The following is a 502818-nucleotide window of genomic DNA, read 5'->3' on the forward strand; positions in this document are numbered from 1 at the left end:
TGAAGCCCATCTAACCTACACTATTCCATGTATGTCCATACGCTTGTCCAATGACGATTTAAATGTACTTAAAGTTGGCAAATCTACTGCCGTTGCAGGCAAAGCGTTCCATTCCCTTACTACTCTCTGAGTAAAGAAACTACCTCTGACATCTGTCCTATATCTTTTGCCCCTCAATTTAAAGCTATGCCCCCTCGTGCTCGCCATCACCATCCTAGGAAAAAGGCTCTTCCTATCCAACCTATCTCACCCTCTGATTATTTTATATGTCTCAAGTCACCTCTCAACCTTCTTCTCTCTAACGAAAACAGTCTCAAGTCACTCAGCCTTTCCTCCTTACCACGCAACATCCTAGTAAATCTCCTCAGCACCCTTTCCAAAGCTTCCACATCCTTCTTATAATGCGGTCACCAGAACTGTACACAATGTTCCAAGTGCGGACATACCAGAATTTTGTACAGCTTCACCATAACCTCATGGTTCCAGAACTTCATCCCTCTATAAATGAAAGCTGAAACACTGTATGCCTTCTTAACAACCCTGTCAACCTGGGTGGCAACTTTCAAGGATCTGGGTACATGGACACCAAGATCTCTCTGCTCATCTACACTACCAAGAATCTTACCATTAGCCCAGTACTTTGCATTCTGGTTACTCCTACCAAAGTGCATCACCTCACACTTGTCCGCATTAAACTCCATTTGCCACCTCTCAGCCCAGCTCTGCAGCTTATCTATGTCTCTCTGCAACCTATAACATCCTTCGTCACTATCCACAACTACACCGACCTTAGTGTCGTCTGCAAATTTACTGACCCATCCTTCTGCATCCTCATCCAGGTCGTTTATAAAAATGACGAACTGCAGTGGACCCAACACCGACCCTTGCAGCACACCACTAGTAACTGATCTCCAGGATGAAAATTTCCCATCAACCACCACCCTCTGTCTTCTTTCAGCAAGCCAATTTACAATACAAACTGCTATATCTCCCACAATCCCATTCCTCCGCATTTTGTACAATAGCCTACTGTGGGGAACCTTATCGAACGCCTTGCTGAAATCCATATATACCACATCAACTGGTTTACTCTCATCTACCTGTTTGGCCACCTTCTCAAAGAACTCAATAAAGTTGAGGCACGACCTACCCTTCACAAAACCATGCTGACTATCCCTAATCAAATTATTCTTTTCCAGATGATTATAAATCTTATCTCTTATAACCTTTTCCAACACTTTACCAACAACTGAAGTAAGGCTCACTGGTCTATAATTACCAGGGTTAATCTTTCCATGAATGGCTAAAGGTCACGATGGCATCTATATAGACAGCACAATCCTGCCACAACTCTGTCCCTAAGCCTTTGAAATGTGGCGGGTGCATTCTTCATACTTAAGGGCATTGCTTTAAATTAATACAGCCCATTTGGGATCACAAACATAGAAATGTTATTTCCTCATTCTAACAAAGGTGTTTGCAAATAACCACGGGGTGCGTCCAACTCGGTGATACAAGTGGCTCGTCCAATGTTTTCCACACAGCCTTCCAGTATTGAAATTGGGTATTGGTCCGGTTTACAGTGTTGACCTGCCAATAACACACGTAGAACTGAGATAACAAGGTGCAGAGCTGAATGAACACAGCAGGCCAAGCAGCATCAGAAGAGCAGGAAGGCTGACATTTCAGGTCTAGACCCTTCAGAAATGGGGCGAAAAGAAGGGGGTTCTGAAACAAATGGGGAGAGAGGGTAAGTCAGACAGAAGATGGATAGAGGAGAAGGTAGGTGGAGAGGAGATGGACAGGTCAAAGAGGTAGGGATGGAGCCAGTAAAGGTGAGTGTAGGTGGGGAGGTAGGGAGGAGATAGGTCAGTCCAGGGAGGATGGACAGGTCAAGGGGGCGAGATGAGTTTAGTAGGTAGGAGATGGTGGGGCTTGAGGTGGGAGGAGGTGTTAGGTGGGAGGAAGGACAGGTTAGGGAGGCAGGGACGAGCTGAGATGGTTTTGGGACACGGTGGGGGTGGGGAGACTTTGAAGCTTGTGAAGTCCACATTGATACCATTGGGCTGCAGAGTTCCCAGGTGGAATATGAGTTGCTGTTCCTGTAACCTTCCGGTAGCATCGTTGTGGCACTGCAGGAGGCCCAGGATGGATAAATTGTCTGAGGAATGGGAGGGGGAGTTGAAATGATTCCCTACTGGGAGGTGCAGTTGTTTAGTGCGAGCCGAGCGTAGGTGTTCTGCAAAGTGGTCCCCCATTCTCTGCTTGGTTTGCCCGATGTAGGGGGGCCACAACAGCAACAGCAGATGCAGTATACCACATTAGCAGATGTGCAGGTGAATATCTGCTTGATGTGGAAAGTCTTCTTGGGGTCTGGGATGGGGGTAAGGGGGAGGTGGAGGTGGAGGTGGAGGTGGAGGTGGAGGTGTAGGGGTAGCACTGCCTGCGGTTGCAGGGAAAAGTGCCAGGTGATGTGGGGCTGGAGGGGAATGTGGAGCAGACCAGGGAATCATGGAGAGAGTGGATCCTCCAGAAAGCAGATAAGGGTGGTGAGGGAAAAATGTCTTTGGTAGTGGGGTCAGGTTGTAGATGGCGGAAGTGTTGGAGGATGATGCGTTGGATCCAGAGGTTGGTGGGGTGGTACGTGAAGATGAGGGGGATTCTGTTTTGTTTGTAATTGCGGGGAGGGGATGTGAGAGATGAGTTGTGGGAAATGCGGGAGACACGGTCTACGGCATTCTTAACCATTGGGCGGCGTGGGGGTGTTGTTGCGGTCCTTGAAAAGTGAGGACATCTGAGATGTATGGGAATGGAATGCCTCATCATTATACCTACCCATGTAGAACTATTGGGTACCATCAGGCTTTGGAACCAATAAAATCAGCCATCTCCACTCACTTTGACTTGACTCGAGGATGTCTTCTTGCAGCATCACTTCCACTTCCTTGGGTACACAAGTGGTTTTCAGAGGTTTAAGCGTGTAAGGGTATATTTTATTGGAATGGCAATCCTTACTTCAACCTCATTCATTATAGTATTAATCGTCCCCAGTCTATTCCCACATATATCTTCATAATTATGCAACAAGGCTTTCAATTTAGCCCTTTGTTCCTGAGACAGATAGCTCACTATTCTATGCCATTCTTTGAGGACTTCCTAATTACTTAACTTACTTTGAGGCACATCAATGTCAAATAATTTGGATTTGGATTCTGATTCCTCACTCTGAGGGGCAGAAATTAGTACCTGTTTCTCGGGTTCCCTGTTAAAGTAGATTTCAACATATTCACATGACATACCCAATAAAGCTTCTTTATCTCTGGTATATTGGCCAGTTAATTCACCTGGTTTATCATCATCTTAATCTGATAGAAACTACCTCACTTTGAAGGATCTCCTACCACAGGTAACCGCTCCTATACTTTATCCCCATGGGCAAACATCTGAATTCAAGATTACTGATCTACTTCCTGCTTCATTAGATGCTGTGTCATGTTCAGATATTGTTTAGCTAATTCACCAGCTCTGTTTAATCTTTCTCTCACCACTGACACGTAATCAAACTCTGACTCTGACTCAAGATCTCTGACTTCGAACCAATCAAAATTTCCTTATTTAAGATCACAGATGGTATGTGAAAGTATTTAATTGCGGGAGGGGGAATTACAATGCTGTTAGGCGAGAATTCAGGAACATAAGTTGGGAACAGATGTCCTCAGGGTAATGCACAATAGAAATGTGGAGGCTGTTTAGGGAGCACTTGCTACAAGTACCGGATAGGTTTGACACACTGAGGCAAGGAAGAAATGGTAAGGTGACAGAACCTAGAATGACAAGACATGTGGAACGTCTAGTCCAGAAGGAAACTCACTTAAGATTGATGAAGGAAGGATCTGACAGGGTTCTGGAGGGCTCCAAGGTAGCCAGGAAGGAATTGACAAATGGACTTAGGAGAGCTAGAAGGGTTTATGAAAAAGCCTTGGCAGGTAGGATTAAGGAAAACCCCAAGGTGTTCTACATTTACGTGAGGATCGACAGGATGGCCAGAGTGAGGGTTCAGCTGATCATGGATAGTGCAGGCAACTTGTGTGCGGTGTAACAGGAGGTAGGGGAAGTCCTTAATGAATACCTTGCTTCAGTATTCACCAGTGAGAGGGACCTTGACATTTATGAGGATGTTGTGAAACAGATTAATATGCTTGAACAAGTTGATGTTAGGAAGGAGGATATGCGAGAAATTTTGAAAAGCATGAGGATAGATATGCCCCCTGGACCAGATGGGATATATCCAATACTTAGAGTAGAAGTGAGGGGAAGAGATTGCTGCGCCTTTAGTGATGATCTTTGCATCCTTACTATCCCCGGGAGTAGAACCAGATGATTTTCCTAGGATGGTGACGGCGAGCACGAGGGGGCATAGCTTTAAATTGAGGGGTGAAAGATATAGGACAGATGTCAGAGGCAGTTTCTTTACTCAGAGAGTAGTAAGGGAATGGAATGCTTTGCCTGCAATGGTAGTACATCCATAGACCCCTCAAAGTTGTTACCAAAGTTGATAGGGTTGTTAAGATGTCGTATAGTGTGTTAGCTTTCTTTGCCAGGAGAATTGAGTTTAAGAGCCACGAGGTTATGCTGCAGCTCTATAAAACTCTGGTTAGACCACACTTGGAATATTGTGTTCAGGTCTGGTCACTTCATTGTTGGAAGGATGTAGAAGTTTTAGAGAGGGTGCAGAGGAGTTTTACCAGGGTGCTGCCTAGACTGGAGGGCAGGTCTTATGAGGAAAGGTTGAGGGAGCTTGGGCATTTTTCAGTGGAAAAGCAGAGAAGGATGAGAGGTGACTAGATAGAGGTGTACAAGAAGATGAGAGGCATAGATAGAGTAGGTAGCCAGAGACTTTTTCAGCAGGAATGGCAATTATGAGGGGGCATAATTTTGAAGTGATTGGAGGAAGGTATAGAGGAGATGTCAGAGGTAGGTTATTTATGCAGGGAATTGTGGGTGCATGGAGTGCACTACTGGCAGTGGTAATGGAGTCAGACACATTAGGGACATTCAAGCGACTCTTGGATAGACATGTGGATGATAGTAAAATATCGGGTATGCAGAGTAGTTTAATTTTAGAGTAGGATAATAGGTCAGCACAACATCGCAGGCAGAAGGGCCTGTGTTGTCCAATTTTATAATTTTAAATGCTCTTTTATTTCATGTCCAAATATCAAATTGAATGGAGTAAACTAAGTCGATTCTTTTAGAGTATCTCTACTGGCAAACAATATAAATGAGTTACCTTTTCACAATGGCTTGGGTCATCATGGCAATAAGCTCTCAGCATGGTTTTTAGGGTCTAATGCCAGTTTTTCAAAGCTCCCTGGAATTCAGGATGGTGCACACTTGATTCATAGTATTTGATGCCTACACTATCCATGACCACCTTTAATAGTTTGGCAGTAAAATTGGGCCCTTCGTCTGACTGAATCTGCCTGGGTACGCCATAAGGTGTAAAGAAAGCAACCAACTCTTCCATAACTCTTTTTGTCTTGACACTCCAGAATGGAATTGCCTCCGGAAATCTGGTAGACACATCCATTGCAGTTAGAAAATATTGGTTTCTACTTTTGGTTTTACGGAGGGGACCTACACAATCAATCATAACCCACGTAAAAGGTTGTTCACATACTGGAATTGGTATCAAAGGTGCTGGTTTTATTATTGCCTGTGGCTTTCCTACCTTTTGACAAACATAGCAGGTACAGAAAAATTGAACTTCATCCTTGTGCAACCCAGGCCAATTTAAATGCTCTTGTATTTTAACCCGAGTCTTCCTCACTCCTAAATAACCTCCTACCGATAATTTGTGTGCTACCTGTAATACCTCCTGTCTGTATGGTACTGGCAACACAATTTGGTGCATTTCTGCACACCCACAGCCCCCCCCAATCATCCGCCTCCCCCACACCCCCATTTCTCCTCTGCCCTAACCTGTTGAGATCTTCATTATCATCATGGGATTCTATCCTAAAGGTAATAACACTCGAGAATACATTCTGATTCCTTTTCCGCGTAGGTTTTATCATGTAATATCTTTTGTCTCTTTTTTTTTGTAACTCCAGTAATCTTTCAGAGCTGAACACCTCTGCCTGATCCTTTACATGTTTGTGTTCTTCCTTTACAATTTTGCCAAACATGATGTCGTTTAACTGGATTTCAACTTTTTCATCTTTCTCTTTTGTTTTCTTCTCTTGCTTTAACCTTTGACTGTGAGATCTTGTCACTACACAGTTTGGAAAAATTCTAGGGTATTTTTCTTTTAATTCCAGTTCCCTGGTTTTCTTTCGGCTTCTCCACTACAAGGGATGTCACTCCCACTTATCTTCCTGCTAGGTTGTTTCCAAGAACAAGCTGTATTCCTCAAACTGACACTGTTTCAATCACTCTCACTTTCACTTTCCCAGTCTTGATTGGATTTTCCAACCTAATGTTGCACAGGGGAATGCTAAATCTCCATCTATCCATTCCACGGAATATTTCAGAAGCAATGCAAATACTTTCATTCTTACTATTAGAGACTGACCAGCTCCCATTTCTCTCAACATTGTAATTTCTTTACCTTCACTCCCTGTTCTTCCTGAGTAAACCTTACTCACAGAGATGAAGTCTTTATGGAGAACACACACTGTCTCAATATTCAGCCTGTGACAAGGTTGTGCAATCTCCTTCAGCTCCTCAACTCCTTTTGGGATTTCCTTACTATGTCAATTAATCCCACTGTTCTAGGATATTTTACCATATCCTTTTTCCCAGTGCCTTTCTTAAGCCACCAGCGTTGTGACATTGTATGTCCTGCCTTTTACTGTGAAAACACCTGAGGCCTCTTGGCTCCTTTGCCCCATCTTGGGCTTCTTTTTTTCACCTGTTGTAAACTATTTCAGTGTGGTCTACGTTTTTGTCTTTCATTGAAGGATCTCCATTTATCCAAATTTCTATCCCTCACGGAATGAAATTGCTATCAGAAGCTAAATTTTGATTTATCATCCAACATACTGCTGCTCTTCTTACTTTGGTAACTTTCTGTTCCTCAGTATGAGTTCTTATCATCTCTGGAAGTGCGTTTTTAAACTCCTCCAGCAGAGTGATCTCTCTAGGGGAGGTAACGACCTCACGGTATTATTGTTGGATTGTTAATCCAGAGACACAGGCAATGTTCTGGGGACCCGGATTCAAATCCCACCATGGCAGATTTGAATTTAATAAATATGTAGAGTTAGAGTCTAATAATGACCATAAGTCCATTGCCAATTGTCAGGGAAAACCCATCTGGTTCACTAATGTCCTTCAGGGAAGGAAACTGACATCCTTACCTGGTCTGGCCTACATGTGATGCCAGAACCACAACAATGTGGTTGACTTTTAACAGCCCTCTGGGCAAATAGAAATGGGCAATAAATGCTGTCTAGTCGGCAATGCCCTCATCCCATGAATGAATAAAGAAATAAGATCCTCCTATGTCTTTTCTATCTGTAACGCTGTCACCCATCTGTTGAAATTGCCACATTTAATTCTTTCAAACTCAACATAATTCTGACCTGGTTGTTCCTCCTATGTTTCAGAACCTTGGACGGAGCTTCCAAGTATCAATTCATAGGCACTCAAACTAGGCTGTTTAACATCTTCATAATCTCTTGACACCTCATCTGACAGTGCTGCAAACACTCCACTAGCCCTGCCTACCAACTTGGTCTGAAGTAACATTACCCACACAGTCTCTGGCCAATTCATCAGCCTAATCTAGCTTCTCAAAGGAAATGAAAAGTCTTCTACATCTTTTTCATCGAATTTTGATAATGTTTGGGCATATTTGTGTGCATTCCTTATAGACTGTTGGCTACAATAAGTTTGCTCATCCTCACTTCTATCTTGTACCTTTCCTTCTGCCATTTGAAGTCTTTTTGCTTCAAGTTCCAACTTCATCTTTTCCAACACAAACATTCTTTCCCTTTCTTCTCTCTCCTTTTCTCTTTCTCTCTCTATCTTTCTTTTTTCTCAGCTCATCTTCTCTCCATTTCTTTATCTTCTAACATAGCTCCCTCTTTCCCCTTCTTTCGCTTCTAACTGCAATTGTCTAATTTTCAATTTATTTGTCTCCAACTCCACTACACTTGCCTGTTTCTCTGAAAAAGTGCTTGATCAATTCCCTTACAATTCCAGCTTTCGTTTTAACCATAGTTAAACACAAATCTAGCATGTTTGCTAAGTGTAAAAGTGAATCCTTGCTTTGCCTTTTTAAATTTTCTTAGCAAATTTGGAAAGCATCTTCAAATCCCAGAAACTCTTTAGTAATGTTAAGAGCCATTTCCTTCCCTTTCAATTTAACCAACAACAAGTAACTGAAATGAAACAGATTTTACTCAACTCAGTTTTATTTAAAGATCTGGGACGTTAATCCTATGTCTGTTTTATTTGTCCAAATCTGCTCAGATTCCATACTTGAATTGTCCAGACCCTGAACTTAAGCCTCGGTTTTGTTACAGAGGAGAAGAGCCAAATTCCTCTGATAATTAAACTAAAACTTGTTGTGGTACAGTGGCTCAGTGGTTAGCACTGCTGTTTCACAGCACCAGGTACCTGGGTTTAATTCCACCCTCGAGCGACTGTCTGTGTGGAGTTTGCACATTCTCCCCATTTCTGCTTGGGTTTCCTCTGGGTGCTCTGGTTTCCTCCCGCATTCCAAAGATGTGTAGGCTAAGTGGAATGACCATGCTAAATTGCCCATAGTGTTCAGGGACATGTCGATTAGTTGGGTTATAGTGGGGTGGGTCTGGATGGAATGTTCTGAGGGTCGGTGTGGACTTGTTGGGCCAAAGGGCTTGTTTCCATTGTAGGGATTCTATGGATAAACTACATCCACAGCCCTTCCCTCATCAGTTATCCTCATTACCTCTTCAAAAAATTCGATCAGTTCAGTGAGACATGACCTTCCCTGGACAAAGCCATGCTGCTCGTCACTAACTGGTCCATTTTCATCCAAATGCATATATATCTTGTCCCTGATTGTCTTTTCTAAGAGCTTCCCCACCACAGATGTCAAGCTTACCAGCCTGCAGATTCCTGGGTTATCCTTACATCCTTTCTTAAACAAGGGAACAGCATTCGTTAATCTCCAGTCCTCTGGAACTTCATCTGCGGCCAATGAGGCTATGAAGATATCTGCCAGTGGCCTAGCTATTTCCTCTCTTACCTCTCTGAGTACCATCTGGTACTGGGGACTTGTCTATCTTAATGCAATTTACAATTTCCTGAACTTCCTCTTTCAATATGTTGACATTCCCTAGAGTATTCACACACTCATCCCCGACCTCAATATTAATCATGTCCTACTCCTTGGTGAAAACTGATACAAAGTACGCATTCAAGATCTCCTCCACTTCCTGTGGGTCGACGTATAACTTCTCTCCTTCATCCTTGAGTGGACCTATCCTTTCTATTGTTACCCTCTTTCTCCTAACATAGCATAAGAAACATTGGGACATTCCTTGGCCCTGTTTTCTGAAAACATTTCCATGCCCCTTTTTACCTTCCTAATTGCACATGTAATTTCCTTCCCAATTTCTCTGTACTCTTCCATGGTTTTGGCAGTTTATAGCTGCCTAGGCTTGTCATATGCTTCCCTTTTTTCTTTTGACTAAACTTACAATTTCCCTTGCCATCCTTGGTTCCTTAATCCTGCCATTCCTATCCATTAGTTTTGCAGGGACATGCATGTGCTGCACTATGGTCAATTGGTCTTCAAAAGCTTCCCAAGTGCCAGAGGTAGTTATTTGCCCTCAAATAACTGCTTCCAATACACATTCTCCAACTCCCGTCTAATTTGGGTGCAATTGGCTCTTGCCTAATTAAGCACCCTCACCCAAGTGCCATTTGTATCTTTTTCCATAACTGATCGAAATCCTATGGAGTTATGGTTGCTAAACCCAAAATGCTCCCCTACTGAAACACTAATCATCTGTCCTGGCTCATTCCCTCAGACAAAGTCTAATATGGCCTCATAATTGTCAACATAATGCCTCAAAAAGCACTCCTGGGCGCAACTAACAAATTGCTCTCCATCCGAACCCCTGGCTCAAAGGGATTCCCAGTCAACAAGAGGAAAGTTGAAGTCATTTGCTTGACACTCTCCACTACCAGGCCTCAAAAACGATATTCTATTTTATGCTTTTCTGCGCTATTCACCAGCCACCCAGATGTACCTTGGTGTGACATCTCATCCTTGGCAGCAAAGGCCCTTCAATGAAGGGGTCCTGGGGTGAAGATTGCTGCAGGTGGCAATCCTATGCAACTGGTGACTGAGCAAGTTTACTGGGTGCAAGCCCATGTGCACATTCGGTGGCCTGGAGGAGACTGTCTTCCACTTGGAGGTTGTGTGTATTCATTAGCAGCTCCTTTTTAGTTGATTGAAGGGGCTGCTGTTGAAATTTGGGTTACCCCCCAACCCCATGCTCCTGATCTATGGGCACCCTATTTGGGGACAGTGGACAAGTCTATAGGCCTTCTGAGATAACAAGGTGTAGAGCTCGAAGAACACAGCAGGCCAAGCAGCATCAGTGGAGCAAGAAGGCTGACGTTTTGGGCCTAGACCCTTCTTCAGAAATGGGGGAGGTGAAGGCGGTTCTGAAATAAATAGGGAGAGAGGGGGAGGTGGATAGAAGATGGATAGAGGAGAAGACAGGTGGAAAGGAGATAGATCGGCCCACAGCCTCTAATCTCATCAATCCCCATTCCCGCAACGCCTGCTTCTACGTCCTTCCCAAAATCCACAAACCTGAGGGATTCAGATCCATGGAAAATAGGCGACAGGTTCAGATAGAGGATCTGGATCAGCGTAGGCTTGGAGGGCCGAAGGACATGTTCCTGTGCTGTAATTTTCTTTGTTCTTTGTTCTTTAACTTGGCATCCCTTAAGTCTATGACTGCGCAGTCTGGTGGAAACCTCATCTCAGCATTTACTTTGTCAAACCCCCAAGAACCTGATATGTTTGAACGAAATTCTCTCTCATTCTTCTAAATTCCATTAAGTAGGGTCCTATCTGTTTAGCCTTTGCTACTTCTTTCCATACCAGGGATCATCCTGATGAACTTTCTGTAAATAGCCTCCAATGAAATGATATCTTCCTTCAAATAAGGGGATCAAAACTACTCTCAGTACTCCAAAGATGACAACCCTGAAGAAGGGTCTAGGCCCGAAACGTCAGCCTTCCTCCTCCTCTGACGCTGCTCGGCCTGCTGTGTTCATCCAGCTCTATACCTTGTTATCTCAGATTCTCCAGCATCTGCAGTTCCTGCTATCTCTTTTCAGCAATAAGTTCCATTTGCCATTGGTCAGACCACCTGACCAATCCATCCATATCATTCTGTGGTCTAAAGCTTAGCTCCACACTATTTATTACACCACCAAGTTTACACAACATAGAAAATTTACAGGGAGGCACAATGAAGTTCGCAATTACTGTGATTGGCTTTATCATAAAGGTATATGACTCAGAAGGTTTTGTTCCGGGAATATAAGGTTTTTAATGGCCATAGTTGGAGCACTGTGAGAGATGCTTTAAAGAGAATACAACAAAGATTCACTAAATTGATCAAAGGGCTGTCTTGTGAGGACATCTCAAATAGAGTCATCTCTATGCTCTGGAGTTTAGATGATTGAGAGGTGATCTCATTGAAACATAGATATGTTTCTTTACAAACTTGATAGGTGGAGATAGGTGTATAGGCTGAGTGAGGGTTTTTCCTAGCTAGACAGCCTAGACTTCAGTAACATACTGTCAGGATGAAGTGGGTAGCCAGTTCTCACTCAGGTTAGAAGACATGTTGAAAATCTCGACCCCCGGCGGGGTCTCTCAATTCTGCGATTGGTCAATGGGCACTCACAAGCGGTCTGGCTTTATAAGACTTTACTCTTTATTTCTTCTTACAGCCGGATACAGATCATCCAGAATCACACAAAGTTGAGCACTTCCGTATTCCTCAGAAGAGCTGCACACCACAGGTTAATACAAGGACATTTTTATACTTTTCTTAAAGCAGGGTACATGGCGTCACATAGTGTATTCAAACAATTACCAATCAATACATGATATTGCTTCATTGACAGTTACATAATCAAATAGTATTGACTGGCAAACAATTTATGTCACAATGCTTAGATTACTTTTTGTCTCGCCATATAGCACCATAACATTTGCTACCGAAGGTCAGCTAGAAAGGTTAGTACTGTATTATCTCATCATTCCTGCACTATTTATGCAGCTCTAGCAGAACTCAGAGTTCCCAGGCTAAAAGAGCAGCTCTATCAGAATTTACAGTTCCCAGGCTAGAAGCCATTTTGTTGCTAACTTGCACCAGCAGCCATCTTGTGCCTGTATCCAAATCTCAGATTTTCAATGTCTTCATTCAGAGTTTGTTAGAGCTTTGGAAATCACCACTTCAGAACTATGTGGACAGTCCATTATTGATAATAACAACAGGTGACTCTGAGGAAGAAAGAACTTGAGGGATAACATGGTCATTGGTGCATAAGTAACAATTTCAGTCATGGATTTATCAAATGGCAGTGAAGTTTTGAGAGCCCTACATAGTCTAACTCTTATTTCCCATGTTATGCATTTCTCTTTAGTTACTCTAGACAAGTTGCTTTTTATTTTGATTTTAAACATGACTATTAAATTTTCTCTTCATCTTCTCCATCTTAAAGAAATGCCTAAGCACCATGCCCAAGATCATTAAGTGCTCTCTCTCGGTCTTTCCTGTTGATAGCACATCATCCAGGCAAATAGCGATCCCACAAAGGGAAACCGACCATCAGGCTTCAAAATCCAAATGACTAGTTCTGCCCATTCTGCAAGCTGGACTGGTTTGATAATTCTTTCACATTCTAGCCTCATGAATTGTGCCTCTACTTTTGCCTGTAAGACAAATGACACTGGATGGGCCTTGCAGAATTGAGGAATTGTTTCCCGATCAAAGGAATGGTTCCCTTGTCTCTTTTGATAGTCCCTAGACATTCCTGAAAGCTTCTGAGTATTTAATTAGGACTTCACTCAGGCACTCGTTTTCTCATTGAAACATGTTTCAGCCAATTTCACCCTATTAAGCTTGAGCCTGAGTCTTTTATACAATTAGTGGTCCTGCAAGTCTGGAATCAAAGTTGATCTATAAACATTCCCTGTTATGGGCTTTCAGTCTAGCTAAGGGATTACACCAATTTAAGGATTGGAGTCCAGAGCGAATTTTGTTAATGACTGTTTCTGAAATCAGTAATATAGGTGCATTGAAATCAACCTCCACTAGAACCGCGTGAGCATTTAACCAAATGTTTATTCTGACTGGTTCTGATTTGGATGTTGCTTGGCAATTTAACTTTAACAAGGCAGATTTAGATTATATTCCCTACAGTGTGGAAACCGGCCCTTCGGCCCAACAAGCCCATACCGCCCCTTGGAGCATCCCACCCAGACCCATCCCCCATAACCCACACACCCCTGAACACTATGGGCAATTTAGCATGGCTGATCCACCTATCTTTTGGCTGTGGGAGGAAGCCAGAGCACATGGAGGAAACCCACGCAGACCCTGGGAGAATGTGCAAACTCCACACAGACAGTTGCCCAAGGCTGGAATCGAACCCGGGTCTCTGGCGCTGTGAGGCTGCAGTGCTAACCACTGAGCCATCGTGCCACCCCAGGGGTGGGCTTTCCAAGGTGCGCTCTCTTATAGTACCGACTTATAAGTTCTCTCACTCAACTTGGCTTTGTCTGGGCTTCTGCTGTGAACTGAGTTAGAGTCCTTCTGTTCAGGATACGTCCGAAGTGAGGTTATGCAATTGCTTTTATTCAAGTGGTGTCTCCCAAGTTCTGTCAACCTGGTGGGGGTGTCCATTTCCATTGGCATACCCTGCAACTCATATGTTTCATTGGCTGCATTTTCTAATGACAAAGCCCGTTGCAATGCCCATCTGAAGCCTAGATGGACCTCAGCTAGTAGGCACTTTTGCATAGTTAAGTCATTAATCCCATTCTCATCGCCACTGAAATGTCTCCACAGAAGCCTAGCAGGGAAGATGGTGCAGCAGCAATGACAGGAGTTTCGGGGGTGGGGGGGTAATTCAGGAAGCACAATGGAAATGTATTCCAAGGAAGAAGAAAAATACTAAGGGAAAGGCGAGGCAACCATGGCTGACAAGGCAAGTCAGGAACAGCATAAAAGCAAAAGGGGCTCGGGTTCAAACCCACCTGTTCCAAAGGTTAGTAACAACGTGGAGTTAATTGGAAAATATCTAAAGGCATACATGTAGTGAAGATTAGTGGGAACCCAGAGAACTTGGAAGCCATCAACAATAAACTGAGAACGACTTAAAAAGCAATAAAGGAGGAAAAGGTGAAATATGAGGGTAAGATGGCTAGTGATATAAACAAAGATTCCAAAACCTTTTTATAAATAAAAAATGTAAGAGAGAGGCAAGAATTGACACTGAACCATTGAAAACTGAGGCTGGGAAAGCAGCACCAGGAAACAAAGAAATGGTAGTAGAACTGAATAAGTACATTGCACCAGTCTTCATGGTGAAAGACACCAATAGCATACCATGAGTCAGGCAGCAGAGGTGAGTGTAATGGCCATCACTAAGGAGAGATTTTGGGGAAACTGAAAGGTATGAATGAGGATGAATCACCCAGACCAGATGGACTACACTCAAGGTTCTGAAGGAGATAATTAAGGAGATTGTGGATGCATTGGTGGTGATCTTTCACGATGTACATCAACAATCTAGATGGAAGAACTGAGAGCTTTATGGCTGAGTTCATAAATAGGTAGTGTGATGGAAGTGGGGAGGCTGCATAAATACTTTGACAGCCAAGAGAGTAGGTAAAGAGTGGCAGATAGAATAGAGGATGGGACACTGTGGTATTATGCATTATGGTGGGAAGAATAGAGGCATGGACTATTTTCTAAATGGAGAAAGGCTTCAGAAATTTGAAACACAGAGGGATTTGGAGTCCCAGTTCAGGATTCTGTTAAGGTTAACGTGCAGGTTCAGTTGACAGGCCAAATGCAATGTTAGCATTCATTCTGTGATGGCTAGAACACCATAGCAGGCTGAACTGCTGAGGCTGTACGATGCTGTGGTCGGATTGCATTTGACAATATCATGAGCAGTTTTGTGCACTGAATCTAAGGAAACATAGGTGACTTTAAGGGGTTCCAGATGAAGTTTACAAAAATGATCCAGAGGATTAAGGGTTTACCATTCGGGGAGTGGCTTAGGATACCGTCTGTACTTGATGGTGTTTAGAAGGGTGAGGGACAATCGAATTGAAACTTACAGAGACGCCTATTTAGAATGGATGTAGAAAAGATGCTGCCACTTTTAGGAGAGACTACGATCTGAGGGCACAGCCTCTGAGTGATGGGACGACACTTTAGAATTGGGTCAAAAGCCACGTGACACCAGGTTATGGTCCAACAGGTTTATTTGAAATCAGAAGCTTTCACAGCGCTGCCCCTTCATCAGATGAAGTATAGAAAGCACCCAAATGCAGACTTTATGTTCAGAGAGGTCATAAGATCATACAAATGGTGTGAGTGGAGTGTCAATGAACTGAATCGTAGGTCTCTGCAGGTGATCAAGAGTGCTCAGACGTGTGAGTAAAGTGTCAACAGCTGAATAGCAAGTGAAGGGATAACCTATAATCCGATCAATTGAGACAATTACAAAACAATTAAAAATAAGGTGGTGCTGGAGGCCTAACAAAGGACTGAAATAATACACTGGGTATAAGAGTCACAGGTCGAGAGTCTAACCGAAGTAACAAGTAATCCAAAACTGTACAAACTAATTAAGATAGAGAAACCATAAATTATCAAGGTGATGGTATCAAAACAGGACAATAAGGAAGATTTGACAGAACGATATGGTGGGGTAACATGTAGCACAATCTCTCTGCCCCATTGATCTCTCCACCTAAAAATTCCTTGCCTGTGTGCTGCTGTATCACTTCACCTGATGAAGGGGCAGCACTCTGAAAGCTTGTGATTTCAAATAAACCTGTTGGACTGTAACTTGTTGTGATGTGACTTCTGACGTTGTCCAACTGAGTCCAACACAGGTAACTCCACATGCAGTTAGTTCCATTACCTCTTCTGCTGACCTGAGGTGACTGGCAAGGTGACTTCCAGATGGCCTTTGACAATGGGCTTTAATACATCTGCAGTTCAATGAGTGGAGGACACAGTCTGAGGCAGATAGCTCAGCCATCCTCATCTGCCCCACCCTCCCCTTACCCCCCATATTCTTTGCCCCAGGAAAATAACACAGAGCAGGGTGTAGCTGGGGAATTGTCATGGACATATCACACTCCTATATATCTCTGTATCACTCCCTAACAGAGCTTAAACTTTGAGCCCTTTAACACTTGTGAGATCCCGTAAGATCTTAGTATGGTTCACAATTACTTTCAACTTGCATTATCTAGATTGCACCCAAATCATTTCTCTAAAGGCCATTCTGTGATGTTTTGCCAGCGATTCTTTGATTCCAGCCCCTCCACCCTGCACCCCAATTTGATTTAGCCCACCTCCAGTTCAGTATTGAGAGTGTTCCTTAGCCTTCTGCTTAACCAATCAAAATTATACGTTCATATAAAAGCAAATATGGCAGCTTCTATGGAGAGAGAAACAGTTAATATTTCAAATCCTAGACGACTTCCTCATGATGGGTTGTATTACATAAAAAGATGGAAGGAGCAAATGGAACTGAAAGGAAGGTCAAGGTAAGGTTAGGATATCAAATATATCATGGAGCAACAGACAATGGGGATGTAGAGAGTCAGATTGTAGATCCAGAATAGGTGCTAATGAAAGAATAATGATGCCTGAAATTAAAATATTGAAGACAAGATATCACGGCAGCAGGGAGGGAACATCAAAATGACAGATGGAGGTCATACTCTGAAATTGTGGAACTCAATGTTGAGTTCAGGACGATTAAAAAGTACCTGAATGAAAAATGAAGTGCTGGTTCTCCAACTCATGTTGGGCTTCACTGGAACAATGTAGCAAAAATGTGAGCATGAGAGTAAGATGGTGTGTTGAAATGGCAAGCAAACAGATGTCAGGGTCACTCGCATAAACAGAGCAAAGATGTTCTGCAAAGCAACTACGCAGTTTGCATTTGGTCTTGCAAATGTTGAAGAGCCTGTCATACGAGCAACAAATACAGCAGAAAATATCATAGGAAGTACAAGTAAAAAGCTGCTTCGACTAGACAAAGTATTTAGGGAACTTGGTAGTGAGGATGGCATGTGTAAAGGGCATGTTACACCATGTGTGGTTGCATTGGAATGAATTGTTGGATGTGATGGTTAAGTGGATCAGAGAGCCTGTGGAATGCAAATAGAGGAGGGTAAGATGTATTAGGTTGTAGCATCCTGATGGACAGGGTGAAAAATATCAGAAGATAATCCTTTGCATGTGGGGGCTGGTGAGGTGGAAAGTGAGATGAAAGGAAATCTTTTTGCTGTTCTGGGAAGGAGGGGAAGGGATGAGGGAGAAATGCTGGATATGGGTGAGGCTTTGAAGAAGAGATTAAACCAGTTCAGTAACTTAGAAAGGGAACGAAGGCAGAGCAAGTTCAGCCATGTTGTGTCTCAAAGGAGTAAGGTGAGGCTGGATGGACTCTACTTTAATGCCAGGAGGCATTGAAAAATGAGTTAAGGGTATGGACTGACACATGGCATTACAATGTTGTTGCCATCAGAGATGTAGCTGAGAGAGGTACAAGCCTGACAAATCAACATTCAGAGTTACAGGATCACCAGACAGGAGAGGGGTGAGAGTAAAAGCGGAGGAGTTTAGTTAGACAGTTAGCTACTGCAGTAAGGAGGCAGAGCCATCAGATAAGGCTTTATGGGTGGACTTTAGGAATAAAAGGATCGTGTAGCTGGTGTACAGGCAGATACAACATGCAGAGAGTCTGTGAGGAAGGATAGACAGTTGATAGGGCAAAGTTGCAGTCAGTGTAACAGGTTGAGATATGGCTGTTTAAGAAGTGTCAGGAATAAGGGTGTTGAACTTAGAGCATGGATTAGTACCGAGACCTACGATGTTGTGGCCATTTTGGAGACTTGGATAACACAGGGGCAAGGATAGCAGTTGGATGTTCTAGAGATTAGATGTTTCAAAACAAATATGGAGGGAGGTGAAAGAAGCGGGGAGTGGCATTGCCAATTAGGTATGGTAGCACATCTGCAGAAAGGGAGGTTGTCGAGGAGTGTTTGTCTATTGAGGCAGTAAGGGTGGAAATCAGAAAGAGGAAAGGAGCAGTCACTTTATTGGGAGATTTCTATAGACCTCCCAATAGCAACAGAGACACTGAGGAACAGATTGGGAGGCAGATTTTGGAAAACTGCAGAAGTAATGAAATTGTTGTTATGGGTGACTTCAACTTGCTTAATATCAACTGGATCCTCCATAGTGCAAGTCGTTTGGATGGAGCAGATTTTGTCAGGTGTGTCCAAGAAGGATTTCTGACTCAATATGAAGATAGGTTGACAAGAAGGGAGGCCATTTTGAATTTAGTGCTTGGCAACAAACCAGGCCAGGTGTCAGATTTCTTGGTGGGAGAGCATTTTGGTGATAGTGATCACAACTCCCTGACCTTTACGAAAGTCATGGAGAGGGATAGGAGCTGATGGTATGGGCAAGTATTTATTTGGGGAGGGGTAATTACAATGCGATTAGGCAAGAATTGCAGAGTATAAATTGAGGACAGATGTTCTCAGGGAAATGCACAACAGAAATGTGGAGGTTGTTTAGGGAGCACTTGCGACGAGTATTGGATAGGTTTGTCCCACTGAGGCAAAAAAAGGATGGTAAGGTGACGGAACCTTAGATGACAAGACATGTGGAACACCGAGTCAAGAGGAAAAGGAAAGCTTACTTAAGGCTGAGGAAGCAAGGATCGGACAGGGCTCTAGAGGGTTACAAGGTAGCCAGGAAGGAACTGAAGAATGGGCTTAGGAGAGCTAGAATGGGGTATGAAAAAGCCTTGGCGGGTAGGATGAAGGAAAACCTCAAGGCGTTCTATACTTATGTGAGGAACAAAAGGTTGGCCGTAGTGAGGGTCAGCTGATCAGGGATACTGCAGGAAATTTGTCTGTGGAGTCAGAGGAGGCCCTGAATGAATACTTTGTTTCAGTATTCACCAGTGAGAAGGACCTTGTAGTTTGCAAGGACAGTGAGAAAGAGGCTGATATTCTCAGAGATTGATGTGAGGAAGGAGGATGTGCAAGAAATCTTGAAAAATATGAGGCTAGATAAGTCCCCAGGCCAGATGGAATCTACCCAAGATTGTACGGGAATGAGCGAAGAGATTGCTGAGCCTTTGATGATGATCTTTGAGTCCTCACTGTCCAGTGGGGTAGCACCAAATGAGTGAAGGGTGGCAGATGTTCAAGAAAGGGAATAGGGATAATCCTGGAGAATTACACACCACTCAGTCTTATTTTTGTGTTGGACAAATTATTCAAGAGGATTCTGAGAGATAGTGTTTATGATTATTTGGATAAGCACTGTTTGATTAGAAGTAGTCAGCATGGATTTGTGAGGGGCAAATCATGCCTCACAAACGTTATTGAATTCTTAGAGGACAGGACAAAACGCATTGAAGGTCGAGCAATGGATGTGGTGTATATAGACTTTAGCGAGGCATTTGATAATGTTCCCCATGGTTGGCTCTTTCAGAAAGTAAGGAGGCATGGGAACCAGGGAAATTTGGCTGTCTGGATACAAAATTGGCTGTCCAATGGAAGACAGAGGGTGGTAATAGATGGAAAGTATTCAGCCTAGAGCTCGGTGACCGCAGGGATCTATTCTGAGACCTCTGCCCTTGGATGACTTGGATGAGGAAGTGGAAGGGTGGGTTAGTAAGTTTGCTGATGACACAAAGGTTGGTGAAGTTGTGGATAGTGTGGAGGACTGTTGTAGGTTTCAGTGGAATATTGACAGGATGCAGAGCTGGGCAAAGAAGCAAATGGAATTCAACCTGGAAAAGTGTGAAGTGATTCATTTTAGAAGGTCAAATTTGAATGCAGAATACAGGGTTAATGGCAGGATTCTTGGCAGTGTGGAGGAACAGAGGGAACTTGTTATATTGTGTTCAGATCTGGTCACCTCATTACAGGAAGGATGTGAAAGTTTTAGAGAGGGTGCAGAAGAGATTTACCAGGATGCTGCCTGGGCTGGAGGGCAAGTTTTATGAGGAAAGGTCGAGAGAGACAGGGCTTTTTTCATTGGAGCGAAGAAGGACGAGAGGTGACTTGATAGAGGTGTACAAGATAATGAGGTGGATAGCCAGAGACTTTTTCACAGGGCAGAAATGACTTATGAGGGGCCATAATTTTAAGGTGATTGAAGAAAGGTATGGGGAGATGTCAGAGGTAGGTTCTCTACATAGAGAGTGGCCCTATTGCTGCCAGCAGGCGTAGTGGAGTCAGATACATTTTGGACATTTAAGTGACACTTGCATAGGCACATGGATGATAGTAAAATGTAGGGTATGCAAGGTAGCTTGGTTTTAGAGGAGGATAATAGGTCGGCACAACATTGTGGGCTGAAAGGCCTCTACCGTGCTGCACTGTTCTATGTTCTATGGTCTATGTTCAGTTGCCATATTTGGTTTTGCAAATGTAGGGGAGCCCCAAACAGTCAATGTACAATTAATGAGCCGATACGTGATCAATTCACCAAAGTGCGTTAAAATAATAATAGGACAATCATATTCTGGGATTTTAACTATCACAATAATAATTGGGATAATCATAGTATAAAGTGCTTAGGGGGCAGATTTCTTGAGATGAATGCAGGAGAGATTTCCTATCCCAACATGTAGATAGTCCAACAGGGACAATGCTGTGTTGGACTCAGTTCTTGGGAAGAAGCTGTACAGATTTTTGAAGCAACAGTGGACAGCATTTTGGTGATAGCGACCACAACACCATACCAGGTAAGCTTATTATATAAAAGGAGAATGTTGGTCTGCAAAAAAGTTTTGGATTTAGATAAGGAGGATTATCTTAAAAACAAGATAGGATCAGGCCAAAATAGACTGGTAACAGCCACTTGAAGGTTAATTTACAGCAAAACAATGTGAGGTGTTCAAAAAGATAATGGGGGAGGGAGGGTGTACAGGCCCAGCAATTTCCCTTTAGGGTGAAATTTAACAGTAACAAGTTCAGAGAACCATGGATGTCTAGTAATATTCATGACTAAATAAAAATGAAAAGAGATGTGTAATCAGTACAAAGTGAGCAAAACGTTGGAGGCTCTTGAGATGTAGAGGGGAGCGCTCAAGAAAGTAATTAGGAAGCAAGGACAGGACCTTTAAAAATTCCGGCGGCAAGATTTGAGGGAATCCCAAGATGTTCTTTAAATATATCAATGAGAAGAGAATAGCCAAGGAAAGTGTAAGGCTCATTAGGGACCAAGGTGGAAAAGTGCAGTCTAGGTGGATTAGCCATGGGCAATGCAGGGTTGCAGGGTTGGGGTAGGGGTGATGGTTCTGGGTGGGAGGGTCAATGTGGACTTGATTGGCCGAATGGCCTACTGCCATCCTGTAGAAATTTTATGATTCAATGATTCGTCTAGGAAATCTGTGAGAAACCAGAGGACATTAGTAGAGAGTTAATGCATTTTGGAAGATCTAATTCAAGAGCAAACTATACAGTATATAGAAAAATCCTGGGGAAAATTGATGTACAGAGAGATCTGGGTGTTCAGGCCCTTTGTTCCCTGAAGGTGGCAACGCAGGTCAACAGAGTGGTCAAGAAGGCATACAGCATGCTTTCCTTCATCGGATGGAGTATTGAGTACAAGAGTTGGCAGTTCATGTTATAGTTGTATAAGATTTTGCTTCAGCCATATTTGGAGTACTGGTTCTGGCCGCCACATTACCTAAAGGATGTGGATGGTTTGGGGAGGGTGCAGAGGATGTTCACCAGGATGTTGCCTGGTATGGTGGACACTAGCTATGAGAAAAGGTTGAGTAGATTAGGATTATTTTCATTAGAAATACGGAGATTGGCGGGGGACCTGATTGAGGTGTACAAAATCATGAGGGGGTATAGACAGAGTGGATAGCAAGAAGCTTTTTCCCCAGAGTGGGGGATTCAATTACTAGGGATCATGAGTTCAAAGTGAGAGGAGGAAAGTTTATGGGAGATATGCGTGGAAAGTTCTTTACACAGAGAATGGTGGGTGCCTGGAATGTGTTACCAGTGGAGGTGGTAGATGCAGACACGATAGTGTCTTTTAAGATGTATCTGGACAGGTACATGGATGGACAGGGAGCAAAGTGATACAGACCCTTAGAAAATAGATGGCAGGTTTAGACAGAGGATCTCGATCAGTGCAGGCTTGGAGGGCCAAAGGGCCTGTTCCTGTGCTGTGATTTTCTTTGTTCTTTGTTCTTAATAGGTACTTCACATATGTCTTTACTAAGGAGAAATCCTAAGGCCCAGATTATTAGTATACCAGGCTGCTGTGAGAGAGAAGGGAGGAAATAAAAAGGCCCCTGACCCTATTTTTTAAGCTGTCTCTGGTCACAAGGCAGGTGCCAGTAGACGGGAGGACAGCGATATGGTTCCACTTTACAAGAAGGTGTAGAAGTGGACCAGAGAACTCGTGACAAGCAATTCTATATCAACGGTAGTGCAACTGTTGGAAAAAATACTGGGGGAGAAAATTAATTACCATTTAAAAAGGCATGGATTAATCAGGCATAGTCAGTGCAGCTTGGTCAGAGAGGGGTCATTCCTAATAAATCTGGTGGAATTTTTCAAGAAGGTGACTACGTATGCAGATGAGGGTAGGGCAATTAATGTATGGCAGCCTATATGGATTTCAGCAAGGCCCTTAACAAGGTCCTACATGGGTAACTGATAAAAGAAGTTGAAAACCCCATGGGATCCAGGGTAACTTGGATCCACAATTGTCTTTCTAGCATGAGTCAGGGAGTCATAGGATCCCTACTGTGTGGAATTGGCCATTTGGCCCATCAAGTCTTCACCAACCATCTAAACAACATTCCACCCAGACCCATCCCCCCTACCCTAACCTTGTAATCGTGCATTTTCCATTGCTTAATACCTAGTCTTCACATCTCTGGTCATTATAAACAATTTAGCATGGCCATTCCACGTCACTTGCACATTTTCGGACTGTGTAACATTTTTGTAGTGATTTGGAATGTTGTTGTACATGTTGCATGAATAAAGGATGACTTGGTGACAGGATGCTGGTCTCTGTACAGTTATTTCAGGAGGAAACCAGAGCACCAGAAGGAAACCCATGCAGACATGGGGAGAATTTGCAAACTCCATGTGAACAGTCACCCAAGTGTGCAATTGAACCTTGGTCCCTGGTGCTGTGAGGCAGCAGAGGTAACCACTGTGCCACCTCAAAGGGGAATGATCGAAGGCTGTTTGATTGCTTGGAGCCCAGTGTACAACGGCATAATGCAGGGATCAGTGCTGGATAGAACATAGAACATAGAACATTACAGCACAGTGCAGGTCCTTCGGCACTTGATGTTGTGCCGACCTGTCATACCGATCTCAAGCCCATCTAACCTACACTATTCCATGTACGTCCATATGCTTGTCCAATGACGACGTAAACGTACTTAATGTTGGCGAATCTACTACCGTTGCAGGAAAAGCGTTCCATTCCCTTACTACTCTCTGAGTAAAGAAACTACCTCTGACATCTGTCCTATATCTTTCACCCCTCAATTTAAAGCTATGCCCCCTCGTGCTCGCCATCACCATCCTAGGAAAAAGGCTCTCCCTGTCCACCCAATCTAACCCTCTGATTATTTTATATGTTTCAATTAAGTCACCTCTAAACCTTCTTCTCTCTAATGAAAACAGCCTCAAGTCCCTCAGCCTTTCCTCGTAAGATCTTCCCTCCATACCAGGCAACATCCTAGTAAATCTCCTCTGCACCCTTTCCAAAGCTTCCACATCCTTCTTATAGTGCGGTCACCAGAACTGTACACAATACTCTAAGTGTGGCCGCACCAGAGTTTTGTACAGCTTCACCATAACCTCTTGGTTCTGGAACTCGATCCCTCTATTAATAAAAGCTAAAACACTGTATGCCTTCTTAACAGCCCTGTCAACCTGGGTGGCAACTTTCAAGGATCTGTGTACATGGACACCGAGATCTCTCTGCTCATCTACACTACTAAGAATCTTACCATTAGCCCTGTACTTTGCCTTCTGGTTACTCCTACCAAAGTGCATCACCTCACACTTGTCCGCATTAAACTCCATTTGCCACCTCTCAGCTCAGCTCTGCAGCTTATCTATGTCTCTCTGCAACCTACAGCATCCTTCGTCACTATCCACAACTCCACTGTTGTCTGCAAATTTATTAACCCATCCTTCTACACCCTTATCCAGGTCATTTATAAAAATGACAAACAGCAGTGGGCCCAACACCGACCCTTATGGTACACCACTAGTAACTGGTCTCCAGGATGAACATTTCCCATCAACTACCACCCTCTGTCTTCTTTCAGCAAGCCAATTTACAATACAAACTGCTATATCTCCCACAATTCCATTCCTCCGCATTTTGTACGATAGCCTATTGTGGGGAACCTTATTGAACGCCTTGCTCAAATCCATATACACCGCATCAACCGGTTTGCTCTCATCTACCTGTTTGGTCACCTTCTCAAAGAACTCAATAAGATTTGTGAGGCATGACCTTCCCTTAACAAAACCATGCTAACTATCCCTAATCAGTTTATTCTTTTCTAGATGATTATAAATCCTATCCCTTATAACCTTTTCCAACACTTTACCAACAACTGAGGTAAGGCTCACTGGTCTATAATTACCAGGGTTGTCTCTACTGCCCTTCTTGAACAGGGGAACCACATTTGCTATCCTCCAGTCATCTGGCACAATTCCTGTAGGCAATGACGAGTTAAAGATCAATGCCAAAGGCTCGGCAATCTCTTCCCTGGCTTCCCAGAGGATCCGAGGATAAATCCCATCCAGCCCAGGGGACTTATCTATCTTCACCCTCTGAAGGATTTCTAATACCTCTTCCTTGTGAACCTCAATCCCACCTAGTCTAGTAGCCTGTATCTCAGTATTCTCCTCGACAACATTGTCATTTTCTAGAGTGAATACTGTTGAAAAATATTCATTTAGCGCTTCCCCTATATCATCTGACTCCACACACAACTTACCACTACTATCCTTGATTGGGCCTAATCTTACTTTCGTCATTCTTTTATTCCTTAAATACCTATAGAAAGCCTTGGGGATTACCCTGATCCTATCCACCAACAACTTCTCATGTCTCCTCCTGGCTCTTCTGAGCTCTCTCTTTAGGTCTTTCCTGGCTACCTCGTAGCCCTCAAGTGCCCTAACTGAGCCTTCACATCTCATCCTAACATAAGCCTTCTTCTTCCTCTTGACCAGAGATTCCACCTCCTTCGTAAACCACGGCTCCCGCGCTCTACAGCTTCCTCCCTGCCTGACAGGTACATAATTATCTAGGACACACAGGAGCTTTTCCTTGAATAGGCTCCACATTTCTAATGTGCCCATCCCCTACAGTTTCCTTCCCCATTCTATGCTCCCTAAATCTTGCCTAATCTCATCATAATTGCCTTTCCCCCAGGTATAACTCTTGCCTAGTGGTATACACCTATCCCTTTCCATCACTAAAGTAAACATAACAGAATTGTCATCACTATCACCAAAGTGCTCACCTACTTCCAAATCTAACACCTGGCCAGGCTCATTACCCGGTACCAAATCTAATGTGGCTTTGCCCCTTGTTGGCCTATCTACATACTGTGTCAGGAAGCCCTCCTGCACACACTGGACAAAAACTGACCCATCTATAGTACTTGAACTATAGTGTTCCCAGTCAATATTTGGAAAGTTGAAGTCCCCCATGACAACTCCTATCGAGAATCATCTTTGCTATTCTTTCCTCTGCATCTCTGGAACTATTCAGAAGCCTATAGAAAATTCCCAACAGGGTGAGCTCTCCTTTCCTGTTTCTAACTTCAGCCCATACTACCTCAGTTGACGAGTCCCCAAACATCCTTTCTGCAACTCTAATACTGTCCTTGACCAACAATGCCACACCTCCGCCCCTTTTACCATCTTCTCTGTTCTTACTGAAACATCTAAATCCTGGAACCTGCAACAACCATTCCTGTACCTGCTCTATCCATGTCTCCGAAATGGCACCAACATCGAAGTCCCAGGTACTAACCCATGCTGCAAGTTCACCCACCTTATTCCGGACGCTCCTGGCATTGAAGTAGACACACTTCAAACCAACTTCTTGCTTGCCGGTGCCATCTTGCTTCCCTGAAACTTGATTTCAGACCACCCTACTCTCAACCTTTTCTCTCGTCGAACTACAATTTTGGTACCCATCCCCCTGCTGAATTAGTTTAAGCCCACATGAATAGCCTTAGCAAATTCCCCCCCCCCCCAGGATATCGGTACCCCTCTGGTTCAGGTGAAGACCATCTTACTTGTCGAGGTCCCACCTACCCAGAAAGAGCCCCAATTATCTAAGAATCCAAAACCCTCCCTCCTGCACCATCCCTGTAGCCACGTGTTCAACTCCTCTCTCTCCCTATTCCTCGCCTCACTAGCACGTGGCACAGGCAACAAACCAGAGACAACAATTCTGTTCGTCCTAGCTCTCAGCTTCCACCCTAGCTCCCTAAATCCCCATCTCTCTTCCTACCTATGTTATTGGTGCCAATGTGGACCACGACTTGGGGCTGCTCCCCCTCCCCCTTAAGGATCCCAAAAACACGATCAGAGACATCACACACTCTGGCAGCTAGGAGGCAACACACCAACCGTGAGTCTCTCTTTTCCCCACAGATCGTCCTATCTGTCCCCCTAACTATGGAGTCCCCAATGACTAATGCTCTGCTCCTCTTCCCCCTTCCCTTGTTTATGATATTGCAATAAATGATTGGCTAGCTGGTTTACAGTGAGGAAGAAGATCTTAGGATACATGTAGAGATTTAGAGGAGATGCACCAGGATGGTGCCTGGAATGGAGCATCTTATCTATGAAGAAAGGTTGGATACGCTTTGGCTGTTTCTTTGCTGAATGTTGAAAGTAAACCTGATTGGGGTGGATAAGACTGACAGGTGTGGACAGGGTGGATAGAAAGTAACAAATCAGTAACAAGGAGTGCACTGTTAAAATGAAAGACAGGAGGTTTAGAGACAATTTGAAGAAATGTTTTTGCACACATAGTGTGGAGGGGGTTTAGAATGAAATACCCAAGGGTTGTTGAGGCAGGTAACCTTGCAACCTTTAAAAAGTACTTGATGTGCACTTGAAGTAGCATAACATTCAAGACGATGCGTCTACTGCATTCAAGTGGGACTGGTATAGGTAGTCATGAATGTTCGGTAGTATAAACTCAATGGACTGAAGGGCCTCTTCGGTACTCTGTGCTTTCATAATTCTTTGAGGGGTCCAACAACTACAGTAGACATTTAATCCTTGGTTGAGGAAGAAGAATTTCATGTTAGATGCACTCCTACAGAATGTGACATCTTCAGAACAAATGTGATGGAAGCAGAAACACTGAGAATGAAATGGAATCCTTGCAGGAAGCATGGTGTGTAGAAGTGTAGTACATATAACTGTAGGAGTCAGTGGGTTGTAATTGAAGTTGAAATTGAAATAACAAGTTCAAGAAAGGGTAGGGAAGAGTCTGAGTTGGAGCAGGTGAAGGAGAGAGAAGGATAGAAATTGGAAGGAAAATTGAGGAACTTTTCCAATTCCAGATAAGAATATGAAGTAACACCAATGATATAAATTGATGTATCGGAAAGTGTGGGGCCTGTAACAACAAGGAATGATCCGCATGATAAGACAGGTGTAACACATACTCACGGCAACAACTTTGACCTGCAAAAAATTGAGATTGAGCTTGGCCAGACAGAGGATGGTGGTAGTGGATGAGAACTTTTCTGACCATTTTTTTCCGGGAAGAAACAGAAAGCCTTCAGACCATCCTGATGGGGAATGGATGTGTAGAGAGTTTGCAAATTCATTTTGAAGAGGGGATAGTTTGGACCAGAAAGCTGGAAATTGTGGAACCAATGAAAAGTGTCAGAAGGATCAGAGATGTGACCTCCTGTTCAAAAAGGGAGTGAGGCAAAAAGTAAGTAACTATAGGCTGATGAGCCTGACATTTATTGTTGAAACATTTTGGAATTGATTATTAAAGAAGCTGTTGTAGAACATTTGGAAAATCACAATCTAATCAAGCAGAGTCCACATGGCTTCATGAAGGGAAAATCATGTCAGAATAAATTATTAGAGGTTTTTCAGGAAGTCTCAAAGAAAGTGGATAGAGGGGAACCACTGGATGTGTTGTATTTGGACTTCCAGAAGGCATTCGGCAAAGTAGCTCACAAATGGTTGGGTCATAGAAACCCACACTGTTGGAGTTAGTACATTGGCATGGAGCTCCATTTGGCTAAGGCGCAAGAAATAGGAAGTGGGGATGAGGGATTCTTTTCCAGGTTAGAAACCATGACCAGTATGGATCCACAGGGATCAGTGCTAGAACTATAACAGTTTACAATATATATTAATGACTTAGAGGAAGAAATAGGAAGAAGGGCAGATTGCAAGAGGGATACAAACAATTTACAGACAGATAAGTGGGCAAAAAGTTGTCAAATAGAGCACAATGTGCAAAAGGTTTAGAACAGAAGACAGAATTTTTTTTTAGAAGGGAAAAAACTGCAGAAACCTGCAACACAAAGGGACTTGGGGGTACATATATGAAACAGAAAGCTAGCACCCAGGTGCAGCAGGTAACTAAAAATGCTAATGGAATGTTGGTCTTTATTGGAGAGGGGAAGGGGATTAAATATAAGAAAAATCTTACTGCTTCTGTGCAAGATGCTGGTGAGACCACATCTGGAGTACTGAGATAGTAGGAACTGCAGATGCTGGAGAATCTGAGATAACAAGGTATAGAGCTGGATGAACACAGCAGGCCAAGCAGCATCAGAGGAGGAGGAATGCTGACGTTTCGGGCCTAGACCCTTCTTCAGGGTTGTCATCTCTGGAGTACTGAGAGTAGTTTTGATCCCCTTATTTGAAGGAAGATATCAGTTCATTGGAGCTATTTACAGAACGTTCATCAGGACGATCCCTGGTATGGAAAGAAGTAGCAAAGGCTAAACAGATTGGACCCTACTTAATGGAACTTAGAAGAATGAGAGAGAATTTCGTTCAAACATATCAGGTTCTTGGGGGTTTGACAAGGTAAATGCTGAGATGAGGTTTCCACCAGACTGCGCAGTCGTAGACTTAAGGGATGCCAAGTTAAAGAACAAAGAACAAAGAAAATTACAGCACAGGAACATACCGTTCAGCCCTCCAAGCCTGCGCCGATACAGATCCTCTATCTGAACCTGTCCCCTATTTTCCAAGGATCTGTATCCCTATGCTCCCTGTCCATTCATGTATCTGTCTAGATACATCTTAAATGACGCTATCATGCCCGCCCCTACCATGTCCGCTAGCAATGCGTTCCAGGCACCCACCACCTTCTGCGTAAAGAACTTTCCACGCATATCTCCCTTAAACCTTTCCCCTCTCACCTTGAAATTGTGACCCTTAGTAATTGAGTCCCCCACGCTGGGAAAAAACTTCTTGCTCTCCACTCTGTCTATACCTCTCATTATTTTTTAGACCTCAATCAGGTCCCCCCTCAACCTCTGTCTTTTTAATGTAAATAATCCTAACCTACTCAACCTCTCTTCATAATTAGTGCCCTCCATGCCAGGCAACATCTTGGTGAACATCCTCTGCACCCTCTCCAAACCATCCACATCCTTTTGTTAGTGTGGTGACCAGAATAATATGCAGTATTCCAAATGTGGTCAAACCAAAGTCGTAAACAGCTGTAGCATGCCTTCTTGACCATTCTATCGACCTGCGTTGCCACCTTCAGGGTACAATGGACCTGAACACCCAGATCTCTCTGTGCATTAATTTTTCCCAGGGCTTATCCATTTTCTGTATAGTTTGCTTTTGAAATGGATCTTCCAAAATGCATCATTTAAGATTCAGATGAGGAACAATTTCTCCTCTGAGGGGTTTGATAGTCTTTGGAGCTTCTTGCCACAAGAGGTCTGTGCGGCAGAGTGCTTCAGTATATTTAAGGCTGATAAAAGATTATTGAATAGTTGGGAATTGAGGGTTATGGGAAAATTCAGGAAAATGGATGTGGAATGTCAGATCAGTCATGATCCTATTGAATGGCAGAGCGGCTCAAGGGGCTGAATGGCTTGCTCCTGTTCCTATTTATTATTGGTTTACGGTCTTAAGTGTAAATAGGAAGAGACTAGGCAAAGGGAGAGAAAACAATCAAGATGGGAAGAAATACATTCGGTGATAGGAATAGGCTGAAATGACTGATTTGAAAGACTATGAGTTAGGAAGCACATAGCAAAAGGCCAGAGGAGGAGTCCAGTAGCGGACAGTATTGGAGATTGGCGAAAGGGTCTGTATGATGGGGAGATGTCTCCTGGTCAGAGAAGCAGGCATGGAGGCAAAGGCAATGGAAGAAGAGTTCAGCATCATGTCATGCTCAAAACCTATTGACATGGAAGCATAAAACAATAAAGCTTAGTCCTTTTTTGAGTACAGATCATTAATATCAGAGTGAATACAGAACAAGAGGTGAGATTACACAAGGGGATAGAGTCAGAGGAAAGGGAGTTCAAGGAAGGATCTAGAGAGGTATCAGTGCTTTGAATTGCTGGATTAATGTAATATAATGCAACCATGACTCCTGAGTTACCTGTTGACTGCAACATTCTCCATCTCATTCACTTCAGTCCGGGCTCTTTCTAAGTGACTGTTACTGTGTGTGAACCTCAGCAGTGGATGTCCACAAGCTATTGATCTAGAAATGATAAACAATATTTAATCTGTCTTTGTTGACTTGGCTCAATCATTGCCACTTTTTAACTGCAGTGCAGTGCTGAGGGAATGCAGCACAATTGGAGGTGCTGTCTTTTAGATGTGACATTAAATCAAAGTCCTTCTCCTCACTAAATGACTCATAGCAGAATTTTGAAGATGTGCAGGCAAGTCTTCTCCAGTGCCCTGAATGATATTGCTCCTTCAACAAGCATCAATTTAATAGGCAATCCAATCATTGTTGTTTGTGGGAGCTTTCTATGCATCTATTGGTTCCTGTAACACTCACATTACAACAGTGCATTCCATTTTAATAGGTGTAAAGTATCCTGTGATGACTTAGCATCAGAAGAGGTGTATTTAAATATGTGTTTGTTATTTCCTAGTGAGATGCGAATTAAGGGGCATTATTGTCGCTGACCACCTTCTTAATGCCTAACTCACCTCATTAATATTCAGCTTCCTATTTTACAAAACATGCCAGACACTGAAAATTCTCAACATGGAGTACTTCATGTCAAAAAGTTTCAGTGTCTGACTTGTTTGGCAGACAACAGTTGACGCTCACACTGATTTTCAAATTCTCTCTTTTTTTAACCCCTTGATGACCTACTAATTTCTTACAATTGGATTGGTCCTACTTAGTCAAAACCATTAGATTTAAATTTAATTGGGTTTTGATGTCTTGGGTCTGGTTCAAATTAATTGGCTAAATTTAAAAACCTGCCATATTGGTAAAAATGTTGCTTTGCCTGCTAACTGTATAGAACTTCTCAATACAATGTTTCAATTTCAAGAGCTCTCTGTGTATCTGCTGCTGCATGTGAGCCTACAAAAATCATCTTCTAAAGGGAGCGTACAAGCTCCCCCCTTATCATTTTACAAACATCAAATTCTAATATCCTACCTTGCAATCCACAAATACTCTACCCAACTTCGCAACATTACCACCAAAGCCTCTATGGGGAGGTATAATTCCAAGGTTTAAAGAGTAAGGAAGACAGTTGAAGGTTAAGTTCAATGTGATGGCTCTTCACATGAGGTATGTTTAGAGTGAGCTGTCAGGGTAGTGCTAGGTAAAAAAGAATATGAAGTTTCTGCGGAGTGGGATACTTGTTGACCAGGCAGAGATGATGCTGATGGTGAGTAGTGTTCAGCAACATCACTTGACATTTTTGTCTTTGCTGAATAAAGTAAGGAGAGATTTGCAAACTGCAGATACATTGCATTTGCAATAATTTCTTCATGCATATGTAATCCATACAGAGCGAATGTGCTGATGTGTCAAATATTGGTCAAAGGTTATTTGCCCCAGGCCATTGGTCCTGGCTAAACTAACATTATCATCTCAGTGGTGAGAAGATGGACGGTCAAGGAGGTGGGAATGAAGCTAATAAAGGTGAGTATAGGTAGGGAGTTGGGATGGGTGTTGGTAAATGAGGAGGGAAGAGCAGGTAGGTGGGAGGGAAGACTGACAGATCAAGGAGGGGTGGGGTGAAGCTAGTGGAGGTGAGTGTAGATAGGAAGTGGGCATTGGTCACTGAGGTGGGAGGAGTGGATAGGTGGGAGAGAAGACAGACAGGTCAAGGAGGTGGGGATAAGAGGGAGGGCTGGTCTTGGTTGGTATAACGTTGGTGGTGGGGAAGTTTTGAAGCTTGTAAAGTCCACATTGAGACCATTGGGTTGTAGGGTTCCAAGATGGAAGATGAGGCACTGTTCCTCCAGTTTTTGGGTGACATCATTGTTTAGGAAGAGGCTCAGGATGGACATGTCGTCCAGAGAGTGGGAGGAGGAGTTGAAGTCGTTTGCGACTGGAAAGTGTTGTCTTTGCCACAAACTGAGCATAGATGCTCCACAAAGTGGTCAAGTGGAGGCTTGGAGAATGCATTGTGACAAGCAGAGGCTTGTGGACCACTTTGTGAAGCATCTACGCTCAGTTCGTGACAAATGACAATACCTTTCAGTCGCAACCACTTCCACTCCTCCTCCCATTTCCTGGATGACATGCCCATCCTGGGCCTCCTCCAGTGTCACAACGATGCCACCCAAAAATTGGAGGAACAACACTTCATATTCCGCCTTGGAACCCTACAATCCAATGGTCTCAATGTGGACTTTATGAACTTCAAAAACTCCCCACCCCCAACCTTATCACAAGACCAGGCCTCCCTCCGTCCCTGCCTCCTTGACCTGTCCATCTGCTCTCCCACCTATCCGCTTCTCCCACAAAATTGACCAACCCCTACCCCAACTCCCTACCTACACTCATCTTTACTAGCTTCATCCCCACCTTCTTGACCTGTCCATCTTCTCTCCACCTATTTGCTACACTATTCACCTACTATCACTGCCTTCCCCTCTCTCTATTTATTTCAGAGCCCCCTTCCCCTCCCCCATTTCTGAAGAAGGGTCCTGAACTGGAACATCAGCTTTCCTGTTTCTCTGATGCTGTGTTCTTCCAGTTCCACACCTTGTTATCTCAGACTCCAGCATCGGCAGTTCCTACTAATTCTGATCATCATCTCAGTGATGTAGACAATAGCAGGAACGACTTCAAAATAGGCAATCCTGGGTAAAAGTACACCAAAACATGTGCAAGTTCCAAAGGTGCTATGGGAGATGGGGAGTATTGCTTCCTAAAATATCACGTAAGTGTGACGAAGTTTAATGTTTGACGTGAGTCTCGGGTGGGAAGGGGGTAAGAGCAAAGTGGGCACTGTGTAATGCGTTGGTCACTCAGCCAGTGCGCTGCAACCTGAATTGTGGTGGAGCAGACGGGGAAAGAATTTTGGCTGGCATCGTTGTGACACTGGAGGAGGCCCAGGATGGACATGTTATCCAGGACATGGGAGGAGGTGTGGAAGTGGTTACAACTGAAAGGTGTTGTCATTTGTCACGAACTGAGTGCAGGAGCATAGAGGTGGTGTAGGTAATTAATGAAGGGGCTATAGTAAGATATAGTGAGAAATCTCGTAGGGTCTCCTCAGAATATAGAATCCCTACAGTGTAGAAACAGGCCCTTTGGCCCAACAAGTCCACACTGACCTTCAGAGCATCCCACCCAGGCCCATCCCCCATAACCCACCTAATCTATGCATTCCTGGACACTATGGGCAATTTAGCATGGCCAATCCACCTAGCTTGCACATCTTTGGACTATGGGAGGAAACCAGAGCACCTGGAGGAAACCAATGCAGACGGGGAGAACATGCAAACACCACAGAGGCAGTCGCCCGCAGGTGGAATCAAGCCCGGGTTCCTGGTACTGTGAGGCAGCAGTGCTAACTGCTGAGCCACTGTGCTACCTCATATGATCACACACCCTCTAAAAAACTCAACACAACTTGCAATTAGCTAAAAATGTAAGAATCAATCTCTGGAATTCAACAAAACGACAGTGGTCAGACTACAGAGCATTCATATTGGCGGTGCTGTTGCAATGGTAAATGACTGATTGAAAGCAGAGGGTCTTGATAAGTAGATCTTTCTTTGGATGGTGAACTGTAACTATGTGGAGCCATAGCACTCAGTTCTTGAACCTCCTTTATTCATTCATTCATTACTGCCCATCCTTAATTGCCCAGAGGGCAGCTCAGAATTAACCACATCGCTGTGGGTCTGGAATCACATGTAGGCCATACCAGATAAGGATGGCACTGGATTCATGGTCATCATTATTCCAGGTATTTATTGAATTCAAATTCTACCGTCTCCCAGGCAGGATTCCAACTCAGGTCTTCAGGGCATATCTGGGTCTCTGGGTTAAAAGCCCAGTGACAATATCACTAGGCCATTGTCTCCCTGACTATTCACTCCAACTATTTACCTCAGCTTTTCACAAACAATATAAATGATCTGCAAGCAGGGACAGAGTGTAACAAAGTTCGTAGATTATACCAAAATAGTTGAGAAAGCAGGCATGATGAGGAGGTAAGAGCTTAAAGATAGATATTGATAGGCTTGGAAAATGTGCCAGAATCCGGCAGGTGGAGTTTAATGTTGGTAAGTGCATTGTTGTCCGTTTTGGCTGAAAAAACAAAGGGGCAAATTATTATTTTAAATGGGAAGCAGATTCAAAATATGACAGTGCAAGGGAATCTGGGCATCCTTGTGCATGAATCACAGAAAAATCGCAGCTGCAGCATACAATGAGAAAGCAAATGGAATCCTGGCATTTATTGCAAAAAATGTATTATAAAAATAAAGAAGTGTTATTACAATTATGCAAGGCGCTGGTGATACCACAGGGATTGTATGATTCTAATTCTGGTCTCCTTACTTAAGGAAGGATATGGTGGCTCTGACGACAGTTCCTTGTCACTATCATGGCGTCACTTATTCTTGTTTTAACACAAGCCTAGAAAAAGTCGGGAGCATCACTGTTGAGTTGAAAATCTATTTTTGTGAGTTATTCATAAAGCAGAAAGTACCCTGAACAATCTGATCCAGTTTTAGTATTGTAGGGAGCATTATTTACCACCATTTGCTTCTGTAAATCATTGAGACTTTACGCTCTCCTGGATCGTTGCATTCAGGTACTTTGATCCTGGCTGTAGTTTAATCCGATTCCCCTTTACATTGTGCCGTTTGGTAGATTCCAGAATGAGACGGTCAAATGACTGAGCATGTGTGACCTACTGTCAAGCTGTGCTGCTGTTATTCAAGGAATCAATGTGAAGTGGGCCTCGGAGCAGGACTCCATATAGGCAGCAGACAAGCACCAGATGCGGTTTTCTCAATACGCTTGGTGAGTAAGTTGCTTCGCTTCTCTGAACATTGCTGTCTTGAGTGATTAGGAAGTGAATATTATGGCCGTTCTCTTTTCCTACAGTGAATGCATTGCATTTATCATATCATTTGCCAGTTAAATTATTACGAGAAACTGCTGTTTAGGCAGGAGCCATTCTTTCTGAAGAAGAGTCAGCTCTGCTGTTCCTCTGATGCTGTCTAGCCTGCTGTGTTTCTCCAGCTCCATACCTTGTTGTCATCATTCTTGGTGTTCTGGTTATGTAAACAGTGCGGTGTAATGGATGCTAGCTATGTGTCCGTATAACTGCAGTACCTTACAGTAATACCGAGTCTGCTGCTGGGAAAGGTTGCTAAATTGTCGCGAATGACAAGTACTTCGGTACGATTAGAACTGTCTGCTGTAATTAGGTGGCTATATTTGAACAGAGCCTGTGGTTTGTAGTGATGTACAGCATCCTAACTAGCCCCTCGATCGAGTGAAATATCTTCAACTGTGTATTGACTGGATATACACAGATATCATCAACAATATGTCCTTGGGCACAGAAATCTTTGAGCACCATAAGGGCGTAAAATATAACTGTTTGATTCTCTAGAGCAAGCACACTAGAGAAGAGATAGCAAGAACTGCAAATGCTGGAGTCAGAAACAACAGTGTGGAGCTGGAGGAACACAGCAGGCCAATCAGCATTAGAGGAGCAGGAAAGTTGACATTTCGGATCGGGACGTCTTTCTGAAGAGAGGCTCCGGCCTGAGACGTCAACTGTCCTGCTGCGCTGATTCAATGGAGGAGATTCTGATTGATGTACCATTTGTTTCATAACTGTATATTTTTGAATTTTCAGAATATTTTAGCACTCTAAATTGTATGTAGTGCCACATTAAGATGTTGAAATTGTACATTGGATTACAGTAGAAACTCTCCGGATTTATTGAACACTGCAATATTACAGAAGCAATTAGGATGTGAATAGTTCTGTGTGAAATGCAAAACATTATCTCTAATAATTGCCCAGACTGTGCATGAAGAAAACTAATTAAATGGAAACCATTTTTGTGGATGTACATTTTCAGTGTTTCCGGCATTGTATGTTATTTGAAAGTTTGATTCAATGACTAAGGGGTGACCTTTATAGAGGTTTAAGTAATTGTGAGGGGCATGGATAGGGTGAATAGGTGAGGTCTTTTCTCAGGGTAGGGGAGTCCAAATCTAGAGGGTACAGGTTTAAGGTGAGAGAGTAAAGGTATAAAATAGACCTGAGAGGCAAATATTTCGTTCACAGGTGTTGTATGTATAGAATATGCTGCCAGAGGAGGTAGTGGAGGGCTGTACAACTGCAACATTTAAAAGGCATCTGAAGGAGTACATGAATAGAACAGGTTTAGAGGGACATGAGCCAAATACTGGCAAATGGGATTAGATCAGTTGAGGGCATCGGCGTAGATGAGTTGAACTAAAGGATTTCTTTCCATGCTGTGTTACTCAATGACTCTATGAACTACAAAACCAGCAATGTCTAATAGAATTTCAGCAAACCAGCTACTGATTGAATCTTCAAGAGGTAAAATCATGCCAGCACCTTCATGAAAAATGGAAAAGTGCTATTTGTGAATCAAATACTTGAAATTTTGAAAAATCCTTACTGTAAATGTTGACTTGTTTGTGACCTTGGGAATGGTTGAGGTAAGGAAAAAGGAGCAGTTTTTTTTTGCCTTTATAGTTTTCCTGTAATCCTTCCCCAAAGCAGTGAATGGGATTGGGTGATGCTGTCTGGCTGCTGTCAAACCTTGTCTGCTCTCCAGAAAAGAAATGCAAACCATGACAGTGAATGTTGGCGGATGATTACCTTGGGGAAAAAATACATTTCTGTTCTTGCCCAATGCCAACACAACTGTAGTGTTCTAAGGGATATGGGCTGAAACCAGGGCCACTGTTTAAAATTTCAAGTGATTAATATTGAATGGTACGGATTAGTATCATTCTTAAAATTGGAACCTATTTGAACTTTTCTAATTTACTTATTTGTCAATCAAAATATAAACAAATACATGAATGATCATGAATAGCAAGGAGAAGCTTGGGCGACTAGATTACTAAGTCACCTGATTTTGTTTAACACATACAACATGGAATATGGAACAGGAGCAGACTCTTTGGCCCACTACGTCTGTTCCAACCCTGGTGCCATTCTAATTTAAGTGTGTACAAAACATTCATTGTATTTGGCAAAATTTATTCATTGAACAATTGTGTTTTTAAATTTTGCTTGAACCAAGGATTTAGACTTCATTTATTTTTTGTGGTATACTTTTGATGATATGGTGAAGTGGTATAACAGAACAATGTAGAGTAATTTATTCCTTTCATGATTTGATTTACCATTGCTGTTGAAACACTTCAGAAAATGTACATTTGCTCAAAAGTTGCTGATCAAGTATGTGTAGAATAATAGTTGTCTAACTAAATTATTAATAAGTGGCATTGAATTTCTTTACTCAGTTACAAAGTGTGAATGCTATTGGCTGGACCAGAATTTATTGCCGGTCCCTAATTTCCCTTGAGAGTGTGATGGTGAGCTGTCTTGGGGTGCTCTTGGGAGGCAGTTCCAAGATTTTGACCCAGTGACACTGTAGGAACGGTAATGTCTTTTCAAGTCAGGGTGGTGCATGGCTTGAGGGGAAGTTATAGTTGGTGGTGTTCTTACGTATCTGTTGCTCTTGTTCTTTTTGAAGTGTAAGTGATCATGGGTTTGGAAGGTGCTGTTGAAGGACCCTTGGTGAGTTGCTGCTGATACTAGCAGATGGAGTGCTGATAAAGTGGGCTACTTTATCCTGGATGCTGAGTTCTTTGCATTATTCACCTTTAATATATTAGATATGGTGAAGATGTTTCCTGATACCTGGACAAGAATGTGTAATTTAAAATATTTCACTGTATTTATTTCTTCATTTATCTTACCTAAGCTGAGGGGACTGTTTTTAAACTTTGCTGTTACAAAATTGTTATATTTAAATGATTTTGCACCTCCTCAAACTCAGTTTTTCAGATGGATTGTGTTGTAGAGTAGTTCACTCAGTGAAATGTAATCTTAAGTTTCAGATGGACCTTATGGTATGAAATTATGGAAGACTCTTTCAGAGCTTCTTGACCTTGAAAGGTGAAATGCTTACTTGATTTCAGTCATGAAAAGTGTACCCTGGTACAGTGGGGAAGAGATGTCTGAGACTGGGTTTACAACATATGACAGAGAAGAGAAACGTTAATCTGTATCTAACTCATGTTGTGCCTGACCCAGGAGTCATAGAGACAGATGTACAGCATGGAAACAGACTCTTCGGTCCAACTTGTACATGCCAGCGTCCTATACACTAGTGTTATTTCTCACCTCCAGCAGAGTGTGTTATCTGATGCGTCAATGTTCATGTTTATCCACGTAACAAAAGAAACTGGGCTTGAATACTGTGGTATCAAAGAATACAACAGATGTATATTACAACGGTTATATACAAATATTACATTCACTGTGTTAAATTATTCAATTACAGTTGATCAGCAATGCAGCCTGTAGCATGTCATGCTTCAAGTGATCTAAGGTAAGGTAGCTTATGACACCCTCAGGTCACGTGTTTTGATGCAATGATGATGCCATTGAGGTGATACTTTAAGACTTAGCGACATACTTTGTTGCCTAAAGATATACTGACAAACCAGTCGTGAGACATAACATTGATGCCGGGTGTCAATAGTTAGAACATTTTTGATCTTGTGAAACTTTTACCTTGACTTCAGAACAGTAAAATTAAATCTTCACTTTTCAGAACTTTAAAGCTCATCAGCTTGATGAGCAAGATCATATGTAACTTGTTCTTGTCTGCTTTAAAACTGCATAAACCAAAAACAAGGATATCATTGCATCATTTATACCTTGTGATAAACCAAAAACGATACGTGATTATTGTGCTCTGCCTTCTTAACTAAATAACAATTTGCCAAACATGTAGTCATGAAGATACTGCCTCAGAAAACATACTGTCATTGATCCAAAATGATTACCCCACCTTCTTTACTGCAGAAACTGCCCCTTTGATTCCAGCATTTACACTTTCAATGTTAGGCCCTCAGAATAACTTTTATTGTGAAATTAGTTATTATGATTTTATTTCTATTTGGCTGCTCACAGGATGACTTGCAATATGTGAAAGATTTTTATCAAATGTATTGATGTCTATAGGTTTAAAGAGTAATATTTTTTGGCTCCAGTTACACAATACTGTCACACAGATCCTAGAACGTAGAAAGGTACAGCATAGTACAGGTCCTTACGGACCACGATGTTGTGCCAACCTATTATCCTGCATACCCTACATTTTCCTATCATCCATGTGTCTATCCAAGAGCACGTAATCTGAATCAAAAAACCTGATGTCGGAGAGAAGCAGAACATGACACCCGAAGAGAAATTTTCATTCCATTTAACCTGAATGTAGCTCGACCATTATGTTTCCACCACGTGCTTAATATTAGTGTGAAATGGAATCACACCTGGAGGGCGAGCAGATTCCGTTATGTCAGCCAATAATTTTGTGGCATTGCTTTTAAATAGAGGCATTTATCCTTGGTTTATCTTCCAAATGTCTTGACTATTTCCAACTGATCATGCTCACAACTGCACAGGGAAAATGTTTTGTGAAATGGTGTTTCTGATGTCTGTTGACTGGTAGGCAGTCACTAAAAGGCTACCGCAGGATTGGTACTAGAACCCTAGCTGTTCGCAATGTATGTTAATGATTAGATGAGGGAACTAAATGTAATATCTCAAAATTTGCAGATGACACAAAGCTGGGTTGAAGGGTTAGCTGTGAGGAGGATGCAGGGATGTTGCACTGTGATTTGCACAGGCTGAGTGACTTGGGCAACTACATGGCAAAGGGAGTATAATGTGGATAAATGTGAGGTTATCCACTTTGTTAATAAAAATAGGAAGGCATATTATTATTTGGCAGTAAATTGTGGGAGGGTGACTGCACATTCTCGCCATGTCTACGTGGGTTTCCTCCGGGTGCTCTGGTTTCCTCCCACAGTCTGAAGATGTGCAGGCTAGGTGGATTGGCCATGCTAAATTGGCCATTGTATTCAGGGATGAGTAGATTCTGTGAGTTATAGGGCATGGGTTTTTGTCAGATGCTCTGAGGGTTGGTGTGGAATTGTTGGGCTGAAGGGCCTGTTTCCACACTGTAGGAATTCTATGAAAGATGGATCCTGTATAGAAACAGGAACTGGCTCTTTATCCCTGTGTGCAAAGTAGCCTGGCATGAGCAAGTCAACAGAGTGCTTGACTCCAAAGTGAAGACTTGAGGGCTAAGCGATAGTGAGAACTGCAGGTGTCTTCTGGACTCAGAGTTAAAACAGTGTGGAGCTGGACAAACACAGCAGGTCAGGCAGCACCAGAGGAGCAGGAAAGTCGATATTTCAGGTTGACACCCTTCATCAGGACTGGGGAGGGGGAAGGGAGCTTGGAAATAAATGGAGAGGGGTTGTTGCTGGCGAAGGTAAGTGAGTTAGTGAAGGTGTATGCAGGTGGGAGGTAGGGGAGATTGGCTAGTGGGAAGGCTGGGGTGGATAATTGAAAAAGAAGATCGACAGGTCGTATCAGGTCAAGGAGGCAGGGATGAGGAGAAGGGTTGGATATGGGAAGATGCCAAGGGTTGGGGACAGTTTGAAAGTGATGAATTCTATGTTGACGCCATCGGGCCGTAAGTTCCCGAGTTGGAATACGAGGTTAAAATTGTATCAGAGATAATGGGAACTGCAGATGCTGGAGAATCCGAGATAACAAAGTGTGGAGCTGGATGAACACAGCAGGCCAAACAGCATCTTAGGAGCACAAGAGCTGATGTTTCGGGCCTCGACGCTTCATCAGAAATAGGGGAGGGGTTGAGGGTTCTGAAATAAATAGGGAGAGAGGGGAAGGTGGAGCGAAGATGGATAGAGGAGAAGAAAGGTGGAGAGGATACAGACCAGTCAAAGAGGCGGGGATGGAGACAGTATAGGTGAGTGTTGGTGTGGAGGTAGGGAGGGGATAGGTCAGTCTGGGGAGCTCGACAGGTCAAGGGGGAGGGATGAGGTTAGTAGGTAGGAAATGGGGGTGCGGCTTGAGGTGGGAGGAGGGGACAGGTGAGGGGATGACTGGGCTGGTTTTGGGATGCAGTGGGGGGAGGGGAGATTTTGAAGCTTGTGAAATCTACATTGATACCATTGGGCTGCAGGGTTCACAAGCGGAATATAAGTTCCTGTTCCTGCAATCTTCGAGTGGCATCATTGTGGCACTGTAGGAGGCCCAGGTTGGACATGTCGTCCAAGGAATGTATGGGGAAGTTGAAATGGTTCATGACTGGGAGGTGCAGTTGTTTATTGCGAACTGAGCATAGGTGTTCTGCAAAGCGGTCCCCAAGCCTCTGCTTGGTTTCCCCAATATAGAGGAAGCCACCACGGGTACAGTGAATGCAGTATACCACATTAGCAGATGTGCAGGTGAACATCTGCTTGATGTGCAAAGTCTTCTTGGGGCCTGTGATGGGGTTGAGGGAGGAGGTATGGGGGCAAGTATAGCATTTCCTGCGATTGCAGGGGAAAATGCCGGGTGTGTTGGGGTTGGAGGGGAGTGTGGAGTGGACAAGGGAGTCACGGAGAGAGTGGTCCCTCCGGAAAGCGCACAAGGGTGGTGCTGGAAAATTGTCTGCTGGCAGGGTCGTATTGCAGATGGTGGAAGTGTCGGAGGATGATGTATCGGATCAGGAGGTTGGTGGGATGGTATGTGAGGATGAGGGGGATTCTCTTTTGGCCGTTATTGTGGGGATGGGATGTGAGGGATGAGTTGCAGGAAACGTGGGAGTCAAGATCGAGGGCGTTCTCGACCACTGTGGTCTAGATGTTGCGGTCCTTTAAAATGAGGACATCTGAGATGTACGGAAGTGGAATGCTTCATCCTGGAAGCAGATGCGGCAGAGTCGAAGGAATTGGGAATACGGGATGGAATTTTTGCAGGAAGGTGGGTGAGAGGAGGTGTATTCTAGGTAGCTGTGGGAGTCAGTGGGCATGAAATGGATATCGGTTTCCAGGTGGTTGCCTGAGATGGAGACACAGAGGTCCAGGAAGGTGAGGGATGTGTTGGAGATGGTCCAGGTGAACTTGAGGTTGAGGTGAAAGGTGTTGGTCAAGTGGATGAACTGTTCGAGCTGCTCGTGGGAGCACGAGGTGGCACTGATACAGCCATCAATATAACAGAGGAAGAGTTGGGGCTTAGGACCAGTGTAGGTATGGAAGAGGGATTGTTCCACGTAATGTACAAAGAGGCAGGCATAGCTTGGGCCCTTGCGGGTACCCATAGCCACCAAATGTCAGAAGCACCGGATACAGTGGACCAGTTTGGAGGATGTACAGATGAATTCCTGTTTGCAAACATTGTTTGGGGCTTTGGGCAGAGGTGGAGGGGGGGTGTAGGGGCAGGTGTAGCACCTGCTGCTTTTGCATGGGAAGGTACCGGGTGTAGTGGATTTGGTGGGGAGTGTGGAGCGGACTTGCGGAGTGAGTAGTCCCTACAAAAGGCAGATATGGATGGGGAAGGAAATATCACTTTGGTGGTGGGGTCAGTTTGTAGATGTTAGAAGTGGCAGAGGATGATGCATTGGATGCGTATGTTGGCGGGATAGGCATGTGAGGACTGGCGATCTTTGTCCTTATTTTTGATGGGTGGGGGAGAGGATTTGAGGACAGAAGTGCTACTGCCCCACTGGACACGCTCAGTCAAGTGATGGCTGGTGTCAGAGGCACTCTAACCTTACCTCTAGTGCTTGGCTGATTTTTCTTCTACATTTGGACCACGTCTGTAATGAAATCAGGAGCTGAGTGTGGGAAACACAAGAGATATGGTTGAGGGCATTATGAATCAACGAAGTGGGAAGTTGGGGTCATTGAAGTAGGAAGGCACCTGGGATGTCCATGAATGAAATGCTCCATCTTGGGAACAGATGCGGCAGATGCAGAGGAATTGGGAGCAAGGGATCGCATTCTTGCAGTTCAGTGGGTGAGCGAAGATGTAGTTGAGGTAGCTATGGGAGTTGGTAAGTTTGAAAGGGATGTTGGTGCTAAGACGGTTACTGGAGGCTACCTGCAAAGTCCAGGAAGGGAAGGGAGGTGTTGGAGCTGGTCCAGGTGAAATTGAGGTTGGGGTGAAAGGATTGGTAAAGTTGATGAACTATTCAGGCTAGGATTATTCCACAGCACAACATCGTGGGCCGAAGGGCCTGTATTGTGCTGTACTTTTCTATATTCTATGTTCTCATGGGAGCACCGGGTAGTGCTGACACAATCATCAATGTAGTGGAGGAAGAGGTGATGGACAATGCCAATGTAACTGCAGAAGAGGGTCTCTTGCACATATCTTATGAAGAGGCAGGCATAGCTTGAACCCGTACAAATGCTCATAGCCACCTTCTAGTTTCTCAGAAGTAGGAGGAGTTAAAGGAAGAGTTGTTGAGGGTTTCTACCACCCATTTCTGTCTCCTTCCCTAATTCCACAAACCTGGCAATCCCAGTTGATCCACTGTCTCTGCCTGCTCCTACCCCACTGAACTTATCTCCACTTACCTCAACTCTGTTTTTCTTAAGATCCAGGAACTTTCCACCTACTTTTGGGACACTACTGACGCCCTTCACATCCTCCAAGGCTTTCAGTTTCCCGGCCCCCAACATCTCATATTCACCATGGACATTCAGTCCCTGTACACCTGTATCCTACATGCAGATAGCCTAAAAGCCTTCTGCTTTTTCCTCTCCTGCAGGCCCAACCAGTCCCCCTCCACTGATGCCCTTGTCCGCTTAACAGAACTTGTCCTTACCCTCAACAATTTTTCCTTTAACTCCTTCACTTCCTACAAACTAAAGATGTGGTTGTGGACACCCATATGGTTCTGAGCCGTGCCTGCCTCTTCGTAGAATACATGGAGCAGTCCCTCGTCCACTGTTACATTGATACGATGCGTCAGCTCTTCCTCCACTACATTAATAACTATGTTGGAGCTGCCTCATGATCCCATGAGAAGCCTGAATATTTCATCAAATTTTACCAACACCTTTCACCCCAACCTCAAATTCACCTGGACCATTTCCGACACCCATCCCCTTCTTGGACCTCTCCGTATCAGCACCAACACCTATTTCAAACCTGCCAACTACCATAACTATCTCAACTATACTTCCCCTCACACACCCTTATGCAAGAATGTGATCCCTTTCTCCCAATTTCCTCCACCTCTGCGACATCCGCACCCAAGATGGAGCATTCCACTCCCGGGCATGCCAGATATCCTCCTACATCAAGAACTGTAACATCCCCCCCACTCTGTTGATTCATAATGCCGTCAACTACATTTCTTGCATTTCCCACACTCCGTGATTCTCTTGTCCTCTCCACACTCCCCACCACACCCAGTACCTTTCCCTACAAACACAGGAGATGCAGTACCTGCCCCGACAGCTCCCCTCTCACCTCCGTCCAAAGTCCCAATCTTTCCAAATCTGACTGGGATTCATCTGAACATCCTCCAACCTGGTCTGCTGTATTCATTGCTCCTGATGTGGTCTCCTTGACATCAGTAAGACCAAGTGCAGAGTCAGTGACTGATTCTCAGAGCATCGGCACTCTGTACGCTATAATCAACATCACCTTCCGGTTGCCAACCATTTTTAACTCCCCCCAGCCCGACCCCCTCCCACTCCCTTGCTGACATGCCCATACAGAGCCTCCTCTAATGTCACAATGACACCACATGCAAATTGGAGAAACAACACCTCATATTCCACCTCGGGAGCTTACAACCTGATGGTCCTAATATAGAACTCACCACTTTCCAAATCTCCCCACTCCTGACGTCATCCCCTGTCCAACCCTCCCTCTCATCCCTGTCTCCTTGACCTAACACAGACTGTCCATCTTTTTTCTCTCCTATCCTCCCCACCCTTCCCACTGACCAATCGCCTGCATCTGCATCCACCTTCAGTACCCCACCTACCTTGGCCCAGCGTCAACCCCCCCCCCCCCCCCGGATTTATTTCTGAGCTCCCTTCCCCCTCCCCAGTCTTGATGAAGTGTGTAAACCCGAAAGGTCAACTTTCCTGCTCCTCTGATACTGCCTGACCTGCTTTGTTTGTCTAGCTCCACACTATATTGCTCTGAGGGCTGAATTGAATTCCAAGATCAGCCATGGTGTAGGTACACATTTCTCCGTTTGGGTGAGAGTTGAAAGTGGTGTTCCCCAGGGATCAGTTTTGGAATCGTGCTTTTTTCTGATTTGTAGAAATGATCTGGAATTGGGTGTTGAGGCCAAAATCTATAAATTTGCAAATGATACGAAGTGAAGGAAAATAGTGAATTGTGATGGTCATGCCGAGCGACTTCAGAGCGATGTAGACAAGTTGGCCAAATGGGCAGATACCTGACAAATGAATTTCAATGCAGAGAAATGTGAATTAAAGCATTTTAGTAGAAGAAACACTTTTGAGTCAATATTGGCTCAATTGTACAATTTTGAGGGGAGTACAGGAGCAGAAGGACCTGGAGTTTCATGTGCATAATTCTCTGAAAGTAGCTAGGCAAGTTGAAGCAGTTGTTAAGAAGGCTTAAGGGATCCTTGGGTTTATAAGCAGAGGCATAGAATGTAAAAGCAAGGAAATGAAGCTATACCTGTACAAATCATTGGTCAGACCACATTTGTAGTATTGTGTTCAGTTCTTTATTTAAGGAAGTATGTTAAAACCCTCGAAAGAGAAATCTGCCATCCTCACCTGGTCTGTCCTGCATGTGACTCCAGACCCACAGTTGTCTCTCAACTGCCCTCTAAAATGGCCTACCAAGCAGTGAAGTCTGATCAAGGAAATGAAACTATTTGGATCAATGACATCAACCTAGGCACAGGAAAAGACTGGCAGAACCAACCTTGTCAATACTGCAAAGTCCTTCTCAATGAGATCCACATGCGAATGCCAAAATTGGGAGACCTATCTCACAAACTAGTCATGTAACAGTTTAACGTACTCATACTCACAGAATCATATCTTACAATGTCCCAGAAATCACCATCACTGTCCCTGGATATGTCCTGTCCCTACAGCAGGACAGACCCAGCAGAGGTAGCAGCACAGTGGTATATTGTCTGGCAAGAGTTGCTGTCCAAGTCCTCAACATTGACTGTAGACCCATGAAGTCTCATGGCATCAGGTTAAATTTGGACAAGGAAATCGCCTGCTCATTAGTGGAGGGAGAATGGTACATGGTAATGAGTCTCTAAAGGAACAGTGCACTGTTCACTCTCATGGACAGATGCACTTGCAGCTGACTGATTGGTAAGGATGCAAGTATGTTTTTCTCTTTGTTGCTTCTCTCACCACCTGCTGCCGAACCAGCCTGGCAGCTAAGTCCTTCAGGAGCCTTCATGCTGAACAACACTTGGAGGAAGCACTGAGGGTAGCAAGGGTGTAAAATGTACTCTAGATGATGGATTTCAATGTCCACCACCAAAAGTGGCCCAGCAGCAACACGAACAATTGAGCTGGTTGGGTCCTAAGGGACATAACTCCTCGACTGGGTCAGTGGCATTTGGTGAGAGGACTAATGAATGGGAAAAACATACTTGACATCATCCTTATCAATCTACAAGCTGCAGATGCATCAGCCCATGACAGTATCGGCATGAGTGACCACTGCATACCCCTCATGGAGATGAAATCCCACCTTCATATTAATAATAAACTCTGTTGTGTTGCATTATCACCAAACTAAATGGAACAGACTTCGAACAGATCTAGCAATCACTAGTTTTGCAATATGGAGATTGGAACTCTCCACAGTACTTCAAACTAACTGATGTTCTATCCAAGTTTAACAAAACATTTCTCTGCTTTTCAATTTGAATGCTGTAGTAAAGGGCCCAGTACCTGGTTTGCATGGTAACCTCCAATTTTTCCAGTTTGTGGGTCTGTGCCGGTGGTTCCTCTTAGAATCATAGAATCCCTACAATGTGGAAGCAGGCCATTCAGCCCCATTGGGTTCACACCAACCTGCTGAAGAGCATCCCATTCAGGCCCACCCTGCCCACCACCCCTTATCTTTTCCTTGTAACTCTGCATATCCCATGGCTAATCCACCTAACCTATACATCTCTGGACACTGGGCAATTTATCACCTAACTTGCACATCTTTGGATTGTTGGAGGAAATGAGAAACCAAGGAAACTCATCCAGATATGGGTTGAATGTACAAACTCTACACAGTCGCCTGAGGCTAGAATCAAACCTGATTCCTTGGTGCTGTAAGGCAGCAGTGCTAACCGTGCTGCCCATCTTGGTCCTCCATTACATATACTCGTATTTGGAGATAATAGGTGACCACATTGTTCCTTCTGTTGAAATGCAATATACATAATCTGTATTGAAATAAATTTTCAATTCACAAGATTATTTTTATTGTGTTTTGTCACAATTGTCCACTGTATTAACAATATGCCCAATTCTTGGTTTCACCTGCAAATTTCAGGAGTACTTGACAAATCATACAAGAGCAGTTCTCCTAATGCCAACTCCGGTACCTTTCCCTGCAACTGCAGGAAGTGCTACACCTGATCCTACAACTCCCTCCCCCCACCTCACCTCCAATCAAGGCAAAAAAAAGCAAACCTTCCATATATAGGGGTTCACCTGCACATCTGTCAATTTGGTCTATTGTATCCACTGTTCCAGATGTCACTGCCTTTACATCGGTGAGACCAAGCATAGACTCTGAGACTGTTTTGTAGAGCATCTGCACTCTGACCTATCCAGTCACCAACCATTTTAACTCCCCTCTCCCGCTCCCTGGGTAACATGTTCATCCTGGGCCTCCTCCAGTGTCACAATGGCACCACCCGCAAACTGGAGGAGTAGCACCCTCATATTCTGCCTCGGGAGCCTATAGCCTGATGCCTAAACATAGAATTCACCAGTTTTAAAATCTCCCCACCTTCGGTTTCATCCATGTCCTAGCCTCTGTATCATCCCCGCCTCCTTGACCTGACACAACCTGTCCATCTTCTCTCCCACCTATCTGCCATTCCTATGCCACGGACCAATCCCAACCACTGTCTACCTGCACTCACCTATCACCATCCCACCTACCTTCACTAGCTACACCTCTTCTTTCAATTTATTTCTGAGCTCCTTTGCCCCTTGCCATTTCTGAAGAAGTGCCCTGACCCAAAACACCAACTTTCCTGCTCCTCTGCTGCCTGGCCTGCTGTGTTCTTCCAGCCCCATCCTGTGTTATCTGAAGCATTATTCATCCTTCTACATTTCAGGAAATGCAAGCCTAAGTTTCACAATCTCTGTTCACTGCTTCATTCTTGGAGTATTGTTCCATCCTGATAAATCAGCATTGATCAAAGATGTGCATGCTAGGTAGATCGGCCATGCTAAATTCCCCATAGTGTTCAGGGATGTGTGGGTTCTAGGGAGATGGGTCTGGGTGGGATGCTCCAAGGGGCGGTGTGGACTTGTTGGGCCGAAGGGCCTGTTTCCACACTGTAGGGAATCTAATCTAATCATCTATGTCTAATACCGAAGCTACAGCAACAAGAAACAGCACAGTCCTTGAGAAGTGTTCCGTCCAAGACTTTGGTTTTGGATAACTTCCACCTGTTTATACTTCTTCCGGGGTGTGTGTGTGTGTGTGTGTGTGTGTGAGAGAGAGTGAGCAAAACAGAGAGAGAGAAACCTGGCTAGTAGAACAAGTTCAAAAGGGTTAAATGGCCATGTCTTGTTCCTGTGTTCCAACACAACTGGTGACACACTTTGTGTGCGCTTGTCTGACCTTTTGAGCACCTGGAACTGGTGCTTAGCGCCTCAGGAGATGGACATTATAAAGTTCATTTCAAGCCCACTGATTGATAGAAATAAGAAAAACTAATCACAGTCAAAATGTTTGCAAAATTATTTCATATGAGACTACAACAGACAGCAATTCAGCACTGTGCTCCCAGAAATTAGAACTGTTCACAGAACAATATCATTTCAATCAAGTCATTCATAGTAAAATGACAGTAAGAATTGTAGCAGCATAACATGGGCTCAGAACACAGAAAATAGGAAAAAAGAGCTCTCAGTAATCCTTTCTTCATCCTCTGAGCTAAGAAAAAGTGTAGTATTACAAAGCTCATCAGCTTGAGGCATTCTGGCAAATTAACCAAGATATTTCAATCTACAACAAGCAGATTTCCAAAACCGAATATAATGAGATATTGCAAAATAAAAGCCACATCAAAAAAATGTCAAATAGGTGACTTCTTTTATAACAGTACCAAATAGTAATAACATAAGGGCAGTCAGAATGAAAACACATAACTAATACCAACATAGAAACATAATCGGTATACACTGGGGTAAGAAAGGATCAATCACATCAGAAGTAATCAGACCATGCCCCCTTCGGGAATTGGAATAAGAAATATGTACATCAATCTATAAAATGAGTAAAAGACAGATTAAATACCAAGGGGATTTCAGCTACCCTCAAGTAAACTGAAAAGGCAAAAAAAAATCTCAAAAGAGCTGGATGTTTTAACACTGTGTACACAATCCCTCAGGGTCCCTTCCACACCAGAAGCAATAAGAACACGAGCCAGACCAAGACAAATCAGTCCTAACTATATTAAGAACAAAATTACAATTATCTGTAATACTAAACGTACTATCCCTAACTGTATTTCGTCTGTTAACATCATACAAATTCCTGAGTCTCTTGTAAATTTACAAAGTTGCTGTCACAGTGACTCTGTCCGTGGGTCTGCAGAGCTGCATTCTTCCTCTGTCCCTCTGGATGGTCAGCTGGTCTCTGCTCTAGCCATCCCATTCTCCTCAGAAGGGCTCAGATGATTCCAAGAGTGATTCCAAGAGAGAGAGGTCTGCAGATGATCCCTGTTTTTATACCTTTTAGATGGTTTTCTTGAACTTTCTATAGTTGTGGCCAATCAGCGAGATACAGTTTATAGTTTGAAACAAGAGTCTGTCATTGAAATGTCATACTGCTGTTAGTTTCTTTCTGTAGCATTCTGGCCTTTTACATTATGCTAATGTCATTAGCAGCTGACTGCTACATTTGTGGTGTCTGGTGTGTTAGTTTATTGATTTCAGAGTTTTATTTGGCCAATGTACCCAACATTCCTTGCTGTTGAGCTAGTTAGCAACGTATCTGTGTTTTAGCAGCCAGGAGGCTCCAACACGTTTCTATGTATCTGTTGCCCTTAGCATTCACAATGGTAATGGTGGCTTTGCAGCCCAACAATTCAGGAATTTGTTTGTCATTAATGGAATCAATCCTGCATGTCTTCGACATAACAAAAGAAATGAACTAAAATACCTTTTAAGATTATTTTAAATTCTGAAAGAACTACACTTTCTTACAGAAGGGCATGTTGAAAATTTGAATGTTGCCAGGTATTTCTCTGGTGACAAGAGTCATTGCCTTCACGATTTTGCTAGTCTTTGTGAACTGTAGGACTGGAAGGATTTTGTCTGTTCCTCCTCAACCTTTATTTCCCAAAACAATGACAAAGAGATCTTCCAAATAGACGAAAAAGACCAGATAGGATGCCCAACCAGCCTCACTGACAACAGCTAGAGCAATGTGGAAAGGAACATATTCCTTTGCTCCTTCTATCCAAATACATGCAGACAAAGCAGGAGAGGCTCAAGAAAGAAATTACCTTGGACAGATTCTTCTCCAAACCCACTATGTGACTGACCAACCAATCCAGGAGATTACACGGATGAAGTTTAGCCTTTAGGGAAGATTATGTTTATGTGGTACAACCTCTGTCCCAGTGAGGGATCTGTCCAGCTCCAACAGCCACATGCCAACCTGCATAGTATTCCAGTGGTGCACTGACTTGCAGGAGAGGAAAAACTACAATGTTTCCAGTGTATTCTTAATTATTTTAAAACCATATTCACTGCCCCCCCAACCGTGTAAATTCAAATGGCCTATCAAAGGGGAGGGATGGTGTCCAGCCGCCAGGTGCCAACCTGCCTCGCAGTCTGTGCTGCTTGAAAGAATAGACCAGAGCCTTTAAGCCTGTCTGAGTGGCTTTTTATTCAGAACCATTCTCCTAACCCTCCTCTGGAACGTTCTCAAGACCACCATGTTATACACCATGTCAGAGGGGCAAAGCTGTACACAGTCTGATGTGGACAGTGTTAAAATTTGACTTAACACTCAATGGCACCATGCATAGTTTTAGCTGCATTTTCTCTATGTTCCTCATTACAGATAACACCAAGATCTTCGTCTTGAGCTTTCTCAGGTTTTGTTCCCCACAAATGCACTGCGCAATCTGTGTTGTCTTGACCAATGACAACTATAGGTGCTGTCAGAGATCTACAGTGCATAAAGAAAAGCCTTTGGCCCATCATGCTCATGCTAGTCAAAACAACCACCTAATGGTATTCTAATTCTGCGGTTGCAGACATGCTCACCGAACCAGTGGGTTTGGTTGCAAATGTTTTGTCACCCTGCTAGGTAATATGGTCAGTGCAATACTGGTGAAGCATCGGTGTTCAGTTTCATTTGTTATTTATATGCCTCAGTTTGTTGGGGTGTTTGGTACCATTTCCAGTTCTGTTTCTCAGTGGTTCGTAGACCGGGTCTAATTCAATGAAGTTTCGGTTGGAATACCAGGCCTCCAGGAATTCCTTGGCATGTCTCTGTTTGGCTTGTGCGATATTTGGCTGTGTTGTCAGAGTCAAATTTGTTGTTGTCCATGTGTAGTGAGACAAGTGAGAATTGATCGTGTCTCTTTGGTAGCTAGCTGGTGTTCGTGTATCTGTGTTGTCAATTTTCTTCTGATTTGTCCTATGAAGTGTTTCTCACAGTTTTTGCATGGTACTTTGTCTATTACACCGGCTATGCTGGTTTTGGGTATAGAATCCTTTACGCTCGTCAGTAGCTGTCATAGGATGGTTGTTGATTTGTGGGGTACCCTGATACCTAGGAGCCTGAGTAGTCCTGTGGTCATGTCTGAAATGTCCGTGATGTACGGTAGGCTGATTGGTGAGTCTGGTTGTGTTGTGTCTTTCTGTTGTGGTCTTATTTGGAGGTAATATCTCGGAGGTGCTCCTGTTCTGCTTTTGCGTAGTTTTGTGTTGCTGAACTATGTTGTGGCTCGTTTAAATTGTGCCCTGACACAGCTCCATTTGTGAGTATTGAGGTGGTTGCTAGCGTAATTGAGTATCTAGTTCATACATGTGGTCTTTCTCTATATGCTATTGTGGAGCTCCCCATTGTTTTTGCATTCTAGCATTATGTCCAGGAAGGGTAGTTGGTTGTTGTTCTCTTCTTCTTTTGTGAATTTTATCCTATTGAGGATGTTGTTTATGTGTCAGTGGGTTTCTTCTATTTTTATGTGTTTGATAATCACAAAGGTGTCATTTACACATCAGACCCAAAGTTTGGGTAGTGGAGAGCGCTGTCTTTCTAACCTTTGCATTACTGATATTGGTATCCTGTTTTGATTTGTTTGTATATGCCATTGTTGAAAGTGAAGTGGGTTGTGAGGCACAGATCTAGTAGTTTCATGGTGGTATCCTGAGTTGTCTGCTTATCTGATTTGTCCAGCGGTATGGCAGTTGTTTCTTTGACCAGATTGATGTTTATGAATGTAAATAGCGTTGTTCTGTTGAAGGATATCGTCATCTTGTCCTCTTCTGTCCTGGAATCCTTCATAATGTTGAGGAATTCATGGGATGAGTAGACGGGGCAGCACGGTGTCTCAGTGGTCAGCACTGCAGCCTCAAAGCGCCAGCGACCCGGGTTCGATTCCAGCCTCAGGCAACTGTCTGTGCGGAGTTTGCACATTCTCCCTGTGTCTGCGTGGGTTTCCTCCGGGTGCTCCGGTTTTCTCCCACAGTCCAAAGATGTGCATGCTAGGTGGATTGGCCATGCTAAATTGCCTGTAGTGTTCAGGGGTGTGTGGGTTATAGGGGGATGCTTCTGGGTGGGATGCTCCAAAAGGCAGTGTGGACTTGTTGGGCCGAAGGGCCTGTTTCCACACTGTAGGGAATCTAATCTGTAGGAAATCTAATCAAAAAGTCAAGGTTGATGTGCCTGGCAGTGAGACAAAGAACAAAGAAAATTACAGCACACAAACAGGCCCTTTAGCCCTCCAAGCCTGCGCCAAACCATATCCTCTATCTAAACCTGTCCCCTATTTTCCAAGGAGCTGTATCCCTCTGCTCTCTGTGCTTTCATGTATCTGTCCAGATACATTTTAAATGATGCTATCATGCCCCCCTCTACCACCTTAGCTGGCAACGGCGTTCCAGGCACCCACCACCCTCTGTGTAAAGAACTTTCCACGCATATCTCCCTTAAACTTTTCCCCTCTCACCTTGAAATCGTGACCCCTAGTAATTGAGTCCCCGTTCTGGGGGGGATCGGCTTTTTGCTATCCACCCTGTCTGTACCTCCCATGATTTTGAGGACCTCATTCAGGTCCCCCCTCAACCTCCATCTTTAGAATGTAAATAATCCTAATCTACTCAACCTCTCTTCATAACTAGTGCCCTCCATACCAGGCAACATCCTAGTGAACCTCCTCTGCACCCTCTCCAAAGCATCCACATCCTTTCGGTAATATGGTGACCAGAACTGTATGCAGTATTCCAAATGTGGTCGAACTAAAGTCCTGTACACATGTATCAAGACCTGCCAACTCTTGTACTCAGTACCCCATCCGATGAATGAAAGTATGCCATCTTGACCACTCTATCGTCCTGTGTTGCCACTTTCAGAGTACAGTGGACCTGAACACCCAGATCTCTCTATGCAACAGTTTTCCCCAGGGCTTTAGATCTTGCCTCACAAACCTTATTGAGTTATTTTAGATGTTGACCAAACAGGTGGATGAGGGTAAAGCGGTTGATGTGGTGCATATGGATTTCAGTAAAGCGTTTGATAAGGTTCCTCATGGTAGGCTATTGCAGAAAATAGGGAGGCATGGTATTGAGGGTGATTTAGCAGTTTATAGCAGAAATTTGGCTAGCTGTAAGAAGACAGAGGGTGGTGGTTGATGGGAAATGTTCATCCTGGAGTTCAGTTACTAGTGGTGTACCACAAGGATCTGTTTTGGGGCCACTGCTGTTTGTCATATTTATAAATGACCTGGATAAGGGCATAGAAAGATGGGTTAGTAAATTTGCAGATGACATTAAAGTCAGTGGAGTTGTAGATAGTGCGGAAGGATGTTGCAGGTTACAGAGGGACGTAGATAAGCTGCAGAGCTAGGCTGAGAGGTGACAAATGGAGTTTAATGCAGAAAATTGTGAGGTGATTCATTTTGGAAGGAGTAACAGGAATACAGAGTACTGGGCTAATGGTAAAATTCTTGGTAGTGTGGATGAACAGAGAGATCTCAGCGTCCATGTGCGTAGATCCCTGAAAGCTGCCATCCAGGTTGATAGGGTTGTTAAGAAGGCGTATGTTGTGTTAGGTTTTATTGGTAGAGAGATTGAGTTTTGGAGCCATGAGGTCATGTTGCAGCTGTACAAAACTCTGGTGCGGCCGCACTTGGAGTATTGCGTACAGTTCTGGTTGCCGCATTAGAGGAAGGATGTGGAAGCATTGGAAAGGGTGCAGAGGAGATTTACCAGGATGTTGCCTGGTATGGAGGGAAGGTGTTATGAGGAAAGACAGAGGGACTAGAGGCTGTTTTCATTAGAGAGAAGAAGGTTAAGAGGTGACTTAATAGAGATATACAAGATGATCAGAGGATTAAATAGGGTGGACAGTAAGAGCCTTTTTCCTCGGATGGTGATGGCTAGCACAAGGGGACATAGCTTTTAAATTGAGGGGTGATAGAAATAGGACAGATGTCAGAAAGTAGTAAGGGTGAGGAATGCCCTGCCTGCAGAAGTAGTAGACTTGCCAACTTTAAGGGCATTTAAATGATCACTGGATAAACATATGAATGATAATGGAATAGTGTTATATGTCATAATATGATCTTATATGTTTCTATAAGATCTCCCCTCATTCTTCTGAATTCCAATGAGTATAATCCCAGTCTACTCAGTCTCTCCTCCTAATCCAACCCTCTCAACTCTGGAATTAACCGAGTGAATCTCCTCTGCACCCCCTCCAGTGCTAGTATATCTCTCCTCAAGTGGGGAGACCAAAACTGCACACAGTAATCCAAGTGTGGCCTCACCAGGACCCTATACAGCTGCAGCATAGCCTCCCTGTTTTTAAACTCCATCCTTCAAGCAATGGCAAACAAAATTCCATTTGCCTTTTTAATCACCTGCTGCACCTGCAATCCCACCTTCAGCAATTCAAGCACAAGGACATCCAAGTCTGTCTGCACAGCAGCGTGCTGCAATTTTTTACCATTTAAAACATATTCCATTTTGCTGTTATTTCTTCCAAAATGGATGACCTCACACTTATCAACATTGTATTCCATCTGCCAGACCTTTGCTCACTCACTTAGACTATCTATATCCCTCAACAGACTTTGTGACTTCTGCACACTTTGCTGCACCACTCACCTTAGTGTCATCTGCAAATTTTTACACACCACACTTAGTCCCCAACTCAAAATTATCTATGTAAATTGTAAACAATTGACGTCCCAACACTTATCCTGAGGCATACCACTAGCCACTGACCACCAACCAGAAATACACCCATTTACCCCTACTCTTTGCTTTCTGCTGGTCAACCAATCCTCTATCCATAGAACATAGAACATTACAGCACAGTACAGGCCCTTCAGCCCTTGATGTTGTGCCGACCTGTCATACCGATCTCAAGCCCATCTAACCTACACTATTCCACGTACGTCCATATGCTTATCCAATGACGACTTAAATGTACCTAAAGTTGGCGAATCTACTTCCGTTGCAGGCAAAGCGTTCCATTCCCTTACTACTCTCTGAGTAAAGAAACTACCTCTGACATCTGTCCTATATCTTTCACCCCTCAATTTAAAGCTAGGCCGCCTCGTGCTTGCCATCACCATCCTAGGAAAAAGGCTCTCCCTATCCACCCTATCTAACCCTCTGATTATTTTATATGTTTCAATTAAGTCACCTCTCAACCTTCTTCTTTCTAATGAAAACAGCCTCAAGTCCCTCAGCCTTTCCTCGTAAGACCTTCCCTCCATACCAGGCAACATACTAGTTCCTAGTAAATCTCCTCTGCACCCTTTCCAAAGCTTCCACATCCTTCTTATAATGTGGTGACCAGAACTGTATGCAATACTCCAAGTGCGGCCGCACCAGAGTTTTGTACAGCTGCAGCATAACCTCTTGGTTCCGGAACTCGATCCCTCTATTAATAAAAGCTAAAACACTGTATGCCTTCTTAACAGCCCTGTCAACCTGGGTGGCAACTTTCAAGGATCTGTATACATGGACACCGAGATCTCTCTGCTCATCTACACTACTAAGAATCTTACCATTAGCGCAGTACTTTGCCTTCCAGTTACTCCTGCCAAAGTGCATCACCTCACACTTGTCTGCATTAAACTCCATTTGCCACCTCTCAGCCCAGCTCTGCAGCTTATCTATGTATCTCTGCAACCGAAAGCATCCTTCGTCACTATCCACAACTCTACCGACCTTAGTGTCGTCTGCAAATTTACTAACCCATCCTTCTACGCCCTCATCCAGATCAATGACGTTACCTGTAATACCATGCAACTTTATCTTATGTAGCAGAGTTTGGTATGGCACCTTGTCAAATGCCCTCAGGAAATCTAGATACACCACATCCACAGGTTCCCCATTGTCCACCATGTAAGTAACGTCCTCAAAGAATTCCACCAAATTAGGTAAACATGACCTACCCTTCATGAACCCATTTTGGGTGTTCCCAATGGGACAATTTATATCCAGATGTCATGCTATTTCTTTCTTAATGATAGATTCAAGCATTTTCCCCACTACTGACGTTAAGTTAACTGGCCTATAGTTACCTACTTTTTGTCTCTTCCTTTTTTAAACAGTGGTGTCACTTTGGCTGTTTTCCAATCTGCGGGAACCATCCCAGAGTCCACTGAATTTTGGTAAATAATTACTAGTGCATTTGCTATTTCCCCATCACCTATTTTAGCACCTTGGGATGCATTTCATCTGGGTCAGGAGACTTGTCTACCTTTAGCCCCATTAGCTTGCCTGGCACTGCCTCCTTAGTGATAATGATAGTTTCTGGGTCCTCACCTGCTGGAACCTTCCTGCCATTTGTTTTCGGCACGTTATTTGTGTCTTCCACTGTGAAGACCAACACGAAATAACTGTTTAATGTCTCAGCTGTTTCCTGTTTCCCAGTTATTCAATTGGCCTCATCCTCTTCAGAACTAATGTTTACCTTTGCCACTCTTTTACGATTTACATATTTATAGAAAATTTTGCTGCCTGTTTTTATATTCTGAGCTAGTTTACTCTCATAATCTATCTTACTTTTCTTTATAACTTTTTCTGTGACTTTTTGTTGGCCTTCAAAAATTTCCCAGTCTACTCGTTTCCCACTACTCTGTTTTTTTGTATGTGTTTTTTTTCAATCTGATACTTTCCTTCTTATTTCCTTAAACATCCATGGCTGGCTCTCTCTTTTCCTACAGTTCTTGCTCATCACTGGAATATACTTCTGCTGACCACTGTGAGACATTGTTTTGAAAGTCCTCCACTGTTCCTCAATTGACCCACCATAAAGTTTTTGCTCCGATTCTACCATAGCTAACTCCTTCCTCACTCCTTCATAGTCTCCTTTGTTTAAGCACATGACATAGGTACTGGATTTAGCCTTCTCATGCTCCATCTGTATTTTAAATTCGACCATACTGTGATTGCTCCATTTGAGAGGATCCCTAATTGTGAGATCATTAATTATTCCTGTCTCATTACACTGGACTAGATCGAGGATAGCTTGCTCCCTTGTAGGTTCCATTACATTTTGTTCAAGAAAGTTATCGCAGAATGCATTCTATGAACCCTTCCTGAAGGCTGCCATGACTGACCTGGTCTGACCAATCGATATGTAGATTAAAATCCCCCATGATAATTGCTGTACCATTTTTTACATGTATTAGCTATTTCTATGTTTATTGCCTGCGATGGCACCACGATGTTATTATTTGGTGGCCTACAGACCACACCTATCAGTGACTTCTTCTCCCTGCTATTCCTAATTTCCACCCAAATGGATGGCGATATCATCCTTAAAAATCAGAGCAACACCACCTCCCTTACCTTCCTGTCTGTCCTTCCAAACAGTTTGATACCCCTGGATGTTGAACTCTCAGTCATGACCATCCTGTAACCATGTCTCTGTAATGGCCACTAATTCATACCCATTTGCCATGATTTGCACCGTCAACTCATTCACATTGTTTCAAATGCTCCAAGCATTCAGGTAAAGTGCTCTTCTGCCAGTTTTTGCAGCTTCTTTTTGGGTCCTGTTGCCTCCATTACTAACAGGTCTTGAGTTCTTCCCTTCAACTTTTTGCCTCATTTTCAATGGAGTTGAACCTTCCTCATCACCTGTTAACCTGCTGCTTTGCCTTACATTAATTGTTATTCTCCCTCTACGCTCACTTCTCCCTTCCCCACTACTGACTAGTTTAAAGTCCCATTAACCACCCTATTTACCCTTTTCGCCAGAACACAAGACCCGGCCTGATTTGGGTGGAGTCCATCCCAGCAGTATAGATCCCTCCTGTCCCAGAACTGATGCCAGTGCCCCATGAAAAAGAAACCCTCTTTCCCACACCACTCTTTTAGCCACGTGTTTACTTCCCGGATCCTCACCTCCCTATGCCAATTTGCACATGGCTCAGGCAGCAATCCAGAGATTTTGACCCTTGAAGACCTGTTTTTAAATTTTGTTCCTTGCTTTTCATAATCCCAAAACAGGTCTTTTTTCCGAGTCCTGCCTATGTTGTTGGTGTTGGATCCCTCTAGCTTCATATTTTGGTAGTCTGTCTTTCTGATTTCTCCCGGGTTGTGTAATTTCTTCAGGGTCGTTGTAATCCGGTGAAGAAAGGCCCAGACCCGAAACATCAGCTCTCCTGCTGCTCTGATGCTGCTCGGCCCACTGTGTTTATCTAGCTCTGCACCTTGTTTTCCCTATCTATGGTGTTGGGTCTATTGCCATCTGTTGGTTGGTGTCAGTATCTGCAGGTAGTGCATGAGCTTTCTCGATGTATTGGGCTATGTTGAGGATTACTGTTATGCATCCTTTGTCCGCTCGTAAGATTACAATGTTGCTGTCTTTCTTGTGTCTTCCCGGGGCTTTCCTCATTTCTGTGTTGAATGTGTTCCACTTAACTTTTTTTTGCTCAATGTTGAGAGTATCGTCTGTTTGATGATCTATTTTGTTTTTTCTGAGTCTGTTGCTATTTTGTGTCGATTCAAGTGCAGCCAGGACGTCAGTCTTTTTGGCGTCTCTTTAGTTATAATTCACCCCTCAAGTGAGCATAGTCTTCTCAGTGTCTGTAAATGGTCCGAGATGTTTTTAATACCTGAATTTGTGTTGTCAGTTTTGGTGATGTGGGTGATTTAGGACAGTTTTTCTTGTAGGGCCATTTTTTTCTTTGTTCAGGTCCATTGTGGTGGTATGCTGATGGCTTGCTCCTGTATGGATGCCCACTCCTGGTTATTCACGTTGGAGTACAGTGTTTTTTGGCACGCAATTTCCCGTTCGTATTTGTGGAGGCGATTGCGGGCATCATTGATATAACTCTTCTAATTCTGCAACCATTCTGTTCAGCTGTCTTCTGTGCATATGGATTGCTGATATGTGGTTTATAGTTCAAACTTTGTGGTTGTATCTGCTTTCTGAGGCATTCGTGGAGGAAGTATCATTGTTCGCGGGTTGTGCCCAGCCGGATGGCATTTGTTTCCCATCTGAAGGCCAGTTTGAGAGTGTTGCACCCATAGGTGTTAAAAGTTTACAATAAGATTTGTAGCTTGGGTTGTAGATGAGATTATAGACCTGCTTGCCAAGCCACTGGGTTCAGTTGCCAACATTTCGTCACCCTGCTGCATAACATCATCAGTTCACTTCCGGTGAAGTGTTGGTGTTCTGTCCCGCTTGATATTTATATGCCTCAGTTTGTTGGGGTTTTTGGTACCATTTCTGGTTCTGACGAACGTAAAGGATCACGTACCTAAAATCAGCAAAACTGGTGTAATATACAAAATACTATGCAAGGGCTATGAGAAACACTACATAGGACAAACCACAAGAAAATTGACACAAATTTGGCTGGGACAACACATCCATAATCGCAGAAGTCAAACAGAGACATGCCAGGGAATTCCTGGAGGTCTGGTATTCTAACCAGAACTCCGTCAACAAATATATTGAATTAGACCCAGTGTAAAAACCACTGAGAATCAGAACCAGAAGTGATACCAAACTCCCCAACAAACTGAGGCATATTTAATAAAAAGTTGGTCAGAATACTGACGCTTCACCGGAGGCGCATGTTACCTAGCAGGGTGACGAAACGTTTGCAACCAACTCCAATCTAACAATCAGTATTCATCACTGAAAGCCTCCACCCCAGGCAACACACTAGTAAGTCTCTCCACCCTTTCCATTGCTATCACATCCCTCCTATAATATAAGATTCCAGGACTGCACACAATATTCTAGCTGTCACCTATCTAATGTTTTATACAATTCTAGCATAACCTCCCTGCTCTTAATCTCACCTAATGAAGCCAAGAATCCATATGGCTTCTTTTACCACTTTATCTACCTGTCCTGATATCTTGTGGGACTGGTGTACATGGACAGCATGGTCCCTAGGATCCTGTCGTTCAAAGTATATGGTGTGCTTGGTTAATCCTCCCAAAAATATATCTCCTCACACTTTTTCAGAATTAAATTCCATTTGCTACTGTTCTGCCCCTCTGACTAGCCTGTGTGTATCATCCAGTAATCTCTTCATTATTTGCCACACCAATCTTCATGTCATCTGCAAACTTACTAACCATACCTCCAATATTCATGTCTAGATCATTAATGTGTACAACAATAAGGGATCCAGCACTGAGTCCTGAGGTAAACCATAGCACACAGACTTCCAATCACAAAAACATCCTTCGACCATCACTCCCTGCTTCCTTCACTGAGCCAGTTTTAGGTTCAGTTTGCCAAATTGCCTTAAATCCCATAGACTCTTAGCTCCTTAATAATTTGTGATGTAATATTTTGTTAAAAGCTTTACTGAGGCCCATGGAGATTACATCAATTGCATTATGCTTATCTACACACCTAGCACCTTCTCAAAATGTTCAATCAAATTTGTTAGACATGATTTTTTCCTGTCAAAGCCATGCTAACTTCCCTTTGTTAATCCTTGCCCATCCAAATTGGGATTAATTCTATGCCTCAAAATTTTAAAAAAAAACTTTCCCTGCCATAGATGTTGGTCACACTGGCATCTTATTTCTCGACTTTTTTTCGCTACCACCCTTCTTGAATAATGTACCACATGAGGTGCCTTCCAGTCCCCTGGCACCTTTTTAGATCATGGAGGTATACAGCGAGGAAACAGGCCCTTTTCATGCTGACCAGTTTTCCTAAACTGCACAAGTCTGATCTGTTTTGCGTTTCACCCATATCCCTCTAAACATTCTCTATCTACTTGTCTAAATGTCTTTTGAATGTTGTAATTGGACATGCCTTTACCACTTCCTCCAGCAGCTCTTTCCATATACACATCGCCCTCTGAGTTTTTCCGGCCATTTTCAGACTGTTGAATGGACTCTAACCTCAAATAAGGTAACCTGTACGCCTCTAAGTCTCTTTTTGTCTGTATATACTTTGCTGTCATCTACCCGAACCGCTTGTAAACAAAGCTTTTCACTGTATTTTGGTACAGGTGACAGTAAATCAACTAATCAATCAATCAAGTATCCCTCGAGTCCCTTTTAAATATTTCCCCTCTATTTTTAGACTTCACTACCCAGCAGAAAACATCTTAGCTATTCACTTTACCTATGTGCCTCCCAATTCTACAAATAAGATCATAAGTTTATCCTCTGCCTCCTATGCTCCTGCGAAAAATATCCTAGCCAATCCAGCCTCTTCTTATAACTCAAATGTTCTAATGTTGGTATCGTTCTTGTAAATTTTTTTTGCACACTTTCCAGTTTAATAACATCCTTCCTATAACAGGGTGACCAGGATTGTACACAGTACGCCAAGTGTGACCTTTACCGATATCTTGTGCAGCTGTAATATGACGACCCAACTGTTGTATTCAGTGCTGTGACCAATGAAGCCAAGCATGCCAAACACCACCTTCACCAACCTGTCTGCCTGTGTTGCCACTTTCGAAGGACTATGTGCCTGCACCCCTAAGTCTCTCTGTTTGACAACGCTTGCCTGGGCCCTACCATTAACTATGTAATTCCTGCCATGGTTTGTCTTACCAAAATACAACACCTCTCATTCAGCTGAATTAAACTCCATCTGTCATTCATTGGCCCACTGATCCAGTTGATCAACATCAGCGGCATGGTAGCTCAGTGGTTAGCACTGCTGCCTCACAGCACCAGGGATCTGGGTTCAATTCCACCCCTCAGCGACTGTCTGTATGGAGTTTGCACATTCTCCCCGTGTCTGTGTAGTTTTCCCCTGGGTGCTCCAGTTTCCTCTCACAGTCTTAAGATGCACAGGTCAGGTGTCCATGCTAAATTGCCCATAGGTTTTAGGGGTGTGTAGGTTAGGTGGGTTATTGGGAGATGGGTCTGGGTGGGATGCTCAGAGAGTCGGTGTGGACTTGTTGGGCCAAAGGGCCTGTTTCCACACTGTAGGAATTCTATGATCTTCTATGATAACCTTCATTCTCCACTGATTTTGCTTCCTATAATCTCATCCAAATTGTTTATGCAAATGATGAACAACAGTGGACCCAGCATCAAACTTTGTGGCACACCGCTGTTCACAGGTCTCCAGTTTGAACAAGCACTCTCCATAACCACACTCGGGCTCCTAACACCAAGCCCATTTTGTATCTAACTGGCTAGCTGTCCCTGGCTCCCATGTGATCTAACCTAACTAACCAGTCTACCGTGAGATATCTACTTTAGCAAGGCTTTTGACAAGGTAACATCTACTGTTTTTCCCTCATCTATCTTCTTCGTTACCTCTTCAAAAAACTCAATCAAATTTATGAGACATGATTTCCCACGCACGTAGCCATGCTGACCATCTCTAATCAGTCCTTGCCTTTCCAAATGAATGCGCAAACCTTCTCTCAGAACCTCCTCCAACAACTTACCCACCACCAAAGTTAGACACACCAGTGTGTCATTCTTTGGCTTTTCCATGCAGCCCTTCTTAAATGTAGGCACAACATCAGCCACTCTCTAGTTTTCCAGTACCTTCCCTGTAGCTGCCAGTGACATAAATAGCTCTGCTCGGAATCCTGCAATTTCTTTCTTTGTTTCCCACAGTGCCTTGAAATACATTTGATCAGGTCCTGGTGATTTATTGACCTTTCTGCTTTTTAAGACCTCCAGCACCTCATTCTGTAATGTGGAGTCTTTTCAAGGCATTACGGTTTACTTCCCTGAGTCCCCTAGCTCCATGTCTTTCTCCAAGGTAAATAGTAAAGAGAAATGTTTATTTAGGATCTCACCCATATCCTGTGGCTCTACACCTCGTTGATCTTTAAGGGACCCTACTCTCTCCCTGGTTGCTCTCTTGCCCTGAAAATACTTGTAGAATCTCTTCTTAAATTCTCCTTCCCTTATCTGCCAAAGCTGTGTTATGTCCCCTTTTTGCCCTCCTGATTTCCCTCTTATGTGTAGTCCTGCACCCCTAATACTCCTCAGGGGATTTATTTGATCCCAGCTGCCAATAGCTGACATATACCTCCCTTTTCATGATTGGAGCCTCAATATCTCTAGTCATCCAGCCTTGCCCTCACACCAACAGGAACGTGCTCGTCCTGAACTACTGTTATCTTACTTTTGAAACCTCCCACTTGCCAGATGTCCTTTTTATCTGGGAACAGCCTTACCCAACCAGCTTTTGAAAGTTCCTGACTAATATTGGGAGGAGCCATTATCGGGCAAGTCCACATTTGACATACGGGAACTGTTTAAAGACTTTCTGGGGAGCATTCAAGACAGATATGTTCCAGTAAGGAGGAGGGACAAGGATGGCAAGGTAAGGGTGCCTTGGATAACGAGGGAGGTTGTGAATTTAGTCAAAAGGAAAAAGGAAACATATATGTAAAGTTTTGGAAGCTAAAATTGGACAGGGCTCCTCAGGAATATAAAAGAAGCAGGAAATTACACAAGCAGGGGATTAGGAGAGCAAGAAGGAGCCATTAAATGATCTTGGAAAGTAAGGTTAAAGAGAGCCCCAAGGCATTCTATAGATACATTAAAAACAAAAGAATAATAAAGGAGAAGGGAGGACTTCTCTAAGGTAAAGGAGGGAGCTTGTGCCTGGAGGCAGAGTATGTGGGTGAGGTCCTAAATGAGTACTTTGCACTGGTTTTCACCCAGGAACAGGAGATGGAGGATAGTGAGATTTGTGTGGTGCATGGTAATATGCTAGGACATATTACCATGAAAGAACAAAGTGGGCAGCATGGTGGCTCAGTGATTAGCATTGCTGCCTAACAGCACCAGGGACCCGGGTTCAATTCCACCCTTGGACGACTGTCTGTGTGGAGTTTCCACATTCTCCCCCCGTTTGCGAGGGTTTCCTCCGGGTGCTCCAGTTTCCCCCCCTCAGTCCAAAGATGCGCAGACTAGGTGAATTGGCCGTGCTAATTTGCCCAGGTGTTTAGGGATCTGTACATTAAGCGTGTTAGCTATGGGAAATGCAGGGTGACAGGGAAGCATCGGGGATGGTTCTGGTGGATGCTGTTTGGAGGATCAGTGTGAACTTGTTGGGCTGAATGGCCTTTTTCCACACTATAGGGATTCTATGAAGTTGGATCTCTTGGAGAGCACTGAGGTGGACAACTCCCCAGGGCCCACTGGTATCTGCTCCAGATTGATGAGAGAGGCAAGAGAGGAGATTGCTGGGGCATAGATCAAGGTCTTTGTATCCTCATTAGGCACTGGAAAGGTCCCAGAGCTTTGACAAATAGCTAATACTGTTCTATGTTCAAGAAGGGAAATAGGGATAATCCAAGAAAACATAAACCAGTGAGTCTCCATTTGTGGGTGGGAAGCTATTGGAGAGAATCCTTAGGGATAGGATTCATACACATTTGGAAGAGCATGGCAGAATTAGGGACAGTCAGCATGGCTTTGTGCAGGGCAGCTCGTGTCTTTCTAAATTGATTGATCACCTTTGTCACCTCCTCAAAATTCAATGAGGGTCGAGCAGTGGATGTTGTTTTCATGGATTTTAGTGAGATAAAATAGATAGGATGGTAAAGAAGGTAGATGGTATGCTATTGGTCAGGAAATTGAGTACAAGACAGGATGACGTGTGGCAGCTTTGCACAACTTTTGGTTAGACCACACTTAGAGTATTCACTTCTGGTTGCCATATTACAGAAAGGATGTGGAGAGAATGCAGAAGATGTTTACCAGGATGTTGCCCGGGTTGGAGGGTATGAGTTATATGGAGAGGCTAGATAAACTCGTGTTGCTTTCTCTTGAGTGGCAGAGTCTGAGAGGAGACTTGATGGAACATTATAAAATTATGAGATGCATGGATAGGGTTAACGGTCAGAGTCTTTTTTTCCCCAGAGTTGAAATGCCCAATACTCGGGGCATGCATTTAAGATGAGAGGGGGTAAGTTCGAAGGAGACGTGAGGGACAGGTTTTTTTACACAGAGAGGCATAGGAGTCTGGAATTCAGTGCAAGTGGTGGTGTAGGCAGGTACAAAAAGGCTATTTTAAGGAACTTTTAGATAAGCATATGAATATGCAAGGAATGGAGGGATATAGACCAAAGGCATGGAGAGGGGATAAGTTTCATTTGGCATCATGTTCGGGATAACATTGTGGGCCGAAGGGCCCATTTTTGTGCTGTACTGTTCTATTTACTACGTTCTAATACCATCAAATTCAGCCTTTCTCGGTTTAGAACTTTAACTTGTGGATCAGACCTATCCTCTTCCACAACTATTTTAAAACTAATAAAATTATGGTCACTGGTTCTAAAGTGCTCTCCCATTAACACCGCAGTCACTTTTTTGACCTTTATTTCCTAAGAGGAGATCGAGTTTTGCCCTTATCTCTAGTAGGGCCAGTACATGGTGATTGAGAATTTTTTCCTGAACACCCTTAATAAATTCCTCCCCGTCCAACCCCTTAACATTATGGCAGTGTCAGCCTCAGTCCCTGTTTGGAAAATTAAAGTCCCTTCCAATTAACCGTATTATTTTTACAGCTATCAGCTATCTCCCTACAGTTTTTCTCCTCAGTTTCTGGCAGGTTTTTCAGGGGCCTACGGTAAAATCCTATCAAAGTGATCACCCTGTTCTTTTTCCTCAGTTCCACCCATATAGCCTCTCTGGACGACCTCTTAGGAACATGCCAAGTACTGTTTTCAACGTGCTGGAAATGTCACTAACATTAACAAGGCATTGAGGGCTATTGATGCTACTTACAAAATCTGACCACTCAAGTAATAAATCCTCAACAATTGCACAGTGTTCTTGCCATCCTCTTCCTCCTCATCCACCTTTGGACAGCCTGCTGCTTCACATTGCTGTCATCAGCATTCCAGTCATCCTTCCAATAGTCTCAACCTTCATCGTTGCAGATTGTAATTGTGTTGTAACTCATTGACAGAATCCATTTCTGTGCTTCTATGTTCGTATCCGACCTGTGTTCCCCTTATTCCATGACTATCAGTCACCCAACCCATTTTGAAACTACCCTTCTACCACTGGAGTGCATGGTCCTTGCCATTCCATCCCAAGGGTCTCAACTTCATACTGCAGCACAGTGATTCTGAACTGGAGAGATTCAACGCTAAGATATCAACAGTAAGTGTTCACTGAAGACTGTCCCACTCTCAGCAAACTGCCATCCAGACATAGCCTGCATTGTCATATTTTGCGTTGATGTATGGATGTCCAGTTTCTGATTGTGTTCCAAGTCTTTTTTTGAATTTTTTAACCTGCTTTAAACAGTAGATAACAATTGTAAATATTTACTGCTTCAGCTTTCGCTGCAAGTATCTAAAGATCTACCAATCTCCATCCCCAATGGATCAAACTCCCAAGTAATTAAAGTGCTCTCCTTGGATGTTGAGTACAGTTTTATTAAATCAGCCTTTCTGAATTAAACTCAAATTGTAAATGCCAACTCAGCTTTCTGCTCAGACTAATTATCACCTCTCAGCTGATTGACAGTATCACGTTCACTGACTGTTACCCCGTGAACAGATGCTTGGACTTTCTTTTGCAGCTTTAGAACCATTAGTCCAATTCTAACTGTTCAACCACATGTCAGGTTGGGAAATACTCTGTAAAATATTGCATTTTTCGTGACGTTGGACACAATACACTGCAAAAGGAGTATTCTAAAACAGAACAGGGTATCAAGCCACAGAAGGAAACATAAGGAAAGTGGACCAAAATCTTGGCCAAAGTAGTAGGTTTTTAAGGATCATCCTGAAGATGAGCAAGTTAGCGAGGGAATTCCAGACCATAGAAGCTTCTTGGTTGAAGGCACAGATATCATCCTTCTGCACTGGCTGCATATAGAAGAACCTACAAATCAGGAGCAGGAGCCCTCAAACCTGCTCAACCACTCAATAAGATCAAGGCTGATGTGATTGTGGCCCCATCACCATATTCACAATAATCTTGTTGCTCAAAGATCTATCTGCTTCAGCATTAAATGAAGCCATTAGTAGGTAAAACCCATTTATTTGTACCACTAATTCTTGGTGCAGATATTTGGTATACTCTCACAAAGGTCTGTTAGTTTAAACTAAGTAAAATCTTTTCCTGGTTTGACCTTATTCACTACTGCAATACTACCATTACATTCCACTCTCTCTATCTTTGCTTGGCTTCATTCAAATCACTGAGGCCTTGGCAAATTCTCATTAGACTTAGAAAATTTTGCTGCTCTGAATCTTTCCTGCCTCTTTTATACAGGCTCAGGGTGTTCAGTTCAGCAGGGCAGTGGTCTCAAGCCAATTTAAATAGAATGTCCCAAGAGAGTGGCACGGTGGCACAGCGGTTAGCACTGCTGCCTCACAGCACCAGGGACCTGGGTTCGACTCCATCCTCGGGTGACTATTTGTGTGGAGTTGCACACTCTCCCCATGTCACTGTGAGTTTCCTCTGGGTGTCCCAGTTTCCTCCCACAGTCCAAAGATGCGCGACTTGGTGGATTGGCCATGCTAAATTGCCCCAAGTATTCAGGGGTGTGTAGATTAGGTGTGTTATGGGGGATGGGTCTTGATGGGATGATCTGAGTGTTGGTGTGGACTTGTTGTGCTGAATGGCCTGTTCCCACACTGTAAAAGTTCTATGAATACGAATTCTATGTAAAGAACAGCTCCATTTTTCACCAGTCGCACAGGCGATGCTGCAGGAAACCAAAGCTCCAGTCACTCTCAAGACCGAACAACACGTTCAGCTCTGTTTGACCCCGGAAATTTGCTCATTACTCAGATAGAAACCCAGAAGTCATTACCCTGGATTCTTCTGCTTATAATTTTGAATGGTAAATCCTCAATCGTCCTCACAGTGGAACCTCATTGCACCTTTCTTTGGATTGTGTCAACACAACTCGTCATTAACAGCCAGGGACCAGTTTGCTACAATCCTGAATCCTTCAAAGACCATTGAGAAAGTGAAGGAGCCTTGAGAAACTAATAACAGTTCATGAAAGAAAATGCTTACCAAATTTGAAAGAATATTTAGAATATGCATTACTTTAGAGCTGGACAGAAAGCCAATAGGGTGTGCTGATCTAGTCTTCGGAAATGTTTCAAAATGCTCACACAATGAATAACTTCAAGATGGACTGATGTGATATCAACAAAATTATGAAAATGCTGAATTCAGAAGTGGCTTCAGCTCCATAGCCAAACAGCTGTAGTTTTTGAAGATGCTTTAATTTAGAAACATGCTGCCGAGAGACATTCAGGGAGGTTGAGAAAAAGAGTCCTGCAAGATAACCTCAGCTGTTGCAGAAATTGAAGCCATGCTGTTGGTTACGCATTACAAGCAAGATGTGCAGAAAATTGAGCAAACAGATCCCCCTCCCCCCGAAGTGAGCATGTGAAACTGGAAATTTAATGCACCATAGAGTTTGATGTACAGAAGAAGTGATTTTTTTTTTGTTCATGGTTTCTGAGGTGCTTTTTTGAGGATTTGTAATTTGTAAGGCTGTATTCTTCAACTTCAACGGCAGAGAGAGGGGAGTCCTGGTTTCACAGCTGAAGTTTCAGGAGTTAGCTGATAAGGAATTAAAAGTGACATCACAGGAAAGTGATGTATGGATTGGCTTGTGATTTTGGAAAAAGTAAATACTTTTAGAAGAATGGACAAACTGAGAAACAACAGCAATGAGTGAAAGTCAGGGCTGATATCATAGAAGGAATATAAGTAAGCAAAGTAGGTAAGGAAAATACTGATAGTGTAAGGGAAGTAAGTTAACAGTCTTCTTACATAAGCGTAATTACTGTCTATTTTTTAGAAAAGAGGGTCACTGAGGGATGTAAAAGAACTCATGGCATCAGAGATCACAACATGATATGCTTCTTCTGCGCTATGTGGAAAATCATGGAAGCTACTGTTGTCCCTCATGAGCATGTGTGAAGGACGTGTGTGCAGATACAGCTACTGGTGAACCACATTTGGTACTGGAGCTGCAGGTTAATTCACTATGGAGCATCTGTGATGCTGAGCAAGTTGTGGCAGCAAGTTTGGTGAGCTGGTCACACGTGGGTACAGATTGAAATGGCATGGGTGACCACTAGGCAGATTTCAGGAAGGCAGTTAGTGTAAGAGTGCCCTGTGGCTACTCCTATAACCAACAGATATAATTTTGGTAACTGTTGGCGGAGATAGAAGTGCAGAGGAAAACAGTGGCAATCAACTTTATGGCACCATGGTCTGCTGCACAAAAGGGGAGGAAAAAGAATTATAGGGCTTAGTGATAGGGGATTCAGTGTAGAGAGAATCAAACAGGTGTTTCTGCAATTGTTGCTTCTGTGGAACAAGTGTCAGAGATGTCACTGAACAACTGCAGGACATTCTGAAAGGGGAGGGCAAGCAAAGAGAAATTGTGGTCTGTATTGGCATCAGCAAAATAGGTAGAAAAAGGATCAGCTCCTGAAAGCAGAATTTGGGGAACTAGAAGTAGGTGAAAGAGCAGGATTCATAATGTAGTAATCTCTGGATTACTTCCAGTGCTACGCACGAGTGGGGTTAGCACGGATGAATGCATGGCTGAAGAGATGCTGCAGGAGTGAGGGCTTTAGATTTCTGGAACATTGGGACCGCTTTCAAGGGTGGTGGCAGATAATTTGCACCTGAACTGTAATGGGACCAGCATTGTTGTGGGGTGGTTTGCTTGCACGATGGTGGGAGGTTGGAATTCAGAGGGAATATTCAGGAGGGGGCGATAATTGTCCAAAATTAAATGTGACAATAAGTGAATCAGGAAGGCATAGACATTAGAGGCCAGTAAAGGCACAAGAGAGTTTAGCAATGTTGGATGGCATTTATTTTCATGCCAGGAAACTGAGCACAACAGATACGTCAGGGGCACAAATTAACATATCGGTGTTTGATGTCATTGCCAAAAATTAAGCATGGTTGAGAGAGGGTATCACAAATGCTGAATTAACCACATGGACACAAAGTGAAGAACCACAGGTCTGTAACATGTGTTGTAAGTTTTGTGAGGTTATTACAATAACTCCTCCCGATGAACTGTTTCTCAGTTTATTGCCCCTGAGCTGTACTTACTCCAAAGACTGCTGACACTTAGTTTTAAACAAACTCCTGAGTAGCTATTTGTTATTGACAAAAATTATATAAGAAAATTCTAGGAATGGCAATAATAAAATCTCTTACAAACCAATAAGCAACTCCCTGGATTATTAGCCCAAATTCCACGTTTAACCCAAACGTGACAATTAGACCCGACAGATAAGACGAAAGGTTAGTAGTGGAGGTTAGATATTCGTGGAGTTCATGGACCATCGTCATAGAATCCCGACAGCATGGAAACAGGCCCTTCAGCCCAACAAGTCCACACCAACCTTCTGAGCATCTCACCCAGATCCATCACCCTAATCTACACATTCCTGAACACTGGGAAATTTCGCATGCCAATCTACCTAACCTGCACATCTTTGGGTGTGGGAGGAAACCATGAGGAGAATGTGCAAACTCCACACAGAAGGTTGCCCAAGGGTGGAATCGAAGCTGGATCCCTGGTGCTATGAGGCAACAGTGCTAACTACTGAGCCACTGTCTTAAAGATAGAAAGAGGGGAAAGTGGCAAACCATATGGCTGGACACAGAATATTTGATTCTCAGGCGAGCAGTACCAACGTCTCTTCAGGAAAAGTGTTCAGGAGAAGTGTTAAACCCCTCTCAGCACCTCGACAAACGTTTGGTGAAGTAAGAGCAAAAACCTTTGAAAGTGTTACTGAATTGGATAGGTTCTTTTTTCTGAACAGTTTCCTCATGATATCTTAGCAGCCTGTCACTCACAATATGACTCCACAACAAAAATGGTTTTCCAGTTGACCTTTACTGCCCCAGTCTCAGCTATCTGTTCTTTGCTTCAAGCAGTAACCTTGTGGTTCCCTATCAAGCGGTCATCCAAGGGGTGTCTCCTTGACACCCAAAAGCAATTCCTTCTTGGACCTCACTGCTCGAGCTCGAGCTGTCAACTCCCCATACTGTTGCAGGGTTTGGCTTTACACACCTGGTTTTTCCCTCCTGATTGTAATTTTTTTTACTAGTGTTTTTGTACCTGTTGTGAGGCCATGGGGCTAACACGTAAGGAGAGATGCCGCCTTTGCAGGCTCTTCAGATGAAGCTATATGGATAGAACTTAACCAAGAAGAAACAATCTTGAGAGTGTACAAGAGCCCCCTAACAATCTAAGAGAAATAGATGATCTATTTGCCTCTTAAATTTTGCTATTGTATCTGCTTCTGTGACCTTGCTGGCAGTGTATTCCAGGCACCTATTACTCTGAGATTTAAAATAAAATCCTTGCATTTCTTTAAACTTTCCCTGGCTCACCTCGAACCAGATTTTGCCAGACTTTAACAGGAATAGGGTGAATGTTCTTAATATGGTGGTTCAGTAGTTGGCACTGCTGCTTCACAGCGCCAGGGAGCCAGGTTCGATTTCACCCTTGGATGACTGTCAGTGTGGAGTTTGCACATTCTCCTTGTGTCTGTGTGGGTTACCTCCAAGTGTGGCAGTTTCCTCCCACAGTCCAAAGATGTGCAGGCTAGGTGGACTGGCCGTGCTAAATTGCCCACAGTATTCAGGGAGGTGTAGATTAGGTGAGTTTACAGGGAGATGGGTCCAGGTGGCATGCTTTGAGGTTCGGTGTGGACTTGTTGAGCCGAAGGGCCTGTTTCCACACTGTAGGGATTCTATGATTCAGTGGAAGTGGGTTTATTGAATTGCAGCATACCAGGCTGGAGGATCTGAATGAGCTATTTCCAGTTTTGATGGGAAAAAGGATTGGTACATAAAGCAGGGTAAGGTTTATAATTGGGAGAAGGGTAATTACAATTCTGTTAGGCAAGAACTGGGTAACATAAATTGGGAACAGATGCTGTCACGGAAGAGCGCTATTGAAATGTGGACATTGTTTAAGGAATGCATACTGCATGTGCTCGATATGTTTGTCCCTAGCAGGCAAGAAAGATGCAGTCGAGTGAGGGAAACTTGGTTCTCACAAGAGGTCGAACAACTCGTTAATAGGAAGAAGGATGCTTATGTAAGGTTTAGGAAGCAAGGAATGAAAAGGCTGTAGAGGGATACAAGTTATCCAGGAAGGAGCAGAAGAAAGAGCTTAGGAGAGCTATAAGGGGGCATGAGAAAACCTTGGCACATAGGATCAGGGAAATCTCCAAGGCTTTCTACACGTACATGAGGAGTAGGAGAATGACCAGAGAAAGGATAGGGCTGAACAGGGATTGCAAAGGGAATTTGTGCACGGAGCCTAAAGAGATAGGAGAGTTCCTTAATGAATATTTTTCTTCAGTATTCACAACTGAGAGGGACCTAGTTGTAGAGGAGGACAGTGTGAAACAGGCTGGTAGGCTAGAGGAGGTGGATGTTAGTAAGGAAGTTGTGCCAGGAATTTTGAGGAGGTTGAAGATAGATAAGTCCCCCAGGCCTGATGGGATTTATCCAATGATTCTATGGAAGTGAAGGAAGATATCGCAGGGCCTTTTGCGATGATCTTTTCGCCTTCACTGTCCACGGGTGTAACGTCAGAAGATTGAAGAGAGGCAAACATCATTCCTTGTTCAAAAAAGGGAATAGGGATAACCCTGGAAATTACAGGCCAATTACTCTTCCGTCAGTGGTGGGCAAATTATTGGAAAGGGCTCTAAGAGATAGGATTCACGATCACTTGGAAAAAGACAGTTTGATTTGTGATAATCAGCATGGATTTGTGAGGGATAGATCATGCCTCACAAATCTTACTGAATTCTTTGAAGAGGTGACGAAACACGTGGATGAAGGTAGAGCAGTGGATGTGGTATACATGGACTTAAGCAAGGTGTTTGATAAGGTTCCCCATTGTAGGCTCATGCAGAAAGTCAGGAGGCATGGGACAGGGGGAAATGTGGCAGATTGGATGCAGAATTGGCTGTCATCAGCAAATTTGGGAATAGTACAAATGGTGCCACATCCAAATCATTGATGTAGCTTATGAACAGCTGTGGCCCAGCACTTACCCTTGCAGTACCCCACTGATCACAACCTGCAATCATGAGAATGGCTCATTTAGTCCTACTCTCTGCTTCCTGTTTGTTAATCAATTCTCAAACGATACCAACATATTAACCCTAGTTCTACATGTTTCAGTTTTGTTTGCTCATCTCCTGTATGGGACCTTATTAAAGATCTCCTGAAAACCAAATGCACCACATCAACTGGTTCTTCTTTTTCTGTACAACAAGTAACGTTCTCCAAAAGATGATTTCCTTTCATAAACCTATGTAACCCTTGTCTTTTTATTACATCCTTTATAATAAAATCTAATGTATCTCCTACTACTGATGTTAAACTGGCAGGTCTGCAATTCTCCATTCTTTCGACTCCCTTCTTATGTAGTGCTACTTTCCAGTCAGCATAAACCTTTCCAGAATCTGTGGAATTTTACAAAATAACTATCCATATATCCATAATTTCTATAGACCTCCTTGTCAATCTACTGAGGTGTGGCTTATCTGGTCTAGGGGATTTATCAAAATTAAATCCAATTAATTTTTAAAGTACATCCCTTTGCTAATACTAATTTCTTTCAGCTCACCAGTTCCTGAAGCCCTTTGGTCACCTAGTGTTCTGGGAAATTCTCTGTATCATCTTTGAAGACAAAAAAAACATTTCTCTACCATTTCCCTGTTCTCCATTTATATTTTCCTATAATAAGGCCACATTTGTCCTAGCTAATCTGTTTCTTTTCACATATCAAAAAAAGCTTTCACAGCCCACCTTTGTTTCTTGTTTGCTTGCATTCATATTCTGTTTTCATTGATTCCAATCTTGGCCCTACTAGGCTGTGTTTAAAATCGTCCCCAGTCCTCACATTTTCTGGCCACCTTATGAGTCACTTCTTTTGATCTAATGCCTTAACTTCAACCATGGGTAGCTTTGAGTTTTTGCATCTTTTAAAGGTATGTATTTCATTGTAGGCCTTAGGATACTCTTTAAATGCTAGCCATCAGCCAATAATAGCTATTCCCTGTCATCAAATTTTTTTTGGTTTATTTACCCTGTCCCTGATAACAGACCTGCCCCTTATATCTTCACCATTTTGTTTCTTCAGATTTAAGACTAATTTCAGAAGGGACTACAGCAAGTTATCCAAGCGCTTGGAAGAGCACCTTAAGAATCAAAACATTCAAGGCTATGGGCTTAGTGTGGGAACATAGGACAAGTGTAGATTGAAGTATATTTTAGGTGATATAGACATGATGGATTGAAGGGCCTTTTCCATACTGCATGTTTCTATGATTCTGCCATTCTGTCTCTGTGACCCCATTGTAGTCCTGAACCACAGTCTGGGAGTCATTGCTCTATGGCATCTTCCTGACAGAATACAAGAGGTTTTTTTTTAAATCAGTTAATAATTGTGTCATATACACCAAGATCTAGGTCGTTTATAAATCAGGAACAGCAAGAGTCCTCACATTGATTCTGGGGTACTCCACTACAAATCTTGCTCAGTGAACAACATCTACTAATGAACACCCTCTGTTTCCTGTCATTCAGCCTATTTTTTAATGCTGAGTTGCTGCTGTCAGTTTAATTCTATGGGCATTAATACTGCTCACAAGTCTGTTGTGAGGCACTTTATCAAATGCCTGCCAGAAGTCCAGGCATGCCTTGGTACCAGTGGATACATGACATTCATCTAAGTGACTTTCACCACAGCTAGCCTGCCCAATACCCCTCCTGACTAAATTTAATCCCTTCTAGTCTCTGAATTTCATCATCTTTCACCATGACCATGAGCAGCATCTTCCTCCTTGATACCTCAGCAGTCGCTTCTACACCCATGTGTAAATCCCTACTTTGTCATGAAAGAAACATCGACGATATCAGAGAATTGATGAAACTGAAGACAATGCAGGAAGTGTGGCCGGTCAGGTGGGAAGAGCTAGAATTGGAAAATAAGAATGAATGGACAGAGAAAAGTCTGAGCTCAAACTACCGGGTCTGGAGGAAGGTTGAATTATGCAGATGGGAGTCATTACAGTGCCAAGGATTGGGAGTACAGTATTTTAAGAATGATGATATGGGCATCATAGGGGGTAATTGAGAGGAGTTATCGGGAGTTGGTCACTCCTAAGGCTCAGGACGAGGATAGATGGGTTACAGTTAGGGGGAGGAAAGGGGACAGACAGACAGTGCAGAGATCCCCTGTGGGCATTCCCCTCAGCAATAAGTATACCGTTTTGGATACTGCTGGGGGGGTTGACCTACCAGAGGAAAGCCATAGTAGTCAGTTCTCTGGCACTGAGCCTGACACTGTGGCAAAGAAGGGAAGGGGGCAGAATAGAAAAGTACTCGTGGTAGGGGACTCGATAGTTAGGGGAATCGACAGGAGATTTTGTGGGCAAGATCGGGATTCCCGGAAGGTATGTTGCCTCCCTGGTGCCAGGGTCCGGGACGTCTCCGATCGGGTGTATAAAGTTCTGAAAGGGGAGGGTGAACAGCCAGAAATCGTGTTACATATTGGCACAAATGATATAGCCAGAAATAGGTTTGAGGATATAAAAAGTGATTTCAGGGAGTTAGGATGGAAGCTGCAGAGCAGGACGAACAGAGTAGTGTTCTCTGGTTTACTACCGGTGCCACGAGATAGCGAGGTGAGGAACAGGGAGCGGGCGCAGCTGAACACGTGGCTACGCAGCTGGTGTAGGAGGGAGGGTTTCAGATATGTTGATAATTGGGATGCCTTCTGGGGAAGGTGGGACCTGTACAAGAAGGACGGGTTGCATCTGAACTGGAAGGGGACCAATGTCCTGGGTGGAAGGTTTGCTCGAGTAGTTCGAGAGGGTTTAAACTAGTATGGCAGGGGGGTGGGAACCTGAGCTGTATACCAGAGGTGAGCGTTGATGCAGGTGAGGCAGTAGCAAGAGGTAGACCAGCTAGTGGGAAGGATTTTCCTGGGAAGGAACCAAGGGATCGGTTAAAGTGTGTTTGCTTTAATGCAAGGAGTATCAGGAATAAAAGTGATGAACTTAGAGCATGGATCAGTACCTGGTGCTATGATGTTGTGGCCATAACAGAGACATGGGTTTCTCATGGGCTGGAATGGTTGCTGGATATTCCAGGGTTTAGAACATTTAAAAAGAATAGGGAGGGGGGAAAAAGAGGAGGGGGTGTAGCACTACTAATCAGAGAGGGTATCACAGCTACAGAAGCTTCCATTGTCGAGGAAGATCTGCCTACTGAGTCAGTATGGGTGGAAATTAGGAGCAGCAAGGGAGTAGTCACCTCGTTAGGGGTTTACTACAGGCCCCCCAATAGCAGCAGGGAGATTGTAGAAAGCATAGGTCGACAGATTTTGGAAAAGTGTGGACGCAGTAGGGTTGTTGTAATGGGTGACTTTAACTTTCCTAATATTGATTGGAACCTCCTTCGAGCAGAAGATTTGAATGGAGCTGTTTTTGTAAGGTGTGTTCAGGAGGGTTTCCTAACGCAGTACGTTGACAGGCCGACGAGGGGAGAGGCCATTCTAGACTTGGTGCTCGGAAACGAGCCGGGGCAGGTATCAGATCTTGTGGTGGGAGAGCATTTTGGTGATAGTGACCATAACACTCTCTCATTCTACATAGCTATGGAGAAGGAGAGGATTAGGCAGAATGGGAGGATATTTAATTGGGGAAGAGGAAACTATGATGCGATTAGACACGAGTTAGGAAGCATGGACTGGGAGCAGTTGTTCCATGGTAAGGGAACTATAGACATGTGGAGATTGTTTAAGGAACAGTTGTTGGGAGTGATGAGTAAATATGTCCCTCTGAGACAGGCAAGACGGGGTAAGATAAAGGAACCTTGGATGACGAGAGCGGTGGAGCTTCTAGTGAAAAGGAAGAAGGTAGCTTACATAAGGTGGAGGAAGCTAGGGTCAAGTTCAGCTAGAGAGGATTACATGCAGGCAAGGAAGGAGCTCAAAAATGGTCTGAGGAGAGCCAGGAGGGGGCACGAGAAAGGCTTGGCAGAAGGAATCCGGGAAAACACAAAGGCATTTTACACTTACGTGAGGAATAAGAGAATGGTCAAAGAAAGAGTAGGGCCGATCAGGGATAGCATAGGGAACTTGTGTGTGGAGCCTGAGGAGGTAGGGGAAGCCCTAAATGAGTTTTTTGCTTCTGTCTTTACGAAAGAAACGACCTGTGTAGTGAATGAAACCTTTGAAGAGCAGGTGTGCATGCTGGAATGGATAGAGATAGAGGAAGCTGATGTACTGAAAATTTTGTCAAACATTAAGATTGACAAGTCGCCAGGCCCGGATCAGATTTGTCCTCGGCTGCTTTGGGAAGCGAGAAATGCAATTGCTTCGCCACTTGCGAAGATCTTTGCATCCTCGCTCTCCACTGGAGTCGTACCTGAGGACTGGAGAGAGGCAAATGTAATTCCTCTCTTCAAGAAAGGAAATAGGGAAATCCCCGGCAATTATAGACCGGTAAGTCTCACGTCTGTCGTCTGCAAGGTGTTAGAAAGGATTCTGAGGGATAAGATTTATGACCATCTGGAAGAGCATGGCTTGATCAAATACAGTCAACACGGCTTTGTGAGGGGTAGGTCATGCCTTACAAACCTTATCGAGTTTTTTGAGGATGTGACTAGTAAGGTTGATGAGGGTCAAGCTGTGGATGTGGTGTATATGGACTTCAGTAAGGCATTTGATAAGGTTCCCCATGGAAGGCTCATTCAGAAGGTCAGGAGGAATGGGATACAGGGGAACTTAGCTGCTTGGATACAGAATTGGCTGGCCAACAGAAGACAGCGAGTGGTAGTAGAAGGAAAATATTCTGCCTGGAAGTCAGTGGTGAGTGGGGTTCCACAGGGCTCTGTCCTTGGGCCTCTACTGTTTGTAATTTTTATTAATGACTTGGACGAGGGAATTGAAGGATGGGTCAGCAAGTTTGCAGACGACACAAAGGTCGGAGGTGTCGTTGACAGTGTAGAGGGCTGTTGTAGGCTGCAGCGGGACATTGACAGGATGCAGAGATGGGCTGAGAGGTGGCAGATGGAGTTCAACCTGGATAAATGCGAGGTGATGCATTTTGGAAGGTCGAATTTGAAAGCTGAGTACAGGATTAAGGATAGGATTCTTGGCAGCGTGGAGGAACAGAGGGATCTTGGTGTGCAGATACATAGATCCCTTAAAATGGCCACCCAAGTGGACAGGGTTGTTAAGAAAGCATATGGTGTTTTGGCTTTCATTAACAGGGGGATTGAGTTTAAGAGTCGTGAGATCTTGTTGCAGCTCTATAAAACTTTGGTTAGACCGCACTTGGAATACTGCGTCCAGTTCTGGGCGCCCTATTATAGGAAAGATGTGGATGCTTTGGAGAGGGTTCAGAGGAGGTTTACCAGGATGCTGCCTGGACTGGAGGGCTTATCTTATGAAGAGAGGTTGACTGAGCTCGGTCTCTTTTCATTGGAGAAAAGGAGGAGGAGAGGGGACCTAATTGAGGTATACAAGATAATGAGAGGCATAGATAGAGTCGATAGCCAGAGACTATTTCCCAGGGCAGAAATGGCTAGCACGAGGGGTCATAGTTTTAAGCTGGTTGGTGGAAAGTATAGAGGGGATGTCAGAGGCAGGTTCTTTACGCAGAGAGTTGTGAGAGCATGGAATGCGTTGCCAGCAGCAGTTGTGGAAGCAAGGTCATTGGGGTCATTTAAGAGACTGCTGGACATGCATATGGTCACAGAAATTTGAGGGTGCATCCATGAGGATCAATGGTCGGCACAACATTGTGGGCTGAAGGGCCTGTTCTGTGCTGTACTGTTCTATGTTCTATATCTCTAATGCGTGGATAAAAATGGCCCCGAATATGAAGACATCAAAGGCGATAAATACTTTACTGTTGCGTGCTAATATTTACCCCACACGCACGACATTAACTCACGGGCAATCTCTCTGCAATAAAACTTGCCGGAGATTTGTCCTTAATTTTTCCCAACATTGACTACTTCAATGGCAGTACAAAAAAGATTATGTTTTACATTAAAAGCCAGTCGCCCAAGGCTGGAATTGAACCCGGGTCCTATGAACCGTGAGGCAGTAGTGCTAACCACTATGCCACCATGCTGGCTTCAGCTTCATTCTCCAATATGTTATTCACCTGACATCTGTTGTCGGAACCTTGATCTCATTTGTCCCCCAGGAGCTCTGGCTTTGTTTGGTGCACTGTTCCCCTTCCCAAAATGTATATCTTGATCGTGTCTAAGCTGTTCAGTTACTGTTTTTCATACCAGCCTTTAATGCTAAGTTATCCATTCTTACCCCTCTGAAGCTGGCTTTCCACCAGTTACTTATCCCTACTGTTGATTGGTACTTGTCCTTCTCTATAGCTAAACACAACCCTATGAGACAATGAACACCATCCCCTAAATGTACCCTGACCAACACATGATCTCTATGATCCATCTCATTGACAAGAACTAGGTCTACAAATGTCTCATTTCATATTGGACTGGAAACACACTGCCGCAGGAAATTATCCTGATCAAAGTGTAGGAGCCCTTGCCTCTCTCTGCTGTGACTATCCTAGTTTGTACCTGGATAATTAAGGTGCCCCATTCTCACCACATTATAATTTTTGCACCTATGTAAATTCCTTTCAGTTTTGCTCCTCTACCTCTAGATGGTGACATGGAGACTACGCCGAGCAATGTAGTCATACCTTTATTCGTCAGCTCTAGCCAAGTGATTCTGACCTTGACCCCTCTGAGACATTGTATTTCTCCAGGTCTGCAATAATCCCCTTAATCAAATTTAAATGGATTTCCAGCTCCATTTACTCGGTGTAGCGGTGCTATGCAAATTTCAAATGAAATCTGACTTTCCCATGTTGTATTCACCTTTCGCAAATCCATACGAAGCGGTACAGGACTGTCATACACCACATGCCAATAAGTAGGTTTGGTATTGTCTGAAACTACACCCTTACATAGCATAAGAATTTTTTCAGTATTGAAAAGTGAAATGTTACAAGCTGGAATTCTCTATACACAGCAGAATGTTGTTCGCTAGGCCTCTTCGTAGAAAAGGATGATTAAAATGTTGAGATAACAAAGTGTAGAGCTGGATGAGCACAGCAAGCCAAGCAGCATCAGAGAAGCAGGAAGGCTGATGTTTTGGTCCTAGACCCTTCTTCAGAAAGCGGTCTAGGCCCGAAACGTCAGCCTTCCTGCTCCTCTGTTGCTGCTTGGCCTGTGTTCATCCAGCTCTACACCTTGTTATCTCAGATTGTCCAGCATCTGCAGTTCCTACTATGTCTGATTAAAATGTTTACTTTTTTAACTTTTAAGTTATTAGTACACATCTGTTTCACCAACATTTGTTTCTCCTACTCTGGGTATTAGCAAAGGCATCAGATGCATTCCCAATCCTGCCCTGACCTCCTGCCCACTTCCTATGTAAGGAACTGAAATGTTCTGATGAATGCCTGCTTATATTGCTCGCACCAGATGCATCTTATGCAGTTCCATCTGCCTTTGATAGTATTGATAAGGGTGACTATTGCACAGACCTTGTGGAGACAAGGTCCTGCCTTCACATTGAGAACGACCACCATCATGTTGGTTGTGTGCCACTATCACCGTGCTAAATGGAACAGACCTCGCACAGATCTAGCAACTCAAGACTGAGCACCCATGAGGTGCTGTGAGCCATCAACAACTGCAAAATTGTACTGCAGCACAATCTGTCACCTCATGGCCAGGCATATCTCCCACTCAAACATTACCATCAAACCAGGGGATCAATGGAGAGTGCAGGAGGGCATGCCAGGAGCAGCACAAGGCATACCTGAAGGTGAGGTATCAACCTGGTGAAGCCACCAAACAGGACTACTTGCACGCCAAACAGCAAAAGCAGCAAGTGACAGACAGAGCCAAGTGATCCTGCAACCGATGGATCAAATCTAAGCTCTGCAGTCCTGCCACATGCAATTGTGAATGGTGATGGACAAATAAACAATTAATTGGAGGAGGAGACTCCACAAGTATCACCATCCTCAATGATGGAAGAGCCCAGTACATCAGTGCAAAAGGTAAGGCCAAAGCATTTGCAGCAATCTTCAGCCAAAAGTGCCGAGTGGATAATTAATCTCGGCTTCCTTCAGTGATCCCCAGCATTACAGGTACCAGTCTTCTGCCAATTCGATTCACTCCACGTGATATCAAGAAACAGTTGGAGACACTGGATACTGCAAAGGCTACGGGCCCTGACAACATTCTGGTGATAGTACTGAAGACTTGTGTTCCAGAACTTGCCGCTCCCATAGCTAAGCTGTTCCAGTAGTTACAAGATTGCTATCTACCCGACAATTTGGAAAATTGCCCAAGTATGTCCTGTACACACAAAGCTGGACAAATCCAACCCGGCCAATTACCGCCTTATCAGTCTACTCTCGATCATCAGTAAACTGATGGAAGGTATCACCAACAGTGCTATCGAGCAGTATCTGCTCAGAAATAACCTGCTCAGTGACAGTCAGTTTGAGTTACACAAGGGCCTCTGAGCTCTTGATCTCATTACAGCCTTAGTTCAAACATGGACAAAAGAGCTGAATTCCAGAGATGAGGTGAGAGTGATAGCCCCTTATATCAAGGCTGCATTCGATCAAGTGTGACATCAAGGAGCCCTACCAAAACTGGAATCAATAGGTATCAGGGGGCAAGCACCCCGATGGTTGGAGCCATACCTGACAAATAGGAAAATGTCTTCTCAGCCTCAACTCCACTCTCTTGTCTACTCTCCATAACCCTTGAACCTGTTACTTATTAAAAATCTGGATGACTCTTTCTTAAATTTATTCATCGTCCCAACATCCATCATTTAGGGGCAGAGTGTGGTTTCCTCCTTCCTGAGGTGCTGTGACCCAAGCGATTCACAGCACTCCAGTTACGATCTAATTGGGTCTTTGTATAGCTCAAGCATAACTGCTACCTCTTTTATTCTTGTCCTCAAGATATGAAGGCCAGCAATTCACTGGCCTTTTTGGATGATTTTTCACAGTGGTCCATCAGATTTTGGACATTCTTGTTGTGATAATATAAACTTTACAACACTAATACTTCCATAGATTGAACAAATCAGCAATAACTCTTTGTGGAATAAACTGTTTCTACAGTTGAACAAGACAAGGAGACACTGTTTTAGAGGTATTAAAACAAAGATGCGAATTAACCATCTCTGGGAAGAAGGAGCACAAACTAGCTGTTTTCTGAGAGGGAAGAGGTTGCAACTGCTTGATAATCTACTTCAACGTGACAAATGGGCAATTAAAACTGTGTGCCGATCATATATTCTGAAGTAAAGCGGTTAATTGCAGGAAAAGCTGTGTTTTAACAGACTGCTAACTTCAAATGTAATCAATATTGGGAATGAAAGAATTTACTGAATCATCAAAAACGCCAAACCACAAACATGAAAGAGTGAAACTTGTATGATAATCCAACACTAGCACAAATCAGTTGCAGAACTTCAAAGAACAATACTGTATAAGAATTGAATTCTAGATCCTTTCAGAGCCACTTCACTGTTGGTGAAATCCTGGCTACCTACCGTCATTTTAGTTCAGTTGAGTTGGTTTAGTTGAGGCTTAATTTGCTGACTTGAGAGGTCTTAGTTTGGTTGCTGGTTGCAATAAAGTTTAAATCATTGTTTCATTACTTGATTATCTGAGAGATTCCTGAATATGCAACTGAATTAAAGATGACCTGTGATTTACTCACAACTTTGTACTGAGACATCGTCTCTTTTTAGACCTCCATTATTTCACGTTCTTCACTTTCTACAGACCCCCTTTCTTTTCTTTAGATCTAAATTGGACAAGTTATTAGATTAGACTACCTACAGTGTGGAAACAGGCCCTTTGGCCTAGCAAGTCCACACAGCCCCTTGAAGCATCCCACCCAGACCCATCCCCCTGTAACCCACACACCCCTGAACACTACGGGCAATTTAGCATGGTCTAGTCTGCACATCTTTGGACTATGGGGGGAAACCGGAGCACTCAGGAAACCTACGCAGACATGGGGAGAATGAGCAGACTCCACACAGACAGTCACCCGAGGCTGGAATCGAACGCGGGCCCCTAGCGCTGTGAGGCTGCAGTGCAAACCACTGAGCCACTGTGCCATCCCGGGTTGCTACCTAGTTAATGTATCTGTATCTCTGTAATTTTATGCTTCTATGCTTTTATGTAGTTAGGGTACCAATAGAGATCTCTGTGGAATAGAGGTCCTCTCAGTTGTCCGTGTCCTTTGCATTAGGTTCATGAGACTGAGATGAGTTGTTTGAGTTGGAAAATTTCATGACTCACCTGACCTACTTTGCTTAGATCTGCCCTGAACTGCATGAGATTAGCCCTGGGAGCTGAGTGCTGGTTTAAGTTGGCCCTAAAAGCAGGCCATAGGGCACAGGAGCTGCCAAATACTGAGACAGGCTGGTTAGATAGCCTGAATGTTCTTTGGGAGTTGGTCCCAGTATGTCGTAAGCTGTTAGACCCTCTAGTCCTCACCTTTCACATCCCTTCATACCTTCACCTCCTCTTGGCTTTTCATACCAAATGTGCCAACTGCTGCTTCCACCCTGCTACTGTGGCTCATACCCACCATGGCACCACCATTACCATTCACCAAGTTTCCACCATGGACAAACCACAGAAGTCATGTGGAGATGAAAAAAAAACCTCTGCCAACCGCTGCAACTTGCACTTGTACACAGTTTGATCATGAACAAAAATCTTCATTCATAAAATCAATTCTAAGCTTTGAAAATCTCCAAGTGGTTAATCTCATAAAAGTGAACCTCTGATTAAGACCTCAAATCAAGGACAACTAATCCTTTAATTTGTAAATAAAGCTATGAACTCAGAATATAAAGACATAGTTGAAGCTTTTAAGTATAATCAGTTAATGGTCCTTGTGGAAATGTAAACAAAAGAACTGCACGAAGAGATGCAACCTTGTTTTCTCACTGCTGCTGCAGACAACCCGTTAATTAACGCAGAGATAATGTGAACTGCAGATGCTGGAGAATCCACGATAACAAAGTGTGAAGCTGGATGAACATAGCAGGCCAAGCAGCATCTCAGGAGCACAAAAGCTGATATTTTGGGCCTAGACCCTTCATCAGAGAGGGGATGAGGAGAGGGTTCTAAAATAAATAGGGAGAGAGGGGGAGGCGGACCGAAGATGGATAGAGGAGAAGATAGGTGGGGAGGTGGGGAGGGGATAGGTCAGTCCAGGGAGGATGGACAGGTCAAGGAGGCAGGAAGGTTGGTAGGTGGGAAATAGAGGTGCAGCTAGAGGTGGGAGGAGGGGATAGGTGAGAGGAAGAACAGGTTAGGGAGGCGGGGACGAGCTGGGCCGGTTTTTTTGATACAGTGGGGGGAGGGGACGAGCTGGGCTGGTTTTGGGATGCAGTGGGGGAAGGGGAGATTTTGAAGCTTGTGAAGTCCACATTGATACCATTGGGCTGCAGGGTTCCCAAGCGGAATACGAGTTGCTGTTCCTGCAACCTTCGGGTGGCATCATTGTGGCACTGCAGGAGGCCCATGGACATGTTATCTGAGGAATGGGAGGGGGAGTTAAAATGGTTCGCGTCTGGGAGGTGCAGTTGTTTATTGCGAACCGAGCGGAGGTGTTCTGCAGAGTGATCCCCAAGCCTCCGCTTGGTTTCCCCGATGTAGAGGAAGCCACACCGGGTACAGTGGATACAGTATAACTACATTGGCAGATGTGCAGGTGAACATCTGCTTAATATGGAAAGTCATCTTGGGGCCCGGGATGGGTGTGAGGGAGGAGGTGTGGGGGCAAGTATAGCACTTCCTGCGGTTGCAGGGGAAGGTGCCGGGTGTGGTGGGGTTGGAGGGGAGTGTGGAGTGGACAAGGGAGCCACGGAGAGAGTGGTCTCTCCACAAGGCAGACAAGAGTGGGGATGGAAAAATGTCTTGGGTGGTGGGGTCGGATTGTAGCCGGTAGAAGTGTCGGAGGATGATGCGTTGTATCTGGAGGTTGGTGGGGTGGTATGTGAGGACAAGGCGGATTCTCTTAGGGCGGGTATTGCAGGGGTGGGTGTGAAGGATGAGATGTGGGAGACACAGTCAAGGGCGTTCTCGACCACTGCAGGGGAATGTTGCGGTTCTTGAAGAACGCAGACATCTGGGATGTGTGGGGGTGGAATGCCTCATCCTGGGAGCAGATGTGGCGGAGGCAAAGGAATTGGGAATAGGGGATGGAATTTTTGCAGGGGCGTGGGTGGGAGGATGTGTATTCTAGGTAGCTGTGGGAGTCGGTGGGCTTGAAGTGGACATCAGTTTCTAGCTGGTTGCCTGAGATGGAGACAGAGGTCCAGGAAGGTGAGGGATGTGATGGAGATTGCCCAGGTGAACTTGAGGTTGGGGTGGAAGGTGTTGGTAAAGTGGATGAACTGTTCGAGCTCCTCTGGGGAGCAAGAGGTGGTGCCGATACAGTCATCAATGTAACGGAGGAAGAGGTGGGGTTTGGGGCCAGTGTAGGTACAGGAGAGACCCTGTTCCACGTAACCTACAAAGTGGCAGGCATAGCTTGGGCCCATGCGGGCACCCGTGGCCACCTCCTTCCACCATCTACAATCCGACCCCACCACCCAAGACATTTTTCCATCCCCACCATTGTCTGCCTTCCGGACCGACCAGTCTCTCCATGACTCCCTTGTCCGCTCCACACTCTACTCCATCCCCACCACACCCGGCACCTTCCCCTGCAACCGCAGGAAGTGCTACACTTGCCCCCACACCTCGTCCCTCACCCCTATCCCAGGCCCCAAGATGACTTTCCATATTAAGCAGATGTTCACCTGCACATCTGCCAATGTAGTATACTGTATCCACTGTACCCGGTGTGGCTTCCTCTACATTGGGGAAACCAAGCGGAGGCTTGGGGACTGTTTTGCAGAACACCTCTGCTCGGTTCGCAATAAATTACTGCACCTCCCAGTCGCGAACCATTTTAACTCCCCCTCCCATTTCTCAGACGACATGCCCATCATGGGCCACCTGCAGTGCCACAATGATGCCACCCGAAGGTTGCAGGAACAGCAACTCATATTCCGCTTGGGAACCCTGCAGCCCAATGGTATCAATGTGGACTTCACAAGCTTCAAAATCTCCCCCTCCCCCACTGCATCCCAAAACCAGCCCAGCTCGTCCCCACCTCCCTAACCTGTTCTTCCTCTCACCTATCCCCTCCTCCCACCTCTAGCCGCACGTCCATTTCCCACCTACCAATCTCATCCCGCCTCCTTGACCTATCCGTCCTCCCTGGACTGACCTATCCCCTCCCCACCTACACTCTCCTCTCGGCCTATCTTCTCCTCTATCCATCTTCGGTCCACCTCCCCCTCTCTCCCTGTTTATTTCAGAACCCTCTCCCCATCCCCCTCTCTGATGAAGGGTCTAGGCCCGAAACGTCACTTTTGTGCTCCTGAGATGCTGCTTGTCCTGCCGTGTTCATCCAGCTTCACACTTTGTTATCGTTAATTAACGCAGTCTGCTAGTGGGTTTTCTTTTAACTCTCACTGATAGCTGCAGTCTATTATTTTTAAATAACTTTAAAGAGCAGAGTATTTGAAAAGAACTTTAGAGTAAGACAGTTTTATGTACCTTTGTATTCTCTGCTCCTGGGGAATGTTGTATCTGTCAGCAATGTGGTTGCGGGGAGTGGATCTTCTGCATCCTGGTCCCTACAACCATTTTTTAAGGTCCACAGTTTTTATTTCAGAAACTGCAAAAATCCAATCTTTAGTTTCAAACAGTGCCAAACATTCTGGCAATTAATAAATAGCCACAAGATAATCACACAGAGTCACTTAAATGTCCTTGTTGCATCTGACTCTGCTACCCCTCCGGTAGCGCATTCCATGTACCCACCTCTCTCTGTATCAAGAATCTACCTCTGACATCCCCCCGAGCACTTCCTCCAATTACCTTAAAATTATGCCCCCTCGTAATAGTCATTTCTGTCCTGGGAAAAAATCTCTGGGTATCCACTCTATCTATGCCTCTCATCAACTTGTACACCTCTATAAAGTCACCTCTAATTTTTCTTTGCTCCAATGAAAAAATCCCTAGCTCCCTTAACTTTTCTTCATAGGACTTGCCCTCCAGTCGAGGCAGCATCCTGGCAAATCTCCTTTGCACCCTCTCTGAAGCATCTGCATCCTTCTGTAGCACCTCACAGCTCTTAAAACTCAATTCCCCTGCCAACAAAAGCCTACTCACCGTACGCCTTCTTTACAACTCTACCAACTTGGGTAGCAAGTTTGAGGCATCTATGGACATGGACCCCAAGATCCCTCTGTTCCTGCACACTGCCAAGAATCCTGCCATTAGCCCTGTATTCTGCGTTCAAATTCGACCTTCTTAAATGAATCACTTTACACGTTTATCGGTTGAATTGCATCTGCCACTTCTTTGCCCAGCTCTGCATCCTGTCAATGTCCTGCTGCAACCTACAACTGCCCTCCACACGATCCAAACTCCACAAACCTTCATGTAATAATTTCAGTTGTTAATTCAGCAGTTTTTGTAAAAAACAAATCAGAAGTTCTCTTGTTTAACTAAAATGTTGACAGAGCAGGTTCTTCCAACCTCTCATCCTCTGTGGTGGAAAACTAAACCCTTTGAAAGGAAACTGAAAATCAACTATCTTTTCATACATGGGCAATAATGATCAGAGCTAGAACACTAGGGAGTGAGCTTGTATCCTTGCTTCTGCATTAAACTGTAACTTTAAGAATAAAACCTTCCTTGGGATAGTGCAGGGGGATGGGCTTAGATTAGTTCACAGTTCAGCGCAACATCAAGGGCTGAAGGGCCTGTTCTGCACTGTATTGTTCTATGTTCTGTGTTTTATGTTCTATGTTCTAATTCCTCATGAAACTTAGGAGTCTAACCTACAATGCAGTCGCAGACTCCTATGATTCCCCATTTGAAGATTTACTTTATTTGGGATACTAAAAATTCAGAGGGCAAATGACAGATGACAAAACAAGTCAATGTATAATGTGAGATAACAAAGTGTAGAGGTGGATGAACGCAACAGGCCACGCAGCATCAGAGGAGTAGGAAAGCTGACGTTTCGGGCCTAGACCATTCTTCATAAATGGAGGAGGGGAAGGGGGTTCTGAAATAAATAGGGAGAGCGGGAGTGGCGGACAGAAGATGGATAGAGGAGAAGATAGGTGGAGAGGAGACAGACAAGTCAAAGAGGCAGGATGGAGCCAGTAAAGGTGAGTGTAGGTGGGGAGTAAGGGAGGAAAATAGGTCAGTCCAGGGAGGACGGACTGGTCAAGGGGCGGGATGAGGTTAGTAGGTAGGAGATGGGGGTGCGGCTTGAGGTGGGAGGAGGGGATAGGTGGGAGGAAGGACAGGTTAGGGAGGCAGGGACAAACTGAGCTGGTTTTGGGATGAGGTGGGGAGGGGGGATTTTGAAGCTTGTGAAGTCCACATTGATACCATTGGGCTATAGGGTGCCCAAGTGGAATATGAGTTGCTGTTCCTACAACCTTTGGCTGGCATTGTTGTGGCACTACCGGAGGCCCAGGATGGAAATGTCATCTGAGGAATGGGAGGGGGACTTGAAATGATTCCCTGCTGGGAGGTGCAGTTGTTTAGTGCACACTGAGTGTAGTTGCTCTGCAAAGCAGTCCCCAAACCTCCGCTTTGTTTCCCCAATGTAGAGGAGGCCACAACGGGAACAGCAGATGCAGTATACCACAATAGCAGATGTGCAGGTGAACATCTGCTTGATGTGGAAAGTCTTCTTGGGGCCTGAGATGGGGGTGAGGAGGGAGGTGTAGGTGGAGCTGGAGGGGAGTGTGGAGTGGACAAGGGAGCCCCAGAGAGATTGGTCCTTCCGGAAAGCAGATAAGGGTGGGGAGGGTAAAATGCCTTTTGTACTTGATTGCAGATGGCGGACGTGTCGGTGGATGATGTGTTGGATCCAGAGATTGATGGGGTGGTACGTGAGGATGAGGGGTATTCCGTTTTGGTTGTTATTGTGGGGACAGGGTGTAAGGGATGAGTTGTGGGAAATGTGGGAGACACAGTTGAGGGCGTTCACAACCGCTGAGTGGGCGGATGTTGCGGTCCTTGAAAAACGAGGACATCTGAGATGTACACGAATGGAATGCCTCATCCTGGGAGCAGATGTAGCACAGGAGAAGGAATTGGAAATAGAGGATGGCATTTTTGCGGGAAGGTGGGCGGGAGGAGATGTATTCTAGGTAGCTGTGCGAGTCAGTGGGCTTGAAATGGATATCGGTTTCTAGGTAGTTGCCTGAGATGGAAACAGAGAAGTCCAGGAAGGAATGAGAGGTATCAGAGATGGTCCAGGTGAACTTAAGGTTGGGGTAGAAGGTGGTGGTGAAGTGGATGAACTGTTCGAGCTTCTCGTGGGAGCTCGGGACGGCGCCGATACAGTCATCAATGTAACGGAGGAAGAGGTGGGTTTTAGGGCCAGTGTAGCTACGGAAGAGGGATTGTTCCATGTAACCTACAAAGAGGCGGGCATAACTTGGGCCCATGTGCATACCCACGGCCTCCTCCTTTGCCTGTAGGAAGTGGGAGGAATTGAAAGAGAAGTCGTTGAGTTTGAGGACGAGTTTGGCTAAGCGGATGAGGGTGTCAGTGGAGGTGTCTGGTCGGGCCGGCAGGACAGGAAGAAGCAGAATGCCTTTAGGCCATCCGTATGGGGATTGCAGGGAACTGGACATCTATGGTAAAGATGAGGTGTTGGGGACTGGGAATTGGAAGTTTTGGAGGAGGTGGAGGGTGTGGGTGGTGTCACGGATGTAGGTAGGGAGTTCCTGGACTAAGCGGTAGACAATAGGGTCAATTTTCTCCCCCTTAGTTCAGGAACTCCCTACCTACGTCCGTGACACCACACACGTCCTCCACCTCCTCCAAAACTTCCAATTCCCCCATCCCCAATAACCTCATCTTCTCTGAGATAATAGGAACTGCTGATGCTGGAGAATCTGAGATAACAAGGTGTAGAGCTGGACAAACACAGCAGGCCAAGCAGCATCAGAGGAGCAGGAAGGCTGACGTTTCGAGCCTAGACCATTTCTGAAGTCTCCACTGTGTCTCAATTACATGGTCACGCGAGACCAGGAGAACAGTCACTGAAGATCAGGAAGATTCAGCTAATTAGAAATCCTTGAAAATATTTCAAAATTTCTGAAGCAGGGTACTGACCCAAAACGTCAACTTTCCTGCTCCTCTAATGCTGCCTGGCCTGCTGCGCTCTTCTAGCTTAACATGGTGTTATCTCTTACTTGAAACAGACTATATTCAGCAAAAGCAACTTTAATGTAAATTTCCTCACTAAAGAAAGTTTCACTGCACTTTCTCCTAGATGGCTCATAGTGTTCACTCCTGACCTGTTTCACAGCTATTTTCCAAACTTGGTCTCGTGTGTCCAAGTAATTGAGACATAGTGGCATAGAGCTGTGCCGTCTGAATACTGTAGACTCACAAAATTGAGATACGTTCAGGGGATCTTATTTGGGGCACATTTCATTTAGAAAAGGAAATGCGCCATTCCGACCTAGGCTGGCCCAGGTGTGACACCAGACCCACCAAAATCACAGAAGTAAAGATTTGATATGGCACAGAGGAAGGCATTTTAGCCAATTAAGTTGCATTGCACTAGGTAGCAGACTCAGCTTCTTGTCTTTTTTCCCCACTTCCCTGCACATCATTACGACCCAAATAATAACCCATTGCATTCTTAGAGTCAATCAGTTCAAGGGCAGTTAGGGATGGTAATAAATGCTGACTTTTCCAATATCCCAGTAATAAGAGAATGCAGCATTCACCAGCATCTGAGGGGGTTATTCATTGCAGTTAATCTAGTAAACACTGGGTAACTTTTGCAGGTCTGAAAAACAATTTGGTCATTAAAGCTGCTGCCAAGGCTCTGTGGGGAAAGATCATTGTCTCAGGTCCTTCTCAAGAAGTTAAATTAGAATCCTGTCAGTTATCAGACCCTCCTGGTGCCTCAAATGCGTGTAAATATAGTCTGTTTCAAGTAAGAGATAACACCATGTTAAGCTAGAAGAGCGCAGCAGGCCAGGCAGCATTAGAGGAGCAGGAAAGTTGACATTTTGGGTCAGTACCCTTCTTCAGAAATAGGCGGTTTTTAATGTCAGATAGGGCAGAGTAAAATTGTAGGTTGAGGTTGTGGATCCTGTGAAGAATGAAAAACAGAAGAGATCCTTTGCAGGTCTGAGAGGGGGAGACTCTGAGCTGGGGTAGGGTTGATTGTATTGCCAGAAGATATCAACACATTGCTGAGAGCACGTGCTTGAGGAGCCACAGAGAAAACCATTTTTGGAGGATTTGGATGTTTTGTATGTAAAGGTTGTCGCGGTCAGGGCCAGATTGGGATGGCCTGAATGTAGATCGGAGTCCATTGGGGATGATCCGATTCCATAGGCAGGTACAGAGAAAAGCAATGTGGCTATAGTACATGGTTTGCTTTAGTGTATGGACAAGCAGATTCAGGGCTGAAGAAGTTGCCAGAGGGCTGCAATGGGAGAGAGATCCACGGAGGTCTTTCTGGAGGGAGGAGGGTAACTTCATCAAGTTGGTCATCCAAGAAGAGGCTTTGCAGTGGGGTTATAACTCACTCTGAGATTGTAAGAGCTGCCGATGCAGGAGTCACAGATAACACAGTGTGGAATTGGAGGAGCACAGCAGGCCAGGCAGCATCAGAGGAGCAGGAAAGCTGACATCTCTGGTCGGGACCCTTCTTCAGAAATTGGACATTTCTGTGCAAGGATCTCAACCCAAAACATCAACATCCCTGCTCCTCTAACGCTGCCTGGCATGCTGCGGTCCTCTTGCTTCAAGTAGGTTGTGCCTTTGGTTTGTTTGGATAGACTCAAACTCCAATGTTTGTTTCCTCGTTATGTTGCTATACAGAGCTGAACTGCTTTTGTGACCATGTATGTCTATAGAGATTTTTTTATAAATAAAGTATATGTTTGAAATAAACGTTCCAATTCTGGAAAGTTTTTGTGATTTTTGATTTTGTTTCTGTACAAGATGCTTGGCAGAAAGGCTAAACCCACAGGTTGTACACCTTCCCAAATGTACCCGGGGGCAAGGCATGCTTTGCTCCTGCACCATTTACGATTTCACAGTTTGAATATGGTCCACATGCTTGTTCAGGACCGTGAACTTTATATGACACTGGTCCTGATCTCGTGTCAGCCATGCCTCTTAACCAAGCCGGGACCATTTACATGATTCATACAGCAAACTTTGTCCCTTGTTTCAATCTCTCACTTGGTGGAGTCATATGTCCAGCCTCGGCGTTCCTGATGCTGTTGCACCCTCCCACCAAGGTCCGTGAAGATCAGACTGAACCTGGTGTGGAGTCTTCTACACACGAGCAACTCTACTGGCGCTATGCCTGTAGTTGTGTGTGGGTGAAGCTACAGTCAAAAAAAAATGACAGCTTGGTATCTAGCAAGGCTGTAAGCATTTTCTCAAGCCCGCCTTCAAAGTCGGGACTGCCCTTTCTGCCAGGCCATTGGATGATGAGTGGGATGGAGCTGATGTATATATCGAATCCCATTCATCTTTAGGAAATACCCATATTCCCTCCTAATAAATGATAGCCCATTATCTGTGACCAACACTTCTGGGACTCTGTGTGCAGAATTTTAATTGTCATACCTGTGTTTAGCAAATGGACCCTATGCACATCCAACCATATTGAGTGGTCGTCAGTAGTGATTAAGAATGTTGAACCCAGGAAAGGACCTGCATGGTTGATGTATGCCCTATTCCAAACACAGTGCAAGCTGTCTATTGTGAAATCTCCTGTTCTTTAACCCTCAGCCTTCGTAGCTACTCATCCGTGTGTTTAAAAATAAGTTTGTGTTATATGTTACTAGATTGCTTTCGTGAATGCCAGTTTATTTGGTAAAAAGTTCTAATTTAACATTGAAACAAACTGGCAGCATTGTGTGCTTATGTTTCAGTGAAAGAAGCCTCATTCTAACCAACATCAACTTCTAAGGGCTCCCCAAGGTGTACAACTCACTGAGACTGGGGCAACACATCTATAGTTGCACAAGCCAAGCAGACACACAAGGGAATTCCTGGAGGTCTGGTATTCTAACCAGAACTCCATCAACAAACACATTGAATTAGACCTGGTATACAAACCACTGAAAAACAGAACCAGACGTGGTGCCAACAAACTAAGGCATATAAATAAAAAGCAGGACAGAACACTGGCACTTCATCAAAGATGCATTGACGATGTTACCTCGCAGGGTGATGAAACATTTGCAGCCAAACACACTGGTTCAGCGAGCATGCCTACAACCTCAACTATCTAACTGTTCTAGTATGGTGTCATGGTAGTTCATTGGTTAGCATGGCTGTCTCACAATGCCAGGGATAAAAGTTTGATTCGATCCTCCAGCAAATGTCTGTGTGGAGTTTGCACATTCTCAGTTTGAGTGGAATGCCAGTGGCACAATCATGCCTGCCTCAATAGCTCTGGACACACCTGTTCCCTCAATCACTGCTTCAGACATCAGATTGGTCTTCCTGGGAGTCAGCCCAAGGAAAGCGACAGGTCCGGATGACGTCCCAGTCTGAGCACTTAGATTGTGTGTGGTCCAACTGGTGGAGGTATTCACTGACATCTTCAAGCTCTCCCTCCTACAAGCCAAAGTCCCAACTGTTTCAAGAAGACTACCATAATTCCTGTACCTAAGAAAGCACATGTAACATGCCTTAATGACTACCACCCAGTAGCTCTAAACTCAATAATCATGAAGTGCTTCAAAAGGCTGGTCATGGCCCACATCAACTCCAATCTCCCAGTCCACTTTGATCCCCTACAATTTGCTTATGGATGTAACATGTCCACAGAGGATACCGTATCGCTAGTCCTGCACTCATCCCTGAAATATCTGAACAGCAAATATACCTCCGTCAGACTGCTGCTTGTTGACTACAGCTCTGCATTCAACACCATTATCCCCTCCAGACTGATCTCTAAACTCTGACATTTGCGTCATCTTTGATGTCTCAGTGCAGTAGAACAGAACAGCACAGTTCTCTTTAACTCACATCTCTAACCAGTGACTCCAGTTACAAATCACAAAACCACCTAGTTTTTCTCAGTCAAGGTCCTTCGTCACTTCAAAACCTGGAGTCTCTGGTTATTTTGAGTTATTACAGCTTAAAAAAAAAATCAAGGATCTGAGTCCACTCTGCTGCTATCCCCGAAGTGTACAAGCTTACAGAAGAATACCTAAATCACACTCTGCATACTTTATGGGCTTCAACCTGGAAACTGGTGTCTTACTTGGTCATACACAATCTATGTGATCCATTGTCCCTGTCATCCCTTCAACTGTTGGAATAAAACCACCCCATTTTGACTCGTGTTGTTGTTGTTGTCGTTATAATGGCAACAGCAACAAAAAGCATTTCCAACATTACTCTGTAAAAGTGACAGCAATTTCTGACATTCTCACACATGCATTTGAATTCGAATATTTAGAGACTGCTGATGGTGATGTCCCATTCTTTCATTGATTGAGCTAAAAGAAAAGTCTTAGAAATTTCAAAAAGATGTGAATTTCTGCTTGAAATTCCCCTTGAAAATAATTTGCTTCATTGTTGAATGAGCTGTATTCCAGTGTGAAAAAAATACTCCTGAATACTTACTGCTGAACAGTTTTCATTCATTCACAAGATGTGCGCATCAGTGGCTATACCAGCATTTATTGCCCATCTCTAATTGCACAGAGACTAGCTTAAGGTCAACCACATTGCTGCGGGTCTAGGGTCACATATAGGCTAGACCAGGTAAGGATAGCAGATTCCTTACCAAAAGGGCGTTAGTGAACCAGATGGCTTCTTCCTCAACAATTGAGAATGATTTAAACATTACCGTTAAACTGTTAATTCCCAATTTTCGTTGAACTCAAATTGCACTATCTTCCATGGTGAGATTCGAACTCAGGTACCCAGAGCATGACATGAGTTTCTGGATTAACAGTATAGTGATAATGCTACCATACCATCATCTCTATCCTTGGAAAAACTATGCTTACATTTTTAAGATTTCTACATTCAATGTGGGCAGCACTGACCAGAACTGCTGCTGTTGAAACGGTGATGGTGGTGAGCTGCCTTCCTGAATCACTGAAATCCATTTGGCGTTCTGCTATCATTCCAGGTTTAAGACATGGCCAGAATGAAGAAAAGTTATCACAGTTCCAAATTAGGATGATGACTTTGACATTTACTTTGTCTTTTCTCATTTGTAGACTTTGTAGAATGTACGTTGCACCGAAGCATTCGATTTATCAATCTAACCTTTAGCTATGGTCCCTTATAACCCCTTTCTTATATTTCCCCCCATCTAATTGCCATAGTTTCCCATTCTTGCCCACAGGGAATATTATGTGCCCATTGCACTGGGAAATTAGTATGAAAAGCATTGCTGGAAATAATCCTGTACATGTTCTTGGGATCACACACAACTGGAAATTTCACTACATGGTTAACTTGCAGGTAAAGTCCGTAATTAAGAAAGCGAATGTAATGTTGTCATTTATCTCAAGAGGGTTGGAATATAAAAGCAGCGATGTGCTTCTGAGGCTTTATAAGGCTCTAGTTAGGCCCCATTTAGAATACTGTGTCCAATTTTGGGCCCCACACCTCAGGAAGGACATACTAGCCCTGGAGCGTGTCCAGCGGACATTCACACAGATGATCCCTGGAATGGTAGGTTTAGCATATGATGAACGGCTAAGGATCCTGGGATTGTACTCAGAGTTTAGAAGGTTGAGGGGAGATCTAATAGAAACTTACAAGATAATGTATGGTTTAGGAGGGGTGGACGCTAGCAAGTTGTTTCCGTTAGGCGGGGAGACTAGGACCCGTGGGCACAGCCTTAAAATTAGAGGCGGTAAATTTAAAACTGAAATGAGACGACATTTCTTCAGCCAGAGAGTGGTGGGCTTGTGCAATTCATTGCCGCAGAGTGCAGTGGAGACCGGGACGTTGGATGCCTTCAAGGCAGAGATCGACAAATCCTTGATCTCAGAAGGAATCAAGGGCTACGGGAAGAGTGCAGGGAAGTGGAGTTGAAATGCCCATCAGCCATGATTTAAATGGCAGAGTGGACTTGATGGGCCGAATGGCCTTACTTCCATTCCTATGTCTTATGGTCTTATGGTTCTCTAACCTTTCTTTTAATGTTTTGTTCCCGTCAGAATGTGGCATCTATGTTTGAACATAGAGCTGGCGTACAGTCTTACCTGCATGCCTAACCAGTTGAGCTCTCTGATGACACTCTGCAATTGTTCTGTTTCATCCATGAAGGCAATGCATCATTTTGTTCAGACTTGGCACAGCCAATTCTGATAGGATTTACATTCTCCAATATTATTAATATAAAATTACTTCCGACTCACTCTTGCTTTATCTCTAAATCACCATATTTAAAAGAATCCGAAGACTGATTACCAACTTAAACACTGTCCTAATTTGCTCAATACCATTCTTTTCCTTCCTATTAGTGCTACCGCATTTTAAAAACTATCACCTGCATGCATTAAGAGTGTATATAAAAGTATTACCTTGTAGTGCCATTTGGATATTGCAGGGTCGGCTTCGAGTTGTGCTCAACCTAACTATTGCTGAGAGGGCCTCTCTGAAAAGTACTACAGGCAGAAAGTGTCACTCAATACATAAACACGATTGTTTAACTCTGAGAATTTCCCTTTTGTGGATGGTTATTTCCTCCAAATGCCAGAGAAAGACATTCGGATACAGGTTTCCATGCAGAAAAGCCGTTTGTAAATCCATGGATTTGCCCCACAGCTAAAATATGAAATGAAAATTCCCATTGATCTCAGCTCATTATTTCAGGATATAACATCTTCAGATAGGGAAGGAGATAAATGATGAGCTGATATTGCAGAATTCATCAAGGAATCGGTTACAGGTATAAGGAGGGATAACATCTCAGGAGGCTCTTCAAATGAAATGATATGGATAGAACTTAAAAACCAAGGAAAAGAACAATCATATTGTCATAGTTTAAAAGGTTCAGAGGGAATGGGATTCTTAAAATGCATTCAGCAGATCTTTCTAAGCCAGTGCTTGGATCACCCTATAGGAGATGGGACAATTCTGGGCTTAATTTTGGGTATTGAAGTTGGGCAAGTAGTTGAAGTATCACTGAGGGAGTGTTTTGCAGACAGCAAACCATTAGATCCAAGATCATTATGAAAGAACAGAAATGGACTTGAAATCAAAGTTCTGAACTGGTTGAAGGCAGATTTTAAAAAGATCAGATATGATTTGGCTATAATGGACTCAGGGCAGATACGGAAAGCTCTCTGTAAGAATGTCACGCAAGATAGTGTTTTTGAGAACAGGGTTGCTTTGGGGAATCATTGAATCACACTGTACAGAAGTGTACCCCCTCGTTATTGGCCCTTCAACCAAGGGGAACAGCTGCTTTCTATCCATGTTATCCTTCGGAGAAAAATATTGAGGATAAGTTTAAAACAGATTGTTAAAATAATGAGTAATATTAGCTACGTAGGTGGATTATTTGCATTCAGCACTGATCGTTGAACTGGAAGACACACATACCAACTTAGCAATCAAGTTATGAGAGCACATAGAACATTCTCTGCTGTACAGTAATTTATTACATGTAACAGCAGCACCAACATACTGGGGTTATTGTAAAGAAGGGTTCGTAAAATCTTTACTTCAGGGGAATTTAATGATTATCATCTTTTTTGTGAAATAACTGGCCAGATTTATAATGAAACGCTGTTGTTCCAATTCCAAGCAGCCAGAGAAAATGTCACTTTGGAAATGGACATTGCCTGGATTTGACTGGTTCAGTTGCTGTGTTCCATTGATGGGTCCAGGAAGAAAATTCAGGGATGTTTCTTGGAACTTGTAGTTCTGATCTGAGCTGAAAATCGTTGGCCGATTGAATTGCAAAGGGCATTTGGAGACATAGAACATAGAACAGTACAGCACAGAACAGGCCCTTCAGCCCACAATGTTGTGCCGACCATTGATCCTCATGTATGCACCCTCAAATTTCTGTGACCATATACATGTCCAGCAGTCTCTTAAATGACCCCAATGACCTTGCTTCCACAACTGCTGCTGGCAACGCATTCCATGCTCTCACAACTCTCTGCGTAAAGAACCTGCCTCTGACATCCCCTCTATACTTTCCACCAACCAGCTTAAAACTATGACCCCTCGTGCTAGCCATTTCTGCCCTGGGAAATAGTCTCTGGCTATCAACTCTATCTATGCCTCTCATTATCTTGTATACCTCAATTAGGTCCCCTCTCCTCCTCCTTTTCTCCAATGAAAAGAGACCGAGCTCAGTCAACCTCTCTTCATAAGATAAGCCCTCCAGTCCAGGCAGCATCCTGGTAAACCTCCTCTGAACCCTCTCCAAAGCATCCACATCTTTCCTATAATAGGGCGCCCAGAACTGGACGCAGTATTCCAAGTGCGGTCTAACCAAAGTTTTATAGAGCTGCAACAAGATCTCACGACTCTTAAACTCAATCCCCGTTAATGAAAGCCAAAACACCATATGCTTTCTTAACAACCCTGTCCACTTGGGTGGCCATTTTAAGGGATCTATGTATCTGCACACCAAGATCCCTCTGTTCCTCCACGCTGCCAAGAATCCTATCCTTAATCCTGTACTCAGCTTTCAAGTTCGACCTTCCAAAATGCATCACCTCGCATTTATCCAGGTTGAACTCCATCTGCCACCTCTCAGCCCATCTCTGCATCCTGTCAAATGTCCCGCTGCAGCCTACAACAGCCCTCTACACTGTCAATGACACCTCCGACCTTTGTGTCGTCTGCAAACTTGCTGACCCATCCTTCAATCCCCTCGTCCAAGTCATTAATAAAAATTACAAACAGTAGAGGCCCAAGGACAGAGCCCTGTGGAACTCCACTCACCACTGACTTCCAGGCAGAATATTTTCCTTCTACTACCACTCGCTGTCTTCTGTTGGCCAGCCAATTCTGTATCCAAGCAGCTAAGTTCCCCTGTATCCCATTCCTCCTGACCTTCTGAATGAACCTACCATGGGGAACCTTATCAAATGCCTTGCTGAAGTCCATATACACCACATCCACAGCTCGACCCTCATCAACTTTTCTAGTCACATCCTCAAAAAACTCGATAAGGTTTGTAAGGCATGACCTACCCCTCACAAAGCCGTGTTGACTGTATTTGATCAAGCCATGCTCTTCCAGATGGTCATAAATCTTATCCCTCAGAATCCTTTCTAACACCTTGCAGACGACAGACGTGAGACTTAGCGGTCTATAATTGCCGGGGATTTCCCTATTTCCTTTCTTGAAGAGAGGAATTACATTTGCCTCTCTCCAGTCCTCAGGTACGACTCCAGTGGCGAGCGAGGATGCAAAGATCTTCGCAAGTGGCGAAGCAATTGCATTTCTCGCTTCCCAAAGCAGCCGAGGACAAATCTGATCCGGGCCTGGCGACTTGTCAATCTTAATGTTTGACAAAATTTTCAGCACATCAGCTTCCTCTATCTCTATCCATTCCAGCATGCACACCTGCTCTTCAAAGGTTTCATTCACTACAAAGTTGGTTTCTTTCGTAAAGACACAAGCAAAAACTCATTTAGGGCTTCCCCTACCTCCTCAGGCTCCACACACAAGTTCCCTATGCTATCCCTGATCGGCCCTACTCTTTCCTTGACCATTCTCTTATTCCTCACGTAAGTGTAAAATGCCTTTGTGTTTTCCCGGATTCCTTCTGCCAAGCCTTTCTCGTGCCCCCTCCTGGCTCTCCTCAGACCATTTTTGAGCTCCTTCCTTGCCTGCATGTAATCCTCTCTAGCTGAACTTGACCCTAGCTTTCTCCACCTTATGTAAGCTACCTTCTTCCTTTTCACTAGAAGCTCCACCGCTCTCGTCATCCAAGGTTCCCTAATCTTACCCCTTCTTGCCTGTCTCAGAGGGACATATTTACTCATCACTCCCAACAAAACTGTTCCTTAAACCGTCTCCACATGTCGATAGTTCCCTTACCATGGAACAACTGCTCCTAGTCCATGCTTCCTAACTCATGTCTAATCGCATCATAGATTCCTCTTCCCCAATTAAATATCCTCCCATTCTGCCTAATCCTCTCCTTCTCCATAGCTATGTAGAATGTGAGGCAGTTATGGTCACTATCACCAAAATGCTCTCCCACCACAAGATCTGATACCTGCCCCGGCTCGTTTCTGAGCACCAAGTCTAGAATGGCCTCTCCCCTCGTCGGCCTGTCAACGTACTGCGTTAGGAAACCCTCCTGAACACACCTTACAAAAACAGCTCCATTCAAATCTTCTACTCGAAGGAGGTTCCAATCAATATTAGGAAAGTTAAAGTCACCCATTACAACAACCCTACTACATCCGCACTTTTCCAAAATCTGCCGACCTATGCTTTCTTCAATCTCCCTGCTGCTATTGGGGGGCCTGTAGTAAACCCCTAACAAGATGACTACTCCCTTGCTGTTCCTAATTTCCACCCATACTGACTCAGTAGGCAGATCTTCCTCGACAAAGGAAGCTTCTGTAGCTGTGATACCCTCTCTGATTAGTAGTGCTAAACCCCCTCCTCTTTTTCCCCCCTCCCTATTCTTTTTAAATGTTCTAAGCCCTGGAACATCCAGCAACCATTCCTGCCCATGAGAAACCCATGTCTCTGTTATGGCCACAACATCATAGCACCAGGTACTGATCCATGCTCTAAGTTCATCACTTTTATTCCTGATACTCCTTGCATTAAAGCAAACACACTTTAACCGATCCCTTGGTTCCTTCCCAGGAAAATCCTTCCCACTAGCTGGTCTACCTCTTGCTACTGCCTCACCTGCATCAACGCTCACCTCTGGTATACAGCTCAGGTTCCCACCCCCCTGCCATACTAGTTTAAACCCTCTCGAACTACTCGAGCAAACCTTCCACCCAGGACATTGGTCCCCTTCCAGTTCAGATGCAACCCGTCCTTCTTGTACAGGTCCCACCTTCCCCAGAAGGCATCCCAATTATCAACATATCTGAAGCCCTCCCTCCTACACCAGCTGCGTAGCCACGTGTTCAGCTGCGCCCGCTCCCTGTTCCTCACCTCACTATCTCGTGGCACCAGTAGTAAACCAGAGAACACTACTCTGTTCGTCCTGCTCTGTAGCTTCCATCCTAACTCCCTGAAATCACTTTTTATATCCTCAAACCTATTTCTGGCTATATCATTTGTGCCAATATGTAACACGATTTCTGGCTGTTCGCCCTCCCCTTTTAGAACTTTATACACCCGATCGGAGACGTCCCGGACCCTGGCACCAGAGAGGCAACGTACCTTCCGGGAATCCCGATCTTGCCCACAAAATCTCCTGTCGATTCCCCTAACTATCGAGTCCCCTACCACGAGTACTTTTCTATTCTGCCCCCTTCCCTTCTTTGCCACAGTGTCAGGCTCAGTGCCAGAGAACTGACTACTATGGCTTTCCTCTGGTAGGTCAACCCCCCCAGCAGTATCCAAAACGGTATACTTATTGCTGAGGGGAATGCCCACAGGGGATCTCTGCACTGTCTGTCTGTCTCCTTTCCTCCCCCTAACTGTAACCCATCTATCCTCGTCCTGAGCCTTAGGAGTGACTAACTCCCGATAACTCCTCTCAATTACCCCCCTCTGCCTCCCGAATGATCCGTAGTTCATCCAGCTCTAGCTCCATTTCCCTAACACGGTTTTCAAGGAGCTGTAGCTGGGTGCACTTCCCGCAGACGTAGCCAGCGGAGACGTGTGCCAAATCTCCCAACTGCCACATTCTGCAGGAGGAGCCTTGCTGATATATATGGTCACTGCTTTCCTTCCCGGCTGCCCCTCTGGTCCTCGTCACTTCCTCTGGTGCTCCCGCTCCTTCTCTGAAAGAGGAAAAAAAACACCGCTGCCCGCTACCGGTAAGTAATTTTAAAAATAAACTGCTTTACCTTAGCTGCAGTCTTCCGGGTCCATCTTGCCTCCGCTGCTGCTCGCACTCAAAATGGCCGTTGGCGTCGAAGGGTGAGTATTTATACTCACTGCTTTCCTTGCCGGCTGCCCCTCTGGTCCTCGTCACTTCCTCTGGTGCTCCCGCTCCTTCTCTGAAAGAGGGAAAAAAAACACCGCTGCCCACTACCGGTAAGTAATTTTAAAAATAAACTGCTTTACCTTAGCTGCAGTCTTCCGGGTCCGTCTTGCCTCCGCTGCTGCTCGCACTCAAAATGCCATTTTGGCCGTTTCACAATCTATGCTTGAGTTTTCTGATGACAGTAATTAAATATAAATGTAAGTTTTACTTTGGCAAATTGTTTTGAACCCATCTTTTGCCTTTTCAGTTGGTCAACTAAAAGAGGTGGTGCACCTACACTGTCAGATCCTTATCTTTAGTGAGAAGCAAGGTACTGTCAAAATGTTCAGCACCAAAAGGCCAGTTAACAAAATATTATTGAATGTGTGAAAGTAACAGTTCAGAAATTACTTGCTGAGTTACTGTTACAACCAGGAAATTAGTTCAAAAAACTTGTGTGTTCTTTGTCACGTTACCCATTTCAATAATTACAATTTTTCAAGGATATCTGCTTTAAGTGCAGGTAATAAGCACACTCCCAATTGTTTGTAATGATTAAGGAGGCTAATGAGATGTTAAAAATATTAATGGTCCATTTTACTTAGAATTCTGAACAGAGGGAGGTAACTTACATCTGAATTGTAACCGGTGTCCAGCCAATGAATTCAATCTAGCAGTTTACTTGGGATGACATTTAGGGGAAAGGAATGTACAATAGATGGATGATGGTGAGACGAGCAAGTTGTGGTGCTTGGGCTGTGTTGATGGTGAACAACAGCTTTTGCTGTCATTATTCCATTTAAACTGACTGCAACTTCTAGATGCCAGTCAAGTGCAGATTCGTGCAGAATTCTTGAAGTTGCAGTCTGTCACTCCATGCTCTGTGAGGGTGCTCTGTCATTGCATCTACACTGACCTCTAGATGCACCCTGACAACAAATCGACGACCGTAGGATCAAGAAGAAGTGTGATTTTCTCTCCCCCACATCTCTTTTTATAACCTGATTAAAATGGTCTGTCTGGTTCAGTTGCCCAAACTGAATTTTTTAACAGTGATGTGGTTAATAGTGCAGGATAAACAACAGAAATGGACTTGATACAAAACGTATTCACTTAAGTCATTAATCAGTCATTTTTAATCTAAGTTTTAAAAGGTATTTTAAGAATAAATTGATCAGAATATTTTAGCTACTGTCTTCAATCCTATGTGTTGGCCCCGGTTTCTAACATGCTCAAAGATGACATTATTACAATTCATTTTATTTATTTCTTGTTTGTACAGCTGTGAAGACCTTTTAGTGTGATTGGCCGCTTTGCCAGCTTGGTCACGTCATTGTAAATTCAAGAAAATGACCAATAAAGAGCTCCATCCTCAGTTGCAGATGGAAATGATTTTGCTGGGACTGTCATTGACATAGAAGTTCATCTTGTATGCAATTGAGGCATAAAGTTAGTTTAGAGGAACCTCCACCCACTATAAAGAATGATCCGCAAGCTTGAACTTTTTTGCAATATCTAGATAACTTGTATAACTTCCTTAAGAAGTATAACTCCATTTATCAGGCCTCAGAGCCCAGTAGGAGGGGAGCAGTGAATGGCTGCAACTGATCTCTCATTCTGGATGACTGTTTTGTAATTGCATTGTGGAATTCCAAAGAAACCAATCCAAACTTGTGAACATTTCAACCTGCATTGAGTGGAATGAATTTCACATCAGACGTACTTTGTTGGGCTGCAAGTATATTACAAGTATTACTGTCAGATTATGGAACAGTTACATAATATTAAATCTGCATCTTCAAGGACCCGCAAACGAATGTTTTGTTATTTTCAGTTGACCCTCAATTTGAAGATGATTGCTCCTCGGGGTTGTTAGTTTCTTTGGTGGGTCTACACGTGAGTGAACAGTCCATTCTCCACCTGCGCATGTACAGTCTGGGTCCCATTGCATAAATGAGCAATAGGTTATGTATGTCACTGACTGGCATAGCATTTATTGTGCATCTCTAATTAGAGTAGAAAAGGTAGTGATGCATAGATTACCTACAGTGTGGAAACAGGCCCTTTGGTCCATACTGCCCCTTGAAGCATCCCACCCAGACCCATCCCCCTATAACCCATACACCCTTGAACAGTACGGGCAATTTAGCATGGCCAATCCACCTAATCTGCACATCTTTGGGCTGTGGGAGGAAACCGGAGCACCCGGAGGAAACCCACGCAGACTTGGGGAGAATGTGCAGACTCCACACAGACAGTTGCCCGAGGCTAGAATCGAACCTGGGTCCCTGGTGCTGTGAGGCTGTAGTGCTAACCACTGAGCCACCGTGCCACCCCCTAAGATCTGCCTTTTTGAAACACTGACTGTGGGAACACCCATAATGGTGCATAATGGCTTTGTACAGCAACTGCTCTGCCTACAACCATAAGAAACTACAGAGGATTCAATGCACAACCCAGACTATCACGGAAGCCAACCTTCCAGCCATGGACTTATTACAGCCCTCCTATAGATGGTGATCCATCCGTGGATTCTACCCAAGAAGAAAGAAGGATAGCATGAACAATATCAGCTATCACTGTTGCTTTAGCACTGAGGAGCCTTCAATATTGGCCAATGGAATTAATCATAGAGTAACAGAGGCCTACAACACAGCTCTTCAGCCCATTGTGTCTGTACCAGTTAAAAAACCTAACTATTCAAATTCTGTTTTTCAGCATTTGACCACCTTGTATGCCTTGACACTGCAGTATTTATTACCCGTCCCTACTTGCTCAGAGGGCAGTTAAGTGTCAACCACATTGCTGTGGGTGGGGAGCCACACGTAGGCCAGACCAGGTAAGGATGGCAGTTTCCTTTCCTAAAGGACATTAGTGAACCAGGTAGGTTTTTCCAACAATTGGCAATGGTTTCATGGTCATCATTAGGCTCTTAATTCCAAATATTTATTGAATTCAAATTCCACCGATCTGCCATGGCGGGATTCGAACCCGGGTCCCCAGAATGCTATCTCTGGATTAACAGGTCCAGCAATAATATCATCATGCCATCACCTGCCCGATCTTGCCCTTTTGACTTCAGCATACATATAGTTGTGGTAGCTTTAGAAAGCTTCTTGTGTCATGATGATCAGCATATTCTTGCATCTCTCAGGCTTTCTTTACCTCCTGCACATCCTTTATTTCATGAATTTGTGACCTTGGATGTTTCTTCCAGGTAATGAAGGTTGCTCATTTTAGATCACTTATTTGAACAGGTAATTATGCTTCAATTTGATGAGACTTGAACCTAATAGCATAGGACACAGGGTAGTATAGGCGATTTTCTTTAATCTCACTGTTTAAGTTAGTGACCTGTACTGCAGGCATCAAAGTAACATAGACGTCACTTAGATCTTTGGCCCAAACAATGGCATACTTCAGGAGGCCCAGTGCTTTGTTCTCAGATGTTCAATGTGATTTTTCTCTTTGTCCTTTGAACAGGAGGTTTGGGTTGGTTGTCATGTATCTAAATGGTGGGCCAGAATCTATATAATATTCAGAACCAGCAGAAGCAAATTGTAATGGACAGGTACAAGGACAAATCTGAAATCAAACTTCTGAACTAGGAGCAGGCTGTTTTTGATTCTGGCTACTTCAACAAGGCTTTTGATAAGGTCTTGCATATGAGATTGTTGTGCAGAAAGAGGCTATCTGGCCCATTGGGTCTATACTGACCTGCAAGAGCATTCCACTTGCACCAGTAACCCGCACATCCACCCTGTCCCTCTAGCCTGCATATCCCTGGATGTCATGGGTAATTTAGCTTGGCCAGTCCACCTAATCTGCATATCTTTGAACTGTGGAAGCAAATTGGAGCACCCAAAGGAAACCCACACAGACGTAGGGAGAATGTACAAACTCCACACAGACAGTCAGCTAAGGCTGGAGTCGAATCTGGGTCCCTGGTGCTGTTAGGCAGCAGTACTAACCACTGAGCCATCATTTCATACCAACCTTGACCCACCATGCCACATACAAGACAGATGGGCTGATCAGCAGCAAATTGAATTCAGTCGAAGTAAGTGTGAAGTGATGCACTTGGGCAAACAAAGCAAGGGTGAATGGTAGGACGTCTGGAAGCACTGAAGATGGTACAGGGGAACCTTGGCATGGAAGTACGCCAGTCCCTTAAGACAATGGGATAGGTGGAAAAGGAGGCATGGCGGTTCAGTGGTTAGCACTGCTGTCTCACAGCACCGGGGTCCCGAGTTTGATTCCACCCTGGGTGGACTTTGCACGTTCTCCTTGTGTCTGTGTCGGCTTCATCCGGGTGCTCTGGTTTCCTCCCACAGCTCAAAGATGTGCAGGCTAGGTGGATTGGCCATGCTAAATTGCCCCGTATTGTTCAGGGATGTGTAGATTAGGTGGGTTACGGGGGAACAGGTCTGGGTGGAATGTGTTGAGGGTCAGTGTGAACTTGTTGGGCCAAAGGGCCTATTTCCACCCTGTATGGATTCTATGATTCTCTGATCTATGATCTAAAAAGTAGTGAAGAAGTATATTGGGATACTTGCCTTTAATAGCCAACACATAATGTTTAAAAGGAAAGAGGTTATGCTGGATGTTGGTTAGGCCACAGCTAGGTCATTGTTTGCACTTTTGGAATCCACATTAAAAGAGGCATATGATAGCACTGGAGAGGTTGCAGAGGAAGTTTACCAGGAGACCGCCAGATCTGGAGACGTTCAGCTACAAAAAACAGAGCTTGGACAGACTGGGAGACAGTAGGAACTGCCGATGCTGGAGAATCTGAGATAACAAACTGTAGAGCTGGATGAACACAGTAGGCCAGGCAGCGTCAGAGGAGCAGGAAAGCTGATGTTTTGGGTCTGGACCCTTCTTCAGAAATGGGGGAGGGGAGGGGCACTCTGAAATAGATAGAGAGGAGGGGGAGGCAGATAGAAGGTGGATAAAGGGGCAAATAGGTGGAGAGGAGATGGACAGGTCAAGGAGGTGGGGATGGAGCCAGGAAAGGCGAGTGTAGGTGGGGTGTTAGGATGGGGTTTGGTCACTCAAAGGAAGATGGTCAGGTCAGGAGCCGGAGATGAGGCTGGCATATAGGAGGTGGGGATAGGGCTTGGTCATTGAGGTAGGTGGAGCGGATATGTGGGAGGAAAGTCGAACAGCTCAAGGAGGCGGGGACGAGCTGAGCTGGTTTTGGAATGAGGTCAGGGGTGGGGAGATTTTGAAGCTTGTGAAGTCCACGTTGAGACCATTGGGCTTCAGTGTTCCCAAGCGTAATATGAGATGCTGTTCCTGCAGCCTTCGGGTGACATCATTGTGGCACTGGAGGAGGCCCAGAATGGACATGTCGTTCAAGGAGAGGGGGGAAGAGGTGAAGTGGTTTGCAACTGGGAGGTGCAGTCGTTTGTCACGAACCGAGTGTAGGTGTTCCACAAAGTGGTCTCCAAACCTTGGACAGGCTGTGGTTGTTTTCCTTAGAGCGGATGAGATTGATAACTGACTCTGTCAGTTACCTGGATTATACATGCTCACATCCTGCTTCCTGTCAAGTAAATGTAAAAGTCCTGGGGAAAATTGATGTACAGAGAGATCTGGGTGTTCAGGTCCATTGTACCCTGAAGGTGGCAATGCAGGTCAATAGAATGGTCAAGAAGACAGACAGCATGCTTTCCTTCATCAGACACAGTATTGAGTACAAGAGTCAGCAGGTCATTTTACAGTTGTGTTAGACTTTAGTTCGGCCACATTTAGAGTACTGCATACAGTTCTAGTCGCCACATTACCAAAAGGATGTGGATGCTTTGGAGAGGGTGCAGAGGAGGTTCACCAGGATGTTGCCTGGTATGGAGGGTGCTAGCTATGAAGAAAGGTTGAGTGGATTAAGATTATTTTCATTAGAAAAATGGAGATTGAGGGCTGAGCTGATTGAAGTCTACAAGATCATGAGGGGTATATACAAGGTGGATAGCAAGAAGCTTTTTTTCCCAGAGTGGGGGACTCAATTACTAGCGGTCATGAGTTCAAAGTAAGAGGAGGAAAATTTATGGGAGATACGTGTGGAAAGTTCTTTACGCAGAGGGTGGTGGGTGCCTGGAACGTATTGCCAGAGGAGATGGTAGATGTGGACACGTTAGTGTCTTTTAAGATGTATCTGGACAGGTACATGGATGGGCAGAGAGCAAAGGAATACAGACCCTTAGAAAATAGATGACGGGTTTCGACAGAGGATCTCGATTGGCGCAGGCTTGGAGGGCCGAAGGGCCTGTTCCTGTGCGGTAATTTTCTTTGTTCTCTTTGTTCTATTTCATTCCATTCTCCAGTTTCTCCCTTCCTGTTGCATCAGTCCTAATGATGCCACCTTCAACAGGGTGACCTCAGAAATGTCCACTTTTTCCTCCACTGAGGATTTCCACCACAGTGGTTGATAGGGCCCTCGACTGTGAATCATTTCCTGCACTTCAGACCTCACTCCAACAGCATCCACATTCAAAGCCACCATTTCTGTCATGTCTAGTGGTATGGCACCACCTGACACATATTCCCCTCCTCTTCCATGTCAACATTTCACAGGTACTGGTTCACTATTAGACACCCTGGCCCACTCCTCCTCCATTCCCAAAATCTCACCACATACCTAAGCATCTTCTCACGCAATTGCAGAAGGTGAAACAGCTGCTCAATTCCAAACTCCCTCTCTCATTGTCCTCAGCTTCAGACACATCTCCCAGGTGATTTACCTGCACTTCATTCACTCTGCTATGTTCATTGCTCACAAATGTCTCATCTACATTGGGGAGACAAAACACCGACTGTACAATCATTTTGCTGAACACCTACATTCTGCCCACGCAAGTGACCCCAAGCTTCCAGTTGCCTTGTTGTCTGGCTAACATTTCTGTCTTGGGTCTGTTACGACAAGGCTCACCACAAGCTAGAAGAACGGCATCCCATTTACTTCTTGGGGATCTGGCAACCTTCAGGACTCAGTATCAAGTTCAATACTGTTAGAACCTTCTTCTATGTACTTTACCCACCCCCACATCTGTCATGATATGCTTTCAGCACAGCCAGCTCATTTTCACTGATTCAAGATCACAGTTATCAGCTTTTATTTCTCCCTGGCACACCATCATCGATCCCTTTGTCACACTAACTGTTGTTCTCCCTGTTTCTCTCTGGATTGCATTTCTGCGTATCTGTTCACTCCTTTCCCCATCCCTGTCCTCAGCATGCATATCAACTTTTCCTAGCAACTCGTTCTGAAGAAGACTCATTAAACTTGAAACATTTACTCAGCTTTCTTTCCACAGATACTGCCAGACTTGCTTAGTTTCTCCAGCAATTTACGTTTTTGTTTGGCATAGATTTGAGGTAAGCAGTAAAACGGTTAGAGGAGATGTGACGAAGATCATTTTCACTGAGACAGTGGTGAGAATCTGAACTTACTGCCTGTAAGAGTTGTTGTTGATGGCAACCACCCAATGACGAGAATGATTGTCTACCTAGGAAATTCTATGTCTCTGTCCTGGGTTCTGTGGTTTCTTGCGTGGCTAATGAGCCTGATCCTAAAGCCACATCTCTGACCTCACATTTGTTAGGTGTTTCTGGGAGGTAGAATTGGTCCTGAAAGGCTTGTAAAGTTGGTAGAGGCCGAAACCCTTAAAACATTTAAGAAGCATTTTGATGTGGTCTTTTGATGCCTGAGTGTACAAGGTTTTGGCCAAGTTATAGAAAGTGGGAATAAGTCTGTTCGATGGTTGTTTCTGATTGGCAATTAAATGATGGGTTGATGATTCTTTTTCAGTGCTGTAGATCTCTATGACAATAAGACTGTAGGTTTCCAGTAGGTGCACAGAAAAAACCTACATGTCACAAATTCAAAATCCACAAATCCAAACTTAAAGCAAATTATATTAAAAATATATATGAATCACACAGTCTACATCATACTACGTATCTTTTGTGTATTTGAGTTGGTGTTATAAATTGTGGTATCTACTTTGAAGTAGGCCTAAATGATGCATAGTTTCTGTGGGAGCAAATAACCACGTAGGGGCACACATTATATCGGATAGCAACCAAAATAGGCAATTATTCCCACTCTCAATGAATTCTGTCAGAAGATTACAGGAAATGTGCGATAGATCTCTGATTCCGTGACTCGAATCTGGTGGAATGATCGCCAGGTATGTTTGGATTTCTAATCAACAGTTTAATGTTGGTAATATTTTAACAAATGTTTTTAGTATTGTCAGTGTTGTATCCAAAATCATCCTGGCTGAATGTCTGACAATTTCACTGCAGCCATCGGCTGTTTTAAGAGGATAAAATTCATTTTCTTGTTGAATGAAATGAAATTTATGCATTTTATCCTAGAGCCTTGTTTGGTGCATCTTTGTGGAGCTTAGAAAATGATTGGGTTTCCATTCCATTCACAGAAAGTAGTTTTCCCCATGGTTTGGGGGATATCAGTTTCACATCTCTACTATTCATCATGCAGCTGTCGTCAGTGTAACTGTAACACAGCAGATATGACAATATGATCAAGGTATTTGTTATGTATGTAGTTGTGTGGTTTTTCCCCTTTTAAGAGAAAAGGTCAGCCAACTCAGCATGAGAGTGCATGGAGGCAGTCTCGGACTAACTGTGGAGCTGAAAGGATGCGCATAAAATATTCTGTGTTCTAGTTTACCCTCAGTCTACCTCGTTTTCTATTTATGGTTGTAGTGAACCACAAACAACACATGGGATTTGGGGCTTGAACTGTGTGTGAACACCTTTTGTTTGGCCAGGAGAAAGGATGTTGCTTAGTCTCTGAAAACAACAAGGATTGTGGAGGTGACATCAAAGGAAGCAGTTCAGAGAATCATAGAATCCCTACAGTGTGGAAACAGGTCCTTTGGCCCAACAAGTCCACACCGAGCATCCCAACCAGACCCATTCCCCTATAACCCACCTCAGCTACACATCCCTGAGCACTGTGTGCAATTTAGCATGGCTAATCCACCTAACCTGCACATCTTTGGACTGTGGGAGGAAACCGGAGGACCTGGACGCAACCCACACAGACACAGGGAGAATGTGCAAACTCCACACAGTCACCTGAGGGTGGAATTTCAAACCCGGGTGCCTGGCGCTGTGAGGCAGCAGGGTTAACCACTCAGCCACCATGCTGGCCCAGTTGTGAAGAGGTTCGGACTGTGAACAACACCATGAAGCACAATACGCACCAGAGAGCGAGCCAAGAACAACAGTCGTGAGGGGAGTCAGGGCGCAGATGATGGCTGATGAGGGAATACTCACCAGGGAGCTTACCAAAATTATCGCAGAGAGTGGTGGTGAGTGGACTTGGGCTGTGGGTGACACTAGGGAAGAACAGTATGTTAACACTGTTGGTGAGGGAGAGGCCAGTGTGGAGAACATTCATTGAGGAGAAACGGCTGCTAGACTTGAATGACAGGAAAATGAAATAATGGGCCAATTTGAAGTGATGAGGCAGAAAGTTGGATATATATTTAAAGGTGAATAGGGTGGCTGAAGACATTATGGTACTGGTTTTCTTGAGCACTGTTGGAAGCAAGACCTTCATGATTTTAAGGTGTCTGGTGCAACCAGAGGAACTCACAGATAAGACAGACCAAGAACTATGCAAACTATTGGCAAGTTATTTCGCACCAAAGCCACTGAAGATCACAGAATGTTTTCACTTTTCTAAATGGGTACACCACAAAGGATGAGTCAATAGAGCAATTTGTGGCCACCTTTAAAACTTATTAGAATATTGTGAATTCGGAGGCTTCCTCCAAGATGCCTTGTGGGACCACGTGGTTCGTGGCCTCCAACATGAACCCTTCCAACAGAAACCACTAATAAGAGAGATTTGGATTTCAAGGCAGCTTTCAAAATTGCTACTGCAATGGAGTTGGCTGCCAACAGAGCAACACAGTTGAACAATGACGTTTGGGTGCATAGAGTAGCAGAAACTGAGTATTGTGCAGTAGCAACCTTAGAATGCTGCCAATGTGGCAGGAGTGCCCACAATGATTCAACATGTTGGACTCAAGAAGCCCAGTGCTCCGGGTGTAAATGACTGGGCCATATTGCTTGAATTTGCCAGGTACAACTCAAGCAACAAAACAAGTGCCGAAAGGAGACAATTCTGAGACGACATAAGGCACATGCCACCGGCCAGGGAGTAGACAGATAGTTAGCTGGATCTGTGGGTAAAGCAGAAGGCCCAGAGTCAGCAGAGTTTCAGTTAGACATACTGTCAGTTTGGGGTGAAGCTGGTCATTTCTGGGCTCATCGCAGATTAGCGGCAAAGACAGCAAAGGTTGAAGTGGATATGGGTGCAGTGGTGTTTCTGATTCCCAAATCTATATATAGGGGAAAGTTAAAAGCATTACCATTGAAGCTGCAAAGAATACACAATGGACATAAAGGAGCAAGTGGCCCCATTGAAGGACGATGTACTGGTAAAAGTGCAGCTAAGTGTGCTGACCCACCTTTGTACACGATGAAAGGCAAATGCCCTGTATTATTCAGATGCCCCCGATTGCAGAAATTAAAATTAAATTGGGGAGTTGGTTAATGTGCTAGTAAATTCTAAAACAAGCTGGCAAGAGATTTTGGACAGATATAAGGATGTCTTCAAAGAAACCCTGGGGAAAATCAATGGAGTAGAAATTAAACTTAAGTGAAAGCAAGGAGACTTTCAATCTAAAGTAGAGACGCAACTGGAAAGGCTGGTGAACATGGGAGCATTGGAGGCAGTAACCACCAGGGAATGGGCCACCTCAATCATCTTGGTCTTAAAAACAGAGTGCGATGAGGATCTGTAGTGACTTTAAGGTTGCAATCAACCCAGCCCTGTGTGCAGATCAGTACTCACTTCCATGCTTTGAACACCTGTTCAGTGGACTGACTGAAGGAAAGAAATTCTCAAAAATGGATTTGTCTCAGGCCTTCTTGCAGATGGGGGTCCCAGCTGCTGCTGACAACAGTAATAGACAGTGGACTGTTCCACTACAAGCTACTACCTTTGGCATCATGTCACCGCTATTCTAGAGGGCCATGAACCAAATTTTCATGGATTGCCAGGTGTCCAGTGTCAGCTGGATGATATTTTAGTTATTGAATGCTCGCCCTGAAGAGAAGCTTTGAGAAATGGCGGCACAGTGGCTCAGTGGTTAGCACTGCAGCCTCACAGCACCAGGAACTAGGGTTCGATCCCACCCTTGGGTGACTGTCTATGTGGAGTTTGCACATTCTCCCTGTGTCTGTGTGGGTTTCCTCCGTGTACTCCGGTTTCCTCCCACAATCCAAAGATGTGTGGGCTAGGTGGATTGGCCGTGCTAAATTGCCCATAGTGTTCAGGAATGTGTAGAATAGGTGGGTTATGGGGGATGGGTCTGGGTGGGATGCTCCAAGAGTCAGTGTGGACTTGTTGGGCCAAAGAGCCTGTTTCCGCTCTGTAGGGATTCTAAATTTAAAACAAAATCTATTCTTATATAAATAAATCTCGAAGAAACCCTAAAAAGGTTGCAGAGACATGACACACAGGTAAAAAGATAGAACTATCAGTTTATTCAAGACTCCATGGAGTACCTGGGCCATGTAAGTGATGGTGAGGGACAGTACATAGTGCCTCAGAAGTTGGAGGCTATCGTGAAGTCCCCTAGATCAGAGAATAGATCACAACCGAAATCATTCCTGGAACTTGTAAATTATTGGCTCGTATCTGATGTGGCACTCATACTAAAATCCTTGTATTGGTTTGTGGGAAAAGGGCAACTGTGGAAATGGACTGCGGAATGTGAGGAAGCCGACTGGAAGGTGAAGCAGGCCCTAGAAAGATTGGAAGTGTTGACTCATTTCAACCCAAAGTTACTATTGCAGTTGGCATGTGGGTTAGCGCTCTGCTGTCACACATCTTGCTGATTGGAGAGGAAAGTCCCACTACATTCGTATTGTGGCCACTAACGAAGATGGAGGAGAAGAATGCCCAAATGGATAAGAAGACTAGGGCATCACGTTCGGTGTTAAGATCACCCATCTCCTTTACAGCAGGCACTTCATGTGGCCTTTAGACCTCCGGCTCCATTTTTGGCCTGGAGATGGAAATACTGTCAATGGCGATAGCCCACATGCAGTAGTCATCACTGGGCTTTGTCAGCCTACTCATATGAAATCAGATACTCACAGTTGGAGAAGCATGGTAATCCAGATGCTTTGTCAACGTTACCACTACTGGGAAATAAAGATGTTCCCAACTAGAACCTGAAATTTATGTACTTTTTCTAGACAGACAAGGTATCGGTGTCTGCGAATCAGGTGTGGAACGCCTTGTGGTAGACTTAGACCTGAGAGGAAGGACTTGTCATAGAAACTTCCCAGAATTAGACAATTACCGATCCTGGAGGTGGGAGTTGTTCATATTAGATGGGTGTTTAATATGGGGTATAAGAGATGTTAATCTTTCCCTGTGAAGAGGAAAGGTGCTGGGACAAATGCACCAAGGGTGCCCCAATGTGGTGCAAATGAAAGAAAAAGCCAGGAACTACTTCTGGTGGCTGCATGTAGACTCCCAGATTGAGGAGAAATCCTGCACATTAGTAAGTAAGGCACTGCTGTTGTCGCCATTCTTTCCTGGCAGTGGTTTTAATTACCATGGCCGCGGATTCATGTCAGTTTTGTGGGACCGTAAGAGGATGGAAATTACTGGTGATTTTAGATGCCCACTCCAAGTGGCCCGAGGTGGCTGTCGTGAAATCGGTATTAGATGAAGCTGATTGGATGCAATATTATCAGGTTCCCAAACAAGATATCAGTGACAATGGTCCACAGTTTGTGGTACAAGAATTTGAGCAGTACCTGAAAAGTCATGGAGTCAGACATGTGAGAGCAGCTCTGTATCACCTTGCAACAAACAGCCAGGCAGAGAGTTTGTACAAACCTTGAAGCAGTTTCTCAGGATACATAGGAACACACCACATGCAATGACCCAGTGCTTGCTGGCATCCTTAATGCTCACCTGCCAGCTGAGAACCATGTTTGACTTACTGTGGCCAGACAAGACCAGAGAGGTGGTAGAGCAAAATCAAGAAGGACAGATTGCCAGAAGAGTAGGAACTTTGCCATCAAGGGTATTAAAAAGAGGAGAGACTGTAGGCTCAGAATTATACATCTCGGGAAAAATGGATCTTAGCAATTGTGGTTGCTCAAACAGGGCCATTGACATAGGTGGTGCAGACTAGGGATGGACTGGTCTGCAGATGTGTGGATGTGCACCTCAGCAATAAGGGAGATGTCACTCAAAACAGCAAGATGGTCCAGGTTCGACTAGCAATGCCGACCAAATCCTGTTCACCAAGCCAGGTTTGGCCATATTCAGGGTGGAGATAATTGCACTGCCACCAGGCAACAACAGCCAACAGAGAGGGACTTACCAACAGCACAGCAGGAACTTGCAAAAATACAGGAAGCTACACTCGAAAATGCTCCTGAGACAAAAGATGGTCTACGAGGAATCACTGTCTCTCTGAGAGATTGATCATGTAAATGTAGCTGCAGGAGGATTGTTCTGCTTTTCATTTTTTTTTTTAAATGAATATTCCTTTAGAAGCAAATATGTTAGCCACAGTGCTTGATGAATAGTTACAATTGTTGGATTGCATATATTGCTGAGGAGAGGGTGGAAATAAAGAAGGAGGTGTCTTATGTATGTTGTTGTGTGGTGTTGCCTATTTGAGGGCAGGTTGGGTGACCCAGTGTGGGAGCTATGGTAGACTCTCTAGGACTGACTGTGGCACTAAGCGGTTGCACAATTAGGCATTCCCTGTTCTAGTTTACCCTCCATCTACCTTGTGTTCTATTTATGGTTCTAGTGAACCACAAACATAACAGTTTTCTTCATGAATGAGAGAATCAAATAACCTTTTTGAAAGACAACACTTAAAACATAGAACAGTACAGCATAGTACAGGCTCTTCGGCCCATGATGTTGTGCCAACTTATTCACCTACTCTAAGATCAAACTACCCTGCATACCCTACATTTTACTATCAGCCATGTGCCTATCCAAGAGTCACTTAAATGTTCCTAATATATCTGACTCCACTACAGCTGCCGGCAGCGCATTCCATGCACCCACCACTCTGTGTAGAGAGCCTACCACTGACATCTCCCCGATTCCTTCTTCCAGTCACCTTAAAATTATGCCCCCTCATAATAGTCATTTCTGCCCTGGGAAAAAGTCTCTGGCTATCGACTTGGCTATCAACAACTATGTCTCTCGTCATCTTGTACCCTTTTATCCCATCTCATCCTTCTTCACTCTCACGAGAAAAGCCCCAGCTCCCTCAAACTTTTCTCAATAAACCTGCCCTCCAGTCCAGGCAGCACCCTGGTAAATGTCCTCTGCACCTTCTGTAAAGTTTCCTCATCCTTCCTATAATGAGGTGACCAGAACTGAGCACAATATTACCAGTGTGGTCTAACCAGGGTTTTATAGAGCTGCAGCACCTCACAGCTCTTAAAACTCAATTCCCCTGCTAATGAAAACCAACACGCCGTATGCCTTCTTAACAACCCTATCAACTTGGGTAGCACCTTTGAATGATCTATGGACATGGACCCCAAGATCCTTCTGTTCCTGCGCACATCCAATAATCCTACCATAAATCCTGTATTCTGCATTCAAGCTCAACCTTCCAAAATGAATCACTTCACACTTTCCATCTGCCACTTCTTTGCCCAGCTCTGCATCCTGTCAATGTCCCACTGCAACCTACAACAGCCCCCCACACTATCCACCACTCTTCCAACCTTTGTATCATCAGCAAACTGACTAACCCACCCATCCACTTCTTCATCCAAGTCATTTATCCCTACAGAACACCACTGGTTCCCGAGCTCCAGGCTGAATACTTTCCATCTATTACTACCCTCTGTTTTCAGCTGGACAGCCAATTCTGTATCCAGACAGCCAGATTTCCCTGGATCCCATGCCTCCTTACTTTCGGAATTAGCCTACCACAGGGAAACTTATCAAATGCCTTGCCTAAATCCAGATACACCACATCTACTGCTATATCTTCATCTCTATGTTTTATCACATTCTCAAAAAATTCACTAAGGCTTGTGAGGTATGGCCTGCCTCTCACAAAGCTATGCTATTTCTAATCAAACTGTGCTTTCCCAAATAATCATAAATACTATCTCTCAGAATCTTCTCCAATAATTTGCCCACCACAGAAGTAAGACTGACTGGTCTGTAATTCCTAGGATTATTCCTATCCCTTTTCTTGAACAAGGGAATAACATTTGTTACCTTCCAATCATCTGGTACTACTTCATTGGACAGTGAGGTCACAAAGACCATCACCAATGGTGCAGCAATCTCTTCCTTCATGTCTTATAGAAACCTTGCATATATCCCATCTGGCCCAGGGGACTTATCTATCCTCATGTTTCTCAAAATTTCTAGTGCAACCTCCTTCCAAACAACAACCTGTTCAAGCATATCAGCCTGTTACACGTTGCCCTCACCAACTACAAGGTCTCTCTGACTGGTGAATACTGAGGCAATGTATTCATTAAGGATCTCCCCTGCCTCCTCCGACTCCACGCACAAGTTCTCTCCACTATCCCTGATTGGCCCTACCCTCACTCTGGCCATCTTCTTGTTCCTCATACAGGTTTAGAACACCTTGGGTTTTTCCTTAATCCTACCCGCCAAGGATTTTTCATACTCCATTCTAGCTGTCCTAAGTCCATTCTTCAGTTCCTTCCTTGATACCTCTGGAGGCCTGTCTGATCCCTGCTTCCTCAGCCTTAAGCTTCCTTCTTCCTGTTGACTAGGTGCTCCACATGTCTTGTCATCCAAGGTTCCATCACCTTACCATCCCTTTGTTGCTTCAATAGGACAAACCTATCTAGCACTCGTAGCAAATGCCCCCTTAATGACTGGGTGGCATGTTGGCTCACTGATTAGCACTGCTGCCTCACAGTTCCAGGATTTGGGTTTCAATTCCATCCTTGGGCAACTGTCTGTGTGGAGTTTGCATATTGTCCTTGTGTCTGTGTGGGTTTCCTCCGAGTGCTCCAGTTTCCTCCCACAGTCCAAAAATGTGTAGGCTCAGTGGATTAACCATGCTAAATTGCCCATATTGTTCAGGGATGTGTAGACTAGTTGGGTTATAGGGGATGCATCTGGGTGGGATGCTCCAAGGGTCAGTGTGAACTTGTTGGGCCGAAGAGCCTGTTTCCACACTGTAGGGAATCTATGAAAAAAAACCTCCACATTTCTGTTGTGTCATGTGAAGAAATGGGTTTGCTGAATTTCTCCCGATCATAGATCATTTATTTTGCACTCAAGCATGAAGCAGTTTTACAATGTATATCACCTTTGTTGGAAACGTTGGCATTGATGAGTTTTATGGTATTATCTATTATTATGGGACAGCACGGTGGCTCAGTGGTTAGCACTACGGCCTCACAGCGCCAGGGACGCAGGTTCGATTCCAGTCTCGGGTAACTGTCTGTGTGGAGTTTGCACATTCTTCCTGTGTCTGCATGGGTTTCCTCCGGTGCTCCGGTTTCCTCCCACAGTCCAAAAATGTGCAGGCTAGGTGGATTGGCCATGCTAAATTGCCCGTAGTGTTCTGGGGTGTATGGGTTATCGGGGAATGGATCTGGGTGGGATGCTTCAAGGGGTGGTGCCGAAGGGCCTGTTTCCACACTGTAGGGAATCTAATCTGATCTAATCTAATTCTTCAGGTGGAAATTAATCTTATGATTTAGTCAAATTATTTCATAATGGCCTTAATGATTACAAATAACAAATGCCTTCCTCCCACAGTCCAAAGATGTGCAGGCTAGGTGGATTGGCCATGCTAAATTGCCCATAGTGTTCAGGCATGTGTAAATTAGGTGCATTTTGAAGGATCTGCTTAGGTGTGTACTCTGAGGGGTGGTGTGGACTTGTTGGGCTGAAGGACCTGTTTCCACCTGTAGGGATTCTATGATCTATGATCTATGAAAATGAAAATGGATGGCACAGTGGCTCAGTGATTAGCACTGCTGCCCCGCAGCACCAGGGACCCAGGTTCAATTCCACCCTTGGGCAACTGTCTGTGTAGTTTGCACATTCTCCCCATGTCCGCGTGGGTTTCAGCTGAGTGCTCCAGTTTCCTCCCACAGTTCAAAGATTTACAGGTTAGGTGCGATGGCCATGCTAAAGTGCCTATAGCGTCCAGGGATGTGTAAATTAGTTTGATTAGCCATGTGAAATGCAGGCTTACAGGGATAGTGTAGGGGCTCGGTCTGGGTGGGATGTACTTTGGAGAGTTGGTGTGGACCTGTTGTCTTCACCACTTCCTGTGGTGGTTCATTCCATACACGCACCACCATTTGCATGAAAAAGTTGCCCCTTCAGTCCCTTATAAATCTTTACCCTCTCGCCTTAACCCTATGCCTTCTAGTTTTGGATTCCCCCTCTCTGGAGAAAAGATCTTGATTATTCACTCTATCTATGCCCCGCATGATTTTATAAACTTCTATAAGGTTGCCCCTCAGCTTCCAATGGTCCAGGGAAAGTAGCCCCAGCCTATTTAGTCTCCTCCTATAGCTCAAATCATTTGACTGTGGCAAAATTCTTTTTACACCTGCAGTGGCCTAACCAATGTCCTATACTGCTGCAACATGACCTCCCAATTCCTGACCAATAAAGGCACTGTTTTGTCGACCTGCAACTCCACTTTCAAGGATTTATGAACCTGCACTTCAACATCAACACTTCAACATTTTTCATGGCTAATCCAACTAATTTACACATCCCTGGACACTATAGGCACTTTAGCATGGCCATCACACCTAACCTGTAAATCTTTGAACTGTGTTCAGCAACACTCCCCAGGACTTTACTATTTGCCTTTCCAAAATGCAGCACCTCACAATTTTCTAAATTAAACTCCATCCGCCACTGCTCGGCCCATCGGCCCATCTAACCAAGGTCCCATTATATTCTGAGGTAGTCTTCTTCGCTGTCCACTCCACCTCCGATTTTGGTGTCACCTGTAAACTTACTAACCATACCTCCTACGTTCACATTCAAATCATTTATATGAATGAAGAAAAGCAGTGGACCCAGCACCGATCCTTGTGACACTTCGCTGGTCACAGGCCTCCAGTCTGAAAAGCAAACTTCCACCACCACCCTCTGTTTTCTACATTTGAGCTAGTTCTGCATTCACATAGCTAATTCTGCCTGAATTCCATGCAATCTGACCTTGCTAATCAATCTACCATTCAGAACCTTATCGAACGTTTTACCGAAGTCCATATGGATCGCGTCCTCTGCCCTGCTGTCATCAATCCTCTTCATTACAATGTCAAAATTCTTTTAAACTTTAGAGAATACAGTTCTAAACTGCTCAAATCCTCTTTATAAGTGAACTGCTGTTCTCAGGAATCAATCTCTTAAATCTCTGAATTACCTCCAATGCAACTATACCCTTCCTCAAGTCAAGGGACCAAAACTGCATGCAGTACTCCAGGAACAGCCTCACTAATGCTTTGCACAGTTGTAGCAGCTTCCCTACTTTTATACTTTATTCCTTTAGCAATCACTGGCAAAATTCAATTTTAATTCTATCAAACACAACCTCTCCCCTTTAAACAAAGACAAATCATGATTATCTCTCAATATCACAATATATTGTATATTCTTATTTTATCAAACTGACTTATACATTACAACATACAATAGCATGTACCTAATTTCCCAGAGTATATGAGTGAACCAATATCTGAAATTATCAACCAATCCATATGAGATCAGTATTACCAGATTAATCAGTGATAATGGGAACTGCAGATGCTGGAGAATGCAAGATAATAAAATGTGAGGCTGGATGAACACAGCAGGCCCAGCAGCATCTCAGGAGCACAGAAGCTGACGTTTCGGGCCTAGACCTTTCATCAGAGCCTCTGATGAAGGGTCTAGGCCCGAAACGTCAGCTTTTGTGCTCCTGAGATGCTGCTGGGCCTGCTGTGTTCATCCAGCCTCACATTTTATTACCAGATTAATAGACATGTTAAACAATATTTTTCTGTCAAATAAATGGGCCTTTAACAAAAGTAACATTATTTGATGAGAATTATTGAAAAGATAATTTTCTTCATGAAATAAATACTATACATGTCTTTTACGTGTTTATATCTCTTTGAAAGATAGTACTTAACTACAATGCTTTAAGTATTTTGGATATACCATTTAATGATTGGTTACCGACACTTGATAACAAAATCAAACTTCTCATTTTTCTAACTTCTCTTAAGCTCCTTGTTTCTCCTTTCCTACATACTTTCAATCATCCTGCCTGGCTTCTTTGTCTTCTATCTGACTGTGATCTCTCATTCCTGTTACATATGATTTTGACTACCAACTCCACTGAATTGGGAAACTGACCTTGAATACTCAAAGCCTCCATTTACTCCACTGGTGAATTTTGAGATACTGCAAAATTTTCAGTTTCTTCATTTTTCACTATGCACAATAGGAGGAATTTGCTGTATAGATGGGTAATGGTGTTCTCTTTTGTTTGACTCTGTCTTTCAAATAAATGATCTTCATGACACTGAAAGAGTTTCTCTCCAGTTTTCACTAGATGGGTGAATGTACTTTATCTCTTTATAACAACTACCACATAATCCTCTGTACCACCAATGTGGTTTCCCACCATGACCTTCTGATTAACTCAGAACATGCAAATGTTTCATTCCTAGTACATCTTGTCTTCACCTTGTCTTGCTTTTCTCTTCCTTTGTTGTTGATAGTAGACTTACCATCAAAAGATGAGGAGCCTGTTATAAACTGTTATGTTTTTCCTTAAGAAGACAGGAAATTGTCGAGCCTGCATCAAAGGGAAATGTGGAAATTACTGCCTGTCTTGTCATTGAGGAGATGTTGCTGCAACGATCTCTTCACAACCTGTACGTGCCTTTCTGAAGCATCATTTGATGTTGGTCATTTGCTGATGTTTATGTGCCTGCTTCATTGTTACACAAAAATAATTCAAACTCCTCTGATGTGAGACCATTGTCCATTGCCAGAACCTTTGGTAAACCATAAATTGTGAATCAACCTGCCAAACCTCAGTTTTTGACATTTGTTATATTGAAAATGAACTCAGTAGTTTGTGTCATCAGCAAATTTGCTAATATTACTTCTAATGCCTTTGTCTATATCATTAATATATATCGTAAACAGCTGCGGTCCCAGCAGCGAACCTTGTGGTATCCCACTGGTCACTGCCTGCCATTCCGAAAGGGACCCGTTTATCACTACTCTTTGCTTCCTGTCAGCCAGCCAATTTTCAATCCAACTCAGTATTTTGCCCCCAATACCATGTCCCTAATTTTGTTCACCAGTCTCCTATGCGGGACTTTATCAAAGGCTTTCTGAAAGTCCAGGTACACTGCATCCACTGGCTCCCTTATCCATCTTCATAGATACATCCTCAAAAAATTCCAGAAGATTAGTCAAGCACGATTTCCCCTTCGTAAATCCATGCTGACTCTGACCTATTCTGTTACTGCTATCCAAATGAGTCGTAATTTCATCTTTTATAATTGACTCCAGCATCTTTCCAACCACTGACGTCAGGCTAACCGGTCTGTAATTTCCTGTTTTCTCTCTCCCTCCTTTCTTGAAAAGTGGGACAACATTTGCCACCCTCCAATCCGCAGGAACTGATCCTGAATCTATAGAACCTTGGAAAATAATTACCAATGCGTCCACAATTTCTCGAGCCACCTCCTGAAGTACCCTGGGATGCAGACCATCAGGTCCCGGGGACTTATCAGCCTTCAGACCTAACAGTCTATCCAACACCATTTCCTGCCTAATATAAATACCCTTCAGTTCATCCATTATCCTCGGTCCTTCAGTCACTACTGCATCTGGGAGATTGCTGGTGTCTTCCCTAGTGAAGACAGATCCAAAGTACCTATTCAACTCATCTGCTATTTCCTTGTTCCCCACAATAAATTCACCCGTTTCTGACTTCAAGGGCCCAATTTTAGTCATAACCTTTTTTTTTCTTTTCACATACCTAAAAAAGCTTTTACTATCCTCCTTTACATTTTTGGCCAGTTTTCCTTCATAGCACATTTTTTCTCTGTGTATTGTCTTTTTAGTTATCCGCTGTTGGTCTTTAAAAGCTTCCCAGTCCTCCGGCTTCCCACTCATCTTTGCTATGTTATACTTCTCTTTCATTTTTATACAGTCCTTAACTTCCCTCGTCAGCCATGGCTGCCCCCGCCTCCCCTTAGGATCTTCCTTCCTCTTTGGTATGAACTGATCCTGCACCTTCGGCATTATATCCAGAAATACCTGCCATTATTGTTCCACTGCCATCCCTGCTCGGGTATTGTACCACTGAACTTTGGCCAGCTCCTCCCTCATAGCTCCATAGTTCCCTTTATTCAACTGCAATACTGACACTTCCGATTCTCCCTTCTCCCTCTCAAACTGCAGATTAAAACTTATCATATTATAGTCACTACCTCCTAATGGCTCCTTTACTTTGAGGTCCCTGATCAAATCCAGTTCATTGCACAACACCGGATCCAGAATTGCCTCCTCCCTGGTAGGCTCCAGTACGAGCTGTTCTAAGGATCCATCTCGGAGGTACTCTACAAACTCCCTTTCTTGGGGTCCAGTACCATCCTGATTCTCCCAGTCTACCCGCATGTTGAAATCTCCCATAACAACTGTAGTGATACCTTTGTGACAGGCCAATTTCAACTCTTGATTCAACCTGCACCCTACCTCCTGACTACTGTTTGGGGGCCTGTAGATAACTCACATTAGGGTCTTTCTATCCTCAGAATTTCTCAGCTCTATCCATACTGACTCTACATCTCCTGACTCTATGTCCCCCCTCGCAAGGGACGGAATATCATTCCTCACCAACAGGGCTACCCCACCCCCTCTGCCCACCAGTCAGTCCTTTTGATAGCACGTATAGCCTTGAATATTCATTTCCCAGGCCCTGTCCACTTGAAGCCACGTCTCAGTTATCCCTACAACATCATACTTGCCAACTTCCAACTGAGCCTCAAGCTCATCCACCTTATTTCTTATGCTTCGTGCATTCATATATAATATTTTTTAATTTGTTTCTCCCCTCACCCTTCCTATCAATCCCTATTTCACTTGGCCATACTGTACGATCCCTTCTTGAGTTTTCTGCTCTGTTGATTCTGTTGTCCTTCTTAACCCCTCTTATTCTCACTTTCCCTTTAACTTCATTCTTAAATTTCGAGTTTGGCCCCACCCCCCCATTACTTAGTTTAAACACACCTGTGTTGCAGTAGATTCAGCTATTGGCTTTAAAATCCCAAGAGATACATAAAAGAATGAGAGTTGACAGTAGACTTTATCATTAGTTCTGATCCTGAAATGGTGAGGGAATGATGGAAAGTGATTCAAACTATCCTATAACAGGAGGAAGTGTGAATGATAAAATAGAGAGTTAAGAGTCAGATAATAGCATTAGAGAATTGCAGAATGCTTCTGAAGATGACCTTGAGCTTCGCTGAGCAATATAAAGCAAGAAAAGTGAAAATATGTTTACGTGCAAAATGTTTGTGAAGTAAAGGCCACAGGGAGGCTCAAGTTGTGTAAATGTGTATGGAGGTATTAATAAATGTTGTGATCCACCCTATATATAGTAACTCACTTTAAAACGGAGAGTGTCTTGTGAGCAATTAATACTGTTTACTGCAATCAACTCGTAATGGAAAATGTTATGTGTCTCAGGAAACAATGTGGTGAAAAGGCCATTTATGGCATTTGGAGGAGAAGGTGCACAGGCAAGAGCAGCCAGTGTTAGGTATGATGCAAGAAATGCGCAGGATGTGCAAAGAATCAAATTTCAGGTGGTCAACCAAATTATACACCAATCCAAAAAAGATCGGAGATAATTAGAACTGCCAATACTGGAGTCAGAGATAACACAATTTGGAGCTGGAGGCACACAGCAGGCCAGGTAGCATCAGAGGAGCAGGAAAGCTGACAAAAGAAAATTCTGAAGAAGGGTCCTGATCCGAAACGTCAGCTTTCCTGCTGCTGTGATGCTGCCTTGCCTGCTGTGTTCCTCCAACTCCACACTGTGTTACATCTAAGATTACCACCAAACTCTCCAAAGCTGACCCACCAACTACAAGGCACAGGGGTTCAATGATAACTTGGCAAGTTGCATCCAAAATTGGCTTAGTGGCAGGAAACAGAGGATGGTAATAGAAGATTGGTCATGTGACTGGAAGCCACTGGGTTCAGTGCCACTAGCATCCTAGGGCTCAGTGCTGGGTCCCTACCGTTCATAACAGTCCATTGACTGTGAGGGAGAAGATGTTGGTTGTAGGAAGATATAAATTGATCAGATGGGCAAGTCAGTGACAGATGCAATTTAACCCTGAAATGTGTGAGGTACCATTTTGTGATGTGTATCAAGACAAGAAAGTACTAAGTTAATGGCAGGACACAAGGAATCTCGGAGGAACAGAAGGATTAGATTAGATTTCCTACAGTGTGGAAACAGGCCTTCGCCCCAACAAGTCCACACTGCCCCCTGAAGCATCCCACCCAAACCCATCCCCCTATAACCCACACACCCCTGAACACTACGGGCAATTTAGCATGACTGATCCACCTAACCTGCACATCTTTGGACTGTGGGAGAAAGCCGGAGCACCCGGAAGAAACCCACGCATACACGGGGAGAATGTGCAAATTCCACACAGACAGTCGCCTGAGGTTGGGATTGAACCCGGGTCCCTGGTGCTGTGAGGCAATAGTGCTAACCACTGATCCACCGTGCCACCCCATTTGCAAGAAGGCAACTCACCACCAACACCTCAAGTGCAACTAGAAATGGACAATTAAATATTCATTTTGCAAATGATGCCAAGAATGAGCGGGATGGTGGCTCAGTGGTTAGCACTGCAGCCTCACAGTGCCAGGGACCTGGGTTCGATTCCAGCCTCAGGCGACTGTCTGTGTGGAGTTTGCACATTCTCCCCGTGTCTGCGTGGGTTTCCTCCGGGTGCTCCGGTTTCCTCCCACAGTCCAAAGACGTGCAGGCTAGGTGGATCGGCCATGTTAAATTGCCTGTAGTGTTCAGGGGTGTGTGGGTTATGGGGGGATGGCGATGGGTGGGATGCTTCAAGGGGCGGTGTGGACTTGTTGGGCCGAAGGGCCTGTTTTCACACTGCAGGGAATCTAATCTAATCTAACCTAATCAATGATTTTTATTAAAGAACTTAAGTCAATTTTCACCTTTTTATAATTTTCACCATGTTCATATAAGTTTACATTTCTGGTTCAGATGTCTTATCCTAATTCTTCAACATATTTACAGCAACTAGTGTCTCAATGTGCCTCACAACCTAAGATATGCAAGGATACAGACAGTGTTTGAAATCTGACTTATAACCTTGAGGTTGGAATGCAGCTTTGACCTCACTCGATATATGCTGTTTTACATAATGTTTGCTGGACTAAGCCTCAAATGAGAATCTATGCTTTTGCACTTGTGGTAAATGTTTAATGTGTGTCATTGTTTGAGATCTTGAATTCTTAAGATTTTTAAAGTTTTCATTCTGTGAAGTTGATTTTCTTTTCAAAGACCAGAAATTCATTTTAAACAATGAGTTCAAAAAAACATTTTGAGGAAGGTATGTGACTTATGCTGAATGACTGGATAAACTACCCAGGGACATAGTGCTGAAAGACATAGTGAGAACGGCTGATGCTGGATTACCAGAGGATTACATTGGGAGAGAGATCCGCTGAGGTCTTTCTGGAGGGAGGGAGATAATTTCTTCAAGGTGAGCATCCCTAGAAGATGCTTCATAGTGGGGTTGTAACTCAAAGAGAGATAGGAAGAACTGCCGTTGCTGGATTACCTGAGGGCTCCCGATCCGAAACGTCAGCTTTCCTGCTCCACTGATGCTGCCCTTTCCTGCTCCACGCTGTGTTATCTCACCATAGTGCTAAAGTTGTGTTTTTTGATCTTGCAGTATTTGTCCACAAATCCCTGAACACATTAGGGCAAGTTAATTAGGTAGTGAAAAAGGCATATGGGACTCTTGCCTTCATTAGTTGAGGCTTAGATTATTAGAGCAGGGAGGTTATGTTGGATCTGTTATAGCAGTTTGGTTACGCTACAGCTGGAGGACTCTGTGTAGTTCTAATCTCTGCATGATAGGAACGATGTGAATGATGGAGGGGATGCAGAGGAGATTTACCCGTATATTGCATGGGATGGAGCGCATTATCTATAAAGAGAGGCTGGCAAAATGTTTTTAGTGGTGGGGTCAGATTGTAGATGGTGGAAGTGTCGGAGGATGATGCGTTGTATCCGGAGGTTGGTAGGGTGGTATATGAGGACTAGGGCGATTCTCTTTTGGCGGTTATTGCAGGGGTGGGGTGTGAATGATGAGTTGCGGCACCTTCCCCTGCAACCGCAGGAAGTGGTACACTTGCCCCCACACCACCTCCTTCACTCCCATCCCAGGCCCCAAGATGACTTTCCACATCAAGCAGATGTTCACCAGCACATCCGCCAATGTGCTATACTGCATCCGCTGTACCCGATGTGGCTTCCTCTATATTGGGGAAACCAAGCGGAGGCTTGGGGACCGCTTTACAGAACACCTACGCTCGGTTCGCAATAAACAACTGCATCTCCCAGTCGCCAACCATTTCAACTCCCCCTCCCACTCCTTAGATGACGTGTCCATCCTGGGCTTCCTGCAGTTCCATAATGATGCCACCCGTAGGTTGCTGGAACAGCAACTCATATTCCGCTTGGGAACCATGCAGCCCAATGGTATCAATGTGGATTTCACTAGCTTCAAAATCTCCCCTACCCCAACTTCATCCCAAAACCAGCCCAGCTCGTCCCCACCTCCCTGACCTGTCCTTCCTCTCACCTATCCACTCCTCCCACCTCAAGCCGCACCTCCATTTCCTATCTACTAACCTCATCCCGCCCCCTTGACCTGTCCGTCCTCCCTGGACTGACCTATCCCCCCCCCTACCTCCCCGCCTATAATCTCCTCTCCACCTATCTTCTCCTCTATCCATCTTCAGTCTGTTTCCCCTCTCTCCCTACTTATTTTAGAATCCTCTCCCCATCCTCCTTTTCTGATGAAGGGTCAAGGCCGAAACGTCAGCTTTTTTGGTCCTAAGATGCTGCATGGCCTGGATAGCTCAAGTTATTTACTTTATAGCAGAAAAGTTTGAGATGGGACATGATGGGGATCTATAAGATTTTGAGGGGTATGACAGAATACTATAGAAAATAGCTATTCCCCTTAGATTGAAGAGTCAGTAATAAGGTGGCATAATTTTGATGTGAAAGACAACTGGTTTGGTGTAGATTTGAAGCAAAACATTTTCATCCAGAGGGTAGCTGGGGTCTGGAGTTGAAATGGGTAGTCTCACAAAATTTAAATAGTACTTGGATGAGCATTTCAAATGTCTTGGTATCCAAAACTATGAGGCTATGGCTGTAAGTTGAGATTACTGTACATTTAGTATAGCTATGTTGGTACAGACCTGATGATCCTCTTATGTACTGCATGTTCCTATGATTGCAGAGCCTAGATCAGATTCGTTAGTTGTTGGGTAACTTTACTCTTTTCTATGACTTGCAGCTTATCTGCTTGGATTGCAAGTGGTCCTGTTTTGTAGTTTCACTGAATAGACAGTTCATCTTTAGTACACCTGGTGCTGCTCCTGGCATGCCAACCTGCACTGTTGACTGAATCCAGGGTTGATCCCCTATCTTGATTCTAATGGTACCGTGGTCCGTACACTGAACTGTTAGGTTGCATGTTGTGTTGGAGTACAGTTCAACTCTTGCTGATGGTCTACAGTGCTTCAAGGATGGCCAGTCTGTGTTGCTGGCCCTGTTCAAAGTCTGTTACATTTAGCGAGGTGATAATACCAACCCAGCATGATAGGGGGTATTTTCAATGTGAATGCGCAACTTTTCCCATAAGGACTGCACAGTGATCTCTCTTACAAGTACTGTCAACAGATAAATTGGTTAGGAACATGCTGTTTCCTTCAACACCTGCCACATTCGCAGTCCAGTAGCAATGCCCTTTAAGACCCAACTGATAGTGGTACTGCAGAGACGTTGGAATGCCCCATCCAGCACCCTACCACCCCTCAGTGCTTCCTCCAAGTGTTGGTCAACATGGAGGAGCACTGTTTCATCAGGAGGCTTCCTTGCCATGTTTGTCCGGATGCCATGAGACTTCACGAAGTCAGTGTTAAGGACATCCACGGCAACTCCATCTTGACTGTATAACACAGTGCTGCCACCTCTGCTGGATCTGCTCGTGAAACAGAACATACCCAGGAATGGTGATGCTGTCTCGGACATTGTAAGGTCAGATTCAGTGAATATGACTTTATTCGACTGCTGCTTGACTAGTCATGAGATAGCACTCCCAACTTTGACACTATCCCCCAGATCTTAGTAACAAATACGTCATAAGGTTGACAAGATTGTTTATGTCATTGGTGTTTCCAGTACCTAGGCTGATGATAGATGATCCAGATGGTTTGATTTATTTGTAGAGACTTCATAACTTTTTGACTTGTTTTGATTTGATTTATTATTATCACATGTACTTGAGTACAGTGAAAAGTTTTGTTTTGCATGCAATAAAGACAGATCATACCATGCAAAGATCATAGGTAAAAGAACAGTCAGAGGATTACAAAGTTACTCTACAAGGAAGGTGCACAAAAAGCAAGGTCATATTAAATTTGAAATTTGAGAGGTTCTTTTTGAAAGTTTGACATCTTCACTCAATTCCAGCTCCTCACAGACCACATTAGGGAACTAGAGCTAGAACTGGATGAACTCTGGATCATTTGGGAGACTGAAGGGGTGATAGGTAGGAGTTATAGGGAGGTAGGCACACCCAAGTTACAGGATAAAGGCAGCTGGGTGACTGTCAGGAGAGGGAAGGCAAATAGACAGTCAGTGCAGGGATTCCCTGTGGCCATTGCCCTCAACAATAAATATATCGCTTTAGATACTATTTGGCGAGGGGTAAGACCTACCAGGGGAAAGCCAAAGCAGCCATGCCTCTGGCACTGAGCCTGGCTCTTTGGCTCAGAAGGGAATAGGGGAGAATAGGAGAGCAATTGCGACAGGAAATTCAATGGTCGGAGAACAGACAGGATGTTCTGTCATGAATGAGACTTCTGGGTGGTATGTTGCCTCCCAGGTGCCAGGGTCAGGGATGTCTCGGATCAAGTTGCCAGGATTCTTAAGGGGGAAGGTGAATAGCCAGAAGTCGTGGTACACATCAGTACCATTGACATAACTAGGAAAAAGGATGAGGACCTGAAAAGTGAATATGGGGAATTAGGTTAGAGGCTAAAAGGCAGGATGAGCAATGCAGTAATTTCAGTATTACTACTGGTGCCACAGGCTAATGAAGCTAGGAATAGAGAGCATGTGTAGCTGAACACGTGGCTACAGAGCTGGTGTAGGAGTGAGGGCTTCAGATGCGTGGATCAATGGGATACCTTCTGGGGAAAGTGGGATCTTTACAAGAAGGATGGGTTGTACCTGAACTGGAGGAGCACCAATATTCTAGGCGGGAGGTTTGCTAGAGTTCTTCAGGAGGGCTTAAACTAATTTGGTGGGGGATGGGAACCGGAACTACAGATCAGAGGATGGTGCAGCTGGTGTACAGGCAGATACAGCACGCAGGTTAAAGTGTGCCTATTTTAACACAAGAAGTGTCAGGAATAAGGGTGATGAACTTAGAGCATGGATCAGGACTTGGAGCTACGATGTTGTGGCCATTATGGAAACTTTGGTATCACAGGGGTAGAAATGGTTGTTGGATGTTCCAGGGTTTAGAATTTTCAAAAGAAATAGGGTGGGAGGTAAAAGAGATAGGGGAGTGACTTCGCTAATCAGGGATGGTATCACAGCTGCAGAAAGGCAGGCTGTTGAAGAGGGTTTGGCCAATGAGTCAGTATGGGTGGATGTCAAAAACAGGAAAGGAGCGTCACTTTATTGGGAGTTTTCTATAGACCCCCCAATAGCAACAGAAACACTAAGGAACAGATTGGGAGTCAGGTTTTGGAAAGGTGCAGAAATAATCGGATTGTTGTCATGGGTGACTTCAACTTCCCTAATATCGACTGGAACCTCCTTGTGCAAATAGTTTGGATGGAGCAGATTCTGACTCAGTATGTAGATAGGCCGACAAGAGGGGAGGCCATATTAGATTTGGTGCTCGGCAACGAACCAGGCCAGGTGTCGGTGATTGTTACAAATGAATGACTTGTCAGGATGTTTAAGAGATCAGTTTAAGAGAGTCAACCATATGCTGTGGCTTTGAAGTCACATGTAGGTCAAACTGAGGACGGCAGATTTCCTTCCTTGAAGGGCATTTATTAACTTGATGGATTTTTCTGACAATCAGCAGTGGCTTCATGATCATCATTTGATTCTTAATTCCAGATAATTATTGAATTCAAATTCCACCATGTGCAATGGCAGAATTTGAACTCAAGTCCCCAGGACATTAACTGAGTTTCTGGATTAATGGTCCAGTGATAATGCCTCCAGGCTATCACCTGCCTGCCAAAAATCTATTTTAGTGGCAAGTATGTAATCGGATGTACTGGAAATCATGTGTTGAGGTAAAGCTTGTCTATTTTTGAGGAAATTAGATAGTTGGTCTTCCAAGTTGTACAGTGCTTCTGTTCAAAGTCAGTGACAATGTTGCATTAACTATTCCGGTTCCCCTCAGTCTTTCCACAATTGTCGCCACAGTTGATCATCACATTGTGACATTCTCCCCTGCCCCATTTTAGTCCATGGTTTTCCTTGTAGCTTGGCCACCTACTCCCCAGTAGTTATTCCACTGATTTGTTTGCTGATTTGCAATTTGCCTGCAATTCTACAAACATGGGAATAACTTCAGCCTGTATTCTGACTGTAGTGAAATTAATCCGTCTCTAACTTCCCTTTGACTCTGTGGTTATTGGCCCACAACTTTGTGCTCTTGTCAAATATCAAATGCTGGAGATGTTCTAAACACTCTAACTCAACACCCTGGTTCCTCCCAACTCCACCCCTTGAAGCATTGTGTCTTTGGTCCACAGTCAACATTTTGAGGTTGTTGACGTGCTCGCCAAGCTGGTGGTTTTGGTTGCAAACATTTCATCATCCTGCTAAGTAACATCATTAGTGAGCTTTCTGTGAAGTGTCGGTGTTCTGTCCCACTTGTTATTTATATGCCTAGGTTTGCTGGGGCGGTTGGTATTACTTCCGGTTCTCTTTCTCAGTCATTTGTACACAGGGTCTCATTCAGTGTATTTGTTGATGGAGCTCTGGTTCGTGTCTCCCATTGTCCGTGTGTCGTGAGACAAGTAAGAATTAGTTGTGTCTCTTCGTGGCTAGTTGGTGTTCATATATCCATATTGTCAGTTTTCTTCTGGTTTTGCTGATGTAGTGTTTCTCACAGTCCTTGCATGTTATTTTGAATATTAGACAAGTTTTGCTGGTTTTGGGTGTGGGTATCCTTTACGTTCGTCAGTAGCTGCCATAGGGTTGTTGTTGGTTTGTGGGCTACTCAGATACCTAGGGGTCTGCGTAGCCATGTGGTCATCTCTGAAATGTCCTTGACGTACAGTAGGCTGATTATTGAGTCTGATCATGTCATGTCTTCCTGTTGTGCCCTGTCTCAGAGTACTTTGAACAGGGTGGTGGATGCCTGGAACGTGTTGCCAAAGTAGGTGGTAGAGGTGGGAACGATAGCGTCATTTAAGATGCATCTAGACAGATACATGAATGGGCAGGGAGCAGAGGGATACAGATCCTTGGAAAATAGGCGACAGGTTTAGATAGAGGATCTGGATCGGCGCAAGCTTGGTGGGCCAAAGGTCTGTGTTCCTGTGCTATAAGTTTCTTATGTTCTTTGTTCTTTGTCTCAGAGGTAATGGCGGAACGTGCTTTTTGGGGACCTGTTCCTTTTGAATATTCCGTATAGGTGCTCCTGTTCTGCTTTTGTGTAGTTCCATGTAGCTGCAATGTGTTGTGGAATGTTTAAATAGTGTCCTGAAGCGGCTCTGTTTGTGGGTATTGGGGTATTTGCTAGTGCAGTTGAGTTTCTGGCCCAAATGTGTGGTCCTTCTATGTATACACTAGCCAAATAGAGAGACACAGGGAAGCTCCTGCAGCCCTGGTGTTACAATCAGAACTCCATCAGCAAACACATTGTACAACGACTGAGAAACAGAACTGGAAGTATTACCAACCACCCAAGCAAATTGAGGCATATAAATAACAAGCAGAACAGAACACCAGTGCTTCACCAGAAGCACACTGACAATGTTACCTGGCAGGGTGATGAAACGTTTGCAAACAAATCCATCGGCTCGGTGAGAATTTCTACGTCATCCACAACCTGAGCTAAAAATCTTCTCAAACTTTAGAGGCTATTTGACTTCTTGTGCCTGTAGTGGCTCTTTAAATGAATTGTTCAATTTGTTCCACGACTTGACTTTTCTGTTTCTTTTTCAAGAAGCCATCTCTTTTTAGATGTTACATGCAACTGAAGGTGAGACCCCAATGCAATGGAAAGAATTGTAATTCCAGATAGTGAACTTTAGTCGAAATCCATTCCTCTCATCTGAAGCAAGTTTAAAGCTTGGACACTGCTAATGCTATACATGCCAGAAGAGTTTTGATGCATTTTTCAGGCCACTAAGTTGTGTACGATCTAACAGATCCTAGAAGATTATAAAGAGATTTGTGTAGATCTTTGATGTCTTCCTGGTGAACATTTGTGGTGAAGTAAATGTGAATGGGAGACCAACTCAGCGTCTGTCACAAAGACTTCCTGCTGCCTTCAAGTCCAACCTGAAAGATAAGTTAGAGGAGCTGTAAAAGAAGAGAATCCTCAAGAGAGTGACAACTCTGACAAACTGCATTAGCAGCATGTGGCACTGAACGCACCTGGAAACCTGAATGTATGCAGAGATGCAAAGGACCTCAATAAAGCGTTAGAGAGATTACAACCCCATGCCAATCATTTTACCACAATTTGCAAAGTCTTTACTGACATCGACTTGAAGCGCCATGGGAGGCAAGTGAAACTGGATGAAAGCAACAGCTTTCTAACTACAGAAATAGTAGGAACTGCCGATGCTGGAGAATCTGAGATAACAAGGTGTAGAGGTGATGAACACAGCAGGCCAAGCAGCATCAGAGGACCAGGAAAGCTGATGTTCCCGAAACGTCGGCTTTCCTGCTCCTCTGATGCTGCTTGGCCTGTTGTGTTCATCACCTCTACACTTTGTTATCTCAGCTTTCTAATCATATTCTGGACTCTATTCAGGATTCTGACAGCATGGTGGCTCAGTGGTTAGCAATGGTGCCTCACAGTGCCAGTGACCTGAGTTTGATTCCAACTTTGGCTTACTGTCAGTGTGGCCTTGGCACATGCTTCCTTTTCTGCATGGGTTTCAGCCAGATGCCTCCAGTTTTCTCCCACCGTCTGAAGATGGTCAGGCTAAGCAGATGAGCCATGGTAAATGAGGGGTTATGGGGATAGAGTGGGGGTTGCTGGGTAGGGTGGGATGCTCTTTGGAGAATCGATGCACACTTGATGGGCTAAATGGCCTCTTTTTAGGGATTCTGTCACTGTATGATTTATATATTGTGTGCATGATATATGGTATTTCCACAACTCCTGAATACGATCAGCAGAATCAGCACAAGATAGTCTCAGTCAGCGATCGTCCCAGATTGGAAGCTCTTGTGGCTGATCTACTAGTCTACAGAAGTAGAAGACGCCTTTACAGCCTACAATTAGGGTCTAGTGTGCTGTTATAGCTCACAAAATAGAACTGAAGTGAAATAAGAAATAGATAGAACATAGAATATAGAACAGTACAGCATAGTACAGGCCCTTCAGTCCACAATGTTGTGCCAACCTATTATCCTACTCTAAGATCAAACTACCCTGCATACCCTACATTTCATGATCATCCATATGCCTATCCAAGAGTCACTTGAATGTACTAATGTATCTGATTCCACTGCCACCGCCGGCAGTGCATTCCACGCACCCACCACTCTCTGTATAAAGAACCTACCTCTGACAGTTTTTGTATAGATTAGATTAGTTTAGATTATATTCCCTAGAGTGTGGAAACAGGCCCTTTGGCCCAAAAAGTCCACACCACCCCTTTAAGCATCCCACCCAGACCCATCCCCCTACAACCCACACACCCCTGAACACTACGGGCAATTTTAGCATGGTCAATCCACCTAATCTGCACATCTTTGGACTGTGGGAGGAAACCCACGCAGACACGGGGAGAATGTGCAAACTCCACACAGACAGTTACCTGAGGCGGGAATTGAACCTGGGTCCCTAGCGCTGTGAGGCTGCAGTGCTAACCACTGAGCCACCGTGCTGCCACTGCTATATCTTCCTCCAATTACCTTAAAATTATGCCCCTTTGTAAAAGTCATTTCCACCCTGGGAAAAAGTCTGTGACTATCTACTCGCATCATCTTGTATGCCTGTATCAAGTCACCTCTCATCCTTCTTTGCTCTAATGAGAAAAGCCTTAACTCCCTCAACTTTTCCTCATAAGACCTGCCCTCCAATCCAGGCAGCATCCTCTGCACTCTGGCAAAGCTTCCACAGCTTTTCTATAATGTGGTGACCAGAACTGAACACAATATTCCAAGTGTAGTCTAACCAGGGTTTTATAGAGCTGCAGCATAACCTCGAGGCACTTAAACTTAATTCCCCTGCCAATGAAAGCCAACATACCATACACCTTCTTAACAACTCTAACAACCTGGGTAGCAACTTTGATGGATCAACAATACCCCGAGATCTCTCTGTTCCTCCAATCATTTGCAGTGATTGGCAAAATTCTCACAGATTAGGATTACCACTTAATTTTGTTGACGAGTCATAACCTTTTATAGACTATGTATATTGGATAATTTGTAATAATGTATGGAATTTTTTTGCTTTCTTTAAACGGGGATGTTTGAAGCCGAGAATCCTGCCATTAACCCTGTATTCTGCATTCAAATTCAACCTTTCAAAATTGTTAACTGCACATTTTTCTGGGTTTAATTTCATCTGCCGCTTCTTTGCCCAGCTCTGCGTTCTATTAATATCCCATTGCAACCTACGACAGACATCCACACTATCCACAATTCCATCAAAGTTCATGACATCAGCAAACTTACTAACCTAGTCATCCACTTCCTCATCCAAGATAACAAAGTGTGGAGCTGGATGAACACAGCAGGCCAAGCAGCATCTCGGGAGCACAAAAGCTGATGTTTCAGGCCTAGACACTTCATCAGAGGTCTAGGCCCGAAACGTCAGCTTTTGTGCTCCTGAGATGCTGCTTGGTCTGCTGTGTTCATCCAGCTCCACACTTTGTTATCTTGGATTCTCCAGCATCTGCAGTTCCCATTATCACTTCCTCATCCAAGTCATTTATAAAGATCACAAAGAGCAGAGGTCCCAGAACAGATCCCTGCGGAACACCACTGGTCACCGAGCTCCAGGCTGAGTACTTCCAATCTACTACCACCTTCTGTATTCTATTGGACAGCCAATTGTGTATCCACTCAGCTAATTTTCCCTGAATCCCATGCCTCCGAAATACAATTGACGATGCATGATGTTAAATATAATGGACAAGTACTAACAGCAAAAGGACTTTACCCTGTTGAGGTGTGAGGTGTGGTGGAGATGCAGTGGTTATCAGATATCAAAGTGTTGAAATAATTCGTTAGAGTTATGAACTATTTAATAACTCACTGCTAGTGGTAGTGATAGTGGCACAGAACAAGAAGCAGGCTTCACTATAATCAGCTAATGTCAACACCTTCCACATGTGCGCCTAAAAGACCTGACTACTTTAGAGATTATGGATGAAATGCATTTGCAGTGATTGGCAAAATTCTCACAGATTAGGATTACCACTTAATTTTGTTGACGAGTCATAACCTTTTATAGACTATGTATATTGGATAATTTGTAATAATGTATGGAATTTTTTTGCTTTCTTTAAACGGGGATGTTTGAAGAAACGCTTTTGTGAGGACATTATATACTTGAGACTAGCCATAGTCATGTGACCTTATGTGTTAAGTTGCTTTCACTGTAGAATGAGTAGCCATAAAACCTACAGTGTGAAATATTTGGTGTTTAGTTCAGAGAAATATTTATTACTGAAAGACTATACTATGGATTTCTGTAACCACACACTCTGATTTTTGCTTTTGCACAAGTAGATATCTTGAAGGACATACTATTATTATTCATTCATTGGATGTGTGTGTCGCTGTCAGCATTTATTGCCCATCCCTAGATGCCCTGGAGAAGGTGGTGGTGAGCTGGCTTCTTGAATCACTGTGGTGCTTTCTGTGTGGATATCCCCTAATATCAATGTCCTGTGGGTTACCATTGACCAGAAACTGAACTGGACTAGCCATATAAATACTGTGGCAATTACAGCAGGCCAAAGGTGAGGAATACTGCAGCAAGTAACTCACCTCTGGACTCCCCAAAGTCTATCCACCACCTTCAAGACAGAAGTCCGGAATGTGATGGAATACTCCTTACTTTCCTGGATGACTACAACTCTAATAACACTCAAGAGACTTGGTGCCATCCAGGACAAAGCAGCCTGCTTGATTGGCACCACATTCACAAATCCATAATCTGCTCGCTGTGTTCCACCATGAAACATGACCCGCTCGCTCCATTCCTCTGCAGGAGACAGCCTGCTTGCTCCTTAACTCCACTGTCCATGTAGGGCTGGGGAGGTGGTGGGAGTTTTGGCAGGGGGTATGGTGGGGTGGGTAATTGAGGGTAGAAAAAGAGAAGCTGCGAAGAGGAGAAAACAAGAAAGGAAAGGGAAAGTGACTGGCAAGCAGAGAAGCTCTGCCTATGCCGCCATGTTGGCATGAATCTGTGTGAATTAGGAGTAAGTTGTTGGGGGTATGTCAGTCAGGATAACTGTTGACAAGATGTCCTTTTACACTGTACTGATACCATCAGCACCTGGCTGCTATGTTTGTACCGTCTAATTTTGGAGTTTGCAATTTGCAGGGCTTTATTTGGCCAATGTGTCTTATACCCAGTGGCACATGCTTATTGGCCAAATTGACAATCTATTTTAGTTGCCATGAGGCTGTTACATTGGTATCAAAGAGCACTATAAAAACTGGATTCAATGATTATCTGGGAGCAAACTCTTTGCTCGATGGAGCCATACCTGGCACATGGGGAGATGGTTGTAGTTGTAGTTGGAGGTCAAATATTTCAGTTCCTGAACATCTGGAGCTTTATGAAGAAGACCATAAGAAGAGCATTACAAGGGGAAGTATTGGCCTAGTGGTATTACCACTGGACTGTTAATCCCAAGATCCTGGTAATTTTCTGGGGGCCCAGGTTCGACCCCTGCCATGGGATACGGTAGAATTCAACAAAAATCTGAAATTAACCATCTAATGATGACCATGAAACAATTGCCAATTTTCATAAAAACCTATCTGGTTAACTGATGTCCTGTAGGGAAGGGAACTGCTGTCATCACCTCATGTGGCCCACTGTGATTCCAGACCCACGACAATGTTGCTGACACTTAACTGTCCTTTGAGCAATTAGGAATGGGTAATAAATACTGGCCTGGCCAGCTACAATGATTTTTTTTTTATTTTTGTGGCAGTTCCTCAGGGTAGTGTCTTCAGCTGCTTCACCAACTCTGTCATAAGGCCAGAAGTGGGATTTTCATCAATGATTGTGTAATGTTCAGCGCCATTCATAACTCCTAAGATATTGAAACAGTCCATTTTCAAATGCCACAAGATCTGGAAAATATCCAGGCTTGGAATTACAAGTAGCAGGTAACAATTGTGCCGCATAAATGCCAGGCACTGACCATCTCCAATAAGAGACAACCTTATGACCATCCCTTGAAATTTTGTGGTGTTGTCTTCACTGAAACCCCATTATCAATATCCTTGGGGTTACCATTGACCAGAAACTCAACTGACTCACCACATTAACATAGCGGCTACAAGAGCGGGTCAGAGGCTAGTAATACTGCAGCAAATAACCCACCTTCTAACTTCCCAAAGCCTGTCCATCACACAAGGCAAAAGTCAGGTGTTTGGTGGAATGCTCCCCACATGTCTAGTTGATTGCTTCCCCAACAACACTGAAGAAGCTTGACACCATTCCAGGAAATAGCAGCACCACATTCACAAACACCCACACCCTGATGCTTAGTACCAGCAGTGTGTACTGTCCACAAGATGCACTGCAGAAATTCAAGAAAGATCCTTAGACAGCACATTCCAAGTCCATGACCAGTTATATCTAGAGGACAAGGACAGCAGCTATATAGGAACACCACCACCTGCATATTCTCCTCAAAGCCATTCTTCACCCTGACGTGGAAATGTATCTCTGTGCCTTCACAATCGCTGGGTGAAAATCCTGGAATTCCTTCCCTAAGAGCATTGTGTGTCAATCTACAATACACAGACTGCAACAGTTCAAGAAGGCGGATCATCCCACCCTCTTAACCAGCGATGCCCACATCCCACGAGTGATTAAGAGAAAAGTCCAGGTTTGAGCATCAGAAAGCTGAGACAGGATTTAAGTTGAGCAAAGTTTCAGAGGTGGAAATGGGCTCTGATGACACTTGCATTTGGACAAAGTGATTGGTCTATCCCGTTGAAAATTGTCAGATATTCTAGGGGGATGTTTAGTTCTCAAGATTGTGAGAGCTTGGGTTATGTAGGAAGTAAAAATATTTAAAATCCCAAGCCCAGCCCAGATAGAAGCCCAAGCAGTCTGGGGGTGTGGATCAGTTCTTCAGTCTTTACAGTTTTGATATTTTGAACCACTTTAGCCAAGTTTACTGAGGTCCAGGGAATCCAGCATGACTAAGGAGGTAGTGTATTTGTAGCATTATTTCTGGAACAGGAACATTTCCTTCAGGGCCTTTGTTCTACCAGACTTTCTCAAATGATGGGACAGCCTGCTAATCCACAATGTGCTGTGAAAGGTCATCACATGTCCCAAACTCAAGGTTTGCAGCAAGCTTGCAAGCCTTCACCTGAAGCTTTACCATCTGTAACTCATCCCCTTTGCTTCACCTGCCACCCCAACAATATCATCAGATGCTGTTGTGTTGTATTTGCATGAATTTCTGGAGCAGTTTACAGAGAAACAGTTCCTGAGTAGCGTGAGGGGAAACGAGTCCTGAAAAAGCATGTGAGGAAGCAGTCCCAGAGTAGCATGAGGAGAAATGAGTCCTGGAAAAGTGTGCCGAGTAGCAGTTCCTGAGTAGTGTGAAGGGAGGTGAGTCCCGGTGCAGCACGAGGGGAATGAGACCTGGAGGAGCGTAAGAGGAAGTAAGTCGTGGTACAGCACAACTTACCTTGGTGCAACTGAGTGCTGGTGCAGAGTGAGCTGGAGGCTTGGAGTGGAGCAGTATAGTTAGAACATAGAACAGTACAGCACAGTACAGGCCCTTCAGCCAATGATGTTGTGCCGAACTTTTACCCTAAACCTAAGGTCGATCTAACCTCCACTGCGACCTTATACTATAATTCATATGTCTATCTAATAACCACCTAAATGCCTCTAATGAGGCCAACTCCACTACACTCTTCGGCAATGCATGCCACGCCCCTACCACTCTGAATAAAGAACCTACCTCTGACGTCTCCCCAATTTCTGAGATAACAAGGTGTAGAGCTAGATGAACACAGCAGGCCAGGCAGCATCAGAGGAGCAAGAAGGCTGACATTTCGGGCCGAGACCCTTCTGCAGAAATCCCCGATATCTGCCTCTTTTCAATCTAAAACTAGGTCCCCTTGTAAAAGCTGCCTCCACCCGAGGAAAACGTCTCTGGCTGTCTACTCTATCTGTACCTCTGATCATTTTGTACACCTGTATTAAGTCTCCTCTCATCCTTCGTCGTTCTAAGAAGAAAAGCCCTAGCTCTCTGAACCTTTCCTTGTAAGACCTTCTTTCCATTCCAAGCAACATCCTAGTAAATCTCCTCTGCACCTTTTTTAATGCTTCCACGTGTTTCCTGTAATGAGATGACCAGAACTGGACACAATACTCCAGATGTGGCTGAACCAGGCTTTTGTATAGCTGGAGCATAGCTTCATGGCTCTTGAACTCAATTCCTCTATTAATGAAAGCTAACACACCATACAACTTCTTAACAACTCTATCCACCTGGGTGGCAGCCCTCAGGGAACTGTGAACATGAACCCCAGGATCCCTATGCTCCTCCACATTGCCAAGAATCTTTGCATTAACCCTGTATTCTGCTTTCAAGTTGGTCCTTCCAAAATGAATCACCTCATACTTTTCAGTGTTAAACCCCATCTGCCTCTTCTGAGCCCAGCTCTGCATTCTATTAATGTCTCTTTGAAACCTAGAATAGCCTGCTGCACTGTCTACAACATGAGCCACCTTCGTATCGACCACAAACTTGTTAATCCACACTGCCACTCCTTCATCCAAATCATTTTTAAAAAATCACAAATAGAAGAGGACCCAGAACATATCCTTGTGGTACACTGCTCATAACTGAGCACCATGCTGAATATTTTCCGTCCACTACCACCCTTTATCTTCTAAAGGTCAGCCAATTCTGAATCCAATCTGCCACATTTCCCCTATCCCATGCCTCCTTACCTTCTGCGTGAGCCTACCGTGGTGAACCTTATCAAACACCTTACTTCAATCCATGTATACCACATCTACTGCTCCACCTTCATCCACGTGTTTGGTCATTCTCTTCGAAGAATTCAATAATGTTTCTGAGGCATGATCTACCCCTCACAAATCCATGCTGACAATCACGAATCAAACTGTGCCTTTCCAAGTGATCATATATGCTATCTCTCGGAGCCCTTTCCAATAATTTGCCCACCACTGATGTAACACTAACTGGCCTATAATATCCGGGGTTGTCCCTGTTAGCTTTTTTGCACCAAGGAATGACGTTTGCCTCTTTCCTATCTTCCAGCACTATATCCGTAGACAGTAACGACGAAAAGATCATTGCCAAAGGCCCTGCAACCTCATCCCTCACTTCCCATAGAACCCTTGGATAAATCCCATCAGGCCTGGGGGACTTATCTATCTTCAAGTTCCTCAGAATTCCGAGCACATCTTCTTTACTAACATCAACCTCGTCTAGCCTACCTGCCTGTTTCACAACGTACTTCTCTACAACTAGGTCCCTCTCAGTTGTGAATACTGAAAGAAGGTATTACAAAGAACAAAAAAAATTACAGCACGGGAACAGACCCATCACCCTCTAAGCCTGCACCGATTGAGATCCTCTGTCTAAACTTGTCACCTATTTTCTAAGGGTCCGTATCCCTTTGTTCGCTGCCCATCCATGTACCTGTCCAGATACATCTTAAAAGACACTATCGTGTCTGCGTCTACCACCTCTGTTGACAACGTGTTCCAGGCACCCACCACTCTCTGCGTAAAGAACTTTCCACGCATATCACCCATAAACGTTCCTCCTCTCACTTTGAACTCATGACCCCCAGTAATTGAGTCCCCCACTCTGGGAAAAAAACTTCTTGTTATCCACCTTGTCTATACCCCTCATGATCTTGTAGACATCGATCAGGTTCCCCCCTCAATCTCCATCTTTCTAATGAAAGTAATCCTAATCTACTCAACCTTTCTTCATAGCTAGCACCCTCCATACCAGGCAACATCCTGGTGAACCTCCTCTGCACCCTCTTCAAAGCATCCACATCCTTTTGGTAATGTGGCGACCAGAACTGTATGCAGGACTCTAAATGTGGCTGAACCAAAGTCTTATACAACTGTAACATGACCTGCCAACGCTTGTACTCAATGAAGGAAATCATGCCATATGCCTTCTTGACCACTCTATTGACCTGTGTTGCCACCTTCAGGAGACAATGGACCTGAACACCCAGATCTCTGTGTACTTCAGTTTTCCCCAGGACTTTTCCATTTACTGTATAGTTCGCTCTTGAATTAGATCTTCCAAAATGCATCACCTCGCAGTTGCCCGGATTGAACTCCATCTGCCATTAATCTGCCCAACTCTCCAACCTATCTATATTCTGCTGTAGTCTCTGAAAATACCCTTCACTATCTGCTACTCCACCAATCTTCGTGTCATCTGCAAACGTACTAATCAAACCACCTATAACTTTCTATATTATCACAAACCACAGTGGTCCCAGCACAGATCCCTGTGGAACACCACTGGTCACAGGCCTCCAATTTGAGAAATCCTCTTCCACTACTACTCTCTGTCTCCTGTTGCCTAGCCAGTTTTTTATCTATCTAGCTAGCACACCCTGGACCTCATGTGACTTCACTTTCTCCATCAGCCTGCCATGGGGAACCTTATCAAACACCTGACTGAAGTCCACGTATATGTCATCTACAGCCTTTCGTTCATCAATCAACTTTGTCATGTCCTCAAAGAATTTTATTAAGTTGGTAGGACATGACCTTCCCTACACAAAACCATGTTGTCTATCACTGATAAGGCCATTTTCTTCCAAATGGGAATAGATCCTATCCCTCAGTATCTGTTCAAGCAGCTTCCCTACCACTAACGTCAGGCTCACTGGTTGATAATTACCTGGATTATCCCTGCTACCCTTCTTAAACAAGGGGACAACTTGAGCAATTCTTGAGTCCTCCAGGACCTCAACCGTGTTTAAGGATGCTGCAAAGATATCTGTTAGGGCCCCAGCTAATTCCTCTCTCACTTCCCTCAATAACCTGAGATAGATCCTATCCCGACCTGGGAACTTGTCCACCTTAATGCCATTTAGGATACCCAACACTTCCTCCCTCCTTAGGCCAACTTGACTTAGAATAATCAAACATCTATCCCTAACCTCAACATGTCATATTCTTTAAGAACCTTGCCTATCTCTTTTGTTGTTGAACTGAGGCCTGCCATGGGCTGCCAGACCACATGCTGAACTGCTGCTATTTGAAACTCTTTATCGGACTGTGATGTCAATGTTAATTCTGTCATAATATCTTATTTCTAAGTTATTTTTTCGACACTGTCAGTAATATTATTACTTGAAACTCTTTATCGGACTGTGATGTCAATGTTAATTGTGTCATAATATCTTATTTCTAACTTATTTTTTCGACACTGTCAGTAATATGGAGTTCAACCTGGATAAATGCGAGGTGATGCATTTTGGAAGGTCGAATTTGAAAGCTGAGTACAGGATTAAGGATAGGATTCTTGGCCGCGTGGAGGAACAGAGGGATCTTGGTGTGCAGATACATAGATCCCTTAAAATGGCCACCCAAGTGGACAGGGTTGTTAAGAAAGCATATGGTGTTTTGGCTTTCATTAACAGGGGGATTGAGTTTAAGAGTCGTGAGATCTTGTTGCAGCTCTATAAAACTTTGGTTAGACCGCACTTGGAATACTGTGTCCAGTTCTGGGCGCCCAATTATAGGAAAGATGTGGATGCTTTGGAGAGGGTTCAGAGGAGGTTTACCAGGATGCTGCCTGGACTGGAGGGCTTATCATATGAAGAGAGCTTGACTGAGCTCGGTCTCTTTTCATTGGAGAAAAGGAGGAGGAGAGGAGACCTAATTGAGGTATACAAGATAATGAGAGGCATAGATAGAGTTGATAGCCAGAGACTATTTCCCAGGGCAGAAATGGCTAGCACGAGGGGTCATAGTTTCAAGCTGGTTGGTGGAAAGTATAGAGGGGATGTCAGAGGCAGGTTCTTTACGCAGAGAGTTGTGAGAGCATGGAATGCGTTGCCAGCAGCAGTTGTGGAAGCAAGGTCATTGGGGTCATTTAAGAGACTGCTGGACATGTATATGGTCACAGAAATTTGAGGGTGCATACATGAGGATCAATGGTCAGCACAACATTGTGGGCTGAAGGGCCTGTTCTGTGCTGTACTGTTCTATGTTCTATGTTCTATATTATTACTTAGGTACTTGTACCTGAGATGGTGCCATTAGAGGCAGCCATTGTAAAAACTTTTTATGTGCTCCTGTACTTCTGTACTGGAGTACATGTGACAGTAAAGGATATTCTATTGTATTCTGAATCTTCACCCAATAGTGAGGAGGCCTTGTGACACAATGAGTAGCATCCTCTTCCTCTAAGCGAGAAACCTAGGGTTTCAGTGTCACTCCAAGACTTGACAGTCAAAGAAGGTATGTTCATGGCATAGCCATTGAGTTTATTAATATGTAAATGCTCGACTTACACCTGTGGCAGGTGGTGAGAAGGGGTGGTATCCCTTCAAAATGTTGCCTCCACTGGCAAGGCTGGTGTGCTGTAACAGGAAGAACAGGCTACACAAACGGCTAGAATAATGTCCAAGCATAAGTCTGATTATCTGACTATGTATTTGTAAATTTCACTGGCCTAGAAAAATTCTTCCTTGGAAAATGCAAACAAAGTTGTTTTTTAAGGTGTGGTAGTGATAGAAAACACTAGATCACTTGATAGAGGAAGACTGTAATGGGAAAATATTGGTTATGGCAGGGGTAACCCTATCCCTAGAACCCTGCATTGACCATGGCTAATTCACCTTGCCTGCCATCCCGGGATGCAATGAGTAATTTAACATGGCCAATCCACCTAACCTCCACATCTTTGGACTGAGGGAGGAAACCGGAGCACCTGGAGAAAACCCACACAGACATGGGTAGATGTGCAAATTCCACACCGAGTTGCCCGACAGTGGAATTGAAGCTGGGCCCCTGGCATTGTGAGGCACCAGAGCTAATCACTGAGCCACTGTGTTCCCCAGCTACCTTGGAATCCTCTTTGGGATAGGTTTTCCCAACATTGGCTGAATAAACAATTGTTCAACCTGTACCAAAGACTCTTGAGATTGTTTCATAAAATAATTATTTCACCTCCACTTTTATGTCTTGTCAAGAACCCTGGACATTCTGATACATCCATCCCTCCTCCCCTTCCGTCTCCTCCCACCCACACAATCCAGCAGCGCCTATTAGGGCTGCTGTGTATCTGTGACAAAGAAAGAAATAATGAAGTGATTCAGAACAGCCATGTAAGGATTCATCACGGAATCAGCTAACCCCAAAATCTGCCAGTGATTATGTAACCCAAATGAAGCATTGTACGCCATTTGCCCATACCGTTCCCAGTTCATGCAGGCTTTTCAAGCTGCAGTACATTGACCAAAGTCCACATCTATTTCAAGCTTGTCCATGCCCTTGCTGTACCTAAGCACACTGTTGCCTCACTTGAACGTACTATTTTTCTCTCTCTTTCTCTGAGCCTGTCACTATATCGTTCATTTAGACACAAGGATCCAGTGTGTGGTTGAAACAAACACTTTGTTCAATCATGCAGTACTGGTTTATCGATATCAGACCTGGGAATCAGCTGGGTGGACACATTGGCAAATATGTATTCTCACATGCTGCTGCCAGATCTGCTGCCACAGTGTGTCATGCTCATCTGTCTTTCCCCTCTCACATCCACTGTCTGCAACACCTGTGTGACATTCATCACCCAACTGAAGTTGACCTCTCTGCTGCCTGAATTGTGCCCTCTGCAAGTGATCTCTATTGTTTTTCACCTCTGATGAAATGGCTGAGATGCTGACAATGCCTCAATGCCTGTTGCATTTTCTACTTGACAACAATAACCTTCCTTCAAAAGGATTTATTTGGCTGTCAGAGACACACACACAAATTATTTCATCCAAGATGGTTGTGTAGTTGCAGAATCATTCTGATTTGCTCAAAAAAAACCTAACACCAGTTTAAAACATAGACACATTCCAAGTAATTTCACATTCCAAGAAATCCCACCTAAAATGCATTATCTGATCTGAGATGCCATCTCTTATATGCATTGATAAAACCTTTCATTGCCTTGGAACAGTGGTTTGAAAGCTATCAAGATTTTGCATTTTAATCAGTAGTCTCCTTCCTAACTGATTAAAGATTCAACAAGAAGTGGCCAGTTTTAGGATTGTTACTTGCCCCTGGGCCAGATGGGATTTATCCTAGGATTCTCTGGGAAGCTAGCGATGACATTACAGAGCCTTTGACTTTGATCTTTATGTTGTCATTGTCTACAGGAATAGTGCCAGAAGACTGGAGGATAGCAAATGTTATCCCCTTGTTCAAGAAGGGGAGGAGAGACAACCCTGGTAATTATAGACCAGTGAGCCTTACTTCGGTTGTGGGTAAAGTGTTGGAGAGGATTGTAAGGGATAGGATTTCTCATCATCTAGAAAGGAATAATTTGATTAGGGAAAGTCAATATGGTTTTGTGAAGAGTAGGTCGTGCCTCACAAACCTTATTGAGTTCTTTGAGAAGGTGACCAAACAGGCGTATGAGGGCAATGCTGTTGATGTGGTGTATATGGATTTCAGTTGATAAGGTTCCCCACGGTAGGCTATTGCAGAAAATACGGAGGTGTGGGATTGAGGGTGATTTAGCGGTTTGGATCAGAAATTGGCGAGCTGTAAGAAGACAGAGGGTGGTGGTTGTTGGGAAATGTTCATCCTGGAGTGCAGTTACTAGTGGTGTACTGCAAGGATCTGTTTTGGGCCACTGCTATTTGTCATTTTTATAAATGACTTGGATGAGGACATAGAAGTCAGGGTTAGTAAATTTGTGGATGACACTAAAGTCGGTGGAGTTGTGGATAGTGTGGAAGGATGTTGCAGGTTGCAGAGGGATAAGCTGCAGAGCTGGCTGAGATGTGGCAAATGGAGTTTAATGCGGAAAAATGTGAGGTGATTCATTTTGGAAGGAGTAACATGAATACAGAGTACTGGGCTAATGGTAAGATTCTTGGTAGTGTAGATGAGCAGAGAGAACTCGGTGTCCATGTGCATAGATCCCTGAAAGTTGCCACCCAGGTTGATAGGGTTGTTAGGAAGGTGTACGGTGTGTTAGGTTTTATTGGTAGAGGGATTGAGTTTCGGAGCCATGAGGTCATGTTGCAGCTGTACAAAACTCTGGTGCGGCCACACGTGGAGTATTGCGTACAGTTCTGGTTGCCGCATTATAGGAAGGATGTGGAAGCATTGGAAAGGATGCAGAGGAGATTTATTAGGATGTTGCCTGGTATGGAGGGAAGGTATTAAGAGGAAAGGCTGAGGGACTTGAGGCTGTTTTCATTAGAAAGAAGAAGGTTAAGAGATGACTTAATAGAGGCAAGGATTAGATAGGGTGGATAGTGAGAGCCTTTTTCCTCAGATGGCGATGGCTAGCATGAGGGGACATAGTTTTAAATTGAGGGGTGATAGGTATAGGACAGATGTCAGAGCTAGGTTCTTTACTCAGAGTAGTAAGGGTGTGGAATGCCCTGCCTGCAACAGTAGTAGACGCGTCAAGTTTAAGGGCATTTAAATGGTCATTGGATAAACGTATAGATGATAATGGATTAGTGTAGGTTAGATGGGCTTCAGATTGGTTTCACAGGTCGGCGCAACACCAAGGGCTGAAGGGCCTGTACTGTGCCGTAATGTTCTATGTTCTAAGTTTTAAGTTCTCTGTCTTATACCCTCTCTCTCACACTATGCCTGAGGAAGGATCCGAGCTCTGAAAGCTTGCATTTTCAAATAAACCTGGATTAGTGTGCTAATTGTCTTTAAGCAGTTTGTGATGAGCTGCCTTCTTGAGTTCGTCTCACTGGCATTGTCTGTGTGGATGATGATATATTTTGAAGCTAAGATGGAAGGTGCCTTTGGTGGGGAACTTGCAGACGGCATTATTTTAATCTATCTGCTGACATTGTCCTTCTGGATGGAAGTGTATGTGGTTGAAAAGTGCTGCTAAAGATCCTTGGTAATTTTCAATAATGCATCTTGAAGACAGTACATGCTGCTGCTACTGTGTGGAGGGAGTGGATGTTTGTCAATATGGAGCCAGTTAAGTGGGCTGCTTTGTCCTGTATAGTATCAAGTTTCTTGGGTGGACTGAACCAACTAATGGTCTTCTGCCTTCCCATCTGGGGAGAGAATGTCCTGCCCTAACTCCCAACAGTACTTATGCTGCTGAAAGTACATCAAGGAACCTGAGGGAAGAGAGGGTGACATGATGGTGAGGAGGACACTTCCAATATACACAGGGCATCCCCCTTCCCCAAATGATTCCACCCTTCCTTCGAACCTTTCCTCATAGACCATTAGCAGCAGCCTGTCTGATGGGCCAGACCAGATGTCTGTTATCCTGGACAATATTCTGGTGAACTCATCTCAATTACCCTTGATTACTTCAATGTGGTAGGGGCAGGTGAACAGTAGAATTTGGGACCTATCCAGCCCCTATATAATGGGAGTGATTTTGGGCAAAGGTGGCAGGCTGAGCCTCTGACCTAGCTTAGATGCCTACATCCTTTAGGATTGCTCCAAGAAAACACTTCTGTAGTGATTGTAACAAGGTTTGCCAGCTGGATTTTATAGAATAGGAGTTCCCTGAATAGGGCTGTTAATCTAGTTAAATCAGGGACCCTTGGTCAAATGACGGATTAAAAAGGGGAATTTACGAGGTCCTGAAACTCTGATAGCTGACTCTGAAGAGGCAGTACTAGAGTCAAGGACTATCCATGTGTCCATGAAGAGTGACTGGGTGATGGGATTCTGGCCTCTCTGGACTTGCTTAAGTGGTGGCCAAAGTAAAGATTCTGAAGAAACACATTCACAATTGTTGTCTTTGAGTAGAAGTATGCGTTTCTTACATCATGCCTTTGTATGGGATGCTTGACTCATTTGAACTTGCTGGGCCCAGTATGTGGAAAGAACGTGTTTTTTTCTGGGCAAACAACATTGTGGCAGACGGAAAACAATGAATAGTTCTACTATCAGCCTGTGGAGCCACAGCTTATTTCTGCTGTTAGGGACCTAACTTTCCCTGAGCACCAGATATGAAAATCTTTCAAGAATTGATAAACATTGTTAAGGAATGTTAAGACCCCAAGCCGCCTCTAATTCTGAGACACTGTTGTTTTTGCTCAGGAATTCGATGACCAGGGAAGTCCGTATTGGGAGTTTTGACTAGGCTAAGATGACTGGCAGAAGGCTGTGACTTTGTTTTAAACCTTAATGCTTAGAGGCCGTTTGGTATGTGGAATTAATTATGTGACTATCCAAAAATGCCTACTAGCCAAAGCTCAACTGTGTTTCTAACAGGCTCTACAACTGACTTTCTCATTGGAATGCATGGCAAGTGGAACATGTGAGTTGTAGGTTATTCCGATGGAAGTGGACACCCTCGCCAATCTGATTGAGCTTGGAGAGCACCACTTGAGTATAGGCAATTGCACAGCCTCACTGAGGACATATCCTATCAGAGGTACTCTAGGTCAGCCCACAGCAAAACCCCAAAACAAAGCCAAGCCTCAACTAAATGGCTATTTTCTTCAAAGCTATTGTAGTTGCTGCCAGTATGTGTACTTCAGATGGCAAAAGAGTCCTAGTGTACCTAAATTGAGTAAGATAATTCATAAGCTGAAATCCAGGAAAGTTCATGCCCTACATCTGGTTTGGAACAGTCAAATTATTAGCTACATTAAATTCAAAACCAAATTAATCTCTGGTGAAATGATCATCTAGTTCTAAGGGAAGTTGCAACTGGCACAGCCATTTCAGTGATTGCTGAACCAGTTTTTACCAAAAATAAACTCCACACTCCAGCCCTTAAATTTGTGTAATACCAGGGAACCTTTACAGATTAAAGATACAACTCCAGTTCGATCTCTTATGCAAAGCAGCTAGTCCAGTTGCCAGTGATTGTCGTAAAAGGCTCAAGCTCAAGCTTGATGGGGTGAAATTGATTGCAAGAGATTCACTTTGATTGGCTCAACATTTTTCATTTAGAAAATGCCTGCCTGAGTGGAGTCCTAATTAAAATACCTGGGAGTCTTCCAGGAAAGTCCATGGACCATCAGGGCCAAGGCACCTTGCACATTGACCAGGAAGTGATTCTGTGAGGCCCTCCCAGTTCTGTTTGCCTTGTGAGCAAAAGTTGAAGCAGAAATCAGAAGGCTGGAAAGTGGAGGAATCATTAAACTAGTTGAATTTAGAGAATGGGCAGCATCACTTGCACTGGTTGTGAAGTCAATGGGTCAGATTGCCTTTGTGGGGATTTTAAGTGAATGGTTAACAGCTTTTCACAGCTGGATAAACACCAAGTCTCTCAACATGCTTACTTGTAGTTGCGTTTAGATAAGGGTTCCCAGAATTATGCAACAATTAATACCCATAAGGGCCTGTACTAATAAATGAGACTGCCATCTGGGGTATCATCAGCCTATTTAATTTTTCAGTGGATGATGGAGAACATTTTGTAAGGTCTCCCTAAGGTCACCATTTACCAGGATTTTTTTTATTCATTCATGGAATGAGGGCATCACTGGCTAGACCAGCATTTATTGCCCATCCCGAATTTCCCAGAGGGCATTTAAGAGTGAACCACATTGCTGCGGGTCTGGAGTCATATGCAGGCCAGACCAGATAGTTTATTCTGATAATCAACAATGGTTTCATGGTTATCATTAGTTTCTCAATTCCAGATTATTATTGAATTCAAATTCCACCATCTGTCTCAGTAGGATTCAAACCCCAATCTCCAGAATATTAGCTGGGTCTCTGGATTAACAGTCCAGCGATAATATGACTAGGTAGTCACCTCCCACCATGACAGATGACATTCTAATGAAAAGGAAAACTAATAAGGAAAACTTAGAGAGCTTGAATATGGTCCTAAGGTATTTTTCCAAGGCGGGCGTACACCTAAGTAGGGAAAAATATGTGTTCTGGGTACTCAAGTGACCTGCTTGGGCTACAGGATCAACCAGACCAGGTTACATCTGTTGAAGATAAAGTGAGGGTGATCAAAGGTGTCCTGGTCCACACCCATCCAGGAACTTAGGTCACTTCTTGGGCTGGGAAATTATTATAGAAAGTTCATGCATAACCTGACTTCCATCCTGGCATCATTGCATGAACTCCTAAGAAAGGGTCAGCCTTGAAAATGGTTGCATAGCTAAGCTGTAGCTTTCAATGAAGTAAAGAAACACCTATTGTCCTCTTTGATATTGGAACTCTGTAATCCCAAGAAGGATCATAATGCCTCCCCTACAACATTGGGGTGGTATTAGCTCATAGGTGGCCCAATGGAGAAGAACACCCAATATTGTATGAATCTCGAACTTCATCTAATGCAGACTGTAAATATACCCAGATAGAGAAAGAAGGATTGGCAGTCATATTTGTAAGTTCCACCAATACTTTTTGAATTAATCACAGATCACAAGCCCCTGCTTAGTCTGCTTAGAGAGGATGAGGCGGAGCTGCCCATAGCCTTAAGTTGCATTCAGTAGTGGGCTCTAATTTTAAGTGCTTATAATTACAATTTAGAATACTGTCCGGGACGCAAGTGGCAAATCCAGATACACTGAATCACTTCCCATTAGCTGATACAACATCAGTGGTACCCCCAATTGAAGAGTCTGTATTGATGTTAAACTTTCGGAGCATGCTCCCAGTCACAGCTGACAATATCAGACTTTGGATACAGAAAGACCCAGTCCTTTCAAAATTGATACAAATGATGCTAATGGGGGAACCAAAGGACCGTCACAATGCTGAGCTCACAGTAGAGGACAGCATATGGTTGTTATAGGGAGCAAGAGTGTCCTGAGCAAAGATCACTGCCAAATCCGTTTGAACTTCTCCAGGTATCTCCAAAATGAAGATAGGCTGGGATATGTTTCACTGAGGTGTAGGAGGTTGAAAGGTGACGTTATAGAGGTTTATAAAATCATGAGGGGTATAGATAGTGTTAATGGTAGGTGTCTTTCCTCCAGGATGGGGAATTTTATGACTGGGGGCATATTTTTAATGTGCAAGGAGAAAGATTTAAGAAGGACATAATGGGCAAAGCTGCTACAAGGAGAGTGGTTCACATGTGGAATGAATGTTCTGTGGAAATGGAAGATGTGGGCACAGTTACAATGCTTAAAAGACACTTTGGTAAGCACATGAACAGGTAAAGTTTGGGGGGATATGGGCAAGGAGTAGGCAGGTAGGGTGAGTTTAAATTTGGGATTATGCCTGGCATAAGCTGGTTGGATCAAAATGTCTGTTTCCATGCTGTGTAACTCTGGGTCTATGTTGGCAAGAAGATCTGGTGGACAGGCCTGGATGCAGACATAACCATCTTGGTGAGGCAATGTATCATAAATGACTGAAAAATAATTTCTTTACTTGGGAAGTTCTAAACCTGTAAAATGCTCTACCATAGAACGCTGGTGAGGCCAGTTCATTAGATATATATTCAGGAGGGAGTTGGACATGGCTCTTGTGGCTAAAGGGATCAAGGGGTATGGAGAGAAAGCGGGAGTGGGATGCTGAAATTGCATGATAGCTATGATCATATTGAATGGTAGTACAGGCTCAAGGGACAAATGGCCTACTCCTGAATCTCTTTCCTATGATTCTAAGGACAAAAAATTACTGTAAGCAGCTTCCCCACATCTCTGGGAATGGCCAAGTAAACTCTGGACTCATGTCGACTCTGCATGTCATTTCGTGGATTCGATGTTCTTAGTGATTGTTGAGGACCACTGAAAGTGGTTGGAGGTGCATAGAGTCCATTCAGCATACATAGGGACAATGATAGCAAACTACACGTATCTTTTCAATACAGAGTCCTGAAAGTGTTCATAGAATCATAGAATCCCTACAGTGTAGAAGAAAGGCCCTTCAGCCCCATAAGTCATCAATGAACCTCAGAGCATTCCATCCAGACCCATCCCCCACCTAATCTACATATCCCTGAATACTGTGGGCAATTTAACATAGTCAATCCACTTCACCTGCACATCTTTGGACTTGGGAAGAAACCAGGGCACCTGAAGGAAACCTGCACAGACTTGGGGAGAATGTGCAAACTCCACACAGACAGTTACCCAAAGGTGGAATTGAACCCAGGTCCCTGGCACTGTGAGGCAGCAGTGCTAACCACTGATCCACTGTGTTACCCCAGTTGCGAGGAGATGTGGACTGTGAGCTATTGTTTACCAGCAGGGAATTTGGATTTTTCCTGAAGTTGATTGGAATTTGACATATAAGTGCAGCTCCATATCACCCATCAACCAGTGGCCTGGCAGAAAGAGCTGTCTAAGCTTAGAAAGCTGGCTTGAAGAAACAACCTAATGTCTCACTATACCAACCCTCACTGTTGTTATTTAATTATAGAACAACATCACATGCAACTATAGGGATGGCACTGGCGGAATTGCTAATGAACAAATGAAAAAGTACAGCACAGGAACAGGCCCTTGAGCCCTCCAAGCTTGTGCTGTCCATCATGCCCCAATTATTCTAAAAACAAACCTGCCATGTTTCGATCCATATCCTTCTATTACCTCCCCATTCGTGTACCCATCCAGGTGCCTCTTAAATGTCTTCAGTGTGTCTGCTTCTGTCACCTGTTCAGGTCGTACATTCCAGGCTGCTACCATATCCTGCATGAAAAGCTTACCTCCCAAATCTCACTTAAACTTTCCCCGTCTGACCTTGAACCTATGCCCCCTTGTAATTGAAACTCCGACCCTTGGAAAAAGCCATTGACTATCCACCCTATCTATGCCGCTCATAATTTTGTAGACCTCAATCAGGTTTCTTCTCAGCCGTTGTCTTTCCAATGAAAACAGTCCTAGCCGTTTTAACCTTTCCTCATTGTCAATGCCCTGGAGACCAGGCAACATCCTGGTGAACTTTCACTGTACCCTCTCCAAAGCTTCCGCATTCTTCTGGTAGTGTGGTGACCAAAACTGCACACACTCCTCCAAATGGAGCCTAACAAGGATATTATATCGCTGCAATATCTTATACTCCACACCCTGGATGATGAAGGCAAGCATGCCATATGCCTTCTTAGTCACATTGGCAACCTGTGTTAACTGTGGACCTGCACGCCCAGATCCATATGAATGTTAATGTTATTAAGGGTTCTGCCATTTACAATATAATTCAGACCTAAATTTGATCCTGCAAAATGCATCACCTCGCATTTGTCTGGATTAAATTCTATCTGCCATTCCTGTGCCTAAATAGCCAATCAATCTATATTCTGTTATCTACTTCCGCAATTGTTGGCATGATCGACAACTCCATCAATCTTCATGTCATCAGCAAACTTGCTTAGCAGACCACCCACATTTTCCTCCAGATCATTTATATATGCTGCAAATAACAAAGGACCTAAGACTGACCCCTGTCGAACACCACTAATTACCAGTCTCCATTCTGAAAAACATCCTTCTACCACTACTCTCTGTCTTCTATGACCAAGCTAGTTTTCTACCCATCTAGCAAGGCCATCCCAAATCCCTTGTGATTTTAGTTTTTTCTACCAACCTGCCATGTGGGATTATATCAAATGTCTTACTAAAGTCCATATAAACGATATCCACAGCCCTTCCTTCATTAAGTATCCTCATTACGTCTTGATGTAAGAATCACAGAAGTGGCCCTGTATGCGTAAGAGGCATAGTTGACACGAGGTTGGGACCATTGACATGTAAATTTTGGGCAGGTGAGATGGTCCCTAAAAAACATGTGGACCACGAACAAACATGAAAGCTGCGAATTCACAAATGATGTGGGAGCAATGTATGCCCTGCCCAGTTGGAGAGGCTGCTGGAAGCTGTGGTAGACCTTTTCCATCAAGCATTGACGAGTCTTCAGAGTCAGAGATGGACATGTTGGATACTACTGCTGGAAGAAGAGAGTGAAATTCTACCAAGATGCTCCTGCAACAAGAGGCAATCTCCCGTGCATCAGAAGTCGCCCATTTTGGATGCTTATTTTGAGGAACTTGAACCAGTGCTAAAACACCCCAGGAGACCCTGCAAGAAAAAGGATGGCTTGTGTCCTTGGACTCAAAGAGTGAGGGATATAATGATTGTAATGAGTCAGCTAGCTTGACCTTCAGCAAATTTGAGCTCCTTGATTGGGGCTGTTAATCTGGTCCAATCAGGGGGTTGTCACTGTCAGATGTAAACAGGAGTGTGAGAGATACTGATGCTGTGACTCTGAAGAGGCAGTACTGGAACAATGACTGTTCATGTGTCAATAAAGGGTGACTTGGTAACAGCATACTGGCCATTGTGGGGAGGCAATGACCTTGTGGTATTATCGCTGAACTGTTAATCCAGAGACCGGACAACATTCTGGCAACCCGGATTCAAATCCCACCATGGCAGATGGTGGAATTTGAATTCAATAAATATCTAGAATTAAGAATCAAATGATGACCTTGAATCCATTGTCGATAATCTGAAAAACCCATCTGGTTCACTAACGTCCGACAGGGAAGGAAACTGCCGTCCTTACCTGATCTGGCCTACATGTGACTCCAGACCCACAGCAGTATAGTTGACTCTTAACTGCCCTCTGCAATTAGGGGATGGGCGATAAATGTTGTCTACCCAGCGACGTCTCATCCCATGAATAAATAGTTATTTCAACCGAGGTGCAACGCCTTGATCAGGCACTAAAAGTCTCTGCCAGAGGACCTCACACTGCACCCACTGCCTCCCCCTGTCTCAGCTGACAATGTGTTCACTGGGCTTGAGGGGCAACCAGCATGGTGGTAGGCCTGCCTGAAGCTGGTTTCTTCTCAGCCATGTAGGACAGCGTCATGGGACGGCACTCCAGCTAATTATATATCCTTCCTGACTCCATGCTCTCCACCTTTAGAAGCAGAACATTCTGCCCAAAATCATTAATTTAGATTGTAACAAACTGAGACAGCACATCGATTCCTCCCCTATCCTCTCATATTGACTTTGATAGCAACACTAACTCACATCCTCCTTCCTGTCAGGATTCCATCCCATTCTCCCAGTTTCTCTATCTCCCCTCTGTTCTGACAGTACTTCTTTCCACTTCCATATTTCCAATAGTTCTTTTGTTTTTTTCAACCCAAGGATGCTCCTGCACCATGCTTGATAGTTCCTTTGCTGTTCCATTTCCTGTACTGCTGTTCTTAGGGCAGCCTGATCTCCTTCAGGCTTCTTCACCCACTAAGTCACAATTGGGTTCTAGGGCCATGGTTCTCCACCTGTAATGCATTCATATGGACTCCATATACAAACCCAAACAGATCAAAACCAAAAATGACACTAGTCACCATAACAGACTGGACAGTATAAATTCCAAGCAGAGTAGAATAACATTGCTTCATTGGAGACTCCGCTCATGATGTCACGTACCATAGTGACAAAATGTCTGAACAAAACAAGCCAGCTCGGTGAGCAGGTCAACAACCTCACCCTCAACCCGAGCTACAGATCTTTGCCCAAAATTTAAGAAGCCTACTTCTGATTCTACATCTTATGGTTTTTCACTCTGTATTAATTCTGGATTCAGTGTCCTCCATGAAGGGGAGATCAACTACAAGCAGCTACGTTGAATATCTCTGTGAGCATGATGCTGAGCTGCATTTGTCTATTATTTTAATAGACCCAGCTTGACGTTTATGCTAGCAACCCCAGAGAAGACAGCCACACTGAACCCTGCCGCATCTTCACCATCCCCCCAGACCTCCCACTGACAGAGGACGAACGGTCAGTCCTCAGTAAGGGGCTCACCTTTGTCCCCCTACAACCACACATCAACGAATACCAGTCACGATTGGACATAGAACAGTTTTTCCGCCGTCTTCGCCTTCATGCCTACTTCTTCAACCGGGAGCCTAACCCTCCCTCCACTGACCCCTTCACCCGCTTCCAACACAAGTCCTCCTCCTGGACACCACCCCCAGGCCTCCTACCCTCCCTCGACCTCTTCATCTCCAACTGCCGTCGAGACATTAACCGCCTCACCCACTCCAACCTCTCCCCCGCAGAACGGGCAGCCCCAACCTCACCATCAAACCCGCAGACAAGGGTGGCGCAGTGGTAGTATGGCGCACTGACCTCTACATCGCCGAGGCCAGACGCCAAATCTCCGACTCCACCTCCTACCGCCCCCTCGATCATGACCCCACACCCGAGCACCAAACCATCATCTCCAACACCATTCATGACCTCATCACCTCAGGGGACCTCCCACCCACAGCGTCCAACCTCATTGTTCCCCAACCCTGCACAGCCCGTTTCTATCTCCTTCCCAAAATCCACAAACCTGCCTGCCCTGGTCGACCCATCGTCTCAGCCTGCTCCTGCCCCACCGAACTCATCTCCACCTATCTGGACTCCATTTTCTCCCCTTTGGTCCAGGAACTCCCCACCTACGTCCGTGACACCACCCACGCCCTCCACCTCCTCCAGGACTTCCAATTCCCTGGCCCCCAACACCTCATCTTCACCATGGACGTCCAGTCCCTATACACCTGCATTCCGCATGCAGATGGCCTCAAGGCTCTCCGTTTCTTCCTGTCCCGCAGGTCCGACCAGTCCCCCTCCACCGACACCCTCATCCGCCTAGCTGAACTCGTCCTCACCCTCAACAACTTCTCTTTTGACTCCTCCCACTTCCTACAGACTAAGTGGGTGGCCATGGGCACCCGCATGGGCCCCAGCTATGCCTGCCTCTTTGTAGGTTACGTGGAACAGTCTGTCTTCCGCACCTACACAGGCCCCAAACCCCACCTCTTCCTCCGGTACACTGATGACTGTATCGGTGCCGCCTCTTGCTCCCCAGAGGAGCTCGAACAGTTCATCCACTTCACCAACACCTTCCACCCCAACCTTCAGTTCACCTGGGCCATCTCCAGCACATCCCTCACCTTCCTGGACCTCTCAGTCTCCATCTCAGGCAATCAGCTTGTAACTGATGTCCATTTCAAGCCCACCGACTCCCACAGCTACCTAGAATACACCTCCTCCCACCCACCCTCCTGCAAAAATTCCATCCCCTATTCCCAATTCCTCCGCCTCCGCCGCATCTGCTCCCACGATAAGACATTCCACTCCCGCACATCCCAGATGTCCAAGTTCTTCAAGGACCACAACTTTCCCCCCACAGTGATCGAGAACGCCCTTGACCGCGTCTCCCGTATTTCCCGCAACACATCCCTCACACCCCGCCCGCGCCACAACCGCCCAAAGAGGATCCCCCTCGTTCTCACATACCACCCTACCAACCTCCGGATACAACGCATCATCCTCCGACACTTCCGCCATTTACAATCCGACCCCACCACCCAAGACATTTTTCCATCCCCACCCCTGTCTGCTTTCCGGAGAGACCACTCTCTCCGTGACTCCCTTGTTCGCTCCACACTGCCCTCCAACCCCACCATACCCGGCACCTTCCCCTGCAACAGCAGAAAATGCTACACTTGCCCCCACACCTCCTCCCTCACCCCTATGCCAGGCCCCAAGATGACATTCCACATTAAGCAGAGGTTCACCTGCACATCTGCCAATGTGGTATACTGCATCCACTGTACCCGGTGTGGCTCCCTCTACATTGGGGAAACCAAGCGGAGGCTTTGAGACCGCTTTGCAGAACACCTCCGCTCAGTTCGCAACAAACAACTGCACCTCCCAGTCGCAAACCATTTCCACTCCCTCTCCCATTCTTTAGATGACATGTCCATCATGGGCCTCCTGCAGTGCCACAATGATGCCACCCGAAGGTTGCAGTAACAGCAACTCATATTCCGCCTGGGAACCCTGCAGCCTAATGGTATCAATGTGGACTTCACCAGTTTCAAAATCTCCCCTTCCCCAACTGCATCCCTAAACCAGCCCAGTTCGTCCCCTCTCCCCACTGCACCACACAACCAGCCCAGCTCTTCCCCCCCACCCACTGCATCCCAAAACCAGTCCAACCTGTCTCTGCCTCCCTAACCTGTTCTTCCTCTCACCCATCCCTTCCTCCCACCCCAAGCCACACCCCCATCTACCTACTAACCTCATCCCACCTCCTTGACCTGTCCGTCTTCCCTGGACTGACCTATCCCCTCCCTACCTCCCCACCTATACTCTCTCCACCTATCTTCTTTACTCTCCATCTTCGGTCCGCCTCCCCCTCTCTCCCTATTTATTCCAGTTCCCTCTCCCCATCACCCTCCCTGATGAAGGGTCTAGGCCCGAAACATCAGCTTTTGTGCTCCTGAGATGCTGCTTGGCCTGCTGTGTTCATCCAGCCTCACATTTTATTATCTTGGAATTCTCCAGCATCTGCAGTTCCCATTATCTTTGACATTTATATCCTCAGCTTTTCCACAGATTTTCAAAAAAAGTTCAACGTAAGCTTGAAGAACAAGATTTGGGCATTTTTCAGACTTAATGCTGAATTCTGCTGTTTTAGAATGTAACCTTTACCCTAATTTCATTTCCTCGTCATTAGCTGGTCTTTTATTTTCTATCTTTGCGATTTTGGACAGTGGCTTCTTTTTATCCTGCTGTTTACATCTTCCCTACTTTGTTGCTTTACTTTTTGCATTGTCACTCTCTTTGGACCATATGAAGACTTTTTCATAACTTAATCCCTCATACTGTCCATCCCATCACAGAGCTATCCTCTGGTTATATTGGCACCTTCCTTCATGGCGTCTGGTCAATCCTAACTCAACTGATACATTTCCCAGTTCTACAGAAAAATCATCAAGCCGACATGTTAGTTCTGTTTCTCTCTCCACAAATGCCGTTAGAACGATACTCACATGGTTGTGTTTATGGCAATCACTTTTTTTATTTCTGAACCATATGTCTGAGATGGTTGCTTTCTAACAATTAGATCCACCACTGATTGACACTGTTTATTTGTTATCAGTCGCTCCCATGTGTCTCAACGAAATATGAGGAGTCTGCACAGGAACAGACAGAAAAGAGCTGATGCCAATTTGAGGTGATTGGCAAAACAACCAGAGATGCCACGTAGACAAAATTTCTATGCTGCAAATGGTTAAAACCTACAAATATTCAAATCAGAAGCAAAAATGTGCAATCTGGCCCCTCAAGCCAGCTCCTTTATTGAATCCAATCATGACTGATTTGAATACTCCACATTCCCACCTATCCCTGATAATGTTATACCCTCCTGCCTATCAAAATCCATATACCTCCACATCAAAAAGATTCAAGGAATCAGGAATGTACTCTCTTGTTGGGTGTTAGAGAGCAGTTTCAGTCATGGCTCTCAACACAATCTGGACCAATCTTTGTGATGAGATGGGAAAATAGAAGAGTGGAACTAATCAAGTAGTTTTGATAAGGATATGTTAGGCCAAATGGCCTACACGTTGTTCCAATGCCGTGCATTCTGTACCCACTTCAGTGCATCTGGAGCCAGGCTTCCATTTTTTAAATTTCTGCTCATATTCAGCTAATTGTAATACTTCATTATAAAACTGTTGTTTGCCAGGTTTATTAGAAGGGTTAGTTGCTTCTGATTTATTCACAATTACTTCCAGTTGTTGTATATTGAACACTTGAAGCAATCAGTATTTATACCATCAGCGTAAGGATGTCAAGCCTGTTATTTTCTCGCCCTTAACTCACTTTGGGTCTCAACACTGGTGTGGAGTTACAGTATACCATTTATTAAACTCTCATTGATGGCCTTGGCAACAAAGGGCAGAATCTTGTGAAGTCATGGTAACTTGCTGGAATGGTGTGTCACTCATGTACCATTTGGGCACCTGACAGGACTTCAAGGGACCTTCCCCTGGCATCAAGGCCTGGGGAATACAGCTGCCACCTGCTAGCCTTTCAGATCTAAAGAGAGGCTTGATGAGCTTGGGTTGTTTTCTTTGGAACAGAGAGAACCTGATAAGGGGAATATGTTTATATGGAGCATGGACAGGGTGGATACAAACAAGCTGTTCACCTTAGATCAAGGGTCAGGAACAAGAGGGGAACACTTCTAAGGTGAAAATCAATAGCTTAAAAGAGAACTTCATAGAATTATACAGTACAAAGAGACCCTTCAGACCTCCAAGTTTGTACCACCAAAAATATACCTCCTCTCTAAACTATTCCCACTTTCACACACTAGGCCCATAGCTTTGAATGTTATGACATTTCAAGTCCTTATCCAAATTTTTGGAGCAGTGTATTCCAGACTGTCACCACTCTCTGGGTGACAAATATTTTCCTCAAATCCCTTCTAAACCTCCTGCCTTTCACTCTTTTATCATTGACCTTTCAATTAAGGGAAATAGCTGCTTTCTGTTCACCTGTTCACTCCTTTCATAATTTTATGTACCTTTATCAGGTACCCCTCAACCTCTTCTGCTCCAAATAAAACGTGAACTTATACAGTCTCTGTTTATAGCTGAAATGCTCAGCCCGGTGACCATCCTTTCCACACCCTGTAGTGCAATCATATCCTTCCTGTAGTGTAGTGGCCAGAACTGCACACAGTGCTCTAGCCATAGCCTAACCAAAGTTCCATACAGCTCCAACATGATCTCTCTGCTTTCTCTCTGAGTGAATGATTTATTGTTGCGGGTCTATACAAGTGTGAGGTGATGCACTTTGGTAGGAGTAACCAGAAGACAAAGTACATGGCTAATGGTAAGATTCTTAGCAGTGTGGATGAGCAGAGAGATCTCGGTGTCCATGTACACAGATCCTTGAAAGTTGCCACCCAGGTTGACAGGGCTGTTAAGAAGGCATACAGTGTTTTAGCTTTTATTAATAGAGGGATCGAGTTCTGGAACCAAGAGGTTATGCTGCAGCTGTACAAAACTCTGGTGCGGCCGCACTTGGAATATTGTGTACAGTTCTGGTCACCGCATTATAAGAAGGATGTGGAAGCTTTGGAAAGGATGCAGAGGAGATTTACTAGGATGTTGCCTGGTATGGAGGGAAGGTCTTACGAGGAAAGGCTGAGGGACTTGAGGCTGTTTTCATTAGAGAGAAGAAGGTTAAGAGGTGACTTAATTGAAACATATAAAATAATCAGAGGGTTAGATAGGGTGGATAGGGAGAGCCTTTTTCCTAGGATGGTGATGGCGAGCACGAGGGGGCATAGCTTTAAATTGAGGGGTGAAAGATATAGGACAGATGTCAGAGGTAGTTTCTTTACTCAGAGAGTAGTAAAGGAATGGAACGCTTTGCCTGCAACGGTAGTAGATTCGCCAACTTTAGGCACATTTAAGTCATCATTGGACAAGCATATGGACGTACATGGAATAGTGTAGGTTAGATGGGCTTGAGATCGGTATGACAGGTCGGCACAACATTGAGGGCCGAAGGGCCTGTACTTTGCTGTAATGTTCTATGTTCTATATACAGTTCCATTTTCATACTTTAAGAATAAGAGAAAATGATAAGATATAGCTTAAAGAAAAATCCATCTACGCATGAGTTACTAACATTGAACTAGCTGATTCTCGGGTGCCATCTTTCACCACTGGGACAATTGACCTATTCTACTAACTGCGCTGGACATGCCAGCATCGGACACTATCGCTGTGGTCGATGTTGCCAAGGTGTCTTCCCACCACTTCTTCGCCACCACTAATGCTGGATCCAGCCAAGAATGAAGTTGCTGATCCTCAGGTGCCATCTTTTGCCTCTGGACCTACCTCACTAACGTTGTCTCAGGGCTCATTCTCCTCCCTGCTGGGTTTGTTTCCCTCTGTGCTAAGCTAGCTGCCCTCTGTGCTGGGCTCACTCTCCCCTGCTCTATGCTCGCCCTCCTCCACCACTGAAGTCAGTCTCCTCCAAGCTGGGCGTGTCTCCTCCACACTGAATTTGTCTCCTCTACGCTGAACTTGCTTTCTCCTATGCGAGGTTTGCTGTCCCTCTGAGCTGGGCTCGTTCTCCTTGTGCTAGGCTTGCCCTTCTCCACACAAGGCTCACCGCTGCCGATGCCAGAAGGAGCTGACTGTATTGCTGCCATTGCCGCACGTCTCAGGAGGCCAGGCCTGCTCCTGTCCTGCTGAAGAAGCTGAGAAAGGCTTTTAAAGAGAAAGAAACACAAAATAATCTTTGCCATGACTGATGAAGGCAAGCATCCTGTATGATGCCTTAACTATCCTATTAACCTGCCCAGTCACTTTCAGGAATATGTGGACAAGATTCTTCTGTTCATTGAGCTTTCTAGTGTCTTGCCATTGAGTGAGTACTCCCTTGTTTTGTTCCTTCTTCCAAAGTGCATTACCTCACATTAATCAGGGTTCTATCTTGCCACTGATCTACCTATCTAACCAATCCCTTCAAATCATCCTGAGTATCACAACAGTAAAGACCCAGCACTGATCCCTGCTGGGCTCCAGTCACACAAACAGTCTTCTACTACCACTTGTTGTCTCCTACCACTGAATTCAACTTGCCAAGTTATCCTGGATACCATGCGCATTTTCTTTATCAGTTTTCCATGTGGGACTTCGTTGAAGGTCTTGCTGAAATCCATATAAATTATATCAACTGCCCTCCCCTCATCCAAATGCTTGGTTATCTCCTTGAAAAATTCCATCAGATTTGTTAGGCATGATCTTCCTCTGACAAAGCCATGCTGACTATCCCTGATTAAACTTTGCCTCTCAAAATTAGAGATTAATTTTTTCCTTCAGTATTTTCTCCAATAGTTTGACTACCACTGATGTTTGAGTCACTGGTCTATAGTTCCATGACCTATCTCTCCCACCCTTCTTGTAAAGTGGAACGGCTGGAAATTCCAGTATTCTGGCACCTCTCTATGGTCAGAGACAATTTAAATTTGGGGTTATATGCCCCCCCCATACGCCACTAGCCTGGGATACAACTCATCCAGGCCTGGGGATATTTCCACTCTTAAATCTGCCTGAAATCTCCGATACCTCCATGCCTCTATTATCAATGTACTCAAGAACTTCACAGACTGTGTTCTCAAATTCTGTACTTGTATCCTCTTTCTCTGAGTAAAGGTAGATGTGAATCCCCATTTACCACTCTACTAGTGTCCTCTAGTTTCATGCACAGATCGTCCCCTTTGTCCCTAATAGGCCTTATTCTTTCCCTGGTTATCTTGTTCCCCTTGAAATGGGAAAAGTCTTTTCATCCAGAAGAAGGTGGGGGTCTGAGCTACAATGCCTTGGGGGGAGGGATAACTGAAGTAGGTAACTTCACAACCTTTAGGAAGTGCTTGAATTAACACTTGAAGTGACATAATATTCAACACTATTGGCCTAGTGTGGGAAAGAGGGACAAGTGGACTGTACTTTCGGTGGTACAGTCTCGGTGGAATGAAGGACCTCTTCTTATGGTATGATTCTATTATTCTAATATGAGATGAGAAGTGGGGAATTATGGATGAGCTTAGAAACTTAGAAACATAGAAAATAGGCGCAGGAGTAAACCATTTGGCCCTTTGAGCCTGCACACCATTCAGTATGATCATGCCTGATCATGCAATTTCAGTATCCCATTCCTGCTTTCTCTCCATATCTCTTGATCCCTTTAGCTGCAAAGGCCATGTCAGGCTCCCTCTTGAATATATCTAATGAACGGGCCTCAACAGCTTTCTGTGACAGAGAATTCCACAGATTCACAGTTCTCTGAGGGAAGAAATCCTTCCTCATCTGAGTCCTCAACGGCTTAACCTTACTCTTAGACTGTGATCACTAATTCTGCACTTCCCCAACATCGGGAATATTCTTTCAGCATCTAATCTGCCAAGTCACATCAGGATTTTGTATGTTTCCATGAGATTCCTCCTCATCCTTCTAAATTCCAGTGAGTGCCAGCCAATCAATCCAACCATTCTTCATATATTAGTTCTGCCATCCCAGGTATCAGTCTGGTGAATCTTCACTAGCCTCCCTCGATAACAAGAACATCCTTCCTCAAACTAGGAGACCAAAACTGCATATAATACTCAAGGTGTGGCCTCACCAATACCCTGCATAACTGCAACAAGACATCCCTACTCCTATCCCCAAATCCTCTCACTATGAAGACCAGGGTACCATTAGCTTTCCTTACTGCCTGTTGCACCTGCATGCCAACCTTCAGCAACTATGCCAACAATGTGGATAACCTCACATTTATCTGCATTATACTGTATTTGCCCACTCACTCAGCCTGTCCAACTCATCCTGCAGCTTTGTAGCATCCTCCTCACAACACACACTTGCCATCCAGTTTAGTGTTATTTGCAACTTTGGAGATATTGCATTCAGTTCCTCTGTACAGATATATATTGTGAACAGATGGCATTTCAGCACAGCCTGTCACTCCGGAAAGGACCCATCTAATCCAACTTTCTGCTTCCTGGCTACCAATCAATTTGCCATCCATATCATTACCTCTGATAGCTTAAATTTTGCTTACTCATCTCGTGGGTGGATCCTTGTCAAAAACCTTTTGGAAGTCCAAATACACAACAGCCGCTCATTTACCCTTGTCCACTCTACTGGTCGCATTCCAGAAGATTTGTCAAGCATTAGCTTATTTAAAGGTTTTTCAGCTGAAGCAAGATAATTTTCCTAACTTGTGGCCTTCAAGATAAGAACTGTTGTTGTCCTGACAGTGTTAACTAGGCCTTAAGAAAGTTACATGACCTCTAGAACTCCCATATTTTAGAGAGATTACACTGACGAGATATTAGTACCAATAAATAGAAATATAGGTTTTGCTTTGGTGATACTTGCAAGCCACCTTTACTGTACTAATCTTTCCTATGTGTCAGTCTTATGTGGCCCATAATAGGATCTTAAATGTGTGAAACATCACAACCATTCAGTGGTTTTATAAAGCCAAATCGCCGGTGTTTCTTTAAAGAATAATCCAAATTGAATTCAGTATTTTTCAGTTTCCCCTTAATACTTCTTGTGACATAAAGAGCATGATAATTAAAAAAAGTTAATAAAACAATATTATCTTTACAACAGGAAATGGTTGCCTTGGAAGGATCTAAGTTTAATAAGGTTAACAACAGATTTCTCTTCTTTGGTGTGAGCTCAACTTGTGATCAGTTGAAACAAGTCCAGCTTGAATAAAAGCTCCCAAAAGTCTGTGTCGCTCTATCATCTTAAGTAACTACTTTATTTGGTAATGACGTAATATAAGTGCAGAATATTAGTGAGTAATCATGTTAAAATTCCATACAATCTCCCAATAAACACACCTTACTCCTCAAATCAATGCTAGAGCCAGGTCAAAAAACACAATATTAATAGAGGTGAGGCAGCTTAACATAGTGTCATTTCTCATTAAGAGCTTTTGTTTTAATCTTGACATATGATTGGTGATGCAATTCTGCATTTGGGTATTTTGTTAAATAAATAGCTAGTTTATTATTATTTTTATTATCATCCCACTCCGGACGTGAGGTGAGAATGACTGCTTTGAACATCAAGGCAGCATTTGATCAAGTGTGGCATCAAGGAGCCCAAGCAAAACTGGAGTTGGTGGGAATCAGGAGAAGACTGGGATAACAAAGTGTGGAGCTGGATGAACACAGCAGGCCAAGCAGCATCTTAGCAGCACAAGTAGAAGACTGCTGGTTGGAGTCAAGGAAGATGGTTGTAGTTGTTGGAGGTCAATTATCTCAGCTTCAGGACAATTTTGCAGAGGTTCCTCAGTTTAGTGTACGTGGCCCAACCATTTTCAGCTGCATCATCAATAACTTATACATGCCACAAAACTACCACTCCTCATTGTAAAGCCAGAATTGGGATATTTGGTGATGATTGCATAATGTCCCACACCATTCACAATACTACAGGTACTGAAGAACTCTGCATGCATATGCATCAAGATCAGGACAATATTCAGGTTTGGGCTGAAAAGTGGCAATGTGATACACAAGTGCCAAGCAATAACCATCTCCAAGAAGAGAGAATCTAACTGTTGTCCCTCGATATTCAATGGCATTCTGTCATTAAATCCCCTGCTATCAGCATTGTGGTAGTTATCATTGACCAGAAACTGAACTGGACTAGCCATATCAATACTGTGTCTACAAGAGGGCGTCACAGTGTAGGAATCCTATTGCAAACAAATTACCTCCTGAGTCCTCACATGCTGTCCGCGAGACAGGAATGTGATGCCATGCTCTTCACTTGTCTGGTTGAGTGCAGCTCTAAAATCACACAGTCAACACTCAGCTGTTTGAAGTTAAGTTGCAGGATTGCCTCCCCAGTGCCGGTCTCCAACTGGGACTCGCTGCCTGCCGATATACCAGGGCTGCTTCCCTGTGCTACTTTGGGACTCACAGCCTACATGTTACTTCAGAGCTCATGCTGCTGCCCACGCTGTTCCGGGATTTGCAACCCATTTGGTGCTCCAGGGCTCACTGCTCGTGCTTTTCTGGGGCTCATAGCCCACATGCTGCTCCAGTGCTCACTCTTCACATTGTTCCATGACACGCAGCCCACACGCTATACCGGGGCTCACAGCCTACACACTGCAGGAATTCCAGGCCTTGCAGCCCATGCACTGCTCCAGGGATCCAGGGCTTGCAGTCCACTGCTCTGGTGTTTGCTTTTCGTTTTATTCCAGGGCTCGCTGCTTGCGCTATTTCAGGGCTTGCAGCCCACGTGGGCTCGCTGCTTGTAATGTCCTGGGGCTGATAGCCTGCATGCTGCCCCAGGGATTCCAGAGCTTGCAAACCACACAGTGTTCTAGGACTCACTGTCCACATGCTGTTCCAGGGCTTGCTGTTTGTACTGTTCCAGGGCTCACAGCTCCGGGTTGTGCTGCCTGCTGCTGCCACTGCTCCAGGATTCACTTCCAGGGCTGAGGAAAGAGAAGAACAAAGTAAAAGGTAATAAAAGAACAGATGGAGCAGAGAAGCTTGGCCAGGAGCATCTTACTCTGCCGCCATCTTGCCAAGTTTAGAGGAGATTTGACGACACATTTTTCATTCAGATGGTGGTAGAAGTGTGGAGCGTACTGCGTGACAAGGTGTTTGTGGCTGGTACTCTTACAACATTTAAGAAGCATCTGGATGAGCACTTAAATACCAGGGCAGAGCAGGTTATGGACCAAGTGCAAGTAAATGAGATTAGTGTAGACATGGTGAGTTGAAGGACCTGTTTCCGTGATGTATGATTCTATGACCCACCTAAGGCTGAGGATTACCCTGGACCTAGGCACAGGAGAATGATGCCGGGGAGAGTCATGGGGAAGTGAGTCAGTGGCAAGAACAAGGAAATTGGCAAGGTCCTACCCTGCCACTTCCTAAAATAAGGCCTCTCGATTAGATATCACATAGCTGACAATTATAGAACAGCCACTCATTCCTTAGAAGTGTACAATACTTTTCAGGCTCCCTGAATATCAGCAGCGATAGGGTAACACCCTTGAGCTGTATTAATTGTCCATGAGCCACAGACTTCATCAGAGTAGTAGGATCACCAGCTACTGCTCTCTTACCCAATTACAATTTCCCCCGGTTACCAAACTCACCACAGGAGACAACATTGAATTCCAACCTCTGTGCTACTCTTGTACGATTTTATAAGGATGATAGACTGAAAATATTATCCCATTGATCTGAATTGTCTTTATTGAGTTCATATATAAACCAAAAGCTCAGAATGGCTGAGTTTACCTGTCTGTAGCTGACATGATATCATTGACGGATGTATTCCAGCTGAAGAATAATGAGCAGAATTCTTCCACCAGTTTTGAGGTTTTTCAGAAACATATGGGCTTTCATTTGTCTCCACCTTTGAAGGCTGTGTGGATCATGCTACATTAGTGGGTCAGAGAAACGTGATCTTTCCTTGGTCAACATTAAGTACCAATATGGTCCCTTCATCAGACTTGAAACCTGTAGAGTTAAAATGGCCAAAAATTCTGTTGCCATATAATTAGAGTTATGGCTGTTCCTTTCAGCACCAGCGTGTCCTAGGGCAGGGAGTGCATGGTGTCTGCCAGTATGCTTCAGACTATGCATGTGTATTAACATCTGCCACCCCCAAATTGGGATTCTGATTAAAATTTGAGTGTCCTTTGGAGTATAGATTTCATTTGTAGCCCCTATAGGAGCTTTCTGCTCTCTAAATATTTGATTTCTTTACTCAAATTAGAGATGGCCATTCCACCATTGCACTTATTAGTTTAGGCTATTTATTTAGTGCATATTCCTTCCTCATTACCCACAGCTGTATTTCCTTTCCCCATCAAATATTTATTCAGTTGTTTTCTGAATGTTGTGATAGAATCTTCCCAAAAAAAACTACTGGGAGCATTGCATTTCCTGTAATCAGAATTCACTGTGTTAATAAGAGAGGTTCCCTCGTCACTACCACTAGTTTTGCCACTCACTACATATCTGTGTCCTCTTGGACCCTTCTTCTACTCAAAGTTTTGGCTCATCATTCATCCTGTCAAAATTGTTCTTGATCAGGAGCATCTCTATCACATATCCTTTTAATTTCTCATCTCTGACGAGAACAACACCAGCTTCTCTCGATTAAAAACCAAAAGAATTGCGGAAGCTGTAAATCAGGAAAAAAAACAGAAATTGCTGGAAAAGCTTAGCAGTTCTGGCAACATATATGGAGAGAAATCAGAGTTAACATTTCAGTTTGAGTTTCACTGAGTTCACTCGACCTGAAACGTTAACTCTGGCTTTTTTCCACAGAAGCTTCTAGACCTACTTAGCTGTTCCAGCAATTTCTGTTTTGGTCTCAGCCTCTCAAGTCTCTCCATGTAATCAAGTTCATCATGCCTGACACCATTGTAATGGAATCTGTTCTTCAATCTCTGCATACGCTGGATATCCTCCTTAAAGGATGTTGTCATGAATTCAACCCAGGCCCTAACACCAACTTCTGTGGCATACCAGTCACAACATCTTGTTAGCCTAAAAACACCCATTTTCTCTCTGCTCCATCTGGGCTTTTTCTAATTTATGATGGGCTGTTTACCCCTGGAGTGACGGAAAGAGGGGTGATTGATCAGGTGAAAGTGGTTAGCACAGCTGTTAGTACTGGTGCAGATGTTGGCAAGTTGGTAAGGTGTTCCCAATGAGTAGGCAGCACAGAGGTGTGTGAGGTTAGTGGTATGGGACATTGGGGTGGTTGAAAATGAATGAGGAAAAATGCTGCAGAGAAAGGTGAGCATGGTAGAACATGAGCAGAAGTGACTGCTGTAGCCGAGATAGAGTGTGAAATATCGGAGAGAAGATTATGGCTGTCAATGTCATGGAGGGGCAAAGGTCACTCAACTTCTTGCAATACTGTTATCTGTACCTCCATACCATGGACATGCCATTGATCTGGGTGCTAAACTTAGATCAGGCTAGCAGGCTTTGCTGGTCCTCCAGAAAGAGAACTCATTTTTCTTTGCCCCATCCAACACCACGACCTCCAGGTCCCTGTCAAAGAATGCAGTGCCATCTTCCCCTTCTCCAACACATTCTCAATATGGTCTTGACTGAGAATGGCAGCTCTGGATGACAGTGCTTATCTGGGTGCACATTGGCCTTTTAAAGATGGCACGGGCATCAGTGATGCTAGTCTTTTGGTAGATATCCATTGAGTGGTGAGTTGTTCTGGGATGGTGCATGAGAAAGGTGGAATAAAACTAGATGTCTGAGAAACCAATATGGTAGGCAGGTCATTAATGATGTGAGCCTGGTAAGATATGGAGAAAATCCCTCCAAAAAAAGGTGATGCAACTTGTACTCAGCTAAAATTGGAAGATTTTATACATATCAGTATATCTGTACATCAGAATGCAAATGTAACCCAAGCCCTGGGGAACTTAGTATATCTCTCACCCAGTTTGCAAACCAGTGTTAAACACCCAAAGTTTGCAGGAACAGCAACTCATATTCCGCTTGGGAACCCTGCAGCCTAATGGTATCAATGTGGACTTCACCAGCTTCAAAATCTCCCCTTCCCCCACCGCATCCCAAAACCAGCCCAGTTCGTCCCCTCCCCCCACTGCACCACACAACCAGCCCAGCTCTTCCCCTCCATCCACTGCATCCCAAAACCAGTCCAGCCTGCCTCTGCCTCCCTAACCTGTTCTTCCTCTCACCCATCCCTTCCTCCCACCCCAAGCCGCACCTCCATCTCCTACCTACTAACCTCATCCCACCTCCTTGACCTGTCCGTCTGACCTGGACTGACCTATTCCCTCCCTACCTCCCCACCTATACTCTCCTCTCCACCTATCTTCTTTTCTCTCCATCTTCGGTCCGCCTCCCCCTCTCTCCCTATTTATTCCAGAACCCTCACCCCATCCCCCTCTCTGATGAAGGGTCTAGGCCCGAAACATCAGCTTTTGTGCTCCTGAGATGCTGCTTGGCCTGCTGTGTTCATCCAGCCTCACATTTTATTATCTTACACAAGAGTATCTGCTTTCTGCTCCTTCATACATTTATACTCAAGCTGGGCACTGTTCTTGTACTCGTATGGCTTTCAGTTTTGCTCATAATCTACTTACCAAGCATCAACTAAATCCCTCCAGACAACCATCTCTATTACTTGATCAAATGAGTTGATCGAATTAGTCAATTATAGTTTACAAGCAACAAATTTGTGCTGAATTACATTTCATGAGCCCATGCTTTTCCGATGCTGGGATTATTAACAATGCTACTGCATGTGCAAAAATGCTGGTCGGTGGTGCTACATCACTGCAATGGAGCAGCAGCTGCCAGAATAAGAACATAAGAACGAGGAGCAGGAGCAGGCCGTTTGGCCCTTTGAGCCCACTCCACCATTCAATAAGATCATGGCTGATCTTTTCGTAAACCTGGTTCTGCCTGCCTCATGATCAGGCAGCTTGGTACTGTTTGGACCTAACACCTGAACTGGTATCCAGGGTAGAATAGCATGAGGAACAGGAAAGTCTAATTAGTAAGCTCGCGGAAGATGCAAAGATTGGTGGTGTTGCAGATAGTGAGGAGGATTGTCAGAGGGTATAGCGGGGATATTGAGCAGTTAAGAGGGGCATGGGCAGAAAATTGGCAGATGGGGTTTAATCCAGATAAATGTAAGGTGATGCCTTTTGGAAGGTCAAATCAGTGAAAGGCAGAATCCTTAGGAATATTTCACCTTCCACCGCTACCCTCTATACTCCGAGCAAATCCTGCTTCCTGTTAGAGAGTGCTCTATGAATGCTTCAACTCCAGAAAGGTCTTGTGCTTGGCAGATGGTGGATGCTGGGTGTTGGAGCCTCCTGGGGAGACAGCTGGTCTCGCAGGGGAGAGGCTAGAGGGGTTTGTGGTCTTGAGTTTGGACTGGTTTTTTGACTGTGTTTGGGTCAGAAGAATTGAGCCTGCGAAAGGTGCAGGACAGAGGTTTGATTACTCCTCGGTGTCCTAAAAAGTCTCAGTTATAAGAATTAATTAGATACTCCTTGAAGCCTAATAGATGCCGTGCATTGGTGTCATCAAAAACCAAGCACAGTGCGGCACTGTGGTTCACTGGTATGCATTCTTGCCTCACGATGCCAGGAGCCTGAACTTGAGTCCACTCTGCCACAAATTCCATCTGCCATTTTTCTGCCCATGCCTCCAACTGATCTATATCCTTCTACATCCTCTGACAATCCTCCTCACTATTCACACCTCCACCTATCTTTGCATCATTTGCAAACTCACTAATTAGACCAGCTAAATTTTCCTCCAAATCATTTATAAATTTATATTACATTTATTTATTATTACATTATTATTTATTTATTTATATTCACAAATTTATATAGAGGTCCTAGCACTGATCCCAAGCAACACCACTGGTCACAACTCTCCATTCCAAAAAGCATCCTTCCACTGCTACCCTCTATACTCCTATGACTAAATCAGTTCTGTATCCATCACCATAATACCATGTGACTTCACCTTTTGTACCAGTCAGCCATGAAGGATCTTGTCAAAGGTTTAACTGAAGTCCATGTAAACAACATCAATGGTTTTTCCTTCATCAAACATCTTTGTCACTTCCTTAAAAAACTCAGTCTAATCAGTGAGGCATGACCTACCCTGCACAAATCTATGCTGTCACTCGCTAATAAGTCCACTTGCTTCTAAATGCATATAGATCTTGTCCCTGAAGATCTTTTCCAATATTTTTCCTACCACCAATGTGAGATTCACAGGCCTGTAATTTCCAGTTCAAAAATCACATGACACCTAGTTATAGTCCAACAGGTTTACATGAAGACACAAGCTTTCAAAGTCTCACTCCTTCTTCAGGTGTCAGTGATAGAGGTGGCATTGGACGCAGAATTTATAAGCAAAAGATCAAATGGTCATAGAACTGATGTGATGTTGATCAAACCTAAGATGGCTTTTAAATCTTTAATCTGTTGGAAAGGAGTAATATGCAAATTCCCAAATTTCTTTCAAGTCACTGCCCCGAGATAACTGAAGGTTTTACCAGTTCCCACAGTATACCACAGGTGAGATCCCAGGTCAGACGATGCATTTTAGGTGTGAGACCTTGTTTAGAATCTGGCTGTGTTTCAACTTGGTGTCAGACTGGTTTCATTTCCAACGTAAGAATTTATAAAATGTCACATTGACTGTCTACAAATTGTGTGCTTTTTGAACAGAATCATCCCTGTTATCCTTCTTAAACAATGGGGCAACATTGGCTATCCTACAGCCCTCTAGGACCTCACCTGTGGCTAAACAAGATACAAAGATGTCAGTAAATGCTAAAGCAATTTGTTCTCTTGACTCCCTCAATATTCTGGAATAGATCTTATCAGGACCTGGGGACTCATCTGCGTGAATACTTCTTAAGGTGCACAACACTCTTCCTTTTTAATAGCAACTTGGCTTAGAAACTCGACATTCCCTCCCCTGACATCACCCTCCACCAATTCCTACTCTTTGGTGAATACCAACACAAAGTATCCATCTAGGACCTTACCTACCTCTTTTGATCCACACATATATTCCCTCAACTATCCTTGAGTGGGCCAATCAATTCCCTGGCTATTGAGGAGGGATTTCACCAGTGACCGAATCAGCAAATTGGTGTTCCCAAAACCAAACAGCTCATGAGGAATTTGTGTGAATCTGACACAATTAAATACAGCAATTGAGGAAGCAAATGACCCAATAGCAACTCAATAGTGTCCAAAGATTTCTTCAAGAGCGCCAACTTCACCAAACGTGATGCAAATGGTGGTTCCAGAAGCTTCCATTAGATGAAGAATCTAAACTCGTAGAAATATTCATCACACCATTTGGATAGTATTGCTTTAATCATTTACCTTTCAGCATCATTTCTGGTCCTGAAACATTCCAAATGACAATAACAAACACATTAGAGGGATTAAGAGGTATCATCTGCTGTCTGGACATCATTATAATTCAAGTTTCAATCAGGACTGAAAACTTTGGACTAACTGAAAACTGGATAAACTGAAAAATCTTAGCTTTCAATGCCTAATGTCAAGTCGTTGTATGTAATTATTGTATATAATGTAATTATTGTTCATGAACAAGGATTACAGCAGATCCCTAAAGACCAAGGCTATCAAAGAATTCCCATTACCCAGAAACAAAGAACAAAGAGAACAAAAGAATAAAGAGAATAGTTAAGCAAAGGAAAAGGCCTTTTGACCTACCAAGCCTGCATTGACACATGCTGCCTTTCAAAACTAAAAATCTTCTGCTTCTGCATGGTCTGTATCCCTTTATTCCCTGCCTATTCATGTATCTGTCAAGATGCTTCTTAAATTTTGCTGTGAATACGCTTCTACAACCTCCTCTATCAGCACATTCTAGGCGCTTACTATCCTCTGTGTCAAAGACTTACCTCTCATATCTCCTTTAAACTTTCCCCCTTTTACCTTAACTCTATATCCCCTAGTAATTAACATTATCACCCTACAAAAAAGACTCCACCTATCCACTCTATCCATGCCTGCCTTAACTTGTAAACTTCTATCAGTTCCTCAGCCTCCAAAATGACCAACTTATCTACTTGTGCTGCCATTTTCAGGAAACTGTATGCCTAGATTCTTCTGTATATTGATGCGACTAAAGGTTCTGCTGTTTACTATATACTTCTCTCCTGCATTAAGTCTTCCAAAATGCATCATCCTGCATTTGTCTGGGTTAAACTTTTTCTGCCACTTCTTTGTTCAAACTTCCAGCTTATCCATATCCTCCTGTACTGTCCGACAATCCTCCTCACTATCTGCATCTCCCCCCAATCTTCATGTCATCTGCAAACATATTAATCAGGCCAACTGCTTTTTTCTCTAAATTATTTATACATATTACAAACAAAAGGGGTCTCACTATTAATCCCTGTGGAACACCACTGATCGCAGATCTCCAGTCAGAAAAATATTCATAATACCCTGCCCTCGTCAATCATATTTGTCAGTTGCTCAAAAACTTAATCACGTTTATGAGACAAGACCTTCCCTGCACAAGGCTATGCTGCCTATCGCCAATAAACCCAGATTTTTCCAAATGTGGATACCTCCCATCCCTAAGAACCTCCTCCAATAATTTTCCTGCCTCTGATGTAAGACTCATTGGCCTCTAATTTCCTAGATTCTCCCTACTGCCCTTTGTAGACACCAAAACAAAGTGGATCTTGTTGACTGTGAGATCCTTGATTGGAGTTGTTAACCAGGGCCAATCAGGAAAGTCCTGGCTGACTAATATAAATAGGGAAGATGAACCCTTCCCTTCCCCTCACTTTTTCTTTCACATAGGCATTACCCCAAGGGGCCCTGTTTGATACTGATGCTTTTGTCTCGTGGGTGCTTTTCCAGGTGGTGGAATGTTAGTAAAGCTATCTGTGCAACTGATGTGTTTTTACTGTGTCTCACGCCTGCACACACACAAAAAAAATATGAACAGGAAAGATCATGCCTATGCTTCCCCTCATGTTTTCTTTCACATAGGCAGTGCCCCTCAGGGCTCTGCTTGATACTGATGCTTTCGTCAGATAAGAAACAAAGAAACCTACAGCACAGGAACAGGCCCTTCGGCCCTCCAAGCCTGCGCTGATCGAGGACCTCTGTCTAACCTGTCATCTATTTTCTAACGGCCTGTGTCCATTTGCTCCCTGCCCATCCATGTACCTGTCCAAATATATCTTAAAAGACGCTAATGTATCTGCGTCTACCACCTCCGCTGGCAACGCATTCCAGGCGCCCACCACCCTCTGTGTAAAGAACTTTCCACACATATCCCCCTTAAACTTTCCTCCTCTCACTTTGAATTCATGACCCCTAGTAATTGAGTCCCCCACTCTGGGAAAAAGCTTTTTGCTATCCACCCTGTCTCTAACCCTCATGATTTTGGAGACGTCAATCAGGATCCCCCTCAATCTCCGTCTTTCTAATGAAAATAATCCTAATCTATTCAACCTCTCTTCATAGCTAGCACCCTCCATACCAGGCAACATCCTGGTGAACCTCCTCTGCACCCTCTCCAAAGCGTCCATATCCTTATGGTAATGTGGCGACCAGAACTGTACACAGTACTCCAAATGTGGCCAAACCAAAGTCCTATACAACTGCAGCATGAACTGCCAACTCTTGTACTCAATACCCCGCCCAGTGAAGGAAAGCATGCCATATGCCTTCTTGACCATCCTATTGACCTGCGTTGTCACCTTCAGGGAACAATGGACCTGAACACCCAGATCTCTCTGTTCATCAGTTTTCCCTAGGACTTTTCCATTTACTGCATATTTCGCCCTTGAGTTTGATCTTCCAAAATGTATCACCTTGCATTTGCCCAGATTGAACTCCATCTGCCATTTATCTGCCCAACTCTCCAGTCTATCTATATTCTGCTGTAATTTTTGACAGTCCCCTTCACTACCAGCTACTCCACCAATCTTAGTGTCATCAGCAAACTTGCTGATCAGACCACCTACACCTTCCTCCAGATCATTTACATATATCACAAACAACAGTGGTCCCAGCACAGATCCCCGTGGAACACCATTGGTTACAGGTCTCCAATTTGAGAAACTCCCTTCTACTACTACCCTCTGTCTCCTGTTGCCCAGCCAGTTTTTTTATCCATCTAGCTAGCACACCTTGGATGCCATGTGACTTCACTTTCTCCATCAGCCTGCCATGGGGAACCTTATCAAACGCCTTACTAAAGTCCATGTATATGACATCTACAGCCTTTCCCTCATCAATCAACTTTGTCACGTCCTCAAAGAATTCTATTAAGTTGGTAAGACATGACCTTCCCTGTACAAAACCATGTTGTCTATCACTGATAAGCCCATTTTCTTCCAAATGGGAATAGATCCTATCCCTCAGTATCTTCTCCAGTAGCTTCCCTGCCACTGACGTCAGGCTCACCAGTTGATAATTACCTGGATTATCCTTGCTGCCCTTTTTAAACAAGGGGACAACATTAGCAAGCCTCCAGTCCTCTGGGACCTCACCCGTGTCTAAGGACACTGCAAAGATATCTGTTAGGGCTTCGGCTATTTCCTCTCTCGCTTCCCTCAGTAACCTGGGATAGATCCCATCCGGACCAGGGGACCTGTCCACCCTAATGTCTTTTAGGATACTGAACACTTCCTCCTTCCTTATGTCAACTTGACCTGGACTAAGCAAACATCTATCCCTAACCTCAACATCCGTCATGTCCCTCTCCTTGGTGAATACAGATGCAAAGTACTCGTTAAGAATGTCACCCATTTTCTCTGACTCAGCGCATAACTTTCCTTCTTTGTCCTTAAGTGGGCCAATCCTTTCTCTAGTTACCCTCTTGCTCTTTATATATGCATAAAAGGCTTTGGGATTTTCCTTCACCATGTTTGCCAGCAATATCTCATGTCCTCTCTTAGCCCTCTTAATCCCTTTTTTCAGATTTGCTCTACATTCCTGATATTCTTGCAAAGCTTCATCTGTCTTCAGTTGCCTAGACCTCATGTATGCTTCCTTTTTTCTCTTGGCTAGTCTCACAATTTCACCTGTCATCCATGGCTCCCTAATCTTGCCTTTTCTATTGCTCATTTTCACAGGAACATGTCTTTCCTGCACGCTAATCAACCTCTCCTTAAAAGCCTCCCACATATCAAATGTGGATTTACCTTCAAACAGTTTCTCCCAATCTACATTCCTCAGATCCTGCCGAATCTTGGTATAGTTGGCCTTCCCCCAGTCTAGTACTCTTCCTTTCGGACCACTCCTATCCTTGTCTATGAGTATTGTAAAACTTACGGAAATATGGTCGCTATTTCCAAAGTAGTCCCCTACTGTAATATCAACCACCTGGCCGGGTTCATTCCCCAACACCAGGTCCAGTATGGCCCTTTCCCGAGTTGGACTACATACATACTGCTCTAGAAAACCCTCCTGGACACACCTTACAAATTCTGCTCCGTCTTGACCCCTAACACTGAGTAAATCCCCGTCAATGTTGGGAAAATTAAAATCTCCCATCACCACCACCCTGTTTCTCCTACACCTTTCCATTATCTGTTTACAAATTTGTACCTCTATCTCACGTTCGCTGTTGGGAGGCCTGTAGTACAGCCCCAGCATTGTTACTGCATCTTTCCTATTTCTGAGTTCTACCCATATTGCCTCACTACTTGTGTCCTCCATGGGGCCCTCCTTCAGTGCGGCTGTGATATCGTCTTTGACCATTGCTGCAACTCCTCCACCCCTTTTACCTCCCTCTCCATCCCGCCTGAAGCATCGATATCCTGGTACAACTAGCTGCCAGTCATGCCCTTCCCTCAACCAAGTCTCAGTAATAGCAATAGCATCATACCTCCAGGTACCGATCCAAGCCCTAAGCTCATCTGCCTTGTCTACTTCATTTGTCGCATTAAAACAAATGCACCTCACACCACCTATCCCTTTGTGTTCATCATCTGCTCCCCGACTACTATTCCCTTTAGTCACACTGACCCCATTATCTGGGTCTCTTTCCTCTGTAATGGCATGATAATAAACTTATTTGAACACCTGACATTTTTACTGTGTTCCATACCTGCAAAAAATGTATAAACAGTAAACGTGATCCCAACCTCCCCCTCTCTTTTTTTCTTTCATAGAAGCATTGTCCCTCGGGGTTCTGCTTGACACTGATGCTTTGGTCACATGGATGATTTTTCCTCTGACGGTGGTATGATAATAAAGTTATTTGCACACCAGGTGTTTTTTATGGCCTCACACCTGCACACGCACAACAAGGGTGTTAGACAAAATAAGTACTATTGCTGTACAACAGTAGTGAAGGGGTTTTAAATAAAAGTACATAAACAGGAAAGATTATGCCTACCCCACCTCCCACCACCTCACTTTTTCTTTCACATAGGCATTACCCTTAGGGGGTCTGCTTGATGTTGATGCTTTGGTCACATGGGTTTCTTTCCTCTGTCGTGGTATGTTAATAAAGTTATTTGCACATCTTTTTTTTACTGTGTCTCACACCTGCACATGCACAAGTGTGCTCGAGAAAATAAGCACTATTTTTGTATGACAGCAGTGTAGGGGTTTTTAAATAATGAAAATATAAACAGGAAAGATAATCCCTACCCACCCCCCTGTCACAGTTTCTTTCACATAAGCTTTGCCCCTAGGGGCTCTGCTTGTTACTGATTCTTTCATGACATAAGCATTTTCCTGGTGATAACATGTTAACAGTTATTTCTACACCTGGTGTTTTTTATGGTGTCTCAGACCTGCACACGCACAGCAAGGTTGAGAGGGGACAAAAAGAAATAAAAAGCCAGAAGGTTAGAATATTCTCAAATTGAAATAAAATAGACAATGGATTAGAAGCTCCTCAGTTGAGGACTGACTCTGAGCTGGCTGGCCACAGCCAGTGTACTGTGCATTAGTACATAAAGGATGACTTGGTGACAGAAGCAAAAAAACAAACAGGAAAGATTTTAACCACTAACCTCAGTGCATTAGCCAGTGTCCATAGATTTCTGGCACCGTGCAATTACCACTATACCACCATTTCCCCAGAAAAAATACAAACAGGAAATTAGAATTTTTTCAATTCAGGCAATAGACTCAGAGCTCAGTTAACAAAGTGTGAAGCTGGATGAACACAGCAGGCCAGGCAGCATCTCAGGAGCACAAAAGCTGACGTTTTGGGCCTAGACCCTTCATCAGAGAGGGGGATGGGGAGAGGGTTCTGGAATAAATAGGGAGAGCGGGGGAGGTGGACCGAAGATGGAGAGAAAAGAAGATAGGTGGAGAGGAGAGTATAGGTGGGGAGATGGGGAGGGGATAGGTCAGTCCAGGGAAGACGGACAGGTCAAGGAGGCGGGATGAGGTTAGTAGGTAGGAAATGGAGGTGCGGCTTGAGGTGGGAGGAAGGGATGGGTGAGAGGAAGAACAGGTTAAGGAGGCGGAGACAGGCTGGGCTGGTTTTGGGAAGCAGTGGGGGGAGGAGACGATCTGGGCTGGTTTCGGGATGCAATGGGGGAAGGGGAGATTTTGAAGCTTGTGAAGTCCACATTGATACCATTGGGCTGCAGGGTTCCCAAGTGAAATATGAGTTAGACTGGAGAGTTGGGCAGATAAATGGCAGATGGAGTTCAATCCGGGCAAATACGAGGTGATACATTTTGGAAGATCAAATTCAAGGGTGAACTATACAGTAAATGGAAAAGTCCTAGGGAAAACTGATGAACAGAGAGATCTGGGTGTTCAGGTCCATTGTTCCCTGAAGGTGACAATGCAGGTCAATAGGGTGGTCAAGAAGGCATATGGCATGCTTTCCTTCATTGGGCGGAGTATTGAGTACAAGAGTTGGCAGGTCATGTTGCAGTTGTATAGGACTTTGGTTTGGCCACATTTGGAGTACTGTGTACAGTTCTGGTCGCCACATTACCAAAAGGACGTGGATGCTTTGGAGAGGGTGCAGAGGAGGTTCACCAGGATGTTGCCTGGTATGGAGGGTGCTAGCTTTGAAGAGAGGTTGAATAGATCAGGATTATTTTCATTAGAAAGACGGAGGTTGGGGGGGGGTCTGATCGAGGTCTCCAAAATCATGAGGGATATAGACAGGGTGGATAGCAAGAAGCTTTTTCCCAGAGTGGGGGACTCAATTACTAGTGGTCGTGAGTTCAAAGTGAGAGGAGGAAAGTTTAAGGGAGATATGCGTGGAAAGTTCTTTACACAGAGGGTGGTGGGCGCCTGGAACGCGTTGCCAGCGGAGGTGGTAGATGCAGACTCGTTAGCATCTTTTAAGATATATTTGGACAGGTACATGGATGGGCAGGGAGCAAATGGACATAGACCATTAGAAAATAGATGACAGGTTAGTCAGAGGACCTTGATTGGCTCAGGCTTGGAGGGCCGAAGGACCTGTTCCTGTGCTATAGGTTTCTTTGTTTCTTGTTTTGTTTTGTTGCTGTTCCTGCAACCTTCGGGTGGCATCATTGTGGCACTGCAGGAGGCCCTGAATGGACATGTCGTCTGAGGAATGGGAGGGGAAGTTAAAATGGTTCGCGACTGGGAGGTGCAGGTGTTTACACCTCCGCTTGTTTTGCAATAAACAACTGCACCTCCCAGTCGCGAATCATTTTAACAGCCTGTCTCCGCCTCCCTAACCTGTCCTTCCTCTCACCCACCCCTTCCTCCCACCTCAAGACGCACCTCCATTTCCTGAGTGGGGTGCATCCTGCCCCTCCCACCACAGCCTGACTTGTTCAGAGGCCTGAGATTTGCAGTGGGCCTTCCCGCTGCCGCAGTTCCACCAGACCCCGGGAACGAGCCAGAAACCCACACAGGCTGTGCTGCTGGCACAATAACTGAAAATCCCACTGGGCCATCCAGCGGTGAAGAGAAGGATGTCATTTTCCTCATTCCTTCCTTCTGGATTGCTTTCCTGGGTGCCCTGGTCCTAGGGGAGGATCTTTTCACTGAGAAGCCAGGTGTCCCAGTTTCAGGAGAGGATTGAGGCCCTGGGTTTCTGCTGCCCAATGAAGCAGACCTAGAGCAGGCCTCAATGGAATGCATTGAGGATATTACTACCCTCATCCCGCCTCCTTGATCTGTCTGTCTTCCCTGGACTGACCTATCTCTCCACCTCCCCACCTACACTCTCCTCTCCACCAATCTTCTTTTCTCTCCATCTTCGGTCCGCCTCCCCCTCTCTCCCTATTTATTCCAGAACCCTTTACCCATGTCCCTCTCTGATGAAAGGTCTAGGCCTGAAACGTCAGCTTTTGTGCTCCTGGCCTGCTGTGTTCATCCAGCTTCACAATTTGTTATCTTGGATTCTCCAGCATCTGTAGTTGCCATTATCACTGATACAATAGACTCAGAGCTGCAGCCAGTGTTCCTGTGGAGGAGGAAGTTCGATTCCAGACTGTGGAGTTAATTTGTCTCCTTTTTGGCTGTGTAGGCCTTCTATTTCTGCTGTTGATGCTGCTGCTTGGCCCAACCCAGTTCTGCTGCAGCCTGGGCCCCTCTATTTGCTGCTGATGCTGCCGCCTTCCACCTATGCTGCTGCCTTGGCTCTGCCTCCGGCCCCACCTGTTGCTGCTCCTTGAGGCTCCTTGCCAGTGGACTATTGCTGCTGCCTGGGACCCACCATGATTTGGTGACACCTTGTAGTGTCTGGCAGCACTATTCTTCCCCACCCCTCTCTACTCTGACCCCTGGTGACATGACTAGCCTGAAGATGGCAGGGCCTCTCCGTATCTCTGCCGAGGTAACTGCAACCTTGGGCCCAGCTGTTTCAGCCCAGCTATGAATCATCCCCTTTTAAGTTCCTGACCAAGGGTCGAGGTGACATGACCATTGAGGCCTGCAGCAAGGCCGGGCTAGTGTGTTCAGCCTGCTAATCATCATTGCTACAGCCAGGATGTATGAGAAGGCCTCAATCTTCCTGTGGTCCAAACAGGCTGAGCACCTGGCCTTAGAGTAGGGTCCCACTATAGGCAAGACACACCTGTCTTTTGACCCTCTGAAGGTGATGGCACCAAGGGTCGCGATGTCCAATGTCTCTCCCTTTATTGGCAGTGAGCTCCTCCTCCCCCATCTACAATCATTGGTAGAAATCCAGTCAGGTGTTACACTGCTCCTACTTGGACTGAAAGGCCCAGCCCTTAAGCACGTTTACTCCTTCTCGGCACCAGGTTTACATTTGCTCGGCCTGGGAGGAAGTGACTGAGGGTACATTTACTGTGCTCCACGAAGGTGAAGCCTATCATGTCCTCTGGGCTGGAGGCAAGGCCACTGCTCTGCCAACCATCATCCTAAGAGCCAAGGGACAGGGCAGGAATTGACAACACCAGCTTTCACCTCCCTTGCCATGACCTCTGCCTTCCCCCAGCCAACAGTATTTATCCGAGGCTGGAGGGAGAGCGTTCATGCCCCGCAACCATTGGGGCAGGTGGGTGAGGAGAGGCCATCACCACGACCACCTTGACCACTGGAAGGAGGTGCTGCTCCCTGCAAGGGGAGGACATCTGTGTCACCCAGATAAGGCACATTTCATCCCCCGGGGATGAGTGGGGTGCATCCTGCCCCTCCCACCACAGCCTGACTTGTTCAGAGGCCTGAGATTTGCAGTAGGCCTTCCCGCTGCCGCAGTTCCACCAGACCCCGGGAATGAGCCAGGAACCCACACAGGCTGTGCTGCTGGCACAATAACTGAAAATCCCACTGGGCCATCCAGCGGTGAAGAGAAGGAAGGCATTTTCCTCATTCCTTCCTTCTAGATTGCTTTCCTGGGTGCTCTGGTCCTAGGGGAGGATCTTTTCACTGAGAAGCCAGGTGTCCCAGTTTCAGGAGAGGACTGAGGCCCTGGGTTTCTGCTGCCTAATGAAACAGACCTAGAGCAGGCCTCGATGGAATGCATTGAGGATATTCCTACCGCTGACTCCTGGCGTAGTATTGCCAGGGGTTTGGAGCCAGTTGCTGGTGCTGAACCAGCCCCCAATCCCCTGGTGAGGGAGGGACCGGTGGCCAAGGACAACTCACCGGACCAGGGCTGGGGCTCAGTGGTGGGAGCTAGGGGCTACCTGGACTCTGTATCCAGCAAGGTTTTAGACTCCCTAGTGCCCTCCACTGAACTCCCCCTCATTGTCATCGAGGAACTCTGGGTCTTTATCAAGGCTACTCTCTGTTTCTGGAATAAAATCCAGCTGACTGGAAAGATTTTGGGCTGGTTTTCTGGTCCACCAGGCAGCTTACCATCTGCCTGGGCTGGTCCGGAATGACTGTCACTGTTCAAGGTGCTCTTAAGTGCACTCATGGGAGGGCAAGGGACCTATATACCCCTCTCCCATCTTCCCCGTAAGTGTTTTTAATGGTTTTACTCGTGGTGATTACACATCACTACTGACATGAAAACTATTAACTGCAACATCAACAGCAGCACGGAGTCAGAACGCAAATTCCAGAATTTCTTGGCTCTTTGGGACAGGAAGTAATGTGGTGTGTTTTCAGCAAGAAACCCATACTGCCTCAGTAGACGAGCCACCTGGCTCCTGGAGTGACAAGGAGGGCTCTACATGAATCACCTCACCCACAAATCCGGAAAGGTAGCTGCCTTGTTAGCCCTACATCTTCAGCCGGAGATCTTGAGGGTCAAGGAGCCTGTGCAAGGCCATTTGCTTCGCTTGACAGTGCATTAAGGGATGCGGTGTTTTACTTCGAGACTGCCTATGCTCCCTTGGTCAGGCCAAGGCAAATGCACTTCTGTGGAGAAGTATCCACTCATCTTGCTTCCATCGATGAAGGCCAGTGTATTGTCCTCTGAGGAGACTTTAACTGCATTCTTGAGGACAGGGACTATGGAGGTGCCTAGTCTAGTTTGGTGATGGGGAGGAGGTTGAGGGACTAAGTCCTTCAGCTTGGTAGATATCTGGTGAACTCTCTATCCTAACTGCATCATCTTCACCTTTGTGAGGCCTGGGGTCAAAGATTGATTGCCTGTATATTTCATGGGTGTACACCTCCTGAGTGACAGCAGCCTCCATGCGGTAAGTGCCCTGAATGGACTATCATCTGGTCTGGGTGGAGAACCTTCCTTTTGGTACCCAGTATGTGTCCGCCTAATGGCATCCTGCTGCTAGGGGATGAGCAGTCCCTGAACTCGTCTCATCAGTATAGGACTGGCTGGAAAAATAACCAGCAGGGCTTTCCTTTCCTCGAGACTATAGTGGGATGTGGGCAAAGCTACATCCACGTCTTCTGTCAAAAGCATACTAGGGGATCAATAAAGACGTGGAAATCCAGTTGGAGATGGAGTTGGAGATCAGTCAGCTCAATGCGGACCAGGCCCTGCAGGGGGTGCACAAAGAGAAGAAGGCCGCGCTCTGAGGCCTGCAGCTTGTCAGGTCTCGGGGTGCGTTTATGAGGTCGTGGATTGGGATCCTCAAGGACCTGGACTGTTGCACCCCCTTCAATTGCTGGAAAAAAGGCATAGCACCCGTTAGCAGCTCTTTGTGCTGCTTGCTGACAATGGGTTCCTTGTCTCAGATTCGGAGGGCTTCAGGGCCCAGAATTAATGCCTAATATGTGGCTCTGTTCTCTCAAAATCCATCTAGTGTGGATGCTCACTGAATTTTGTGGGACAGCCTTATTCTAAGTGCTATCTTACAGGGGTCAAGTGCTGGTCATAAACTAGCTGGTGGCTTCCATGTTGTGGTACTGGCTGGTCCTTTCTGGTCTCTTCTCCTGGTTTTGTCACTGACATCCAGAGGACATTGGTTCACTTCTTCGGGGACAAAAAGATGAAATCATTCGCAGCACAGTGTCTGAGTCTCTCTTTTGAGGAGGGCAGTCAGTTGCTGGTGTGCATCCACTCATAGGTGCTGACTTTCCACCTTCAGACCTTGCAGTAATTCCCTGACTTTGAACCTCCACAGACAGTGCGCCTCGGCAACGTACTTTTTCAACCAGGCGTGTAACTTCAACTACAACGTGGACCTCCTGTTTATTGACTGTGAGTGTTTGCAGGCTGTCTTTTACCAGGACTTGATCACTGTTTGGGACATGGTTGAATTGTACTGGACTTGCCTTCTGTCAGCATATGCACCTCCACAATCGCAGGTTTGAGTGGCTGGCTAAGGGGAGGGCCATGGCTGCAGGGTGACCACGGTTGAGGACATGAGGTGTGGTGGGGGCCTGGGCTGGGTGTTGCCACAGGAATTGGCACACAGGGTGGTGGTATACATCTGGCAAGCAGCCATCCAACATCTTAAAATGGTAGGATATTGTGCACCAGTTGTAGAACACTCAGTTGTGGGGTGGAATCCTGTCTGCGCATACTCTTGTTCAGATGGAATTTCACATTGGCCCCAGGATACCATACGTCCCCCAGGAGCCTCTGCTTCCAATGTGACCCACCTCCACAACATAGATATTATGGATTTTAGGGCTGCTAAATGGGGGGCCCTGTACAGACTGCTGCTGCACACCATCCACCTCTTCTTCTTCAGCTGCCTAGAAACGCCTTGGTGTGCCCATCTGATGCTGGGCAGTGGGGATCCCCAGTGCTGGGCTCCCTATGCAGGTTTCCTTCTTCTCTCCCTCATGGATTTGGGCTGGAGGGTGTTGCATGCAACAGTTCTGAGCAACAGCACATTGCGTTGCTTCATGGACTCTTGGCCCAACTGTTAGTTTTGAAGTGCTGTGGATTCGAGGACCAAGTATATATTGGGTGGGAGCATTTGCAGTCCCTTTTTAGTTATTTAAAAGACCTTCTCCTCTGCTTTTGGTTGTATTTCAGCCCCATGCTCCCAACCATTGGACATCCATTGTGGAGGGGTGTGGGCAGATTGGAGGATCTCCTCATGGATGTTGCCCCAAGTGACCTACTTGGGTACAGAGTCAATAAAACTGGGTTACGCCCACTGGAAGATAAAGTGAGAGTGATCAAAGGAACCCTGGCTCCCACGTCTGTACCAGAGCTTAGGTCTTTCCCTGGGTTTGTGAATTAGTACAGAAAATTCCTGGGCCTGGCCAGGCTGGCTATTAACAGGTCCAGGCAACAGTCATCTTTGGCATAAGGAATTCCCAGCAGTACCTTTATGACAGGAATTTGACATAATAACAGATCACAGGCCTCTGTCAGGGCTACTGAAAGAAGACAAGGCGGTGCTACCCATAACTTTTGATTGAATTCAGCATTGGGCCCTTATTCTCAGCACATAGACGCACAAGTTAGAATACCATGCAGGAAGCCAAGTGGCAGATATTCCATTAGTGGTGCCTCCCCTTGAAGAGTCCATTTTGGTTTTAAATTTCCTGGACACCCTTCAAGTCACCATTTACAATATCTGGCTGTAGTCACAAAGAAGATGCTGTCCTAGCGAAACTAAAACAGGTGATGATAATGGGGGAAACAGAAGGGCTGTTGCAACCAGGATTGAAAACTTTCTGGACCTGGTGAGACCAGATCCCTGTGGAGCATGGCATATTACTATGGGGAACAAGGGTGATTGCTCCAAGTAAGGGTCGCTGCCAGATACTGGCTTAACTCACCAGGGTCATCCAGCGGATTCGCACATCAAGATACTATCAAGAAGCTTTGTATGGTGGCCCAGGGTTGGATGCTGTATTGGTGGGGTAGTGCCCAGAGTGCCAGCATGGACAAAAATTGCCACCAGCAGCACCCCCGCATTCATGGGATTGGCCAGGAAAACTCCAGGCTCAACTGCATGTCGAATTTGCCAGTCCTTTGATGCCCTCAATGTTCCTGGTCATTGTGAACGTCCATTCAAAGTGGTTGGACAAGCATAAAGTTCATTTGGCAAACTCAGGGATGAGTTGAGAAGCTGCGAGCATCATTCACGATACACGAACTCCCAAAAGTATTGGTCATGGATAATGGGACATCATTTACCAGCAGAGAATCTGAATATTTCCCAAAGTCAAATGGGTATGCCGGGGTAACTTCTTGTCATCCATCATCCAATGGTCTCGTGGAAAGAGCAGTCCAAATGTTGAAGGCAAGCTTAAAGAAGGCAGCCCACAGTGTCACTTGATACCAACTGTCTCAGTTCCTGTATAATTATAGGTCCACCATGCATGGCACAAAAGGATAGCCCCAGCACAGTTGCTGACGGGGAGAAGTCTCCACACCAGGTTAAACCTGCTATTTCCAGACCTGAGGGGTACGTGAACTGACAGAAGGAAAGGCCAATGGTGGCCACATGCATCCTCTAAGCAAGAGAGACAGTTTAATTCAGGAGACAAAGTTTGGTGCTGAAACCATGGGAATGGCCCCATATGGGTACGATGCAAGGTTGACGTGTGATCAGGCCCCATGATTTACAAAGTTCGGGTGGGCAATACAGTCTTGAACAATCACGTGGATCACCTGATTGCTGTAACCTTGCAGCAAAACATATCTAGCCCCTGAGAACAGCCAAAAGGCTTGTCAGAAACTGTAGATTCTCCTGTCAATCTAGTGTTGAGGAAACCTCAGAGTCTGAGATGGATGCAGCCTTGATAGTGTTTTCAATGGAAGAAGGGGAGGAAACTGTCCAGAGATGCTCCGGATGCAAGAGATGGGCTACTGTCTGGTACACGCCACTCATGTCAGAATCCGAGACACAGGAACCGCACCTGGGGCAAAAATGTTGCAGGAAAAGCCACAAGAGAAAGACCATGCCTATGCCCGTGGACTTGGCAGGGAGGCAAGTAGTGCTTGGAACCAGGTGGATCTTGTTGGCTATGAGATTCCTGATTGGGGTTGTTAACCTGGTCCAATCAGGAAAGCTCTGGCTGGCCAAAGTTAAACAGGAGATTAGAATCTTTTCAGTTCAGGAAACTGAGTCTGGGCTGGCTGGTCACAGCCCAGTATCTGGTGCACAAACAAATAAAGGGTGACTTGGTGACAATATACCAGCTTCTGTGCACCCTTCTTAAATAAAGGAACAACATTGGCTATTCTCCAGTTCTCTGGAACCTTTCATACACCTAAAGAGGACACAAAGATTTCCTCACCTGCCACTGTCAGAATTCTGCGATAGATCTCATCAGGTAATGGGGACATAATGCTTTTCAAAACACTCAATACCCTTCTTCATACAGACATGCCCTAGAACATCATCATATCCCTCCTGAGACTCACCATCCACCATATCCTTCTCCTTTGTGAATACCGATGCAAAGTTTTGGTGAAGGACCTCGCCCACTTGTTCTGGCTCTGTGCATAATTCCCTCCTTTGTCCTGAGTGGACCTACTCTACTCCAAGCCATACTTTCCTGAAGTGAATAAGAAATACCTTGGGATTTTCCTTAATCCTGTTTGCCAAAGACATTTCATGGCCTCTTTGCACCCTCCTTATTCCTTGTTTGAGGTATTTCTTGTTATCTTTTGTATTCTTTGAGGGCTCTGTTAGTCTTCCATTTCCTAAACCTTAGATATGCCTTCTTTTTCTTTTTAACTGGGCTCTCAATTTCTCATCATCCAAGATTCCTGATACTTGTCATCTTTACTTTTTATTTTCACAGGAACAAGCTGGTCCTGAACTCAAATCAACTGGTCTTTAAAAGATTCTCACATGACATGTGTAGATTTACCTTTAACCAGCTGCTCCCAATCTACATTCCCCAATTTATGCCCAATATTGTGACAGTTTACCTTCCAAATTTAGTACTTTCACCCAAGGACTACATTTATCCTTATCCATAAGTAACTTAAAACTTAGTGAAAAATAGTCACTGTTCCCCTAAATGCTCCCTCAACAAAACTTCAATCACCTGGCCAGGCTCATTCCCCAACATTAGGTCTTCCTCAGTTAGATTATTTACACACCTCAATCATCTGCTGGTTGTTGCGAGGCCTATAATACAATCCCATCAAAGTAACTGCACCCTTCCTATTCCTGAGCACTATCAAAATGGCTTTGCTGGATGAGCCTCCAAGGTGTCTTCCCTACATTCAGCTGTGATTTCTCCCTTATCAGTAACATAACTCCTCCACCACTTCTGCATCCCTCTCCATCTCGCCTGAAACATTTGAATCATAGAATCATAAGAGTGCAGAAGAGGTCATTATGCCCAATATTGTGGTTCTCACCTTCCACCAACTTAATACTTTCACCCGAGGACTACTCATCTTTATCCATAAGCAACTTAACTTACAGAATTGTGGTCACTGTTCCCAAAATGCTGCCCCACTAAAACTTCGATCATTTGGCTGGATCATTTCCCAATGCCATGTCTATAATGGCCCCTACCCCACTTGGGCTATTTACACATTGCTTCAACATACACTCCGAGACACCCTAAAAAACTCTTTGCATCCAAGCCCCCGGTACTAAGGGAGTCCCAGCTAATACAGAGGGAGTTAAAATTACCCAGAACATCCTGTTCTAACATTTTTGCATAATCTGTCTACATATTTGTTCCTTTATATCCCACTTGTTGGGAGACCTGCAGGACAACACTGTCCAAATGATTATACCCTTCCTATTCCTGAGCTCCACCCATATGGTCATGCTGAATTAGCACTCCAAAGTGTCATCCGTCAGTCCAGCTGTGCTATTCTCCCTAATCAGTTACAGAACTCCCCCACCTGTTTTACATTCCTCCCTATCTCACCTGAAACATCTAAATCCTGGAAAATTAAGCTGCTATCTTGACCCTCTCCCAACCATGTCTCTGTAATAGCGGCAACATCATTATCATATGTATTAACCTACCTCTACATGTCTTACTCTTTGTGTTAAAACAAATATACTTCAGACTGCCAGTCTTGCTGTCACTGCGATCAGTAACCACTCCGTGTCTGTTCTCCCTCTTAGCTTTACTGACCTTTGTCTCTAACTCCTCCTCAGTCATTTTACTTCCTGGCCTCCAGCTCTGTTTCCCAACCCAATGCCACACCAGTATAAACTCTCCTGAGTGATACTGGCTAATCTCCTGACCAGGATATTGGTGCCCCTCCAGTTAAAGTGCAATCTATCCCTCCTTACAGATCCCATCTGCCTGGAACACATCCCAGTGATCCACATACCTGAAGCTCTTCTTCCCACACCAATTCTTTGGTAAGGTATTTAATTGTACAATCCTATAATTTCTAGCCTCACCGGCATATGGCCAAGGGATTGATACAAGATTACAACTCTAGATGTCCTGATTTTCAATTTACCATCTAATTCCCTGAACTCCCTTTGCAGGAACTCATTCCTTTTCTTCTGAACAGAAACTAAACTCTTACCAGCATCCAAGATAACAAAGTGTGGAGCTGGATGAACACAGCAGGCCAAGCAGCATCTCAGGAGCACAAAAGCTGACGTTTTGGGCCTAGACCCTTCATCAGAGAGGGGGATGGGGAGAGGGTTCTGGAATAAATAGGGAGAGAGGGGGAGGTGGACCGAAGATGGAGAGAAAAGAAGATAGGTAGAGAGGAGAGTATAGGTGAGGAGGTAGGAAGTGGATAGGTCAGTCCAGGGAAGATGGACAAGTCAAGGAGGTGGGATGAGATGGTAGGTAGGAAATGGAGGTGCGGCTTGAGGTGGGAGGAAGGGATGAGTGAGAGGAAGAACAGGTTAGGGAAGCGGAGACAGGCTGGGCTGGTTTTGGGATGCAGTGGGAGGAGGAGTCGATCTGGGCCGGTTTTGTGATGCAGTGGGGGGAGGGGAAGAACTGGGCCGGTTTTGGGATGTAGTGGGGGAAGGGGAGATTTTGAAGCTTGTGAAGTCCACATTGAATACCATTGGGCTGCAGGGTTCCCAAGCGGAAGATGAGTTGCTGTTCTTGCGACCTTCAGGTGGCATCATTGTGGCACTGCAGGAGGCCCATGATGGACATGTCATCTGAGGCATGGGAGGGGGAGTTAAAATGGTTTGCGACTGGGAGGTGCAGTTGTTTGTTCGCGACTGGGAGGTGCAGTTGTTTGTTAGTTTCAGTGCTGGCCCCTGACATTCACTTGAGTTTCTTGTCCACAAGGCTAATTCAGCACGTGGATTTTTTTTCAGATGTGGGACATGGGCTTTGCTGGCTGGCTAGCATTTTTTGCTCATCCCCCTAGTTGTCTTTGAACATAGAACATAGAAGAATACAGCGCAGAACAGGCCCTGTGGCCCTCGATGTTGCACCAACCTGTGACCTAATCTAAGCACATCCCCCTACACTATCCCATCATCATCCATATGCTTATCCAAGGACTGTTTAAGTGGCTGAGCTAACTACATTGACAGGCAGGGCATTCCACAATGATGCCACCCGAAGGTTGCAAGAACAGCAACTCATATTCCGCTTGGGAACGCTGCAGCCCAATGGTGTCAATGTGGACTTCACAAGCTTCAAAATCTCCCCTTCCCCCACTGCATTACAAAACCAGCCCAGTTCTTCCCCTCCCCCCACTGCATCCCAAAACCAGCCCAGCCTGTCTCCGCTTCCCTAACCTGTTCTTCCTCTCACCTATCCCTTCCTCTCACCTCAAGCCGCACCTCCATTTCCTACCTACCACCTCATCCTGCCTCCTTGACCTGTCCGTCTTCCCTGGACTGACCTATCCCCTCCCTACCTCCTCACCTATACTCTCCTCTCTACCTATCGTCTCTTCTCTCCATCTTTGGTCAGCCTCCCCCTCTCTCCCTATTTATTCCAGTTCCGTCTCCCCATCCTCCTCTCTGATGAAGGGTCTAGGCCCAAAACATCAGCTTTTGTGCTCCTGAGATGCTGCTTGGCCTGCTGTGTTCATCCAGCTCCACACTTTGTTATCTTGGATTCTCCAGCATCTGCAGTTCCCATTATCACTCTTACCAGCATCCTCATTGATCGAATGCACAAAATCTAAAGATACTTCCAAGCACAATTTCATCACAACAGAACTTCCTTGTTTCTCAAACACCAGCTGCCCTTTTCAGTGCTGGCCCCTGACATTCACTTGAGTTTCTTGTCCACAAGGCTAATACAGCACATGGATTTTTTTTCAGATGTGGGACGTGGGCTTTGCTGGCTGGCTAGCATTGTTTGCACATCCCCCTAGTGGTCTTTGAACATAGAACATAGAACAATACAGCGCAGAACAGGCCCATAGGCCCTCGATGTTGCGCCAACCTGTGACCTAATCTAAGCACATCCCCCCACACTATCCCATCATCATCCGTATGCTTATTCAAGGACTGTTTAAATGCCCCTAATGTGGCTGAGTTAACTACATTGACAGGCAGGACGTTCCACGCCCTTACCACTCTCTGAGTAAAGAACCTGCCCCTGACATCTGTCTTAAATCTATCACCCCTCAATTTGCAGCTATGCCCCCTCGTACAAGCCGACATCATTATCCTAGGAAAAAGACTCTCACTGTCCACCCTATCTGATCCTCTGATCATCTTGTATGTCTCTAATAAATCCCCTCTTAGCATTCTTCTCTCCAATGAGAACAGACCCAAGTCCTTCAGCCTTTCCTCATAAGACCTTCGCTCCAGCCCAGGCAATATCCTGGTAAATCTCCTCTGCACCTTTTCCAATGCTTCCACATCCTTCCTATAATGGGGCGACCAATAGTAGGTGGTGGTTAGCTACCTTCTTGAACAGCGGTCGTCATATGGTGTAGGCTGACCCCCAATGCCCTGGGGGGGAATTCTAGGATTTGGACCCAGCAACAGTGAAGGAATAGTGGTATATTTCCAAGTCAAGATGGTGAGTGGTTGGAGGGGAAATAGTATGTATCTGCTGTCCTTGTCCTCTGACACTACCTTTTGAAGATCGTGTTCAAGGAGCTTTGGTGAACCACTGCAGTACATATTGCAGATAGTACACACAGCTGCTCAGCATCCATTGTGGAGGAAGTGAATGCTTGTGGATGTGGTGCCAATCAAGCAAGCTCCTTTGTCCTGGATTCTTGAGTGTCACTGGAGTTACATCCATCTAGACAAATGAGGGGTATTCCATCACTCTCCTGATTTTTGCCTTGTAGATGGTGGATAGCCTTTGGGTAGTTAGGAGGTTAGTTCCTCCCTGCAGTGTTTCTAGCCTTTGACCTGCTCTTCTAGTGGATGTGTTTATGTGGCAAGTGCAGTTGAGTTTCTTGTCAATAGTAATCTCCAGGATGTTTAATGGAAGGGAATTCAGTGAAAGTGACGCCAATGAATGTCAAGGGGCAGCAATTAGATTGTCTCTTTTTGGAGACAGTCATAACCTGGCAATTGTATGGTGTAAATGTTAATTGTCATTTGTCAGCCTGAGCTTGCAGATTAATCAGGTCTTATTGCAGTTTGACATGGACTGCTTCAATATTTGAGGAGTTGTGGAGGGTGTCCAATATAGTGCGTCATCCCAAGCATCCTAATCCTAACCTTATGATGGAGGGAAAGTCATTGATGAATCATCTGAGGCCAGTTGGGCCAAGGACACCACCCTGAGGAATTCCTGCAGAGACTTCCTAAAGTTCAGATGACTGACCTCCAACAACTATGATGATCTTCTTATGTGCCAGCTATGACTCTAGCCAGCAGAATGTTTACTCCTTGATACCCATTGTTTCCAGTTTTGCTAGGTCTCCTCGATGCTACACTTGGTGGAATGTGGCCTTGTTGTCAAAGGTATTCACTCTTACATCACACATTTTATCGGTGTTTGAACCAAGGCCGTAGTGTGGTCAGAAACTGAGTGGTCCTGCTTGATAGCACAGTGGATGACACGTTCTGTCACTTCAGTGATGATCAAAAGTAGACTGCTGGGGCTGTAATTGGGTGGTTTGGATTTGACATGCTTTTTGTGTATAGTACATACCTGGGTAATTTTCCACACTGTTGAGTAAATGCCAATGTTGTAACTGCACTGGAACTGCTTGGCCAGGGGAACAACACGTACTGCAGCACAAAACTTAAATACTTATTGCCAGAATGTTGTCAGGGTCTGTGATAAAGCAGATTTGACCATTTATCCATAATTTAATCTGCCAAAGGCAGAATTGGTGATTTGTTCTGACGCAGAGTTCCAAGGAAGGTCACCTGACCCAAAATATCGGTTCTGATTTTATTCACAGATGCTGCCAGACTTGCTGAGCTTTTCCAGCAACTTCAGTTTTTACTCCTGATTCTATATCTCTGTTTCCTGATTACTTTATTTTCTGTAAAATAAAAACTTAGAGGTTTTAGAAATTTGTGTCATAGGATTTGAGCATCACAGACAAGTCCAATATTTATGGCTAAACCTAAATTACCATTGAACTGATTAGTGCTCTAGGCCACATTAGAGGACAGTTAAGTGTTGTAGTGATTGGAAAAAAAGCCAGGTGGATCTCATTGAATATGAGATCCTTGACTGGGGTTGTTAACCTGGGCCAGTCAGGGAGCCCTGATGGACAGATATGAACAGCATTTCAGAGAGTCACTGCATTCTAGGGATTCGCTTTGAGCTGGCTGGTCAGAACCTATGTACTGCACATACATAAATAAAGGGTGACTTGGTGATGGAACACTTGCCTCCTTGGAGTTATTTCAGAGTCAACCATATTACAGTGGGTCTGGAGTCACATGTTGCCCAGACTGGGTAAGGATGGCACATTACCTTGCCTAAAGGACACTGGTGAACCGGATAGAGTTTTATAACATTTGACAATACTTGGCATGGTCATCATTATTAAGATTAGATTTCATTAATTGAATTTAAATTCCACCAGCTGCCATCATGGGATTCATACTGATGTCTTTCAAGCATTAGCCTGCAGTTCTGGATTACTAACCCAGTGTCATTACCACCACACCAGTACTCCACTAATTCATATAGAGTTTTTAGCAATAAAATATGTCACTAACTTCTACAGATGCACCATTGAAAGCATACTATTCAGGTGCATAATGGCCTGGTATGGCAACTGCTCTGTCTACGATCATAAGAAACTATAGAAAGTGGTATGCATAGCCCAGACCATCACAGAAGCCAATCTTCCATCTATGGACTCTACTTACATATCTTGCTACTGCAGAAAGGCAGCCAACATCATCAAAAATGCATTGTATTCTGGTAATGAACTTTTACAACCTTTTCCATAGAATCCATGCGGTGTGGAAACAGGCCCTTTGACGCAACAAATCCACACCGGCCCAATCACGAAACTCACCTAATCTACACATCTGTATGGGCAAATGAGCATGGCCAATCCACCCAGCATTCACATCTTTGGACTGTGGGAGGAAACCAAAGCACCCAGAGGAAATCCACACAGACATGGGAGAATGTGCAAACTCCACACAGACAGTTACCCAAGGGGGAATCGAACCCAGATCCCTGGTGCTGTGAGGCAGCAGTATTAACCAATGAGCCACCGCGCTGCCCTTTTTTTCCATTAGGCAGACTCTTCCACCCTGGGAGAAGGCTTCCGACTGTCCACTCTGCCTATGCCATTCATAATCTTGTATACCTCTATCAAGTCGCCTTTCAACCTCTGTTGTTTCAGTGGGAACAACCCAAGTTTAGAACTTAAAACATGGAACATTACAGCATAGTACAGGCCCTTCGGCTCTCAATGTTGCACCAATTTGTGAAACCAATCTGAAGCCCACCTAACCTACACAATTCCAATATCATCTATATGTTTATCCAATGACCATTTAAATGCCCTTAAAGTTGGAGAAGTTTAGAACATAGAACATAGAAAAATACAGCGCAGAACAGGCCCTTCGGCCCTTGATGTTGCGCCGACCTGTGAACTAATCTAAGCCCCTCCCCCTGCACTATCCCATCATTATCCATATGCTTGTCCAAGGACTGTTTAAATGCCCCTAATGTGGCTGAGTTAACTACATTGGCAGGCAGGGCGTTCCACGCCCTTACCATTCTCTGAGTAAAGAACCTGCCGTTGACATCTGTCTTAAATCTATCACCCCTCAATTTGTAGCTATGCCCCCTTGTACAAGCTGAAGTCATCATCCTCGGAAAAAGACATGTCATGTTTAGATTTATCGTATTCCGGTGAAGCACCTTGATTAATTGATTTTTGATTGATTTTTATTGTCACGTGCACAAAATTCAGTGAAAAGCTATGTTTATGAGTGGTACTGGTGGATTGCAGCAACTAAAGTATATGTTCCTTTGTTTAAGAAGCGTGGCAGAGATAAAACAGCTAATTACAGGCCAGTGAGCCTTATGTCAGTGGTAGGGAAATTATTGGAGAGGATTCTTCAAGACAGGATTTACTCCCACTTCGAAATAAGTGGGCGTATTAGTGAGAGGCAGCATGGTTTTGTGAAGGAGTGGTCGTGTCTCACAAGTTTGATTGAGTTTTTTGAGAAAGTGACGAAGATGATCAATGAGGGTAGGGCAACAGATGTGTTCCACATGGACTTCAGTCCTTCATGGTAGGCTGATACAGAAGATAACGTTGCATGGGATCAGACATGAGCTGGCAAGATGGATAAAAAAATTGGATCAGCCATAAATGCCAGGGGGTAGCAGTAGAAGGGTGCATTGCTCAATGGAGGGCTGTGACTGGTGATGGTCCTCAGGGATCAGTGTTGGGTCCTTTGTGATTTCTAATGTATATAAATGATTTAGAGGAAAATGTGACTGGTTTGATTAGTAAGTTTGCAGATAACACAATGGTTAATGGATTTGCAGATCACGATGAGGACCATCAGAGGATACAGCAGGATATAGATCGATTGGTGACTTGGGCAGAGAGATAGCAGATGGAGTTTAACCTGGAAAAATTTGAGGTAATGCATTTCAGAAGGTCTAATCCAGATGGAAAATATACAGTAAATGGCAGAACCCTTAAGAATACTGATAGGCAGAGGGATCTGGATGTACAAGTACACAGGCCACTGAAAGTGGCATCATAAGTGAAGAAGATAGCCAACAAGGCACATGAAATGCTTGCCTTCATCAGCTGAGGCATTGAGTTTAAAAATGCTGCAACTGTACAAAACGCTAGTGTGGCGTCATTTGGAATATTGCGTGCAGTTCTGGTCGCCCCATTACAGGAAGGATGTGGAAGCATTGGAAAAGGTGCAGAGGAGATTTACCAGTATGCTGCCTGGTCTGGAGCGCAGGCCTTATGAAGAAAGGCTGAGGGACTTGGGTCTGTTCTCATTGGAGAGAAGGAGTCTAAGAGGAGATTTAATAGAGACATACAAGATGATCAGAGGATTTGATAGGGTGGACAGTGAGAGTCTTTTTCCGAGGATGATGACTTCAGCTTGTACAAGGGGGCATAGCTACAAATTGAGGGGTGATAGATTTAAGACAGATGTCAACGGCAGGTTCTTTACTCAGAGAATGGTAAGGGCGTGGAACGCCCTGCCTGCCAATGTAGTTAACTCAGCCACATTAGGGGCATTTAAACAGTCCTTGGACAAGCATATGGATAATGATGGGATAGTGCAGGGGGAGGGGCTTAGATTAGTTCACAGGTCGGCGCAACATCAAGGGCCGAAGGGCCTGTTCTGCGCTGTATTTTTCTATGTTCTATGTTCTAAACTTCTCCAACTTTAAGGGCATTTAAATGGTCATTGGATAAACATATAGATGATATTGGAATTGTGTAGGTTAGGTGGGCTTCAGATTGGTTTCACAAATTGGTGCAACATTGAGAGCCGAAGGGCCTGTACTATGCTGTAATGTTCCATGTTTTAAGTTCTAAACTTGGGTTGTTCTCACTGAAACAACAGAGGTTGAAAGGCGACTTGATAGAGGTATACAAGATTATGAATGGCATAGGCAGAGTGGACAGTCGGAAGCCTTCTCCCAGGGTGGAAGAGTCTGCCTAATGGAAAAAAAGGGCAGCGCGGTGGCTCATTGGTTAATACTGCTGCCTCACAGCACCAGGGATCTGGGTTCGATTCCCCCTTGGGTAACTGTCTGTGTGGAGTTTGCACATTCTCCCATGTCTGTGTGGATTTCCTCTGGGTGCTTTGGTTTCCTCCCACAGTCCAAAGATGTGAATGCTGGGTGGATTGGCCATGCTCATTTGCCCATACAGATGTGTAGATTAGGTGAGTTTCGTGATTGGGCCGGTGTGGATTTGTTGCGTCAAAGGGCCTGTTTCCACACCGCATGGATTCTATGGAAAAGGTTGTAAAAGTTCATTACCAGAATACAATGCATTTTTGATGATGTTGGCTGCCTTTCTGCTGTAGCAAGATATGTAAGTAGAGTCCATAGATGGAAGATTGGCTTCTGTGATGGTCTGGGCTATGCATACCACTTTCTATAGTTTCTTATGATCGTAGACAGAGCAGTTGCCATACCAGGCCATTATGCACCTGAATAGTATGCTTTCAATGGTGCATCTGTAGAAGTTAGTGACATATTTTATTGCTAAAAACTCTATATGAATTAGTGGAGTACTGGTGTGGTGGTAATGACACTGGGTTAGTAATCCAGAACTGCAGGCTAATGCTTGAAAGACATCAGTATGAATCCCATGATGGCAGCTGGTGGAATTTAAATTCAATTAATGAAATCTAATCTTAATAATGATGACCATGCCAAGTATTGTCAAATGTTATAAAACTCTATCCGGTTCACCAGTGTCCTTTAGGCAAGGTAATGTGCCATCCTTACCCAGTCTGGGCAACATGTGACTCCAGACCCACTGTAATATGGTTGACTCTGAAATAACTCCAAGGAGGCAAGTGTTCCATCACCAAGTCACCCTTTATTTATGTATGTGCAGTACATAGGTTCTGACCAGCCAGCTCAAAGCGAATCCCTAGAATGCAGTGACTCTCTGAAATGCTGTTCATATCTGTCCATCAGGGCTCCCTGACTGGCCCAGGTTAACAACCCCAGTCAAGGATCTCATATTCAATGAGATCCACCTGGCTTTTTTTCCAATCACTACAACACTTAACTGTCCTCTAATGTGGCCTAGAGCACTAATCAGTTCAATGGTAATTTAGGTTTAGCCATAAATATTGGACTTGTCTGTGATGCTCAAATCCTATGACACAAATTTCTAAAACCTCTAAGTTTTTATTTTACAGAAAATAAAGTAATCAGGAAACAGAGATATAGAATCAGGAGTAAAAACTGAAGTTGCTGGAAAAGCTCAGCAAGTCTGGCAGCATCTGTGAATAAAATCAGAACCGATATTTTGGGTCAGGTGACCTTCCTTGGAACTCTGCGTCAGAACAAATCACCAATTCTGCCTTTGGCAGATTAAATTATGGATAAATGGTCAAATCTGCTTTATCACAGACCCTGACAACATTCTGGCAATAAGTATTTAAGTTTTGTGCTGCAGTACGTGTTGTTCCCCTGGCCAAGCAGTTCCAGTGCAGTTACAACATTGGCATTTACTCAACAGTGTGGAAAATTACCCAGGTATGTACTATACACAAAAAGCATGTCAAATCCAAACCACCCAATTACAGCCCCAGCAGTCTACTTTTGATCATCACTGAAGTGACAGAACGTGTCATCCACTGTGCTATCAAGCAGGACCACTCAGTTTCTGACCACACTACGGCCTTGGTTCAAACACCGATAAAATGTGTGATGTAAGAGTGAATACCTTTGACAACAAGGCCACATTCCACCAAGTGTAGCATCGAGGAGACCTAGCAAAACTGGAAACAATGGGTATCAAGGAGTAAACATTCTGCTGGCTAGAGTCATAGCTGGCACATAAGAAGATCATCATAGTTGTTGGAGGTCAGTCATCTGAACTTTAGGAAGTCTCTGCAGGAATTCCTCAGGGTGGTGTCCTTGGCCCAACTGGCCTCAGATGATTCATCAATGACTTTCCCTCCATCATAAGGTTAGGATTAGGATGCTTGGGATGACGCACTATATTGGACACCCTCCACAACTCCTCAAATATTGAAGCAGTCCATGTCAAACTGCAATAAGACCTGATTAATCTGCAAGCTCAGGCTGACAAATGACAATTAACATTTACACCATACAATTGCCAGGTTATGACTGTCTCCAAAAAGAGACAATCTAATTGCTGCCCCTTGACATTCATTGGCGTCACTTTCACTGAATTCCCTTCCATTAAACATCCTGGAGATTACTATTGACAAGAAACTCAACTGCACTTGCCACATAAACACATCCACTAGAAGAGCAGGTCAAAGGCTAGAAACACTGCAGGGAGGAACTAACCTCCTAACTACCCAAAGGCTATCCACCATCTACAAGGCAAAAATCAGGAGAGTGATGGAATACCCCTCATTTGTCTAGATGGATGTAACTCCAGTGACACTCAAGAATCCAGGACAAAGGAGCTTGCTTGATTGGCACCACATCCACAAGCATTCACTTCCTCCACAATGGATGCTGAGCAGCTGTGTGTACTATCTGCAATATGTACTGCAGTGGTTCACCAAAGCTCCTTGAACACGATCTTCAAAAGGTAGTGTCAGAGGACAAGGACAGCAGATACATACTATTTCCCCTCCAACCACTCACCATCTTGACTTGGAAATATACCACTATTCCTTCACTGTTGCTGGGTCCAAATCCTAGAATTCCCCCCCAGGGCATTGGGGGTCAGCCTACACCATATGACGACCGCTGTTCAAGAAGGTAGCTAACCACCACCTACTATTGGTCGCCCCATTATAGGAAGGATGTGGAAGCATTGGAAAAGGTGCAGAGGAGATTTACCAGGATATTGCCTGGGCTGGAGCGAAGGTCTTATGAGGAAAGGCTGAAGGACTTGGGTCTGTTCTCATTGGAGAGAAGAATGCTAAGAGGGGATTTATTAGAGACATACAAGATGATCAGAGGATCAGATAGGGTGGACAGTGAGAGTCTTTTTCCTAGGATAATGATGTCGGCTTGTACGAGGGGGCATAGCTGCAAATTGAGGGGTGATAGATTTAAGACAGATGTCAGGGGCAGGTTCTTTACTCAGAGAGTGGTAAGGGCGTGGAACGTCCTGCCTGTCAATGTAGTTAACTCAGCCACATTAGGGGCATTTAAACAGTCCTTGAATAAGCATACGGATGATGATGGGATAGTGTGGGGGGATGTGCTTAGATTAGGTCACAGGTTGGCGCAACATCGAGGGCCTATGGGCCTGTTCTGCGCTGTATTGTTCTATGTTCTATGTTCAAAGACCACTAGGGGGATGTGCAAACAATGCTAGCCAGCCAGCAAAGCCCACGTCCCACATCTGAAAAAAAATCCATGTGCTGTATTAGCCTTGTGGACAAGAAACTCAAGTGAATGTCAGGGGCCAGCACTGAAAAGGGCAGCTGGTGTTTGAGAAACAAGGAAGTTCTGTTGTGATGAAATTGTGCTTGGAAGTATCTTTAGATTTTGTGCATTCGATCAATGAGGATGCTGGTAAGAGTGATAATGGGAACTGCAGATGCTGGAGAATCCAAGATAACAAAGTGTGGAGCTGGATGAACACAGCAGGCCAAGCAGCATCTCAGGAGCACAAAAGCTGATGTTTTGGGCCTAGACCCTTCATCAGAGAGGAGGATGGGGAGACGGAACTGGAATAAATAGGGAGAGAGGGGGAGGCTGACCAAAGATGGAGAGAAGAGACGATAGGTAGAGAGGAGAGTATAGGTGAGGAGGTAGGGAGGGGATAGGTCAGTCCAGGGAAGACGGACAGGTCAAGGAGGCAGGATGAGGTGGTAGGTAGGAAATGGAGGTGCGGCTTGAGGTGAGAGGAAGGGATAGGTGAGAGGAAGAACAGGTTAGGGAAGCGGAGACAGGCTGGGCTGGTTTTGGGATGCAGTGGGGGGAGGGGAAGAACTGGGCTGGTTTTGTAATGCAGTGGGGGAAGGGGAGATTTTGAAGCTTGTGAAGTCCACATTGACACCATTGGGCTGCAGCGTTCCCAAGCGGAATATGAGTTGCTGTTCTTGCAACCTTCGGGTGGCATCATTGTGGAATGCCCTGCCTGTCAATGTAGTTAGCTCAGCCACTTAAACAGTCCTTGGATAAGCATATGGATGATGATGGGATAGTGTAGGGGGATGTGCTTAGATTAGGTCACAGGTTGGTGCAACATCGAGGGCCACAGGGCCTGTTCTGCGCTGTATTCTTCTATGTTCTATGTTCAAAGACAACTAGGGGGATGAGCAAAAAATGCTAGCCAGCCAGCAAAGCCCATGTCCCACATCTGAAAAAAAATCCACGTGCTGAATTAGCCTTGTGGACAAGAAACTCAAGTGAATGTCAGGGGCCAGCACTGAAACTAACAAACAACTGCACCTCCCAGTCGCGAACAAACAACTGCACCTCCCAGTCGCAAACCATTTTAACTCCCCCTCCCATGCCTCAGATGACATGTCCATCATGGGCCTCCTGCAGTGCCACAATGATGCCACCTGAAGGTCGCAAGAACAGCAACTCATCTTCCGCTTGGGAACCCTGCAGCCCAATGGTATTCAATGTGGACTTCACAAGCTTCAAAATCTCCCCTTCCCCCACTACATCCCAAAACCGGCCCAGTTCTTCCCCTCCCCCCACTGCATCACAAAACCGGCCCAGATCGACTCCTCCTCCCACTGCATCCCAAAACCAGCCCAGCCTGTCTCCGCTTCCCTAACCTGTTCTTCCTCTCACTCATCCCTTCCTCCCACCTCAAGCCGCACCTCCATTTCCTACCTACCATCTCATCCCACCTCCTTGACTTGTCCATCTTCCCTGGACTGACCTATCCACTTCCTACCTCCTCACCTATACTCTCCTCTCTACCTATCTTCTTTTCTCTCCATCTTCGGTCCACCTCCCCCTCTCTCCCTATTTATTCCAGAACCCTCTCCCCATCCCCCTCTCTGATGAAGGGTCTAGGCCCAAAACGTCAGCTTTTGTGCTCCTGAGATGCTGCTTGGCCTGCTGTGTTCATCCAGCTCCACACTTTGTTATCTTGGATGCTGGTAAGAGTTTAGTTTCTGTTCAGAAGAAAAGGAATGAGTTCCTGCAAAGGGAGTTCAGGGAATTAGATGGTAAATTGAAAATCAGGACATCTAGAGTTGTAATCTTGTATCAATCCCTTGGCCATATGCCGGTGAGGCTAGAAATTATAGGATTGTACAATTAAATACCTTACCAAAGAATTGGTGTGGGAAGAAGAGCTTCAGGTATGTGGATCACTGGGATGTGTTCCAGGCAGATGGGATCTGTAAGGAGGGATAGATTGCACTTTAACTGGAGGGGCACCAATATCCTGGTCAGGAGATTAGCCAGTATCACTCAGGAGAGTTTATACTGGTGTGGCATTGGGTTGGGAAACAGAGCTGGAGGCCAGGAAGTAAAATGACTGAGGAGGAGTTAGAGACAAAGGTCAGTAAAGCTAAGAGGGAGAACAGACACGGAGTGGTTACTGATCGCAGTGACAGCAAGACTGGCAGTCTGAAGTATATTTGTTTTAACACAAAGAGTAAGACATGTAGAGGTAGGTTAATACATATGATAATGATGTTGCCGCTATTACAGAGACATGGTTGGGAGAGGGTCAAGATAGCAGCTTAATTTTCCAGGATTTAGATGTTTCAGGTGAGATAGGGAGGAATGTAAAACAGGTGGGGGAGTTCTGTAACTGATTAGGGAGAATAGCACAGCTGGACTGACGGATGACACTTTGGAGTGCTAATTCAGCATGACCATATGGGTGGAGCTCAGGAATAGGAAGGGTATAATCATTTGGACAGTGTTGTCCTGCAGGTCTCCCAACAAGTGGGATATAAAGGAACAAATATGTAGACAGATTATGCAAAAATGTTAGAACAGGATGTTCTGGGTAATTTTAACTCCCTCTGTATTAGCTGGGACTCCCTTAGTACCGGGGGCTTGGATGCAAAGAGTTTTTTAGGGTGTCTCGGAGTGTATGTTGAAGCAATGTGTAAATAGCCCAAGTGGGGTAGGGGCCATTATAGACATGGCATTGGGAAATGATCCAGCCAAATGATCGAAGTTTTAGTGGGGCAGCATTTTGGGAACAGTGACCACAATTCTGTAAGTTAAGTTGCTTATGGATAAAGATGAGTAGTCCTCGGGTGAAAGTATTAAGTTGGTGGAAGGTGAGAACCACAATATTGGGCATAATGACCTCTTCTGCACTCTTATGATTCTATGATTCAAATGTTTCAGGCGAGATGGAGAGGGATGCAGAAGTGGTGGAGGAGTTATGTTACTGATAAGGGAGAAATCACAGCTGAATGTAGGGAAGACACCTTGGAGGCTCATCCAGCAAAGCCATTTTGATAGTGCTCAGGAATAGGAAGGGTGCAGTTACTTTGATGGGATTGTATTATAGGCCTCGCAACAACCAGCAGATGATTGAGGTGTGTAAATAATCTAACTGAGGAAGACCTAATGTTGGGGAATGAGCCTGGCCAGGTGATTGAAGTTTTGTTGAGGGAGCATTTAGGGGAACAGTGACTATTTTTCACTAAGTTTTAAGTTACTTATGGATAAGGATAAATGTAGTCCTTGGGTGAAAGTACTAAATTTGGAAGGTAAACTGTCACAATATTGGGCATAAATTGGGGAATGTAGATTGGGAGCAGCTGGTTAAAGGTAAATCTACACATGTCATGTGAGAATCTTTTAAAGACCAGTTGATTTGAGTTCAGGACCAGCTTGTTCCTGTGAAAATAAAAAGTAAAGATGACAAGTATCAGGAATCTTGGATGATGAGAAATTGAGAGCCCAGTTAAAAAGAAAAAGAAGGCATATCTAAGGTTTAGGAAATGGAAGACTAACAGAGCCCTCAAAGAATACAAAAGATAACAAGAAATACCTCAAACAAGGAATAAGGAGGGTGCAAAGAGGCCATGAAATGTCTTTGGCAAACAGGATTAAGGAAAATCCCAAGGTATTTCTTATTCACTTCAGGAAAGTATGGCTTGGAGTAGAGTAGGTCCACTCAGGACAAAGGAGGGAATTATGCACAGAGCCAGAACAAGTGGGCGAGGTCCTTCACCAAAACTTTGCATCGGTATTCACAAAGGAGAAGGATATGGTGGATGGTGAGTCTCAGGAGGGATATGATGATGTTCTAGGGCATGTCTGTATGAAGAAGGGTATTGAGTGTTTTGAAAAGCATTATGTCCCCATTACCTGATGAGATCTATCGCAGAATTCTGACAGTGGCAGGTGAGGAAATCTTTGTGTCCTCTTTAGGTGTATGAAAGGTTCCAGAGAACTGGAGAATAGCCAATGTTGTTCCTTTATTTAAGAAGGGTGCACAGAAGCTGGTATATTGTCACCAAGTCACCCTTTATTTGTTTGTGCACCAGATACTGGGCTGTGACCAGCCAGCCCAGACTCAGTTTCCTGAACTGAAAAGATTCTAATCTCCTGTTTAACTTTGGCCAGCCAGAGCTTTCCTGATTGGACCAGGTTAACAACCCCAATCAGGAATCTCATAGCCAACAAGATCCACCTGGTTCCAAGCACTACTTGCCTCCCTGCCAAGTCCACGGGCATAGGCATGGTCTTTCTCTTGTGGCTTTTCCTGCAACATTTTTGCCCCAGGTGCGGTTCCTGTGTCTCGGATTCTGACATGAGTGGCGTGTACCAGACAGTAGCCCATCTCTTGCATCCGGAGCATCTCTGGACAGTTTCCTCCCCTTCTTCCATTGAAAACACTATCAAGGCTGCATCCATCTCAGACTCTGAGGTTTCCTCAACACTAGATTGACAGGAGAATCTACAGTTTCTGACAAGCCTTTTGGCTGTTCTCAGGGGCTAGATATGTTTTGCTGCAAGGTTACAGCAATCAGGTGATCCACGTGATTGTTCAAGACTGTATTGCCCACCCGAACTTTGTAAATCATGGGGCCTGATCACACGTCAACCTTGCATCGTACCCATATGGGGCCATTCCCATGGTTTCAGCACCAAACTTTGTCTCCTGAATTAAACTGTCTCTCTTGCTTAGAGGATGCATGTGGCCACCATTGGCCTTTCCTTCTGTCAGTTCACGTACCCCTCAGGTCTGGAAATAGCAGGTTTAACCTGGTGTGGAGACTTCTCCCCGTCAGCAACTGTGCTGGGGCTATCCTTTTGTGCCATGCATGGTGGACCTATAATTATACAGGAACTGAGACAGTTGGTATCAAGTGACACTGTGGGCTGCCTTCTTTAAGCTTGCCTTCAACATTTGGACTGCTCTTTCCACGAGACCATTGGATGATGGATGACAAGAAGTTACCCCGGCATACCCATTTGACTTTGGGAAATATTCAGATTCTCTGCTGGTAAATGATGTCCCATTATCCATGACCAATACTTTTGGGAGTTCGTGTATCGTGAATGATGCTCGCAGCTTCTCAACTCATCCCTGAGTTTGCCAAATGAACTTTATGCTTGTCCAACCACTTTGAATGGACGTTCACAATGACCAGGAACATTGAGGGCATCAAAGGACTGGCAAATTCGACATGCAGTTGAGCCTGGAGTTTTCCTGGCCAATCCCATGAATGCGGGGGTGCTGCTGGTGGCAATTTTTGTCCATGCTGGCACTCTGGGCACTACCCCACCAATACAGCATCCAACCCTGGGCCACCATACAAAGCTTCTTGATAGTATCTTGATGTGCGAATCCGCTGGATGACCCTGGTGAGTTAAGCCAGTATCTGGCAGCGACCCTTACTTGGAGCAATCACCCTTGTTCCCCATAGTAATATGCCATGCTCCACAGGGATCTGGTCTCACCAGGTCCAGAAAGTTTTCAATCCTGGTTGCAACAGCCCTTCTGTTTCCCCCATTATCATCACCTGTTTTAGTTTCGCTAGGACAGCATCTTCTTTGTGACTACAGCCAGATATTGTAAATGGTGACTTGAAGGGTGTCCAGGAAATTTAAAACCAAAATGGACTCTTCAAGGGGAGGCACCACTAATGGAATATCTGCCACTTGGCTTCCTGCATGGTATTCTAACTTGTGCGTCTATGTGCTGAGAATAAGGGCCCAATGCTGAATTCAATCAAAAGTTATGGGTAGCACCGCCTTGTCTTCTTTCAGTAGCCCTGACAGAGGCCTGTGATCTGTTATTATGTCAAATTCCTGTCATAAAGGTACTGCTGGGAATTCCTTATGCCAAAGATGACTGTTGCCTGGACCTGTTAATAGCCAGCCTGGCCAGGCCCAGGAATTTTCTGTACTAATTCACAAACCCAGGGAAAGACCTAAGCTCTGGTACAGACGTGGGAGCCAGGGTTCCTTTGATCACTCTCACTTTATCTTCCAGTGGGCGTAACCCAGTTTTATTGACTCTGTACCCAAGTAGGTCACTTGGGGCAACATCCATGAGGAGATCCTCCAATCTGCCCACACCCCTCCACAATGGATGTCCAATGGTTGGGAGCATGGGGCTGAAATACAACCAAAAGCAGAGGAGAAGGTCTTTTAAATAACTAAAAAGGGACTGCAAATGCTCCCACCCAATATATACTTGGTCCTCGAATCCACAGCACTTCAAAACTAACAGTTGGGCCAAGAGTCCATGAAGCAACGCAATGTGCTGTTGCTCAGAACTGTTGCATGCAACACCCTCCAGCCCAAATCCATGAGGGAGAGAAGAAGGAAACCTGCATAGGGAGCCCAGCACTGGGGATCCCCACTGCCCAGCATCAGATGGGCACACCAAGGCGTTTCTAGGCAGCTGAAGAAGAAGAGGTGGATGGTGTGCAGCAGCAGTCTGTACAGGGCCCCCCATTTAGCAGCCCTAAAATCCATAATATCTATGTTGTGGAGGTGGGTCACATTGGAAGCAGAGGCTCCTGGGGGACGTATGGTATCCTGGGGCCAATGTGAAATTCCATCTGAACAAGAGTATGCGCAGACAGGATTCCACCCCACAACTGAGTGTTCTACAACTGGTGCACAATATCCTACCATTTTAAGATGTTGGATGGCTGCTTGCCAGATGTATACCACCACCCTGTGTGCCAATTCCTGTGGCAACACCCAGCCCAGGCCCCCACCACACCTCATGTCCTCAACCGTGGTCACCCTGCAGCCATGGCCCTCCCCTTAGCCAGCCACTCAAACCTGCGATTGTGGAGGTGCATATGCTGACAGAAGGCAAGTCCAGTACAATTCAACCATGTCCCAAACAGTGATCAAGTCCTGGTAAAAGACAGCCTGCAAACACTCACAGTCAATAAACAGGAGGTCCACGTTGTAGTTGAAGTTACACGCCTGGTTGAAAAAGTACGTTGCCGAGGCGCACTGTCTGTGGAGGTTCAAAGTCAGGGAATTACTGCAAGGTCTGAAGGTGGAAAGTCAGCACCTATGAGTGGATGCACACCAGCAACTGACTGCCCTCCTCAAAAGAGAGACTCAGACACTGTGCTGCGAATGATTTCATCTTTTTGTCCCCGAAGAAGTGAACCAATGTCCTCTGGATGTCAGTGACAAAACCAGGAGAAGAGACCAGAAAGGACCAGCCAGTACCACAACATGGAAGCCACCAGCTAGTTTATGACCAGCACTTGACCCCTGTAAGATAGCACTTAGAATAAGGCTGTCCCACAAAATTCAGTGAGCATCCACACTAGATGGATTTTGAGAGAACAGAGCCACATATTAGGCATTAATTCTGGGCCCTGAAGCCCTCCGAATCTGAGACAAGGAATCCATTGTCAGCAAGCAGCACAAAGAGCTGCTAACGGGTGCTATGCCTTTTTTCCAGCAATTGAAGGGGGTGCAACAGTCCAGGTCCTTGAGGATCCCAATCCACGACCTCATAAACGCACCCCGAGACCTGACAAGCTGCAGGCCTCAGAGCGCGGCCTTCTTCTCTTTGTGCACCCCCTGCAGGGCCTGGTCCGCATTGAGCTGACTGATCTCCAACTCCATCTCCAACTGGATTTCCAAGTCTTTATTGATCCCCTAGTATGCTTTTGACAGAAGACGTGGATGTAGCTTTGCCCACATCCCACTATAGTCTCAAGGAAAGGAAAGCCCTGCTGGTTATTTTTCCAGCCAGTCCTATACTGATGAGACGAGTTCAGGGACTGCTCATCCCCTAGCAGCAGGATGCCATTAGGCGGACACATACTGGGTACCAAAAGGAAGGTTCTCCACCCAGACCAGATGATAGTCCATTCAGGGCACTTACCGCATGGAGGCTGCTGTCACTCAGGAGGTGTACACCCATGAAATATACAGGCAATCAATCTTTGACCCCAGGCCTCACAAAGGTGAAGATGATGCAGTTAGGATAGAGAGTTCACCAGATATCTACCAAGCTGAAGGACTTAGTCCCTCAACCTCCTCCCCATCACCAAACTAGACTAGGCACCTCCATAGTCCCTGTCCTCAAGAATGCAGTTAAAGTCTCCTCAGAGGACAATACACTGGCCTTCATCGATGGAAGCAAGATGAGTGGATACTTCTCCACAGAAGTGCATTTGCCTTGGCCTGACCAAGGGAGCATAGGCAGTCTCGAAGTAAAACACCGCATCCCTTAATGCACTGTCAAGCGAAGCAAATGGCCTTGCACAGGCTCCTTGACCCTCAAGATCTCCGGCTGAAGATGTAGGGCTAACAAGGCAGCTACCTTTCCGGATTTGTGGGTGAGGTGATTCATGTAGAGCCCTCCTTGTCACTCCAGGAGCCAGGTGGCTCGTCTACTGAGGCAGTATGGGTTTCTTGCTGAAAACACACCACATTACTTCCTGTCCCAAAGAGCCAAGAAATTCTGGAATTTGCGTTCTGACTCCGTGCTGCTGTTGATGTTGCAGTTAATAGTTTTCATGTCAGTAGTGATGTGTAATCACCACGAGTAAAACCATTAAAAACACTTACGGGGAAGATGGGAGAGGGGTATATAGGTCCCTTGCCCTCCCATGAGTGCACTTAAGAGCACCTTGAACAGTGACAGTCATTCCGGACCAGCCCAGGCAGATGGTAAGCTGCCTGGTGGACCAGAAAACCAGCCCAAAATCTTTCCAGTCAGCTGGATTTTATTCCAGAAACAGAGAGTAGCCTTGATAAAGACCCAGAGTTCCTCGATGACAATGAGGGGGAGCTCAGTGGAGGGCACTAGGGAGTCTAAAACCTTGCTGGATACAGAGTCCAGGTAGCCCCTAGCTCCCACCACTGAGCCCCAGCCCTGGTCCGGTGAGTTGTCCTTGGCCACCGGTCCCTCCCTCACCAGGGGATTGGGGGCTGGTTCAGCACCAGCAACTGGCTCCAAACCCCTGGCAATACTACGCCAGGAGTCAGCGGTAGGAATATCCTCAATGCATTCCATCGAGGCCTGCTCTAGGTCTGTTTCATTAGGCAGCAGAAACCCAGGGCCTCAGTCCTCTCCTGAAACTGGGACACCTGGCTTCTCAGTGAAAAGATCCTCCCCTAGGACCAGAGCACCCAGGAAAGCAATCTAGAAGGAAGGAATGAGGAAAATGCCTTCCTTCTCTTCACCGCTGGATGGCCCAGTGGGATTTTCAGTTATTGTGCCAGCAGCACAGCCTGTGTGGGTTCCTGGCTCATTCCCGGGGTCTGGTGGAACTGCGGCAGCGGGAAGGCCTACTGCAAATCTCAGGCCTCTGAACAAGTCAGGCTGTGGTGGGAGGGGCAGGATGCACCCCACTCATCCCCGGGGGATGAAATGTGCCTTATCTGGGTGACACAGATGTCCTCCCCTTGCAGGGAGCAGCACCTCCTTCCAGTGGTCAAGGTGGTCGTGGTGATGGCCTCTCCTCACCCACCTGCCCCAATGGTTGCGGGGCATGAACGCTCTCCCTCCAGCCTCGGATAAATACTGTTGGCTGGGGGAAGGCAGAGGTCATGGCAAGGGAGGTGAAAGCTGGTGTTGTCAATTCCTGCCCTGTCCCTTGGCTCTTAGGATGATGGTTGGCAGAGCAGTGGCCTTGCCTCCAGCCCAGAGGACATGATAGGCTTCACCTTCGTGGAGCACAGTAAATGTACCCTCAGTCACTTCCTCCCAGGCCGAGCAAATGTAAACCTGGTGCCGAGAAGGAGTAAACGTGCTTAAGGGCTGGGCCTTTCAGTCCAAGTAGGAGCAGTGTAACACCTGACTGGATTTCTACCAATGATTGTAGATGGGGGAGGAGGAGCTCACTGCCAATAAAGGGAGAGACATTGGACATCGCGACCCTTGGTGCCATCACCTTCAGAGGGTCAAAAGACAGGTGTGTCTTGCCTATAGTGGGACCCTACTCTAAGGCCAGGTGCTCAGCCTGTTTGGACCACAGGAAGATTGAGGCCTTCTCATACATCCTGGCTGTAGCAATGATGATTAGCAGGCTGAACACACTAGCCCGGCCTTGCTGCAGGCCTCAATGGTCATGTCACCTCGACCCTTGGTCAGGAACTTAAAAGGGGATGATTCATAGCTGGGCTGAAACAGCTGGGCCCAAGGTTGCAGTTACCTCGGCAGAGATACGGAGAGGCCCTGCCATCTTCAGGCTAGTCATGTCACCAGGGGTCAGAGTAGAGAGGGGTGGGGAAGAATAGTGCTGCCAGACACTACAAGGTGTCACCAAATCATGGTGGGTCCCAGGCAGCAGCAATAGTCCACTGGCAAGGAGCCTCAAGGAGCAGCAACAGGTGGGGCCGGAGGCAGAGCCAAGGCAGCAGCATAGGTGGAAGGCGGCAGCATCAGCAGCAAATAGAGGGGCCCAGGCTGCAGCAGAACTGGGTTGGGCCAAGCAGCAGCATCAACAGCAGAAATAGAAGGCCTACACAGCCAAAAAGGAGACAAATTAACTCCACAGTCTGGAATCGAACTTCCTCCTCCACAGGAACACTGGCTGCAGCTCTGAGTCTATTGTATCAGTGATAATGGCAACTACAGATGCTGGAGAATCCAAGATAACAAATTGTGAAGCTGGATGAACACAGCAGGCCAGGAGCACAAAAGCTGACGTTTCAGGCCTAGACCTTTCATCAGAGAGGGACATGGGTAAAGGGTTCTGGAATAAATAGGGAGAGAGGGGGAGGCGGACCGAAGATGGAGAGAAAAGAAGATCGGTGGAGAGGAGAGTGTAGGTGGGGAGGTGGAGAGATAGGTCAGTCCAGGGAAGACAGACAGATCAAGGAGGCGGGATGAGGGTAGTAATATCCTCAATGCATTCCATTGAGGCCTGCTCTAGGTCTGCTTCATTGGGCAGCAGAAACCCAGGGCCTCAATCCTCTCCTGAAACTGGGACACCTGGCTTCTCAGTGAAAAGATCCTCCCCTAGGACCAGGGCACCCAGGAAAGCAATCCAGAAGGAAGGAATGAGGAAAATGACATCCTTCTCTTCACCGCTGGATGGCCCAGTGGGATTTTCAGTTATTGTGCCAGCAGCACAGCCTGTGTGGGTTTCTGGCTCGTTCCCGGGGTCTGGTGGAACTGCGGCAGCGGGAAGGCCCACTGCAAATCTCAGGCCTCTGAACAAGTCAGGCTGTGGTGGGAGGGGCAGGATGCACCCCACTCAGGAAATGGAGGTGCGTCTTGAGGTGGGAGGAAGGGGTGGGTGAGAGGAAGGACAGGTTAGGGAGGCGGAGACAGGCTGTTAAAATGATTCGCGACTGGGAGGTGCAGTTGTTTATTGCAAAACAAGCGGAGGTGTAAACACCTGCACCTCCCAGTCGCGAACCATTTTAACTTCCCCTCCCATTCCTCAGACGACATGTCCATTCAGGGCCTCCTGCAGTGCCACAATGATGCCACCCGAAGGTTGCAGGAACAGCAACAAAACAAAACAAGAAACAAAGAAACCTATAGCACAGGAACAGGTCCTTCGGCCCTCCAAGCCTGAGCCAATCAAGGTCCTCTGACTAACCTGTCATCTATTTTCTAATGGTCTATGTCCATTTGCTCCCTGCCCATCCATGTACCTGTCCAAATATATCTTAAAAGATGCTAACGAGTCTGCATCTACCACCTCCGCTGGCAACGCGTTCCAGGCGCCCACCACCCTCTGTGTAAAGAACTTTCCACGCATATCTCCCTTAAACTTTCCTCCTCTCACTTTGAACTCACGACCACTAGTAATTGAGTCCCCCACTCTGGGAAAAAGCTTCTTGCTATCCACCCTGTCTATATCCCTCATGATTTTGGAGACCTCGATCAGAGCCCCCCCCAACCTCCGTCTTTCTAATGAAAATAATCCTGATCTATTCAACCTCTCTTCAAAGCTAGCACCCTCCATACCAGGCAACATCCTGGTGAACCTCCTCTGCACCCTCTCCAAAGCATCCACGTCCTTTTGGTAATGTGGCGACCAGAACTGTACACAGTACTCCAAATGTGGCCAAACCAAAGTCCTATACAACTGCAACATGACCTGCCAACTCTTGTACTCAATACTCCGCCCAATGAAGGAAAGCATGCCATATGCCTTCTTGACCACCCTATTGACCTGCATTGTCACCTTCAGGGAACAATGGACCTGAACACCCAGATCTCTCTGTTCATCAGTTTTCCCTAGGACTTTTCCATTTACTGTATAGTTCACCCTTGAATTTGATCTTCCAAAATGTATCACCTCGTATTTGCCCGGATTGAACTCCATCTGCCATTTATCTGCCCAACTCTCCAGTCTAACTCATATTTCACTTGGGAACCCTGCAGCCCAATGGTATCAATGTGGACTTCACAAGCTTCAAAATCTCCCCTTCCCCCATTGCATCCCGAAACCAGCCCAGATCGTCTCCTCCCCCCACTGCTTCCCAAAACCAGCCCAGCCTGTCTCCGCCTCCTTAACCTGTTCTTCCTCTCACCCATCCCTTCCTCCCACCTCAAGCCGCACCTCCATTTCCTACCTACTAACCTCATCCCGCCTCCTTGACCTGTCCGTCTTCCCTGGACTGACCTATCCCCTCCCCATCTCCCCACCTATACTCTCCTCTCCACCTATCTTCTTTTCTCTCCATCTTCGGTCCACCTCCCCCGCTCTCCCTATTTATTCCAGAACCCTCTCCCCATCCCCCTCTCTGATGAAGGGTCTAGGCCCAAAACGTCAGCTTTTGTGCTCCTGAGATGCTGCCTGGCCTGCTGTGTTCATCCAGCTTCACACTTTGTTAACTGAGCTCTGAGTCTATTGCCTGAATTGAAAAAATTCTAATTTCCTGTTTGTATTTTTTCTGGGGAAATGGTGGTATAGTGGTAATTGCACGGTGCCAGAAATCTATGGACACTGGCTAATGCACTGAGGTTAGTGGTTAAAATCTTTCCTGTTTGTTTTTTTGCTTCTGTCACCAAGTCATCCTTTATGTACTAATGCACAGTACACTGGCTGTGGCCAGCCAGCTCAGAGTCAGTCCTCAACTGAGGAGCTTCTAATCCATTGTCTATTTTATTTCAATTTGAGAATATTCTAACCTTCTGGCTTTTTATTTCTTTTTGTCCCCTCTCAACCTTGCTGTGCGTGTGCAGGTCTGAGACACCATAAAAAACACCAGGTGTAGAAATAACTGTTAACATGTTATCACCAGGAAAATGCTTATGTCATGAAAGAATCAGTAACAAGCAGAGCCCCTAGGGGCAAAGCTTATGTGAAAGAAACTGTGACAGGGGGGTGGGTAGGGATTATCTTTCCTGTTTATATTTTCATTATTTAAAAACCCCTACACTGCTGTCATACAAAAATAGTGCTTATTTTCTCGAGCACACTTGTGCATGTGCAGGTGTGAGACACAGTAAAAAAAAGATGTGCAAATAACTTTATTAACATACCACGACAGAGGAAAGAAACCCATGTGACCAAAGCATCAACATCAAGCAGACCCCCTAAGGGTAATGCCTATGTGAAAGAAAAAGTGAGGTGGTGGGAGGTGGGGTAGGCATAATCTTTCCTGTTTATGTACTTTTATTTAAAACCCCTTCACTACTGTTGTACAGCAATAGTACTTATTTTGTCTAACACCCTTGTTGTGCGTGTGCAGGTGTGAGGCCATAAAAAACACCTGGTGTGCAAATAACTTTATTATCATACCACCGTCAGAGGAAAAATCATCCATGTGACCAAAGCATCAGTGTCAAGCAGAACCCCGAGGGACAATGCTTCTATGAAAGAAAAAAAGAGAGGGGGAGGTTGGGATCACGTTTACTGTTTATACATTTTTTGCAGGTATGGAACACAGTAAAAATGTCAGGTGTTCAAATAAGTTTATTATCATGCCATTACAGAGGAAAGAGACCCAGATAATGGGGTCAGTGTGACTAAAGGGAATAGTAGTCGGGGAGCAGATGATGAACACAAAGGGATAGGTGGTGTGAGGTGCATTTGTTTTAATGCGACAAATGAAGTAGACAAGGCAGATGAGCTTAGGGCTTGGATCGGTACCTGGAGGTATGATGCTATTGCTATTACTGAGACTTGGTTGAGGGAAGGGCATGACTGGCAGCTAGTTGTACCAGGATATCGATGCTTCAGGCGGGATGGAGAGGGAGGTAAAAGGGGTGGAGGAGTTGCAGCAATGGTCAAAGACGATATCACAGCCGCACTGAAGGAGGGCCCCATGGAGGACACAAGTAGTGAGGCAATATGGGTAGAACTCAGAAATAGGAAAGATGCAGTAACAATGCTGGGGCTGTACTACAGGCCTCCCAACAGCGAACGTGAGATAGAGGTACAAATTTGTAAACAGATAATGGAAAGGTGTAGGAGAAACAGGGTGGTGGTGATGGGAGATTTTAATTTTCCCAACATTGACGGGGATTTACTCAGTGTTAGGGGTCAAGACGGAGCAGAATTTGTAAGGTGTGTCCAGGAGGGTTTTCTAGAGCAGTATGTATGTAGTCCAACTCGGGAAAGGGCCATACTGGACCTGGTGTTGGGGAATGAACCCGGCCAGGTGGTTGATATTACAGTAGGGGACTACTTTGGAAATAGCGACCATATTTCCGTAAGTTTTACAATACTCATAGACAAGGATAGGAGTGGTCCGAAAGGAAGAGTACTAGACTGGGGGAAGGCCAACTATACCAAGATTCGGCAGGATCTGAGGAATGTAGATTGGGAGAAACTGTTTGAAGGTAAATCCACATTTGATATGTGGGAGGCTTTTAAGGAGAGGTTGATTAGCGTGCAGGAAAGACATGTTCCTGTGAAAATGAGCAATAGAAAAGGCAAGATTAGGGAGCCATGGATGACAGGTGAAATTGTGAGACTAGCCAAGAGAAAAAAGGAAGCATACATGAGGTCTAGGCAACTGAAGACAGATGAAGCTTTGCAAGAATATCAGGAATGTAGAGCAAATCTGAAAAAAGGGATTAAGAGGGCTAAGAGAGGACATGAGATATTGCTGGCAAACATGGTGAAGGAAAATCCCAAAGCCTTTTATGCATATATAAAGAGCAAGAGGGTAACTAGAGAAAGGATTGGCCCACTTAAGGACAAAGAAGGAAAGTTATGCGCTGAGTCAGAGAAAATGGGTGACATTCTTAACGAGTACTTTGCATCTGTATTCACCAAGGAGAGGGACATGACGGATGTTGAGGTTAGGGATAGATGTTTGCTTAGTCCAGGTCAAGTTGACATAAGGAAGGAGGAAGTGTTCAGTATCCTAAAAGACATTAGGGTGGACAGGTCCCCTGGTCCGGATGGGATCTATCCCAGGTTACTGAGGGAAGCGAGAGAGGAAATAGCCGAAGCCCTAACAGATATCTTTGCAGTGTCCTTAGACACGGGTGAGGTCCCAGAGGACTGGAGGCTTGCTAATGTTGTCCCCTTGTTTAAAAAGGGCAGCAAGGATAATCCAGGTAATTATCAACTGGTGAGCCTGACGTCAGTGGCAGGGAAGCTACTGGAGAAGATACTGAGGGATAGGATCTATTCCCATTTGGAAGAAAATGGGCTTATCAGTGATAGACAACATGGTTTTGTACAGGGAAGGTCATGTCTTACCAACTTAATAGAATTCTTTGAGGACGTGACAAAGTTGATTGATGAGGGAAAGGCTGTAGATGTCATATACATGGACTTTAGTAAGGCGTTTGATAAGGTTCCCCATGGCAGGCTGATGGAGAAAGTGAAGTCACATGGCATCCAAGGTGTGCTAGCTAGATGGATAAAAAAACTGGCTGGGCAACAGGAGACAGAGGGTAGTAGTAGAAGGGAGTTTCTCAAATTGGAGACCTGTAACCAATGGTGTTCCACGGGGATCTGTGCTGGGACCACTGTTGTTTGTGATATATGTAAATGATCTGGAGGAAGGTGTAGGTGGTCTGATCAGCAAGTTTGCTGATGACACTAAGATTGGTGGAATAGCTGGTAGTGAAGGGGACTGTCAAAAATTACAGCAGAATATAGATAGACTGGAGAGTTGGGCAGATAAATGGCAGATGGAGTTCAATCTGGGCAAATGCAAGGTGATACATTTTGGAAGATCAAACTCAAGGGCGAAATATGCAGTAAATGGAAAAGTCCTAGGGAAAACTGATGAACAGAGAGATCTGGGTGTTCAGGTCCATTGTTCCCTGAAGGTGACAACGCAGGTCAATAGGATGGTCAAGAAGGCATATGGCATGCTTTCCTTCACTGGGCGGGGTATTGAGTACAAGAGTTGGCAGTTCATGCTGCAGTTGTATAGGACTTTGGTTTGGCCACATTTGGAGTACTGTGTACAGTTCTGGTCGCCACATTACCATAAGGATATGGACGCTTTGGAGAGGGTGCAGAGGAGGTTCACCAGGATGTTGCCTGGTATGGAGGGTGCTAGCTATGAAGAGAGGTTGAATAGATTAGGATTATTTTCATTAGAAAGACGGAGATTGAGGGGGATCCTGATTGACGTCTCCAAAATCATGAGGGTTAGAGACAGGGTGGATAGCAAAAAGCTTTTTCCCAGAGTGGGGGACTCAATTACTAGGGGTCATGAATTCAAAGTGAGAGGAGGAAAGTTTAAGGGGGATATGTGTGGAAAGTTCTTTACACAGAGGGTGGTGGGCGCCTGGAATGCGTTGCCAGCGGAGGTGGTAGACGCAGATACATTAGCGTCTTTTAAGATATATTTGGACAGGTACATGGATGGGCAGGGAGCAAATGGACACAGGCCGTTAGAAAATAGATGACAGGTTAGACAGAGGTCCTCGATCAGCGCAGGCTTGGAGGGCCGAAGGGCCTGTTCCTGTGCTGTAGGTTTCTTTGTTTCTTATCTGACGAAAGCATCAGTATCAAGCAGAGCCCTGAGGGGCACTGCCTATGTGAAAGAAAACATGAGGGGAAGCATAGGCATGATCTTTCCTGTTCATATTTTTTTTGTGTGTGTGCAGGCGTGAGACACAGTAAAAACACATCAGTTGCACAGATAGCTTTACTAACATTCCACCACCTGGAAAAGCACCCACGAGACAAAAGCATCAGTATCAAACAGGGCCCCTTGGGGTAATGCCTATGTGAAAGAAAAAGTGAGGGGAAGGGAAGGGTTCATCTTCCCTATTTATATTAGTCAGCCAGGACTTTCCTGATTGGCCCTGGTTAACAACTCCAATCAAGGATCTCACAGTCAACAAGATCCACTTTGTTTTGGTGTCTACAAAGGGCAGTAGGGAGAATCTAGGAAATTAGAGGCCAATGAGTCTTACATCAGAGGCAGGAAAATTATTGGAGGAGGTTCTTAGGGATGGGAGGTATCCACATTTGGAAAAATCTGGGTTTATTGGCGATAGGCAGCATAGCCTTGTGCAGGGAAGGTCTTGTCTCATAAACGTGATTAAGTTTTTGAGCAACTGACAAATATGATTGACGAGGGCAGGGTATTATGAATATTTTTCTGACTGGAGATCTGCGATCAGTGGTGTTCCACAGGGATTAATAGTGAGACCCCTTTTGTTTGTAATATGTATAAATAATTTAGAGAAAAAAGCAGTTGGCCTGATTAATATGTTTGCAGATGACATGAAGATTGGGGGGAGATGCAGATAGTGAGGAGGATTGTCGGACAGTACAGGAGGATATGGATAAGCTGGAAGTTTGAACAAAGAAGTGGCAGAAAAAGTTTAACCCAGACAAATGCAGGATGATGCATTTTGGAAGACTTAATGCAGGAGAGAAGTATATAGTAAACAGCAGAACCTTTAGTCGCATCAATATACAGAAGAATCTAGGCATACAGTTTCCTGAAAATGGCAGCACAAGTAGATAAGTTGGTCATTTTGGAGGCTGAGGAACTGATAGAAGTTTACAAGTTAAGGCAGGCATGGATAGAGTGGATAGGTGGAGTCTTTTTTGTAGGGTGATAATGTTAATTACTAGGGGATATAGAGTTAAGGTAAAAGGGGGAAAGTTTAAAGGAGATATGAGAGGTAAGTCTTTGACACAGAGGATAGTAAGCGCCTAGAATGTGCTGATAGAGGAGGTTGTAGAAGCGTATTCACAGCAAAATTTAAGAAGCATCTTGACAGATACATGAATAGGCAGGGAATAAAGGGATACAGACCATGCAGAAGCAGAAGATTTTTAGTTTTGAAAGGCAGCATGTGTCAATGCAGGCTTGGTAGGTCAAAAGGCCTTTTCCTTTGCTTAACTATTCTCTTTATTCTTTTGTTCTCTTTGTTCTTTGTTTCTGGGTAATGGGAATTCTTTGATAGCCTTGGTCTTTAGGGATCTGCTGTAATCCTTGTTCATGAACAATAATTACATTATATACAATAATTACATACAACGACTTGACATTAGGCATTGAAAGCTAAGATTTTTCAGTTTATCCAGTTTTCAGTTAGTCCAAAGTTTTCAGTCCTGATTGAAACTTGAATTATAATGATGTCCAGACAGCAGATGATACCTCTTAATCCCTCTAATGTGTTTGTTATTGTCATTTGGAATGTTTCAGGACCAGAAATGATGCTGAAAGGTAAATGATTAAAGCAATACTATCCAAATGGTGTGATGAATATTTCTACGAGTTTAGATTCTTCATCTAATGGAAGCTTCTGGAACCACCATTTGCATCACGTTTGGTGAAGTTGGCGCTCTTGAAGAAATCTTTGGACACTATTGAGTTGCTATTGGGTCATTTGCTTCCTCAATTGCTGTATTTAATTGTGTCAGATTCACACAAATTCCTCATGAGCTGTTTGGTTTTGGGAACACCAATTTGCTGATTCGGTCACTGGTGAAATCCCTCCTCAATAGCCAGGGAATTGATTGGCCCACTCAAGGATAGTTGAGGGAATATATGTGTGGATCAAAAGAGGTAGGTAAGGTCCTAGATGGATACTTTGTGTTGGTATTCACCAAAGAGTAGGAATTGGTGGAGGGTGATGTCAGGGGAGGGAATGTCGAGTTTCTAAGCCAAGTTGCTATTAAAAAGGAAGAGTGTTGTGCACCTTAAGAAGTATTCACGCAGATGAGTCCCCAGGTCCTGATAAGATCTATTCCAGAATATTGAGGGAGTCAAGAGAACAAATTGCTTTAGCATTTACTGACATCTTTGTATCTTGTTTAGCCACAGGTGAGGTCCTAGAGGGCTGTAGGATAGCCAATGTTGCCCCATTGTTTAAGAAGGATAACAGGGATGATTCTGTTCAAAAAGCACACAATTTGTAGACAGTCAATGTGACATTTTATAAATTCTTACGTTGGAAATGAAACCAGTCTGACACCAAGTTGAAACACAGCCAGATTCTAAACAAGGTCTCACACCTAAAATGCATCGTCTGACCTGGGATCTCACCTGTGGTATACTGTGGGAACTGGTAAAACCTTCAGTTATCTCGGGGCAGTGACTTGAAAGAAATTTGGGAATTTGCATATTACTCCTTTCCAACAGATTAAAGATTTAAAAGCCATCTTAGGTTTGATCAACATCACATCAGTTCTATGACCATTTGATCTTTTGCTTATAGATTCTGCGTCCAATGCCACCTCTATCACTGACACCTGAAGAAGGAGTGAGACTTTGAAAGCTTGTGTCTTCATGTAAACCTGTTGGACTATAACTAGGTGTCATGTGATTTTTGAACTGGAAATTACAGGCCTGTGAATCTCACATTGGTGGTAGGAAAAATATTGGAAAAGATCTTCAGGGACAAGATCTATATGCATTTAGAAGCAAGTGGACTTATTAGCGAGTGACAGCATAGATTTGTGCAGGGTAGGTCATGCCTCACTGATTAGACTGAGTTTTTTAAGGAAGTGACAAAGATGTTTGATGAAGGAAAAACCATTGATGTTGTTTACATGGACTTCAGTTAAACCTTTGACAAGATCCTTCATGGCTGACTGGTACAAAAGGTGAAGTCACATGGTATTATGGTGATGGATACAGAACTGATTTAGTCATAGGAGTATAGAGGGTAGCGGTGGAAGGATGCTTTTTGGAATGGAGAGTTGTGACCAGTGGTGTTGCTTGGGATCAGTGCTAGGACCTCTATATAAATTTGTGAATATAAATAAATAAATAATAATGTAATAATAAATAAATGTAATATAAATTTATAAATGATTTGGAGGAAAATTTAGCTGGTCTAATTAGTGAGTTTGCAAATGATGCAAAGATAGGTGGAGGTGTGAATAGTGAGGAGGATTGTCAGAGGATGTAGAAGGATATAGATCAGTTGGAGGCATGGGCAGAAAAATGGCAGATGGAATTTGTGGCAGAGTGGACTCAAGTTCAGGCTCCTGGCATCGTGAGGCAAGAATGCATACCAGTGAACCACAGTGCCGCACTGTGCTTGGTTTTTGATGACACCAATGCACGGCATCTATTAGGCTTCAAGGAGTATCTAATTAATTCTTATAACTGAGACTTTTTAGGACACCGAGGAGTAATCAAACCTCTGTCCTGCACCTTTCGCAGGCTCAATTCTTCTGACCCAAACACAGTCAAAAAACCAGTCCAAACTCAAGACCACAAACCCCTCTAGCCTCTCCCCTGCGAGACCAGCTGTCTCCCCAGGAGGCTCCAACACCCAGCATCCACCATCTGCCAAGCACAAGACCTTTCTGGAGTTGAAGCATTCATAGAGCACTCTCTAACAGGAAGCAACCTGCAACCAACCCCAAGGCCCAGATCATGAGCAAATAACAGCCTGCCCATTTCCTCCCTTACAAAACAGTCTACCGCCACAGTCCTGTAGGCCCCTCAGCTCTCAGCCAACAGCCCACAGCCCCAAACCAAGCAACAAACATAAAAGAAGAGAATGAAAAAATTCAGGAAGAACTCTAACAGTCAGCTGTTCTGGCTTTCATTCTGGAAAGGATTGAGTGCATTGCAGTCATTTACGTTGGTTGTTTAAGACTATTCAATATGCTATAAAGTATCTACACTGTTACACTTAACATGGGGTCTATATTGTGATGCTGTGTCACAATGATGCCACTGGCAAACAGGATGAACAACACCTCATATTCCACCCAGGTAGCTTACAACATAGAATTCACCACTTTCAAAATCACCCTTCCGCCTGGCCTCATTCCATGTCCAACCGTCCCTCTCATCCCTGCCTTGACCTGACGCAACCTGTCCATCTTCTCTCTCACCTATCTGCCCCAACCTTCCCACTGACCAGTCTCCACTACCCCTCTACCTGCATCCATCTATCACCATCCCACCCACCTTCCCCAGCACCACCCCTCCCTCGATTTATTTCTGAGCTCCCTTCCCCCTCCCCAGACCCGATGAAGGATTTAAACCTGAAACATTGACTTTCCTGCTCCAGCCTGACCTGTTATATTACTCTAGCTCCACATTGTACCTACTATTTACATATTTTTGTATTAACCCTAGAATCTACAATTATCACTCGCTGAATTGAAATGTTCATCCTCTCAAGCCTCCCTGCATGTCTTGCTCATAAACCTTAAATATGTGCCCTTTCAACCCCATCTCCTCCCCTCTCCAAGATTTTGAAAAATTAGTGAAAGGAAACAGTTCTGCATTGTGTACTTAGACCAAAGCATTCTTGATCTTGTACACCTCTATGAGATCTTAGCTTTCCTCCAAGTAGGACAACCCCAGCTTCTCCAAGCCAACTTTGTTGCTAAAATCCTCCGTCTGGTCCATCTCTACTGTACTCCACCTTCACATCCTTCCTAAAGTGAGGTGATGAGAATTTTTCAGAACAAGGGTCTCGGCCTGAAATGTCAGCTTTCCTGCTCCTCTGATGCTGCTTTCATCCAGCTCTACACCTTGTTGTCTCAGATTCTCCAGCATCTGCAGTTCCTACTATCTCTGTTAGATTAACTGTTGATTTTTACAAAACTGTAGTTTGGTTGATCATTTTCTGACGGTTAGCTTAGGGTAATATCTTTCTCTTTTAGTTATTCAATTTGCCATACGTATGTAATTTGCTTTGTTTCAGCTTATGATTCTAGTTTTAGACTGGAATGTATCAATCAAACTTAATTCAATTTAATTATGGTCAGCATGTATTTGTGGGGGGTACAGCATGCCTCACAAACCTTATTGAATTCTTTGAAAACACGTGGATGAAGGTAGAGCAGTGGACGTGGTATACGTGGATTTAATTAAGGCATTTGATAAGGTTCCCCATGTTAGGCTCATGCAGAAAGTAAGGAGGCATGGGATAGGGGGAAATGTGGCAGATTGGATTCAGAATTGGCAGACCTTTAGAAGACAAAGGGTGATAGTGGACGGAAAATATTCAACATGGTGCTCAGTTACAAGTGGTGTACCACAAGAAGCTGTTCTGGGTCCTCTTCTATTTGTGATTTTTGTAAATGATTTGGATGTAGGGCTGGAAGGGTGGTTAAGTAAGTTTGTGTCTGATACGAAGGTGGATTGAGTTGTGGGTAGTGTGGAGGCTGTTCTAGGTTACAAAGGGACATTGATAGGATGCAGAGCTGGGCTGAGAAGTGACAGATGGAGTTTAACCCTGAAAAGTGTGAGGTGATTCATTTTGGCAAGATAAACTTGAAAGCAGAATACAGGGTTAACACAAAGATTCTTGGCAGTGTGGAGGAGCAGAGGGATCTTGGGGTTCATGTCTACAGTTCCCTGAAAGCTGCCACCCAGGTGGATAGAGTTGCTAAGAAGGCATATGGTGTGTTAGTTTTCATTAATAGAGGGATTGAGTTCAAGAGCCATGAAGTTATGCTCCAGGTATACAAAACCCTGGTTCAGCCACATCTGGAGTATTGTGTCCAGTTCTGGTTGCCTCATTAGAGGAAAGATATGGAAGCATTGGAAAGGGTGCAGAGGAGATTTACCAAGATGATGCCTGGAGTGGAGGGAACGTCTTATGAGGAAAGGTTGAGAACGCTGAAGAATGAGAGGTGACTTGATAGAGGTGCGCAGAATGATCAGAGGTATAGATAGAGTAGACAGCCAGAGTCTTGTTCCTCAGGTGGAGGTAGATATTAAGAGGGGGCGTAGTTTTAAAATGAGTGGAGGTAGATATAGAGGAGATGTCAGAGGTAGGTTCTTTACACAAAGAGCGGTTAGGGGCGTGGAGTGCATTGCCGGAGAGGGTAATGGAGTCAGCCTCATTAGGGGCATTTAAGCGGCAATTAGATAGACATACGGATGATAGTATAAGGTAGGGGTGGAGGTTAGATAGACCTTAGGTTTAGGGTAAAAGTTCAGCACAACATCATGCGCCGAAGGGCCTATACTGTGCTGTACTGTTCCATGTTCTGTGTTCTGTGGTCGCTTTTACCCAGAGAATCTGTAGCTGGTTGATAAACATTATTGTGAATCTAGGTTGTGTTCACAAAGTGGTGGCATGGTGGCTCAGTAGTTATCACTGCTACCTCACAGCACCAGGGTCCTGGGATCAATTCCACCCTGGGTGACTGTGTGAAGTTTGCACATTCTGTCTGTATCTGTGTGGGTTTCCTCTGGGTGCTCTGTTTTCCTTGCACAATTGAAAAATGTGCAGACTAGGTGGATTGGCCATGCTTAATTCCCCATAGTGTCCAGGGCTGTGTAAATTAGGTGGATTAGACATGGGAAATGCAGGGATACAGGGAAAGGCTGGGGGTAATGGGCCTGGGTGGGATGTTCCTCAGAAGGGCAGTGTGGGCTAGTTGGGCTGGATAGCCTATCCCTTGTCAGGATTCTTCTCTATTCTAAGACGTAAGTCAAATATAATGGTATCATTAAATTTGTTCCTAATTACTATTGTAATCCCAATCAGATAGTTAAGAAAATTATATAAAATTGATCACTTTTAGTTGTTTCTACTGAACAGCATCTCTCTCCTTGTTGTGTTGTAGACTAAAGAAATAGTCCCAGCCAATCGACATGAGCTCTCAAGGATTTGGCAATCCAATGGCAGTTGAGGATTCAACATTCCAAACTGGTAAAATCCTGCCTGTCCTCAAAACAACCGCTTCAGAGGAGGAGAAGATGAATGCCGCCAATACACAGAGACGTAACACCGGACAGACAGAACTCAGAAGATATTATACTATCGGTAGGTGCTGTAGTCTGACGTCAGGAGAATTTCACAACTCTTAGAACCCATGACAGATTCCAGTGTGTGCTGCTTGTGTAATGTGGTATGTAAATATTATGTATGAAATTTGAACATCTGTGTCAGTAGAAACACATCTTCAAAATCTATTTCAATCAATTATTGGTGGCTCGTTTGCATGGTGCTATATAGTTTTCCAGGAATCTTTATTTTCATAATTTGTCTTCGTATGTCTCTCTCATTAAATGATTAATAAAATGGTCCCTGTCAATTTTATCGCTCGTAAAAGCAACACGATCAACTTGTACCAAAATACAACAGGCATTGGACGTACTACCATCTGTGTATGTGAATTTCCTTTGGTAATGTGTTTCAGTAAATGCACTATGATATTTGTATTCTAGGATATGTTGTAACTCTATCTTCAATTTTATGTGACATAATTTTTTATAACTATCTGCTGGTAATAGAGATTGGGGCAATAAGGTTACAGTATGGGCTATAAACAGGAATAGAAAGATGGTATAAACAGGTTATAAAACCAGCAGCATTAGAAACAAGGTTTCAACAGATTTTTGGACAGGGATTCAAACAATGTTACAAACAGGTAGGAGTTCATGATTTGTGACTTTCTCTCACTTAAAATGTGTCAGCTGTGTGGCTTAACTATTTTACCAGCTTTCTGCTCAACTACCACCACTTCTGTCGCTTCCACATCCCTTTCTTGACAGTCATTGGGACTGCAGCAACTGAATATGAGTTTGGTACTGACAGTGCAAACAGAAGCCACGGTACTCAATCTCAGCTTTAAGCAAATTTTATGCTGCAGCTGTACAAAACTCTGGTGCGGCCACACTTGGAGTATTGCGTACGGTTCTGATCACCGCATTATAAGAAGGATGTGGAAGCTTTGGAAAGGGTGCAGAGGAGATTTACTAGGATGTTGCCTGATATGGAGGGAAGGTCTTACGAGGAAAGGCTGAGGGACTTGAGGCTGTTTTCATTAGAGAGAAGAAGGTTGAGAGGTGACTTAATTGAGACATATAAAATAATCAGAGGGTTAGTTAGGGTGGATAGGGAGAGCCTTTTTCCTAGGATGGTGACGGCGAGCACAAGGGGGCATAGCTTTAAATTGAGGGGTGAAAGATATAGGACAGATGTCAGAGGTGGTTTCTTTACTCAGAGAGTAGTAAGGGAATGGAACGCTTTGCCTGCAACGGTAGTAGATTCACCAACTTTAGGTACATTTAAGTCGTCATTGGACAAGCATATGGACGTACATGGAAAAGTGTAGGTTAGATGGGCTTCAGATTGGTATGACAGGTCGGCACAACATCGAGGGCCGAAGGGCCTGTAGTGTGCTGTAATGTTCTATGTTCTATATGTTCTATGACTTTCTGAAGAAATATTCATAAAATATTTCCTCATGTTTCGTTTTTATTGATCATGAGATCACTTCCTAGGTCAGAATTGATTATCAATCCCTAATTGCTCATAGGGCAGTTAAGAGTCAACGCATTGTTGCCAAATAAGGTTCGTGGATTTCCCTCCCTAAAGGACAATAGTGAATCTTTTGGGTGTTTACACATTTGACTGTAGTTATACAGCCAGCATTAGGCTAGATTTTTAATTCCAGGTTTTTATTGAATTCCAGTCTCACCATCAACCTTGATAGTATTCAAAGCTAAATCCCTAGAGCGTTAGCCTGGGGTTCATGATTACAAATTTCATTCACATTGCCAGAACACCACCATCTCCCCTCCTGTTACAAAGCCAGTTTTCACAGAATGCTGCTACAGTACAATGCCATGTGTGCTGACATAGACAATTCCTTCGGACTGTATCGCAATACAGTTCCTCAGTACAGATTCACTGGATAGTGTCTCAGTAGAGAGTCTCAGTACAGTTCCTCAGCACAGTATCACAGTACAATGTCTCAGTATAATGCCTCAGTACAGTTCCTTGGTACAGGAGCAAAGCATAGAGCCATGGTAGACTACTGCAACAGTTCTCTGGTTCTTTCAGGCAATGTGACAGGTTAAAAACTTGCCAAAATTATTTCAAAGATCGCAATCCAAAATTAGCTTGTTGTCAGTGCCACAGTTGGATGTGAATCCTTATGGTAGTCAGAATTCTCATCCGCCCAGACTTTAATGCCACAAAATGCTTTTTAAATGTTGTAATTGTGTTCTTATCTTCCTTAAATCAATGTCTTTCCTTTCTTCCCTTCATTATGATGGTTGGATTTGCTCTTCCTAGTCTCCTGTTTTTCTGTGGGTATGAATCAGCAGCACTACCAAGATTTAAATTGATTTCTGATCAACAGGCTACTTCATGGTGTGCTGCAACATTTTTGAATCAAACCTTGATTGTGCTTCTATCTGGAGAGAGGTAGGAGTCTCCGTGTTTTAATCAAGGTTTGGAAATGTCATTTGGACACTGAAATAACTCTACAAGAGGCCAGTACCCTGTCACCAAGTAACCTTTATTTACACAAGGAGAGTCCTTGACATTCACCCATCTCCCTCAGAACAAATTCTCAGATTGAACAAGGTGTCTGACATTCCTGTTCTTATCTGTCAGGCCGGACTCCCTGATTAGACCAGATTAACAGCCTCAGTCAGGGAACTCATATTCTGTGAGGTCCACCTGATTGACCTCATTGCAATCACTGCAGGCACCAAACTTATCTTGGTGCTTGAGAGCACTGTAATGAAAACTGGACCTAGCTACTGTTTTGTTACAGTTTGTCTGACACCAGCATGTGTATTATTTATGACCCGAGACAAGACTTTCAAATCTATCCATACTATCCACAATCCCACCAAACTTTATATCTCTGCAAACTTACTGACTCATCCATGTCCATTTTCATCCAAGTCCATATCCCATATATATATCACAAACAGCAGAGGGCCCAATCTGGATCCTTGTGGAAAACCACTTGTCACGGATCTCCCGCCTGAAAAGCAACTTTCCACCAATACCCTCTGACTTCTGTTGACAAAGTCACCATGGACCCAATGCATCTTAATCTTCTAGATGCTCTTGTTTTAAATATATGTATAGAGTGCCTTCAGACTCTCTAATCCTACTTGACAAGTTCATTTCATGGCTACTTCTTGCTCTCCTAATCCCCTGCTTGAGCAATTGCCTGCTTTCTTTATATTTCTCATGGGCCCTGTCAAATTTGCAACCCATTGCTCTTGTACGGGTCACCCCTGCCACAGAAGAGTCCCAATGATCCAAGAAACCCTGCTCCCGCACCTACTCCTTAGCCACACATTCATCGATCCAATTTTTCTATTCCTTTCCTCAGTAACATGTGGCAGAGATTATTAATTTCAAGGTCCTGCTTTTCAGCGTCTTTCCTAACTCCCTGTTCTCACGCCACAGGATCTCATCGCTCATTATCGCAGAAGTCATAGAATCCCTACAGTGTGGAAACAAGCCCTTCAGCCCAACAAGTCCACACTGAACCTCAGAGCATCCCACCCAGACCCATCCCACTATAACCCACATATTCCTGAACACTACTGGCAATTTAACATGGCTAATCCACCTAGCCTGCACTTCTTTGGACTGTGGAAGGAAACCAGAGCACCTGAAGGAAACCCACACAGACATTGGGAGAATGTGCAAACTCCACACAGACACTTACCCAAGGGTGGAATTGAACCCGGGCCCCTGGCGCTGTGAGGCAGCAGTGTTAACCACTGAGCCACTGCCCCTTTATACCTGTGTTGTTGGTATTAATGTGCACCACAATCTGTCTGGCTGCCACCATCCCTCTGAACAATTTTTTGTAACTACGCAGAGACATGCTTAACCCTGGAACCAGGGTGGCCACATGCCATCTTGGAGGCTTGAACCTGGCCAGAGAATCACCTGTCTGTGCCCCTAACTAGCAAGTCTCCTATCACTGTTGCTCAATTGAATCTTGCCTGACCCTGCTCTTAAACAGAGCTATTTGTGGTGCACAGGTCTGGCTGCTGATGTTATACTCCCCTGAGACGCTATCCTCCTGCCAGTCGTGTCCAAAATGGCATACCTGTTAGGGAGGGGAAATGCCACAGGACACTCCTGCATTACCTGCCTACCTGTCCTGGCGGTCATGCATCTACCTGACTGAACCAGCAGAGTGGCCACTCCCTGTAACTAGCAGCTATCATACTCTCTACCCCCATATGCTCCTCTGTATCCCAATGAGGGTCAGCGCCTTCAGGAACTGTATTCCAGTGAGAGTCAGCGCCAACGGGAACTGTATCCCAGTGAGAGTCAGCACCTTCAGGATCTGTATCCCAGTGAGAATCAGTACCTTCAGGAACTATATCCCAGTGAGACTCAGCACCTTCAGGATCTGTATCCCAGCGAGAGTCAGCACCTTCAGGATCTGTATCCCACTGAGAGTCAGCACTTCAGGAACTGTATCCCAGTGAGGGTCAGCCCCTTCAGGAACTGTATCCCAGAGAGGGACAGGCCCTTCAGAAACTGTATCCCAGTGAGAATCAGCACCCATTAGGAACTGTATCCCAGTGACAGTCAGCACCTTCGGGAACTGTATGCCTGTGAGGGTCAGCGCCATCAGGAACTGTATCCCAGTGAGAGTCAGCATGTTCAGGAACTGTATCCCAGTGAGGGTCAGCACATTCGGGAACTGCATCCCAGTGAGAGTCAGCACCTTCGGGAACTGTATCTCAGTGAGGGTCAGCAGCGTTTGGATCTGTATCCCAGTGAGAGTCAGCCCCTTCCGGAACTGTATCCCACTGAGAGTCAGAGCCTTCAGGAACTGTATCCCAGTGAGGGTCAGCGCCATCAGGAACTGTATCCCAGTGAGAGTCAGCGCCACCAGGAACTGTATCCCAGTGAGAGGCAGCTCCTCTGGGAACTGTATCCCAGTGAGGATCAGCCCCTTCAGGGACTGTATCCCAGTGAGAGTCAGCACTTCAGGAACCAGTACGTTGAATTGCCACTCCACTGAACAACATGGTCTGAAAGGAGCTGCAGCCAGTCCCACTTCCTGCAGACAAAGCCGTCAGGGACACCAGGCTGCTTCCTGATCTCCCAAATCCGGTAGGAGGAGCACATCACTGCTGTAATTGCTATTTTCACCCTTATACATGAAGAAAGGTGAAAGAATCTTACCTTGCTTATCTTACTCGCTGAAGCCCATTATTCACCTAAGCCCACACTCACACCAACTGGCAGCATAACATGATTACAATCTTTACAAGCAGACCAAATACCCTCCGAGCTACAACAAACTTCCGAAAAGCCTCTCCCAATTGCTCTCTTTTTTTGGTGAGAGGAAGAGGGAAAGATATAAACACAACGGTAATGTAATGTTTGGGGCTCACCGTTCCTTGACACTGGTTTCTTCCTCACTCCACTGATTAGTCATGGTGACTAAACCAAGTTATCCCAGAATGCTCTGATGAAGGGTCTAGGCCCGAAACGTCGGCTTTTGTGCTCCTGAGATGCTGCTTGGCCTGCTGTGTTCATCCAGCCTCACATTTTATTGTCTTGGAGTCTCCAGCATCTGCAGTTCCCATTATCTCTATCCCAGAATGCTCCTCTGCAAAGTCTCTCAGCCATCTTCTATTGGATGTTGTTCCTGCTGCTTATCACCGAGGGGGGCTCTTTATGACTCTGCTGATAGGTCATGGTGACTGCGCCAACTTCTCTGAGAATGCTCCTCAGTGAAGTCTCTCTGCCATCCTCTATTGGTGGATCTTCACAACTACTTTCCTGCCCTTGCCCCATAACCCTTGATACCCCGACTGATCAAGAAACTATCTACCTCAGACTTGTACATTCACAAGGACCTTACCCCCAACCTGTCTGTGGCAAGGAGGTCTCTAACTACTGTCAGCCACATGCATTAGCCATGGGCAACCATCATGTGTTGTTCATTCATTGGTATTCTGGGCTGGAGAGTTTCAGTTATCAAGAGAGATGATTTGATTAGGTTCCCTACAGTGTGAAAACAGGCCCTTTTGGCCCAACAAGTCCACACCGCCCCTTGAAGCATCCTACCCAGACCCATCCCCCTATAACCCACACACCCCAAACAACGAGCAATTTAGCATGGCCAATCCACCTAACCTGCATTTGGATTGTGGAGGAAACCGGAACACCTGGAGGAAACCCACACAGATACGGGGAGAATGTGCAAACTTCACACAGACAGTCGCCTGAGGCGGGAATCGAACCCAGGTCCCTGGCGCTGTGAGGCTGCAGTCCAACCACTGAGCCACCACGCCGCCCTAATGAGATAGACTGGTTTTCTTTTCCTTTGAACAGTATAATTGAGAGGGGGAAATAATAAAATGTGAGGCTGGATGAACACAGCAGGCCAAGCAGCATCTCAGGAGCACAAAAGCTGACGTTTCAGGCCTAGACCCTTCATCAGAGAGGGGGATGGGGTGAGGGTTCTGGAATAAATAGGGAGAGAGGGGGAGGCGGACCGAAGATGGAGAGAAAAGAAGATAGGTGAAGAGAGTATAGGTGGGGAGGTAGGGAGGGGATAGGTCAGTCCAGGGAAGACGGACAGGTCAAGGAGGTGGGATGAGGTTAGTAGGTAGATGGGGGTGCGGCTTGGGGTGGGAGGAAGGGATGGGTGAGAGGAAGAACAGGTTAAGGAGGCAGAGACAGGTTGGACTGGTTTTGGGATGCAGTGGGTGGAGGGGAAGAGCTGGGCTGGTTGTGTGGTGCAGTGGGGGGAGGGGATGAACTGGGCTGGTTTAGGGATGCGGTGGGGGAAGGGGAGATTTTGAAACTGGTGAAGTCCACATTGATACCATTAGGCTGCAGGGTTCCCAGGCGGAATATGAGTTGCTGTTCCTGCAACCTTCGGGTGGCATCATTGTGGCACTGCAGGAGGCCCATGATGGACATGTCATCTAAAGAATGGGAGGGGGAGTGGAAATGGTTTGCGACTGGGAGGTGCAGTAGTTTGTTGCGAACTGAGCGGAGGTGTTCTGCAAAGCGGTCCCCAAGCGTCCGCTTGGTTTCCCCAATGTAGAGGAACCCACACCGGGTACAGTGGATGCAGTGTACCACATTGGCAGATGTGCAGGTGAACCTCTGCTTAATGTGGAATGTCATCTTGGGGCCTGGCATAGGGGTGAGGGAGGAGGTGTGGGGGCAAGTGTAGCATTTCCTGCGGTTGCAGGGGAAGGTGCCAGGTGTGGTGGGGTTGGAGGGCAGTGTGGAGTGAACAAGGGAGTCACGGAGAGAGTGGTCTCTCCGGAAAGCAGACAGGGGTGGGGATGGAAAAATGTCTTGGGTGGTGGGGCCAGATTGTAAATGGCGGAAGTGTCGGAGGATGATGCGTTGTATCCAGAGGTTGGTGGGGTGGTGTGTGAGAACGAGGGAGATCCTCTTTGGGCGGTTGTGGCAGGGGCGGGGTGTGAGGGATGTGTAGCGGGAAATACGGGAGACGCGGTCAAGGGCGTTCTCGATCACTGTGGGGGGAAAGTTGCGGTCCTTGAAGAACTTGTACATCTGGGATGTGCGGGAGTGGAATGTCTTATCGTGGGAGCAGATGTGGCGGAGGCGGAGGAATTGGGAATAGGGGATGGAATTTTTGCAGGATGGTGGGTGGGAGGAGGTGTATTCTAGGTAGCTGTGGGAGTCGGTGGGCTTGAAATGGACATCGGTTACAAGCTGGTTGCCTGAGATGGAGACTGAGAGGTCCAGGAAGGTGAGGGATGTGCTGGAGATGGCCCAGGTGAAGTTGAGGTTGGGGTGGAAGGTGTTGGAGAAGTGGATGAACTGTTCGAGCTCCTCTGGGGAGCAAGAGGCAGTGCCGATACAGTCATCAATGTACCGGAGGAAGAGGTGAGGTTTGGGGCCTGTGTAGGTGCGGAAGAGGGACTGTTCCACGTAACCTACAAAGAGGCAGGCATAGCTGGGGCCCATGCGGGTGCCCATGGCCACCCCCTTAGTCTGTAGGAAGTGGGAGGAGTCAAAAGAGAAGTTGTTGAGGGTGAGGACGAGTTCGGCTAGGCGGATGAGGGTGTCGGTGGAGGGGGACTGGTCGGGCCTGCGGGCCAGGAAGAAGCGGAGTGCCTTGAGGCCATCTGCATGCGGAATGCAAGTGTATAGGGACTGGTCGTCCATGGTGAAGATGAGGTGTTGGGGGCCAGGGAATTGGAAGTCCTGGAGGAGGTGGAGGGCGTGGGTGGTGTCACGGACGTAGGTGGGGAGTTCCTGGACCAAAGGGGAGAAAATGGAGTCCAGATAGGTGGAGATGAGTTCGGTGGGGCAGGAGCAGGCTGAGACGATTGGTCGACCAGGGCTGGCAGGTTTGTGGATTTTGGGAAGAAGATAGAAACGGGCCGTGCGGGGTTGGGGAACAATGAGGTTGGAGGCTGTGGGTGGTCATGAATGGTGTTGGAGATGATGGTTTGGTGCTCGGGTGTGGGGACATGATCGAGGGGGCGGTAGCAGGTGGTGTCGGAGAGTTGGCATCTGGCCTCGGCGATGTAGAGGTCAGTGCGCCATACTACCACTGCGCCACCCTTGCCTGCGGGTTTGACGGTGAGGTTGGGGTTGGAGCGGAGGGCTGCCCGTTCCGCAGGGGAGATGTTGGAGTGAGTGAGAGGGGTGGAGAGGTTGAGGCGGTTAATGTCTCGACGGCAGTTGGAGATGAAGAGGTCGAGGGAGGGTAGGAAGCCTGGGGGTGGTGTCCAGGAGGAGGACTTATGTTGGAAGTGGGTGAAGGGGTCATTGGAGGGAGGGTTAGTCTCCCGGTTGAAGAAGTAGGCATGGAGGGGAAGACGGCGGAAACTGCCAACTGCCAACTTCCAACTGCCGTCGAGACATTAACCGCCTCAACCTCTCCACCCCTCTCACCCACTCCAACCTCTCCCCTGCAGAACAGGCAGCCCTCCGCTCCCTCTGCTCCAACCCCAACCTCACCATCAAACCCGTAGACAAGGGTGGCGCAGTGGTAGTATGGCGCATTGACCTCTACATCACCGAGGCCAGACGCCAACTCTCCGACACCACCTCCTACTGCCCCCTCGATTATGACCCCACACCCGAGCACCAAACCATCATCTCCAACACCATTCATGACCTCATCACCTCAGGGGACCTCCCACCCACAGCCTCCAACCTCATTGTTCCCCAACCCCGCACGGCCCGTTTCTATCTCCTTCCCAAAATCCACAAACCTGCCTGCCCTGGTCGACCCATCGTCTCAGCCTGCTCCTGCCCCACCGAACTCATCTCCACCTATCTGGACTCCATTTTCTCCCCTTTGGTCCAGGAACTCCCTACCTACGTCCGTGACACCACCCACGCCCTCCACCTCCTCCAGGACTTCCAATTCCCTGGCCCCCAACACCTCATCTTCACCATGGACGTCCAATCCCTATACACCTGCATTCCGCATGCAGATGGCCTCAAGGCCCTCCACTTCTCCCTGGCCCGCAGGCCCGACCAGTCCCCCTCCACCGATACCCTCATCCGCTTAGCCGAACTCGTCCTCACCCTCAACAACTTCTCTTTTGACTCCTCCCACTTCCTACAGACTAAGGGGGTGGCCATGGGCACCCGCATGGGCCCCAGCTATGCCTGCCTCTTTGTAGGTTATGTGGAACAGTCCCTCTTCCGCACCTACACAGGCCCCAAACCTCACCTCTTCCTCCGGTACATTGATGACTGTATCGGCACTGCCTCTTGCTCCCCAGAGGAGCTCGAACAGTTCATCCACTTCACCAACACCTTTCACCCCAACCTCAAGTTCACCTGGGCCATCTCCAGCACATCCCTCACCTTCCTGGACCTCTCAGTCTCCATCTCAGGCAACCAGCTTGTAACTGATATCCATTTCAAGCCCACCGACTCCCACAGCTACCTAGAATGCACCTCCTCCCACCCACCCTCCTGCAAAAATTCCATCCCCTATTCCCAATTCCTCCGCCTCCGCCGCATCTGCTCCCACGGTAAGACATTCCACTCCCCGCACATCCCAGATGTCCAAGTTCTTCAAGGACCGCAACTTTCCCCCCACAGTGATCGAGAACGCCCTTGACCGCGTCTCCCGTATTTCCCGCAACACATCCCTCACACCCCGCCCCCACCACAACCGCCCAAAGAGGATCCCCTCGTTCTCTTGGATTCTCCAGCATCTGCAGTTCCCATTATCTCGGATAATTGAGAGGGGATCTGATTGAAATATATAAAATGATGACAGTTTGAGATAGGGTTGACAGGAAAAAAAAATAAAAAATGCAAGAGCAACTCAGCAACTGACAAAGGTCAGTGAGCTCAAAACATTAACTCTGCTTCTCTGTACAATGTGACACAGTAACTCAGTGGTTAGCACTGCTACCTCACAGCACTAGGGACCTGAGTTTGCTAACAGCCTTGGGTGACTGTTTGTGTGAACTTTGCACATGCTCCCTGTGTCTGAATAGGTTTCTGCTGGTGCTTTTGTTGCGTTCCACAGCCCAAAGATATTCAGGCTAGGTGGATTAGCCATGGAAAATACTGAACTGTGGGGGTAGGATGGGATGCTCTTCAGAGGGTCTATGCTGATTCAATGGGCTGAATGGCCTCTTCCTACATCGTAAGACTTATGTGATTCAGCTGCTTGCCAGACTTGCTGCATTTCTCCATAGTTGCTGTTTTTTCCTTCCGGATTTCTAGCAACTGCATTTTTTTTCTTATTGCAAAGACTTTTCCCCTTGATGGAGGGATCAATGATCAGAGTGCATAGCTTTAAGGTGAGGGGCAGAAGGTTTAGAGCAGATGTGAGGAAAATCTTTTTCACCCACAAGGTGTGGAAATCTCATAACATCAAAGAAACTGTCATAATATTGAAGATACATTTAGACTTGCACTATAATGGCAAGGAGTACTAGGCTATGGGCCTAGTGCTAGAAAATGAGATTAGAATATTTAGGTATGTCTGAAACGTCAGCCTTCCTGCTCTTTTGCTGCTGCTTGGCCTGCTGTGTTCATCCAGCTCTACACCTTGTTATCTTAGAATATTTTGGTAATTATTTTTGACTGGCAAGGACATAATGTGTCAAAGGACCATTTTCTCTGTTGTAGATCTCTATGACTTTATGTTTCTGAGCTTTTCATCCCAGGAATCAGATTAGTAAATCTTCTCTGAAGTGTTTTCAATATATCCCTTGTTCACTAAGAAATTTTGCAAGAGCTTGAGCACAGTGCAGTAGGTGTGATCTCACCAATGTCCTGTACATTTATAGCATGACTTATCAACTTATACACTCCATTCCCTCGGCAATAAAGGCCAACATTCCATTTACTTCCCTAATCACATGCTGCATCTCCTTACTAACTTTTTGTGGATATGAACACCACACCCCCATGTACCTCAACATTCTGCATCTCTCCTCATTTAATTGATACTTTGTTTTCTCATTCCAAAGTAGATGAGTGCACAATTGCCCAATTGTATCTATCTGCCAATTACTATCAGTGATAAGGATGGGGTCTTGCCCACAGGCATGAAAGCCAAAAAGAACTCCTTGACCTTCCTTGGACAACACCAGCCAAAAGGCCCTCATGTGCCCAGCAGTGCGCTTTCTGCTCAGAAACATCAGCCAGACAAGCCACTATCCACCAATTACAGACAGCATGAATGCAAGCATTGGTGACTACCAATAATGTATCCAGGGAGAAGATGAAGATTGCCAAGAGACTCAGGTGATAGGTGGGTGAAGGCAGTTGGGATAGGGGTCATAGACCACACCACCTCAATCCAAGTTCTTGACTATCTGTTAGTGCCTCTGAATGAGGTCAAGTCCTGTTACTTATGGACTCCAGAATTTTCGCAGTGACAGATGTTAGGCTAGCTGGTGTGTAGTCTTCTAGTTTCAGTCTCTCCCTTTTTCTATCAACGAGGTGAAAGTATTTGCACTGTATTTTGTACATTATATGAACACTATATTCTGTGCTGCATCCAGTGCTGCATTCTGAGATAATAAAATGTGAGGCTGGATGAACACAGCAGGCCAAGCAGCATCTCAGGAGCACAAAAGCTGACGTTTCGGGCCTAGACCCTTCATCAAAGAGGGGGATGGGGTGAGGGTTCTGGAATAAATAAGGAGAGAGGGGGAGGCGGACCGAAGATGGAGAGAAAAGAAGATAGATAGAGAGGGTATAGGTGGGGAGGTAGGGAGGGGATAGGTCAGTCCAGGGAAGATGGACAGGTCAAGGAGGTGGGATGAGGTCAAGGAGGTGGGATGAGGTTAGTAGGTAGATGGGGGTGCGGCTTGGGGTGGGAGGAAGGGATGGGTGAGAGGAAGAACAGGTTAGGGAGGCAGAGACAGGTTGGACTGGTTTTGGGATGCAGTGGGTGGAGTGGAGGGGCTGGGCTGGTTGTGTGGAGCAGTGGGGGGAGGGGACGAACTGGGCTGGTTTAGGGATGCAGTTGGGAAAGGGGAGATTTTGAAATTGGTGAAGTCCACATTGATACCATTGGGCTGCAAGGTTCCCAGGCGGAATATGAGTTGCTGTTCCTGCAACCTTCGGGTGGCATCATTGTGGCACTGCAGGAGGCCCATGATGGACATGTCATCTAAAGAATGGGAGGGGGAGTGGAAATGGTTTGCGACTGGGAGGTGCAGTAGTTTGTTGCGAACTGAGTGGAGGTGTTCTGCAAAGCGGTCTCCAAGCCTCCGCTTGGTTTCCCCAATGTAGAGGAAGCCACACCGGGTACAGTGGATGCAGTATACCACATTGGCAGGTGTGCAGGTGAACCTCTGCTTAATGTGGAATGTCATCTTGGGGCCTGGGATAGGGGTGAGGGGGGAGGTGTGGGGGCAAGTGTAGCATTTCCTGCTGTTGCAGGGGAAGGTGCCGGGTGTGGTGGGGTTGGAGGGCAGTGTGGAGCGAACAAGGGAGTCACGGAGAGAGTGGTCTCTCCGAAAAGCAGACAGGGGTGGGGATGGAAAAATGTCTTGGGTGGTGGGGTCGGATTGTAGATGGCAGAAGTGTCGGAGGATGATGCGTTGTATCCGGAGGTTGGTGGGGTGGTGTGTGAGAACGAGGGGGATCCTCTTTGGGCGGTTGTGACGGGGGCGGGGTGTGAGAGACGTGTTGCGGGAAATACGGGAGACGCGGTTGAGGGCGTTCTCGATCACTGTGGGGGGAAAGTTACGGTCCTTGAAGAATTTGGACATCTGGGATATGCGGGAGTGGAATGTCTTGTCGTGGGAGCAGATGCGGCGGAGGCGGAGGAATTGGGAATAGGGGATGGAATTTTTGCAGGAGGGTGGGTGAGAGGAGGTGTATTCTAGGTAGCTGTGGGAGTCGGTGGGCTTGAAATGGACATCAGTTACAAGCTGGTTGCCTGAGATGGAGACTGAGAGGTCCAGGAAGGTGAGGGATGTGCTGGAGATGGCCCAGGTGAAGTTGAGGTTGGGGTGGAAGGTGTTGGAGAAGTGGATGAACTGTTCGAGCTCCTCTGGAGAACAAGAGGCGGCGCCGATACAGTCATCAATGTACCGGAGGAAGAGGTGGGGTTTGGGGCCTGTATAGGTGCGGAAGAGGGACTGTTCCACGTAACCTACAAAGAGGCAGGCATAGCGGGGGCCCATGCGGGTGCCCATGGCCACCCCCTTAGTCTGTAGGAAGTGGGAGGAGTCAAAAGAGAAGTTGAGGGTGAGGACGAGTTCGGCTAGGCGGATGAGGGTATCGGTGGAGGGGGACTGGTCGGGCCTGCGGGACAGGAAGAAGCGGAGGGCCTTGACGCCATCTGCATGCGGAATGCAGGTGTATAGGGACTGGATGTCCATGGTGAAGATGAGGTGTTGGGGGCCAGGGAATTCGAAGTCCTGGAGGAGGTGGAGGGCGTGGGTGGTGTCACAGACGTAGGTGGGGAGTTCCTGGACCAAGGGGGAGAAAATGGAGTCCAAATAGGTGGAGATGAGTTCGGTGGGGCAGGAGCAGGCTGAGACGATTGGTCGACCGGGGCAGGCAGGTTTGTGGATTTTGGGAAGAAGATAGAAACGGGCCGTGCGGGGTTGGGGAACAATGAGGTTGGAGGCTGTGGGTGGGAGGTCCCCTGAGGTGATGAGGTCATGAATGGTGTTGGAGATGATCTCTCCCTATTTATTCCAGAACCCTCACCCCATCCCCCTCTCTGATGAAGGGTCTAGGCCCGAAACGTCAGCTTTTGTGCTCCTGAGATGCTGCTTGGCCTGCTGTGTTCATCCAGCCTCACATTTTGTTGTCTCACATTTTATTATCTTGGATTCTCCAGCATCTGCAGTTCCCACTATCTCCAGTGCTGCATTCTGTCTGTTTTATCCGCATCGCATTCTTTGTACTGCATCAGCACTCTATCTATGTGCTGCGTCATTGCTATATTCTATGCATTGCGTCAGTCCTTATTCTGTACACCATATCAACACAGTGGTATACATTCGAGTTGTATTCTCCATGTTGTATCAGTGCTGTATTTTTAAGATTATAACAGCATTCTTCATGCTCTTTCAGCATTGTGTTCTGTCATATCAGTTTTGCATTCTGAGTGTTCTATCAGTGCTGTATTCTTTGAATTATCTCGGCACTATATTTTGTGTGTTATAGTAGCAATGTATTCTGTAGACAAAACAATATCAACACTGCTTGCTGTGCACTATTTCAGTGCTGCATTCTGTATTATATCAGCGCTTAGTCTGTGTGTTACATTCGTGCTAAGTTTTGTGGGGTATCTCTGTGATGTATTCTGTGCATTAGAGTCATATTGTACTCTGTAGATTACATGAGTGCTGTAATCTGTGTGTTACAGCAGCACTGTGGTTCTGTATGCTATCTCTGCGATGTTTTCTTTGTCGCAACACTGCATTCCGTGCATTATTTCTGCACTGTATTCTGTGCACTAAATCAGTGCTGCACTTTGTAAGTTTTATCAGCTCTGTATTCTGTTATTATCAGTTCTGTATTCTAAGTGCTATATCAGTGCTATATTCTGTTATATCATTGCCTTATTATGTCAGTTATGTCTACACTGCTTTCTGTTATTGCTGTATTCAGTGCAACATATCAGTACTGTATTCTGTGCATTTTTCAAACCCTACATTCTGTATGCTTTATCAACACAATATTCGGTTCTGTAATAGTGCTGTATACTGTGACTTATAATAGCACTGTATTCTGTGTTACATCCGTGCTATATTCTATATTTTAGATCACTTTCCCTATTCTATACACTATGTCAGTGCAGCATTCTGTGTGTTATAAAGGTGCAGTATTTTTAGCATTATATCAGCGCTCTATTATTTATACAATATAAGCATTGTATTTGTTTATATCAGCACCATATTCTGTCCATTATAACAGCACTGTAGTCTGTATGCAATATCAACACTGCTTTCTGTGCACAATGTCAGTGCTATATTCTATATGTCATATCTGTGCACTGTGTCAGCAATATATTCTGTCTATTATGTTAGAATTATATTCTGTTTTTTATGAACACTGTATTCTGTGCATTATCAATGCTATATTCTGCACTATGTCAGAATTGTATTCTGTGTTATATGAAACAAAGAAACAAAAAAACCTACAGCACAGGAACAGGCCTTTCGGCCCTCCACGCCTGCGCCAATCAAGATCCACTGTCTAACCTGTCACCTATTTTCTAACGGTATGTGTCCATTTGCTCCCTGCCCATCCATGTACCTGTCCAAATATATCTTAAAAGACGCTAGCGTGTCTGCGTCTACCACCTCCGCTGGCAACGCGTTCCAGGTGCCCACCACGCTCTGTGTAAAGAACTTTCCACACATATCCCCCTTAAACTTTCCTCCTCTCACTTTGAACTCATGACCCCTAGTAACTGAGTCTCCCACTCTGGGAAAAAGCTTTCTGCTGTCCACCCTGTCTATAACCCTCATGATTTTGGAGACCTCAATCAGGTCCCCCCTCAATCTCTGTCTTTCTAATGAAAATAATCCTAATCTATTCAACCTCTCTTCACAGCTAGCACCCTCCATACCAGGCAACATCCTGGTGAACCTCCTCTGCACCCTCTCCAAAGCATCCACATCCTTTTGGTAATGTGGCGACCAGAACTGTACACAGTACTCCAAGTGTGGCCGAACCAAAGTCCTATACAACTGCAACATGACTTGCCAACTCTTGTACTCAATACCCCACCCAATGAAGGAAAGCATACTATATGCCTTCTTGACCATCCTATTGACCTGCGTTGTCACCTTCAGGGAACAATGGACCTGAACACCCAGATCTCTCTGTTCATCAATTTTCCCTCGGACTTTTCCATTTACTGTATAGTTCGCCCTTGAATTTGATCTTCCAAAATGCATCACTTCGCATTTGCCCAGATTGAACTCCATCTGCCATTTATCTGCCCAACTTTCCAGTCTATCTATATTCTGCTGTAATTTTTGACAGTCCCCTTCACTATCAGCTACTCCACCAATCTTAGTGTCATCAGCAAACTTGCTGATCAGACCACCTACACCTTCCTCCAGATCATTTACATAAATCACAAACAACAGTGGTCCCAGCACAGATCCCCGTGGAACACCACTGGTCACAGGTCTCCAATTTGAGAAACTCCCTTCTACTACTACCCTCTGTCTCCTGTTGCCCAGCCAGTTTTTTTATCCATCTAGCTAGCACACCCTGGACCCCATGTGACTTCACTTTCGCCATCAGCCTGCCATGGGAAATCTTATCAAAGGCCTTACTGAAGTCCATGTATATGACATCTACAGCCTTTCCCTCATCAATCAACTTTGTCACGTCCTCAAAGAATTTTATTAAGTTGGTAAAACATGACCTTCCCTGTACAAAACCATGTTGTCTATCACTGATAAGCCCATTTTCTTCCAAATGGGAATAGATCCTATCCCTCAGTATCTTCTCCAGTAGCTTCCCCGCCACTGACGTCAGGCTCACCGGTCGATCAGTGATTAGATTAGATTCCCTACAGTGTGGGAACAGGCCCTTCGGCCCAACAAGTCCACACCGCCCCTTGGAGCATCCCACCCAGACTCAACCCCACCCCCCTATAAGCCACACACACCTGAACACTATGAGCAATTTAGCATGGCCAAGACATCTAGCCTGCACATCTTTGGTCTGTGGGAGGAAACCAGAGCACCCAGAGGAAACCCACGCAGACATGGGGAGAATGTGCAAACTCCACACAGACAGTTACCCAAGGCTGGAATCGAACCTTGGTTCCCTGGTGCTTTGAGACTGCAGTGCTAACCACTGAGCCACCGTGCCGTCAGTATTTTCTAGGTTGTATCAGTGCTGTCTTTGTACATTATATTACCACTATATTTGATGCATATCAGTGCTGTATCCTTAGTGTTACACCAATATTATATTCCATGCACTACATCAGCACTGTATTGCATGCTGTATCAGTGCTGCATTCTGTCAGCAGTTTATTCTGTGCGTTATATCAACCTGGATAAATGCGAGGTGATGCATTTTGGAAGGTCGAATTTGAAAGCTGAGTACAGGATTAAGGATAGGATTCTTGGCAGTGTGGAGGAACAGAGGGATCTTGGTGTGCAGATACATAGATCCCTTAAAATGGCCACCCAAGTGGACAGGGTTTTTAAGAAAGCATATGGTGTTTTGGCTTTCATTAACAGGGGGATTGAGTTTAAGAGTCGTGAGATCTTGTTGCAGCTCTATAAAACTTTAGTTAGACCGCACTTGGAATACTGCGTCCAGTTCTGGTCGCCCTATTATAGGAAAGATGTGGATGCTTTGGAGAGGGTTCAGAGGAGGTTTACCAGGATGCTGCCTGGACTGGAGGGCTTATCTTATGAAGAGAGGTTGACTGAGCTCGGTCTCTTTTCATTGGAGAAAAGGAGGAGGAGAGGGGACCTAATTGAGGTATACAAGATAATGAGAAGCATAGATAGAGTTGATAGCCAGAGACTATTTCCCAGGGCAGAAATGGCTAGCACGAGGGGTCATAGTTTTAAGCTGGTTGGTGGAAAGTATCGAGGGGATGTCAGAGGCGGGTTCTTTACACAGAGAGTTGTGACAGCATGGAATGCGTTGCCAGCAGCAGTTGTGGAAGCAAGGTCATTGGGGACATTTAAGAGACTGCTGGACATGCATATGGTCACAGAAATTTGAGGGTGCATACATGAGGATCAATGGTCGGCACAACATCGTGGGCTGAAGGGCCTGTTCTGTGCTGTACTGTTCTATGTTCTATGTTCTATGTTCTATGTACTCTGTAGGCTATGTCAATGTTGTATTTTGTGTATAATACTCACATAATATTCTGTGCAGTACATCAGCACTGTATTCTCTGTGATATATGCATGCTGTATTCCTTACATTATATAAGCTCTGTGTTCTCTGTGTTATATCAGTGCTTTATTATGTGCACCGTTTTAGTACTATATTCTGTAATTTATGTATTGTACATTCTATTGTATCAGCGTTGCATGCTGTGCAAATATCAATGCTGTATTCTATTACAGTAGCATTCAATTTTGTGTACTGTATCAGTTCTGCACTCTCTCCAGTGCTTCAGCACTCTGTGTATTAATATCAATATTGTATTCTGTATGTCAGTGAGAGATGTAGGAATACACTTAAGAGGAAAATTTGGAGGGCAGAAGCTTTGGCATGTAAAGGTGAATTCAAAGAAATTTGACAAGTATATTTAGGGTAATAGAGTAATTAGGGAGAGAATAGGGCCCCTTGAAGATCAACAAGATCATCTATGTGTGGAGTAAAGGAGATGGGTGAGATCCTAAAAGAATATTTCTCAACAAAAAGACATGAAAACTAGGGAACCTAGTAAGTAAATACTTATCTCTTGAAAAGAGTCCACATTACAGAACAGGAAGTGCTGGAGGTCTTAATATGCATAAAGGTGAGGTAAATCCCTGGGACCCAGTCAAATTTATCCCAGGACATTGTGAGAAGCCAAGGAAGAAATTGTTGGGAGATATTTATATATTTGATAGCTACGAGCGAGGTTCTGTAAGTCTGGAGTGTGACCCATATTGTGTCTATATTGAAGAAAGGAAAGGAAAAAGCAAGGAAAAGCCAGGAATCTAAAGACCAGTGAGCCTAATGTCAGTGGTGGATAAGTTGTTGGAGGGAATTCTGAGAGATAGGATTTACATGCATTTGGAAAGGCAAGGATTACTTAGGGATATGGCTTTGTGCGATGGAACTCATGTCTCACAAATTTGATTGAGTTTTGTGAAGAGGTGATGAAGGGGATAGATGAGGGCAGCATGGTAGACATTGGCCCCATGGTCTTCAGCAGTGCCTTTGACATGGTACTCTATCGTCAATTGGTTAGTAAGATTCAATCACATGCGATCCAGGGAGAGCTAGCGAACTAGATACAAGATTGGCTTTACGTAGCAGACAGAGTAGAGGTAGAGAGTTGCTTTTCATACTGGAGGCCTGTGACCTGCAGTGTGCCACAAGGATCAGTGCTGAGTACACCGTTGTTTGTTATTTACATAAACAATAGGAGGCACAGTAAGTAAGTTTGTGGATTATACCACAATTAGTGGTAGCGTACACAGGGAAGAAGGTTATCTAAGAAACAATGTGATCTTGATGAACTGGGCCAGTAGGTGGAGGAATGGCAGATAGATTTTAATGCAGACAAATGTGAGGTGTTGTGTTTTGGTAAGACAAACCAGGGCAGCACTTACAAGTTAATAGTAAGGCCGTGAGGATTGTTGTCAAACATAGAGACTGAGGGGTGCAGATACATAGTATCTTGAAAGTGACATTGTAGGCAGCGAAGAAGTTCATGTGATTTGAAAGGCAGCCGTACTAACCATGGGGCCATTGTGCCACCCAGGTCAGAACATGGAATACAGGAGTTGGGATGACATGTACAAGGCATTGGTAAAGCCAGATTTGGAGTCCTCCATACAATTCTGGTCATCCTCCATTAGGAAGTACGTTATGAAACTACAAAGGGTGCAAAAAAAATTTATAAGCATGTTGTGGAGCCTGTAAGGTTTGAGTTAAAAGGAGAGACTGAATGGGCTGGGAATTTTTTTTCCCTGGAGCATGGGAAGTTGATAGAAGTTGGTAAAATCATAAAGGGTATACTTGAGGTGACCAATAAACCCATTAAATAGTTCAGTATGGTTTATTTCAAATTAGTTTTAGGGATTTTATGTTCGCTTATTTGCAGCTAGAGGCCTGGTTAAAAAAAACTTCTTTTGGCAATAAACACACTTCCCAGTTTAATTTTAAGAAAAAAACCTGTCCCAAATTATCCTCTTGAATATGTCAGGGGACACTTTTTAATGGTAAAAAAACATAAGTGACAAAATTACACAGAGGTCAATATCCAGTCACCAAGTCACCCTTTATTTACAACATAGAGAGTCCTTGTCACTGATCAAGCTCCCTCAGAGCCAGCTCTCAGAGTGAACAGCATGTCTGACACTACTGTTCTTATCTGCCAGCCAGGGCTCCCTGATTGGACCAGGTTAACATCCCTAATCAGGGAGCTCCTATTCTATGAGGTCTATCTGGATGACCTTGTTACAATCATTACACTGTTCTCACCACCCTACCTCTGAATCCGAGGACATAGGCTGGTTTTTTTTTAAGCTTCTCCTGGTGCATTTTGGCACTGGGTCAGATTCCTCCAGCTCTGCCTGTGGTACGGGCAGTGTGTAACACAGAGTAACTCGTCCCTTGCACCCAGGTTGTTTGGAAGAAATTTACTCCTGCACAACTTTCCACATTGGCATTTAGATGCTAGTGTTGTAGCTGTACTAGAAGTGTTCGGCTAGGGGAGTGACATGTTCTGGAGCACAAGTCTTCAGTACTATTGCTGGAATATTGTTGGGGCCCATAGCTTTTGCAGTTTCCAGTGCTTCCAACTGTTTCTTAATAATATGTGGAGTGAATCAAATTGGCTGAAGCCTGGTATCTGAGGATCACTAGAGGAGGCCAAGACGGATTACCCACTTGGCACTTCTGGCTGAAGATTGCTGTGAATACTTAAACCTTATCTTTTGTGTTTATGAGTTGGGCTCTTCCATCATTGATGTGGAGATGCTGATGTTGGACTTTACAAACAGTAATACAATCACCAGTGGGGGTACAACTTATAATCCAACTCCCGGAATTAATATATGCTAAATTTGGGTGATGTGCTTAGGTGAGGAACACCTCACAGAACACATCAAATAGCCAATGTGATCAAGACAGATCCTTCAGCAATTTCCTTCATACATTAATGGCAAGTGTTATCAAGTCTCACAAAACTTCATAGGGAATTACAGCTGTTCACGTTTGCTAAGTAGCCTTGAATCTCCTTCTCAGGAACTACTCCTTGGACTACTTTAACAGCTGCTTGTGATCTGGTATTCACTCTCTTTTGCTGGATTTACATTCCATGGACTCTGAAAACTGCAACCCAAAACTTATTCTTAGCAACTTTCAGATTTTTCAGTGGTTATGAACAAAGATTTGGGGTCACACAAAACCTGAGGCAGTACTGGTACTATTGGATGATACTGGGCAACATTGTGGCTGGGTGGTTAGCATTGCTGCCTTACAGCACCAAGGACCCAAGTTCTTTTTCAGCCTTGGGTGACTGCCCATGTCTGCATGGGTTTCTGCCAGGTGCAGATCAGGTGGATTGGCACCAAACTTCATCCACTGAAGTAAACTGTCTCTGTCTCTTAGAGAAGGCATTCGGCCAGCATTGGTGTTCCTGCTGCCATTTCGCACTCCCACCCCTCCAGGTGCAGAAATATCAGGTTTAACCTGGTGCAGAGCCTTGTCCCCAGCGGCAACTCTGCTGGAGCTAACCCTGTAGTTGTGTGAGGGGTGGTCCTATAATCAAACACAAACTGTGGCAGTTTAATATCGAATGAAGCTGTAAGCTGTTTTTTAAGCCTTGCTTTCCATCAGACTATGTATGATGAATGGCATGGAGCTGTCCCAAACTTGCCAAATGCCATTCGACTTGAGGAAATACTCAAATTCCCTCCTGGTAAATGCCATCCCATTGTATGTGATCAATAATTCTGGGAGTCCATGTATCACGCAGCTTTTCAATTGTCATCCCTAAATTTGCCAAATAAATTCTGTGCACATCCAACCACTTTGAATGGGCATCCACAATGACCAAGAACAGTGAGCCCATTAAAGGATCAACATAGTTGACATGTAACTGAGTGCAGGGTTTGCCTAGCCATTTCCATGAATGTGGGGGAGCTGCTTGCAGTAATTTTTGTCCTTGTTGGCACTCTGAGCACTGCCTCACCAATGCAGCTGTGTGGCCATCAAATCCTCGGCAGCAGAAATAATGTCTTGTCAACATTTCTGTTTTGGAAACCCCTGGAACACCCTGGTAGAGTTTAACAAGTATATAGCAGCAACCTTGCTCCCCACAGTAATATGTCATCCTGTATGGTGATCTGGTATCACTGGGTCCAGAAAGGTTTCAGTTTTACTTGTGGTGGCCCTTTGATTCCTTCCCCCCTACCCCCCCCCCCCCCCCCCCCACCAAAACCCACCCATCGCCTCACCACCGGATGTTTTAGTTTTGCCAGGACGTGATCTTTGTGTGTCCACAGTCAGATATTGTCAGCGGTGACCGGAAGGGTGTCCAGAAAGTCTAAAACTCGAATGGGACTCTTCCAGCAGAGGCAGTATCGGTGGTGTATCTGCCAGTGGGGGGTGACTCAAGGCACTTGCCACTTGGCCTCCTGAATGGTATTCCAACTTTATAATTGCATGCACTGAGAATAAGGGGCCCTGATGAATTTGACTAGAAGCTGAGAGGAGCATGGCCTTGTCCTTTTTAAGTAGCTCTAACGGGGTTTGTGATCTGTTACAATGACAGATTACCATCTGTAAGCATGCTGGTGGAACTTCCTCACACCAAAATGACCCCAAACCTTTCTTCTCTATCTGGGCATATTTGCGTTCAGTGTCAGCCAAAGTCCAGGAAGCATACGCTATCGGGTGCTCCTCTCTTTTAGCCGCTGGTGAGCGGGCTCTACTCCAGCACCAGATGGGAATGCATTGCATGTCAGCACCAGCTGCTGCTTGGGATCACAGTGGGCCAACAGCTTAGATGATGATTGTATCAGAGGTAATGGGAACTGCAGATGCTGGAGAATCCGAAATAACAAAGTGTAGAGCTGGATGAACACAGCAGGCCAAGCAGCGTCTTAGGAGCACAAAAGCTGACGTTTTGAGCCTAGATCCTTCATCAAATGAAGGGCCTGGGCCTGAAATATCAGCTTTTGTACTCCTAAGATGCTGTTTGGCCTGCTGTGTTCGTCAAACTCTACACTTTGTTACCTTAGATGATGCTAGCTTTTTTTTAAGATTAGATTCCCTACTGTGTGGAAACAGGCCCTTTGGCCCAAAAGTCCACACTGCTCCTTGAAGCATCCCACCCAGACCTATTCCCCTATAACCCACACACTCTGAACACTATGGGCAATTTAGCATGGCCAATCCACCTAACCTGCACACCTTTGGACTGTGGGAGGAAACCGGAGCACCCAGAGGAAACCCACGCAGACATGGTGAGAATGTGCAAACTCCACACAGACGGTTGACTGAAGCTGGAATCGAACCTGGGCCCCTGGTGCTGTGAGGCTGCAGTGCTAACACTGAGCCACCGTGCCACCCCATAGCTGCTTTGTTGCTTCCCTAAAGGCTACTTCTCAGCTAAGTGACCATTTCCAAGGCTGATTCCTTTTCAATAGCAGGTATAAGGGTGCTAAAATTTGGATATTTAGGGCGGCATGGTGGCTCGGTGGTTAGCAGTGCAGCCTCACAGCACAAGGGACCCACGTTCAATTCCAGCCTTGGGCACCTGTCTGTGTGGAGTTTGCACATTCTCCCCATGTCTGTGTGGGCTTCCTTCAGGTGTTCCGGTTTCCTCCCACAGTCCAAAGATGTGCAGGTTAGGTGGATCGGCTATGCTAAATTGCTCGTAGTGTTCAGAGATGTGTAGGTTATAGGGGAATGGGCCTGGGTGGGATGCTTCAAGGGGCGGTGCGGACTTGTTGGGCTGAAGTGCCTGTTTCCACACTGTAGGGGAATCTAATCTAAAAAAAATGGAGGCCAGGTGATGTGTGAATTTCCTGTAATAATTCACCAACCAAAGGAAAGACTTAAGCTATGGTAAAGACCCTGGAACTGGGGCATCTTTGATCACATTCACTTTATCTTGCAATGGATGTAACCAGTTTTGTTGATTCTGTAACCTAATTAGATCTTTTGGGATGCCTGGAGCACATTTTTTTTTCCTTCTAAAGCGTACGCCCACCTGAGAGAAACATTTAAGCATAATGTCCAAGTACTCTTTATTGAACTTCCTTATTATTAGTATGTCATCCAGATAAATGACAAACTGGGGTAGACCTTGTAAAATGTTCTCCATCGTATGCTGGAGAAGGGCACAGGCTGATGATACCCCAAATGGCAGTCTTGTGTGTTGGCACAGACCCGTATGGGTATTATTTATGGCATATTTCTGGGACCTCTCACGTAATTGCAATTGCACGTACACATTGATCATTTGTGAAGCACAGCCCCCACCACCACCAGTTTGTGAACAAGTCCTCTATGCAAGGGATTGGGTATTTAACTAACCCTGAGAAGTGGTTTACATAAAATGCCCACAAAGGCAAGCCAAACTGTCAGGTTTCATAAATCGATACAACCGGTGTTACCCATTCTGCAATCTGGACTGGTATGAAGATTCCTTAGCTTTCCAGCTTCCTGATTTCTGCCTCTAACTTTTGCTTGTAAGGCAAATGGCACTAAGTGGGCCTTGATGAATCGTGGAATGTTGCTTCCTGGTCAATATGTAAGGTTGCCTTGACTTCTTTGATAGTCCATAGACCTTCCTGATAAGCATCTGCATACTTAATTAGGACTCCAATCAGGCAGCCATTTTCTAATCAAAGAATATGGAACTAATCAAGGTGAATCTTTCTCAACTAAGTCTTCCTTATCGGGCTTGAGCCCGAGACATTTTCTGCAATCAGGGGTAACTGCACCAACTGTTTCCCTTTATTGTTGCTTCTGACCACATTTCTCATGCTCAAACTGAATATTGAACTGTATCATATTATAACCACTACTTTTTTGGGGATCTTTACCATGAGTTCATTTATTAAACTTGTCTCATTACTCATTACCAGATCCAGAATAGCCTATTCCCTGATAGTCTCAATGACTTACTGCTCTCGGAAGCTATTCCTAATGCACTCTACGAATTTGTTGCCATTTGTCCCTTTCCAACTTGATTAACCCAATTATCTTGAAAACTAATGTGACCTAAAATTTTACTCTCTTCTTCTTACGTGTTCTTATTATTTGTTGAATTATACTCTTTCCTACAGTGTGGATACTGTTGGGAGTCTATGCAGTACTCCTACTAGTGTCTTATTTCTCTTTTTGTTATTTACCTCCACCCAAATTGACTCTACATCATCTGAGCCTTCATCATCTCTCCTCATTTTATCTCTCATTAACAGTGCTACCCCACCACCTTTTCCTTCAGTCCTATTTTTCCAAAAGATCAAATATTCCTGATTTTAAGTTCATACTCTGATCCCCTTATAACCATGTCATTGTAATTATTACAAGACTATATGCATTTACCTCAATTTGTACTATCTGTTTAGCTGCCTTATTCTGAATTATTTGTGCTGTAAGATCTTGCTTTTTTGCCATTTTTAATCATAAAGCAGCACCTCTTGTATGACCTACACAATGTTTGCCCTGTACTTCACTGTAGAAGCTGTGGGGGACTGTGTCAGTAAGTGTGGTCTGCCAGTTTCTCTTTCCCCTCCTCATTCCAGTGTTTTCTGATGCAGTTTTAAGAATTTATTTCTTGATATTGTGCTCCTGCTTGAAGGGAGAATTGTGCATCCACTTTCTCTTTGGAACTCAAAACGTACCAGCTGGTATCTTGCTGTGATTTGAGATCTTGTCTCCAGATTATAAACTCAGGCCAGTGGACTGCTCCAGAGTCAGAAACAATGTGATACAGCAGTCAACTGAACTGTGCTGAAGAATCAAGAAAGAGCTCCTGCAGACACACTCCAACAAGATGTGAGGTAGTTGTCACCTGTGAGTTTAGGAAGGATAGAAGAAGGGTCCTGACTCGAAACGCCAACTTTCCTGCTCTTCTAATGCTGCCTGGCCTGCTGTGCTCTTCCAGCTCCACAGTGTGTTATCTCTGCACCTCAGGGTTGCTCACTTCTCTCTTAGCATTCGCTCACTAAAACACACCTGCCTTGCCTTGCTATGCCAATCCGCACAATCACACAACCATGTAGCTTGCCTTGCTATTCAGCAGTCCTCAACCAAGGAGACGTACATCTTGCTGTTTGTGGTATACTGCATCAATCTCAAACTGCACTGTGTGCAAACAGCTTACGTGGCATACATCCTGAATGTGCAGCATGCAAACAGCCATGTCTCAAAGTCATAGGCAAGTCATCCTCACAGAAGTCCATGGAGGGACCATCAGTCAAGGATTCCTGGCACATTAAATCAAGGGTCGCTGGTTGGGTTGTGGTCAAGCGCCCTATTAAGGTTTTCTTGATCAAAGGGCCTGTGCCTCTGCAATTCAGGAAATGTGTCATAGTCAGTCCTGTGGACCCCTTGTTGCTAGTCCAGAGGGTGGGGCTTTCACGTCAAAGGTGTATACAGCTCCCAGTTAGGGATCTGGACATTTATCATCTGGGGCTGTCTGTTTTGGTTGCTGAAGGGGCTGGGCCACAGCCAGTCATTGGGTCCTTCCAGAGAAACTAAGGGGAAAGTAGTGGGTTGGGCAGGGAGTTGTCAGAAACAAGGGGAAGCCATTGTCATGGGAAAGAAATGTGGGAACCTATTATTTGGAGATTGGGGGCTACAGGCTGGGGTGATGGGGGAAACAGTATCTGCAAGGATGGTATATGGTTAAAAAGAAGGATGGGAAGTGGGAAGTAGGGGAGGAGGGTTCTAACTTCAAGGGTTGGGGGCATGGTTTGCCTACATCTGCCATATAACTTTATGTGCCAAGGGTTGGGAGAAATATGAAGGTGGGACAATGAAGGCACATACAGAAGATTTGGGTGAGGGCCTGGGGAGGTGCAAAGTGATCTCATTCATGAGTCAGCTATCAAGGAGGGGATCTAGATGTTTGGAGTCTCACAGAAGCTGCTAGTTGCTAGTGCAGAAGTGCTCACTGTCACTTTCCATCATGCTGGAAATTGAGAGTACGCAATGGCGAAGAAAATGGCTGCAACCACACCCAGAATGGGTGGATCAAATATCTGAACTTGTGATGAAGTGGGCTGCAAGATTCAATGATGAGAGGGCCCTTAGTAGTCAAGAACGGTACATTAAAAACTGTGCACGCTCAAGGACTCAGAGCTGGGGTCTCCCAAATCCCTGGCCATCCTAATACATTGACTCTGTGTGCCATACATCACACTGCCCCAGATATCACTGACCACCTCATTCACACCAACACAATGTTTTAAACATAGAGACTAAGGAAGGAACAGATTGGTTTGACCACAAGGGCCAATGGTGTGAATAAAACCCATTGCCTTGTATATGTTTTGTTATTGTTGCTTCCAGATGTTGCAGCAGGCTCTGATGGATATGAAATTATGCAGTATGCTGGCAACGTTACAGTCGGGGTTACACACACAGAGTCAAACAAACAGATGTAAGGTCCAAACAGTGCAATGTATAGAAACTACTAAATGACATACTGTGCATTGCCACCCATATTTTCAACTCCCAATAAGGTTCTTCTTGATCGGACTACATCATAGTACACTCCCTGGTTCTGTACCTGAGATGGAACAAGCCTGCTTCACAAATGGCCCTGGAGCTTTAATCAGGCAGCCCTGGGGTATTTATGTCTGGAAGGGCCAAATATTTCAGGGATCTTTTGCTAACAGGAAGTGGACACTACTCAGCTTGAATTTTCAAGGGTTGGAGGGAGCCAGGTAGTGTGCATTTGGAGGGCCCAGTCACCTTGAGTTCTAAGGGACTTGTGTGTGGTTTCTCCTCTTGCTGGATCCCTCCTGACGCTGCCCAGTCTCCCTCTGAGGAGGGGCATGTGGAATGTTTTCCAGACTCCCTTCTACTTTGTTGTCATGCCTTTGGCCCTGAGTCTCGGTGACAGGGTGTTGGAGTGCAAGTCTATGCACCTCTCTGGCAGAAGCAGACCCTGTGGCCTGACTCTTCATTGTACTTGGCAACTTGTACATGGTGGCAGACAGATGATCTCATGCTTGAGGCAACTCTGTCCCCAGATCATAGCTACACTGCTACAGCTCTGGACAATGAAAGACATTGTCTCCAATGTACCTGTCTACCACTCCCATTCCTCACTGTTTATGAGGACGAATCCCTGATTGCTGAAACCATTTGGCCCTCTTCTGCCTGGGCCTGAGCATGTCTCTGGTCTCCTGCAGTCCTCCAGGGAACCTGTGGCCTGGGACATTTATTCCATGGCCAGCTGTGAAGCTGTCACAGTGAGGTGCCCATCAGATTGTGTTCCCAAGCTTTCTAAACCTAAACTTCCCACTGAGCTATCAATATCTGTGCTGGTGATGACACAACAGACAGTTTTCTGAGGGTTTCTCTCATCCTTATGTTACGGAGAGGAGGTTGAACCCCTCTGCTTATAAAAACAGAAACACACAGAGAATCTCGCATCACCTCGTAATCACTCATAATCTATTAAAAGCCAATGTGAAAAGTACCTGCCTCTCACCTCCCAATCTGCTGTTCAGGAAAGGTGAAATAAAATGAATTCCTGACAGTCATTCTCCATTCAACAAGTAACAATTGATTTATCTAACTCCAGAAGTGATCAAATCAACAGAACTACTGACAAACTGAAACATTCCCCCCAACTACTAACTATTCCTGAATAAAAAAAATTATAATGGTATTCTATTCCAATAAACACAAGTTCCACTTGTATAAACCAATGTAATAAGAAAAATGATAAATTTAAACATAGACTCTCAAAACTGCAGGCAGAATGCACCTTCCAGAATGGTCCATGCCTTTCTCACCATTCTTCAGTCAGGAATTATTTCTTTGTCAAATCCTTGTGTCAGGAATATTTGCTAAGATTGTCATGGTACCATTGAGATGGTGCTTAATCAGAGAGCTTAAAGATTTCTGTGAGAGCCAGAGTATTACTATTCTGATGGCAGTTCATTCTCACACTGATTTTCAAAATCCCACTTCTTATATATCCTTGATAAGTTAGTTTTTCAGTCTGTACATGTCTGGTTTAAATTAATTGGCTGATATTCAAGCTGGTTGCCTTAACATCAAAACATGCCTAGGTTACCAACCACAAAGTCATTTGATACATATCTTTCAGTTTCAAAACTGTGTGCATTTGTAGCTGCTTGCAGCATTTTTTTATTGCCAAGTTTAGAGAAGCACATCGTCTCTTCAAGGGGCCATGCACTGTTACCCCTATCATTTTTCTAAACAAATTCTAACATCCTGCTTTCCAATTCACAAGTACTCAAAGCAACTTCACAGCACGTAACCCTTAAGAAAACCAACCATCATTATGAAAAGATGTATTTTTTTCTAAATCTTAATGGTATTATTACTAAACCATAATGCATTAATCTAGAGTTACTCATTTCACACTAATTCTACATGCATATATAAAATTGAACACAACCATTTCCTTCTTATACACGCATTTTCTTTAAACCCATGATAATGCATCCACAAGAACATTTTCACAACCCGCAACATGTACAATCGGTAAATGAAATACTTGTAACATAGGACTCTAATGAAATAGTCTGGTGCTCTTGTCCTTAAATCTTTCAAAAATGTGAAAGATTTGTGATCAGTATACACAACTGTCTCTGATATCTTGTTTGGAACATAAACATTAAAATTTGAAAGGCCAGTACCAAACTCAATAATTGTTTTCAACAGTTGAATATTTTCTCTGATGGATGTCGAGTTTCTTTGAAATATAAATGATCGGCCTTTCAATGCTACAATCATCATTCTATAACAATACAGCTCTAACCCCTACATTATTTGTGTTGACAGTGACTTTGAAGGGTTTCAAGAAATTTGACAGGGCTAAAACTGGTGCAATTGTTACTGCTGCTTTTAGATTCTCAAATGCTTCCTGGCATTGTTCTGAACACTGAAATTTTGTTTTCTTCTTTAACAAGTCCATTAGTGGTGCCACCATGCTACTAATGTTTGGTGCAAATTACCTGTAGAATCTGGTCAATCCCAAAAAGCGTGGCACTTCCTTCTTCAAGGATGCTCTTGGAAATTCTGCGATGACCTGCATCTTCACATTCCTTACTGTCATCCTTTCATGTCCCATATTGTGTCATAAGAATACTTCAGCCTTTGTGAATTACGTTTTTGCAAATTTATGACCAGTTTTGCCTTTGGTCGTCTTTCAAAGAGCTCTGCCAAACGCACCGTGCGATCTTTCCCTGAATAGCTAAAGATCACTATTTCATCTATATAGACAGCACAATTAGTCAATTCTGCCACAACTCTGTTCATAAGTCTTTGAAATGTTGGTGTATTCTTCATTCCAAAGGCCAATACTTTAAATTGATACAGCTCATTTGGGGTTACAAATGCAGAAACTTCTTTTGCTCTTTCCAACAAAGGTACTTGCCAGTAACCACAAAGTAAACCCAACTTTGTGATGTAAATGGCTTGTCCACACAGTCTTCTATCTTTAATGCTGTCATCCATCTATCGAAGTTGCTATGTTTAACTCTTTAAAACTTGACATAAGTCTGACCTCGTTCCTTCCTTATATTTCTGAACCATTGTCGGTAAGCTTCTGGTACCAAGTTATAGGCACTCAAGATAGTCTGTTTTACTTCTTCGTATTTTCTTGACACCTCATCTGACAGCACTGCAAACACTTCACTCGCTCTACCCATGAACTTGGTCTGAAATAACCATTACCCACATACCCTCTGGCCAGTTCATCTGTTTAGCCAATTTCTGAAAGGAAATTCAAAAGGCTTCTATATCTTTCTCATTGAATTTTGGTAATGTTTTGACATATTTATATATATCCCTATCAGATCTTTCGCTATGATGGGTCTGCTCATCATCACTCTCCCCCTCGCTAAGCCTATCTTCTACCTTCATTTCCATCATTCGAAGTTGGCTATCCTGCTTAATTTGCAACTTCCAAGGTTTAAATTTTCTCTCTTTCTCCCTTTCTCCTCTCTCTTTTTTTGTTTTCCCTCTGCTTGTAACTGTAATGCAAACAATTTCCTTTCCTGTTCAGTTGTTTCAACTGCAGTTGAATTCTAGCCATTTCCAAAGATTCTGATGGTCTTTCCAGCAAATTTAAATGTCATGCTATTAGTGTAATAACTTCTTCTTGTCTCACTGACAAAGGCAACCCCAATTCCAGCTTGTCTACCAATTCTAGCAGCTTTTCCTTGTTCACCTTTCAAAAAACACCCCAAGTCATTTCTTCCACCCTGATAAAACTCTTAGTGACTGAAACAGCCATTAACTTACTTTTGATTTTACCAACCACAAATAAATGAAATTAAACAGATTTTCCACTTCTCACCTAAGTTTTATTTAAAGATCTAGGGCACTAATCACCAAGGCTATTTAAATCTGTGGGACCTTTTATGCCCCAAATCTGTTCAAATCTGTTCAAATCTGAAATGATCCATTCAGATCAGTTCAGATCCCATTCACGAATTGGCCAGATCCCAGACTCAAGCCCCCAATCTGTTATGGAAGAGAGGAGAGGTTGACAGCCCTCTGATCATTAAAACTGAAACACCTAGAAACGGTTGTCTTACCTTGCATTCTGTTAAAGAAAATGTGAAAAGTGGTATAACCTGCCTCTCACAACCTAATCTGCTATAAAGGAAAGAAGACATCAAATGAACTCCTGACAGTCACTCTACAATCAACAAGTAACAATTTATTGATCTAACTCTAATAGTGATCAAATTAACAGAACTACTGACAAGCCAAATAATACTCCCCAACTACTAACAATTCATTCATAGAATCCCTACAATGTGGAAACAGGCCCTTTGGCCCAACAAGTTCACACCAACTCTCAAATCCCACCCAGATTCATTACCCAAACCCACCTAATCTACACATTCCTGAACATTATCGGCAATTTAGCATGCCAATCCACCTAGCCTGCACATCTTTTGACTGTGGGAGCAAACTGGAGCACCTGGAGGAAACCCATGCAGACATGGGGAGTTTGCAAACTCCACACGGACAGTTGCCCGAGTGAGAATTGAACCCAGGCCCCTGGTGCTTTGAAGCAGAACTGCTAACCACTAGCCACGATGCTGTTCCTGAATAAAACAAAATTCTAACAATATGCAATTCCAATTAATACTTGTCCCACTTGTATAAACCAAAGTAATAAAAATAATAAACTAAAACTCTCAAAGACTCTCAAAGCTATAGTCAGGATGTATGTGGAATGTCCATGCCTTTTCCACTATTCTTCAGTCAGGAATTCTTTCTTCATTGAAGCCTTATTTCAGGAATATTAGCTAAGAATCCTGTGGTACCTTTGAGATATGCTTAATCAGAGAAATTAAAGGTTTCTGTGAGTGCCAGAGTATTACTCTTCTGCAGGTAATTCACTCTCACACTGATTTTCAAAATCCCGCTTCTTATATATCCTTGATGAACTGTCAATTTTCTTATGATATGATTGGTCCTAAGTTGTCAACATCATCAGATTTAAGTAACAAAAACAAAGTTTCTGGTGAAGCTCAGCAGATCTGGCAGCATCTGTGAAGGAAAAAACAGAGTTGACATTTTGGGTCTAGTGACCCTTCCTCGGGGTCCCAAATATGTTAACTCTGTTTGTTCCTCCACAGATGCTGCCAGACGAGCAGAGCTTCTCCAGAAACTTTCTTTTTGTTCTTGATGCACAGCAACCACAGTTCTTTCAGTTCTTAATTATCAGATTTAAATTCAGTTGATTTTCAGTCTCTAAGTGCTTGCTAACATCAAAACAAGCCTAGGTTGCCAACCACAAAGCCAATTGATACATATGTTTTGGAATTTTAGAACTGTTTGTGCATCTGCAGTGGTTTGAAGACATTTTTATTATCTCTAAGCTTGGAATAAGCATGTCACCTCTTAAAAGGACCACACCCTGTTCCCCCTATCATTTTTATAAACAAATTCTAACATCCTGCCTTCCAATTCACAAGTACTCTACCCAACTTTGCAATACTTAGACATTGAAGACTTAGCTTCTTGGGGAGCCAGCCATTTCATTGCGGTGGTGATGGAGGTGATTTCCTAAGACCAGAAGATGTAGGGACAGAAGTATGCCATTCAATCCTTTGGGTATGCTCCTCTGTTCAGTGAGGTCATGGCTGATCAGATAATCCTTAACTGCACTTTTCTGCCTTTTCCCCATAACATTTAATTCCCTTACAGATTAAAAATCTATCTCAGCCTAGAGTATTCTTAATAATTCAGTCCCAAGAGCCCTCAACTGTAAAGAATTTCACAAATAGACTACACTCTGAGAGAAAAATTCTTTCTTGTAACTGTCTTAAGTGGGCGACTCCTTATTCTGAGATTTTGCTTTCTGGTCCTAGTCTGTCTTTCTTGGGTAAACAATCTCTCCATATCTCTGTTAATTTCATGTTTTTCAAAAAGGTCATTTTCATTCATCTCCACTTAAATGTAGTTGTAGGCATGCTCGCCGAGCCGGTGGGTATGGTTGCAGACGCTTCGTCACCCTGCTAGGTAACATCTGGTGAAGTTTTGGTGCTCTGTCCTGCTTGTTATTTACATGCCATGGTTTGCTGGTGTGGTTGATATTACTTCCGATTCTGTTTCTCAGTGTTTGTACACAAGGTCTAATTTAATGCGAGATAACACGGTGTGAAGCTGGATGAGCACAGCAGGCCAAGCAGCATCAGAAAGACCCTTCTTCAGAAAATCTTCATTTCTGAAGAAGTGTCCCGATGCGAAATTTCAAACTTTCCTGCTCCTCTGATGCTGCTGGGCCTGCTGTGTTCATCCAGCTTCACACCTTGTTATCTCCAATTCTCCAGCATCGGCAGTTCCTACTATCTCTGTCTAATTTAATGTGTTTGTTGATGGAGTTCCGGTTGGAATACCAGGCCTCCAGGAATTCCCTGGTGTGCCTCTGTTGGCTTGTGCGTTTATGGATGTGTTGTCCCTGTCGAATTTATGTCCTTCATTGTCCGTGTGCAGTGAGACAAGTGAGGATTCGTCATTTCTCTTGATGGTTAGAAGATGTTTGTGCATCCACATTGTCAGTTTTCTTCTGGTACAGCCTATGTAGTATTTCTCACAGTCCTTGCATGGTATTTAGTAAATTACTCCAGTTTTGCTGGTTTTGGGCCTGGGATCCTTCATGTTCTTCAGTAGCTGCCATAGGGTCATTGTTGGTTTGCGGGTTACTCAGATACCTAGGAATCTGAGTAGTCTTGTGGTCATCTCTGAAATGTTACTGATATATGGTAAGCTCTTTAGTCAGTCTGGTTGTGTTGTGTTCTCCTGTGGCCTGACTCAGAAGTAATAGCAGATTGTGCTTTTCGGGTATCCATTCTATTTGAAGATTCTGTATACGTGCTCCTGTTCTGCTTTGCGTAGTTCCAGGTTGCTGCAAAGTGTTGTGGCTCATTTAAATAGTGCCCTGATGCAGCTTGGTTTGTGGGTGTTGAGGTGGTTGCTAGTGTAATTGAGTCTCTGGTCCATACGTGTGGCCTTTCCCTATATGCTTGTCCAGAGTTCCCCATTGCTTTTGCGTTCTACCATTATGTTGTCATATACGTATGCAAACATATACAAAGAAATCAACAGAACACAACAGAATCTCCAATATCAAGATTGATTGCAGAAGTAGTAATGCAAATGTTAGAATGGACTGCAGTCACCACTGTGCAACCCAAATTTTGGGTCCAATGTGTTGATGACGCCTTTGTGATTATTAAATGCACAAAACTAGAAGAAACCCACCAGCTCATAACCAACATCCTTACCAGAATAAAATTCACAATAGAAGAAGAGAACAAATGATTACCCTTAATTATAGAACGCAAAAGTCCAGAAGCCACAAACTGGAAATTCTGAACATGGCGGATGTAAGTGAGAAGGGATTGGACAAGGGGAGAAAAAATTTAGTCAACGTAAGAAGAAATGTGTGATCTGGGGCAGGAGCAGGCAAAAAGCTGTCTATACCCCTCTGTAGACTCTGTGTCATCCTTACTACTGGCCTTCCCACCTATTTTTGTGTTATCCACAAACTTGGCTATAGTACATCCACTTTCCTCATCCAAGACATTAATATATTGTAAATAATTGTGTCCCCAGTCCTGAAACCTATGGTACTCCACCAGATACAGGTTGCCATTCTGAAAATGTCCCCTTATCCTGACTGTTTGTCTTCTTAAAGATAGGATTTACGCACATTTGGAAAAGCATGGCCTAATTACGCGCAGTCAACACAGCTTTGTGCAGGGCAGGTCGTGGCTTACTAACTTTATTGAATTTTATGAGGAGGTAACAAAGGTGATTGATGAGGGTAGAGCATTTGATGTTGTTTACATGGAGCTTAGTAAGGCTTTTGATGAGGTCCCTCATGGTAGGCTCATCCTGAAAATTAAGATGCTTGGGATTCATGGTGACTTGACTGTGTGGATTCAGAATTGGCTTGTCCGTAGGAGACAAAGGGTAGTGGTGGAAGGGTGTTTTTCAGGCTGGAGGTCCGTGACTAGTGGTGTTCCGCAGGAATCTGTACTGAGGCCTCTGCTGTTTGTGGTAATATACAAATGACTTAGATGAAAATGTAGACGGGTGGGTTAGTAAGTTTGAAGACGACAGAACATTTGGTGGAGTTGTGGATGATGTAGAAGGTTGTCAAAGAATACAGCAGGATATAGATCAGTTGCAGATATGGGTGGAGGAATGGCAGATGGTGTTTAATCTGGTTAAGTGTGAGGTGCTGACTTTGGAGATAAAAGGCTAAGGAAATGTATACAGTTTACGGCGGAACTCTGAACAGCATTGATGTACAGAAGAATCTTGGGTTTCAAGTCCATAGTTCTCTGAAAGTGGCCATGCAAGTAGATAGAGTGGTAAAGAAGGTAATGGCATGCTTGCCTTTATTGCTTAGGGAATTGAGTACGAGAATCAGGATGTGATATTGCAGCTTTATAAGACTTTGGTTCAGCCACATTTAGAATATTGCATTTTATTCTGGTTACCACGTTACATGAATGATATGGAGGCTTTGGAGAGGATGCAGATGAGGTTTATCAGGATTAGAGAGTATAAGCTATAGGGGGAGGCGAGGAAAATTTAAATTGTTTTCTGTTGCGTGGTGGAGGCTGAGGGAAGACTTGATAGAAGTGTATAAAATTAAGAGCTGCATAGATAGGGTTATAGTCAGAATCAATTTTCAAGAGTTGAAGAGTCTAATACTAGGGGGCATGTATTTAAGGCGAGAGGGGGAAAGTTCAAAGGAGAAGTGACGGGCAAGAGAGTGGTAGGAGTCTGGAACACACTACCAGGGTGATGTTTGAGGCAGATACAATAACCACATTTAAGGGTCTTTTAAGTAAGCTTGTCAATATGCAAGGAATGGAGGGATATGAGACCAAGGGCAAACAGAAGGGAGTAGTCTCATTTGGTGTTATGTTTTCCACAACATCTGAAGAGCCTGTTCCTGTGCTGTACCAGTCTATGTTCTGTGTTCTATTAGATAGCCAAAGCTTTATCCATGCTGCAACACCATAGGTTCTTGTTATTGTTATAGCCAGGGGTTAGAGGTGGCGTGCAATGATTGACACTGACAGTGGGGTTACAGTGAGAGTTGCAGCAGAATGAAGAGTAGTACTTATTCAGAATGGCTGGATGTCTCAGCATCACTGTAGATGTGGTCTAGATTTTCTCCTCCAGGGACAAGGATTCTGTCCTCATAAGAGCAAGAAGCCTGATTTCAGACACGTGTCCACCAATCCTGACCTTTTCTTCCCTATTGTGGAAGGGCAGCACAGTGGCTCAGTGATTTGTACTGCTGCCTCACAGCTCCAGGGATCCAGGTTGAATTCCACACTCCGTCTGTTGGAGTTTGCACATTTCCCCTGTGCCTGCATGGGTTTCCACTGGGCGCCCTGGTTTCCTCCCAGACTCCAAAGATGTACATTTTAATGGATTGGGGACAAATAGAAGATTCTGTGGCTGCAGATGGGAATCCAGGATTGTGTATTGCTTCCCATGTGCCAAGGTCCAGGATGTCTAGGAGTGGCTGCAGAACGTTCTCATGGGAGGGGGTGCGGGGTGAGCAGCCAGAAGTCATTGTGCATGTTGGCACAAATGACATTGGTAGAATTAGGGAGGAGATCCTACTGACTGATTAGAGAGAGCTAGAAAAAAGGTTAAAAACCAGGTCCTCGATGGTGGTAATCTCCAGCTTGCTTCCAGTGGCATGTGCTAGTGAGAGTAAGAACAGGGAGACACGATAGATGAATGCATGGTTAAAGAATTGGTGCGGGGGCCAGGGAGTCAGATTCCTGGATCATTGAGATCTTTTCAGGGGCAGAAATGACATGTTCAAGAGTGACAGCTTGCATTGGAACATGAGACGGACTTGTATCCTGGCAGGCAAATTTGCCAGTGCTGCAAGGGAGAGTTCAAAATGGCAGGCAGGTGGATCCTCACCAGCAGGGAGGCAAATACGAGGCTAAAAGGAGATAGAGTAATCAGAAATAACAAGTTCATGAGAAGGATCAGCCTAGAACAGGACCGGGAGTGAGGATGCTCTAGCTATCACACTCTTAAAGGCCTTGCTTTGACTGCAAACAAACTACTTCAATCGACCTTTACAAGCTCCTGTCTAATTCCATAAAAAATTGCCTTGGCCCATTTAGAACTTGAACCTGTGGACCAGTTTTGTCCTTCTCCATAACTATTTTAAAATTAATAGAACTATTGCCACTGGTCCCAAAGTAGTCCCCAGCTGTCACCTTAGACACCTGTTCTGCCCTATTTCCCAAGAGTACATTGAGTTTTGCCTCTTCCATGAGGGAGGTCCTGGAAGACTGGAGAGTAGCGAATGTTGTGCCCTTATTCAAGAAGTGCTGCAAAGAAAAACCTGGGAATTATAGACCGATAAGCTTAACATCTGTGGTAGATAAGTTACTTGAGAAGATTCTGAGGGATAAGATATACATGCATTTAGAAGACAGGGTTTGATTTGGAGTAGTTAGCTTGGCTTTGTGCATGGGAGATCATGCCTCACAAATTTGTTTAGAATTGTTTGATGAAATGCAGGGAGGTTGATGAGGGCAGGGTAGTAGACATCACCTATATAGATTTCAGTCAGGCCCTTGATAAGGTTCCACATGGTAGGCTGCTCTGGAAGGCTAAATTACATGGATTCCAGGGAATTGGATTGGATACACAATTGGCTCGATGGTCGGAAGCAGAAAGTAATAGCAGAAGGATGCTTGTTGGACTGGAGGCCTGTGATTACTGGTGTGCCTCGGGGTCGGTGCTGGGCCATTGCTGTTTGTTATCCATATCAATGATTTAGATGAGAATGTACAAGGCATGACTAGTAAGTTTGTGATGATACCAAAAGAGCCAGTATCATGGAAAGTGAGGAAGATTATCAGAAATTGCAACAGAATCTAGATCAGCTGGGGAAGTGGGCCAAGAAATGGCAAATGGAGTTTAGTATAGATAAATGTGAGATGTTGCATTTTGCAAAGTCAAATCAAGGTAGGAGTTTCATGGTGATGCCTTAAGGAGTGTAGTGGAACAGAGGGATCTTGGAGTTCAGGTGCACAGTTCTCTGAAAGTGGAGTCACAGGTAGACAAGGCAATGAAGAAAGCTTTTGGCACTCTGGCCTTCATCAGTCAGGGCACTGAGTATAAAAGTTGAGAAATTATGTTGCAGTTGTACAGGACATTGGTGAGGCTGCACTTGGAGTATTGTGTTTGGTTTCTTTTTCGCCTAGCTATAGGAAGGATGTTATTAAGCTCGAAAGAGTGCAGAAGACATTTACAAGAATGTTGCGAGGTCTCAAGTGGCTGAGCTACAGGGAGAGTTGGGAAATGCTAGGACCTTTTTCTTTAAAGCTTAGGAGCTAAAGGGAGATCTTATAGAAGTGTGTAAGATCATAAGAGGCATGGATGAGGTGAATGCACCCAATCTTTTTTCCCAGGATTGGGGAATCGAGGACTAAACATAGACATAGAATATTACAGCACAGTACAGGTCCTTCGGCCCTCGATGTTGTGCCGACCTGTCATACCGATCTGAAGCCCATTTAACCTACACTATTCCATGTACGTCCATGGACTAGAGGGCATCCGATAAGATAAGAGAGGAGACAGTACGTGGGAACCTGAGGGGCAATATTTTTACACAGAAGGTATATGTAAACGGAATAAGCTGCCAGCGGAAGTGGTTGAGGCAGGTACATTAACAACATTTAAAAGGCATTTCAACAATAGGAAGAGTTTAGAAGGATATGGGCCAAGTGCAGGGAAAGTGTAGTTAGCATGGATGGATGTTTTGGTTGTCATTTGGTCATCCAGTTTGGACCGAAGGACCTGTCTCCCTGCTTTAGGACTTCATAATTTTATGCCTCTAAATTGCCCATCATGTCCAACGATGTGCAGGTTAGCTGGGTTAGTCACAGGAAATGCAGGGTTAAGGGGATGGGGTGGGTCTGGCTAGGATGCCATTTGAAGGATTGGTGTGGTATTGGTGAGCTAAATGGCCTGTTTCCATGCTTTAGGGATGCTAAGATTCTTCTTCTGGAATGAGAGAAAGGAGTGAATTGAGTGAGATGAAAGTGGTTGACAAAGCTGTTAGTACTAGTGCAGTTGGTTGAAAGTGGTGAAGCTTTTCAAGGAAGTTGTAAGCAGCTCAGAGATAATGTAGGGTTAATCGTGAAGGAGGTTGGGGGTTGTGAGAGAGTGAAGGAAGATGTTGCAGGTAACAGGAAGAGTGGTAGAACATTGGTGGGAGGTGGGTGCAAGGAGTTTAGGATCAACTTGCACAACCTTTTCCTGCGAGACAGCGATGTGCTTCTGAGGCTTTATAAAGCTCTAGTTAGGCCCCATTTAGAATACTGTGTCCAATTTTGGGCCCCACACCTCAGGAAGGACATACTAGCCCTGGAGCGTGTCCGGCGGAGATTCACACGGATGATCCCTGGAATGGTAGGTTTAACGTATGATGAATGGCTAAGGATCCTGGGATTGTACTCATTAGAGTTTAGAAGGTTGAGGGGAGATCTAATAAAAACTTACAAGATAATGTATGGCTTAGAAGGGGTGGATGCTAGGAAGTTGTTTCCGTTAGGTGGGGAGACTAGGACCCGTGGGCACAGCCTTAAAATTAGAGGGGGTAAATTTAAAACTGAAATGAGACGATATTTCTTCAGCCAGAGAGTGGTGGGCTTGTGGAATTCATTGCCATGGAGTGCAATGGAGGCTAGGATGTTGGATGCCTTCAATGCAGAGATCGACAAATTCTTGATCTCAGAAGGAATCAAGGGCTACGGGGAGAGCGCAGGGAAGTGGAGTTGAAATGCCCATCAGCCATGATTTAAATGGCGGAGTGGACTTGATGGGCTGAATGGCCTTACTTCCACTCCTATGTCTTATGGTCTTATGGTCTCATATCCCAGGAATCAACATCCATGGTAAACTGAACTGCTTCGAATGTAAATATACCTCAGTCACATCTCCTTGAGCCTTCTCTCCAGGGTGAACAGTTCCAATTTCTTCAATCTATCTGTTGCTGGGACGTTTTTAATAAATTGATTCTGCACTCTGTCCAGTGCATTCACATTTTTTGCAATGTGCCCCCCCCACCACAACTGTACACTATAGTCAACTAGCATTGAACATAGAACATTACAGCACAGTACAGGCCCTTCAGCCCTCGATGTTGTGTCGACCTGTCATACCAATCTGAAGCCCATCTAACCTACACTATTCCATGTATGTCCATATGCTTGTCCAATGATGACTGAAATGTACTTAAAGTTGGCAAATCTACTACTGTTGCAGGCAAAGCGTTCCATTCCCTTACTACTCTATGAGTAAAGAAACTACCTCTGACATCTGTCCTATATCTTTCACCCCTCAATTTAAAGCTATGCCCCCTTGTGCTCGCCATCACCATCCTAGAAAAAAGCCTCTCCCTATCCACCCTATCTAACCCTCTGATTATTTTATATGTTTCAATTAAGTCACCTCTCAACCTTCTTCTCTCTAACGAAAACAGCCTCAAGTCCCTCAGCCTTTCCTCGTAAGACCTTCCCTCCATACCAGGCAACATCCTAGTAAATCTCCTCTGCACCCTTTCCAAAGCTTCCACATCCTTCTTATAATGTGGTGACCAGAACTGTACGCAATACTCCAAGTGCGGCCGCACCAGAGTTTTGTACAGCTGCAGCATAACCTCTTGGTTCCGGAACTCGATCCCTCTATTAATAAAAGCTAAAACACTGTATGCCTTCTTAACAGCCCTGTCAACCTGGGTGGCAACTTTCAAGGATCTGTGTACATGGACACTGAGATCTCTCTGCTCATCTACACTACTAAGAATCTTACCATTAGCCATGTACTTTGCCTTCCAGTTACTCCTACCAAAGTGCATCACCTCACACTTGTCCACATTGGTAGCTTACATAAGGTGGAGGAAGCTAGGGTCAAGTTCAGCTAGAGAGGATTACATGCAGGCAAGGAAGGAGCTCAAAAATGGTCTGAGGAGAGCCAGGAGGGGGCATGAGAAAGGCTTGGCAGAAGGAATCCGGGAAAACACAAAGGCATTTTACACTTACGTGAGGAATAAGAGAATGGTCAAAGAAAGAGTAGGGCCGATCAGGGATAGCATAGGGAACTTGTGTGTGGAGCCTGAGGAGGTAGGGGAAGCCCTAAATGAGTTTTTTGCTTGTGTCTTTACGAAAGAAACCAACTTTGTAGTGAATGAAACCTTTGAAGAGCAGGTGTGCATGCTGGAATGGATAGAGATAGACAAAGCTGATGTGCTGAAAATTTTGTCAAACATTAAGATTGACAAGTCGCCAGGCCCGGATCAGATTTGTCCTCGGCTGCTTTGGGAAGCGAGAAATGCAATTGCTTCGCCACTTGCGAAGATCTTTGCATCCTCGCTCTCCACTGGAGTCGTACCTGAGGACTGGAGAGAGGCAAATGTAATTCCTCTCTTCAAGAAAGGGAATAGGGAAATCCCCAGCAATTATAGACCGCTAAGTCTCACGTCTGTCGTCTGCAAGGTGTTAGAAAGGATTCTGAGGGATAAGATTTATGACCATCTGGAAGAGCATGGCTTGATCAAATACAGTCAACACGGCTTTGTGAGGGGTAGGTCATTGCCTTACAAACCTTATCGAGTTTTTTGAGGATGTGACTAGAAAGGTTGATGAGGGTCGAGCTGTGGATGTGGTGTATATGGACTTCAGCAAGGCATTTGATAAGGTTCCCCATGGTAGGCTCATTCAGAAGGTCAGGAGGAATGGGATACAGGGGAACTTAGCTGCTTGGATACAGAATTGGCTGGCCAACAGAAGACAGCGAGTGGTAGTAGAAGGAAAATATTCTGCCTGGAAGTCAGTGGTGAGTGGAGTTCCACAGGGCTCTGTCCTTGGGCCTCTATTGTTTGTAATTTTTATCAATGACTTGGACGAGGGAATTGAAGGATGGGTCAGCAAGTTTGCAGACGACACAAAGGTCGGAGGTGTCGTTGACAGTGTAGAGGGCTGTTGTAGGCTGCAGCGGGACATTGACAGGATGCAGAGATGGGCTGAGAGGTGGCAGATGGAGTTCAACCTGGATAAATGCGAGGTGATGCATTTTGGAAGGTCGAATTTGAAAGCTGAGTACAGGATTAAGGATAGGATTCTTGGCAGCGTGGAGGAACAGAGGGATCTTGGTGTGCAGATACACAGATCCCTTAAAATGGCCACCCAAGTGGACAGGGTTGTTAAGAAAGCATATGGTGTTTTGGCTTTCATTAACAGGGGGATTGAGTTTAAGAGTCGTGAGATCTTGTTGCAGCTCTATAAAACTTTGGTTAGACCGCACTTGGAATACTGCGTCCAGTTCTGGGCGCCCTATTATAGGAAAGATGTGGATGCTTTGGAGAGGGTTCAGAGGAGGTTTACGAGGATGCTGCCTGGACTGGAGGGCTTATCTTATGAAGAGAGGTTGACTGAGCTCGGTCTCTTTTCATTGGAGAAAAGGAGGAGGAGAGGGGACCTAATTGAGGTATACAAGATAATGAGAGGCATAGATAGAGTTGATAGCCAGAGACTATTTCCCAGGGCAGAAATGGCTAGCACGAGGGGTCATAGTTTTAAGCTGGTTGGTGGAAAGTATAGAGGGGATGTCAGAGGCAGGTTCTTTACGCAGAGAGTTGTGAGAGCATGGAATGCGTTGCCAGCAGCAGTTGTGGAAGTAAGGTCATTGGGGTCATTTAAGAGACTGCTGGACATGTATATGGTCACAGAAATTTGAGGGTGCATACATGAGGATCAATGGTCGGCACAACATTGTGGGCTGAAGGGCCTGTTCTGTGCTGTACTGTTCTATGTTCTATGTTTAAACTCCATTTACCACCTCTTTGCCCAGCTCTGCAGCTTATCCATGTCTCTCTGCAACCTACAGCATCCTTCGTCACTATCCACAACTCCACCGACCTTAGTGTCATCTGCAAATTTACTAACCCATCCTTCTACGCCCTCATCCAGGTCATTTATAAAAATGACAAACAGCAGTGGACCCAACACTGACCCTTGCGGTACACCACTAGTAACTGGTCTCCAGGATGAACATGTCCCATCAACTACCACCCTCTGTCTTCTTTGAGCAAGCCAATTTCCGATCCAAACTGCTATATCTCCCACAATTCCATTCCTCCACATTTTGTACAATAGCCTACTGTGGGGAACCTTATTGAATGCCTTGCTGAAATCCATATACACCACATTAACCGGTTTACTCTCATCCACCTATTTGTTTGCCTTCACAAAGAACTCAATAAGGTTTGTAAGGCACGACCTACCCTTCACAAAACTGTGCTGACTATCCCTAATCAATTTATTCTTTTCTAGATGATTATAAATCCTATCCCTTATAACCTTTTCCAACACTTTACCAACAACTGAGGTAAGGCCCACTGGTCTATAATTACCAGGGTTGTCTCTACTCCCCTTCTTGAACTGGGGAATCACATTTGCTATCCTCCAGTCGTCTGGCACTATTCCTGTAGACAATGATGAGTTAAAGATCAATGCCAAAGGTTCGGCAATCTCCTCCCTGACTTCCCAGAGGGTCCTATGATAAATCCCATCCGACCCAGGGGACTTGTCTATCTTCACACTCTGTAGGATTTCTAATACCTCTTCCTTGTGAACCTCAATCCCACCTAGTCTAGTAGCTTGTATCTCAGTATTCTCCTTGACAACATTGTCGTTTTCTAGAGTGAGTAGCATCTAATAAGTTTCTGGTACAAGTTCAAGATCACCTTCTTGCTCTTGTATTTAATGCTCCTATTAATAAAGCCAAAGATACTGTATGCTTTAATTATTGTTTTCCACTTGCTCTGCCATCTTCAATGATTAAGATTTTAGCAAAGATTTGTAGCTCGGGTTGTGGGTGAGGTTGCTGACTTGCTCGCCGAGCTGGCTTGTTTTCGTCCAGATGTTTCATCACCATGCTAGATAACATCATCAGTGAGGTCTCTGCTTGGAATTTATACAGTCTGGTCTAATATGGTGAGTAGTGTCATTTCCTATTTTGTTCTGTACAGGTTTGTGTATGGGGTCTAATTTTGTATATTTCTTAATCACATTATGTGTTGAGAACCATGCCTCTAAGAATTCCTGTGTGTATCTAAGTTTGGCTTGGGAAAGTATGGTTACGTTATTCCAGTTTAAGCTGATGGCCTCCATTGTCCAAGTGTACTGATATTAAGGAAAGTTTGTCATGTCGTTTTGCTGCTGGCTGATGTTCGTGTATTCTGATGGTTAGTTTCCTTCCTATCCACTCAATGTAGTATTTGGATCTATGGCCATTTCTATGTGACAGTTTATCCAATCTCTAGGATTGATTCTAACAATTTGCCCACCACTGAAGTAAGACTAACTGACTTATAATTGTTTGGCATTTCTTTTGTACCATTTAAAAATAATAGAACCATATCTGCATTCCTCCAGTTCTCTGGAAACTCACCTGTGTTTCATAAAGATTAGAAAATAATCCTCAGAGCATCTGCAATTTCCTCCCTGACCTCCAACATCCTCAGGAATAATCCATCTGCTCCAGGTCATTTATCCATTCTCAAGGATTCCAACTCCTCAACACTTCCTCTATTGTTATTATTATTATTTTGCCCAACACTTCGAGCTGCTTCTCTTAGATTACTATATCTACATTATCCCTTTTCTTGTGACTATGTAGTCAAAAAATCATTTAAAATTCTTCCCACATCATCTGCATCTTCACACAAATTCCCTTCTTTATCTATGATAGGTGCCATTTTTTCCTTAACTATTCTTTTGCTCATTCTACACTGGTGAAACATCTTTGGGCTTTCCTTTACCTTACTTACTTGTATCTTTTCATGCCCTCTCTGGTTTTCTTTGTTTTACTTGATCCCTGTAATTTCTATACTCCTCTATGCAATCTGCAGTATGAGCTCTTTTTGTGACTATTGTAAACTTTCCTTTTCTGTTTAATCTTTCCCTGTACTTCGTCTAGACAACCATGGGGGTCTAGATTTGGCAGTACCATGCTTATTTTTGGAGGGTGCATGACTGCTTTATGTCCTAAGGATCTCACTTTTTAAGTGCCTCCCACTGGTTTATCTTTTAGCGTTCCTGTCCAGTCCAACTCTGTCAAATCACTTCACAATTTGGAAGGTTTTCTTTCTCCTAGTTTAAAAAATACCTTTGCTCCTTATTTACCTCTGTCCTTTTCCATAATAACACTAAATCTAACTAAATTGTGGTCACTATCCCTGACATGTATGCCCACTGTCACATTCCCACTTGCCCATCTTCATTTCCCAAAACTAAACCAAGAATTGCATCTCCTATCGTTGGGCTTGTCACATATTATTTAAATAAAAAAATCCTGAATAATTTTTCACCCTCACTGCCGCAGTTGATATTAGGATAGTGAAAGTCTCCTACTGTTGTTGCTCTCTTATTCCTATAGGCAGAAATGTGTCTGCAGATATGTTCTTCTATCTCCCTCACATTGTAGTATACTGCAACTGGCGTAACTTCCCCATTATCATTCCTAAGCTCAACCCATAAAGTGACATTTGTAAACCCATTCAGTATCATCCTTTCTTGCAACTGTAATTGATGCTTTAACCAATGCTGCTCTACCCGTATAGCAACAACATTATGCTGCCGTGTCTATCTGTGCCTTTAGTTCATCTGCCTTATTTGATATATTCCTTGCATTGAAACATAAATAGTTCAACTCCATCAATTTCCTTTGCTGTATGCTTTTTAACCCTCATTTCTTCTGTCTTTCCGAATCACTGACTAAATAACTAACCAATCTTCTACATCCTGTTTCCTGATCTAAATCTGACCTATCTAAGCCTACACTTTGGTTGCCATCACCCTGCCAAACTAATTAAAAATCTTCCCAACAGAAATAGCAAAACTAGCATGGATTTATAGAGACATAAAATGGGGAAATGAGCTGCCTCTGCCTTTCCAAAGTGGGAGCAAAAATTCCAGGGTTAAGAATAGGTTCAAGAGATCCAACAGTGTATCTCTGACATGGGCATCATGGTCTGTTGCTAACAGCAGGCTACTGTTGCTACAAATACTCACTTTTTCCATCTCTGATTGTGGGTGTCACTGATACAAATGTATCATTTAATTTACCCCATCAACCGTGACTATCATCAGACTACAAAAATGAGCAAGAGATTGTTCCCCTTTATTGAGCTACAAGTCACATCAATTATTTATAAGTTGGATTGTGTTTCACATTCCTGAACATGTGTAATTTCCATTCCTATACTGATACATGCTGCAAAGCTTCATGCAAGAACCCTTTACATTTCTTCCGCTGGTTGATAGACCCTTTTTATGCTGATGTCATGGATCCTGTAATTAATCAGTTCCTCATCATGATTAGCTGTACCTTATTTTATAGCCTGCCTTCATTTGCTGCAGAGCTTGCAGGAGGGATGTAACTGGTGTTAGCTAATACAGCTAACTAGAGTTACAGAATTCCACACTGCCAACTGATCATGATGCCTGACCCAGCCCACCTGAATGTGCACCCAACCGACAGCGATCACCTGATCGTACCCACGTGCCATATAATTCTGTGGCGACCACACATAAGCTCAGGGCTGTAGCAGAAACTGAAGGGTTTCCATGCCCTTCTGGTTGGTGTGCCAACATTCAAGCATACCACGTAGATCTGGTGTCCCAGTCACACAACGATGCTCTTCAAAGTTAGCGGGTTTTGAGAAGATTTGTAACTCAGGTTGAGGTTCTGGATGTAAGTTTGCTCACTGAGCTGGAAGGTTCGTTTTCAGACATTTCATCACCATTCTAGGTAACATCATCAGTGAGCCTCCGGTGAAGCGCTGGTGTTATGTCCCGCTTTCTATTTATCTGTTTAGGTTTCCTTGGGTTGGTGATGTCATTTCCTGTTCTTTTTCTCAGAAGGTGGTAGATGGGCTCCAAATCAATGTGTTTGTTGATGGCGTTCCGGTTGGAATGCCATGCTTCTAGGAATTCTCGTATGTGTCTCTGTTTGGCTTGACCTAGGATGGATGTGTTGTCCCAATCAAAATACCTTGCAAGAACTGTGACAAACACTGCATTGGACAAACAGGCAGAAAACTAGCCACCAGGATACATGAACATCAACTAGCCACAAAAAGACATGACCCACTATCACTAGTATCCTTACATACAGATGAGGAAGGACACCACTTTGATTGGGACAACACATCCATCCTAGGACAAGCCAAACAGAGACACACACGAGAATTCCTAGAAGTATGGCATTCCAACCGGAACACCATCAACAAGCACATTGATTTGGAGCCCATCTACCACCCTCTGAGAAAAAGAACAGGAAATGACATCACCAACCCAAGGAAACCTAAACAGATAAATAGAAAGCAGGACATAACACCAGTGCTTCACCGGAGGCTCACTGATGATGTTACCTAGAATGGTGACAAAATGTCTGAAAATGATCCTTGCGGCTCAGCGAGCAAACTTACGTCTAGCTCTTCAAAGTGCTGCACTAACATTTGAAGGAAGGTATAGGTGGTCTGATTAGCACATTTGCAGATGACACAAAGATTGGTGGAGTAGCAGCTAGTGAAGGGGACTGTCAGATTACAGCACAATGTAGATAGATTGGAGAGTTGGGCAGCTAAATGGCAGATGGAATTCAATCTGGGCAAATGTGAGGTGATGCATTTTGGAAGATCTAATTCAAGAGCGAACTATATAGTAAATGGAGAAGTCCGGGGGAAATTGATGTACAGAGAGATCTGGGTGTTCAGGTCCATTGTTCCCTGAAGGTGGCAACGCAGGTCAGCAGAGTGGTCAAGCAGGCATATGGCATGCTTTCCTTCATTGGATGGGGTATTGAGTACAAGAGTTGACATGTTGCAGTTGTATAAGACTTTGGTTCGGCCACATTTAGAGTACTGCTTACAGTTCTAGTCGCCACATTACCAAAAGGATGTGGATGCTTTGGAGAGGGTGCAGAGGATGTTCACCAGGATGTTGCCTGGTATGGAGGGCGCAAGCTATGAAGACTGGTTGAGCAGATTAGGTTTATTTTCATTAGAAAGACGGAGATTGAAGGGGGACCTGATTGAGGTCTACAAAATCATGAGGGGTATAGACAAGGTGGATAGCAAGGAGCATTTTCCCAGAGTGGGGGGCTCAATTACTAGGGGTTCTTGTCACACGTAGCTGTGTGAGCTGTGAGCACAGAGGGAATTTGCCTATGCTCTCACCAGAAATGCTACTGAGCAGACATTGGGCCTCTATAGCAAGCCACCTGTGGTCTAAATACTCTGATGGAGCCAGCAGCACTCTTGCTGCATCCTCCATGGCATTGCAAATCTGATGACAAGCCCATTATACCAAATATTCAGAAAGGCAGCCCACACATGGTCTTTCTGGCTCGGCTGTTTGATTGACTCCTTGACAGTGAACACAAACCCAATTCCCCAATCCCCTATTTGACAACAGAGCTATATGGCAGTGACCAGCACAGCAAGCTCTCAAGCATTGGTGAAATGAAAGCTACCAGAATATTAAAATTCCAATCAACTTCCAGACAAATCTTCTCATCTGATTTGGACAGAAGTTATATACTAACCTTCATTATGATTTTTCCGGGCCCAATGTCTGCTGAACCTCCAACCTTCCAAAGTTCATCATCCATGGAGTGATCTTCACACAGAAACCACACACTACCAACTGGCATTGTGTTATCCAAGATTAAAAACTACAAAGCTCTCCTGACTGAACAAAGTAAAAATAGGAGCAGGTATAGAGCATTCAGCCCATCAAGCCTGCCCTGCCATTCTGCAAGATTCCGAGGCTTCGATTCCTCTTCAGTGCTAGCTTATTGCAACCCTGAACTCCACAATATTTTAAAAATATATTTACCTATTCTGATTACATTTAATGATCTCACCTCCACAACTCTCTGCGGTAGAGAATTCCACCTACTGATATCTGTCTGTAAAATTGAATATCGATGTTTTTTCATTGTTTGGCACCCTTACCCCTTTTGTTTCTTGTTCCTATACCACTGCCAGTCCAAGTGGCAAGTTACAGGCTCTCAGAATCATTACAGTACAGAAGAAAGCCATTCAACTTGTTTCTGTGCGGATTATCTGAATGAGGAATCCACCAAGTGCTATTCTACCACCTTCTCCCCATAGCCCTGCACATTCTTCCTTTTCAGATTATAATCCAAATCACTCCTGATTGCCTCACTTGAATTTATCTCTATCACACTCACAAGCAGTGCATTCCAGATCCTGATCACTCATTGTGTGAAAATATCTTGCTGAATGTTGCCATTGCTTTTTTTTTTGCTAATTGCCTTCGATCATAAATTCTTGCTCTTGATCCTTCCACCAATGGGAATTTTTTTTGCCTGTTGTTTTAATAACATCTAGCAGTTGACCACTAGTGTCTCAGCATAGGATTATGACAGTTATTCAAACAAATGGAGGGAGTGTATACTCTTGACTAGCTAGAATTTCTGTGAATACAGAAAAATTCAATAAACATACCAATTTCATCATGTACCCTCCCAGGCAGCATTTACTACTTTCTCAGTGAAAAATGTTTTCCTCAAATCCCTTCTAAATTTCCTGCCTTTCACCTTAAAATTGTGCTGCCTTATTATTGGCCATTTGACTAAGGGCAACAGCTGTTTCCTATTCACCCTGTCCGTGCCCCCTCTTATACACTTCGACCTGGTCCCCTCCCAATCTTTTCTGCTTGTCCAGCCTCTCTTGGACGAATGGATGACATGTATAGTTGTTAAATTGATACTAAGTAGAAAAGTAACATGCAGATACAGCAAGTGATTCGGAAGGTAAGTGGTATGTTGCTGTTTATTGTAAGAGGAATGGAACATAAAAGCTTAAGTGAATAGACAAAGATTGGAGTATATCATGGGAAAATGTGAAATCGTCCATTTTGGAAGGAAGAATGAAAAAGAAATGTTATTTAAATGATGAGAGGTTGCAGAACTCTAAGATACAGAAGGATCTGGATGTCTGAATATATGAACCTAGAAGTGTTAATAGTACGTATGGCAAATATTTAGGAAAGCTCATTGAACTAGAGCAATTATGCTTCAGCTATACAAGGTGTTAGTGAGACCACATCAAGAGCTATGTGCACAGTACTGATAACCATGCTTAAGGGAAGATGTACATGCTGTGGAAATAACATTTGGCTGGCCCCGGAAACTCAGTGCAAGCAAATAGTCATTAAAAAATAAAACATGGTTAAAACAAAATGATGTTGAGTGGTCAACTTAAATCAAAGTTTCACTGCACTGCCAACTTTATTGCTACTGAACATAGAACATACAACAGTACAGTCCCTTTGGCCCAGTGTTATGCTGACCTATCATCCTAATCTAACATCAAAACTAACCTGCATACCATCCATTTTACCATCATCCACGCGCCTATCCAAGAGTCGCTTAAATGTCCCTAATGTATCTGATTCTACGACAACCACTGGCCGTGCATTCCATGTATTCACCACTTTCTGTATAAAGAACTTACCTCTAACATCTCCCCTACACCTTCCTCCAATCACCTTAAAATCACCACCTCGTGATAGTTATTTCCGCTCCAGATAAAAAGTCTCTGGCTATCCACTCTATCTATGCCTTTCATCATCTTGTATACCTCTATAAAGTCATTCCAATGAGAAAATCCCTTGCTCCCTCAGCCTTTCCTCATAAGATCTGCCCTCCATTCCAGGCTGCATCCTGGCAAATCTCTGCACCCTCTCTAAGATTGTTTCAGCACACTGAGATTGTTTCTCATTAAAACCATGCAGGTCTATCCCAGCACAAGGAGAAGGAAATAGTGTAACTTGAAATGGCAATGAACTGGGGGAAAACAGGCTAAAATCAGCACAACAATCAAATGTCTTAATTTTATTCTTTCATGCAGTGAGTGTACAGACTTGCAAACCATCAGGCGGCACCATAAGCCCTGTCTTAATGGTTATCAGCTTTCAATATCATTGTTTTATTCAAAAATTTTAAAATAACTCTGCTGTCACAAAATATAAGGACTCTTATGACAGTATCCCTCACCTCTGGGCATTCAAGACCAACTGCCTCAGAATATATCATAACAGGTTGATAAAATAATGAAATAACCTGTCATTTAATATCAGGGTCAAAAAGAAGTGATTTGGGCAGAAAGCAGGAAACTGGGACTCGATAAAACCTGCCCCTCGAGTGGTCTCTCCATCTGCCCCAATGGCAGAATCTTATGAAGGTCATTGGATTCAAATGAGACCTAAAAGTCAGGAAAGTGAATCACAAAGCTTTTGAACTTGAAGTTTATAGAAGGAGCAGGGACGATGGGTGAAATGACCTTTTCATATTTTCTGGTTCGTTACATTGAACACTAACTAATTTTTATTCTAAGTCATCCTAAGTGAAAACATTAATTCTGCTTTCTGTCCAAAGATGGTGCCAGACCTGCTGAGTTTATCCAGCAATTTGTTTTTGAACAGGCTCTATGGCTGGATTGATTACATTACTAGACTATATCTGCTGTGCCAATAAATGAGATTAACATCTACCGCAGCACAGAACTGTCATCACAGGAAACCTGTAAGTTCATTGGTTGGTAATAGCAGCTAATTTGACCAGGAGGAAATTTAATAAAAAACAATTTAAGAACTAGGTAAATAAAATAGAGATGCAAGGTCAGGTACTATGTTACAGCTATGTAATATAGTAGCTGGTAGTCCCCATTGTGGTTCATAGTGACCATGTCTGTAGCAAGTGTTGGATGCTTGAAGAATTCTGGCTCATAGTTGACAAGCTGGAGTCCAAGCTTTGAACACTGCAATGACATCAAGGAGGGGGAGTTGCCTGAATGCTGTGTTTCAGGAGGCAATCACACCCCTTAGATTAACTATCTTGAACTGGGCCAGTCATCAGGGACAGAAGGATGTGACTACGAGCAAGGGCAGGTAAAGGGATCCAGGAGGCAGTACTGTAGGAGCCCCTTGTGTTTATCTAACAGGTTTGAAATTATTGTTCCCTGTGTGGATGAGGGTCAGGGGTCTGGTGAAGATGAGCAAACTGACCAAAGCATCACGGTACAGAGAGTCATTCAAGAGGGGGGAGAAAAGACAAATGCAGTCGACATCAGGGATGGGATAGTTAGGGGAATATACACTGTTCTCTGTGGCAGGATTGAGTTGTGAAGGCTGTTGCCTGTCTAGTACCTGGCTTCAGGATATCTCATTTGGGCTACAGAAGAACTTGGAGTTGGACAGGAAAGATCCAACTATCTAGGTACCAATGATAGAGGTTTAAAAAGAAAGGAAAGAGGTGCTGTTGAGAGAATATGAACAGTTCCAGGCTAAACCAAAAAGTAGAACCAAAAGGGCAATAGTCTTTAGATTACTAACTGAGCTACAAACTAATTGACAAAGTGTCACCAAGAATAGAGAATTAATTGTGTAGTTCAGAAATCAAGAAATGAGTTTGAATTCATGGGGCATTGGCCCCTGTACTAGTGAAAGAGGGAGCTGTTCCAGTGGTCAGTCTCCACCTGTGTTATGCTGGAACCAGAGTTCTGGTGAATTGCACAATTAGGCTACAGATAGGCCTTTAAACAAAACAGTCAGGCGGTGGTTTGTATGTTGAAGGGGTGGAGGGATGGTGGGTTCAGTCGCATAGAAAATGTGAAAATCAAAGGTAAAGTAAAAGGTTGGATTTCAGATTAGTGATGGAGCTGATTTGTTACTCAAGGGGCCTTCTGATAATTAAACCAAAACAAAAGCCTCAATCTGTTATGATGGGAGCAGAGGTTCCCTTCTAATAATTACCCCTGAAATACACAGAGAAGCTTGCCTTGCCCATCATAATCTATAAAGAGTGGTTAAAAGAAAGAAAATCCCTGATCTCCACTTTATAAGTCACAAGTAACAATTTATTTACTTAACCCTAACAATGAACAAATTAACCGAATTACTAACAGACAGAACAATTCCCCAAGAAAGCATAGGTCGACAGATTTTGGAAAAATGTGCACGCAGTAGGGTTGTTGTAATGGGTGACTTTAACTTTCCTAATATTGATTGGAACCTCCTTCGAGCAGAAGATTTGAATGGAGCTGTTTTTGTAAGGTGTGTTCAGGAGGGTTTCCTAACGCAGTACGTTGACAGGCCGACGAGGGGAGAGGCCATTCTAGACTTGGTGCTCAGAAACGAGCCGGGGCAGGTATCAGATCTTGTGGTGGGAGAGCATTTTGGTGATAGTGACCATAACTGCCTCACATTCTACATAGCTATGGAGAAGGAGAGGATTAGGCAGAATGGGAGGATATTTAATTGGGGAAGAGGAAACTATGATGCGATTAGACATGAGTTAGGAAGCATGGACTGGGAGCAGTTGTTCCATGGTAAGGGAACTATAGACATGTGGAGACTGTTTAAGGAACAGTTGTTGGGAGTGATGAGTAAATATGTCCCTCTGAGACAGGCAAGAAGGGGTAAGATTAAGGAACCTTGGATGACGAGAGCGGTGGACCTTCTAGTGAAAAGGAAGAAGGTAGCTTACATAAGGTGGACGAAGGTAGGGTCAAGTTCAGCTAGAGAGGATTACATGCAGGCAAGGAAGGAGCTCAAAAATGGTCTGAGGAGAGCCAGGAGGGGGCACGAGAAAGGCTTGGCAGAAGGAATCCGGGAAAACACAAAGGCATTTTACACTTACGTGAGGAATAAGAGAATGGTCAAAGAAAGAGTAGGGCCGATCAGGGATAGCATAGGGAACTTGTGTGTGGAGCCTGAGGAGGTAGGGGTAGCCCTAAATGAGTTTTTTGCTTGTGTCTTTACGAAAGAAACCAACTTTGTAGTGAATGAAACCTTTGAAGAGCAGGTGTGCATGCTGGAATGGATAGAGATAGACAAAGCTGATGTGCTGAAAATTTTGTCAAACATTAAGATTGACAAGTCGCCAGGCCCGGATCAGATTTGTCCTCGGCTGCTTTGGGAAGCGAGAAATGCAATTGCTTCGCCACTTGCAAAGATCTTTGCATCCTCGCTCTCCACTGGAGTCGTACCTGAGGACTGGAGAGAGGCAAATGTAATTCCTCTCTTCAAGAAAGGAAATAGGGAAATCCCCGGCAATTATAGACCGCTAAGTCTCACGTCTGTCGTCTGCAAGGTGTTAGAAAGGATTCTGAGGGATAAGATTTATGACCATCTGGAAGAGCATGGCTTGATCAAATACAGTCAACACGGCTTTGTGAGGGGTAGGTCATGCCTTACAAACCTTATCGAGTTTTTTGAGGATGTGACTAGAAAGGTTGATGAGGGTCGAGCTGTGGATGTGGTGTATATGGACTTCAGCAAGGCATTTGATAAGGTTCCCCATGGTAGGCTCATTCAGAAGGTCAGGAGGAATGGGATACAGGGGAACTTAGCTGCTTGGATACAGAATTGGCTGGCCAACAGAAGACAGCGAGTGGTAGTAGAAGGAAAATATTCTGCCTGGAAGTCAGTGGTGAGTGGAGTTCCACAGGGCTCTGTCCTTGGGCCTCTATTGTTTGTAATTTTTATCAATGACTTGGACGAGGGAATTGAAGGATGGGTCAGCAAGTTTGCAGACGACACAAAGGTCGGAGGTGTCGTTGACAGTGTAGAGGGCTGTTGTAGGCTGCAGCGGGACATTGACAGGATGCAGAGATGGGCTGAGAGGTGGCAGATGGAGTTCAACCTGGATAAATGCGAGGTGATGCATTTTGGAAGGTCGAATTTGAAAGCTGAGTACAGGATTAAGGATAGGATTCTTGGCAGCGTGGAGGAACAGAGGGATCTTGGTGTGCAGATACACAGATCCCTTAAAATGGCCACCCAAGTGGACAGGGTTGTTAAGAAAGCATATGGTGTTTTGGCTTTCATTAACAGGGGGATTGAGTTTAAGAGTCGTGAGATCTTGTTGCAGCTCTATAAAACTTTGGTTAGACCGCACTTGGAATACTGCGTCCAGTTCTGGGCGCCCTATTATAGGAAAGATGTGGATGCTTTGGAGAGGGTTCAGAGGAGGTTTACCAGGATGCTGCCTGGACTGGAGGACTTATCTTATGAAGAGAGGTTGACTGAGCCCGGTCTCTTTTCATTGGAGAAAAGGAGGAGGAGAGGGGACCTAATTGAGGTATACAAGATAATGAGAGGCATAGATAGAGTTGATAGCCAGAGACTATTTCCCAGGGCAGAAATGGCTAGCACGAGGGGTCATAGTTTTAAGCTGGTTGGTGGAAAGTATAGAGGGGATGTCAGAGGCAGGTTCTTTACGCAGAGAGTTGTGAGAGCATGGAATGCGTTGCCAGCAGCAGTTGTGGAAGCAAGGTCATTGGGGTCATTTAAGAGACTGCTGGACATGTATATGGTCACAGAAATTTGAGGGTGCTTACATGAGGATCAATGGTCGGCACAACATTGTGGGCTGAAGGGCCTGTTCTGTGCTGTACTGTTCTATGTTCTATGTTCTAAGTACTAACTATTCCCTAACTGAATAAAATTCTACTTGAAAGCTGTTCAAACAAACACAAGTCCCACTCATATAAGATAATAAAATGTGAGGCTGGATGAACACAGCAGGCCCAGCAGCATCTCTGGAGCACAAAAGCTGACGTTTCGGGCCTAGACCCTTCATCAGAGAGGGGGATGGGGTGAGGGTTCTGGAATAAACAGGGAGAGAGGGGAAGGCGGACCGAAGATGGAGAGAAAAGAAGATAGGTGGAGAGGAGAGTATAGGTGGGGAGGTAGGGAGGGGATAGGTCAGTCCAGGGAAGATGGACAGGTCAAGGAGGTGGGATGAGGTTAGTAGGTAGGAGATGGAGGTGCGGCTTGGGGTGGGAGGAAGGGATGGGTGAGAGGAAGAACAGGTTAGGGAGGCAGAGACAGGTTGGACTGGTTTTGGGATGCAGTGGGTGGAGGGGAAGAGCTGGGCTGGTTGTGTGGTGCAGTTGGGGGAGGGGATGAACTGGGCTGGTTTTGGGATGCGGTGGGGGAAGGGGAGATTTTGAAGCTGGTGAAGTCCACATTGATACCATTGGGCTACAGGGTTCCCAAGCGGAATATGAGTTGCTGTTCCTGCAACCTTCGGGTGGCATCATTGTGGCACTGCAGGAGGCCCATGATGGACATGTCATCTAAAGAATGGGAGGGGGAGTGGAAATGGTTTGCGACTGGGAGGTGCAGTTGTTTATTGCGAACCGAGCGGAGGTGTTCTGCAAAGCGGTCCCCAAGCGTCCGCTTGGTTTCCCCAATGTAGAGGTAGCCACACCGGATGCAGTATACCACATTGGCAGATGTGCAGGTGAACCTCTGCTTAATGTGGAAAGTCATCTTGAGGCCTGGGATAGGGGTGAGGGAGGAGGTGTGGGGGCAAGTGTAGCATTTCCTGCGGTTGCAGGGGAAGGTGCCGGGTGTGGTGGGGTTGGAGGGCAGTGTGGAGTGAACAAGGGAGTCACGGAGAGAGTGGTCTCTCCGGAAAGCAGACAGGGGTGGGGATGGAAAAATGTCTTGGGTGGTGGGGTCGGATTGTAGATGGTGGAAGTGTCGGAGGATGATGCGTTGTATCCGGAGGTTGGTGGGGTGGTGTTTGAGAACGAGGGGGATCCTCTTTGGGTGGTTGTGGCGGGGGCTGGGTGTGAGGGATGTGTTGCGGGAAATGCGGGAGACGCGGCCAAGGGCGTTCTTGACCACTGTGGGGGGAAAGTTGCGGTCCTTGAAGAACTTGGACATCTGGGATGTGCGGGAGTGGAATGCCTCATCGTGGGAGCAGATGCGGCGGAGGCGGAGGAATTGGGAATAGGGGATGGAATTTTTGCAGGAGGGTGGGTGGGAGGAGGTGTATTCTAGGTAGCTGTGGGAGTCGGTGGGCTTGAAATGGACATCAGTTACAAGCTGGTTGCCTGAGATGGAGACTGAGAGATCCAGGAAGGTGAGGGATGTGCTGGAGATAGCCCAGGTGTTGGGATGCAGTGGGTGGAGGGGAAGAGCTGGGCTGGTTGTGTGGTGCAGTGGGGGGAGGGGATGAACTGGGACTGAACACCTCCGCTCGGTTCGCAATAAACAACTGCACCTCCCAGTCGCAAACCATTTCCACTCCCCCTCCCATTCTTTGATGACACGTCCATCATGGGCCTCCTGCAGTGCCACAATGATGCCACCCGAAGGTTGCAGGAACAGCAACTCATATTCCGCTTGGGAACACTGCAGCACAATGGTATCAATGTGGACTTCACCAGCTTCAAAATCTCCTCTTCCCCCACCGCATCCCAAAACCAGCCCAGTTCGTCCCCTCCCCCCACTGCGCCACACAACCAGCCCAGCTCTTCCCCTCCACCCACTGCATCCCAAAACCACTCCAACCTGTCTCTGCCTCCCTAACCTGTTCTTCCTCTCACGCATCCCTTCCTCCTACCCCAAGCCGCACCTCCATCTCCTACCTACTAACCTCATCCCGCCTCCTTGACCTGCCCATCTTCCCTGGACTGACCTATCCCCTCCCTACCTCCCCACCTATACTCTCCTCTCCACCTATCTTCTTTTCTCTCCATCTTCGGTCCGCCTCCTCCTCTCTCCCTATTTATTCCAGAACCCTCACCCCATCCCACTCTCTGATGGGTCTAGGCCCAAAACGTCAGCTTTTGTGCTCCTGAGATGCTGCTGGGCCTGCTGTGTTCATCCAGCCTCACATTTTATTATCTTGGATTCTCCAGCATCTGCAGTTCCCATTATCACTCCCACTCATATAAATCCAGTTAACAAGACAACAATAAATTAAAACTTAATCTCTTCAACTTCGCACAGAATGTGTCCTCTGGAACACTCTGCCTTCTGTTGATCTCACGCCACAAATACCTTTCTTTCACTGATTCTGCTGTCAGGTATCTTTTCTTAGTGAAGACTCTTACCTAGAAGTGCCATGGTGGTACCTTTTATGGATAGGCTTGTGATTTCTTAGAGAGCTCAGTGATTTCTTATGAGAGCTAGGTGCTTACTTCTCAGATGGCGGCTCGCTCTCACCCTGATTTTCAAAAATCCCTTCCTTATATACCTTGGATGACATATCAATTTTCTTACAATAGCGTTGGTCCGAGGTTGTCAAACGCATCAGATTTAAATTCAATTGGCTTTCAATCGCTAAGTGCTTGTTTTAAATTAATTGGATGATTCCAACTCATTGCCAAAATATCAAAACAAGCCTAAGGTTTCCAATCACACAGTCAATCGACACATGCTTCCATTTAGTACATCTTCAGCTACATACGGACATTTCTGTGTAAATTTCTTAGCTTAGAAAAACATTTTATTTCTTAAAGGGACAACACACTTTACACAATTTCATAACAGATTGTTGCCTGAAAATAAAAGGAAAGGACAGAATGTGTGAATGTCATATCATATCAAGGGAATGATAACAATGCAAGGAAATTTGATAAAAGAAGAAACTTAAAGGCTTTGTACCTTAACGTATAATTTGGAATAGAATACGCAAACTGATGGTGAAATCAAGATAAATTAATATGGTTTCATAAACATAACATGAACATAATTACAAGGAGATAAAAAAAAGGGCTCAAGAAATAGAAGGGAACGAAGAGGTGGTGGGATAGCACTGTTAATAATAAATGAAATTAGGAAGTGAGAGGTGATCTAGGCTCAGATGGTGTTGAGTCCATTTGCACATAGATGAAAAAGCAGCAAAGGAAAGAAACATTGGTAGAAGTAGTGTACAGACCCCATAAACAGTAGGTACACCGAAGGAAAGGCTATAAATCAACAAATAAAAGGAGCACATAAAAAGAGTAGAGCCATAATTATGGGTGACTTTAATCTTCAAGTTATGGAACCATAGAGTCATACAGTGTGGAAACAGACCTTTCAGTCGAACTTGGCCATGCTGACCAAGTTTCCCAAACTAAACTAGGCTCATTTGCCTGCATTTAGCCCATATCCTTATGAACCTTGCATTTTCATGTACCTGTCCAAATATCTTTAAATGTTGCAACTGTGCCTGCCTCCAACACATCCTCTGGCAGTTCATTGCATATACAAACCATTCTCTGTGTGAAAACACTGCCCCGCAGGTCCCTTTCAAATCTTCCTTCTCTCATCTTACAATTATGCCCTCTAGTTTGAACTGCTCAACTGTAGAGAAAAGACCTTTGCTATTCACCTTATCTATGCCCCTCATGAGTTTATAAACCTCTATAAGGTCACTCGTCGACCTCCTATGCTCCAGTGTTGCTGGGTGTGTAACCTGATAATAGCACAAGAGAAAATGGTCCATTCTCATTCAAATTACTTATCTTTCTCACCATTCCCAGAGCGAACTGGAGAATTCGTTTGCTGCAGGTCAAAGTGAATAGAATAGCTAAATGCCATTTGCACAAAGGTAGCAGTGGAGTGACACAACCCGCACAACTTACTTTTCGACAATTTGCAATAAGATGCACATGTTCAACTGGTCCTCACTTCAAATTGCTGCACACTTACGTGTAAGTCATTATAAACAGCATTAACATCTCCATTATTTTTGCAACTAAAACTTCCCATTTCCTCCTTTTCTTTTAGCTTGTTACATTCTGTTTTCATGTCCTATCTCCCCTCTCCCATCCTAGTGGGACTGTCTGTCCTTTCAAGTCTGGCAGGAGACACACCATTGTTCTGCCATTCTTACATTCCAGTCACATAATCTGAACTATCAACATCTTTTCTCCGTCAGCACTCTACACCTCCTACCTCCACACCCCCACCCACCAAACTATAATATAAATGCTGTTCCCTTCACACTTCACTTCAGTTTTGATGAAGAGTCATCTAGACTTGAAATGTTAGCTTGCTGTCTCTCCATGGATGTTATCTGACCCACTGTGATCTCCAGCATTTGTTGTTTTCAATGAAGATCCCAGCATCCACGGTAATTTGCTCCTGACTTCATCTCAATCTTAAGTAATGTTATTGGTGTATTGCTTGAATTCAGAGGTTGTGAGAAGAGTGTTGAATCGACTTAAGGATAATGGGATAATAGAGACGGGACTTGTGTAAGCCCTCAGAAATTTCGAGCAAGAATCAATAACTCCTAAGGCTTATTGATTCTTGCTCGAAATTTCTGAGGGCTTACACAAGTCCCGTCTCTATTATCCCATTATCCTTAAGTCGATTCAACACTCCTCTCACAACCTCTGAATTCAAGCAATACACCAATAACATTACTAAAGATTGAGATGAAGTCAGGAGCAAATTACCGTGGATGCTGGGATCTTCACTGAAAACAACAAATGCTGGAGATCACAGTGGATCAGATAACATCCATGGAGAGACAGCAAGCTAACATTTCAAGTCTAGATGACTCTTCATCATCATCCTCCGATACTTCCGCCATCTACAATCCGACCCCACCACCCAAGACATTTTTCCATCCCCACCCCTGTCTGCTTTCCAGAGAGACCACTCTCTCCGTGACTCCCTTGTTCGCTCCACACTGCCCTCCAACCCCACCACACCCGGCACCTTCCCCTGCAACCGCAGGAAATGCTACACTTGCCCCCACACCTACTGCCTCACCCCTATCCCAGGCCCCAAGATGACTTTCTACACTGGCAGATGTGCAGGTGACCATCTGCTTAATGTGGTATACTGCATCCACTGTACCCGGTGTGGCTTCCTCCACATTGGGGAAACCAAGCGGAGGCTTGGGGACCGCTTTGCAGAACACCTCCGCTCGGTTCGCAATAAACAACTGCACCTCCCAGTCGCAAACCATTTCCACTCCCCCTCCCATTCTTTAGATGACATGTCCATCATGGGCCTCCTGCAGTGCCACAATGATGCCACCCGAAGGTTGCAGGAACAGCAACTCATATTCCGCTTGGGAACCCTGCAGCCCAATGGTATCAATGTGGACTTCACCAGCTTCAAAATCTCCCCTTCCCCCACCGCATCCCAAAACCAGCCCAGTTCATCCCCTCCCCCCACTGCACCACACAACCAGCCCAGCTCTTCCCCTCCACCCACTGCATCCCAAAACCAGTCCAACCTGTCTCTGCCTCCCTAACCTGTTCTTCCTCTCACCCATCCCTTCCTCCCACCCCAAGCCGCACCTCCATCTCCTACCTACTAACCTCATCCCACCTCCTTGACCTGTCCATCTTCCCTGGACTGACCTATCCCCTCCCTACCTCCCCACCTATACTCTCCTCCCCACCTATCTTCTTTTCTCTCTATCTTCGGTCCGCCTCCCCCTCTCTCCCTATTTATTCCAGAACCCTCACCCCATCCCCCTCTCTGATGAAGGGTCTAGGCCCGAAACGTCAGCTTTTGTGCTCCTGAGATGCTGCTGGGCCTGCTGTGTTCATCCAGCCTCACATTTTATTATCTTGGATTCTCCAGCATCTGCAGTTCCCATTATCACAGCCTTAGGAGTGTGATCCTGTACAATATCCATGCCATCCATCACAGTGACTGCATTGGCCCATCACAATGGTTAATGCCTTTCTTCCGACAACCCAAGAAGTGATCTTGTAAAATATTGCTTCTGAAGTTGTTGTTTCTAATTATTCCACTTTCAATTGATGTTTTCTACTCAAGTAGACGCAAGACAGGATCAGAGATAACACGGTGTGAAGCTGGATGAACACAGCAGGCCAAGCAGCATCAGAGGAGCAGGAAAGTTGACATTTTGGGTCGAGACCATTCTTCAGAAATGCGAGAGATGCTGTCAAGGGCACTTTTGACCACCGTGGAGGGGAATGCAGTCCTTGAAAAATGAGCTCGACCGCATCTCTCACGTTTCCCATAACTTGTCCATCACACCCCCTCCCCGCAATAACAAAAACAGAATTCCCCCCGTCCTCACGTCCCACCGCATCAACCTCCAGATCCAACGCATCATCCTCCGGCACTTCCGCCACCTGCAATTTGACCCCACTACCAAAGGCAATTTTCCTTCCCCACTCTTATCTGTCTTCTGGAGGGACCACTCTCTCCGTGACTCCTGTGTCCGCTCCACCATCTCCACCAGCCCAACGATCCCTGGCACTTTACCCTGCAACCGCAGGAAGTGCTACACCTGCCCCTACACCTCCCCCCTCACCCTCATTCCAGGCCACAAGAAAAGCTTCCACATCAAACAGATGTTCACCTGCACATCTGCTAATGTGGTATACTGTATCCGCTGTTCCTGATGCAGCCTTCTCTACGTTGGGGGACCAAGCAGAGGCTTCGAGACTGCTTTGTGGAACACCTATCTTTGGGTTCATGACAAACAGCTGCACCTCCCAGTCATGAACCACTTCAACTCCCCCTCCCACTCCTTGGACGCCATGTCCATTCTGGGCCTCCTCCAGTCCCACAATGATGCTACCCAAAGATTGCAGGAACAGCACCTCATATTTCACTTGGGAACCCTGTAGCCCAATGGTCTCAATGTGGACTTCACAAGCTTCAAAATCTCCCTGACCCCAACTGCATCCCAAAACCAGCCCAGCTCATCCCCGCCTCCCTAACCTGTCCATCCTTTGTCCTACCTATCCACTCCTACCATCTCAACCCCCACCCCTACCTCCTCCCCACCAGCCTCATTCCCGTCTCCTTGACCTGTCCGTCTTCCCTGGACTGTCCAACCCTGATCCCAGTCCCCCTACAATCACCCTTTCTGGCTTCATACCCACTTCCTTGACCTGCCCGTCTTCTCTCCACCTATGTGCTCCTTTATCCATCTTCCATCCGCCTCCTCCCTCTCTCTGTTTATTTCAGAATTCCATTCCCCTCCCCCATTCCTGAAGAAGGGTCCAGACCCGAAACGTCAGCTTTCCTGCTCTTCTGATACTGCTTGGCCTGCTGTGTTCTTCGATTCTCCAGCACCGGCAGTTCCTACTATCACCAATACTTCCTTGATTTTTTTTCTGGTGTTGTGCATGTAACTCCAAGATCTGTGCATGACATCAACTTTCAAAACCAGAAGTCAATGCACCGGGACACCAAATGGCATGAGCTGAAACTGAGAGCACCACAACACAGCTTAGAAGAAACATTGCCAATCATACTTCAAAACTATGGAGAATATAGGCCCAGTAAACTACTCCTACCAGTGTTTTATGATCTGGTTATTCCTAACTTCCGCCCGGACCAATTAAACTGCCTGAACCTCTCTGTATTTCTGTATTATTGTGTATTTTTCATGACATAAGGAGAACTGCAGAGTATAAATCTTAAAATTTAGTCCATAATCATGAACAGACTGATAACTCTGATTTTGGTTTACAAGGTATCACCATTTCCTACTGCAGTTTGCAATAACTATCCAATTTGTGAGTTGATTCCTTCAATCAAATGAAATGTGACTGGTAGGAATAAATAAAAATCTATTGTCATTGGCTTCAAGGTTAATGCTGTTCATGAATTTTCCATACATCAGGACTTAAAAGGTCAGAATGCACCAGCTGAATGGTCTCCACATGAACTTGCAAAGCTTGGATATCATCATGGAGATAACAAAGTATGGAGCTGGATGAACACAGCAGGCCAAGCAGCATCTTAGGAGCACAAAAGCTGATGTTTCGGGCCTAGACTCTTCATCAAGTAGAGGGTCTAGGCCCGAAACATCAGCTTTTTTGCTCCTAAGATGCTGCTTGGCCTGCTGTGTTCATCCAGCTCCACACTTTGTTATGATTAGATTCCGTACAGTGTGGAAACAGGCCCTTTGACCCAACAAGTCCACACCACCTCTTGGAGCCTCCCACCCAGACCCACCGTCCCATAACCCCCACACCCCTGAACACTATGGGCAATTTAACTTGGCCGATCCACCTGGTCTGCACATCTTTGGACTGTGGGAGGAAACCGGAGCACCCGGAGGAAACCCACGCAGACACGGGGAGAATGTGCAAACTCCACACAGTCACCCGAGGCTGGAATTGAACCTGGGTCCCTGGTGCTGTGAGGCTGCAGTGCTAACCACTGAGCCAAAGTGCCGCCCCAATCTCGGATTCTCCAACATCTGCAGTTCCCATTATCTCTGATCATCATGGAGACTTTGTTTTGCAGCTTCTAGTGTCCACAGTGTTTCAAAAGAATAGGAGTTCCATGTATAAATCTAATCAATGTATCGGCATGCAGCTTATCCTGACTGCATATTATTGGTCACTTTGTTCTCTACCCTGCTTCCTGGTCATATTGCTTAATGCTTTTCTTGTTATCTATCCCATATCACATTGTTTGAGCTGAATTAAAATACAAATTAGTTTTGCAAGGACAAAAATAGAAACTAATTGTGCAACCCCAACCAATCTGAATATTGCCACCGTGGCATGCTACCGTTTTCTACCATGAAGCTCCATGTAAATTAATCATATCATAGAATCCCTACAGTGTGGGGACAAGTCTTGTGGCCCAACAAGTCCACACTGACCCTCATAGCATTCCACCCAGACCCATCCCCCTGTTACCCCCTAATCTACACATCTCTGAACACTATTGGCAATTTAGCATGGCCAATCCACTTAGCCTGTACCTCTCTGGACTTTGGGAGGAAACATACGCAAACACGGGAGAAAACTCCATGTCCTAAATAAATTGAACGGAAACAAACACCACAACACAGCACAGCTCTTCAAATAAAAATGCTACAGGTCATGGTGAGCAGAATACTAAGATGAGCCTAAATGACAGCCTCATTAGCACAAGATACAGAATGCCGACACGAGAATACTACCTAATTCATATGCAATATGCTCACACAATAGCAGCTTACTGATACATCGTTGTACAAAGGTACTTGAGATCATGGAGAATTACTTTTAAGATACTGAACTGGAGCTTCAGGATTCAGGGATCTAAAAAGTAAAACATAAGCCATTTGTCCATCCTAAGAGAACCCACTGAACTTTTTCTTTTAATTATGAAATTAGCACCTGTTGAAGACTGTCCATAGTATTTTCACTTCAGCGAGGACTTGGAACCTGAAAAATTAAGAATAATAGTGCTCCCCACCCTTAGTGGGAAACTTTTCTGAGATGGTTTGAATGGGAATGAGATGTTGAACCCAAATACAGGTACATCCAAGTCTAAGCAGTAGACTTAGTATTTAAAAGCTAAGCATGTGGTTTTTAATCCTAAACATGACTTGAATTTTCAAATGAGAAAGAGCATCTTTGCATCAGTTTCATGTCAGAAACAAACACTGAAGATCTGAAAAAACTGAGAGTGCCATTGCCTACACAAAACCCTTTTTTAAAGTAGTAGAAATCGAGCACTTGTGTGTGGTTTGTGTTGTGTCCAACCAGCTTGAGACCTGAAAGAAATTAAAAACAATATTGTGCCCCCACTCAACTCACTTAAAGTTTTTAATTATGAAATTTGAACCTGTATTGAGGAATTCATAGTTGATCCGTATGAAGTAGCAAAGACCGGAGATCTGAAAGAAAACTAAGAAGAATGACATTGCCCACTCCAAACCCTGTTGAAATATTTTATATATGAAATAAGGTTCAGCACCTGTCCAGCTGGATCCAGTGTTGTGGTATATTTCACTTGGCTAAACAGTACAAACTGGAGATCTGAAAGAACTAAGAACAATGACAAATGCCCACCCCAAACCCTTTTGAAATGTATTATACATATTAAATAAGGTTTTACACCTGTCCAATTAGGCCTGGTGTACTGATATTCCATTTAGCTTTTTGTAAATTGAAATGAGTTTCAACGTTTATCTAAGCAGCACAAATGTGGCAGCTTAAAAAACTAAACATTTAGCACCTTCAGGAAGAATCACCTTCCAACACTGTTTATCCACATGGAGCAAATGCTGGATGCAGGGATAACTAAGGCTGCAATCCTAAACCTCACTGCAAAGTTTTAAGAATGTGTCAGCATCTTGCAAGTATCCAGTTCCACTTGAACAGCAAGGGATTGGAAATCTGGAAATAAAACTAGAGAAGTGCTGTTTGATAGCCCTATTCCCATGCACATTACGTGGGTGGGCGATGAGCTCTTCAATTATAAATCAACATCCATCCCCTAAAAACTCAATACACCGAGCCAAGTAATTATGTTTAAAATTGCTTGAGATTTAAAAGCTCAATTAGTTTGCTTACCAGACTGATTCATGGGTGTCCTTACTTTGGTAGCACACTTCAACATAGAACATAGAACATCACAGCGCAGTACAGGCCCTTCAGCCCTCAATGTTGCGCCGACCTGTGAAACCAAACTGAAGCCCATCTAACCTACACTATTCCATTACTATCCATATGTTTATCCAATGGCCATTTAAATGCCCTTAAAATTGGCGAATCTACTACAGTTGCAGGCAGGGCATTTCATGCCCTTAATACTCTCTGAGTAAAGAACCTACCTTTGACATCTCTGATGAAGGGTCTAGGCCCGAAACATCAGCTTTTGTGCTCCTGAGATGCTGCTGGGCCTGCTGTGTTCATCCACCCTCACATTTTATTATCTTGGATTCTCCAGCATCTGTAGTTCCCATTATAGAACATAGAACAGTACAGCACAGAACAGGCCCTTCAGCCCACAATGTTGTGCCGACCATTGATCCTCATGTACGCACCCTCAAATTTCTGTGACCATATACATGTCCAGCAGTCTCTTAAATGACCCCAATGCCTTGCTTCCACAACTGCTGCTGGCAACGCATTCCATGCTCTCACAACTCTCTGCGTAAAGAACCTGCCTCTGACATCCCCTCGATACTTTCCACCAACCAGCTTAAAACTATGACCCCTCGTGCTAGCCATTTCTGCCCTGGGAAATAGTCTCTGGCTATCAACTCTATCTATGCCTCTCATTATCTTGTATACCTCAATTAGGTCCCCTCTCCTCCTCCTTTTCTCCAATGAAAAGAGACCGAGCTCAGTCAACCTCTCTTCATAAGATAAGCCCTCCAGTCCAGGCAGCATCCTGGTAAACCTCCTCTGAACCCTCTCCAAAGCATCCACATCTTTCCTATAATAGGGCGCCCAGAACTGGACGCAGTATTCCAAGTGCGGTCTAACCAAAGTTTTATAGAGCTGCAACAAGATCTCACGACTCTTAAACTCAATCCCCCTGTTAATGAAAGCCAAAACACCATATGCTTTCTTAACAACCCTGTCCACTTGGGTGGCCATTTTAAGGGATCTATGTATCTGCACACCAAGATCCCTCTGTTCCTCCACGCTGCCAAGAATCCTATCCTTAATCCTGTACTCAGCTTTCAAATTCGACCTTCCAAAATGCATCACCTCGCATTTATCCAGGTTGAACTCCATCTGCCACCTCTCAGCCCATCTCTGCATCCTGTCAATGTCCCGCTGCAGCCTACAACAGCCCTCTACACTGTCAACGACACCTCCGACCTTTGTGTCGTCTGCAAACTTGCTGACCCATCCTTCAATCCCCTCATCCAAGTCATTAATAAAATGTGTAGATTAGGTGGGTTATAGGGGAATGGGTCTGGGTGGGGTGCTGTGAGTGTTGGTGTGGACTTGTTGGGTTGAAAGGCCTGTTTCACACTGCAGGGATTCTATGATTCCTTACAGACAGTCACCCAAGGGTGAATTTGTGACCCAAGTCAGTGACCCAAGGGTCACTGGTGCTGTGAGGCAGCAGTGTTAACCACTGAGCCACCATGCTGCCCAATGGTGATAGTCAGAGCCAGAACAACAGCATATTTGGAGAGGCTAAATAAGCTCCTTCTTAGTGTGAAGACAACTACTTCCCGAGTGTGCTTCAAGAATGAATCAAGTGCATTATTTCTTTAAAAATGATGAGCGGGTGATTGATTTTAACCTCCATCCACTTAGTGTTTTATAGGAGCTGGTGACAAGGTGGTGGAAAAGTTGGGTTAGACATCTGTCATGTTTTGGGTTCCTGTCCGCTCCTTGCTAAAACACATTTGGTGGGGCAGAGGAACACTGCAGCCCAGTCCCAAGAGTGTGGAGAAAGAGAGGAACTTGTGACCGAGGTCCTATCTGCTTTGTTAACTGGACTTTTAACAGACAGTATTTTCTGACCTCTTCCCACTGGCAAGTTTGGAGGAGGGGGCATTTAATCGGGTGGGATGGCGACCAGTCACATTTAACCCTGAGTTATTATTCTTGAACAAGTTAGCCAGCTCTAATATTAAACTGGCTAGGCTGGAGTTAGTAATGCCTCCTTCTACTCTTTCTTGAACTGTGTTTTAATACACAAAGCATTCACAATAAGGTGGGTGAATTAGCAGTGAAAGATAGAATACGGTAGCAATTATACAGACATGGCTGCAGGGTGACCAAGGATGGCAACTGAACATCCATGGGTGCTTATTATTATTTAGGAAGGAGGTAAGATAGCATTTTAAACAAAGGAACTATCAAGGGAATAATGACAAAAGACTTTAGCTCAGAAAATTATGCTGTAGAATCTTTATGGGTGAAGATCCAAAATACCAAGAGGCAGAAATTGTTAGGACTTGTCTGTAGGCCGTAAACAATAGTTGAGAAATAAGGGAAGGCATTAAACAAGAAATCAGAGATGCATTCAATAGGGTTACAATTGTAATAATAGGTGACTTTAATATATATAGATTGCATAAATAAAACCAGCAATGATATTGTGGAGGGGGATTTCCTGAAGTATATATATGATTTTTTTCTTAGGTCAATGCATTCAGGAACCAACAGTAGCCATGGTACCATGAGATGAAGGTGGATTATTAGACAAACTTGTTGTATGGAGCCCCTTGGAGAAGAGTGATCATAATATGACAGAACTCTTTGAGATTGAGAATGATGTAGTGAATTGGAAACTAAGGTCCTGAATCTAAACAAAGGGATGGACTGGCGAACCTTATAGAAGGGGCTTTTGATGAATAGGCATTGCTTCATATTTAAAGGAAGTGTGCATTTATTACAAGAATTATTCATTCCTGTCTGATGCAAAAATAAGAAAGCAACAGTGGGTCAGCAATGTCTTAGAAAAGAAATTAGGGATAGCTTGAGATCTAATGGGGTAACATATAAAGATGAAGCAAAAGCAGGACATCTGAGGATTCTGGGCATTTTGGAATTCAGCAAAAGTGGGCTAAACCCATTCGCTACCACAGTTATCTGGACTATACATGTCTGATGAAGGGTCTAGGCCCGAAATATCAGCTTTTGTGCTCCTAAGATGCTGCTTGGCCTGCTGTGTTCATCCAGCCCCACACTTTGTTATCTTCTATACATCCTTGTACCCTGCTTCCTGTAAAGACTCCATTCCATTCTCTCAGCTCCTCCATCTCCATTGCATATGCTCCAATGAGGCCAACTTCAACAAACGAGCCACTGAAATGTCCACTTTCTTCCTCAACTGAGGATTGCCTGTTTAAACAAAACGTACCAGATGATGGGAGGCATAGATAGAGTGGATAGACAGAGACTTTTTCCCAGGATGGAATGGCTATCACAAGGGGACATAATTTTAAGGTGATTGGAGGAAGGCATAGGGAAATTTCAGAGGTAGGTTCTTCACACAGAGAGTGGTGGGCGTGTGGAATGCACTTCCAGCGGTGGTAGTCAGATACATTAGCGACATTGAAGTGACTCTTGGATTGACACATGGATGATAGTAAAATGAAGTGTATGCAGTTTGGTTTGATCTTAGAGTGGGATAATAGATCGGCACAACATTGTGGGCCAAAGGGTCTGTACTGTGACGTACTGTTCTATGTTCTAAAAGATTAATCAAGTGGAGGAAAATAGAGTATTACAGTAAAGTTGCAGATAACATAGAAGCTGACTGTCAAACTTTTATAAATATGTGAAGAAGAAAAGATTATTAAAGACTAATCTAAACTTAGATAGATCCATTTCAGTCAGTAGCCAGATAAATTATAATGAGAAATAGAGGAATTGCAGAAGAATTGAACTTTGATTCTGTCTTCAACTAAAAGAGTACAAGTAAATCTCCCAGAAACATTTGAGAACTAAGGGTTGAGTGTGAGGGTGGGATTGAAGTAAATTAATAATCATAGAAAAATGGTACTGAGGAAATTGATGGAGTTAAAACTTGACAAATCACCATGATCTGCATCCCTAGGGTGCTGATGGAAGTGGCTTTGGAATATTGGATGCACTGTTGGTCATCTTTCAAAATTCTATCAACTCTCAAACAGTTCCTACAATTTGAAGGATAACAAATGTAACCCACAATAAAAAAATAAATGATTGTGGGCCGCATCACCTACGATCAGTCTTGGAGAAAGTGCCACAGTCCATCATTAAAGGTGTGATAAAAGAATATTTGGAAATGGTCCCAATTAGCAGTTATTCATACTTCCAGACAAAGCTTTACCGATTCCTTTTGACTGTGCATCTGTTTTGTTCTCTCTCTGGGCTCCATCTCCACCTATCATTTATTCCTTCCCCCTCCTCCCATCGGTTCTTTAGGATTTCTATGAAACTTTGGCAGCTACAATCAGTTCTTAAGAAGGGTCACTGTACTCGATGTTAATTCTGCTTTCTCTTCGCAGATGCTACCAGACATGCTGAGCTTTTCCAGCAATTTCTGTTTGTTTTGTGAAATATTTCAAAACCCTTAACAGCATTGGACAAAAACAGCATGTGTTTATGAAAGGCAAATCATGCTTTACAAAACTGCCAGAATTCTTTTGCCAATTTAAAATAGATGGCAGGACTCAACGGATCTGGCATATTTGGATTTTCAGCAGATTTTTTGATAAAGTCACAAATAAGAGGTTAGTGGGCAAATTTAAAGCACATGGATTAGTGGGTATTACAGCAGCACGGATCGAGAATTAGCTTACAGACAGGAAACAAGGAGTGTGAAAAATGCATCTTTTGCTGAGTTGCAGGTAGTGACTTGTGGGAGTACCGCAACTATCAGTGCATGGCTTCATGAAATATAAAAATGACCTACCTGGATGAGGGATCAAATGCAACATTTCAACATTTGCTGATGACACAAAATTGGATGACTTTTTAAAAAATATCCATTCACAAAATGTGGACATCTCTGCTTAGGCCAATAGTTACTGCTCAGAAGGCAGTTAAAAGATAGCCTAACCCTCCCTCCACAGACCCCTTCACCCGCCTCCAACACAAGTCCTCTTCCTGGACACCACCCCTAGGCCTCCTACCCTCCCTTGACCTCTTCATCTCCAACTGCCGTCGAGACATCAAATGCCTCAACCTCTCGACCCCTCTCACCCACTCCAACCTCTCCCCCACAGAACAGGCAGCCCCCTGCTCCTTCCGCTCCAACTCCAACCTCACCATCAAACCTGCAGACAAGGGTGGCGCAGTGGTAGTATGGCGCACTGACCTCTACATCGCCGAAGCCAAATGCCAACTCTCTGACACCTCCTCCTACCGCCCCCTTGATCATGACCCAACCCCTGAGCACCAAACCATCATCTCCTACACGATGCACGACCTCATCACCTCAGGGGACCTCCCACCCACAGCCTCCAACCTGATTGTTCCCCAATGCCACGCAGCCCGTTTCTATCTCCTTCCCAAAATCCACAAACCCGCCTGCCCTGGTTGAGCCATTGTATCAGTCTGTTCCTGCCCCACCGAACTCATCTCCACTTATCTGGACTCCATTTTCTCCCCTTTGGTCCAGGAACTCCCTACTTACATCTGTGACACCACCCATGCCCTTCACCTCCTCCAGGACTTCCAATTCCCTGGCCTCCAACACCTCATTTTCACCATGGACGTACAGTCCCCCTATACACCTGTATTCCTCATGCAGATGTCCTCAAGGCCCTCCGCTTCTTCCTGTCCCGCAGGCCCGACCAATCCCCCTCCACCGATACCCTCATCCGCCTAGCCGAGCCCGTCCTCACCCTCAACAACTTCTCTTTCGATTCCTCCCACTTCCTACAGACAAAGGGGGTGGCCATGGGCACCCGCATGGGCTCAAGCTATGCCTGTCTCTTTATAGGTTACGTGGAACAGTCCTTCTTCCGCACCTACACAGGCCCCAAACCCAACCTCTTCCTCCAATACATTGATGACTGTATCGGCGCTGCCTCTTGCTCCCCAGTGGAGCTCGAACAGTTCATCCACTTCACCAACACCTTCCACCCCAACCTCAAGTTCACCTGGGCCATCTCCAACACATCCCTCACCTTCCTGGACCTCTCTGTCTCCATCTCAGGCAACCAGCTAGAAACTGATGTCCATTTCAAGCCCACCAACTCCCACAGCTACCTAGAATACACCTTCTCCGACCCGCCCTCCTGCAAAAATTCCATCCCATATTCCCAATTCCTCCACCTCCGCCGCATCTGCTCCCACAATGAGGCATTCCACTCCCGCACATCCCAGATGTCCAAGTTCTTCAAGGACCGCAACTTTCCCCCTGCAGTGGTCGAGAACGCCCTTGACTGTGTCTCCCGCATTTCCTGCAACACATCCCTCACACCCCGCCCCTGCCACAACCCCCCCCAGAGGATCCCCATCGTTCTCACATATCACCCCACCAACCTCCAGATACAATGCATCATCTTCCGACACTTCCGCCATCTACAATCTGACCCACCACCCAAGCCATTTTTCCATCCCCACCCTTGTCTGCCTTCCGGAGAGACCACTCTCTCTGTGACTCACTTGTCCGCTCCACACTGCCCCCCAACCCCACCACACCCAGCACCTTCCCCTGCAACCGCAGGAAGTGCTACACTTGCCCCCACACCTCCTCCCTCACCCCTATCCCAGGCTCCAAGATGACCTTTCATATCAAGCAGATGTTCACCTGCTCATCTGCCAATGTGGTATATTGTATCCATTGTAGGATACCTCTACGGCTACCTCTACATTGGGGAAACCAAGCGGAGGCTTGGGGACCGCTTTGCAGAACACCTCCGCTCGTTTCGCAACAAAGAACTGCACCTCCCAGTCGTGAACCATTTTAACTCTCCCTCCCATTCCTCAGATGACATGTCCATCATGGGCCTCCTGCAGTGCTACAATGATGCCACCCGAAGGTTGCAAGAACAGCAACTCATATTCTGCGTGGGAACCCTGCAGCCCAATGGTATCAATGTGGACTTCACCAGCTTCAAAATCTCCCCTTCCCCTACTGCATCCCAAAACCAGCCCAGTTCTTCCTGTCCCCCCGCTGCATCACAAAACCAGCCCAGCTCATCCCATCCCCCCACTGCATCCCAAAACCAGCCCAGCCTGTCTCCGCTTCCCTAACCTGTTCTTCCTCTCACCCATCCCTTCCTCCCACCTCAAGCCACACCTCCATTTCCTTCCTACCACTTCATCCCGCCTCCTTGACCTGTCTGTCTTCCCTGGACTGACCTATCCCCTCCCTACCTCCTCACCTATACTCTCCTCTCCACCTATCTTCTTTTCTCTCCATCTTCGATCCGCCTCCCCTCTCTCCCTATTTATTCCAGTTCCCTCTCCCCATCCCCTTCTCTGATGAAGGGTCTAGGCCCGAAACGTCAGCTTTTGTGCTCCTGAGATGCAGCTTGGCCTGCTGTGTTCATCCACCTCCACACTTTGTTATCTTATAAAAGATGGTCATGTTGTTGAGGGTCCCAAGTTTCATGTAGCCCAGACCAGGTAATGACAGTTGTTTCATTCCTTAAAGGATATTAATGTTCTGGTTGTGTTTTTCCTGACAATCAATAATAACATCATGGTCATCACTGAGACTCTTAATTCTTGCTTTATATTAAATTCAAATTCCACAGTCTACCATGGCAGAATTTGAATTCAGATTCCTAAAACATTACCTTTGTCCCTAGATTAATAGTCTAGCAATAATATCACTAGCCTGTCATATCCCCAAAAATTGTGAGGAGGATACAAGGAAACTTCAAGGTGATTTGGACAAATTGATTGAGTGCGCAAACACATGGCAGATGCAGCCTGATGTGGCTAAAAGTGAAATTACACATTTGGTATGAAAAGAACAGTGTAATTTAAATGTGATATCTTAAGAAGTATGAGTTCAGCAACAAATTAGCAAGGTAAATGTATAGTAGCTTTCTTTGTAAGAGGATTTGAGTTCAGAAGTTAGGATTTTTTACTGCAGTTATACAGGGCTTTGGTGAGCCAATGCTTCAAATATTACATGCAGGGTTGGTCTTGCTATCTAAGGAATTACTTGCCAGAAATGAAGTATAGCAGAGTTTCATCTGGTTGATGTTGGGGATGGCAGGACTGTCCTATGAGTAGAGACTGGTTCGACATTGGGCCTGTATTCACTACAGTTTCGAAGGATGAGAGTAGATCTCGTTGAATCTATAAAATTCTAACAGGGCCTAGTTCCTTGGAAGTGGAGTTGCAGTAGATAGGATAGTGAAGAAAGCATTTGGTCTGCTTGCCTTTAATGGACAGTGCATTGATCATGCGAGTAGGGAGAGCATGTTGTGACTGTACAGGGTATTGGTTCGGCCACTTTTGGAATATGGCATGCAGTTCTGGTGACCCTGCTACAGGAAGGATGTTGTGAAACTTGAGAGTTCAGAAAAGATTTACGAGCCATACGCCAGAGTTGGGGGGTTTAAGCTATAGGCTGAATAGCTGGGGCTATTTTCACTGGAATCTCGAAGTCTGAGGGGTGACTTTATAGAGGTTTATAAAATCATGAGGGACATAGATAGGGTAAATAGACAAAGTCTTTTCCCTGGGGTGGGGGAATCAAAAACTAGAGGACATGGGTTTAAGGTGACAGGAGAAAGATTTAAAAGGGACCTAAGGGGTGACATTTTCACACAGAGGGTGATGCATGTATGGAAATGAGCTGCCAGAGGAGGTGGTGGAGGCTGGTACAATTACGACACTTAAAAGGCATCTGGATGGCTAAATGAATAGGAAGGATTTAGGGAGATCTGGGCCAAATGCTGGCAAATGGGACCAGATTTATCTAGGACATCTGGTCAGCACGGACAAGTCGGACTAAAGGACCTGTTACTGTGCTGTACTTTTCCATGACTCTATGGCAGGTCAAGCTAGATGCAGGGAGGATATTTTCTCTTGTTAGGGAGTCTAAAAACTGGGAGACACAGTATCAAAGAAATCTTGAGACAATTTAGTATGGAGATGAAGAAAAATGTCTCCAATCAAAGAGTAGCGAACCTGTGGATTCTCTACCACAGAAGGTTGTGGAGGCCAAGACACCGTATATATTCAAGGAAGAATGAATGGCATAGCAAACTCAAAGGGCTGAATGGCTTACTTCTGTTCCTAGTTTCTCTGTTTAAAAAAATTGAGTTTTTCTGGTTTCCTGTATCTCACAACAAAATGTACCATCTACAGGAGGAGTAGGAGAGTTGACGTTTTGGGTCGGTACCCAAAGAAGGTTCCCGACCCAAAATGTCATCTTTCCTACCCCTGTTACGCTGCCTGGCCTACTTCGTTCCTCCAGCTCTACGCTGTGTTATCTCTGAATCCAGCATTGGCAGTTCTTACTATCTCAAAGTACATCATGTAGTTGTATATCTCACTAGTACTTGTGGAATCTGGTTTGTGTAGTAATTGGTTTCTGTGTTTATCTCGGAGTTAATCAATAAGCACAGTTGGGAGACCGCAAGAATATTTTTAAAATGTTTTATAAATTAAAATCTTTTTATGGAAGATGGCTGATTAATTCAGCTTTTCAATACCTGTGTAGGTTTTGTGTTAGAGGGAACCTTAGCTACATTGATGAAATTCCATCTAATTTCCAACAGATCTTTCCAAATCCAACTGAGTCTCTTCTGTTTGCTGAATGATTTTTTACAGGATATCTCACTTCTTGTCTGGGTTGGTTTCAAAATCTATGACCAGAGATAACAAATTAAAAATAAACTTACAAGACTATTTCTCCTCCTGCACAATTATTGTGATGCATTTTGTGGAGAATATACTTTAACCTTTGTTATCTTCCTGCTGGCACTCTGACACATTATTTGCCTGTAATTAGGATGTATCTGTATTTACATGCACATACATATCTGCTGTGCTGCGCAATATTGCACTTTAGCTAATTCAGGTCAGACCCAGGATGAGTTCTGCAATGGTGATGACCAAAACAGCTCACCATGGGTCTGGGCTTAACCACAAGAATGGTCACTTTAACTGGATGTCTCTTCTATCAACAGGGTAAAAGGACATACATAAAAAGACATGTCGTTTGGCCCCTCATTCATGCCATTCAACAAGGTCATTGTTTGTTTATCCCAGACCTCAACTCGTCTTTTGTGCCATTAACTCATAGCTTCAACTTCCTGATATTTCAAAATGTTAATACCTCTTTGTGAAATGCTTTCAGTGATCTAGCTCCCACAGCTCTCTAGGGTCAGGATTTCCAGATATTTGCTACCTTTTGGAAGAAAAAAATCCCTATCTTAGTTTTAAGTGAGTGTTCCCCTCGTCTGTAACAATGGCCCCTAATTTGAGACACCCATCCACTACAGGCATAGAATCATACACTGAAGAAACAGGCCCTTCAGCCCACCATAGTCTACACTCCCAACAAACACCCAAACTATCTGAATCCCATTTACCTGCACTTGGCCTACAGCCTACTAAGCTCTGGCATTTTAAGTGCACATCCAGACGTCTCTTAAGTGTTGCAGAGTACCCATCTTCACCAATCCCTCAGACAGCACATTCTTGTCCATCCCAGTTCAACGCCAGCACCTCCACATCATTTCTTTTATACGGTTATGTTAGCTTTGTCTCTTCAAGAGGAAGCATTTTTGTTTCAACTTCCTTTCACTGATGATATTTAGCCAACCTGATGCCTCCTTATAGATTTATAAAGAGGCTGAGCATGGATTGAACCTGGAATTTGCAACACTTTGCACTTTATTTCCAAACCAGGCAATATATTCAGCAGAGATAGTAAGAACTGCCAATATTGGAGTCTGAGATAACACAGTGTGGAGCTGGAGGAACACAGCAAGCCAAGCCACATCAGAGGAACAGGAAAGTTGATGTTTTGGGTAGGGACATCAGCTTTCTGATGAAGGGTCTAGGCCCGAAACGTCAGCTTTCCTGCTCCTAAGATGCTGTTTGGCCTGCTGTGTTCATCCAGCTCTAAACCTTGCCATCTCTGTTCCTCTGATGCTGCCTGGCCTGCTGTGTTCCTCCAGCTCCACACTGGATCCATAATATAGTCAGAAATGAGTCTTAACATTAAACCACATACAGTAGTACATTTATGCCATTCCAAAAAATCCAGTCGTTTCCAACGTTACTTTCGCATTAGTGGAGAAATAATGCAACATTTACCTAAATTCCAATTGGAATGTTCTTCCAGTTAAAAAAAAACTTTAAAAAAAAAGTGGTTTGTGTGTGTGAGGCACAACTCAGAGGTCGCACTGGAATGTAGAAGATTCCGATCGGTCGAAACACACACTGGTATACATGTGGGCAGGAAATCTGTTCTCCGTTGGAATCTCCATTTACTCTCAGGACCTTTTTGGCCTGATTTCCGATGTAAGGTCCATCACAGACATATTATCCAGCAACCCCACAGGCAATATTGGAGTATTCATAGCAAAAAAAAACACGCTTGTTTGGAACAACAGTTGCTTTGTTCCGGCAACTAAACGCTGAAAAGTCCCAAAGCATTTTGGCAGGGCATGACCAATTTAACTTCCCGAGGTAAAGCTTTGATGGTTTACTAGCGTCCTTCCGACCTCTGGAAGTAACAGCTGGTTCCAGAATATTCACTGCCCTGAAGGTATATCGTAACGTGACTGAATGGGTTAACTGAAGATAATTTCGCAGTAGGTCAAGTGTGAGGAGGTTATAGTTGGGAGTGGGGGAGTCAACTTAATAGTTATAACAGGTTTTAACCCTCTGTTTTCCTGGTTAACTGTTGAGATAAGTCATTTGAATGCTTCCAGACACCAGGTAAAAACATCGGAGTGAGTGCAGCGGGAGTTCCGGGGCCAACGTGGAGTCCACGCTCCAACGATCTGGCCAGCGGAAGTTGGTTGTAGTACTATCGGGGAGCGGGCGGAGGTGTTGTTGAAGTGAAAGATGGCGACAGGAAGGCCGTGAGTTTGGGGTCATTGTGTCGAGATCATGGAGAGGCGGGGCAGTAGCTCAGTTCGGGGGTTCAGGGAGGTACAGTTCCTTGACTGGCTGAAGGAGGCTGTAGGCTCTGGGCCTCCAGTCTCGTCTCCGCCCGCTACCGCCGGCAAGTAATTCGCTAATTTATCCCCAACTGCGGCACGTCTGCATAAAGTTTTGCTTCGTTCACCATTCTCTGACTCCAGAGGGGCAGCTGTATTACCATTTCTCTGCTCTGAGCAATCCCTCGCTGCGCATTGCATTTTTCGTAGATGCTTCAACGTGTTTCTTTTTGCCTTTTTTTTAAAAGCAGAGTTTAGATAAAGGAAGCAAATGCTGTTCGTTTTGCGTAAATTTATAACACTTTGGTTCTGTGTTTCGAAATAGCGTGGCTTCCCCTGTCTCGATAGTTTCGAGTGTGCAAATGAATTTATTTAGATTTAGCGCGTTTTTTTTGCGTATTTGTTACTTAACACATTTTTTCGTGGAGGTGCGTGTGAAAGGGAAGTGAATGCTAACAGTTGACAAATGTTCATACTTTGCCTTTGATTCCGCCCCGCCACAGTCTGCACCCGGAAAGGTGAACATTAACACAGTCTGCGGTTGTTGGTATGTTTATAAAGTTAGGGTTTTATTTCGACAAGGAGGAGATGTGTCAGGAATCGTCACAAATCGCATTCACCAAATTAGCAATTAAATATCAGTGGTGAAGAAAGAGCTGGATTTCTAATGGAAATAGGGATGAATTGATTTCTTAAAGCTCTGGTTGCTATTTCACAATATAATCTCAACGTGGTCGTTTATATTTTTAAGGAAGGGAATATTCCACTTCTGACCCGCATGTATGACACAGTGAATAACTTTTTTTCTTAAATAACGTGGACCCAAAGTCAAAGATAAAATAAAGTTGCCATAATCCCAGGTGATCATAGGGCTGCTCTCCAGAAATAGAGACAACTAGTAGTTTAACCTGAGGGTCCCCACACCTCTGACAAAGATCTTGAGCTGGTGCAGGAATTGAACCTGTGCTGTTGGTATCACGCTTGATCACAAACCAGTTCTCTCGCCTGGAAAATAGAGGGTTGTATACAGTAGTATACAGGAGAAGAAAGTGAAATGTATGAAGCTGCCCCCAAACTAAAGATAAATTTTGAGACATATAAAATAATCAGAGGGCTAGAGAGGGTGGGTAGGGAGAGCCTTTTTCCTAGGATGGTGACGGCAAGCATGAGGGGGCATAGCTTTAAATTGAGGGGTGAAAGATATAGGACAGATGTCAGAGGTGGTTTCTTTACTCAGAGAGTAGCAAGGGAATGGAACGCTTTGCCTGCAACGGTAGTAGATTCGCCAACTTTAAGTACATTTAAGTCATCATTGAACAAGCATATGGCCGTACATGGAATAGTGTAGGTTAGATGGGCTTGAGATTGGTATGACAGGTCGGCACGACATCGAGGGCCACTGTGCTGTTATGTTCTAAGGTAAACAAAAGGAATTGATTTGAATGAAGGATGGGACTTAATAGCAAAAAAAAGGCAAGCTCAGAGGAAAGGACACCCATGCATACAAGACACTGGGAGGGGGATAATCAAAACAGAACAATTTATGATCTGAAGACCTCCCTCGCAAGATAGGGGCACTAGTTGGATAGATGGTAAGTCATAATGACATCAGTAGCACAAGTTTAACTCCCGTTCTTGTTGAAGTAGGCTTGAGAAATGCCACCTCTACTTGCTCTGACCACATAAAGCAGTGGTAAACCCATCATTGAAGCAACCTGCCAAAGAAGCAACTTGAGATGAAACATCTGCAGACAGTAGGCCAAAGACCTGCAAGTATTATTGTTTTATTTATTGATCGGATGTGGGCTTTCCTAATTTCCCTGGAGAAGGCGGCGGTGCGCTGTCTCATTGAACTGCAGTTGATGTGAATTTAATTCTACATAGTGCTTACAGAGGCACTTGTACATCTGTATGATGGAGATTGCAAGGATTGGGATGTGCCTCCTAAGACGAGAGTCTGGAAGAGAGTAACAGAATTCTGGACCTCTGATCTGCCTTTGTAGCTCAGGATTTATTTGGCTGGTCTGGTTAGATTACTGGTGGATAGTGACCTCAAGATGCTCACGAGAGATTTGAGAAGAGGAATGTCATTGACAAAGAAAGAGTTTTGAATTCATTGAAGGGATGTGGGTCACGTTGTGTAGGCCAATGCTTATTGCCCATCCTTGATTGCCTAGCAGGCCTTTAAGTGTCAACTACATTGCTATGGGTTTAGAGTAGGCCAGACCAGATAAAGATGATAGAATTGGCTTTTGGCCAGGTCCTGGCAGACTGGTTATGATGCTATGAAATGTTATCCAGGGTAATTTAGCAAATTGGATCCAAAATTTTCTTAGTGGCAAAAAGCAAATATTGATGGTCAAATGGTATTTTTATGACTGGAAGCCTGGGTCTTTTGTACAACAGGGTTTTAGTGCTGGGTCCCTTGCCACTGTTCTGCACGTGAATGTTTAAGGTATGATATTTAAGTTCACAGATGGCACGAAATTTGGTCTGATAAGTAGTGAGGAGAAAAGCCCTAGACTACAGGATGATATGGACTAAAACAGATGAAGTTAGAGCTTGGACTACTATGTTTAACTGCGAGGTATCTATTTACAGAGGCTTGGTTGAGAGAGGAGCAAGACTGGCAGCTTAACATTTTGGGATTCATATGTTTCAGGCGAGTTAGAAAGGACATAAAAAAATGTGGGAGCTGTGTTACTGATGATGGATAGTATCACAGTTGTATGCAGGGAGGACACCTTGGAGGGCTCATCTAGTGAGGCCAGAGAGTAGAACTCAGGAATAGGAAGGGTGCAGTCACTTTGGGATTGTGCTACAGGCCTCTCAACAGTGAGCAGTTGATAGAGGATTTGATATGTTGACAGATTATAGCAAAGTGTGAAAACAGCAGGAATATTGTAGATTTTAACTTCCCGTATGTTGACTGGGACTAGTTCAGAGCCAGGGTTTTGGAAGTGAGGTGGTGGTGGGAGGGAATTTGTCAGTTGCGCCAAAGTGTGTTTTTTTAAACAACCATGTGTAAATAGCCCAACTAGAGGAGAGGCCATATTAGTCTTGGAATTGTGGAATGAGTCTGACAAGGTGATTGAAGTTTCATTGGAGGAGCATTTTGGTAACAGTGACTGTAATTCTATAAATATTTAGGTTGTTTATGGATAGGATAAGAATAGTCCTCAGATGAAAGTACTAAACTAGGGGAGGGTTAACTGCCACAATAGGGAATCTAATCTAATTTAAGGCAGGAACTAGATAATGTAGATTGGTGCTAAACCCCACATGGCCTCACTGGATTAACCATCTATGTTGTCCTCCCTCAGAAAATCTGTAGTATTCTCCCTGAGCAGTAACACAACTCCGAACCCCTCTTACATCTCTCTCTTTCTCTCACCTGAAACATCTGACATTTAGGAACCCTTTTAAAAGATTAGAATTCAGGACCAGCATGTTCCTCCCAAAAAGAAGAATAAGGATGGCAAGATTTGGGAACTTTGGGTGACAGGAGAAATCGAAAGTTTTTAGTCAAAAAGAAAACAAGGTATCTGTAGGGTTTAGGAAACTGAAGACAGACAAAGTTCTTGAAGATTCTAAAGATAGTGGCAGGAAATGCCTCAAATAAGGAATAAGTGGGCAAAAAGGAGCCATGAAATGTCTTTGGCAAACATGATTAAGGAAAATCCCAAGGCATTTTATGTAAGGAGCGAGAGTGTAACCAAGAAAAAGCCAGGCCTGCTCAAGGATGAAGAAGGGAATTTATGCATGGCGCTGGAGGAAGTGGGTGATGTCTTTAACTTTGCATTGTTATTCACCAAGGAGAAGGACAAGATGGATGCTGAGTCTTGGGAGGGGTATGTTAATATTCTAGGACATGTCAATGTAAAAAAAAGGTGGTGTTGTATGTTTTGAAAAGTGTTAAGGCATACAAGTCCACAGATCTGTTGGGATCCATCCCAAAATGCTGAGGATGGCAGATAAGGAAGCTGCTGGGGCCTTGTAGAGTCGAGGTGGAAGGCTGTCTTTCTGACTAGAGATCTGTGATCAGTGGCGTTCCACAGCCATCAGCACTGGGACCCTCAGCAGAACTCTTAATAACACCAATATATAGGAAGATTTAGGCATACAGGTCCACTGTTCCCTGCAAGTGGCCATGAAGGCATATTTCGTGCTTGCATTTGTTGGTTGAGGAATAGTGTACAAAAATTTGTCGTCAGCAAACTCCAACATCATTTGGCCCTTCATCCAAATCATTTATATATACTGAGAGTAGCTGGGGTCCAAGTAGTGACCTTTGCGTTACTCCACTATTCACTGCCTACTAGTCTGTTTCTTGCCTGTTAACCAATTCTCAATCCATGCCAGTATATCCAGATGACCATCAATGTATCCAATATTTCCAGGACCATTCCTTTGGTAATATTGTCAGTCCAGGGAGGAAGGACAGGTCAAGGAGGCGGGATGAGGCTGGTAGTTAGGAGATGAGGGTGGGGCTTGAGGTGGGAGGAGGGTTCCACTGGGGAACATTGCAGCCCAATGGTATCAATGTGGACTTCATAAGCTTCAAAATCTCCTCTCCCCCTACTGCATCCCAAAACCAGCCCAGCTCATCCCCGCCTCCCTAACCTGTCCTTCCTCCCACCTATCCCCACCTCCCACCTCAAGCCCCACCCCTATCTCCAAACTACTAGCCTCATCCTGCCCCCTGGACTGACCTATCTCCTCCCTATCTCTCCACCTACACTCACCTTTACTGGCTTCATCCCCGCCTCTGACCGTCTCCTCTCCACCTATTTTCTCCTCTATCTATCTTCTATTCGCCTCTCCCTATTTATCTCAGAACCCCTTCTCCTCCCCCATTTCTGAAGAAGGGTCTAGACCCGAAACATCGGCCTTCCTGCTCCTCTGCTTGGCCTGCTGTGTTCATCCAGATCTTCACCTTGTTATCTCAGATTCTCCAGCGCCTGCAGTTCCTAATATCTCTTGTGTTGTTGGAGCTGGTCTCATCCAGGCAGTTGGAGAGTGTTCCACTACACTTCTGACTTGTGTCGTGGTACTTGGACAGGCTTGGGGGAGTTAGGAAGTATAATATTCCTAGCCTCTGACTTGCATTTGTTGCCACTGTATCCATATAACTGGTCCAGTTCCATTTCTGATCATTGATTTCCCCCCAGAATGATGTTTGTGGGATATTTGGTGATGTTAACGCTTTGAATGTCAAAGGGCAGAAGTTAGATTGTCTCTTATTGGAGAAGGTGGTATTATCCGGCATTTGTGGTATGAATGTTACTTGCCACTTGTCAGCCCAAGCCTGGAGATTGTCCAGGCCTTGCTAAGTTTAGGATTGGAATGCTTCAGTACTTTTGGAGTTGCAAGTGGTGCTGAACGTTGTGCAGTCGTCAGTGAAAATACCTCATGGCTGATCTTGTGATAGAGGGGAGTGTGGTAAGGGAATTGATTCAGTTGAAGATGGCTGAGCCTGGGTTACAACCCTGAGAAACCTCCGCAGAGATGACTGACCTCTAACAGCCATGACCATCTTGCAATGTACTAGGTATGACTCTAACCAGCCTTGAATCATAAAGGCCCTTTGGCTCAGATATCTGTTCCACCACATTTACACTATATTTGCACTAGTATAATCTTCTGGTTCTGGCCACACGGCCTTGAATGTTATGACATTTCAAGTGGTTTACAAAGATAGTGAGGTTTCCTGCCTCAACTGCCCTCCCAGGCAGTGCATTCTTGACTGCCACCACACTGGGTGAAAAACATTTTCTCACATCCACTCTTCAACCCCCTGCCTTTCACCTTAAAATTATGCCCTCTTGTCTACCTTTGGCTATGAGAAATAGCTGCATTCTATTCATCTATGCATGACCCTCATCATCTCAACCATTACTGTCAGCTCCAACTCAAGTTTCTCTAATCCATGGAAAACAACCTGAGCATATCAACCTCTCCTCATAGCTATAGTGCTCCATCCCAGGCAACATCCTAGTAAGTATACTTTTCATCCCCTCCAGCACAACTACATCCTTCCTATAATAGGAAGACCAGAACTGCATGCAGTACTCCAGCTGCAACCCACCTGAAGTCTGATATAGTTCTAACATAACCTCCCAGCTCTTACAATCTCTCCCTCAACTGAAAAGCAAGTGTTCTATATGCCTTCCTAATTATCCTATTAACCTGCCCTGCCACTTTCAGGGATCTGTGCCACCTTTGTTCCTCTGAATTTTATAATTTGCTCCTGTTCATGTTATTTGAATTTGTCAACAACAGTCACTTTCACCTTATCTCTGGAATCAACTCTTTGCCCAAACTTGAACCATGACTGTAATGAGTTTAGAGCTAATAACCCTGGTGAAACCCAGGCTGGCTGTCAGTGAGTAGGTTATTGCTGAGCAGGTGTTCCTTGATTGGACTATTGATGACACTGTCCATCACGTTACTGATGATCGAGGCTAGACTAATTGGGAAGTAATTGGCTGCGTTGAATTTGTGCAGCTTTTTGCATACAGGACGTGCCTGAGCAGTTTTTCTCATTATAAGACAAATGCCACTACTGTAACTGAACTGGAACAGGTTAGCAGGGGATGCAGAAAGTTCTGGAGCACAAGTCTTCAGTTGCTTGGATCATTGCCAGAGCCCATAGCCATTGCAGTATCCAGTGCCTCCAACAATTTTTTGATATCATCTGGAATGAATTGGCTGAAGACTAGTACTTCTGCCCGTTATGTTTGTGCCCACCAACAAACACCAAACTATACGAATCCTATTTCCCTGCACGTGGATCATAGCTTCCCATGGCCTGGCATTTTGTGTTGGTCTGGGTGCTTCTTAAATGTTGCGAGAGTATCTGCCTGCTTTACACTCTCCAGGCAATGCAGTCCATATTTCTGTTGCCCTTTTGGTCAAAAAAAGCATTTTTCGTTGGATCCCCCCTAAACCACTTACTACTTAACTTAAACCTTGTGCTGTCTGGTCTGAAACATATAAAATAATCAGAGGGTTAGATAGGGTGGATAGGGAGAGCCTTTTTCCTAGGATGGTGATGGCGAGCACAAGGGCGCATAGCTTTAAATTGAGGGGTGAAAGATATAGGACAGATGTCAGAGGTAGTTTCTTTACTCAGAGTAGTAAGGGATTGGAATGCTTTGCCTGCAACGGTAGTAGATTCGCCAACTTTAGGTACATTTAAGTCGTCATTGGACAAGCATATGGATGTACTTGGAATAGTGTAGGTTAGATGAGCTTGAGATTGGCATGACAGGTCAGCACAACATCGAGGGCCGAAGGGCCTGTACTGTGCTGTTATGTTCTATGTTCTATATCAATGATGGGGGAAAAATTCTCATGATCTACCCTGTCAATGCCTCTCATACTTCTGCATACCTCAGATTCACCCCTCACCCTCCTCTACTCCAGAGATAACCCAGCCTATCCAGTCTCTCCTCATAACTGAGACTTTCCATCCCAGGCACCATCCTGGTGAAAATTCTCTGCACCCTCACCAGTGGCAACCAGAACTGCACGTAGTATAAATTTTCAACAAGACCTTCATGTTCCAATATACTACGTTCAGCCTAGCGAAGGCAAGTATCTAATATGCCGCCTTCACCACCCTATCTACATGCGCTGACACTTTCAGGGATCTGCAGACTTGTGTATCAAGGTCACTTTGTTCCTCAGTGCTCCTTAGGAATCTGTTCATTGTGTAAATCCTTCCCTTATTAACCACTCAAAATGCATCACCTTACACTTACCAAGATTAAATTCCATCTGCCATTGTCTCCCCTATTTGCCAGCTGATAAGTACCAGACATTAGCCTGAGATCATCCTCTTTGCTATCAACAAGTCCCCTGATTTTGGTCATTTACAAACTTACTAATTATAATTTCTTTATTCACGTCCAAGTCTTTCATGTACATAGCAAGCAGTGACTATCCCTGATCAATTCCCATCTTTCCAAGTGTTGATTAATCCCATCCCTGAGAAATTTTTTTTCCATTAATTTTCCTACCATATTGTCAGACTAACTGGTCTTAATTACCTGGCCTACTCTCCAGTCTTCCTTGAACAAAAGAACTACATTAGCTGTCTTTCAGTCACTTAGTACTTCAACTGTGGCCAGTAATGTATAAATATCTCTGCCAGGGCTCCAGCAATCTCCTTTGTTGCAATCCTGACTCATCTGTCACACCCTGGAGATTTGTGTATCTTTTTGCCTGCTAAAATGTCTGGTACCTCCTCCTTATTAATCTTAGTACACTTCAGAATCTTACCATCTTAACTGAAATCTCCAGCGACAATGTCTTTCTCCTTTGTGAATGCAGATGAGATGGATAAATTTAAAGTCCTGAACCACATCCTTTGGCTCCGTGCACAGATTCCCCTTTCACTGTTTCCCTGATAATCTCACACTTAATACACGTTTAACAAGCCTTGTGGTTTTCTGCCTTGATGCTGTCTGCCAACAAGATTTTGTGACCCTTCTTTGCCTGCCTAATTTTAAGTAACCTCCCACATTATGCTTGAAGAGCCTGTCCTGTTTTTAATGCATTATCTGACATATGCTTCACCTTTTTCTTTACCAAACTCTCAAACTCTCTTTACTCAAACTCCCTTGACATCCAGAGTTCCCTAGACCTGCTGTCCTTGCCGTTTATTCTTAGACGAACATGCTGGCCCTGAATTTTCACTGTACTGCTTTTAAAAGACTCCCATTTTTCAAATTTTGACTTACATTCAAGTAGCTGCTCTGCCTGTTTGACATATCCTGCCCAATGATATTGAAATTAGCCTTTCCCCCAATTACGACACTTAACTCTGACACTATCGGCACGATGACTCAGGGGTGACACAGTGGCTCAGTGGTTAAAACTGCTGCCTCACAGCATCAGGAACCCGGGTTCACTTCCAACCTCGGGCGACTGTCTGTGCGGAGTTTGCACATTCTCCTCAATTCTGCGTTGGTTTCCCCGGGTTTCCGGTTTCCTCCCACAGTCAGATGTGCAGGCTCGGTGGATTGGCCATGGTAAATTGCCCATTGTGTCCAGATTAGGTGGGTTGTAGGGGGATGGGTGTAGTTGGAATGCTCTGAGGTTTGGTGTGGACTTGTTGGGCTGAAGTGTCTGTTTCCACACTGTAGGGAATCTGTGAATCATTATCCCTTTCCATAATGACTTTGAAACTTAGAGTTATGATCACTGTGCCCAAAATGCTTGCGCTCTGAAATCTCAACCACTTTGGCTACATTTACTAGGATTAGGTGTAACACTTTCCAATTTCTCTCCTCAGACTGTCTGTGTACTGGCACTTAAAAAAAAGGTCTCTTGAATGCTCTTTAAAAATTCACTAGAGCAATCCCAGTCAATGTTAACAAAGTTGAAATCCCCTACCAGTATAACCTTGTTCCTCTCTCAGCTGTCTGTGGTTTGTCAATATATCTGCTCCGCTTTCACCCTCTGACTTCTGAGAAGCCTGCACTATAATCCCAGCAAAGTGATCATCCTTTATTATCACTGATCATTCTAACGGCTTGTTTTGAAGAGCTTTTAAAGACACCCTATCTCATTATTGTAGCCATGATCTCCTTTGTCAGTAATGCAATGACATCTTTCATGCCACCTCATCCCACTTGAAATTTCTGTAGGTTCAAAGTTAAACCACCAGTCCTGACCTTTCTTCAGCAATGTCTCAGTGATTGCAAAAATGTCACTCTCCCATGTTTTGATCAACGTTCTAAGTTCATCTGTTTTACCAGTCAATCTCCTTGTATTGTGGGAGAGCTCTTATTGTAAATGCTGTTAAATTCAACAGGGTGTCAGATTTTCAGAAATTATTAATTTCAACTTACTCATTGGCACTAAAAGGCCAGTAAGATTGTTTTTTTTGTTGCATGTTGAAAGTGAAGGATTGAGGCCCATATTGAGAATTTTCAACTAAGCTGCTCGCAGGTAAGCACCTTCATAAGGAGCAGAAGAAAGTGACGACGAAGGGGAAGAGGAGGCAGAGAGCTGATGATGAATGCAAAGGGACAAGTGGTCGCATTTGTTTTAATGCGAGAAGTGTAGAAGGTAAGGCAGCTGAACTCAGAGCTTGGATTAGTACCTGGGAGTATGATGTTATTGCTATCACTGAGCCTTGGTTGAAGGAAGGGCAAGATCGGCAACTCTATATCCCAGGATATAGATGCTTCAGGTGGGATAGAGAGGAAGGTAAAAGGGGTGGAGGAGTTGCATTACTGGCACTTTGGAGGACTTGTGCAATGAGGCAATATGGGCAGAGCTCAGAAATAGGAAAGGTGCAGTAACAATGTTGGGGCCGTACTACAAGCCTCCCAACAGCGAGCGTGAAATAGAGTTACAAATATGTAGACAAATTACGGAAAGATGTAGGAGCAACAGGGTGGTGGTGATGGGAGATTTTAAATTTCCCAACTTTGACTAGGGTTCACTTAGCATTAAGAGTTTAGATGGAGCAGAATTTGTAAGGAGCATTCAGGAGGTTTACGAGAGCAATATGTAAATAGTCCAATTCTTGAAGGGGCCATACTGCACCTGGTGTTGGGGAATGAGCCCGACCAGATGGTTGAAGTTTCAGTAGGAGATTACTTTGAGAATCATCATCACAATTCCGTAAGTTTTAGAATATCAATGGACAAAAACGAGAGTGGTCCTAAAGCAAGAGTGCTCAGTTTGGGGAAAGGCCAGCTGTAACAAAATTCAGCAGGAGCTGGGGAATTTGGATTGGGAGCAGCTGTTTAAGGGTAAATCCACATTTGATATGTGGGAGCCTTTAAATAGAGGTTGATTAGAGTGCAGGACAGACATGTGCCTGTTAAAATGAGGGATAGAAAGGGCAAGATTAGGGAACCATGGATGACAGGTGAAATTGTGAAACTAGCAAAGAGGAAAAAGGAAACATCCATAAGGTCTAAGCAACTGAAAACAGACAAAGCTTTGGAAGAATATCAGGAAAGTAGGACCAATCGGCAAGGAGGAATTAAGAGGGATAAAACGGGTCATGAAATGTCTTTAGCAAACAAGGTTAAGGAAAATCCCAAAGCCTTTTATTCATACATAAAGAACAAGAGGGGAATGAGAGAAGGGGTTGGCCCACTCGAGGACGAAGGAGGGAAGTTATGCGAGGAGTCGGAGAAAATGAGTGAGATTCCTAATGAGTACTTTGCGTCGGTTTTCGCTGAGGAGAGGGACATGATAGATGTTGAGGTTAAGGGTAGATGTTTGATTACTCTATGTCAAGTCAGCATAAAGGGAGGGGGATGGAAGTGTTGAGTGTTTGAAAAGGCATTAGGGTGGACAAGTCCCCGGGTCTGGATGGGATCTATCCCAGGTTACTGAGGGAAACGAGAGAGTAAATAGCTGGGGCCTTAACAGATATCTTTGCAGCCTCGTTGAGCACGGGTAAGGTCCCAGAGGACTGGAGAGTTGCTAATGTTGACCCCTTGTTTAAGAAGGGTCACAAGGATTGTCCAGGTAATTATAGACCGGCAAGTCTGACATCAGTGGTGGGGAAGCTGCTGGACAAGATACTGTGGGATAGAATCTATTTACATCTGGAAGAAAATGGTCTTATTAGTAATGGACAGCACGGTTTTGTGCGGGTAAGGACATGTCTTACCAACTTGATAGAATTCTTTGAGGAAGTGACAAAGTTGATAGATGAAGGAAAGGCTATGGTTGTCATATACATGGACTTCAGTAAGGCATTTGATAAGGTTCCCCATGGTAGACTGATGGAGAAAGTGAAGTCGCAGGGGATCCAGGGTGTACCAGCTAGATGAATAGAGAACGGGCTGGGGAACAGGAGACAGAGGGTTGTAGTGGAAGGGAGTTTCTCAAAATGGAGAACTGTGACCAGTGGTGTTCCACAGAGATCCGTGTTGGGACCACTGTTGTTTGTGATGTGCCTAAATGATCTGGGATGAAGGAGTAGATGGTCTGATTAGCAAGTTTGCAGATGACACTAAGATTGGTGGAATAGCAGATAGTAAAGGGGACTGTCAGAGAATGCAGCAAAATATAGATAGATTGGAAAGTTGTATGGAGAAATGGCAGATGGAGTTCAATCTGGGCAAACGCGAGGTGATGCCTTTCAGAAGATCCAATTCAAGAAGCGAACTATACAGTAAGTAGAAAAGCCCTGGGGAAAATTGCACAGAGATCTGGGTGTTCTGGTCCATTGTACCCTAAAGGTGGCAACGCAGGTGGAGAGAGTGGTCACGAATGCAAACAGCATGCTTTCATTCATCGGACAGGGTATTGAGTACAAGAGTTTGCAGGGCATGTTACAGTTGTATAGGACTTTGGTTCGACCACGTTTGGAATACAGTTCTGGTCGCCCTATTACCAAAAGGATGTGGATGCTTTGGAGAGGGTGCAGAGGAGGTTCACTGGGATGTTGCCTTGTCTGGAGGGTGCTAGCTGTGAAGAGAGGTTGAGTAGATTAGGATTATTTTCATTAGAAAGACGGAGATTGAGGGGGAATCTGATTGAGGTCTACAAAATCATGAGGGGTATAGACAAGGTGGCTAGCAAGAAGCTTTTCCCCAGAGTGGGGGAGTCCATTACTAGGGGTCATGAGTTTAAAGTGAGAGGAGGAAAGTTTAAGGGAGATATGCTTGGAAAGTTCTTTACACAGAGGGTGATGGGTGCCTGGAACGCATTGCCAGCAGAGATGGTCAAGGTGGACACGATAGTGTCATTTAAGATGTATCTAGACAGATACGTGAATGGGTAGGGAGCCGGGGGGATACAGATCCTTGGAAAATAGGCGACAGGTTTAGATAGAGGACCTGGATTGACGCAGGCTTGAAGGGCCTGTTCATGTGCTGTAATCTTCTTTGTTTTTTGTTCTGAAAGTGGGGAATTACAACTTCACATAGTACAGAGGGCAGAGAGTGACTGCACAGATTTGAGCAGTGAAAGCAGATTCAGAAAGAACAAAATGTGCTTGGATGGGCAGGGAAGTGGTGAGGGAGGTTTTTTTTTCAAAATTATGACAGCAGAGATACTTCCAGTGGTTTGTACCTATTTGGTTTAAAGCATCATTCCACAGGTAAGTGATTGGTGGGTACTTCTTCCATGTAAATTTGATTTGGCCAAATGGTTTAGAACAAGTGACGAAACAGAAAAGGAACCGGCTCTTCAGCCCTCCAAACTTGTGTCCCTTTATGTGTCCAATTGTTCTTTTCTCTCTTTGGGACTGGGCTCGATCTCTAGCTATCATTTACTCCTTACCCCCTCCCCCCACCTCAAACCAGGAAACATTCTTACAGCTGAAGACCTCGGTTAAGGAATTCAGTTTTCAAGTATTAACATCCAAGTTCATTACATAGAATGCATTAGAAATGACTGGGCAAGTGATGTGTTGCACCTGTAATGTATGGGAACTGTTGGACTTTGGTGTGATTGATACTGACCACCTCTGCAGAAGATTTTGGTAGTTAGAGAAACTTTGACTTGGAGTTCATGAGCTGGAATCTGAGCAGCAGACACTGACACTGGGGTATTTACCAACAAGAAAAATATCTAACAGTGGCCCTTGACATTCGATGGTGTTGCCATCATTGAATCCCCTACTGTCAACATCCTGGAGGTTACTAATGACCTGAAACAGAACTGGACCTCCACGTAAACATTGTCTACAAAAACAGGTCAGAGACTGGGAATTCTGTAGTGAGTAACTCAACTCCTAACTTCCCAAAGTCTGTCCATCATCTACAAGTGTAAGTCAGGAGTGCGATAGAATATCACCTCTTGCCTTGATGGGTGCAGTTCTAACAACTCTCAAAGCTTGATACCGTCTAGGACAAAGCAGCCCACTTGACTGGCATCACGCCCACAAACATTCATTCCCTCCACCATAGATGCTTATTAGCAGCAGTGTGTACGACCTGCAAGGTGCACTGCAGCAATTCACCAAAGATCTTCAGCATCTTCCAAACACATGATCACTTCCACCTGGAAGGACAAGAGCAGCAGATACATGGAAACACCACCAACCTCGAGCTCCCGTCCGAGCCACTCAGCATTCTGACTCGGAAATATATTGCCATTCCATTCCATCGTAATTAACCCACTGCTGGGTCAAAATCCTGGACCTTCCTTGCTGAGGACAGTGTGAATTGACCTACATCACATAGACAGCAGTGTTCAAGAAGGCAGCTCACTGCCACCTTCTCAAGGACAGCTAGGGGTTGTCAACAAATGCTGGTGAGCCAGCGACACCCACATTCCACAAATGAATGAAAAGAAATCTAATGGGAGGCACTAATAAATGAGATCTTGGGACACAAAGTAGACTGGCCTCCTCCAAAAAATAAGACTGGGACTGTCAAATTTAGACCCCCATAGTTGGGGACCCAGAGGCCTTCTGGCCTCAAAGCCTGAAAGTTGATCTCACTATTGAGCTGTCCTGTGTTCTTATCCCACACTGCACTGTCTGTTTTAGTAGCTATTCACACTCCTGACCAGATTGGTGACAATCTGTTCTCTCCCTTTTGGGATCTGTCCCCACCCACCATTTCCTCCTTAGCCCCCTCCCCCCACCCTATTTTCTACCTATAAACCAAGATTTTTCCTCACTATCTTCAGCTCCGAGGAAGAGCCACTGGGCCTCAACATATTTTTATTTCAATATGTTTAGCAACTTAATGACCAGTTACTCTGTTTTTGTGATGTTGAGTGAGGGATTAATGTTAACTCAGCTCATGAAGGAGAACAGGACCTGCTCTTCTCTTACGTTGTGCCGTTGGATCTTTTATATCCACCTGAGCAGGCAGCTGTCGCCTCGGCTTAACGTCTTCTCTTAAAGGTGACAGCCTGGCAGTGCCGTACTTCCTCAATACTCTCTCACATGGTTTATTTTTGAGCCTGACCTAGGACCTGAACCAGGAACTCTGGGTCAGAGGCAGGAGTAGTAGTGACTGAGCTACAGTTGCCCCCCATTTTGGACATGAGACATGGGCCATTGTCACAATACTGTTGTGGCCATAAGTAACAAAATTTTCATAAAGTCAGTATTGTTGAACCTTTTAATTTGTTTGTAAAACATTAATTTAAAGTAACTCAGAAATAAGGTTTAGATTATTTTAAAAGTCTCTCCGGTCGCAGGAAATTAAGTTACTTGATTTCTTACGCATCACTAACTGAGAGTTTGTATGATGGTGAAGAAAGGCACTTTTTCTAAGTAGTAATACAGCAAGCTTTGTTTTAACTGGCACTTTATGAACTGGCACTTAATAAACTAGAAAAGATTATTACTTGAAATTCTGGACGTTTACTGTATTACCGTGATCTCTGATGACCATTGTAGTCAGTAGTTAGTTGAGGGTGCAAGTGAGAAGGCTCTCTGCTGGTAAGTTTTAAGGCAAAGTTGCATTATTATTCACGTGATTTTATGTTGAAGTAAAGCATATCAGTGATGTGTACGTCCCCTGTGTTACATTTCTGTTACATGTTGTGTTTTTATATTTATTATGCGCATTTCTTGATTAACTGAAAAATTTGACCAACTGGCATGCCTGGCCACACAGGAGCCAATAGACTTAAAACGCTTGCTGTACCTGTTTAGAAAGGACAAATGGGCTAATATGCAAGGATGTGAAATGCCCTGATGTGAAAGAGCAGGCTGCAGTTCAGTTGTTTAAGGGTTAAACACTTCTTCCTGTTGGGACAGCAGTTTGCAAATGGAGAATGGAGTCAGATGAGATGACCTTGAAGGTGAATTCATTCTGATCCATGAGCAATGTTCATTGAGCTCCGTGTATGCTGACTGTATAGTTTTTACCCATCGAAAAAAACAAAACTACTGAGACCCCAGGAGACGGAAGGTATAACTTTATGATCACTGTGAAGCGAAGCCAGTGCTTATGATTGTGAGCCCCCTTGAACAAACTGGATTCAGGACTCTGAGCAGCTAAGGGATGCAAACCTGGATCTAACTCTCTCACATTGTCTCCTCTGCTTTCAGATGCTGAGCAAAAAACAACCCAGGAGAAGAAGGATGTCCGTCGGATGTCTTTCCAGAAGCCCAAGGGAACTACTGAATACACAGTGAGTAAAAGCAAGATTAGGAGCTGGCTATGGGATAGGTCATGAGAGACCTTCACCTTTTTGAGAATTGTTTATAATCGGGGAGCTGCATTAAATTGCATGGTGGGCGATCCATTTTGATCGTAGATCTATGAACACTTGTTACAGTGCCCCTTTCCTTGACTGCCACCACTACCACATTCCTCCCTCCCCCCACCCAGAAAAGAAACCTCTTGTAGCATTGCCTTGGAACGTCCCATGTGACTGACTCCAAATTCCCAACCCTTGCCTACTTGTTTCCGTAGGATTAACCCTGCGATAATAGCAATCAGAGATGTACGGCATGGAAACAGATATGAAATATCCTGTTTAAATCTAGTCCTTTTTGTCAGCATTTGGCCCATATCCCTCTAAATCCTTTGTTTTCATGTACCCATCCAATACCTTTTAAATGTTGTAATCGCACCAGTCTCCACCACTTCCTTTGGCAGATCATTCCATACACACACCACCGTCTGCATGAAAATGTTGTCCCTCAGGCCTATTTTATATCTTTCCCCTCTCACTTTAAACCTATGCCCTCTAGTTTTGGACTCCCCACCCTGGGGGGCGAAAAACCTTGCTTATTTACCCTATCCATGCCCTTCATGATTTTATAAACCGCTCCAAGAAAAAGATGGCTGGCGTTTTGGAAACCTAACATGTGAATTTCAGACAGATTCTCAGAGGTTCCCAAATGTAGTTGACACTTTGTTTTGTTGAGCATTTAGGGAAATGATTGCATTCATTGGAGACTTAAAGCAAAACTTATCTGTAAATCATGGGAAATCGATTAGCTTTTAAAACTGCAGATTTGTTCCTACTTAGTTTGAATGCTAGTTTTAGAAAATATTATAAATATAGTACTTGCATTCACAGCTGCATTTCCATTGATGAAAGCTGGGTAAGCAGTTGACCCTTTTAAGCAAGGACTTTAGTAGAATTTAACAGTTGTATTAAAAGTTTCAGTTTTTCTGAGCTGTGGCAGGAGGCCTGAGAGATCATGTGTTTCTTGATGGTTTCACACTTGGAACAGAAGTAGACTATTCAACTCCTAATGTCTGCTGCACTCTTGATAAGATGAGGGTGACAGTCCTTGATTTGGATGTTGCATTCAACAGAGTGGGGGGTGGAGGGGGGGGGGGGGGCGAGCTCTACACGAGTTGGAGTTATACCTGGCATGCAGGAAGATGGCTATGGTCGTTGGAGTTCAGTCATTTCAGCTCCAGGACTTCTCTGCAGATCTTCCTCAGGATAGTGTCGTAGATTCATATAGTGCAGAAATGGACTCTTCAGTCCAAACAGTCCATGCCAACCATAATCACAAAGTAAACTAGTCCCAGTTGCCTGTGGTTGGCCTATATCCTTTTATACATTTCTTACTCGTGTATTTGTCCGAATGCCTTCTAAACACTGATACTATACCCACGCCCACACTTCTTGTGGAAGTTCTTCCCATGCACAGACCAATCTGTGTAACATTGAAAAATTGCCTCTCAATTCCTCTTTAAAAGCGAAAGGAGAAGGTTTTAATATGCCCCTAGACTTGAAATCCCACACAATCGGGAATGACACCTGCCATTCACTTTCTCTGTACCCCTCTTGATTTTATAAACCTCTAAGGACAAGACTCAACCTCCGACTCCAGTGAACAAAGCCCCGGGCGCCTCCTTATGAACCAAATGCTCATTCCCAGTAATATGCTGGTAAATCTTTTCTAAACTCTCTCCTTAATAAACTCTCTCTTAATAATATCCTTGCTGTAATCGGTCCAAGATCCGTCCATCTTCAGTTGATGCAGCAATAACCTTTCCTCCATCAGGAGGTCAGAAGTGGGTATGTTCGATGATTGCGCAATGTCCAACATTAGTCGCGACTTCTGCGATACTGAAGCACCCCCTGTTCAAATGCAGCAAGACTTGGATGCTATCCAGGCTTGAGTTGACAAGTGGCAAGTAACATTTTTGTGCCATAAATACTGGGCAACGGGCATCTCCAATAAGAGACAATCTAATCATCACTCTAACATTCCATCGTGTTTTCACCACAGGATTCCTGACTGTCACATCCTTGGATTTGTCACATAAACAGTGACTACAAGAACAGTGCTAGGAATACTGTGACGTGTAGCCCACCTCCTGGCTTCCAATTCTGTCCATTATCTACAACATAGAACAGGCCCTTCAGCTGACGATGTTGTGCCAAACTTTTACCATAAACCTAAGGCCTATCTAACCTCCACTCCTACCTTCTACTGTCATCCATCTGCCTATCTAATAGCTGCTTGAATGCCCCTAATGAGACCGACTCCACTGTCCTCTCCAGCATTGCGATCTACGCCCCAACCTCTCTGAGTAAAGAACCTACCTTTGATGTCTCCTATTTCTACCTCCGCTCACTTTAAAACTATGCTTCCTCGTAATAGCTACATCCTACAAAAGTGAAAGGAACAAGTCTGTGGCTATTTACTCCATCTATACCTTTCATCATTTTGTACACCTCTACAAAATCACCTCTCATCCTTCGTTCTAAAGAGAAAAGCCATAGCGCGCTCAGCCCTTTCTCGTAAGACCTCTTCTCTCTCTCTCTCTTCCCCCCCCCCCCCCCCCCCCCCTGCCCCCCAACTCCAGGTGCAATCCTGGTAAATCTCCTCTACACCTTTTCCAACACTTGCACATCTTTCCTGTAATGAGGCAACCAGAACTGGACACAATACTCCAGATGTGGCCGAACCAGGCGTTTTTTTCTAGCTGGAGCATAACTTCACAGCTATTGAACTCAATCCCTCTACTAACGAAAGTTAGCACACCATACACTACCTTAACAAATCTATCCACCTGGGTGGCAGCTTTCAGAGAACTGTGGACATGAACCCCAAGATCCCTTTGCTCCTCCACACTGCCAAGAATCTTTGCGTTAACCCTGTATTCTGCTTTCAAGTTTGTCCTTCCAAAATGAATCACCTCGCACTTTTCAGGGTTATTCTCCATCTGCCATTTCTCAGCCCAGCTCTGCATCCTCTGAATGTCCCTTTGTAAACTAGAACAGCCCTCCGCACTGTCTACAACTCGACCTTTATTTTTCATCTGCCAATTTACTAATCCACCCTTCTACTCCTTCATCCAAATCATTTACAAAAATCACATGGAAGAGGACCCAGAACAGATCCTTTTGGTACATCCCTGGTAACTGAGCACCATGTTGAATATTTTCTGTCCACTACCACACTTTGTCTTCTAAGGGTCAGCCAATTCTGAATCCAATCTGCCACATTTCCCCCTATCCCATGCCTCCTTACTTTCTGCATGAGCCTACCATGGGGAACCTTACGAAATGCCTTACTTAAATCCATGTATACCACATCCACTACTCTACCGTCATCCATGTGATTGATCATCTCTTCAAAGAATTCAGTAAGGTTTGTGAGACGTGATCTACCTTTCACAAATTCATGCTGACTGTCACGAATCAAACTGTGCCTATCCATGTGATCATAAATCCTTTCCAATAATTTGCCCACCACTGAAGTAAGACAGACTGGCCTGTAATTTCCAAGGTTATCCCTGCTCCCTTTCTTAAACAAGGGAATGACTTTTGTCTGTCTCCAGTCTTCTGGCACCGTACCCGTGGACAGTGAGGACAAAAAGCCTGTTGCCAAGAATCCTTGCATAAATTCCATCAGGCCTGGGGGACTTATCTATCTTGAAGTTCCTAGTGCATCTTCCTTACTAACATCCACCTCCTCTAGCCTACCAGCCTGTTTCACAATGCCCTCCCCTACAACTAGGTCCCTCTCAGTTGTGAATACCAAAGAATAGTATTCATTCAGGACCTTTCCCATCTCTTTAGGCTCTGTACACAAGTTCACTTTACAATCCTTGACTGGCCCTACCCATTCTTTGGTCATTCTCTTATTCCTTACATATATGCAAAAAGCCTTGGAGTTTTACTTGATCGTATCTGCCAAGGTTTTCTCATGCTCCCTTCTAGTTCTCCTAAGCCCTTTCTTCAGCTCTTTCCTGGCTAACTTGTAACCCTCTCAATCCTTGTCCGATCCTTGTTTCCTAAACCTTATCTAAGCATCCTTCTTCCTCTTAACCAGTCGTTCAACACCTCTTGAGAGCCAAGGCTCCCTCACTCGACCTCATCTTCCATGCCTGCTAGGGACAAAAATATCAAGCGCACACTGTATGCATTCCTTAAAAAATCATTTCAATAGTGCTCTTCCCTGACAGCATCTGTTCCCATTTTATGTTACCCAATTTTTGCCTAACAGAATTATAATTACCTTCCCCAAATTATAAAGCTTACCCTGCTGTAGGTACCTATCCTTTTCCATGACTATTGTAAAAGTAAGAGTTATGTTCAGTACCACCAAAATGTTCTCCTACCAACAGATCTAACAGTTGGCCCAGTTCATTGCCAAGCACCAAATCCAAAGTAGCCTCTTCTCATGTTGGTTGATCTATGTACTGTGTCAGGAATCTTTCCTGAGCGCACTGGACAAAATCCGCTCCATATGAACTGTTACAACTAAACAGTTTCTAATCAATATTTGGAAAGTTGACGTCACCCATGACCATAACCCTGTGATGTCTGCACCTTTCCAGTATCTGTCTCTCAATATGCTTCTCCACTTTTCTGCAACTGTTAAGGGGTCTGTTTAAAACAACAGCCCCAACAAAGTGACTGCTCCTTTCTTGTTTCTGACCTCAACCCAAACTGACTCTGTCAACATAATAAAATGTGAGGTTGGATGAACACAGCAGGCCAGGCAGCATCTCAGGAGCACAAAAGCTTTTGTGCTCCTGAGATGCTGCCTGGCCTGCTGTGTTCATCCAGCCTCACATTTTATTATCTTGGAATTCTCCAGCATCTGCAGTTCCCATTATCTCTGACTCTGTCAACATATCATTCTCGAACTGCCTTTCAGTAGCTGCTATACCAGCCCTGACTAGCAATGCCACTTGCCCCACAAGTCAGGAGTGTGATGGAATGCTCCCAATTTGTCTGGATGGGTACAGCTCGACCAACACTCAAGAAGCTTGACACTGTCCAGGACAAAGCAGCCCACCTGATCCGCACCACGTCCACAAACTTTCGGGCTGGCGATGGCCTAGTGGTATTATCGCTAGACTTTTAATCCAGAAATCCGGATGATGTTCTGGGGACCTGGGCTTGAATCCCACCATGGCAGGTGGTGGAATTTTGAATTCAATAATTTAAAAAAGAAGTCTGGAATTAAGAATTTACAGATTACCATGAAGTAATTACCGATTTTCAGAAAAACCCATCTGGTTCACTAATGTCCTTGAGGGAAAGAAATCTGCCACCCTCACCTGGTCTAGTCTGCATGAGACTCCAGACCCACCACAATGTGGTTGACTCTCACCTCCCCCCTGGCCTAGCGAGCCACTCAGTTGTACCAGTCGTTACAAAGTCTCAAAGAAATGAAACTGCTCAGAACACCTGGCATTGACCTAGGCACGAAAATGACAATGGCAGAAGCAGACCTGTTGACCTTGCAAAGTCCTCCTCTTGAACATCTAGGGGTTAGTGCCAAAATTGGGGAGAGATTTCTCACAGACTAGTTAAACAACAGTCTGACATTGTCTGTAAGGTATGTCTATGTGGGTATGACTGTGTCCCAGACACCACCACCATTATTCCTGGATATGTCCTGTCCACCAGTGGGATGGGCCCAGCAGGGATGGCGGCACGCTAGTGTACAATCGAGAGGGTGTTGCTCTAGGAGTCCTCAACATTCACACAGGACCCCATGAAGCTTCATGGCTTCAGACCCCATGGCCTCCCTCAGCTGATGAATCATGCTCCTCAATGGTGAACAGCACTTGGAGGAAGCACTGAGGATGACAACAGCACAAACTGTACTTGGCTGGGGGATTTCAGTATCCACCACCAAGAGCAACTTGGCAGCAGTACTACTGATCAAGCTGTTTGGGTACTCTAGGACATAGCTGCTAGACTGGTGGTGAGGGAACCAATCAGGGGGGAAAAAACATATTTGACGTCCTCCTTACTAATCTGTCAGCTGCGGTAGCAAATGTTCATGACAGTATGGGTATGAGTGACCATTTCACAGCCCTTGTGGAGACAAGGACCCACCTTCATGTTGAGAACAATCTCCAATGTGTTGCGTGGCCCTGTCACTGTGCTAAGTGGGAGAGACTTTGCATGGATCTGGCAACGCAAGACTGGGCAACCACGAGGCGCTGTGGGCCATCAACAGCAGCAGAATTGTACTCCAGCACAATCTGTAACCTCATGACCAGGCATATCCCCCCACTCAAACATTACCTCAAGCTAGGGGCTCATCGAGAGCCATGCCAGGAGCAGCACCAGGTAGACCTGAAGATGAGGTATCAACATGGTGAAGCCACCAAACAGGACTTCTTGCATGCCAAACAGCAAAAGCTGCATGTAATAGACAGAGCTAAGTGATCCCACAACCAGTGGATCAGATCTTAAACTCTACAGTCCTACCACATCAAATTGTGAATGGTGGTGGGCAATTAAACAACTACTTGAAGGAGGAGGCTCCACAAATATCACCATCCTTAATGATGGAAGAGCCCAGCACATCAGTGCAAAATATAAGGCTAAAGTATTCGCAGCAGTCTTCAGCCAGAAGTGCCGAATGGATGATGCATTCGGACCTCAGCATTGCAGATAGCAGTTTTCAGCCAATTAAGTTCACTCCACATGATATCAAGTAACGGTTGGAGACATTGGATACTGCAAAGGCTACGGGCCCTGACAACATTCTAGCAATAGTACTGAAGACTTGCACTCCAGCGGCACGGTGGCTGAGTGGTTAGCGCTGCTGCCTCACAGAGCCAGAAACCCTGTCTGTGTGGAGTTTGCACATTCTCCCCATTTCTGCATGGATTTCCTCCCACAGCCCAAAGATGTACAGGCTAGGTGGACTGGTCATGCTAAATTTCCCCACAGTGTTCAGGGATTTGTAGATTTAGGTGGGTTATCAGGGGATAAATCTGGGTCATATGCTCTGAGGGTCAGTGTGGACTTGTTGGGCCGAAGGATCTGCTTCCACGCTGTAGGGATTCTATGAACAATGAACTATGAACTTGCCACTCCCCTAGACAGGCTGTTCCAGTACAGTTGAAACACTAGTCTCTACCTGACATTGTGGAAAATTGCCCAAGTATGTCCTGTACCCACAAAACAGGACAAATCCAGCCCAGTTAGTTACCGCCTCATCAGTGTATCGATCATCAGTAAAGTGATCGAAGGTGTCACCAACAGTGCTATCAAGTATCACCTGCTCAGAAGTAAACTACTCAATGACCCTCAGTTTGGATTCCACTGGGACCACTCAGTTTCTGGTCTCATTACAGCCTTAGTTCAAACATGGACAAAATAGTTCAATTCAAGGGATGAGATGAGAGTGACAGCCCTTGGTATCAAGGCTGTATTTGACCAAGTGTGGCATCAAGGAGTCTTAGCAGAACTGGAATCAGTGGGTATCAGGGAGAAAACTCCCTGGTGGTTGAAGTCATACATGACACATAGGAAAATGTTTGTGGTTGTTGGTGGTAAATGATCTCAGCTCTAGGACATCTCTGCAGGAGTTCCTCAGGGTAGTGTCCTAGGCTAACCATCTTCAGCTACTTGATCAATGACCTTCCTTCAATTGTAAGGTCAGAAGTGGGGATGTTCACTGTGCAATGTTCAGCACCATTCGTGACTCCTCAGATACTGGAACAGTCCATGTTCATGCGCAACAAGATCTGGACAATATCCAGGCTTGGGCTGACACGTGGCAAGTGACACATGCACCACACAAATGGCAGGCTCTAACTATTGCCAATAAGAGACAATCTCACCACCATCTCTTGACATGCGATGATGTTACCATCACTCAATCTCCCACTGTCAACACCCTGGGGGTTACTATTGACTAGAAATTCAACTGCACTCACCACATTAACACAGTAGCTACAAGAGCAGGCCAGAAGTTGGGGAATACTGCGGCGAGTAACTCACCTCCTGACTCCTCAAAGCCTGAACGCCGTCTACAAGGCACAAGTCAGGAGTGTGATGGAATACTCCCCACTTGCCTGGATGAGTGCAGCCCCAAGAACACTCGAAGCTTGACACTATTAAGGACAAAGCAGCCGGCTAGATTGGCACTACATCCACAAGCATTCTCTCCCTCCGCTACCTTCGCTCACTAGCAACAGTGTGTATTATCTACAAGGTGGACTGCAGAAATTCACCAAAGATCCTCAGCTTCTTCCAAATCCACGACCACTTCTATCTGGAAGGATAAGGGCATCAGATATATGGGAACACCACCACCTCCCAAGTTACTCACCTTCCTGACTTGGAAGTATATTGCTGTTCCTTCACTGTTGCTGGGTCAAAATCCTGAAATTCCCTCCCTCATCGCATTGAGGGTCAACCCACAGCAGGAGAGCAGCAGCGGTTCAAGAAGGCAGCTCACCACCATCCTCAAGGGCAACTAGGGATAGGCAAGAAATGCTGGCTGGCCAGCAATGCCCACATCCCACAAACGAATAGGAAAAAACACCATCCTGCACCAACAGTACACGTTGCTGCTATTGACCATCCACAAGATGAACTGCAAAAATTCATCTCAGTACCTCAGACAGCACCTTTCAAACCCATAACCACAGGAAGGACAAGGGCAGCAGATACATGAGAACACCACCAACTTCAAGTTCCCTTCCAAGCCACTGATCACCCTGACTTGGAATTATATCACAGTTTCTTCACTGTAGCCGAGTCGAAAATCCTTTGGGGCATTGCGGGTCATTGTACAGCATGTGAACTGAAATGATTGAAGTAGCAGGTCACCACCACCTTCTCAAGGGCATCTAGGCAGTAAAATGCTGCCCAGCCGGCAATGTCCCATGAGTAAATGTCAAAAAGAAATGGTTTCTTTTGTGTCTTCCTCCTGTTCAAGGAGACATCTAATGCAGTATATTGCTCTGCCATGCTGTATTTTGGAGCACTCTGTTCTGATTTTAACTCTGCTCTTAAATAGGTTAAGATGAATTAAGTAATGGTGATGTATCTTACATTCCTGTTTTGTGTGACCTTGCTATGCAAATTGGCTGTGATATTTATGAATCAACAGGAGTATCTATATTTCAAAAGTAGTTCTTCGAATAATAAATGCTTTGGCATGGTGAATGTTGATAAAAGATTTAGTATAAATTGAATCTCTCCATCTCACTTAACTTGCTAATTTTTGTGATTTAAGATCAATTCTTTTTGTAACCGATTTTGCTTACCTGACAACCTGTACTAGACAAGCAGAAATTTCCTCCATTTAAATATTGGTTAGACTTGAAGCCAAAGATTTCATTTGCCTTTCTGAACTCTGTTCCTGAGCTATTTCCACTTGGCCGACTTTGTCCAAGTCTCTCTTCTGTTAAACACTAAAATCCGTATTCATCCCTTTGAAATAGTGTGGTCTAAAAATAACAATGTACTCCTGGCTGCTCTCCCATAATCATCCTTCTGTAAACTTGTGGACATCTAAACTGCTGTTTTCCAAGCTTTAACTCACAGCAAGCCCGATTCACCTATCCACTGCCATACACAATGACCTAATCAATTCTGAATCAACCAGTGCCTTTTCTTAAAGAATTCTATTCCTTGTTCTCAAATTCCTTCAGGGCCTGGCCCTTACCTATATCTAACCCACAACCCTCCAAGTTATCTGCACTCGCATAGTTTGGGCCTCTTGATCATTCCCAATTACAGTTACTCCACTGCTACTGGCAAATCCTCATTTGCCTTGGCCCCAAGCTCAGAAATTCTCACACCTTTCTGCCTCTCCATTATACATTTCTCTCTCAAGAACTTGCTACTTGCAACTTTCTTAATCAAGCTTTTGGTCATCTAACACACTGTCTCCTGTGCATCAGTGGCATATTTTGTCTTCAATGCTTCTATGAAATGTTTTGTAACATTTCATTAGGTTAACTTGCATTAATGTATAACTTTTAATGCAAATCTTCCTCTTGTATCCCAATCTTATTGTGTTATAGATGAGACCAGACCTCCTCACAAATATATTGAGAGGCTGGCATAGCTCTGAACTTTTTCTTAATTTAAAGGTAAGTGTAAGGAGTTGTGTTCCAGGTACAATTCGATTGGATGTTGCCTGGGTTGGAGGATTTGAGCTATAGGGAGAGGCTAAGTAGGCTGGGCTATTTTCCCTGTAGCATTAGAGGCAGAAGGATGACTTTAGAGGTTTATAAAAGGCATGAGAGTCATGGATATGCTAAATTGACAAGGTCTTTTCACTGGGGTTGTTGAGTCCAAAACTAACTGGTATAGGTTTAAGTGAGAGGGGTAAAATATAAAAGGGACCTAAGGGACAACACTTTCATGCAGAGGATGGTGTGTGTATTGAATGAGAGGGCAGAGAAAGTGGTGGAGACTGATATGTTTACAACATTTAAAAGGCATCTGATGGCTATGTGAATAGGAGGGGTTTAGAGGGTTATGGGCCAATTGCTGGCAAATGGGACGAGATTTATCCAGGATATCTGGTTGGTATGGACAAGTTGGACTGACGAGGCTGTTTCCGTGTGGTATATCTCTGATTCTAAACAACTCCACTTTAAGCAAAGCACACTTTCTGTTTTTATGCTATAGTTGAAATACACAAAATAACAATAAAATGAAAGAACTTCCTTCAGCATAACACTATTGGAATGCTTAACAAAGTTTTATATGTATATAAAGTGCTAATTAACTGTTCCAATACAATAACATCCCATAAACACACCTTAGGCAAATACAAATTCTGTAAAATAGGCTGTCTTACATGTAATTCTAGCAGCAGCAAGAGAACCCCAGCTTTTAGTTGTAACAGAAAGAGCAATAAGAGTTTCTACATCTAGCTTCAACTCTCCAACAATTGCAGAAAACTTAAAAACTACAAATTGTGGTTCTGTGGGAGCTTGACCCCACCCCTTCAGGCTGATTCTGTTTCAACGTTTTGGGGAAGAAAAACCCAAGGCTCCTTTAAACTGTGATTTATTGGCTTTAAGCACACTGCTTGCCACCTCTGTCTCAACCTTTCTTCATTTTTTGAAAAAAAGGACAAGTACACTGCTTAAAGTTATACTATTGTTACATGTTTCCCCTTTTAAAAATAAATGAACGAGCAATATGCAAAGCTGGCTTCATTTTTATTTTTGAAAACCTTTAGCCTTCATTATTAATACACGGCAGTGCATTTACATTAAATTGCGTGTAAGCATGCACACTTCAGTACTACAGTCTATTTCAGTCTGTTTATTATCATTACTGAATGTCGGTCTTCGGTCATCAGAGTTGTGGCAACCTGTTGGCAGTTACGTTTTCTCGCCCTGCCACATGTATAATTTTCAAATTGAATGGCTACAATAATCTCCATCTAACCAATCAGTACTTTTATCCTTTCATTTCCCTAAAGCTTTAAGGAATAACGATCAGTAGTTATAATTGTCTCAGTAACATTACTGACAATAGAAGTTGCAATGCCAACACTAAACTCAAGATTTTGTTCTCAATTGTGGAATATTTCTATTGATGATTAGTCCCTTTTCTGGAAAAATACGTAATGAATCTTTCTATCTTGCAAGAGCACAGTGCCGGTACTCATCACTCCAATTGATAACTGCTTTGGCTTTGCATAAGTAGGTATGGCTAACACTGGGGCAGTGGTTAAACGCATCTTTCAGGTTGTCAACTGTCTTCTGACATTCCTTCGTCCACTGAAATTTTCAGCGCTACTTCAACAAAGTCAGTCAGTGGAGCAACCACGCTGCTAAAAATTGGTGTGAATTTCCAATAAAAAAAACTCTCAATCCCAAGAAACGTAGTACTTCCCTCCATGTTGAAGATGTGGGAAAATGATCAATAACCTTTTGTTTTCGAATGTTGTGGGGCCATTTGCTCATATCCAATGACATGGCCTGGAAAACTGTCTTAAGCTTTTACGAACTCACTCTCCGCTAGGTGTATCATCAAGTCCACCTGCTGAAGTCAGTCGAACAATTCTGATAGATGCTGCAAGTGTTCCTACCATGTGTGACTAAAAGTTACCAGATAATCAGTGTACACTATGCAAATGGGTAGTTCCAATATTGGTTAGTCTTTGAAATGTGACTGGTGAATTTTTCATATCAAAAACCATAACTTTAAACTAGTACAGTCCATTTGACATCATGAACGCTGGATTTTCCTTCAGCCTTTTTAGATAAAGATACCTGCCGGTATCCTCTGTATAAGTCCAACTTTGAAATCAAGGTTACTTGTCCCATCTTCCAAACATGGAATAGGGCAGCACGGCAGCTCAGTGCTTAGCACTGCAGCCTCTCAGCGCCAGGGACCTGGGTTTGATTCCCGCCTCGGGCGACTGTCTGTGTGGAGTTTGCACATTTTCCACGTGGATTTCCTCCGGGTGCTCTGGTTTCCTCCCACAGCCCAGAGATGTGCAGGTTAGGTGGATTGGCCCTGTTAAATTGCCCATAGTGTTCAGGGGTGTGTGGGTTATGGGGGGGATGGGTCTGGATGGGATGCTTCAAGGAGCGGTGTGAACTTGTTGGGCCGAAGGGCCTGTTTCCACGCTGTAGGGAATCTAATCTAATCTAATATAAATAAGATTTTGCAACTGCATTGACTTTGTGATAGTTGACATATAATCATTGAGTATCATCTGGCTGCAGCATCATTACTATGAGTGAGCTTCATTTCTTGTAACTCACTCGATTGTGTTGTCTTTGAGCATGCGCTTAATCTCTTTTGAACCTTTGCCAACTTTACAGGGTTATGTCTACAAGGATGTTGCTTAATTGGAACAGCATTTCCTATATCTACATCAAGCACAATTAGAAACCAAAAGAACTGCGGATGCTGTAAATCAGGAACAAAAACAAATTTGCTGGAAAAGTTCAGCAGGTCTGGCAGCATCTGTGGAGGAGAAAACAGTTAACGTTTCGGGTCTGGTGACCCTTCTTCAGAAGTGGGTGAGCCAAAGGACCTGTTTCCCCACTGTTGGGATTCTGAGTCTTCCCCTTGATCCTCCACTTGCTGACCTGCTGTGGTTCCCAGCCCTTAGCCGGTCTACTTTAAATCCTCCCTAGTATTGCTGGCCTACAAAGATATGAATTCCTCCCCAGTTTGGGTGCAACCCATCCCTCATGGACTGGTCACCCCTGTCCCAGGAGAGGTCTCAATAATCCAAGAGCCTGAAACCCTGCCCCCTGCATCTGCTCCTTAGTCACACATTCATAATTCTATCTTTCTATTCCTTGCCTCGCTAATACTTGGCATTGGTAGTAACCCAGAGATTACTACCCTTGGCCCTGCTTTTCAGTCTCTTTCCTAACTCCCTGTATCCACTCGGCAGGACCTCATCCCTCTTTATACATATGTCGCTGGTACTTGCGTGCAGCACAACCTCTGGCTGTTCGCCCTTCCCCTTAGGAGTTTCATGCAACCGCTCAGATGTCTTTGACCCTGGCAGCTGGGAGGCAACAGGCTATCCTGGAATCTTGGATGCAGCCATAGAAACACCTGTCTGTGCCCCTAAATAACGAGTCTCTGAACACTGTTGCTGACTTAGTTTGTCTGAACCTGCTCTACAGCAGAGCCAGTTATGGGGCCACAGGCCTTGCTACTGCTGTTATATTCCTCCAAGAGACAAAGCCCCCATTCCCCAGACAATATCTAAAACAGTTGACCTCTTATAGTGGAGAATTGCCACAGGAGACTCCTGCACTACCTCCTGTATGACCACCTCCCTGTAACTAGTGACTGTCACAAACTCTGCCGGCTGTACAATCCTTGGCATGTCCACCTGCTGCTCCAACCGAACAAGAGCTGCAGTTGGTCACACATCGTGCAGACATAGTCATCAGGGATACTAGACTGTTCCCTGATCTCCCACATCTGGCAGGAGGAACGCACCACTGCCCTAACTTACATCTCTGCCCTTTACACTATGAACGATAAAAGAATTTTACCTTCCCAGCCCGGTATTCACCTAAGAATGTACTATAGCAACTAGCTGCACTGACTGGTTTATTAAATTACAGTGCAAACTTTACAAGCACACCAAGCTACAACAAACTTCTCTTCGAAGAAGGGTCCCGATCCGAAACGTCAAGCTTTCCTGCTCCTCTGATGCTGCTTGGCTCGCTGTGTTCATCCAGCTTCACCATGTTATCTTGGATTCTCCAACATCGGCAGTTCCTACTATCCCTCTTAATGGTTCCTTTTTTTCATTAGATGAGGAAGGAAGGACGGAAACACTACAGTAATGTAATGTTTTGGGCATTCCTTGACGCTGAGTTCTTCCTCATTCCACTGATCGATCATAGTGATTGTGTTGACTTCTCCCAGAATGCTCAGCGAAGTCTCTGTCTCTTAGTTTGTGGAAATTTAATAGATGTATCTGTTACAGTCAACAAATACTGATTCCCACTTACCGTTTTAGATAGTGGACTTGCACAATCAATTAGGATTCTAGTAAAATGTTCCTCAAATATGCGAACGGGTATTAAGTGGGTCAGTTTTATTACTGCCTGAGGTTTACTGCTTACCTGAGACCTGGCAAAATTCAAGCACATCTTATGCAGTCCTGGCCAATAAAACTGTTTTTATATTTTGGCTTGAGTTTTCCCTGCTCCAAAATGATTTCTGCTGGTAATTCATCTGTTACCTGCATCACCACCTTTCCGTTCAGTAATACAACTTGACAAACTGCTGTCTGTTTTTCATCTGCCTGAATAGGTATGGTATCCATTTCCTCATCAAAATTTCATTTTTAAGACAGTTACATTCTGAGATACACTCAGATTCTTTTTCTCTGTTAGCTTTTTGATAGAACTGCTTTAGCTTTTCATCTTTGTGTTGTAATTCAGCTAATTTCTCTGAACTGAATATATTCTCTTTTTCCTCCACCACCTGTTTTTGCTTTCTCTCCATGATTTGATTAAACATAGTTTCTTATAATTGATCTTCAACTTCCTATCTTTATTCCCTGATTTCTTCTCCTCCTTCAACCTTTGATGTTCCTACACAGTCAGGAAAAATCCCGGAATATTCTTTGTGTTTTGACTTATTATTGTCACAAATATCTCAGGACAGTGAAAAGTTTTTTGTTTTGTATGCAGTACAGGCAGATCATAACATACAGAGATCGTAGTGTGATTGAACAAGGAATACAAAATTATGACTGAAAAGAAGATGCACAAGGAGCAAGATCAACATTAGATTTGAAATTTGAGAGGCCAGTAGTTCAGTAATCCAGTAACGGATGGCGAAGAAGCTGTTCTTGATTCTGTTATGTGTGTTTAAGCTTTTATGCCTTCTGCCTGATAGAAGAGATTGGTAAGGATTATAACCAGAGTAAGAAGAATCTTTGATGTCTGCCGAAGTGAGATATCGAGGAGTGTATAGGGAGTCAGCAGAAAGTTTGCTTGTATGATAGACTGGGCTGTGTTCATGACTTTCTGCAATTTCTTGTGGTCCTGGACAGAGCAGTTGTCACATCAGGCAGTGATGCATTCAGGTAGAATGCTTCCTATGGTGCATCAATTAAAAGTTGGTGAGGGTCCTTATAGACATGCCTAATTTCTTTAGCCTCCTGAGGAAGAAAAGGTGTTGTTGTGCCTTCCCAATAGTTGCATCAATGCAAGTTGTCCAGGGCAGATTATTGGTGATTGTCACTGTCACTGCCAGGAACCTGATGCGCTCAACCATCTCCATCTCCGCTCCATTGATGTACATAGAGGGGTGCGCTCTTCCTTGCTTCCTGAAGTCAATGATCAGTTCTTTATTTTTGCGGGAGAGATTGTTATCTTTACACCACACCACCAAGCACCATCTCTTTCCAGTATTCTGTCTTGTCATTGTTTTATATCTGGCCTACAACGGTTGTGTCATCAGTGAACTTGTAGATGGAGTTTGGACAAAATTTGACCACAGCGATGGGTGTACATGGAGTACAGTAGGGGCTAAGTACACATACTTGTGGGTATCCGGTGTTGAAGACTGTTGTGGAGGAAGTGCTGTTGTCCATCTTCACTGTGATCTGTGGGTCAGGAAGGGGAGGATCCAGTTGGAGGGTGAAGCAGGGACCCTAGGTACCGGAGTTTGGAGAATACTTTGGTTGAGATTATGGTGTTGAAGATGGATGTTCCACTGACTTTTCAACCATAGTAGACACCACTCCTACCTGAGATCCAGCTATACTATTACCAAGGATAAACTGCATTTCTAGAATCAGGAATTTCTGTATTCTGACCAACCCTTTACCACTTTTCACTCTACTCTCTGGCCTCGCTTTATACAATGGAACACTGCTGTTCTCAGCATGAGTTGCACATGTTACTACCCATTTCTGGCAATACTCCTTCTGAATTACATATCTCCCCATGTCTCACCATCAAGGATTGACATGTTACTGTATCTCCTGAAATCTTAATTTCTTTACCTTTTCTTCCTGGCACATTTGAGTAAACCTTCGTCACACAAATAAGTTCTTTAAAGAGATCTGGCGTTTTTTTTCCCCTCAACCAACCCCCTAATCAGTTTGTACATTCTTTTGCAGCTTTTTAACTTCCACTGTGCTTTCCCTTACCGCTTCAACAAAACTCACTGGCTTATCCTGTTTTTCTACATGCATCGTTCTTTTGCTTTTTCTCAGCCAACAATGTTGCAGCTTCACGTGGTCTACTTTATTACAGTGAAACACTTGAGCATTTTTACTTCTCTTTCCTCCTCATGGGTGTCCTTTTCACCCTGTGATAAATGATCTTTATTATCTTCAATGAGACTTCCTTTTCCCTAAATCATAATCATCTGACATTTCAGCTGCTAATCTTACAGCCTTAACTCAGCTCTTCCACATGAGTTCTTACTACTTCAGGAAGTGCATTTTTGAACTCCTTCAAAATAATCGTCTCTCCAAGGGCGACATAGTTTTGATTTTTTTTTTCAATGCCCTTATCCACTTGTCAAAATTACTTGTTTGATCCTGTCAAACTCAACATACATTTGGCCAGGTTCATTCCTTAGATTCCTAAAACTTCTGTAGGCTTGTGGTTCCAGCTCACGTGCACTTAAAATGGCTTTCTTCACTTGTCCATACACTCTAGGTACTTCCTCTAGTACTGATATATGCATCTCACTAACTCTACCTACTGACTTTGTTTGGATCCAGCAGTACCCACATAGTCACCAGCCACTTCATTTGTTTAGCCACTTTCTCAAATTAAATGTAAAAGGCTTCTATGTTGTTCTTGTCAAACTTAGGCAATGCTTGGACATGTTTAAACAGATCCGCACTAGGCCGTTGGCTACGATGGGATTGCTCTCCATTGCTGTCCTCATCACTACTCCTACCTTTTCCTCTACTTCTGCCATCTTAAGTCGACTTGTGAGTTTTCACTTCCGACCCATGAAGTTCAAAAGTCTCTCTTTCTCCCTTTCTTTTGCTAGGGTTTTCCTTTCCTTTTTTTGTTCTGCCAGGCTATTTTTTTTCTGCTTTTCTTCTGCTTTCAGTCATAATTCAAACTGGCTCATTTTCATATCAGATTCAAGTTGCTTCATTTGCATGTGACTTCTAGCCATTTCCAAAGACTCTGATTGCAAGTCCCGCAGCCGTAAATGGCAAGCTGTTGCCACAATTATGTGCCCTTTTCACGAGGACAAAGGCAACCGCAACTTCAGCTTGTCTGCCAACTCTAAGAGCTTTGTCTTGTTCACTTTCTGTGAAACTCCTGAAGTGACTTCTTCCACCCCCAAGAAACATAGTGACTGAAAGGGCCATTACTATACAAGGCACACCCTATTTAAACCAACGAAATTCAATACCCCAAAAGCAAACACTAATACTCAGCACACACTACTACTATTAATTACTGTTCCAATATTAGATAATGTCCCATGGCTGCACCCTTGGCAATGGCAAATTCAGTAAAATAGATTGCTGGTGAGTTGCTTGGGAGACAATGAGAAGAGATCCCCAGCTTTCACCTTTAACAGAGAGAGGAATAAGTGCTTCCACATCCAGCTTCTTGACCCTAGTTATTGTATATAGCTAAAACTTAAAAATCCCGGTACAGTGGAAACTGGACCCCACCTGTACAACTGCTTCTATTATTTAAATTTGGTTTAAGCAGACCCCTCAGCACCTCTGTCTCATCCTTCATTTTAAAAAAACACAAAATACACCTCTAGAAGCCATTAGTATCATTGCAATTGTCAAACAAAAGGTGTGATCTCCCAAATTCTTAAAGTTGTAATATATTTTGTTACCTCTAATTGGTTATTTTCAGATAAAGATTATTAGGTATGCTTCTGTAGTGGACAGCTGAAAAGGGTTCAAAATAGCAAGCTAGAAAAAATATATGCTGCTGTCTGTCTGCCTGCTTTTACATCAAAGTTTAACTCCTGAATTTTGATTTTAACAAATTATGTTCTTTAACAGGTTGAATCAAGAGACTCTTTGAATAGCATTGCGCTCAAATTTGACACTGCACCTAATGAGCTTGTACAGCTGAATAAACTGTTTGCCAGAGCAGTTGTTCCAGGCCAGGTACAATTGCTTTTACTATTGTTTTCAGATACAATTCTACTGCATATTAGTATAATGTACAAGTTGTGTTATTTTATTACTTTGAGATTTGTGGCCACTGCAGTGTAACATTGCAGTAACTTTTTCTCCACTTATTTCCAAAATGAATTTGTATTACGTATGTAAGTGCAGTACCAAGCACTGCCATGCATTAAGTTGGGTTGAGGCAAGAATAACACTACCAAACAAAATGTTCAAATGGTGTAGCCATCAAATCTTCTGCAGAGTCTTTAATATTTCAACTTTCTTTGTATGATGAAGTGGTTGAACATCACACTGAATAATCAAGCTCTGAAGATTTTGCCCTTTTGATATGAGCACATCTGTGAGAGGATATAGGTTCCCCCCCCTCCATCACCCATGCAACTTTGTTAAATTATCCCATTTAAATCATCCCTTAATCTCCTGTACTCAAGGAAATACAAAATTCATCTGTACATTGTGTACTTGAACCTTTTTACCCCATGTACTACACTGGAATTGCACACTGGCTTTGTAGAATGTATCAAAATGTGCTACTTAAACTAGTATTATTTTTACTTCATTGTAGGTGGGTGTCACTGATTGGGCCAATATTTAATGCCCATCTCTAATTCCCTTTGAGAAGATGATGAGCATCTTTTTGAATCACTGCTGTTCTTGGGGTATAGGACTGCTCACACAATGCTGATAAGGAGGGACTTCAGGATTTTGAGCAAATGGCACTGAAGGAATGGTGACCCATTTCTATGGCAGAATGGTCTCTGACTTGGAGGGGAACTTGCAGCTGGTCGTGTTCCCAAACATGGTGGTAAGAGATTGAAGGTTTAAAAGTTCCGGTTGAAGGAGGCGTGGTGAATTTCTGCAGTGCACTTCGTTGATGGTGTACACTGCTGCTACTGTGCCTTGGCTGTAAAAGCAGTGAATCTTGAAGGTGGGGTGACAATTAAATGGGCTGTCTTGTCCAAGATGGAGCTGACCATCTTGAGTGTTGTTGAAGCAGCAGTCCTCCTGACTTGTAGAGAGTGGTCAGGCTTTGAGAAGACCGGAGGTGAATTACTTGCTACAGTATTCCTAGCTTCTGATCTGCTGTATTGTCAGGGGCGTGGAATGCTGCAGTAATGTAGCTGTTGTGTTTATACGGCTTGTCCAGTTCAAATTCTGCTCAAAGATAATCCCCAGGATTGTGGGGGATTCGGAGTTAATACTATTGAATGGCAAGGAATAATGGTTAGATTCTCTCTGCTTGGAAATGCTCATTCCTGGCACTTGGGTGGTGCAAATGTTACTAGCCAATTATCAGCTTGTAGTTGAATGTTGTTTAACTCTTGCTGCACATGAACACAGGCTATTTTAGTATCAGAGGAGTCTCAAATGGTGCTGAAAGCAGTGTAATTACGAATATCTCCACTCTGGTCTTATGAAAGAGGAAAGGTCATTGATGAAGCAGCTGAAAATGGTTGGGACTAAGACATTCCCCTGAGAAATTCCTCCAGCGTTGGGAGATAGTGGGATTCCCAAGATAACAAGTCTGTTCTCTGAAGAGAGTTTGGGCAAACCCAACCTGTATTCTTCAGAGTTTTGAAGGGTGAGAGGTGATCTCGTTCAAACTTAGAAAATACTTTCAGAGATAGTAAGCACTGCAGATGCTGGAGAATCTGCGATAACAAGGTGTAGAGCTGGATGAACACAGCAGGCCGAGCAGGAAAGCTGACGGTTCAGGCCTAGACCCTTAGGCCCGAAACATCAGCTTTCCTGCTCCTATGATGCTACTTGGCCTGCTGTGTTCATCCAACTCTACATCTTGTAATCTTACAAAATACTTAAAGGGATAGACAGCGTAGATGCAGGGAAGGTGTTCCCCTTGGTTTTGGATCGGGGGCACAATTTAAAAATAAAGAAGATACCACTTAGGACCAATATGGTTTTTTTTACAGACTAGATTGTAAACCTTTGAAACCCTCTACCACAGAGGAGTGTGGAAGTTCAGTTTTCGAGTAGATTTAAAGCAGAAGTTGATGAATTTTTGATCATTAGCAGCATAAATGGTTATGGGGATAGTGAGAGTAAAAGGCATTGAATTGTTTGATCAGCCGTGATTGTATTAAATAGTAAAGTAAGTTTGACAGGCTGAATGAGGATTGTTCCTATATTCCTAACTCATTATAAAACAAAGAACAAAGAAAATTACAGCACAGGGACAGGCCCTTCAGCTCTCCAAGCCTGTGCTGATCGAGATTCTCTGTCTAAATCTGTCTATTTTCTAAGGGTCTGTATCCCTTTGCTCCCTGCCCATCCATGTACCTGTCCAGATACATCTTAAAAGACACTATCGTGTCTGTGTCTACCACCTCCGCTGGCAATGCATTCAGTCACCCACCACCCTCTGCATAAAGAATTTTCTATGCATATCTCCCATATTATCTCCATGATTTTAAGTTTTCCTGGCTCCTATTTAGCATTGTATTCTCTTGTTGAAAGGCTTAAAAGTACTTTTTTTGAAGTTCCTTTTGTTTCACTTCCTTGCCCTTTCAAGCCACACCAATCTCGTTTGTTTCTTCAATTCTTCATCTGCCCACCATTCAATTAGATCATGACTAATCTGATACTGAACTCCACTTTCCATCATTTCCCCATAACCCTTGATTCCCTTATCAATTTCTTATCTACTGTTCTAATCGCAAGGTGCTCTGCCCCATTTTCTTGTTGATAAGCTGACAATGAGTCTATCACCAGCAAAGCAAGAGAGATTCAGACTTTGATTGGAGCAAATCCTCGCCTATTCTGTCAGTTCTGCATACAGTGATGACGTTTCTCTGGTTGCCCACATGAATGAATTTTCAGGGTGTTTGGCACAAATTCACCTGCTGTCTCCATGTATTTTGAGCCCTGATTTCTTCTTCTGCTGGAATCATGGGGCTGGTTGGATTTATCCTGCTTTCTGTATACTGTCTACATGCTAGGCAATTTTCCATATTGTCAGGTAACAACCAGTGTTGTAGCTGAACTGATTTAGGCGGTGTTCAGTGTTTTGAAAAGCATTAAAGTTGATAAATCCCTCAGACCTGATGGAATCTGTCTTCAAATACTAAGGGGGAGGAAATTGCTGGGCCTTGTACAAAATGTTTGTATTCTCTTTAGTAACAGGAGAGGTCCCAGAATGTTGGAGAATAGCCAGTGTTGTTCCATTGTTTAGGAAGGGCAACAGTGATAATTTGGCACATTACAGGACAGTGAGCCTCATGACAATGGTAGGGAAATTATTGGAGGAGTTTCTTAGACATAGGATTTACTCACGTTTAAAAAAGAATGATTTTGTTAGTGAAAGGCAGTGCAGCAGCAGGGAGGTCATGTTTCCCAAATGATTGAGTCTTTTGATCAAGTGACAAAAAAGACTGAAGGCAGGGCAGTTGGCGTCGTCTGCATGGATTTTAGCAAGACCTTTAACAATGCCCTTCTAGGCTGGCTGATACAGAAGGTGAAGTTTCGCAAGATCTGTAGTGAGCTAGTAAGGTGGATGCAGAAATGGCATGGTCATAGATAGAGAGCAGTCAAGGGATCTGTGAAGTGGACAGGGGATCTGTGCCACTGGTGTCAGCAGCGATCAGTGCTGAGACACCTGTTGTTTATATTATATACAGATAGTATGGAGGAGAATATAGGCGGCCTGATCGGTAAGCTTGCAGACGAGACAAAGATTGGGCGAGCTGCAGATTATGATGATGACTGTATAGAGACAGACTGGGAACTTGGGTGGAGAAATGACAAATGGAGTTTAATCTTGACGACTCTGAGATGATGCATTTTGAAAGATCGAATGGGAAGGGAAGTAAACAGTAAATGGCAGAACCCTTAGAAGGATTAATGTACAGAGGGATTTAGGTATACAGGTCCACAATTCCCTGAAAGTAGCAATACAAGTGAATTAGGTGGCCAAGAAGGCATATGGCATGCTTGCTATGAATTGGTTGGGGTATCAAGAACAAAATTTGCAAGTTGTGTTGCAGCTGTATAGAACTTTAGTTCAGCCACATTTTGAAATATTGTGTACAGTTCAGTTTGACACACTGTTAAAAGATGTGGAGGTTTTGGACAGGGTACAGAAAAAGTTAACCAGGGTATTGCCTGGTCTGGAGAGTATCAGCTATAACGAGAGATTGGACAAATTTGGTCTGTTTTCATTTGAATGTCGGAGGCTGAGGGGCAAACTGAGAGAAGTTTATAAAATTATGAGAGGCATGGATAGATTAATAGTCAGTGTCTTTACCCCAGAATAGAAATTTCAGAGGAAATATAAGTTTCAGATAAAAGGAAGAAAGTTTAAAGGAGAAGTGGGGATTTTTTTTTTTATATAGAGTGATAAGTGCTTGGAATGTGCTGCCAGACAAGTTGGGAGAAGCAAATATAATAGTGACATTCAAGAGGCACATTGACAGATACATGAATTGGCAGTGAACAAAGGGATATGGACCCTGTGGAGGCAAAAAGTTTTTTGTTTAGAAAGGCATCATGTTAATCTAGTTAAAGAAACAATAATGAAATCAAAGAGAGGGCATGAAAAAAAAATCAGCAAGCAATGTAAAGGAAAACCCGAAGATAGTTTGTGAGTATATAAAATAATAAAAAAGGACAGTTCACACAAAAGTGGGACCTGTCAGAGATGAAGGAGGGAATGTGTGAGAAGTTGCAGAAGATATCGAAAAAATTTTAAATGAAATTTTTTTTATACCCATGGACCCAAACAATTGTAATTATGTAGATGTAGTAATCAAAGAGGAGCAGGATGAAATATTGGACAAAATAATCATGATGAGACAGGAAATGATAGAGGAGGCAGAAGCCTTAAAATGGATAAGCCAACAGGGCCAGATGAATTATTCCGGAGGATTATGAAGGATATCAGGGGGGAAATAGCAGATGCTCTGAGGATTATTTTCCCCACCTTCTCCAGATACAGGTGAGGTGTCAGAAAACTGGAAGGCTGTAAATGTTCCATTGCTTAAACAGGGTGCAAAGGAAATGACAAATAATTAGACCAGTTAGTCTTTCCTCATTGATGGACGAATTGCTAGAATCAATCCTGAGAGATCAGATAAACTGTCGCTTAGGAAGGTAGGGATGAGTCAAGGACAGTCAACATGGTTTTGAAAAGCAAAGGTCATGATTTAGAAATTTGATTGAATTCTTTGAGGAAGTGAGAGGCAGGATTGATGAGGGTAGTGCAGTGGATGTTGTCGACACAGATTTTAGTAAAGCATTTAATAAGATTCCACATGGCAGACTGGTCAACAAAGTGAAAGCCCATGGAATATATAATAATGTGTCGAATTGGATCCAAAGTTGGTTTAGTAACAGGAAACAAAGGGCATGGCCGATGGCAGCCCTTGCAGATTGAAAGCTGCTTTAAATATTGTTCTGCTGGCCTGGTGTTGGGACCCTGGCCATTTGTCTTACATATAAAAGATTTTGATTTGAATGTGACTGTCACAATTGTGAAATTTGCAGGCGACACAATTTGGTGACGTAGTGGTTAGTGCAGAGGATAGCTGTAGATCCAAAATAATATAGGTAGAGTGGACAGGAAAGAGGCAGATGGAGTTCAACTCTGATAAGTGTGAGGTAAGGAATTTTGAGAGGCCAAACAGTAAAAGGGAACATACGATAAGCAGGAATATACTGAGAGGGTTGGTGAAGTGAGAGATCTTGGTGTGCAAGTGCAAAGATCCCTGATGATAGCATGACAGGTAAGGTTATAAAGAAGGTATGTGGAATGCTCCTTTTTGTTGGTAGAGACCTGGAGTATAAGAGTAGGGATATAATGATGAAAGGATAAGGCACTGGTGAGGCCACAACGGGAATATTGTGTGCATTTCTGGTCAAAGAACAAAGAAAATTACAGTACAGGAACAGGCCCTTCGGCGCTCCAAGCCTGCGCCAATCGAGATCCTCTGTCTAAGCCTGTCATCTATTTTCTAAGGGTCTGTATCCCTTTGCTCCCTGCCCATCCATGTACCTGTCCAGATACATAGAACATAGAACATTACAGCACAGTACAGGCCCTTCGGCCCTTGATGTTGTGCCGACCTGTCATACCGATCTCAAGCCCATCTAACCTACGCTATTCCATGTACGTCCATATGCTTATCCAATGACGACTTAAATGTAGGCAAATCTACTACCGTTGCAGGCAAAGCGTTCCATTCCCTTACTACTCTCTGACGAAAGAAACAACTGTCCGATATCTTTCACCCCTCAATTTAAAGCAATGCCCCCTCGTGCTCGCCGTCACTATCCTAGGAAAAAGGCTCTCCCTATCCACCCTATCTAACCCTCTGATTATTTTATATGTTTCAATTAAATCACCTCTCAACCTTCTTCTCTCGAATGAAAACAGCCTCCAGTCCCTCAGCCTTTCCTTGTAAGACCTTCCCTCCATACCAGGCAACATCCTAGTAAATCTCCTCTGCGCCCTTTCCAAAGCTTCTACATCCTCCTTATAATGCGGTGATCAGAACTCTACACAATACTCCAAGTGCGGCCGCACCATAACCTCTTGGTTCCGGAACTCGATCCCTCTATTAATAAAAGCTAAAACACTGTGTGCCTTCTGAACAGCCCTGTCAACCTGGGTGGCAACTTTCAAGGATCTGTGTACATGGACACTGAGATCTCTCTGCTCATCTACACTACTAAGAATCTTACCATTAGCCCTGTACTTTGCCTTCCGGTTACTCCTACCAAAGCGTATCACCTCACACTTGTCTGCATTAAACTCCATTTGCCACCTCTCAGCCCAGCTCTGCAGCTTATCTATGTCTCTCTGCAACCTACAGCATCCTTCGTCACTATCCACAACTTCACCGACCTTAGTGTCGTCTGCAAATTTACTAACCCATCCTTCTACACCCTCATCCAGGTCATTTATAAAAATGATAACAGCAGTGGACCCAGCACCGACCCTTGAGGTACACCACTAGTAACTGGTCTCCAGGATGAACCTTTCCCATCAACTACCACCCTCTGTCTTCTTGCAGCAAGCCAGTTTCTGATTCAAACTGCTATATCTCCACTATCCCATTCCTCCGCATACTGTGGGGAACCTTATTGAACGCCTTGCTGAAATCCATATATACCACATCAACCGGTTTACTCTCATCTACCTGTTTGGTCAACTTCTCAAAGGACTATCGTGTCTACATCTACCACCTCCGCTGGCAACGCATTCCAGGCACCCACACACACTGCGTAAAGAACTTTCCACGTGTATCTCCCATAAACTTTCCTCCTCTCAATTTGAACTTATAACCCCTTGTAATTGAGTCCCCCACTCTGGGGGGGAAAAGCTTCTTGCTATCCACTTTCTCTTATACCCCTCATGATTTTGTAGATCTCAATCAGGTCCCCCCATCAATCTCCACCTTTCCAATGAAAATAATCCTAATCTGTTCAACCTTTTTTCATGGTTAGCACTTTCCATACCAGGCAACATCCTGGTCAACCTCCTCTGCACCCCCTCCAAAGCATCCACGTGCTTTTGGTAATGTGGCAACCAGAACTGTACACAGTACTCCAAATGAGGCCAAACCAAAGTCTTATATAATTGTAACATGACCTGCCAACTCTTGTACTCAATACCCCGTCTGCTGAAGGAAAGCATGCCGTATGCCTTCTTGACCACCCTATTGACCTGCGTTGTCACCTTCAGGGAACAACGGACCTGAATACCCAGATCTCTGTACATCAATTTTCCCCAGGATTTTTCCATTTACTGTATAGTTCGCTCTATCTTCCAAAATGCATCACTTCGCATTTGCCCGGATTGAACTCCATCTGCCATTTATCTGCCCGACTCTCCAATCTATCTATATTCTGCTGTAATCTCTGACAGTCCCCCTCACTATCTGCTGTTTCACCAATCTTCGTGTCATCTGCAAACTTGCTAATCAGACCACCTACACATTCCTCTAAATCATTTACGTATATCACAACCAACAGTGGTCCCAGCAAAGATCCCTGTGGAACACCACTGGTCACAGGTCTCCAATTTGAGAAATCCCCTTCTTCTACTACTACTACTCTGTCTTCTGTTGCCCAGCCAGATTTTTTTACCCATCTAGCTAGCACACCCTGGACCCCATGTGACTTCGCTTTCTCCATCGGCTTGCCGTGGGGAACCTTATCAAAAGCCTTACTGAAGTCCATGTATATGACATCTACAGGCTTTCCCTCATCAATCAACTTTGTCACGTCCTCAAAGTATTCTATTAAGTTGGTAAGACATGACCTTCCCTGTACAAAACCACGTTGCCTATCACTGATAAGCCCATTTTCTTCCAAATGGGAATAGATCCTATCCCTCCGTATCTTCTCCACCAGCTTCCCTACCACTGATGTCAGACTCACCGGTTGACAATGACCTAGATTATCCTTGCTACCCTTCTTAAACAAGGGTTTAATAATTGCTCATGTTAGCAATTCCCCAGTCCTCCAGGACCTTACCTGTGTTTAAGGATGCTGCAAAGATATCTGTTAAGGCCGCGACTATTTCCTTTCTGGCTTCCCTCGACAACCTGGGATAGATGCCATCCGGACCTGGGGATTTGTCCACCTTAATGCATTTTAGGATACCCAACGCTTCCTCCCTACTTGTGCTGACTTGATCTAGAGTATGCAAACATATATCCCTAACCTCAACATCTGTCATGTCCCTCTCCTTGGTGTATACCAATTCAAAGTACTCGTTAAGGATGTCACCCATTTTCTCTGACTCAATGCGTAACTTTCCTTCTTTGTCCTTAAGTGGGCCAACCCTTTCTCTAGTTACCCTCTTGTTCTTTATATTTGAATAAAAGGCTTTGAGATTGTCCTTACTAATAATATCTCATGCCCCCTGTTAGCACTCTTAATTCCTCATTTCAGATTCGCCCTACATTTCCGATATTCTTCAAAAGCTTGATCTGTCTTCAGTTGCCGAGACCTTATGTATGCTTCTTTTTTCCTCTTAGCTTTCTTTTCCTCTTAGTCTCACAATTTCACCTGTCATCCATGTTTCCCTAATCTTGCCATTTCTATCCCTCATTTTCACAGGAACATGTCTCTCCTGCACGCTAATCAACCTCTCTTTGAAAGTCTCCCATGTATCAAATGTGGATTTAGCTTCAAACAGTTTCTCCCAGTCTGCATTCCCCAGATCCTGCCGAATTTTGGTATAGTTGGCCTTTCCCCAATTTAAAACTTTTCCTTTAGGACCACTTTCATCTTTGTCCATGAGTATTGTAAAACTTAGGGAATTGTGGTCACTATTTCCAAAGTAGTCCCCTACTGTAATTTCAACCACCTGGCCGGGCTCATTCCCCAACACCAGGTCCAGTATTGCCCCTTCCCGAGTTGGACTACATACATACTGCTCTAGAAAACCCTCCTGGACTCTCCTTACAAATTCTGCTCCACCTTGACCCCTAACACTGAGTGAATCCCAGTCAATGTTGGGAAAGTTAAAATCTCCCATAATCACCACCCTGTTGCTCCTACGCCTTTCCATAACCTGTTTACATATTTGTACCTCTATCTCACACTCGCTGTTGGGAGGCCTGTAGTACAGCCCCAGCATTGTTACTGCACCCTTCCTACTTCTGAGGTCTACCCATATTGCTTCACTGCTTGAGTCCTCCATAGTGCCCACCTTCAGTACAGCTGTGATATCGTCTTTGGCCAGTATTGCAACTCCTCCACCCCTTTTACCTCCCTCTCTGTCCCGCCTGAAGCATCGATATCCTGGTAAAACTAGTTGCCAATCATGCCCTTCCCTCAACCAAGTCTCAGTAATAGCAATAACATCATACTCCCAGCTACTAATTCAAGCCCTAAGCTCATCTGCCTTACCTACTACACTTTTTATTAGATTCCCTACAGCGTGGAAACAGGCCCTTTGGCCCAACAAGTCCACACCGCCCCTTGAATCATCCCACCCAGACCCATACGCCTGTAACCCACACACCCCTGAACACTATGGGCAATTTAGCATGGCCGATCCACCTAGCCTGCACATCTTTGGGCTGTGGGAGGAAACCGGAGCAAACCCACGCAGACACGGGGAGAATGTGCAAACTCCACACAGACAATCGCCCGAGGCTGGAATTGAACCTGAGTCCCTGGCGCTGTGAGAGTGTAGTGCTAACCACTGAGCCACCGTGCTGCCCTTCTCGCATTAAAACAAATGCACTTCAGACCACCTGTCCGTTTGTATTCATTATCTGCCCCCTGACTACTATTCCCTTTAGTCACACTGGCTCCATTATCTTGTTCCCTACAGGCTTTAGTCACTACCTGCTTTCTGTCCAACATTTGATTCCCATTCCCCCTCCCATTAGTTTAAACCCTCCCCCACAGCATTAGCAAAAGCACCCCCAAGGACATTGGTTACAGTCCGGCCCTCGTGTTGGCCGTCCAATTTGTAATAGTCCCACGTTCCCCAGAATCGGTCCCAATGTCCCAAAAATCTGAACACCTCCCTCCTGCATCGTCTTTCAAGCCATGCATTCATCGTGTCTGTTCTTTCATTTCTGCACTGAGTAGCAATCCTGAGATTACTACCTTTTGAGATCCTACTTCTTAACTTGGCTCCTAACTCCCTAAATTCTACTTGTTAGACCTCATCCCATTTTTTCCCAAATCATTGGTGCCTATGTGCACCACGACAACTGGCTGTTTACCCTCCCCCTTCAGAATGTTCTGCAGCCGATCTGAGACATAGAACATAGAACAACACAGCGCAGAACAGGTCCTTCGGCCCTCGATGTTATGCCGACCTGTGAACTAATCTAAGCGCCCCACCCCCCCAAACTATCCCATCATTATCCATATATCCACATATTATCCACACATCCATTATCCACATCCCTGACCTGTGCACCTCGGAGGCAACATACCATTCGGGAGTCTCGTTTTCAACCACAGAACCGCTTATCTATTCACCTTTACAAGTGAATCGCGAATGACTATAGCCCTTCCACTCTTTTTCGTGCCCTTCTGTACCACGGTGCCATGAACCTGGCTACTGCTGCCTTCCCCTGGTGAGCCATCTCCCCCAACAGTCTCCAAAACGGTATACCTGTTTTGGAGGGAGATGACTGCATGGGCCACCTGCACTGCCTTCCTGCTCTTTCTGCCTTTTGGTCACCCATTCCCTTTCTCCCTCAGTAACCTTAACCTGCGGTGTGACCAACTTACTAAACATGCTAACCACGACCCCCTCAGCATCACTTATGCTCCAAAGTGAGTCCATCCGTAACTCCAGAGCCGTCATGCGGTCTAACAAGAGCTGCAGCTGGACAAGGTTCCTGCATGTGAAGGAGTCAGGGACATCAGCCATGTCCCTGAGCTCCAACATTGAGCAAGAGGAGCATCGCACAGGTATTACAGGAAGGTCAGTGTGTTACAGCAAGGGTATAATTACCCTGGAGAGAATGCAGAGAAGATTGACTAAAATATTGGCAGGACTGGTGAATTGGAAAGGTTGGTGTTGTTTGCCTTGAAATGGAAAAGGCTGAGGAAGTGACATGATTGAGGTGTATTAAATTTGAGAGGGTGGTGGGTAGCCTGAATTCGCTGCCTCAATTTGTGGTTGAGACAGACACCCTAAACTCTTTCTTAAAGTACCTGGATCTGTATCTGAAGTGCTTAAGCTGCAGGGTTTTGGGCTACATGCAGCAAGATTGGATTAGAAGCGGCATCTAGGTGTCTTTGGGTTGGCATGGACTTGATGGGCTGAATGGCCTCTTTCTATGATGTATCATTCCTCTGGTTGTGTGTGTCACTGAAGACTTGGTGTGCCAAAGGGCCTGTTCCTGTACTGTACTGTTCTTTGGAATTGGTTCTTTTGGATTAGGAATGCAGCAGGTTCTCAAATATAAGACTTTGTATGATTTTTAGAATGTCTCGTGCCTTCAACTGTTTCTTGATATCATATGAAGTGAATTTAATCGGCTGAAAACTGACATCTGTGATGCTGGCGGAGGCTGGAATGGATCATCCATTGGCACTTGTAGCTGAAATTCTTACAGTTGAACTGCTGCTGGCATGCAATCCTGTACTCTTCATTGAACCAGGCTTGATCCTCTACTTTGACGATAATAGTAGAGGGAGGGATTTATCAAGCCTTGAGGTTGCAAATTGTGGGTGACTGCAGTTCTGCTGATACCCTGCCTTCAGTTGCTCGATCTGTCCGAGATGTATCCCATTCAGCACTGTGAAGTAATGCCCTGTACGATGGAGGGTCTTTCAGATTCTTCTTTCACAAAGATTGTGTGGTGGTCACTCTAATCTGTCCTCTTGTGGACAGAGATACTTGTGACAGGTGGACTGGTGACGATTAGGTTAGATACTTTTCCCTCTTGTTCATTCTTTCATGACCTGCTACAGTCCCAGTCGAGCAGTCACAGAGATCTACAATATGGAAAAAGCCCCATCATTTCCACTATCAGTCAAAAATAACCACTTAAGCTATTCTAATTCAATTTTCAACACTTTGCCCATAGCTTTGTAAGCCTTGGCATTGCAAGTGCACATCTAAATGTGCCTTAAACGATTCTTACAGGCAGGGATGCCAGATTCCCACCACTGTCTGGGTGAAAAGAAATTTTCTCTCATTTCCTCCATCTAACCATTCTCCCCCGAATGGTTTGATAGAGCTAACCATAGAGCTGAACTCTATGCTCCGGTTATTGATCTCTCTGTCATGACGAAAGGTTTCTTCCTGTCGAGACCCGTTCATCATTTTGTACATCTCAATCATGCCCCTTCTCAATCTCCTTTGATCTAAGGAAGATGATCCCAGTCTGTCCAATCGCTCTACATAACTTACTCCCACCCAGGCATCCTGATAAAACTCCTCTGCACCCTCTCCAGTGCTATCGCATATAATGTAGATTCCAGACTCTGCACAATGTTATAGTTGTGGAGTAACTAACATTTTGTACAGTTCCAGCTTAACCTAAAACCAAAAGAACTTTGGATGCTGGAAGCCAGTTCTTAAATCTGTGTTTTGACTATGTATTTCACCTACCTTAAAATGTTAAGAGACAAGTGGATAAGCACACCAGGCTTTACCTGCTCCTCGGTGCTTCCCAGGGGCCTGCCAGTGTCACTGAGGACTCGACTGGCCAGATCAGTAATGCTGATGCTGAGCTTTGGGGTGGCACAGTGGCTCAGTGGTTAGCACTGCAGCCTCACAGCGCCAGGGACCCAGGTTCGATTCCACCCTCAGGCAACTGTCTATGTGGAGTTTGCACATTCTCCCTACGTCTGCTTGGGTTTCCTCCGGGTGCTCTGGTTTCCTCCCACAGTCCAAAGCTGTGCAGGCTAGGTGGATTGGCCATGCTAACTTGCCCATAGTGTTCAAGGGTGTGTGGGTTATAGAGGGATGGGTGTGGGTGGGATGCTCCACAAAGGGTGGTGTGGACTTGTTGGGCCGAAGGGCCTGTTTCCTCACTGTAGAGAATCTAATCTAATCTAATCTAATCTGTTAGGCTAGTGTTTTAGGTGCACGTTGAAATTCCCTACACAGTGTTCCCCACTCTGTTGTCTTGTCATTCTTAGTACTTTTTCTAGCTGGTATTCAACAAGGATATGGACTGATTCATTTGCCTGTGGGTTGCAGTGGGTAGATAGTTGCCAGCAGGACCTTCCTTACAATGTTTGACCTGATGCCACGGGGTCTGGAGTTAGTGTGGAGGACTCCCGCAATAACTCCCTTACATCTGTACAGCACTCTGACCTCGCCTGTGCTGGGCCTGTCATAGAGTCTTACAGCATGGAAACAGTCCCTTCAGTCCAACCAATCCATGTCGAACATAATCTCAAATTAGGCTATTCCCACCAACCTACTCCTGGTCCATATCCCTCCAAACCTTTCGTGTTCATACATCCATTCAAATGTCTTTTAAATGTTGTAATTGTATCCACATCCACCACTTTATCTGGAAGTTCATTCCACAAGCACACCACCATCTCTTTATTAAAAAAAAGCCTCAAGGTTTTTTAAAATCTCTGTCCGCTCACCTGAAAAATGTGCCTTTAGTCTTGAAATTCCTCACCTTAGGGAAAAGACAACTACCATTAATTCTAGCTATACCTCTCATTATTTTATAAACTTCTATCAGGTCACGTGTCAACCTCCTACATGCCAGTGAAAAAAGGTCCCTATCTGGCCTTTCTTTGTAACTCAAACCTTCCAAACCGAACAGCTCTACTACATCTCTTCTGAACCCTGTCCAGCTCGATAATATCCTTCCTATTACTAAGCGGCCAGAACTGTATCTAGTTCTGGCCTCACCAGTGGCCTGTGCACCATCAGCATAACATACCAATCCCGTACCCAATGGACTGGACAATGAAGGCAAGTGTGCCAAAGGCCTCTTTAACTAGCCTTTCTATATGTGATGCAAACTTTAAAGAATTGTGTCCCTGCACCCCAAGCCCCTTTGCCCTATAACACTATCCAAGGCCCCCTACCATTAATCGTTATAAGCCCTACCCTTGTTTGTTGTACTAAAATGCAATACCTTGTATATACCTGGATTGAACTCTATCTGCCATTTTTCAGCCCATTGACCCATTTGTTCAAGATCCCTTTGTAATCTTAGAAAACCATCTTCACTGCCTATAATGCTGCCAATTTCGGTGTCATCCGCAAACTTATATACAATGTCTTCTGGATTCTCATCCAAATCGTTTAAATAAATGACAAACGAAATAGAACCCCGAGCCGATCACTGCGGAACACTGCTGGTCACAGGCCTCCAGTCCAAAAAGACACCCTCCACAATTACTCTGTCTCCTGTCATTAAGCCAGTTTTATATCCAATTGGCAATAGACAGTCGGTGCAGGAGTAGGCCAGTCGGCCCTTCAAGCCAGCACCTTTACTTCGAGGTCCCTGATCAAATCCGGTTTGTTGCACAACACCAAATTGCCTCCTCCCTGGTAGGCTCCAGTACAAGCTGTTCTAAGAATCCATCTCGGAGGCACTCCACAAACTCCCTTCCTTGGGGTCCCGTACCATCCTGATTCTCCCAGTCTACCCGCATGTTGAAATCTCCCGTAACAACTGTAGTAATACCTTTGCAACGGGCCAATTTCAACTCCTGATTCAACCCTACATCTGAACTACCGTTTGGGGGCCTGTAGATAACTCCCATTAGGGTCTTTCTACCCTTAGTATTTCTCAGCTCTATCCATACTGACTCTACATCTCCTGATTCTATGTCCCCACTCGCAAGGGTCTGAATATCATTCCTCACCAACAGGGCCACCCTACCCCCTCTGCCCGTCAGTCTGTCCTTTCGATAGAACGTATAGCCTTGAATATTCATTTCCCAAACCCTGTCCACTTGAAGCCACGCCTCAGTTTCAGTTTCAGTTATCCCAGGGTACTTAAGGAGGTGGCTCTAGAAATCGTGGACAAATTGGTAATCATTTTCCAATGTTCTATAGATTCAGGATCAGTTCCTGCGGATTGGAGAGTGGCTAATGTTGTCCCACTTTTCGGTTTCGGGCAAGATCACCCTGAGTCCCATGAGACCTAACTTTACTAATTAGTTTTCCATGCAGAACCTTGTGAAGAGCTTTAATGAAATCCAATTAAACAACATGTGTCATCTACTCTGACATCATCAACCTTTTTGGTAACTTTCTGGAAAAACTCAATGAAGTTTATGAGACATGGTTTTCCTTATACAGACCGTGCTGACTACCTCTAATCAATTTTTGCCGTTCTGTAAGTTCATAGATCCCATCCTTTATAATCACCTGCAACAATTTACCCACAACAGAAGTCAGAATCTCAGGTGCACAGTTCCCTGGTTTCTCCTTACAACCTGCCTTAAACAATGTTGCAATATTATGGTTGGTCGGCTTGCCAAGCTAGTTCATTGTTCCACAAATGTTTCATTACCCTGCTGGGTAACGTTATCAGCGCAGCCTCCAGGAAGCGCTGTTGAGTTTTCCCACCTGTTATTTGAGCTCTGGTGCCCTCGGGCCGGATTACTCCACTTCGGGTTTTCCTTGGCAGTGCAGTGTAAATGGGGTCAAGCTGTATATGTTTATTGATGGATTTCTTAGTGGAGTACCAGGCTTCTAGGAATTCCCGTTCTTGCCCGGGATCCTGGTGTTGTCCCAATCGAAATGGTGGTTCTCCGTGTCCATGTGGATAGAGATGAGTGAGTATTGGTCGTATCTTTTTGTTGCCAGTTGATCTTCGTGTGCCATTGTGGTTAATTTCCTTCCTGTCTGTCCAATGCACTGTTTGTCATGGTCACTGCAGGGAATCTTGTATATGACATTGGTCCTGTCCATAATGGGTAGTGGGCCTTTGGTTCGGTTGAGCAGTTGGCAAAGGGTTGCTGTGGGTTATCCACATAATTGTCCCAATTCGATTGGGACAACACCAGGATCCTGGGACACGTAAAGCAGAGACAAGCACGTGAATTCCTAGAAGCCTGGTACTCACTAAAAAAGGCATCATTAAACACACAGTTCGATCCCATATACTCTCCACTGCAAAGGAAAACCAGAATGAGGAATCCAGCCCGACAGACACCAGAGTTCAAGTAACAGGTGGGAAAACACAACAGTGCTTCGTTAGAGGCTGCTCTGATGATGTTACCCAGCAGGCTAATGAAACGTCTGTGGAACAACGAACCAGCTTGGCGAACCAACCAGCCGCAGCATCCATAACCTGAGCTACAAATCTTCTCTAAAACCTTAGAGACCTATGGGCGAAGTATGTTCAAATTTGCGCAAAAATGGGAGAACTATGCCAAACGACAGGGCACTACTCACAAACAACTTTACTTCCTACATTGACGCCAGACAAGCCAGGCATTACCACAGAGTTTGAAATACAAAACCCTCCAACAACCCATAAGCTCACAAAACTGCAGAACACAACGGCCGCAGGATTTTTAAAGGTAATGATAAATGATCCACGCATCCGGCATCACAGATATAACAGACAAATTACGCACCAAAAAACTCTTTGTTCCAGGAAGCTACCAATCAAGACTAGACAACGGACCAAGGATGAGCCATCAGCATCAGTAAATGGAGCACAAGCGCCAGGAAAAGACAGAGCCTTCAGGATAAACTAGCCAAACCAACGCACCAAAACGATGACAACTGAGTAGACACCTGGATAAGAAACCTCTCAGACAGGAAACTGACGGACACTGAGAAAGTTGTCCTCATTCACGGACTCAACTGCAACTACAGAGATACCAACAAAACAGAATTCCTAGCCAAACTGGAAGCCATACTGGTGACCAACAGCATCAATGAAGAAACACAATAAACCATAAGACAGACAGTGATCCTGACACTGATCAGAAAAAGCAAATGCAATATCTCCAACACAGCTGAAAGGAAAACCCTAGAAGGACTGAAAAAGGACAAGAACATCACAATACTACCAGCAGACAAAGGATGCATGACTGTAATACTAAATAAACAGGACTAGCTCTCCAAGCCACATGCACTACTAGCAGACAAGAACACATACCGGCAAGTGCAGACAGACCCGACACCACAACTGGGCAGCAAGATTCCTATCACACTAAAGAGACTCAAAAGACTCAACAAAACAGACTTCTTAATGAAACCTGAAGAAACTAACACCCCTGATTCTTTGACCTCCTGAAAGTACACAAACCGGAAGCACCCCTCAGACCCATAGTTTCCATCCCAGGCAGGTCATCACGTGGATTAGCCAAGGAGCTACAAAGGAGACTCAAACACCTTGTCAACAAGCCACCCTATTCGATCCACTCAGCCCAAGAGTTTCCTAATTCCATCAACGACATAAGAATAGATGAAGAGACAATGGTATCATTTCACGTTATTGCCCTATTCACATCGATAGAAATACCACTAGCACTAAAACAAGAACATGACCCTAGTGACACTGTTTCGACAACAATGTGCTGAAGCTGCTGGACCTATGCCTTACCACCCACTTCACCTTTAACAACCAAATATATGGACAGATCAACGGACACACATGGGATCACCTGACTCCAGACTAAGAGTTGAAGCGGTGATGTAGAGACTTGAAAGTATGGCCCTTCTGCTAATCCAGCTAAAACTACGGAGATGCTACGTGGACGACTCCTTTGTTGTTATTAAATGGACCAAACTAGAGGAGACAGACTAACTAGTAAACAACACCTTTATCGGAATCAGATTCACCAGAAAAGAGGAGAAGAACAAACAGTTCCCATTCCTGGATGCCATGGTAGAATGCTGGACAAATGGGGAATTCCTAACAAAGGCACACAGGTAAGCCACACACACATTGACCAAGTACTGAATTTCAACAGCAACCACCCTAACGCACACAAACAAAGTTGCGTGAGAACATTATTTAAAAGGGCAACAATACATTGCAGCAGCACAGAACTACGCCAAGAAGAAGAAGAGTCCCTCTTCCAGGTATTCAAAAACAATGGATGCCCAACAAACTGCGTCAGAAGATGCATATCACATGAATGACACCAGGAAGATAGTACGTGTCCCAACACACTCATCACGCTACCTTACATCAGGAACACATCTGAACTGACCACAAGTCTCCTACGACCGCTGGGCATCAGAGGAGCACATAAATCCAGATCAACCCTTCACCAGCTGCTCACCTGAACCAAAAACCCACTACCCACTATGGACAGGACGAGTGTCATATACAAGATTCCCTGCAGAGACTGTGACAAACACTACATTGGAGAAATAGGAAGGAAATTAACCACAAAGGTATGCGAACATCAATTGGCAACAAAAAGACACGACCGATACTCATTCATCTCTATCCATCTGGATAAGGAGAACCACCAGTTTGATTGGGATAACACCAGGATCCTGGGACAAGCAAAGCAGAGACAAGCACAGGAATTCCTAGAAGCCTGGTACTCCACTAAGAAAGTCATAATAAACATGTAGAGTGCAACTTTATATACACTCCACTGCGAAGGAAAACTAGAAATGAAATAATCCAGCCCATTAGACACCAGAGTTCAAATAACAGGTAGGAAAAGACAACAGTGCTTCATCAGAGATAACAAAGTGTGAAGCTGGATGAACACAGCAGGCCAAGCAGCATCTCAGGAGCACAAAAACTGACGTTTCGGGCCTAGACCCTTCATCAGAGAGGGAGACAGGGAGAGGGGCCTGGAATAAATAGGGAGAGGCGGGGAGGTGGACCGAAGATGGAGAGAAAAGAAGATAGGTGGAGAGGAGAGTATAGTTGGGGAGGTAGGGAGGGGATAGGTCAGCCCGGGACTGAAGACTGATAGGTCAAGGAGGCAGGATGATGTAGTAGGTAGGAAATGGAGGTGTGGCTTGAGGTGGGAGGGGCGTATAGGTGAGAGGAAGAACAGGTTGGGGAGGCGAAGGCAGGCTGGGCTGGTTTTGTGATGCAGTGGGGGGAGGGGGATGAGCTGGGCTGGTTTTGGGATGCAGTGGGGGAAGGGGAGATTTTGAAGCTTGTGAAGTCCACATTGATACCATGGGCTGCAGGGTTCCAAGGCGGAATATGAGTTGCTGTTCATCCAACCTTCGGGTGGCATCATTGAGGCACTGCAGGAGGCCCATGATGGACATGTCATCTAAAGAATGGGAGTGGGAGTTAAAATGGTTCGCGACTGGGAGGTGCAGTTGTTTATTGCGAACCGAGCGGAGGTGTTCTGCAAAGTGGTCCCCAAGCCTCCGCTTGGTTTCCCCAATGTAGACGTAGCCACGCTGGGTACAATGGATACAGTATACCACATTAGCAGATGTGCAGGTGAACATCTGCTTAATATGGAAAGTCATCTTGGGGCCTGGGATGTGGGTGAGGGAGGAGGTTTGGGGGCAAGTGTAGCGCTTCCTGCGGTTGCAGGGGAAGGTGCCGGGTGTGGTGGGGTTGGAGGGGAGTGTGCAGAGGACAAGGGAGTCACAGAGAAAGTGGTCTCTCCGGAAGGCAGACAAGGGTGGGGATGGAAAAATGTCTTGGGTGGTGGGGTCGGATTGTAGATGGTGGAAGTGTCGGAGGATGATGCGTTGTATCCAGAGGTTGGTGGGGTGGTATGTGAGAACGAGGGGGATCCTCTTGGGGCGGTTGTGGCGGGGGCGGAGTGTGAGGGATGTGTTGCGGAAATGCGGGAGACGCGGTCAAGGGCGTTCTCGACCACTGCAGGGGGAAAGTTGCGGTCCTTGAAGAACTTGGACATCTGGGATGTGCGGGAGTGGAATGCCTCATTGTGAGAGCAGATGCGGCGGAGGCGGAGGAATTGGGAATAGGGGATGGAATTTTTGCAGGAGGTTGGGTGGGAGGAGGTGTATTCTAGGCAGATTTGGGAGTCAGTGGGCTTGAAATGGACATCACTTTCTAGCTGGTTACCTGAAATGGAGACTGAGTGATCCAGGAAGATGGAGACTGAACGCCTCCCTAACCTGTTGTTCCTCTCACCCATCCCTTCCTCCCACCTCAAGCAGCACCTCCATTTCCTACCTACTACCTCATCACACCTCCTTGACCTGTCTGTCTTCCCTGGACTGACCCATCCCCTCCCTACCTCCCCACCTATACTCTCCTCTCCACCTATCTTCTTTTCTCTCCATCTTCGGTCTGCCTCTCCCTATTTATTCCAGACCCCTCTCCCTGTCTCCCTCTCTGATGAAGGGTCTAGGCCCGAAACGTCAGCTTTTGTGCTGCTGAGATGCTGCTTGGCCTGCTGTGTTCATCCAGCTTTACACTTTGTTATCTTGGATTCTCCAGCATCTGCAGTTCCCATTATCAGTGCTTCATCAGAGGCTGCGCTGATGATTTTATCCAGCAGGGTAATGAAACGCCTACAGAACAACGAACCAGCTTGGCGAGCCAACCAACCTCAACATCCACAACCCGTGCTACAAATCTACATTAAATCCTTAGAGGTGCAGTATTAACTACCTTCCATTCATCAGGCATCTCACCGCAGTTCTAGATGATGCACATATTTCTGCAATTGTTTCTTCTTCTTACCAGCCTGACCTTTCACTCTAACAGCAGCAAAATGCCTCTGAAATCTTGTCATCATACCCTTGAATGCCTCCCACTTGTCTGATGTCCTTTTACCTGTGAACAGTCTACACCAGTCAACTTTTGAAGGTTGTTGTCTCGTACTGTTGAAATTCGCATTACTCCACTTAAAATCTTAAACTCTTATGGAACGCTTATCCTTTTCTATAATCATTTTGAAACTAATAGAATTATGATTACTAGACCCAAAGTGTTCTCCTACTTTACCTTCAGTCACCTGCCCTGCCTCATTGCCCAAACGAAGGTCTAGCTTTGCTCCTTTTCTAAGTAGGAGCATCCATATAGTGAAAAATAAAGTTTTCCTGAGCACATTTGACAAATTCTTCACCATCCAAACCTTCAGGGCTATAGTAGTCCCAGTAAATGTTTGGAAAATTAAAATCCCCCCATTATTACAACTTTGTTATGGTCTCGTATATCTGAGATCTCCCCACATATTTGTTTCCCAAGTTCTCTTATTATAGGCCTCCCGATAGTAACAAATCCCACCAGTGATCTATCTTTTTTACTTGTAATTTCTACCCAAATATTTTCACTGGATGATTTTTCAGAAATCTCTTCCCTAGTTACAGCAGTAATGTATTCCTTGATCAAAAGCACCAGCACAGCCCCTTTTCTTGCCTCATTTTCTATCCTTTGTATAGCATCTAAAACCTGAAATATTGAGCTGCCAGTCTTGTCCATCTCTTAGCCAAGTTTCTGTAATAGCTATGACGTTCCAATTTCATGTTCTTAAACACGCCCTGCATTCATCAGCCTTAACTGTATTTAGTTGTTCAGAGTTACTGCTTGCTCTGACTCTCTTGTCTGTCTTTTCTAATTGACGTGTTCTCCTCACATTCAGAGCCTTCCCTATCAATCCTTCCATTTACACTGCTACTTGGAATTCCTCCATTCACCTCAATCAGTATAAAGTCTCCCTTAATTGAATGAGCACTTCTCCATGCTAAGATGTTGGTCCCTTTTCAGTTTAGGTTATGCCTATCCTTTTTGAACAGGTATTTTCTATCTGTCCCAAATCACATTCCAATCCAATTTCAATCCTTTTTGACTTTTATATATTAGTTTAATGAACTGATCGGCTTGCTTGGCCTTTTCAGTTGACATTTAAGAAGTAACCACATTACTGTGTCTGGAGTCACAGGTAGATGAGACTGTTTCCGTGACATTCATGAACCAGATGGAGTTTTACAGCAATCGGTTTCACAGCCACCTGACAGGTACTAGCTTTTAATTCCAGATTGATTTATTAAATTTAAATTTCACCAGCTGCCATGGTAGGATTGGGATCCATGTCCTAGGAGCATTAGGCTGGAGCTTTGGATTACGAATCCAGTAACATTACCAAAACACCAATGAATTCTGTGAAATGAATGCTTTACCCCAGATCAGATTTATGAAGATCTTTGCCCAGTTGCAATATCACGACACACCTTTTATGTACTAGTCCAGTGAGATAGATGCCAGCATTCCATTAGTCCTTTGATTTCAATTTTTGTCCCTCTCGTATTACTTTTTGACAGAATCTTCCTGATGGAGTGCTTCACAACTAATGAATGCAGTTGGTTAATACTTCTGTCTTGGGAAGCAAATACGAGCTCCCTAGCCAATTGAGCTTGCTAGTGTTTGGTCATCTCCATTGGTGAGCAGCTGACCCAAATGGCATTAAACGAGCAAAAATGTACAGAAGAGATGCAAGCCCTTAAATATGCCTGAAATCGGGTCTGTTGGAATCAATTATTCCTCCATGTTTATATTGACTCCTCTTAAGTGTAACTATATGGTTTGCTTCAGCTACTTATAGCTTCTGTATTCTAACCCCACACTCACTGACATTTTCTTTGAATTCCCTGATGGATACAGTTACCCATTTATTACCTGTGTTGTTGGTCTCAACTATTTGTCAAAACACCTTTCACATGTCTACCCTAGAAATCCTTCCGACATCAAGACCCTTCTCGGGTTACCCTGAGCTTTCCTTTTTTGAGAGAAATTAGCCTTTTCAATCTTTCCTAACAATAAAACCTTCCAAATCAAGCTGCTCCATTGTGATAGCCAACACATGTGGTTGTGGAAGACATGGCATGTGGTATTAACTTTTTATTGGCCTACCTGCAATGTCTATAGATCATATTTGCACCAGGACCTTCAGTAAAGCAACAGAAAGAAGAAGTCCTACTCCTCTGTTCCCCTGTCTGCCCAGCTACCTGAAAAAGGAGCAGACTCCAAAAGCTTGTGACTTCAAATAAACCTGTTGGACTATAACCTGGTGTCGTATGATTTTTGATCTTGTCCACCCCAGTCCAACACCAGCATCTCCACATCTTGCCTGCCCTAACCTCAGTTGTATTTTCAGACCTGTTGGGTTTGGCTGATTTAGTTTGTGTATTTGCATTCAGCTCACGTCGGGAGCCTCCCGCTTGTAGTTGCAGAAACATATCATTTGAAATGATTAAGTAGAGCTTTGTGCTTAATTGTATTTATTGACTGTAAATAAAGCACTACAATGAGCACACTTAATTTTAAAGGGAGTTTATTGTAGTGAATGAGGTTTATATTAAATTAAATACATCCTTTTACACTCTCATGTGTTCTCATGCAGATTCTTTATGTTCCTGATCCAGAATACGTTTCCAGTGTGGACAGTTCACCATCATTGAGTCCAGTCAGCCCTTTGTCACCAACTTCTTCAGAAACAGAGTTTGAGAAACCTATGGTAAGAATGGGAGAGGTGAAAGTATGAAATATATACAAACTGAAAAAGGATAAAAATAAGCCGATGATGAAGATCTCAGGTTGGAAAAGATAAGGTTTCAGGGGACTAAAAATTGGAACACACGTTTTGTTCTATTATACCATTTGTATGATCTCCTGATCTCTCTACCTATAATTTCTGTGCTTGTATCCTTTCCCTCACGTCACTTGATGATTGGGCAGTGCTTCAAAAGCTTGTGATTTGAAGTAAACTTGTTAGACTGTAACCTAGTGTTGTGTGACTTCTAACCTTTGGTAAATTAAATAGTTCTTGAAAAATGGGAGAATTTCAAAAGATGAATAGGGCATGAGCTAGATGTGTGCCCAAGAGAAATAAATATAGGATTTTCAAAGCTACAGCACTCTGGGTAACTAGTTACATTGAAATGGTATCGTATGCATACCATAATAATATGTTATGGACCATACCAGTTCCCGTCTCAGGTTATCATGGAGATAGCCTAGACCCTAACTTTTAACTTATTTAAAGGTGGGTTGTAAGGCACTGCATTCCAGGTATGATTTGATTGGTCGAACTATTACTCTTTAAGCAGAACACGCTTTATTCTTACACCATAGTTAAAACATAAATGAAAGAAAGAAGAATCGGCATAACTTTAATCCTTTGGATAATTAACAAAATAATATATTATTTAACTACGACTCATCAGTTCCAATATAATAGCATCCAATAAATGCTCAAAGGCAAAATTGCCAAAACAGATTTCGTTCAGTTTCTATCTCCTCCAGTTCAGGAGAAGGAATACCAACAGAATGAATCTAGCAGCAGAAAGTGAGAGCTACATCTTAGAAGTTCAACTCCAACAACTCCCCCTCCGCCAACCCCTCCGCCAACCCCTCCGCCAACCCCTCCGCCAACCCCTCCGCCAACCCCTCCGCCAACCCCTCCGCCAACCCCTCCGCCAACCCCTCCGCCAACCCCTCCGCCAACCCCTCCGCCAACCCCTCCGCCAACCCCTCCGCCAACCCCTCCGCCAACCCCTCCGCCAACCCCTCCGCCAACCCCTCCGCCAACCCCTCCGCCAACCCCTCCGCCAACCCCTCCGCCAACCCCTCCGCCAACCCCTCCGCCAACCCCTCCGCCAACCCCTCCGCCAACCCCTCCGCCAACCCCTCCGCCAACCCCTCCGCCAACCCCTCCGCCAACCCCTCCGCCAACCCCTCCGCCAACCCCTCCGCCAACCCCTCCGCCAACCCCTCCGCCAACCCCTCCGCCAACCCCTCCGCCAACCCCTCCGCCAACCCCTCCGCCAACCCCTCCGCCAACCCCTCCGCCAACCCCTCCGCCAACCCCTCCGCCAACCCCTCCGCCAACCCCTCCGCCAACCCCTCCGCCAACCCCTCCGCCAACCCCTCCGCCAACCCCTCATCTGTTTGACCCTCCCACTTCCTTTGTCTATTTAAAAAAAACACACAAAGCTATTTACTCTGCTTTCCATGGAGCAGACACCTTGACACCAGGTTTACAACATCCCTATTAAGAGACCAGAACAAACAAATCCCGCTTAAAGGCACATATTGTCACAATAGCAAAAGAAGTCAAGACGAGTTCCTCAAATGCAGGAAAGAGGCAAAGACTGAGGAAAGCATAAGGAAAGGATGGAAGGTTGCACAAAAGAAATAATAAAATGTTCTTCAAGCATATTAATAGTAAAATGTTAGTGAAGGATAGAGTGGGGTTCATAAAGAACAAGCAGGGTAAGCTGCTCACTGAAGCAAAGGATATGGCACACTTATTAAATGAATATTTTGCTTCACCTTTACTAAATTTGAAGATGGTGACAATGGCCTAGTTGAAAATGTGAATGTTCAGCAATTGAGCGATATTGTGATGGATAAAGAAGAGGTGCTAAAATGGTTGACAACACTGCAGGTAAGGAAATCACCAGGCCTGAATGGAATACATCCGAGATTGCCGAGAGATGTAAGGGACAAATTGTGAATCGGTTGACAAATTTTCCAGGTCTTTCTGAACATAGAATCAGTCCCAAGGCACTGGAGGATTGAAAATGTGATGCCTTTGTTTAAAAAAGGATAAAAGGATAACCTAGAAAATTACAGACCTGTGAGCTTGATACCAGTAATGGCAAAACTGATGGAAGCCATAATGCAGGATAAGGTAAATATCCACTTGGAGAAAAATAAGTTCATGTTAGACGGATGGCATGGCCGTGTCAAGGGAAGGTATGTCTAACAAATGTAATTAAGTTCTTTGACGAGATAACACGGGCAGTGGATAAGGGTAGTGCTATGGATGTTGTATATTTGGACTTGTGGAAAGCATTTGATACTGTGCAGGTTGGTTAGTAAACTAGAAATGTCTGGAGTTGGATGATACTTGACGGTGTGTGTTAGAAGCTGGTTGACAGAGGATGGATATAGATGGGCATTTCTCAGGTTGGAGATGAGTTGAAAGATGTGTTCCAGAGGGGTCAATTTTGGGATCCTTGGTTTTTCTTATTTATATGAATGATCTAGAGAGAGGGTTGAGGGCAAAATCACTAAATTTGCAAGTGATACTAAGCTAGGACAAATAGTGAATTGTGAGGATAATACTAAGCAACTTCAGAAGGACATTGACAAGTTGTCTAAATGAACAGACAACTGGCAGGTGAATTTCAATACACAAAAATGTGAGGTGATGCTTTTTGTTAGAAGAAACATGGATAGACAATACCGGCTCAATGGTAAAATTTTGTGGGGTGTGCAGGAACAGAAGGACCTTTGGGTTTCACACGCATGACTTTCTGAAGATAGCCAGGCAAGTTGAACAGTTGTTAAGAAGGCATTTAGGATCTTTGGGTTTATAAATAGAGGCATAAAGTATAAAAGCAAAAAAGGCACGCTACAGCTCTACAAAGCAGATCATGTTTGGAGAATTATATTTAGTTCCAGTCACCTAATTTAAGGAAGGATGTGAAAGTCCTGGAGAGAGTTCAAAATAGATTTACTGGAATGATACCAGGAAGGTGGGATTTTCGATGTAAGGAATGATTAGAGAAATTGGACTTTTTCTCGTTAGAGCAGAGAAGAATGAGAGATGACCTCATTGAGGTGTTATAAATTATGAACAGTTTTGACAAGATAATAAAGGATATTCTATTTCCACTTATTGATATGTCAGTGTTATGAACCTTGCCAGATCCCATCAACATGTTTCAGTAAGATAGCCTAGACCCTAACCTTTTCTTGTTTTAAAGGAATGTATGGAATGCTGTTTCCAGATACAATGCAACTGGTCAAACTACTCGACATTAAGCAAAAACACAGTTTATTTAAAATACTGTGCTTAAAATACAAACAAAAAGAAAAAATAGAATAACAATTCTTGGAAAACGTAGCCAAATATTTTTTACCATAACTATGACAAATTAACTATTCCAATATAGTAACATCACAAACAGCCCTTGAAAGGCAAACTCAGACAGGTACCTACATGCTGTCCTGCAATCCAAGAAAGAAAGGTCAAGAGAAAATTGAGACAGAGTAGCAGCCAGGAGACATTTACTGAAACTTCCAACTGTTTTGAGACCCTAACTTGTGATGCAACTGAACAACCAAAACTCAGAAATGCTGATCTGTGACAACTGGCCACATCCATTCGGGCTGTTTTCAAAAAAAAGCCCAAGGGCTGCCAAGTGTCTCCTCAAGTGGTCTTTTGTAGACTGCTTGGTGCCTACAGTCTGTCTTCAAAAAAATACAAAATACTCTCATAAAGCCACAACATCATCACACCTTCCCTCCCTTAAAATAAATGAACTATCAATATACAAAGATGGCTTCATTTTTAAAAACCTGTAGCCTTACTCTATTAATACACTACAATGCATGTACATTACATGCAAGTATTTACTGCTTCTATCTATTTCGGTCCATTTATTCCCACTATTCGACACTTCTGTCTTCTTTACCAAAGTTGCGATAACATATCAACAATTGCGTTCTCTTGTCCTGCCATGTGTATAATTTTCAAATTGAATGGCTGAAATAAAAAGTTGCAACTAAACAATCTAATTTTTGCCCTTAAATTTCTCCGAAAGCTTTTAATGCGTTATGATCAAGGTATACTGTTGTCTCAGATATGTTACTGCCAAAATAAATGTTGAAATGTTGAAACACTAACACCAAGTTGGAGGTTTCCTTCCCAATCGCAGAATCTTTCTGTTGTTGATTATTCAAGTTTCTGGAAAAATACCCAATAGATGTTTCTAAGTTCATGTTGTTTTGTAAAGCATCAACACCCATACCACTCCCATTGGTAGCCACTTTGAACAGCTTTGTGTTATTCAGTGTGGCAGTCACTGGGGCAGTGGCTAACACAGCTTTCAGGCTGTCAAATGCTTTCTGACAGTCTGTCATCTGCTGAAATTCTCTGCATTTCTTCAATAAGTCAGACAGTGGAGCAACCACACTGCTTAAGTTCGGTACGAACTTTCAATAAGAGTCACTCAATCCCAGGAATCGTAGCACTTCCCTTTTCTTCGAGTGAAGGGGAGTTCTTCAATAACAATTTGTTTTTGCATCTTATGAGGCCATCTGTCCATGTCCACCGACAGGGCCTAAGGATGTGGCTTGGGCTTTTGCAAAATCACTCTTAGCCAGGCTTATCACTAAATGGGCTTCCTGAAGTTGATCGAATAATTCTGGTAGATGCTGCAAATGTTCCTTCTATCTGTGACTTAAAATCAATAGATTGTCGATGTACACCACACAGTTGGGTAATCCAGAAATTACTTTTTTGTTTAGTTTTTGAAATGTGGCTGGCGCATTTTTCATTCCAAATTGCAGGACTTTAAACTTATATAGCCCATTTGGTGTCATGAAAGCAGAAGTTGTCTTTGCTGTTTCAGATAAAGGTATATTCTCAGCAAGCCCAACTTAGAAATATAATTTTCTTGTCCCGCCTCTTCAATACAGTCTTCCAAATGTGGAAAAGGATATGAGTGAGACTTTGTGACTGCATTGACTCTGCGGTAGACCACAAATAATTGTTGGGTACCATCTGGCTTTGGCACTATTGCTATGGGTGAACTCCAGTTGTTACAGTTATGTTATGTTTGAGCATACATTCAATCTCTTTTTGAACATGTGCCAACTTTAGAGAGTTAAGTCCATAAGGATGTTGCTTAATTAGGACAACGTTTCCTATATCTACATCATGCATAATTAGATTACTATTTACCAGTTTATTCCAACATGTGATTATAATAACTCTTTCAGGTCATTTTGATTTTCCTCTGCAAGATAACTCATTAATTTATCCCATTTTTTGAGAACTTCCACATTGTCCAATTTAGTTAGAGGAATGTCCAATGCAGAAGCCCCTGGACTTTGTTCTTCATTATATTGTAATCAGTAACATATTCTCCTTTTTGTTTTCTTTCCCGATCAAAATAATCTTTGACCGTATTCACACAATGCATTCAGAGAGATTTTTTTCTATCTGGTGTTCTTATCAAATAATGCACCTCGCCCAATTTCCTTTCTCTTTGATAAGGCCCACTAAACCATTTAAAGATTCAGCTATCACTGGAAGTGTCACTAACACTTTATCTGCACTAGCAAAATAGTGAATTTTTGATTTCTTATCTGATTGTTTCATCATATGATATGCTACTTTTGTTGGGTGGCACGGTGGCTCAGTGGTTAGCACTGCTGCCTCACAGCAACAGGGACCTGGGTTCAATTCCAGCCTCGGGCAACCGTCTGTGTGGAGTTTGCACGTTCTCCCTGTGTCTGCGTGGGTTTCCTCCGGGTGCTCCGGTTTCCTCCCACAGTCCAAAGGTGTGCAGGCTAGGTGGATTGGCCATGCTAAATTGCCCGTAGTGTTCAGGGGTGTTTGGGTTATAGGGGGATGGGTCTGGGGGGGGGGGGGGGGGGGGGAGATGCTCCAAGGGGTGGTGTGGACTTGTTGGGCTGAAGGGCCTGTTCCCACACTGTAGGTAATCTAATGTAATCTAATCTAAATGCTGCCTGGCCAATTCACCAGCTCCATTTCATCTTTCCCTAAAATTTGACACATAGTTCAAATATCTCATTTCTGAATTCTGACTCACCAATTTCTCCTTAATTAATTTCAATCATCTTCTCACCTCATGCCCAAAAATTAATTCAAATGAATTGAATTTGGTAGATTGCAATTCGGGATGCATCACATCAAAAATGGAACTCCTTTATCCCGATCCTCAGGATAGTCTTGGTTATAAGCTCTCAACATGGTCTTTAAATTTTGATGCCACCATTCTGATTCTTTATGGTATGCAGTGAATTTGAATTGTTTTATTCCTAAGCTATCCATAACTTCGCTGAATAATTTTGTAACATTTGACCCTTGATCTGTTTGTTTCTCTGTGGGTAGTCTGTATTTAGTGAAAAATTTGAGTAACTTTCCAATATCTTTTTAGCTGTGATATTGCATAATGGAATGGCCTCTGGAAATCTAGTGGACATATCCAGTGTGCTCAACAAATGCTGATTCCCAATTTTTGTTGTAGGCAAGGGTCCTGTGCCATCACTTAAGATTGTTATAAAAAGGTTCTTCAATGTGCCAATGCGTATTAAAGGTGCTGGTTTTGTCATTACCTGAGGTTTTCCAATTACCTAGCACATAGGAAATGCCCAGCAGAATTCAACCACATCTTACGCAATCCTGTCTAATAAAAATGTTTTGTATTTTGGCTTGAGTTTCCCTTACCCACAAATGATGACCTACTGGTAACTCATTTACTACTCGCAACACCTCCTACCTGTAACCTACTGGTAATACAATTTGATGAACCTGTGCCCATTCCTTATCCACCTGAACATGTGATGGTCCCCATTTCCTAATCAAGGCAGCATTTTTAAGATAGTAACATTCTGGAATACACTCAGATTTTTCTTCTCTGTATGCTTTTGATACAATTGTCTTAGTTTTTCACTTTCTAATGTAATTCGGTAAATTTCTCTGAACTTAAAAACATCTGCTTTATCCTCCACCTGTTCTTGGATTTTTTTAAACTATTTGATCAAGCACGGTTTCCGATAGTTTACTTAACTTCATCTTTACTCTTTGATTTTTCCTCCTGCTTCAATGCGTGGCTTTATGACCTTGTTATCACACAATCAAGAAAATTCCCAGGATATACTTCCTCTAATACCTTAGTTGCCAGATGTTCCACTGGCTTTTCAACCACAGCGGGCACCACTCCCACTTGTGATCCAGCTATATCATTACCAAGGATAAACTGTATTGCTGCAATAAAAAAATTTCTATTATTCTGACCACCCCTACACCACTTTTCACTTTACTCTCCACCCTCACTTTATATAATAAAACACTGCTCTTCTCGCCAAGAATTCCACATATTACCACCGTTATCGGCAATACTGCTTCTGAATTACATACCTCCTCATCTCTCACCATCAAAGATTGACATGCTCTTGTATCTCTTAAAATCTTAATTTCTTTACCTGTTCCTCCTGGCACATATGAGTAAACCTTAGTCACACGAATAAGTTCTTTAAAGAGTTCTAGCATTTTCTTCTCAACCAGTCCCTAATCAGGTTGTACATTCTTTTGCAGCTTTTTAACTTCCGCTGTGCTTTCCTTTACCACTTCAAAACTCACTGACTTATCCTGTTTTTCCACATGCATCTTCTCTGAGCTTTTTCTCAACCAACAATGCTGCAGCTTCATGTGGCCTACTTTATTACAGTGAAACACTTGAACATTTTTACTTCTCTTTCTTCCTCATGGGTTTTCTTTTCACTTTGTGGTAAACTATCTTTATTATCTTCAATGAGACTTCCTTTTCCTTTACTACCTGAGGATTTCTCTTTTTCTATGCCTTACTGACTGCAATTGATGTTGGAAGCCAAGCTTTGATTTGTGAACTAACTCATCAACATCATCAGCCAATTCAGCTGCTAATTGTGAAATTTTAACTCTCTGCCCTTTCGCATGAGTTCTCACTACTTCAGGAAGAACATTTTTGAACTCGACCAGAATTATCGTCACTAAGAGCGCCACGTGTTTGATCTGTTTTTCAATGCCCTTATCCACCTATCAGAATTACTTGTTTGATCCTTTCAATCTCAATGCCCATTTGACCAGGCTCCCTCCCTCAATTCCTGAAACATTGTCTGCAGGCTTCTGGTACTAGCTAATATGCACTTAAGATGGCATTTTTTACCTTGTCATACTCCCCAGATACCTCTTCTGATAGTGATGCAAATACCTCACTAGCTCTACCTACCAACTTTGTTTGAGTCAACAATACCCACATGATCAGTGGCCACTTTATTTGTTTAGCCACTTTCTAAAATGAATTGAAGAAGCCTTCTACATCTTTCTTGTCAAACTTAGGCAATGCTTAGACATATTTAAACAGATCCTCACCAGGCCTTTGGCTACCATGGGTTTACTCACTCATCACTAAGCCCATCTTCGCCTCTACCCTTTTAAAACGACTTTCCTCTCTAATTGCCAACTTCTGAAGTTCAAACTTTCTCTTTCTCCCTCTTCTGCTCAGGCTTTCCTCTTTCCTTTTTAATCTGCTTTTAATCACAATTCAAACTATTTCATTTCCTTTTCTCTTTCTTCTTTGTTTTGCCAGGGCTATTCTTTTCTTTTGCCTCTAATTCTAGTTGCTTCATTTGCAGTTGAATTTTAGCGATTTCCAATGACTCGAACAACATTTCTGGCAATCGTAAGTGTTGAGCTATTCCTGCAATTTTTATACAGGCAAAGGCAACCCCAACTCCAGCTCGTCTGCCAATTCCAAGAGCTCTGCCTTGCTCGGTTTTTGCCCAACTTCTGAAGTGACCTCTTCTAACTCCAGGAGACTCTTAGTGACTGAAAGAGCCATTACTACGAAAGGCACTCCCTGTTTAAGCCAACTGAATTCAACACTTAAAACAAAAGACACTAATATCTACTACTCGCTGCCTTTGAGTCCAATAATCTTAAACCCACCCTGGAATTAGAGATTTTATTTGTGACAAGAGCCCCCAGTTTGTTGTGGACCTAACCAGACCAGACCCCCTCAAAATATTTTTAGGTGGTAGCCTAGACCCTAACTACTACTTATTTTAAAGGCAAAAGTGGAGTGCCATGTTCCAGATGCAATGTGGCTGGTCAAATTACTTGACATTAATCAAAAACAATTTATTTAAGCACTATAGTTAAAATACAAACAAAAGAAAGAAAAAAATTAGAATAACAACTCGATTGGAAAACTTTAACAGAATAGTAAATTACAGTAACACTTACTAATTAAGTCAGTGACGCTTACTGGTGAAGTATTTCAAATTAGTAACATCCCATAAGCACACCCCTTGGCAAAAAAGCAAATTCAGACACATTTTCACAAGTAAACAAAGTGTGGGGCTGGACGAAACCAGCAGGCCAAGCAGCATCCCAGGAGCACAAAAGCTGATGCCCCAGTCCTAGACCCTAGGAAGGGTCTACGCCCGAGGCGGCAGCTTTTGTGCTCCTGGGATGCTGCTTGGCCTGCTGTGTTCGTCTAGCCTCACACTTTGTTGTCTTGGATTCTCCAGCATCTGCAGTTCCCATTATCTCTGATCACATTCCCACAAGTAGTTCTCCAGTCCAGGAGGAAAAAAAATTCAAGGGACAATTGAAACAGAGTAACAGCCAGGAGTTATGTACTAATAGAGTGTCCAACTCTGTTGAGACCCAAGTAGCCTCTGATGCTACTGAAAGACCAAAACCAGATACATGATATTTTAATCAAATTATAAATGCAGATTTGGTAAATATTTACTCATCTGCAACTCAAGGAGTTATAATCTGGAGGCTAGACTGAAGACACCATGATACATCAACTGCCTCCCCCATCCAACTTCTTGGCAGTTACTTCCTCACACTCGGTTGGATAAGATTTTCTGATTTGGTCAATAGCTAAAGACAGGATGGTGTGGCAGATAATGGTACCCAAGTGCTGGAGGATCCTCTGCTTTTGTATTTATCAAAAAAAATTCATTGGTCTTGTACTGCAGCCAAGATGATTGAACTGACTGTGGCATGGCAATATAGGAAGCCATTCAAACAGAGGGAGTGAAAAGGAATTAGCACTAGGAGACAGACACAGTTTTCTGTTGAGTCTGGACAGCTTTGTTCTGTGCCTGTGCCAATCTTTGAGACATCTGCCTACAACTGGAATGGAAGTTGCTGTGCAAGGGAGAGAAGTGGCAGATGGAGTTCAACCTGGATAAATGCGAGGTGATGCATTTTGGAAGGTCGAATTTGAAAGCTGAGTACAGGATTAAGGATAGGATTCTTGGCAGCGTGGAGGAACAGAGGGATCTTGGTGTGCAGATACATAGATCCCTTAAAATGGCCACCCAAGTGGACAGGGTTGTTAAGAAAGCATATGGTGTTTTGGCTTTCATTAACAGGGGGATTGAGTTTAAGAGTCGTGAGATCTTGTTGCAGCTCTATAAAACTTTGGTTAGACCGCACTTGGAATACTGCGTCCAGTTCTGGGCGCCCTATTATAGGAAAGATGTGGATGCTTTGGAGAAGGTTCAGAGGAGGTTTACCAGGATGCTGCCTGGACTGGAGGGCTTATCTTATGAAGAGAGGTTGACTGAGCTCGGTCTCTTTTCATTGGAGAAAAGGAGGAGGAGAGGGGACCTAATTGAGGTATACAAGATAATGAGAGGCATAGACAGAGTTGATAGCCAGAGACTATTTCCCAGGGCAGAAATGGCTAGCACGAGGGGTCATAGTTTTAAGCTGGTTGGTGGAAAGTATCGAGGGGATGTCAGAGGCAGGTTCTTTACGCAGAGAGTTGTGAGAGCATGGAATGCGTTGCCAGCAGCAGTTGTGGAAGCAAGGCATTGGGGTCATTTAAGAGACTGCTGGACATGTATATGGTCACAGAAATTTGAGGGTGCGTACATGAGGATCAATGGTCGGCACAACATTGTGGGCTGAAGGGCCTGTTCTGTGTTCTATGTTCTAAGTCATTGTGGTTCATGTAGGTACCAACAACATGGGCAGGAGAAGGAACAGAGTTCTACAAAATCAATATGCGGAGTTGGGTGCCAAATTAAATAGCACACCCTCTGAACCCTCTGAGATTACCTGAACTATGAACAAATTAGCACAAGGATTTAAATATTATTTAGAGATTTAAATGCATGGCTCAAAGTCTGCTGTAGGAGAAATGGGTTTTGATTCATAGGGTACTGGGGCGAGAACAGCTTCTCCACTGCTGACATTTCCTACTGTATCTGGGCTACTCATGGTTTTGAAAACATTTCTCCAAGGAGAACAGTCCCACCTTCTTCTATCTATCTTTGTAACTGAAGTTTCAGACACCTGGAACCATTCTAGTAGATTGCTTCTGAACTCTCTTTACAATACAACTGTGTACAGTACTCTAGCTGACGTCTCACAAGTGTCTGTCTTATATATGTTTAACATCACTTCCTTGCTCTTGTATTCTAATTGCCTTTTTAATAAAACTGAGGGTATTGCATGCTTTATTAACTGCTCTCTGTCCCTGACTTGCCACCTCCAGTGATATGTGTAGTTATGTCCCTCTGATCCTGAATCACTTGTAGAATTGTTCCCCTATTTTGTATTGTATTTCAATGTTCTTCCTGCCAAAAACATCACCTCATGCACTTCTTTAAGAGTTCCACACTGCCCCCTTCACTGTTTATTAGTTCTTCCAAGTTTCATGCCGTCTGCAACCTTTCTGCATACCATGATCCAGATCATTAATATATGTCAGTAAAGCCAAGGCTGTCAGTAGCCGTATTACTTTCATTCTTCAAAAAAGCTCCAATAAGTTAGTTAACCACAACTTTCCCTTTAGAAATCCATACTGATGTTTCCTACTTAGTGGACCTTTTTCCATGTGACTGCTATTCTATCCTGAATAATTGTTTATACAAACTTTTCCACCAGTCAGGTACACTGACAAAATTTCTGTTCACTCCTGCCCTCTTCAGAGTTGCATTCTTGATTTCATTTTCCTCTCCTCATACTTCCAAACGATATATATCATTTTTCAGCAACAGGTTTCATCTGCTGTGTGTTCACCCGTTCAACCAGCCTGCCTGTTTGCTTTAAAATGATTCTGAAGAAGAGTCATTCTGAACTCAAAACGTTAGCAGAGTCCATGCAGAAAAGTTAAACCTGCTGAGTTTCTACACCACTTTGTAGTTCCAATCTCTTTGCTTTTGTTTAAGTTTTTACTCCCAATGTTAGATTGATCGACCATTAATTTCATGACTGCAGCTTCCCTGACTGTTCAGGGAAGTTGTTCTGCTTGTCCCTCATTGGCAAGTGGTTACAGTTCCTGTGTGTGTTTCTAAGTAAGGCGACCTTCACAGCAGGAAGTTGGTGAAGAGTAACATCAACTACTCTTAGTAAGATTAAGTAGATTTAGTTTGATTTCTTTCTAGATAGAATTCTTGAGGTATTTTTGAGAAAGCAATAGCTTTGTGATTTTGTTTTAAATTACAAGTGATAGGAATTTATGATGTTTAGTACAAAAGTAATTACAACAAAGTCAAAATTGAGTAGTTGTAGCATATATTGCAACTTTCTCCGGGAAGTAATATGCAAAAGGTTATTCAAATGTGAATGTTAAGTAGCCCATGATAGGCATTTTGCCTTGGGCTGATATTCCAGCTGGGGTTGTAGCTGTGAAAGACTTGCCACACTAAGAGTGTGGTCTAGCAGTTACTAATAGCATGTTATATTGCAAAGTTTCTTTTAATTTCAACAATGAGAACAGTGTGATACAGCAGCTGATCATATTTTTCAGAGTTACTTCAAAAGTATTTCACAAAAAGTACTTCACATCCTATTGATTGTTTTGAAAGGACAGTGTCTACCATATTAGCGTATGTTTGGAAGCTTTAATTGGTAATTAGGTTCCATACAAAATATTGAGAGAAATAACCAACTTATCACCAACCCTGTTGAACTTTATTATGAGCCCGGACTCTCAGCAGAGGCAGTGATGCAAAGGCTAGAAATGACGGCCCTCCCGTTAATCCAACCGAAACTATGGATACGCTACGTAGACGACACCTTTGTCATCATTAAACGGACCAAACTAGAGGAGACACGCAGACTTATAAACAACACCCTCACCGGAATAAAATCTACCAGAGAGGAGGAGAAGAACAAATAGCCCCCATTCCTGGACATCATGGTAAAGTGCAAGACAAATGGGAAACTCCAAATGAAATTACACAGAAAAGTCACACACATGAGCCAGGTACTGAACTTCAACAGTAACCGTCCTAGCGCGCAGCCTAGAACCTGCGAGTGAACACTATTTAAACGGGCAACAAAATACACTGCAGCAACACAACTACGCCAAGAGGAAGAAGAATACCTCTTCCAGGTTTTCAAGGATAATGGATATCCAAAAAACTGGGTCAGAAGATGCCTACACGAACAACATCAGGAAGATACTATGTGCCTCAGTACACTCATCACACTACCCTACATCAGGAACAAATCGGAACGAACCACAAGACTCCTACACCTGCTGAGCATCAGTGTGGGACACAAGCCCACATCAACCCCATGACAAATGCTCATCCGAACTAAAGACCACTCACTACCATGGACAGGACCAATGTCATCAAAATCCTGGGACAAGCTAAGCAGAGACAGGCATGGGAATTCCTAGAAACCTGGCACTCCACGAAGAAAGCCATTAGTAAATATATAGAACTTGACCCCATATACCCTCCACTACGAAGGAAAACCGGAAGTGAGGCAATCCAGCTCAATGGACTCCAGAGTTTAAAAACCAGGTGGGAATAGATACTGACGCTCCATCGGAGGCTGCACTGATGATGTTACCCAGAATGGTAACGAAATGTCTGCAGAACAACAAACCAGCTCGGCGAGCCAACCAACCTCAACACCCGCATTCCGGGCTACAAATCTACTCCAAAACCTTCGAATAGGAAGTATTTAGAGGGATATGGGCCTAATGATGGCTAATGGGACTAGGTTTATATAGGATATCTGTTCGGCATGGATGAGTTGCATCAAAGGGTTTATTCCCGTGCTGTATGACTCTACGGCTAAAATTGTCTCAGCATTCAATGCTTGATCTAGGATAGCTTTACCTTGACAAAAGAACTGAAAGAACATTGGATACTGGAAACCCATAGTTTTTGAAACGAAGCAGAAATTGCTCAAAAATCTCGGCAGATCTGGTAGCATCTATGGAAAGAAATCAATTACACTTCTGGGACGAGTGACGCTTACTGAAAACTCAGCTTTACTCTACTCTTCATTTGTACTGTTGTATCAATTTTATCTTTGGATTTCTAAATCTTGTTTAAACCATAGCCCCCATTTCAGTTACAAGTCCTATCAGTTATCTCACATCTCTTTTGTGAAGAGGCCAATCTCCACCTAGTTGAATTGGAGTTAGCCCATTGCAGCAGCTCTTTACTTTCTCTGGTGCTGATGGTTGTCCCCCCGCTTCCCACACTGTTCTGTGATCTACACGTTGAATTCTCTTATTTCCTTTGATTCTGCCCTCAGGCAACTGCCTATGTGGACATTTTCCCTGTGTCTGCATGCGTTTTCTCTAGGTGTTCTGGTTTCCTCCCACAGTGCAAAAATGTGAGGATTGGTGGATTGGCCATGCTAAATTGCCTATAGTGTCCAGGGTATGTAAGTTCGGTGGATTGGCCATAGGAAATGTAGGATTATAGGGAAAGGGTAGGGGATTCACCTGGGTGGAATGCTGTTTGGAGGGGTGCTGCGGACTTGTTGGGACAAATGGACTGTTCCCAATTTGTAGAGATTCTATGATTGGGCGAAAGCTCTTGGGGAGAACGTGCAAACTCCACACAGTTAACAAAGCTGGAATTGAACTGGCAGTGTGAGGTAGCGATGCTGACTGCTGAGCCACTGTTTCAGCACTATTGATGATAAAGTAAGAGTTCAGAGAAGTAGATGAGTTTGTCACCTGAATTGTTGCGATTCCAAGTTCATTGTGAGTGTTAGTTTGGAGGTCATCATCTTGATCAGGAAGTGCTGGTCCTGCTGTTGAATTTGAACTGTAACCCTTTCGTCTTTTTGAGTGTTGCATCATTTTTAGCTCTTCTGCTGTTGATTCCTTCATGGACCATGCTAACTGAATCTAGCCTGTCCTGCTCCAAATGTAGTTCTGGCCTAAATCTAAGTGTGTTTAACCTCGATAGGCAATGTTCTCTGGAACAGGGAATCTATCTCCAGGCCCTCTATCACTACCACACTTCTTTGCACTCCTTGCCATATAAATGATATCCTGTATGACGATACGAAGCAGGTTTGCCCCTTCATCATGTAATCCTTCTTCCCACCCACACAAGTTGCACTAATGGGACAAAGTAAAGGGCTGGAGCTCCTCTGTCACATTGCTAGATCGTCTGATCTACCTGTTATGAGTCTCATCCTCCCTTCCGAACTCTAAAGTTCTTCATCTAAAGAGGTATGGCTGTCTCTTGAAGCAGTATGTCCAACAAACTCTTTGTCCCTTGCTCACAGTATACCTTGTTTGCAGCTTAGACACCAGGATTGAGGTGTTGATTGAGTTATTAAGCTAACTAAAAATTGGAGGTAAGTTGAAAATTGAATTGAAGGTGGTTACCTCAGAATGCAATGACGAATGGCAGATGGAGTTTAATTTAGATAAATGTGAGGTGCTGCATTTTGGAAAGGCAAATCAGGGCAGGACTTATGCACTTAATGGTAAGGTCCTGGGGAGTGTTGCTGAACAAAGAACTTTTGGAGTGCAGGTTCATAGTCCCTTGAAAGTCAACTCACAGGTAGAAGGGATTGTGAAGAAGACATTTGGTATGCTTGCTTTTATTGAGGAGAGGAGTTGGGAGTTCATGTTGCAGCTATACAGGACATTGGTTAGGCCACTGTTTGAATACTATGTACAATTCTGGTCTCCCTGTTATGGGAAGGATGTTGTGAAACTTGGAAATGTTCAGAAAAGATTTATAAGAATCTTGAAGGTTTGGAGGGTTTGAGCTATAGGGAGAAGCTGAGCAGCTATTTTCACTGGCGTGTCAAAGGCTGAGAGGTTACTTTATTGAGGTTTAAAGAATAATGAGGGGCATGGTTAGGATAAACAAACAAGATCCTTTCTTCAGGGTGAGGGAGTCCAAACTAGAGGGCATAGATTAATATAAGAGGGGAAATATTAAAAAGGGGACCTAAAAGATCTAAGGGACAACATTTTCATGCAGAGGGTGGTGTCTGTATGGAATGAGCTGCCAGACGAAGTGATGGAGGCTGGCACAATAGAACATCTAAAAGGTATCTGGATGGGTGTATAAATAGGAAGGGTATAGAGGGATATGAGCCAAATGCTGGCAAATGGGACGATATTAATTTAGGCCATCTGGTCAGCATGGACAACTTGCACTGAAAGGCCTGTTTCTGTGCTGTACATTTCTATGACTCTATAACTAACTCTTAATACAGCTGCAACTTGCAGTCTCCAGGATTGCAGGTAAAAGAATGACACTTGCCAGCTACTTGACATCAAACAAAAACAAAACATGAAAGCGGAGCCAAATATCACTTTTCTCTCAAATTTCCCAGCACCAAATTTCTGACTATAGCAATTCTTTAAATAATTGCCATTATGTTCCTCAATCAGTCTGTGTTAGAGCAAGCCCTCAAACAAGACAACTTCTGGCCATACTCAAATTACAACCCTCTAAACCAGCTTCTGCTGCTGTAATTAATACTTACTCAAGCACCCCTTCCAGCTGATTGACAAACACACTTGTTACCTCTGACAGATGGTTTCATTAAGAGCGGGAATGTGATACTGAGATTGCGTGATCAGCTAGTACTGAATGGGGTGGCACAGCGGCACAGTATTTAGATTAGATTCCCTACAGTGTGGAAGCAGGCCCTTCGGCCCAACAAGTCCACGCCGCCCCTTGGATCATCCCACCTAGACCCACCGTCCCTATAACCCACACACCCCTGAACACTGCGGGCAATTTAGCATGGCCGATCCACCTGGCCTGCACATGTTTGGACTGTGGGAGGAAACCGGAGTACCTGGAGGAAACTCACGCAGACACGGGGAGAATGTGCAAACTCTGCACAGACAGTTACCCGAAGCTGGAATCGAACTTGGATCCCTGATGCTGTGAAGCTGCAGTGCTAACCACTGAGCCACCGTGCCTCACAGCGCTAGGGACCCGGGTTCAGTGCTGTCCTCCGGCGACTGTCCGGAGTTTGCACATTCTCCCCATGTCTGTGTGAGTTTCTTCCGGGTGCTCCGATTTCCTCGCATAGTCCAAAGATGTGCAGGCTAGCTGGATTGACTATGCTAAATTGCCTGTAGTGTTCAGAGATGTATAGATTAGGTAGGTTATAGGGGGATGTGTTTGGGTGGGTGCTCTCAGGTCGGTGTAGACTTGTTGGGCCGACGGGCCCGTTTCCACACTAGGGATTCTATGGTTAATGGTTCCGTGGTTCTACGAATGATGGTGCAGGTCTAAAGGGTCGAATAGCCTACTCCTTGACATATTTTCTCTGTTTCTGTACAGCGACATCATAACTTGCCAAATCCTATACTCGATGCTCTGACCAGTGCAAGGCGTACCAAATGCCTTCTCACGACCCTGTCTACCTGTGACTCCACTTTCAATGAATCACGAACCTGTACCCCAAGCAATCTTTGTTCAGCAACACTCCCCAGGACCTTGCCATTAAGTCTATATGTCCTGCCCTGATTTGCCTTATCAAATTGTAGCACCACACATTAATCTAAATTGAACTTCATCTGTCACTGCTCAGTTCGTTTGCCCATCTGATCAAGGTCCCATTGTATTCTGAGGTAACTTCTTTTGCTCTCCACTACACCACAAATTTTCACGCCATCTACAAACTTGGTAACCATACCTCCTAGGTTCACATCCAAAACATTAGTATGAATTATAAAAAGCACATGGCCCTAGCACTGATCCTTGCGGCACTGCTAGTCACAGACCTCTGGTTTGAAAAGCATCCCTTAACCACCATCACCCTCTGATTCCTAACTTTGAACCAGTTTTATATCCAAATGGCCAGCTGTCCTTGTATTTCACATGATTTAACATTGCTAACCAGTGTATCATGTGGAACCTTGTCAGTTGTCTTGCTGAAGCCCATATAGACAATATCCACGACTCTGCCTTCATCAATCATCTTCATCACATCTTTAAAAAACTGAAACACGAGTTCCCATGCACAAAGCCATGTTGACTATCTCTTACTAGTCCTTGCCTTTCCAATTACGCGTTAATCCTTTCTCTTCTAATCCCACAGTTGATGTGCCCACTGATCTGTAGTTCCCTGGCTTTTCCTTACGATCTTCCATAAATAATTGCACATGTTAGCCAATCTCTAATCTTCCAACATCTCACCTGTAGCTATTGATAATAAAAAATACTGAAACAGAGAGCCCAGCAATCACTTCCTGAGCTTGCCACAAAGTCCCAGACTACCCAGTCAAATCTGTACAAGCCCTTTGGCCCACGACATTGTGCTGACCTGTTATCATACTCTAAGATCAAACTACCCTGCATACCCCACATTTTACTATCCCAGAGTTCTAAAATGTCCATAATGTGTCTGACTCCACTACCATCGCTGGCAGCACATTCCATGCACCCACCACACTCTGTGTAAAGGACCTCCCTCTGACATCTCCCCTATTATATCTTCCTCCAATCACCCTTGTGATAGTCATTTCCACCCTTGGGAAAAGTCTCTGGTTATCCAGAGAGTGTTAACTTTTATGTCAGGTCAATCCTTTTCCATAACCCTTTTAAAACTTAATGATCATTGGTCCTAAAGTGCTCCCCCACTGACACCTTCATCACTTGCCCTGCCTTATTCCCAAATGAAGGTCAGGTTTTGCTCCTTTTGTAGTAGATGCATCCACACACCGAATAGGAAAATGTTCTTGTACACACTTAAGAAAAATTCCTCTGCATCCAAGCCCTTAACACCAAGGCATTCCTGATCTACGTTTGGAAAATTAAAATCCCCAATCTTTACAACCTACTTTCTTAGTGAAAACTGAGATCTCATTTAAAAAATTACTCACCAATTTCTTGCTGACTATTTGGGGCGGTCCACAAAACAATATCAGTGAGGTGATCATCCCAAACTTAATTTTCTGTTCTGCCCAAATAACCACAATGAGTGTACTCCCTGGAATGTTATCCCTAAGCAAAACCACCACTGTCCCTCCTCTCTGGTTTCCCCATTCTATCCTTCCTATAGTATCTATTCCTGGAAACATTAAGGTGCCAGTCCTGTCCTTTCGTGAGTCAAGTTTCTTTAATAGCTATGATATCCCAGTCCCATGTTCCCAACCATACCCTGAGTTCATCTGCCTTACTTGCCAGGCCTCTTGCATTGGAAATAATTGCAGTTTAAGCTATCTTGTTCTGTCTTGCTCCTGCCTGCTTTGACTTGCTTCTTTTCTCAACTGCAGTAGTCTCCATTGTAACTATTTCTCTGCACCACCTCCACCAACCCTCAAAAATGTGTACAACAACTTCCTGCAGGTCATAGTTCCCTTTGAGAATAATCTACACTGTCTGTGAACCATCCATTACCCTGGCAACAGGGAGCAACACACCATTTTGATGTCTTGCTGTTAGCTGCAGAACGTCTGTCTCCGCCTCTGACTAGATAATCTGAAGCTTTAAGATTGAAAATCAAATTCTATGCATTAATTTAAAGCATATCTTAAGAAATACAAAATTCAGATTCTATTTGCTTCCTGTTAAACAAAATATACAAACTTCTATAGGAGTATTTGAACTCTATTCTCGAGAATTTTCAGTCGAAGCCTCTGAATTAATTGTCCTGTAGTGTAATTACTACCACTCTTTCCATGTTGATGCCAATCAGTTAACTTGTTTATGAACTGTGGCATACAGGATCTTGGTCAGAAGTACGCTCCGTTGATTTGAGCAGATAAATTGAAAGGCAAATTAATGAGGGTCAGGCGTGGAACTCAAATTGACAGAAGTGAACCTCTGGACTTAACTGCTATGCATTTAGCAGATGATTAAGAGCAAATTCGCAGTCATAGAGCTATACAGCATGGAAATAGACCCTGCGGTCCAATTCATCCATGCCACCAGATATTCTCAATTAATCTAGGCCCATTGGCAGCGTTTGGCCCATATCCCTCTAAACTCATCCAGATGCCTTTTAAATGTTGGAATTGTACCAGCCTCCATCACTTTCTCTGAGGCTCATTCCATACGCGCACCACCACTACGTCAATTCCTTAGGTCCCTTTATAAGTTTTTACTCCTCTCACTTTAAACCTATGCCCTCTAGTTTTGGACTCCCCTACGTGCGGAAAAAGACCTTAACTATTTACCCTTTGCATGTCCCTCATGACTTTATAAACCTCTTTAAACCTCTCCGCCTCCGATGCTCCAGGGAAAACAGTCCCAGCCTATTCAGCCTCTCCCTATAGCTCAAACCCTCCAACCCTGGCAATACCTTTTATAAATATTTTCTGAACCCTTCCAAGTTTCATAACATCCTTCCTATAGCAGGGAGACCAGAACTGCACATAATTCCAAAAGTGAAGATAGAAGATAGAACATTACAGCACAGTACAGGCCCTTCGGCCCTCGATGTTGTGCCGACCTGTCATTACCGATCTCAAGCCCATCTAACCTACACTATTCCGTGTACGTCCATATGCTTATCCAATGACGACTTAAATGTACCTAAAGTTGGCGAATCTACTACCGTTGCAGGCAAAGCGTTCCATTCCCTTACTACTCTCTGAGTAAAGATAAAGAAGTGGCCTAACTAATGCCCGGTATTGCCACAACATGACCTCCCAACTCCTGTACTCAGTGCACTGGCCAATAAAGGCAAGCATACCAAACTCTGCCTTCACTATCCTGCCTACCTGGCACTCTGCTTTCAAGGAACAGCAACATTCCTTGGGACTTTACCGTTAAGTTTCCCTGGTTTCCTTCCACGGTCCGAAAATGTGTGGGCTTGGTGGATTGACCATGCTAATTTACCCATAGTGTCCAGGGATGTGTAGATTAGGTGGATTAGCCATGGGAAATGCAGGGTTGTAGGGAGAGAGTAGAAGGTGGGTCTGGGTGAGATGTTCTTTGGATGGTTGGGATATACTTGATGGGCTGAATGGCATGAATGACATTCCCCACTGCAGGGATTCAATGATTTCTGAAAACTCTCCAATAAAAAAGTTGTCAAAAATGACCTTGACTCCAGTTTAAATACCTGATTCTTTAAGAAACATTGTGCAGGGTCCAGTTTAAAGCTTCCAGATGGAGCTTTAGAGTGTGCCCGATTCTCAGTAGTGTGAAGGTTCTAGACAGGATGCAGCAAAGGTAGGTGAGGGATAATTGGAAAGACTAGTTGTTTTCTTTGGGAGAGGCTGTTGGAAAACAATTCGATAGATTGGTTCGGGGCGGCACGGCGCAGTGGTTAGCACTGCAGCCTCACAGCGCCAGGGACCGGGGTTCGATTCCAGCTTTGGGTAAGTGTCTGCGGAGTGTGCACAATCTCCCTGTGGGTTTTCTCTGCGTGCTCCGAATTCCTCCACAGTCCAAAGATGTGCCGGCTAGGTGGATTGGCCATGCTAAATTGCCCGTAATGTTCAGGGGGGTGTGTGGGTTATTGGGGGATGTGTCTGGGTGGGATTTTCCATGGGGCAGTGTGGACTTGTTGGGCCAAAGGGCCTGTTTCCACACTGTAAGGAATCTACTCTAATCATGAAGCATTTAAAGCAGGGAAGCTCTCCCCACTACCTCAGATACTAGCGTGGCTTCTTGAAGGGAATTTCAAGATTTAAGCAATGACAGGGCTATGGAGAAAGAGTGAACCTCAGGTTGGGATGCATCTATCTGTGCTCCTCCGTCGGTGAGCTAGCACAAAAAGATCAGATTAAATAGCCGCCTTGTATGCTACAATCATCTTATGATTCTATCCTAAGCTAAACAAATATGTACATGGGACTCCTCAGTCAATGTTTGGGATCATGATGTCATGTCAACTGGTTAGCTATGTGCTGTGAGCATTAATATGACAAAATCTTTCCGGTACTTACTGCCACACAACAGAAGACTGAAGGTGGTGATAGAGGGTTGCTTTTCAGACTGGAGGCCTGTGGCCAGCAGTGTGCCGCACAAGAGGTGGCATTGCTTTTTGCCATGTATATACGTGATTTGAATGTACACATAAAATGTATGGTTAGTAAGTTTACAGATGACATCAAAATTGGAGATGTAGTGAACAGTGAAAGAAACTACCTCAGAGTACAACGGGATCTTGATCAGATGGGCCATTGGACTGTGGAGTAGAAGATGAAGTTTAAATAAATGTGAAGTGCTGCATTTTGGAAAAGCAAATCAGAGCAGTACCTGTAGACTTAATGGTAAGGTCCAATGGTGTACATAGAACATTACAGCACAGTACAGGCCCTTCGGCCCTCGATGTTGTGCCGACCTGTCATACCGATCTCAAGCCCATCTAATCTACACTATTCCATGTACGTCCATATGCTTGTCCAATGACGACTTAAACGTACCTAAAGTTGGCAAATCTATTACCGTTGCAGGCAAAGCGTTCCATTCCCTTGCTACTCTGTGTGTAAAGAAACTACCTCTGACATCTGTCCTATATCTTTCACCCCTCAATTTAAAGCTATGCCCCCTTGTGCTCGCCGTCACCATCCTAGGAAAAAAGCTCTCCCTATCTAACCCTCTGATTATTTTATATGTTTCAATTAAGTCACCTCTTAACCTTCTTCTCTCTAATGAAAACAGCCTCAAGTCCCTCAGGCTTTCCTCATAAGACCTTCCCTCCATACCAGGCAACATCCTAGTAAATCTCCTCTGCACCCTTTCCAAAGCTTCCACATCCTTCTTATAATGTGGTGACCAGAACTGTACACAGTACTCCAAGTGCGGCCGCACCAGAGTTTTGTACAGCTGCGGCATAACCTCTTGGTTCCGGAACTTGATCCCTCTATTAATAAAAGCTAAAACACTGTATGCCTTCTTAACAGCCCTGTCAACCTGGGTGGCAGCTTTCAAGGATCTGTGTACGTGGACACCGAGGTCTCTCTGCTCATCTACACTACTATGAATCTTACCATTAGCCCAGTACTTTGCCTTCTGGTTATTCCTACCAAAGTGCAACACCTCACACTTGTCTGCATTAAACTCCATTTGCCACCTCAGCCCAGCTCTGCAGCTTATCTATGTCTCTCTGCAACGTACAGCATCCTTCGTCACTATCCACAACTCCACCGACCTTAGTGTCGTCTGCAAATTTACTAACCCATCCTTCTACACCCTCATCCAGGTCATTTATAAAAATGACAAACAGCAGTGGACCCAACGCCGACCCTTGTGGTACACCACTAATAACTGGTAGTGTTGCTGAACAAAGAGGCCTTGGATTGCGGATTCTTTGTTCCTTGAAAGTGGAACCCCATGGTGACAGGATAATGAAAGCGGCATTTGGTACGCTTGCCTTCATTGATCAGTGTACTGAGTATAGCGGTTGGGAGATTACGATGCGGCTGTACATGACATTGGTTCGGCCACTTTTGGAGTACTGCGTGCAAATTTGGTCTCCCTGCACTAAGACGGATGTTGTGAAACTTGAAAAGGTTAAGAAAAGATTTAGATTAGATTCCCTATGGTGTGGAAACAGGTTCTTCAGCCCAACAAGTCCACACCGCCCCTTGGAGCATCCCACCCAGACCCATCCCCTTATAACCCACACTCCCCTGAACACTATGGGCAATTTAGTATGGCCTATTCACCTAGCCTGCACATCTTTGGACTGTGGGAGGAAACTCTCGCAGACACATTGCAGAACGTGCAAACTCCACACAGACGGTTTTAGACTCCCTTCAGTTTGGAAACAGGCCCTTTGGCCCAACAAGTCAACACCACCTCTTGGAGAACCCACCCAGACCCATCCCCTGAGAACGCACACACCCCTGAACGCCACGGGCAATTTAGCATGCCTAATCCACCTAACCGGCACATCTTTGGACTGTGGGAGGAAACTGGAGCACCCTGAGGAAACCCATGCAGACACGGGGGAGAATCTGCAAACTCCACACAGATAGTCGCACGAGGCTGGAATTGAACCAGTGTCCCTGGTGCTGTGAGGCTGCAGTGTTAACCACTGAGCCACCGTGCTGCCCTTTTACAAGGATGTTGCCAGGGTTGTAGGGTTTGAGCTATAGGGAGAGGCTGAATAGGCTGGGGCTATTTTCCCTGCGTCATCAGAGGCTGAGGAGTAACCTTTATAGAGGTTTATAAAATCATGAGGGGCGTGGATAGGATGAATAGCCAAGGGGGATGGGAACCAAATATTGGACAGAAAAGAGGTAGAAATGAAAGCCTGTAGGGAACTCGATAATGGAGTCAGTGTGACTAAAGGGAATAGTAGTCGGGGAGCAGATGACGAACACAAAGGGACAGGTGGTGTGAGGTGCACTTGTTTTAACGCGACAAGTGTAGTAGATAAGGCAGAGGAGCTTAGGGCTTGGATCGGTACCTGGAGGTATGATGTTATTGCTATTACTGAGACTTGGTTGAGGGAAGGGCACGATTGGCAACTGGTTGTCCCAGGATATCGATGCTTCAGGCGGGATAGAGAGGGAGGTAAAAGGGGTGGAGGAGTTGCAGTAATGGTCAAAGACGATATCACAGCCGCACTGAAGGAGGGCCCCATGGAGGACTCAAGCAGTGAGGCAATATGAGTAGAACTCGGAAATAGGAAGGATGCAGTAACAATGTTGGGGCTGTACTACAGGCCTCCCAACAGCGAGTGTGAGATAGAGGTACAAATATGTAAACAGATAATGGAAAGGTGTAGGAGAAACAGGGTGGTGGTGATGGGAGATTTTAATTTTCCCAACATTGACTGCGATTCACTCAGTGTTAAGGGTCAAGACGGAGCAGAATTTGTAAGGTGTGTCCAGGAGAGTTTTCTAGAGCACTATGTATGTAGTCCAACTCGGGAAGGGGCCATACTGGACCTGGTGCTGGGGAATGAACCCAGCCAGGTGGTTGATATTACAGTAGGGGACTACTTTGGAAATAGCGACCACAATTTTGTAAGTTTTGCAATACTCATGGACAAGGATAGGAGTGGACCTAAAGGAAGAGTACTCAATGGGGGGATGACCGACTCTACCAAGATTCGGCAGGATTTGAGGAATGTAGTTGGGGAAACTGTTTGCAGGTAAATCCACATTTGATATGTGGGAGGCCTTTAGGGAGAGGTTGATTAGCGTGCAGGAAAGACATGTTCCTTGAAAATGAGGAATAGAAAAGGCAAGATTAGGGAACCATGGATGACAGGTGAAATTGTGAGACTAGCCAATAGAAAAAAGGAAGCATACATGAGGTCTAGGTGACTGAAGACAGACGAAATTTTGCAAGAATATCGGGAATGTAGAGCGAATCTGAAACGAGGGATTAAGAGGGCTAAGAGAGGATATGAGATATTGCTGGGAAACATGGTGAAGGAAAACCCCAAAGCCTTTTATTCATATATAAAGAGCAAGAGGGTAACTAAAGAAAGTATTGTCCCATGTAAGGACAAAGAAGGAAAGTTATGCGCTGATTCAGAGAAAATGGGTGACATTCTTAATGAGTACTTTGCATTTGCATTTGCATTCACCAAGGAGAGGGACATGACGGATGTTGAGGTCAGGGATAAATGTTTGCTTACTCTAGGTCAAGTTGACATAAGGAAGGAGGAAGTGTTAGGTGTCCTAAAAGACATTAAGGTGGACAAGTCCCCAGGTCCCGATGGGATCTATCCCAGGTTACTGAGGGATGTGAGAGAGGAAATAGCCGGGGCCTTAACAGATGTCTTTGCAGCGTCCTTAGACACGGGTGAGGTCCCAGAGGACTGGAGACTTGCTAATGTTGTTCCCTTGTTTAAGAAGGGCAGCAAGGTAATTATCGACCGGTGAGCCTGACGTCAGTGGTTGGGAAGCTGCTGGAGAAGATACTGAGGGATAGGATCTATTCCCATTTGGAAGAAAAAGGGCTTATCAGTGATAGGCAACATGGTTTTGTGCAGGGAAGGTCATGTCTTATCAACTTAATAGAATTCTTTGAGGACGTGATAAAGTTGATTGATGAGGGAAAGCCTGTAGATGTTATATACATGGACATCAGTAAGACGTTTGATAAGGTTCCCCATGGCAGGCCGATGGAGAAAGTGAAGTCACATGGGGTCTAGGGTGTGCTAGCCAGATGGATAAAAAACTGGCTGGGCAACAGGATACAGAGCGTAGTAGTAGAAGGGAGTTTCTCAAATTGGAGACCTGTGACCAGTGCTGTTCCACAGGGATCTGTGCTGGGACCACTGTTGTTTGTGGTATATGTAAATGATCTGGAGGAAGGTTTAGGTGGTCTGATCAGCAAGTTTGCTGATGACACTAAGATTGGTGGAGTAGCTGATAGTGAAGGGGACTGTCAGAGATTACAGCAGAATATAGATAGACTGGAGAGTTGGGCAGATAAATGGCAGATGTAGTTCAATCCGGGCAGATTGGAGTAAATGGAAAAGTCCTAGGGAAAATTGATGAACAGAGAGATCTGGATGTTCAGGTCCATTGTTCCCTGAAGGTGACAGTGCAGGTCAATAGGGTGGTCAAGAAGGCATATGGCATTTTTTCCTTCATTGGGCGTGGTATTGAGTACAAGAGTTGACAGGTCATGTTGCAGTTGTATAAGACTTTGGTTTAGCCACATTTGGAGTACTGTATGCAGTTCTGGTCGCCACATTACCAAAAGGATGTGGATGCTTTGGAGAGGGTGCAGAGGAGGTTCACCAGGATGTTGCCTGGTATGGAGGGTGCTAGCTATGAAGAGAGGTTGAGTTGATTAGGATTATTTTCATTAGAAAGACGGAGATTGAGGGGGCACTTGATTAAGGTCTACAAAATCATGAGGGGTACAGGCAGGGTGGATAGCAAAAAACTTTTTCCCAGAGTGGGGGACTCAATTACTAGGGGTGATGAGTTCAAAGTGAGAGGAGGAAAGTTTAAGGGAGATATGCGTGCAAAGTTCTTTACGCAGAGGGTGGTGTGTGCCTGGAACGCGTTGCCAGCGGAGGTGGTAGACGCAGGCACATTAGCGTCTTTTAAGATATATTTGGACAGGTACATAAATGGACACAGACCGTTAGAAAATAGATGACAGGTTCGACAGAGGATCTTGATTGGCGCCGGCTTGGAGGGCCGAGGGGCCTGCTTCTGTGCTGTAGGTTTCTTTGTTTCTTTGTCCTTTCATTTGGATGGGGGAGTCTACAACTAGAGGTTTAAAGTGAGAGTGGAAGGATTTAAAAGGGACTTAAGGGACACATTTTTCAAAGGGTGGTGCATGTATGGAATCAGTTACCAAAAGAAGCAGAGGAAGTTGGTACAATTACAACATTTAAAAGGCATCTGGATAGGTATATGAACAGTAAGGGATGAGAGGGATATGGGCCAAACAGGACTAAATTGACTAATTTAGGGTATCTGGTCGGCATGGGCAAATTGGACCGAAGTATCTGATGGCATACTGTCCATCTCTATGACTCCAAGTAATGGTAGGCTCCTGAACAATCCCATTAATTGAATTTCATGCCGGTTTTGTTTGTAAAATTGCATTTAGAAACTGATGGACGAGCTGTGTACTCAAATTATTCTGTCCATTCTTTTAAAAATACCTATCCGTTGTTTTAAATCCACTCATGCACAAGCAGTGGACTGGGCATTCTGCTTCAAATTGTTTTTTATGTAGTGAGGCTATATTGTTAAAATTTTGATGAAGAGTTCTATCAAATTCAAAACATTTGACTCTATTTCTCTTCCTGCATTTTAAAACATCCAAATCAAGACCGAACTATGGGGTAAATGGAAAAACCCTGGGGAAGATTGATGCACAGAGAGATCTGGGTGTTAAGTCCATTTGTACCCCTGAAGTTGGCAATGCAGGTCGTTAGAGTGGCCAAGAAGGCATACGTCATACTTTCTTTCATTGGACGGAGTGTTGAGTACAAGAGTTGACGTGTCATGTTACAGTTGTATAGGACTTTGGTTCGACCACATTTGGAATACTGCACATCGTTCTGGTCACCATATTACCAAAAGGATGTGGATGCTTTGGCAAGGGTGCAGAGGAGGTTCACCAGGATTTTGCCTGGCATGGAGGGTGCTAGCTACGAAGAGAGGTTGAGTAGATTAAGATTATTTACATTAGAAAGACGGAGGTTGAGAGGGGACCTGATTGAGGTCTACAAAATCATGAGACGTATAGACAGGGTGGATAGCAAGAAGTTTTTTTTTCCTCAGTGGCGGACTCAATTACTAGTGGTCACGATTTCAAGGTGAGAGGGGGAAAGTTTAAGGGAGATATGCATGGAAAGTTCTTTACACAGAGGGTGTTGGGTATCTGGAACGCGTTGCCAGTGGGGGTGGTAGAGGCGGGCACTGTAGCATCATATAAGATGTATCTAGACAGATACATGAATGGGCAGGGAGCAGAGGGATACAGATCCTTAGAAAATAGGTGACAGGTTTAGATAGAGGATCTCGATCGGTGTAGGTTTGGAGGGCCGAAGGGCCTGTTCCTGTGCTGTAATTTTCTTTGTTCTTTGCCCTATAGAAGCTGCCTGACCTGAGTTTCTTCAGCACTTCTAGTTTTTATTGCTCAAGCTTTATCAATTTCGCATTCTTGAGTACGTTAAGGGGATTATTTGTGCCATTTAAACAACTCGTCAATGGTCCGAGGTCAAATTAGTGAGACATAAAGTTCCCTGCACAAAACCATGCTGTCTATCATTAATAAGTCCCATCGCTTCTAAATGCATGTAGAACTTGCCCCTGAGAATGTTTTCCAATAATTTTTCTACTACTGACATGAGGCTCACAGGCTTTAATTTCTTGGATTATCCTTGCTATAACTTTTTAAGCAATGGGATAATGTTGACTATTCTCCAGTTCTCTGTGGCCTCACCTGTGGCGAAATAGGATACAAAGATGTTTGTCAATGTTCCAACAATTTGTTCTCTTGACTCCCACATTATTCTGGGATAGATCCCATCAGGACCTGGGGACTTATCTACCTTTGTAATTCTAAGATCCACAATATCTCTTCCTTTTCAGTAGCAACTTGGCTTAGAAATTTGACACACCCTTCTCTGAGATCATCCTCCACTAATTTCCTTCTCCTTGGTGAATACTGACACAAAGTATTTAAATAGGACCTCACCAACCTCTTTTGGCTCCACACATTAATTTCATCCTTTGTTCTTAAGTGGGCACCCCCTCTCCTGGCTACTCTCTTGCTTTTTAATGTATGTATAAAAAGCTGTGGGATTCTCCATAATCCTGTTTACTACTGACTTTTCATTGACACCTTTTAGACCTTCTAGTTCCTTGTTTAAAGGTTTTTTCCTACTTGCATTATATACCTCAAGGGCTCTCTCAGTTCCCATCCTCCTAGACCTTATGCATGTCTCCATTTCTTTTTGACTAATGTTATAACATCCCTGGTCATCCAAGGTTTATGTAAATTGCCATGCCTGTCCTTCATTTTTGCAGGAATGTGTTGCTCCCGAACTCAGCCCTCAGTAAAGGGCTCACCTTTGTCCCCCTGCACCCCCACATCAACAAATACCGGTTATGTTTGGACATAGAGCAGTTTTTCCGCTGCCTCCACCTCCGCCCTTAGTTCCTCAGTTGTGATCCTAACCCTTGCTCTACTGTCCCCTTCTCTCGCCTCCAACATACCCCCCTCCTCCTGGACACCACTCCAAGGCCGCCTATCCTCCCTCAACCACTCCATCTCCAACTGCCGTCGTGACATCAATCGCCTCAACCTCTACACCCCTTTCACCCACTCCAACCTCTCCCCCGCAGAACGTGCAGCTCTCCGCTCCCTCTGCTCCAATCCCACCTCACCAAAAAACTTGCGGACAAGGGGGGTGCAGTTGTAGTATGGCGCACTGACCTCAACATCGCCAAGGCCAGATGCCAACTCTCGGATACCACCACCTACCGTCCCCTTGATCATGACCCCATCCCCGACCACCAAACCATCTATAACCTCATCACCCTCAGGTGACCTCGCACCCACAGCCTCCAACCTCATCATTCCCCAATACCGCACCACCAGCTTCTATCTCCTTCCCAAAATCCACAAAACCTGACTGCCCTGGTCAACCCATTGTCTCTACCTGCTCCTGCTTCACCCATCTGGATTCTATTTTCTCCCCCTTGGTCCAGGCACTCCCTACCTACCCCCGTGACACCACCTACGCCCTCCACCTCCTCCAGAACTTCCAATTCCCCAGTCCCCAACACCTCATCTTTACCATGGACGTCCAGCCCCTATACAGCTGCATTCTCCATAATGATGGCTTAAAGGCCCTCTGCTTCTTCCTGTCCCACAGGCCCAACCAGTCCCCCTCCACTGACACCCTCATCTGCTTAGCCGATCTTGTCTTCACCCTCAACAACTTCTCTTTCAATTCCTTCCACTTCTGACAGACAAAGGGGTTGGCCATTGGTACCCGCATGGGCCCGAGCTGTGCCTGCCTCTTTGTAGGTTACGTCGAACGATTCCTCTTCCGTACCTATTACTGGCCCTAAACCCCACCTCTTCCTCCGTTACATTGATGACTGTACACGAGGCAGCGCCAATACACACGAGGAGCTCAAACAGTTCATCCACTTCACTAACACGTTCCACCCCAACTTTAAGTTCACCTGGACTATCCCTCATACTTCTTTCTCCTTCCTGGACCCTTCTGTCTCCATCTCCGGCAGCCACCTAGAAGCCAATATCCGTTTCAAGCCCATCCAGACTCTCACAGCTACCTAGAATACACCTCTTCCCACACACCTTCCTGCAAAAATGCCATCCCCTATACCCAGTTCCTTTGCTTCCGCTGCATCCTCACGGTGCTCCGGTTTCCTCCCACAGTCCAAAGATGTGCAGGTTCGGTGGATTGGCCATGCTAAATTGCCCGTAGTGTTCAGGGGTGTGTGGGTTGTAGGGGAATGGATCTGGGTGGAATGCTTCAAGGGGCGGTGTGGACTTGTTGGGCCAAAGGGCTGTTTCCACACTGTAGGGAATCTCATCTAATCTAATCTAATCTGCTCCCAGGATGAGGCATTCCCGTACATCTCAGATGTCCTTGTTTTTCAAGGACCATAGTTCCCCCTCCACAATGGTCGAGAACGCCCTTGACTGTGTCTCCTGCATTTCCCACAACTCAGCCCTCACACCCCACTCCCTGCAATAATGACCAAAACAGAATCCCCTCATCCTCACGTACCACCCCACCAACATTCGGACCCAACGCATCATCCTCTGACACTTCCAACATCTGCAATCTGACCCCACTGCCAAAGACATTTTTCTATCCCCACCCTTATGTGCTTTCCGGAAGGACCACTCCCTCCATGACTCCCATGTCTGCTGCACACTCCATCCAGCCCCACCTCACCTGACACCTTCCCCTGCAACCGCAGGAAGTGCTACACTTGCCCCTATACCTCACCCCCATCCCAGGCCCCATGAAGACTTTCCACATCAAGCAGATGTTTCACCTGCGCATCTGCTAACATGGTATACTGCATCCGCTGTTCCCATTATGGCCTCCTGTACATCAGGGAAACCAAATGGAGGCTGCTGGAGCGCTTTGCAGAACACCTACGCTTGGTTCGCACTAAACAACTGCACCTCCTAGTCGTGAGCCATTTCAACTCCCCCTTCTCATTCTGCAGATGACATGTCCATCCTGGGCCTCCTGCAGTGCCACAGCGATGCTACCTGAAGGTTTTAGGAACAGCAATTCATATTCTGCTTGGGAACTCTGCAGCCCAATGGTATCAATGTGGACTTCACAAGCTTCAAAATCTCCCCTCCCCCGACTGCATCACAAAATGAGCCCAGCTCATCCCCGCCTCCCTAACCTGTCCTTCTACCTATCCCCTCTTCCCACCTCAAGCCCCACCCCCATTTCCTACCTACTAACCTCATCCCGCCCCCTTGACCTGTCCGTCCTCCCTGGACTGACCTATGTCCTCATGAACTCCCCACCTATACTCCCCTTTACTGGCTTCATCCCTGCATCTTGGACCGGTCTGTCTCTTCTCCACCAATCTTCTCTTCTATCCACCTCCCCCCTCTCTCTATTTATTTCAGATTCTCCTTCCTCTCCCCCATTCTGAAGAACGGTCTAGGCCGGAAATGTCAGCCTTCCTGCTCCTCTGATACTGCTTGGCCTGCTGTGTTCATCCAGCTCTACACCTTGTTATCTCCAATCCACTGTTGTTTGAAATACTCCCACATATCCGACGTGGATTTACCTGCAAACAGCTGCTTCCAGTGAAAATTCTCCAGTTCCTGTCTTACAGCGTTGTAGTTCACTTACCCCAGTTTAACACCTTCACCTAAGGGCTGCTGTTATCCCTATCTATGAGTATCTTAAAACTCATGGTGTTGTGGTCACTATACCCAAAATACTCCCTCACTGAAACTTCACACATCAGCTGTTCTCACTTCCCAAAACCGAGTCCGGTATACCCTCTTCCCCGGTTGGACTGTTTACAAACTGTGTCAAGAAAATCTCCTGAATGGTCCTTACAAATTCTGCCCCATCCAAGCTCCTAGCATGAAGTGAGTCGTAGTCAAAGAAACACCAAAAGAACTGCAGATGCTGTAAATCAGGAACAAAAACCGAAGTTGCTGGAAAAGCTCAACAGGTCTAGCAGCATCTGCAAAGAAAAATCAAAGTTAAAGTTTCAGGCTCAGTGAACCTTCCTCAGAGTTGATGGTAGCTGGGAAAACATTGGTTTATATGCAGAAAACAGGGAGGGGGGTGGGGCAGGGAGTAAACGATAGGATAAAGGACAGAGCCCGAAGAAAAGGAAGAGCAGTTGGATAGACAAAGGCGTGGTGTGTGGGGTCGGGTGCTCGGACATTGGAGAGTTTGGGCCCTCAAATTACTGAGCTCAATATTGAGTCCAGAGGGCTGCAGAGTCCCCAAGCGAAAATAAGATGTTGTTCTTCCAGCTTGCATTGAGCCTCACTCGAACGCTGCAGCAAGCCGGAGACAGATATGTTGGCTAGGGAACAGGGTGGTGTAAAGTGGCCAGCAACTGGAAGCTCAGGGCCTTTTTTGTGAGCAGAACGTAAATGTTCTGCAAAGTGGTCTCACAGTCCACGCTTCCTTTCTCCAGTTTAGAGGAGACCACGTCGTGAGCAGCAAATGTAGTCAACTAAATTCAGAGAAGTGCAAGTGCACTGTTGCTTCCACCTGGAAAGGTATGTTTGGGCCCTCGGATACTGGGGAGGGAGGTGCTAAATGGGCAGGTGTTGCACCTTAACCTGTTGCAGCAGACCCCACCATGGTGCCAGGAATTTGGTTGCTGCTGTTATCCCCTGAGAGGCCATTCCTTTAAAACACTGTCAAAAACAGTATATCTGCTTTGCATGGGAATAGGCATAGAAGATTCCTGCCCTGCCTTCTTCGCCCTCCTACTCTGGTAGAAACCCATTCCCTTCCTTCCTGTGTAGTCTCGCTCTGTGGTGTGACTGCCTCTCTATAAGTGATACTCTCTGCTTTATGAATGCCCCACTGTGTCCCCACATGCAGCTGTAACTCTGAAACTTGGGCTTCCAGGAGCTGCAGCTAGATACGCTTCTTGCACGCATGCAAGTCCCAGGCACAGGAAATATGCCCAGCTTCCCACATCAAGCAAGAGGAGCAGATGATGATTTGGAGCTGACTTGCCATGTTTTACCCCTTTAAATTAAAAAATAATCCGGAACCAAGAGGTTATGGTGAAGCTGTACAAAACTCTAGTGCGGCCGCACTTGGAGTATTGTGTACAGTTCTGGTGACCGCATTATAGGAAGGATGTGGAAGCTTTGGAAAGGGTGCAGAGGAGATTTACTAGGATGTTGCCTGGTATGGCGGGAAGGTCTTATGAGGAAAGGCTGAGGGACTTGAGGCTGTTTTCATTAGAGAGAAGAAGGTTGAGAGCTGACTTAATTGAAACATATAAAATAATCAGAGGGTTAGATAGGGTGGATAGGGAGAGCCTTTTTCCTAGGATGGTTATGGCGAGCATGAGGGGGCACAGCTTTAAATTGAGGGGTGACAGATGTCAGAGGTAGTTTCTTTACTCAGAGAGTAGTAAGGGAATGGAATGCTTTGCCTGCAATGGTAGTAGATTCGCCAACTTTAGGTACATTTAAGTCATCGTTGGACAAGCATATGGACGTACTTGGAATAGTGTAGGTTAGATGGGCTTGAGATCGGTATGACAGGTCGGCACAACATCGAGGGCCGAAGGGCCTGTACTGTGCTGTAATGTTCTATGTTAACGTTTACAATGTCAAATACTCAGGCGGGATGGTGACTCAGTGGCTAGCACTGCCACCTCATAATGTCAGGGATCCAGGTTCAGTTCCAGTATTGGGCAACTGTTTGTGTGGAGTTTGCACATACTCCCCATGTCTGCATGGGTTTCCCCCGGGTGCTCCAGTTTCTTCCCACAGTCCGAAGATTGCAGGTTAGGTGGATTGGCTGTGTTAAATTGCCCGTAGTGTCCTGGTTGGGAAATGCAGGGATAGGGTAAGGGGTGGGATTGGGTGATATGCTCCTCAGAAGGTCAGTGTGGACCTAGTGGGCTGAATGGCCTGTTTCCACACTATAGGGATTCTATGACTTTTAATGTTAAATTGCAGCTAGTGGTGTTCTGTGCTCCGATGACAATTTCTTAGAACTTACCTGCTACTCACCAACAACAGTTTCCAAAAAATTGTTTAGGCTGTTGCTCCTTTACCCACGAGAATTCTCATTGTCGATCTTCCTCACCTCTGAATTTTGCTTCTTTTTCTTGTGGCTTAGAGGAGGACGGAGGGATGGAAAACACTACAGTAATATAATGTTTGGGGCTGACCGTTCCTTAAACAATGTTCTTCCTTGATGCCCTTCACACCCACACTTAGAGCAAAGTCCACTCCCAGAATGCAAATGAGCAATGTCTCAGCAACCTCTGGTCAACTGTGTCAACCCCCATCGGTTATAAGGTCCAGATTGCTACTTATTCACTCTGTTTAAAAAAAAAACTTCTCATATTTCCCTTGTATTTCTTGTCAAAAAAAAGTATGTTAGTGACCCATGTCATTGTACCCTCAATGAAAGGGAACATCTTCTCATTGTCTCCCTTATGCAAACATGTCACAGCCTTATACACCTCTATCAAATCTACCATACATCTTTACCCCAAGGTGAACAACACCAGTTTATCCACCCAAATCTTGTAATTACAATGCCTCAACCTTGAAATTATTCCAATAAATTTCCTCTGTGTCTTCCCAAGGACCTCCACATCCTTCCTGAAGTGCAGTGACCAGAACTGGACACACTGCTCCATTTGTAGACTAATCAGAGTGCTATCAAAGTTTAACATAACTTCCCTTCTTTCGTACTCGATGCACAGTTTTTTAATGAAGCTGAAAATCCCATTTGTTTTGTTAACTACACTCTCAGTGAGACCTGCCAACTTCAAAGATCAATGCACATGAACCCCAACCCTATCTGTGCCTGCACACTGTTTACAACTTTAACGTTAAGTCTGTATTCCCCCCCACTCTCACCATTCTAATCCCTCTCGATCACCACAGCATCTTAACACTTACTGCCCCCTAAAGTAATTATGTGGATGCAGCAGATGATTAAGAAGGAAAATAGCATATTGGCCTTCAGAGCAAGAGGATTCGAGAAAGGGATGAACAGAGCTGTGGTGAGACCACAACTGAAATATTGTGATCCCCTTATCTGGAAAAGGAAGTTCTAGCTAGAAAAAGGTTTCCCACACTGATTCCTGACATAGCAGGACTGACATTTAAAGAGAGACCGGATCAGTTACGACTATTCACTGGAGTTTAAAAGAATGAGGAGATCCCAGAGTATTTTTTTAATTCTAACAGGGAGAGACAGAGCAGACACAGGATGACCAGGGAGTCATGGGGACCACAGTTTAATGCTGCAAGGTAAGGATGAGAAGTGACTTTATAGAGGTGTACAAAATGATCAGATAGAGTGGACAGCCAACGACTTTTTCCTAGGGTGGAGGGTGCTATTACGAGGGGGCATAGTTTTAGTTTTTTTGAGTGGAGGGAGACGTCACAGGTAGGTTCTTCACTCAGAGAGTGGTAGGGGCGTGGAATGCATTGCCAGAGAGGGTAGTGGCATCGGCCTCATTAGGAGTCTTTAAGCAGCTATCAGATAGGCATATGGATGATAGTATAAGGTAGGGCTGGAGGTTATATAGACCTTAGGGTTAGGGTAGAAGTTCAGTGCACCATTGTGGGCCAAAGGGCCTATACTGTGCTGCACTGTTCTATGTTGTATGTTCTATGTAGGACTGAGATGAGGAGAAATATCTTCACCCAGAAAGTGGTGAGCCTGTGGAATTCTCTGCCACAGAAAGTGGTTGAAGCCAAAAGATAAAATGTCTTTAAGAATAATTCAGCCGTAGCTCTTAGAACTAAAAGTGTCAAAAGGGCACTGAGTTGGATGATCAGTCACGATGATACCGAATGGTGGAACAGGCATGAAGGGAGAAGTGACCACCACCTGTTCCTATTTTCTAATTTCCTCACCCCTTAGCATTCCCCCAATTACTTTCCCCCCTCTTCTTTGCACTTCCCCCATAGCTGCTCCAAACTCTCCCCAATTGAAATGGGTGTCCAAATCGGAGCGAATTAAAAATCATTGAACAATCTTTTCTTTTTTATGAGATTCGCCAATTTAACTTGCCTTTCCGCCTTTGGTCTGTGTTCGTTACATTCCCTAGTTGATATAAGATTGGAATTGCAGATTCTGAGATTCAGTAAGAACTGGAGAAACTTGTATCATTTCAGGATGTGGAACACGCTCACCTCAAAGACTCAAGCTGCTCACCAATACTGTGCAGCCGGTCGCCAAAGTCCAAGGAAGAGGAGGCCTTCACTGAGAAGTTTCTTAAAATTACGTGCCGATACATAACTGAAGGAAAGGTAACTATTCTTGCTTTATTTAATCTGCAGCATTTATTACGGTTTAGCAGTACCTTATCTGCATGAATTATTAATCAAAGGATTGTACAGTAGTTTCAATAAACATTGATTTTATTCCATTGTGAGGAAAGGCTGGTTTAGCCCCCCTCAGCCGTCTGTAGTTCCCTCACTGAAAGATGGTGACACACTGTGACAGTGAAGGAGTCAGCAGAGCAGCAATGTGTGCACACACTGGGTGCAGGCAAATGGGCCTTGTGTGAGAGAGGGCAAGAAAGCAGATGAATGGGGGAGGTGCAAGCGGGAGATGAAGTCATGCGGGGTGGTGCTAGCAGGTGCGGGGGCAAGTGCTAGGGTAATTCTTAGTGCTAAATGAATCAAAGAGCGTTTCTGGGGTAGGGGGTGTGTAGAACATTTTAACTTGAGTTTGTTTTGTGCTGGTGTTTTCAGAGTGTTGTGTCTGAAATGCCAGTAAGATGGTCAGTGACAGGAAAGCTGAGGTGTGGGATTGTTGTTAAACAGCATCTCGGATTATTATAGAGGCCTACAGCATAGAAACAGACTCTGTGTCTATGGCAACTAATAAACACCAAACTATGCTAATCCTGTTTACCTGCATTTGCTCCATACCTACTAGGCTCTGCCATTTTAACAACTTATCCAGATGCTTCTTAAATGTTGAGAGTGTATTTGCCTGCACCACCCTCTCAGGCAGCACCTTTCCATATTTCAACCACCCTCATGGCGAAAAAATTATTTCTGAGATCTCCTCTAAACCGCTCCTCACCTTAAACTTATGCCCTCTGATTTTTGCCATGGGGAAGAGATTTTAGCAATTTACTCTGCCTATACCTCTCATAATTTTGTACACCCCATTCAGAATCCCCTCTCAGCTTCCTCTGCTCCAAGAAAAAGAAAACTAGCCCATCCCATCTCTCATCACTGAGACTTTTCATCCTGGGCAATGTCCTGGTAAATCTCCTCAGCAACCTCTCCTGTGCAGTCCTGTCCTTCAGTAGTGTGGTGACCAGAGATGGCATTCCATACATGGCTTGACCGTTGTTTTATAAAATTGCATCGAGACATTCTTGCTTCACTTCAAACCGAAAGAACTCAGATGCTGGAAATCAGAAACAAAAATAGAAATTGCTGGAGAAGCTCAACTGGGCTGGCAGCACCTAGAGTCATGGAGTTGTACAGCATGGAAACAGATCCTTTGGTCCAACAAGTCTATGCCAAACATAATCCCAAACTAAACTGATCTCACCTGCCTGCTTTGGGCCCATATCGCTTCAAACCTTTATGATTCATATCCATCCAAATGTCTTTTAAATGTACTTGTACCTGCATCCACGACTTCATGGGGAAGTTCATTCCGCAAGCGCATCATAGTCTTTTTTAAAAAAAATTTTCACGTCTTTTTTTAAATCTCTGTACTCTCACCTTAAAAATGTACCCCCTAGTCTTGAAGATCCCCATCTTAGGGAAAAGACAACCGCTATTAACTCTATCTATACCTCAATTATTTAATAAACTTCTTTCAGGTCACCTATCCATCTCCTGTGCTCCAGTTAGAAAAGTCCCAGCCTTTCTTTATATCTCAAACCTTCCATACCCAGCAACATTCTGCTAAATCTCTTCTGAACCCTCTCCAGCTTGGTAATATCCTGCCGATAACTAAGCGACCAGAACTGTATTCTAGAAGAGACTTTGCCGATGTCCTGTACAACTACAACATGACGTCCTGACTCCTATACTCAAAAGACTGAGCAATGAAGGCAAGCGTGTCAAACACCTTTCTAACTGTCTACATGTGATGCAAACTTTATTGAAAATGTACCTTTACCGCTAGGTCCCTCTGTTCTACAACACTATCCAAGACCCTACCATTAATTGTTTGTTGTACCAAAGTGCAATACCTCGCATTTATCCAGAGTGAATTCCATCAGCCATTTTACAGCCCATTTGCTAGATCCCTTTGTAATCTTAGAATACCTTCTTCGCTGTCAAGAATGCCACCATTTTTTGTATCACGTACAAACTTAATAACCATGCCTTCTATATTCTCATCCAAATCATCTACATAAATGACAAACTGGCGAGGACCCAGAACCGATCTGTGCAGAATACTGCTGCTCACAAGCCTCCAGGCCGAAAAGCAACCCTCCACCATTACTCTCTGTCTCCTGCTGTTTGTGCCAATTATGTATCCAATTGGCAAGCTCGCCCTGAATTCCATATGACTTAACTTTACTAATTAGTCTACTATGCAGAACCTTGTCAAAGTCTCTACTAAAATCCAAATATACCATGTCTACTGATAATAGGAACTGCAGATCCTGGAGAATCCGAGATAACAAGGTGTAGAGCTGGAATGAGCATAGCAAGCCGAGCAGCAAAGCTGACGTTTTGGGCCTAGATCCTTCATCAGACTGAAGTCAAATTAGAACAATGGAAGCAGCCTAAATGGGTGTGACGCATTCTTCAATTAGGATTTTTAGCTTTTTTTGAGAAGCAGAAGCCTTTGAGGTCTCAAAGAATTGGAGCTTCAGTGAATGACTCGTTGTTGTTTTTCTCTGTGAACCTTCTCTTCATGTTTTTTCCTCCTGGGTTGGAGAACTGCATGTAAGAATCGGTGTCTGAATTTGCCTTTTTGCCAAGGAACAATATTCACAGGATATTATTGTTTTGGAACAGTTAGTAATAGATAGTATATCTATTATTCGGTTAAGTTTTCTAAGAGTTAAGTTATTCTAAATTCCTCTTTCGTTTGTTTGTATGTTAACTATAGTGTTTAATAGTATTTTGCTTAATGTGGTGTTGCATTTCATCTGGACCACAGCACTTAACATCTGCCTTTAAAATAAGAAAATGTTCGGGTTTAGTCTATCTTAAAATATTTTGAGGAGGGTCTGGTCTGGACCATAAAAACTATCATGTATTTTGTTACAAAATACAGTGAAAAAGTGTTGTATAGTGTTGCCATTCTCTGGTGTCAGCTTAAAACAGTGAAAGATAAACCAAAACGTAGAATATAAAGACAGAAAAATAAGGAAAAACTGTTCTACTTTACAACCCTCCTTGTTAAGTGCCATGCCATGGGCCACAGGCCTGGTGGCCAGCAATGAGTCTTCTTTGCCAGGCTGCTGCCACTGGAATAAAAGTCGCCGCTGTTCGGCACCATCTTGCCCGCACCAATGCCTTCACCACTACCCTCATCACTATGAGTCCTCATAGCTGCCACCAATGCCACCAGGTACTGCACCAGCCCAAACTTGAGTACGCTTCGGGCCCATCTCTTCGATGTTGCAGCTGGGTCTCGTACTGGGCCCAAACCCACCTTCACTGCTGCCTCCGTGAATCTGTGCTGGATGCAGATGCCGCCAGGAGCCCAAACTTGCATTTGCCGCAGCATCCGTGAGTTGGCGCTAGGATTGCCCCATTAATGCAGAAGCACTTGGGAATATAAGCTCCCTGCTGCCAGGAGTCCGCACTGGACCCATCTCCCGCTGCTGATGCCATCGCCATGACCACATTCTTCATCAAGAGGTAAGTAAATTAGAAGAGAGAAAAGAGAGGAAAAAATAACTCAGAAGGTCGCATTTATTCTGCAGTAAGTCATTGAAATCTAAAATTGTTTGGGATACCGGTTAACCAGCATTCCCAATGGTTGTCAGGCTGCTGGTGGAAGTGGTTATTGTTCACTGCAGGCATGTCAAATGTTCCCACATGCTGCTAGATATGTGGACTCCAGGAAGCATCTTTGTTAATCAAAATGAAGTTTACCTATAGCCTTTTGTTCAAGCTAATGAACCTTATGAAGTATCATCATCTCTCTCACCTGGTTTTATGAAAATGCAATCTTATGCAATTCCTAGTCAATACATTGAGCTTTCAGCACTAATATATCCCTTCAGCTATTTCAGTCTAATTTTATATACGTTTGTATGTATATTCTAACTCTTTATCCTTGATTTATGATGATTTCTAGTTTAAACATTTGTTTAGTTGTGAAGAATCTTATTGTTGCTATAAACATACCTGTCATTAAATCATCTTGTCTTGCAATCATCAGAACAATTTGCAAGAAACAGCAACATAAAAGAAGAACAACATACTAACTGAGAGGACAGAAGAGGAGAGTTTCATAACATTTAAGGTTACGGGCCTAGTATGGAAAAGTGGAACCAGTTTAGGTAGCAGTATATTTTTGGTGTCACAAACTCAATGAGCCACAGGACTTCTTCAGTACAGTTTGATTCTGATTCTAATGCTTATTAGTTGACAAGTGGACTCTAGTAGAGTTGTTGCTATAAAGAATGCACCAGTAAATGATGATGGACAGTTAACTGGCAAGCTTTGCTTTAAATTTAAAGGGAAGATAATTCTGTCAAGATATTGCCTCGAGAAATGAACCAGCAAATGGCTGTCACTATTTTTATCATAGAATACAATCCCTACAGTGTGGAAATAGACCATTTGGCCCAACAGGTACACACTGCCCCTCCAAAGAGCATCCCATCCAGACTCATTCCCCTAACTCCGCATTTCCCATGTCTAACACACCTCAATTACACCTGCTGGGCACTATTGGCAATTTAGCATGGCCAATCCACTTTCCTGCACATCTTTGGACTGTGGGAGGAAACTGGAGCTCCCTGAGGAAACCCACACAGACTTGGGGAGAACTTGCAAACTCCACACAGACAGTCGCCCCAGGCTGGAATTGAACCTGGGTCCCTGATGCTCTGAGGCAGCAGTGCTAACCACTGATCCACTGTGCCGCCCACATTTTGTTGCATTTATGAGCAGTTCTAATTTCTAATGTGGGTGCCACCACTTGCACCATGAGCTGAGCACAGTTCCACACCAACCGAATAGTCCTGGAGTAGCATCAGTTCATCCTTGCATTTATCTGTAATACCCACACAAAATATCTGTGCAGTCAGTGGCACCTCGTACCTTGCTTTCTTGGTATTCTCTCTTGGAAGGAGAGAATACACTGTAACAATCCCTCCTGATGTATATTGCTTCAGCCACTTCAGTCACATAGCAGGTGAACAGAACATTTTTGAGATGGTGACATTGTTGTCAACTCCAGTCTGAACAGATCCCAGAGCACTGATGCCTATGACCAGTGTTGGGTATCCTAAAAGGCATTAAGGTGGGCAAGTCCCCAGGTCTGGATGGCATCTATCCCAGGTTATTGAGGGAAGTGAGAGGGGAAATAGCCAGGGCCTTAACAGATACCTTTGCAGCATCCTTAAACGCGGGTGAGATCCCAGAGGACTGGAGAATTGCTAATGTTATCCCCTTGTTTAAGAAGGGTAGCAGGGATAATCCAGGTAATTATTGACCGGTGAGCCTGATGTCAGTGGTAGGGAAGCTGCTGGAGAAGATACTGAGGGATAGGATCTATTCCCATTTGGAAGAAAATAGGCTTATTAGTGATAGGCAATATGGTATTGTGCAGGGAAGGTCATGCCTTACTAACTTAATAGAATTCTTTGAAGACGTGACAAAGTTGATTGATGAGGGAAAGGTTGTAGATGTCATATACATGCCTTCAGTAAGGCATTTGATAAGGTTCCCCATGGCAGGCTGAAGGAGAAAGTGAAGTCACATGGGGTCCAGGGTGTGCTAGCTAGATGGATAAAAATCTGGCCAGGCAACAGGATACAGAGAGTAGTAGTAGAAGGGAGTTTCTCAAATTGGAGACCTGTGACCAGTGGTGTTCCACAGGGATCTGTGCTGGGACCACTGTTGTTTGTGATATACGTAAGGTGAATAGCCAAGGTCTTTTCCTTGAGGTGGGGGAGTCCAGAAATAGCTGGCATAGATTTAAAGTGAGAGGTAAAAGATTTAAAAGAGCCCTGAAGGGCAACATTTTCACACGGAGGATGGTGCTTGCAGCGAGGAATGTGTAGGTGGTCTGATTAGCAAGTTTGTAGATGACACTAAGATTGGTGGAGTAGCAGATAGTGAAGGGGACTGTCAGAGATTACAGCAGAATATAGATAGATTGGAGAGTTGGGCAGATAAATGGCAGATGGAGTTGAATCCGGGCAAATGCGAGGTGATGCGTTTTGGAAGATCCATTTCAAGAGCAAACTATACAGTAAATAGAAAGGTCCTGGGGAAAATTGATGTACAGAGAGATCCAGGTGTTCAGGTCCATTGTTCCCTGAAGGTGGCAACGCAGGTCAATAGGGTAGTCAAAAAGGCATACGGCATGCTTTCCATCATTGGACGGGGTATTGAGTACAAGAGTTTGCAGGTCATGTTACAGTTGTATAAGACTTTGGTTTGGCCACATTTAGAGTACTGCGTACAATTCTGGCCACCACATTACCAAAAGGATGTGGATGCTTTGGAGCGGGTGCAGAGGAGGTTCACCAGGATGTCGCCTGGTATGGAGGGTGCTAACTATGAAGAAAGGTTGAGTAGATTAGGATTATTTTCGTTAGAAATACGGAGATTCGGGGGGACCTGATTGAGGTCTACAAAATCATGAGGGGTATAGACAAGGTGGATAGCAAAAAGCTTTTTTCCAGAGTGGGGAACTCAATTACTAGGGGTTATAAGTTCAAAGTGAGAGGAGGAAAGTTTATGGGTGATATGCGTGGAAAGCTCTTTACGCAGAGGCTGGTGGGTGCCTGGAACGCGTTGCCAGTGGAGGCGGTAGATGCAGACATGGATGGGCAGGGAGCAAAGGGATACAGACCCTTAGAAAATCGATGATAGGCTTAGACAGAGGATCTCGATCGGTGTAGGCTTGGAGGGCCGAAGAGCCTGTTCCTGTGCTGTAATTTTCTTTGTTGTTCTTTGTTCTTTGACCACAACTCCTTTTATAGCAGAACCATCCTCTCTTTATGCTATGGGTGGAATGTTTCTAGCCACATATTGCAAAGTTTGGAGAGTGCTGTTGGAAACTGGGAGCACTGCACCCAGAGCACTGAATGAGTTCACAGACACGTGGCGACCGCCACATGGGTCAGAGGCAAGACCAACTGAGGCATCCTCCCCACGATGGCCAGCTAGTTAGCTGTTGTCCGAGGCCAAGAAAGAACCTGCAGAATGAGGGAATGGTGATAGCTGTGCATGGATTGGTGGCATATGTGGATGCTAAAGCTGGGTTGTGGGAAATCTGAGGCAGGAGAGGAGTTGTCGCTGAGAGCAAGCAATGCCATTAACACGAGAACATGGTTAGTCCTGGGAGATTTGGCTGTCAGCAATACAGATGTCATCTTGCTGCCAAACCAGTACTTAATGCACTGAACAAATTGACAGAGAGGAGGCAAATGTGTTAGCTCAAATAGCACTCATCTCACTAATGTTCCTTACTTTAATATTGAATGGTGAGTAATAATCAAATAGAGGTTTTTGGAACAAGGATGGCATTGGGTAGGGTTGATAAGAGAAACTATTTGCTTGTGGAGAAAGTCAAAACAATGAGACACTACCAATTTAAGGTGGAGCTGGAGGAATGCTACAGGTCAGGCAGCATTAGAGGAGCAGGAGAATTGACATTTTGGGCCTGGACCCTTCTTCAGGACCTATCATCAGAACTCTAGGCCTGAAACTTTGACTCTCCTGCTCCTGTGATGCTGTCTGACCTGCTGTGTTCATCCGATTCCACACTGTATTGACTCTGACTCCAGCATCTGCAGTTCTTGCTATGTCCGATTTCAGGTGGCTCATTTAAGAGTGAAGTGTGGAAATGCATTTCCATACAAAGACAACGTGAATGCGCATTGCTGATCTAAAACCCCTTAGGTGCTGACTTCCTTACAATTTTGTGAATTAAATGCAGAGAATTTTCTAATGACTTGGACGAGGGAATTGAAGGATGGGTCAGCAAGTTTGCAGACGACACAAAGGTCGGAGGTGTCGTTGACAGTGTAGAGGGCTGTTGTAGGCTGCAGCGGGACATTGACAGGATGCAGAGATGGGCTGAGAGGTGGCAGATGGAGTTCAACCTGGATAAATGCGAGGTGATGCATTTTGGAAGGTCGAATTTGAAAGCTGAGTACAGGATTAAGGATAGGATTCTTGGCAGCGTGGAGGAACAGAGGGATCTTGGTGTGCAGATACATAGATCCCTTAAAATGGCCACCCAAGTGGACAGGGTTGTTAAGAAAGCATATGGTGTTTTGGCTTTCATTAACAGGGGGATTGAGTTTAAGAGTCGTGAGATCTTGTTGCAGCTCTATAAAACTTTGGTTAGACCGCACTTGGAATACTGCGTCCAGTTCTGGGCGCCCTGTTATAGGAAAGATGTGGATGCTTTGGAGAGGGTTCAGAGGAGGTTTACCAGGATGCTGCCTGGACTGGAGGGCTTATCTTATGAAGAGAGGTTGACTGAGCTCGGTCTCTTTTCATTGGAGAAAAGGAGGAGGAGAGGGGACCTAATTGAGGTATACAAGATAATGAGAGGCATAGATAGAGTCGATAGCCAGAGACTATTTCCCAGGGCAGAAATGGCTAGCACGAGGGGTCATAGTTTTAAGCTGGTTGGTGGAAAGTATAGAGGGGATGTCAGAGGCAGGTTCTTTACGCAGAGAGTTGTGAGAGCATGGAATGCGTTGCCAGCAGCAGTTGTGGAAGCAAGGTCATTGGGGTCATTTAAGAGACTGCTGGACATGCATATGGTCACAGAAATTTGAGGGTGCATCCATGAGGATCAATGGTCGGCACAACATTGTGGGCTGAAGGGCCTGTTCTGTGCTGTACTGTTCTATGTTCTATGTTCTAAACGTGTCAAGTCAGATGAAGCAAAAATGAAGCAAAACTTCAATCGGTCATTATCAAATTGAACACTGGAATAGGGTGAGGCCATGGAGTAGTCTCCCTCACTCCTCTGGTTTTAAAATCTCCACTTGTTCTGAGAAAAAAAAATCATAGAATTATAGATTTCCTACCGTGTAGGAAGAGGCTGTTTGTTCATCAAGTCTGCATTGACCTTCCGAAGCGCACCCCACACAGATCCAACTTCCCACACTATCCACATAACCCTACATTTACCATGTCAAATCCGTCTAGCCTGCAAATGCTTGCACACTACGGACAATTTAGCATGGCCAATTTGACCAACCTGCACATCCTTTAGACTATGGGAGGAAACTGGGGCCCCTGTGCAAACCCATGCAAACACGGGAAAAAGTGCAAACTCTGCACAGTCACCAAACACTGGCTTGGAACCTGGATCCCTGGTGCTGTAAGGCAACAGTACTAACCAAATAGAATCCAGAAGTTACATAAAGGTCACCCCTGGAGATGATCCCAGAAAGAAATTGCAAAGCAGAATGCACAGCCTTCACCAACCTCATCTTCAAAGTTATCTTGTTTTACTGTGTCCTTGATCCTACTTGTGTGCTGAGAGATATTTACGTACAGCCTGTGAAAGTTCTTTTCTCATTGTATGTGTTCAAAGTTCCCCTGAGTATGGAGTTGTCAGAAGTAGTTTTGACAGGCTGAATCTTGCAAACTGCGAATTCTTCTGTGCTGACTAAACACAAACTTGATGCTTCCTCTGAAAGCAACATTACAGGAAGGGTTGCCTCAGTTTGTATTTTTTAATCCTTCACTGCTACTCTGAATGACCTCCCAACCTTTCTACCCCCAGCCCTCACTGGCAGTAAATTTGTGGAATGTTTATAGAACAGAATCCACGTCGGCACCTCAGCCAATCCCACTCGCATGCACTTTCCTGATAGACCCGTCTTCTTAATTTGGGTACACCGGAACCCCAGTTGTGTGCTTCATTGTCATTCTCCATGTACTGTCTAAGTAAGGTTATTATTATGACCACAGCAGATGTGACCACAGAGGAGTCTGTGAACTAAATAGATACAAAGGTTAAAACTAGGCACAGATGAAAGCGGAAGAGGGAGGCTTATGTGACGATGAGACGAGATGGCTCAGATGAGGCAATGGAGAATTACAGATTAGCTAGGAAGGATTTAAAGAGAGAGTTAAGAAGAGCAAGGAGGGGACATGAGCAGACATTAGCAGGTAGAATAAAGGAGAATCCTAAAGCTTTCTTTAGGTATGTGAGGAATAAGAGGATGACCAGGGTAGGAATAGGGCCAGTCAAAGACAGAAGTGAGAAGTTGTGTGTGGACCCTGTGGAGATCGGAGAGGTGCTAAACGAATATTTCTAATCTGTTTTCACTCAGGAAAAGGAGAATATTGTAGAGGAGAAGACTGAGTTACGGGCTATTGGAATTGAAAGGATTGAAGTTAGTAAGGAGGAGGTGTTATCAATTCTAGAAGGTGTGAAGGTAGACAAATCCCCTGGGCTGGTTGGGATTTTTCCGAGGATTCTCTGGGAAGCTAGGGAGGAGGTGGCGGAGCCTTTGGCCTTGATCTGAGAGTCCTCATTGTCTGCAGGTTTAGTACCAGAGGACTGGAGGATTGCAAATGTTGTGCCCTTGTTCAAGAAGGGCATTAGAGATGACCCAGGTAATTATAGACCCGTGAGCCTCACGTCTGTTGTCGGAAAAGTTTTGGAAAGGATTATAAGAGAGAGGATTTATAATCATCTAGCAAGCAACAATTTGATTGGAGATAGTCAACATGGATTTGTCAAAGGCAGGTCGTGTCTCACAAACCTCATTGAGTTTTTTGAGAAGGTGACCAAACGTGTGGATGAAGGTAGGGCAGTTGACGTGGTGTACATGGACTTCAGTGAAGCTTTTGATAAGGTTCCACATGGTAGGCTATAGGAGAAAATAGGGAGGCGTGGGATTGAGGGAGATTTAACAGTTTGGATTAGAAACTAGCTTTCTGTAAGAAGGCAACGAGTGGTGGTTGATGGGAAATATTCAGCCTGGAGTCTGGTTACTAGTGGTATGCCTCAAGGATCCGTTTTGGGACCACTGCTGTTTGTCATTTTTATAAATGATTTGGACGCAGGCATGGGTGGATGGGTTAGTAAGTTTGCAGATGACACTAAAGTCGGTGGAGTGGTGGACAGTGTGGAAGAATGGTGCAAGTTGCAGGGAGACTTGGATAAACTGCAGAATTGGGCTGAAAGGTGGCAAATGGAGTTCAATGCAGATAAATGTGAGGTGATTCACTTTGGGAAGAATAATAGGAAGGCAGAATACTGGGTCAGTGGAAAGATTCTTGGTAGTGTGGATGTGCAGAGGGTTCTTGGGGACCATGTACATAGATCCCTGAAAGTTGCCACCCAGGTTGATAAGAAGGCTTACGGTGTGTTAGGTTTTATTGGTAGAGGGATTGAGTTCCGGAGCCGTGATGTCATGCTGCAACTGTAAAAAAACGCTAGTGCGGCCTCACATGGAATATTGCGTGCGGTTCTGGTCGCCCCATTACAGGAAGGATGTAGAAGCATTGGAAAAGGAGATTTACCAGGATGTTGCCTGGTCTGGAGCGAAGGCCTTATGAAGAAAGGCTGAGGGACCTGGGTCTGTTCTCATTGGAGAGAAGAACGCTAAGAGGGGATTTAATAGAGATATTCAAGATGATCAGAGGATTAGATAGGGTGGACAGTGAGAGTCTTTTTCCGAGGATGATGACATCAGCTTGTACGAGGGGGCATAGCTACAAATTGAGGGGTGATAGATTTAAGACAGATGTCAGAGGCAGGTTCTTTACTCAGAGGGTGGTAAGGGCGTGGAACGCCCTGCCTGCTAATGTAGTGAACTTAGCCACATCAGGGGCATTTAAACAGTCCTTGGACAAGCATATGGATAATGATGGGATAGTGCAGGGGGAGGGGCTTAGATTAGTTCGCAGGCTGGCGCAACATCGAGGGCTGAAGGGCCTGTTCTGCGCTGTATTGTTCTATGTTCTGTGTTCTATACTTAGAAGAATTTAAGTTCAAGGTCAGTCTGTTTTCACTAAAGTACTTTACATCCTTGAAGATTTATCTTTGATGTACAGGGATTAAAACTTACAAGTCAGAAGTTAGTTTTTGGTACCAGCTTATGCAATTGAATAGTTGAAGGTTTCTCCCATACATGAACTGAGCTGAAGATATGTTGGGAGAAAGTGAAAGGCTCTTTTCATTTCAGTTTGATAACATATGGCACTTTTTGCCCCTTTGTGGTTTGGTAGTCCATCAGTTGGCTGTCATGCTCTATCTCATGGCAAGAATCCTTTCTGTTTGGTGTGCCTCTGTTTTTCTTGGGTTTCTGTTCAATGTCATGTCCCACAATCTGACTGATTGTAGTCGTTTTGTTTTGGTTGCAATCCTAGCTTTGATGAGTCATTATTCCACAAAGCAAAATCAGCTAAGTTTTGGATGGATTGATGGCATTTCAAGTTAATAAGGCTCCAGGACCAAATGAAATGCGTCCAAGGATTTTGAAGGAAGTGACCTTAGAGAGGCACTAGCCATAATTTTTCAGTTTTCCCTGGGCTTTTGGGAGGTATCAGAAGACTGGAGGTTTGCAGTGAAGAAAAGTTGTAAGGATGATCCCAGCAATTACAAACCAATCAGTTCAACTTCAGTGGTGATAAATCTAGAAAAAATTATCAGGATAGAATAGTCACATGGAAGATGATAGGTTGATTAGGAAGAGTCTGCATGCGGTTATCAAAGGAAGTTCATGTTAAATTAATTTGCTGGAGATTTTTGAAGATGTACGGAAACGGTTGAAGAGGGTAATGCTGTTGATGTGGCATACATGAATTTTGAGAAGTCGCTTGATACACTGCCACACAACAGACTTGAGGAAAGTTTATAGGTAATGGTATAAAAGGTACCGTAACAACATGGATATAAATTGGCTGATAGGAAACAGTTTAGTGGTTGGTAGGAGTAAGATTTATAATGGAGTTCTCCAGGGGTCGGTTATGGGGCCTTTGTTTTTCCTGATACATATTAATGAGCTGAATCTTAGTGTGTAGGGGACAAAATTGAATTTTATACATGACATGAAAACTGAAAGAATTGTGAACTGAGAGGAGGACAGCATGAAACTCCAAAAGGACATTGACAATTTGGTCGAGTAGGCATGCAGGTGATGGATGAGGTTCTCTACGAAGAAGTGAGGTTTGGCAGGAAGAATAATTAAAAGACAATACAAACGAGGGGTTGGGGTTACAATTCTAAAGTCAGTGCAGGAGCCGATGGTATTTGCGCGTCTATGTGCCCACATTGACAACAGCAAGGAACGCGGAGACAGCAGTAAATAAAGCGTACAGTATCTTTGGCTTTAGTTCATCATCATCATCATCATGGAATCCCTACAGTGTAGAAACAGGCCCTTTGGCCCAAGAAGTCCACACCGACCCTCAGAGCACCCACCTAAACCCATCCTCGTATCAGCCACCTAATCTACACATCCCTGAACACCACAGGCAATTTAGCATGGCCAATCTACTTAGCCTGCACATCTTCGGACAGTGAGAGGAAACTGGAGCATATGGAAGAAACCCATGCAGACACTGAGAGAATGTGCAAACTTGACACAGACAGTCGCCCAAGGGTGGAATTGAACCCGGGCCCCTAGTGCTGCGAGGCAGCAGTGATGACCACTGGGCTACTGTACTGCACTAAATAGAGACATAGAATACAAGAGAAAGGTGATGATGTTGAACTTTTATAAGACACTTGTCAGACCTCAGCTGGAGTATTGTGTAGAGTTGTGGATGCCACGTCGTAGGAACGATCTGAATGCATTCGATAGAGGGCAAAAATGATTTACAAAAATAGCTCCAGGAATGAAGAACTTCAGTTATGAGGTTAGATTGAAGAAGTTGGAACTGTTCTCCTTGGACAGAAGAAGACTGAGAAGAAATTTGATGGAAGTTTTCAAAATCATGAGCAGGTGAGATAGGGAGGAACTGTTTCTGAAAGGAACTCGTCATAAAAAGAGCACAAATGAGAGTGCACTGAATAGAATCCAAAAGTTACACAAAGGTCACCCCTGGAGATGATTCCTGAAAGATACTGCAAAACAGAATGCACTCCCTTCACCAGCCTCATCTTCAAAGTTATCTTGTCTTACTATCTCCTTGACCCTACTTGTGCGCTAAGAGATATTTACCCATAACCTGTGAAAGTGATGTGCAAAAATAGCAAAGGTAATGTGATAAAAATAAGCAAATTAAGCATAGAAATAGAACATGGAACATTACAGCACAGTACAGGCCCTTCGGCCCTCGATGTTGTGCCGACCTGCCATACCTATCTCAAGCCCATCTAACCTACACTATTCCATGTACGTCCATATGCTTATCCAATGACGACTTAAATGTGCCTAAAGTTGGCGAATCTACTACCATTGCAGGCAAAGTGTTCCATTCCCTTACTACTCTCTGAGTATAGAAACTACCTCTGACATCTGTCCTATATCTTTCACCCCTCAATTTAAAGCTATGCCCCCTCGTGCTCGCCGTCACCATCCTAGGAAAAAGGCTGTCCCTATCCATCCTGTCTAACCCTCTGATTATTTTATATGTTTCAGTTAAGTCACCTCTCAACCTTCTTCTCTCTGATGAAAACAGCCTCCAGTCCCTCAGCCTTTCCTCGTAAGACCTTCCCTCTATACCAGGCAACATCCTAGTAAATCTCCTCTGCACCCTTTCCAAAGCTTCCATATCCTTCTTATAATGCGGTGACCAGAACTGTACACAATATTCCAAGTGCGGCCGTTTTGTACAGCTTCACCATAACCTCTTGGTTCCGGAACTCGATCCCTCTATTAATAAAAGCTAAAACACTGTATGCCTTCTTAACAGCCCTGTCAACCTGGTTGGCAACTTTCAAGGATCTGTGTACATGGACACCGAGATCTCTCTGCTCATCTACACTATCAAGAATCGTACCATTAGCCCAGTACTTTGCCTTCTGGTTATTCCTACCAAAGTGCATCACCTCACACTTGTCTGCATTAAACTCCATTTGCCACCTCTCAGCCCAGCTCTGCAGCTTATCTATGTCTCTCTGCAACGTGCAGGCATCCTTCGTCACTATCCACAACTCCACCGACCTTAGTGTCGTCTGCAAATTTACTAACCCATCCTTCTACACCCTCATCCAGGTCATTTATAAAAATGACAAACAGCAGTGGACAGTAGTAACTGGTCTCCAGGATGAACATTTCCCATCAACTACCACCCTCTGTCTTCTTTCAGCAGGCCAATTTCCGATCCAAAATAGTGTATGGAATCCATTGCTTGGAAAAATTGTGGAAGCAGGTTCAAATGAGCTAATTCAAGAGGGCATTTGAGGACTATTTGAGTAGAAACACTGTGCAAGAATACAGGGACACAGTAGGAATTTGGCGCTAGATAATGATCATTTGAAAAGCTGGTGCAGGCACACTTATCATATTTCTGAGATTTTGGGAAGAACTTGGCTATTACCGGAGTAAATGGAAGAGTTTAGATATGAGTCTGACCAACAGTGTCTGTTTCTGGAAATGCCCAGAGTTCGATCCTCTATAATGTTATTCTTAAAAGTTCTGCTGCTGAATTGTTCTGGTTTTGGATTCTTATACAGATTTCCATCCATAAGGTCTATGATGTGATGTTATTGATGATTCTTTACACCCTTTTTTTCAAATTATTCCAAATCTACAGCTTACCTTCTTATCAGAAATATCTTCCATGTTACATTTGGCATTGACTGTCTCTTTGAAGACGCAGCTTTCCTATGTTGTAATTAACTCCTTAAATTCTTCAGTAGGGCAATTATTTTTCTTTATGGCGCGAGGCAGTTAACCAATCCAACAGGTGTCGAAACAGTTTTGTTCATCTAGCTTCAACTCTCTCTTTTCCCAGGCATGGATAATTGTTTTCACTCCCTATGTAACAGTTTGTCTGGAATAGATTATTAAGCTTCTGTTTATATGTAACACTTTATAACTGTTTATGGATTGGAACAATCAGTGTCATAGCCATACAGCACGGAAACAGACCCTTCAGTCTAACCAGTCCATGTCAACCAAATCCCAAACCAAACTCACCTACCTCTAAACATGACTTATTCATGTATGGATCTAAATGTCTTTTTTTAGATACATAAAACTGTACACACATTCACCACTTCTGGAAATTCATTCCACACACGAACCATACTCTCTGTAAAAAAAAAAAGTGTATTGCCCCATATCTTTTTAAAATCTTTCTCCTGTCATCTTTAAAAAATGTGCCCTCTTATTGTGAAATCCCCCCATCCTGGGGGAAAAAGACACCTGACATGTACCTTATCTATAACCCTTATTATTTTATAAACCTTTTTAAGGTTACCTCTCAACCCCCTACGCTCCAGTGAAAAAAAAATCCCAGCCTGTCCTTATTACCCAACCCTCCATTCCTGGCAACATCCTGGTAAATCTCTTCTCAACCCTCTTCAGTTTAATAATATCCTTCCAACATCAGGGAGAGTGGAACTGGACGCCCTTCTCCAGAAGAGGCCTCACCAACATCTTTTATAACCTCAACATGACGTCTCAACTCCTATACTTAAAGCTCCAAGCAGTAAAGGCAAGTGTTCCGTTTAACCACCCTATCTGTATGTGATGCAAACTTCAAAGAATTATGTACCTGAACTTTTAAGTTTCTCTGTTCTACAACAGCATCCAAGGCCATAGTTTTAATTGTATAAGACTTGTCTTTGTTTTACTAAAATGTTTTACCTCATTTATTCAAATTAAACTTTATCTGACCACTCTTCATCCCATTGATCCAATTATAGTCATAGAGTCATGCAGCACAGAAACAGACCCGTCGGTCTAACCAGCCCTGGCAGAACATTATCCCAAACTAAAACTAGTCCCACCTGCCTGCTCCTGGCCAATATCCTCCAAACCTTTCCTATTTATATGTCTATCCAAATGTCTTTAAACATTGTAATTGTACCCACAATTGTCACTTCCTCAGGAAGTATATTCCACATGTGTATACCCTCTGGTAAAAAAAATTGCTTTGTCTTTTTTAAGTCAAGATCTCTTTGAAATCTTAGGTAACCAGCTTCACTGTGTACTATACCACCAATCATGGTGTTCATGTGCAAAATTACTAACCATGCTTTCTATATTCTCATCTAAATTATTTATATAAATGACAAACAAAAGTGGACCCAGCACTGGTGCCTGTGGAACACTGCTGGTCACAAGCCTCCTATCCAAAAAACAACCCTCCACGATCATACCTTGTTTCCTGCCGTTAAGGCAATTTGATCCAATTGGCAAGCTCCCCCTGAATCCCATGTGAGCTAATGTTACCATTTAGTCAACAATGTGGACCTTATCAGAAGTTTTGCTAAAGTCCAAGTAAACAATATCTATGATTAAAGTGATGATTAAAATTCTGAAGTTGTAATTGCATGGACATGACTGCTATTTTTTCTTCAAAACAAAGCTTTTCCTGATTGTTATGGTTTTGTTTTGCAACAGCAGTCAGGGCTGTAGAGAAAGTCAGTGTAGGAGCATAAACCCTGCATTTACCCTGTTTAATCCTGTTGGAATTTTATAAGTCACTTTGAGATTCCTCACTTATGAACTCCAGCAAAAACAATCATAACCTAATTTCTCCTTATACTTTAGTTCTGCCATCCCCAGAATCAGCCTGGTAAACCTTCGCTGCGAGAGCATCCTTCCTCAGAAAAGGAGACCAAACCTGCCCAAAATATTTTAAGTGTGGCCTCATCAAGGTCCTGTATTACTGCAGCTACACATCCCTGCTTCTGTGCTTGAACCCTCTCGCGATGAAGTCCAGCATACCATTTGCCACCCTTACGGCCTGCTGCACCTGCATGCTTACCTTCAGCAACTGGTGCACAAGGACACTCAAGCCCTACTGCATACTCTCCTCTCCCAATTTACAGCCATTGACGTGATAATCTGCCTTGGTTTTGCTTCCAAAGTGAAAAACCTCCCATTTGTCGGAAGTTATACTGCGTCTGCCATTGATTGCGGATTCACCCAACCTGTCCAAGTGGTGCTGAAGGATCTCTGCATCCTTGCCACAGTTCACCCTCCCACCCAACTTGGTATCATCAGCAAACTTTGAGGTCACATTTTGTTCCCTCATCCAAGTTATTAATACATATAATGAATAGCTGGGGTCCCACCAATGCATCCACTATGTCTAGAGCAACTTTCTTAAGTATTCTGGGATGTAGATTATGAAGCCCTGGGGATTTATGTGCCTTCAATTCCATTAAATGCCCAACATCATTTCTGTACTGATATTGATCTCTCTCAATTCTTCCCTCTCTCTAAATCTTTGCATTCTCCAACATTTCTGGTATCTGACCTGTGTCCTCTTCTGTGCAGACAGAACCAAAGAATGTATTCATTTGCTCAACTATTTTTTTTTCCCCACTATATATTCCTCCATTTCTGTCTGTAGGGGACCTACATTTGTCTTCACCAATCTCTTTGCCTTCACGTATCTATTAGAATCTCTTCAGTGACAGTCTTTACATTCCCCGCAAGCTTACTTTCGTACTGTATTTTCCTCTTCTTAATCAATCCCTTGGTCCTTCTTTGCTACATTCTAAACTGCTCCCAGTCCTAAGATATTATTTTTCTTGGCCAACCTGTGCACTTCTTCCTTGCATCAGATACTATCTGTAATTTTGTTCGTTAGCCATGGATTGGCCCTCTCAACCAATTTTGCTTTTGTGACAGACAGGAATAAACAGTTGTTGCAGTTCCCTGTGCGTTCCTTGAATGTTTCCGATGACCTATCCACTGTCATCCCTTTAAGTAACTCTCCTCAATCTGTCAAGGCCAACTGAAGCCTCATATCTTGATAGTTTCCTTTATTAAAATTCAGCACCCTAGTCTCTAAATTAACGATCTCGCTCTCCATCTTGATTAAAAAATATTCTATTGTGTTATGGTCACTCATACCCAAAGGGTCTTGCACAACTAGATTGGCAATGATTCCCGTCTCATTACTCAGTACCCAGTCCAAGATGGCGTGCTCTCTAATTGGTTCCTCCACAAATTGATCAAGAAAATCATGATGTATAAACTCCAGGGATTCCTCCTCTATAGCGTTGTGGCTAATTTGATTTGCCAAATCTACATGCAGATTAAAATCACGCATGATCATCAATATTTCCTTATCGCATTCATCTCTAATTTCCTGTTTAATGCCATTCCCAACATCACTGCAGTTTGCGTGTGTCTGTACATAACACCCACTAATGTTTTTTGCCCCCTTGGCATTTCTCAACTCTACCCATGCAGACTCCACATTGTCAGCTAATATCCTCTCTCACTATGGTGTTCATTTCTTCTTTAACCAGCAATACCACTCCTCCACCTTTTTCCTTTTTGCCTGTCCTTCCTAAATACTGAAAACCCTGGTCACCCTGCAGCCTGTCTCTAATCCCAATTATATTGTACCTGTTTACATCTATCTGTATGTCAACTTTCCTACTCCTCTGATGCTGTCTAGCCTGCTGTGTGCCTCCAGCTTCACACTGGGTTATCTAAACCTTTAAGCTTGTCTTTTTAACATTGTTTGTCTTGCTCTTAGTTTTCTCAATAGCCCTGTTTGAATTTTGTTCATGGTTTCTCTGTCTATCACTTATTCCCTTTTCTACCACTTTTTTTGTCCTTGTTCCCCCCTTCTCTGATTCCTTACGTAGGTTCCCATTCCTCTGGCCTATTAGTTTAAACCCTCCACAACCGCTGTAGCAAGCACTCCACCAGGCATCATCCCAGTCCTGCCCAGGTGTAACCCATTCAATTTTTACAGGTCCCACCTTACTCAGAACTGGTCCAAATGCGCTAGAAATCTGAAACCCTCCTCCAACACCATGTTTTCAGACACGTATTCATCCAATATATCCTGACATCTCTACCCTGACTAGCACATGGCACCTGTAGTAATCCTGAAATTGACTACCTAGGTGATTTGATTTCTTCTCTTTTTTTCAAGGTCCCTGTATTCTGCTTTTTAGACCTCATCCCTTTTTATTTCTTAAACCTATATTATTTGTACCAATTTTGCCATGACCACTAGCTGCTTACCCTCCTCCTCCAGAATGTCCTGTACCTGCTCCGAGACAACCTTGACCCTAGCACCAGGGAGGATACATACCATCCTGGAGTCTCGATTCAGCCTAAGAAACGCCCGTCTATTCCCCTTACAGTTGAGTCTCCTGTAGCTATTGCTCTGGCACACGTTTTACCCCACCCCTTTGCTGCAGAACCAATTGTGGTGCAACAAGTTTGGCTGTTGCTGCTTTCCCCTGAGAGGTCATTCCCCTCAACGGTGTCCAAAATGGTACATCTGTTTCTCAGGGGAACGGCCACTGTAAATTCCTACACTACCTGCCTATCTCTCTTGCTCTGTCTGGTGGTCACCCATTCTCATCCTGCCCGCAGAGTCTGAGCCTGCGGTGTAACCACCTCTCTATACATGCTACCCATGAAACCCTCTATCTTTACAGATGTTCCACAGTGTCTCCAGTTCTGAAACTCCAGCTCTCAGGAGCTGTAGCTGGAGACACTTCCTACACACATGCTGACCCAGGGTACTGGAACTGAATATTTTGCGTCAGTTTTTACCAGCGAGAAAACTCCAGAAAAAACATTGCTGTTTTAAAAACAGTTCTTGTTACAGAAGAGGATATTTTGGAGGCCCTTGAAAACAAAAAGTTGGACAAATCTTCTGGACCTGATCTGCTGTATCCCATGACTTTATGGGAAGTTAGAGAGGAAATTGCAGAGCCCCTTGCAGAAGAATTTGTATCATTTGTAACTACTGGTGAAGTGCTGGATGACTGGAGAGTGGCTAATGCTGTGCCTTTGTTAAAGAAAGGATGCAAGGAGAAGACTGGGAACAATAGATCTGAGAGTCTGGCTTCAGTAGTGGTTAAGTTGATTATGAAAGATAAGATTTGCCTGCATTTGGAAAGGCAAGGAATGATCAAGGGCAGGTAGCATGGTTTTGTGTGAGGGAAGTCGTGTCTCACAAACATGATTGAGGTTTTCTGAGGAAGTAACCAAGAAAATTGATGAGGGCAGAGCAGTAGACGTTATTTACTTGAACTTCAGTAAAGCCTTTGACAAGGTTCTGCAAGGTGGACTAATTAGTAAAGTTAAATCATGTGGGATTCAGGGTGACCTTACCAATTGGATACAAAATTGGCTTGACGGTAGGAGACAGTGATAGTGGAGGGTTATTTTTTGGACGAGAGGCCAGCCGTGTTCCACAGCCATCAGTGCTGGATCCACTTTTGTTTGTCATTTATATAAATGATTTAGATGAGAATATAGAAAGTATGTTTGCGGATGACACCAAGATTGCTGGTATGTTGGAAGGTGAAGAATGTTATCTATGACTGCAAAGGGATCTTGGTCAATGAGCTGAAGAGTGGTAGGCTGAGTTTAATTTGGATAAATGTGAAGTATTACATTTTGGCAAAAGAAGCAAACTTATACAGTTAAAAGTAGGGCCTTGGGTAGTGTTTTAGAACAGAGACACTTAAGAATTCATAGAACACAAAACAATACAGCGCAGAACAGGCCCTTCGACCCTCGATGTGGCGCCAGCCTGTGAACTGATCTAAGCCCATCCCCCTACACCATCCCATCATCATCCATATGCTTATCCAAGAACTGTTTAAATGCCCCTGATGTGGCTAGGTTCACTACATTAGCAGGCAGGGCATCCCACACCCTTACCACTTTCTGAGTAAAGAACCTGCCTCTGACATCTATCTTAAATCTATCACCCCTCAATGTGTAGCTATGCCCCCTCGTACAAGCTGATCTCATCATCCTCGGAAAAAGACTCTCACTGTCCACCCTATCTAATCCTCTGATCATCTTGTATGTCTCTATTAAAGCTCTTCATAGCCGCCTTCTCTCCAATGAGAACAGACCCAAGTCGCTCAGCCTTTCTTCATAAGGCCTTCGCTCCAGACCAGGCAACATCCTGGTAAATCTCCTCTGCACCTTTTCCAATGCTTCCACATCCTTCCTGTAATGGGGCGACCAGAACTGCTCGCAATATTCCGAGTGAGGCCGCACTAGCGTTTTTTACAGTTGCAGCATGACATCACGGCTCCAGAACTCAATCCCTCTACCAATAAAACCTAACACACCGTAAGCCTTCTTAACAGCACTATCAACCTGGGTGGCAACTTTCAGGGATCTATGTACATGGTCCCCAAGAACCCTCTGCACATCCACACTACCAAGAATCTTTCCATTGACCAGTATTCTGCCTTCCTATTATTCTTCCCAAAGTGAATCACTTCACATTTATCTGCATTGAACTCCATTTGCCACCTTTCAGCCCAATTCTGCAGTTTATCCAAGTCTCCCTGCAACTTGCACCATTCTTCCACACTGTCCACCACTCCACCGACTTTAGTGTCATCTGCAAACTTACTAACCCATCCACCCATGCCTGCGTCCAAGTCATTTATAAAAATGACAAACAGCAGTGGTCCCAAAACGGATCCTTGAGGCATACCACTAGTAACCAGACTCCAGGCTGAATATTTCCCATCAACCACCACTCGTTGCCTTCTTACAGAAAGCTAGTTTCTAATCCAAACTGTTAAATCTCCCTCAATCCCACGCCTCCCTATTTTCTCCTATAGCCTACCATGTGGAACCTTATCAAAAGCTTCACTGAAGTCCATGAACACCACGTCAACTGCCCTACCTTCATCCACACGTTTGGTCACCTTCTCAAAAAACTCAATGAGGTTTGTGAGACACGACCTGCCTTTGACAAATCCATGTTGACTATCTCCAATCAAATTGTTGCTTGCTAGATGATTATAAATCCTCTCTCTTATAATCCTTTCCAAAACTTTTCCGACAACAGAACGTGAGGTTCACGGGTCTATAATTACCTGAGTCATCTCTAATGCCCTTCTTGAACAAGGGCACAACATTTGCAATCCTCAAGTCCTCTGGTACTAAACCTGCAGACAATGAGGACTCTCAGATCAAGGCCAAAGGCTTCGCAGAGAATCCTCGGAAAAATCCCAACCAGCCCAGGGGATTTATCTACCTTCACACCTTCTAGAATTGATAACACCTAGTTACATAATTCTTTGAAGTCTGCATCACATATAGATAGGATGAGTAAGATGACTTCTAGCGCACTTGCCTTCATTGCTCAGAACTTTTGAGTATATGAGTTTGAATGTCATGTCGAGATTATATAGGATGTTGGTGAGGCCTCTTCTCGAGTACTGTATCCAGTTCTGGTCTCCCTGTTAAAGGAAGGATATTATCAAGCTAGAGAGGATTCAGAAAAGATTTACTAGGATGTTTCCAAGAATAAAGGGTTTAGGTTAAATGGACAGGCTGGATAGGCTGGGATTTTTTTCACTGGAGCATAGGCGGTTGAGAGATGACCTCATCAAGGTTTATAATATAATGAGGGGTATGGATAAGATGAGTGGCAGATGTCTTTTCCCACTGGGGGATTTCAAGATGAGGGGACATTTTTTAAAGTGAGAGTAGAAGATTTTAAAAAGACATGGAGACAGTTTTCTTTAAACAGAATGGGTCATTTGTTATGAACTTCCAGAGGACATGGTGGGTACTGGTACAGTTACAAGACGTTTGGATATTTTCACAAATAAGCAATTTTTGGAGGAATGTGGCAGGTGGGACTCATTTAGTTCGGGAGTCGGTTGGCATACACTGGTTGGACCAAAGCACCTGCTTCCAAGCTGTATGACTGTGACTGTATAACTAAGCAGCCTTGGTGGAATGGAATCTGGGCATCAGTGAGCGGGTTATTGTTGAACAAGCACTGCTTGATGACCCATCTTCCATCACTTTACTGGTGATTGAAAGTAGACCAATCGGGGTAGTCTTTGGCTGGCTTAGATTTATTCTGCTTTTTGTGTGCACAAAATACCTGGGCAATATTTGACATCATGTAAATGCTAGCATTTTCACTATGACATATCATTTTAAGTTTACAGCGTAGTTTAACAGCTTGATGTCTTTCCCTTCCCTCTTGGTGTCTGGTTTGATTCATTTGTAGCCGATAATGCTGCAGTGGGAGTTCAACCTGGGGCCTTCCCACCCATGAGAGGGAGAACTATCCCTGGGAACCACATCAGCTTATGCCTGTGTTTCAGAAGCGCATGAAATATCTCTCTTTTGAGATTATTGGTCACCACAATTGGAAAGTTCCCCAACAGTTAAGAGCCCCCGACCTTAAGCTTAAGTCAATTTTTGGACAGGCAAATGGGACTTCAGCAAATCTCATCCCAAAGGATGGTACCTTAGTGAAGCAGCTTGACTGGCAATACATTGGAGTAGTAGCTATCATTATCTGCTCAGATTCCATTGTAGAGTTTGGCTGCTCAATGTGTACAAACTCTGGCAACTTGGCCATTCAGTGAACTAGAAGTGCACAGAAAGCAGTACCTGGAGTAAGGCAAAGAGACAATATCATGTAAGAGATTTATACAAATGTGCCTGTTTCTTTTCCATTGCAGGGTGCTGTCAGTGGAGTACTTCTTGTGACACCAAACAACATTATGTTTGATCCTCTCAAACATGATCCTCTAATAAAGGAGTGGGGCTGTGAGGAATATGGCATCATGTGTCCCATGGAGGAGGTCCTTTCAGCAGCCATGTACAGTGACATTTTGGACAATAAAGTCAAAGAGCCTTTGCCTGTGTAAGCTGCAATGTTTATTATTCGTGAAATTTATGTTGTGCATGTGTTTGTTGTGAACCATGGTATAATGAAGTTTCCAGGAATGGTAACTAACTTAAGCTGCTATCCATATCCTGCTGAAAGAAGTAAAATGGCTGTCTGGAGGTCCTGTCTTTCTTTGCCCCATCACTGACTGAAAAAGCTGCAGGTTTACTTATTTCAAATGCACCACTTCTGATCAGAATGGATTATTAAGTGATTAATTGTTACTTGCGAACAACAAATTACGTACAGAAGTAGACCATTAAGCCCCTCTAGCCTGTGCTACCATTTAGTAAGATCAGTTTGATCTGATGCTAACGCCGACCCAATAGCTTTGGACTCCCTTGTTAGTCAAGAATCTATTTGTTGCCTTACAAATATTCAATTCTCCTGGCTGCTCGCTGGTGAAGAGAGTTCTCCACACTTCTAACTCTCAGCGAAGCAATTCTCATAATCATTCTCTTAAATGGGAGACTTTTCATTTCCTCACAAAAGGGGAAACATGTTTTTAACACTAACCTTTAAGGGTGAGTCATGTGACCCCCCCTGGTGGCTCAATGATTAACACTCCAACCTCACAGCACCAGGGATCTGGGTTCAGTTCCAGCCTTGAGTGACTGTGTGGTGTTTTGACATTCTCCCTGAGCAGCTCCATCTAGTGTGTTACTTTCAGATGGATTAGCCATGGTAAATGTTGGGTTACGGGATATGATGGGGGGTGGGGCTGCTGAGTGGATTCTGTTCAGAGGGTCTGTGCTGACTCAATGGCCGAATGGTCACCTGCATTGTAGGGATTTTATGATTCTGTACAACTGTAGCAAACATCTCTATTCTTTATTGTATGCCCCTCAGAGTAAATGGTAACATTCTGTTTGCCTTTCTAATCACATCCTGCACCTGTATCCCTTTTTTTCTAATTCATATGCCAGGACAACCTTCATACATCAGAGTTGTAAGATCCCTCTCTATTTAAATAACACGCTGTTTTTAAAATTCCTGTCAAAAGAACATTTTCACATTGTGCCACATTATGCTCCATCTGCCAAAACTTGTGCTCATAACCCATAGCATCCATACAGTGTGGAAACAGGCCCTTCGGCCCAACAAGTCCACACTGACCCGAGGAGCATCCCACCCAGACCTATCCCACTGCAACCCACCTAACCTACACATCCCTGAACACTAGTGGCAATTTAGCAATCCACCTGGCCCGCACATCTTTGGACTATTGGAGGAAACTGGAGCATCTGGAGGAAACTCACACAGATGCGGAAGAATGTGCAAACTCCACACAGACAGTTGCCTGATTGTCAAATTGAACCCAGGCCCCTGGCGCTGTGAGGCAGCAGCGCTAACTACTAAGCTGCCTGATCTGCTCATTTAACCTCTTTTTGCAACCTCTTTATCTCTTCTCCACAAGTTGCTTTCCAAACTATGTTTGCATCAACAGCAAATTAAGCAACTGTCCACGTCATTTAAATGGGTCGTAAATAATTAAATGCGCAACACTGATTCCTATGATACTCCACTTGTTACATCGTGCCAATCTGAAATGTGCTGTTACCACACAAAATAAGAATTTCATGATAGTGAAAGAGGAAAAGCAAGTTAGTTTGTTAGGTTAAGCGGCCTATAGTTTCCTGCTTTTCCATGTCTGTCTTTCCATGACAAAAAGGAGTCACATTCGCTATTTCTCAATCTGAGAATATTTTCTAAAATTCCCAAGATTCTGAAAATAATAACCTGTGTATGATGTATTGCTGCAGTCATTTCTTTTAGAACCCTGGATGAAGTCGATCAGGATCTAGGATTTGTCAGCTCTTAGTTCTGATAATTTTCTTACTCTGTTCCTGGTAATTATAATTGCTGTGTATTTCTCCTTCACTGTGAATTTAAAAGTGTATGCAGTAGGTTATTTGATTCCTCTGAGATGAGCTCAGGGCTTGGATCTGCACCTGGAGGTATGATGTTATTGCTATTACTGAGACTTGGTTGAGGGAAGGGCATGATTGACAACTAGTTGTCCCAGGATATCGATGCTTCAGGCGGGATAGAAAGGGAGGTAAAAGGGGTGGAGGAGTTGCAGTAATGGTCAAAGACGATATCACAGCCGCATTGAAGGAGGGCCCCATGGAGGACTCAAGCAGTGAGGCAATATGGGTAGAACTCAGAAATAGGAAGGATGCAGTAACAATGTTGGGGCTGTACTACAGGCCTCCCAACAGCGAGTGTGAGATAGAGGTACAAATATGTAAACAGATAATGGAAAGGTGTAGGAGAGACAGGGTGGTGGTGATGGGAGATTTTAATTTTCCCAACATTGACTGGGATTCACTCAGTGTTAGGGGTCAAGACGGAACAGAATTTGTAAGGTGTGTCCAGGAGGGTTTTCTAGAGCAGTATGTATGTAGTCCAACTCAGGAAGGGGCCATACTGGACCTGGTGCTGGGGAATGAACCCAGTCAGGTGGTTGATATTACATGAGGGGACTACTTTGGAAATAGCGACCACAATTTTGTCAGTTTTGCAATACTCATGGACAGGGATAGGAGTGGACCTAAAGGAAGAGTACTCAATGGGGGGAAGGCCGACTATACCAAGATTCGGCAGGATCTGAGGAATGTAGATTGGGAGAAACTGTTTGCAGGTAAATCCACATTTGATATGTGGGAGGCTTTTAAGGAGAGGTTGATTAGCGTGCTGGAAAGACATTTTCCTGTGAAAATGAGAAATAGAAAAGGCAAGATTAGGGAACCATGGATGACAGGTGAAATTGTGAGACTAGCCAATAGAAAAAAGGAAGCATACATAAGGTCTAGGTGACTGAAGACAGACGGAATTTTGCAAGAATATCGGGAATGTAGAGCGAATCTGAAACGAGGGATTAAGAGGGCTAAGAGAGGATATGAGATATTGCTGGGAAACATGGTGAAGGAAAACCCCAAAGCCTTTTATTCATATATAAAGAGCAAGAGGGTAACTAGAGAAAGGATTGGCCCACTTAAGGACAAAGAAGGAAAGTTATGCACTGATTCAGAGAAAATGGGTGACATCCTTAACGAGTACTTTGCATTTGTATTCACCAAGGAGAGGGACATGACGGATGTTGAGGTTAGGGATAGATGTTTGCTTACTCTAGGTCAAGCTGACATAAGGAAGGAGTAAGTGTTAGGTATCCTAAAAGACATTAAGGTGGACAAGACCCCAGGTCCGGATGGGATCTATCCCAGGTTTCTGAAGGGAAGCGAGAGAGGAAATAGCCGGGGCCTTAACAGATATCTTTGCAGCATCCTTAGCCATGGGTGAGGTCCCAGACGACTGGAGACTAGCTAATGTTGTCCCCTTGTTTAAGAAGGGCCGCAAGGATAATCCAGGTAATTATCAACCGGTGAGCCTGACGTCAGTGGTTGGGAAGCTACTGGAGAAGATTCTGAGGGATAGGATCTATTCCCATTTGGAAGAAAAAGGGCTTATCAGTGATCGGCAACATGGTTTTGTGCAGGGAAGGTCATGTCTTACCAACTTAATAGAATTCTTTGAGGATGTGACAAAGTTGATTGATGAGGGAAAGGCTGTAGTGTCGATGTCGTATACATGGACTTCAGTAAGGTGTTTGATAAGGTTCCCCATGGCAGGCTGATGGAGAAAGTGAAGTCACATGGGGTCCAGGATGTGCAGGCTAGATGGATAAAATACTGTCTGGGCAACAGGATACAGAGGGTAGTAGTAGAAGGGAGTTTCTCAAATTGGAGACCTGTAACCAGTGGCGTTCCACAGGGATCTGTGCTTGGACCACTGTTGTTTGCGATATATGTAAATGATCTGGAGGAAGGTGTAGGTGGTCTGTTCAGCAAGTTTGCTGATGACACTAAGATTGGTGGAGTAGCTGATAGTGAAGGGGACTGTCAGAAATTACAGCAGAATATAGATAGACTGGAGAGTTGGGCAGATAAATGGCAGAAGGAGTTCAATCCGGGCAAATGCGAGGTGATGCATTTTGGAAGATCAAATTCAAGGGTGAACTATACAGTAAATGGAAAAGTCCTAGGGAAAATTGATGAGCAGAGAGATCATTGTTTCCTGAAGGTGACAACGCAGGTCAATAGGGTGGTCAAAAAGGCATATGGCATGCTTTTCTTCATTGGGTGGGGTATTGAGTAAAAGAGTTGGCAGGTCATGTTGCAGTTGTATAGGACTTTGATTCGGCCACATTTGGAGTACTGTGTGCAGTTCTGGTCGCCACATTGCCAAAAGGATGTGGATGCTTTGGAGAGGGTGCAGAGGAGGTTCACCAGGATGTTGCCTGGTATGGAGGGTGCTAGCTGTGAAGAGTGGTTGAGTAGATTAGGATTATTTTCATTAGAAAGATGGAGATTGAGGGGTCTACAAAATCATGAGGGGTATAGACAGGGTGGATAGCCAAAAGCTTTTTCCCAGAGTGGGGGACTCAATTACTAGAGGTCATGAGTTCAAAGTGAGAGGAGGAAAGTTTAAGGGAGATATGCGTGGAAAGTTCTTTACACAGTGGGTGGTGGGTGCCTGGAACGCGTTGCCAGCGGAGGTGGAAGACGCAGACACGTTAGCGTCTTTTAAGATAAGATATATTTGGACAGTTACATGGATGGGCAGGGAGCAAATGGACACAGACCGTTAGAAAATAGATGACAGGTTAGACAGAGGATCTTGATTGGCGCAGGCTTGGAGGGCCGAAGGTCCTGTTCGTGTGCTGTAGGTTTCTTTGTTCTTTGTTCTTTGAAATGAAGACAAGCTGCAAAATTTCTGTTCAATTCATCTATTTCCTCATTTTCCGTCCTTGATTCCCTCAACTAACTATAAAAAGCCAGTTCACTTGTTACTGACCCCGTTCCTTTTTAAATACTGTTTAAAAAGAACTCTTATTGTTTGATTTACTAAATCCAGCTAGCTTTTTCTTGCCCTCCAAGCTCTTCCTGATTATTATTGTTATTATTTTATTCCTTGCTGTTTTTTACATTCTCTCCAATTGTCTGACATAATGTTAACCTTCCCAGAATTGTACGCTTTATTTTCTAATGTGATTTGAATCTTCGTAGGTTACTCATGGATTGCACATCCTTCCCTGCAAATCTCTCTTATTGAAATCGATCATTGTTGAGTCTTATGAAGTATTTCCTTAAGTGTCTGCCACCGTACCACCATTAACTTAATTTCCCAGTTCCCTTTAGCCAGCTTTCTGTCTTTATAACTTTTAGATTTGTCGTTTATGTTAATTCTGAAACATTAGTCTTAAATGCACTTCTCTCCTGGAAATTAAATGGTCTTGCCAACCATTTGCCTGAATGATGTATTTGTAATGAGAATTCAGCTACACAGATCCATGTTTGGTGAGTTCAATGTCACTACAAATCAAATGAAATACTTTGAAATAAGTTGGGTGTTGCTTGAAGTCTCAATTTTTTAATGCTTTGTCATAATTAGGCTTTTGTTGACCTTTCCATTAATTAATCTTAACATATTGCCATTGTACTTTAATTTTACAGTCAATCCATGCATCATCAACATCACTATTATCACTTAGGTATTTTTCTTTTTAAAGACGAGGCAGTTTGTAAACTTGTTTTGAGAAAATGCTAGCATGCAGTATTCTAAAAGCACTTGATCATAAAGTATTAGTTGGATAAATTCTTTAGTTGTACAATGACACTGGCTTAGTAAGGGGCAAACACTCAGTAGGTACATTTTAATGTAGGAAGAAATAAAAGACCTTATTCAAATGGTGAAGGTCTCCCAAAGTGCAGCACAAAGGGTTCAGAGTATTTACAAAATTAGCTACAGCAAGTAATTAAGGCGAATGGAATTCTTGTTACAACTATACTGGGAGTCAGCGTGGCTGTGCCTGGAGTACTGTGCATAATCTGGTCTCCAAATAATAGAAAGGATATACTGGCATTGGAGACAGTTCAAAAAAGATTCAGTGGCATGATTCCTGCGATAAAGGGATTGACTTGCAAAGAATGTCTAAACAGATTAGGCTTGTATCCTTTAGAGTTCAGGAAAATGAGACGGTAATCTTATTTAAACATAGAAGATTCTAAACAAATTTGACAGGGTAGATGTTGAGATGATGTTTTCACTCCGTGTTAGGGGAGAGTTTTAAATTATGAGGTCTGGTTATTGAATAAGATTAAGACTGAGATGTCTGCAATTCTCCACTCGAGAGTTATGGAGGCTGTATCACTGAAAGTATTTAAACAGGAGGTCAATAGATTTTTGAAAGATCAGAGCTTTGGGGTTATGTAGATCTTTCACGAATGAATTGTGGCAACCTGAAGCATAATAAGCCATGATCGTATTGAATGGTAGGGCAAGCTTAAGTGGCTGAATAGCCTACTCTTGCTTGTGTTTCTTATGTTCTAATGTTGATACAACTGAGAAACCTGCTCAGCTTCAGAGTTTTAACCATACATTTTTGATGTGCAACTTTGACTAATCTCCTTATAGTGAGGTAGACTATTTTTAAAACTTTTAAAAACAGGCTTGGAGGGCTGAAGGGTCTGTTCCTGTGCTGTAATTTTCTTTGTTCTTTGTTCTCTTTTCCCTTTCTTGGGTACAAGTATATTAGGCATCCAGCTTCAGCCAAGATCCTGCAAAACTGTATAAACTGAATCTAAAACATGTTTTTTCTTCCAAGCTGCTGGTGCTTCCCCTATTCAAAAGGTCCTCAGGCATCCTAAATTAGAGGCTAATATCTAACACTTTCACAGTAAAATTTCCTTAAGTAACCAACAGCCATTATTCATCAAGTCTTTTCTAATCTCACATTATTAAAATAAATTACCAATGCTGCAGAAATATAGCAAGGTTAATCGTTAAATCCCTTCAAACATACATGAAACTCATGCCTCTGGATCAGAATTCAAAAATAAATGGTATTAACCTATACATAAATCACACATCTTATGTCACACAAGGATGATTCTAGAGTTTGTGCATGCACACTTGTTAGTGAAGACTAAACAGGCTGGGACCCTTTTCTGTAGAGGAGCCTGATGAGCCTTTACAATCTTGGGCGAAGTCAAAACTAGGGAAGATGTTTCCACTTATAAGAGAGCCCAATTCTAGATGAAGATGGTCACCAGATACTCCTCAAGTGATTCAGGAAAATCCTGCTGAGGTGAGAAGTCCGTGAAGGATGCTAGATTAAGCGACCAGCCAGAAAGTAATTTGGTTAGTTGGAAAATTAGTAAAATTAGTCTGAAGTTGCCAATGTCAGGAGGACGATTAGAAAAGTACATTTATTAAGTGGCAAGATTCACAAAACTCCTTCGTGTCTGTTTTGGAGCTGTTGTATCTATATGGAATTTATCCCAGTATATTTATTTTTCTGTTTCAATACACAAAATATGAATTATGAAAAATGGATGGCTAAGTGAATGGTCTTGTGCAAGGACCACGCACAGGCAGTTCAAAACTGAGTAACTTAAAGTGTTTGAACTGTGAAGAGGTTCAAGAATGTAATATCCCTAAAGAATTCCCCAAGAAGGATGACTGCAGTTTGTGAAACATTATTTGGAGTGCAAGCACAGAAATATGATCAGTTAGAGTCACACTGGAATTTGAATTTTTTTTATTTTCTTTCTACCAGAGAACCAGAATGTCCTGGATCAATCAAAGATGCAAACCAGTTAGATGAAAGAGCAAGAAACAATGCTATTGAAGAGGACTTCAAACGACAAGACCCAGAGAATGATAGCATAAGCACAGCTCCCAGAAGCACAAAGCATTCCTTGTCTGAAGATGTGTTCACTAAATCTGAACTCTCCCTAATCCGAGAAGACCTGGCCTCCTGTGATGAGTTTAGACAAGATAAGTTATCTGGAGCCTCATCAAAGTCTGTGCAAACCATGAACCAGTCTGTAAGGGAAGTCTGCCTCCAATCTGCATCAGCAGAATCATTGGAAGTGAAAGTGACCAAGCAAGTTAGTGCTGAAAGTCTGTTGCATCATGATGGTCATGAACTGATTGAAATGAAGGGAAGTGGAAACCCGGAGATGGAAATCACCAAAAACAAACATCACCCTGATGATCATGGTCATGTTGCACATCAAGGTGAGGATGAACAACAAGCCACTTGTGACCACAAAGATGCTGAAGCTGAAGGATTGGGTATCAAGTGCAGAGCAACTCAGAGTGCTTCTGTTTCTAACTTATCGGGCAGCTGCAAGAAGGAGAATACTGATCAGTCGAGGAGAGCAGGCAAAGAGTTTGTTCCTGATTCTGCAAATGACGTGAAAGAACTCCAAAAACTGTGGAAAAGCCATGCTCTGCAACAGAGGGAAACAGTGCAACATTCCACCAACAAAGACATCAAGCCAAAAACTGGGCAAGCTGCAAAAAGATCTGGAGAAGGTATATTGATTAATTAAAAGTTCTGTGCTTGGACTGGTACAATGAAACAGATTGTAGTTGAAGAAAAGGGATGTTTTTAGAGATTCAAATTAAAGGTAGTACTGTGACCATGAGGGGCCCGTTAGGACTCAAGCCTTGATGTGTATACTTGATATAACATGGTTCTTATTTTCGGAATGAGAAGGACCAGCTTCAATTTTTTTGTCTCCAGTCACACAACTGTTTTGTCTTTCAGTTACTATTTTAAGTACATTTCTGTCCTCCTTGGGAAAAACAGTGGGGATCGTCATAGGTTCCCTACAGTGTGGAAACAGGCCCTTTGGCCCAACAAGTCCTCACTGATCCTCAGAGCATCCCACCCAAACCCATTCCCCCTATAACCCAGCTACTCTACACATCCCTGAATATAACGGGCAATTTAGCATGACCAATCACGTGTTAGCAAAGATGCCAGTGCATCTTCGGACTGAGAGGGGAAACCGGAGTACCCGGAGGAAACCCATGCAGACAGGGGCAGAACGTGCAAACTTCACACAGACAGTTGCACGGCGGTGGAATCAAACCCAGGTCCCTGGCGCTGTAAGGCAACAGTGCTAAGCACTGAGCCATCATATTACCCCAAATAAAAAGTAGCAACTTTACATACAGCAGGGTAAGGTTTATAATTGGGGGAAGGGTAATTACAGTTCTGTTAGGCAAGAACTGGGTAAAATAAAATGGGAACAGATGGTTTCAGGGAGGAACACAATTGAACTGTGGAGATTGTTTAAGGAATGCATACTGCATGTGCTTGATAGGTTTGTTCCTAGCAGGCAATGAAGATGCGATCGAGCGAGGGAGCCTTGATTCTCAATAGAGATCGAACGACTAGTTAAGAGGAAGAAGGATTCTTATGTAACGTTGAGGAAACCAAAAACGGAAAAGGCTTGAGAGGGATACAGGTCATCCAGGAAGGAGCTGAAGAAAGGGCTGAGGAGAGCTATAAGAGGGCATGAGAAAGCTTTGACACATGGGATCAAGGAAAACTCCAAGGCTTTTTACACGTACGTGAGGAATAAGAGAATGACAGGGAAAGGGTAGGACCGATCAAGGATTCTAAAGGGAATTTGTGCATGGACCCTAAAGAGATAGGAGAGGTCATTAATGGATACTTTTCTTCGGTATTCACAACTGAGAGGGACCTAGTTGTAGAGGAGGACAGTGTGAAACAGGCTGGTAGGCTAGAGGAGGTGGATGCTAATAAGGAAGATGTGCTAGGAATTTTGAGGAACTTGAAGATAGATAAGTCCCTGGGGCCCGCTGGGATTTGTCCAAGGATTCTGTTGGAAGAGAGGGAAGAGATCACAGAGCCTTTAGCGATGACCATTTCGTCCTCACTGCCCATGGGTGTCATGCTGGAAGATTGGAGAGGCAAACGTCATTCCCTTGTTCAAAAAGGGCAATAGGAAATTACAGGCCAGTTAGTCTTACATGAGTGGTGGGCAAATTATTGGAAAGAGCTTTGAGAGATAGGATTTATGATCGCTTGGATAGGCACAGTTTGATTCATTATATTCAGCATGGATTTGTGAGAGGTAGATCATGCCTCACAAACCTTATTGAATTCTTGGAAGAGATGACCAAACACGTGGATGAAGAAAGAGCAAGTGGATATGGTATACATGGATTTAAGTAAGGCGTTTGATAAGGTTCAGCATGGTAGGACCATGTAGAAAGTAAGGAGGCAAGGGATAGGGGGAAATGTGGCAGATTGGATTCAGAATTGGCTGACCTTTAGAAGACAAAGGGTGGTAGTGGATGGAAAATATTCAACATGGTGCTCCATTACAAGTGGTGTACAGCAAGGATTTGCTCTGGGTCCTCTTTGTGATTTTTGTAAATGATTTGGACATGGGAGTGTAAGGGTGGATTAGTAAGTTCGCAGACGATATGTAGGTGGGTCGTATTGTGGACAGTTAGGAGGGCTGTTCTAGGTTACAAAGAGACATTGATTGAATGCAGAGCTGGGCTGAGAAGTGGCAGGTGGAGTTTAACCCAGAAAAGTGCATGGTGATTCATTTTGGAAAGACACATTTGAAAGTAGAATACAGAGTTAACAGAAAAATTCTTGACAATGTGGAGGAGCAGAGGGATCTTGGGGTTCATGTCCACAGTTCCCTGAAAGCTACCACCCACGTGGATGAAGTTGTTAAGAAGGCGTATGGTGTATTAGCTTTCGTTAATAGAGGGATTGAGTTCAAGAGCTGTGAAGTTATGCTCCAGCTACTCAAAACCTTTGCTTAGCCACATCTGGAGTATTGTGTCCAGTTCGGGTGACTCATTACAGGAAAGATGTAGAAACGTTGGAAAAGGTGCAGAGGAGACTTACCAGGATGTTGCCTGGAATGGAGAGAAGGTTGAGACAGGTAGGGCTTTCACTTTAGACTGGCAAAGGATAAGAGGTGACTTGATAGAGGTCTACAAAATGATCAGAGGTATAGATAGAGTGGATAGTCAGAGACTTTTTCCTAGGGTGGAGGTAGCTATTATGAGGGGGTATAGTTTTACAGTGAATGGAGGTAGATACAAGGCAGACGTCAGAGGTAGATTCTTTACTCGAAGTGTAGTCAGGTCATGGAATGCCCTGCCTGCAACAGTAGTAGACTCGCCGACTTTAAAGGCATTTAAGTGGTCCTTGGATAAACATATGGATGATAATGGAATAGTGTAGGTTAGCTGGGCTTCAGATTGATTTCACAGATCGGCGCAATATCGAGGGTCGAAGAGCCTGTACTGCGCTGTTATGTTCTATGGTCAGGGTGTGGAATGCATTGCCGGAGAGGGTAGCGGAGTTGGCCTCATTCGGGGCATTTAAGCAGCTTTTGGGCATTGGGATGATAGTATAAGTTAGGGCTGGGGCTTAGATAGACTTTAGGATTAGGGTAAAAGTTCAACACAACATTGTGGGCCGAAGGGCTGGTACTGTGCTGCACAGTTCTATGTTCTATGTTCTATGTTCTAGCAAGGGTTCACATGCTCTAATTCCTAACTAATGTCACAATGTGGACCTGGAGGAACACAACAGGCCAGGAAGCATCAGAGGAGCACCAGAAGGGAGACCAGAAATAAATAGAGAGAGGAGGGGTGTGGCTGGAGAAAGTAAGTGGGATGGCAATAGGTGAGTGCAGGTAGGGAGTAGTGGGGATTGGTGAATGAGGTGGGAGAGAAGACAGAAAGGTTGTGTCAGGCCAAGGAGGCGGGGATCAGAGGGAGGGTTGGTCATGGAATGAGGCCAGGGAGATTTTGAAATTGGTAAAATCCACTTTTAGGCCATTGGGCTGTAGGCTCCAGAGGTGGAATATGAAATGCTGCTCCTCCAGTTTATGGGTGGTGTCATCGTGACACTGGAGGAGGCTCAGGATGGACACATCACCCAGGGAGTGGGAGGGGAGTTAAACTTGTTTGCGACTAGAAGATGATGTTTGTTACAAACAGCACGCAGATTGTCTACAAAACGGTCTCTGAGACTTCACCTCTCACACCTCGTGGACCAATCCCCACCACTCCCTATCTGCATTATGTAACACTATCCCACCTACCTTCCCCAGCCCAACCCCTCCACTCTCAATTTATTTCTGAGGTCCCTTCCCCTTCCTCGTTTCCGAAGAAGAGTCTCGACTTGAAATGTTAATTTTTCTGCTCCTCTGATTCCTGCCTGGCCTGCTGTGTTCCTCCAGCTGCACACTGTGTTACCTCTGACTCCAGCATCTGCGGTTCTTCTGGCCCACCCAGAGGGAATATCTGAGGCTTCGTAGAGCTTCACAGTAGCCCATTGCCAAGTGTAATTGCTAACACCTTTCCCAGTGACAGGATGGAAGTCATATGCCACAGGAAGACCATGGAAAGAAGGAATTTGGACAAAATACAGAATCATTTGAACACATTCTGCTTTTGAATTATGCAGACGTTTTTACACAACTTCATAAGAGTGATCTGCAGCAATTTTATGTACACAACGAGAGTCAGTTTTGAGCACTCAACCTCTTGTATCCTATTCATAACTCAAAGCAGTGTAATCTGATATTGGGTTAGGCTACTGTTTCAGGTATCTCTTGCAGCTATGATTCGTGGGCTTTCATATGGAATTAAGAGATGGAGTAAGTTTACAATGCATTGAACAGACAGTGGAAGTTTTCTGGCTATTTTTTTGCTCGGCCTTCCTGTATGCCACTCCTTTGAGCTTGAGCTAGCCAGCAGTAAGGTAAATAGCTGATATTCAGTTAGAGTCATGAGCTATACAGCAATGGAAACAGACCCTTTGGCCCAATTCATTCATGTTGACCAGATATCCAAAATTAATCTAGTCCCATTTGCCAGCATTTGGTCCATATCCCTCTAAACCTTTCCTATTCATTTACCCATGCAAGTACCTTTTAAATGTTGTAATCGTACCAGCTTCCACCACTTCCTCTGGTGACTCATTCCATACATGCACCACTCTATGCATGAAAAGGTTACCTCTTTGGTGCCTTTTAATGGATGAACTCCGGATCATTCGGGAGGGGTAGGGGGGGGGGAGCGATTAGATAGGAGTTATAGGGAGGTGGTAACACCCAGGTTACATGGCAAAGGTAGCTGGGTGACTGAAGGGGAAAATGGAATAGGCAGACAGTGCAGGGACCCCCTGTGGCCATTTCCCTCAATAATAAGTATACCGCTTTGAATACTATTCGGGAGGTGGGGTGGGAGGAGGTGGCGGAACCTACCACGTAAAAGCCATAGCAGCCAGGTGTCTGGCAGTGAGCCTCAGAAGGGAAGGGATTGAATAGGAGAATGATAGTGATAGGAGATTCAATGGTTGGGGGAACAGACAGGAGATTCTCTGGTATGGATTAGATTCCCTACAGTGTGGAAACAGGCCCTTCGGCCCAACAAGTCCACACTGCCCCTTGAAACATCCCACCCAGACCCATCCCCCTATAACCCACACACCCCTGAACACTACGGGAAATTTAGCATGACCAGTCCACCTAACCTGCACCTCTTTGGACCGTGGGAGGAAACCGGAGCATCCAGAGAAAACCCACGCAGACAGTTGCCCGAGGCGAGAAACGAACTCTGGTCCCTGGCTCTGAGAGGCTGCAGTGCTAACCACTGAGCCACTGTGCTGCCCACCATGGAGCGAGACTCCCAGATGGTATGTTACTTCCAGGGTACTAGGGTCAGGGATGTCTTGGATCGAATCTTCAGGATTCTTAAGGGGGATGGAGAGTACTAATGACATAGCTAGGAAATGGGATGTGGACCTGAAAAGTGAATATAGGGACTTAGGATAGAAGTTGAAAGCCAGGACGAGCAGAGTAGTAAATAGCCAGACATGGGCTAGTGAGGCCAGAAACAGGGAGCAAGTGCAGCTGAACACATGGCTACAGAGCTGGGGTGTAGGACAGAGGGTTTCAGGTTTGTGGATCATTAGGATACCTTCAGGGGAAGGTGGGACCTTTACAGGATGGAAGGGTTACACCTGAACTGGAGGGGCACCGATACCCTGAGATGGATGTTTGCCAGAGCACTTCAAGAGGATTTAAACTAGTTGGCAGGGGGTTGGGAACTGGAGCTACAGATCAGAGATTGGGGTATCCAGTGTACAGGCAGGTAGAGCAAGCAGAGAATCTGTGAGGAAGGATAAGCCGTTGATAGAACAAAGTGGCAGTTAGTGCAACAGGTTGGGGTGTGTCTATTTCCGTGCAAGAAGTGTCAGGAATAAGGGTGACAGACTTAGAGCATGGATCAGTACTGGGAGCTGCGATGTTGTGGCCATTATGGGGACTTGGATAACACAGGAGCAGGAATGGTTGTCGGATGTTCCAGGGGAGAGATGTTTCAAAGGAACTAGGTCGGGAGGTAAGAGAGATGGGGGAGTGGCATTGCTAATCAGGGGTGGTATCACAGCTGCAGAAAGGGAAGTTGAGGAGGAGTGTTTGCCCACTGAGTCAGTATGGGTGGAAGGAGCAGTCACTTTATTGGGGGTTTTCTATAGACCCTGCCTAATAGCAACAGAGACACTGAGAAATATATTGGGAGACAGATTTTGGAAAGGTGCAGAAGTAATCGGGTTGTTTAGATTAGATTAGATTCCCTACAGTGTGGAAACAGGCCCTTCGGCCCAACAAGTCCACACCGCCCCTTGGAGCATCCCGCCCAGACCCATTCCCCTAGAACCCACACACCCCTGAACACTATATGCAATTTAGCATGGCCTATTCACCTAGCCTGCGCAACTTTGGACTGTGGGAGGAAACCGGAGCGCCCGAGGAAACCCACGCAGACACGGGGAGAATGTGCAAACTCCGCACAGACAGTTACCCAAGGCTGGAATTGAACGTGGGTCCCTGGTGCTGTGAGGCTGCAGTGCTAACCACTGAGCCACCATGCCACCCCAAACCACCCATGTTGCCATGGGTGACTTCAACTTCACTAATATAGACTGGCACCTCCTTATGCAAATAGTTTGGATGGAGCAGATTTTCTCATGTGTGTCAAGGAAGGATTTCTGATTCAGTATGTGCATCAACCGACTAAAGGCCGTATTGGATTTGGTGCTTAGCAACGAATCAGGCCAGGTGTCAGATCTCTCAGTGGGAGAGTATTTTAGTGATAGTGATCACAACTCCCTGACCTTTACGATAGTTACGGAGAAGGATAGGAGCAGTATGCGATGGTATAGGAAAATATTAATTGGGGGAGGGCAAATTACAATGTTATTAGGAAGGAACTACGGAGCACAATTTGAGATTGGAGGTTTTCGGGGAAATGCATGACAGAAATGTGGAGGCTATTTAGGGAGCAGTTGCTATAGGTACTGGATAGGTTTGTTCCACTGAGGCAAGCAAAGGATGGTAAGGTGACGGAACCTTGGATGACAAGACATGTGGAACACCAAGTCAAGAGGAAGAAGGAAGCCTACTTAAGGTTGAGGAACCAAGGGCTCAAGAGGTCTACAAGGTAGCCAGGAATGTACTGAAGAATGGACTTAGGAGAGCTAGAAGGGGGTATGAGAAAACCTGAGCGGGTAGGGATCAAGGAAAACGCCAAGGCGTTCTATGCTTATGTGAGGAACAAGAGGATAGCCAGACTGAGGGTAGGGCCAATCAGGGATAGTGGAGGGAACTTGTGCGCAGAATCAGAGGAGGTAGGGGAAGTCCTTAATGAATACTTTGCTTCAGTATTTACTGGTAAGAGGGACCTTGACGTTTGTGAGGTCAGCATGAAACAGGCAGATATGCTTGAACAGGTTGATGTTAGGAAGGAGGATATGCTAGAAATATTGAAAAGCATGAGGATAGATAAGTCCCCGGGGCCAGATGGGATCTATCCAAGATTTCTCCGGGAAAGGAGGGAAGAGATTGCTGCCCCTGTGGCAATGATCCTTGTGTCCTCACTGTCCACTGGAGTAGTACCAGAGGATTGGAGAGTGGCAAATGTTATTCCCTCGTTCAAGAAAGGGAATAGGGATAGTCCTGGGATTTACAGACCGGTCAGTCTTAACTTCTGTTGTGGGCAAACTAGTGGAGAGAATTGTGAGAGATAGTATTTATGATCATTTAGAAAAGTACAGCTTGATTAAAAATAGTCAGCATGACTTTCTGAGGGGCAGGTCATGCCTCAAAAGCCTTATTGGATTCTTCAAGGATGTTGCAAAATACATTGAAGGTTGAGCAGTGGATGTGGTGTATATGGATTTTAGCAAGGCATTTGATAAGGTTCCCCGGTAGGCTAATTCAGAACGTAAGGAGGCAAGGGATTCAGGGAAATTTGGCTGTCCAATAGAAGACAGAGGGAGGTAGTAGATGGGAAGTATTCAACCTGGAGCTTGGTGACCAGTGGTGTTCCACAGGGATCTGTTCTGGGACATCTGCTCTTTATGATCTTTATAAATGACTTGGATAAGGAAGAGGAAGGGTGGTTTAGTAAGTTTGCTGATGACACGAAGGTTGGTGGAATTGTGGACAGCGTGCAGGGCTATTGTAGGTTGCATTGGGATATTGACAGGATGCAGAGCTGGGTAAAGAAGTGGCAGATGGAATTAACCTAGAAAAGTGTGAAGTGATTCATTTTGGAAGGTCAAATTTGAATGCAGAATGCAGGGTTAATTGCAGGATTCTTGGCAGTGTGGAGGAACAGAGGGATCTTGGCGTCCACGTCCATAGATGGCTCAAAGTTGCTACCCAGGTTGATAAGGTTATAAAGAAGGCATATGGTGTGTTGGTTTCCATTGGTAGGAGAATTGAGTTTGATAGCCATGAGGTTATGCTGCAGCTCTATAAAACCTTGGTTAGACCACACTTGGAATATTGTGAGATAACACATTGTAGAGCTGGATGAACACAGCAGGCCAAGCACCATCAGAGGAGCAGGAAGGCTGACGTTTCAGGAAAATTCAGAAGAAGGGTCTAGGCCCAAAACGTCAACCTTCCTGCTCCTCTGATGCTGCTTGGCCTGCTGTGTTCATCCAGCTCTATACCTAGTTATCTCAGATTCTCCACCATTTGCAGTTCCTGCTATACTTGGAATATTGTGTTCAGTTCTGGTCACCTCATTGTAGGAAGGATCATAGAATTCCTACAATTTGGAAACAGGCCTTCGGCCCAGCAAGCCCACACCGAACCTCCGAGCACCCACCCAGACCCATCCCCCTATAACTCATCTAATTTACACATCTCTGAGTACATTGGGCAATTTAGCATGGCCAATCCACATAACCTGCACATCTTTGGACAGTGAGAGGAAACCGGAGCATGGGGACGAAACCCATGCAGACACAGGGAGAATGTGCAAATTCCACACAGCCCGAGATTGGAATCAAACCCGGGTCCCTGGCACTGTGCTGACCTAGTGGAAGTTTTAGAGAGGGTGCAGAGGAGATTTACCAGGATGCTGCCTGGACTGGAGGGCAGGTCTTATGATGAAAGGTTGAGGGAGCTAGGGCTTTTTTTCATTGGAAAAGTGAAGAAGGATGAGAGATGACTTGATAAAAGTGTACAAGATGATGAGAGGCATAGATAGAGTGGACAGTCAGAGACTTTTTCCCAGGGTGGAAATGACTGTTACGAGGGGACATAATTTTCAGGTGATTGGAGGAAGGTATAGAGGAGATGTCAAAGGTAGGTTCTTCACACAGAGAGTGGTGGGCACGTGGAATGCGCTGCTGGCAGTCGTTGTGGAGTCAGATACTTTGGAGACTTGTAAGTGACTCTTGGTTGGGCACATGGAGGATCATAAAATGTAGGGTATTCAGGGTAGATTAATCTTAGTCGGATAATAGATCAGCACAACATCGAGGGCCAAAGGACCTGTGCTATGTTGTGCTGTTCTATGTTCTATATTTTATGTTGTAAATCTTTCCCCTCTCACCTTAAACTTATCTCCTCTAATTTTGGATTTCCCACCCTGAAGGAAAAGACCTTAGTGATCCTATTTGTGCTCCTTGTGATTTTTAAAAAAATCTCTATAAGTTCAGTCCTCGGCCTCCGGCAAGGAAGAGCAAATAGCCCAAAGTCTATTCACCCTCTCCCTATAGCTCAAATCCTCCAACCCTGGCAACGTCCCTGTAAATCTTTTCTAAACCCTTCCAAGTTTCACAACATCCTTCTTATAGCAGGGAGACAAAAATTGCACACAGTATTCTAAATGTGGCCCAACTAATGTCCTGTACAGCTGCACCATGAACTCGCAGCTCTTCTCCTCAATGCACTGACCAATGAAGGCAAGCATACTAAACACATTTTCCAATATTCTGTCTACCTGGGACTCCACGTTCAAGGAGTTATGAACCTGCCCTCCAAGGTCTCTTTGTTCAGAAAACAGTCCCAGCCTGTTCAGCCTTTCCCGAAAGCTCAAACACTCCAATCCTGGCAGTATCTTTATAAATATTTTCTGAACTCTTCCAAGTTACATAACATTCATCCTAGACCAGAACTGTACAGTATTCCAGAAGTGGCCTCGCTGATGTTCTGTACAGCCACATGACCTCCCAACTCCACTCCTCAGCGCTCTGACCAGTAAAGGCAAGCATACCAAACCCTACATTCAATATTCTGTCTGTCAATCCACTTTCAAGGAACTAAGGACCAAAGTTCAGCAACACGCCCTGGGACTTTACCATTAAGTATATGCGTCTCGCCCTGATTTGCCTTTCCAAAGTGCAACACCTCACATATATCTGCTCTAAACTCCATCTGTCAATCCTCGTCCCACTGACCCAGTTCATCAAAATCACATTGTACTCTAAATAGATAACCTTCACTGACTAAACTACTAATTTTTGGTGCCATCTGCAAACTCACTAACTATGCTTCCTATATTCTCATCCAAATTGTTCATATAAATGATATAAAACAGAGGACCCAGCACTGATCTTTGTGGCACACCACTGGTCACAGGCCTCCAGTCTGAAAGGCAACCCTCCACTACCACCTGCTGTCTCCTAGTGTCAAGCCAATTTTGTATCCAGTTGGCTATCTCTCCCTGGATCCCATGTGATTAGTCTACGATGTGGAGCCTCATTGAAGGCTTTGCTAAAGTCCGTATATGATGTGGAGGTGCCAATGTTGGACTGGGGTGGGCAAAGTCAGAAGCCACACGACACCTGGTTATAATCCAACGTTAATGCAGACAAGTGTGAGGTGATGCACTTTGATAGGAGTAACCAGAAGGCAAAGTACTGGGCTAATGGTAAGATTCTTGGTAGTGTAGATGAGCAGAGAGATCTCGGTGTCCATGTACACAGATCCTTGAAAGTTGCCACCCAGGTTGACAGGGCTGTTAAGAAGGCATACAGTGTTTTAGCTTTTATTAATAGAGGGATCAAGTTCCGGAACCAAGAGGTTATGCTGCAGCTGTACAAAACTCTGGTGCAGCCTCACTTGGAGTATTGCGTACAGTTCTGGTCACCTCATTATAAGCAGGATGTGGAAGCTTTGGAAAGGGTGCAGAGGAGATTTACTAGGATGTTGCCTGGTATGGAGGGAAGGTCTTACGAGGAAAGGCTAAGGGACTTGAGGCTGTTTTCATTAGAGAGAAGAAGGTTGACAGGTTACTTAATTGAAACATAAAATAATCAGAGGGTTAGATAGCGTGGATAGGGAGAGCCTTTTTCCTAGGATGGTGACGGCGAGCACGAGGGGGCATCACTTTAAATTGAGGGGTGAAAGATATAGGACAGTTGTCAGAGGTGGTTTCTTTACTCAGAGAGTAGTGAGGGAATGGAACGCTTTGCCTGCAACGGTAGTAGATTCACCAACTTTAGGTACATTTAAGTCATTATTGGATAAGCATATGGACGTACATGGAATAATGTAGGTTAGATGGACTTGAGGTCGGTATGACAGGTCGGCACAACATCGAGAGCTGAAGGGCCTGTACTGTAATGTTCTATGTTCAATGTTCTATGTTATGAAGGACCAGCACTCCGAAAGCTTGTGATTTCAAATAAACCCATTGGACTATAATCTAATGTCATGTGACTTCTGCCAAAGCCCATTAAGACAAAGCCTGCTGTTGTGCCTTTATCCATCTTCTTGGTCACCTCTTCAAAAGAAACTCAATCAGGTTTGCGAGACACGATTTCCCACATGGAAAGCCATGCTGACTAACCCTAATCAGTCCTTACATGGCCAAATGCACATAGATGCTGTCCTCTGGGATCCCTTTCAATAACTTATCCAACACTGACACCTTTTTCATATATTAGCCAGGGCTCCTTTATTGTACCAGCTGAACAGCCCCAATTAGAGAACTTAATACATCCCTCCCCCTCCGAGTCTGTGGACATAGGCTAGCCATTTTTACTTGGAAAGCATCCCAGAGCATTTTAGTGTCCGCTACAGGCAGCATGTAATGCATGGGAACTCTCCTCTTGCACTAGGAGTGCCTTGGTAGAATTTTACTCTCTCCTTTCAGCAGCAGACGTGTTAAGACAACTTCTTCCATCGTGTCCATCTCTAATTCACAGAAATTGGGGAGAGGGTGAATCTGAGTTCCAGGCAGGACTTCCAAATATTTCGAGGGGCAGGGCATGTTTGCTCCCACACTGTTCAAGAATTCGTGGCTTTCATATGATCTGCATATGACTTTGGTCCTGACGTTGTGTTGACCATGCCTGTTACCTATGCTCGGACATTTCTGTAATTCCTACACCAAACTTCATTCCCTGTATCAAGCTATTTCTCTGACTTGGTGGAGTCTTGGATCTGGTATTGGAGTTCCTGATGCCACTGGACCCTCCACCCCAGGGTCAGGAAGATTGCAGTTAACCTGGTACACAGTGTTCTACCCATTAACAAATCTGATGCTGTCCATTTTGCTGCATGTCGGGTGCTCCTATCATCAAACAAGAACTGTGGTGGCTTGGTATCTAGTGAGTCTGGAGGCAGTTTGCTCAATCCAGCCTTCATAGTTTCAACTGCTCTTTCTGCCAAGCTGTGGGATAATGGGTGGTATGGAGCTGTCCTAATATGGAATCCCATTTGACTTTAAGAAATAACCAAATTTTTTGCTGGAAAATGATGGCCGATTATCTGTGACTAACAGTTCCGGGACTCCATATGTTGCAGAAGATACCAGCAGTTTTTCTATCATCTTCCCGATGTTTGACGAATGGACGCTGTGCATGTCTAACCACTTTGAGTGGGCTACTGCAATGGCTAATAACATTGAATCCAAGAAATGACCTGCATAGTCGACTTGCAAATGAGTCCAAGGTTTATCAATGTGATGGAAGCTGCTGGTGCTGTAATTTAAGATAACAAAGTGTGAAGCTGGATGAACACAGAAGGCCAAGCAGCATCTCAGGAGCACAAAAGCTGACGTTTCGGGCCTAGACCCTGCTGTGTTCATCCAGCTTCACGCTTTGTTATCTTGGATCCTCCAGCATCTGCAGTTCCCATTATCTCTGGTGCTGTAATTTATTCTTGTTAACACTCTGGGCACAACCCCACCAATGCCGCTGTGTCTGCATCTAGGCCTGACAACCAAACATAACTTCTCACCAGCATCTTCGTTTTGGAGACTACTGGCTGACTGTAATGGACTTTTGCCTGGGACAGTCACTCTGCGGCCATGATAATATGGCATCTTCTAAGGGAAGCTAGTCTCTAAGCTCAAAAAAGGTTTCAGTTCTAGATCTGATGCCTGTTTGGTTTCCCCCATCAATGTCAGTTGTTTCAATTTCGAAAGGATTAGATGTTTGTGTCCAAAATCTGATATGGCTAGCTGTGACTGGGAGCTTGTCCAGAAAATTTAGTATCATTACAGACTCTTCCATTGGCGGTATGACTGGTGCCATATCTGCTAATGGGAGACAGCTGCAACATCTGCATTTACAGCTAGGCCTCCCTGGCAGTGCTCTAACTTATAATTGTAAGCACTTAGTATTAGAGCATAACCACTGAATGGGCCTGAAACTGTGGGCAGCACTGCTGGTGCTCTTCTCATAGATCACAGAATCACAGATGAGAGATTCCCACAGTGTGGAACAGGCCCTTCTGCCTAACAAGTCCACAACGACCCATGGAGCGTCCCACTCAGACCCATCCTCCAATAATGCGCTTAATCAGCACATCCCTCAACACTACAGGCAATTTAGCATGGCCAATCCACCTAGCCTGCATATCTTTGGACAGTGGGAGGAAACCAGAGCACCCAGAGGAAACCTACGCAGACACATGGGATGTCTGTGATTATGACTAATCTCTGTTGGTAGAACTTCCAGACTCCAAATATGAGTGCCGATCCTTCTTTCTCTATTTGGGCATATTCCTGCACTCTGCATTAGCCAAAGCCCTGAATGCATAAGCAGTTGGGCGTTCCACTATATTGGGCCACCTATGAACTAATACCATCCAAAATGCAATACGGAGAGGTATTGCATGTCATTTCTTGGGATCATAGTGTGCCAACACCCTTGAGGATGACAGCTGTTTACTGAAAGCTATGGTTTGTCTACGAGACCATTTTCAAAGGTGAGCTGTTTTTTTGTGGAGTTGATACAAAGGTGCCAGTATGGATGCGACGTTCTGTGTGAAGTTTCTGTCAAAGGTTCTGGAGTAGATTTGTAGCTCGGGTTGTGGATGCCATGGTTGGTTCGTTCACCAAGCTGGTTTGTTAGTTCAAAGATGTTTCATTACCCTGCTGGATAACATCATCAGTGCAGTCTCTGATGAAGCGTTGATGTCTCTTCCTACCAGATATATAAACTCTGGGGTCCTTTAGAATTGGTCACCTCATTTCTGATTCTTTTTCTTTGCGATGTTGTATATATAGGGTCTAATTCTACATGTTTATTGATGGCCTTCTTGAAGGAGAGCCAAGCCTCTAGAAATTACCTTGCTTGTCTCTGTTTGGCCTGTCCTAGGATCCTGATGTTGTTCCAATCAAACTGGTGGTTATCCTTATCCGTGTGAATGGAGATGAGTGAGTACTGGCCATGTCTTTTTGTTGCTAGTTGGTGTTCTTGTATTCTTCTGGCCAGTTTCCTTCCTGTCTGTCTAATGTAATGTTTGTCGCAGTCATTGCATGGAAAAAATACACAAACTGGAAGTACCCTCAGACCCATAGTCTTCTTCCCACGCACACCAAAACACAGGTTAGTTCAAAGAAGGCTAAAACACCCCATTAGGCTGCAGCCTAATGGTATCAATGTGGACTTCACCAGTTTCAAAATCTCCCCTTCCCCTACTGCATCCCTCAACCAGCCCAGTTCGTCCCCTCCCCCCACTGCACCACACAACCAGCCCAGCTCTTCCCCCCCCCCCCCCCCCCCCACCCACTGCATCCCAAAACCAGTCCAACCTGTCTCTGCCTCCCTAACCGGTTCTTCCTCTCACCCATCCCTTCCTCCCACCCCAAGCCGCACCCCCCGCTACCTACTAACCTCATCCCACCTCCTTGACCTGTCTGTCTTCCCTGGACTGACCTATCCCCTCCCTACCTCCCCACCTACACTCTCTCCACCTATCTTCTTTACTCTCCATCTTCGGTCCGCCTCCCCCCCTCTCCCTATTTATTCCAGTTCCTTCCCCCCATCCCCCTCTCTGATGAAGGGTCTAGGCCCGAAACGTCAGCTTTTGTGCTCCTGAGATGCTGCTTGGCCTGCTGTGTTCATCCAGCCTCACATTTTATTATCTTGGAATCTCCAGCATCTGCAGTTCCCATTATCTCTTGTCAGTAAGTGACCTCACTTAATCCACTCAGCCCAGGACTCCCTCAATTCTCCAAAGACATAAGAATAAACGAGGATGAGAACCAGGAACAGGCCCTTTGGCAGTGGCATGTCAATCGATGGGAACAGGGTGGTAATATCTGGAGGAAGGTATAAATGGTCTGATTAGCAAGTTTTCAGATGACACTAAGATTGGTGGAGTACCAGATAGTGAAGGGGACTGTCGGAGAATGCAGCAGAATATAGATTGGAGAGTTGGGCGGAGAAATGACAGATGGAGATCAATCCACGCAAGCCTGCACCAATCCAGATCCTCTGTCTAAACCTGCCACCTATTTTCCAAGGATCTGTATCCCTCTGCTCCCTGCCCATTCATGTGTCTGTCCAGATACATCGGAAATGACGCTATCCTGCCTGCCTTCTCCACCTCCGCTGGCAACGCATTCCAGGCACTCACCACCCTCTGCATAAAGAACTTTCCAAGCATATCTCCCTTAAACTTTTCCCTTCTCATCTTGAAATCGTGACCCTGAGTAATTAAGTTCCCCACTCTGGGGGGGAAAAAGCTTCATGCTATCCACCCCTGTCTATACCTCTCATGATTTTATAGACCTCAATCAGGTTCCCCCCTCAACCTCCGTCTCTCTAATTTAAATAATCCTAATCTACCCAACCTCTCTTCATAGCTAGTGCCCTCCATACTGGGCAACATCCTGGTGAACCTCCTCTGCACCCTCTCCAAAGCATCCACATCCTTTTGGTGATGTGGCGACCAGAACTGTGTGCAGTGTTCCAAATGTGGTCGAACCAAAGTCCTATACAACAGTAATATGACCTGCCAACTCTTGTACCCAATACCCCATCCGATGAATGAAAGCATGCCGTATGCCGCCTTGACCACTCTATCGAACTGCGTTGCCACCTTCAGGGTACAATGGACCTGATCTCCCTGTGCATCAGTTTTCCCCAAGGCTTTTCCATATACCGTATAGTTGGCCCTTGATTTGGATCTTCCAAAATGCATCGCCTCGCATTTGCGTGGATTGAACTCCATCTGTCATTTCTCCGCCCAACTCTCCAATCTATATTCTGCTGCATTCTCCGACATTCCCCTTCACTATCTGGTCCTCCACCAATCTTAGTGCCATCTGAAAACTTGCTAATCAGACCATCTATACCTTCCTCCAGACATTACCACCCTGCTCCCATCGATTGACATACCACTGGAAAGAGAAACCCAAGCAATACTCCTGAAAGAACATGATCCGAGTGACACCATCTCCACAGATAACATGCTGAAATTACTGGAACTGTGCCTCATGCCCCACTTTACCTTTACTGGGCAAATGAATGAACAAATCAACAGGACACCCATGGGATCACCTGTCTCCAGACTAATAGCAGAAGAGGCAATGCAGAGACTTGAAAGCATAGCCCTTCCACAGATTCACCCTCAACTATGGATCTAACACGTGGATGACATTTTCATCATCATCAAACGGATTCGACTAGAGAAACACCAACTTATAAACAACACTGTCATGAGCACCAAATTCACCAGGGAAGAAGAAAAGAATGAACAGTTCCCATTCCTGACATCATTGGTAGAACACAGGGCCAATGGGTTATTTCTGACAAAGGTACACAGTTAGGCCACACATACAGATCAGGTCCTGAATTTCAACAGCAACCATCCAAACACCCACAAACAGAGTTGCGTAAAAACACTTTAACTTTAACCTTCTTTGTAACCCCTTGGCTAACCTGTGTGTTGGTGTGCCTAGGGCGGCGACTAAGGGTCTGAGCTGTACATCCAGTTTGTGTACTTTATCCCATGAAAAGACTGTGACAAAAATTACATTGGATGGACAGTAAGGAAACTAGCCACAAGAATACATGAACACCAACTAGCAACAAAAGGACATGACCAGCACGGACTTGTCTCCATTCACACAGATAAGGAGAACACCAGTTTGATTGTGACAACACCAGGGTTGTAAGACAGGCCAAACACAAACAAGCACAGGAATTTCGAGAGCCTTGGTTTTCCACCAAGGAGTCCATCAATAAACATGTAGAATTAGACCCTATGTATACACTACTGCAAAGAAAAAAACAGAAATTAGGTAACCAATTCCTAGAGTGCACATACCTGATGGGAAAACACAACAGCACTTCATCGAGGCTGCACGGATGATGTTACCCAGCAGGGTGTGAACTAATAAACCAGCTCGGTGGGCGAACCAACCACAGAAGTTTCTGTAATTTACCAGAACAAGAATGACCTAAGCTCCTGAGACAGACGTGGGAACCTAGGCACATTTGATCACCCTCTCTTCATCTTCCAACAGGTATATGACTCTGTAGCCCAAGTAGGTGACCTGGGGAGCCTGGAACATGTTTTCCCCTTCTTGGGCACGCACCTACCTTAGAAAAACAACTGAGGACGATATCCAATTTCTCGAAGTATTCCTTATTAGTTTTCCCTGTTAACAGGACATCGTCTAGGTAAATGGCGACCTGAGGTGGACTTTGCAGAATGTTGTCTGCCGTTCAGTGAAAAATTGAATAGGCAGATGAATTTTTATCCTTCTGTGAGAAATGGTTTACCATTTGTTTAAAATTGCCACAAAGGCAAAACAACTCAATGGGCTTCAAAAGCAGTGCAACTAATGCTGCCCATTGCTCAAATTGGACTGGTTTGATGATTCCTTCGCTTTCCAACCTTCTCATTTCTGCCTCAACTTTTGCCTCTAAAACTAAATGCCACTGGGCAGGCCTCTCAGAATCCAGGAATAGCTTCCTGGTGAATATGCAAGGTGGCCTTGGCTCCTTTGATAGTGCCTAGACCAAGAACATAGAATGTAGAACAGTACAGGCCCTTGAGGGCTACGAGGTAGCCAGGAAAGACCTGAAGAGAGAGCTCAGAAGAGCCAGGAGGAGACATGAGAAGTTGTTGGTGGATAGGATCAGGGTAAACCCTAAGGCTTTCTATAGGTTTTTAAGGAATAAAAGAATTACGAAAGTAAGATGAGGGCCAATCAAGGATAGTAGTGGTAAGTTGTGTGTGGAGTCAGAGGAGATAGGGGAAGCGCTAAGTGAATATTTTTCAACTGTATTTACTCTAGAAAACGACAATGTTGTCGAGAAGAATACTGAGACTAGGTGGGATTGAGGTTCACAAGGAAGAGGTATTAGAAATCCTATAGAGCGTGAAGATAGATAAGTCCCCTGGGCCGGATGGGATTTATCCTAGGATCCTCTGGGAAGCCAGGGAGGAGATTGCCGCGCCTTTGGCATTGATCTTTAACTCATCATAGTCTACAGGAATAGTGCCAGATGACTGGAGGATAGCAAATGTGGTTCCCCTGTTCAAGAAGGGGAGTAGAGACAACCCTGGTAATTATAGACCTGTGCACCTTACCTCAGTTGTTGGTAAAGTGCTGGAAAAGGTTATAAGAAGATTTATAATCATCTAGAAAAGAATAAACTGAATAGGGATAGTCAGCACGGTTTTGTGATGGGAAGGTCGTGCCTCACGAATCTTATTGAGTTCTTTGAGAAGGTGACCGAACAGGTAGTTGAGAGAAAACCGGTTGATGTGGTGTATATGGATTTCAGCAAGGCGTTCGATAAGGTTCCCCACAATAGGCTATTGTACAAAATGCGGAGGAATGGAATTGTGGGAGATATAGCAGTTTGGATCAGAAATTGGCTTGCTGAAAGAAGACAGGGGGTGGCAGTTGATGGGAAATGTTCATCCTGGAGACCAGTTACTAGTGGTGTACCGCAAGGGTCGATGTTGAGTCCACTGCTGTTTGTCATTTTTATAAATGACCTGGATGTGGGTGTAGAAGGATGGGTTAGTAAATTTGCAGACGACACTAAGGTTGGTGGACTTGTGGTTAGTGACGAAGTATGCTGTAGGTTGCAGAGAGACAAAGATAAGCTGCAGAGCTGGGCTGAGAGGTGGCAAATGAAGTTTAATGCGGACAAGTGTGAGGTGATGCACTTTGGTAGGAGTAACCAGAAGGCAAAGTACTGGGCTAATGGTACGATTCTTGGTAGTGTAGATGAGCAGAGAGATCTCGGTGTCCATGTACACAGATCCTTGAAAGTTGCCACCCAGGTTGACAGGGCTGTTAAGAAGGTATACAGTGTTTTAGCTTTTATTAATAGAGGGATCGAGTTCCGGAACCAAGAGGCTATGTTGCAGCTGTACAAAACTCTGGTGCGGCCGCACTTAGAGTATTGCGTACACTTCTGGTGACCGCATTATAAGAAGGATGTGGAAGCTTTGGAAAGGGTGCAGAGGAGATTTACTAGGATGTCGCCTGGTCTGGAGGGAAGGTCTTACGGGGAAAGGCTGAGGGACTGGAGGCTGTTTTTGTTAGAGAGAAGAAGGTTGAGAGGTGACTTAATTGAGACATATAAAATAATCAGAGGGTTAGATAGGGTGGATAGGGAGAGCCTTTTTCCTAGGATAGTGATGGCGAGCACAAGGGGACATAGCTTTAAATTGAGGGGTGAAAGATATAGGACAGATGCCAGAGGTAGTTTCTTTACTCAGAGAATAGTAAGGGAATGGAACGCTTTGCTGCAACAGTAGTGGATTCGCCAGCTTTAAGTACATTTAAGTCGTCATTGGACAAGCATATGGATGTACATGGAATAGTGTAGGTTAGATGGGCTTCAGATCGGTATGACAGGTCGGCGCAACATCGAGGGCCGAAGGGCCTGCACTGTGCTGTAATGCTCTATGTTCTATGTTCTTGTATCAGCATTCTTTTTCCTCTTAACTAGTCATTCGACTTCTATTGAGAACCAAGGATCTCTCACTCGACCGCATCTTCCCTGCCTGCTAGGAACAAACGTATCGAGCACACGCAGTATGCATTCCTTGAACAATCTTTACATTTCAATTGTGCTCTTCCCTGACAACAGCTGTTCCCATTTTATGTTACCTAGTTCTTGCCTAACAGAATTATAATTACCCTTACCCCTAATTATAAACCTTACCCTGCTTTATGTACCTATCCTTTTCCATGACTATTGTAAAAGTAACAGAGTTATTGATCGCTGCCACCAAAATGCTGTCCTACCAACAGGTCTAACACTTAGCCTGATTCATTGCCAAGCACCAAATCCAAAGTGGCCTCTCATCATGTTGGTCTATCTACATACTGTCAGGAATCCTTCCTGAACGCACTGGATAAAATCAACTCCATCTAAACTATTACAACTGAACAGTTTCACATCAATATTTGAGAAGTTGAAGTCATCCGTGACTACAACCCTGTGACTTCTGCACCTTTCCAGTATCTGCCTCCTATTCCAGTCCTCTGTTTCTCTGCATCTATTAATGTGTCTGTTTAAAAAAAAACCAACAAAGTGACTGCTCCTTTCTTGTTCCTGATCTCAACCCAAACTTAGTGTATAGACATGTCGTTCTTGAACTGCCTTTCAATAGCTTCTACACTAGCCATGACTAGCAATGCCACTTCCTGCCTCTTTACCACCCTCCCTATTTCTTTTAAAGCATCACATTCCAGCAACTTCCTCCAACCATTCCTGTCCTTGAGTTGCCCAAGTTTCTGTCATGATATTGTAGTTCCAAGACCCTCCTGAAAAATTGGCCAAACAACCATTTTCTAATTGGATGAATATTTTTCAATCTGGGTGAACCTCTTTCAACCAATTTCACCTCGTGAAACTTGACTGTTGCCAGTGAGTTTGCTCAGGATCATGCTTTAGTCTCATTCCCCTGAAATAACTCCATAGAGGTCAGGATCCTATCACAAAGTCACCCTTTATTCATGCATGAACATCCTTGCCTGTCTCATACAGTACCTCTAATCCTCACTCTTTTTGTACGTCCGCCAGCGTTCCCTGATTGGAGTAGATTAAAAGTGCCAATCAGGAACTCATTCTGTGAGATCCACCTGACTGACCTCATTAAAATCATTGCACTTACCATCACATTTCCATTTTGTCTTTTTTGGTATCTTGAGGCCTCAGACAATGATTAGGCTGTAAGGTCCAGTTTTATCTACTTAGAGTGACCATTTGGTTTCTCTGAGCAGCACCTAATACTTTCTGAAATTGTTGCAGGTATTTAATCATCACTTTTGTTCAGGTTAGCCACATGTTGGGTAGCAATGGTACAGTGCTGGAGCATTGCCCTGATACTAAAACATGACTTCCTCAAGTCAAGTCTGAAGCCAAAACTTTGGAGTCACAACTTCTGAGGCTGCCATTGTGCACATGGCCTAACTGACTCAGTCTCAAGGCCTCTCTCTGCCTCTTTCTCCATGCAATCAAACTTCCCCATTTAAAAATAAGCCATTGTATTCTTGCACTTCCCTTTGAGACATCATAAAAATGGAGAAGAGGTTGACCAGGATGTTGCCTAGACTGGAATTTATCAATTACACACAGTGGTTGGACAAACTCGGATTATTTTTCTAAGAGCACACTCGACGCTGTGGGGTGATGCAGCTGAAGTCTATAAATTTAAGACAGACATAAATAGACAGACAGGCAGAGTCTTTTCCCCCAGGATGATGCCATAAAATACTAGGGGGCAGAGGTTTAAGGTGAGAGGGGGAATGTTTAAAGATGTGTGAGGCAAGTTTTTTCTTAAGAAACAAATATGTGATATATGCCTGGAATAAGCTACAAGGGGAGGTGGCTGAAACAAATATGATAGCAAAATTTAAGAAGCATTTAAATAGAAGACTGGAGAATAGCTAATGTTGTCCCATTGTTTGAAAAGGGCGCAGGAATATTCCAGGAAATTACAGGCCTGTGAGCTTCATGTCAGCAGTAGGGACATTATTTGAAAAGATTCACAGGAACAAGATCTATATGCATTTAGAAGCAAATGGACTGGTTAGCAATAAACAGCACGGTTTTGTACTCAGGAGGTCATGCCTCACTAATTTGGTCAAGTTTCCTGAGGAGGTGACAAAGATAGTTGATGAGGGAAAAGGGTTGATGTTGCTGAGGTTTTGGAGTTGATTTGTAGTTCGGGTTGTGGGTGTGAGGCTGGTTGGTTCACCAGGCTGGTTTGTTGTTCCACAGACATTTCATTACAGTGCTTGGTAACATCCTCAATGCAGCCTCTGATGAAACATCGGTGTGTTTTCCCACCTGGCTTTTAAACTCTGGGGTCCATTGCGATGGATTGCCTCACTTCTGAGTTTCCTCCGTAGTGGAATGTATATGGGGTTGAGTTCAATGAGTTTATTAATAGCCTGCTTCATAGAGTGCCATGCTTCCAGGAATTCTCGTGCTTGCCTCTGCCTAGCCTGTCCCAGGATCTTGGTGTTATCCCAGTCAAAGTCATGGTTCTCCTTGTCCATGTGGATTGAGATGAGTGGAGTAGATTGAGATGAGTGAGTATTGGTCATGTCTTTTTGTAGCCAGTTCGTGTTCATGTACTGTTGTTGTTAGTTTCCTTTCTGTTTGTCCAATGTCGTGTTTCTCACAGTCCCTACAGGGGATCTTGTAGATGACATTGGTCCTGTCCATGGTGGGGAGTGGGCCTTTAGTTCAGGTAGGCACTTGTTGTAGGGTTCATGTGGATTTGTGTGCCACTCTGATGCCCAGCTGTTGTAGAAGTTTTGTGGTAAGTTCTTATGTGTTCCTGATGTAGGGTAGTGTGATGAGCGCGTTGGGGCGTGAAGAATCTTTGTGATGCTCTTCCTGTAGGCATCGCCTGACCTAGTTCTTTGGATATCCATTATCCTTGAACACTTGGAAGAGGTATTCCTCCCCCTCCTCTTGGCATTGTTCCATCTACTGCAGTGTGTTGTTGTCCGTTTAAGTAGCACACGGCTTCGTTTGTGTGTGCTGGGATGGTTACTGTTGAAGTTCAATACCTGGGCTGTGTGTGTGGCTTTTTGATGTGTGTGTGTGTGTGTACACACATTTTTGGTGTGTGGATGGCAGATGGAGTTTAATCCAGACAAATGTGAGATGATGCATTTTGGAAGGTCAAGTTAGGAAATTATATAGTGAATGGCAGAACCCTTCGGAGTACTGATATGCAGAGAGATCTAGGTGTGCATGTCCACAGATCAATGAAGATGGCAGAGCAGGTAAATAAGGTGATAAAACAGGCCTATTGGCATGTTTGCCTTCATCGGAATGGGCATTGAGTACAAGGGTCGAGAAGTTATGCTCCAGCTTTGTAAACCTTTAACTAGATTACATTTGGAATATTGCGTAGTTCTGGTCACCACACTACCAAAGGAATGTGGATGCTTTGGAGAGGGTACAGAAAAGGTTTACAGAAAATGTTGTCTGACATGGAGGATTTTAGCTATGAAGAAAAGTTGGATAAACTGGGCTTGTTTTCACTGGAATGTAGGAGGTTGAGGGGCAATCTCCTAGAAGTTTAGAAGATTATGAATGGCATAGATAGAGTGGAAAGTATGAGGTTTTTTCACAAGGTGGAGGGGTCAATTACTGGATACACAGATTCGAGGTGTGAAGGGGGAAGTTTAAAAGAGATGTGCAAGGCAAGTTTTTCCACACAAAGGGTGGTGAGTACCTGGAATGCATTTCCAGAGGAGCTGGAAGCAGACAGAATAGCAGCTTTCAAGAAGGAACTGGACATATACATGAATAGGAAGGGATTGGAGGGATATGGATCCTGTAAATGAAGACACTTTAAGTATGCAAGGGAATAATGTGTGGGCTGAAGGGCTTATTCCTGTGCTGTACTGTTCTTTGTTAATCTTCTGCACTATTGGCAACTCCGCCAAGCTCATGTCATCTGCAGATTTACCAGAGTGCCTGCAACAGAGATCCCAGCAGTCATCCTTGCAGATCGCCCCTAGTCACAAACACCCAGTTAGAAAACTGTCTCCACAACTACCCTCTGTCTTCTATTCCCAAGACAATTTTGTATCCAGTTTACCGACTTACCATAGATCCCATGTGACCCAATCTTCTCCATACTATGAGGGACCTTTTTAAATGTTTTAGTAAAGTCCATGTAGACTGTATCCACCACCCTACCCTGATCAATCATTTTCATCATTTCCTCAAAAAAGCTGTATCAGTTTTGTGACATAAGACCTCCTCTGCACAAAGCATGTTGACTATTCCTAATATGTCTATTTGTTTCCAAAGACAAGTACATCCTGTTCCTAAGAATCTTCCTCAGTAATTTCCCTACCACTGATGGGAGGCTCGCTGGCCTATATTTTCCTGGTTTATCCCTATTGCCCTTCTTAAACAAATGAACATCATTCTCTGTTCTCCAGTCTTCTGGAACCTCCCCTGTAGTTAAACAGGACATAACTATCACTGTCAAGGCCCCAGCAAGCCCCTTACCTCCTTCAGTATCTTGCAATAGATCCCATCAGGCCCTGGGGACTTGCCTACTTTAATGTTTTTCAGGAGGCCAAAGCACTACGACCTTCTTAATGACAAAATGGCCTAGAATATCAATATACCCGTCCCTAATCTAACCATCAGCCATGTCTTTCTCCTTGGTGAATAGCAATGCAAAGGATCACACCGATGAAGGGTCTAAGCCCGAAATGTCAGCTTTAGTGCTCCTGTGATGCTGCTTGGCCTTCTGTGTTCATCCAGCTCCACACTTTGTTATCTTGGATTCTCCAGCATCTGCAGTTCCCATTATCACTTATCAAGGATCACACCCACTTCCTCTGGCTCCATGCATAATTTCCCTCCTTTGTTCTTGAGAAGACCTACCCTTTCCCTTGTTACTCCCATTGCTCCTAATATACATTATAAAATGTCAGGGGATTCTCCTTAATTCTACTTGCCAAGAATGTTTCATGGCCTGTATTATCCTTCCTAATTCCTTGTTTAAGGAATTAGTTTATCTCTTGCTTTCTTTACATCCTTCAGGGCCTTGTCTGATATCAGTTTCCTAAAGCTTACATATGCTTCTTTTTCCTTTTTGACTAAACTTATAATATCTCTTGCCCTCTAGGGGTTCTAAATCTTGCCATCCTCATCTATATCCTCATGGGCATATGCTGGTTCTGAACTCGGAACAATTGGTCTTTAAGAGTCCCACATGTCAGATATCACAGCACAGTGGCTCAGTGGTTAGCACTGCTGCCTCACAGCACTAGGGACCCAGACTTGATTCAACCTTCGGGCGATTGCCTATGAGGAGTTTGCGCATTCTCCCTGTGTATGCGTGGGTTTCTTCCAGTTGCTTCAGATTCCTCCCACAGTCCAAAAATGTGTAGGTTAGGTGGATTGGCCACGCTAAATTGCCTGTAGTGTTCAGGGATGCCTTGCTTATCTGGGCTGGGGTGGGGTGGGGGTACTAAGATTAGATTAGATTCCCTACCGTGTAGAAACAGGCCCTTCAGCCCAACATGTTTACACTGCCCCTTGAAGCATCCCACCCAGACCCATCCCACTATAACCTACACACCCCTGAACACTACGGGCAATTTAGCATGGCCGATCCACCTAGCCTGCACTTCTTTGGACTGTGGGAGGAAACTGGAGCACCTGGAGGAAACCCACGCAGACACGGGGAGGATGTGCAAAACTCCACACAGACAGTCGCCTGAAGCTGGAATCAACCCTGGGTCCCTGGTGCTGTGAGGCTGCAGTGCTAACCACTGTGCTGCTTAAGGGGTTAAAGGGGAATAGGTCTGGGTGGGATGTTTTGAGGGTTGGTGTGGTCTTGTTGGCCAGAAGGGCCTGTTTCCACACTGTAGGGATTCTGTGGTCTATGTGGGTTTACCCTCAAACAGTTATCCCCAATGTAAATTTTCCTAATCCTGTCTCATTATTATTATTATTAGCCTTTCCCAATTTAGCACTTACACCTGAGGACCAGTCTTAACTTTACCTATAATTATCTTAAAACCAATGAAACTATGATCACTGTAGTGTCAATCCATGCAAACCATTGCTAATATCTGTCAGCATCTCATCATGCTGAGCCATGGAAGGGAATTGGAACTGAATTCTGTCCGGTTTCCATGATAATCCTCTTTCCTATTTATACAAGTGAAGAATGTTTCGTGAGCTCAGGAAGCAACCTTAGAGTAGGTTTTTGAACATCTGGTGTGTAGACAAGTCAAAACTTCTTTTAAATGAAATGTGATTCTATATATTATTGCATGATGTCAGCATATGTATTTTTGAACTGATGAAATCTGACAGGAGTCTTTCCAACTAGTCCCACTGTCTTACATGTTCCTTATTGCTGTGCACTGTTTGGCCCCATCAAGTATTTATCTGAAAAATTACTACTGTTGAATGCTGCTGTAGTGTTTTTAACATGGTCTCCATTAGAGGTGTTCACCCTTGTGAGGTTTGCATTTTCAATTTTGCCTCCTTTAGGGCGAGCATATTTTGGAAATATAAGGTTTGGCACAACGTTGAAACATAGATTTCACTTTCACATTGTTTGCCATTACTCCAATCACTGACTGTTTCACTCCCACACAAATCAACCTATCATCAGAAAATACGGAAAAGAAAACATGCAGTGAATGGAGCAGTGATTCTTTACTGAATCTTCCCCTTCTGCTTACCTGTGTTTCAAATGTTTACAACAGTGCCTCTTGTAACCCTCCATGGGCCTAATGCTTATCTGTGGGCTTGGACTGGATCGGCTCCTCCAGTACTGTCACAGGTCAGTCAGAACCCCTCTGTGGACCTTGTTTTTAGCCATTGACAGCCATAATGTATACGAACCATTTGGCGATAGTGCCTTTGATATTCCTATCAAAATACCTCTCATTATATATTTGCTATGTCTTAAATAGAAGTCTAAACTTACAAACAAAGGGATTAACTTTGTTTAACATTGAATCTCAGGTAGTGCCATACCAAAAGAAAAAAAGTGGAATCGATCACACAGGTTCTTACGTTTGAGAGTTGGGAAGCCCATGCGGAAGACGTTTGTATCAGTAGCAAGTGCATCAATGCAGCAGTATGCCCAGAGGGACAGGAAGCATGAGTACTGGTTTGCAGTACCACAGGAAAGGTAGGCAACATTGGTATCTTCCTCTCAATGTCTTGATGAGTACAAGATGGAAAGCTTTGAGAAATGGATTTTTTTCACCACTATTCAATTTCTGTGCTACTTAGAAGTAAACCTCAAATTGTTTAGTTAACTTCAAGGAAAGAAACCTACTACCAGTAGTAAGTTGATTCCATATTTAAGTCTGCTCTGAAAATACAGGTCTGTTTCTTTGATGAAACACATCAGGTTATACAGAGTCGTAAGCTATGGGGAGGTAACACATGGTAGAGGAAGCAAATGAACTATCTACCCAATAGCAATGTGCCAGAATCTTGCTCAAGGTGGCTGGAGAAAGCAGTGGATTGGTACCAGAAGTTAAAGTTTAAAAAGCTGACATTGAAAGATTAGAAATAAGTTAGACATTGTTTATGGGCTGCAAACAGTTAATTATGAAAACTTATGTTTTTCTAATGTGACCCATTGCTTAGAACACGACATGTCCTATCATTGTAGGAAGAGCAGAATACTGCATGTACCAATAGTTTTGTGGAGGCCATTGGATAGTGTTAATCTCTAATCACTGCAATCTTTTACATGGTGCTGATTTCAAGGTGGACTTGAGATTAAATTTGGTTGTGGGAAGAAATGGTGTGTTTATCTTGACTGATTATCGTAAGAACATGTTCAGTCCATTTTGTGTCTCATGCTTGTTCTACTATTCAATTTTATAAACATTGAACAATATCATAACACCAATCCATTCAGCTTTGTTCCATCATCTTTTATTATCTATATCGTATTTTATCTTCCTGACCAGTCCTTGAGATACATAAAATTGAGTGGCTTAGGCAAGGTGGATAGGAAGAAACCTCCCCCCGGTGAGGGATCAATGATCGAGAACACAGATTTAAGTTAAGGAGTGGGAGGTTTAGAGGAGATTGGGGACTGCCTGGACCAAGGAGGACAGAATGAAGTCAAGGTAGAAAGAGATGAGTTTGGTGGGGCAGGAGCATGTCGAGATGATGGGTTGGCTGGGCTTGTTGATTTTGGAGGGCAGGTAGAACCGACAGCATGGGACTGGAGTCTATAAGGCTGGAGACTGTGAAAGGGAGGTCAGCAGAAGTGATGAGGTCATGGACAGTGTGGGAGACCGTGGCTGAATGGGCCATGGTGGGTTCATGATCAAGGGGGAGGTAGGGCGTGATTCAGAGTATCAGAGGGACATTGTTGTTCATGTGCACTTAGAACGTAGAACATAGAACTCTACAGCACTGTACAGGCCCTTTGGCCCACGATGCTGTGCCGAACTTTTACCCTAAACCTAAGGTCAATCTAACCTCCATCCCACCTTATACTATCATACATACGCCTATCTAATAGCCGCTTAAATGCCCCGAATGAGGCCGACTCCACTACTCTCTCTGGCAATGCATTCCACACCCTCCATCTCTTCGAAACTTCCAGTTCCCTTGGCCCCAGTACTTCATCTTTACTGTGAACGTTCAATCTCTATACATGTCCATACCACACGTGGACACCCACAGGCACCTAGTTTTTTTCCTCTCCATCCAGTCCATCACGCCAAACTGGTCCTCACCCTCAATAACTTTATCTTCAATTCTTCCCATTTTCTTCAAATCCAGGGGGTAGCTATGAGCACTCGCATGGGCCCCAGCTAAGCCTGCCTGTTTGTCAGTCATGTCGAACAGTCTCTTTTCAGTATGTACGCGGGTACTGTTCTTAACTCATCTGCTATTATATCAATGACTGCATCGGTGCTGCATCCTGCACCCAGGCTGAACTGGAGCAGGTCATCAACTTCCACCCCGCCCTCAATTTCACTTGGTCTATCTCAGACTGTTCCCTTCCCTTTCTTGACCCCTCTGTTTCAATTTCTGGTGACAGTGTATGGGCTGACATTTACTATAAATCCACAGACTCCCACAGCTACCTAGACTACACCACCTCCCACCCTGTATCCTGCAAAAATTGCATCCCATTTTCCTCCATGTCTGTCGTGTCTGCTCTGATGAGGAGACATCTTACTCCCAAGCATCCCAGATGTCCTCCTTTTACAAACAACACTCTTTTGCCCCCTCTGTCATCCAGACAACTGTCTACTGTATCTCTTCCATTCCCTGCTCCACAGCTCTTAACCAAGAGGACTCAACATCATGTTCTCCAATTTCAAATAACCTTCCCACCCATTCCCTGACTCCCTTTTTAGCCCATAACCTACCTTCCAGTTCACCTTCCAACCCTCCCTTCCAGTCACCACCGGATACATCCCTCCAATTGACCAACCAGGTTGTGCCCACTACCAGGGTCCACCTATTACCACCACTGGTCTACCACCCCTTCCTCCTGTCTTTATCTGCATCTCCCCCTACCCCCAAATCTGGTCCTGAAGAAGGCTAATACTCAAAACAATGACTTTGCCTTTCCTCCACATGCTGCCTGACTTGCTGTGTTCTTCCAGCCTCCTGTTTGTCTACCTGGGATTCCAGTATCTGTATTTTTTTCTGTCTCTAACCAAAGTTAAACTGACTGGTCTGTGGTTTCCTAGTTTATCCCATGCGTCCTCATTGTAAAATGGTACTGCATCGGCTGCCCTTCAGTCCTGTGGCACCTCTCAGAGAGGAATTGAAAATTTTTGCAAGAGGCCATGCTATTTCCTCCCTTGCTTCACTTGTATCTTTGAACACTTCACCTCAAATACCACTTATAATTTCCAAAGCTCAGGAGTCCAAGTTGAAACAGTTACACTTAATACAGACTAAGAAAGTAATACGCCAGAGCAGTCTAACTGAACATCATACCATACAACATTACAAAATTAATCTGTATTCTATTGCAAAAAGCTTTTTGATTAATTTTTCAGTCTGATCTCTACTTTTGAGTAATTTGAGAAATCTTTCCATGTCAGCTCCGTACCTTTTAGAAAATTGAACGATCTTTATTTAGATCAGAACCTTGGGGTTCCCCACTCACTGCAGCACCTGTCGTGGTTTAGCCTGCTGAATTAACCTGTGGCTCTGCAATTTCTTGCTCTCCACTGCACCCTGTAAGTTTGTTTTATAGCTCTATTCCTTATATAATTAGTGAATTAGAATACAATACAAAGTTGAGTGTGCTGCATATTCTGGCTGAAACTAATCTTGCCACTTAGAGCCATCAGCAAGTGCCACAAAAAATAGTGTAGCTGGCCATGGATGTGCAACATTATCCATCACAGCAATGGGGATATTGGTTTTATGAGAACTGTTCATAGTCCCGATATTTGACTAAGGCGGTGCTCTCAAACTTCTCCGCATCATTCTAATGCTTCAGGCTTAGTGCAAACAAAAAGCAAAAACTTGATGGGGGTGGGAGAGTACGAAAGTGAAGGTTGTTGAGTATGAATCTCAGTTTAGGAATGGTTTCAGACCATCAGTTTGCATTATATTGTACAGAACACCTGAAGCAGTTACATACTTGCATCATGTTTTCATCGAAGCTATTGTATCATGAATCCGTATGTAAATTGAACTTCACTCAAAGAACAAAGAAAATTAGAGCACAGGAACAGGCCCTTCGGCCTTCCAAACCTGCGCCGATCAAGATCCTCTGTCTAACCTGTCATCTATTTTCTAAAGGACTGTGTCCATTTGCTCCCTGCCCATCCATGTACCTGTCCAAATATATCTTAAAAGACGCTAACGTGTCTGCGTCTACCACCTCCGCTGGCAACGCGTTCCAGGCACCAACCACCCTCTGTGTAAAGAACTTTCAATGCATATTTCCCTTAAACTTTCCTCCTCTCACTTTGAACTCATGACCCCTAGTAATTGAGTCCCCCAGTCTGGGGAAAAAGCTTCTTGCTATCCACCCTGTCTATATCCCTCATGATTTTGTAGACCTCAATCAGGTCCCCCCTCAATCTCCGTCTTTCTAATGAAAATAACCCCAGTCTACTCAACCTTTCTTCATAGCTAGCACCCTCCATACCAGGCAACATCCTGGTGATCCTCCTCTGCACCTTCTCCAAAGCATCCACATCCTTTTGGTAATGTGGCAACCAGAATTGTACAGAGTATTCCAAATGTACTCAATACCCCGCCCAATGAAGGAAAGCATGCCATATGCCTTCTTGACCACCCTATTGACCTGCGTTGTCACCTTCAGGGAACAATGGACCTGAACACCCAGATCTCGCTGTTCATCAATTTTCCCCAGGACTTTTCCATTTACTGTATAGTTCGCCCTTGAATTTGATCTTCCAAAATGCATCACCTCGCATTTGCCCGGATTGAATTCCATCTGCCATTTATCTGCCCATCTCTCCAATCTATCTATATTCTGCTGTAATCTCTGACAGTCCCCTTCACTATCAGCTACTCCACCAATCTTAGTGTCATCAGCAAACTTGCTGATCAGACCACCTACACTTTCCTCCAGATCATTTACATATATCACAAACAACAGTGGTCCCAGCACAGATCCCCGTGGAACACCACTGGTCACAGGTCTCCAATTTGAGAAACTCCCTTCTACTACTGCCCTCTGTCTCTTGTTGCCTAGCCAGTTTTTTATCTATCTAGCTAGCACACCCTGGATCCCATGTGACTTCACTTTCTCCATCAACCTGCCTTATCAAACGCCTTACTGAAGTCCATGTATATGACATCTACAGCCTTCCCCTCATCAATCAACTTTGTCACATCCTCAAAGAATTCTATTAAGTTGGTAAGACATGATCTTCCCTGCACAAAACCATGTTGCCTATCACTGATAAGCCCATTTTCTTCCAAATGGGAATAGATCCTATCCCTCAGTACCTTCCCTACCACTGATGTCAGGCTCACCGGTCGATAATTACCAGGATTATCCTTGCTGCCCTTCTTAAACAAGGGGACAACATTAGCAAGTCTCCAGTCCTCTGGGATCTCACCCGTGTCTAAGGACGCTGCAAAGATATCTGTTAAGGCCCCAGCTATTTCCTCTCTTGCTTCCCTTCAGAAACCTGGGATAGATCCCATCCAGACCTGGAGTCTTGTCCACCTTAATGTCTTTTAGGATACCTAACACTTACTCCTTCCTTATGTCAACTTGACCTAGAGTAAGCAAACATTTATCCCTAACCTCAACATCTGTCATGTCCCTCTCCTTGGTGAATACTGATGCAAAGTACTCGTTAAGAATGTCACCCATTTTCTCTGAATCAGCGCACAACTTACCTTCTTTGTTCTTAAGTGGGCCAATCCTTTCTCTAGTTACCCTCTTGCTCTTTATATATGAATAAAAGGCTTTGGGATTTTTCTTCACCATGTTTGCCAGCAATATCTCATGTCCTCTCTTAGCCCTCTTAATCCCTCGTTTCAGATTCGCCCCACATTCCCGATATTCTTGCAAAGCTTTGTCTGTCTTCAGTCGCCTAAACCTTATGTATGCTTCCTTTTTCCTTTTTCCTCTGAGCGAATCTCACAATTTCGTCTGTCATCCATGGTTCCCTAACCTTGCCATTTCTATCCCTCATTTTCACAGGAACATGTCTCTCCTGCACGCCAACCTCTCCTTAAAAGCCTCCCACATGCCAAATGTGGATTTACCTTCAAACAGTTTCTCCCAATCACCATTCCTCAGATCCTGCCGAATCTTGGTATAGTTGGCCTTACCCCAGTTTAGAATTCTTCCTTTAGGACCACTGCCATCCTTGCCCATGAGTATTGTAAAACCTACGGAAATTACGTCGCTATTTCCAAAGTAGTTCCCTACTGTAATTTCAACCACCGGGCTGGGCTCATTCCCCATCACCAGGTCCAGTATGGCCCCTTCCTGAGTTGGACTACATACATACTGCTCTAGAAAACCCTCCTGGACACACCTTACAAATTCTGCTCCTTCTTGACCCCTAACACTGAGTGAATCCCAGTCAATGTTGGGAAAATTAAAATCTCCCATCACCACCACCCTGTTTCTCCTACACCTTTCCATTATCTGTTTACATATTTGTACCTCTATCTCACACTTGCTGTTGGGAGGCCTGTAGTACAGCCCCAGCATTGTTACTGCATCCTTCCTATTTCTGAGTTCTACCCATATTGCCTCACTGCTTGAGTCCTCCATGGGGCCTTCCTTCAGTGCAGCTGTGACATTGTCTTTGGCCAGTATTGCAACTCCTCCACCCCTTTTACCTCCCTCTCTATCCCGCCTGAAGCATCGATATCCTGGGACAACTCGTTGCCAATCATGCCCTTCCCTCAACCAAGTCACAGTAATAGCAATAACATCATACTTCCAGGTACCGATCCAAGCCCTAACGTCCTCTGCCTTATTTGCTACACTTGTCGCATTAAAACAAATGCACCTCAGACCACCTGTCCCTTTGTGTTCATCATCTGCTCCTCGACTACTATTCCCTTTATTCACACTGTCTCCATTATCTAGTTCCATACAGGCTTTAGTTACTACCTCTTTTCTGTCCAATATTTGGTTCCCATCCCCCTGCCACATTAGTTTAAACCCTACCCCACAGCATTAGCAAAAGCACCCCCAAGGACATTGGTTCCAGTCTGGCTCAGGTGTAGACCGTCCAATTTGTAATAGTCCCACGTTCCCCAGAACTGGTTCCAATGTCCCAGAAATCTGAACCCCTCCCTCCTACACCATCTCTCAAGCCACGCATTCATCCTGGCTATTTTATCATTTCTGCACTGACAAGCACGTGGCACTGGTAGCAATCCTGAGATTACTACCTTTGAGGTCCTACTTTTTAACTTGGCTCCTAACTCCCTAAATTCTGCTTGTCAGACCTCATCCCGTTTTCTGCCTATATCGTTGGTGCCTATATGCACCACAACAACTGGCTGTTCGCCGTCCCCCTTCAGAATGTTCTGCAGCCGACCGGAGACATCCCTGCCCCGTGCACCTGGGAGGCAACATACCATTTGGGAGTCTCGTTTTCGACCGCAGAACCGCCTAACAATGGAATCTCCTTTTAGCTCTCTTTATGTCTCCCTGATTTTCTGAGCTATAAAGTTCCATTTTTATGTACAGGACATTTGAAATACATGACTCCAAATAATACACACAACCAGATTTTGGACAGTCATCACAGTAAGCATTTGGTTACACGCAGACTTGCACATACTTTGTGTTCTTTTTGTTTGCAAAGAACTGGGCCCCTGGAAACAGGCCCTTCGGCCCAACAAGTCCACACTGCCCTTTGGAGCATCCCACCCAGACCCATCCCCCTATAACCCACACAGCCCTGAAAACTACGGGCAATTTAGCATGGCTGATCCACCTAGCCTGCACATCTTTGGACTGTGGGAGGAAACCGGAGCACCTGGAAGAAACCCATGCAGACACGGGGAGAATGTGCAGATTCTGCATGGACAGTTACCCGAGGCTGGAATCGAGTCGGATCCCTGGTGCTGTGAGGCTGCAGTGCTAACCACTGAGCCACCGTGCCTCCCTTTATTTTTTACCTATAATTTTCCACAAATGTGGGGTTAACTAACAAATGTCAATTTACAGAATTCCATCTAATTTTAAATATTGTGATTTACATTTTGCAACATGGGTTGGTTGGGTACAGTCAGTAGCGTGCTTGTAACAAGCAGCTGAGGGAACATGCTGTTTTTGATACAATCGTGGGTTGTACGGCCTAAATAACTGGCACCAAACTTCCCAGGGTAATGTTTTTCAACACCCCCAATATCACTTCCCTTGTGACCTCAACTTGGCCCAAAATATCTACACACCCTTCCCCAGACTCATCATCCACCAAGCCCTTCTCTCTGGTGAATACTGATGCAAAGTATTCATTTAAAACTTCGCCCATTTCCTCTGCTTCCACACACAAATTACCTTTCCTGTCCTTGAGTTGGCCAACTGTTTGCCTGGCTCCCCTCTTGCTCTTTATATATGTATAAAAAGCCTTGGCATTTTCCTTCATCCTGTTGGTCAGTGACTTTTCATGACTTCGTTTAGCCCTCCTGACTCCTTCCTTAAGTTTCTTTCAACTTTCCTTGTATTGCACCCTTGCTTTGTATGTTCCCAGCCTCCTGGCTTTGATAAATGCTTCCGTTCTCTTTTTGATTAGGCTCACAATGCCTCTCGTTACCTGAGGTTCCCTAAACATTAGATTAGATTCCCTACAGTGTGGAAACAGGCCCTTCGGCCCAACAAGTTCACACTGCCCTTTGGAGCATCCCACCCAGACCCATTCCCCTATAACCCACACACCCCTGAACACTACGGGCAATTTAACATGGCCAATCCACCTAGCCTGCACGTCTTTGGACTGTGGGAGGAAACCGACGCAGACACGGGGAGAATGTGCAAACTCCGCACGGACAGTTACCTGAGGCTGGAATTGACCCTGGGTCTCTGGCGCTGTGAGGCTGCAGTGTTAACCACTGAGCTACCGTGCCACCCACATGCCATACTTATCCTTCATCCTTAAAGGAATATGCTGGTCCTGAGTTCCCATCAACTTACACTTGAAAGCCTCCCACATACCCTATGTTGATTTGCCCTCAAATATCTGCCTCTAATCTACATGTTTCAGTTTCTGCCTAAATTGTTGTAATTAGTGTTCTCCCAATTTAGCACCTTTGCCTGACAACTACACCTGTCTTTATCCATCAATACCTTAAAGTTTACTGAATTATGATCACTGTTCCTGAGCTGCTCCCCTGCTGAGACGTCGACCATCTAACCAGGCTCATTCCCCAATACTAGGCCTAGTATGGCCTCTTTCCTAGTTGGACGATCGACATACTGTTTCGAGAAGTCCTCCTGGATGCTCCTTACAAATTCTGTTCCATCTGAGCCCCAAGCACTATGTGAGTCCCAGTCAATATACGGGAAGTTAAAATCACCCATGACAACAGCCCAGTTACTTATACATCTTGCCAAAATCTGCCTACTTATCTGTTCTTCTTTCTCCCACTGGCTGTTGGGAGCTCTATAGTAAACTCCAAACAATATTGCATCGCAGTATGAGCCGTCTGAGGTGTCCTCCTGCGTTACAGCTGTGATAAACTCCTTAACAAGTAGTGCAACTCACCTCCCTTCTTTATCCCCCTCTATTTCACCTGAAACATCTGCATCCTGGAATGTTAAGCTGCCAATCCTGTCCCTCCCTTAACCAAGTCTCTGTAATAACAACAACATCAAAGTTCCAAGTACTAATCCAAGCTCTAAGTTCATCTGCCTTACCTGTTACACTTTTTGCATTGAAACAGATGCACCTCAGTCCATCAGATCTGCTTTGATCAGAAACCACACCCTGCCTGCTCTTCCTGTAAGTCTGACTGGCCCTATTGTCTAGTTCCCTTTCAGTCCATTCACCTTTGCTTTGGTTCCCACCCATCTGCCAAGCTAGTTTAAATCCTGCTGAGAGACACCAGCAAACTTCCCAGCCAGAATATTTGTGCCCCTTCAGTTTAGATGCAACCCGTCCTTCTTGTACAGGTCCTACCTGCCCTGGAAGAGATCCCAATGGTCCAGACATCTGAAACCCTCCCTTCTACACTATCTGTTTAGCTATGTGTTGAGCTTTTCTGGCCTCACTAGCACGTGGTACAGGGAGTAATCCTGAGGTTACAACCTTGTAGGTCCTGCTCTTTAACTTTCTACCTAACTCCCTGACATGCTGCTGCAGGACTCGTCTCTCATCCTACTTGTGTCATCAATACCAGTATGTACCACAACCTCTGGCTATTCACCCTCGCCCTTCAGAATGCTTTCTGCCCATTCAGAGACATCCTGGACCCTGGCACCAAGGGGGCAACACACCATCCTGGAGTCTCTCATGTCCACAGAAGCACCCATATGTACCCCTAACTAGCTCTAGCCAGTGCTGTTTGTCCTTCTCTTCTTAAGAACAGAGCCAGCTGTGGTGCCACCAGTCTGTCACCCTTCCGCAAACCACCTTCTGGAAGCAGTGACTGCACTGATGCAGATCTTTCCCATGTCAGGCAGTCAGCATCACCACTCTGCTGCCCTCTTCCTGAAAGATGGAGTATAATTTGGCAAAGTGAAGCTATTCATTTTATTCAGAAGACTAATATTGACAATAGCAAGGGACTGAACATAGAACGTTACAGTGCAGTACAGGTCCTTCGGCCCTTGATGTTGCGCCGACCTGTGAAACCAATCTGAAGCCCTAACCTACACTATTCCATTATCATCCATATGTTTATTCAATGACCATTTAATTGCCCTTAAAGTTGGCAAGTCTACTACTGTTGCAGGCAGGGCATTCCACGCCCTTACTACTCTCTGAGTAAAGAACCTGTCCTATTCCTGTCACCGCCTCAATTTAAAGCTATGTCCCCTCGTGCTAACCATCACCATTCGAGGAAAAAGACTCTCACTGTCCACCCTATCTAATCCTCTGATCATCTTGGATGTCTCTATTAGGTCACCTCTTAACCTTCTTCTCTCTAACGAAAACAGCCTCAAGTCCCTCAGCCTTTCCTCATAAGACCTTCCCTCCATACCAGGCAACATCCTGGTAAATCTCCTTTGCACCCTTTCCAATGCTTCCACATCCTTCCTATAATGCGGCGACCAGAACTGCACGCAATACTCCAAGTGCGGCCACACCAGAGTTTTGTACAGCTGCAACATGATCTCATGGCTCTGAAACTCAGTCCCTCTACCAGTAAAACTTAACACACCGTATGCCTTCCTAACAACCCTATCAACCTGGGTGACAACTTTCAGGGATCGATGCACATGGACAGGAAGATCTCTCTGCTCGTCCACACTACCAAGAATCTTACCATTAGCCTAGTACACTGTATTCCTGTTACTTCTTCCAAAGTGAATCACCTCACACTTTTCCACATTAAACTCCATTTGCCACCTCTCGGCCCATCTTTGCAGCCTATCTATGACCCTTTGTAACCAAGGACAATTTGTTTGTAATATGAATCGGGATGCAGCAAGCGTGTAGAATAAGAGATAGTATAGTACAAGATTAAGACAAAGTACAAGATAAAAAATGTTTTGCTAAAATTAGAAAACGCTTTGGTGAGGCCACACCTGATGTGTTGAGTGTGGCTTCAGTCTCCTTACCCAAGAAAGGGCATACTTGCAGTGGAGGGAAGTCAATGCAGTTTCATGACAAACTGGAATGTGCAGACTGTTAGATGAGGATAGACTGGACAGACCCTACTTTCCTTGTATAGAAGAATGATTGAAACATAAATTCTTCAGGAACTTGAAAGGGCAGATGCTGAGGAAATGTTTCCCTGACTGGAACTTGAACATGAACTCAGAGCTTCAAATAAGGCATCAGCCATTAAGATTTCAGGTTAGGATAACCTTCCCCATTTAAAAAGGTGTGAAGTTTTGGAATGCTTAACCCAGCAAGTAGTGGATGTTTAGCCTTTGAGAGTGTTCAAGTCAGAGATCACGTTTTGAGAAAGGAATTGAACTATATGGGGATAGTCCTGGAGAAGAGGTCCAAAATCAGCCATGATTTTGCTTCTTGACAAAACAGTTTGGAAGGGCCAAATGGTTTCCAGCTGTCTCTTATTTTATGTTCTGAGCTTCCCTGAATATTTTGCTATTCCCTCTTCTCGAATTAACTTGTCTAGTTTCCTTTTGGAAGTATCTAAAATTTTTGCCACAATTACTAAATAAGATCAACCTGATATGTTGACTCTTTCTTTATCCAAGGATGTTGCTTGACCTGAACGTACTTTCCATCATTTTCTCGGTTGTTTCCTGTGGTACTGAGTCCCACATTCCAATTGTTTTCAGAAAAAATGTCTCCTCATTTCCTTCTGGATTTGTTAGTAGTTGTCTTTGTTGCCCTGAGGTTAGCCAAGATGCACATGCAATACACTTTGAATGTCCATTCATTGGAAATGGTGCATATTTCCATGACTGACTGAACTGGGCATGTGCTACCAGTACAACAGAGTACCACTAGCTTAGGCTAGATGGTGTGAGGACCAACAGAAGGGGAAACCATCCTTGACAATCTTTTTCTTTCATTAATTCACAGACATGGGCATCGCTGGCTGGGCCAGCATTTATTGCCCATTCCTACTTACCTTCGACAATGCTGTGGTGAGCTGTCTCCTTGAATGACTGAAGCCCGTTTGATGTTGGTATACCCACAGTGCTGTTTGGGAGTCAGTTCCAGAATTTTGACCCAGTAGCACTGAAGGACCAGAAATATATTTCCAAGTCAGGATGGTGAGTGACTTGGAGGGGAACTTGCAAGTGATATTCCCATGTATTTGCTGCCTTTATCCTTCTATGTGTTAGTATTTGTGGGTTTAGAAGGTGTAGTCTAAACAGCCTTCGTGAATTTCTGCAATGCATCTTGTAGATGGCACACACTTGCTCCTGAGTGTCAGTGATGGATAGACTGAATGTTTGTCAGTGTGGTGACAGTTAAGCAGGCTGCTTTGCCTGCATGGTGTCAAGCTTCTTGAGTGTCCCACTACACTCCTGACTTGAGCAGGTTTTGAATGCCAGGAGATTAATTACTCAGAAAAGATTCCTAATCCCTTGCCTGTTCCCGTAGTGACAGTACTTGTATGACTGGCCCACTAGTTTCTGGTTAATGCTAAACCCCAGGATGCCAGTAATTGGTGATTTTGTCATCAGGATGCCATTGAATGTCAGAGATCATGATTAGATTCTCTGTTGGGGATAGTCATTGCCCCGCACTTGTGTGCCGCAAACGTTACAAAACGCTAGTGCGGCCTCATTTGGAATATTGCGTGCAGCTCTGGTCGCCCCATTACAGGAAGGATGTGGAAGCATTGGAAAAGGTGCAGAGGAGATTTACCAGGATGTTGCCTGGTCTGGAGTGCAGGCCCTATGAAGAAAGGCTGAGGGACTTGGGTCTGTTCTGTTTGGATAGAAGGAGGCTAAGAGGGCATTTAATAGAGATATCCAAGATGATCAGAGGATTAGATAGGGTGGACAGTGAGAGTCTTTTTCCGAGGATGATGACTTCAGCTTGTATAAGGGGGCATAGCTACAAATTGAGGGGTGATAGATTTAAGACAGATGTCAGAGGCAGGTTCTTTACTCAGAGAGTGGTAAGGGCGTGGAACGCCCTGCCTGCCAATGTAGTGAACTCAGCCACATTAGGGGCATTTAAACAGTCCTTGGATAAGCATATGGATAATGATGGGATAGTGTAGGGGGAGGTGCTTAGATTAATTCACAGGTCAGCGCAACATTGAGGGCTGAAGGGCCTGTTCTGTGCTGTATTGTTCTATGTTCTGTGTTCTATGTTACTTGCCACTTTTCAGCCCAAGCCTGGATATTGTCCAGATCTTGCTGCATATGGTCATGAAGTCCTTTAGTATCTAAGGAGTCATCAGTGGCTCTAAACACTGTGCAGTGATCTGTGAGCATTCATATTTCTGACCTTGTAATGGAGGGAAGTCCTTTGATGAAGCAGCTGAAGTAGGATATGGGCAACTATCCTGAGGACCTCCTGCAGAGATGTCCTGGGCTAAAATGACTGACCTCCAACACCCAAAACTGTTCTTTTGGGTCAGGAAGGATTCCACCCAGCAGAGGGTTTTCCACTGATCCCTATTGACTCCAATTTTGGTTGGGCTTCTTCATGCCACATTAAATCAAATTTGACTATCATGACAAGGGCAGTCATACTTGCCTCATCTTCAGGAATTTCACTTGTATTTGAGCCAAGACTGTAATGAGGCCAGAAGCTGGGTTGCCCTAGTGGAATCCGAACTGGGCATCACTGAGCAGGTTATTGCTAAGCCAGACCTACTTGATGGCAGTATTTATGATAACATCCATCACTTTACTTATATTTGTCACTAAACTGATGGGTAGTAATTGTCTGGTTTGGATTTGTCTTTCTAATGTGTAGGACAGAGCTGGGCAATTTTCTACACCGTCAGGTAAATGCAGCGTTGCAGTTGTACTCAAACAGCTTGGCTATTAGTGTGACTAATTCTGGAGTGCAAGTCAACAATCTCCAGTTCTTTTACTGCTGGAATGATGTTGGGACCCATAACCTTTGCAATATCCATTGACCCGAGCCATTTATTGATGGATGTGGAGTGAATCAAACGGGCTGAAGACTGGCATTTGTGATGCTGGGATGTCTGGAGGGGGCTAAAAAAAGATCATTCACATAGCACTTCTAGCTGGAGATTGTTGCAAATGCTTCAATCTTATCTTTTGTACTGATCTGCTCGGCTTTCCCCATCATAGAGAATGGGGTGTCTGTAGATTGTTTAATTGTCCAAAGAGGATTTCAGTTCAGCAGAAATGAAGTCTTGCTTAAGTTGTATAGAGCTATGGTTTGACCAGACCTGGAGTGCAGTTTTGGTCTCCTTCTCTCAAGGAAGATGTCATTGCCATAGAGTGCAACAGAGGTTCAGCAGACATGTTCTTGGGGTGGTGAGACTGTCTATGAAGAGAGATTGGGCAAACTGGGCCTATATTATCGAGAGTTTTGAAGAATGAGAGATAATCTCATTGAAGCCTACAAAATGTTCGAGGGGATAGAGTGGGTAGATGAAGGTAAGAAGTTTCCCCTGGTTGGGAAAAGGAGTCTCAATTTAAAAACAAGGGGATGCCACTTAGGACTGCAATGAGACTCTGTCTTTTAATCAGAGGATTGTGAACCTTCCAGTTATCTACCTCAGAGGGCTTTTGAAGCTCACTGTTTGAGTATATTTATGATCTATATTTAAGGAACAGATTGTTGAATTTTTGATCCTGAATGGCGTACAGGGTGAGGGGATAGTGTGAGTAAAAGACATCAAAGTGTTTCATTGTCCATGATCACATTGAATGTTGGAGCAAGTTTGTTGGGCTAAATGGCTGAATTCTTGTGATGTGTGCAGTAGCTGTGATAAATAAATTGCACTGAACTATTCTAATATTTCCAGTCGTGCTGAAGGTTAACAGGTTTGTCTTCTCCCACAGCTCTGTTCAGTTTCACCTACAGGTCTTGAAATATTCAGTGCATAAATAATGAAATCACAGAACAGTTACAGCACAAAAGGAGGCAGTTTGGCCCATCATGTCATGCGCCAGCATTGCCCTGTAAAATGAATTAGAGAATGGTGCTGACCAATTTTGTTGACTTGAGCTAGGTGCATTGTGTGTACATATTGTTCTTTTTGCTAGAACATGTAGATGTTTTGACCAATTAGAATCAACTTGCCTCATTTGAAATTTAAACTAAGTTTGGTAGTGACTGTCAGTCATCTGTCTGGTACATTCACTGTGGCAATGTCTCATTAATCAGAGAGCACTTGGCAAGCAATCAGCACTCTGTTCCTAAACAGTATAAATATTGTTTTCCCTTTACATTGGTATTTCTTGCAAATTGTTCGACTCTGTATACGATGTAAAGTTTTGACAAAATGATTTCTTTCAGCAGCACTCGGGTACTATACAAAATTATGTATTACTAAAGAGCAAAGCGGTCTCAAACGCAATGAGTGGCCTACTCCTGCTCTTAACTATTTCTTTATGGGATGTGGTTGTTGCAGGTAAGGCCAACACTTAATGCCTATCCCTGATTACCCAGGGGCAAGATGAATATAAGGATTTAATGAACCTGATGGTATACACATGCTTTTACCAATAGCCAACTGTTTATTCCAAATTTTATGAAGTTCAGACTTCACCATCTGATATGGTGGGATTTGAATCCATGGGCCTCAGAACATTAGCCTGGAATTCTGGGTAACTAATCTCATGACATTACCACCACTCCACTGCCTCCCTTGACTTTATAACCTTTGGGGAACACCATTGTCAACTACTCCATGATTCATTGTTCTCAGTCCAAAACTTTTTTTTTCTCTCCAGCTGCTGTCCCCACCCGCCAGCCATCCCCATTTCATGAATCAATTTTGTTTCAAAAACAGAGGGTTAAAATTGTTTCAGAGATAGTAGGAACTGCAGATGTTGGAGAATCTGAGATAACAAGGGTAGAGCTGGATGAACACAACAGGCCAAGCAGCATCTGAGGAGCAGGAAGGCTGAAGTTTCAAGTCTAGGCCCCTCATGATTTTATACATCTCAATAAGGTCACCCCTCAATCTCCTATGTTCCAAGGAATAAAATCCTATCCTGGCTAACCTGTCCCTATAACTCGGGCGTACAATTTCCAGTTTAACTATGTTTTACTTATAACAGGGTGACCAAATTGTACGCAGTACTTCATTGTGGCCTCACCAACGATTTATACAATTGTAACATAACATCCTCACTCCTATATTCAGTGCCTCAACCGATGAAGGCCTGCATGCTAAATGCCGTCTTCACCACTCTGTCCACCTTTGATGCTGCTTTCAACTAACTATGTACTTGTACTCGTTCGACAACACGCCTCAGGACCTTAACATTTACTGTATAAGTCCTACCTTGGTTTGACTTTCTAAAGTGCAACACCTCACGCTTATCTGTATTGAATTGCATTTGCCAATCCTCGGCCCACTTCCCCATCTGATCGAGATCCCTCTGTAATTTTTGGTAACCTTTGACATTGATAATACTTCCTCCTAATTTTGTATCATCTGCAAATTTACTAATCATGCCTTGTTCATTCACATCCAGATCATTTATGCAAATAACAAAGGTCCCAGCGCTGATTCCTGTAGGACACCACTAGTCTCAGGCCTCCGGTCCGAGAAACAACCTTTAATCATCACCTTTTGCTTCCTACCATCAAGCTAATTTTGAATGCAATTAGAGATAGTAGGAACTGCCGATGCTGGAGAATCTGAGATAACACAGTGTGAAGCTGGATGAACACAACGGGCCAAGCAGCATCAGAGGAGCAGGAAAGCTTGACGTTTTGGGTCGGGACCCTTCTTCAGAAATCAATTTGAATGCAGTTAGCTGACTCTCCCTGGATCCCGTGCAGACCAACTTTCATGACTAATCTACCATGCAGGACCTTGCCAAAGGCCTTACTAAAGCCCATAAAAACAACATTTACAGCCCAACCCTCCTCCAACCTCTTGGTTACCCCTTTGAGACTTGAAAAGATTTGTCAGGCATGACCTCCCGTGCACAAATTCGTGTTGACTATCCCAAATCAGACCTTGACTGTCCAAATGTTGGTTGATCCTGTCCGTTGATATCCTCTCCAATAACTTACCTACCACTGATATCAGGCTGAGCGGCCTGTAGTTCCCTGGCTTGTCTTTGCTACTTTTCTTAAACAATGGAGCAACATTAGCCACCCTCCAGGTTTTGGAACTTCCCCAGTGGCTAAAGATGAAGCAAAAATCTCTGCAAGGGCCTCTGCAATTTTTTTCCCATAGCTTCCCGCAACATCTGAGGATGGCCTTGATCAGGCCCAAGGGATTTATCCACCTTGATGCGATTTAAGGCTGCAAACACCTCTTCTCTGGTAATGTGTACGTGGTCCAAAACATTCCCACTTGTTTCCCTTACTTGCTTAGCGTCCATGATTCTCTCCTCAGTAAAAAGTGAGGAGAAATATTCATTAAAAATCTCCCTCATTTCCTGGTCTCTACACATAGATGGCCATGCTGATCTTTACGGGGATCTATTCTCTCCCGAGCCGCTTCTTACTCTTAGTATAGCTATGGAACATCTGGAATTATCTTTAACCTTATGTGCCAGACCATCTTGTTCCCTCTTTTTGCTCCTCTGATTCCCCTCTTGAGTGTGCTCCTGCCCTTTTCATTATCACCTAAGGATTCAGTTGAACCCAATAGCTTAAACCCAATGTATGCCTCCATCTTTATGGACTTCAGTAAGGCATTTGATAAGGTTCCCCATGGTAGGCTCATTCAGAAGGTCAGGAGGAATGGGATACAGGGGAACTTAGCTGCCTGGATACAGAATTGGCTGGCCAACAGAAGACAGCGAGTGGTAGTAGAAGGAAAATATTCTGCCTGGAAGTCAGCGGTGAGTGGGGTTCCACAGGGCTCTGTCCTTGGGCCTCTACTGTTTGTAATTTTTATTAATGACTTGGATGAGGGGATTGAAGGATGGGTCAGCAAGTTTGCAGACGACACGAAGGTTGGCGGTGTCGTTGACAGTATAGAGGGCTGTTGTAGGCTGCAGCGGGACATTGACAGGATGCAGAGATGGGCTGAGAGGTGACAGATGGAGTTCAACCTGGATAAATGCGAGGTGATGCATTTTGGAAGGTCGAATTTGAAAGCTGAGTACAGGATTAAGGATAGAATTCTTGGCAGTGTGGAGGAACAGAGGGATCTTGATGTGCAGATACATAGATCCCTTAAAATGGCCACCCAAGTGGACAGGGTTGTTAAGAAAGCATATGGTGTTTTGGCTTTCATTAACAGGGGGATTGAGTTTAAGAGTCGTGAGATCTTGTTGCAGCTCTATAAAACTTTGGTTAGACCGCACTTGGAATACTGCGTCCAGTTCTGGTCGCCCTACTATAGGAAAGATGTGGATGCTTTGGAGAGGGTTCAGAGGAGGTTTACCAGGATGCTGCCTGGACTGGAGGGCTTATCTTATGAAGAGAGGTTGACTGAGCTCGGTCTCTTTTCATTGGAGAAAAGGAGGAGGAGAGGGGACCTAATTGAGGTATACAAGATAATGAGAGGCATAGATAGAGTTGATAGCCAGAGACTATTTCCCAGGGCAGAAATGGCTAGCACGAGGGGTCATAGTTTTAAGCTGGTTGGTGGAAAGTTTAGAGGGGATGTCAGAGGCGGGTTCTTTACACAGAGAGTTGTGAGAGCATGGAATATGTTGCCAGCAGCAGTTGTGGAAGCAAGGTCATTGGGGTCATTTAAGAGACTGCTGGACATGCATATGGTCACAGAAATTTGAGGGTGCATACATGAGGATCAATGGTCGGCACAATATTGTGGGCTGAAGGGCCTGTTCTGTGCTATACTGTTCTATGTTCTATGTTCTATCTTTTTCCTGACCCAGAACCTCAATATCTCTCGTCAACCAGGGATCCCTAAACCTGCCAGCTTTACCCTTCACCCTGACAGGGACATATTGTCCCTGGACTCTTGCTATCACTATTTTGAAAGCTTCCCATTTGCCAATCATTCCTTTTCCTTCAAACAGACTTATCCAATCAACCTCTGCTGGATCCTGCTTCATGGCCCCAAAATTGGCCTGCTCCAGTTTAGTACCTTAACCCATGGACCTGTCTACCTTTTTCCATAAGTAAGAGAGTTCGAGTCACTGGATCCAATGTGCTCTCCGACTGACATTTCAGTCATTGCTAGACCTGGTTTCCTAAGAGCAGTCTAATGTTGCACCCTCCCAAATAGGGCCCGCTACATATTGATTTAGGAAACTTTCTTGGACACATTTAACAAATTCCACCACTGGGCTTTTTACACAGTGGATGGCTCCAGAGTAACCATCTTAGTTACTTCACCAAAAATCCAATTGCATTACTCAAACATGATCTGCCTTTGACAAATTCTTGTTGACTCTCCTTAACTAACATGAATCATTATCCCCACTGACACCCTTAGTTTTTCCATTTAACCTATTTTTCTAATTAACTTGTTCAGAGGTATTATTACATGCCGCTGCAACAGATTTGAACCTGGGCCTCTGGGATCAAAGATAGGGACAGTGCCACTGTGTCACAAGAGTGATACCCTGATTCCTTTCTTTAAATGACTGACTCCCTCTGTTTTTATTCAACCTATTTTTCTTATCACCCTGTTCAGAGGTGCTATATCACACCTCTTGGGACTTGAACCTGGGCCTCCAGGCTCAGAGGTAAAGACATTGCCAATCTGCTACAAAAACCCTGTCTTTAAAATTAACCTGTTCAGAGATGTAATTGAACACTTCTGGGGCAGGTGGGACTTCATGCCAGGTCTATTAACTTTATAGGTAGGGACACTGCCACTGTGCAACAATAGTCATATTTTAATGAACTTTTCTAATCAACATACTCTGAGATGTTATTACACACTTGTAGAACAGGCGGAACGTGAACCCATGCCTCCCTTGTCTAGGGCAGGGACACTACCACTGCACCACAAGAAGGCCCAGAAGTAATGCTTATGTTTTTCCCCAAATCACCCATGGCTGTGTATGCGTTCTTTTCAGTGACACAGAAAAAAAAGAGCCCATTGATTATGTATTTCAGTTTTTTACTGCACCAGGAAAACACCCATGTAGCCAATTGAATATTAAAAAGCACAGCCTACTAAGGGCAATGCTGTCATTAAAATATGAAGGTGATGGAATTGAGGGGAAGGGTGCTAGGGAGAGAAGGAGGAGACTAAATTAAAATGGAATTGGAGTGGGAATTAAAGTACTCCGTACCCCATGGCACACACCTCCCTCAAAGGCATCAAAAGTATTGATGGACACCGCATGCTTCCTCTCCAATGATACTTGGGTTTGGTGTAAAGGTGGAAGAGGGGCAGGCAGGTGGCAGATATGGTCCCTCCATGGCCAACTGCCTGGACCTCTTTATTGCTGGCCTGGCCAGACCCAGGAGCAGACCGACAATGAGATCCTCAGATATGCCCATACCCTTTCATACCTGGTGCTCACATATCAGGAGTGTGGGGCTGAAGCGCAACCAAAAGCACAACAGAGAGTATTTCTAATAACTAAGGAGGGAGTGAAGATGCTCACAACCAATATGAATATAGTCTAAGGACTCCCACAGTACTGCAAAATGAACATTTACTCTGGGAGTCCATGAACTGCCACAATCTGCAGTTATAATGGAGCACTGCATCCAACACCCTACACCATAGTCCCTTGACGGAAAGAGGGCAGACTCCCACGTAGAAAGACCTCTACTGCGGATCCTTGCTGCCTGGCAGCAAGTAAGGTGTATCCAGGCAACGGACATAAGAGCTGCGGTGGATATTGTGCAACAGCAACCTGTACAAGAACCCTAACAACACAAAACACGTAGTAAGGAGGTGGCTGAGATTGTGGGGCGTAGGTTCCGAAGGGAGGTTTGGAACCTTCGGGCTAATATGAAATTGTGTCCAAACAGGGTTAAGTGCGGATGGGATTACATTACTCAGATGAGCATCTTCCAACTGATACACAAAGTTGGGTTCAAGCACTGCCAATTTTAGGCATCAGATGTGAGCTGGACGTTCACCACTGCTAAGCTTGCCAAGTCGCGCAGCAACATCCAACCCAGGCCTCTGCCACCCAGCATGTCCCCAACTCTGATCACACCTGCAGCCACAGCCCTCCCCTCTGCCAGTCACTCGAACCCATAATGGTAGCGGTGCAGATTCCTGAGCAATAGCTGCTAATCCTGACGGCAGGAAGGCCTGACGTAAGTCAGCCATGTTTTAGACAGTTAGATGCTGGTAAAAGGGGAAGCGATGGCCAAGTGTCGTTATTGCTGGGCTGTTAATCCAGAGATACAGACAACATTCTGGGGACCTGGGCTCGAATCCCGCCATGGCAGGTGGTGGAATTTCAATTCAGTAAATATGTGAAATTAGGAGTCTAATGACGACTGTGAATCTATTGTCGATTGTTGGAAAAACTCATCTGGTTCACTAATGTCCTTGAGGGTAGGAAAGTTCCATCATTACCTAGTCTGGCCTACATGTGACTCCAGACCCGCAGCAATGTGGTTGAATTTTAACTGCCCTTTGAACAATTAGGGATAGGCAATAAAATGCTGCCTAGCCAGTGAGGACCTCATCTAGTGAATGAATAAAGAATGAAAAAAAGACAGAAGGAGCTGCATGTTGTAATTATGGACGCACACCCAGTAGAAAAGTTATATCATCAGGGCACACCACCTGGCAGGAGCCTCAGCGTTAAGGTGTTACTGCAGGGTCTGAAGGCAGAAAATCACTACATGGGTGCAGAGGCACACCAGCAACTGACCACCCTCCTCGACGGGGAGACTCAGAACCTATGCTGTTCCAGAAGAAATGAACTAACATTCTCTGGATTTTTGTGACAAAACCAGGAAAAACAGTCAAAGGGACCAGTCGGTACCATGGCAGGGAGGCCACCAGTTGGTTGATGACTTGCATTCAGCTCCTGTAAGATAGCAGTCAGAGCAATCTTGTCCAGTGGCCGAGGTGAGCTGAGACTTTGGCCTCCAACTCTTGTCAATTTGCCTGCCAGGATTCCTCAGCCAGGCTCAGGTGGACCCCAGATAGAGATGTGTGGTACTCTAGCTTAACCCTGAGTTGCATTGCCCTGGTTACAGCCTCAAGGAAATTGGCTGACATTTAAACAGTGAAAACCATTTGCTTTTCAGGGCTGAGCATCTATATGCCTTCTTTGTGCAATGGTCTCCAGAATTGTATGGCGATGAAACTGGAGAATTGGTGAAGCAGCAAGGATTCATGGTCATCAGAAAGAATGAGAAGTCAAAAATGAATGAGAATTCCAACAATATCCCTTTGCTGGCAGACTGGGAGGTAAGTGTAATTTAGGATTCATTTGTGTCATTTGGGAAGCAATGACAAAATCTTTATTAAGTCATTTGTAAATAGTGCATGTGCAGCTTAAATTTTTAAAAGAACAAAGGATAAAAATTAATAAAATCTCAGAATTTTACACATCGTGCCTGATTCAGCTCCCAAAAGAGTTACCTGACTTGATCCATTCTCCAGCCCCACCTTTACAGCCAACTAACATCTTCACTTTCAAACGTATATCCAACTTTCTTTTGAAACCTCCAATGGAGTCTGCCTCCACCACTCTCCCAGGTAGTGCATTCCAAATCCTAACAACTCTGGGTAAAAACGTTTGTCCTGATCTGACACTCCTAACTCTCTCGCTGACAATCTTAAAATTGTGACCTGTAATTACTGATGTGGTCACTTTTAAATCTTCTCTACTCCATGGAAAATATGCACAATTTCTCTAATCTTGTATCTCATATCCCTCATTCCTGGTATAATTCTAGTAAATTTCCTATGCCGTCTGCCCAGAGCGTTAACATCCTTCCTTAAATAAGGTGCCTGAAACTGGACATAATGATTCATAAAGGTGTAGCATCACTTCCTTTTAGGCTTTGTGCTTTATTTGTAAACCCAAAGATCCAAGAGGCATTCTGAGCATCTTGAGCACTTGTGCAAAATGGGTGTTATTGGACAGTTAACTGCATTGAGTACAATAAATCTACCAGAAGGAGGTGGATGCTTTGGAGAGGGTACTGTTACAAGGGGGCATAATTTTAAGGTGCAGAGGAGATTTACCAGGGTGCCGCTTGGATTGGAGGGCAGGTCATAAGAGAAAAAGTTGAAGGAGGTAGGGCTTTTTTCATTGGAAAAGCAAAGAAGGATGAGAGGTGATTTGATAGAGGTGTACAGGATGATGAGAGGCATAGAGTGGATAATCAGAGACATTTTCCCAGTGAGGAAATGATTACGACATGGGGGATTAATTTTAAGGTGATTGGTGGGAGGTAGAGGGGAGAGGTCAGAGGTAGGTATTTCACACAGACAGGGGCGAGCATGTGGACTGCACTGCCGGCATTGGTAGTGGAGTCACATACTTTAGAGACGAAAGCAACTCTTGGCTAGGCACATGGAGGATAGTAAAATGCAGGGCCCAGCAGAGAGGGAGAGACGTGCTGCAGAGAGAGACAGAGAAGTCTTGAAGAGAGAGAGAAAGACAGAGAGAGGGAGAGAGAGAGACATCCTGGAGAGAGGGAGAGGGAGAGGGAGAGATAGAGAGAAGTCCTGGAAAGAATGGGGGAGAGACAGAGAGACACATCCTGGAGAGAAGGAGACAGAGAGACAGACGTCCGGAAGAGACAGAGAGAGAGACACGTCCTGGAGGGAGGGGGAGAGAGAGAGAGACGACCTGCAGAGAGTCAGAGACATCCTGCAGAGAGAGAGAGAGAGACACATGCTGCAGAGAGAGACAGACATCCTGCACAGAGAGACAGAGAGAGAGAGAGATGTCCGGCAGAGAGAGAGAGAGAGAGTGACCGAGAGATGTCCCACAGAGAGAGAGGCATCCCGCAGACAGAGAAAGAAAGAGAGGGACAGAGAGAGAGATGTTCCGCAGACAGTGTGTGAGAGAGAGGGTGAGAGACAGAGAGATGTCCTGCAGAGAGAGAGAGAGACATCCTGCAGAGAGAGACAGGGAGAGAAACATCCTGCAGAGAGAGAAACATCCTGCAGAGAGAGAAACATCCTGCAGAGAGAGAAACATCCTGCAGAGAGAGGGAGATCGTGCAGAGAGAGAGAGAGAGAGATCCTGCAGAGAGAGAGAGAGATCCTGCAGAGAGAGAGAGAGATCCTGCAGAGAGAGAGAGAGATCCTGCAGAGAGAGAGAGAGATCCTGCAGAGAGAGAGAGAGATCCTGCAGAGAGAGAGAGAGAGAGATCCTGCAGAGAGAGAGAGAGAGAGAGATCCTGCAGAGAGAGAGAGAGATCGTGCGCAGAGAGAGAGAGAGATCGTGCGCAGAGAGAGAGAGATCGTGCGCAGAGAGAGAGAGATCGTGCGCAGAGAGAGAGAGATCGTGCACAGAGAGAGAGAGATCGTGCACAGAGAGAGAGAGATCGTGCACAGAGAGAGAGAGATCGTGCACAGAGAGAGAGAGATCGTGCACAGAGAGAGAGAGATCGTGCACAGAGAGAGAGAGATCGTGCACAGAGAGAGAGAGATCGTGCACAGAGAGAGAGAGATCGTGCACAGAGAGAGAGAGATCGTGCACAGAGAGAGAGAGATCGTGCACAGAGAGAGAGAGATCGTGCACAGAGAGAGAGAGATCGTGCACAGAGAGAGAGAGATCGTGCACAGAGAGAGAGAGATCGTGCACAGAGAGAGAGAGATCGTGCACAGAGAGAGAGAGATCGTGCACAGAGAGAGAGAGATCGTGCACAGAGAGAGAGAGATCGTGCACAGAGAGAGAGAGATGGTGCACAGAGAGAGAGAGATGGTGCACAGAGAGAGAGAGATGGTGCACAGAGAGAGAGAGATGGTGCACAGAGAGAGAGAGATGGTGCACAGAGAGAGAGAGATCGTGCACAGAGAGAGAGAGATGGTGCACAGAGAGAGAGAGATGGTGCACAGAGAGAGAGAGATGGTGCACAGAGAGAGAGAGATGGTGCACAGAGAGAGAGAGATGGTGCACAGAGAGAGAGAGATGGTGCACAGAGAGAGAGAGATGGTGCACAGAGAGAGAGAGATGGTGCACAGAGAGAGAGAGATGGTGCACAGAGAGAGAGAGATGGTGCACAGAGAGAGAGAGATGGTGCACAGAGAGAGAGAGATGGTGCACAGAGAGAGAGAGATGGTGCACAGAGAGAGAGAGATGGTGCACAGAGAGAGAGAGATGGTGCACAGAGAGAGAGAGATGGTGCACAGAGAGAGAGAGATGGTGCACAGAGAGAGAGAGATGGTGCACAGAGAGAGAGAGATGGTGCACACAGAGAGAGAGAGATGGTGCACAGAGAGAGAGAGATGGTGCACAGAGAGAGAGAGATGGTGCACAGAGAGAGAGAGATGGTGCACAGAGAGAGAGAGATGGTGCACAGAGAGAGAGAGATGGTGCACAGAGAGAGAGAGATGGTGCACAGAGAGAGAGAGATGGTGCACAGAGAGAGAGAGATGGTGCACAGAGAGAGAGAGATGGTGCACAGAGAGAGAGAGATGGTGCACAGAGAGAGAGAGATGGTGCACAGAGAGAGAGAGATGGTGCACAGAGAGAGAGAGATGGTGCACAGAGAGAGAGAGATGGTGCACAGAGAGAGAGAGATGGTGCACAGAGAGAGAGAGATGGTGCACAGAGAGAGAGAGATGGTGCACAGAGAGAGAGAGATGGTGCACAGAGAGAGAGAGATGGTGCACAGAGAGAGAGAGATGGTGCACAGAGAGAGAGAGATGGTGCACAGAGAGAGAGAGATGGTGCACAGAGAGAGAGAGATGGTGCACAGAGAGAGAGAGATGGTGCACAGAGAGAGAGAGAGAGAGATGGTGCACAGAGAGAGAGAGATGGTGCACAGAGAGAGAGAGAGATGGTGCACAGAGAGAGAGAGAGATGGTGCACAGAGAGAGAGAGAGATGGTGCACAGAGAGAGAGAGAGATGGTGCACAGAGAGAGAGAGAGATGGTGCACAGAGAGAGGGAGAGATGGTGCACAGAGAGAGGGAGAGATGGTGCACAGAGAGAGGGAGAGATGGTGCACAGAGAGAGGGAGAGATGGTGCACAGAGAGAGGGAGAGATGGTGCACAGAGAGAGGGAGAGATGGTGCACAGAGAGAGGGAGAGATGGTGCACAGAGAGAGGGAGAGATGGTGCACAGAGAGAGGGAGAGATGGTGCACAGAGAGAGGGAGAGATGGTGCACAGAGAGAGGGAGAGATGGTGCACAGAGAGAGGGAGAGAGAGAGAGACATCCTGCAGACAGAGTGACATCCCGCAGAGAGAGAGAGAGAGAGTGACATCCCGCAGAGAGAGAGAGAGAGAGTGACATCCCGCAGAGAGAGAGAGAGAGTGACATCCCGCAGAGAGAGAGAGAGAGATCCTGCAGAGAGAGTGACATCCCGCAGAGAGAGAGAGAGAGAGTGACATCCCGCAGAGAGAGAGAGAGAGATCCTGCAGAGAGAGTGACATCCCGCAGAGAGAGAGAGAGAGAGTGACATCCCGCAGAGAGAGAGAGAGAGTGACATCCCGCAGAGAGAGAGAGAGAGAGAGAGAGAGACATCCCGCAGAGAGAGAGAGAGAGAGAGAGTGACATCCCGCAGAGAGAGAGAGAGAGAGAGAGTGACATCCCGCAGAGAGAGAGAGAGAGAGTGACATCCCGCAGAGAGAGAGAGAGAGTGACATCCCGCAGAGAGAGAGAGAGAGATCCTGCAGAGAGAGTGACATCCCGCAGAGAGAGAGAGAGAGAGTGACATCCCGCAGAGAGAGAGAGAGAGTGACATCCCGCAGAGAGAGAGAGAGAGTGACATCCCGCAGAGAGAGAGAGAGAGTGACATCCCGCAGAGAGAGAGAGAGAGTGACATCCCGCAGAGAGAGAGAGAGAGTGACATCCCGCAGAGAGAGAGAGAAAGAGACATCCTGCAGAGAGAGAGAGAAAGAGACATCCTGCAGAGAGAGAGAGAAAGAGACATCCTGCAGAGAGAGAGAGAGAGAGAGAGACATCCTGCAGAGACAGTGACATCCCGCAGAGAGTGAGAGAGAGTGACATCCCGCAGAGAGAGAGAGAGAGTGACATCCCGCAGACAGAGAGAGAGACATCCTGCAGACAGAGAGAGACAGACATCCTGCAGACAGAGAGAGACAGAGTGACAACCTGCAGACAGAGAGAGAGAGAGAGAGACAACCTGCAGACAGAGAGAGAGAGAGAGAGAGACGTCCTGCCGACAGAGAGAGAGACGTCCTGCCGACAGAGAGAGAGACGTCCTGCCGACAGAGAGAGAGACGTCCTGCCGACAGAGAGAGAGACGTCCTGCCGACAGAGAGAGAGACGTCCTGCCGACAGAGAGAGAGACGTCCTGCCGACAGAGAGAGAGACGTCCTGCCGACAGAGAGAGAGACGTCCTGCCGACAGAGAGAGAGACGTCCTGCCGACAGAGAGAGAGAGTGACATCCCACAGAGAGAGAGAGAGAGAGTGACATCCTGCCGGCAGAGAGAGAGAGAGAGTGACATCCTGCCGGCAGAGAGAGAGAGAGAGTGACATCCTGCCGGCAGAGAGAGAGAGAGAGTGACATCCCGCAGAGAGAGAGAGAGAGTGACATCCCGCAGAGAGAGAGAGAGTGACATCCCGCAGAGAGAGAGTGACATCCCGCAGAGAGAGAGTGACATCCCGCAGAGAGAGAGTGACATCCCGCAGAGAGAGAGTGACATCCCGCAGAGAAGAGAGTGACATCCCGCAGAGAAGAGAGTGACATCCCGCAGAGAAGAGAGTGACATCCCGCAGAGAAGAGAGTGACATCCCGCAGAGAAGAGAGTGACATCCCGCAGAGAAGAGAGTGACATCCCGCAGAGAAGAGAGTGACATCCCGCAGAGAGAGAGAGTGACATCCTGCAAACAGAGAGAGAGATTGACAACCCGCAGACAGAGAGAGAGAGAGACATCCCGCAGACAGAGAGAGAGTGACATCCCGCAGACAGAGAGAGAGAGTGACATCCCGCAGACAGAGAGAGAGAGAGAGACATCCCGCAGAGAGAGAGAGACATCCCGCAGAGAGAGAGAGACATCCCGCAGAGAGAGAGAGACATCCCGCAGAGAGAGAGAGACATCCCGCAGAGAGAGAGTGACATCCCGCAGAGAGAGAGTGACATCCCGCAGAGAGAGAGTGACATCCCGCAGAGAGAGAGTGACATCCCGCAGAGAGAGAGAGTGACATCCTGCAAACAGAGAGAGAGATTGACAACCCGCAGACAGAGAGAGAGAGTGACATCCCGCAGACAGAGAGAGAGTGACATCCCGCAGACAGAGAGAGAGAGTGACATCCCGCAGACAGAGAGAGAGAGAGAGACATCCCGCAGAGAGAGAGAGACATCCCGCAGAGAGAGAGAGACATCCCGCAGAGAGAGAGAGACATCCCGCAGAGAGAGAGTGACATCCCGCAGAGAGAGAGTGACATCCCGCAGAGAGAGAGTGACATCCCGCAGAGAGAGAGAGTGACATCCTGCAGACAGAGAGAGACATCCCGCAGAGAGGGAGAGTGACATCCTGCAGACAGAGACAGAGAGACATCCCGCAGACAGAGAGACATCCCGCAGACAGAGAGAGAGTGTCATCCCGCAGAGAGAGAGAGAGAGTGACATCCCGCAGAGAGAGAGAGTGACATCCCGCAGAGAGAGAGAGAGTGACATCCCGCAGAGAGAGAGAGAGAGTGACATCCCGCAGAGAGAGAGGGAGAGTGACATCCCGCAGAGAGAGAGAGAGAGAGAGAGTGACATCCCGCAGAGAGAGAGAGAGTGACATCCCGCAGAGAGAGACATCCTGCAAACAGAGAGAGAGAGAGACATCCTGCAAACAGAGAGAGAGAGTGACATCCTGCAAACAGAGAGAGACAGTGACAACCTGCAGACAGAGAGAGAGAGTGACATCCCGCAGACAGAGAGAGAGAGAGACATCCTGCAGAGAGAGAACGAGAGAGACAAAGTGACATCCCGCAGAGAGAGAGAGAGTGACATCCCGCAGAGAGAGAGTGCCATCCCGCAGAGAGAGAGAGAGTGACATCCCGCAGGGAGAGAGTGACATCCCGCAGAGAGAGAGTGACATCCCGCAGACAGAGAGAGACATCCCGCAGACAGAGAGAGAGAGTGACATCCCGCAGAGAGAGAGAGAGAGTGCCATCCCGCAGAGAGAGAGAGAGAGTGCCATCCCGCAGAGAGAGAGAGAGAGTGCCATCCCGCAGAGAGAGAGAGAGAGTGACATCCCGCAGAGAGAGAGAGAGAGTGACATCCCGCAGAGAGAGAGTGACATCCCGCAGAGAGAGAGTGACATCCCGCAGAGAAGAGAGTGACATTCCGCAGAGAGAGTGTGACATCCCGCAGAGAGAGAGAGACATCCCGCAGACACAGAGAGAGAGAGACATCCCGCAGACAGAGAGAGAGAGTGACATCCCGCAGACAGAGAGAGAGAGTGACATCCCGCAGAGAGAGAGAGACATCCCGCAGACACAGAGACAGAGAGACATCCCGCAGAGAGAGAGAGAGAGAGAGAGTGACATCCCGCAGAGAGAGAGTGACAACCTGCAGACAGAGAGAGTGACATCCCGCAGACAGAGAGAGAGAGTGACATCCCGCAGACAGAGAGAGAGAGTGACATCCCGCAGAGAGAGAGTGACATCCCGCAGAGAAGAGAGTGACATTCCGCAGAGAGAGTGTGACATCCCGCAGAGAGAGAGAGACATCCCGCAGACACAGAGAGAGAGAGACATCCCGCAGACAGAGAGAGTGACATCCCGCAGACAGAGAGAGAGTGACATCCCGCAGAGAGAGAGAGACATCCCGCAGACAGAGAGAGAGAGAGACATCCCGCAGAGAGAGAGAGAGAGAGAGAGACATCCCGCAGAGAGAGAGAGAGAGAGAGAGACATCCCGCAGAGAGAGAGAGAGAGAGAGAGACATCCCGCAGAGAGAGAGAGAGAGAGAGTGACATCCCGCAGAGAGAGAGTGACATCCCGCAGAGAGAGAGTGACATCCCGCAGAGAGAGAGTGACATCCCGCAGAGAGAGAGTGACATCCCGCAGAGAGAGAGTGACATCCCGCAGAGAGAGAGTGACATCCCGCAGAGAGAGAGTGACATCCCGCAGAGAGAGAGTGACATCCCGCAGAGAGAGAGTGACATCCCGCAGAGAGAGAGTGACATCCCGCAGAGAGAGAGTGACATCCCGCAGAGAGAGAGTGACATCCCGCAGAGAGAGAGTGACATCCCGCAGAGAGAGAGTGACATCCCGCAGAGAGAGAGTGACATCCCGCAGAGAGAGAGTGACATCCCGCAGAGAGAGAGTGACATCCCGCAGAGAGAGAGTGACATCCCGCAGAGAGAGAGTGACATCCCGCAGAGAGAGAGTGACATCCCGCAGAGAGAGAGTGACATCCCGCAGAGAGAGAGTGACATCCCGCAGAGAGAGAGTGACATCCCGCAGAGAGAGAGTGACATCCCGCAGAGAGAGAGTGACATCCCGCAGAGAGAGAGTGACATCCCGCAGAGAGAGAGTGACATCCCGCAGAGAGAGAGTGACATCCCGCAGAGAGAGAGTGACATCCCGCAGAGAGAGAGTGACATCCCGCAGAGAGAGAGTGACATCCCGCAGAGAGAGAGTGACATCCCGCAGAGAGAGAGTGACATCCCGCAGAGAGAGAGTGACATCCCGCAGAGAGAGAGTGACATCCCGCAGAGAGAGAGTGACATCCCGCAGAGAGAGAGAGAGACATCCCGCAGAGAGAGAGAGTGACATCCCGCAGGGAGAGAGAGAGAGAGAGTGACATCCCGCAGAGAGAGAGAGTGACATCCCGCAGAGAGAGAGAGTGAGAGTGACATCCCGCAGGGAGAGAGAGAGAGAGAGTGACATCCCGCAGAGAGAGAGAGTGACATCCCGCAGAGAGAGAGAGTGAGAGTGACATCCCGCAGAGAGAGAGAGAGAGAGTGACATCCCGCAGAGCGAGAGAGAGAGAGTGACATCCCGCAGAGAGAGAGAGTGAGAGTGACATCCCGCAGAGAGAGAGAGTGAGAGTGACATCCCGCAGAGAGAGAGAGAGAGAGTGACATCCCGCAGAGCGAGAGAGAGAGAGTGACATCCCGCAGAGAGAGAGAGTGAGAGTGACATCCCGCAGAGAGAGAGAGAGAGAGTGACATCCCGCAGAGCGAGAGAGTGACATCCCGCAGAGAGAGAGAGAGAGAGTGACATCCCGCAGAGAGAGAGAGAGACATCCCGCAGAGAGAGAGAGTGACATCCCGCAGGGAGAGAGAGAGAGAGAGTGACATCCCGCAGAGAGAGAGAGTGACATCCCGCAGAGAGAGAGAGTGAGAGTGACATCCCGCAGAGAGAGAGAGAGAGAGTGACATCCCGCAGAGCGAGAGAGAGAGAGTGACATCCCGCAGAGCGAGAGAGTGACATCCCGCAGAGAGAGAGAGAGAGAGTGACATCCCGCAGAGAGAGAGAGAGACATCCCGCAGAGAGAGAGAGTGACATCCCGCAGGGAGAGAGAGAGAGAGAGTGACATCCCGCAGAGAGAGAGAGTGACATCCCGCAGAGAGAGAGAGTGAGAGTGACATCCCGCAGAGAGAGAGAGAGAGAGTGACATCCCGCAGAGCGAGAGAGAGAGAGTGACATCCCGCAGAGCGAGAGAGTGACATCCCGCAGAGAGAGAGAGAGAGAGTGACATCCCGCAGAGAGAGAGAGAGACATCCCGCAGAGAGAGAGAGTGACATCCCGCAGGGAGAGAGAGAGAGAGAGTGACATCCCGCAGAGAGAGAGAGTGACATCCCGCAGAGAGAGAGAGTGAGAGTGACATCCCGCAGAGAGAGAGAGAGAGAGTGACATCCCGCAGGGAGAGAGAGAGAGAGAGTGACATCCCGCAGAGAGAGAGAGTGACATCCCGCAGAGAGAGAGAGTGAGAGTGACATCCCGCAGAGAGAGAGAGAGAGAGTGACATCCCGCAGAGCGAGAGAGAGAGAGTGACATCCCGCAGAGCGAGAGAGTGACATCCCGCAGAGAGAGAGAGAGAGAGTGACATCCCGCAGAGAGAGAGAGAGACATCCCGCAGAGAGAGAGAGTGACATCCCGCAGGGAGAGAGAGAGAGAGAGTGACATCCCGCAGAGAGAGAGAGTGACATCCCGCAGAGAGAGAGAGTGAGAGTGACATCCCGCAGAGAGAGAGAGAGAGAGTGACATCCCGCAGAGCGAGAGAGAGAGTGACATCCCGCAGAGCGAGAGAGTGACATCCCGCAGAGAGAGCGAGAGAGTGACATCCCGCAGAGAGAGAGAGAGAGAGTGACATCCCGCAGAGAGAGAGAGAGACATCCCGCAGAGAGAGAGAGTGACATCCCGCAGGGAGAGAGAGAGAGAGAGTGACATCCCGCAGAGAGAGAGAGAGAGTGAGTGACATCCCGCAGAGAGAGAGAGAGAGTGACATCCCGCAGAGAGGGAGAGACATCCCGCAGACGGAGACAGAGTGACATCCCGCAGAGAGAGAGAGAGAGTGACATCCCGCAGAGAGAGAGAGAGAGAGTGACATCCCGCAGAGAGAGAGAGAGACATCCCGCAGAGAGAGAGAGTGACATCCCGCAGAGAGAGAGAGTGACATCCCGCAGAGAGAGAGAGAGAGTGACATCCCGCAGTGAGAGAGAGAGAGTGACATCCCGCAGAGAGAGAGAGAGAGTGACATCCCGCAGAGAGAGAGAGAGAGTGACATCCCGCAGAGAGAGAGAGTGACATCCCGCAGAGAGAGAGAGTGACATCCCGCAGAGAGAGAGAGTGACATCCCGCAGAGAGAGAGAGAGAGTGACATCCCGCAGAGAGAGAGAGTGACATCCCGCAGAGAGAGAGAGAGAGAGAGAGAGAGCGACATCCCGCAGAGAGAGAGAGAGAGCGACAACCCGCAGAGAGAGAGAGAGAGCGACATCCCGCAGAGAGAGAGAGAGAGAGTGACATCCCGCAGAGAGAGAGAGAGAGTGACAGCCCGCAGAGACAGAGAGAGAGTGACAGCCCGCAGAGACAGAGAGAGAGTGACATCCCGCAGAGAGAGAGAGAGAGAGTGACATCCCGCAGAGAGAGAGAGTGACATCCCGCAGACAGAGAGAGACATCCCGCAGAGAGGGAGAGTGACATCCTGCAGACAGAGACAGAGAGACATCCCGCAGACAGAGAGACATCCCGCAGAGAGAGAGAGAGAGTGACATCCCGCAGAGAGAGAGAGAGAGTGACATCCCGCAGAGAGAGAGAGAGAGAGTGACATCCCGCAGAGAGAGAGAGTGACATCCTGCAGACAGAGAGAGACATCCCGCAGAGAGGGAGAGTGACATCCTGCAGACAGAGACAGAGAGACATCCCGCAGACAGAGAGACATCCCGCAGAGAGAGAGAGAGAGTGTCATCCCGCAGAGAGAGAGAGAGAGTGACATCCCGCAGAGAGAGAGAGTGACATCCCGCAGAGAGAGAGAGAGTGACATCCCGCAGAGAGAGAGAGAGAGTGACATCCCGCAGAGAGAGAGGGAGAGTGACATCCCGCAGAGAGAGAGAGAGAGAGAGTGACATCCCGCAGAGAGAGAGAGAGTGACATCCCGCAGAGAGAGACATCCTGCAAACAGAGAGAGAGAGAGACATCCTGCAAACAGAGAGAGAGAGTGACATCCTGCAGACAGAGAGAGACAGTGACAACCTGCAGACAGAGAGAGAGAGAGACATCCTGCAGACAGAGAGAGTGACAACCTGCAGACAGAGAGAGAGAGTGACATCCCGCAGACAGAGAGAGAGAGAGACATCCTGCAGAGAGAGAACGAGAGAGACAAAGTGACATCCCGCAGAGAGAGAGAGAGTGACATCCCGCAGAGAGAGAGTGACATCCCGCAGAGAGAGAGTGACATCCCGCAGAGAGAGAGTGACATCCCGCAGAGAGAGAGTGACATCCCGCAGAGAGAGAGTGCCATCCCGCAGAGAGAGAGAGTGACATCCCGCAGGGAGAGAGTGACATCCCGCAGAGAGAGAGTGACATCCCGCAGACAGAGAGAGACATCCCGCAGACAGAGAGAGAGAGTGACATCCCGCAGAGAGAGAGAGAGAGTGACATCCCGCAGAGAGAGAGAGAGAGTGACATCCCGCAGAGAGAGAGAGAGAGTGACATCCCGCAGAGAGAGAGAGAGAGTGACATCCCGCAGAGAGAGAGAGAGAGTGACATCCCGCAGAGAGAGAGAGAGAGTGACATCCCGCAGAGAGAGAGTGACATCCCGCAGAGAGAGAGTGACATCCCGCAGAGAGAGTGTGACATCCCGCAGAGAGAGTGTGACATCCCGCAGAGAGAGAGAGACATCCCGCAGACACAGAGAGAGAGAGACATCCCGCAGACAGAGAGAGAGAGTGACATCCCGCAGACAGAGAGAGAGAGTGACATCCCGCAGAGAGAGAGAGAGAGTGACATCCCGCAGAGAGAGAGAGAGAGTGACATCCCGCAGAGAGAGAGAGAGACATCCCGCAGAGAGAGAGAGTGACATCCCGCAGAGAGAGAGAGTGACATCCCGCAGAGAGAGAGAGAGAGTGACATCCCGCAGAGAGAGAGAGAGAGTGACATCCCGCAGAGAGAGAGAGAGAGAGAGAGAGCGACATCCCGCAGAGAGAGAGAGAGAGTGACAACCCGCAGAGAGAGAGAGAGAGCGACATCCCGCAGAGAGAGAGAGAGAGAGTGACATCCCGCAGAGAGAGAGAGAGAGTGACAGCCCGCAGAGAGAGAGAGAGAGTGACATCCCGCAGAGAGAGAGAGAGAGAGTGACATCCCGCAGAGAGAGAGAGTGACATCCTGCAGACAGAGAGAGACATCCCGCAGAGAGGGAGAGTGACATCCTGCAGACAGAGACAGAGAGACATCCCGCAGACAGAGAGACATCCCGCAGAGAGAGAGAGAGAGTGTCATCCCGCAGAGAGAGAGAGAGAGTGACATCCCGCAGAGAGAGAGAGTGACATCCCGCAGAGAGAGAGAGAGTGACATCCCGCAGAGAGAGAGAGAGAGTGACATCCCGCAGAGAGAGAGAGAGAGTGACATCCCGCAGAGAGAGAGGGAGAGTGACATCCCGCAGAGAGAGAGAGAGAGAGAGTGACATCCCGCAGAGAGAGAGAGAGTGACATCCCGCAGAGAGAGACATCCTGCAAACAGAGAGAGAGAGAGACATCCTGCAAACAGAGAGAGAGAGAGACATCCTGCAAACAGAGAGAGAGAGTGACATCCTGCAAACAGAGAGAGACAGTGACAACCTGCAGACAGAGAGAGAGAGAGACATCCTGCAGACAGAGAGAGTGACAACCTGCAGACAGAGAGAGAGAGAGTGACATCCCGCAGACAGAGAGAGAGAGAGACATCCTGCAGAGAGAGAACGAGAGAGACAAAGTGACATCCCGCAGAGAGAGAGAGAGTGACATCCCGCAGAGAGAGAGTGACATCCCGCAGAGAGAGAGTGCCATCCCGCAGAGAGAGAGAGTGACATCCCGCAGGGAGAGAGTGACATCCCGCAGAGAGAGAGTGACATCCCGCAGAGAGAGAGAGAGAGTGACATCCCGCAGAGAGAGAGAGAGAGTGACATCCCGCAGAGAGAGAGTGACATCCCGCAGAGAGAGAGTGACAGCCCGCAGAGAAGAGAGTGACATTCCGCAGAGAGAGTGTGACATCCCGCAGAGAGAGAGAGACATCCCGCAGACACAGAGAGAGAGAGACATCCCGCAGACAGAGAGAGAGAGTGACATCCCGCAGACAGAGAGAGAGAGTGACATCCCGCAGAGAGAGAGAGTGACATCCCGCAGACAGAGAGAGACATCCCGCAGAGAGGGAGAGTGACATCCTGCAGACAGAGACAGAGAGACATCCCGCAGACAGAGAGACATCCCGCAGAGAGAGAGAGAGAGTGACATCCCGCAGAGAGAGAGAGAGAGTGACATCCCGCAGAGAGAGAGAGAGAGAGTGACATCCCGCAGAGAGAGAGAGTGACATCCTGCAGACAGAGAGAGACATCCCGCAGAGAGGGAGAGTGACATCCTGCAGACAGAGACAGAGAGACATCCCGCAGACAGAGAGACATCCCGCAGAGAGAGAGAGAGAGTGTCATCCCGCAGAGAGAGAGAGAGAGTGACATCCCGCAGAGAGAGAGAGTGACATCCCGCAGAGAGAGAGAGAGTGACATCCCGCAGAGAGAGAGAGAGAGTGACATCCCGCAGAGAGAGAGGGAGAGTGACATCCCGCAGAGAGAGAGAGAGAGAGAGTGACATCCCGCAGAGAGAGAGAGAGTGACATCCCGCAGAGAGAGACATCCTGCAAACAGAGAGAGAGAGAGACATCCTGCAAACAGAGAGAGAGAGAGACATCCTGCAAACAGAGAGAGAGAGTGACATCCTGCAGACAGAGAGAGACAGTGACAACCTGCAGACAGAGAGAGAGAGAGACATCCTGCAGACAGAGAGAGTGACAACCTGCAGACAGAGAGAGAGAGTGACATCCCGCAGACAGAGAGAGAGAGAGACATCCTGCAGAGAGAGAACGAGAGAGACAAAGTGACATCCCGCAGAGAGAGAGAGAGTGACATCCCGCAGAGAGAGAGTGACATCCCGCAGAGAGAGAGTGACATCCCGCAGAGAGAGAGTGACATCCCGCAGAGAGAGAGTGCCATCCCGCAGAGAGAGAGAGTGACATCCCGCAGGGAGAGAGTGACATCCCGCAGAGAGAGAGTGACATCCCGCAGACAGAGAGAGACATCCCGCAGACAGAGAGAGAGAGTGACATCCCGCAGAGAGAGAGAGAGAGTGACATCCCGCAGAGAGAGAGAGAGAGTGCCATCCCGCAGAGAGAGAGAGAGAGTGCCATCCCGCAGAGAGAGAGAGAGAGTGACATCCCGCAGAGAGAGAGTGACATCCCGCAGAGAGAGAGTGACATCCCGCAGAGCAGAGAGTGACATTCCGCAGAGAGAGTGTGACATCCCGCAGAGAGAGAGAGACATCCCGCAGACACAGAGAGAGAGAGACATCCCGCAGACAGAGAGAGAGAGTGACATCCCGCAGACAGAGAGAGAGAGTGACATCCCGCAGAGAGAGAGAGAGAGTGACATCCCGCAGAGAGAGAGAGAGAGTGACATCCCGCAGAGAGAGAGAGAGACATCCCGCAGAGAGAGAGAGTGACATCCCGCAGAGAGAGAGAGTGACATCCCGCAGAGAGAGAGAGAGAGAGTGACATCCCGCAGAGAGAGAGAGAGAGTGACATCCCGCAGAGAGAGAGAGAGAGAGAGAGAGCGACATCCCGCAGAGAGAGAGAGAGAGCGACAACCCGCAGAGAGAGAGAGAGAGCGACATCCCGCAGAGAGAGAGAGAGAGAGTGACATCCCGCAGAGAGAGAGAGAGAGTGACAGCCCGCAGAGAGAGAGAGAGAGTGACAGCCCGCAGAGAGAGAGAGAGAGTGACATCCCGCAGAGAGAGAGAGAGAGAGTGACATCCCGCAGAGAGAGAGAGTGACATCCTGCAGACAGAGAGAGACATCCCGCAGAGAGGGAGAGTGACATCCTGCAGACAGAGACAGAGAGACATCCCGCAGACAGAGAGACATCCCGCAGAGAGAGAGAGAGAGTGTCATCCCGCAGAGAGAGAGAGAGAGTGACATCCCGCAGAGAGAGAGAGTGACATCCCGCAGAGAGAGAGAGAGAGTGACATCCCGCAGAGAGAGAGAGAGAGTGACATCCCGCAGAGAGAGAGAGAGAGTGACATCCCGCAGAGAGAGAGGGAGAGTGACATCCCGCAGAGAGAGAGAGAGAGAGAGTGACATCCCGCAGAGAGAGAGAGAGTGACATCCCGCAGAGAGAGACATCCTGCAAACAGAGAGAGAGAGAGACATCCTGCAAACAGAGAGAGAGAGAGACATCCTGCAAACAGAGAGAGAGAGTGACATCCTGCAAACAGAGAGAGACAGTGACAACCTGCAGACAGAGAGAGAGAGAGACATCCTGCAGACAGAGAGAGTGACAACCTGCAGACAGAGAGAGAGAGAGTGACATCCCGCAGACAGAGAGAGAGAGAGACATCCTGCAGAGAGAGAACGAGAGAGACAAAGTGACATCCCGCAGAGAGAGAGAGAGTGACATCCCGCAGAGAGAGAGTGACATCCCGCAGAGAGAGAGTGCCATCCCGCAGAGAGAGAGAGTGACATCCCGCAGGGAGAGAGTGACATCCCGCAGAGAGAGAGTGACATCCCGCAGAGAGAGAGAGAGAGTGACATCCCGCAGAGAGAGAGAGAGAGTGACATCCCGCAGAGAGAGAGTGACATCCCGCAGAGAGAGAGTGACAGCCCGCAGAGAAGAGAGTGACATTCCGCAGAGAGAGTGTGACATCCCGCAGAGAGAGAGAGACATCCCGCAGACACAGAGAGAGAGAGACATCCCGCAGACAGAGAGAGAGAGTGACATCCCGCAGACAGAGAGAGAGAGTGACATCCCGCAGACAGAGAGAGAGAGTGACATCCCGCAGAGAGAGAGAGAGAGTGACATCCCGCAGAGAGAGAGAGAGAGTGACATCCCGCAGAGAGAGAGAGAGAGTGACATCCCGCAGAGAGAGAGTGACATCCCGCAGAGAGAGAGTGACAGCCCGCAG

General features: G+C 44.7%; 1 protein-coding gene across 1 annotated transcript; it reads left to right on the top strand.

Moving 5' to 3' along the window:
• The first annotated feature begins 35663 nt into the window (after positions 1 to 35663).
• oxr1a (oxidation resistance 1a) lies at positions 35664 to 487131 on the top strand. Its single transcript, XM_059646345.1, has 11 exons — positions 35664 to 35819; positions 229039 to 229238; positions 324178 to 324260; positions 342787 to 342894; positions 366619 to 366732; positions 403782 to 403916; positions 428338 to 428522; positions 436168 to 436931; positions 463963 to 464131; positions 486327 to 486489; positions 487114 to 487131. The coding sequence occupies exons 2-11, from the start codon at positions 229067 to 229069 to the stop codon at positions 487129 to 487131; spliced, it is 1911 nt and encodes a 636-aa protein (XP_059502328.1). The 5' UTR covers positions 35664 to 35819; positions 229039 to 229066.
• The last annotated feature ends 15687 nt before the right edge of the window (positions 487132 to 502818 follow it).

This window comes from Stegostoma tigrinum, chromosome 5 (genome assembly GCF_030684315.1).
Source record: "Stegostoma tigrinum isolate sSteTig4 chromosome 5, sSteTig4.hap1, whole genome shotgun sequence".
NCBI lineage: Eukaryota > Metazoa > Chordata > Chondrichthyes > Orectolobiformes > Stegostomatidae > Stegostoma > Stegostoma tigrinum.

Bases quoted from the DNA above. Each gene is read 5' to 3' on its own strand.
- oxr1a (XM_059646345.1), top strand. From the start codon at position 229,067: ATGAGCTCTCAAGGATTTGGCAATCCAATGGCAGTTGAGGATTCAACA. The intron at 403,917-428,337 runs GTAACTATTCTT...TTTCCATTGCAG, and splicing joins GATACATAACTGAAGGAAAG to GGTGCTGTCAGTGGAGTACT. The intron at 436,932-463,962 runs GTATATTGATTA...ATTGAATCTCAG, and splicing joins TGCAAAAAGATCTGGAGAAG to GTAGTGCCATACCAAAAGAA.